At 42.9% G+C, this 535,678-nt stretch overlaps 64 protein-coding genes, 4 long non-coding RNA genes and 2 other non-coding genes across 117 annotated transcripts; 41 read left to right on the top strand and 29 right to left on the bottom strand.

Annotated features, from left to right (window-relative positions):
- The first annotated feature begins 981 nt into the window (after window positions 1–981).
- Window positions 982–6,297, top strand: tmcc2 (transmembrane and coiled-coil domain family 2). Its single transcript, XM_037252939.1, has 5 exons — window positions 982–1,377; window positions 2,341–2,766; window positions 3,063–3,682; window positions 3,936–4,071; window positions 4,134–6,297. Exons 1-5 carry the CDS (start codon window positions 1,375–1,377, stop codon window positions 4,431–4,433), a joined length of 1,485 nt encoding a protein of 494 aa, XP_037108834.1. The 5' UTR covers window positions 982–1,374; the 3' UTR covers window positions 4,434–6,297.
- A 412-nt stretch (window positions 6,298–6,709) lies between these two features.
- usp49 (ubiquitin specific peptidase 49) lies at window positions 6,710–12,081 on the bottom strand. The gene is made up of 7 exons (XM_037252929.1): window positions 11,951–12,081; window positions 10,395–10,504; window positions 8,427–9,887; window positions 8,122–8,329; window positions 7,676–7,784; window positions 7,328–7,533; window positions 6,710–7,256 (listed from the first exon to the last, which is right to left on the bottom strand). Exons 3-7 carry the CDS (start codon window positions 9,816–9,818, stop codon window positions 7,153–7,155), a joined length of 2,019 nt encoding a protein of 672 aa, XP_037108824.1. The 5' UTR covers window positions 9,819–9,887; window positions 10,395–10,504; window positions 11,951–12,081; the 3' UTR covers window positions 6,710–7,152.
- On the top strand, window positions 11,197–12,602 carry LOC119123690. Its single transcript, XR_005098115.1, has 2 exons — window positions 11,197–11,940; window positions 12,022–12,602. It is a non-coding gene; the product is annotated as an uncharacterized LOC119123690 (long non-coding RNA).
- A 53-nt stretch (window positions 12,603–12,655) lies between these two features.
- Window positions 12,656–14,765, bottom strand: med20 (mediator complex subunit 20). The gene is made up of 4 exons (XM_037252966.1): window positions 14,752–14,765; window positions 14,045–14,190; window positions 13,684–13,937; window positions 12,656–13,593 (listed from the first exon to the last, which is right to left on the bottom strand). Exons 1-4 carry the CDS (start codon window positions 14,763–14,765, stop codon window positions 13,372–13,374), a joined length of 636 nt encoding a protein of 211 aa, XP_037108861.1. The 3' UTR covers window positions 12,656–13,371.
- A 230-nt stretch (window positions 14,766–14,995) lies between these two features.
- On the top strand, window positions 14,996–18,372 carry bysl (bystin-like). Of its 2 annotated transcripts, XM_037252942.1 has the most exons (8): window positions 14,996–15,410; window positions 15,796–15,955; window positions 16,046–16,184; window positions 16,315–16,448; window positions 16,520–16,680; window positions 17,322–17,424; window positions 17,748–18,106; window positions 18,147–18,372. In XM_037252942.1, exons 1-7 carry the CDS (start codon window positions 15,146–15,148, stop codon window positions 18,100–18,102), a joined length of 1,317 nt encoding a protein of 438 aa, XP_037108837.1. In that variant the 5' UTR covers window positions 14,996–15,145; the 3' UTR covers window positions 18,103–18,106; window positions 18,147–18,372. The 2 variants fall into 2 exon arrangements, with proteins under 2 accessions (XP_037108837.1, XP_037108836.1); XM_037252941.1 differs by having other exon boundaries at window positions 17,748–18,372.
- A 579-nt stretch (window positions 18,373–18,951) lies between these two features.
- On the top strand, window positions 18,952–23,488 carry ccnd3 (cyclin D3). Its single transcript, XM_037252961.1, has 5 exons — window positions 18,952–19,662; window positions 19,729–19,944; window positions 20,458–20,620; window positions 22,416–22,549; window positions 22,688–23,488. Exons 1-5 carry the CDS (start codon window positions 19,597–19,599, stop codon window positions 22,868–22,870), a joined length of 762 nt encoding a protein of 253 aa, XP_037108856.1. The 5' UTR covers window positions 18,952–19,596; the 3' UTR covers window positions 22,871–23,488.
- Window positions 23,489–24,360: 872 nt separating this feature from the next.
- On the bottom strand, window positions 24,361–31,151 carry nuak2 (NUAK family, SNF1-like kinase, 2). Its single transcript, XM_037252934.1, has 6 exons — window positions 30,833–31,151; window positions 28,100–28,220; window positions 27,220–27,371; window positions 26,338–26,403; window positions 25,734–25,986; window positions 24,361–25,594 (listed from the first exon to the last, which is right to left on the bottom strand). Exons 1-6 carry the CDS (start codon window positions 31,055–31,057, stop codon window positions 24,546–24,548), a joined length of 1,866 nt encoding a protein of 621 aa, XP_037108829.1. The 5' UTR covers window positions 31,058–31,151; the 3' UTR covers window positions 24,361–24,545.
- Window positions 31,152–32,606: 1,455 nt separating this feature from the next.
- dstyk (dual serine/threonine and tyrosine protein kinase) lies at window positions 32,607–45,259 on the top strand. Its single transcript, XM_037252923.1, has 14 exons — window positions 32,607–33,412; window positions 34,753–35,162; window positions 38,083–38,589; window positions 38,711–38,906; window positions 39,682–39,917; window positions 40,013–40,096; window positions 40,172–40,348; window positions 41,610–41,739; window positions 42,343–42,499; window positions 42,785–42,917; window positions 43,715–43,828; window positions 44,110–44,224; window positions 44,296–44,430; window positions 44,664–45,259. The coding sequence occupies exons 1-14, from the start codon at window positions 33,184–33,186 to the stop codon at window positions 44,849–44,851; spliced, it is 2,811 nt and encodes a 936-aa protein (XP_037108818.1). The 5' UTR covers window positions 32,607–33,183; the 3' UTR covers window positions 44,852–45,259.
- Window positions 45,260–47,587: 2,328 nt separating this feature from the next.
- celsr2 (cadherin, EGF LAG seven-pass G-type receptor 2) lies at window positions 47,588–84,609 on the bottom strand. 2 transcript variants are annotated; one of them, XM_037252918.1, is made up of 34 exons: window positions 80,776–84,609; window positions 68,350–69,054; window positions 65,265–65,487; window positions 62,874–62,989; window positions 62,479–62,567; window positions 57,913–58,070; window positions 57,389–57,552; window positions 57,006–57,131; window positions 56,606–56,772; window positions 56,147–56,326; window positions 55,953–56,066; window positions 55,715–55,871; window positions 55,497–55,638; window positions 55,302–55,422; window positions 54,717–54,900; window positions 54,513–54,614; window positions 54,273–54,367; window positions 53,805–54,014; window positions 53,541–53,724; window positions 52,922–53,240; window positions 52,686–52,853; window positions 52,485–52,608; window positions 52,174–52,374; window positions 51,927–52,101; window positions 51,727–51,839; window positions 51,571–51,650; window positions 51,372–51,498; window positions 51,174–51,284; window positions 50,756–50,886; window positions 50,597–50,685; window positions 50,361–50,525; window positions 50,158–50,295; window positions 49,840–50,080; window positions 47,588–49,350 (listed from the first exon to the last, which is right to left on the bottom strand). In XM_037252918.1, exons 1-34 carry the CDS (start codon window positions 84,311–84,313, stop codon window positions 49,329–49,331), a joined length of 8,979 nt encoding a protein of 2,992 aa, XP_037108813.1. In that variant the 5' UTR covers window positions 84,314–84,609; the 3' UTR covers window positions 47,588–49,328. The 2 variants fall into 2 exon arrangements, with proteins under 2 accessions (XP_037108813.1, XP_037108812.1); XM_037252917.1 differs by having other exon boundaries at window positions 47,588–49,353.
- trnac-gca lies at window positions 62,638–62,709 on the top strand. Its single transcript has one exon. It is a non-coding gene; the product is annotated as a tRNA-Cys (tRNA).
- Window positions 84,610–85,937: 1,328 nt separating the features above from the next.
- Window positions 85,938–94,119, bottom strand: capzb (capping actin protein of muscle Z-line subunit beta). Of its 2 annotated transcripts, XM_037252959.1 has the most exons (10): window positions 93,851–94,119; window positions 91,006–91,095; window positions 89,799–89,920; window positions 89,528–89,641; window positions 89,302–89,443; window positions 89,081–89,197; window positions 88,944–89,009; window positions 88,794–88,870; window positions 87,653–87,754; window positions 85,938–86,928 (listed from the first exon to the last, which is right to left on the bottom strand). In XM_037252959.1, the coding sequence occupies exons 1-9, from the start codon at window positions 93,851–93,853 to the stop codon at window positions 87,661–87,663; spliced, it is 825 nt and encodes a 274-aa protein (XP_037108854.1). In that variant the 5' UTR covers window positions 93,854–94,119; the 3' UTR covers window positions 85,938–86,928; window positions 87,653–87,660. The 2 variants fall into 2 exon arrangements, with proteins under 2 accessions (XP_037108854.1, XP_037108855.1); XM_037252960.1 differs by lacking the exon at window positions 87,653–87,754 and having other exon boundaries at window positions 93,851–94,118.
- Window positions 94,120–94,415: 296 nt separating this feature from the next.
- LOC119123688 (MICOS complex subunit Mic10-like) lies at window positions 94,416–97,660 on the top strand. Its single transcript, XM_037252980.1, has 4 exons — window positions 94,416–94,571; window positions 97,217–97,264; window positions 97,339–97,448; window positions 97,516–97,660. The coding sequence occupies exons 1-4, from the start codon at window positions 94,511–94,513 to the stop codon at window positions 97,525–97,527; spliced, it is 231 nt and encodes a 76-aa protein (XP_037108875.1). The 5' UTR covers window positions 94,416–94,510; the 3' UTR covers window positions 97,528–97,660.
- Window positions 96,335–106,696, bottom strand: LOC119123691. The gene is made up of 3 exons (XR_005098116.1): window positions 106,572–106,696; window positions 97,976–98,035; window positions 96,335–97,789 (listed from the first exon to the last, which is right to left on the bottom strand). It is a non-coding gene; the product is annotated as an uncharacterized LOC119123691 (long non-coding RNA).
- nbl1 (NBL1, DAN family BMP antagonist) lies at window positions 98,303–103,881 on the top strand. Of its 2 annotated transcripts, none has more exons than XM_037252972.1 (4): window positions 98,303–98,422; window positions 101,243–101,423; window positions 102,237–102,348; window positions 103,295–103,881. In XM_037252972.1, the coding sequence occupies exons 2-4, from the start codon at window positions 101,251–101,253 to the stop codon at window positions 103,565–103,567; spliced, it is 558 nt and encodes a 185-aa protein (XP_037108867.1). In that variant the 5' UTR covers window positions 98,303–98,422; window positions 101,243–101,250; the 3' UTR covers window positions 103,568–103,881. The 2 variants fall into 2 exon arrangements, with proteins under 2 accessions (XP_037108867.1, XP_037108866.1); XM_037252971.1 differs by lacking the exon at window positions 98,303–98,422 and adding an exon at window positions 99,452–99,730.
- Window positions 105,995–110,001, top strand: LOC119123684 (transmembrane protein 88). 3 transcript variants are annotated; one of them, XM_037252975.1, is made up of 4 exons: window positions 105,995–106,100; window positions 106,159–106,229; window positions 106,583–106,879; window positions 108,958–110,001. In XM_037252975.1, the coding sequence occupies exons 3-4, from the start codon at window positions 106,586–106,588 to the stop codon at window positions 109,183–109,185; spliced, it is 522 nt and encodes a 173-aa protein (XP_037108870.1). In that variant the 5' UTR covers window positions 105,995–106,100; window positions 106,159–106,229; window positions 106,583–106,585; the 3' UTR covers window positions 109,186–110,001. The 3 variants fall into 3 exon arrangements, with proteins under 3 accessions (XP_037108870.1, XP_037108869.1, XP_037108871.1); XM_037252974.1 differs by having other exon boundaries at window positions 105,995–106,229; XM_037252976.1 differs by lacking the exon at window positions 106,159–106,229 and having other exon boundaries at window positions 105,997–106,100; window positions 106,585–106,879.
- Window positions 110,002–115,468: 5,467 nt separating this feature from the next.
- Window positions 115,469–119,184, top strand: LOC119123662 (von Willebrand factor A domain-containing protein 1-like). 3 transcript variants are annotated; one of them, XM_037252938.1, is made up of 5 exons: window positions 115,469–115,772; window positions 117,047–117,580; window positions 117,655–117,933; window positions 118,300–118,575; window positions 118,639–119,184. In XM_037252938.1, the coding sequence occupies exons 1-5, from the start codon at window positions 115,601–115,603 to the stop codon at window positions 118,674–118,676; spliced, it is 1,299 nt and encodes a 432-aa protein (XP_037108833.1). In that variant the 5' UTR covers window positions 115,469–115,600; the 3' UTR covers window positions 118,677–119,184. The 3 variants fall into 3 exon arrangements, with proteins under 3 accessions (XP_037108833.1, XP_037108832.1, XP_037108831.1); XM_037252937.1 differs by having other exon boundaries at window positions 115,472–115,606; window positions 118,643–119,184; XM_037252936.1 differs by having other exon boundaries at window positions 115,478–115,772; window positions 118,643–119,184.
- A 5,094-nt stretch (window positions 119,185–124,278) lies between these two features.
- On the top strand, window positions 124,279–125,904 carry LOC119123671 (olfactory receptor class A-like protein 4). Its single transcript, XM_037252953.1, has 4 exons — window positions 124,279–124,756; window positions 124,828–125,091; window positions 125,278–125,517; window positions 125,692–125,904. Exons 1-4 carry the CDS (start codon window positions 124,466–124,468, stop codon window positions 125,902–125,904), a joined length of 1,008 nt encoding a protein of 335 aa, XP_037108848.1. The 5' UTR covers window positions 124,279–124,465.
- Window positions 125,905–126,015: 111 nt separating this feature from the next.
- Window positions 126,016–127,309, bottom strand: LOC119123159 (olfactory receptor class A-like protein 4). The gene is made up of 2 exons (XM_037252040.1): window positions 127,223–127,309; window positions 126,016–126,996 (listed from the first exon to the last, which is right to left on the bottom strand). The coding sequence occupies exons 1-2, from the start codon at window positions 127,307–127,309 to the stop codon at window positions 126,016–126,018; spliced, it is 1,068 nt and encodes a 355-aa protein (XP_037107935.1).
- A 668-nt stretch (window positions 127,310–127,977) lies between these two features.
- fndc10 (fibronectin type III domain containing 10) lies at window positions 127,978–130,247 on the top strand. The gene is made up of 2 exons (XM_037252956.1): window positions 127,978–128,152; window positions 128,261–130,247. The coding sequence occupies exon 2, from the start codon at window positions 128,357–128,359 to the stop codon at window positions 129,242–129,244; it is 888 nt and encodes a 295-aa protein (XP_037108851.1). The 5' UTR covers window positions 127,978–128,152; window positions 128,261–128,356; the 3' UTR covers window positions 129,245–130,247.
- Window positions 130,248–130,794: 547 nt separating this feature from the next.
- On the top strand, window positions 130,795–135,399 carry ssu72 (SSU72 homolog, RNA polymerase II CTD phosphatase). The gene is made up of 5 exons (XM_037252967.1): window positions 130,795–131,069; window positions 131,889–132,032; window positions 133,346–133,485; window positions 133,566–133,684; window positions 134,701–135,399. The coding sequence occupies exons 1-5, from the start codon at window positions 130,990–130,992 to the stop codon at window positions 134,800–134,802; spliced, it is 585 nt and encodes a 194-aa protein (XP_037108862.1). The 5' UTR covers window positions 130,795–130,989; the 3' UTR covers window positions 134,803–135,399.
- A 1,133-nt stretch (window positions 135,400–136,532) lies between these two features.
- On the bottom strand, window positions 136,533–140,665 carry atad3 (ATPase family AAA domain containing 3). The gene is made up of 16 exons (XM_037252928.1): window positions 140,360–140,665; window positions 139,839–139,915; window positions 139,645–139,746; window positions 139,514–139,573; window positions 139,365–139,434; window positions 139,132–139,297; window positions 138,963–139,032; window positions 138,689–138,844; window positions 138,544–138,600; window positions 138,342–138,467; window positions 138,131–138,255; window positions 137,990–138,041; window positions 137,825–137,895; window positions 137,574–137,741; window positions 137,265–137,373; window positions 136,533–137,184 (listed from the first exon to the last, which is right to left on the bottom strand). The coding sequence occupies exons 1-16, from the start codon at window positions 140,550–140,552 to the stop codon at window positions 136,768–136,770; spliced, it is 2,019 nt and encodes a 672-aa protein (XP_037108823.1). The 5' UTR covers window positions 140,553–140,665; the 3' UTR covers window positions 136,533–136,767.
- A 369-nt stretch (window positions 140,666–141,034) lies between these two features.
- Window positions 141,035–142,623, bottom strand: mrpl20 (mitochondrial ribosomal protein L20). Its single transcript, XM_037252979.1, has 4 exons — window positions 142,414–142,623; window positions 142,142–142,252; window positions 141,825–141,902; window positions 141,035–141,592 (listed from the first exon to the last, which is right to left on the bottom strand). Exons 1-4 carry the CDS (start codon window positions 142,498–142,500, stop codon window positions 141,419–141,421), a joined length of 450 nt encoding a protein of 149 aa, XP_037108874.1. The 5' UTR covers window positions 142,501–142,623; the 3' UTR covers window positions 141,035–141,418.
- Window positions 142,624–142,908: 285 nt separating this feature from the next.
- On the top strand, window positions 142,909–145,735 carry sdhb (succinate dehydrogenase complex, subunit B, iron sulfur (Ip)). 2 transcript variants are annotated; one of them, XR_005098114.1, is made up of 9 exons: window positions 142,909–143,048; window positions 143,563–143,696; window positions 144,045–144,130; window positions 144,246–144,382; window positions 144,714–144,830; window positions 144,910–145,011; window positions 145,128–145,250; window positions 145,318–145,524; window positions 145,581–145,735. XR_005098114.1 is itself a non-coding variant. In XM_037252958.1 (8 exons), exons 1-8 carry the CDS (start codon window positions 142,977–142,979, stop codon window positions 145,396–145,398), a joined length of 852 nt encoding a protein of 283 aa, XP_037108853.1. In that variant the 5' UTR covers window positions 142,909–142,976; the 3' UTR covers window positions 145,399–145,735. The 2 variants fall into 2 exon arrangements, 1 of the variants encoding a protein (XP_037108853.1); XM_037252958.1 differs by having other exon boundaries at window positions 145,318–145,735.
- A 446-nt stretch (window positions 145,736–146,181) lies between these two features.
- mfap2 (microfibril associated protein 2) lies at window positions 146,182–150,182 on the top strand. The gene is made up of 9 exons (XM_037252977.1): window positions 146,182–146,300; window positions 147,607–147,664; window positions 148,236–148,283; window positions 148,378–148,404; window positions 148,561–148,650; window positions 148,729–148,770; window positions 148,850–148,937; window positions 149,257–149,330; window positions 149,396–150,182. The coding sequence occupies exons 2-9, from the start codon at window positions 147,634–147,636 to the stop codon at window positions 149,500–149,502; spliced, it is 507 nt and encodes a 168-aa protein (XP_037108872.1). The 5' UTR covers window positions 146,182–146,300; window positions 147,607–147,633; the 3' UTR covers window positions 149,503–150,182.
- LOC119123652 (rootletin-like) lies at window positions 149,837–162,937 on the bottom strand. Of its 2 annotated transcripts, none has more exons than XM_037252920.1 (37): window positions 162,801–162,937; window positions 161,056–161,179; window positions 160,841–160,986; window positions 160,207–160,398; window positions 160,043–160,126; window positions 159,619–159,710; window positions 159,378–159,543; window positions 159,194–159,300; window positions 158,902–159,129; window positions 158,721–158,811; window positions 158,393–158,479; window positions 158,101–158,304; window positions 157,714–157,913; window positions 157,452–157,634; window positions 157,138–157,282; window positions 156,929–157,075; window positions 156,633–156,863; window positions 156,354–156,547; window positions 156,159–156,286; window positions 155,898–156,067; window positions 155,637–155,816; window positions 155,419–155,553; window positions 155,203–155,346; window positions 154,882–155,120; window positions 154,659–154,818; window positions 154,290–154,457; window positions 153,769–154,192; window positions 153,532–153,695; window positions 153,318–153,438; window positions 153,079–153,242; window positions 152,647–152,862; window positions 152,255–152,479; window positions 152,029–152,178; window positions 151,731–151,931; window positions 151,522–151,653; window positions 150,918–151,091; window positions 149,837–150,834 (listed from the first exon to the last, which is right to left on the bottom strand). In XM_037252920.1, the coding sequence occupies exons 3-37, from the start codon at window positions 160,973–160,975 to the stop codon at window positions 150,748–150,750; spliced, it is 5,868 nt and encodes a 1,955-aa protein (XP_037108815.1). In that variant the 5' UTR covers window positions 160,976–160,986; window positions 161,056–161,179; window positions 162,801–162,937; the 3' UTR covers window positions 149,837–150,747. The 2 variants fall into 2 exon arrangements, with proteins under 2 accessions (XP_037108815.1, XP_037108814.1); XM_037252919.1 differs by lacking the exon at window positions 162,801–162,937 and adding an exon at window positions 161,400–161,619.
- A 147-nt stretch (window positions 162,938–163,084) lies between these two features.
- On the bottom strand, window positions 163,085–166,500 carry necap2 (NECAP endocytosis associated 2). Of its 2 annotated transcripts, none has more exons than XM_037252962.1 (8): window positions 166,312–166,500; window positions 165,577–165,677; window positions 165,388–165,492; window positions 165,199–165,280; window positions 164,965–165,073; window positions 164,753–164,858; window positions 164,209–164,281; window positions 163,085–163,918 (listed from the first exon to the last, which is right to left on the bottom strand). In XM_037252962.1, the coding sequence occupies exons 1-8, from the start codon at window positions 166,404–166,406 to the stop codon at window positions 163,870–163,872; spliced, it is 720 nt and encodes a 239-aa protein (XP_037108857.1). In that variant the 5' UTR covers window positions 166,407–166,500; the 3' UTR covers window positions 163,085–163,869. The 2 variants fall into 2 exon arrangements, with proteins under 2 accessions (XP_037108857.1, XP_037108858.1); XM_037252963.1 differs by having other exon boundaries at window positions 164,714–164,858.
- A 171-nt stretch (window positions 166,501–166,671) lies between these two features.
- LOC119123686 (SUZ domain-containing protein 1-like) lies at window positions 166,672–170,149 on the bottom strand. The gene is made up of 4 exons (XM_037252978.1): window positions 169,851–170,149; window positions 169,063–169,112; window positions 168,726–168,986; window positions 166,672–168,646 (listed from the first exon to the last, which is right to left on the bottom strand). The coding sequence occupies exons 1-4, from the start codon at window positions 169,899–169,901 to the stop codon at window positions 168,538–168,540; spliced, it is 471 nt and encodes a 156-aa protein (XP_037108873.1). The 5' UTR covers window positions 169,902–170,149; the 3' UTR covers window positions 166,672–168,537.
- A 433-nt stretch (window positions 170,150–170,582) lies between these two features.
- fbxo42 (F-box protein 42) lies at window positions 170,583–175,213 on the top strand. 2 transcript variants are annotated; one of them, XM_037252927.1, is made up of 10 exons: window positions 170,583–171,039; window positions 171,979–172,258; window positions 172,344–172,460; window positions 172,550–172,684; window positions 172,750–172,903; window positions 172,974–173,084; window positions 173,194–173,290; window positions 173,370–173,426; window positions 173,510–173,626; window positions 173,709–175,213. In XM_037252927.1, the coding sequence occupies exons 2-10, from the start codon at window positions 171,985–171,987 to the stop codon at window positions 174,750–174,752; spliced, it is 2,106 nt and encodes a 701-aa protein (XP_037108822.1). In that variant the 5' UTR covers window positions 170,583–171,039; window positions 171,979–171,984; the 3' UTR covers window positions 174,753–175,213. The 2 variants fall into 2 exon arrangements, with proteins under 2 accessions (XP_037108822.1, XP_037108821.1); XM_037252926.1 differs by lacking the exon at window positions 170,583–171,039 and adding an exon at window positions 171,047–171,526.
- A 505-nt stretch (window positions 175,214–175,718) lies between these two features.
- On the top strand, window positions 175,719–179,083 carry slc25a34 (solute carrier family 25 member 34). The gene is made up of 6 exons (XM_037252952.1): window positions 175,719–175,847; window positions 176,566–177,201; window positions 177,701–177,766; window positions 177,937–178,089; window positions 178,171–178,308; window positions 178,381–179,083. The coding sequence occupies exons 2-6, from the start codon at window positions 176,785–176,787 to the stop codon at window positions 178,567–178,569; spliced, it is 963 nt and encodes a 320-aa protein (XP_037108847.1). The 5' UTR covers window positions 175,719–175,847; window positions 176,566–176,784; the 3' UTR covers window positions 178,570–179,083.
- An 82-nt stretch (window positions 179,084–179,165) lies between these two features.
- Window positions 179,166–181,254, top strand: LOC119123669 (transmembrane protein 82-like). The gene is made up of 6 exons (XM_037252951.1): window positions 179,166–179,431; window positions 179,518–179,590; window positions 180,037–180,223; window positions 180,299–180,710; window positions 180,812–180,996; window positions 181,107–181,254. Exons 1-6 carry the CDS (start codon window positions 179,359–179,361, stop codon window positions 181,197–181,199), a joined length of 1,023 nt encoding a protein of 340 aa, XP_037108846.1. The 5' UTR covers window positions 179,166–179,358; the 3' UTR covers window positions 181,200–181,254.
- Window positions 181,255–181,306: 52 nt separating this feature from the next.
- fblim1 (filamin binding LIM protein 1) lies at window positions 181,307–184,738 on the top strand. Its single transcript, XM_037252950.1, has 10 exons — window positions 181,307–181,409; window positions 181,519–181,666; window positions 181,996–182,238; window positions 182,455–182,714; window positions 182,810–182,991; window positions 183,096–183,180; window positions 183,267–183,436; window positions 183,550–183,722; window positions 183,842–183,959; window positions 184,038–184,738. The coding sequence occupies exons 4-10, from the start codon at window positions 182,456–182,458 to the stop codon at window positions 184,128–184,130; spliced, it is 1,080 nt and encodes a 359-aa protein (XP_037108845.1). The 5' UTR covers window positions 181,307–181,409; window positions 181,519–181,666; window positions 181,996–182,238; window position 182,455; the 3' UTR covers window positions 184,131–184,738.
- A 403-nt stretch (window positions 184,739–185,141) lies between these two features.
- On the top strand, window positions 185,142–200,636 carry si:ch1073-335m2.2 (msx2-interacting protein). 2 transcript variants are annotated; one of them, XM_037252915.1, is made up of 14 exons: window positions 185,142–185,430; window positions 186,402–186,716; window positions 189,278–189,754; window positions 189,876–190,033; window positions 190,139–190,339; window positions 190,735–190,886; window positions 190,970–191,095; window positions 191,198–191,311; window positions 191,387–191,500; window positions 191,577–191,677; window positions 191,772–198,780; window positions 198,861–199,055; window positions 199,150–199,308; window positions 199,566–200,636. In XM_037252915.1, the coding sequence occupies exons 1-14, from the start codon at window positions 185,345–185,347 to the stop codon at window positions 199,695–199,697; spliced, it is 9,339 nt and encodes a 3,112-aa protein (XP_037108810.1). In that variant the 5' UTR covers window positions 185,142–185,344; the 3' UTR covers window positions 199,698–200,636. The 2 variants fall into 2 exon arrangements, with proteins under 2 accessions (XP_037108810.1, XP_037108811.1); XM_037252916.1 differs by lacking the exon at window positions 185,142–185,430 and adding an exon at window positions 186,929–188,219 and having other exon boundaries at window positions 186,594–186,716.
- A 21-nt stretch (window positions 200,637–200,657) lies between these two features.
- On the bottom strand, window positions 200,658–204,469 carry prkar2ab (protein kinase, cAMP-dependent, regulatory, type II, alpha, B). The gene is made up of 10 exons (XM_037252982.1): window positions 204,172–204,469; window positions 204,054–204,089; window positions 203,829–203,971; window positions 203,519–203,625; window positions 203,291–203,444; window positions 203,110–203,211; window positions 202,792–202,866; window positions 202,652–202,717; window positions 202,004–202,142; window positions 200,658–201,002 (listed from the first exon to the last, which is right to left on the bottom strand). Exons 1-10 carry the CDS (start codon window positions 204,425–204,427, stop codon window positions 200,878–200,880), a joined length of 1,203 nt encoding a protein of 400 aa, XP_037108877.1. The 5' UTR covers window positions 204,428–204,469; the 3' UTR covers window positions 200,658–200,877.
- A 69-nt stretch (window positions 204,470–204,538) lies between these two features.
- On the bottom strand, window positions 204,539–208,161 carry slc25a20 (solute carrier family 25 member 20). 2 transcript variants are annotated; one of them, XM_037252954.1, is made up of 10 exons: window positions 208,046–208,161; window positions 207,847–207,963; window positions 207,448–207,540; window positions 207,199–207,326; window positions 207,024–207,114; window positions 206,681–206,798; window positions 206,514–206,586; window positions 206,313–206,422; window positions 206,089–206,213; window positions 204,539–205,894 (listed from the first exon to the last, which is right to left on the bottom strand). In XM_037252954.1, exons 2-10 carry the CDS (start codon window positions 207,949–207,951, stop codon window positions 205,832–205,834), a joined length of 906 nt encoding a protein of 301 aa, XP_037108849.1. In that variant the 5' UTR covers window positions 207,952–207,963; window positions 208,046–208,161; the 3' UTR covers window positions 204,539–205,831. The 2 variants fall into 2 exon arrangements, with proteins under 2 accessions (XP_037108849.1, XP_037108850.1); XM_037252955.1 differs by having other exon boundaries at window positions 207,847–207,960; window positions 208,046–208,142.
- A 410-nt stretch (window positions 208,162–208,571) lies between these two features.
- On the bottom strand, window positions 208,572–216,051 carry LOC119123656 (NCK-interacting protein with SH3 domain-like). Its single transcript, XM_037252925.1, has 13 exons — window positions 215,690–216,051; window positions 214,587–214,699; window positions 213,967–214,171; window positions 213,588–213,663; window positions 212,832–213,331; window positions 212,103–212,273; window positions 211,349–211,435; window positions 211,126–211,264; window positions 210,969–211,049; window positions 210,656–210,784; window positions 210,427–210,516; window positions 210,180–210,352; window positions 208,572–209,935 (listed from the first exon to the last, which is right to left on the bottom strand). Exons 1-13 carry the CDS (start codon window positions 215,858–215,860, stop codon window positions 209,711–209,713), a joined length of 2,160 nt encoding a protein of 719 aa, XP_037108820.1. The 5' UTR covers window positions 215,861–216,051; the 3' UTR covers window positions 208,572–209,710.
- Window positions 216,052–216,184: 133 nt separating this feature from the next.
- On the top strand, window positions 216,185–217,893 carry ndufaf3 (NADH:ubiquinone oxidoreductase complex assembly factor). Of its 2 annotated transcripts, none has more exons than XM_037252969.1 (5): window positions 216,185–216,448; window positions 216,832–217,027; window positions 217,103–217,181; window positions 217,246–217,346; window positions 217,509–217,893. In XM_037252969.1, the coding sequence occupies exons 1-5, from the start codon at window positions 216,360–216,362 to the stop codon at window positions 217,614–217,616; spliced, it is 573 nt and encodes a 190-aa protein (XP_037108864.1). In that variant the 5' UTR covers window positions 216,185–216,359; the 3' UTR covers window positions 217,617–217,893. The 2 variants fall into 2 exon arrangements, with proteins under 2 accessions (XP_037108864.1, XP_037108865.1); XM_037252970.1 differs by having other exon boundaries at window positions 216,195–216,448; window positions 217,103–217,169.
- Window positions 217,894–220,028: 2,135 nt separating this feature from the next.
- LOC119123160 (fibrinogen C domain-containing protein 1-like) lies at window positions 220,029–222,353 on the top strand. The gene is made up of 8 exons (XM_037252041.1): window positions 220,029–220,381; window positions 220,477–220,796; window positions 220,839–221,029; window positions 221,188–221,281; window positions 221,374–221,504; window positions 221,661–221,757; window positions 221,836–222,015; window positions 222,100–222,353. The coding sequence occupies exons 1-8, from the start codon at window positions 220,029–220,031 to the stop codon at window positions 222,351–222,353; spliced, it is 1,620 nt and encodes a 539-aa protein (XP_037107936.1).
- Window positions 222,354–227,002: 4,649 nt separating this feature from the next.
- Window positions 227,003–230,358, top strand: LOC119123665 (transmembrane protein 43). 2 transcript variants are annotated; one of them, XM_037252943.1, is made up of 12 exons: window positions 227,003–227,093; window positions 227,333–227,473; window positions 228,013–228,147; window positions 228,332–228,426; window positions 228,526–228,575; window positions 228,807–228,876; window positions 228,948–229,018; window positions 229,113–229,240; window positions 229,321–229,371; window positions 229,448–229,549; window positions 229,621–229,738; window positions 229,832–230,358. In XM_037252943.1, the coding sequence occupies exons 1-12, from the start codon at window positions 227,076–227,078 to the stop codon at window positions 230,032–230,034; spliced, it is 1,182 nt and encodes a 393-aa protein (XP_037108838.1). In that variant the 5' UTR covers window positions 227,003–227,075; the 3' UTR covers window positions 230,035–230,358. The 2 variants fall into 2 exon arrangements, with proteins under 2 accessions (XP_037108838.1, XP_037108839.1); XM_037252944.1 differs by lacking the exon at window positions 227,003–227,093 and having other exon boundaries at window positions 227,300–227,473.
- Window positions 230,359–230,746: 388 nt separating this feature from the next.
- Window positions 230,747–233,048, bottom strand: LOC119123681 (rho-related GTP-binding protein RhoA-B). Its single transcript, XM_037252968.1, has 5 exons — window positions 232,899–233,048; window positions 231,761–231,918; window positions 231,505–231,625; window positions 231,283–231,413; window positions 230,747–231,157 (listed from the first exon to the last, which is right to left on the bottom strand). Exons 2-5 carry the CDS (start codon window positions 231,914–231,916, stop codon window positions 230,984–230,986), a joined length of 582 nt encoding a protein of 193 aa, XP_037108863.1. The 5' UTR covers window positions 231,917–231,918; window positions 232,899–233,048; the 3' UTR covers window positions 230,747–230,983.
- A 1,142-nt stretch (window positions 233,049–234,190) lies between these two features.
- LOC119123678 (cytokine-inducible SH2-containing protein-like) lies at window positions 234,191–236,172 on the bottom strand. The gene is made up of 3 exons (XM_037252964.1): window positions 235,993–236,172; window positions 235,428–235,565; window positions 234,191–235,212 (listed from the first exon to the last, which is right to left on the bottom strand). The coding sequence occupies exons 2-3, from the start codon at window positions 235,561–235,563 to the stop codon at window positions 234,695–234,697; spliced, it is 654 nt and encodes a 217-aa protein (XP_037108859.1). The 5' UTR covers window positions 235,564–235,565; window positions 235,993–236,172; the 3' UTR covers window positions 234,191–234,694.
- A 1,171-nt stretch (window positions 236,173–237,343) lies between these two features.
- On the bottom strand, window positions 237,344–244,500 carry LOC119123667 (twinfilin-2-like). Of its 3 annotated transcripts, XM_037252948.1 has the most exons (17): window positions 244,036–244,500; window positions 243,747–243,850; window positions 243,443–243,509; window positions 243,268–243,367; window positions 243,037–243,153; window positions 242,768–242,917; window positions 242,619–242,688; window positions 242,397–242,539; window positions 239,441–239,614; window positions 239,085–239,180; window positions 238,911–239,015; window positions 238,828–238,842; window positions 238,688–238,723; window positions 238,435–238,554; window positions 238,211–238,361; window positions 237,901–238,022; window positions 237,344–237,833 (listed from the first exon to the last, which is right to left on the bottom strand). In XM_037252948.1, the coding sequence occupies exons 1-17, from the start codon at window positions 244,194–244,196 to the stop codon at window positions 237,666–237,668; spliced, it is 1,899 nt and encodes a 632-aa protein (XP_037108843.1). In that variant the 5' UTR covers window positions 244,197–244,500; the 3' UTR covers window positions 237,344–237,665. The 3 variants fall into 3 exon arrangements, with proteins under 3 accessions (XP_037108843.1, XP_037108841.1, XP_037108842.1); XM_037252946.1 differs by lacking the exons at window positions 242,397–242,539; window positions 242,619–242,688; window positions 242,768–242,917; ... (3 more) ...; window positions 243,747–243,850; window positions 244,036–244,500 and adding exons at window positions 239,685–239,762; window positions 240,496–240,590 and having other exon boundaries at window positions 239,441–239,619; XM_037252947.1 differs by lacking the exons at window positions 237,344–237,833; window positions 237,901–238,022; window positions 238,211–238,361; ... (4 more) ...; window positions 239,085–239,180; window positions 239,441–239,614 and adding an exon at window positions 241,298–242,115.
- On the top strand, window positions 239,026–240,631 carry LOC119123692. 2 transcript variants are annotated; one of them, XR_005098118.1, is made up of 3 exons: window positions 239,026–239,195; window positions 239,434–239,547; window positions 240,531–240,631. It is a non-coding gene; the product is annotated as an uncharacterized LOC119123692 (long non-coding RNA). The 2 variants fall into 2 exon arrangements; XR_005098117.1 differs by lacking the exon at window positions 240,531–240,631 and having other exon boundaries at window positions 239,434–239,683.
- A 103-nt stretch (window positions 244,501–244,603) lies between the features above and the next one.
- LOC119123666 (mitochondrial RNA pseudouridine synthase rpusd4-like) lies at window positions 244,604–246,489 on the top strand. The gene is made up of 6 exons (XM_037252945.1): window positions 244,604–245,203; window positions 245,271–245,478; window positions 245,591–245,684; window positions 245,754–245,904; window positions 245,963–246,060; window positions 246,219–246,489. Exons 1-6 carry the CDS (start codon window positions 244,798–244,800, stop codon window positions 246,420–246,422), a joined length of 1,161 nt encoding a protein of 386 aa, XP_037108840.1. The 5' UTR covers window positions 244,604–244,797; the 3' UTR covers window positions 246,423–246,489.
- Window positions 246,490–246,579: 90 nt separating this feature from the next.
- Window positions 246,580–252,071, bottom strand: LOC119123655 (glutamine-rich protein 1-like). The gene is made up of 12 exons (XM_037252924.1): window positions 251,833–252,071; window positions 250,618–250,877; window positions 250,469–250,543; window positions 250,161–250,280; window positions 248,921–250,024; window positions 248,465–248,624; window positions 248,229–248,383; window positions 248,027–248,141; window positions 247,832–247,940; window positions 247,502–247,641; window positions 247,351–247,441; window positions 246,580–247,272 (listed from the first exon to the last, which is right to left on the bottom strand). The coding sequence occupies exons 2-12, from the start codon at window positions 250,864–250,866 to the stop codon at window positions 247,089–247,091; spliced, it is 2,502 nt and encodes an 833-aa protein (XP_037108819.1). The 5' UTR covers window positions 250,867–250,877; window positions 251,833–252,071; the 3' UTR covers window positions 246,580–247,088.
- A 5,700-nt stretch (window positions 252,072–257,771) lies between these two features.
- Window positions 257,772–264,730, top strand: tmcc1b (transmembrane and coiled-coil domain family 1b). 3 transcript variants are annotated; one of them, XM_037252931.1, is made up of 8 exons: window positions 257,772–257,871; window positions 259,419–259,578; window positions 260,505–260,548; window positions 261,181–261,942; window positions 262,046–262,465; window positions 262,681–263,165; window positions 263,248–263,383; window positions 263,773–264,730. In XM_037252931.1, exons 4-8 carry the CDS (start codon window positions 261,340–261,342, stop codon window positions 264,091–264,093), a joined length of 1,965 nt encoding a protein of 654 aa, XP_037108826.1. In that variant the 5' UTR covers window positions 257,772–257,871; window positions 259,419–259,578; window positions 260,505–260,548; window positions 261,181–261,339; the 3' UTR covers window positions 264,094–264,730. The 3 variants fall into 3 exon arrangements, with proteins under 3 accessions (XP_037108826.1, XP_037108827.1, XP_037108828.1); XM_037252932.1 differs by lacking the exon at window positions 257,772–257,871 and adding an exon at window positions 258,093–258,233; XM_037252933.1 differs by lacking the exons at window positions 257,772–257,871; window positions 259,419–259,578; window positions 260,505–260,548 and adding an exon at window positions 260,054–260,456.
- Window positions 264,731–265,039: 309 nt separating this feature from the next.
- On the bottom strand, window positions 265,040–266,793 carry LOC119123161 (protein B4). Its single transcript, XM_037252042.1, has 5 exons — window positions 266,517–266,793; window positions 266,177–266,433; window positions 265,623–265,809; window positions 265,505–265,557; window positions 265,040–265,345 (listed from the first exon to the last, which is right to left on the bottom strand). The coding sequence occupies exons 1-5, from the start codon at window positions 266,602–266,604 to the stop codon at window positions 265,040–265,042; spliced, it is 891 nt and encodes a 296-aa protein (XP_037107937.1). The 5' UTR covers window positions 266,605–266,793.
- Window positions 266,794–266,856: 63 nt separating this feature from the next.
- Window positions 266,857–287,622, bottom strand: cacna2d3 (calcium channel, voltage dependent, alpha2/delta subunit 3). Its single transcript, XM_037252921.1, has 39 exons — window positions 287,401–287,622; window positions 286,277–286,358; window positions 285,536–285,760; window positions 284,260–284,376; window positions 282,446–282,505; window positions 279,181–279,343; window positions 278,694–278,825; window positions 278,154–278,214; window positions 277,927–278,077; window positions 277,772–277,846; window positions 277,598–277,687; window positions 276,197–276,310; window positions 275,311–275,389; window positions 274,834–274,967; window positions 274,526–274,543; window positions 273,241–273,312; window positions 273,087–273,167; window positions 272,935–273,009; window positions 272,126–272,209; window positions 271,974–272,045; window positions 271,837–271,898; window positions 271,704–271,771; window positions 271,486–271,531; window positions 271,260–271,357; window positions 271,086–271,179; window positions 270,500–270,595; window positions 270,283–270,404; window positions 269,875–269,952; window positions 269,725–269,786; window positions 269,580–269,624; window positions 269,451–269,513; window positions 268,946–269,016; window positions 268,775–268,850; window positions 268,657–268,697; window positions 268,496–268,551; window positions 268,005–268,122; window positions 267,788–267,900; window positions 267,608–267,690; window positions 266,857–267,493 (listed from the first exon to the last, which is right to left on the bottom strand). Exons 1-39 carry the CDS (start codon window positions 287,517–287,519, stop codon window positions 267,401–267,403), a joined length of 3,489 nt encoding a protein of 1,162 aa, XP_037108816.1. The 5' UTR covers window positions 287,520–287,622; the 3' UTR covers window positions 266,857–267,400.
- A 1,774-nt stretch (window positions 287,623–289,396) lies between these two features.
- On the top strand, window positions 289,397–291,336 carry LOC119122866 (parapinopsin-like). Its single transcript, XM_037251498.1, has 4 exons — window positions 289,397–289,785; window positions 289,857–290,185; window positions 290,488–290,730; window positions 291,083–291,336. The coding sequence occupies exons 1-4, from the start codon at window positions 289,455–289,457 to the stop codon at window positions 291,197–291,199; spliced, it is 1,020 nt and encodes a 339-aa protein (XP_037107393.1). The 5' UTR covers window positions 289,397–289,454; the 3' UTR covers window positions 291,200–291,336.
- Window positions 291,337–291,679: 343 nt separating this feature from the next.
- cacna1da (calcium channel, voltage-dependent, L type, alpha 1D subunit, a) lies at window positions 291,680–331,166 on the bottom strand. Of its 3 annotated transcripts, XM_037251494.1 has the most exons (48): window positions 330,910–331,166; window positions 329,146–329,599; window positions 328,639–328,744; window positions 320,990–321,129; window positions 319,678–319,850; window positions 319,072–319,224; window positions 318,747–318,943; window positions 318,420–318,523; window positions 317,031–317,200; window positions 316,302–316,376; window positions 315,134–315,221; window positions 314,897–314,923; window positions 314,562–314,722; window positions 314,275–314,500; window positions 313,999–314,206; window positions 313,812–313,932; window positions 313,649–313,736; window positions 313,404–313,431; window positions 313,168–313,322; window positions 312,962–313,091; window positions 310,929–310,988; window positions 310,791–310,850; window positions 308,734–308,840; window positions 308,567–308,654; window positions 308,373–308,480; window positions 308,244–308,296; window positions 308,024–308,170; window positions 307,536–307,737; window positions 307,294–307,452; window positions 307,116–307,226; window positions 306,215–306,298; window positions 301,399–301,527; window positions 301,222–301,287; window positions 301,052–301,143; window positions 300,825–300,984; window positions 300,590–300,717; window positions 300,413–300,509; window positions 300,129–300,231; window positions 299,936–300,037; window positions 298,524–298,657; window positions 297,410–297,526; window positions 296,637–297,028; window positions 295,561–295,587; window positions 295,108–295,236; window positions 294,884–295,032; window positions 294,619–294,725; window positions 294,216–294,533; window positions 291,680–294,001 (listed from the first exon to the last, which is right to left on the bottom strand). In XM_037251494.1, exons 2-48 carry the CDS (start codon window positions 329,463–329,465, stop codon window positions 293,696–293,698), a joined length of 6,405 nt encoding a protein of 2,134 aa, XP_037107389.1. In that variant the 5' UTR covers window positions 329,466–329,599; window positions 330,910–331,166; the 3' UTR covers window positions 291,680–293,695. The 3 variants fall into 3 exon arrangements, with proteins under 3 accessions (XP_037107389.1, XP_037107391.1, XP_037107390.1); XM_037251496.1 differs by lacking the exon at window positions 310,791–310,850; XM_037251495.1 differs by lacking the exon at window positions 295,561–295,587.
- Window positions 331,167–335,975: 4,809 nt separating this feature from the next.
- tkta (transketolase a) lies at window positions 335,976–342,849 on the top strand. 2 transcript variants are annotated; one of them, XM_037253025.1, is made up of 14 exons: window positions 335,978–336,292; window positions 336,995–337,112; window positions 337,200–337,313; window positions 337,511–337,608; window positions 338,207–338,398; window positions 338,512–338,630; window positions 338,704–338,900; window positions 338,978–339,142; window positions 339,692–339,848; window positions 340,197–340,327; window positions 340,403–340,486; window positions 340,547–340,640; window positions 340,745–340,867; window positions 341,872–342,849. In XM_037253025.1, exons 1-14 carry the CDS (start codon window positions 336,186–336,188, stop codon window positions 342,057–342,059), a joined length of 1,887 nt encoding a protein of 628 aa, XP_037108920.1. In that variant the 5' UTR covers window positions 335,978–336,185; the 3' UTR covers window positions 342,060–342,849. The 2 variants fall into 2 exon arrangements, with proteins under 2 accessions (XP_037108919.1, XP_037108920.1); XM_037253024.1 differs by having other exon boundaries at window positions 335,976–336,292; window positions 340,403–340,640.
- Window positions 342,850–343,444: 595 nt separating this feature from the next.
- On the top strand, window positions 343,445–349,367 carry bicd2 (bicaudal D homolog 2 (Drosophila)). The gene is made up of 8 exons (XM_037253022.1): window positions 343,445–343,985; window positions 345,168–345,380; window positions 345,473–345,625; window positions 345,766–346,230; window positions 346,373–347,371; window positions 347,477–347,628; window positions 347,903–348,134; window positions 348,274–349,367. The coding sequence occupies exons 1-8, from the start codon at window positions 343,752–343,754 to the stop codon at window positions 348,274–348,276; spliced, it is 2,451 nt and encodes an 816-aa protein (XP_037108917.1). The 5' UTR covers window positions 343,445–343,751; the 3' UTR covers window positions 348,277–349,367.
- Window positions 349,368–349,819: 452 nt separating this feature from the next.
- card19 (caspase recruitment domain family, member 19) lies at window positions 349,820–352,575 on the top strand. 2 transcript variants are annotated; one of them, XM_037253027.1, is made up of 6 exons: window positions 349,820–349,881; window positions 350,251–350,390; window positions 350,754–350,910; window positions 351,128–351,190; window positions 351,278–351,343; window positions 351,467–352,575. In XM_037253027.1, the coding sequence occupies exons 1-6, from the start codon at window positions 349,875–349,877 to the stop codon at window positions 351,574–351,576; spliced, it is 543 nt and encodes a 180-aa protein (XP_037108922.1). In that variant the 5' UTR covers window positions 349,820–349,874; the 3' UTR covers window positions 351,577–352,575. The 2 variants fall into 2 exon arrangements, with proteins under 2 accessions (XP_037108922.1, XP_037108921.1); XM_037253026.1 differs by having other exon boundaries at window positions 351,128–351,343.
- Window positions 352,447–352,574, top strand: LOC119123753. Its single transcript, XR_005098132.1, has one exon. It is a non-coding gene; the product is annotated as a U6atac minor spliceosomal RNA (small nuclear RNA).
- A 171-nt stretch (window positions 352,576–352,746) lies between the features above and the next one.
- On the bottom strand, window positions 352,747–357,383 carry ninj1 (ninjurin 1). Its single transcript, XM_037253028.1, has 3 exons — window positions 357,142–357,383; window positions 354,471–354,708; window positions 352,747–354,073 (listed from the first exon to the last, which is right to left on the bottom strand). Exons 1-3 carry the CDS (start codon window positions 357,196–357,198, stop codon window positions 353,925–353,927), a joined length of 444 nt encoding a protein of 147 aa, XP_037108923.1. The 5' UTR covers window positions 357,199–357,383; the 3' UTR covers window positions 352,747–353,924.
- Window positions 357,384–358,784: 1,401 nt separating this feature from the next.
- On the top strand, window positions 358,785–377,536 carry wnk2 (WNK lysine deficient protein kinase 2). 4 transcript variants are annotated; one of them, XM_037253018.1, is made up of 28 exons: window positions 358,785–360,232; window positions 363,928–364,100; window positions 364,175–364,395; window positions 364,746–364,903; window positions 365,410–365,498; window positions 365,682–365,901; window positions 366,241–366,487; window positions 366,598–366,905; window positions 368,098–368,211; window positions 368,510–368,620; window positions 368,758–369,033; window positions 369,174–369,725; window positions 369,801–369,850; window positions 369,965–370,127; window positions 370,208–370,324; window positions 370,393–370,563; window positions 370,638–370,680; window positions 370,746–370,883; window positions 371,090–371,952; window positions 372,403–372,460; window positions 372,557–372,621; window positions 372,696–373,279; window positions 373,441–373,673; window positions 373,973–374,203; window positions 374,308–374,406; window positions 375,063–375,107; window positions 375,306–375,622; window positions 375,823–377,536. In XM_037253018.1, exons 1-28 carry the CDS (start codon window positions 359,471–359,473, stop codon window positions 376,111–376,113), a joined length of 6,699 nt encoding a protein of 2,232 aa, XP_037108913.1. In that variant the 5' UTR covers window positions 358,785–359,470; the 3' UTR covers window positions 376,114–377,536. The 4 variants fall into 4 exon arrangements, with proteins under 4 accessions (XP_037108913.1, XP_037108914.1, XP_037108915.1 ...); XM_037253019.1 differs by having other exon boundaries at window positions 374,308–374,382; XM_037253020.1 differs by lacking the exon at window positions 374,308–374,406.
- A 508-nt stretch (window positions 377,537–378,044) lies between these two features.
- LOC119122589 (inter-alpha-trypsin inhibitor heavy chain H3-like) lies at window positions 378,045–384,730 on the top strand. 6 transcript variants are annotated; one of them, XM_037250970.1, is made up of 22 exons: window positions 378,045–378,197; window positions 378,882–379,042; window positions 379,346–379,450; window positions 379,647–379,809; window positions 379,894–380,004; window positions 380,190–380,318; window positions 380,481–380,597; window positions 380,672–380,840; window positions 380,924–381,034; window positions 381,274–381,455; window positions 381,603–381,782; window positions 381,850–381,959; window positions 382,053–382,311; window positions 382,399–382,425; window positions 382,654–382,674; window positions 382,769–382,783; window positions 382,950–382,967; window positions 383,657–383,674; window positions 384,093–384,158; window positions 384,288–384,353; window positions 384,422–384,532; window positions 384,609–384,730. In XM_037250970.1, exons 1-22 carry the CDS (start codon window positions 378,129–378,131, stop codon window positions 384,618–384,620), a joined length of 2,220 nt encoding a protein of 739 aa, XP_037106865.1. In that variant the 5' UTR covers window positions 378,045–378,128; the 3' UTR covers window positions 384,621–384,730. The 6 variants fall into 6 exon arrangements, with proteins under 6 accessions (XP_037106865.1, XP_037106866.1, XP_037106867.1 ...); XM_037250971.1 differs by having other exon boundaries at window positions 384,425–384,532; XM_037250972.1 differs by having other exon boundaries at window positions 382,654–382,671.
- On the bottom strand, window positions 384,408–392,615 carry LOC119122592. Its single transcript, XR_005097917.1, has 2 exons — window positions 392,513–392,615; window positions 384,408–384,558 (listed from the first exon to the last, which is right to left on the bottom strand). It is a non-coding gene; the product is annotated as an uncharacterized LOC119122592 (long non-coding RNA).
- On the top strand, window positions 392,371–396,444 carry il17rc (interleukin 17 receptor C). Of its 5 annotated transcripts, none has more exons than XM_037250976.1 (14): window positions 392,371–392,793; window positions 393,226–393,454; window positions 393,547–393,644; window positions 393,755–393,869; window positions 393,937–393,978; window positions 394,049–394,155; window positions 394,247–394,303; window positions 394,382–394,442; window positions 394,527–394,750; window positions 394,934–394,987; window positions 395,086–395,137; window positions 395,212–395,307; window positions 395,384–395,422; window positions 395,501–396,444. In XM_037250976.1, exons 2-14 carry the CDS (start codon window positions 393,445–393,447, stop codon window positions 396,124–396,126), a joined length of 1,581 nt encoding a protein of 526 aa, XP_037106871.1. In that variant the 5' UTR covers window positions 392,371–392,793; window positions 393,226–393,444; the 3' UTR covers window positions 396,127–396,444. The 5 variants fall into 5 exon arrangements, with proteins under 5 accessions (XP_037106871.1, XP_037106873.1, XP_037106874.1 ...); XM_037250978.1 differs by having other exon boundaries at window positions 392,656–392,793; window positions 395,384–395,416; XM_037250979.1 differs by having other exon boundaries at window positions 392,656–392,793; window positions 395,384–395,413.
- Window positions 396,445–397,258: 814 nt separating this feature from the next.
- erc2 (ELKS/RAB6-interacting/CAST family member 2) lies at window positions 397,259–422,617 on the bottom strand. Its single transcript, XM_037250969.1, is given in 19 exon segments — window positions 397,259–399,400; window positions 399,473–399,674; window positions 399,754–399,821; window positions 400,024–400,617; window positions 400,696–400,843; window positions 401,093–401,253; window positions 401,312–401,435; window positions 404,504–404,706; window positions 407,264–407,404; window positions 407,477–407,617; window positions 407,702–407,839; window positions 408,187–408,354; window positions 408,776–408,943; window positions 409,544–409,699; window positions 411,748–411,822; window positions 411,906–412,265; window positions 412,267–412,341; window positions 417,453–418,279; window positions 422,479–422,617. Coding segments are annotated over 16 exon segments (3,360 nt in total). The 5' UTR covers window positions 418,134–418,279; window positions 422,479–422,617; the 3' UTR covers window positions 397,259–399,400; window positions 399,473–399,674; window positions 399,754–399,794.
- A 3,004-nt stretch (window positions 422,618–425,621) lies between these two features.
- Window positions 425,622–465,041, bottom strand: bsnb (bassoon (presynaptic cytomatrix protein) b). 4 transcript variants are annotated; one of them, XM_037251374.1, is made up of 13 exons: window positions 464,731–465,041; window positions 460,722–461,106; window positions 455,091–455,855; window positions 441,871–442,638; window positions 434,644–440,757; window positions 431,492–433,583; window positions 430,301–431,151; window positions 430,002–430,113; window positions 429,792–429,938; window positions 429,610–429,665; window positions 429,302–429,426; window positions 427,000–428,396; window positions 425,622–426,408 (listed from the first exon to the last, which is right to left on the bottom strand). In XM_037251374.1, the coding sequence occupies exons 1-10, from the start codon at window positions 464,910–464,912 to the stop codon at window positions 429,625–429,627; spliced, it is 11,457 nt and encodes a 3,818-aa protein (XP_037107269.1). In that variant the 5' UTR covers window positions 464,913–465,041; the 3' UTR covers window positions 425,622–426,408; window positions 427,000–428,396; window positions 429,302–429,426; window positions 429,610–429,624. The 4 variants fall into 4 exon arrangements, with proteins under 4 accessions (XP_037107269.1, XP_037107271.1, XP_037107270.1 ...); XM_037251376.1 differs by having other exon boundaries at window positions 425,622–428,396; window positions 442,429–442,638; XM_037251375.1 differs by having other exon boundaries at window positions 425,622–428,396; window positions 431,492–433,580.
- A 561-nt stretch (window positions 465,042–465,602) lies between these two features.
- bap1 (BRCA1 associated protein-1 (ubiquitin carboxy-terminal hydrolase)) lies at window positions 465,603–471,155 on the bottom strand. Its single transcript, XM_037252172.1, has 17 exons — window positions 470,965–471,155; window positions 470,663–470,692; window positions 470,493–470,547; window positions 470,102–470,234; window positions 469,896–470,015; window positions 469,382–469,443; window positions 469,138–469,280; window positions 468,974–469,052; window positions 468,771–468,894; window positions 468,535–468,676; window positions 468,290–468,459; window positions 467,864–467,994; window positions 467,309–467,772; window positions 466,925–467,157; window positions 466,754–466,846; window positions 466,590–466,662; window positions 465,603–466,401 (listed from the first exon to the last, which is right to left on the bottom strand). Exons 1-17 carry the CDS (start codon window positions 470,999–471,001, stop codon window positions 466,268–466,270), a joined length of 2,223 nt encoding a protein of 740 aa, XP_037108067.1. The 5' UTR covers window positions 471,002–471,155; the 3' UTR covers window positions 465,603–466,267.
- A 193-nt stretch (window positions 471,156–471,348) lies between these two features.
- rad54l2 (RAD54 like 2) lies at window positions 471,349–479,666 on the top strand. The gene is made up of 22 exons (XM_037251542.1): window positions 471,349–471,498; window positions 472,167–472,389; window positions 472,527–472,782; window positions 472,918–473,054; window positions 473,144–473,284; window positions 473,448–473,680; window positions 473,744–473,926; window positions 474,024–474,157; window positions 474,226–474,422; window positions 474,491–474,833; window positions 474,921–475,098; window positions 475,191–475,388; window positions 475,482–475,600; window positions 475,675–475,790; window positions 475,920–476,019; window positions 476,103–476,308; window positions 476,376–476,548; window positions 476,636–476,832; window positions 476,919–477,103; window positions 477,216–477,305; window positions 477,389–477,481; window positions 477,692–479,666. Exons 2-22 carry the CDS (start codon window positions 472,218–472,220, stop codon window positions 478,663–478,665), a joined length of 4,425 nt encoding a protein of 1,474 aa, XP_037107437.1. The 5' UTR covers window positions 471,349–471,498; window positions 472,167–472,217; the 3' UTR covers window positions 478,666–479,666.
- A 107-nt stretch (window positions 479,667–479,773) lies between these two features.
- Window positions 479,774–482,103, bottom strand: LOC119122895 (cytochrome b561 domain-containing protein 2). Its single transcript, XM_037251546.1, has 3 exons — window positions 481,666–482,103; window positions 481,542–481,579; window positions 479,774–481,180 (listed from the first exon to the last, which is right to left on the bottom strand). The coding sequence occupies exons 1-3, from the start codon at window positions 481,796–481,798 to the stop codon at window positions 480,677–480,679; spliced, it is 675 nt and encodes a 224-aa protein (XP_037107441.1). The 5' UTR covers window positions 481,799–482,103; the 3' UTR covers window positions 479,774–480,676.
- Window positions 482,104–482,776: 673 nt separating this feature from the next.
- On the top strand, window positions 482,777–487,205 carry rassf1 (Ras association domain family member 1). 3 transcript variants are annotated; one of them, XM_037251544.1, is made up of 7 exons: window positions 482,777–482,977; window positions 483,871–484,303; window positions 484,873–484,997; window positions 485,869–485,973; window positions 486,272–486,509; window positions 486,579–486,694; window positions 486,764–487,205. In XM_037251544.1, the coding sequence occupies exons 2-7, from the start codon at window positions 484,036–484,038 to the stop codon at window positions 486,911–486,913; spliced, it is 1,002 nt and encodes a 333-aa protein (XP_037107439.1). In that variant the 5' UTR covers window positions 482,777–482,977; window positions 483,871–484,035; the 3' UTR covers window positions 486,914–487,205. The 3 variants fall into 3 exon arrangements, with proteins under 3 accessions (XP_037107439.1, XP_037107438.1, XP_037107440.1); XM_037251543.1 differs by having other exon boundaries at window positions 482,780–482,977; window positions 486,227–486,509; XM_037251545.1 differs by lacking the exons at window positions 482,777–482,977; window positions 483,871–484,303; window positions 484,873–484,997 and adding an exon at window positions 485,520–485,729 and having other exon boundaries at window positions 486,227–486,509.
- Window positions 487,206–487,429: 224 nt separating this feature from the next.
- On the top strand, window positions 487,430–490,125 carry tusc2b (tumor suppressor 2, mitochondrial calcium regulator b). Its single transcript, XM_037250830.1, has 4 exons — window positions 487,430–487,567; window positions 488,168–488,396; window positions 489,173–489,293; window positions 489,369–490,125. The coding sequence occupies exons 2-4, from the start codon at window positions 488,248–488,250 to the stop codon at window positions 489,432–489,434; spliced, it is 336 nt and encodes a 111-aa protein (XP_037106725.1). The 5' UTR covers window positions 487,430–487,567; window positions 488,168–488,247; the 3' UTR covers window positions 489,435–490,125.
- Window positions 490,126–491,215: 1,090 nt separating this feature from the next.
- On the top strand, window positions 491,216–495,267 carry LOC119122524 (hyaluronidase-2-like). 2 transcript variants are annotated; one of them, XM_037250819.1, is made up of 3 exons: window positions 491,216–491,582; window positions 492,271–493,223; window positions 493,449–495,267. In XM_037250819.1, exons 2-3 carry the CDS (start codon window positions 492,300–492,302, stop codon window positions 493,923–493,925), a joined length of 1,401 nt encoding a protein of 466 aa, XP_037106714.1. In that variant the 5' UTR covers window positions 491,216–491,582; window positions 492,271–492,299; the 3' UTR covers window positions 493,926–495,267. The 2 variants fall into 2 exon arrangements, with proteins under 2 accessions (XP_037106714.1, XP_037106715.1); XM_037250820.1 differs by lacking the exon at window positions 491,216–491,582 and adding an exon at window positions 491,591–491,683.
- Window positions 495,268–495,426: 159 nt separating this feature from the next.
- On the top strand, window positions 495,427–498,412 carry abhd14a (abhydrolase domain containing 14A). Its single transcript, XM_037250828.1, has 5 exons — window positions 495,427–495,789; window positions 496,238–496,517; window positions 496,640–496,755; window positions 497,368–497,603; window positions 497,702–498,412. The coding sequence occupies exons 2-5, from the start codon at window positions 496,255–496,257 to the stop codon at window positions 497,882–497,884; spliced, it is 798 nt and encodes a 265-aa protein (XP_037106723.1). The 5' UTR covers window positions 495,427–495,789; window positions 496,238–496,254; the 3' UTR covers window positions 497,885–498,412.
- A 620-nt stretch (window positions 498,413–499,032) lies between these two features.
- On the top strand, window positions 499,033–503,004 carry LOC119122523 (aminoacylase-1A-like). Of its 5 annotated transcripts, none has more exons than XM_037250814.1 (15): window positions 499,033–499,164; window positions 499,315–499,452; window positions 499,615–499,679; window positions 499,860–499,964; window positions 500,049–500,143; window positions 500,256–500,332; window positions 500,412–500,501; window positions 501,197–501,253; window positions 501,342–501,415; window positions 501,493–501,542; window positions 501,679–501,823; window positions 501,895–501,963; window positions 502,038–502,117; window positions 502,429–502,489; window positions 502,568–503,004. In XM_037250814.1, the coding sequence occupies exons 2-15, from the start codon at window positions 499,326–499,328 to the stop codon at window positions 502,730–502,732; spliced, it is 1,260 nt and encodes a 419-aa protein (XP_037106709.1). In that variant the 5' UTR covers window positions 499,033–499,164; window positions 499,315–499,325; the 3' UTR covers window positions 502,733–503,004. The 5 variants fall into 5 exon arrangements, with proteins under 5 accessions (XP_037106709.1, XP_037106712.1, XP_037106713.1 ...); XM_037250817.1 differs by having other exon boundaries at window positions 499,064–499,164; window positions 499,318–499,452; XM_037250815.1 differs by having other exon boundaries at window positions 499,073–499,220.
- Window positions 503,005–505,283: 2,279 nt separating this feature from the next.
- Window positions 505,284–521,527, top strand: LOC119122517 (voltage-dependent calcium channel subunit alpha-2/delta-2-like). The gene is made up of 38 exons (XM_037250803.1): window positions 505,284–505,784; window positions 509,247–509,328; window positions 510,878–510,994; window positions 511,215–511,274; window positions 512,152–512,196; window positions 512,386–512,521; window positions 512,594–512,725; window positions 512,802–512,859; window positions 512,924–512,974; window positions 513,433–513,532; window positions 513,618–513,779; window positions 513,883–513,993; window positions 514,069–514,147; window positions 514,232–514,281; window positions 514,384–514,473; window positions 514,751–514,816; window positions 514,948–515,022; window positions 515,103–515,177; window positions 515,268–515,339; window positions 515,524–515,595; window positions 515,775–515,836; window positions 515,918–515,994; window positions 516,069–516,129; window positions 516,201–516,298; window positions 516,370–516,460; window positions 516,532–516,594; window positions 516,688–516,791; window positions 516,991–517,089; window positions 517,166–517,257; window positions 517,321–517,368; window positions 517,447–517,518; window positions 517,655–517,807; window positions 518,115–518,167; window positions 518,492–518,547; window positions 518,796–518,919; window positions 519,005–519,114; window positions 519,187–519,269; window positions 519,337–521,527. The coding sequence occupies exons 1-38, from the start codon at window positions 505,666–505,668 to the stop codon at window positions 519,430–519,432; spliced, it is 3,294 nt and encodes a 1,097-aa protein (XP_037106698.1). The 5' UTR covers window positions 505,284–505,665; the 3' UTR covers window positions 519,433–521,527.
- A 1,309-nt stretch (window positions 521,528–522,836) lies between these two features.
- On the bottom strand, window positions 522,837–531,857 carry LOC119122529 (myosin heavy chain, fast skeletal muscle). Its single transcript, XM_037250831.1, has 39 exons — window positions 531,645–531,857; window positions 531,268–531,411; window positions 531,030–531,186; window positions 530,928–530,955; window positions 530,730–530,838; window positions 530,497–530,589; window positions 530,358–530,421; window positions 530,197–530,295; window positions 530,017–530,120; window positions 529,797–529,935; window positions 529,602–529,720; window positions 529,381–529,530; window positions 529,136–529,306; window positions 528,756–529,062; window positions 528,617–528,684; window positions 528,452–528,539; window positions 528,250–528,367; window positions 528,045–528,168; window positions 527,834–527,970; window positions 527,496–527,751; window positions 527,187–527,429; window positions 526,930–527,106; window positions 526,717–526,862; window positions 526,539–526,629; window positions 526,087–526,476; window positions 525,895–526,021; window positions 525,693–525,811; window positions 525,414–525,610; window positions 525,161–525,344; window positions 524,932–525,097; window positions 524,740–524,864; window positions 524,327–524,635; window positions 524,067–524,270; window positions 523,859–523,984; window positions 523,627–523,797; window positions 523,449–523,553; window positions 523,273–523,368; window positions 523,027–523,158; window positions 522,837–522,953 (listed from the first exon to the last, which is right to left on the bottom strand). The coding sequence occupies exons 1-39, from the start codon at window positions 531,843–531,845 to the stop codon at window positions 522,933–522,935; spliced, it is 5,805 nt and encodes a 1,934-aa protein (XP_037106726.1). The 5' UTR covers window positions 531,846–531,857; the 3' UTR covers window positions 522,837–522,932.
- Window positions 531,858–535,678: the final 3,821 nt, after the last annotated feature.

The raw sequence follows: 535,678 nt of genomic DNA on the forward strand, positions 1-535,678 counted from the left end.
TCGTTAGCGATAATAACCTCATAATTAAGTGAAGACTAAGTAGTCCATAGTATGTTTGCCTAGTCCGGGATTTACCCGGCCTCCAGCCCAAAACCAGCTCATTTGTGACCATAATGAGGACAAGCACTATAGAAAATGGTTAGTTGGACACCACAGGCTGGATCAAATCTTACTTACCTTATGCTTCTCATGGCTTGCAGGTTCCCCACCTGTGTCCCTGAACTAAGTCATGAGTCATGGTCTCCTGGGCAACATAGCACTAAGCATCACCATGGCAACCTCTTACCACCCAGATGAATCAACGGTGTCTCTGCTTTTGATGTTTCCCTGCACTTGACCTGATTTCTGTCAATCCGACTTCTATTTTAAACACAATTTTATAATAAGAGTGCCATCGCTCTCGCGTCCTTGCTAGACGGGGATGGATGGGGACCTTTTTATCTTGACAAAATAAAAGTGCATCGTTGGAAAGGGCACTTAAAGTAATTGACTCCAAATGTTATACGTTTGCATTGTAGCTCTCCGTGCAGTATTTATTTATTTATTTATTTATTTAACCACAAAATTATTTTTATAATTATACAATGATAATATTATTAAGTTGCAGCCAACATTATGCGATCTATAAGCAGAACTCAAATCATTCCTCATTGTAAGGAATGCAAACGTCATTAAAAACATAGCGTGCAATTGAATCAAACCTTTGCAAACATGCTTTTACTTTGGAAAAGATGATCAACATGTTCAGCAATTTTCTGACATGTTGGAACTAAAAGTAACTCAATCATGAACAATTTATGTTTGTGCATTATCCCATTTAAAACATGGCTTGTACAATGAATGAATGAACAACTTATTCTTAACGATAATGGAGCAGATTGTTTAAATTTCTACTGCAGCTATCCCCCCCCTCTTCGCCACAGGCCCTTCTGCGCTCCTTTTGCCCCTCCCACACCTCTACTCCAACAGTGGCGGCGCTACGCCTGCGCTAAACTCGCTCCCATCCCCACCCCCGCCATCATCTGCTCCCACCTCCATTACAGGGCAGGACAGGCAGCATTTGCACCGAAAGGAGGGGATGGGAGGGGAGGAGAGGAGAAGGAAAGGAGAGAGAGAACTAGATCAGAGCGGCCGAGAGTGCGAGGAAGAGGAGCCGAGGAGACTGCAGATGTCGACGGCGTCAACAATGGAGCCGCATAGGACCTCCTGAGGTGATCGTCAGCCAGGCGTCGGCTGAGGGTGAAGATAGGTGGAGCGGGGTGGGGTGGGGGGCTCGGGGGAGGAAGAGGAGGTGAGGAGGAGGAGGAGGAGGTGGTGGTGGGCAGCAGCAGAATGGGCCTGGAACTCAAACCGCACAAATTGGATTAAAGCAGTATGGTAACGTTTCTCGTTTGATTCCTCATCCTCATGTCCTCATCCACCCCCGTCGTGTGCCGGTGCTGCCAGTCTTGTGTCACTTCCATCCCCTCGCTTGCGCTATGAAAAGACAGAGTCAGGTCACAGCGTCATCCTTTGCTGCATTGTTGTGTCTTCGCAGTCATGAAGCATCACACAGGCAGTGCATCTTCTGCTGTGTCAGCTTTACAGCGACCCCGCATTCCACGTTCTCCCGGTTGGGGTCGTCTGTTTTTTTCCTCATCCCTATTACAACGTGTTTGTAACCTACTTTCACAGAGGCGCAAGGGGGGGGTAGCTAATGGCCCCCGGGAGTCATGACAGCCATCAGTATCACGCCGCTATGCCAGTCAAATGCTGATAAATCCTTCCACTGACCCGTCCAGAGAAATTAGAGCACGACATCCGAGATGTTCGGTGTTATGTGTCTCCCTGAGCTCATGTTTGCAGATTCTGATTACACTGTTTTGACGTCAGGCGGGCGAGGGCAGGCGAGCATTAAGAGGCGCCATCTGCCAGGCCACCCATATACCCGTGCAGGGAATCCCCTCTTAGATCAATCATCACATTAGTGGTCACCTAAAATATTGACATCAATTTCTTGTTTGTATGTTACCCTGAGGTGTGCAAACTTCATCCTCTAAAGGTCACATAGAGAAAATTGGAAGAATGCAAGGATACTTTGACTTTATTATACATGCTAAAATGTGCACCTAATGTTTGCTGCCAAACTTAATAAAACAAACAAAACTTCATTGAAAGGTGCAACACACGTAGACAGATAAAAAAAAAAATACTCACATGCATATATTCTTTATCCTCTCCTATCCTAATTTTATAAATCTAGGGGAAGCTAGAATAGATGAATGGCTTTCCATTTATTTCAATGGGGAAGGATGATTGAACATCAGATTGACTTTATTTATCTCCTTGTCGTCATGCCAGCTGGATAAGAGCGAGGTGACAACTCTTGGCCTCCCGTCCACTGCCAGCCATGGAGGCTCTGACAGCAACATTAGCGCAGAGGGCGCAGCGGGGTCAGCATCCAGCGTGGCTGCCGGTGGCAGTGCCGGTGGCAGTGCCGAAGGCAGCGCGGGCGGGGCGGGGTGCGGCGAGCCCCAGAGGACGCGAGCCGCTCTGGAGCACCTTCAGCAGAAGATCCTGAAGGTGACGGAGCAGATTCGGGTGGAGCAGGAGGCCCGCGACGACAATGTGGCCGAATACTTGAAGCTAGCCCACAATGCCGATAAGCAGCAGGCATCCAGGATCAAGCAGGTGTTTGAGAAGAAGAACCAAAAGTCGGCACAGACCATCGCGCACTTGCACAAGAAGCTAGAACACTATCACAAGAAGCTAAAGGAGATAGAGCAGGTGAGTCATTACTGCACACAGACATAATTGGTTCTAAATATAAACCCATCGGTCACATAAGACCTCTCACATCTATCCAGCCATCCATTTTGTATGATGTCTTTTGTCCTCATTAGAAAATTTTGGACCAAAGTATTTAACATATAGTTATGGCTTGAGTTACGAATGACCTGACCTGAGTTTCTTCGAGATATGAGCTACTGCCAATCACAGTTTCTGTTTCTCAGCTATAGTTACATTTTCCTCCATCATGTTTACATCTCAAGACTAAACTTTTGAGATTCCTGTCTGTCCAGAATGGACCGGCCCGGCAGCCCAAGGATGTCCTGCGGGACATGCAGCAAGGACTCAAGGACGTGGGGGCCAACGTCCGTGCTGGGATAAGCGGTTTCGGAGGAGGCGTAGTGGAAGGGGTGAAAGGTGGCGTTTCGGCCCTGACTCACACCTCCGTGGTCTCCAAGCCCAGAGAGTTTGCTAGTCTCATCAGGAACAAGTTTGGCAGCGCAGATAACATCGCCCATCTCAAGGATACTATGGAGGACGGAGTTGGGGGCCACTCCGACGTCACCCCGACCCCCCGCGCTCTCAGCGGAAGCGCCACTCTGGTGTCCAGTCCAAAGTACGGCAGCGACGACGAGTGCTCCAGCGCCACGTCCGGCTCGGCCCCGGGAAGCAACTCCGGCGGGGCGGGGGGAGGGGGAGGCGGCATGTTGGGGCCTACGATAGGGAGTCCCAGGCTGGACGGGCACCACCACCACCATCATCATGTGCACAGCTCTTGGGATTCCCTCCTCGAGGGCTTGCAGGAGATCAAAGCCAGCCAGGCGCACATGGAGGACACCATCGAGGACATGAAGGGCCAACTGCAGAGCGACTACTCCTACATGACACAGTGCCTGCAAGAAGAGAGATACAGGTATGCAACCCCCCCCCCCCAAAAAAGGCCTTTGAACATTAGTTAAAACAAGCCAATCTTGCATGAGCGAATTTTAGCTCATTAGGATTTTAGTTGAATGTATTTATTTATTCCATATTTATTTATTTATTTATTTGTAATTATTTCTTTGGTTATTTTCAAATAATATTTATAAATATATTTAATATATTTTTAAATGATTTCATAATAAATACCTTATCCCTGAAAAGCTTGGTAAATGTCTTGAATTCAGGTATGAACGATTAGAAGAGCAGCTGAGTGACCTGACAGAGCTTCATCAGAATGAAATGAGCAATCTCAAACAAGAACTGGCCAGCATGGAGGAGAAAGTGGCCTATCAGTCCTACGAGAGAGCGAGAGACATTCAGGTAAGGATGGATGGATAGATGGATGGATAGATGGTGTGCTCATTTTTCACGTGCGCTGGCAGGAGGCAGTGGAATCGTGCCTGACACGCATCACCAAGCTGGAGTTGCAGCAGCAGCAGCAACAGGTGGTCCAGCTGGAGGGCGTGGAGAACGCCAACGCCCGCGCTCTGCTGGGCAAGCTCATCAACGTCATCCTGGCGCTCATGGCCGTGCTTCTGGTGTTCGTATCCACGCTGGCCAACTTCATTACGCCGCTGATGAAGACGCGGGCACGGGTGGGCGCCACTGTCCTGCTCACCGTGCTGCTCTTTGTTTTGTGGAAGCACTGGGATTTTGTGGAGCCTTGGTTTCCACCCAGCTGAGCTGCTCTGAGAGAGAAACCCGAGCAGATAGTTCACCTGGAATGTTTTTTTTCAGGCCTGCAACGGAATGTGAGCTGCTCTTTTTTCCTGACTGACAAAATGAAGCACCCATGAAGACGTAAACAAAATAACATCTTGCCAATCGTTGGTGTGGAAAACTTTATTGATTTACACTGCTGTCACCAAAAACTTCTTCATCTTTTTCTAAACATTCTTTTAGGATGTACTTATGATGAATTAGCAGGACAGGACTCACGAGGTTGACCTTCAGGTTGAAGCTTATTTGGGAGGATATGTTTTTTTTTTTCCTCATGAATGTTTATATGCCCATCATGCATGTCTTCATGTGTGCACTGGCACCAGTTGACATTTCAATTAATGACAATATGGATTTTGCCCTATGCCAGCTCACTGGACACTTTATTAGGTACATCTGCACAATTGCATGAGACCTAATACAAGATATAGTATATATATATATATTTATACACACACGTGTGTATTTGAGTTTGCATTTATTTTTACTTTACAAATAATCCATCCGAAGTGAGTAAATTTGAAATGTTTTCAATTTCGCGAGTGCAGGTTTATCTAATGAATTGTCCATTTGTTAAATCAGTGTCATCTCGTTTGTTGCTGTGTTGCAGGGAAGCTTTTTGAACACATTTCTAGCTGCCATTGAACAAAGCGTTTAACTGCTTAAAATGTTTCACTGCTCTGTAAACTATTTTTCCCCTCCATAGTTGATATCTTTCATAACCACTGTTGTAGATCTGCTTTCGCCCAGTGTCAAATGAACTGGCATGTCAATTTGTGTCAATGTTTTTATCCGGTTTACAAAAAACAAAATATCGACAAATAAATATGGCTGTTTTATTACAAATTGTGAGGAATATACTTTCCCCACCTCGCTGAGACACAGAGGTTTAATGGGTTTAAGCGAAGCACTCATGGACAGAAAAGGTTCAATAAGGGATGTAATCTCAGGGGATTATTTTCAATTAATCCTCTGTCGTCAGATTGTATTCTATCTCAACTAGATTGTATTTCTTTGAGGATTCAAATCTTTAAAAGTGAATTAAAGAATTAGGAACGTGAATACTCAATATATTCCAGACATACAGATGAGATATACTACAGTACATGGAGATGGTCAAAGTATTAGTCCTTCTTGGCAGAGGATAAAGAATCTATGCCTGCGAATATTCACTGCCACCATATAGCAAACCTACATTTTGTTCTCTTGCAAGACAAACATTTGCCAGATGACTGCTCAGTTCTCAAAAATATTGTAAGCTAAATCACTCGTATCTCAAGACACAGCTGAATTGTGGCCACTGAGTGTAATTGACACAGTGATGAGAAACATGGCTCAAATTCACAGGAAATTGCTTAATGTTTTTAATAACTGTCAGGCAAACTCATATGACCATTACATTGATGACATGTATTCTTACAGCACACAACAGAACTCACCTGACCTCTAAGCAGTAGGACATTCATCGTCATTAAGATTGTTTTTGACTTAGGGTTGACAAATGGTTGTTGTGTGGATTTGACTCGTATCAAACACAAGTTTCTTTTCGATTAGCTAGCAAATTCTAAAGACTTTGATAGAAACAGCAGAGTAGAAAAAAAAATTCCTGATTTGATCTTAAATTCCTGTCAAGGTTTAAGATTTACAATATATTGCTTTCAGGTGCTAAAAAGTAAGGTACCAAATGTCTCTTGAAAAGAATAAAAGAAAAACATTCATCACTTCTGCAGTGGCTTTTTCCCCTCCCCCCCATCGCCGGCCTCGTCTACACAAAAACTCAAAGAGGGTTGGGAGCTGCCATGTAGTAACAATACAGGAGCAAAAAAACAAACAAAACAATCACAGCTAGAAGAGAACCCCCCCAAAAAAAACGTCTCCTTCACTTCTCAGTCAAGTGTCCTTTCACGGCAGCCGAACAAAGAATGAACTCAAGCGAACTCGCCGAGAGAACATACAAATCTGGAGACAACAAGATGTACGTTGGAAAAGTGACATTTTACAATAAACAAAACAAAAAAATCTAAAAGAAAAAGCGGAACCAGAATCAAAACAGTCTGGACTTATTGGAATCTTCTTTCAAGTAAACCGGGCCATTTCGGGAAGAGTTGATTCCCCCTCTCATCGTACGTAAAGCTACAAAATAAAACAGCTCTAGGAATAAAACAAAGTTTCAGGAACGTGTGCCAGCTTGGTTTCCACACTCAAAACAAATGAGCTATTTTTTTTATCATTTAAATTCTTGAATGAGAGCACACCACATGATATTCAGCAGGACGTAATCGAACCTGCGCACAGTCTGCTGGTCCCATCGGCGGACCGACCTGTAGCTTCATTTATGAAAACGTTTCTTTGCGGGCACATGAAAATGAGATTTGAAACACAAGTGGCTAATTACTACTTGCGCCAAGTACTAACTATCGCTAAAATTACCAAAATTATTGATTCATGTCTCTGTGTCGCAAAAGCAGAACACAAATTTAATGTTATTATGAAGGACTACTAGAATCAACCATTAGATTGATTCTTGTATTTTAATTCGCCATGTAGCCCTAATAGTCCTTCACGCATTTTATTGGTGATCTTAATCAAAACGCAGAAAGAAAAATGTATTTGCTCCTATTGCTACTTCTAAGAGTGTGAAACGATTTCATAAATGCAGCTCAGGCTCACAGCGAGAAGTCCCTAAGCAGACCTCTGGGTGTAGAAGAGAATGTAGGCCTGAGTGTTGCACACTTCCTCCACACTGCAAACCTTCATCTCAGAGTCATTGCAGTGGACCCAGAAACCTGAGGAGCACACGAAAGCGGTTAGCTCGGCCGTTGTCTGGTCACCCGGCGCGTTGGTCCGGCGCACTCACCTCCTTCGGTGTTGTAGCAGTATGCGGTGTAGTGCCCTGAGCCAAAGCCTTTGCCGTGGTGCATGACCACGGCCGACAGGTCATAGGTGTAGCCTCCTCTGTGGACAGAGTGACCTGAGCCCGTGCAGCAGTAGGGTTTGATGTTCAGAACCTGGTCGAAGGCCACGTGGACGCCGATTTTCTCTCGATGGTTCCTCCCCGACCACCTGCCCGCGCAACACAGAGCTTGTTGTTAGTCGGCGGCAACCTAATCTGAAGGGAGGGATTATTTCTTGGACATTGATCTAGATGTAAGAATGGACTTTTTCTTTTTTTTTAAACATTTCCATGGAATATAAAGGCACTTGCCTGAAGCGCTTGAGGTGCAGCCGTAGAACCTGAGGTAAGCGGTAGATCAGAAGCTGCTTATGGGCTTCTGAAAGAACTAAAGGCTTGTGGGATGTTTTCCTTCTTCTCTCTGACAAACCACATGAGAGTAGACAAAGTATAGCGTGAATGTGACAAAGCGGGGAAAAAAAAGTGCTGGTTACAACGCACCACAGTATGGTGTAAACATTCCAAAAGCTTTATGTCCATTCTGTTTACTTCAATTGCGTGCCAGCCAAACTCAAGCTATTTGTATCTTGCATAAAGCCTTAAATCCTAAATTCAAACTTAAACCTGTAGTGTAAAACCAGCCTCGAGAACAATTAGACTGGTTATTTTCGCAATTCTATATAACGGCCGTCAAGAAACGCATTCAAATGCCGACGCTGGAGAAGTGAAACATTATCAAGTCGAAAGGCTGCACTCACTGTTGCAGTGGTTGCAGGCATAAATGCTGCCTTCGAGCGCTTCCATCTCGGTGAATTTGGACAGCATTTCGGTGAGCGTGCAACTGCGCTGGTAGGCTGTGGAGCCCGAGCTTTTGTTGACGCTGTGATAGCGCTCGGGAAACTCCAGAGACAAATCCCAGAATGGCTCCACTGTGTTTGACTTGTGCTTGCAGGACAGACACGTCACCTGGAAAGAAGAGCGGAAACCAGAGCTTCCCGTTAGCCGTGAAATGCAAACCCAGTCAGGAACTTTCCAAATGCCTTAAACATGGTGCCACACTCACCTGGCTGAGTAGCTGCCCGTGAAAGATGGTGTTCAGCACCTTCAGCACTTGTTTGGAGAGCTTCCTCTTGGTGATGGGGATGACGATGCGCCGCTTGGAGGCCTCCGTGTCCAGCTCCTGCTGCACCTTGTCCAGCAGCTCGCACAGGAACTCCTGGGCGTCCTGCTGGTCGTAGCCGCGGAAAGCTGGGATGAGGTTCCACACCGAGTGCAGCATGGCGAAGGGAGACACCAAAGACCAGCGGCCCGACCACATGACTCTAAAAAGCGTATGCAACTCGTGGCACAGAGACATCCGCTGGCGGGTGGAGCAACGCGTCTCCTTGGGCTGGACCAACTCGGCAGTCTGCGGGGCGGGCGGGGTGCTTTCCTTTTTGCCCACTGCCAGATTTCCAACGCGTCCCAGCGGGTATGAGGTCAGCGGCATGTTTCCGCTGCCAACCACGCTTCCAGCTACCGCCTTCACCCCTTGTGAGTGGTTGGTCTTGGCCAGCAGCTCCTCCGTCTCACACAGGTCCAAAGTGAGAAAACACTCCCTGAATTTCTGCAGGTGACTCAGCACTTGCAAGATGGAGTTCATGTAGCATGTGTTCCCCAGGTTGCGCAGACCGGTGACTCCCGGGGCGAGCCGTCGGCGGGTAGCCGAGTGGGCCGAGTAGTAGCGCCTCAATTTCGCGGCCCTGCCGTTTGGAGGCGGCTTTCGCGACAAGGTGAGGAGGGAAGGCTTCTTGGGAGGAGGAGGTAGGCGTTCCGGAGGGTCTCGAAACTTGCAAGGAATGAGTGCGATGGTCGGACGTGGCGCCTGAGTGAGAAGCCGAGCGCTCTTTCTGGGAGGGACGTTGACCAGCTCTTCTAACAATCTCCTTTTCACCTCTTTCTTTTGTCTTCTCGCCTCCTCCAGCTTCTCTCGCCGCTCCGCCTGCAGCTCTTGATGTCTGCTCGTCCACCTCTGAAGCATCTTGGCAAGGAGGGTTTTCCTCCTATGACGCAAGGCCAGCTGCATGGGAGGCTGCGGCCCGCTCTCCCCGCCCCGGTGGGCGTACGCCCGCCAAGCTGAGGAACGCAGCGAGCGCGTACCCGGGCTGCGAACGGTGGAGAGGGCCCCTCGGAGGAGCTTGAGGTCTCCCTCCGCGTTGTCATTGAGTACATAGTCTCCGCAAGCAAAGCAGAAGACGTCCAGCTCCCGCACCTCCATGGCCAGCGGGTGGTGGGACTCCTGAAAGTGTTTGAGCGAGTGCTCCTCCATGAAGCGCCCGCAGGCCACATGGGAGCACTTGAGGCAGGCCCACACCGAATCTGTGGTGCTGCAGTCCACGCAGTGCCATTTCTGTGGATTGAGGATGGAGTGGTCATGGCCCAGGCGAAGGCGCACCACGTGCTTACAGCGCTCCATCTCTGCGCATACACATGGGGGGGCCCTCAGTGGTAGGACGCACGTCCTCTGGCTGAGCAGCAAGTCATTCTGCGGGTTGCAGTCACACCATTATGTTAAATCAGTGCTTCCGAAATGTTCGACACAAAAAAAAAAAAGTAGCCCAACATATACACGTTATTAGTATACTGTTTAACTATAAAGGTAAGAAAGTTTCAAATGTATTGCATATTATGCAAGTTTAATAAAAATTGGAACCAAATTCTTTTTGAAAACAAATAAGTCAAGTCATATTTCTCATCTGCTTTCTAATTTTGATCATGTGATATTTGCAAGCTGAGCCATGATTGGTTGTTACCCGAGCACTAAGCAACTGTGATGTCATTGTCAGTCGACAGCAAATGACAAAATGGCCGCCCCTTGAGGTGGATAAAAAAGGGTTGATTTTGCTGCTAAATTATTATTTCACAGAAATTTGGGAAATGCTATCTTTGTACGTTTCATCTGTCTATGAAGCGAGCCCTGTAATTTAGCAAAGCTCTTGAATTGGAAAAATATGGACAAGTGTACACAGAGCAGAAGGGAAGATGTGCTTACTGTACAAATAATTGGCTTGGTCAGATTTCAGGGAAAACTAAGTTCGAAGAGAACAGCAACTTTCTGTTTCATCCATATCCACTGTCGTCAGCAGCACCCACTGGAACATTCTGAGGGAGATACAAATCAGAAGTGAGAAGGCGTTATGGAACTTGAAATGCACACAAAGTCAAAAGGTGTTCATGGCATTCATGTCCCCCCTCCTGCTGTCAAGCACATGTCACACTTCCTGTTGGAGCGTCTGTGTTCTCCAGGAATCCTGAGTTTAATCTCAAACAGGATTTGAACAAACTAGTTTGAACTCATGCGGCTTATCATGTGGCCACTTCAAGGTTCACATTAGCTGTTATTGTATAAAGTGCACAGCCATTTAGCTGAACAGTTTGGCCTTCTTCAGCAAGGGAGAAGGAACTGAAAAAGTACATACACCATTCTTATTAAATGGCGAGTCAGTCCGGTTAAAAGGTTTGTAATTTTCAGATGAACTAAAAATGAAATTTGGAATGACTGTGACTACAAAATTTGGAAACGCTTGATGTGAATGCTAAATACAAGAAGCAAATGAGACAGCTGCTGACTTTCCTACACAAATACACATAATAACCACTTGATGCACGCCAGATTGGACGGCACCGAATACTTTGGCTTCATGTTTGGGTTACACTAAAGCTTTTTATGCAAAGATACAGCTGATATTTGTTATTGTCGATTTGATCAGTTTTGGTGATAAAATTCAGATGACTCCCGAAGGCATTGTTGTCAAAAACAATGCAAACAACATGAAAACACAAAGCTAGATGATGAGGACTGGTCATAAAAATGTGCTTAGTGTGCTTTCTTTGGGTGGTTATTTAAAGCACTTAATCACCCTTTTTTTTTTTTTTTTTTTTTAGAAGCACTTAACATCTGTTGAGCTCGACACCGATATGTTGATGTTTTAATACAATGCCAAAAGAAAAGGGAAAAAAAAACAGATTTACGTGGACCGCAGTCGCTCATCTGTATTACAGTACTGCGTGTTATCTGATTGACCACACGTCTACCGTGCTTGTTTTAATCCCGATTGTTCGAACGGTTCTTTGCAACCGGCTCGTAAACGCCATGCTAGGCTACCTCACCGCTTCCACCTCGGCGTCGAGGCAGAACAAAGGGGCGTGAAGAAGAGCCCCTCTCCCTCTCTTTCCGAGAACATCCAGCAACTTTGTTGAGCCAGCGCGGCCACCAAGTTAGCTCGCGCTCCCTCCGTGCTAACCTGGAGAAGGGGGACACCGCTAGCCTGGCGACAAGCAGCCGAGGCGGCGTCTCTGAAGGGACTTTCTCGGGGATGGAAAGACGCGAGTGGCTAGTTTGTGGGAGTGTAGATCGCATTTCCCCTGTGTTAATCGAAGTTGACCTAGCCGCAGTTATCGATCGCCGACGCTGATTTACCCACTTAGCTAACGCACTGCGCCGCTAAACGAGTACAAACTCCCCGCTGACATACACAGGGGGACAGCCACGCTTTGTTCGTGAATCACGAGTTTGCGAGAAAAGGTAGAAAACGGAGGTAACGTTACCATCGCCAGAACGCATCCCTCCGGCACACCAAAGAGGAAGAAAAAAAAATCTGCTTGTTGTCCTCACTCAGATTGAACAACCCAACTCTCGATGCGAGCCCGGACCCCGTCGCTCTCATTGGACCGAGGCTGAGCGGCAGCCGGCCTCCCATTGGCCGAGTGGCGGAACAACAGGCAGCAGGATGGACCGGCCGTCCGTCCACCCACCCACCGAGGCCACATGGAACAATAACCGAGCCTTGGAGCCCCAAACTGGGCGAGGAGGAGCCTGACCTCAGGGTCACCACTGTGGTTTGTGCTCATTTTATGACACGATTTAAAGGATGTTCCCTGTTCAAGAAGCTGCAATATTCTGGGCACTGATGATAATTATATGAAAAAAAAGAGCCCACAAAAGACTATTTATTACAGTGAACACTGGATGTTTTGGATCTTATTGGTCAAACATCAGATAGTTTGCAATTTTCTTATTGTCGATCCCCGATTGTAAAAAGGGGGGCACAAGAAAATCAGTTGTTAGTAGTTCAATGAAAGGCAATTTGAACAGAATTTGCATTGACACACCATGTAGGTAACCCCTCACCTAAAAACCCCACACACACGCCTCAAAGGGTTTGTTAAAAAGCCCCAAAACATTAAAAAAATATCCATCAAGGTAAGCCTACCAAGTATCGATTATTGGTAATCACTGTCATGCACATGTAATAATTTTAACACCCAAATGCATGATTTATTAAGTCTTTCCACACATTTCCCTTAATTGCAGCTGTAGCAAAATGGTTGCAGGAAAACTTAAGTGACGTTTGGGTGGGGGAGGGTCTGCAGGCCAAGGCCTTTCACTGCGGGTTTTTGACCGCCAGAGCCGAGCCATGCGGAGTGGCAAATGGCGCTTGAAGAAAGACTCTCGGCCACCCAGTCTCTGCGACTTCCCAACCCTATTACTGCCCCAAGCATAGTTTATCATCCTTATACATTTATTGTTGTCCATGGTACTGATTATCCACGTTACTAATATACCACATGGCTTTGAATCCACCAGCCTGGAGGGTTAAAGTCAGGCTGGTAAAATGGTATCAGTGTCTTTGCATTGAAGCATTTTTACTAGTTGAATACATCGTATGTACAATATCAACCCCAACTCTCCCGCCTCCACCCTATTATCAAATTAGTATTCAGTCTTTAGCTATAGTGTCTTATTGTAAAAGAATAACTGAATACAAAACTATTTCAAAGTTTAGATTTTTTTTTTTCTTCACAAGTCTTTTTTTAATACAAGACATGTCCACCAAAAGGCTAGAGCAATGAAAATAAAAGATCAGGCCTTCTTAGACACCAGAATAGCATCTTGATCCACAGGACCAGAATTGATGAACATTTTTAGGAATATAACAAAACATGCTTTCTCCCTTAGGATCGGCAATTCAACGCACATTATTCCCTTGAATTTGCAGTTTCCGCAGCTTGTTGAACAACTCCAGGTACTGCGTCATGGTGTCAACGCAGTCGGCTGGTGCAAAGATGCCTTCAGGCTTAGCAGCAAACGCAGATGGCAGCTCTGGGACGCTGGGGCCCAGGAATGATTGCATGAACTCCTTCATTAGATTCCAGCAGTCCCCAGGAACCACACAGGGACAATATTCCACCTGCAGCGGGAGTGAGTGCAGTTACAACAAAGTGAGCTGGGGGATTGTTTTTCTCTTTTTTTAATACACTGGGAGTGTGTCCAAATATACCTCTACTGATATTCCTCTGGCACTCGAGCTCATGGTCACTGTGCCAACTTTGATGAGAAAGTCGCAGTAGCGGTATCGTGAGCCTCGGCATTCTACTTTGTGGCCCTTGGCGTTCTGGAAGTGGCTCTTTAGCTTCACCATGAGAACGTCAAAGTTGCCGTCTGCTACCAGGCAGGGTCCGTTCTCAAATAGAGCCATGCAACTTAGGGGGGTTTCTGAGTTGTGCATCACATATAAGAGCTTGGAAGGCTGACCTGAAACACAAAGGTAACACTGACTATAGCAGCAGTTTTGCGTTCTGCTGCACATTTGAGCACACATTTGGCGTGTAGCTAAATTAAATAATAGCGTTAAGTATTACCGCTGACACTTCCAGTCGCATGGTACGTCTCACAGTCGACACAGAAGCTGCCCTGTTTCACAGCTCCCAGCTGCTCTAGTTTCTTGTGCACCATGTCCACAGTCTGCTGCACACTCTTCCCCTCTGCCACCGGCACCTGGCACACACTGGGTCACAAACAAACATTGTTTTACATTCAACGAACAGCAAATCGACTACATCGCAACTATTCCAAGCACATTAGTGTCCCACCAGAGATCATCAGGTATGCCTCGGAGGATGATCCAATTTCAATTATCCAATTTCAATTAATTGGTCAATACGAATAATGTACCGTGGTTCTTCTTTTTATGCCAATGATGTGACTAGTAGCACAATCAAATACCCCCACACTATATTGCAGGAAGTATATATAGTAATCAGATCCCATTCATACAACAGAATCAGTCATGGCAGGAGTGCATTTACGAATAGACTGAGAGCCAATTATTATTTCAGCATGCAATATTATTCTTTTTTTACATTTTTGTTTGGTATTGGACCAAGCAATTTTCTCAAGTAAAAACAAAATATGCGAAGTTGATCGACAAGAGCTTGTGAATTAGTTACAATTACAGATAAAGCGATGCTGTGATAATAATTCAGATGGCGTACAAAAAAACGCAATATGGTTAATAAGGTGGCAACGCACACCGTATATTGAAACAATAACAAACAGTACACCTCACCAAGTAACTCCCATTATTATTATTTATCGTCTGATGCCGTCTTCGTAGTAGGTTAAATACTTCCGGGTGAATTTCCGCAATAGTGATCAAATTTATACTTCCGGTAAAATAAAACAAGTATAACAAACATAAACTAAAGTATACTAACATTAAAACAATATTTATGATAATTTTTTTTTTGCTCAATACGAACGATAAAATTCCACGAGACAAACAAAAATTAAATACACGAACTTACGACGGATGTGACGTATTGTGACTACTTCCCTTATGAAAGACACTTCCACGTGTTTAGCTAACTTCTGTTTACACTGATTAAATGCATTTACACATCAATTAACACGCGCGAACAAGTATATGAACATTTCTATTACACACTATACAAAGTGCAACTATGCCTAAAGTGAGAAAATCTAAAGGAGGAGGTGAAAACCGGGGGCAGTCGGACACGCTGGTTGACCAGATGCTACAGGGCGACACGGTTCGAGGGAAAGACAAAAGCCGAGTGAAGCTTCGGGACGATCGGATTGAGAGCGAAGACAAGTACGTGAACGAACGTCTGTCCAGGAAGATCCTGCAACAAGCCAGGATTCAGCAAGAGGAACTCCAGAGCGAATATGGCCTGCCGCCAAAGAAGAAAGCACCCGTCACTGTTCTTGGTAAGTAGTATTTAGTATTTTTATCCCTCTGTTTATGTTATTTGCTTTGTATTGAGTAATACAAAAGAAGTCCAAAACAATCAAGCACACTAATGATGTAGGCTAATCAAAGTTTTGTCAGAGAGAGTGCAATCACCAGAAAATAAAGCGGATTGTTTTAGATTTATGGCCTACAAGTGTTTTTTTTATATAAATATTAACCATATTTTTGGCATGTTCCGTCTTTGTACAAATTTGCTTGTATTATTGTAACCTACAGTTTTTCTGCACGGTTTTCAAATCTTTTGGGAAAGAAGTATTGTTGTCCTGTGTCAAATGTGACAGCAACAATGTGTTTATCAATGTGTGTTTTATTTTATTTTTCATCCTTGGAATTATTCTTCAGGTTCCTCATCTCAGGATGCAGATTCAGACGAGGAGTGGCCAGAGCTGGGAGCAACAGTTGGTAAAGATGATGCCAACGCTGTGTATGACACCGAAGTTGTGGTCGACCCTGATGACGAGAAAGCGATGGAGATGTTCATGAATAAGAATCCCCCAATGAGGCAAGACCCGTGTACAACAATGGCTTCAAGTATGCAAAATAATAGACAAATAAATGAATTGTGTATGTGTGCATGTGTTTTGTCTTCTAGGCGAACACTAGCGGACATTATAATGGAGAAGATAACAGAAAAACAGACCGAAGTGGGAACAGTGATGTCAGAAGTATCTGGCTGTCCAATGAAACAACTCGACCCCAGAGTAGTAGAAGTGTACAGAGGTGTCAATAAGGTGAATTGTCTTCAAATTAGACAACCACAAAAAAAAAAAAGAATAATTTTGAATTCATTTTCATCCAAGTGCATTCGGCACCCTGAGTGGAGTTCAGGCACAATTTAAATGTGTATTACTTTCACTTCAGGTCCTGTCAAAATATCGCAGTGGAAAGTTGCCAAAGGCTTTCAAAATAATACCAGCGCTTTCGAACTGGGAGCAGGTCCTGTATTTGACTGAGCCTGAGACCTGGACGGCAGCTGCCATGTATCAAGCGACACGGTCCGTTTCCCCAATTGACACAAATAAGCATTTGATCCGAATTTGAGTGTGTTTATCTTCTTTTGTTGCAGAATCTTCTCCTCTAATCTGAAAGAGCGAATGGCCCAGAGATTTTACAATTTGGTGGTGTTGCCCAGAGTTCGGGATGATATTGCAGAGTACAAGAGACTGAACTTTCATCTTTATAGTGCTCTGAAGAAAGCCTTGTTCAAACCGGGTGCCTGGTTTAAAGGTGAGATGTTTACACAAGGGTAGTCTCATGACATCTGATAATGAGGTGTTTCAAAAATCCAGTCTTTCCAGAGTTAATCATCACTTTTATTGACATTGTTAGGGGAATGTTTATTTCTGTGGTACTGCACTAACAGTTTTTACATATTACAAATGGAGTTTCTTTCACTTTAGTTTTAGGGTGTCTTCAGAGTTAAAAATGTATTGTAATTATATTCCACTTCCCCACTGTAGTTGAAAGTGTAGAGTTAAAAACATACCAAATTATTTAAAGTATGTCCTTGACAAAGTTTCCGACACTAATAGATACATCACGGAAATTGGTTACGTAATAATTTAATTTTTGGGATTTTCCACTATGACTCATATTTTGGACCTGTCATTGCGTAATACGTCCACTTGGTGGCAGTGTTGCACACAGAAAAACATGTTGCTGCTGCTTGTAGTTTCCAATGAAGGCATAATTCATGTTAATCATGTGCACTATTAAAATACAGTATATGCTTTTTAAAGTCAAATGTGTACTGAAACCACAGAAATATGAATTGGTGCAGCATTTTTTATTTTCAGAAAGGTACACTGCATGAAAATAAAAAAATAAAAGATTTTAATCTGTATTATTTTTTTTTCTCTGTCCCACAGGTATATTGATACCGCTGTGTGAATCTGGGACATGCACTCTCAGAGAGGCAATCATCATTGGAAGCATCCTGACAAAGTGTTCTATTCCTGTGCTCCACGCCAGGTAAGCATTGTCTCACCTGAGACGAACGTTATTGTCTCGTCTATAAAAGGCCTTCTACTGTGTCAGACATGGTATTACACGTCACACTATTATGTAATCCTCCCTACTGTCAACCACAGTTATAGTTGATTAAATTTATATTATTTTGTAAGATTAAAACAGTTCTTAATAAAATGCCCCTTAATAGCTTCAGGCACTGTAGTTTTTTAATTTAAAAATGAGCACTTTGCAATATGTATGTAGGTGGGGTCAGTTTGCATGAGGTGAAAGATTACATAAATCATACTTTTTTTTATTGATTTTTTTCTTTTTTTACCTTTCAGTGCCACGATGCTCAAATTGGCAGAGATGGAGTATAACGGTGCCAACAGCATTTTCCTGCGTCTGTTGCTCGACAAGAAATACGCCCTGCCTTTCCGTGTGCTGGATGCCTTGGTGGCTCACTTCCTGTCTTTCCGCAGCGAAAAACGAGTGCTTCCTGTGCTCTGGCATCAGAGTTTACTCACACTAGCTCAGCGCTACAAGGCTGACCTGGCCTCCGAACAGAAGACAGCGCTGCTGGAGCTGCTCAAGATACAAACCCACCCTCAGATCTCGGCAGAGATTCGTAGAGAACTGCAAAACTCTGAGTCACGGGATATTGAGATCGGAATCCCCGCTAACATTGATATGGACTGAAAATGTGTTAATCCTTTTTTCCTACACAGTACGTTGGGCAGAATTTCAACTTGGACTTTTTGGTATTTAAAAAGTGCATTAATGTCACCGGAGTTGCAGTGTCTGCTAAGAAATGCTGTCTGTGTATTTGATGATGACTACAACTCAAAGCAGCAGTTTGTAGTATTAAAAGAAAACTGAATCCACAACAAATTGGAATGGAGATCACCTTATTTCTTTCCTCTGTTTAACCATTCCCAAATATAGAACTCTACCTATGTGAGGAATGTACGTATTTTGTCTAATTGTTTTTTTTTTTTCCCTCATGTGAAGTAGACCTCAGCAAATCCAATTTATTTGAGCAAAACATTCATATTTTGCACTACTGGTTTGCTGGTTTTATTTTAATACCTTACAACATTTTTTATAATTTCAAGTGATCAACTAAAAACAATATATCTTATCTTGAATTATACTGGTACACAAATTATTTACTAATTGTTTTTAAATCAGCTAAGCAAGTACATTTTCTTAGATAAATTTTGTGCAGATTCCGAACCTGCCCTTATTTTTTCTCTAGCTCATCAGATTTATATCATATATGTAATATAATAATAGAAAAAAAAAATAGACATTAAAAAAATGTCAAACGTACTTTTAAGGGCATGAAAAGCCACCTCATTAAAAGTAGCAGTTCAGTAGTTTTATCTCCAGTTTTTTCCAATTTGGAACAGTCCAATTTATTTGAGGTAAATTTGCACCAATGGGTTTGTTCATTGAGCAGCATTTGAATGCTAACGTCAATATGCTAAAATGTCCACGTTGAACACCCAACCCGTTAACACGGTAAGTTTATTCATTTCAGAATAAGTCGACGATAAGATACTGCCTCAGTAATTAATTTAATGTTTGCTATAACGAGATTAAGATATTTTGTGCTAATTTACAGCAATAACATTAAAGGAAATTCAATATGCTAGCAGAAAAGCTAAAATAAGATAAAATAGCTAAATGCTAAGCGTTAACTTCGTAGTCAAATAACATTAACCTAATTTTAACGAGATGTGTAAAAGTGAAGTTTAAGTTTCATATTTTCTCACAATTTAAAACTATTCCCTCGCATTATCTGGCATTCTTTTAACAAAGTATCCCAATGATCAGGAGTAATGAAATCACTTAATATTCAGTTGTTTGATAAAGAAATAAACCAACATTAATATTAAATGTAATTTTAATCTACGTTTTATTTTAGTTTGCCAGCTATAAATATTCAACAATTTTTCCAATTTCTGGGAAACGCTGTTCTGCCATACCCATTTGCTTATTTGTTGACTGTATTTCGTGTTTGTTTTTAATTTAAAGTCATGCAAGGTGGAATATTGTGTCCCTGAACTGGAATTTGATTATGACGTCGTTGTACGGGCGGGCTACGACCTGGAATTATTTGGAGACCTCCGGGCTGTCCAAAGCCTGCGGGCCCTGGAGGTGGGCACCACTAGCCAGGGGTCTTCTCACATGCCTGGAATCCCGCAGAACATCCAGGCGTTCAAGAGGAAGATGCTCATCATGTGGATGTTCAAGGTATTCCAACAATTTTCCATGTGAGTTTAATACAGATTCTGTAGCGGTAACTAAGTTCTCCTCCAGGTATGTGAGGAGCAGAAATGTGAGGAGGAGGTGTTCCCGCTGGCAGCCCACTACCTGGACTCATACCTGAGCCACCATGTTGTGCCAGACTCAACGCTGCAGCTTTTAGGCGTCGTCACCATGTTGCTAGCTTCCAAAATGAGAGAGACTTTTCCTCTGACAACCACCAAGCTGTGCATCTACACAGACTTCTCCGTTACATTGCCAGAAATCCTGGTAAATGTGTTCCCTGGATATGTAATCAGTGCACACTTCATTTATCCATTAACATGTAGTATTTTAATTGTAGTACTGAAACATTTCTGTGCCTCTTGTAGTTCAGCAAGCTAACCAAACTATTCCAGTGTAGAAACACAATTTTTAATACCGCTCTATAAAATTACAACTCATTTAGTCTACCTGTTTTCGCCGAAGTAGTTCACCCACAGTTATTACGCAACTTGCCACAGGGGTTATTAGGACAAAACCGCAGAAAAACATATTTGAGCTGCACAAACATTCCCCCAGTGTTGTTTTTTCTTCCCTTTGATATACTGGATCATTTATCTCTTCAGATCTCTAAAAGGATCTTTTAAATTACCCCCTTTGGTTACACAGGCCACAACAGGCATTTATTGATGGTTCATAGTCAGCTGTAATTTTCTAAACTAAAAAGCAACAAGTACAGTATAACTTGGGGAACTCATAGAAATGTGTGTGTGTGTGTGTGTGTGTGTGTGTGTGTTGCAGGAGTTTGAGGTGTCAGTGGTGTCCAGGCTAGGCTGGCGTCTGGCCTCCGTGCTCCCCTCTGATTTCTTGGAGCCCATTCTTCATGCACTGTCCTTTCTCCCGACCCAGCACCTTCCTAACTTGCGCCGACATGTCCACACCTACGTCGCGTTGGCAGCCATCGGTGAGTTGCATAACTAAGTTACATAAAATCCGGCAAATGTCAATATGAATTGTGTGGTGATAAGACCACAGTGCCAAGTAATGTTTATTTTTTATTGTTTGACATTTCGCATGCGTGCGTTTTAACAGGTTTTATCATTATATCCTACAGGGATATCTTGATCTCCGTTTGTTTTCCTACTTACTTTGGTAAATATTTAACTATGTGGTGGGGTTCATCATGTCTTCTGCTTAGTAAGGTTGTTAACTACTAGACTCCTGCTTCCAAAAAATTAAAGCTGCACTGTCTTTAAAAAAAACTGCTGCTCAGTTTCCAACTAGGGCCAGAAGAGTCCATGACACCAGTGCCAATTTAGTGAAACAATTTTAAGTAGCAAAGGACATCAGGGGGTCATCAAACCCAATTTCTTTCTCAAAAAATGCTGATAAACTTTAATCATCAATTTCCTATGGTGGACGGGTATAAATAAAAGATTGGAAATGACCCAAAAGTCGATTATCTGCCTCACGAACTTTGTCACACAATATTTACGTCAACCTTCAGAGCTTGCCTGACATGCCATCGAACAGTGCGTGCATTATGCAACGTTTGTCTTAATGTCTGAAATCTTAGGCAAAAATTTAGATCTGAGTCCGGTAGCAGAGTGTCTCTAAAATGAAATTGTTTAGTTTAGATTCTAAAATTTACATTGCTCTACCGATAGTCATTCCCAAATTGAGCATTAACTGCGGAAATGAAGTGACTTCCACCACTGGGAACAGCTAGAATGCAGCTATAAGTTTGATTGTGTCGTGTCAGCAGTTCATTTAGGAGACAGTGAGCTGAGTTTGTGTAATTCAGTATTGTGTGCAGTGAATGACCGCTGTCCCTCTATTCAGCCCACGCTTCTCACGAAGCTATGTGGCGCTGCCCCAGGCGATAGGTCCCAGCACTCTGACATATAAAACCTCACAAAAAGTTACGATAATTCCCGGCCCCCTGACACTGTGACCCATTCACAGAGGTGTGCGAGGAAAGATTGAAAAGTACACTCAGCGTCTCGGCACTTCTCCCTGAGGCGCTTTCTTCATGAGGCGGGTGTGCCGACAATAGCAGCATCTGTCATATTTATCTGTCCTCCTCTTCTTACGACACTTGATGTTATTTAGGGAACCACAATAGATTTAACTGCAAGATACAGTAATTGACTGCAGTAACTTGAATTACAAATTATTGACCAACATAAAGATAATATATAAAATATAAGCAAATAATAGATCGTCCTATTTGATCAGAATGAAAAGTTTGCATACACTAATGAGGAACTAACTCAGTGTGACAAACTGACATGAAATGAAAATCAGAATGTAAGTATTTCAAAGAAAAAATATTTGCCTGCTTTTTTTTAATATGATTCGATAACCTTCAATGTGTTACAATAATGTGTTGCTTGAACGAATGAGTGCGTGACCAGAAGAACAATGAAAATGTTTTCATCCCGTCGGCTACAGAACGAATATTAAGTTGAAGCCAACTGTTTTTGTCCTCAACATGGAAACAAAACAAAGGACTTCTGCATTTTTGCAATTGTACTTCTGCATTCTTGAATATGATTTCTGTATTTTCTATCCGGAGAAAATGCCTAAAAATATCTGAAAATGTGTTGGGGGTAAGAGTGACGAAAGTATGAAGTGATTTATGTTGTGATCTCTGCTGAGCATTTTTACAAGTTAGATTAAAATGTGGCTTAACACTTCTTGACTTGACCGAGTTGTCATCTTTATGTTGTTTGTATCTTTTATTCATTGATTTGCAGAATTTAAGTCTTCTGACTTTTTGCCCTCCACCCTTGCTTGTGCCTGTGTGACAATGGCAACACAGCAGCTCAAATTGGCAGACTCACCAGAGTCACTGCTCAAGTTTCTAGCCAATCTCCTGGTCATTGATCTGGTACGAATCATGTTTCACTTTCAACTATTGTCGAAACTCAATGTTTGCGATTGTATTGCAGTGGAATATTGATCATTGGACGTTGTCCGAGGCCCGCAGTTGAACCTTTGTTCTCTTTGTGGGTTACCATGGCGACAGGGCTCCATCCTCCTCTGCTACAGCAAGCTTCAGAGAGTAGTGGAGCTCAACCTGCTTTCCCCTGTCCAAGCCGCTGTTTGCAGATCAGAGGTCAGTCAGACACCCGTCAGCCTTTCATTGACGTCAGTGACGCCTGGTGAAAACCAACTGGAAACTCCTCCCTGCCAACACAGGCAAGTGTGAATGTAGCAGGCCCGAAATATCTTTCTGCTCACACAGCAAAAAATATTTGTTGTTTGCAACAGCAATGTGCTGCAATGTTTTTCATTTTCTAATGACCACCGTGTTGAAGATTGTTTTGAGGTACTTTCCAAATCTTATTGCAGTCAGCTTTCAAATTTATTGTTGCACATTTACTTGTATCAAACAAGCAGTAATATCCGAGTTTCATTTGTATTTTGTATGAAAAGCATGTTTAAAATCTTTAAAAAGTGTTCAATAAATTTCATTGTTACTACAAAGATTAAACATGATTGACAGCATGAAGCAGCACTTTAGATACTTAAAAAAATATTTATTGAGGCCCTCATCCCAGTAACAAGAGTGACAAGACAATAACTTTGGCACAACAAAAGGTATTGAAATAATTAAAAGCACATGAAGTTGTACCAAAAATATCAATACCTGCTTTCATGAACACTGCTCCTTCAATTATTGAAATGACAATGAGCTGAAATTCTGACAATTCAACTTTGCATGTTATCTACACACATTTACATCTGATTTACATTCCCGATAAGCTTCAGTTTGTTCAAGAAAAAATTGAAACAAAACCGTTGCCATCATCAACATTCCAGTTTTGTTTATCTTTTTCCGTTTTATCAATACAGTAATTTCACCACCATTTCTCATGACATCACTTTCTGATGGTATAACTTTTGCGATTTAGAAAGTAATATCAGAAACTCCAGTGTAAAGTAAGAGACACAGAAATGTCTTTTTCTTAAACCACAATTGAATGCCATAAAACAAACACTAAGCATAGCTATCAAATTTTTGTTAATCAAGCATTTTGATAGCGTGATGCAGTTTGGATAGGTCTGTTCACGTGTAAGCTATAAAAGAATAGCAGCTCTTATCAGGCTTTAGCAAAATCCCCATAGCACTTCCTCATGAAATGGAAGACCTGCGTCATACCCAAAAACCATGCGCCATCATTTACTTCAGCAGTTACACATTAACATTCAACTAAGAAAGCCCAGTGTTTACGTCAAACAATTGCTGCTGTTTTTCCCGGCTCGTGACTGGAAAACGTCACCTGTTGAAAGACAGTAGCCGCCTGTGCACGTGCATGCGTGGGATTAAATTTGGGTGTAGCAGCAGGTCCAACAGGTTACGCATGTGTGTTAAGTTGTTAGTCATGTCATCGTTCAAATTTAGGCCAGAAATCGTTTCAAAGCAAAACATGGATCGTAAGTAATCTGACCTGAGCGCTTGGGCAGTTTTCTTTGGTATCTTGTAATGTTGAAGTTTGAATGCAGTAAAAGCTGAGAAGCTGTACTCATATTGAACCTGGCTGACAATGACATTAATTGATAAAAGTGCAATGTTTTATATTAGGCCCAGGGACCACCAAATGACTGACATCCAACAATAACTTACATTCAAGGTGTTTTGGTTCTAGGGTGAATTTTGATTACGCCAAGTTTGAGGCCCTGAGACTCCATCTTGCATTTTTTTTTACAAAAAAATCATTCATTTTTGAACATGACCAAGCCATGAATTCTCTCTGCCGCTTCCCTTTTTTTGGTGTGTGCAATTCCTGATGTTGGCCACTGAGACAATGCCTAAAGTGCACTTGTTCGAATGTACTTTGGCAGAGGGGCCATGTATGATGGCGACAGAGCCTTCGTGGTGTTCAGCTTGGAGCGGGGCTGTGAATCATCAAGGCCTGCTTATAAGCCTGAGTGACATTATCGCAGTCTGTAATGGAGAAGGCGCTGTCGGCCACGCCGGCGTCGTAGCAGTTCCACCGCCTCTGCAGCCCGTCTCCGAGAATACCCTCTTCTTGAATGTCCAGCAGGTTGTCGGCTGAAACGCATCCTCTCATGGTGGGCCTACCGGCTTTCTCTGGGCGTGCAGGAAGTCCTACACAGTCTGGAAGATCGAGTTGGTCAAATGACTCTGAGGACAGAATGCTGTCCTCGCTGATGGCACCACTTGAGCTCGGCCTGGTGCTTCGGCTGGGTAATGAAACGGTCAGCTGATCCAATGAGCCGAACTCCTGAAGCCCACCCGAGGAGAACTTTCCATTCCGCTTGAGGATGCCTTTTCTGTGGGTCGAAGCCGAGGGGCACGCTTTGGATTGTTGCACCCAGCCAGAGTCACTGTTCTCAGGAGAGGAGGAATAGTAGCCAGATTCCTGCTCTGTGGGCTTCTTTAGGATACCTTTGCGAGGTTGCATTGCAGAGGAGGGCTCACTGGCCGGAGTGGACAAACCCAAAAGGTTCTTCGGCTCTGCTGAAACCTCAACGGGAGTCTCGCTCATCACCTTCTGTTTCGCGCTGTTTCTTCTTTTTAAAATGCCTTTGGAAGGCCGGGTGTCTGTACTCCCTTCATGGCCAGGCTGGGAGACATTATTCTCTTTCCGTGACCTCCGCAGAGAGCGTTGGCGCACCACATCACCCCCGCCGCTACCTTGCGAGCGCAGCAAGCAGCGCATCTTGGAGCCGTTCTCCAGCAAAGGCCTCGACGTACGCCGCAGCCAGCTGGCGACGCCGGCCAACCCGGCCGGGTGCGGCGTTGACGGAGCGGTGGCTGCCGTCTCCTCAACTTGGCTAGCCTTTGTCTCAGCCAGGAGGCACCGCTGGTAACCCCAGTTAAGCCACCAGTGTCCTGCTATCTCCTCAATTGTAGCTCTGCGCTCAGGGTTCACCATTAGCATCCAACGAATGAGACCACACGCATCTGTTAGGAAGCAAGAGGAGTAAATGATTTGTCTACAGCACTAAAAATTGCTTCATTAAGTCATCCTAGAAGAGCCCGAGGTACTGTCGTGGCTATGAATTGTGTTCCCCCCCTTGTCAAGAAATGGTCAAACACCCACCAGAGGGTTTGTTTGGTTTGCGGTAATTTCCGGTGCTGATCTGTTGGACGAGTGCCTTGTGGTTGTTCCCATCAAAGGGCATGGTGCCATGAACCATAGTATACAACAGCACTCCGAGAGACCACGTGTCCACCTCCGGCCCACGGTACGGCCGACCGTTGACGATCTCTGGAGATGCGTACAAGGGGCTTCCGCAGAATGTCTGAAGGTACTCGTCTCTGTGATAAAGGTTTGACAGGCCAAAGTCGGCAATCTGTAACAAAAAAGTGGGAAATAGATACGTCTCTTCCTCGTTGGACACCGCAAGGTCTGTAAAAAGCTTGCTTGGATGATTATGTGCCCCAAGCACCTTTGGGATAAACTAAAACAGAGCGTGAGCCAGGTCCCTAACATAAATGACCTTTGACCCCACAGCATGAATGGACAAAAATTAACCACTAACACAACTGTCCTTTGCAGATACATTCCCTCTCATGTTCAAGTTTAATTACCAGGTGTCCCAACACATTTTTTCCCATTTAGCGTAAAGTTGATCAATACAACCAATGACTTTTATTTTTAGTCTTAGACACAACTGTGTAATCGATTACAGAGAGCTGTATACCTTGACGTTGCCATTGCCATCGAGTAAAATATTCTCCAGTTTCAGATCCCGGTGAACAATTCCATTCTAGAAGAAGAAATGAAAGTAGTCCATATCAATTATCTTCACATTCATTTGTGAAATTCCACACATAATCTTTCTCATTGATGTGTACGTTTGTCTACACTACATAAAAGGATTAGGTTGGAACACATTCTGTCAGCTATGCTGTATTGTCCTTGGCTCTGCGGGGGAGCATGCCTTCCACTAATGTTTGCCTTTTCAAAAATGCAGGTCATCTGCTCACTTGCGGCCAGGGTCATGCTCCGGGTGGTGCAATGTGAATTTGGCATACAAGATTTATTATCTGCACTTTTTATGATTCAAAGTTGGGCCAAATATGTCCCTTTATATGAGGGGGGGACCAATAAAAGAAACAAAAGCGACGGTTGACACTGAACATGATGGGGTAATTTACTCTGTAAATAATTATCCAGCCTACATGGAAAGCACCTCCGCTGAAGCCTTAGCTTTGGGACTGGTGAAGTGCGGCCAATGGTGTGCGAGCATGCTTGTTCTGTTCCATCACACCCTCATTAGTGACCGTGAATGTGTGCGCTGGGACGGCTGGCCTTCGGCCCTGACGCCGCCTCTCCTCCCCGTGTTCATTTTCCTCTGCATTGTTCTCAGAGCATCCAATCAGCCATCTGACGGTTAATAACGGTTATTACGCAACAGCGGGTGGGGCGGGGGAGCTTGGTGCCGTGGAAAGAGCACGAGCTGAGCGATTAGTCCGAGGGGAGCTCTATGTCATTGCCGTGAGGAAGCGCTTGGAAGGGATATGGGGTCAAGCCAACACCTGCAAAGTCCAGCTATTGCAACACGTGGGCTGTTCTTTCTTACCTGATGGCAGTAGTGCACAGCGGACACAATCTGTCTGAAGAAGTGCCTCGACTCCCGCTCGGTTATCTGCCTCCTGTCGCAGATGTGGTCGTACAAGTCCCCCCTGCTGGCGTATTCCATCACAATCACGATTTTGTCCTTATTCTCAAAGACTGAAAAGGACAGATGAAAGCAGTTAATTGTTTTCAAAATACTGAGTGATAAGACTTTATATATAAATTTCATTAACACTATCAGAGGCATCCATTTTTTCTACTGCTCATTACTACCCCCTACAGGACTGGAGGGGAACACGTACTGTCTTTCACGTTTCGGATTCTTCTGACCATTTGAGGAGGTCTGCGCTTTTATAAATGAAGATTTTAAACACATGTAAGTCTTCAGTCTTTACCGTCAAGTCGAAAGTCATTTTCTCTTGAGCAAGTCATGTCACAAATTTGTATCTGAACTGCTATGAAAGTGACTCGAGTCAACTTGACTCCAAGTCGCAATAACTTCCAACACCTGGATCTTTGGCATTCATTTTTTTTTTACATTTGTAAACTTAAATTATTCTTGACACCTCATTAGATTGTTGGCATCCTTAATTCTGTTTCTGTCGGCCCCCACAGCAGGCCAAACTAATTGGGATGAACCATACGGGCAGTGACAAGTGCGCAATGAGGTGATCTCGATTAGGGCCTCCGTGTTTGCCGCCCACAACACTGCTGTTGTGATGCAACGTGGAGTCAGCACTTATGTAACAGATCATCGGTTTCCACAAAAGACTTGCGTGAGCGCACTCGGATGGAGATGGCTCTGTTTACGGGTATCACGTTTCGCTCTTCACGTGCGCGACTTAACAAATGAACTCGGATCAACACAAAAATTGCACGCATACCTTCGTAGATGGTGATGATGTGCGGGTGACACAACGATGACATGATCTCAATTTCCCGGCGAATGTGAACCAGGTCTTGCTCATCCTTGATCTTCTCCTTTCTGATGGACTTAATGGCAACCTTTGAAAAGAAGCCGAGAGAATAGATGATTTGAGGCAGACGCTAATATTTTTTATGATATGTCTTTATTTTGAACATATTAAAAACATAAAAGGAGGAAATATATATATATATATATATCTAAAAATACAATAAATAACACTTTAAAGTGCCATATTTAAGTTACCCAAAAAAAAATTAACGTTCATCAGCAAAAGTACTGAATCAGGTTTTTTGGGGGGGGGGAAAGGCTTTTGACAAGCCTGTGTGGGATCCACACATTCCTCGCTGCTCAGCCTCAAGGTTAAGAAGAGTCACCGTGAGGCACCAGATGGTGTTTAGGGTAGCCCTCTCATTTGCAAAGCCTCCGGGCCACCCGACAGACAAGCGGTCACAATGTAGACTCGTCATGTCAAACCTGACGTGTGTGATTCACCGTCTGGTCTGGACGCGCGGCGTGAGTCAGTGTGGGGGCTCGCGCCGCTTAGAATCCCTTTCCTGACTCGGGCCAACTCAGATTTCCTGCGTTTGTTTGAATAGCTGTCAGACGGGGCCTGCTGGACTCACGATGACTTCACACCCCTGTGAGGTTATCTGAGTGTGTGTGCGCCCTTTGTCACCGTCAGTTTGTTCTACGCACTCGGCACCCGCAGCCGAAAAATCTTCGGGCTCCAGGACAAACACAACCAGACTCCGACCGCGCTACCACCCAGAAAGTAGAAGAACAACCAATGCATGGCACCCTTGACCTTATTAGGAGGTTGTTTTGATTGGCGTTTGCAGGTTTACACAAATACATGTATTTTTGAAATGTCAGAAAAGATTGAGTTTTCAAAAATAAAATGTTGCTATTTGCACCCAAGTGATGAACTCTAATTTGGATAAATTCATTTGATTCATTAAAGGTCAGGTAAACACTTAACTAGGGTGGAGCATTTGGATCTCATCCAGATTAGGATTGTTATGCCTTGATAGAGGTTTGGAATGTGTCATTCTAGTTTCTCATGTGGGGTTATGCACTTCATAAAATGTGGTTAAGTTCAAAGTGGCGGCCTGTACAAAAGACGATGCTAACATATGATGATGCGCATTTGGGCCATCAGTGGCAGAGCTGGTAAATAGACACAAAGCAGAGGAATGTTGTATTTACAACTATGCTAAAGGCTCCACTTTGCTCGGAGCACATTTAGAGTGGCCAGTTGCTGGGTCTTATCAGTATTATGACAGCAAGCTCAGCAAGATGTCAGCAGGGGTGCTTCTCAGACACCGACTCACATCCTGCAGTGCGTGCGTGGACACGACTCAACATGTTCTGTGACGTTGCGAAGTGACGAGTGCAGGTGGAAGGAGGGAAATTCCGTCTTCGATTGCACTTTCACGCTGAAAACTCATAACAAAGAGCGTTGGTGATAAACAACGTTTGCTTCTCTGACTGAAGAGACACTCCCACGAAACATTTAGGTCATTAATCTGATCAAGAAGAGAGTTTGTCTGGAAAAAGGCACGGGTGGGAAAATCCTTCACATTCCAGGCGTAGCTAGGAGAGAGAGAGCGTAGCAAACTTAAAAAGTAGAGACAAAAGGCTCTGGAAATGGAAGATGCAATTGACATTGTTGCACATGTTGTTGCAGACTTGGGCTGCCATTGTGACAGAAAAATGCACTAAAACCTAAAAAGTTCTGAAGAGCCCAAAAACATTCATCTGAAAAAGACTCATAATATACAGTGACATGATAAAGTTGGTACACGTTTGTCCGAGTTACAATGCTAATTGTTAATCTTGCCTATGGCGTTTAAGATAGCGGGGGCATTCCATTGGCCAATGGAGTTCACTGCCACTTTACAGTACTTCTATCTTGAATGTTTGATCACAAGTCAAGGCAAACAAGCAACCAACTAAGAAAACAATCGGCATAACATCTCAAATAAGCTCGTCCAACAACTTTTATCTCAAGGCAATGCTGTACTTTTGCATCCCCCAGTATTCATCTGGAACATTTGTTGTTGCACCAGATTTTTTCATAGAATGGTTACAGAGGACTACATCTCATAATTTCTGTTGATAAAACCAGGTAAATTGTCTTATATTCAATTCTGCTTTTATTATCTCCCAAACTTCCCAGTAGTGTGGTATTTATTTCTGTGAATAAACACTTTCTCATTAATATATTCTTAAGTGCCTCACTCACTCGCCTAAATGCCTTTCCCTGTTGATTACAAGCCACTGAGAAATTTAAAGCTGAGAAAGGCTGTGTGCACTGACAGTTTTACAAGGAGCATTCAATCTCTTTTAGTGTAGTCTTTTGTGATAGCACTACATTCTTCACACGTTTAAGAGTCTGCTGCTAAAATCGAGGACAAGAATTGCCTTCAGATTGTGACCAAGTGGGAAAGATCAGCGCTGCCCAAACATCCACAACATTCACACATATTCTCTTTTTGTGGTTTTATGTAAAACGGGTGCACATTTATATCAACTCTAGTCCCTATGGAAGTACTTTAGTGCAAAACAGCTGCTCAGCAAACAATTTTTATTTCTTGACAGGTGGCCAAGAGGACAAGAAGCTCTCAGACAGTCATTAATTAATGCACATTTAAGATTATTACTCTTTTTCTCAGTCATTAAAGCTTACCAGTCTGCCAGATCTCTCCTTGGCTTTCTTAACTTTGCCATATGTCCCTTTCCCGAGTGTCTCCAGGAATTCATAGCGGTGTTTCAGGTTGTGCTTGTGGTGGTGTCGCTTCACAGCTTGTTTCTTCACCTGGACCGGCAGAAGCGGAGCTTTCATTTCGGATGAAAGATTATCGACTGACGGCCAAGATCTTGACGAGGTGCGGCCAACGCTAGAGTCCTCCATCCTGACCTGACGCAGTGCAGAAAGAAAAGTGCAACTTGGAAGCAAAGACGTTGCCTGCTACCGAACAGGTACACTACAGCGGGTTGGGAGACGCGTGCTCTTTCATGACGCGTCATAGAGGCGGGGGGCGGGGTCCGTCGCGCGAAGGAGCGCTGGATTATGATGACAGGCAGTGCCGATTAGTGCATGGATTGAAATAAATTTGAATTATTAAGGGGTTTCATTACACTGGGTGTTTGTCGTTGTGATTAAAATAAATAAATAAATGTATGTAGCAACATAACACTCATGGTGTTCCTTGAGTGACGTCCTAATGAATGCTGGCCTTTTTGTATTTTGATTACTATTATTATTGTAAACCACCGGAGTGCATAGAAAGAAATTTAAGCGCACGGATACTCTTGCGGCACAAAGCTCAACTTTCATTCCAACAAATTAATTCGAACACAATCCTGATGGTTTATATGTTATTGTATCGTGTTGTATCAAGTTAAACACAACTGAACTGTGCACAGAAAATGTACAATAGTAGACAAACTGTTTAAGTCACAGGCTCATGTACAAGTTCAATTCAATAACACAAAACCAATTTCTTTAATCTTATCATTTGATTGTTGGTTGCATTAAGCCGTTCAAGCCACTTTATTCTGTTAGTTTTAGTAGGTTGTCTTTATACCTAAACAGCCAAGGCACATATTTTACATTAGAAAAAGATCACGGCACATCTCAAAAATGTCGCAAAAAGGAACAACAGTGCATAATGAAATATTGATGGAGATTTATTCACAAACTGATTTATTGGAAAATATGGGCCTGTTCAGTCAGTTGAGTTTCAACAGGTGGCTACAGCCATCTAGTGGACTATAGTGGAAGTGCATATGTTTTCGGCCTGAATTAAATATATATCAACCAAAATGGAATAATACATGTAGCTTTTATCAAACAATTAAATGCAGACACGTATATTCCAATTGAAATTAAAAAATGAAGTTGAAGACCATGTTTAATTCATAATATAACTAAACAGTTAAAACCGTAACCCGTACATTGTATTTATTACAACTAGAATTTCACATTCATGTATTCATTTCCCATGGTAAGGAAATACATGAATTACGGTATCATCTGATATGTAACTTTGGCACTTTTGACCTTTCAGAACGTTGAATGTGTTGTTTTTGTAATTGGGCTGGTTAGCCAGTAGAGGGAGCTAAACACCACTTGACGCAATGGCGCAACTGTTCGTACGGTTTTAGTGCGTGTTTAATGTAAAGCTGAGCAAGATGTGCAAAGGAGGATAACGTTTTTCACTGGCATGATTGTGTGCGTGATTGGTTTGAGTTCCAGATAGTCACAGCATTTGGGACGAACTAAATGTTTCAGTCATTCAAATTTTTGCTGTAAATTACAACGATTAAATTAGGTCAAATTGCAATCGAAGGCCAATAGAAACGTTCGTATTTCCATTTCTTGCTAAATGAGGAGGAAAAAAAACAAACAAAAAACGGAATTAACCTACATTTCCCAGGGTGCTTGTCTCTACCCGGACTCCGCCCTCTACTTTCCATAACTTCAGTTTGACAGATTTTTTGTTTTGCTGTGATTCGATGGCTTGTGGGCAGCTGTAGGATCAGCTCCCTCGTCCTGCACCACCCTACACCACCCTCTGCTTCCTCATCGTCCCCGAGAGACGAGAAATATACTTTTGACTCTTGTGGCGTTGTCGGCAAGATGTACATTGCTTCGTCGCGATCGGCGAGACTTTAGGAGGATATTTTTCCCCGAGGCGTCACTCGGAAGACTCCCACGTTTTCTTTTTCTTTTTTTTTTTCATCTCTCGACGGGGTGTTGGTACGGAGACTGGGAGGTCAGAGAGGTGGTTATCCTCGAGCTGTATTGCCGTCAAGTTGTTCCAGGGCGCGCTTACCAGACGAGGGCGGACAGGCGATGCCAACCGGCTATCAACGCTAACCCAGGCGGGGATTACCATGTGGATGCACATTATTTAGCACATTTCTCGAATTGCCTGCTTTTTAAAAGCACATCTTACTGGCCTCCAAGCACCAACACATAATGCAAACCTAAGGAGGTCTGAAGTCGGTAAGCTAGCTCTTATTGTCGATGCGATGTCGCATAAGCTAGGAGCACACAAGTTGGCCATGGAGGGGAACGTGCAGCAAAAAAACACTCCGCTAACTCGGGAGCTCACACGGATATTCAACAGCTACAACAAGCACTCCGCTCTGCTCAAGAAGAACCTCAAGGAGACCAATGCTTTCTTCCGGGAAATCAGACAGAACTACAGCAACGCGTGTGCATCAGCCATGAGCTCAGAGTCAGCGTCTCTGGAGGCAGGTGGGTCAACATCCTTCAGCATCCTTGCAAACGTTTCAAGCACCTATTGAGTTTGTCTTCGCCAGTTATTGTGGCAAATGATCTGATTTGTTGAAAATGGATCATTAACTCTGTACATCTATCTATGTTAGCGACGTATAGTGACAGGTAGACCAATTACACGCTCTTCCAGCAGGTGGCAGGGCAGAAGGTACAGTTAACCTGTATGCACCTGTTGATATTCATGCAGTGATGCCTTGAGATATGAGTACCTGAGTTGATTGTACAGCCTCATAGTATTTTTTGATAAATTAAAACTAAGCGTGACATGACACCTAATGAGTATTGTTATTTAATTATTGAAATTAGATTTTTTTTATGTTTATCTTTGATTGTTTTCATTTATGGTTTGTTCTATTGTCGTTTCAATTTCTTAGGCTCGTTTAGTTATGTTAATTATCTCTTCATTTCATTATTTTTGTCCCCCACCCTTCCGTTTTCAGATTGATTCCAAAAACATGCATGTAAATTTGATCAAAGGCTGACTTGTCCATAGGTGTGAGTGTGAATTGCTGTCTGAATGTGGCCTGTGATTTGTTGGCCGCCAATCCAGATCTTGCCTACCTGTGCCAAAAAGTCTATTTATTTAATTTTTTGGTCAATTAGATTGCCCATGTGAGCTCCGTTGTGACCAATTTAGTAATTTCCTACAGACGTGATGTGACGTATTGTGATTACGAGATAATGACTTCAAAAGATATTCATTTTCAAATGATGAATGAATGAACGTGTGTGTATAAAGACTAGCACTTGCTGATATCATACTCACCCAAAAGACCGACACAACTTTCTTCAGCTTGTACTGAACAGTCCTGAACATTAGATGAGTCATACACAACAGAAAGCATGGGATAATGCTCCCTTTCATGCAAGCAGCCAAGCACGTGTCCTCACTTTACAAAACGCGAGATTCATCCTGCCTTACATATCTCGACATAAATTTGCACCACATGATGTCAAGCGATTGTTTCTACTATTTAGTCTGCTTGCTTCAGTCGCGTCTATGAAGCTTGACATTGCAATGCGTGGACCGCCTTTAAGATTTGATGTGCTCTTTTAGCTTCAGCAATGCATACAAATTCCAAGTAATGTAGCCAAGCAGACAAATTTGTAGTCTTGTGCTTATGTAACTGAAAGTGCTGAGTCACGCTGACGCTTAAGTCAGCATGGTGGAAACTGGACAACGTTGACTTTTATGGCATCATTTACATGGGGATCCTGCAAAATTCCACTGTAATTCCACGTGGCAGTATCTGATTATTAATTATGGTTAAATCAGCCTTGGTTTTTTATCCCCACAGGGCAATTGAGCTGCATCGCTTTCCCCAGCCACGAAGAAGAGTTCCTGCGCAACACGGTGGGCGCTGCCCCATACATCCTGGTGCTGGGCCAGAACTGCACCGCCCGCTACCAGCTGCTCAATTGCCTGCTAGGAGAGAGACTGCTGCCGCTGGGCCCCGAGGCCGGCGAGCCTTGCGGAGGCGTCCAGGGCACCCCGTGCAAGAGGCGCAAGTTGTGTTTCACCCATGGGAGACAGACGCGACTCAGTTTGGCGCTGCCCGGCCAATACGAGCTGGTGCACCAGTTGGCGGCCAACCGCGGCCGTTGGGATACGGTGCCCCGTGAAGACTTGGAGATCCACGAGGAATGCGAAGACCCGGCGCACAGGCTCGCCGAGCTGGAAATCACCCTGCATCACCCTTTACTTCAGGTAGGTTGTCAAGAACACAATCTGCAACATTCCCTTTACTGTTGCAAATCAAATGAACTGGCTTAAAAAAATCTCATTAGATTTGATTAGCGTTATCTTGAAAAAGTCAATATTTCAAGAATGTTTGGGATTTTTCACTTTGCAAGCAATGGGTTCAATTCAATGGCTCTTTGAAGAGTTGGACTTTTTCTTTTAAAGTGCATTTGATGTCAAACAAAAGCTTTGTGTGCGTTTCAATTAGCTCTAGCCTCAAAACCTTTTTTTTTTTTCTCCGAATAAATCTTTTCCGGGACTGACTGTCGGCATCCAAAAATCTTAACCCCTGTTGGCAGCATTTGAACAACTGTCGTACGTTTGTTTACCTGAGTGTAATAAAACAAAACAAACAAAAAAAGATTCACTCTGAGTACACGTGTCAGAGTAAACATGAAAATAAATATCAATAATGCACCGTGGACTGTGCAGTCTAACTTTGCCAACAACTGCAGAAAATTGCATATGCACTCACTCTTTGAGGCAACGGACAAGAAAGGGGGAGGGGTGTGCCCGGAAGGTGAGTCTTTTCTCACTAGACTGATAATCCTCTCAAATAGCTGACGATGGGATATACACTAACGCTATAAAAAGTCTACACACCCCTGTTTTCCGATATGGAAAAATACATCATCTCAAAACTTTATTTGACCCAAAATGCATTTATTTGACACCCCCACCAAACCCACCCACCCCCCCAAAAAAATAGGACAAAGTGGTGCACACCTCTCATAAAAGCTGAAAATCCAAATGAGCTGGGAAAGGGAGTAAATCGATTTTAGGACAGTCGTTGCTCAGTCACGTGTGAGGCGGAAATTTTTTGTCATCCACTCGCTCCCAAAAATTCCCTCATGTCAAACTCCGAGACGCCAGGCCTGGTACCTGCCTCAGGGCAGCCCAGCCGCCTAACCCCCTTACGTAATGCTGCTGGTCTGGTGCGATTCACATGACTAGGGGGGAAAAGAAAATCCCCAACCCCCCCTTTGCTATGGAAAAAGTTACCATAGATACAACTGAATCCTTGCCATCTGGAAAAAATGTTTTATAACAGTGCAGCATGAAAATTGTCATGGTGCAAATTGCCGGATATAATCGGCATTCTTCGCCTTAGGGACTTAACGACGAAAAATAAGCGGAAACTCAGAAATAGTTTTTATCATTATTCATAATCACATGTTGCTTCAAATACAAGATCCCTTATTTGGATCATGGCTAATCTTCGCTTTGATATATTTTATCAGAGATTCAGAATAACATTCTGATTTTGCGTATTTGAAGTTGATGAATGTTGTCAGCCGCCGCTGATGGAAGGTGTGGACGATTTTCACGCGCCAGTTCATGAGCACATGTTCCTTCTTAGGGACTAAAGCAGCCTGAGGTTTCTGCTCAATGAAAGAGAGATTAGTGTTTGGGTCAGTGTTGCAAAAGGTACAGAATCTCTCTGCTCACTGTGGCATTCACACACTGCTGCCACACGCGCAGACACTTGCTAATTAGTTAGTCGTCCTCGTCCCAGCACGTTTCTATTTCGGGACCCAAAGGACAAAGGGTGCAAATCTGTCACCATGTTTCTTTTGAAGGCACATAACCTGTCAGCGCTCCACGAATTCACACAAGGCCTCAGACTTGTTAACAGATGCCTCCGACTTTCATGCTGTTAAAATCGAGTCGTCTTGTTTCTTAAAGCGCTCGATTATCTTATTGGGTCATATTGCAAGAGAAAATAAATACTCCCTTCAGCCTATGGCTGTTACTAAAAAATCTATTTTGAATCGATTATCCTATAGATGAATCCAAATATAAGTGATAAGTACGCCTCTGCTAATAACAGTTTACTAATGTTCATGCATATTAACTCAATATTCACTCCAAAGAAAATATTTTCAAATTCATTTTTTTGGCTCGACTGCTTTTATAGGTCAACTTAGCTGGATTTGTTTCCCCCAAGCCTTAATAAAAGCCAGTCACACTGACTTTCTCGCAGGGTCTTTCTTGAAATCAACAGAGTCAAAACACTGTATTGATCTGAATGCTTGCTTGCAGGCTATCTTTGTTTCAGAAAGGCGGCTCAGTTTGTGTTTCTTGGTGACGGGACTGACTGTCTCCTTTGTGTTGCTATGTCTGCCCCTTTCCATCACGACCTCCCTCCCAAGCTCGTTTTTGTTATTTAGTCATTCAAGGGTCAGACAAATCGACAGAACATATTAGTCATCGATACAACATGAATTCACAGTGAAAACAGTCACATTCTATGAAGTTCCATTTATTGTGAACGTTTTTATCGTGAAAATTATGTCTCATGGAGACGTAAATATAGAATTAAAAACCCTGAAAAGCTAAATATGCATTGGATGTCCTCATTTTGCACTCCACTCCCTTGCCAAAGAAGATAATCTTGTTCTTTAGCTGCGTGTTTACTGACATGGGCTTTGTTGGAGGCTTGTCACTCAAATGACTTCTTAATGTCAAACGGTGAGTCATAAAATGACAGTAAGCTAAAAGAATGTAATATGGGTGTGTCATCACACACATGATGCACATACCATAACATTTTCATTTATTTCATTCTGTTTTTATTTGATATCTTAGAATTGCAGCTAAAACAAACCCCATAAAAAAATAATAGACTACACATATCTTGTGTTTTTATTTTATTATTATTTTTATGCACATGTTTGATCGACTGCCGCAAATGAATTTTGCCTGTAAAAACAAACAATACGCTTAAAGGTGTTTGAAATATCATCATCATTTTCCTTCGTCCAACGAGCGGTGCTAGCCACCAATTAGCTTGCGAGCTAACAGCTTTGAGAATGTCTGTGCTTTTCTGGCTGTCATTTTACTTGTATTTGCAAATGATCCTGAAATGTTTGTGTTTCATCATCAGGAAGCAAAGGTCATGGTGGTGCCATGTGCAAGCGTCCAGCCCATGGAGGAGGCCTTAGAAGACTGCACTCGGAATGTGATTCCAATCATACTGTACGCCATCAAGGAGGACTCCTTAAGCACAGATCAAGTGGCCGAACTTTGGAAAGTCAAAGAGATGCTCTCCTTTCCCATCTGTTTCATCCGCCTGCCCGACACCATGCCCGCAGCCTCGCCGGAGCCCAGTCGCCGCCCGGACAAGGAGAAGGAACGGGAGAAGAGCGCCCTCCATAAACAGCTTCTCTCCCTTGACTTTCTTAGTGGCCCGACGGGAAATTGCTCCTGCGGAGCGCCCTCGCAAATGCCCACCCCGGGCGCCAAGCCGCAAAGCATGCTCGGGGAAGCTTTCGAAAGACTCCACAGGCTGCTGGTGCCTTTCACTCGCCAGGTGCTTCAAAACCAACAGGTGGAGGCTGCCAGCCTGCTCAACGGGCTCCACTGTCGCTCCTTGGATCTTTTCATCAATCAGGTCAGATAAGTTGCGCCTTATGATTTATTAGTGGCGGTCCTTCAAGAGCTTGTCTTTAAAATTTGCAAGAACCAAACACGAAGTAGCGTGTCTCCTTCCCGCTCCTTCTCGCCCCCTGCAGGCCTTCGACATGCAGAGAGACCTGCAAATAACCCCCCGTAGGCTGGAATACACCCGTGAGAAAGAGGGGGAATTGTTCACCTCCCTCATGGCGATTGCGAACCGCAAACAAGAGGAGATGAAGGAAATGATTGTGGAGACACTCGGCAGCATGAAAGAGCAATTGCTTGAAGATGCTGCCAATCTAGAATTTGCGGGTGAGTTAGTTTGCACCAGGTAAGTTATGAAAAGCACATCTTGTCCTCATGTTAGCAGTCTCATAAAAATAACTTGCAATATCACAGTTTGTTTGCCTATTGCACGTCTTTTTTTCTGTGATAAAAAAAATGTCTAGCGTGGCCATCTTGGCGGACTGCAGTACGGGTCCGGACTGAGCCAAGGTCTCATGTGGATCCAAGGTTGCTTGCCGTTAAATAAAGATAAAGTACCGTATGTGTGCTGTCACATGAACTTTTTTTTCCACTCCCAATCCACTGTCACAGACTGTAAGATATCTTGTGATCACGTGACCAAAATGAGCCAATCAAAACCGTTGACGAGATTTGGGGGATTTTCTATATACTATATGTTACCGTTTTTCATTCTAAATGTATGAAAGAATATTATTTGTTTTACCAGTGAGTGTTTCGCTGTTGGACAATGGAAAAACTTTGCCCTATAATAGGGTGGTTGTGACATGGCAGACTAATCCTCTCAGGTATCCTGGAGGAAAATGCCATTACTAGCTGCCATATTTTTTTCCTAGAGAGGAAGGTGGATGTAGTAAGATCAGAAGAGAAAAAAAACATGAGCTTGCTGTTTTCTAGCATACCTAACCTCTCAATGGTCAAACATAATCACTTGTGCTGGTTGCCTTCTATTTTTTTTTCATGTTCATTTTATATAAAAATATCTTTAATATTGTAAGCCATTCTAAAAAGTTTCACTGCATTTAAGTATGCTCTTTTTTTTTTTTTCCCCCTTTGACCGCAGACATAATCGTAACAACCAACGGCGAGCCGGTGACCTCAAAGGAGATCAAATCTTGCATCCACCAGATCCAGGAGCTGATTGTGTTGCGTCTGAATCAAGCCGTGGCCAACAAACTCATCAGTTCTGTGGACTATTTGAGAGAAAGTTTCGTCGGGACACTGGAGCGATGTCTCAGCAGTCTGGAGAAGTCCCACATCGAATCGTCCGCACACATCACCTCCAATCACCTCAAACAGGTGTGCACATCACAGAAGAACAATCAAAAAAGAATCATGGATGATTGAAATGAATTTATATTGTGAATTCTCCTTTTTCTGTGCATCTGTTGTAGTTATTAAACGCCGCCTATCACGTTGAGGTCACGTTTCATTCAGGATCCTCCGTCACGCGACTCGTCTGGGAGCAAATCAAACAGGTAAATTAAAGAATCCAGTATTTTCCTTGACATGGGTATCGGTGCCTTCTGAGTGATTATCTGCCCCCCTCCCAGATCATCCACAGGATAACGTTTGTGAACCCGCCTGCCATCTCGCACGAGTGGAAGCGCAAAGTGGCCCAGGATGCTATCGAAAGTCTCAGCGCCGCCAAACTGGCCCGAAGCATCTGCTCCCAGTTCAGAACCCGTCTCAACAGCTCCCATGAGGCCTTTGCGGCGTCCCTGCGCCAGGTTTACTTTGTTCCTTTACCTCAAATACGACAAATCACTTGGCATATTTATTTATGGGGAGAACAAAGGATCAAACAAACTGCATCTTACTAACATTGTGAAGTCTTTCAATGAATCTAAAAATGGTTGTGACAATCTTGTCTTTGCCCCCCCTTCACCAAAGATGAGGACCTAAAAGCAGAACAGATTTTGTCATTTGACTGTCATAAGCATTCAAAAAAAATCACGTGTTCATTATAGCTCGTTATACCATTAAGTCACCCAGCGATCAATTATGAAGATCCAGCATCCATGTAAGTCATCATTTGTTTCGCATCACTTGTGGCTCATGAAGTCCTCTGCAATGATTGAATTGATTCAAAAGCGGATCTTGAATGGCCTGCCAAAAGCTATCGTCACATGAGGCACCGTTGTTGCTCTTTAACAATGTCACGATGCTTCAACACACATTTGACAAATGGACATTTTGGCACATTTGACCCCCTAGGAGATGTCGAGGGAACTGAAGCCAAGTCTTCAAGAACTGATATTGTCATTGTTAGTAAGAGCAGAAAATCAACCTGAGGTATGTCAGTCATATCCTGCATGCTATCATGGAGGTGTAGGAAATCACACTTAAGTTGCTTTAATCAGCAACTACAATTTGTGAGCTTGACAGAGAGGAAGGAAAACTTTAGCGTCGCTCCGTAACGGGGTCTGCTTTACCTCTGATGCGATTCAAAAGCAACTTTTTTTTTTGTCATTTCAAAGAGAAAAAAATTCAAGAATGATTATATTGCCTTGAATGATGAAAGATTTGTCATTGGGGTTGTGCAAACATGGCTGAGATCCAGTGGCGGTGTGAACTTGGCTTTAAGGCCGCTCTCATGCCAACCCTGTGGGTCTTGCTGTAAGACGAATGAGTGCACAAACCTGCAGGAGGGAATTTATGAAAAGGGATGCTTGGATAAACATTGATTCACAGTGGCAAAAAAATGAGCCCCGTAAGTTTGTGTTGGCGAGGGAAGTCGCATAAATTAATTTGACAAATGACGACGACGTCAGGGAGGTCAATGCTGCTTGCCAGTGAAAAATGGGGAGGCCGTGGTGATGGAGTTACAATGAATTTGTTTGATAAAAGGAGCCGACCAGCCGGGCCACCAAACGTGGTTAATCTTTTGTTCCCAAAACGAACTGGAGGGGTTGATGAATGAAAGTCGCAATGACAAAGACCGACTTGTGAACGCTAACCATGAGGCATTTTGTGCCTGTGGGATTGCAGCTGGAAGAAGGCCACACGGGGCGATTGGAGCGCACAGAGGACTTGTGGCTGCGTGTGAGGAAAGACCACGCCCCACGGCTGGCACGCCTCTCGCTGGAAAGCCGCTCCCTCCGAGACGTGCTGCTACATGGTGAGCTTTGGATTTTTTTTTTAAATTCAGTGAGTTTTAGTTTTGAGACACGTTTTTGGGAAAATGCTTTGTTTGAATTTATTTTTTTTATTTTTTATTTATGGAGTGTTTGTGACAAAAAAAGTCATGAATTCATGCATAATGAAATGAAGTCAACTACAATTCTCAAATGACAGTTTGACAATACTGAAATTAAATAAATTAGAAAGGAACACTCACGTATGATATTGATTGACGAAAAATTTTTTGCTAGTAACTTTGCCTGCCTAAAGCTTTTAAACTAACCCTAACCCATCTTGTGAATGTCACATGACCAAACCCAGAAAATAGGTCAGCTGTGATTGGTTGTTACTTTAGCCATTAGGCACGGTGATGTCATTTTCAGTCAACAAGTGGCAAAATGGCCGCCCGATCAGATGGATAAAAATGGGTGGATTTTGCTGCTTAAGTCATATTCCACAAACGCAATATTAATTTGAGTGCTGTGTTTGGACTTATGGTTCCACTTAGAGCATGTTATTTTAAAGAAATCTTTTGACTTGACATCCACTTTCATATTTGTGTGTTTTTTACGTGTAACTGATCACAATTGTCTTTCAACAGGCAAACCAAAGATTGGCCGTGAGCTGGGCCGTGGCCAGTACGGAGTTGTGTACTTGTGCGACAGCTGGGGAGGCCGCTATCCATGTGCCTTAAAGTCTGTGGTGCCACCAGATGATAAACACTGGAACGATCTGGCTTTGGAGTTTCACTACACAAGGTGCATGAGTAACATCTCGCTGAATACCCACAAGTCCAAATTTCCTTTGGAATTAAGCCATTTAAAAGCAGCTCTTCACATCATGTGATAAATGCCCCTGCACTACAATTCTTTCTAAGAATTCCCATTTTGGACTGTTGATGCTTTTCTGAGAACACAAGTGTATTGTACCAAGTGTCTTCCTAGCACGTGTTTGCTTGAAGTATCACAAAGCAGAGGAATGCGAGGCCAGCGCGAGCCGGACTGAGCACAGATCAGTGACACCGAATAACACGATGTGCTCAGGTCGCTGCCCAAGCACGAGCGGCTCGTCGACCTGCACGGTTCCGTTATCGACCACACGTACGGGGAAGGCTCCAGCATTGCCGTGCTGCTCATCATGGAGCGGCTGCACAGAGACCTCTACACCGGCCTCAAGGTGACAATGACACACTGCTGCTGCATCGGAGCCATGACAAACGTTTTCCGTGCAGCAATCATGGGCCGTAAACTGGTTTCGTACAAAGCAATATTTTGAGTAACAGCAATAGAAATGTAATAGTTCTTGTTTATTTCCATTGAATGAGTCAGTCTCATCTTGCGGTAATGGGAGACAATGAAACTCCAAGTGTACTACTAATTGTTTCCAGGCGGTGTCATTTCAGAAAATCTTATAAAATTGGATATTCTACTTTTTCTGGGGGAGTGTCGAAGGCTACTTGCCTTATTTGCGAGGTTGTCGAAACATCACACAGAGTGAGCTCGATGTGTGACAATCACATGTATCCTAAGTAGGATCCCCTGAAATGCAGAGTTTCTTTTCCTTGGAATTGTAAGGCTCTTCCTCACGCTTACAATTTGGCCTTCTTTCTTTCTCTTCATAGAATTCAATGACGATTGTTTTTTTTATGATTTTTGCTTGCTTGTAGGCTTTTCTTTTTCTTCTGTTTTTTTCTACAAGCATATCACATGTGCGATACTAAATGTCCCACAAACCAGTACCAGTTTAATTTCTTTTTGTTGAATTGATGAAGTTTTTTTTTTTAATTAAACTTTGGTTTTGATGGACTTGTGTGACAGTTGCAACAGGCCAGAAGAAATGATTTTATGCTTTTATGATTCTGATTTGTTCTCTTGGAAATTTATTAGGTTTTTTATAGTCACTCATTCATTTGAGCAAAGTAACATTATTTTAATGTGTGCCTGTTTTTTATTTTGTGTGTGTGTTCATGTCAGGCTGGTTTGTCACTGAGGGAGAGGTTGCAGATCGCGCTGGACGTTGTGGAGGGGATCCGCTTCCTGCACAGTCAGGGCCTTTTGCACAGAGACATAAAGCTAAAAAATGTTCTGGTAGGTGCAAACAAGATCAACTTGTAACATTTGATTTGCTATTTTTAGAAACAGATGTCAGAATCTATTTTCTGCTTTTATTCAACTGCACACTGGTCCAATTGTTTTGTATTGTGTAATTTAAACACAACAACAAAATGTATTAGAGATGTGCCTGGAGGACTTGGTGGTGTGACATCTGCGTGCGAGTGTCTGGCTGTGAACTGTGGGCCACTGCAGCTTCTGCGAGTGTGTTCATTGTGTTTACTGTCCTACCTTCCTTCCTTCCCGCCATATTGAAGCTGGACAAGCAAAACCGTGCTAAGATCACCGACCTAGGCTTCTGTAAACCAGAAGCCATGATGTCCGGCAGCATTGTCGGAACGCCCATCCACATGGCACCAGAGCTGTTTACAGGTATCGTGAACATACAAATAACATGCAAGCCCCTGTTAATGACTCCTCATCACTATGACCGCTCCTCACAGGGAAGTATGACAACTCTGTCGATGTCTACGCCTTCGGGATCCTCTTCTGGTACCTGTGCACCGGTTCCGTTAAACTCCCGGACGCCTTTGAAAAATGCTCCAGCAAGGATCAACTGTGGAATAACGTCAAAAAAGGTGATCAAGTGCTCAATAGATTGATTGATTGATTGATTGATTGATATCTTTATTTCGAACATCCAAAACAAAAAAAGAAAAACAAAAAAACAAAAACAAATAACACTCTAAAGTGCCACATAAGTCCATACAAAACAAACAAACAAAAAAATAAACCAACAGATGGATGATGATTAAAAGGTTATTTAGGAAAGCGGCTGGTTTGGTCACTTTTGAACCCGTACGGTGTCCAGGTGCCCGACCCGAACGCTTGTCCTCGTTCGATGAGGAGTGCTGGCAGCTGATGGAGGCCTGCTGGAACGGCGACCCTTCCCAGCGGCCCCTACTCGGCATCGTGGAGCCCGGCCTTCAAAGCATCATGGTCCGTCTGTGCAGCTACGGCTCGGAGCAAAAAAGCAGCAGCCTGGAGGACTCGAACTGAAAGCACTCCCGACAAACTAACGCACACGCCCCTGGGATCGTGGTCATCATCCGTGTTTTTTGTTGTTGTTGTTGTTGTTGTTGTTGTTGTATTTATGAACGGATGCTCGATGGCCACAATTTGTGACTCATGACGATGTACTTCTTGTTCACATGTGGGATTTATGTAATTTATAAGGGGATACAGATGTTTGCAAAGATGTGTTTTACTGTTTATTTGTATAGAGGTCCTCCACTTTGTCATGCTAACCACCACTCATTCACAGAAAATGGTACTAGATGCAACTTTTAAATGTCGTTCGTTACAAGTGTTGTGCACAAAAAAAATGTAAGATACATTTTAGCTCATATTTAATGTCTGCATCTACACAAACACCTTTTTTTAAATAAAAGGATCTGTTACAAGTCAGATGTTATTGCGATTGAAATACTTTTACAGGCTCTTTGTCATGTGACAGCCAACATTCAACAGATATTTTCTTTGTTTGTGTTTTCCACTGGAACAAATGAATATACTGCAAGTGTTATTCTTTTCTCCCCCATTCCTTTTCTGTTAAGCTCCCACTGACTATTTCTAATTTGTTGATCTAAGTGGTTATGTAGCAAAAAAAACCCTAAGATGCAGCACATGTGGATATACGTCGGTCAGGGGTCGGAGGTGAGCAAAGCTCGTGAGAAGCTGACCTCAAGATCAAAGGTTAAATCCTTCTGCAGAGGAAAAAATAGAACTTGGTTTGATAACTTGTTCTATTTAAAGTTTAAAGGGTTTTGTTAAGCCTTAAACATGCAAAACTCCCAAATTGCTCAACAATTCATTTCAACTGCAACAAAAACAAAATGTGGCTTATAATTTTCACTTGGCAAAGAAATTGATTGTAGGGACTTGCTTTTATATTCGCCAATTAAAACATAAAAATCAGACATTTGGTTAACTGCTTTATATGACAATATGTATGTTTTACATTGTTATATGAGTTGGTGTCCCACAAAATAACAAATGTCGGCATAACGAATTTTTTTTCTCCTTTTATTCAAACACAAACACATTCGGTATAATACCATCAACTACAATCCAGCAAATACAAAATTAAAACATCAATGTCGGCATAACGTGTGTCTGCTGGCATAGCAGCAACGCTGTCTGTCACTCACTCGTGAATCTTCACGAACGAACCTGAAAATGGTGTACCTAATAGAGTGTCCGAATGACGTCACAGATCAAACAGTCAATCAGAAAGTGGGGGTGAGGGCGGGTGTGGCACTTTTCACTTTCATTTAAGCTTTGACCATGATTTTTCCCTAATGAAGTGGCCTATTAGGAACACCAAAAAATGGCGGTGTACCTAATAGAGTGTCCGAGTGACGTCACAGATCAAACAGCCAATCAGAAAGTGGGGGTGAGGGCGGGTGTGGCACTTTTCACTTTCCGTGAAGCTTTGACCATGATTTTTCCCTAATGAAGTGACCTGTGATTAGGTACACCTGAAAATGGCGGTGTACCTAATAGAGTGTCCGAGTGACGTCACAGATCAAACAGCCAATCAGAAAGTGGGGGTGAGGGCGGGTGTGGCACTTTTCACTTTCATTTAAGCTTTGACCATGATTTTTCCCTAATAAAGTGGCCTGTTATTAGGAACACCTGAAAATGGCGGTGTACTTAATAGAGTGTCCGAATGACGTCACAGATCAAACAGCCAATCAGAAAGTGGGGGTGAGGGCGGGTGTGGCACTTTTCACTTTCAGTTAAGCTTTGACCATGATTTTTCCCTAATGAAGTGGCCTGTTATTAGGAACACCAAAAAATGGCGGTGTACCTAATAGTGTCCGAGTGACGTCACAGATCAAACAGCCAATCAGAAAGTGGGGGTGAGGGCGGGTGTGGCACTTTTCACTTTCAGTTAAGCTTTGACCATGATTTTTCCCTAATGAAGTGGCCTGTGGTTAGGTACACCTGAAAATGGCGGTGTACCTAAGAGTGTCCGAATGACGTCACAGATCAAACAGCCAATCAGAAAGTGGGGGTGAGGGCGGGTGTGGCACTTTTCACTTCACAAGTGTTTGTGCGCGCGTGTGTGTGTGTGTGTGGGGGGGGAGGGTTGATTTGTTGAACGATTCGTTCGAACGAATCTTTTGAGTGAACTGATTCTAAACATTCAGTTCACTTAAAAGAACTGGAATGCACATCACTATCATGCGATGTTTGGATGCGTAGAATTCAAATAACCTCTCGATTTTATTCCATCAGTATGGTGAAGAATTGAACTGCAAACGACTCCAAAATGAAAAACCATGTCACGAGTGTAGCAGAGTTAATGCTGATGATCTTGAGTTCGGGCTATTCGCTTGAGCTGCTCCATTAAACCATATAGTGTACGTACCTTCCATGCTTTTCCATGATAAAATATTTGCTTGGTTCCACCGGGATTTGAACTCAGGTCGCTGGGGCGAGGGTCCAGAGGACTAACCCCTACAGTATGGAAGGTTCATACAGTATATTGTTTAATGGAGCAGCTCAAGGGAATAGACCAGAGACTTGAGAAAGTCATCAGCATTAACTCTGCTACACTCGTGACATGGTTTTTCATTTTGGATGCGTTTGCAGTTCAATTCTTCACCAGACTGATGGAATAGAATCGAGAGGTTATTTGAATTCTACGCTCCTCACGTCTGCATGTGCGCTATAGTATGGTCGTCGTTATGTTTCATTATCATCTTTAATGTCTGCAGGCGCAAAGCATTAAATGTCAAGTTATTTTAATGGCGTTGCAATGAAAACACATTTAAAGTCCACAGTTGGTCAACATGGCAAATAGTAGATACAAAGAGAGACATTCCTACAATCATGTCAAGTTTACATATTTACTTTCATTTACACAATGTACAGTAAAACAGATTACACCGCCAGTTTTCATGGATTTCAATTATTTTACAAAAGACACATGCGTCACAGCTACTCTAGAAAAAAAAAAGCTGTTAATTCATGGATGGACATCATGTCTCCTCCCTTCGGCTTAAAAACAAATAGAGCTTCAAGTCCATATAAAAATGTCGATTTCCAAAATGACAAAAATAGTATCAAAAGTCTTTTTTTTTTAATAAGTGTACATACACATGCAAATGTGTGCCCTTGTTTGAACCATCGTGGAGTGAAATTCACTCACACAGGAATAATGACCTTCACTTGATTGTTAGTGCTGCTTGGACACACACACACACACACACGCACGCACACACACACACACACACACACACACACACACACACACACACACACACACACACACACACACACACACACAGACATCCACTGAGCGCAGTCCAATCTTATCATGTCGTTTTAACTAAGTGTTCCCTGAATGTTTGTAATCCTACGCACACAGAGGCAATACATCTTTATTGTTCCACAGATGTGCACTGAAAAAATAATAGAAAATGGGGAAAAAAGACAACCAGGGCAACAAATGAAACAAAAAGTGCATATTTAAAAATTCAAGTATGTAAACAAAATTATTTAAAGGGAGATACATACAGTATGTTCTGTCAGTGTGCTCAAGCCTGAGCTTTGGCATGCACACACACTCACACGTGAGCAATTAAGAATTAGAGTGGGCTAAATCCATTTTGAAAATAATTTGAAAGTTAAGTGCAGAAATTAACGGAGAAAATTCAGGTCTTTCAGACACCCACGAAAGCAGTCTTCACCTCACGCAATAACATTTTACAGAGTGAGGACAAGACAGTAGGTAGTGCTTTAGCTTGAGTGCCGGTGCATCTGTATGTCACCATAAGTGAACTATTGATTCAACAAATGTTTGGAATGACAAAGATCTTTCACAACTTCAGTAAAATTAAATACAGCGCCTTAAGACATGAATTGAATTTGTTCTTTCAACACGCTTGCAACTCAAAACACTTGTAAATCTCAAGTAATTCTTTCCCCATTGAAATGAATGAATTAGTCTGTTCCAGCCCCCCCAAAAAAATAGTCATTTGTTTTTTTAATGAGGCAAATGCACTCTATAACTTCATATTTTAATCTTAAAAAACATATAGTAATTACAAAATGAAATAATATTGAATTAAAAAGAAACTGTTTTTGTCACACTTTGCATCAATCGACTGGCCATTGTGCTATAGTGTATCGCTGTTTGAGCTGCTCAGCTCATCACAGGTCCCCACAGAGGATAAAGAATAAATGACAGTGAGTACCATTAATACTGAATGTCAAAATATGTCGGAAATATCAATTGCCTCAAAGCACCACTAAATCCCACAAATGTTATTGTAGGTATAAAACTTTAAATCCGGCACAATGACATAAATGGAGTTGGCCCACTTAAGTTCTCATTATGGTACATTGCTCACACACACATACAGACACATACAATCCATCCTTCAGAAATATTTTAAAGGGGAAGTCCCAGCGACGAGGAAGGAGGCTCTATGACCTGCAAAGACACACCCCTCGGACAATGCGCTCACATGGCGGTGTTGCAGTGGCTGCTGGGAGAAAAACAAAACGGTGGAGGGAGAGTCGTAACTCCAAAACAAAACAAGGAACAATGAAAGACACACATACACAAACGGAGGTGGTGGGTGTGGATGACGGATGTTAAATGAAGAAGCAATCAGAAAATCCTGATCGATCTGAATGAGGCTTCAGGGTATAAAATTAAAGAATAAAAATCTTGATGTAATAATTTGGAAAGGCAGGGGAGACAGAGAAAGTGAGATTATTATTATTTGTGTCTACTGGGATGCTGCTCATTATCATCCACCAAAGCAAAATTGATTTATAAATCTGCTTTGGTATATTGGTAAATACAAGATGAATAATTAACTTTCATTCAGAATTTTATTGACGGGCCCTCGTCAATATCGTGTGTCAAAAGGTGAAACATGAGGCAGAGGACAAACACTAAAGACGGTGACACGCGTCATAGTCAGACAGATATCAACACTAAGACAATCACGTAGGTGGATACTCACTCTGACCCTGACGAGTCACCGTCCACCGTTCCCGCTTTGATGCTCACGGCGATACCGTTCAACTGCTCAGGCATGCCGGCCTTAGCGCCACCGACCAGTCGCTCGCTGCAGGACGAGCCGAGAGGCGACGCGGAACCGTGAGGGGATGACGAGCCCGGAGCGCCGCCGCACAGTTCGTTGTGGATGCGGTTGAATCCGTTTCTCTCTATGATCGGGGAGAGTTGCTTTTTCTTTAAGATGCCTGTGGGCCACATATGAATCAGTGGATGTAATACTTTCAAAATCCTTTTTAGGAGAAGCAATTATTTGGCCATTTACCTTTGTGGGGGTGGGCGTGAAGGTTGGGCAAGGAGGGCAGCTGCACGGTCACCGCGTCGTGCATGCGCTCATCTGATGACTCGGGATTCATCTCAAGCCCGTCTGTTGGCTCGCCAGGCCAGTACAGTCTGCTACTGTCTGCAAACAAAAACTTTCTTAGCCCAGGACGATTGCTGTTGCAAATAAGAAAACAGTCATTGTACCGTGTGCTTGAGGCCGTTTGACTCCATTGGAAGCCAATTTTTCCCAGCATTCCTCAGGAGGCAGTGGACCTTCCTCATCTTCGCTGTCTGAGGAGTGCGTGGAGGCGTAGGAGCCGCTCTGGTCGTCCTCCAGGGACAGGTCGCTGTCTGAGTCGCTGTCACGGTCTGCACATATATGAGAGTTGGAGGATGATGATGATAGAGAACATGGTGGTGGTGGGTGGGATTCTGTTTACCGTCATCCACACGCTCGTTGGTTTCATGAAAGAGCGACGTTTGGTCATTGAGGGCGATGTGCGCCTGACTGGTGCTCAGACCGTCGTCCCTGAAAAGATACGAGAGCTGTAAAAGTGCCATCCAGCGCCACCTCTTTGTGCCCGCTCTTGGTTCCTTACCTGAGGACGAAAGGCACATAGCTGTGCTGACTCTTGACGCTGTGCATGGTGCCGTTCAGAGACACGCTGGACTCCCCGAAGGGAAGATGGTACAACTTGCCGTCCATGTAGGTGGTGTTGCATTTGTAGTCCTGGAAGAGCAGAGAAGATATTTAGGTTTAATTTAGGTCTTGGCTAATTCAAGTGTGTTTTTCATTCATTTTATCATTACGTCACATTTGGTGTGCCTCAAGGGTCCGTGCTTGACCTTCGGCTTTTCTTACATGGACAATGATTTTTACATTCAATTGTGTTTTAATTAGGAGCTGTATTCAAACATTTATCCTTGCTGTATTTGATTTCTGCTATCCATAACATCCATAAAGATCTGGAGCCTATACCGAGTTGTGTGACTGTCACTTAGTGGTGAGGGACTCACTGATGATTTGGATTTAATCATGTGATCGGGATGTTTGTGTCCGCAGCAGTACTTCATGGCGTTCCTCGCTTCTTTATTGAACACAATGCGGAAGATGAAGATGAAGGGACCCTGGATGACAACAAAGTCAATGTTGAAGGACAGAAAAACACTAGCCAATAATAATAACAAACAGTAACATTGATTTAAAGGGCACACCTGCAGACAGTTGAAGCCAGCAAACAAGTAATGGAAAATGATCATGTCACTGTTGACAGAGAGCAAAGCCAGGAAGCAAGTGACTGAGACCAGGAAGAGGACACCACCTGCTGTCTTCAGGCCCGACCTGCACGAGACAAAATATTTATAAATAAAAACAAACTGTTGTGTATAGTCAGTGAACTGGTGTGAAACTCACACACGAGGCTCCTTGTCCAAGCTTTGACGTCTCAGTGAGCAAGAAGCTCGGGACGACAGGATGGACAGGAAGACGTTCATCTGCACAGACAAACATCAAACTGCCTTGCTGCTTCTTGTTCCGGGCAGTAAATTTGAAGAATCGAACAGGACTCACCGACACCGCCACGGCAATGGGTCCAGCAAAGCTCCAGATGAGGGTGTCGTACATGGAGAGCCAGCAGAAGTCTGGGTTGCCGTAGCCTTCGGGGTCCAATCCCACTGCCAAACCTGCCATAACCCAAATTTTTAGTCAGGCAATGGCATATGGCAGAAAGGGACAGTAGATGCATTTTCCGACAATATAAGTTTTCGGACCTGTGATGAAGGCAGGTACTCCCCAGCCGATCAGATAGTAGAACCTCATGGGCCCATAGTTGATGTCTCGGACTTCACTGATCATTCGGTACATGTGCAGACCCTCCAGAAAAAGCCACGAGAATGTGCACAGGTAGAAGAAGTGCAGCAGGATGGCGATGACCGTGCACAAAAACTGGCAGGAGAAGAAGATTTTTAAATACCAGTTGAAGACTCTACTGAACAAAAGGGGGGGGGGAAGACTCACTGGATTGTCAGCCTGGTTGATCCCCAGGATGAAGACGAGCTCAGAGAGAAAGAGGGCAGTGGCGCCGTTGTTCATGATGCTGGTCTTGTTGCACTGCATGGCTCTCAGACTCAGGAGGAAGACCGCGGTGAGGAAGAGGAAGCCCAAGGTGACTCCAACGCTGCTCCACGATATGATTTTGATAGGCAGGATTTCACCGTTCTGATGAAAACAACATGGAGACAATTTTTCCCCATAGTTTCCTAAAAGGCTTGGTCGGTTTTTGGCATGTTGCAAGTAGTTTTCTGCCCAAATATAATTTGCATTCTTACTTCTCTCCTGGAGATGTCCATGAGCACAGCGAAGCTTGTCATGTGATAACACTGACAGCTAATGTGAGTGTTGTTTCGAAAGACCACCTCACAACCCTTTGATGACCAGCCGCCTGCTCCAGCTCTGATATAAAAGGCAACAATCAAGCAAGTCAACAACAACAACAGCATCCTCTCTTTCTGTATGTTTGTGCACTCAACAGTATGGTGTGATTCCAGAAGACGCAGATGGGTTTGGAGCGCTCCTCGGTGGTGACCAGGCGGAATTGCACGGTGATGGGTTTGTCCAGCGGGTGCTTCAGCAGCTCGTCGTTGTCAAGCACAGTGATGCTCACCACGGGGGTGTTGATTACGGGACGCTTTGGTACACTGGGGGAAACAAATTGTTTGGAATTGCATGTTTTTGTGATATGGGAGCACATGCACACGAGTCTCACCGGAGACTTCTCTTGTCAGAGTCGTATCGCTCAGGCAGCAGAGACGCCAGACTGTGGAAGATGATCACGCTGGCGACGGCGTCCGGCTGGTTGTCGTCAGGATGCCGTCGCTTCCTGTTGGCGGAGATGTTCCTCAGCGACGATTCCGGGAAAGCGTCCAGGTTCTTGTGGCCCTTGGTGTCCACGGGCAGCTGGAAAACCGAGTCGGGCAGGGTGACGGTGGTCTCCAGGTCGGCGGGGCGGGGGCCCCTGAGCGACTGGTATCGGGGGAGTTTGGCTCCGGCAAAATTCATCTTTTTCAGACGGTCCACCGAGATGACTGCACAGGACAAAATGAAATAGGTCCATTATTATTATTATTCAGAATTCAAATTATCTACATATATGAATGTATGCAATTAAAAAAAAAAACATTGACTTTGCAAAGAATGAGTGGTACTCATCAACTACTGATGAATGTCAGTAGTTGTAAAATCAGTGAGCTGACCAACAGAGGGCGCTATGGCACCATCTTACCACTCAAGGAGTAAAAAAGAATTCCATATTTAATTGTAATTGCACTCTTCAGGGTATAACTTGCAAATTAGAAAAATCATACAGCCCTAGTAAAGAGGCTCACCAATATGCGGTGTGACGATGGTAAAAGGGCTGAGGTAGGTCTTCCTCATATTCTGCGCCAGAGTGTTGGCGTATTCCTCGTAGCGGCGCAGCAGTGCCGCCGTGCCACCCTCCGTGTGCTGGATGAGCTCCCAGTGTGGACGAGTGTCTGGAGACAGAATGGCACTACCCACGCGGACCAGGTTCTGCGGGGTGAGAGCCAGAGGAGATCAGGGACTCTCATATTTGAAAAGGATGAAGAGGCATGGTGGCGTTTGTTTGTTACCTCGGTGAAGTGGACGTCCTGCGTGGCCGTGAGGTTGAATCCCTGCTGCTTGCTCTCATGCTGCAAAAGCTTCTGAGTCAGTCCGTAGGCCACTTTTACGTCGCTGCCGTAGTACTTCTCTGTGTGCAAAGTGGCATTGGCCAACATGGCCGCTGTTTGTTGGACGTGGCTTGAGTCCAACAGTGATGCATTATGGGAAAACCTTTCAGACTGGGAGAAGATGGAAGGAAATCTGTCAAACAAGAAATACTGAACCCAATTGTTTAATATCAGGGGTAGAATGGGTTAGTCGCTGATTTTAGCAGAATCCCCAAGAGATGTTTTTTGTCAAAATTTGACTTAGGCCATTATTTTAAGAAGACTATAAATCATATATGAAAAAATAAAAATTAAAAATGGCTATGTATGACAAATATTTGAATTATTAACAATTGCTTTAAGGAGCAACGATAGAGAGAAATCACACACCAGCGCTCTCAGCTGGCTGAAGGTGACCGACGTGCAGTTGAAGAGATTAGGAGGCAGCCAGCCCTTGTGCTCGTCGCAGTGGCGAATGGCCGTGCCTGGGAAGGAAAAAGAGGAGGTGTGACTTGTTATTACATGAGGTGGGGAAATAGACTGCAGCTTAAAAAAAGCCTCCAGGCGACCTCCGTGCATTGCCATTATTTTATGCTAATCGGAACGTAAGAAAGTGAAAATACGTCCTACCCAAAGTCCCCTTGGGGCAGGGGACCGCTGCAGGGAGCCCAAACTTGGTCCGGGGCCACCAGATTCCAGCCTGGATGGCCTGAGGGCAGCTGTCATAAATGACTGGCACAGATGGAGCAGAACGTGAGCAAAATGGAAAAATATTTAGGACGCAGAACATTGGAATTGGAGACGAGCCTGAGTGTAAATTTGATGGGCTGTTACCTTCGCAACCGTTAGAAGAAACCTCGGCAAAGGGGTTGTCGCAGCGGTCGCACTGCCGTCCGATCACGCCTGCTTTACACTGGCACTGACCGCTCTCGCGCTCACATGTTCTGGAAAAGGAGCCCACCGGGTAGCAGTCACACAGCAGGCAAGTATCGCTGCCTTCGGGACGGTAGTGATTGTCCTGCAAAGGGCATAAATACAAATTGTAACTATTGTCCACCAGAGGGCAATATAATACAGATATCCAGTCACAAACCAATGAAGTATTTTTTTTTTGCAGCCAATGAATATCTGCCTGTGAATATTGTTATATTGTCTGTCTACATGTTTTGATGCACCGATTGTGTTCAAATATCTGTTCGTCAAAGACTTATAACATTGCAACATTGATGCTAATCGTTAGCCCGTTTATGCTGTTTTCCATTATGTGTTAGCATTCAGCTAGCACACTTTTCTTCCTTTCTTTAAATTCACATGTAATTCTTTTTATTTTATGTTTAGTTTGACAGTAAAATTGACCTGGTAGAAGCATTTGAAAAAAAATACTTAATTTCACCTAACCTCAAACATGCATACACTAACCTTACAGCAACACTCTCCACTGGTCTTGTTACAGTCCGAATCAAACCCGCGCTCAGTTGGACAGTTACACGGCCCGCAGGTCTTGTGACCCCACCAACCTCGGGGACAGGGCAAGTCAGTCCTGCAGGGACACAAGCACATATTTAAAATATCCCAGCATACACACGGCGGGATTTTAATTTGGTGTCACCGTACTTTTTCTCGCAGTAATGGCCAAAGTAGTTGTGCGGACAGTCACATGTGTAACCGCGGGAGGAGCTGGTCTTCCTGGTGCACGTGGAATCGTGCTCGCACAGGTTGAGCGAGCACGCGTCCGTGCAGTTGGTACCGTAGTAACCTGCACACAAGAAAATGACACAATCCTGTAACGGGTCATGTGATAAATGGATCCGTCTGCGTGAAATGATGCTGACCAGCACGACACGTGCACGAGTAGCTGTCCCAGTCGTCGTTGCAGTAGCTGTTGGCGGGACACGGGCTGGAGCTGCAAGGGTCGGGCACGTTGCAGCCCACCTCCACGTTCACTTTCCTGGCTTGACTCAGACTCAGAGCGCCACCAACCCGCAGACCCTGGACAGAGACCAACACAGGCTGGAAATGAACTTATGCAGGAGTGTGAGCCAATATATTCTCTTTGGAGAAGGATCTCACTTGTATGCATCCTCGGAAGCCATGCTGAATTTTCCCATCAGGCATCTCTAAGCCTCCAACACTCACAGCCTTCAGCTTGGACTCCTGCAACTGCCCATCCACCAGCATACTGGCCTGAAACACACAGACGACATTCATTGCAGGTCTGCCCGGCAACAAGATTGTCATGAATAAATATCGCCATGTTTTCTCACCAGGTAGAGTCCTTGGTCTACTGATAGAACCGCTTTATGGTGGCCCGCCGGCCCGCCCAAACTGCTGATATCCAATTGCAAATGATGCCAATCGCCGTCGTTCACCAGTACCTCTTCCACGCGGGACAGCGTGGAGTCTTCCCCCCTGTGCAGGCCCATCAGCACGCTCCCACCACGCAGCTGCAAAGGTGAAGAAAAGGACACAGGCAGCAGGGAGGGGAGTGAATAAATAACAGAAAAGCACAGAGCAGGAGACTATTAAAAGCATAAAAACATTTACATTTGGAGTAGGAAAAAGACATGCTCAAAAGGTAGCAGTCAACTTTGTCACCATAAACTGAAATTTCTGTGTATTGCAACATACGATCAGTAAAATAGGATCTGATGCAACGAGCAGCAAACATGAGCGTTTAGGTTTGTGTTTCAAGTCTCCGTGTTTAAATCCAAGCACGATCTCACCTGCAGAGTGAGGTTGTGTCGCAGGCCGGCGGAGATGTGCAGCACCATGGCGCTGGCCTGACGGGTGCGCAGCATCAGCTCTACGTGCCAGGGGACGGAGGTGGTCGTCGCCAGGTTGTTCCACTGCAGCAGGCTGTTGCCCAGGAAACGCTGCGGGTTGGCCATCGCTGTGGAGAACAAATCATATTCATATTTGGTGGAATCTCGAAAGGCACTCAAATTGAAAGGATGAGTGGAGGCGCTTTTATTGAGCAGGAAGTCAGTCGGCTGTGTTCACTCCCACAACACTGCAAACGCCCCTTTGCTGCTTTTCTCTATCCATCCGTCTGTCCATCCAATGGTTTAATGACCTGACGGATTCTTAGCGCAGACCCAAAAACCCTTGCACTTTGCGCCTCACCTCTTTCACAGTTCCTCCCCCCGAATCCGAGCGGGCAGTTGCAGCTAAAAGAGCCCCACAGATTGACGCAGGTCCCTCCATTCAGACAAGGGTTAATGTTGCAGAAGTGTCTTTTGGCAGAACATCCTGGGAAGGTGAGAAAAAAAACAAAAGAAAAAGATTCATCTTCATGCTTGATGTGTTCCTACCTCATTATTTCATCAGAGCAGCAAAGAAGGGAAGGTAGCAGACTATTGCAGTCATTTCCTCCTGATTCGTCTTCCCTGCTGTGCTCATTCTAATCAGTGTTTACTCTCTCTCACTTGGCAGCACACACTGACTACAAAACTCAACTAAAGCAAAGCCGCCTGAGCTATTGATTCTCGGACAGCGTCGCCACATACCTGGCAGCGTGCCGTTGTTAGCGATGAAGCCGGCCATGTCGACGCGCTGGTTGTCCACACGCAGGTTCTTCATGCAGCCCACAAATTGGTGGTTGCGCACCGGAAAGTCCTCTGGAAGTTTAGGGATCCCGCCGAGGAGCAGCGGACCGGTCAGGTCCAGTGATCTGATGGCACACAACGCATAAACATTTAATACGTTGCGCAGTTTTGCATCGCCTGTTGCCTCTTAAAAAACATCAGCAGCTCTCATAAAAGGAGAAATGGCTAAAAAATTCATAACAGAAATAGAGCGCAGTCCTACAATTAGTGCCTGCAGATAAAATCGGAAAAGTAGTAAACATCCTGGAAAAAGTAACACCCTGGAGATGTGGAACTTCATTTCACGAGTTTACTCTTAATGAGCCCACTGCAAAGGAAGCAATGTGCTAAATTATGGACGTCAATAACAAAATCATGAGATGATGCCTCGGCAAGAACTTTTATTTATAACACCACTGCGGGAGAATTTCCTCAAACGTTCGTACTTTTTGCTCCCCGATTGGCTTCCCTGAGCGGAGCAGGTGTAGTGTCCAATCACATGGCCGTAGCGCAGAGCCACAGGGTTGTCGCAGTTGTCCACGGTAACCACCACCACTTTCTGGTCGGAGGGACCTTGCGGCAGGCCGGCCTGGTTTACGATGGGCTGTGGGAGAAAAAAAAAAAATTTGATGTGAAAATTTGAAGTGATCGACAAGCCTCAACGCCTGGAACTTCGATGTTATGATATTAAGTTTGATGATATTCGATAATATATCCATAAATATAAGAATATAGGGGTGCCTTGAGACATGAGTGTTCTCAAGAAGTTTGGAACTGTCAAACTAAATCTCAAACAAAGAGAATTACGCATTTAAAACCACAGAACTTTACCACAAATTCCTAGCGTAATGCTATAACATAATGGAAAATGCCATAGACAGACTAATGAATAGCATTAATGTGGCAGTGTTGTAAACGTTTATGCAATGGATAATTGAACACAAGCGGTGCTGCAACACATGTTGACAGACATAGCAACAATATTCACAGGCATATATTCTTTATCCTCTGTGAAAAATGACTATCATTAATGATGTTACTGACTGGGTCACATATTTAATTCAGGCAGAATTTACCCAATTACATTTTTTTACCACAGAGTGCTTTACTGCAAGTACTTCCTAATGTCCGTGGCTCCTTTCTGTGGCTTGTTTTATGTTCATGCAAAATTTTGTGTCCGTTCAACTGCAAAAATAGCTTCTTCAGATTGACAGATTAAAGTATGAAAGGAAGCACAAGTAGAATCACACGGCTATTTTAAGACAATGCAGTATTTTGGAGTTAACAAGCAATCATAAATAGCAGTGTTAAGAAAATATTGTATTGTTCTGCCACAATGAGGAAAGGATTATTCGATTATTAAATCAGCAGAAATTCCAGCCAGTGCAAAGCTGCACGCAGCTTTTTGCAGATTAGGCGGCGTAGCTTTGAAACTGGGAGAGATCAGCCGAATGATCTTTTGCCTTGAGCCTGTTTCAGCCTCCCGTTCAGTTCTCAAAATCTGCTTATTACAGCTGCTGTTGTGCATTTGGATAATTCGCACAACAATACAACAGCTAACGGCAGCGTATGGCCAGATAACGCACACACGCGCTAAAATGGCCGGCTCTCGGCAGGACATCATCCCTGTCAACAAAGGGTCGTCTTCATTGTCTGAGGAGCCAATTGTGAGGAGGCGGGCTTTGAGGGGCAACAAAACTAGGAGGGGGTGGAGGGGGTGTGGTCAGCCCAGGCCAAGAATGATGATCTATGAATAAAGGTCACAACCTCTTCTCAAACTGGGCAGTTTCTCTGAGGTCACGTCAAGCTCATATTAACCCTGAGCACGGGTTCAAGCTGCTGCAGTAAACGTAAAGCGAGGAAATGGCCAACAACACAGACCCGCCCTCTCCCCCCGCTGCGCAGCTGACCGACCGCAGGAGCGGGCACGGCGCTGCGTCGTCAGCTGGTCAGACAGGGTTTAGCAGGATTTAGCCCATCACATACGAAGAGATGAGACAATGCGCCAGATGCACGCCAACCAGAAAAATGTTCAACGGAGCCAAGATTCAAACTCTGAACCCTATGTTTGAGGTCGACTCGCTAACCGCCACCACCACGTTACCACATGAATTGGTTACTTTCTTTAAATGTACGATCGTTAGATCGTGGTGGAGGTCCGCTGTTTAGCGTGTGATGCTAACAGTTGTGAAAATGTCTCACGCTTCATCATACTTGGCTGTTTCTCATTCTTTTGATGTCGCTAAATGAAGCAAGAAAAATATGGAACTGTCATACAGCACATTCCAAGTGAAATGGATCCGTTCGTGTCCCATCTCTATTTTCTTTATTGCATCAAAACATTAAGCACTTGTTTGCATATGTGTTATATTAGTGTAAATTGTACACGTGGGGACAGAAAATGACTTGTGGTCTACTCTTATTTGTGACAATGAAGAGGACACAGTTCATTTGTAGACCACATCACAACACATGGTGGTTTCCAAAAAATAAAAAGCTTGGCAATCTGAAGCCTACAAATTTGTACAAATGTTAAAGACTGTAAAGTGCTTACAGAGAATGGTTTTTAAAAATATGTTTGAAGATAATAACAGTGGTCAACAGAACATTTTATTTGCAATTGACTTCATGTGTCCCTATAAGATTTTTTGAGGTTTATTAAAAAAATGTGTTTGCTAGCATGTCAGATTTTAAAAATATTTACATTCTTTTGTTTTTCAATTTGGTTCATTATAGTTTGTGCAATACAGATTTTACCATGCGTTGTAATTTGAGGTTATGAAATTTACCCCAAAAATTTCACCTGTTGTTGAAACTAAACCTTCGTTTATATATTATATAATTAATTGATAATATATATCATTTTGTCCCGCCATTTTTTTTAATCGTTCTAATTTTGTAGTGTTGCTAACAACACCCTTCTCTGATTTTTTTTCCCTGTTTTTTTTTGGATAGAGTATCTTTTGTATTGGATGTACTGGACTGTGCTAGTGTCTCCCGAGTGTGTTTCACTTCCAAAATGTCTTCATACATTTAGTCCATTCAAGTCCCAGCCATTCATCTCCAGCTTGTTAAGTCAACTGGTTCTTTATTTTGTTTTTCAGCCGGCCAGTGTGTTACAAATTCGTCGATGATGAAAAAGGCAAACACGGCGTTTGAATCGGCCAACGGTGAAATCATCCGACATGCTCTTTTTTTTCCTTCACGGTGTTGTCCCCACTCCCTTCCCACCTCCCCTCGCTTGTGAAAGGTCCGGAACAGGCAGCGCTCCAGATTGGACGCTCCTTCGCTGACCTCTCCTGTCATCAGTCACGGATGTTGACTCGCCAATAATGACTGACTGTCAGGATGACATTTGGTCACACAAAGGCCCGTCCTGTCAACCCTGATTGGAATGTACATATTTGCTCAAGTCCGACTTTGGATGTCCATGACGGGAGGATTATGGCAATATGAGTTTCTTGATACAAAAGGGGGACAGAAGGTGGGCAAAAGGAGCATGAGAGAAGTCACACGCGCATATGTGATCAAAGATTGACTGGAAAAACCATAGCAACAAGAGAACTGGGCCCTGAAGCGCAGCGTTCAAAACCCGAGTCAATACTTCTCGCCGCTTTTCTTCCGCTGCTCTCCTGCTCGCCCGAGAACACAGAGTGAGGAACCTTCCCCGGGGGCGCATCATTCACTGCCCGCGGTCCCAAAGGGAGCAGAGCCACGCACAAAGGCTGCGGTCATTGCCATTCTCCACAGCCCCGGCTTCCATGAAAGCCACATTTCAATCTCAAACGCACCCCTCCCAAGCATTAGGCCCCACCCCCTGCTGATAGGGGCACGTCATCGTGGGATATCTCCAGGAGGAGGAGCCACGTTGATACCTCGAGCCATGTGAGGAGGGATGGATCAGTCCAAAAGTCAAGGAATCAGTCTTCATTTTTTGTTTGTCAGGAAGACTTAAGAGATGTTTCTTTTTCCACTCCTGGGGCACAAAACAACAATAATTCAGCAAGAACTGTGCTTCGGTGCTTGAGTTGCTGTGAAAGCGTTTTAGAGCCATGGTAAATGATGAAATTACCAAAAGATGATATTCACTTCATCAAATCTTTGTTTATCTATCTATGCTAGAGATCGAGTTAGCCTAATTGTCTCAGTCATTTCTAGTTTACTGTAACCAAATCTATAACAAAATTTTTTTTTCTTGTTATTCCAAAAACATACAAATATGACTTAGGCAACTAATATTAGGCTAAAAATTGTTTTTCCTCCTTCACTTCATGTATTTTTAAATACAAGGTGTCCAAAAACCTTTGACCATATAGACCGCAGACGCTTACCACAGAGCGTTTACTGTACAAAGACATGGGAATGTTACTGCAGCATAAAAAAAAGTCATCTTTTTGTAGCAAGTTGACTAAAGAGTCCATAATAGGTCATTGGCAAGGGGACAAGTTTTCCCAGCCCCTTTCATCGCTTTTGTGGGCAGAGACATGCTATCACAGACATTGAATAGAAAATGTGAACTGCAGGGGTGAGTGGGGTCGGCGGGTGGTGGGCATCTTTATAATGCAAAGTGGCTTCCTCAATGCTTTAAAATGTGACATTCCGTCTGGGAAAGCACAGACAGACAACAGAACAGATTCGCACATTCCTCACTGATTGAGATGTTGACTTGTTGGTATGGAGAAATTCGTTAGTCGCAACATCTGCAAAGAAAATGTCCACCACCCACATAAATAAAAACCTGTGGCAGCTTTCTGAATGATCATTTTGTCAGCAGCTATTATTTAGCGACATGGATGTGACGGACCAACAAAGTGGCTTCACTCCCGCTTTGTCACTCATTCATGCAGCCTTCAATGGAATCAGACCTCTGATTGACATTTTGTTGCAGATAAAGCAGGATTCCACTCATTAACTTTTGTCTGGATTGTTTGTGTTCTTGTGTCTTAGGTTCTGTCAGCTGAATGTGCTGCCATAATTCAAAGGTGGGAAGTGCACGTGAGCTGAGAACATACCTTGTTGTAGTAGTGGATCTCCACCACGTGCCACTGGCCGTCGCTCACGCCGCCCACAATAAAAGGTGTAACGGTGGTCTTGGTTTCACCTGGAAACAATCAGCAAGAATGATAACATTTTGACCCTCAGTCAGGGACAGCTGACATGATGCTCTATGTGGGGGTATAGCTCAGTGGTAGAGCATTTGACTGCAGATCAAGAGGTCTCTGGTTCAATTCCAGATGCCCCCTTTTCAATATTACAGACTTCACAAATCTTGACACTTGTCAAAATGAGATTGCTTATGGAGGATTTTTGTAGTCCAAAATGTAACCTCAAATTTTAATATCGTCAATATTTGGTGAGATGTTCTGCAAATCTAAAGGAGTCTTAAACTAATACGAACATTTATTACCTGCAGAGAAGGTGACTTGAATCTGTTCATTGATGATTTCCATGGCAATGAAGTCATGTTTCTCATTGAAGCGGCCGTTGTACAGCAATAAACCGTTGGGCTCTTTCGTGGCAAATCTAGCACACACACAAAAAAAAAGGTCAACTCTGTTGTCTATTACATAAAAATAAATCAATCATGTCAAGTATTTACAAATGTGATCAAAACAAAATTATATAAAAAAATTGTTAATTTAAAGAAATAATGCAGAGAATCACTTCAGTCTTACCGATAACAAACGATAATAAGCATGACTGCGAGCAAGAGAACTTTACAGCAGAGAGATGGCCGAAGACACACAAAGGAAGTGTGCGATGAATAACGATGGGCACATTAAACAACACAGACATGAGAAAATCTAGGCCGACGTCAAAGTGGGGAGTGGGTCGGACGTGGCGGTGAGTGAGTGAGTAGGAGGATGGGGGGGGGATGCATTATTAGTGCACGGAGGCAGAAGCGAGAAGGAAGAAGTCGGCTTTGGCAGATTACTGAGTCGATGTTTGCATCTGGATCACAATGGGTAACCAAGGGGTGACGGGCAAACAAGCTTAACAATATCAAATTCAATAATTCAAAGCATTTTTTTTCTTTTTCTCCACATTAACACATTGTATAGGACAACTATAACCACATAAAAAAATAGCAAAAAAATAAAAAAACAAAAAATGGCCAATTTTTCCCTCTGTTGCAAAGTTAAGGGACAAAATAATAAGTCAAATGTTCTTCTAAAATGAATTCATAAAACGCCCAACTAAATCCACAAAATGCTGACTAAAATAACGATTCTGACTCTCTCCCTCGACAGCCCCTTCTCGTCTTTGACGTATCAATTTAAAAGGCTCCACTACCTTAACCTCCCTCGGGGCCCTTGGAACCATAAGAGTAATCAGCTGGAAGTAACCACGCACATCGCTTTGTGTCGCATTAGGCACCCATCAGTTAAAAAAAACAACCAGCCTGCCCTTATGTTGGGGGGCCATGTCACGCGATGTTGCAATGGATCAGACGTGAGCACTGAGGATGAATCAAGAGTAACGTGCATGTGAGCATTCCACAACAAGGTTGAAAAACACTTCCACATGGGCCCTGCCAATGTGATTCCTAAGCCAACCTATTCGCATTCTGATCCGTCCATCATAACACAAATTGATCCCGAGCGAAACCCGATCGGCGTCGGTTTAGGTGTCACCGCCACTTGTTCTCCTTCACCTGCCTCGGGGGGTTGGTATATCGGCACCTTTTACGTGACCTGCTACTGAAATGAAGAGAGCTTTCAAAACTAGTCGGGGCAGTTCTCCATCAAAAAAGACGCCGACATCCGAGCCGGGCTTAAAAGAGGGCCGGGCCCGGAAGGATCACAAGGGGGGTATCGTTTTCAAGTGCGGACATTGTGAGGGTGGACCCGTGATTCCCTATGATGCAAACTTAGATATTTGGCAACATCCGATTTCAAATTGACACACTTTTATTGCCCATTCCATTTCTGATCATCACCGAACAACTTTCGAGGCCAAAGAAAATGGCTGAAAACTAAGTTCTAAGGTGAATGCACTCACATTACTCCCACACTGACTGCAGGATCTCAACTCACTTTTCCTTCTTTCCACTAGCCACGAAAAAGCCAGCAAGTGCACAGATGTCATGTGCTCTGTTGTTTAGCGGTGGTTTTGCATTTATTTTTAGGTCGGGTGCTAGAATGTGACACTGCAGCGGCTTGACGGAAGAGGCCTGGATGTTCAATGATACCCTGAGAGGTGTGTGGAGGTGGATGAGCAACTGAGTCACATTGCACAAAAAGTAATGGGGCTGCTAGAAATAATATAAGTCATACAAGGTAATGCGGATGATACACGTAACAGAGGTTTTGCAGGTGATGTTGATATACTAAATAATATACTCAAATCTAGGTAATGATTCAGTGTTAAAAATAGAAAATCACAATCTGATATGAAACCAATTAGCATCTCATTAAATGCTTTGCTTTCCAAGTAGCACCACAATAATGACATTGAAAAACAAGTTGCGTAGGAGGCCAAAGTCAATTAAAGTGTATTAGATTTAAATATTAATTTGGAATAGTACCTAAACTAATGTTTACAGATTAAATGCGGATTTATGACACTGACGTGACATACCATTGAACTGCATTTAACAAATCCACTTGACTGGATTAATAAATTGCCACTTTTACAAACAGTTTGAACATTTAATTAAGCAATTCATTCACATACCACCAGAGGGAGCCCCACACATGACCCTGCATTCGAAATGAGCTCCATTTGTGTGTCATGCGACTGTCGTTAATGCTAATGGCAAAGTAGCTATCAATAAAATGCGATTATTTCAACTTACGTGAGCGAGACGGTGAAATGGAAGCGTTGGCGGAGACCCTTAAAGGTGAGGAAGGAGTTTGGAGGGAAGTTTCGTGTGGTCATCTCACAGTAAGGCTTCTCGTAGCCGCCCGAGGGACACTCGCACTTGAAGCCGCCCACCAGGAGGTTCACGCACACGCCGGCGTTCTTGCAAACTCCCGCAGCACAGCGGCCTGAACGCGAAGACAGCTCACAGCGCTCGCCTAGGACATAAAAAAAATGAAATCATGATGATGAACCATAACAAAACATTGGCAAGTGGGTGCAACAACGGGGTGCATGGCTCAGAGTGACAAATACTCACCATCTCCCGATTAATAATTCAAACTAGTTAATATAAGCAGCGACCACATGTGAGCACTTTCCGCCGGCATAAATCATTAAGGCGGCAAATTGCACAGACACCTCGCAGATGGGCGCAAGATGCCTTTAAAGTTTACTTGACACATGCATAAATGATCAATGCAATTGGAATATGAGTTTATGTTAAATTATGTATTTTAAAAATGTCATTTTGTTATTCCCTAAAGCACCATAAACTAATCCCTGGATATTAAACAAGCATAAAGTCATGAAACATTGACAAACAAGAGTCAATATTTATGCGAAAAATATTCAAGAATTCTATATGTCAGCACAGAAGAAAACAAACTTGCTTGCTTAAAATGTACAAAATACTCCATTTGACCACGACTTGGTATTCATGAGAGTGAGCTCGACTCAAACGTTAACGACAACACTTCAAGTGTCCAACAGAGTAAATAATTTTGTTCACAAGCTATTTCCAGGATTTACTTACACCTTTGGCAAAAACGTATCAGGCTTGGCTTAATGAGCCAAAGAAGCAAGAGAGGACATTTCCTCCGAGACGTACGCGCTCGGGGAACATTGTCAGGCTGCTAGGTAACAGGAGCATCGACGTCCCTCTGGAAGAAGCACCGAGCTCAACTTTTAATTACACACTTGTACCTGTAATGAGGTCACAGTGATTGGGTCATGATCGCTACAAGGAAACTTTGGCCCTTTCCCTCTTAGCAAGCCGTTTTGTTTGTTTCTGCAGAAACTGTTGTCTCTTAAATGATCAGCCAGGATTTGTCATGTTTTTGTATTCTTCTCTCAGAGATACATTGAAGTTGTTGTCATTTTCTGGCAACAGTGTGAATATGCTTTTGAAAAGAAGATTTGTTCCAGCCACTTTTAAAGCCCATAAATGAATTCTGGATGAAAGTATGAACGCAAACGGCATGCCAAAAACAAGCGAGGGTGCCAGCCAGCAGGCTGTGTGGAAAGTGGGGGTGTTCTCTCACAACTCGCTGTGTTCTTGTTTGTTCACTCGCTTGTGTTGTTGTGAGCAACATTTTCACCATTGCAAATTCGCACTTGCGCTTGAACGTTGTTGTCATTCGTTTGTTTGTTATCTTCTCGCTCTATGGGATTTTTGAATACACATTAGCAGAAAGTCAATTTATTTGTGATATTTATTATTAAATGTATTATTCTGCCTTTGAATAAAATTAATAATACAATCAAAACACTTAACTTGGATCATCATTAATGAGGCACTATTAATCTTGGACACTACTGATAAGTAACACCAGTATTATTCTACTGAAAAAAAAAATGTGTTGACCTTTTGAGTGGTTGCACAAAATAAAATCATCTGCATTTTTTAAGTAGACTATATCTGTGATTATATATTTTTTTAACCATGCAAGGCCATTCATCTCTCTATCCATCTCTTCAGCAACCCAAAAAAAACAACTCAGACAATCAAAATCATTCACTCTGTCTTTCGGAAGAGTGTTAAAAATGATGGCCACAATTCCTTGTGTTTTTTTTTTTTTCCCCATCACTACCATCTGGCAAACGCCTACGGTCCAACAGATCCAAACCACGCACACGCATTGCATTCACACATCCGTGCACCGTAAAGAGCTCAACTATACCTCACATTGTTCATCCCCTTTTATTGCAGCTACGTGAATCAAAGGTGAGCGCTTTGATCAACACAATTTCAAGTCATGAGAGAATAAATGCACGGAATAAAACCTGCGTGAGTGACTGTGAGAGTATGACAGCTTCAACACCCCCCCTACCCCCACTAACTTGTGAATATAGCCCAGTCTGCTGCTTCCAGAGTGAAAATCCGCCCACTTTCACCCACTCACATGACAACTCCCGTTAAAAGCGCCCACAGTTCAACTCTGACACCCACGGCCGTGCACGAGAAGATGTAAGTGGCGTTCAACCTGATGATGGGGGGGCCCACACGCTATTTCAGGTGCTACGGCAGGTGAGAGAAAGCATTGGAATGTTGGATATGGTGTAATGGAACAGTGTGTGGGTGGGAAAAATGTTTGGGACATCACTCTGCAGCACGGTTTTGTTCATATGTTCTGCTTTTCTTGTTAGCAATAGTTCATTGGAATGAAAATATTTTTGGGGATTAAAATTGAGTTATCTCTTGGAGCATTAAAATATTTTTAAATGGAAAAACTGAATTCAAAATTTCACATTACTTCTCAATTTTCATGAAACATTTTTCCGCATAAAAAAACCTGTAATGGAATTAAAATATTCTTGCAACTGTTTGATTTTTAGCCCACACTATTTGTCAAAATTAGTTGCAAGCGGACAACGACAATAATAACTGAGTGACTCTTTTTAGCCAAGGGGCTCTATTCTCATAAACAGTGAAAATCTGTCATCTGGCATAACGCTGCACAAAGGTGGTGGATGTGAGGGAGGGAGGCGTGCGCTGCTGTGGGCGTGACCATTGGTGACTTCAATCTTGGCCTATCAAAGTGGCTGTTTTGTATTACATGTTAGCATAAGCTAATGCACTTTTTTGATAGCTAAGGAAATACTTTATAAAGTGTGTTTTATCAATTAAAATGTGTTCAAAGTGTGTTGGAGAGGTAGAACGATTAAAAAGAATTAATAATAATATGGTCTCTCTATATCACGGATTTTTACCGAACATGGGTGGGTCTGGAACATGTTCCCAAAATGGTCCACCAATTTCTGAAAAACTCATTGCTAGTTTTGTGAGTGAGGCCTCTCACCTGTGTAGTCGTCCATGCACTCGCAGGTGAAGCCTCCTTCTCTGCTGCGACACACGCCGTGAACGCTGCAGGGTTTGGAATAGCACAGGTCGATCTCGGTCTCGCAGTAGTCTCCTGTAAAACCGGTGGGACAGCGGCAACGCAAGCCGGCGATGGGGTGGATGGGCCTGAAGAGGATGGTGTCGGACACCACGAAGGGAGCCAGGCTGTCAAACTTGAGCACGGACACGCACTTCATGTAATTCTCACAGGGCTCGCGCAGGCAGATGTTGTCGTCAAACGGCAGAACTTCCTGGGAGGAGATCTGAGCCAGCAAACTGCGGTTCAGGTACAGCCTCTCCTGGAGTTCCTCGGAGCCAAAAAACTCCGCTCCTCCTCCTTCTTCCCCTCTTCCGCCGCCGTCTTGTCCGCGCTCGCCGAGGCCCGGAGGCCGCTGGGGGGCGTCGCCCGGCACCGCCACCGACAGGCTGACATTCAGGATGCGGGCGCTGACGTCGGTGTCGTCTTGAATGTTAAAGATGACGACGTCTTCGGGGGCTGCCGAGAGCACGCGAGCCACGCCGTCCAGGAACTGAGCGAGCAGCAGGGACAGGAAGTGCTCCTGAGAAGTGTTGGCGAGCCTCAGTGTGATGCTGTTGGACAACATCTCATCGGTGATGATTGTGACTTGAAGGAGGCACTGGGCCGACACGGAGTGGACGCCATCTACACGCACAAAAAGACAAAGAGTTAACTGTGTTAACGCTTAAAACAGTATTTTTAAATATCTGCATGTCATCTCCCACATTTATTAAAAATAGTATTATTTTTACATTGGCACTTAGCAGCAGGTTTCAAGTGATATTGTTCCCACTTGACCGAGTGAACTGCACTGTTGAAGCAATGGCGCTAAAGTTCCAAGCGCACCTGCCAAGTGTAAACACAGCCTACAATAGAAGGACGCTTATATGAAATACTTTCCTTTAAATTCTCGGTTCAAAAGAAGAGTTCATCTCCTGCTATGCCTTTTACACATGATAATAGACTTAACGCCAGGTCCACAAAAGAACAAGCTTATGTTTCCATTCAATACATCCCAACTCCTAATCAAGAATATTACGCTTGCATTCAGCGTAAAATTCCTCCTTTCTTTCTCCGGAAGAAGAAACGCTTCTTCATTTTACATGCCAAGTCTGCAAGTTCAACAGTTGAAGCATTTCTCAGCCCGGCTTATCACTTGTCTTGTATCCTCTTGTTCCCCCCCCGTACCACGTCGAGTTTTTGAAAGTCTGCCATGAAACTTCAATATAGTGCGTAATGTTTTTTAAAAAATAATAAATTTTTGTCTATAAGTTTCTTTAGACAAAAAAAGAGCGATAACAGTTCAATTACATTTGAGAAAATTGAAGAATTGTCATGTTTGTTGTCAGCCAACTTAATGTTGATAATATTCCATCGGTCAGGTCTGCAGGCAGAAAACACAAAACCAGCTCAATCGACACAAACGTGTGGTGAAAACAGGCCGGCCGACTCCCCTCTCCCCCAAAATCAATGGGCCGCTTTGTTTGAGGAGCCTGGACGCAGGCCAGAGGGCAGAACCTGTGTGCACAACTCGCGCAAACAAACAGAAAACTTCCCAAAGTTACCAGATCACCATTTGGCATCAGGCGAATGCCAACCGCGAGGAGGAAGAGGCCGAGGACGAGGACGAGGAGGGGCTGGAGCGCTTGTCATAGAGGAAGCGAAAGAGAAGCATGTTTGACACGGTTCTAATCCCTCTGTTTTCATTTAAGAACCTCCGACACAGCAATAATACATGACCCAAGTGGAGGAAGTACAGAAACAAGCGGGACGAATTCACACTGTACTGTCAACACACATGCACACGTACGTGCACGCATACACACACACACACACGCACACACACACACACACACACACACACACACACACACAGCTGTGTACGCAAGACAATTCTTGCATATAAAGAAAAGCTGATATAACAACAGAATACTGAATGAAGACCCCACAACGGACACACAAGTTTAACTGAATGCTGAAACATGGCTGCCATTATTATTTTTTTTACAAAATGGCCGCCCCTTGAGATGAATATAAATGGCTTGATTTTGCTGTTTAATCGAAGACACCTTCTGACATTTTTCAGTCTACAAACAATCCAAATAAATCCATCTGTCTTTTGACACCGTTTTTACTGGCTATTGACGTCTTTATTTAAGCACGAGGAGGTCTTGCATCCATGTTGCTCAATTTTCCAAGGATTGATGACCACAGCAAGCAATGCAGCACGTCGTGTCAATAAAAGAAAATCAGTAGAAATTGCTCATGATGAATTTCAACAGCTGAGCTGCATGTGAGATGAACATAAGCTACGTTATTAGGTACACTTGTAAAATCCAATGAGAATTTTTTTTTTTTTTTACAGTTTAATGCTCATGTTTCCAGGTAACACACAATGAAACTGACTCCATTTTATCGCCAGTTTGAGACGTTTTATTTTGTGTATAATTAAACAAACACATTAGTCAGTGTTTGTTAATATGTTTGCTAATATTGAATCAGAATTCAGTTTTGTCACTTGCTTGCACAGGTATCACAAGGTCACATTACAACATCAGTAAGTGAGTGCGCTGAGCAAAGCAACAAAAGTTTAGTCGCCGCCGCACGTTTCACCCCGTTTCATCCATTCATGCCCATTCTGGCCGCGTTTCTGCAACGACATTAGCCAGATAAACAGCTCTCACTAAAGAGGCGCTTTTAAAGTATGAGGACAGACATGGCCTTAATTATGCCCTCTGCCAGCTCGCATTCTTGGATGGGAGCTCGGGCACAGCTCCAGGCGTGGATGCAACGCTGGGAAAGTGAGCACGAGGAGAATCTCCTCTGAAAGGAAGCAGACCATCCCTCAAATGGGTCATTCTCCATGGAAGGATTCTCCGCGCTTTGGGCCAAATGAGGAACATTTAGGTCCCAGACCTGGAGTGTGACGCCGCTTTCACTTCGGACCCTTGTGGGAGCCTCTCAGCTAAGGAGATGGCGCCAGGGAAAAGATTAAACACACACTGTGGTTACGGGTTGGGCCACGACGCTACACAGAACCGAGTGTGTGCATGCCTGTGTTAATGTACACGTCAGCACATGTAAGCAGAGGCGATTATTTGATATTTAAGTGACTATTTGATTGTGATGTCAAACACTGCTTTTATTAGTTATTGACTGTAAATGTCGCAAGTAAAAGTAAAGTTCTGGTCACCTGGGTCATTTTTAGATCATTTAAAAAGTAAACAAACTGAGAAACTTAAATTTTAGAATCGCATTCTAATAAATAGGACAGCATTTTCATTGCAGCAAGTCAACAAATATTATACACATATCCTTTGTGCATAATGTTGTATTTTTAAGTCTTCAGGAGGTCTTAATGGTCGTGATAATTGCCTGCTGAGGGACAGGCAGTGAGAGAGAGAGAGAAAAGAAATCGGGGTGACTCGCCTAATTAGACCACAAAGTTAGCGTCCAAACTCTCAGCGGAGTCCCAGAAAATGTCAACGAAGTCATGGTGGATGAGGAGCAGAAAGGCAGTGTGAGCAAACGGCACAGGAAAGAGACATCAGCGGCCACCATAGTAACCCAGAGGCATCTTTTTAAAGCTCATTCTTCGAAGAAGTTGTCAATTATTGAAGCTTGACGCTATAAATTTGTTGGTGGTGGTCGAACTGTTAGAAATGAAAGACAATCATGTCGGCGGAACAAATTCTTGCCATCATTTTATTTTTTTATATCTTGCTTGTTAACCACATTTGAACTAAAACAGTATTTCACGTTTTGATTTGGATTAGAAAAATAAATGTCATTTTACACAATAAGCCATGATGGAAAGCATTAGGATAATGTCATTCATCATGATGACACTGAAGTGCTAATAACAAATCTCAGCTCCTTGCTGCCGCCGGCTACCATATGGCTAATGACGTGGATGTCACATTTAACATAGTATAATAGTAATACAAATAGTAATAGTATCTTCCTTGGACCCAGCTGCACAGGATGGTCACACTGAGGAGAACCTCCAGGTTAACCTCTTTTGGCAATTGTCATGCGCCCAAACAGTGTTGACAGTTCCTTTGGGGCCTTTTTGATTTAATTACAATCAAATACTTGAGGTTGCCTCAAATGCGGTACACTCGTTACTTAGCGGGAGTGCTCTGTGTCCTTACAGATGCAACATTTCTTAATGGACAGTGCACACGTGACATGTTTATGGCTACTTTGAGCTTACAGGTGCTGGACTTTGTTAACATAGACTGTCAAAATGTAAAACTGGGCAGAATTTTCACCTTACTCAAGCAAATCATGCTTAGTATTTTTATACCTCTGTTTCTGCCTTGTAATCATGTCTAATTTCACGAGAATGAAATTAATTATTCTAGCCTGCCACTGAGGAGCAGAGAGCCTGCAGCGGTGCGAGTGAGCTAATCCCCCATGACCGTAGTAGCGGCGGCAGCCGGCGAGCGGATGTTCAATTAAAAGCAAAGAGCACGAAAGAAGATTTCTGTGTTGAACCATCACTAATGAGGGAAGATTTAGGTTAAAGATTGTGAGAGTTTTACATCTCTGTGTCAACTAGCTGAATGAAGTGTATTGGTTATCATTATGACTCAAACTAATGAGCCACAACTGTACACAATTTTGTTTTGGTTATGCATCTTAAGAGTTCTAGAAAGGCATGAGCTAGTCTGTCACTTCCAAAACAATAGTGGTGAACCACAATGTTGTTACGGCATTTGTGTTGCTTAAGATAATATGTTCCATATCACTCTAGATAAGTGTTGTCATGAGGTTTTGATTCGATATACTTTTCTATGTCTCCATTTTGTTATGTCTTGTCACTGCAAGAGTTTTATGGTTACCCTGAGCAGAACCCACGCAACAATAGCCGTGTGTTCTGTCATTCGTGAATGAGTACGGTCGACCTGAAATATGTCTTTTTTTTTAACCCCCTCAAAATATAAGTGTTGTCAAAACAAGAGGCCAAAATGTCTTATCTTAGCAGGAGAGGTGTGTCTTCAGCATTCACAGTAAAATGTTGCCGGGTAGCGGCCCGCATGAATGAACCGGGCTGAAAGGTGAACCCAAACTGCTTGGGGAGGCGAGCGGGGGCTATAAAAATGGGTGGAGGTCGCTTTTTCATTTCATTTCACTTGGACCCTGCCCCCCTCTCAAAGCCCTCTTCCTGACCCTTGGGAGGAGAGCAACGGCTGACGCTGACACCATCGCCACCAATACAACTGCTACTAACAGAAAGCGTCAGGTTTTTTTTTTTTTTTTTAGATGAAGTCAAGACATTAATTTGTGACATCTTACATTGTTGTGTTCAATATCACAGCACAGCTAAAAGGGTTAGAAATAACACAGGTGCTTATGATGAAACAATTTGTCAACAACTGAAGCAAAGCAGCACTTTGGTTGTTGGCCAGCAGCCACACAAGTTGATCTGAGCACAAACAGCTCAGGTGAAACAAAAAAGCTCTTATCCTCAGGAGAGGGAGCAGACAGACCGCACGTTCCGACTCCTACGCAGCACATTTGCTGTTGTCTCGATCTGAGCCAAGGTAAAGCTGGGAAATAATGTGCCATTAACACTGCATACTCTGTTTATGCAGGGAGGGGGAAAAAAAATCAACAAATTAGTGTTTGACCTTGTTTTTGTTGTTTTGGTTTTATCTGCAGACAAAAAAAGCCTCTTGATTGAAAAAAAAAAAAGAGGCATAGATCAGCGATAACAACAAAGACAACAGTGAAAAAGGCAAGTCAATACTGACAAGCTTGTGCAGCTCAATGTCAACTCAAGGATTTCAATTCTGAGAGTCAGACCCAAAAGTGCAACCCCCCCCGCCCGAGCTGAGTGTTTTGGCCATTCATACTTATTTCTGGAGCCTTCCAGTTCATCCCCTGACGACACTTTCATGCAACATTGCAAAAAAAAAAAAACAATATTCCACACATTGCCCCCCCTTACCTTCCAGCGTGGCAGCTTCGGAAATGCATGACCTCTCGCAATCAGAACATTTGCATATAATACAAAACTGCTGTCAGCGCAATAGTGACGAGACATTAACATGCAGCGGTGTGGTCGACTATGAGGCCTTTTCTGTATAGTCACATGATAACTTCAATATTTGCCACAAGATGTAGAGATGTATGATCAACTGGACCATTTTGAAGAATTGATCACAAATTTACTAAATCTGAAAGCAGCTTGGATTTTAGACTATAGCGCCAGTTTGGCACAATGGACTTGTAAACAAATTCCTGAATTCACTTTACAGGGTTTTTCACATATAATAACTTGGCTGACAAAAGTTGCTTGCCCGATTCTAAAATTGTCTTTCCAAAAGTGCTAAAAGTGAAAACCACAACCTGCATCCACTCACACATTGCCAGCAAACTGTGAAATCCCAGTCGCACCAGTGTAGGGACTTAAGGGGGGGGGGGGACCATCTGTTTGACTACTGTGACGCCCTCCTGTCACTATCAATTCAAGGCCCTGGTGGAACAGTTGAAACTCGCCGCATGTCAGAGAACACCGCAAGTGGCATCGCACCTCCCGTCTAACAGTTTAACGTTGACAGTTTACGCTCTGCAGCCGCAGCATATGAAACCAGGTCACTGTGAAATCTCAATCTGGTTCTATGCTAAATGGGAGCAATGTAGCGTGAAGGTAACAATCCGTTAAATAATCAGATGCTGTCACATTCGAGATGTTGGACGTGTTCGCTTGTTGTGCTGCCGGAAAGGTTCAGTTGAGGCCTGCATGCTGAGAGGAGATGACGAATATATTATATGGACAGAAATGATGGGACACGAAAGAAAATGTGATGTGGGTCACCACTTTGTAGCTTCAACACAAATACATTCCAGAATATGTATGGGAATTTTTGTCCAAGAAGTTCAAAATCTGTGTTGTAGCTCATTCCAAAGGTGTTTGATGAGGTTCTTACACACAACATTTACCAAAACACGTTGTTTTGGTAACTGTGGCACAACAAGTCGTGATGGAATGGAAAAGGGAATTTCCCCAACCGCTCCCCAAAAAACTGGACTAAGTCATGGAGTAAAACCCCAAATTGATTTTGAATTAATAGATTAAGATAAATGTCTGTTTACAGCCCTTCGTGTTTCAGTTTGAGAAGATTGCTTTTCCACTTAAAAGTAAAGGGAAACAATGTAAGCCACAGTAGATTGAAAGCATCAGTTGTGTTTCATATGTAACAAACAACAACAGATGAGAAATGTCTCATGCATAAACATCACAAGCTAAGTGGCTAAGCTAACATTAGCATGTTTAAACACTTAGAAAAAATAATGTATTCAATGTCCCCAATTAAATACTTTGGAGTGTTGGCAATCAGTGATTCATTATGGTAGTAGTGTCACCATTAAACTGTACACTACAGTAAGTAATGACACCATGAAACCCAAAACAAGTGGACACAAAGGCAGAAAGTTTCCGCCCCAAACTGGCAGTGGCCACTCCCATTGTCTGCTGGGAGGATGAGCACAATGCGGGACATGCAGCAAACGTAATCCCAAACAACTCCTGTCTCCCAGATGATGTCATGATGCCCCCCCCCCCCTTCTAGCACCTCCATGGGACCCCCATCATGCAGTCAAGTGGAGAGAAACAAGCGGCTGTCCTGCTACTGAGGAAAAAGAAGAAATGGGATACTGAGTGCAGCCTGGTTATATCAACAAGACGTCTCAGGTGTTTTTGAGCTTCTGAAGTCTGCCACATGCAGGTGTAAATTTTGTTGGGGGGGGGGGGCAACATCACTAAGAGATGGTTTATATCTGAGGTCAGGTGTCGGCCACCTCGCCGCATGCTCCATAAAAACGTCTGCACCCGGCGGGACAGGTCGGCGTGTCCCGAAGTAGTGCAAATTTAAAGGAAACCTGACATGCTTCACTGCCAAAGAGGGAGACGGGGACAGTTACTCTTTAGAACTTTATGTGCCAGCCCCTCCCCCGCATCTTCGCCCCACAAAAGGGGACCTTACCCCTCTTCCCCACCCACCAGGAATTTCTCAGGCATTGCTGGGTTCACCATGACAACTGGGCGCTTAACAAAGCATTTCTCTTAGGCATTCTTCCTTTCACAGACCGGGGAGGGGGAGATGGGGGACGGCAGGATGGAGAGGCTCAGAAAAGACGGGACGGAGGAGTTTGAAACGATGAGAGGGAACACAGGAGGTTGCAGGGGGTGAGAGTCATATAAACCCAGATTGGAACAATTTGGGAAAAGGTGACATATTGACAAAAAGGACATATGAGACACTTGTCACAGATTTGCTTGGTTGAAGACCAAAGTGCAGGGAAGCAACGAGGAGAGGCAAGAAAGGGAGTTTAACTTTACTAAAACAACAAAAAGGCAAGCAAACAAGGAGAAAAGTCCAAAGAACAAGAGTTAAAGTACCAAACATAACTTGACAGAACATGACTGCGACCCAACCGAGGGGAAAAAAAAAACAACACGACTATGAGGAAAATCTGGACGAGACACGAGCGTCTGACGGAACAGACTGATAGACACAAAAGAACGAACCGACGAGAACAGGTGCACCAATCTTCCGGTGTCATCTATCTCATCAAATCGTGGTGTTTAAGATAACATTGTGCAGTATCATATGATGTGATGAATTAATTATTCAAGAAACGGGCATGTTCATTGTTGTCCCTATGGGTGTCAATGTGGTTGTTTAGATATGTTCAGAAGCTCCAGGACACACATGACCATTATGGGGAATATCAATCTAAGAATTTATGGACACTTGCATATAGAACTAGCAGTATTAAGATCAGATGAGAGAATGAATAACCATAACAATAATAATAATAATAATAATAATCCCCCACCTCTCGCTTCAAATATTCCAAACAGGAGTGATTACATACAGGGAAAGTAGAAAAAAAAATAGTAGTGCCTATGGTCATCCTAGCTTCATTTGAAAGCAAAAACACGTGCGTAATTCACACATACACACTGTCAAGTCAACACCAATTTCCATCGGTTGAGCACTCAAAACAAATGAGCGTACTGCTTGATTGAGATAATTATATGACGGTGGCGGCGAGTGCTGAAAGCAGTCCAGCTGTTGCTGGCCTCTCTCACACACACAGACAAACACACACAATATATATAATTTAAGCAGCTAATGGTTCAGTAGTGTTGAAAAGATCAACTACGAAAAAGTTCCAGAGTTACAAACAGCTTAAAAAGTTTGTAGGGATTATAATGAAACGACACTAATGCCAAGCACAGCGTGTTCCATTGAAATTCAAGCCACGCATGCAGGCAGGATTGTCTTACACAAAGATAACCACGTCTTGCTCCTACAAGACAGTAAAAGAAACATCTAAATATTTAATATTTATTCTTTCCTATAAAAAAAATACCTGATAGAAAGTGTTAGATAAGTCTTGGTTTCCAATATTTACAGGTAGAGGCTGTCAGAAAAAACAAGTGCTACTGTCAAAATTAGGTCATATTTTATGACTGGTGCTACTAAAGAACAACACACAATAAAGAAATGAACACCTCTCCAATAATGTCACTCAAATGCTTTTGTCGTCTTTGTAAAGGCGGGACTTGCATCACATCTTGTATGTGATCTCATGAGATTGTGCAAGTGTCAGTCGAAACAAAATAGGAGCCCGTAACCTTGGCTCATCCTCATGCACTTCAGCTGTACACTTGAAACTTAAAAGTGCTCCTCTACCTAGCTCACCACTGCCCACAGAGAAAAACGAGTTGTCCACCGTGCAAGTGAAGTATCTGCTCAGCGGAATGTGAGTCGAATCCAACTGCCTTCATTAGCGACTGTGGTTGAGGGGGGGGGGGGTCGGAATCACGACAGTGGCATCTGCGACAATATGCCAACTTGGGTTTGGAATTGAATTCAAACAAAGGACAGAGTGTCCTTGTTGCATATTAAATGGTATGTATAAATTATTTGCAACAAAGGGGGTTAAACTAATCAGGTCACAAGCAGGCCGTGCCACAATTCACTCACACATCGTACGTCTTACGGAGGAACATTAGCTGGGCTTAAGGATGCAATGAAAGGACAAAATGCGGCACCTATTAATGCAAGCTCACGCATGCCTGGGAACGCTTGATCAGACATCAGTACGTCAACATTTGGTCTGACAACATCTCGGGAAAGAGATGAAAAAGTCAATTTAATCCCACGCATGACAAGGAGCGCACCGGCTTGTTGTGAGCAGAATTTGCCTTGGCCGCGTATCCAATTGTGCTGTGACATAGACAATGATCCAATCATTGTTTTTGTTCGTGGTCATTAAATCATAAAGAGCTGATGAGCAAGTGTAACCTGCTTCATTTTGGAAATGAATTATTACCCGATGAATCCGATGGAGTCTGCTCTAATGGTTAATTTATTTATGAATATAGGTCAATTACAATGGAGGGGGTTGGTATCAGTTGAAATATTATTAATGTATTAAAGCCTTTAAAGTGATGTAATTGTCATTATTGATGATGTCAGGGTGAGGGTTTTTGATCTCGGCTTGGCAATGGCCTCTCTATAGAACCTTTTTTTTTATATTTTTCATATTTTTACACTTTTCGGAACAATTTAAGATAAAACAAAACAACAACCTGGATTTGACTTAAAATAGGTTACATCCTCATCACTTGAGGCGTTTTATTTAGATGAGACTGCAGAGGGAGCAGCTCATTTAAATATCAGTCCTCGTGCACGTTGAAGCTTTGAGAGTAAAAGCGATGATATTACAAATCTCTCTCAAACATGAAAACATTTCGGAAAATTGAGAAGCTGCTGCGGACTCAAAGTTGACTTTGACTGCTTATTAGCCAAGTGTAGCTTCATTCAACCCATTTCACTACTGGAGAGCGGCTCTGTTCATCACAGTCCAGCTACAAACAAAAGAGCCCATCGCAAATCGTCGATCATAAGGGGCCTCTTCAACTGCAGCATGGAGAGGACGATAATGGGGAAGACTTGGGAGGTCCCTGGAGGGGGAAGCCTTTGGAAATTGGGGTCAGCAGCAGCTAAAGGAGGACACTTTCCCTTCTTGCTTCTTTATTTGCTGCATCTTTAATCAAACTTCCAGTTCATACATCCACGTCTTCGACCCCCTGAGCCTTTAGCAGGGGAGCTGACATATACACTCCAGCAGGTGCGGAACCCGCGAGAAGGGGGGGGGGCATGGACTCTAATTGGTCAGTCCCAGCTGTCGTGCCCTGACCACAACCGGCAACCTGCTATGACTTTCAGAACCAGCTTGTCAATCGACCCACTCACTATTATTCCCCAGTGGCTGGAAAACACCTTCAATCCAGCCACATGTAGGTTTGGGAATTTCAGAAGTGACACTTAAATCTATCCATTTTTATCATCTTATGGACCCAAACTGATACGGTCCTGACTGCACTGTCAATCAGCAACCCATTTAGCCAACTCAGACAAATCCCCAAAACGCCCATCAGCTTTAATCCACATCCAAGTCCAATTTAACCTTCCAATCTCTTAATTGAGTTCCCCGTTGTGTTGTGTTTTCTCTTTCCTTCTGCCAAGGTCAAAGAGAAGGCAAATTTACAGCAGCTCACACTGCGGCACATAAGTGGGGGAACACTGCACTCCCACATTCTGGGAGTGTAATTCATGTTCAACCCCATTTTTAGAGCGAGGGAACCTCCTCATTTGTGTTTGGGTACAGAATTGAAGCTTTTCGCAAGAGAAGAGCCAAAACCATAAAGTAAATCTACTCTGTTAAGCCGCTGTCTTTAAACACACCGTCGTCTGTCATCAACACACACAGTTGCTTTTAAATCACTCTGTTTAAATGAGTTGAAAAAGAAATACGCACCAGTTGAACAATAAAACAGTTAAAGGACATCAACTCTCATCTGACACTCTAAACAAGCTCCAGAAACAGACTACTATAATTGAATTAAGACGTTTCTTTGTTTTTGGGAGGGGTGGGGGGGTGGACAATTATGGCACCGGATCAGTCTGTCCACTGGAGTGTGGATCCCGCAGGATACAGACAAGCTCTGTCTGGTAGCTATTTAAATCTCCACAATGGACGGCAACAAATCACACTCGTATAAATAAGCCAATTCCTTAATGAGGGTACAAGTAATTACAGAATCTGCCCCGCATCAAACAATTCAAATCCGAGACCCAATTTAAATGCTTGAATGTCTTGTTTTTTCAACATGTCCTATAGAGAATGTTAATCCTCCCCCATGAATATTTCAATTGCATTGAAAATCACTCTGTAAGCACAAGAAGTCATACTTAAGCTCACTTCCATTATCGGGTGAAGTGAAGCGAAAATGGAGTAGGAACACATCTGAGTGAGTGTGCTGTGTTATTATCTTACCTGACACTGAGATTCTCATGGAGGCCTCCAGAGGACGGTTGTTATCCAGGGCCTGGCTTAGCTGGATCTCCCCTGTGGTTTGGTTCAGTAGCACAAGATTCAACTCATTGCCCACTTCAAACCTGTAGAGGAGCTGGTCCGAAACGTCCGGGTCGTGGGCGGGGATGCGGCCGATCACTCCGGCCGGGAAACTGCTGGATTTGTCCGTTACGTAGTTGTTGAAGATGATCTGGAAGTTTTGGAGCACGGGAACGTTGTCGTTCTTGTCGACGAGTTTGATGTGGACTGTGGCGCGACTGACCAGAGGGGCGGAGGTAGCCTGGACTACTATGATGTACTCAGACTTCGTCTCATAGTCCAGGTCTATTAGCGACGTCAGTTCTCCGGAGAAGATATCAAGCTGGAACATCTCCGGGATGTTTCCTTCCACTATTTGGTACATAATCTGTGCGTTACTGCCTTCATCTGGGTCCGTTGCTGATATAAACGCAACCACAAGGCCAATGGGGGTGTTTTCGTCCACCATAATGTCAAACTCATCTTTCTCAAACACGGGAGGGTTGTCGTTCACGTCGAGAATCGTCACTTGGATGTTTACTGGCGTTTTCAGAGACGGAACGCCTTTGTCCACGGCAAAAGCCTGCAGGCTGTAAACGGGCACGTTCTCTCGATCTAATCTACGTAGCGTGCGAACAATCCCCGATGTGGATTCGATTATGAAGTCTCCTTCGCCGTCCTCGCCACCCTGGAAGGTGTAGAAGACGCGTCCGTTGAGGCCAGAGTCTCGATCGGTGGCGGACACCTGGACCACGCTGGTGAACACCGGCACGTCCTCCATTACAGAGCCCAAGTAGTTGTCTCTGAGGAAGCGCGGCGAGTTGTCGTTCACGTCGTTCACCAGTATCTCCAGGTAGGTGGTGTCCGACTTCTGCGGGATACCGTTATCGCGGGCGGTGATGGCCAGCGTGTAGGACACCTGGTCCTCGTAGTCCAGTTCCATCTGCGTAGTGACGGCCCCCGTGTCAGGATCGATGTCAAACTGCGGAATGCTGTCGTCCATAAAATAGGTGATGCGGGCGTTCTCTCCCGTGTCTTCATCCGTGGCACTTATAAGGACAACAGTGGTGCCCGTCGGCCTATCCTCGTTGATGTTGACCGTGTAATGGGAGCTCTGAAACACGGGCCTGTGTGTGTTGGCATCGGTGACGTTGACAAAGACTTTAGCCGTGTCAAAGAGCGTACCATCGCTCGCGGTCACAGTCAGGACGTACTGGCGTTCTAGTTTGTAGTCCAAAGGCAGCGCCAGTGTGATAAGCCCACCTCCGCTCTGACTCGTAATGGAGAACCTGTTGCGAGTGTTTCCACTGGATATCTGGTACGTCACTACGCTGTTGATGTCCTGGTCCACCGCGGACACGGTCACCACGCTGATCCCTACGGCCGCGTCCTCATTCAGTCGCATGTAGTACGCCTTCTGAGTGAACTCCGGGTTGTTGTCGTTGACGTCGAGAATGGTCATGCTAATGCTGGCCGAGGAGGACATGGCAGGGTAGCCGTGATCTCGAGCCTCTACCCCAAAGTTGTAGAAATCCACACTCTCCCTGTCCAGTTCAGCCGCCACTACGATCCACCCCGTGTTGTTGTTGATGGTGAAAGGAAAGTCTGGCATGGTTTCAGTAAGACGATAGTCCAACCTGGAGTTGTCACCAGAGTCTGCATCCACGGCTTGGATGTGGATGATCGAGTAGCCTAGTGGCACGTTCTCTAACACGGTAGCCTGGAATGGGGTGCTGACAAAAATCGGAGCATTGTCATTAACATCCAGCACCTGCACCGTGACCAGGCCGCTGATGTTGGAAAGAGGGGGGCGGCCCCCATCTTGAGCTCGGATTCTTAAGGTGTATTCTTTGCTAGCCTCGTAATCCAGGTGACTCACCAGGTCCATTTTACCCGTCTGGGCGTCAATATAAAACTGCCCCCTGGAGTTGCCACTCATGATACTGAAGTGAACCATGGCATTGCTCCCCCTGTCCTGGTCTGTGGCGGTCACCTGCAGGATCTCAGTATTAGGGGCCAAGTCCTCAGGGACCTGGACCACATAACGTTTCTCACTAAACTGGGGAGCATTGTCATTGTCATCTTCTACCACAATGTAAACAGAAGCCGTCGCACTACGGGGCCCGGGGTCACGACCTTGGTCGTTTGCCCGGACTAACAACATATACGCATCCACCGCCTCCCTGTCTACAAGGCCTTTGGTGCGAATAATACCAGACCTGGAATCAATCTCAAATACATCATTTGACCCGTTATTATTCAGGATTTGATAAAGGATGTTACCGTTAACTGGCGCATCGTCATCAGTGGCCCTCACTGTCAGAACTTCATAGCCAATCTCCAGATTCTCCCTGATGTTTTCCTTATAGTCCTGCTGCTCAAAAACGGGATCGTGGTCGTTAGCATCGCTGACCGTAATGGTGAGCGTGGCCATGGCCGTACGCCGAGGTGTCCCATGGTCCACTGCGGTCACGCGGAACACATGGGTTTCTTTCGTCTCGCGGTCCAACAACTCCACTGTGGACACAGCGCCGGTGGCCGGATCCACTGCAAAAAGGTTATTAGAGCGGCTGTCAAAGAGAGCCTCAATGAAATACTCCAGCCGGCCCGCTTCACCCTCATCTGCATCGACTGCTTTTAAAACGACAACAGAGGTCCCAGCTGGCTTGTTCTCTGCCACAGACACCTGGTACATTGGGGGCTGAAACTGAGGGCTGCTGTTGATGCTTCTCCTCCTCCTACCCACAATTCCCGAGTTGGAGCGAGCTGCCTTTTCTAGCAGCTTCTTGATGTGGCCCTGCAGAAAGGGGCCCCGTCCCACGCGCCAGTGGATGAAGATGGGATCCACGCGTCTGGATCCGTCTCCTACGATGACATCGCAGAGCAGATCCAATTCCAGGAGAGTGTCCTGGCTCCAGCACAGAGTCTCAGACACAAACAAGTCCCCATCGGAGAAATAAAAGTGACCCCGGCTGGTGACCCGACAACGGGTGGGTTCTCCGGGTAGCAGCCCTCTCACTGGAAATAAAGCAAAACCTGCTTGGTGGCACTGTGCGGGCTTAACAAACAAACTGAGCACTTCCATATCCCATTCGGCTTGCCTTGTGGGCTTTTTGGAGCAGTTTCTCCCATGGACGTGGACATCGTAGCGGCTGGTGATGAGGTGCCGGTAGCCGGAACGCACGGAGTCTACGCAGTCAACCACCACGAACAGCGTAAACGGGTTGTTGCGCAGCGATGCGCACTTTATAGAGTCGAAAAGTAACACGGTTCCCGTCGCAGGGTCTGTATCCAGGAAGCGCTCGGTGGCTTTGGGAGCAAGCACCTGATCCAAGGCGCACCGTGCGCGCTGCTCCACGCCGGCCAGCACAGTCCCCGGCCGGGCATCTTCGCTGAGGTGAACCGCGTAACTGGACACCACCAGCGGAACCAGCTCGCACCAGCAGCAAAGAATGAGAAAATCCAATTGAATGAAGTGCATCGCTCCTCGATGTGCGTCCAAGGGTTCGAAGAGGAGTTCAAAACGTGGAGCTCCTTAAACTTTCCACCAGTGACTTTTCTTTTGTTGCGGAAGAGCCATGCTCTCTCGCGGCAGGCGCATTTCTCACTCCGGGTGCCTTTTGGATTTAAATGGTATTTCAAGGTAAGGATGAAGCCTTGCGGGGCGGACTGTCTCACTCAAGCATAAACACAAACACATTCACGCGCACCGACGAGCTCGCATGCACATCCTGACCGCCTGCGCAACTTCACTTGAATGGTGAAAATGGCTACGACGCACTCGGGCTCATTAACATAAACCCGCGTTCGTGCGTGCGAGCGTGCGCGTGTATGCAAATGTTGGACAGTTCTGTGAAGGGGTTCACAAACCCTGGTACTGGAGATAAATGAAGACTTCCTCCCGGGGCTTCATTTATTAAACGGGAACATTGGCAAGTCAACAGTGGCTCTAGCCCGTAAAGGTCATTTATTTCACTCATTCTCTTATCTAGGTTGGATATATTTTGCCTGGCTCTATTGTACCTTTTTTCAAATGCAAATGGAACCCAAGTGGTGATGTCCCACAATGTGTAATGGAATTAATGAGTGACAAACTTGTGTGACCCTGCCAAAAACAGTGGTTTACTCATTAATTGATGGCATTCCTCAATGTTTGACTAACGTGTAGCACACTACACGATCAGTAGTTAGTACTTGCACTTTTTGCAATCTATATATGGATGGAGTAAATTAGATTAAGTTAATTGGGTTTCATCAAGCACGTTTTGCATCTCGTGAAATGTTTGGCTGTAAGTGGCTAGCCGAAACTTCAAAGTTACTTGACTTCAAGCTTATTCTAATTTCTAAACATGCATCTATCATTCATCAGTGAAGTGAATCAAGTAAACATTTACCGCCTAAGAATAATTTTCATCGTATGGGTCATAATGTACAGCATTTCAGAGGACTATTTTTGGGAGGTCCAGCTAAATAAATAAACAAAAAATATACAAGTTAAAGAAATATAGATCAACATACACAGTGATGCTATGAAACGCTTAAAAATGTTCCTTGTCTCGTTTGATACATTACTGCCACCTAATGGACAAAGCAGAAAAGTCGTCAGCAGACACGCTTTAATACTAAAACTAAACTAAAAATGCTAATGTGTAGTAACTACACATTAGCATTTTTATGAAATGATTAAAAATATAAGTAAACAAATAAATACAATATCCAAATGAACCCAGTCTTTTTAAAAAAAATATAAGGTTACTTTCAATCACATTTGTTCATCACTATGACTTTGGCCTATTCGTCCTTGAATTTTCAGATCAGTCAAGAGCTACTATCAAAGCTGAGGCTCAATCTTGAGTTTACTCTACTCAGAGACCCTGACAGAATACTAAAATCTCTCTGCTCAAGAGTGAGTTATTCCCTTCAAAGCAAAAAAGAGAACGAGGTCAGGAACAGGACAATGCATCTATTAAGATACTGTAAATACAAATCACCAAATCTGCATCAGGGTTTTAATTAACTGCAATCAACTAAATTTTGTAGGATTCAATAAATGGGTAACAATCTCCATCCCTAATCGTCTCTCCTGAAAAGAAACAGAAGAAGAGTATCTTTTTTTACTTTTTATTGTTGCTGGAGGCTCTAATACAATATGAATCATAAGCTTTACAAAATTAAAACAAAAACAAAATACAAAGTTTCCCCTCCAAAATGGAAACGGTCAAAGGTTTCCACTGACACAAAAATTGTGACCCCCAACAAAGACATAGAAGGTGAGCAGACAGAAGAGTTAAGATACTTTCATGATCATGATATCCACATTGTGGCAAGGTGGGGGGGCGGGGTGGGGGTCATTATTATGGCGGGAAGTATTTCCATTGAATGCAGCTCCTCGCTCACACACGGGCTCACATGCATGCCGACAGATGACGAGTAAAAATCTTCCGACACGAGGCAAAAGCCTCCGCGTGAAGGGAAGACTAAACGGACAGTCATTAATTCAGACAAATAAATCTAAGGTTAGATTGGGGGGGGGGGGGCAAGAAAAATGATGTGCATCATGACAACGCCGCCACCTAGAGCACACGGCCTGTGCAAGTTTGTCTCCTCAACTGAGAGGAAATAAAGATCGCTCAGTTCCAAATGACTGAGGACATTGTAGGGGGGTGTTAGTTCTAAACTGACCCTCACACCGCAAGATTATCGTTAACCGTCATAACGCTATCGTTAGTTTTATCACATGGAAGGGAGTGTGGGTGAATGGCTTCCGAACATGGAGAGAGAACATGAAAACAACAAAACGTGACAGGAGAGAGGGCGAGAGAGAAAAGCTAAGCATTTTCTCCTTTTTTAATTTGTGTCTTGTTTTTTCTTTCCCACAAATAAACAAGAGTGCAGCACGGAGGAGGAGGCGGTGAAGGAGAGACGGGGAAGAAGAAGAAGGAAAAAAAAAAAAGAAAAAAAAAGGAGAGAAGAGATGGCGGAGCAAAACGGACAGAACAGTAGCATCTCTAGCTTTGGCTTTTCAGTTTGAGCGCCTTGAACAGTTCGCTTTGGAGAGCCTCCTGCTTTGACTTGTCGGCCAGAGATGTAACACTCCTGTGAGGGTGACACACACACGCAAGAGAGTGAGAAAATAAATAAATAAATAAATCTGTGTCAGAACGTTAATAAGGTGTTTCAGTCCCATTTCTCCTCCTGAGCAAAGAAGAAGCATTCGCAAGAACACACCGCAAACAACTTCAACAAGAAACACGTCAGCGTTGAGAGCAATTCTGAACCACCGTGACAAAAGCAAGCTGTTTCTTGCAAGTGTCAATCGCAATGGAACATTTAATATGCTGCGGAAGAAGTTACAAACCTGCTCTTATATAATTGGATTACGCGAGTGTGCCTCATGTGGTAGATGAGGAGATGCATCGCATTTAAAAGGAAAGACAACTTTGTGGTTTGTCGCTACGATGAGTTAGTAAAGTGCGTTTTAGATCAACACGTGCCACAGTCAGTGATTTTTGCTTCCTCACAGGTGCCAACTGTCTGTGACTATGCAGGGTTACGCAAGAAGACATTCAATGCAGTTATTTTCATATGGCCACACACTTGTAAATTCAGGACAGATTAACCATAAAAAAAAAACTTTTTTATAATGGACTGCTTGGTCATTTAGGAATTTCAGTTGTTAGAAACTACTCAGGGTCAAGCTGCTGCTGTTTTGGTTCATGCCCTAGTATTATGTTTTCAATTAAATAGGAACACCAGAACTGAGCGCTCAGCTTCATACATTTTTCCAGGCACGTGCAACACTCCTCATGCCAGGCTGTACCTCCGACCCTAGTCAATGAAGATCTGACGCTGGGTGAGGACCTGCGACAGCTCCCTCTGGAGCTGCCGGTACTTTTGGTTATCGGGCAAAGACTCAATAGATCTGGAGCATAGGGGGAAGAAAAATGTGGAGTGGGAGGTGCGCAGAACACATTGAGAATAAATAAGAAGTGCTCGAAAAGATAAATAGAAAAATAAAGAAGAGAGAGAAAGATTTAGGAGATCAGGAAAAAGTGAGATGCTGTACATTATTTTTTTTTAAAAAAAGGTCAAATTAATGCAGAGATGCTAAAACAATTTCCTGGAAGGCTCAGCAGAACTCCCAACGTTAACAATAAGAACGTCAGCTAAAAGTATTATCATTCGTGTTAAAAATGCATTAGCCTGGTTTACATGGAATTGGATTAAAAGCTCAAAACAAATTAAAATGCTCCATATAAACACCTCAGTCAGAATAAACAGGCCGAGACCAAATGGAAGCTAATTTGGTTTCAGAAGGGTGCTCTATTCACGCTGCTAAATTGATCAATTTTGATCATATAAACAGTGAATCGGAATGTTGTCAGGCTGCGCATCTGTAAATGTGCAGTGACATCATCGTCGGCCCGCTTGAAGGCTTCCAAACAGAGCACACGGAACTGGTCTCTAACGGAGAGCTAGCTTTTAACACAAACTCTCTAACTAAACATTTCAGCAAGCTTATATGGTAGGAAAACAAGGATTAAAAAAAATAAAAAAAAGTCTAGGAAAAGGATAAATTGTTATGGGATACCCGTCTGTTATATCAACTGTGTGTATCAGCAGTAAAAAAAAGTAGGCGGATGTGTACAATATGTGATGACACAAGTTGTTCATACAGTTTGTATTCATAGAAACTTAACAAAAAACAAGTCATGTTCACATAGATCCGTGCATTTCACAGATGGATTTTTCAAAATGTCCGTAACATTGACTCCTGGCCATTCCAGTAAATCGGCATCTCTGCAAAATTTGCTTTAAGCAGATACAAGGTAAGAAACAAAGAAAGGGGGGAAAAAAAAAAAAAAAAAGCGGCGTGTTGCAAATAGGAGTTTTGGTTGCTGCCGGCAGTTGGTGCTTTTTCCAAAGAAAACAAGAGCACACTGATGCCCTTCTAATCTTACCTCAATCCGTTGACAATATCCTTGGTCTTCCCAAAGTAGATATCATTCAGTGTGGAGCGAATCTTGTTCTCCATTTCCTGCAACAAGACAAATGAATGATTAAAAAAAAAAAAAAGGATCAGGAATCAGCCTGTCAGACGCTATACTGACTTCAACGAGGCGTCCGATGTTGGCAATGTGAGGTGAGGACTCTCCAACCGTATCGTCTTTTTCCGTCTGCGGAGGGGAAACAAAGCGAGTTGACGTGTGGAAGGTCAAGTCGCTGGCGCTCAAGTTTGACACCGTACTTGTCTTGTGAGGCTGCCGCCCAGATTCATAGTGCCAGAGTCACTCTTAGTCGTCTGAAGCCACAACATGACGGTGGAGGTGAGTTTGTAGTGAGCGTTGCGTCCGCTGGACTTCTCCTGAACACGGCAAGATCATCACTTGCTCAATGCGGCATCTTTAATATCGCTCTCGTTTTTCCCTCTGTTCTTCAAGTTGCAACAAGCGTGACTTGAAAACTCACCTGCACCTCCACCACATGGATGGAGTCCCAACACCCTTTGATCTTTTTGGATCCGTCTCCAGCCTTTTTGATGAGAATAACGCCAGCAAAGCCGTGGTCCAGATCCCAGAGGTACACTGATGAGACGCCACCCTCAAAGTACCTGCGGACAAATTTGGGAGTTGCAAGAGTGTGGAACGTATGTGCGTGTTTGATTTATCGATTGATGAACTTCATTTGAACTCACAGGTCTCTGTACTGGTCAAAGGCGTTATTGGCTTCCACCTCCAATTTCCTCAAGCGAGATGAAGGCATGGCACCGTCTTCAATGGGCGGGTCGTACTTATTACTCCACGGGGATCTACAGGAACATGTTAAGTGTTGGAAGTACATCAAGGAATATGAATGCGTGATGCTCTTAGACATTCAAATTTGTCATTTCTGGAGTATTTGTAGTAGTTTAAGTCTGGTACAAAGTCTTGTTTCACCCGTGAGCACATTGCAGTTACGCTTTCTACCTGTAGGAGTCGCCATCCCGATTGTAATCACAGAGCAGATAGTCTTTTCCCACCATCTTGTCGCGGGCGATCTTCAGGGGCTGGTCCACAGAGGAGAGAAGGTCCTCGCACAGACTGGGTACCTTGACACAAATCCGGAGAGAAAGGCTTTGTAGAATTTCAAATAATCAAGACACCAATATGGCGGCAGAGAGCAAGGTCCAAACTGATAGTTAAAAAGCAAACCGATCCTCCCGGGGATTCCAGTGACCAGATTAGACGCAACAGAAAAGAATACCTCCATTTAAGGCAAGAAATGGTTGAATGTCTCTTACTGACATTCCAACTTCCCCTAATAAGCAGAGGAGGAATAAAATATCAGGAGGAAACAAGATAGCTTGAGGATAAGAGGGTACAAATTACTTCTCACAGACTGACATGGACCCTGCATGTCCACTGCATCATTGCACAAACACAAAAGAGGCTCTTGTTTTCCTTTGAAAAGCGAATCCCACATTCCCACTAGCAAACACACACGCGCACACACCTGGCAGTCGGCTGGGCAAAAATGGAAAAGGAAAGAGAAGCGATTTCAGGTGACTGATACTAAAAGAACGTTGGCCTAAAAAAGTGATTGGCAGCAACGATAATAATCACTAACTACCATACACAGTGGAGCGGGTGAGAGGAGAGCACTGATGCCCAGGGGGAGAGAGGTCAAAGGTGAGGGACAAATAAGGTGAGCAGGTGGGGGGGGGGGGGGGGGGCTCGGAATGTAATCCACAGTAAACAAGATGTCACACTGGGAGTATGACTGCATTTGTTTTCAAATCATTTATTACGCTCGGCATGGATTGCCGCCCCCAGGTTCCTTCTTCTGACTTTAGGGCAGTGCTCCAAATATGGGAGTCAATTTTTTTGTTATTCATCTACGGTCTCAGAAAGAATAAATTCTTCTCAGTGAAGATGGTTCAAGTTTGGTTATTTAAAAAAAAAAAGAGGGAGGGTCAGCTTTATCAGTGAACAAGCAGGTCCAAATGAGAATTATTTACTTGCATACTTGAAAAGAACATGTTTTGGAAGAATTTCCAATATATTTTTTCTCACATTTATAACAGGTGAGTGGTCTCATTCTTGTTAAGGGCAGTGGGATTTTTTTGTGGATTACCTTTACAGTACTCTAACACCGATCCGACACCACCCTAACAAAATAAACAGACTAACTCACCAGGTCAATGAGGTCACTGAGGTTCTTCTCAATTTGTTGAGGCGGCAGACGCCTCATCAAATCCAGGGCACAGTCTAACTGCTGTTCACTCTGAAAAACACACAAATGACTCAGTCAGATTCCAGACAAACATTTCAAAGAAAAATACTGTTTGCATTTCAAGCTCTGCTAACACAAGTAATGTAAGCTAAAATTGTACTTGATTGACAAAGGGGAGTGCTAGTTATCTTCATCGTAAATGACTTGCAGCGACGGGCTATACAATTTCCTGTGAAGAAATTATTCACGCACAACCATTGCAGACCAAGTGCTGCTTGCTAGAGTGCACTCAGAACATTTACAGCTCAGCATAAATAGCACTCACATCATGTCACGTGAGAATTTTCCAAGTTAAAAAAAAAAAAAAAGAAATTAGCAGTCCTTTAGCATAATCCAGGCTGCACAAAAAAAAAAAAGGTACGATGGAGTGTGCGTTTTTTTGTTTAGTCCGACAATTTTGGGTGAGTGAAGATGCAAAGCAAAACAGTTGAAATGGGACATGTCTAGTTGAATTAATAGTGTTACATCCCACTCCTTTTTAGGTCACTTTTGCAGATGTTTATTTTCTTATGTTTGCTTACTTGGAACATGAATAAAGTGGTCAGGATTTCCTATAAACTAGTATTGGTGAGGCAGCTCGGCTTTCCTGTTTATCTTCTAGAGTGGGGTTTCAGTTTAATCATTCCAATGTGGTCATTGTCATGACTGTTTGCATGGCAGACCACATTAATGAATAATAAGAATCAATATTGACAGCAATCCAACATTCCCTTGGATAGCATCTGACCACTTGCTCCTTCTGATGAGCATGCCTTGGCCACCACAGCACACCAAACAAACTAAATGGAAGAAAGCTAAACTTAGCTTAGCATAGCCTGAGACAGGTTTATTGTCTACACATTGCTCACTCAGCAAACTCTGATTATATCAGATGGAAGAGTCATTTGTGGAATCAATTCTGAAACAATTCAATAGTGACATCAGATTGAAAAGGGTCTATTAAGACTGGAAGTGAGAACAGAGGAGTACACAGGAAAGTCTCCCCCCGGGGAGAGACTATGCAGTCGAAAATAGGCCAGACACGCCACAACATGAAACCCTGGGGAATGTGGAGGACGACGAACTGTAGGTGGCTACGGAACGATGAAAGGGCAAAATACACAACAGTGATTAGCACAATCCGTTCGAGGATGTTGCTCAATACGTTTTTCTTGATGCCTCTTTTGGCGTCCCAAAAAGACACAAAAATAACAACACACAAAACACAGCACTTTTTTTGTAATTCCTCATGAAAGAGCTTCTGTAAGTGGAAGTCTCACATGATATGCTGATGTAATATGAGACGTCATCATACGATGCCAAGCCATCTTTTGGAATTAGTGTTATGAATAAGACAGAAAACTTACAGACCCCAAGTTAATTGATTGATCGACTCTTGCTAAAATGAGATTTGCTGCATCCTTACTTCACAATGGTTCATGACATTACAAAATATGTGCACGTCAAATCATTCAAACTCTCAATTCATTTACTTTCTTCCGTACAAACATGCAGCTGGCAACCGACCAAAGGAGGGCCTACTTCCTGTAAACATTTTCGCCAAAGTTGACCCCTTAACAAAATACTTGTTTCAAGGTCATGTTAAGTCAGAGCAATGTTTCTTTTCGCCTCATCTTAAAATCGCTCTCAGCCGATGGGGTCAGGCTGACCCATTAGACACCTGCGCCTCCTTTGACGTTGTGTTTAGCGGTGCTCCTGTCTCCGAGTAAACACTAACTCGAGCAACAACTCTGGGGTCAGAGGGGAGCCGAGCCAGCAAGATGGATGAAGTGAGGCCTGGAAGAGCGGGCGACTGGGGAGAAGGGACAGCTGCTCGCACCATTTCAGGGAAGAGGACATTTAAGACCACATAGAAGGGTAAACTTTGAGAAATGACTGTGCTGTATTTTATTCAATAAAATCCCCCAAGGGAGATTCACTGATACTTCTGCAAATTTGTGTTGCACACTGCGGAGAAACCCAAATTGCTCACGTGCAAGCATGCGCAGAGTGATGTGAATGGGGTGAGAGGGTTGTCTTGCTCATAGGCACCTCGACATTAGTCCTAATGAAGACTAGAATACTTTCCAGAAACTAGCTGACATTTTGGGTTCCAATGCACACCCAAATATGAAATGCAATGATCATGCGTTTAAATCATGTGTTTTGAGAAGGAAGTTGGCTTTTAGAAAAACAAACAAAATAAGAAAACGGAGAACAAAATAGCCAAGTCAACGTGAGCGACTGATTAATTGAGACTGACAGCTTGTCATGGTAGCGAATGGAGGGAGCAGTCAGTCTTAATATAGCAACGGGCACCACGTTAGACTATTTTAATCTGCGTGTACGTGGGTGGTGCACGAGTAGAGGGCTGAGTTTTGAGCGCGTGTTAGATCGGGACTCCTCTCAAATCCACTTCACTAACTTGTGTCAAATCCAAAACATCCTGTGCTAACTTTACGCCTACGGGGCACCGAGCTAAGCTAACAGCTAGCTGGCCAACTAGCTGGAGGAAGCTATTGATCGTTTGGATGTAAATTAAATAATATTGCTCACGACGTGAGTAAGTTAACAGTAGCGGTAAGTAACGCGAATGTAAGTTATTGTCAACTCCTGGACCAACTCCAGCTGTTCCTCTCAGGTTACTAGCAGCTGATGCTAACGTTAGCTTAGCTTGGCGTAGCACCCGTAGCCGTTAGTTAGCCGCTAGCCCCAGCAAAAGTCTTCCCCCTCTCGCTCGCTCCAGCTCCAACCGCGCGACCCTTACCATGTCTGCGGTGGTCTCAGCTGGGCAGGGGGGGCACGATTTCACCGGTGACTGTACGCCTTATAGCCTTCGAATGGTTTGTCAAACCGCTCCTCTCGGTTTCTTGTTGTTTTTTTTCTGTCCCCCGCGGAAGATGTTTTGTTCGCCTCTCCCTCAGTGAACCCAGCCCTGTCAGCGAAATTCACTTCCTCAACCGGTCTTACAGGAAGGAGAGGCTGCAGTCAGAAAACGGGCCTCGGTTGCATGTCCGGGTCACTCGGGGCCTTCTCTGCTCCAGCCAATAGGGACGAAGCAAGAAAGGCATTGCCAAGTATGGCAAGAGAGGAGTGGTGCACTTGGGCGCACACGGTTTTTTTCCCCCACTAGACTTTAAGACCGCGTTAAATATTGCTAAATATTACTATTATGACTTTTTTTACGCATACATGCATCGAAGTGTAGCACATACATACAGTGTAAAGATAATATACCAGGGTGGGTGTTTTCATCTGTACTATTGAGGAGGCACGCACTTCCAAAATAGATGTATGACGAACAATTGAAATATGGACAAAATGCATACTTATCTGCAAAATTGGTGCTAAACTATAGTACTTTTAAGTGAGGCGTTCATCACGTAACCTTTATACCTCTCGCGAGATTTCCCGAAGATCAGTAAACATGGCGGACGAACATGGACGGAAGTGGGACCGATGCCTGGCAGACACCGCGGTGAAAACGGGTGAATATCAATTTTGTAACATCGCAAACGTGACATCACTGTAAAATATTTAATATTGTACGTCAATATTGTGTCTGTTATCAGGAAAATAATTTGTGATCGATCTAAATACAGTTCTGTAATGATGCCCTTTTGCAGGACATTCGCTTAACTACTTCGTGCGTGCGCGCGTGACAGTGAGGTCAACTTCATGGAAATGCATTCGCTGAGGACTTAACAGAAGATTGAAATTCAAGAATACATATCGTTCTTCAAAACAAGCTCTTCTTTTAAGTCTCCCTTGTGTCTGATGTCAGTTGAATTGAAAATGCACATTCTTTTAACAACCTTGCACCGTAGATTAAGTACATATGCGCTATTTGCATCAGGTCCAGCAGTCAAATGGGGGCCTTCCTCCAGATGGTACTTACTTTCCTCAAGTGTCCTCACAGAGAAGCACTGTGCAACTAATCTCAGATGACACTGGATGCAATTAAACCATAAACTTGTTGAAGGCTGTATCAACCCCCAAACAGTCCATCCCTAATCTAATATGAATCACATGCATACTTCTTGTCCACTAGAGACAATATTAGCATTTGGCTTGTTGCTGCCTTGTCTGTGCACTTTAGAGCGGTGGCTTGAAGAGTGTGTGCTGCGGTCTGTGATTGCCTCCACGATGGAGGTCACGGTCTTGCTAATCGCTTTTTTGTTTGATCATTAGCAGGACTGATTTTTCAAGGAATACAAATTACAGCTTGTTTTAATGGTGTCTAAAAATGAACATACCTATGTAGATTTTTATTAAGCCCAGCAAAGCCACACTTTTCGAAAAATATTTAAATTAATCATCAGTAAAAATGTTGAAACTAGTTCTCGTGTTCAATGAGGAATCAATAACAAGCTTACTTTTCAAAGGGAGTGTACGCCTTTATCTTGGACACTATATTCAAAGAATGAATCATTCATATTTCCTGGATGAGAGCTGCTTGTATAAACTCCTTTTCTTCTCTGGAATGACTCCAGGTCAAATCTCCCGGACATCCCGTGGTTTAACTATCGTCCTTGTAAATGGCGCCAAACGAGTGTCACGTATCGCCAGCACTACCACCACCACCAGCTCAACGAAAGACGCTAGAACAAGCCCAGCGTATGCTGTGACAAATGGAAAATGGCGAAATACTTAGACTGGCAAACAATCCACTTGACTCTGTGTGACGCCACCATCAGCATAATAAAATTCGCTTCTTGCCAGGAGGAAAACAGCTGCATTCTTTGAGCTCACTCTCGCAAACTGCCAGCTGTGTGAAAGTGCCTCTCGTGGCCTAACTCTGTAGAATATGTGTTGGTAATGCCGTTAGTACGAGGTACATATGGTGAATGTTATGTAATTTACGAAATGATTGTCGCTAGCTTTGGGTTAGCTACATATTGCTTCGTATTCGAGAGTAGTTGTTTTGGATATCGGTTAAATTGAATTTGCATGTTTTGAAACGAACATCATATTGGGGGAATTTTGAGAGGATAAACAAATATCTAACAATAGCCCGCTGAGAGCCTGGCGTGGATTTTCGGGCCTGCGGTTTGTATATATTTCATTGCCGCACAAATCTTTTCATTATAGCCAGACGAAGACAAGCTTGATTCAAAGGGACATGTTGATTTGCTCTCATATTTCCCTACGAGTATTGCTCTGAAAATCAGCGCCTGGCACGAGAGCAAAGCGAAAAGGGAAGTCGAACCAAACGCGCAGCCTTAACTTGCGCAAAATATTTGGACGGAAATGATGCATATGGTTTAATGTCGATCCAGACTGATAATGAAGATGAGCTTTTCTTGTTTGACTTTACTAAAACTGTAATGGAAAACAGTCCACGGATTCTGGTTGAAGAACATCGGTCATGCTGCATAGCTCTCTGAATCCAATTAAGAGTCAAGAGGGGCCCAAATGGCTCTTTTTATATGTTTTCTGTGCTGGCTGGCCTGCCACTGGGTGCGGCGTGGCCTGCACATTCCTCCTCAAGGTCCTCTCCGGTCCGAGACAAAACAAGCGTGGTGATTTTTGTGCCACTGCCCGACAATTCTTATGGCTGCGCTGCATGGGACCGACACCGCAGCATTCAATTCCTTTAACTACATGTGCAGCAGGTCCCTATTCCCCGCAAATCGTGGGGCTCGACTATAAATATAGTTTTTTTTTTAAAATAACTTTCCTTTTCGATTGATAGAATGCTTTGCATGGCACAATGCATTTATTATTGAAGTTATAAGGACATTTATCTTTGACATGTGTGTTTTACATGCTTAAAAATTTTGACTTTTTTTTTTTTTTTTTAAACCCAAAGTTGGGTCAAATCAACCTCCTGGGTCAGTCGCATTTTTAACCTAGCAGTTTTAAGGGTCTACTTGGAGTTAATTGTTTTGATTTATGTTGCACTATGTTTTTATTTTGGTATAGATTGTATTATATATAAATAACACTGGTAAGTATAAATAGGTCAGGTCTGTATAGAAGGTTGTATGATTCCAAGTCCAGGACGTCTGTTCCCCGTCCACCGTGCCAGACACTTTACGAGTGGATCAAACATAATCACCCCACCTCAGCGCTTGAGTTGAGTCACTGCAGTCGAGTTGTTAATGCCGTCTATTTTTCTTCCCCTTTGCAGTAACCGGCCTGGGTGTAGGGATTGTCTTCTCCATCCTTCTCTTTAAACGTAAGTCATCAGTGTAAAGAGAACCAGGCTCTCCTCATTTAGTTGATGAATGAATGTTTTTGTTCTCCCGGCAGGACGCACATGGCCTGTCTCGTTCGGTGCCGGTTTGGGTTTGGGCATGGGCTACTCCAACTGCCAGAATGACTTCAGGTCACCGTATTTGATTCATGGCCGCGTGGTTAAGGTGAGCGTGAAGAAGGTCTGTTCACACATGCACACCTTAGGCTACATGATTTTTGTTTTCCTCTCAGGACCAGCAGTGAAGGATTAAAGAGGATGCGAGCGGATTCACCACATAAGCATCTGTTTCGTGTTGCACTTTGACTGTGTCACTTATGCCCACTTTGGCCCCGCTTAGGGCACTCAATGTATATTTAATAAAGTGAGTCAAGAAGATTCTTTGCCACTCCTTTTGTCTGTTTCAGACCAATAAACTGCGGTTTGGGTGTGGGAGGTAAGATTGTGTGTTAATGAGCTCTGAGACTTGACCGCCTGCTGGTTTGGAATGAGGGCCAGGTTCAGCATCTGCAGCCCGGTTGGAGAGTGGGAGGAGAAAGCGTTTTAGAGAAATATCATGAAATAGAGACAAAGAAAAATATTCACTGGGGTCGTTGGGGGGGGGCGCTTCTTTGTGGAGATGAATAAAAAGGCAAACGAATGTTACAAGATTTTTTTTTTTATACACAGAAATAAAGGGAATTAATTACTTACCGAGCAGCTAGATCCATTCCATTTCCAGTTCTTTGGTATTATTTCACTTTGGAAGTGTTCCTACAAAGACAGAAGCGTCAACATTGATTAAACTGATTTCCATAACAAAGATAAAAAGGAAGATTCAATAGACTACATCTGGGGCCTTGTCCCAATTCTCCTCCATGTACACTTCAGGTTATTGTGAAGACAGAATTGCCGTCTGCGTGTCATTTCCCAAAGCATCGTAAGGTCGACGTGGCTTGTGTAATCACTAGCAGCGCGCCCTCATCATCAAGATTGAGTGCATGTGCTCGGACCACTCCTGCGATTGCACGCTTGTCCGATTGAAGAGGAAGAAGACAAAGAGCAAATGTTAGTGTGGACGTCAGTTGACGTTTGGCCCCCTGCTGAAGCAGAATCCGCGGAATGTAGAAGAAGTCGGCGCTTGGGTCTTATTGCTAACAGGTGAGTCCAACACTTTTTCATCTTAAGAAAACGAGCTCTTGACAAAGTGCTCGTTTTCCTTCTCCATCATGTCTTTCGGTTGAAGCCCACCCATTCCAGCGCACAAAGGAACGAAGCTTTTAAAGGTCACACGCTTCAACAGCGGTGCTTCGCAGAAAGCATGTCAGATATTGAGCCTATCGCTCATCCCCTGTTCATTGAAATATGTCTTTGCTAATTAAACTGATAAGGCCATTCATGGACTCAAGCCAGGTTATACACCTGTGCAGCGCCTGGAGGTTCATTCCCAGGTCGAGCACTTCAGTATATACTGACTAAAAAAATAAAATTGTCAACAGATGGCAGATTTTGAAACTTATTGTGAATTTGTCACTGTTAGGCTGGATATGGATTCCACATGGAATATTTTTGTCAATATGGATGGCTGAGGCCTTGACTCCAAGCCCCCCCCCCCTTTACACGCCCCTCCTGTTGGCCCATTATAACATTTATTAAGAATCTACTGTATCTATGTACATGTCTCGAGTTGTAGTTCTATTTGGCATCTGAATAGTTTTGCTGATCAAAATGAGTTCTCCAAAAGTTAGCAATTTACTTGTAGTTTTCTCGTGTAATAGATAAATAAGCAAAATTATAGAATAAAACAAACATTTGAGTTGATTTATTTGTTTTGTAAAGAGAATCATTTGTTAGCTCGTGTTTTGAATGCAACTAGATTGTGAACGTGTACCTAATAAACTGTCCAGTAATTTTGTCGAGTTTTGATTTCTTTTAATATTTTGGGCTAAAACGCAAGTGGTGCATATAAAACATGTTCCGTGAACGTCACATGTTAAGTGTGACTAATCCATGTTATCTGGCCGGAACACCACCTGACCTCGCCTTTAACTTTCAAAGAACCTTTTTCAAACTGGACATTCAAGCCCCCCCTCACAGCAGGCGCTCCGTTTGCCTGAGGTTTTTTTTTTCCCCCTCACAACCACAGCTTGGAAAGAGATTTTCAGTGGCCTTTAACGTGGGACTAAACTCGGACTGGAGGAGGACGAAAGAGAGAAAGAAGGGGAGGGGCGCTCCGGGCTGATGGAGCTTGACATGAGATAGCAGCGCACGGCCCATCTATCTCCTCATCCTCCTACTTCCTTCCTCGAACCCCGGACACGCTATTGCCGCTGCCGCTCCTGGATGATGTGACCGCTAAATGACAGAGCGGGTTTGGATTTCCCACGACAGAGCAGGATCCTTATTTCCCTTGACTATCTACACATCTCTTTTTTTATTCCTGGGAGACGGCGTTAACGCGCAGCAACGGTAAGATCGGTGGACCGTTACTTTTTTCAAATTAGCAACTTGTAATGTCATCACAACATTATTCCATTCTTTATTCGGTGACATAGCAAAGTTCGACGCCAGGAAACCCAATTTGGCGTGAGTATTTTTTATTTTTTTTTAATCCTATATATAACATGTAATCTCATATTGTTAATCTGCGTTGCGAGTGAAAACCGTGTAAACTCAAGATGAGTGTCAAATGCTGCCCGCCTAAGTACTTTATAGTAAGGCTGTATAAATTCCAGTATTACCAATAATACAAAACAGCTTCCTTTCCTCTCCGTCAGGCGTTTTCAAAGGGTGAGGTAAACTTTATTCAACTGTCACTGTGTTTTTAGACTTTTATAAGAGTGAAAACTATTAATGATTCTCAAAATGTGGTACGCTGGTTCACTTGTTGGTTGACGAGAATCAGTTGTATTCATACGTTCAAGTGACATTTCGAATTTTAGATGTTTTTGTTTACAAAAAAATGTATTTACTGTAACTGGCATTTTATTTAACAGTTCTTTCCAAAACATTTGGCGCTAGAACATTAGGTACATTATTTTTTTATTTTCCTATACTCAAGCAGTGCATAATGTTGCAATGTCTTACAAAAAAAAATAGATTAAATGTACATTTTAAGAATAAAACCTCTGCCTCATATTTGTTGGCAGAGGTTGTTTTTTTTAGAATTTTTTTTAGGTGGTTCTTAAAACATGTGACGACTACTACCGTAGATTTACTATAGGCTTAATAATATATTCCTGAAACTCACTTTTCACTACCTGCTATGGGAAAAGTAAACATGAAATTATAGGTCAACTATTGTCGCTGAACACATTCCGTGAGATCTACTTTCCCAAACCTCAGGTTGAGGGCCCAAAATGGGTTGCTGTAATGCGGGGAGAGGGAGTCGAGTCGACTATTGTCAGGAAAGAAAATAAAAATAAAAAAATACTGTGAACTGTTTTACTGATCATCAACCAGGCACACAACTTGGCAAATGTTTTTGTAATTAATGTTTGACCTCAAATCCCATCCATCTTTTTTTTTTCCTCATTAGTTTACACGCACACTTTACAGTACATCCATGTAAAACATGATCTACATTTTAATAGGATTGTTTATCAAGACAGCAATGTATTCATATTTTTTAGCAAATTTACAATTGGTTTCCCCGTGTCTGCCTCTTAGAAGAAAACCAAAAAGTGCACAGCAGGAGAAACGTGTTAAAACTCTAGCTTGTAAAAGGACTTGACAGGCTGAGGCATTTTTTAAAGAGGGAGGTGAAGTTTTCCTTCTTCCAACTATCGGCCTTTTTAGGGACAATGGGAGTCGAGTCCACCCTAATGTTCTCACTGCAGCTGGTGATTTACATCAGCATGCCTGTGTCCGTTCTTATACATCACAAACAAGGCCAGACATTTTTGGAAAGTTAGCCGCAGGTTCGTTAAGAGTGAATAATCTCAGACGGAAAAACTTTTGCTGATACTTGTGCCCCTTTAGGTGCAGTCATGTGGCAGAGCATTCTCATTTGCTGCGCCATGTTTCCATCGTATGCTGCGGCACCGCCCGCGCACATCAACCGCCTGGCGCTGTTCCCTGACAAGAGTGCCTGGTGCGAGGCCAAGAACATCACGCAGATAGTCGGGCACACTGGATGTCAGCCTCGCTCTATTCAAAACAGGTCAGAATGAGACCCCTCCCTTCCCTCCCTTCCATCTGATGATCTCTTCATACAAAAATCATCTTTCAGTGTCTTCCACAACCTGTTTTCTGTAAGTGTTTTTAGCAAAACAAAAAACAATCAATTAAGAAACACATAAAATTCTTTTATGGCTTCTTTGATTCTTCAAATAAAATTGCCAGCAAATTCCTGTTGAAGTGTCATTTGTAATATGTGAACCATTTACCACATGCAGTGACATTGTTATATAAAAAATGGTGGGGGGATCAACTGCTGCTTTTAGGTAGGCTACATACCAGGAAAACTATAGTACTCGCTCTAACTGTCTGACCAACCCCATTTGCGAATCATTATAAAAATGTCACAAGTGAATTAAAATCATATCTCCCTTTTATCAGGGGAAAAATGCTTGTAATAAATTCATAAATTGTCTTTCACATGCTGACATTTATAACTCAATGACTGAGCCTATTTGAACTCAAATACTAACCAAAACAGGACCACTGATGCGCGTAAAAACTCAAATTCCAATGTGGAGTCTCACGACATGTTTTAAAAGGTTCCCAGTATTAAAGATGATCTTATGTTATGGGAATCACCACAAAACACCAGGAGACTTTTGAACTATTCTTTTTTTTAGTCATCCATCAATACCAGCTACATACATTGACCGCCAGAATAATGACACGCTCTTCCACTAGATGGCAGAAAGTACAATGAACCTGTAAATCCACTTTTTGTTGATGGTTTAGCGTTACTTGGATGCGTGCGTCGGAATGTGACAAGAGTTAACGGCCTGTGTCCTCCTTACAGAGCTTGCCTGGGCCAATGTTTCAGCTACAGCGTTCCCAACACGTTCCCACAGTCGACCGAATCTCTGGTGCACTGCGACTCCTGCATGCCTGCCCAGACTCAGTGGGAAGTGGTAAGACTTCTTGCATGTTTGTTAGCTCACGTAACACGCTGACAAGAAAACACAAGGTCCAGACGAGCGTGTTCACAAAAGTCCAAACAAAAAAATGGTGCATTTATTCCCGTGCTTGTTGACAATGTTAATCCGCGTTTATCGGCAGTTGGTTGTACCTCCGTGACAGGAATCCGGTCTTGCCACAACAAAGGCTTTGGAGTAAGTATTTTGGAGGGCTGAGTAGACGGGTGGGGGCACAGGTGAGGTCACCTCATGTTGCAGAGGAAAATATTATTATAAAATAGCCGATACCTGATAGACGAGTCGTTTCGGCCCTCAGATTACGTATGTGTGCGTGTGAGTCCGACTCAACTCATTTTTAATTATGTTCAAATGGATATTTGTCTTCGTGGTTATGATTATTGTTGCATGACTTTAACTAGAGCAGGAAATAACAAAGGCAGAGCGCTTGAAAGAGGATCCCACTCACAGTTGCTTTGGCCCTCCAACTAGATCTTGATCAAACCGCTGAGTGATCATTTTCAATGCACAATGCAAACAGTGAGTGAAGGGACGTTGTGTGAGGTCCGGAGCGCCAGTTTAGCTTGTGCAAGGAATTTATACAATGGGAAGGAAGCAGCAAAAGCGGTAAAATTCGGGCTTCCGTCAAAATGTTCTACATGAAGTACAAACAATCATAATGCTTGACGTTAGCATAGCTCATTTTTAAAGCTAGATAGTAGATCGGGAGTTCTGTAAGTGAGGTATAGATAAAGAAATGAAAATATTTATGTCAAATAATTCATTTTGTTATTCAGTTAATAAATTAATTTCAAGTAGACAATGTAAACATTAGCAGTATAATATGTCAGCTTTTTGACAGGTGGATCATTTTGGTGGACCCTAGTCAAGTTGAAAGGAATTATAAACAGTTCCAAACAGCCAATTGTTTGTGAACACGCAGGTGACTCTTGAGTGCCCAGGGAATGAAGAGACACCTCGCGTCGACAAGCTAGTGGAGAGAATCTTCTACTGCAGCTGCCAGTCCTGCGGCAAAGAAGGCGGCCAGGAGGGTGCCATGATGCAGCTGTATCCGACAGACAACAGCCTGGACCCTCCATCTTTACCCCTCAGCGTGAGCGAGACCCAATCTCACCCGCCGCCCCATTCCGACACACACCCCAAGCACGCCCACGCAGGCCCTCACCCTCTTCCACATACGTCAGATGTAGGCTAGGTTTGATCCATCCCTCCCCTACTTTGCATCCTTCTTAAGGGATAGTGTTGCAGAAGCACTTTGAAGCTATGGATTGATTTTATTTTTAAAAAATTTAAATTTCATTTTAGCCATTTTTCATAGATTGTTAACATATATAAATATATATAAATGTCGCGCCTTTGTTTGCCGATAACATATATGTGCATTTGTGTACCCAGACAAAACCACAGTGAACTGTGGTATCTGCTTTTTATCTGTATTGAATACAATAAATTCTATTGTTGCGATAACTTGATGTATTTGTTTATAAAATGAAAGATATGTGTACTTTATACTTTGTTTTCAGTCTTTTACGTATGTATGCATAACAATTGAATATCATGTCGGTTTGCCACAAGAGGGCGCTCATACTTTAATAAAAGCAGCCTTAGTCGCTCAAGCAGAGGGAACAAACGTTTGAGTTGATTTTAACTGACCTAAAAGGGCCAGTAAAACAAAATACAAAAATTAAATTCAATGCTAACTTAACATTATTTTTGTAGCGCCTTTTAGTTATGAGTATTGAACTTTTATTGAAATAAGGTGCAGCAGTTTGAGAAAAATGTACCTGTTAAGGTAGTTTCGGTTTTATTAAAGGTAAAATTGATTAATTTATTGTACAAAAGAGAAGACCATCTGGGGAGCGTAGAAATGATCACCCAGAAAATCCATTTCTTATTAGGCGCAGGTATTAAAATTTCATGTACCATGTGATACTGGGCTGGTGCCCAATGATAAATTATTTTGGTGTCAGACTCAGCCTCACTGCGATATGCTCAATAATTCTCCAAAATGAATAATTACGTTTTTACATAATTGCTTAAATAATACTATTTTTGGTACGGATGTTCTTTAAAAAGCCATGATGACATATTGAAAGGTTACATGTATAGGTCACCAATCATGTGCTACAAACCAGGAACACCACATGGTACCTAAATGTTCAGATAATCTTTTACTCGAAGACCTCAATCAGTACTTGTCATCTATTCCTGGATCTTCTCTTTCTTCAATGTAATTTCATTTGAGCAACGACAGACAGTCTGCACCCCACGACAAATTGATCACCGCCTTATCTCACGGCCACAAAGCTGACAGACGTTGATGCGCACGTCATAGGTTATTGTATCAAAACCGGAGATTGGGCCTGATTGTACGGTTCCGGATGTTGTGCGTCATGGCAACGGTAATCCTTGAGCGATAGCTTCTTTTTGGTTAACCTATTTGTGATAATGTCACTCGAGGAAAATTCTGTCTAGAGGATTATGATGACCTCTGCGGAGGTCTCTCTAGAATCGATCGCCTCCTTAGGTTTAAGTGCTACTATTTGTGAGAAATTAATTTTGATTTAATTTATGTGTGTACTTTTAGTGCATAGTATTTTATTTAATCAATTTTGTGCACGCTATTCTTCTTTTCCCTTTAATTTTTCCTTCCTTTCTCTGCGAGATGTTTGTGCACTCATGGCCAACAATGAGGCACTCGAAAACGGCCAAGACTATAAGACTACATGTTGCAAATGCCCTGCAAAAGAAGGTTCTTTTATAGTTCTTCATGTGATCCAGAAGTCCTTGCCAACTACAAAACCACAGCAAGTCTCCTATTTCTTTCAAAAGTTCCGGAAAAACTCACCACATTGCTTCAGAAACAAGGGCATTAACATCTCTGAAAACTTTTTGTCTGCTTTTTCACTGAGCCCGCGGCGCAGAAACCGTTTTGGTGACAAATGACCCGCTGATGGCAGCAGATGCTGGTTCTCCATCATTACCGTTCCTCCAAACCGCAGACCATAATATCTTACTAGAGCGCCTGCACAATACCGGGCAATAAATTCGTCGGGAGAACTGCCTGTGTTCCCCCTTGAAGCTGAAATGTCCAGAGAACTCCAAATACACGGAACAGCGCTGCAAGGATTCTTAGCAGACAGCAAAAACAGAAACATGTGAGCCCTCCTGTCTGCTTGCACCCACTTCAATCGCTTCCCTTTACCCCATGGCGTTGAATACAAAATCTTGCTGTCAACACATCTCTGTATCCATGGCAATGCTTCTCCCCTTACTCCTCATCCACGCAACCTTCGTTCCAAAAACAACGTCCATCCCCCCCAAGACCAATCTACACTTTGTGGCTTGATTGCGTCTTCTGCTTGGCTGCTTTCCCCGACCACCCTGAGGACTCTGACTGGAGACTTTTATAAAGAAACTCAAAACCTTCCATTTTTAATATATCAGTTATAAATCAATTAAGGACAGACTAAAAAAACTCAGTTGACGATGTAAAATGATTGTTAAACGACTGGATGTTCAAACACACACAAAAACTCATTTGGATGAAACTAAATAGTTAAAGAAATTCCACTTAATGAATAATTAATTTCCCTTGAAAAGATTATCCATGTCGGAAAAAATACAGCTCTTTAGCCACGTGAGCGTGCATGCGGTGCTCGTGCTCGAGGGCTCGGGTCGCGCGCCCCAAGTGTCGTCCTCGCTTTCAGCGTCGCCGCAACTCGCAGGTGAGGCACATCATTTGGAAAAACTGTCTCCACAAATCTTATTTGTTCGTATAAACAGCTCTGCGCTTTTCACACCATTAACACTTGAATTACACTGAGTGGACTCGTTGGAATAGGAACACACTTGCAGGTAAGCACTATTTACTACTTCAATACATCCGCATTGTTTATATAGTAAGAGGAAACGTCGCTAAATGATTATAAAGTGTATTAAAACGAAGCGCTATGCATAAATGAGCGTTTAATCGCTTGCATATTCTGCACGTTTAAGATTAAAATGGATCGTCTGTACCAACTGTCAAGATGAAGCGGCAAATGATTGATTAATAGCAAAGGTGCGCGCGCGCGCGTAAGAGCTATATGATCCTCATTTGCATTTAGCGTAATGATTTTCTGACCACCAAGAATGGGATTGAAAGGGGACCTGTAATGACTTTGACTTCCTAATTAAATATTCATTGCCCCACTCACCTCCCATCTTCAGGATGTGTGGCACTGATGTTGACCTGGATGATGGAGGCTCACTTGAAGAGGAGAAGGATGAAGACTTGTGGTTGGATGAACGAGTGAAGATGCTGCCCCCTCCCGTGGCCCACAGCGGGGGTTCCGCGTGGGGCACCAAAAGAGGCAGGGCGGGCTGCCTGGTCTGTGGGGCGGTTCTGGTTCTTTGGAACATGTGTGTGCTCCTGGCTGGTGCTGTGCTCCTGACGCTGGTCTTCTCCTTGGTGCTGCTGCCCGCAGTGGTGCTGCTCTATGCTGGATTCCTGTGCCATTCCAGGGTGAGTTGATTCCAACGTACTGTCTCCGTATGTCTGGAATTAAAGTGGTGACTTGAGATAGGGATTTGCATGACGATATTTTTGGACTGAGTGGGCCATACCGAACCATGAACATTGCCAAACACAAAAGGCCTGTGCTGTTCTTGCTCTTGAATACAATATTACAATTTTGAATGGTTCTACTTTCCGGGCGAGTCCACTACAATAGAACTGAAGTATTTGTGGTTGCCATGGCAATAACAAACACCTCACTTATTTACAAGTGGATTATATTGTAATCTTTTTGTTTGATGTTAAATTGCACATTTGTAAGCAAACACTGTAAGGAGCTAAATATCAATCACGTCACACAAACCCTGAGGGATCAGCAGATTTAGTTCTGCATGGGTCTTGGTGTCACATCTCCCTGTGAAGATCTACAGCTACGTCCTTGAATAAGCCATCTCCGCCTCGCATGCTACCGTTGCAGATATTATATTTCATCATTGCATGGCAGTGTGGACAATCAGCACAGTAAAGCAGTAAAATATTCTGCTCCAAATAATTGAGTGCAAAATAATCATGGTACAAGTTTAAGTCAATCAAGCATCAAACATCGTCCTGTCTAGCAAGGAACTAATAACAACTGAATCAATTGCACTGCAATTGTGATGCAGCACAGTGTCTGCCTCCCAAGTCTGAGGTGAATTGTAAAAGTATTCTGCCTTGCTCCCACATTCCCAAAACATACATTTCAACTTCATTGAACATTATTGGGTTTAGTTAATATCTCATCAAAACAAACAAACAATATTCTTCTATTTGTGAAACAGCTGGTTGCCATTCGTATTACAGGGCATCGTCACCACCTAATGGGAAGGAGTGTGAGTAGCCGGTATTCCAACCCTTCAAAATGCAAGGCGCACGACCAGAGCTGTACAAATTAACCTCCTGATGTCCTTCCATGTGCATACCCAGATATGTAGGAAATTATAAATGGCGCTTGAAATGTGCATATGCAAATGTGTAGAAAATTATAAATGGTGTTTGAAGTCATCTATAAATAATGTATGAGTACTAAGGAACTAAGAGGTGCTCTCATCTTTTATTATATATATTATATATATATATAATACATATATATATATAAATCCAGTTGCCTTCGTGGCAGATTACCGTACCAAACAGACATTTCAAAAGGCGCGTTCATTGTTTTCCTCCTCACTGTAATTTATTTTATAAACCAGCTCTATTAGGTTAATTAAGCATAATTATGTGTATTACGTATTATAACATTTCATAAATCTGAAGGAACAATTCAATGCTGACAATGAAAAATGTTTCTCTCCTTTTGCAAATATCAAGAATATGAAAAAAATTGTCATGAGCTTCAGAGCAGCCGGTTTGCAAATGAGTTGGCTATTGAGGGACTTGTGATGGCTTTAATTGTGGCGAGACTTCCTGCCTCCTTATGCACAACATGCAACCGCTCAGGTCTCAACCGTGAGCCGTTCAAGCAGTAAAGTGTAGCCTGGGAGCTGTCCAAAGTAAAACCAGAGAAATTTTACGCTTTCTAAGGGATCATCTGAGCCGTAACAGAGTCAGGAACGCCGCAATGCTGAGACAGGGTGTTTTAACACGTCTCCGGTACTATCGTTGCATCAAAAGCGATTGTTGCAGTCCGACAAGAATTCTCAGATTATGGGATGCTGCATGTGTTTGTGAACACGACAATAAAAAATGCTAAATGCTGGATTGTTTGTCACATTTCTGGTGCGACAAAAATGTTGCACGTTTGTGTGCGTGTTTGTGTATGAACTTCCCCTTTGCCCTCATTGATTGATAGCTGAGAGACTTGGTGACAACTCTGAGACAGTTGTGTCACACTTCACTGCCCACACGACAGCTCTCCTTTACAAATATTAAAATGCAAACGCTCCTATTTACAGTACATAGGTAGACATAAATCAAAAGTCCAGGTCTTCAACTTGTGCCTCTCGGGTTGCATGTGGCACTTTCATACGTCTGCTGTGTGTTCTTGTAAGACTAAAATAAAATAATTTAGAGAAATACCCTCCTATGTGTGTGTCCTAACACAGATCCTGGGCAGCTCGTCGGCCATCTGCAATTACCTTGACGACAACAGTTGCTCTGCCCTCATCATCCTGGGCTTTGTGATGATGTCACCGCTCGTGGTGCTTGCGGCGGCACTTTTCTGTGGTCTCCTGCGAAGGTTTCGACTCCTGCTTCTCATTCAGCCAATCAGTCGCGCATGGTACAGAGGGAGGTTGATGGACTGGGTGGGCAGCGTTCACGCTTGGGTCTGATTGCTACATTAAGGTGCCGGATAAAACGCCTGGCATGCTGAGTGAAAGGAAGGTCGCCTTTTCATACCTCGTGTTTTTCCCTGTGAGCCAAGGCATATACTTCATATTAGAAAAACCTCCTGGCACATCACTCAGAAAAAAAGTTACACAAGGAATATATTACGGCGGTTCCTTGACAGTTTACAAAAAGATGCTGTGTATTTAATAAACAAAATATTACATAATATGGGGGGGGGGGGGGAAGAAATTCACATCTACTGTAATTACCTCACTAAGCTCGAGTAATATTAGTTGTTTTTTGCAGAGGATAAAGAATGTATGCCTGTGAGTCTTGTTATATTGTCTGGCTATATGTGTTGCTGCACCGCTTGTGTTCAGATAGCTACTGTTATAAACATTATATCACCGCCATGCCGGTTTTATTTGTTTAGTTGGTGCCGAGTGTTAAAGTAGAATTTGAGCATCAGATTGCTTTGGCTCATTCTGCTTGCTCTCGAGTCATTTGCTTTAATGTCTGCATGCCCAGCATCTTCTTCATCTTGCTTTGTATTATTGTTATCTTGGAAGTATAGAAGAAAAAGTATTACTCAAATATTGCTGTAGGCTACACATGCAGTAAATTATTTGTTGATTGTAAATTTTACAGCATATTTTAGTAGCGGGAAAAAAAATATGTTTGCCTTATTGCTTGAGCCAAACAACATAAACACACATTGTCATGTTGAGTATTCCCATCAATACAAATAGATTCTGGTAGATTTCTTTTGTGGTGTGACCTATCCACTAAATAAAATCAAATAAAGTTTACTGATTTGACTCCAGTGAGTAATTGCTTGACATTCAAATCAGACAAGGCACACACTCACAAAGGACAACATGGGTCTGATTGGAAGACAAAGCATCCAATAAATTCTCATTCAAATCAATATTAACAATATGCAAGCACGCGCAAAACAAGTGAGGTAATCAGCTAATCAAGTTTGAAAGTCTATCGTGGCGATGTTCATGGGCCATTTAATCACCCGAGTATTGTGTTTATCGACAAATACATAATTTTGAGCAATTACCGCATTCTACTGGGACCATGTGTATTATTAGCATCATAATCTGCCTGACATGTTCAATAAAGAACTTTATCATCGAGCAAAAATATTTTACAAGACTGTATATTTCGAGCATTCCAGCCAAAGCAGTCGACAAAAACAAAAGTTGTGCATTTCTGAATATCAAGCTAGCCTTTAAATACCACTGACAATTTAGCAGCCCACACGTTTTTACTCAAACAATGTCCCAATTTGAAGTGATTGAGGTAAGAGATTTTTCTGTATGCCCAAAGTGTGTCAAGTACGTACGTCAACATCAGGCTAGAAAGATGGCATACGTGCCACAGCCGCGCTGAGTCAACAGGGTGATTCCATTTCAAGAACAATGTTCAGTGTAAAGTGAATAATTGCATTATCTGGAATTGACTTTATACAATAGCTATTGTGTCTATGTGTGTGTCTGTGTGTGTGCGTACCTACAACCATACTAAGCTTGTTCAATTTGTATATGATTCCCGAGAAAAAAAACAAAAAACTATTTCAGGGCACGAGTGGCCAAGCAAATAACATCCTTTCAAGATGAGGGATAATGGTTACAACAAAGTGTGATTTGCACATTCTCTAGACACCCAACAAATGTGGATGATGAAGCACTCAAGTGCATAATTACCAGCAGTCAGTGAGGCACGGCGAAGCTCTCTGAGGAAAAACACTTCCAGGGCAGGCTGGAGGCGTGGGGTAGCAAATACTTTTAATTAGTGCAATATGAATCTTCTCTTTTTATGGTTCATTTAAAGACACTCAACCAATTAGCTTTTTGCCATATCGAATCAGTTCAAGTAAAATTTATGTCCGTTGGGTTTGATAGCATTGGGCAAAGGCACCAAGCATGCAATGGAGATGGTACAGCCGCTGCTGGGATTATAATGAGCTGGCCCATGACATACCTTGCCGGCCCGGTCCTATCGCCTATGTGACGACACTCACCCAGCAGGGCTTTTTTGTTTTCTTAATATGCCCCATGAGTCAGATATGCTCCTTGACTCTGAGCCTGAAATCACCAGCGCCACATCTGCTACCACATGCAAACTCCACAGATCAAGGCTGGAACTGTGTTGCTAATGTTGCTAAAAAAAATAAAAAATACATGCAGTCACCCTGAAGGCACTTTCAACCCTAGCAATTGCAAATATTGTGTTCTTTATTTGTAGGGATTGTCAACTGGTGGTCCGTGGCGGTATTGCAGGTGGTCCGCAATAATTTAAAATTGGAAAATAATTGTAACATTTTTAAAAGATAAAATTAATTTATTATTTAGACTTGATTTATTTTCCAGCTAATTTTGTGAATCATTTATCCATCCAAATTATATCAAATGTAGTTGAGATTCCCAAAATAAACATACAGATCCAAATAAATAGCCTGTATAGGTCTATCCTCCTTCAGTGCAAAACAAAATAATAACAACAAATGCTCTCAATTTTAGATGAATGTCAGTGCAGATGTGTTTGTTATCGCTCCTAAAGTATCCTTGATTTCAAGCTGGCTGCACAATATACGCCTTTGCCTCATAACAACGGCGTCTCATCTGGGCTCTGCTTCGCTGCTGTTTTATGAAGCACTCAAGCTCAATCTATAAGCCATTTAGGGCTCTCAATTCATTTCCCTCTTGTATACTGTCATCATATACACGTACACACACACACACACACACACATTGGCCACTACAATGTCCCTTCTCTACCTTTCATTTACAGCCTCATTGTTCCTAATTAGCACTCCCCCGGGGATACACGTATCTCTTTTGGGTTGTTTACTTCAGCATCAGCCTCTCTGGATTCCTTAGCTTAATATTTAATTGACACCATGGTGTCATCTCCAGCGTATTCTGCTGCCAGGTTTTTATGTGCGCCTTTAGCAGAAACTCGAACGCCATAATTTCCTGATTACAAAAAAAACGTAAATGCTTTTAAATCTAGGAAAATGAAAAGATTTTTTTAAGAATTTTCAAAGCATTTTTAAAAAGAATTCCCAAAATTCTGTTCATGCACTCTTTTAGAAACAAAGCTGCTTTTTATCTATTATCTATTTTTTTAAATGTCTAACTCTTTTGTCTGTACCTGCTTTTAACTATCATTGTTTTAATTCTCCTCAAAATAAACTTGACAGATGTGTCAAATCTGCCTCTTGTCGTCTGCCAACAGAGATAAGGAGAAGACGCGAGCTCCCACCAAGAAACATAATCTGCCCTTTCTTATCCAGCTTCTACCTCATTACTTCCCCTTTAGTTCACAGCATAATAGCGAGGGCTCCTTGCAGGTCCTTCCTATTTTGTCACATCGAAAATCCATTTTCCATGTTCCACTTCTATCTCATTACAACCTGTCGCCTGCGGTGTGAGCATGAAAAGAGAAATCTATTCATTAAGCCTGCTTCCAACATGTACAACGCAACCTTGCGTCAGTCCGAAAAGGCTAGCACGCTAACACGTTGGGTCATCCAAGCCATTACACTTAATGAAATCAGGAAATCATATGCATCCAGGGGCAATTTTGTCCCAATAATCTTTTTTTATTTTCTTCTCTTCTGTGTGGTGAGTATGAGGAATAACAATGAACATGTTGAAGAATAGCAGCTACAAAATGTCACGCTAAAGAGTTTTCTCAATCTGCAGATTTTCACAAATACCGCAGAGTATCTTTTATCACCCGCCTGATCCTCCAATCTGTGTGATTATTGCTCCAGTCAGCAGCAAAGTGTCGACTGTGTGTATTTGTGTGCGCGCGTGTGTATATATGTTTGTTCTTTTTACTTAAAAGTCAGCACAACACACTGAGGAATCAAATCGATGTAAGGACACAAGTGGAAATGTTAATAAATATAATCCCTCCTAAAGTGCTATTATCATCCCCTGAGGAATAGAAACCCACTTAAACGTGGATCACCCAAATATGGGTATTAAATGTGTGAGGTTAAATTGCATTTAAGATCAACTGGAGGTAAAATCCAGCAAAAGTGGAGCTCATCATTTGGAAACATCAGAAGCTCATTTTTGGGGGGTTGATTAAATAATTTTTCTGATTCCAGGGTAAAGCTAATAATTTTCATTTAGTATACTGTGAGTCAATATAAATTCATAATTTACCAGCCTACTTGACAAGCTCGTCCTTGTCACTCTAATTTAAATATCGTCAAAAAGTTTCATATTTCAGTTTTTTTATGCCAAACAGGAGCATGGAAAAATGAAAGTCCAGCACCAAAATGACATCAAAGCAAAGTCATTGATTTTTTTTCCCCAATAATTTCTTTTCTTTAAATATTTATTTTTTAAATAATCACTGACTTTCAAGTTGCACAAATCCAAAGTTCATCCTCAAGAAATTTTAACATTTTTTTTCTGCCCTCTGGCCAACTATAAATGTTCCATTGGCTTATCTATTAATACCAACTGAACTTGCAGAGACATGACTCATCATCATTAAGTTTGTCTAATGCTGAAGCTCAAATGGAACACAAGCATCACAATATTAACTTTGTGCCGATATTCCAGTCTTGGTTAATGTTGCAAATTGAGGTGGAATTGGCAACACTGAGATTTTCTCCCGGATAGTAAATTAGTTTGAAAAATTGTTGAGGGAAATGAGTCACTATTTAGGATTCAGAGATGTGCCTAGCATAGTCCTTATGGAATTTGCTATCTAGTGGAAAAGCACTTTACTCTTTTTCCTGTCATTATGTCACTCGCATTGAAAGATGAACAAAGTAGTTGCAGTCCTACAGTAATTTTCTAATCCATGTTTACCTCTGCAAACAGGAAGTCTTTAAAAAACTCTTCCTCATTGGGAAATTCCACTTTTTTTAACTTAGCGATAGGGCTGTGATGCCACAGGCCCAGACACGCAGCAGACAAACGTCTACAAATGCGCACGAAAGACGGCCGCATCCGCACTCATCTGTCTAAACAGTCAAGTCAAGTCAAGTGCTGCAGAAGTTGTTTTGCTCAGCTCATCCCTTCAAAGTTGTCTTTGAGGGTTCTCCTTGCCCCCGATACTAAGCATGGAAACAATCTTCAACTTCGTCATGATCCCCCACATATTCACGGTTCGGCATTCACTATTCAATTCTATTTTGTGGGGGGAAAATCATACCTCCGTTTTTTGCTCCAGCTAAAATTGTGTAATATCAAATTACTGTTTTCATCTTGTAGCATTTTGGTGCCAACTCACTATGTTGGCATGAGAGGGAGGAGCTTCATTTCATTGTGTCACTCTTGTGATAATTTGTTCAAGAGTCAAGTAGAGAGCTGAAACTGGAGCTTTCAAGATGGTTAAACATAGCAGGTGTCTCCGGCGTGAGCAAAGAAATACCAAGCAGATATGTGAGCAAGATTTTCTTGATGGTTTTTTTAACCATGTATCAACAGACTCCAGCAGCTATTTGAAGTGTTATCATTACATCGACCTGCCAGGACATCTCTCCTCTTACCCACCATGCACCTCTTCACACTCTGCGGGCTCATGTGCAAGTCAGACAAAACTTAGATAAGACTTAATTCTTCCTTTTCCAACATCAACCTCAAAGATCTAACAGCTTTACTGGTTCACAGCCACTAGGGGGCATGTTTGCTGAGAATTACTGACATACTGTCATGTATTAACCGGTACAGTCCCCAGGCAGCATAGGGGTTATTGGAAAGTCATCAGAAAAATTAAAACGTCAAGTAAAAATCGAAAGAAAATCATCTACTGAAAAATCCACTTGAAATGGGTACTTAAAAAAAAAAAGAAGTACACAATGGTCAGTATGACCTTTGTGAATTAATGAATCCCATATATTTCCTCCTAAAAGTCCACGTTTAAGACTTGTGGGATCGCTAGTGAAGTTACATTTAAAACTTCCTAGCATTATTAACTCTGCAAACTCACTTGCTGAACTGAAATATTTCTACTTTGTTACTTTCAGCTACTTGTCACGTGACAACATAATAGTTCATTGCATGCCATTCATATCCTCGACATGTCATAATATTTGTATGAAAAACACGTCTAGACCAAATAGGAGTAGCCCCAATTGAGCAAATAAAAAACCGGCAATACTTGAGCGTGTCTCCCACGTGTGACGTTGACTCATACGCCCCATTCTAAATATTTCACAATGCATTTAGAGTGGGGCGTTGTTTTATCGCACTTTGCAATCGGCACATTATTTGCCCATTAGAGGTGTAATGAATCACTCACGGAACGACCGCGGGCAACGACAACCTTGCCTGTTACATGTTGGAGCAGCGAGACGGCGCGTCCTGACGCTGTGGAACGATGATGCGACTTCCTGGATGAACACGAGAGGGAGGGGCGGAGAGACGGAGGAGGACGATGAAGGGGACTCCGCGCATTGCTATAATCAACGCTTCCACAAACATAGAGGAGAAAAGTTATGCCAAGTGCAACCATCTAATGAGAATGAAGACTTTTTTACCTGGTTGTGTTTTTCTGTGGGCCATGTTGCAGCGCGGTAGCTTGCAGGTTGTTGGGTTACCTGACTCAGGTGAGATAGAACAAGCACACAGCAGTCACTCACGCTCAATCACAAATGATATTTTACGGGTCTATATTTGCTCTATTTAATCACTTATGTGTAAAAGTCTTTCCTCTGTCACTCTGTTAGGTACACTTGCACAGAGCTTGGCATTAACAATCTGTTCATTTTAAATATAAGCGTAATTACGTCTTGATTTTTTATGACAATATTTCAAATTGACTGTTGAAATAAATGGAAAAAAACCGTACATTTGTACCAGCTTCAAAGAATCCTGAATATTTTAAAATTTGTTAATAAGCAAAGATCTTTATATTGTTTTTTTTCCTTTATAAAAGCAGACAGTGTTGACTTAATGAAAGGGAATTTAAAAAATAATTCCCCCACATTTGTTTTTGCTTTAATTGTGCTGTTCCTTGTGATGTGCACTACTTGGCTACTAGAGGCAGCATAATACAAGACATACATATTATCAAATTGTAAAGCACAATCAAACTAATACGTCTTCACAGAGGATAGTAATATATGCCTGTGAGTATTTTTTTATTGTCTGTAGCGGTTATGGTAGGTGAGTGTCCCAATACTTTTGTCCATCCAGTGGAATTTCCAGGCTTTTCTAGACAAGTATTCACTGATGACATGCTCAGATTCCGCCTCGGTTTTGGATGGTTGCAACATTTCATTCAAGCATCTCTATCAAAAAGAGTCAGTCCAACCCTCATCAGCTTGTTTGTTGTGTCTCTGTCTTGTTTTTATTTCCACCCAGCGTCTTCTCCCAAAGGTATTTACTATCGATTTTTGTCTGTTTTCTCACTCTTTTCCTGCAGCTTTATTTTCTCCCTTTAAAAAATTAATGATTGCGGGCAATTACCGCAATAAAAAAATCTCTGCGGTTTTGCTGAGGCTTCAAAAATGCAGAATATCAATTAGAGAAATTGGACCAGTGAGGCCAATCGATGCTCTAAAATCCTTTGAGGCCTTCAAGCTCCAAAAGATGAATTTGTAAGCATGAGATATATCTCACCTCTTATTTACAACCGCATCTGATACACTTGGCGCCATTGCACATACATTGGCCACTGGTTTGCATTTAACGTCTGAAGGTCTTTGTTTTTGTAGCTCTCACAATGTTCTTGTCATCCGTCCACATTTTACCTAAGGTCAGCTGGGATGGGCTTCAGATCAGCCTCCAATCTCAATCATCTTGATTCCACAAGCCCAACTACTTCAAGTGTGACTCCTTCAGATTTAATTGCCTTTGCTTTCTCCCTTCTCCTGTTTAGTGTCAAACTGCTGTGAGGGCGACATTCTCATATTGCTGGACTCTTCAGGAAGCATCGCCAACTACGAGTTCTCACGCATGCTGGACTTCACCGCCAAGCTACTTCGGCCTTTCTCGCTAGGCCGCGGCCACGTGAGGATTGGGCTGCTGCAGGTGGGGACCAAACCAAACTTGAAGTTCGGGCTGGATGAGCACACCAACCAGTATAATCTACAGAAAGCTCTGCTTAGCATCACGCATCTGCAAGGCAACACCAACACGGAGGCGGCGCTTCGGGTGGCCCAGCGGCTCCTGACGAACACAAACGTGCCGAAAGTTTTGCTCTGGCTGACGGATGGTGTAGAGCTGGGGGAGGTGGACGAGCCCATAGCGCAGCTGAAGGCGCAGGGGGTTTCTATGTTAATTGTGTCCTCCGTGCACGGCAACTTCCATGTGCTGCAGCGGGCTGTTTCCCCTCCTTTGGAGTCCCACCTGTACTCTGTGGACATAGAAAACATTGACATCATCACAGAGAAGTTGAGAGAGGCCATTATCAGTATGTATGAAGATATATATATCCCACCTCTAATGACGTTTTCAATATGATTCCTGTCTTTGTGTCAACTTTAGGGATCATTCGAGCAGAGCGTCTCCGTGCTGTTGATGTCACATCCGATAGTGCTGTCCTGCAGTGGCGTCCTGTTTTAAGCACACTGAGTGGTTATTACGAGTTGTGGTATAAGGCCGTTGGGAAAACACATGCAGAGGAGAGACGCATTATCCCGGGAGAATCTAGCTCAATGGAGCTGACCAAACTACAACCTGAGACCACCTATTCTGCTTTCTTGCGGCCGGAGTCCAACAAGAGGCTTTTCAACATGCTCACTGTGACCTTCACCACGCTTGCTGGTGAGAATGAGGGACGGTGACCTGAACATTTAATCTTGCGTAATTAATTAAAAAACTCAAATTATTATTATTATTTTTTTTTTAAAACTGGTGTAATTAATTTCCAGTGGTCAGAGCAGCCTGAGTAGTACATGGGGCTTCCTCTAGTGGCATGCAAAAGAATGACCGCTTCAGTCCAGATCAGTTTGTTTGATAATTAAATTTATTTTAAAAAATTGAAATAATCTAAATTCTTGATCGGCTTGAAAAAGTATAGACTTTTTTTTTTTTAAACCAGTCTACTTTTATGGGCACAGAATACGATTCCAAATTAAAGTTTGTTATTGACCAGTGTTATCAAGTTACTTTTCCCTATACCACTTTCAGGTGTTTTAAGCCCGGCAGTGGTCTCAGTGCACGACTCCGGTTCCGGTAAGACGCAAGTGAGCTGGGGTCCCTTGCAGCCAGCTCTGGTTCGGGGATACAGGGTGGAATATGGAGCCATTCCAAGCGGAACAGTCCACACCGTGATAGTACAGAGCCACCAGAACTTTACTGTGCTGACCGAGCTGGAGCCAGGAATTGAGTACCTCGTCACAGTCAGTGCTTTGTACAAGAACGGCAAAGAAAGAGCCATGTCTGTGAAAGCATGCTCTCAAGAAGGTGTGTCAACATTTCCACCAAAATGTTTTTTGTATTCATTCCAATGGTTTTGTATCTTCTCTTCAAGCACCAGCAGCAGCGGCTTTGCCTGCCCTCGATGACCTTGAGCTGACCACGGCGACGCATGACGAGGTACAGGTAGAATGGAAGGCCCGGCAGCAGGGCCTGAGAGGATTCTGGCTCAGCTGGGAGAAAGGGAACACTTATGACTCCACTTCCACGTTCTTGCCGTCATCCTCGCACGCAACGCTACTCACACACGTTGCGCCCACCAGTCGCGTGTGCGTGTCCCCCATCTACAGCTCGGGCCAAGGAGACGGCCTGTGCTGCACGACAGAAAAGTAAACAGGTTAACGGAGCTGAATGTCTCTTCAGTTCCTTTTTGTTTTGCTCCTTTGTGAATATGCAATATCCGTTTTCCTGGCTTAACGGGAGAATGCAGCAATCAAGCATCTGGTGAACATTATGTGTTTGTAGTGCTTGAGGCACAAGATTACATATGCAGCCTGTAATACTGAATATTCTTCCCTTTTAATGGATTAGAGACAGAACACTATGTCCTGACTCATGTGGCTTGGCAATAAAAAAATTATCATACTCATCCCACATAAATATAAGCCTATTCATAATTTAATTTCCTCGACACGACAAACCAATCATGTTTCATAGTTAATTATAAAAAACAGGCTCAAGTAGTAGACTAACATGTAATGCATGCAAATGTAAGTTACACTCAGCTCTTGTATGATTAAACACGAGTACAAGTGCTTTACATTATTACCTTCATCAGCCACTTTATGTCGAATAAGCTCATCCACCATCACACACTTACAGCAGACCTGGGGAGCACAACTATTAGCAGTCTGAGTGAAGTTACGGAAGACGGAAGCTGTGGGATTGACGCGACGCACTGTGAAGTTCTTGGATCGGATATTCTTTTACACCAAGTTTGGGCTGTGTTCTTATGTTACAACTCATTCTCACGCCTGCACATGAAGGACTGGAAAATAACCCAAATCAAGAAAACGTAACCGATCTAAGCAGATCGTGAACCCGCAAGTTTGTTAGCAGACTGCTAACAGCTGATTTACCGGAGAACAGCTGATTGAGCTGTCAAAGAGAGCTACGACCAACGTGAGCAATATGGGGCCGAAAAAAAACCTAACCATGTCCACGGAGGAGGTCGAGGACATAAAAAGGTCACTTGACTTCCTTTCGGAAGAAGTTTCTGCTGTAAGGATGCAGCAGAAGAACATCTTGGCACTGGTGGAAGAGGTAAAGACGCTCCGTATGCTCAATGCTGAGAAGGACAAGCGGCTTGCCTACCTTGAAAGTCGGGTAGCGGACATCGAGCAATACACAAGACTAAATGACATTGTCATCACGGGAATAGCGATCAAACCTATATCTTATGCAAGGGCAGTGACGGCAAGTAACGATGGATGTGAGCAACATGCAAGCTCAGCCGAGCAACAGGTAGCTGAGTTTCTGCAAACTAAAGGAATAACTATGGACTCCAACCAGGTCGAAGCATGTCATCCACTGCCCAGAAGAAACAGCAACGACAAGCCTGCAGTCATTCTGAAATTTGTCAACAGGAAGCACAAAGTTGCACTTCTAAAACAGGGTAAGTTGCTCAAAGGTACAGACATCTACATAAATGAACATTTGACAAAGACCAATGCGGATATTGCAAAGAAAGCACGTCACTTGAGAAGAATGAAAAAAATACAGAGTACATGGACCAGAAATTGTAAGATATACATCAAGCTTAATGGATCACCAGAAGAGGCCAAGATACTGATGGTGAGGAGTATTGAGGAACTGGAAAAGCTCGAATAAGTATCCTCAACTGGAGTGGACTTGGAACTGAATGGAGGTAACAACACAAAACACAAACATAATGTTCAGGGACACTACTCAACCTACATCAAGCAACAATGGACAGGTAACACAGTGGATACAAGAACATGAACAACTCCAACTGACGTTTGATTACAGTGAAAGCAGCACTCTGGACATAGATCAGGACATCGACCCAGACAATAATTTCTTCTCCACCACAAACAACACATGTTATTATTACAGCAATGATCAGTACAATACGGACATCTTAACAAAAGATAAGCTATCTATTATCCATTTCAATAGCCGGAGTCTATATAAAAATTTTAGTAGCATTCGGGATTACTTAAACACATTCAAACAATCATTTAATATAATAACTATTTCTGAGACCTGGATTACGACTGAGAAGGGAATGCACTTTGAGATGGAAGGCTATGAATTCATATGCAACAACAGACAGAGCAAAGCGGGGGGTGGTGTTGCAATCTATGTTGATTTGAATATGAAATTCAAGATTGTAGAGGCTATGACACAGGTGGTGGACAATCTTCTTGAATGTCTCACGATACAGATTTGTGTTGAAAAGAAAAAAGACATTATTATAAGTTGTGTCTATAGAGCTCCTGGTTCTAGCATTGATACATTCACAGAATGGATAGAAAGTGTGATTATACAAAAAGGCAATAAAAATATTTTTATTTGCGGGGATTATAACATTGATCTATTAAACCCAAATAAGCAACAAAATATTGATGATTTTTTAAATTTAATGCATAGCCTGAGTCTCTTTCCTACAATCACTAGACCCACGAGAGTAACATCACAGAGTGCTACTCTGATAGATAACATATTCACCAATATAATAGAAAACAGGACAACAAGCGGGTTATTAATTACTGATATTACTGACCACCTTCCAGTGTTTACAGTATATGACAATAATTTCAAATCTGAAATTGGGGTGTATAAACAACAAAGAAGAATTAGGACAGATGAGACAATTGCTACTCTAAAACATGAATTAATGCAACAGAACTGGGATGCAATATATGAAGAAAAAGATGTAAATAATGCATACCATAAATTGATGACTATATTCACTTCATTATATAATAAGCATTGTCCAATCAAGGAATATAATAAAAAAACTAAATATAAGGACAGTCCGTGGTTGACGAAAGGCTTAAGAAATGCCTGTAAAAAGAAGAATTTACTCTATAGGAACTTCATAAAACAGAGAACAGAAGGCGCTGAAGATAAATATAAGAGATATAAGAATAAATTAACTAATATTATAAGATTAAGTAAGAAAGAATATTATAAGAATAAATTAGAGGATAACAAAAATAATATTAAGGGGATATGGACTCTCCTAAACCACATTATTAGAGAAGGTACCGAACAACATAAATTACCTAAATATTTTGTTATAAATGATACTGAAAATTATAATATGGAAGAAGTGGCAAACAGTTTTAATCAGTTCTTTGTAAATGTTGGGCCTCAAATAGCAAAAAACATACTGATTCCAGCGCCAGATGTTGGCAACACAGATAAATTAATAGAAAAGAATCCTCACTCAATGTTTTTGAAGGCAGTTGATGAAAATGAAATCATTAACATTGTGCAACAATGTAAAAATAAAACATCTACCGACTGCAATGGGATTGATATGATGTTAGTTAAGCAAATCATTGAGGGGATTTCAAAGCCACTTGTGTACATCTGTAACTTGTCATTTTTAACTGGTACATTCCCAAAGAAGATGAAAATTGCTAAGGTCATTCCTCTTTATAAAACTGGGAGCAAACACAACTTTACAAACTACAGACCTATCTCAATATTGCCACAACTTTCAAAAATATTGGAAAAGCTTTTTAATAGTAGAATGGATGGATTTTTGGAAAAACATAAATTATTTGCAGAGAACCAATATGGTTTTAGAGTAAACAGATCAACAGCACAGGCATTAATGGAATCAATCGAGGAAATCACAGATGCAATAGACAACAAACAACATGCAGTAGGAGTTTTCATTGACCTCAAAAAAGCTTTTGACACAATTAATCATAATATACTATTCAATAAATTAGAAAAATATGGGATAAGGGGATTAGTATTAGACTGGATAAAGGATTATCTGCGAGAACGGCAACAGTATGTAAAGTTGGGTAATCACTGTTCTGGATATCTGGAAATAGCTTGTGGTGTTCCACAAGGGTCAGTTTTAGGCCCTAAATTATTTATTTTGTATATAAATGACATGAGCAAAGTCTCTAAAGAACTAAAACTCGTCAACTTTGCAGATGACACAAATATTTTTTGTTCAGGTGATGACATCCAACAAGTGGAATCAATGCTGAATGAGGAAATGAAAAAAATAAAAATGTGGTTCGACTGGAACAAATTATCATTAAATGTAAGTAAGACCAAGTTTATGGTATTTGGCAAAGCGAATATAAAGATACGAATAGAAATAGATGGAAATGAAATTGAAAGGGTGCAGGAAAACAAATTTCTTGGGGTTATAATGGATGACAGGCTTAGTTGGAAGCCACACATCAAAAACATAAAGTCTAAAATTTCAAGAAGCATGGCTGTCATATACAAAGCAAAAGAATTACTGGATTATCATTCACTTCGTACACTTTATTGTTCTCTAGTCTTGCCCTATTTGCATTACTGTGCTGAGGTTTGGGGGAATACTTATAAAACTTCACTACAGCCACTTATCATTCAGCAGAAAAGAGCAATAAGGACTATTCATAAAGTCAACTACTTGGAACACACAAATCCACTTTTCATACAATCCAAACTATTGAAATTCACTGACATAGTATCTTATCAAACAGCAATCATCATGTATAGGGCAAAAGCAAAACAACTACCAGATAATATCCAAAACTTATTTAGGCATCGGGAGGGAGGTTATAAGTTAAGAGGGAATCACAACTTCAAAATCTTAAACATAAGAACAACCTTAAAAAGTTTCTGTATAACTATAACCGGGGTCAAACTATGGAACAATCTAAGTGAGGAACTCAAGCAAAGTCCAAATATCCACCAGTTTAAAAAAATGTATAAAAATATGTTGTTTAGCGGGTACAAAGGTTAAGAGTGCCAAAGGGCTACACACAAGTAAAAATGAAACAGAACAATAAGTGTGCAAGTTTGTCTACTTGTGTTATATTGTAGAATTACAGAATAGTATGTTGAATCATTGGTTTAATGGATGAAGTCAGAAAGGAGTAGGAATCTAAAAAGCTATGCTTCCTCCTACTCCTTTTCGAGCATTCTTTATTTTTTTTATTTACTTATGTATTATTATTATTAATTAATTAATTAATTTAATGTATTTACTTCTATTTGTTGGTTTATTTTTTGTTTGTTTTGTATGGATTTATGTGGCACTTTAGAGTGTTATTTGTTTTTGTTTTTTTGTTTTTCTTTTTTGTTTTGGATGTTCGAAATAAAGATATCAATCAATCAATCAATCAAAACCTCGACTTCCTTGTTGTTCTGGCGTTTGCTTGCTTATGGCGCCATCTAACGGCTGTTGTTGGGAATTACAACAAATGGCACATAAAATGCTCTCACTCACGACTAATAAATATAATTGCCGGAAACGCTCTCACACACTGAAAGGTTCTTTACACTCATGCTGACAGTGGTTGAGACATTTGAATCCGTCACATCAGAACTGAGAATCTTGAACATTATGTGCTGGACAGTTAATACGATTTTCTGAGTTGGGTCATAATATCAACAGGCTTCCTCTTCCCTGAGGACGATACAGTGCAAATGAAGCATTTCATTCAGGGTGAGCTGATTAATCACTTGTGGTTCATTAACATGTACCTCGAGGTCCCTGAAGGGCAACATCTTTTTTCCTGTGACAGCCTAACAAGGAATGACTCAAACAGCCTCTGACCCTGACCGGGAAAGACACTTTGGATGACTTCACATTTTCATGATAATCAGCAGGAATGAAGCTGCAGCATCCTTTGGTGCGTGAGACTATTTTTTAGCAGGATTTTGACAGATGGGGAGAAAGCGGCTTACAATGGACGCCCATATGGACGAGGACATGGAGCTGGTGGGAATGGGACTTCGTGTCTCGGTGTCCCCGATCCAGATTGCCATGTATATTATACTGGTGCTGCTGGGCATCCTGGGTAACGCCATGGTGATCGGGGTGATCGGTAGGAGCGTGTTTGTGGAACACAGCCACGGACAGAACTCGGACATCATCATCATCAACATGGCCTTGTCCAATTTGTTGGTGTCAATCTTGAGGAACACACTGCTGATCATCTCAGATATTGGATTGGAGGTAGGTGGATGTTTATTGATTTCCATGGTCGGGATTTTATCTTCTAACCTCATTGTGCACGTTTGGCACAGCTGTATTCATCGAAGCAGTGGTGTCAGTTTCTCATGGGTGTGTGGGTGTGGATGCGCTCGGTCAACGTGTGGTCAACGCTCTTCCTCAGTGCCTTCCACCTTCAGACTTTAAGACGGGTGGCTCCCAACATTGCAACCCTTCGTACATCCCGGAGGGCTCCTAATATCATCCTTTTCAATCTGGCTATCATCTGGTTCCTCAACTTTTTATACTCCATTCCTGCATATATCTTCTCTACTAATGGAAATGTGAACACCACAGAGGTGAGCGTCTGTTTGTTTAATTTTAAAAGATTAAAATCATTTCAAATGTATTTGTTGAAAATATTGTAATGTGATATTATGATATTTTAATGTGAGTTAGAATCACCCTCTGAGAAAAGTTGAGATTTTCATTTGAACAGGGGTGTGTAGACTTTTTATATTCACCGTCGTTTGCCTTTTGGCCAGACGCTAATGCTGGTGAGCAGCACAACACGACCATTGCTGGGCTGCGTGTGGAACTTCCCTTATTCCTTCAGTGGCTTGTCATACGCCACCACCTCCATGGTGATCCACGAGACCATTCCTATCATCCTGATGGTCTTTACCAACGTTTGCTCGCTGTACACACTCTACACACACGGCAAGGCTTCATTGAAAGGCGTGCCTGTCACCAAAAGGGTGCCAGCTGAGAGACGAGCAGCCAAGGTGGGAAGTGTTTTTGTTAGTAGTTGTTGCAAAACGGGTATGACGGTGCTAAAAAATACTTTTAATATATATACGTATATAGATTTTTTTTTTTTTAATGAGTTTCAATGTGACTTAACTTAAGCATTTTGGGTGAACAACTACTGGACTAAATCCTTACTTTTTCTTCTCTAGGTGATTCTTGCCCTCATCATGCTTTTCATCGTGTCATGGGGCACCAGCATAATCTCCGTCAACTACTTCAATTACAATCGGGGCTCCTCGGCAGAATTTCTGCTGGTCATCGCTCGTTTCGCCAACATCATCTTCATCGCCTTGTCCCCCATGGTTCTGGCAGTGGGCCACCGCCGACTTCGGTCTTTTATGAAATCTTTGGTCTCCCACTGAAAGGCTGCTGGCAAGCACAAAAAAGTCATTGCCATTCACTGAACATTTCACCTTATCAGACATTTATATTTCAATGTGTGCAAAATACTTTAAACATTCCATTTTCTTCCTCTAACACTTTCTGCCATGAATGTTTTTCTTTTCGTTTTGAACAACAAAGATGATTTGTTTTTCCCTTGTTCCTTTAGCCCCGCCTTCGTTTTGTGCACGGTGCCGTTTGAAAGCTTTCATGCAGCCCGGTATCATGCCCACAATTCTCCTCCTCAACTTGCCGTGCCCCAGGGCCACCACCATTGGACAGAAGCCCACAAACAGCGAGGCAGAGAAATGAGCCACAGTCAGCAGGCCTTCAGCGTGATGGCCTCTGTTGTGGTTGTAGTAGGTCACGGCGGCAACCTGCAGCACCCAGCACACCACGAAGAGCGTCACCATCAACATGATGACATGAGCCGCCTTGCGCTCGCCTGACACATGTTTGTCCAACTCCCCGTGTTCTCCCCCCGCAGTCACGGCCCTGATGTGCTTGGCCAGAGAGTGAAGCGTGGCCAAGTTGGTGCTCACCATCAGCACGAGTGGCAACACTTCATTGAAAGCCAGTGAAATAGAGGCAAATGCCGCTCCCTGCTGGTTGGAAGGGAACTCCCATATGCAGCCCAGCAGGGGCCTGGTGGTACAGCTGATCACCATCAGCTCCACGGTGGTATTGCTGTGAACGTGAGTGCTGTAGACCAGCGCAGGGGTAGAAAAAGCCAGGTTGGCTACCCAAACTACTCCGAGGATTATCCAAACGCGCCGTCTCTCCCGCTGCAGGGCCAAAGGTCCGAAGGTCACGCGCTGTCTCTTTAGGGTGGCGCAGTGGAAAATGCTGAGCGCCAAAGTCACCCAGCAGCCCACAGCTCGCCACCACACCCACAGCAGCATGAAGACTCGACACCAACCTGGAGAGAGACTCACAGCCAAGCCCAAGTCTGAGACAAAAATGGGCACGGTGCGGAAAAGTGAGGTGAGGAGGTTGGCCAGCGACAGATGCACCAGTATTGTGTCTGAGGGTGGAAGCCTCCGAGATGGAGTCTCAGTAGCGGCCTGGACTACCTGCGAGGAAAACAAGTGGAGGATTAACCAGAGGTTGCAAAAGTGCTCACACTCTGTGCTCAAATAGTAGAGATTAAAAAAAACCATTTATAAATAAATCCGCTCTCAAACGCTGCTAGCATGTTTGCTGAATACCTAAAATGTCCCATTGAAAAAAGATGCTACTTAAAAAAAATGCTAGTTAGTAACGTAAACCACACAACAAGACAAGCGTTTGTTGTCTCACCACAAAGATGACCAAGACGTTCCCCAGGATGCCGCAAAAGACGAGCATCCCAAACAGAATAGCTTCTACAGTGAGCACGGCCGACATGGCCTGGCGTGCACGGTCACGTTGTCGTCGCACTCAGAGTGGAACGTGGAGGTTTCATGTCATCTGTGAAAGAAGCTGATGCTCCTCTTAAGCTTTTATATACGCATACAAAGCTTCACGCTCGCTGACAATGCTCAAGGTTCATTTAGTTTGATGTGCAGACATTTTCCATCACGTTTTTCTACATCACCAAGCAGCCGCCTAAAGATCATCTCAGATTTAAAAAATTAGCAAGTCAAAATAAAATGCAGCACTGTCACTGACTGACGAGCCCTCCACAATCTTTTTGTGACCTCTAGTAATCTCCGTTAGTTATGTTATAAAGTTTCGTGTGCAGTCTACCTGAGACTGAATTCACTTATGACCCCTCGGGGTAAGGAGGCGCCGATCAGCATTTTCCTTTTTATCAGTCAGCAGTTCATCGCTATCCCCTTGGGGCTAATTTCCTTGCTTGTATCACTCCAAGGATCAAATAGAATATTTTCTGCTTCGGTTTTTCATTATACATACACATTGTTAGTGCATGAATCTTTTTTTTTTCTCAATTATAATAAATTCCTTGTGTATGTGCGAGTGAGTAGAGGGGCATCTGGACTCGGAAATAAGATTCGGGATGCTTCGCACCTTTCCTACGCCCATGTGTGCTGGGGACTGGTTTGCTTTTTATTTTTTGTCTTTGCGTGGGATTGTGACTCACTCGTAGAAGTGTTGATGGGCCACATTATTTGCACACGTGCACTGTGCGGCGCGCGCCCCTCGCGTGCACACGCCAACGGCGGACATCAGAGCGGGAGCGAAAAGGGGACGACGTCCGGCAGACCCACTGGCACCGTAACCCAGGAAGTAAGTGACGATCTTAAATAGTGAGTCGATCGGTGACGCAAATGTATTTTTTTCCCCGTTCCTTTCTCTCTGGTTGTGTGATTTCTGTCGCTGATGCTTCATCCAAAGTGTCCTCGCTCGTGGACGCTGATCCCTCCTCCACGCGGATGTTGAAGCAGAGCTGATCCGATTTATGGCCGTCAGCAGCAAGTGTGAGCAGAGGAGATGAGCAGCCAACAGCGGCCGTCGGTGCTCGCTTTCGCGGCACTGCTCATCTGCACAGCACAGCACAGGACTCACGGCAACGATTCGGCATCCTCATCTGCATCCCCATCAGAGGTGACAGGCAGGGAGGATTCTGGGATGCAGCGCAGGTGGCTCAAAAACCATGGCAACAGCAGTCAGGAAAGCGGGCCGTGGCAGAAAGCTTCAAGCCTCAATGCTTCCGCTGTGGACTCAGTCAAGTGGAGCCCGCTGAGCTGGGCGTCATCACCACTATGTGCCTACCAGGTCTTAGAGGGGGGAGTCGGGGGGCCGCTCTGTTTTCGACACATGTTGGCGGGCTACAAATGCCACAAGGGAGACTGCAGGTCAGCAGTGTCTACAGGGAGCCTGGTTGCCAATATTCTCATCAACGGCAGCGTGCTACTTCAGTGGAGCCAACGGGGGGAGGTCAAGGGGGTTCAGAGGTCATCTGCTTGGACAAACTCGTCAAGTAGCGAGCAACCAAATAGTGTTTTTAGTGGCCAGCGCCACAGACGGGGAGGCTACGAGTTGAGCTGCTGGTGGAACGGCAGCTACACTCAGTTCGAGTGTGCCGGGGTCCATCTCGGCTCCGGGTGCAGGGATTTCCTGTTGAGCGAGCTGCACGAGAACATCCCGTACCGCATCTGCCTGCGCTCCGCCGCCCAGAGATCGGACCACAAGGACTGCGTGGAATTCATACTGCCGCCGTCCGGGATGCAGGATATCGTGATCGCCATGACGACAGTCGGGGGGGCCATTTGCGTGATGTTAGTCATCATCTGCTTGCTGGTGGCGTACATCACGGAAAACATCATGAGCCCAGCAACACAGCACACATACTCCTACCGCACTCACTCACGTCACTGAGGCTCGACCCGAACACTAAGGTCCAACATGACCTCGCCTGATGACCTTCACTTCATTGTCCAGTGTGTTTGTGTGTGAAGCACAATAGTGTCTCTGAAACAGATAAAACTTTCAACCTCTGCAAACAAGAGCTAAAGCAACTTTCCCAATCTTGCACAGAGTCAAATACATTCCTGTTGAGTTCTAATGTGTCGTTTTCAAACTGTTATCAATTTTGGGGTAGTCTTATAGTATGAGGAAAAAAAACTCCAAAGGCTTGTCCTCGTTGCTTGAGTTCTATGTGCTGAAACGATTTTGATGGCTTTGTTGCCAAACAAAAATGTCATAAAAAATTTAAATACTGCTTTCGGTGATATTTGGGCATTGACATACATGTGCCATACATATCTTTTATTATTATTGTACTGAGCAGCTTCAACAAACAAATGATACCATATTCCCATATATATCATATTTCATGTATTTGCCATCACTGATACACTTTGTTGTGACAAAAAGAGCCAAAGAAAACACAAAATGCACTCGAGGAATTGATCTTGAAGTCTTGTGAATTAATTTAGAGTCATTTTATCCTAAGAATTTAGGGTGAATTCCTTATTGTACGACCTAATGGTATTCAACTTTGGAGGTTTAACGACACTTTACACAGAGTAGACGCTTATCCACTAAGATGTGTTGCTTTCATTGGTTTGTCAGTGATGAATAGTGAATTTGTATCTTAGCTGCAATATACACGAATAGAGTAAGTAATGAAATGCTTTGAGTGTATCCCATTAGCTGATGTTCACTCACACAAGTGTCCCGCTACCTTGTGTCTTTGTAACAAAAAAATACTGGTGTGAATTACATGCGTCCATCAGACTTGTTTTGTGACATAGGTCTGCATACATGCATCATTTGGTAAAGGGCAATACAATCACTAAATACTATACCAAACAACATTATCCACAAACGTTTGTGTCATGCTGTCAGTCAATAAAGTATCATGAGATTATTTAAATTATTTTACAGCTTTTCTTTCTTCTTTGTTGTCGACTTCATTAACTCATAAATGACGTTTGATAATTATGAAATTGGTCTGATTGGGTTAATTTCTGCGTAGCTTGTGTTTACTTGAAGTATCATGAAAAATGTTAAAAATTGCCATTTAGAAAACAAATTGATATTCTTTCTTGGTAACGTTTAATAGGTTTGATACAATTTTATGACGAACATTTATTTAACGTCTTTTTTCAACTTTGTTGGAGCATAACAAACACATTTAAGAAATATAAGGACCACTTGTAGTGCTCAACAAAAACGCAATAAAATAATAGTCAATTTGATAATCAATACAAAAACAGAAATACAAAGGAAAGAAAAAAAAAGAAAAAAAAGATTATTAAAACAAAATTATACGCAAGATAGAAAAATGTTACGTTGTAATATGCACGGGGCATAAATTGTTTTTAAACGTCAAAAATCAGAGCAGACAAAGATTTACACTGACGTCACAAAAACGTTTGAACGAGGCCACGCCCTCTGATGACGCAGCGGAGATAAATAATTTTCCGAGCGCAGAGTTTCCGCCATTTTAACTTCCTGCTTTCAAAGGGGAGCAGTCCCTCGAACAGTATTCGTAGCGCTTTACGATTTAGGTTATTTGAAGGGGGTTGTTTTGATTTTCTTTCTAAAAAGGGCGCAAACAAACGATACTAACTGGTTTCTGATCGTCTTAGTAGGTTAGCTTCAGCCGGGGAGTCGCGATGCCGAGCCACCCGCTGAGAGTAGCGGTTGTGTGCTCGAGCAACCAGAACCGCAGTATGGAAGCGCACAATATCCTCAGGTAAACATTGGCCAACAGGGGAAGACGACAACGACGCGACGACGACGTGAACGAATTGTGCCTTATCGCGTCGTGTTTGTGAAGCGGTTATCAGCTGTCACGACTTGCCGGGCCTCTGCAGACCCAACAATGGACTCAAGAGTGCAGAGTCACGCCGGATGTCGAGCTCTTCTTTTAAACCTTGTTTCCAGGCTTATTTGTTAGTTGAACACAGCCTTTAATTCCAACCGAGTCCGGGATTTCTAAATACCCGGACGCGTTGTTGGATTTTGTTTTTCTTTTTTTTAACCGTTCATGCTCACTCACAGAGCGCCCTCTAGGTGGAAGAATTCCGGAAGAGAGAAACTGCAGCTGCGCAGTATTTGATGACGTTACTGCTCAGTGCCTCCCCCTTTGGTCACGAGCGTTATTGCATTGACGTGGATGACCTGTGGGACGTCATTTGTGCATTTTACAGTAGCTCATTTTTAAGGTCCATGTATCTATGATCTTTTTCCTCTCTAGTTAAAAAAATCAGTGCACCAGTAAGCTCGTGAATACCTAATTCAATCCCCAAGCCTACTAGTGCACTGCAAAATAAATGTTGAAATAGATTAGACAAGCGGATTGAACATTTGTTATTCCGCTTAAGGTCCATTCAGGTTCACTAAACGTTTATTATTACAGGTACTGCGTTTGGAAAGAGATATTGCATTAATTGGAAAAAGGGTGTGTGGCACTGGCAGTGGTTGCTTGTCTACTTATTGAATTTCAGTGAGTTTTTACATTGTGATTTGATTGACTTGTTCCCCTCCCCTCTCTTATCTCTGTTCTCTGCAGTAAACGTGGATTTGAAGTGCGCTCATTTGGGACTGGTACTCACGTGAAGCTGCCCGGTCCTGCCCCAGACAAGCCTAATGTGTACGACTTCAAAACAACATATGAACAGATGTACAACGACTTGGTCCGCAAGGACAAGGAACTGTATCCCCGTCTTACACATGCACACACCATCAAACACATCACGGGCTAAGTATTTCATATGACTCATTACGTTTGACGGATATCAGGAAGGTGGACGCAACTGAATCGATGGGTAAATGGCATGTCGGGAAACTTTTAGATGTGTAACAATGCACTTTGCTTGTTGTGTTGAAGTAAATGGCAGTTTGGTTAAAAAAAAGAATAGGTGGAGATGAATGAATGCAGGCACTAGATTCCGGCTTTTAAAAGTTGATTCCACATAATAGGAAGGTGCCCCTGCGCACACACACACTTTATAAAAAAATCTATTGATCTTGTGCTTAATTACACGCTTACAGGACACAACTTTGCGGACTCCTGCTGCACAGAGTTTCAGGGGCCTAGTCAGCTCGTCACTGGATGTCATTAGACTGCGTACCTAATGAAGTGTCTGCTTATTGTGCAGACTGCACCAAATTTTTCACTGCTCACAAGTATTGGACTGGTGAAATTTCAGGATGCACATTCACCTCTACAGGGGACCTTGCACTTGAGAATTCACAACTGTTTCTAACTTTCTGATGAAGGAGGCTGAATTGCAAAATTCACACTTTTGTTTTTGTCCCCTAAGGATGTCTACTACTATGCCTTTCTGTGGCTCTTCCAATCTCCCTGTATTTCTGTTGGAGCCTGCTGAGGACACTTTAAACTCAGTGGCCACTTCCTGCATGAAGTCTCGCAGCGGCGAGGTACTGTTCAACCATTGTTAGCTGTCGTCTTGGGCTCATGATGGCAAAATATGAGCAGCATGACAAAATGGACTGCAATTATAATTGCACCATTCCTGGAATAAAAACCTGTTGTGGTTTTTGCTCTTCAGCTGCTCTTTATAGAACACAAAGTTGTAACAGTTTTAGATAGGTGTTCAAAACTTTTGAGGTTCATCCTGAAATTTCACCTAATTGAATATCCCTAACATTTTGTCACTAATGTATGGTCAGTTTACGACTGCATTGTTAGGTGTAGGATGGCGTGTTGGTGCTCCTAGTAGTAAAAGTTCAAAGTTTTACAATAATTAGAATAGCTTACAGTAAAAGTTGACGTCATTGATTGGTCTTACTTAAACACTGACATCACATTGTCCTTTCACGAGGATTATGCAATCGCCTCCCCTGGCTGCGTCTGCTCGTGTTTACCACTAGAGAGTGCTGTTGCTCACTTCAAACAGACTGACGACACATGACTCACTGACGTGACTAGAGGTCAAACTTCGAATGCTATACGCAGTGTCCGTTGCAGGCTTGCTATGTTCCTTGACCCAACCCCCTGCTCAGATACACACAGAACGGAATCCTCCACATGCTGGACCGAAACAAGCGAATCAAGGCCAAGCCGGAGCGTTTCCAGAACTGCAAGGAGAAGTTTGACTTGGTCATCACCTGCGAGGAGCGTGTCTACGACCAAGTGCTGGAGGGTGAGCTAGGCTTTTTTGTGTGCATGTTTTTTTTTTTTTTATATAAGTGCCCCACTCACATTTAGTGGTTCATTTGCCAGATCTGAACTCACGGGAGCAGGAGACCATGCAGCCCGTGCACGTCATCAATGTGGACATTCAGGACAACCACGAGGAAGCCACGCTGGGCGCCTTCCTCATCTGCGAGCTGTGTCAATGTGTGAGTGTCTGCTAGGCGGAGGCGTCACTCTGAAGAACACTTTGGTTTGGAATGACTTGCACTGACCAGTTCAGCACTGGACCACTTTGTTACTCTTTACACTTGAAGCCCATTCCTATCAAATATAGGAATCCTTCTTTTTTTAAAAAGCTCATAATGCTCACTTTTGTTCAGAACAAGAGTCACTCATGTTAATGTTGAGATTGTTTACCTGTGGCGTTGTCATGAACACAAAATGAGCATTACAATCTAAATGCACCGTTTTAGGTGAGTGAGAAAAACCTTATGGTTGTGTAATAAACCTTTGTCAATCTCAAGACCAACTGAGCAGAGTTTTTAGTACACAGCTTGTATTGGGTCTCATTGTATCCAGTCCAGCGAGTGTGGCTAGATTAGCTTTGGTAGAATCAATGTCTAGCTTGTAGGATGTTGCTGAAGCATCTTGTAATTTCCTCAGGGGTGATAAATGGGGGGTGAAATGTCCACTTGGGGGTCTCGGAACCGAGGGCAATGATTCTCAATGGGTGGCGAATGGACCTGTTTTGCATGGCGAGTTTAAAAAAAAAAAAAAAATCACAGGACTGCACATGTGTTTTGTGATACCAAAAGGCACACTCGGGCTCCTAGTTGACTGATTTTCATTTCTTGCATATTTGTACCCAAAAGGGTTCTGCCATAGATAGGACCAACCTCCCTGCCTTTTCAATACCATCCATTCAATTTCTATAGCGCTTATCCTAGTGACGATGCATGTAAGCCTTCAATGAACCTCAAGTACATGTTTTTGCAATGTGGAAGGAAACCCGTGCAAGCTCCACACAGGAAGGCTGAAGCCGGTATCGGAACAAGTCATCATTTGGCTGGTTTTTAACCTTGCCTCCATTTTCCATTCCGTATTTTGGAGCTCTTTCTAGAAGATTTCCACAATCACGGCACCAAAACTTAAAATAGGTCATTCCTTGATTTCAATCCATATTTTTCACACCATTAAGCCATGTTTTTCTTCTCTTGCACAGATCCAGCACACAGACGACATGGAGAACGAAATTGACGAACTCTTGCAAGAGTTTGAGGACAAGAGCAGCAGGGCTTTCCTTCACACCGTCTGCTTCTACTGACGGCCGCAATAAGCGCACGCGGGACCCCCGCAAACCAACAGCAAATAACGTGACAGTTACATGACAGGCTCGTAGAAACGCACACGCGTGCAGAACCCCAACGAAAAATCTGCACAAACACGTCGGCCTCCATGAGGAGCTGCTCCTCTTGCCTTTTTATTCCTCCTGATCAAGGTCAGCCACGCCTCCTCAGGGAGTGCCATGACGCCCCGGTCCCACTGGTTTACTCAGTTCCCGTTGCAGAAACATAATTTGTCTGTTTTTTCCCCTCCATGTGATCTATTGAGTAATTTGTTCAATTTTAATATTATTTGACACCTGGAACTCTAGCTGTGTTTTATTGAGCCAGGAGGAAGAATGAACCGAAGAGAATGCTTTTGTTTTGTTGTTTTAGGGGAGTTAAGTTTATAGGTTGAGCTCGTTGAATAAGTTAAGCTCGACCTCTCTGAGACGATGTATGCTGTTGACTTGATACTCAAATGTGGATGTCCTTCAGGGCATTTTTTTTTTTTTCCTTTGTATGTGTAAAAATGATGCATTGTCAGCTCAGAGTGCCTGATTTGTACATAGAAATATACTAAATGAATCTAAGAACCATTTGTGGCTCTTTTTTTTCTTCTTATAGGACTTGCAAACACTTTTACCTTACATGGAGGTCAGTTAATGTGCTCATCTGGAACTTTCATGCTATTATGCCAAGAAATCTTTGTATATTATATAACAATTTCAAATATATTTTAATAGAAACCAAAGTCTCAGCATTAATAATCATGTAACCTCTTTAATAAAATATATTTTTAAATGTATTATACATTTAACTTATTTTCTACATTCAGTCCTTGTCCTATTTCTGGTAAAATCACATATTGTCGGTTTGGGTTTTATTTTTTTACATATCTTTATTTCATTTCATCAACATTAGTTGAGGTGCATTTGTGTTTTTTAATTTAAATGTGCTATACCATGAATCAAGTCCTGTACATCAGCGGTCCCCAACCATTTTTGCGGCACGGACCGGTTACAATATTTTCACGGACCAGCCTTTATAGAAATAATAAATTTATAATAAATATATAGATACGATGAAATAAAATAATACGACTGGTATAAAAACAAATACAAAGCGCATTAAAATAAAACTCACCATTAAGTATCTGCTCCGTAGCTTTGTTTTGGTCGCTGTAACCGGAGAAAATCCCGTTGGAAAGGGAAGCAGGATTTTCAGTGCTTTTGTGGCGATCTCGGGGTATTCTGCCTTGATTTTAATCCACTTTTCTTTTTCTTTCGAAGTTGTAGCCTCTTTTTCTGTCTCCACATTGGGCCTTTTCCTCACAAACATCTCTTTTTCCTTGCTCATTTTTGCTAGCTTCGGGACGGGACCGGGACGCGCGTCTTGACCTGAATTCACCTGTGTCAAGAGGCACAGGTGCACCGACGGATGTAATTGGGAGAAAATCCCCAAATTTGATATATTTTTCAAAATAAATTTGTACTCATTTTTGCTAATTGTGCGGGCTCGACTGGGGAAACATGTCATGTGATCGAGACGAGCGTCTTGACCTGAATTAATTGAGCGTCGATAATATATAATATTTTTTTTTTTCTGTGCGGCCTGATACCAAATGACCCAAGGACCGGTACCGGTCCGCGGCCCAGTGGTTGGGGACCACTGCTGTACATGATGTCACAGCATTGTTGGAATTACTGATGAGCACATATGTCAACATTCATGAAGGGCAAATAAGTATCTTTATTATTCTAGCAATGACAATGTACACGCAAAGCAGATGGATTGGTTAGTGATTGTAAAAACATAGTTTAATCAGACTTGACTCTATTATGTTGTTACAGACAAGTACTCCTACACAGGTTAGACAGTGAGGTCCAACAAGTGTGTAGACATAGAGACAAACGCATTTGCGGGACATGATTCTGCATTTTTTTGATTCATGGAAATAATCTGACTCAAACTGGAGTTCCATCTTTTGGAGGAGAGTCAGCCTTGTCCACTTTGTTTTCAGCATTCTGCTCGAAACTTGCTTTGCTGGCTTCTTCACAGTCTGGACTGGCTGAAGGAGAACTTTGAGACTCTGCTGTCCTCTCTTGAGGTAGACTGTCCTCTTGTTGCTTCATCTCATGGACAAGGAGTGGGGCGATTACCTCCTGAGCCCGAGGTGTCTCACCAGGCGGCAGATTGAAGCCCATTTTACCTACGGAGCTACTAGCGGCGCCCCCTGCTGGCGGAGGCGTGAGGGTCTTTGTCTGAGCCTCTTCCGCACGCAGCCAGTCCATCTTCTGCTGGTGCTGCTTGACAGCGTCGTCCACGCGGGCGTCGATCATGGCCTCTGTCAGTACGCCGTCCTCAGAGGAATACGCCGCTGCCTGCGAGGACAAGTTGTTTGCGTTACAACTGGAAACACAATGACGATAAAGGGATCGTTTTAGAACTTTAGAGGACACACCTGCCAGGCCACTCCCAACTTGGAAATCTCTCTACCGGACATGCCCTCTGCCCGCTTAGCTATCTCGGAGCATTTTTTACCATAGTCAAACTGGGCCAGCTTCATCCTCCTGCAGGAAGACACACAATTCATAAGCAGGTGTGTTTTGACGGCAAATGAAGGCTTTCCTGGATATGTGATGTTTGTGGATTCTTGGGGGTGGTTCAATATGAATCAAAATGGAGTGTTTTGTTCGCAAATGGCTGATCTGTCCACGTGAATAATTTCCTCAGGCACTATCTGTTGTCCAAGAAAATATTTTGTACTCACTGCCTCCCTCCGGTGGCGGGTTCCAGCACATATCTGTCAAAGTACAGGCGAACCAGCCTCTCCCTCTCCTCAAGCCCTGGAAGAGCAAAATTGACTATTTCGTCTATCCGGTCGTTGATGGCCCAGTCAAACTGCTCGGGTTGGTTACTGGCCAACACCAACATGAATCTGGATGGGGAAACAAAACATCAAAAGAGCATAATTAAAAACGTGACAAGGGTGATACTTTTCAAATACGAAATGGATTTAACCTGTTGCTCTGCTCTCCAGTGCGATACAAGAACGCGTTCAAAGTGGCTCGCAGATCTTCACTGATCTTCTCCTGCAAACGTCAGGAAGAAGAAGTTAGCTGCTTTTACCGTTTTAAACACATTAAGTTACAAAAAGCTCTTAGATTGTGAACAACTCAAACTCACAGTAGATCTCTTGCGAAGGAATGCGTCAGCTTCATCAACAAACAACAGCAGACTGTGAGAGAACAAACCAAATTAGAATTCTCGGAATAAAATGAAATGAACGCATTTGTACGTTTCATTCCCGTGTGTGAGCCTTCTTACCCTCGTCTGCTTGTATTGGCCCAGTCAAAGACTTTATGCATGGCGGTCACCCCATCGCGGCCCATCGGTGCCACATCCCCGCCGGTCATGATTGCGTAGTCCATCCCAGAATGCACAGCTAGCTTCTGCTCAAAACAGGCAAACGCTTTTTACGGCCAAAGCTCCTTCTCATGTCATCCAGTTAGAAAAGGTGTCATCATCCAGCACGTACCTTAGCAAAGAGCGTCTTGCCGGTGCCCGGTGGTCCGTACATGAGGATGTTCCTGTAGAGGCCGTTGTTCTGCCTTGTGTTTCTTGTTGCTATGGCAATATCACGGACACGCTCTTCCAGGGTAGGCTTGAAGGTCAAACAAAGAGTTACGACAAAAAGTACTTGCTTGACACGCGTTTGTTGCGGCTGTTTGCATTCTTACATTGAGCACAACTCCTTCCAAGGCATCCTGAGGTTTGCTCTTCAGCCTTTTGACCGTCTAAGAAGCAGCGCAAGATTGACAAAGATGAAAACGATGTTGAGATGAATCACAGACCGGATTTAGGTGCAAAGTAAATCGGTCCTACCTTAACCGGATGCTTGATGGCCTCCCCCACAGTGAAGCGGGACGTCTCTCGCACCAAAGACGGCTTCCCCAGTCTCGCTTCGATATAACGACCCGCCACTCCGGTGGCGTTGCGGGCAGAATACACGCCTACTGCTAAAAGGGTGAGTCCGGCCACCTGGTTGCCGCGCGGAGAAAATGTTAGACAGCCAGTTAGTCTGTTTGGAATACTTTCTAACAATTTTGATCAAATTGTCCAACATTGAACATTTGAGGCTTGGATGTAGATGACTCACCGTGGCCGTGACTTTGTCCCAGTCGGACACAAAGGCTCGGAATCCTTCTCCAAATACTGCGCCTGCTGTCCTAAAAACGTATTAGAATTATTAAATGGTTAAAATTCAACTTTCCTCCTTTGTGAAGGTGCAGCAACAGTATGTTGCGGCCCGAGTTAGCACATCTTACTTAATGGACTCGAGGACAGTCTGTCGGTGCTCGGCGGCCTTCAGGCGGATTTGCTCGCGTATGATGTCGGCGTTCTCTCGCTCCACACGAGCGCGCGCTTTGGACTCAGCCTCGATGCGCAGCATCTCGTTCTTGTGCCTCAGCTCCATCTCGTGCTCAATGGTCGCTATTGCGGGAGAAAATCAAAATGCGTCAAGCTCCGATCGCCGGATCCCGGGGAGAAAGTCACGCACCTTTCCTCATCGCTTCCTGTTTCTGAACCGACTCTTCCTGCTTGCGAAGGTTGTCCTCGTTCAACATTTGCTGAGTGGGGAAAAAAACACAAACTGATAGCCAAACTCTTTACGTTACAGGAATGTTAAGGTAAATGGGGACAGCTCACCTGTTGTCTTAGCTGGTCCTCATAGCGCTGCCTGGCCAGCTTGTCCTGGTACTGGGCCCTCTGATTACGACGGGAAGGATTACTTTCATAGAGGGGGAAAAAATGGCGGACGAAGGTGGCACAAAACTCACCGCTTGATGCTGCTTGGTCTCCTCATTTAGAGTTTTCCTCCTCTCCTCACCCTGGATTTTTATCTGGTCGCCTTTTAGCTGCTCCACAGCTGCTTCATACTCCTGTCACCGTGGAATCGAGAATAAAATGAATGTGATTGGAAGTGGACCAAGAGTGAGGTGATCATCGCTAAATTTTATTTTTTTGTCTGTACCTTAATTTTGCTCTGGTGTTCCATATGAGTGCTCTGCTCCTGCATGCGAGCCAATTCCAGAGCTTCTTTGGCATGTCCTACATTTGACAATACGGGGAGGCATAGGACAGGACATCAGAATGCCAGTCTTTTTTCTTCTGCATGTATTTTTTCTTGCCTAGATGGCTTCAGTCTAGCATGTGAACCCCTTCGATACTCTTGTGTTTAACATCATACAACCAAGAGACAAATTAATGCTTAACCAGAAGCAAATGTTGCCTTTTGGATGGCATACAGATTGGATTTGAGTGTAATGAGAAACTTTAACCCATGCCTGTGAGTTTGAATGTCAGTGGAAGAGTACAAGTGGAAAAGGCATTGAATTGAATTGGCACACATTGCACAAGATGTCAATTGTCGTCTGGAGTGCTGGGCCTCGATATCAAAGAATCCACAGTACTAAACCAAAAGGAAACCTGGAAGTTATCATAATGGCGTTTAGTGAGAAGTGTAAGGTTAGGCCCTCCTTTCTGAGGACTTACGGGACTTGTCGAGGTCCTTGGCCGCCTGTGCAGCACGCTCCAGACCGGTGGGATCGAAGTTACTCCATTTGTCCTTGGGTTTATCTCCGCCGCCACTGGAGCCACCGGCAGGCGGCGGGGGCGGTGGAGGTTGAACCGGCAGACCGGGGGGAGGCTCCGGTTGCCCCTTGTTCAGGCCGAACAGCCACGACATTTTCGGGGATGAATATGGCAAAAACCGGCCAGTTCTGAGCTGAGTCACGGGAGGAGGCTGCAAAAGATCTGTCACAGTGCTTCCACGCGCATGTTACGGCGGAGTTCTGCGCATGCGCAGTAAAGTTGGCCGGTATCATGAACTAACAACGACAAGGATTGGCTAGGATTCAGTATTCTTTCTGTTCAGTGGTTGTTGTGTGTCGAGGTCATGCAGTGGACCCCACCCAGACAGGATACGGCAAGCGTAGTGGGACAAACTTGATACTACCGTTACGTTAGTATATAACTGAACATCAGGCCGGTTGACTGAAAGTCAAACATTCGACTTTGTGATGCCCTTGGTTCTGCTGTGCTCGGTAGCTGATTTGTTTGCATTTAATTAATAACTCACTTTGTTTTCGACTCAGTGTGAAGCAATTCAACAATAGTATACTAGTGTTAAGCTGTATAATACAAACTGCCATTAAAAATGCACAAAAATTCAAATGTATATCAAAATGTTTAATAATAACTGAACACTCAAAGGACAATCATGAGAAATAAATATTTACATAAGGAGAAAAATGATGACGAGACATTTCAGGTTTGCACCATCAAGAGTAATTGTTGAATTTAAGTAAACACATGATTTGGTATGACATTAAATTGTTCCTAAACACAATTGCAGTGTGAAGGCTTCTAAATAAGAGTTGTAAAATTTCACCATCTCATCATCTACCAATAATACACTTGCATTATTGATAGTTTCACAAAACAAAACTTTTTAAATCCCTTATGCTGCAAATGACAACTTAAAAAAACTAAATTAAATACATTATGTATCGACTAAACATTTCCACAGAACTGGGGCCAGTAGTGCATCCATTACTGTTGCACAACAACACGGGAGAAGACACCAGGAGGTTCTTTGCCGTCACCCAACGCTACAAAGAAGCCTTCTTGCTGCCGGGTCCTGGCGAGCTTGGCTAAGGCCAGGAACGAACGAGGTTCTGTGATGGCCAGGTCGCTGATAACACGTCGGTTGAGTTGAACGCTGCTCTGTAGATATAAGATCAGACATAATATTAGTATTGCACAATCTAATGAGATCCAATAAAAGAGCTGTATCATACTTTATATTATGACTTTAAAAAAAAAACAGTTTTCATTGACAAGAGTCATACATTTTGTATGTTTATGGTTTTATGTTGTATTTAGGAAAAAAATGAAACAGTTGTGAGTGCTACTTCATGGAGTGGGAAAGAAAACTTAAAAATTCAAAAAGATAAACCTTAGTCAGGTTGCTCATGAGCACAGGATACTTCATTCCGTGCTCCCGGGAAGCTGCAGCAATGCGGGTGATCCAAAGCTGAAGTAGGAAAAACAGGACGGATGATTGTTTGATACAAACCCACATCAAGTCATCTAGCTGCCTGCAATATGCACTTTCGCACACATTACCACATTCACTCACGAGATACATACAGAATCCCAAAAAGTCTTCATTTATAAGCATGGATAAGCATAATTTGTTGATAGAAATCTTGTCATAGATTCCAGTGGGCTGTTCCCAAAGCTAAGTTCAAGAACGAAATATGAAGATCTCACCTTTCTAATGTTGCGTTTTTTCAGCTTGCGTCCTTTAGTAGCGTAAACAAACGCCCTCGTGACAGCTCGTACAGCCAGACTGTAACAACGGTTCTTTCTTCCTCTGAAATGCTAAAAAAAAAAAAACAACGTCAAGAATATATGATGATTTCGCCCATTTTAGAGACATTTTTAAGTCTCGGCGCGTCATTTCTGGGGACAACTAACAAGAGGACGATCACAGGGACGTGTAACAAACGTGAAACAGTAAATCGAACACGTTGCTGTCTTACCCGTGCATGCTTGAGAAGTTCTTGAACTTTCCAATATCTGTCGGGTCCGCGGCTTCTAATCCATCTGGACACTGACAGGAATACCATTTTTGGATCGTCAGAGAAGTCTAACACAAAACGAGGCTACGGTGTTGAGATGACCTTACGCTAAATCCACGCGCTACACTGTGTTACAGAGACAAGCTGCACGCAAATGGCACGTCGAGGTGCGCTTGTTTTTGATACCATGAAACCCCGTAAAACACGTCAGGCGCCAACTGGTTTTTAAATGAGTTGTATAAATACATTCGGATTGGGTTGGGAAATCAGTTTTGTGCATGGTAAATTCATTGCATTCATTATTATTCAATGCAACAGATTGCCGACAGTGCAAATACCCCGTCATTGCTCTTGTTCTCCCGCAATATATTGAGTTTATGTATTTTATTTTATTGCATTAGCTGTTTATTTGTGCAATCTGGGCGATGCCGTCATCCAACGCAAGCGCTCCCATCTTCCTCGTGACATTGCCGCGGTGCAATGTGGGACATCGAGGAAGTTAAGGTCAAAATAGAAACACCAAAATGTCCGTAGGTAGTCTCACGTCCTTGAGCCGCTGTGGTGTGCTGACGTTCCGCTCCTCAGCTGGTTTAGTGGTATGTTCATAATTGTCAACAAATGTCTTATTTTCCATCCCTCCAAGTTTGTGTAACTCCGTTCAATCGTGGAATACTGATTACGCAGGCTGCCTGTTACTAGCCATTAGCTAACTACCATTAACTTCTTTTTAGCTTGACATCATTCTCTTTCTTTATAGAAGAAAAAGGGGGAACACAGAATTTTAAATGCATAATATTTTTTTGATCTCCAAATAATTGGACAATATTAAATATTAATATAGATAATTTACTGTTTTCTTTGCCTGCCGTACTTTTTAGCCTATGTGCTGTCTAGACTCCAAATTAGCACATTGTCATTTGTGGGGGGGGGGGGGGGGGTCTAAACCCAAGTTTCAACAGATAACTTTTTGGTTTTTAGTCACGTGTGGAGGGATATTGTTTTAATGTAAAGTATTAGTCTTGATTCACTCAGAGTTGGTCTTTAGTGTATCCCACCGTTTACTTTTTATAGTTGTTTATTTGTATTAACTATTGCCTAATGTCATGGCAGGCGGTGCGTTACGCACAGACAGCTGCCGCTCTAGCAGCACAGCCACGGATTAAGAAGTTCCAGGTGTACAGATGGGACCCAGACACTCCAGGAGACAAACCTCGCATGCAGACCTTCGACATCGACTTAAACACGTACGTAGGTGACCCAGATCCGAGTCTGCGACAGCTGCAGAGCATTAAGTATTGTCCTACATACAGTGGAACATCCAAATTTGGTCTCACCCAGAAATCACCCCGCTGAACAGGTTGTAATCGGCCTAAGAGGTTCAATTATTTGATTTGTCACAGAGTTGTTATTTTGAAGTTGAAGAATGAACTGTCAAGGTGAAGAAGTGTTCATGTGAATTTAGCTCTGAACGCTGTGACCTTTTCATCAGCTTTTTAAATCCACTTGGCAACTCACTGACAGTTCTGTGCCATAATGTTTCCGAACATGCAAGACGTTTTGACATTTAAAATCTTTCTTTATCCTTCCTGCAGATGTGGCCCAATGGTACTTGACGCGCTAATCAAGATCAAAAATGAAATGGACCCCACGTTGACGTTCCGTCGTTCCTGCAGAGAAGGTGTGTCTTTTGAAGATTTAAGTTTGCCATCACACAATAAGCATTGTGTCTCTGTTATTCCTCATTGTTTTGGGGGGGAAAGAACAACAAAGAAAACCTTGTTAATGCAATGCAGGCATCTGTGGTTCGTGTGCGATGAACATCAATGGTGGAAACACGCTGGCCTGCCTCAACAAGATTGACAGTAACATCAGTAAACCAACCAAGATTTACCCCCTTCCACATATGTATGTGGTCAAAGACCTGGTGCCTGTAAGTTAAAATCTTTCAAGCAATGAATATTTAGTGGAGACGCATGCAGGCCGACAACTATAGCAATACTGAAAAGTATCTATTCTTAAAATAATGGAGTCAGTTGTGAAACACATCTGTCTCTGTTATACCGCCCCCAGTGGCCAAGGTGTGCATGCTCGAAGCAGTCACGTAATGTCCACTGAATTATGGTAAAAATGATCACATCTCGAAAGCCTGATGTGTTAGGAAAAAGGCAAACAATTAAATTGGCATCAAAACTACATTTAGGTACACATTAAAAATGTTAAATAGAAGGCAATATTTCAAGTAACTGTGTTTTGCTCCACAGGATATGAGCAACTTCTACGCTCAATACAAGTCAATTGAGCCCTACCTGAAGAAGAAGGACGAGTCCCAGGAGGGGAAGCAGCAGTACACGCAGTCTGTGGAGGACAGACAGAAACTGGCAAGTCCTTCCGCATTTCTGCTTTCACATAGCACAAGTCCAATGACGCTGGATCTCATGTCCTTTTTGTCTCACACAGGACGGTCTGTACGAGTGCATCCTTTGCGCCTGCTGCAGCACCAGCTGCCCCAGCTACTGGTGGAACGGGGACAAATACCTTGGACCTGCCGTGCTCATGCAGGTATGTCCTATGGTCCCGCCGCCAAAATCTGTCCCGTCAAGCTCTGCTTGATTCTCGCGGTAGAACATTTCGCCTCATGCATGTGAATGTGGTGTCCGTTACCTGTCGTTCTCCAGGCATATCGTTGGATGATCGACTCGCGGGACGACTTCACGGAGGAGCGTCTCTCCAAACTCCAGGATCCCTTCTCTCTGTACCGCTGCCACACCATCATGAACTGCACCAAGGCATGCCCCAAGGTAATGCGGCTAACCTTCGGGCTAAAGACAGCATGACACTTAACTGCCTCCTGTGTCGTCCTCCCAGGGTCTAAACCCCGGGAAAGCCATAGCGGAGATCAAGAAGATGATGGCCACCTATCAAGAGAAGAAAGCAGCTGTTGTTTGAACACTCAGGTGTCCTCTGTATATCATTAAATTATGTCATTGATTCCAAAACGTGCTTCTTGATGTCTGTTGACCTTGTACGCTCATCTCTCAAACACGCACAAAGGTTGCTTGATGAAATGTATGCGTGTCTTTATGAATTGCACATGTATCAAATGAGAGGCATTTCTTTGGTGTACCATAGCAGCTGTTTTTGACATTTGTCTAAGTGTGTCTGTGGGGCATAACTGCTTTTGTTTTTTGACTTTGCAGCTGCTAGGGACATAGTGTGTGAATGTTTTTTTCCAGATCATACAACACTCCCTTTCCTGAAAATAAATCTTATGAAATAGCATGCAGCTGCTGTTTTCTTGTTGTTGTCTTTTGTTCGGCGGGGGGCGAGTGGAAGTGAGTTTCGAAAGAAATTGCCGCCAAAGAGGGAAAATTGACACGTAATTGTCAGTCCCATTTATGGAGAACAGCAGTAAAAATGCCAATTCCAAACTATTGTCATGAGAAATGACAACATTGTTCAGAGTGAGCGTCAGATAATCAGCTGCTCATTTTGGCAGACAGTTTTTAACTAAAATTTAAGTTTTCAACCAGTGAGTCTGAATATGCAAATCTAACAGAGGATTCAGTTGGGATGACTATAAACATTTTTTTATTTCTTTTTTTTTTGTTTAGTTAATTTCCCCCGATTCATATCTGTTTTCAAATTTACTGATTATGGTCTGTCAATGAGCTGCTTAGGTGCAGCTTTTGGTGCATCCAGATGCGGGGCCTGCTCGCATGCATGCACGGGAGGCTGGACGGGGAGGAGACTCGACATGCGGGGTGGTGCAATGTGGCGCTGTAAAGTCCTCCAGCACTCACGGGGCGCATAAAGGTGGAGGACAGTCGCAGCACATTGATCCAGTTTTGGTAAGTGGGCACTTTTTTTTTTTGCCTCCTCTGTTTAATCTCATCTGCATGCATTTGGAGTTTGTCATGTGCTTGACTCAACTGAAGTTGAAAAACAAAATCAACTGATTGTGTGTTTTTTTAAATAAATTTAACTTCTTCACACTGCTTTGCATGGAGGTGCTGGGGTCATGTGGCCGTGTGTTTTCATTGGGGAGTGGGGGGTGAAGGGAGGAGGGGCTACAGTTAAGCCCCTGCCAGTTTGCCAAGGGGGGAAAACTACCAGACAAGGGGGTCAATGAGGGCAAATAGATGGGGTGGGAGGGAAAGAGATTTTTAAGTCAGGTTTTAATTCATTTAGCTGGAAATTACAAAGAAAAGCTTCAATTTCAGCGTATTCAGGGTTCGGTTTCTGTCCTGAGAATTTAGTTCATAAGTGTATGTGGGGGGTGTGTATTGTGGAGGTCTATGGTGAGGAAGGGGATGGAGAAGGGGGGACGGGCGGGGGGTTAATAGCTCCCAGATGTGTGCTGTGAAAGCAGATGGCCTTTGATGCCACTGTGATGCACCATTGGAATTTGCCCGTCTGTGTGTGCTTACCTAGTGTGTCCAAAACATTAGATTTTACTTAACCTGTGCATCCCACAATTACAATATTGTCAACAACAAAACTAAAAAAACTTTCCAAAACTTGCAACAAGCATCCAATGAGGAAGAAAAAAAAAATCCCAGATGCTTAATGTAGCGTAGATGACGTACAGTATAGTGGAGAAACTGTTGGAGGAGCGTCAACATTTTTCCACATTGTAGAAAAACAACATCATTAGTGTTAGAAGGAGGAGACAGCCTTAGATTGATTTCAATGATGTCATTCACGTATGTTGGTGCCTTTGGTTTTTTTAGGTTCTCTACTCAAACAGGAGACCATTTGGTTGCATGAAGAAAATGGGGGGGGACAAACACAGGGAGGGGGCGACAGAAGGGAAATGAGGGATGTGGACGCAGACGGCGAAAAGGAGGGAGGGAGGGGGTGATGAGAGAGTGGGTGACGGGGTCCACTGTTTCTTTTCCTGGAATGCAGCCCCAGACTGTCTGCTGCAGAGAGGGGGGAAAGTGGGAAAACAGAGCGATTGTTCTTAGCAAGGAGAGACGTTCGACATTCTTGCTGTCATAACCCCCCTTAATTTCTTTTTTTTTTTAAGCTGGGGCCAGTAGAGGGGGGTGAAGGGGGGGGGGGGGCTGTGTGTAGTTGGGGGTCACAAAGGACACGCAAGCAAAAATCAAAACTGCTGCTGCTCACGTTTATCCATTTTGGTTTTCTCCACAGTGAGTCTGACTTCCTCCCAGAGTGACCATGAGAGCCCTCCTCTTGTTCTGCATGCCAGGTAACGACACCTTGTTCCTAATAAAGTGACAGGAAGGACATTTGATACACTCACAAAATTAAATGAGATTCAAAACAAGCACTGTAAAACATTATTTTGATATTTTGACTTTCTCATGGAGCTGAACAACTAATTAGTATTACAAACAGCTCTTAGTATGTTGAAGCGCAGTTCTATTTTTAGAATAGGCCCGTGAGCTACTCATGCAATTGAGTACCGGAACCGTGTTTGTAGATTGTCATAATTTTTATGATTATTATTTTAGCTCACAGCTAACACAAAAATTCAATAGCTCAAGAAATTGAAATATTTCATCACTATCAATCATGATGTTCTGTAATGTAAAAAATTAGGTAGGAATTGGCCTTAGTGACAAAAGTAATATTAGAGGAAATTAATTCCTGTAATACCACTTTTTAAATTGAACTACTGAAATAAATCATGTTTTCTATGATCATTCTGAGTCAAACACACTCACAGTGAGCAACTGATTCAGAAATATTAATGAATGAACTCAAATTTAATCATCATAAGCTATTGTTGATCACTCCTGTCTGTGAATCATCAACAGTTGTGCTGCTTGCCCAAGTTCAGTACCAGGAACAAATTCCTTTTTTTGGTGAGTTTACGAAATACTGTCATCAAAATTGATTCTACTTTGGCAACACAAATGCTTTCAAAAGTGTTGATCTATGTGTTGTTTTCTTTTCTAGAGGACTACGGTCCTGAATATTTCCCAGGTAAAGCATAATTTGATTCATCCATGCATTACGTGATTATATTTAACTTTTGACTTAAAGTGCTCCATAATATTATGTATGAGTTTCAAATTGTCATTAGATTGTGCAAGTACAGTTCAAATGGTAACTAAAAAGAATTTGTTTCCTTCTGTTCAGCGAATTCATATTCTGAGAATCACGATTCTGCTGGCGGAAATTTCCAGCAGCAGGTTCGAGTGGGTCCCGTGATCCGTCCAGAAAAACCAGGTACTATGTCTGCTAAAGCTTTAAATTTCCATCTGGAGAATGACTCTGAGATTTCTTTTCTTTTCATATGGATATCAGAGAATGATTTGGAGACGGAGCCCACAGAGCCCGGACCTCTTGGTAAAAAGAAAAAATTAAAGTTATCGACTATGCGTGGAGGAATTTTTCTTAGTAAACGTTGTATATGTCGGACTTCCAGATTGCAGAGAGGAGCAGTATCCTTGCACCAGACTTTATTCCGTGCACAAACCATGCAAGCAATGCCTGAACAGTCTCTGCTTTTACAGGTAGGTCGCACGTGGAAACGCTTAACCACAATGAGCTATTCAGCCGAGCATCCCCAAACCATGTCATTATTTATTTTCAATTTATTAGCCAGAAAGTCCATCTGAACTCAGTCAGCCAACATGGCCTCAAGGATTTCAGTTTGGATGGAAATTAAATAGTCACAGATGCAAACGCCACACAGACCAATTTAGTTAAAAACCTTCCATCCACAGATTCTTAAGACGACTTCTTGATTTAATCAGCTTTCAAGAGAAGACAATCCTTTTTCATCAACAAAATGTCATCCGGATTTTTGATCTCTTCTCTTTGTTTATGCAGTCTGAGGCGTGTGTACGTCATCAACAGGGAGGTGTGTGTGAGGACCGTGTGTGCACATGAAGAGCTGCTCAGAGGTCAGTTCATTACATTTGTTTTTTAATTTTGGATTCTGACTGGGAATTAACTCACCCGTGTGTAGCGGATCTATGCCGGGACCAGTTTTCGCGCTGCGGTGTGGCGGCGGTGAGCGGCCACTGCGCGTCCGTGGGGGCGAGCTGTGGGAAGAGCTGCGGCGGTGGTTGCTGATGGAGACCCCCTTGGAGACACTAAATCCAATTTTCTCCTTCCTCACCTTAAGCAGTGTTTCCCAACCTTTTTTAACCCAAGGCACATATTAGCTTACTTGTCACCTGCGAGTAGAACGTGGCTCACGGAAAAATTTAGTTTGGCTCATGATAGGTCGCTGGTATAATAGATCAACAAATTTCTACTAAGTCAGTCATACTTTTTGGATTGATAAAATATTTCTTCCGTAAGAGCTTGTATTTGGGAATCACTGCTATAATGTCTCATACCATTTTTCACGCACCACCTTTAGCCCCGCCCCTTCCCTCACATGTACAACTGTTTGTATGGGATCAATATACTCCAAAGAATGTTTGATGATTGTACAAATCACTGGTGCTATAAACTCATCACACTGGTGCTGTATTAGAGATGCGACTAGCTGCGGCGATCTCTTTTTTTTGGCATACTGTACCGACCGTATTAATCGCTTGCTTTCTAAGTTGTTTTCTTATACTGTACTTTAAAGAAAAAAAAAGTCATTCACTCAAAGCAGTCACTGACATCAGCCAAGAAGATGACCTCAGCTTTTTGAGCAGCAAGCGTGCAACAAAATGCTTTGAGAAAACTTCTCCCAAAGCGCTATACTGCTGCTTTGAAAATCACGATTAAAAGATAATAAAAGATATTTTTTGTTTTGATTTTTGGCTTGTGACTGAGTGTTTATTCAATGTTACATACATACTGTACATGTGCCAGTGTTAATCATCGCAGAGTTCCCCAAACTTAATGTTGGGACCCAAAAAGGTCCCATTTTTTTGTTAGCAAGATTTCCTTTTCATATTTTGACAACATAGGATGTATTTTTGTAAATTTATGTCATGGAGAGGAACCATCTGGCTCTAATCTGTAAGTTTGGGAAAGCTTTGCAGAATTTACACAGTGAGCCAATACCATTGAATTAATCGTAATTAAAAAAAATATTATTTTATAGTCACCCAAAGCACATGACTTTTTATCGTTAGTACTAAAATAATGGTATTGCAGCTCTTCCTTCTATTCATGGGAATGTGAACGATAAATAGCTTATACTTCATTCAAATGGCAGGTAGGCTATAATTCACTTAGCGGCCACTTCATTAGGTACACCAAATGTGCAGATGTACCTAATATTGTGGCATGTGAGTGCACATTTTTGCCTTGGGTCACCGGTGAAGACGTTTTTTTCCCTGATGGTGACCGGACCGGGCCGCTGCTACTGCTCTCTCAGGTGGTCGTTGAAAGAAATGAGGACGGAAGTGAAGGCTGTCGCCGTTTCATCTCCTGTAGTAGCTGCTCCTTCAAGGTCGACACCTCCAGGATAGACAAGAAGAATTGTCACTACATCATCCATTAAAGAATTTATTTCTTTTTTCATTTTGACAAAATGACTCTACCTGCTCCTCGAGACCTTTAACCCGGTGTCGATGCGTGCGTTCCCGGGATCCCAGAGTCCTCTCCAGGTCCCTGAAACTGGCCCTGAGCCTTTCGGCCTCCTGCTGGGTCTCATCACGCTGCCTGACCAAACTCTCACACACGCTCTGGGAATGCTCCATGTCAGCCATCTGTGTCTACTCATGACAACACACCCACACACGTTGAGAAAGAGAAGGCAGACAAAGGCTGGCGTCAAAGGCAGAACATTAAGCGAGTCTATAAAACAAAAAAAGGGGTCGGATGACATCATCCTTAATGAAGGCCCGGGCGATTCACTGTGAAGTATAAAAAAGGACTGGATTGTGTTACAGTCAAGCCATTGTGAACCACCTTCGGCATATAAGACGACATTGCCATCTTTTTTTTTTTTTTTTTAATCAACACGTATTGAATAAAACAGGAGGTCCGTCGTTTACATTTCACACTTGATGTCATTTGGTGCGTACTATTAGCACAAATGTGTGACACTGAAATTTATTAACATGGACAAATGGTTGATGGCATCTGACACACCCATAAAGTGTGTATTTTGAACTCCATTCCGACCTGAACATGAAAATGTACCTGCAGAATGAGGATCTGCTGCTGGGCTTCCTGCAGCTCCTGTTCCGCCGTGTTCAGGGAGCGATCCAAGCGGTTTCTCTCGGCCGAAAGCCGCATGGTGCCCTCTTCGCTTTTCAACTTCTGACGTTCCACCTGAGGCGGGATGCATTTCATTTCTAAGACTTCTCATGCAGAAATACCTACAAAAGCCTCATCTCGGGAGACGATACCTTATCAAGCGTATTCCTCAGGGCATTTCTATCCTTCTCCAATCTCACAGCCTGCCTCTCGGCATCCTTTTTTTCCGTTTCCAGCATGGCCACGGCCTTTTGCAGAGCGCGTAGACGCTCCTCCACCGTGGCTCGCTCCATCTGTGCCGCTTGGGCGCCACGCTGAGCCTCAGCGAGACTGGTCGATCGCTGACGTAAAGACTGCCGCGCAATGAACATTAACACAGATGACATTTGAGAAGTTATATGGATAAAACACGGAGGTCACGATGATGGAATGAGTGAACATGATCTCCACCTCCTGGGTTTTGATGAACTCGGCCTCCACTTGCTCTCGTTGTAGCTGGTTCTGGTGCAGCTCACTTTGCAGGCTGTGCATGCGCTCGTTGAGGGAGGTCATGTTCCGCCTGGCTTCGCTTAAGGACGACCGGGATTCATCGATTCGCTCCTGATGGAGATTGAATGATCAGATGAGCACGTGCGCAACTTTTTTTTTTGTCCTCACTGCTTTTATTTGCAACCACCTGGAGGTGCTGTTTCTCCTGCTCTGTCATACTCAAAGCCTTCTGAAGGGAAGTCAGGCGGCTTTGAGCGCTGCCGTGAGCAGCCACCAATTCCTGAAGACTCTGGTTGAGGGAGGCGTTCTTCTCCCGCAGCAGAGCTTCGTTTTCCTCGGTTTTGAGCAGAGCCTGACTCAGTCGCTCCACTTCCGTCTGAAGCGCGGACACTCGGCCTTCTCCATCTGCTATCTGTAATTGAGATTAGATAACCATAAAGCTTGAGAGATAATTATCATTATTTTTTAATATTTTGGCTACCTTATTTGTATACATAAGTGGGGTAAAATATTAGCAACAAACAACATAAAAAAAAATAACAATGTTATTTATAGAACCAATAAAGGATTTAACTGCACCTGCTTGAGCAAAGCGTCATGGCGATCATGGGAGGCCTGGCTCTCGGCCTCCCGGTCTCCAAGGCTCAGTCTGAGTCTCTGCAGCTCGCCCTCCAGACTCCGCCTTCCCACTTCCACCCGGGTGGCCCGCGCTTCGGACGCCTCCAGCGCCTCCCGCAGGCGCCTCCGCTCGGCCTCCAGACGCACCTCGGTCGCTCGCTGCTTATCCAGTTGTTCCTGGAAGGACAGAAATGACCAAACAATCCATTTAATTCCCAGTTAAGCTCATAAAACATACAAAAAAATCTATTTTTGTTGTTTTCTGGCATCACAAGAAGACATAAGGAGAGCATAGCATGAAGCGACACGTGGTGAAAGCCATCTGCTGTTATTGTGTAATCTTCATCACATATTGTTGTTGAGTGTCGTGTGGTGTTCATCCGGTGTGTGTACCTGTGTGTGCTTCTTCTCCGCCTCACAGGCCTGCAGCACACGCTCCAGCTCCTTCACCCGGTCGGCGAGCGTCCTCCTCTCTCTATCGCCTCTCCTCACCGCCTCCTCCTGCTGATGGAGCTGAAGCTGGGCGTGCGTCAGACGCTCGTCCACGCCTCGCTTGCCTATGCACACACCGAGGCAACATTTGTTTGTGAGCTTATGAAATGAAAAGGCAGTAGTGATGAGCAGACGCACACCTTCTTGGGAGTCTTGCAAGTTTTTTTGTAGATGAGCGAGACGACTCTGAGCCAAATCTCGATCGGCCCTCAACTCATCCGCCTCTCGCTGAATGGCGCCCAACTGACACAGAGCGTCATCCTTTAAAACAAGATGTGTATTTCAACAATGTGACCACTAGAGTATTGTTCCATCCATCCATCGGAACAAGTCGATTTTTTTTTCCCCCTTTACCCGCTCTTTGTGTGCTTCACGGAGTTCCAAGAGGAATTCCTTCAGACCACTTCGTAGACTGTCAGGGTCCAACTCTGACTGGGAGAGTGGAAGAGGTGTGGCACCCCTTTCAGGAGAACCAGCCCCGGAGCCCAGAGTATTGTCAGGGGTGCTTGTCTTAAATTCTGTAAAAATTCAATACGACATTTAAATAGCTGAAAATGATGCAGGGTCATCTGATCTAATGCACATTGATACCTTTAGGGGGCGATAGAGAGGAGCGCAGCGGTGAGATGCTGTGATGGCGTGACATGGGGCTGGGTGATGCAGAGCTACTTCCGGGGCTCCTCCCTCTGACCCCTCTTCCTCCGGCGCCGATGCCCAGCGTTCTGGTCAGCGCCGACTGGAGGCCGTTCAGACGAAACTCCAGGTCCCTCCTGGAGGCCTCGGCCCGCATTAGCTCCGCCTCCGTGGCGGCCAGTCGGCCCTGGGCTTCACTCAGCTGCAGGCTGCACGTGCCGGCAGAGTCTTGGGCCGATTGCGCGCGCAACGTCAGGTTCTTGGCTTCGTCCTGAAGCTTCTTCTCGCAGCCTCGGGCCTCCTGGAGCTGAGCGGTCAATTCTCTTTCGGAAAGCCGCCAGCCGGACTCGGACTCGGCCAGCCGCTTCTGAAACAGGGTGAGCTGAAAGGGACACGTGAAGATGTTTTTCTCCTGGTGTCTAGATGACGCTAAGGATGTTGACTCTATAGTTGAAACTAAATAATTTCCATATCCTCACCTCTCTCCTCAGGGAGTCTTGAACAGCTTCAGCTTCAGTCAACTTGTGCTTGAGTGTAAAAACGTCTTTCGCTCGGTCTTCCTCACGCTGCTCCTCCAAGGACAAGCGGGTCTGAAGCTCGGCCACTTCCCTGTCTTTCTGATCTTTCTCTCCATCCAGAATTTTCAGCTGGAAAGACATCTTATTATTAAAATGCTTTTCTTTGTCTTTAACTTCCTGTCAACAATCCATTTGAATATTTTGGGCGGGGGGGATTCCCATCATGAAAATACAGCCTTCAAAGTTAGACAAAATTCAATTTAACTGTCAACATGTAACTTGATGCTATTATGTAAATAATAATCAAATAATTCCAAAAAGCCGTCTCACTTGTCTGCGCAGCTCCTGCAGCTCCCGTCGCGCCTCCAGTCGTGACCTCTCAACTTCCCTGAGACAGCTGCGAAGCTCCGTCACCTCCTTCTGAGAGGATGAGAAATTCTCCTGCAGCACCAGCAGTCTTTGTTCCTTCTCCTCGCACTGTCGCTTCACACTGACCAACAAAAATTCATACTGACACAAATATCCAAAAAGGAACCTTCTTTTCTGTGCTCACCTGATTCTTTCCGTCTCTGCCCCCCGTAGCGTTTCTCTTAGTTGGCAGTTGGACTGGCTGAGGGTTTCTTTCTCCTTGGAGACGTCGCTCAGGTTGCGACGCAGTTCCGTGCCTTCCCTTCTGTAGTTTTCCGCCTCGTCCAGCGCTTGGTTGAGACGCCGCTCGGCCTCCAGCGTCTCTCGTCTGAGCTCGTCCCGATTCTCCTCGCTGACGGCCAGAGAAGCTTTGCACTTGTCGAGCTGACGAGAGAAGGAAAGAAAATGAACAGACGCACCGAGGCGAGAGTCGAACGCAGTATTTTTCCTCAGTGACTTTGTCTACCTCTTTGACAGCACCATCGGCACGCGACTGAAAGTCGTGAAGAGTCTCTCGCAGACTTTGAAGATCCTTTTCATGGAGAGCCGACGCATCCTCCAGCTGAGACCGAAGCTCCTGCAACTCACTTGTTAGAGTGCTGACTCTGACCTGCAATAAATAGAAATTATTTGTAAGTATTTTTAAAAAAAAAAATCACAATAATGCAATTTTCTTTTTAACCTGTTCCTGCTCTTTGCAAAGAGCCGCTTCTCGGGTTTTGCGCTCGGCCTCGAGAGTTAAAGCTGACAACTCGGCTTGTAGACTGGACGCTCTTTCACACAGCGCTGCTTTCTCAGCTTCCTTCAGCGACAGAGCCTGGAAAGATGAACATAAAACGGTGTCTTCCCTTTTTCCAAAATAATTACAGCCACCATTACGTGTCCGAGTGGAAAACTAACCTGCTGTTTCTCCGTTTCCGCCTGCAGCAGACTCTGATCTCGATCATGCAGGAGACTCCTCAGATCATTTTGCAGCTCTTCCTTGTCTCTCTGTGATTTCCGAAGTTCTTCCTCCACCTCTTGCCTCAGCTTCCTCAGAGCGCCGTCATGGGCCACAGTCAGGCTGTTCCGAATGGCTTCCTGTGGATGTCACAAACGATGATGATGATATTCAGTAATACTGATTTGCTACATTATTTATCAACATGTAAATGAGCTCACCTTTTCGGCGACAAGTTTCTCCACCTCCTCCTGATGTTCGCAGGTGGCCTTGCGCAAAGCTTGCTGAGCCTCCAGATGTGCTGCATTCAGTGTCTGAGTCAGAACTTGTTTGTCGCGCTCAGCTTGGGCCAGGACGTTCTCTGCCTCCGAACGAGCACGCCGCAGCTCAACTGGAAATTATGTCATAAATAAAATAAAATAAAATAATGGAAAAAAAAAAGTGAAGGTGAAGTCTATCCCCACTAAGTGCAAAAAGCTCACCTGTTGCCGTGTCAGCGCGCATTCGAAGGTTCTGGTTGTCTGTTTCCAGCTGCTCCCTGCGGGACTCCATCTGAGCAAGCTGATGTTGCGCTTCAAACAAGCTGCTCTCCAGAGACTCCCGCTCCGACCTACCCGGGTTAAAACACACACCAAGGTCACAATAGACAAAATTATTCCCAGATTGTAAGCACGCACCTGTAAGAGGACAGTTCTTCAGACAGCGCGCTGTTTTCTCTCTCAGACGCCGTCAGCTGGACGAGAAGAGATGCTTTGTCTCGGGCTAGTTCCACTCGACTGCGCCCGGCTTCCTCCAAGGCCGCTTCGTTCCTCTGGCCTTCTCCTCTGGCGAGGCTTAATTCAGAACCTAAGGAGGTCACCTCATTGCAGAGCTGACAGGAAGTAGGAGGCCAAACTGATGATGTTGACTGAAACTTGATCTTGATTATTTATCAATTTGAAGGACAGGATCTATACCTGTGTGACTTTCTCCTGGAGCTTAAGTCTCTCAGTCCTGAGTCTCTGGAGCTCCGCCTCCATCCCCACACGGGTCATCTCAGTATCCTGCAGGGACTGACGCAGAGTGATGCGGGAGGAGTCCAGCTCCATCCGGTCCTGCTCCAACCGGACCAGCTCATCTCTGATGGTTAGCTTCTCCTGCTCGGCTTCACGTTTCTGAGTCTGCAGTAGGGCCTTCTCGCCCTCCAGCTAGTCACAGAGATCTTCATCAACATTCCATGAAGGGATATCCTAATAAATAAATTGCGGTCTACCTGAAGTATGTAGGTATTGAGATCGGTTTTATCTTGAGACAGCGCTTCATTCATGCTGGCCATTTTGGCCAAAGAGTCCCTGAGCGCTGCATCCTCAGACTGAAGCTTATTGATCAACAGAGAGAATTCTGCATTGCTGCTCTCAGCCTGAAAGAGAGCAAACAAGAATTAGAAACAGGATCACCAAAATGGCCCAATCACGTGCATACCCGAGCGAGTGATTCAGAAAGTTGGGCTCGTTCCCTCTCCAGCAACTGCTTGGTAACTTCCGCCTGCTGGTGAGTCTCCCTCACTGCAGAAAGCTCACCACGCTGGGCAGACGCTCGGCTTTCGCTCTGGTCCCATTGCTTCTGACTGACAGACACATAAAAAAAAAGAAAAGACCATTTACAACTTACAAGAAGCTCAATGAGCCAAAGAGGATCGAATCAAACGCTCCTGAATGACTTCCAGTATGTGTGGCGGCTGGGTGAGACTTTGCGGATTGGCGCAAAACTGTCTCACTTTCAATTGGCCTACTTACATCCTCTGAACCTCAGCTTTGGCCCGGTCCCTCTCAGAGAAGGCAGCCTCCTTTTCCTCCCTCTGGTGGTCTTTATCCCGCTGAGTGGATGTCAGAAGCAGCTGCAGCTTCTCACAGTCCATCTGCAGAGTCTGATTGTTGCTCTGAGCTGCCTTCATGCTCTTCTCCAAGCTTATTTTCTCACTGGAGCAGTGATGATACATTTGATTTCGGATTCTGACTTAACACAGACTTGGAATAAATTGATAAGAAATGTGTGAACCTGGCCAGCGTGTCTCTCTCCTGCCTGAGGCGATCCTTTTCTCGCTGCGTGGTGTCTTTGTCTCGCTGAGCAGCGTCTCGCTCTCTTTGAAGCGTTTGATGTCGTTGATCAGCTTCTCGTCGGGCTGAATCGGACTCAGCGAGCTGCTTTCGTAATTGCTGTATGGAGGACTGGGCAGACAGCAAACGCCCTCGGGCATCCTGATGACAAAAAGGTCGTAAGGCAAAAACGAGTAATGTCCTTTTCTTTTACAAAATGTTCATTCAGAGAGAAATTCATTTACCAATATGCGAGTGCGAATACGCAATTTGATACAGCCCTTCTTTTGAATCCCATAAATGTCTGCAAGTGTACCTAATGTTGCGACCATGTATGTCACCATGTCACCTGCAGCTGGAGCGTCTTGTGCGTGACCGCCGAGCGTAGCGCCGACAGAGTTGCCTCCGGGGGAGCAGAAAGCGTTGTCAGCCTTGATGGAGAAGATGACCTGCGAAAAGAAGCGGCAGGGGAGGAGCTGTGGATAAAGGCCAGCAGCGGGGCCACAGAGTTGTCTTGATCTGCTTCTGATGACTCTGCGTCTGTCAACACCGTCTAGAGAAACAAAAACAAAAAAATCAATAGTATGATGAAGATTCATCCTAATGGTGTGATGACATGGCCATATGTGTAGCAGATTCACTTGAGCGATGTCACGCAGTGTGTCCAATAGCGTCTCAGTGTGAGCTCTCATCAGCTGCATGTCACTCCCGTCATTGCTGCTCTGCTCCTGGAGGCAAAATCATCGAGAAGGTACAATCACAATCTAAAGATTTCATAAATATTTTGTGATGTTAAAAATTATTTTTTTTCTTCAGTATGGATTTTGTTAAAAAATGTAATTTATTTAGAAAACAAATCAAATATTTTTTTTATTTTTTTTTAATGCATTTTACACAAATCCAATCCCAAATAGATTCCTGGAACTGGTAAATTTTTTTAATTAAATGTCAGCAAGACTGTCCACTCACTTCAAGCCTCCTGGACAGAAGGACGAGCTCTCTCTCCTTCTCCTCAATTTTGCCCTTAAGTCTTTCCCCCTCGCGCACAGAGTCCGACAATCTATTAATTGGGATACGAAATAACAAAATTGGTCATTTAAATCCACAACAGGTTCCTCACTTTTGATAGCACTGGAAAGCAGCCTTTGACCTGAGGTTGACCTCGCTTCTCTCTGCATCCGTCCTGGCTTGAAGGTTCATCATCTCAGACACTCGTTCCCTCAGTTGCAGCTCCATTTGGATCCTGAGAGCCTTCTCGCGTTCCAGGGCCAGCGCGGTTCCTCCCTCTCTGGCGTTCAATGTGGCAGACAGACCCGTGCAGGACACCTGAGCGGAGTGCGACGCCTGAGCTAGCTCGTTGCGCATGTCGGACAAGTCTCTGTGGGGTGGAGAGACGGACAGAGGTGGAGATGGTGCAAAGGCTCGTATTGACATCTCCATACCTTTCAGTGGCACTCTTCAGGTCACAGATGTGCCTTCGAAATCCGACCACTTGGCGCCACAGTGTCAGCAGGCGGCTGTGCTCGCTGCTAAAGTAACTATGGAAAGACTGAGAGTAGAATCACAGAGGTTAGAAAGAAAAATGTCGCTTAGTGCAAACATGCTTGGTAAGCATCCTTGCGGCACCTCTTCCTCTCTCCTCCAGTCGGATTCCTTTTGTTCCAGTTCCTCTCGGGCTTTCGTCCAATCAGCAGTGAGCCTGCGGATGTCCTGGCTGAGTGCCTCATTGGCCAAACTGGCCTGCTCCAGCTGCTCCCTTAGCATGGCATTCACCGCAGATAGACTGCTGCTCCTGAGAATAGAATAAGCAAAATGTATTGAGACAGGGTTGAAAAGAAATAGAAGTGAGTCTTCGATAGACACCAACCGCTGTTGTTCTTCTTCCAGACGAATTAAGGCATCCTCCAGGTTGCTGCTTGATTCGTCTGGAGAGCGACCATTTGATATTTCACCGGTATCCTAATTGGGAAAACATGATTTTATTTTAGCTGTGGTTTACATTACTGAATTGCGTGTGAAATGTTGAAAAATGCAGATGCTTTGAATTTAAGTGGTTGCATTCTATTAGTTCACCACTAGGTTGCAAAGAAAACTGACACAGTCTCTTTAATGTAAGTTTAAAGGAAAGCATGTGCACCTATAGAACATTTGTGTGATTGGTAATAAAAGCAAGATCTGTCTGAATATTTTTTTGCAATTGTTATAAATATTTTATTTTTTAACATGAAGCCCATAGTAATAACAACACAAAATATTGTATATTATATAATAGAAGTGGTGAAGCTGCTTACACTTAGCCTAGGTTTTTCAAACTCTGCCGACTTCTGCTGCAGCATCTGCTCCAGATCTCCACACCTCTTTTTATATTGAAGCACCTAAAGTCACAGCACATCCGTCAGCAACGGCCTTCAGAACCACATCACATACAAAGATGCAGCGAGATATTAATACAAACCTTAGCCTGTAACTTCTGCACGAGCTGCGCTTGCCTCTGCTGACCTTCCTGATATGCAGTGAGTTTTCTCTTGTAGGCCACCTGCTCTTCATCCAGCCGCCTGCGCAGGTCCACGTTCTGCTGAGCCAGGCTGCGAGACTCCGGGGAATCGCGGTCGCCGTCACTTGAATCGAAACGTAGCGTCTGCTCCAGCTGTATGTCGTGAGGAAGAAATAAGAAATACACATTTTCACTTTATTATTTTTATGTTACTTAACTCAAAGGGCCAATAAAAAAAATATTATGATCTCATTTGAATGTAAAGTGTGTTCAAACACTAAGGCCTGTGCATGCAGCTTTTGTCGGAATGCTCCCTCTGGTGATGTTTAACTCAAAATTAGCTTCTGTGCCCCTCCCAACAAGAGACCACCATCAAAATGACTTGAAGCCCCTGTTTATAGTCACCCCTGGCAACAAACACCATAGCAACAGTGCACTTCAGTTCATTCCAGGCACCATTACCTGGGAGACCACTAAATCTCAGACAAAGAAAGAGCAAAAAACAGAAGAAACACTGAACAATGTGCTGCAGAGAATGTTATTTTCACATACGGCACTTTCGGAGTCACGCTTAGATATCCGCCGGGTTTCTTACCCTTTCGCTGATGGCACTGTACTTGATGGCCAGCTCGTCGCGGTCGGCTCTGCTGTGTGCCAGCAGGTCCTCCAGCTTGGCCAGCTCTCCCTGAAGGACCCTGTTCTCCTCCTGAAGGGACATGACTGAGGACATGGCCCCTGTAGCTAGAACGAGCAGAACAAGTACATTAAAAACAAACAAAAAACGTTTTCATTTTAATGGAGTGCACTCACAGTTCTCGTTGAGGTTCTTTGTGACAATCTCACGAACTCTTGCCGGGAGACATGTAGGGGGGGCATCCGGCGAGGGGCCGCGGACAGTCAGCTTCTCCTCGGATAAAACGCTCTCCTCCAGTCTCTGATGAGGAACATTTTGCACATGAGCTGGAGATCTGACACACAGCCAACATTGTGCAATGTAGCTCAGGGCAACGCAAAGGCAACACAGAAAAGTGATGATGACAGTGGAATGTCGATTTAGGCTGCAATGAAACGACAAATGCAATCAGGTACACACGTCTGAAGCCATGTTTGCCGCGTGCGTGTGTGTGTGTATGTGAGGTTCAAGTGGCGCTCACCTGTATCACCGACTCCAATTTGTTGGCGTCGCTGTCCGTGCTTTCTGCTACACTCGTCGCAGCAGACATGTTTAAACCTCCCCAAAACAATTAACTCCGATGGATTTAAGAAAGAAATATCGATTTGAATCAGGTGTTGAAGCCGAGCCAAGAGTGTCAGAAGCAGACGTGTGTGTCCTGCTTGCCTCCTCCACGCAGATTGAGGGCAGCAGGATTAGCAGGTTTAAAGACACAGCCCTCTACCTCCACCCCCCCCCCCCCCCCCACACTTCCCCTCTCCTGCCGTGCATGGAGGAGCCCACAGACCCACTACAAAGGGTTCAACTAGAATGGAAATAACTTTGGGTCACACTTACCAGACGATCTTTTGGTAGAAAGATATTTTATTTCAAATACAGAATGTATTTTTTTTAATTTTGGTATGTAAGGTATGTAAGCTATTTTCCTAGTACAAATATTTCTCTGTTCTGATATGTTGACTTTTTCGGTGAGATGATCATTTAGTATTCTTTTATTGTTCATTTGCATAAAGGGGAAGTACAAATATTTCTTTACAATAATATATCAGTACATATATTTGCCAGTATTGCTACTGTGACACTTTAATTTCCTTCAAGGAATGAATGAAGTATCTATCCATCAATGTACATCAATACTTGCCTCAACAACTTTCTAACAGTTCTCTGTAAAAGGAATTTAAATGTAAAGTTAAGAGCGAGGATCTCTGCACCACATTGTTCGGATTGTCATAGTGACCAACAAAAGATCATTGTGTCAATACAAGACACCCCCCTACCCAGACCCCCGCTTGGCCTTAACACTTGCATGCATTTAACTTTTCCTGATTGTGAGCATGCCTCTTTATTTAAATTGACTTCACTATCACAACTACGTGCACCCTGAATTCTAAGGTTGAAAAGATCACCCTCAATCTAAAATAACAATCCAAAGGTTCCCAACTAAGTGTAAGAAGAAGCATACTCCCACTCTGGATTTGCAGAGGAAATAGCAAAGGTTCCAAAACGCAACCCTGTGGGACACGGTCAAGTGTAAGCATCTGTGGACCCCATTGTAAAACACTGAGAAGCAAAAAAAAACCAAAAAAAAACATTGCATTGGGCGTGCACTTCCCATATGAAACATGGCACAAAAGGGAACAACATTATGGGTTTGCATCTAATCGGTAACAACCAAAATGTAGTTAACGCGTTCATTAAGTGAAAAGATGCAGCGTGAGCTGAGCTGTAATTATGAAACCATGTGGCGATCACCTAACTTCAGTTTAACTTATTTTGTGTGGATGCTAGCGATGGACTGAAACAAAAGCATCGTGGAAACGCGCTCTAGCCTTGCTCGATAATGCGCATGTGCAGGTAGGTCGCAGACATCATCGTTGCTTACCTATTGATGCAATTTAAACGTCGTCCTTCCGAATTTCTTGGGAGTGGACCGCAGCAAATCACATCCAGCCAACGAACGTAACATCCGCGGTAGAATTGCAGCCACTCACTGCCGCAATCGTCTGCTTCCGAATTGACCTCTTTTTCCGGGGAGGGACTTCCACAGAACACGCATGGACGAGTTATAAGATTCTGCATGCACAGTAAAAGGAAAGCTAAAGTTATCCGCCGGGAAAGCCCCCGTGCAGCTAATAAGCATTTTCAGTGAAAAAATAAATACATCTGTAAAACTAAAGTATTTTATTATAGAGAGAAAAACAGAACATGAAATATACTTTTTATTTACAAAGAGGTTTACATTTTATACACTCTTTTTCCCAAAGAGGCACTTAATCAATACTCGGTGCAGCTTTGAATAAGATTGAGGACATTTCTTTTTTTTGGTAAAAGGCACATTAAAAGAACAAACAAAGACAAACTTGGGGTAAACAAAGACAAACCTGAAAACAAGAAATGGTTATTATGTTTAAAAACTCTAGATTGACATTGATGCCATGCAAAACTATTAATCAAAATTGCATATTGACCACTAATGAGCTCAGTATTGCAGCTTCAACTAAGACTATCCTTGTAAAAAAAAAAAAAATCTAAAGGTAAACAGTTTTACTCGGTTGGTCTGCAAAAAACAAAAGTGTGACAGACTGTGTGATGGCTGCGGCAAAAATACATCTAATTTGATTCTGCACAGATTGTCAAGGAATTCCATGAGAGAGTCCTAATAAAACAAAAAATGAGGTGGTTTGATTTAAGGGGAAAATGGAGGGAAGAACTCCAACCAGCATAGATTTTGTGGTCACATGACTACAAAAAACACAGAGAAGGATGCTCCATGAAAAAGCATGATTGTAAATACATAATATACATTGACCATATTTCCTCTAGGGCAGGTTGGTATGTGTGGGTGGGTGCTGTGAGTTAATCAAACCACTTTGCCCCATTTCCCACTTTTTCTTTTTCTCAATCATCCCTTCCATGGAATGTATGCAACTGGAGTGTGTGCACATTCCCACTCAGCTGAACTGCACCCAGCCTGATTTTGCAGCATCTTCTTTATTGGAGCTGTCGAAAGGGATGCACAGGGGTGACAGTGAAGAAACATGAACAAAATGGGAATGAATGTGATATTACATTTAAAGCCTATTTACACAAGTAATTTCTAACCTGTCACAACAACAATAAAATACCAACGTGCATGCAAAACAATTGTGGTTATGCGCACAAGTTGAATTGAGACAAATGACTCTTCATGTTTGTCACATTTGTTGTGGTTTGTTTTTCTTGGTTTCCAAAAAATTTTTTTTTTAAAAACGACTTGGACAATTATGCTTGTAGCCTGCAATAAAACTTACTTGGAGCCAGCAGATGTGAAATCCCCCCACATGTCAGCGCTGGGTTGGGTTTCAGAGATAGGGGACCCAAAGTCTAGAAGATTCAAGATTCAAGAGTTTTTATTCGCCATGTTTGAGCGTGCCAAACAAGGAATTTGACTTCGGTACATCACAGCCTCTGTTCAACATTTAGGTGACTAACAACACTCAGGACGTGAAAAATGACAAATATTCTCAAACATCCCCTGATCTTAAACTTCCAGGAGGGCAAGGAAAAACTCAAAACTCCAGCTAGGGGAAATGAGAAACCTTGAGAAGAGACCACAGATGGGAGGACTAAAATAACTAAAATAAGGACAGCTCAAATATAAGTGTTCAAAATGAAGTAAGCGTCTGCTTAGACATGCATGGTCACATCTACTTTTAGTCACTATCGCATGTACTGTATGAATGAATAACGATTTTTTTTTTTTCCAGTGACCCGACCCCTGCATAGATTTTAACATGGGAACAGAAATGTAATCACCAGTGTTTTGTTGTTGAGGTATGACGGTGTGCTGGCTACCAGGAGGTGGGAGGACGCCTCCAGCTTTGGCTCCAGGTGGCGGTGGGAGCAGACCTCCAGCCGCGGGGCGCGGCTTAGCACCAGATGGCTCCTTCTTCTTTATGTTCTGTCGCAAGATAAAATACCATGTTACCATTGTCCCTATTCTGCAACCCATGGCTAAAATGATTGTCTATCCAATTAACTGTAACGCTGGAGGAACATATTCTCACCCCGATGCTGATCTTGATGGTCTGACCCTCCTTGAAGCTGAGGTCAAGCTTTGGTGCGTCACTCTGGGTTGCTTCCATTTTGGCCAGCTCGCCTTCTTGCTTGACCCACCTTTAGAAATAAGAGTATGTGTCTGTATAACTAAAGAGGATCATTTCAAAGCATATGCCCTATTACATCATTGATTGTTTTCAATGCCTTCAATATAGAGATATTTGATTTTGGATACAACTTACTTAAAATGGTCTTGCAATGCAACGTTGAAGTCGAAGGAGTCTCCCCGATCAGCAAAGCCCAGACCGATAAAAGCATGACGACCTACAATGAAAACAACCATTGATTTGAAAGCTTCTGTATCGCACATTTAATGCAAAGAATATAATATGTGACTTGTTGCATTATGGCAAACTATTTAAGCGTCTTACCGTTTCCATCCTCTATCCGGATAACAAAGTACCTGCTGGAGTCTGTGACAGCTTCGACTACACTGCCCGGATACTGATCAACTGGAGCTTGGGCAAAAAGCTCTCCTAAAACCACAAACAGGATACAATTGTACCTCAAACTTGTTTGACAACTAAGAATGTCAAACTAGTGAGTTGTTTTTTTTTAACCTGTGTTTTTGTCCTCTAACTTGATGTAAGCCAGCTTTCCTTTTGCTGTGATTTTCATTCTCCCACTCCACGCGGGTTCATCCAGCTTCCAATCGGCAGCACTAGAAGAAAAATGGAAGGGGTCATTTTAACACAAGTGGTTGAAGTTTCGTTCAGCAAGAGGAAGTGAAATCAAAGATTCAGAACAGAACCGTTAATCCTCAACTTTGGTGGCAGCTGGATAGAACTAATCCTATAAAGGTAAAGGCACCTGTTGATTGTTGTTGTTTGGTGTTCTTGTGACCTCCCAATTTCAATCCGCACAAAACGTAACTAAAATAGGGAAGTTGGGTCTCCGTTTTCCATATGTCGGGAAAAAAGCTGAGCGTATGAACAAAAATGTCAGTTTTGATATAACGAATATAATAAACGGTGTGCACTAAACCTCTAGACGGAAAATCAATAGCTTACCGCTTCTAGTGAAAACAATCATCAAAGTTTGCACAAAAATAATGACGACCAGTGAAAAAAGTAGTGCTGTAAAATACATCTTAATACAACCAAGATGTAGGTTTGGGAATCGACCTTCAAATTAGGTTAATTGGCTTTCAGTTTGATTTCAAAGGCGAAAACGTGACTTAAAGAAAATATAAACGTGTCGTTGCGAAGTGGGTGTCCGATAATGGAAACATTAGCAATATTCACCTAGCGACTTGACAGTTCCGGGATATCCTGTGAATCGAATATTTATCTTACCGGTATCCACGGTTGGACGCCCGTGGCGGAATCTGGTAGACGTGGACCTCGGGCTTCACACAAAGCATCGATTCATAACTGTTGTCTTCTGCCATTTCGTCCAGTGTCACTTGGTAAAAGTCCAACTTCCGACTTTCACTGCACAGTGCACAACAGCACACTTCAGCCGCTCTTGCTTGAAAAGTACGAGACTGAGAAAGAAGCTTGGCGTGCTTCCTACAGCGCCCCCACTGTACAGGAGGATTAATGATGTGGTTTGTAAACAAAGCCTGTCAAGTTCGAGAATCGACGTGATGACCACATGACATTATCACAAACTTCCACAGGAGGAATGATCCGAATCACATAAAACACAAGACATTTTATTTTATGGTAGGTTTATTAAAGGGATTTTTTTTTTCCATCAGTTTTCAGAATTCCAAATATGACATCAAGTAAGCTTCACACTATACGGATGCTGTGATAGAACTGAGCTTCTTGAGCTCAAATAGTCACACGATGTTTCTGACAATTGCCGAGAGTGTGAGCACTACTTTCAAATTTCAGTTTTATTAATTGGCTTCCCCTTTGTAGAAGTGACTAAATCGTATTTTTTTAGGAATTTATCAGGGATATCCAAATTTGTGCCTTATTTAAAGCATTTCCAGGCAAGCAAGAGTCCCAAATAAACGGCATTGCATCATACTATTCAGCGGTTTGAAAATATATATGCTACCCTGAGTTTCGTGATAGCAATAGAGCTTTAGTAGTAGCATCTGCTACTACTAACCTTTCCCAGGTTTAATGTGACTGCTGCCTGTCATTTAGAAACCTAGTGAGAGCAATGCATACAGAAAGAGGCCATTCCATTCACAGGCAGAACAGAGAAAATATCAAAATAGACACAAACTCTAGCACATAACAGATTTCTCCTACATGACATTTGTGAAAAGATTTTCTCTCAACCTAAATAAATTCTAAGCGAGGTAATAATCAAACTGCAACGTGTTATATTTCTAATGTCCATCAAGAGAGACTGAGAAAATGTAGAGACAAATTTGACATTTTGACTGAACAAATTGTTTTAACATTTCAGTATGAAGTTGTTTTCAGATTTGTGATATTTATTTCATGAATCGTTCTCTCATTTGTGTAAAACAGAAGAGTGGATTTTTTTTTTTTTTTTTACAATGCTTTAGAATACAAAACGTATGATTTTATTTCATTTCTTTTAAAAGTAAATTATAGAGTACTTCAGAGTTCTGTGTTTTTTCCCCCCTATTTTCTTAAAACGTATGCGACATTCATAAGTGCAATAAGCACTAGATGAATAAGCAAATTTGTCATTGAGGATTTAAGGCATAAATAGGTCAAACGTTTAAAAAACAATGCTTTGCATGGCAAGTTGGACTGTTTAAAGTCTCTACAATTTCATGTGGCAGTTCTTGTGTTTAATTCAACTCTACTATAATCTATTAAATTTCTTGACAAAAAAAACCTGCGAAACAAAAACAGGATGCAATTCAAAGAAAACAGCCCACTTCAACACTGACAATGACTGAAAACTAAATGAAGAAAAACATTTGTTATTGCTTGAATAATGAAACCTTTGAATGTTTTATCTGGCTGACCATTGGGCAGTCACCACCACACTATTGTGCGTGGACAGCTCCTTTGCACCCCTTGTGTGTTAAAACACAAAAAGCAACGTGCGTGACTTTAGGGGGACACCAGGTTGACTTTCTAGTGCCTCATATCGTACTAATTTAACACAAATACTTAACCGCCTGAACCCGTCTTATCGGAAGGCATGACCTGCTCAACTTCCCATGAAAAGGCCAGCTCATTCGTTTCCAGGGGTTGTTCCGAGACTTACTGAATTCACCCAGAAGTGCCCGACCCGGCCATCCCGGCACTCGCCTGCGAACGAGTTAAGCGTCAAAGGGCACCTCATGGTATAGCAAAGTATCACAGTGTTTAGGGATGTTAGGCAAAAGCCTCCTTCTGGTGTAGAACAGACAAGGATGTGGCTATTCTCTGCCAGCCCCTTCTATTGCTCCACGTAGGGAAAAGACAAAGGCAGATGATGGCAAAGACCATGCCAGTTAAGTTGGGTAGAGAGCGGGTGGACCAGCGCATTGTTTATCTTCGTGTTTCAAATGTTCACACACCACTCTGCTCTTGATACCGCACACCCTTCCACTGCTCTTGGGAACACGTTTGACCTTAATAGCAGGAGGATCTGGTTTATCTGCCGAGTCGGAAGCCTGAGGTACCGTCAGGCCCGGTAGGCTGGCGGATCGCGTGATTGTTGGGACGAACTGGTTCTGGTGGCTGTGCAGCCATACGTACTGGCCTGGAGAAATGAAGAAAGCCAAATTACTCATTTCGAGCAGAACCAATATGTCAGGGTTTGTTTTGCTGAAAAGTCATACCTCTCTTGGCTTGGATTGTCTTGAGGTGTATCATCAGATGAAGCACTACCCAGAATCCTCCGACGAGCCTCCGCGTACTCCGCTTCTCGCTGTGCCAAAGACTTCATCTGCTGGGAAGGCCGAGACGATGATGCAGGATTTCCCGCAGTACCGTTATTTGACGGGCGCTTTAAAATTCTAATTTGTGGTGGTGGTGCTGCAGGAAGAGATTCGTCCTGGATTACAATTGCAGTTCTCACAGGTGAACTTGAAGTGGACTTCCTGCACAGATAAAGTTTCCCAAGAAACAATATTATTATTTTGTATCCATTTCAAATACTTTCCATGAATTACTTACTTTGCCTGCTGGTTTATTTTCAACTTTGCCTCAAGTCTTCTCTCTATTTCCTGAAAACAGAGTACAACCAAGCTGTGATTTATTTAACTGTGACTAATGCAATGCATCCAATAAGGACCTAAGAGTTTTGTCATATATGAACTCGTGTGCAATGCAAAATTTTGGACATTTTATTTTGTGTTGACGCCTGTTTGGTGAGAGAACTATTATTTTCATATTAGTGGAGAGGACTCCTGAGGCAAGGGGGTACACAACGTTAACAGGAGGCATCCATCTTGGATTTCCGACTTAACGGAATCACGGAAGTGACGTCGTTCCTAGTTTCCGTGGTAAATGAAACCGAGACCCATGACATAAATTATCAATTTATTCCAACACTACGAACACGTATGGACGTTTACAATCAAAATCGTTAATAGTAACGAAGGCTCTTAAGACTGAAGTTGTCGTGACTAATTAATAGCTACACGACTATGACGTTCCATTGCAGTGTGCCCTGGCCCTTATTTGTGCAAAGAGCGGCTCGAAACTATTTCTTTACGCACAAAGCAAATTAAACTGAAAACCATACACCAAGGATAATAACAAATGTGCTGGAAAATGACATTTCCTTTTGGCCAATGTAGTCGCACGACATCGAGGCCTGTTGGGGAGTAATAGGCTAGTTATTTACAATGAACAAAATTTGATCGATATCAAATAAAGTACCCGGACGCTGCCGATCACTGGAACGTAATAGCTCGACCCAAAAATTATAGAGTAAAGGTTGCCCTATCTGCGTTTCTTACCCCGCTGTCTGCCGCTTCTTCCCAGCTCTCCGCAACCTCTTCATCCTCCATTTTAACAGCCCACAAACGCCCAGCTTTGGCTCCTCAACCCCAGCTAACTGCGACTTCCCATCCGCGCAATGTGTGGCTCCGGGGCGGGTAAGGTTAAGTAAAAACGTCTGCTCGCTTCACTCGAAATCTGCTCGAAGTTTTCGACGATGTTATGAAAGAAACTGATTTCACAGGACTGCCAACCTTTTCATTAGCCCAGCTATCGACCTACCCTTCCTGGTTACAGTGGTGCTTCAGCTCATACTTATGTTTGGCGTCACGTCCACTCGGCATCTTCCAAGCACCTCTCACACTTAAATCTCCACAAATGTGATTGCTAAGACATTGCAGATCTATCGCATTTATTTGTTACACATAAAGCAAAGAGTGTACTCAACTTTGTGAACACAATGGTGAGTGAGAGTGTATTTTTTATTAGAGGTTAGTTTCATTCTGATTCTTTATTTAAAATGACTTGCAGTCAAATAACACGAATTTGTAAGGGTGACTCCAGTTTGTTCATTTTATCAACAGGCACTGGTGAAAATACTACTCGAAACCATTTTTTTTTTTTTTTTACATGATGGCCAAATAACCAACGGCTTTGAACGCAACATCCCAGGAATAGCAACTGCACCCTACAGCGTACTCCGCCCGCATAGTCCAGTCTTTTTATAAACCCGGACCGAAATTACTGTACCCCAATGAGACTAGTGTGCAGCAGATGAAATTTATTTTGGGATAAGTTCCTGCCTAAGTATTTAAGGCCATAACTAACAATAAAAAGAATGATGTAATCTTAGTCTATAAATTGTTTTTCGTTTAAAATGTTGGGTCAATTTTCTATTCTGTGCAACCAGAATGCAAACACACTTTCCTAAGGCAAAGTATTTCTTTTTTATTTTTGGTACCATACTGTACTCCCTTTCCCTTGTCTGCCTCTGACCGCCCAGGCGGGGAACCCACCCAGCCAATGGGGCAGTCCAGAGGCTGTTGCCGCTCCGGGAGTGTCGCTGTACGCTCGGTGTACTTCGGAGGACGCCGTTGGTAGATGGAAGATGGCTACCGCTCGGAGGCTGCTGAGGACACGCCGGAGCTGATACCCGGGAACGAGGCGACCTTTAAAACACAGTCACGGAAGAGCACGTCTTAAACGGCGGTACTGTTGACGCTCTCGCGGCAAAAAAGGCCTGAAAGTGACAGCGTCATTGACAAAAAACCCGACTATAAAATGTGTCCGCCGGACCAGCTAGTTAGCGCACAGATTCTGTTGAAGCTAACGTTAGCGCAGATTATCAGCAGTACACAAGGAAGTCAGCACCCGTTTACTCGTATCACCGAGACTGTTGAGTAGTTGGAACATTGTACCATGAAGTGGTTTGAAGGTTTATATCAATTTGTTGGTTGTGCATTGAATGAAAACGCTGTGGTACCCTTCGCTAACCAAACAGTCCTAGGCGTTAGCCGAGCTGCTAGTGTTAAGTTAGCCAGCTGTAGTGAGTGTTGTTAGCATTAACACCCCGAGAGACCGTTAAAACACGAGATATGAAAGGCACTCTTCTAAATACTGCTTTTGAACGTCCCCAGCAGTCATCGACCCTCCCAAAAAAAGAGGAGTACTACAACATTTCCGTTAAGTTGTGATGGTAAAGTAGTTTGTTGTTGCTAACGAGATAGTGGGATGGATGTGTGTTTGGGGACCACCCGTCACAAACAACAAAACAATTTAAACCTGCACTGTTTCAACGGGCACAGTTTAAGTCACCGGGTTGTTCATTTGAACGTACTTTAATATTCTACCACTACAAAGTACAAATAGTATACCTGATTTATTTCCAGTGCTAACCTCGGTATTAGAACTGCAAGTGTTGCACATCTGCTGTCATGTCCATAAATAATTGAAGTGGCCACTATTAAAATTAAAGCCGGACGTCTGCAGTTAAAGTGCATCTTGTTCGTTTCATTACAAATCCATTGTGGTGGTGTGTAGAGCCAGAACTGTGTTGACTTCCTAATATTTATGGACCAGGCTTTACTTTGGGTCCTTTAATGAACATCACGCACATGTATCATCATCATCTCTTCCTTGTCCCAACAGACCATAATGTCCCAAACGACCAACCATGATGACAGATGCTTTGTTGCCATGGACACAGAGGACGACGGCGCCGACCCCGCTGGAATAATAGAGGCCCTCGAATCAAAGATGGGGTCCTATCGGGAAGAAGGGAACATAGATTCTTGTGCCAAAGCTGGAGGGAGAACCATGATGGAGCTGCCGGAGGAAGTCCTTGAATACATCCTGTCCTTCCTGTCGCCTTACCAGGAGCACAAAACAGCTGCACTTGTATGCAAGCAGTGGTATCGCCTCATCAAAGGTAAGTGATTTTTATTTTAATAACACAGCCGACGAGGAAGACTGGTTAAATATTAAAGGGGCTTCTTTTGCAAATATTTTTTTAGGTGTCGCTTATCAGTGTTACCATGGTTTCATGAGAGCTGTCCAGGAGGGAAACATTCAGTGGGAAAGTCGAACATACCCGTATCCAGGAACGCCAATCACTCAGCGCTTTTCACACAGTCAGTATACTTCCTTTTAAGTACACTGTAAAATGTTGAAATTCTTTTGTGCACTTTCTGTTTCAAGTCTCTTTAAATATTCTTGGCAGGTGCATGTTACTATGACTCCAACCAGTCCATGTATGTGTTTGGGGGCTGCACCCAGAGTAGCTGCAATGCTGCCTTTAATGATTTATGGAGACTGGACCTGAACAGCAAGGAGTGGATTCGCCCGCTAGCTTCAGGTAAGACAGTGGAAAAAATAGAAAAGTGGGTCCATGTGATGTTTTCAATGTTCTTTTCTCTCCAGGCTCATATCCATCTCCAAAAGCTGGAGCAACTCTGGTGATGCATAAAGATCTATTAGTGCTGTTTGGAGGCTGGACTAGACCAAGTCCTTACCCATTGCACCAACCTGAGAGATTTTTCGATGAAATCCACACCTACTCCCCTTCAAAGAATTGGTGAGTGGGAAGAAATGGACTGTTTTTAAACATTCTGTATTTATTTACATGTGCATTCCTTGTATGTCAGGTGGAACTGCATTGTGACAACACAAGGACCGCCGCCCATGGCCGGCCACTCTTCATCTGTTATTGGAAATGTCATGGTGGTGTTTGGAGGCTCATTAGGAGCACGGCAAATGTATGATTCTCATCCTGGGTTTATTTATGCATTGTAATAAACAAAGTGTATGATTTACATATTTTTACGCCTCATTGTATGGCTGTTAACTTGTGTGTGTGCTCAACAGGAGTAATGAGGTATGGGTTTTGGACCTGGAACAATGGTCCTGGTCCAAACCACCCATAGCTGGTCCGTGCCCACACCCACGAGGTGGCCAGTCACAGGTAGAAAAACCAGAACCAAATTATTATGTTTTTTAATTATTGTTGGCAAAGCATCTCTGATTTGATGATTTCCTGACAGATTGTGATTGATGATTACACGCTGCTTATCTTGGGAGGTTGTGGAGGCCCCAATGCTGTAAGTGTATTTGAGTCGCCAGTTTGCCACTTGTCTCAGCAGCCTTGCCCATGCAGATACCTGAGTGTTGCCGTGTGTTAAAGCTCCTCAAGGATGCCTGGCTGCTTCATATAGAAGCACCCGCGTGGAGGTGGCAGCAGCTGCAGGTGGCGAACGAGGACCACGGTGCCCCGGAGCTTTGGTGCCACCCAGCTTGCAGAGTAATTCTCTCGAATGAATGGCGATTGATTGAAATCCTAAATGAACAATGTCCTGATGTGTGTTGTTCAACTTTCCCTCAAGGTGGGCCAATGTGTGGTGGTCTTCTCACAGGCTCCTTCGGGCCGTGCACCACTCAGCCCAAGTCTTAACTCTCGGCCCTCCCCCATAAGTGCCATACCCTCCCCACTGGGCCCGGAACCGCCTTCTTTGCGCTCTCAGTCCCCTGTGCGGAGCGGGGCGGCCGGCGTCGTTCTGGGCGCTGTCGAAGAGGCTCCGTGCGTTAACGGCCGATGGGGCACGCTGAGGCCCCGACCCTCAGCCCGAGGAAGTGCCAGAGACGGCAGCCCATCCTCTTCCCAGCAGCCGTCTCCTTCACAATGTCCCGACAGCCCGCCTCTAGCTCCCCATCCGCCGTTATTGAATGGCTCCTCCCCGTCGCCGCGGACCAGTCCTGCTCAGGCTGCATCTCCGCCCCTTCGTACCCATCCACCTGCTTCTACAGACTTCAGCTGGGAGGCCGCACAGCATCCCGAAGTGCCCAGCACTAACGGCCTGCACACACCTCCCACGGGTTCCCCGCGTACTCCACCGGGAGCCGTGTCCCCTTCTGCCTTACGACGAGGCCTGGAGGCAGTGGAAAATACATCTTCCTTATCTTTACCGTCTTCGTTATCGTCGCCTTCCTTTCAAACGCCGGGAGCTTCTCCTGGAGGAATTGGTGGAGCGGTTCCCCCCGGTACTCCCCCGTCATCCTCCTCCAGCCCCCCGCAGGCTGCCGGAGCAGACGGACACCCTATCCCGCCGATTGCCCGGCGCCTGGGCCATCATCCGCCCCAGAGTCTGAACGTAGGTAAACCTCTGTATCAGTCGGTCTGCATCAACTGCAAGCCAATGCAGATGTACGTGTTGGATGTGTCGCGCGCCAAAACCGCTGGCACCGTGGCTTGGAGAGTTTATGGAAACGGGACCCCTGCTGCAGTTACGGGGCCACCGGAGACCAGCCTGCACACTGTGGTGCAGGGCAGGGGGGAGCTTATTATTTTTGGAGGCCTCATGGACAAGAAACAGAATGTGAAGTACTACCCTAAGACAAACGCCTTGTACTTTGTCCGTGCAAAGAGGTAATAATGGAGCTTGACGCCAGGGTTGGGATTGTAGGGATTCAGCCCATGACCCACACAAGGGAACTGACACGCAAGGCCTTTTTCTGTAGGAAGGATTATTGGGGAATCTAGATGTTCCACTTCACAATTTACTTCCTCCTGGCTTCTGCAAAACGAATTATCTTAGCCACACCGAATAAAATCGTGACTGCCAAGACATTAGCTCCTGTTCGGCTGATCAACCAGACCATAACATTTCCGCTTCTGTCGTCTTCTGAACTCTTAAAGAAGGATGTTATTGACAGAAACATGACGACTACCTTGCTTTTGGTATCACTCTTTAAGCCTGCAATGTTTACATAGAAAATTGTATGTGTGAGTGTGTGTATGTGTATGCGCGTGTTAATGCACGGTGGTGGTTAAAAGTTGTGAGAGATGTGGCACTGTACTATAAACATAGTAAAACAGTAAAGGCCTCCATGACTATTTGTGCTGTTAATGCTGTGCTTGACGTACAGAATCATCATAACTGGTGATCAATCATTTTAAGCTTATACTATTGTATCCTTGTCAAAGTACGGCCTCTATCGGCTCCAGAAAATAGCAACACCATTACTAGTAAGCATGCATACATAGTTTTTTTTAATGGTATAATACGTTTGTGGATTTTGTTCAGTACAGTTTGACTCTGAGAAACTGCCCATATTTTCTATTTCTAAATTTCATCACAATACAAAATTGCAACCCTTGATGATCACACTTGTTTGCGCAATCTTGACCTTGAGTCAGCACCAATTGTGCTGCCCGTATTCACCCGAGATCTTCTACCGAGTCCACTCAGTCCCCCAGTCTCGCCATCGTTAACCTTTTACCCACACAGCTCCCACTGGGGAGACCATGCAAGACACTTGATTGGTGGAGATTTGTACAGTGGTGAGGTGGCAGACTGAGCCGCGTCCCTATTGGCTGCGGCCTTGCAGCTGGGCGGAGTCACTGACAATGAGTATGAGCACATGTTTACATTGGGAGAGCGAAGAATGGAGCCGAATGCGAAATCAAAACACTCGACCAAGTGAGACTGAAGTCAGCACTGCGAAGACCGGGGGTACTCTATCACGTGAGTGTCATTCACCCATCCGTTTGTTTGCTAGTTTGAATGACTTAGCCCATCATTACAATCGTGTCACTGCTAGTGCCAAATCTTGCTTTAAATGAATGCACTCGTCAAAAAGTATTTAGATGATAATAAACTTGCATGCATTGCATAAAATTGGACTTACTCTTGAAGCACGACAACTTTCTGCAGCAATGACGTATTTAGTGTCGATTGTTTGCTAGTTTGAATGACTTACCACATGAGCAAAATTATTAGAACTAGACTAGAAATAGGACTTATTTGTAAATAGTTGTTTTGCAAGTGTGCAAGCAACTAAAACTTTCTTTCCACACCAAACAAGAAAAATATATCCATATAACACACACTGAATCATTTAATTAATTAATTTTTCATTTTTAAAATTAATAAGTGTGAGGTTCAGGAAACTTCACCATTTTGTGTCAAATAAAGTAAATCACATGTCTCTATTTTTTGTTTCTTGCTAAAACATGTACAAAGTTTACAAAATGTCTTCGTTTTTATAACAGTGAGTGCATGTCACAGAACCTCTTTAATTTAAAACCTAGGTCCATCAATTTGTGTTTGGAATAATATGAGGAGGAGGTTATCCATTTATAAGGTTTTGCAGTTATAACTAACGGCTCTCCGAGGGGAAGCAACGACAATATGCCCCATGACAATGCATTTTGTATTAAAAGCAAACATTCTCCTGTTGCAGATGACACCTCTCTTAATAGAAGACAAGGAAGCCGTTTACACAGAGGAGGAGCATGTGACCGGTTGACAACATTTCTTTCTGGCTTCCATGTTCCAATCAAGCAGCTTCCTGATGAAGACGGCTGTTATCTCAAAGGGCAAAGTGTAACTCTCTCCTCTGAGACATGACAATTGTTCTTCTGCAGATTTCCTAACAGAAGTTTCGTAGCCTTCTCACATTATGGCATCCACAGTGGCACCTGTGCCTCATGCCATGTTGACCCCCTCGCCACCCCCATCTCTGGACTTCGCCCTGGGTGCATTGGCCTGCTGCGCAGCTTGTGTCTTCACCAACCCTTTAGAAGTGGTCAAGACCCGTCTGCAGCTTCAGGGAGAGCTTCGCGCACGGGGTACCTATCAGAGGCACTACCGCGGGGTCCTCCAGGCCCTTTGGATGGTGGGCCGTACGGACGGACTCCGGGGTCTTCAAAAGGGGCTCTCCGTCGGCTTGGTCTACCAGGGATTGATGAACGGCGTGAGGCTGGGTTGCTATTCCTACTGTGAAGCTCTTGGTATCACGTCGTACCATGGAGGAAGTGTCCTATCAGGAGCGGGCGCCGGGGCTCTTGGGGCATTCGTTGCCTCTCCTGCCTACCTGGTAAGCGAAGAAACTGTCTTTTCCTGCTCGCTCACTGTGCATTAAATTGTCCTTTGTCCAGAAACTTTAAGATGACATACGTTTTTCAGCAAATTCCTGCTGAATGGCCAAATCAATGAATCATGTGCAAACTATGATAGCAGAAAAGGTTCATTTGTTTGGACATCGCAGTCCTGGAATTACTCAGCATGTTGTTGTTCTTCTCTACTTGCCAGTCATGAGGGTTTAGCACTGTCATGGGAAGGCAATATTGTGTGATGACATGTTGCTGCTGTATATTTATCGACTTTATATATAGCCTGCACATTGTGTCAACCCTTCCTCTGCCCTAGTTTACAAGATTTGTAGAGCATATGTAATGCAAAGCCAACGAAATCTGACTGACGTTATCTGTGTGTGCAGTGGATGTAAAAAGTCTACACCCCCCCTGCTCAAATCCCAAGCCTTTGCTATATCAAAAAAATGAGAACAAAATAAAAATATTTTCCTCCATTCGTAGGTGAAGACACATCTGCAGGCTCAAACTGTAGAAGCCATAGCAGTGGGCCATCAGCATAACCATGTGGTACGACACACACAAATTTTCCGTTTGTTTACTGCTAGCTTGATGCTAACACATCATGGGAAACGCTGTAGTTGGGCTAATGTATCATATCTATGTGGTGGTGTTACAATGCTTAAAACATTGGATTTTTTAAAAACAAACTAATGAGTGACTTTTTCCTTTCATTCCAGGGAGTATCTGATGCTTTTGTTACTATCTATAGAAAAGAAGGTTTAATTGGACTGTGGAGAGGTGTGAATGGGGCCGTGCCTCGCGTCATGGTTGGTTCAGCTGCACAACTAGCAACCTTCACCTCGGCCAAGGAGTGGGTGTTACATTCCCAGGTACAGTAGCCGGCGCTATAAACAGCTGCCATTTTCCGACGCAGCAGGTGCAAACCTTTACCATTTTTCCCTCCCTTGCAGTGGTTCAGTCCTGGTTCCAACTGGCTTGTGGCTTTAATCGCAGCTAGCATCAGCGGGGTCGCCGTGGCCATCACCATGACACCCTTTGATGTCATTAGTACACGGCTCTACAACCAACCAGTGGATGATTTTCACAGGGTAGGTTCAAGGTTTGACATTTATAGGATATTGATTCTGAATATATAAACTTTGTTTGTTTTACCCTCTTAGGGCCGTCTCTACAATGGCTTTTTCGATTGTATGCTGAAGGTGTGCAAAGCTGAAGGCCTGCTCGGTCTGTACAAAGGCATGGGGCCGGTATTTCTCCGCTTGGCTCCACACACAGTTCTCAGCATGCTATTCTGGGATCTGATGAGGCAACAAGCAATGAAAAACAGACACACACAAGGAAAGGCCTGAATGCACTCAAGTACACGCAGCAAATGTTGCAAGATGAATTTTTTTTTTACCGTTAAAGGAGAACAAACATCCCATGAAGGATGGTAAGAAGGATTAACATAAACTACTTGACCAACAATGAACACATGCTGCTCAGACAAGAAGCTCCTGTCAAGTTATTGAAGTGTGTTTTGAAACTATCTTAATGTTAATCAATGACAAGACATACTATATTTATTTTCCACTTAACAGGGACTTACCTCAGGTCTAATATGATTTAATTTGATTATACATTTGGAACATTTGCTATGCATGTGCTGATTGGAGTATAAATAATTTTGGACATGGAACCTTTTCACAAAATGTCAAAAAAATCACCTTACTGTGCTGCTGTTACCAATTAGATTGTTGATCTTTTCTACAAATATCCAATGAATGCCTTTTTAACAACTGTAAATAATAAATTACATTCATCATGTTTCTTTGTTGAAAACAAAAATTGCACAATGTAGATTAAACATTTCGTGTGACACAATCTGAATCTGCCTGATTGATATTCACAGTCTCTGTTTGAGGGGATTTTCAACCTCTTTCATCAAGCAGCGATTACACTGACAATCCTCGTCAAATCACTTTTGACCTTTGGAACTCAGTGTCAGTGGTGTTCACAATGATCAGCAGCCACTGGGGAGATCTATTTAATCTTTAGCCAGAGGCTTGGCTTACAGGAATCCACCATAACCAGGCGTGGAGTTTGTCGGACTAAATGTCACTGTTATAGCGTAAATAATCCACAAGAAAAACAGAAAAATGTTTTTTCCCTTTTCCTTGATCCTGGAGATCCTTCCTACTGAATCCAATCCAGTTGACTGCTTTTTTCAAGGTGAGTTAATACTTAGGGACTTGTGGGTAAATTATGACACTCAATGTTTGATTTACTTGTGTGTGTGTGTGTGTGTTGTTTTCAAGGCATCGTAGCTGCATGCGGAATAACAGTGCTGTGCAGCCTGATGAGAGTGTACTACTTCACTGAAATGTGCAGGTGAGCTTTTTGCAATAGAAATTGTTTAGTAATGTACATCAGGGATGTCCAAACTTTTGCAGCTTGTCATCTGTATTTAGCGGCCTGCTAAAAGGAATAACTGACATGTATGGACGGCCCCTTTCAATGCCGCTATTGTACTACTTACTTTCTACACTGGGTGGCAAGGCAGGAGAACAGAAGAGAAAATGTCTCATTCACTTCCTTGTTTTCCACCAATCACATATCATTTGTTACTTCAGAAGAAATTAAGCACTGATGGCTTCACGTCTGACTGATAAATGAAACAGAATCGATACAGTGTCTTTCGGGATAAAGTATAAAGTATACAGAACAAAATAAAATAAAATGATGGATTGCGGCTTTTTGAAAAAAAAAAAAAATTGGACACCCTTGCTGTCCTTGGTTAGAGGCCGCAAAGTTATCTTCAACATCTTTCTGAGCAGTGATTCTCAAACAGAGAGCAAGCAGACGACGCCATCATCAAAAAGCCTGCTCAGCACAAATTGGAGAACATTTGTCCATTTCTGGGCTTTGACTGGCTTCCTCTCTTTGGTTGGCCCTCGAGTTTCTTCTCTGATAGTGCTGGAATTTTCCCTCCGAGCCGTCTCTGCCTGGATATCAGCTCGACTGGTGAGTCAAGACAGAGAAGCAGATATCATATTCTCGGTCAAGCCCGGTCGCTGATGTGCTTTCCCCCCCCCCTAGGATTCTAGTGGCAGAGGCCTAGGACTGGTCCAAAGCCACTTTTCCCTTGGTTGCGGCATCACCTGTACTCTCTCCTTTCTCCATCAGGGAGCGCCACACAGCTCCCTAAGCTTGTTCCTGGCCGCCGCCTTCAGTTGGGCCCTGGCAAGCTTTTGTAACGCTCTGTGGAGTCACGTGGCCCGCCTCTATCCATTACACAGTACTGAGCGTTACTGTGGGAGGTGCATTGTTCTCCTATCCTCAGGACACAGCCTGCTGGCTTTTCTGCAGAGACTGGTTGTCTTGGTTTTTGCCGTGGCAGTGGTGGCTTCCTTCGCCACAGTTTATGAGCACTTCCTGTCCCAGAAGGAGGCGCTCAAGTTTTGGACTCCCCTCACACTCTGTTACACAATGCTGGTGGTCTATAATCAAGGTGGGGATCAGTAAAGACTTTTTGGGTCCATGAAAGAGTTGATATGCACCTTTAAACGTCATGGGTGTCCCAATACTAAATTAACCTTTCATTTTACCCAGAGGATCAAAAACGTCAGACGGGCTCAGATGCCCTTTTGCACACTGTTGTGCTACGGTTGGGGGCCCTGTTGGTGTTGATGCTGACAATGGGAGACTGGTCTGACGTCTTCCACGTCCTTGTCACTTTCCTGGGAGAAGGTGTCTGCCTCCTGTTCTCTCAAGACCTGCTGCAGCTTGCAATAAAGGTCTGTGCAAAAAAAATAAAAACGTTTGTATTCTGCAATGTTATTTTTCCCCATTGCATTCAAGGAAATCCAAATGTTTTAACTAATATGGATATGTCTCCTTTTTATAGGAAGAAGAGGACACCAACATGACCAATAATGGCCAAAACTCCAGTTACAGAAAAAGGGAACGCATAAGTAAAACATCATCAAAAAACAGATAATTACCTCCAATACAAGTTATGTTTGGTATAAATTAAAAAACTTGTGACCACATTATCGATAGTTTCTGATTTCATTTCAGTCAAAATGACAAAAAGTAGGTTTGTTATATTACTTCAACTTCAGTAACCCGTCCATAATGGCGACCAGCTTCAGCCTGCCCAAAGCTAATCTTCAACCCAATCAGCTTGGTCAAAATAATTAACCTGAAAGTAAGCTAATCTGCTCAAAATCCTTAGCTAACCAGCGAATTGATTAAGAAAACAACCCAGCTTTTTCATGCTCTGCTCTCTATTTGCATGAACCTAATGTACATGACAGAACATGTGCCGATACCATGCCAAATTGGAAAATAATGTGCAATGAGGAAGAGGAGGAGAAAACTGGGGCAGTATAAAACAAGTTATGATGGGAAATGATATAAAGTTGCTGGAAACACCCTGGGGATTTACCAGAAGATAGCATAAGGGTGAGACTACGTTTCACTGCGGTCAAATATGATCACATACTTTATGACTCTTGCATTCATAAAAAAGTGGACTCATGTATTGCACAAGCATTGCTTTATCTTTTGTTTTACAGTACTTTCTATATATTTTCTTTCAATGGTATCATAACTGTGAGCTAAATATACAGGATTTTTTCAGGTTTTCTGATGGGGCTATAGCCCCCCCCTAAGCCCCAGTGTAGCGCCGCCCCTGATCATAAATATTCCATTTCATTAAAGGAAGACGTGAATCGAGCAATAATTGTTTATAACCATGTTTTCATAGTAGACCTACACGTCATACCTTACAGGTGATAACTCCAAGGGTGTATCCGGTCTCTCGCCTCATTTGCCTTTTATGGTGAGCACGGAAGTGACGTTGCCAGGTGGAGAGAGAAAAGAAGGAAGCAGTTCAGAAGCAAACAAGGTGTGGCTTTCTGTCGATATAATCGCTGACTTTAGCGTAAAGTCCATCAAGAAAGTCACACAGTACTGTTGGGACGCCGACGAAGGGAAGCTGCCAATAGACACAACTTCATCACTTCACCTCTCAGGTAATGACAACTGTGTTTCGTTCTTATCTATTTATTTATGTATTTATTTATATATTATGTTTCTTTTTTATTGTTTCTTTTTTATTTAAATTTATTTAATTAAAATAAAATACTGTGTGCTTGAAAAGGTCATTTGATGACTGCTCACTCGAGTTATAATATCCCGGTTGCTCAGTGCGAACTTTGTACCGACCATCGATGTTTTTTGTTTCTTAGCATGGCGTCGGAAAATTCCAACAGGAAAGTGTCCACTGTCTTCATCACCTTGGCAACTCCTCACCAAACCAAGGTACAGCAAAAAGATGGGACCAAAAAGGGCTGGGTACATGTCGGGCCTTCCCGAAAGAGCGCGGGATCTCTCACCTCAACATCCGATGAGATTTCCCAAAACACCACGTCATCTGCGAGCCGTGCATCTGTCCAATCGGGACACGACATGGGAATGCAGTGGGAAAATCAAGACAGGGATCTTGCCGGTATTATTTTAGACTTGATACTTTTGACACTGATACTGGTCACAGCCATGCTTGATTAATCTATTGATCGAAAACCTTTCTATTTGACCTTTCAGGTTCAACTGATGTCTTCTCACCTCCTCCTCTTCCTTCTTCTTCTCCACTTCTTCCACCTTCTCCTCCTCCTGAGCTGCATTCATATCCCCCAAAACCGCACCCCACACCATCACCTCCTTCTGTCCAAAAACCTGTCTCAAGACCTCCGATTTCACCCCAGTCGCCACCTCCCAAAAAAGAGGTAAACATTTCCATCGTGGCCAAAATTCCATCGATCCGCTTTTCAATTCCAGAGTTAGAATGAGTTGATTGATTTTTACATTAACTCTGTACTTTGCATTTAAGGTGGAAAAACAAGCCTCATCTAATGGGATGACTACAAATAAACAGCCAAATGGGATCAAGAAGGACAAGCCCAGTGAGAGCAGAGGTGACCTTTTCCTGACCTATATTAGCTACTCTCAGGCACGGATGATGCACACAAACTAACTTTTTGTTCATTTACATGCACTGCAGGCTTGTGTGGATTCTGTCAGAAGCCCATACCTTTTTCAGAACCAGCTTCGACTGCTTTGAAGAGGATTTACCATAAAAGCTGCTTCAAGTGCAAGACTTGTAGTTGCCTTCTGGCTGGAAAAACCTTCTACCACGAAGCAGAAGTTCCGGAATGTGAAGAGTGCCATGAGGTAAAGACAAGTCTTCGGTACATCCTTTCACTGGATGAATTTCAAAATTTGGATTCATATTTTCAGCCACATCAAATGTAGGGGTTGAATATCTGTTCTTTTCATTCTTGCAGAAAACTCTTGAACGTTGTTGGTCTTGTGGACAAAAGATAAGAGAGAGACTAGTTCGGGCACTCCAACGAGTGTACCATCCTACTTGTTTTACCTGTGTGACATGTAAACAGCCACTTGAAAACTTCATGCAGGCGGATACTGGAGAACTCTACTGCCAACTGGACTACGCCAGGTATGACAATCACAGACGAAGACTGTAGCTTTGCATTCATTTATAAATTGAGGTGTCATTTTTTTTTCAATTGGTCATTTTTCTTGCCTAACGTTTGCTTTTGATTTTTATATATTAAGGAAGTTTGCTAAGAAGTGCAGTGCCTGCCATGAGCTAATTATGGGCAGTGATGGGAATTTGCCAGAGCATATTGAAAGCGAGGGACGCATCTTCCACAAAGAGTGCTACAGATGTGAGGTATTGGCATCACAAGACTACAAAGTACATACGTACATGCGCAGGAGCAAGCCGGAGTCAACTCACATTTTTCCTCAGGTTTGTAACGTCAAGTTCTCTGTGGGGAAAGACGATGGTGTTGGCTGCTATACCAAGGATGGGAAAAGGCTTTGTCGCTCTTGCTGTTCATAACATGGAGTAACGACAAGATAAGATCGCTGGGCTCACTATCGACGAAGAAACCAAAACCACAGAAGTGATGAAACATACAAGTGGATGAAATGATTTAAATGCTTTGTTTGGTTGCCAGACTGTTTCAGTGGTCACACGGTCGGCGTGGGAATCTCAGAATAACTAACGATGCAATATTTTCCTTTAATGCCAATAATATCATAATACTGGGTGATAATTTAGATGTTTCATTTTAAACGGCCAGCGTGTAATTACTATGTAATAAAATATGTATTATTGACCGTTTAATTACCCAGTCAGAATTCTGTGACTCACATCCTATTGCAAAATTTAAATCATTATAAAGTACTTGTACAGAAAATAAGAGACATACTGGATGTGTTTTTCTTTAATGAATGTGCACCTTTGCCAAAAATATGAATGTGTAATCCTGGACTGCAATTTATTCCTATTGTACTTCTTCCTGACACTGAGGTAAACATATAAAATTATTTTATACTGTGAAGTTAGCATTAGACTTTAGGTCACAATTTGTTGTCTTTTTATCCAAATTAATTGTATCTCTAATTCTATCGAATCAAGTTTGTATTAAAAACTGTGGTAATGGATCCCTTTTGTTCTTTGAGTGTGATGATGACAAATATATTAGGTGGACACACCATAGGTTATTTAACACATGAACTTAAATGTGAACTTGTTAAGTTGCACTTCATGTAGATCTACAGAAAAAGACAACAGTTGTTCTCGACAATTAAAAAAACAAACATTTACATGTGGTAGTTGTGCAGAATATGTTAGCATTAAGCTAGCAAGCCATTTCTTATTTTTGATTGATCGTTCGCTATGTGAGTAGAATTAAGTTTTACAATAGCTTTTACAATACATTTTTCAATAATAATACATATCGGTGTTGTATGTACGCGTGTGTGTGTACTAGTCAAGAGGTTGTGGGGGCGGAAAAGGGAAATTTCGCAAAGTGTCCCTCCCAAGAGGCGCGCGCAACCTGTGCACGCGCAGCTCGCACACTGAAGCGCGCTCTCGTGTGTGACTCGAGGACGCTTCGGCTAAAGCTACAAGAGCAGCGGGCGAGTAGGCCCTCGTCTGCTCTGCATAAATACGTCGTCGTTCATTTTGTTCCGACAGACGGACACTCCGGCCGGCTGGGATTTCAAATGCGCCCGATCATATGTGTGTGAAGGGGGAAAGCATAGCGCATGATGGTCCGGGAAACCAGACACCTTTGGGTGGGAAATTTGCCCGAACACGTCCGAGAGGAGAAGATTGTGGAACATTTTAAACGGTATGTTACGCAAGAGGGGCTTCTATGGTGGCGGAGCAGCGCGCCATATGTCGCTGGCTAGCCCACGGTCGATGCTAACGCTGCTAACATTAGCTTGTGTAAACTTTTGAGTGTTTTGCTCTTTCAAGTTCTGCTCGGGTTCGAACACACAATGTCGCGTTTTATAAGGGTCCGTCGTACGAAACGGACCCACCCTAACGCCGTTGTTAACGATGTTTGGCAATTTCGATAACTTTTGCTAATGCCGAGAAGCAAGTCCCTAGCCACCAAGCTCTACCACCCAGCCAACCATTTTGTGGCAAGTCAATACGTTTTAATGGTCGTTAAAAGACTCTGCTGCACACGTTCACAGACACATACATCTGAATTTGCTTTGCATCGTTGGTGTTGTCTTGTTAAGTAGCAAAATAAATCGCCAGAATGTTGCAGTTCAGAAAACACTCCAGCCCGAATTTGCGGAAAAATCAGCGATCCGACCGGGCCCATCTTTAAATATTAGCTAGTTGTTGGGCTGCCTTATCGAGGTTCTCTGTCTAGCTCTTGCTTATCTTGTATGAACTCGGCTCAAATGAGAACGAGGCGTTCTTTAGTTTTATGCGCTTAAGGTTAATGCAACATTATCGTTCGTGTGTGTGTGTGGGGGGGAAGCCCCTCGAGGAACTCAGCAAACGCTTCTCCAACAAAACAAACACCATCCCTACTTCAACGGCAGCACCTGCAAGTCATATATTGCAGTCGTTCTATTAATTCTCAATTTTCACGTATCTCCTTAGTTTAGGCAGTATTTCCCCTATTTAATAATGGAGCATGTTCGATTACTTGCGTACTGCTACTCACCCCCCCCCAACACACACACACACACACACACACACACACACACACAGTTTCGGTAATATCTGCTTCCTGCAGCGTTTGTATAAAGATTACGCAACTCTTGTCTTGAGTTAATCACTTCCATCTGATTCTCTCAGGTATGGACGTGTGGAGAGTGTTAAGGTTCTGCGGAAGCGAGGATCAGAGGGCGGCGTTGCGGCCTTTGTGGATTTTGTGGATATTAAAAGTGCTCAGAAGGCTCACAATGCCGTCAACAAGATGGGGGACAGGGACCTTCGGACTGACTACAATGAACCTGGGTCAGTCCCGAGTGCTGTTCGGGGCCTTGATGACAGCTCCCCGTCGAGCAGTCGAGACGTTACAGGATTCTCTAGGGGAACAGTTGGACCTGTGTTTGGCCCCCCTGTGTCCCTTCACACCAGAGAGGGACGTTATGAACGGAGAATAGATGGGTAAGTGGACATGGTCACCAATCCGTGGAAATCTCGGTATGAGATCGGTGTAACGCCTAATCACATAGTTGGGTTTATTCCGAAGGGATGTATGGTGCTCTCACAATGGTAATCTCGGGATCGTTCCTTATCATCATAATTGACTTGCAGTGCCCATGGGATTAAGTAAATTAACCACACATTATGATTTCTTATGGTTGTGTTAATACAAGGTCTGTTTATGGATATTACACCCAAAAGGAATATCCTGGCGAGTTCTGGATTTATTTTGTTGGAAATTACCCCTTCCTGGGAGCCTTTGGATGTTTTGAAGCCCATTTTTCTCCAGGATGTGGATCTAAGTTTTTATTTTCACTCAAGACCGAAAACTGGAAGTAAATAACCCCCCATGGTGGATTCACAGGTATTGAGTATTTGATCGTAACCTCGCTCAGGACTACCTACATCTGGTTATCCTTTTGTCTATCTTGGCAACTGCTGATAGCTGGATTACTATTTTTCCCAACCATTTTTGAATCCACGGATACAGCTTGTTCTGAATGTGGAATTGAATCATTAGACAATCCAAGTACAATAAATTTAGTGCCATTTTTCTAAAGCCAATTTTAGCACAAGATGAAACAGAGTAGCTACATTTCCTGTGAATAAGGAAGCTATCCCAAGAAGAGTTCACTAGAACACGGAGGATCCAATCTACTATCCAGGGAGGCTGATGGAGCTATTCCCGAAGATGCCAGAAGACTACACCACTGGACGTATCCTATGCGTTGGATGTACTCTCTTCAATCCAAGTATGGATTGGTGTAGCTGCCATTCAGTTGGATTACTTATGTGTGGATGTAGCTGTGTGAGGTTTCCCCGACCGATTTGCAGTGAAAAGAGAGCCGAAGACAACTTTTCCAAAGTAATACCGCAACCTCAAGCCAGCCAGCCAGCAGGCACATCGGAAATGATCCATGGAGCGTGGAATTATGCCATATCCAACGACTGGGATTTTATAGCCGGTTATTACGGAGTAGTGTGTTCCCATTTGACATATTATCTAATACCGTTAAAACAACCAAGGAATACATTTTTGACTCCTTTAAAGTGGAATCTTGGGGAAATACTTTTTTGCTTATCTCATCCATTTGGATGTTCTGTTAAGGCGGCATGGACTTGTCTGAATTATCCAGAAGTTCATCTTTTTTTTTTTTAACTAGCTTTATGTTCCTCTGTTTTTTTTCCTCTACATGTTCAGAAATCCATTAATTCTGTAGTTGTTTTTTATTTTTTCCTCCCCTCATCCCGTGAAGGAAATTCCATTGCCTAACAGTGGATTAACTGCTGGCCTCATGCTCCCTCCACAGTAATTGAAGATTACTCGCAGTCTGATCGAAGAAAGCCGTTTTTGGCACATTAGAATAACAGATTTTTCCAGTTGTTTTTTTTCTCATTCCGGCTGTCACATTCTGACCACCTAGATTTGATTTGGATTAGTTACAGTAACTTCTTTCCGAAAAGGTTGGTATTTCTCTGTCCTTTGCTTATTCTTCTTTCCTTATGTTTCTCTGAAATTGTTACACCCGACAAGAGCAAATAAAATATACTTATGTACATTATGTCATTCTATATATGCACCTCAGTGGAAGAAAGGTAGCACAGCTGCCACAGAGTTAAGTGGTTTGAGTCTGCTTTGGCTTTCTCGATGAAATTTCCATTTTCTGCCCATCAATGCATATGTTTTATCTGGCTACTTCCTCCTACATTCCAAAAACATGAGTTGTTGTTTGGCTACCCCTGCCCTGCGATTGACTGGCGACCAGACCAGTGCTGACTCCTCCCCTTTTTTCTCACCCAAAATATCTAGGAACAGCCTAACAACTTTGTATGTTTCTGCACAGAATATGTACATTAGCTGTATGTCATATGTGGCTCAATGAAGATAAATAATAGTCAGCCTTTTACTCAGTGTCGGCATGCAACTTGAAACTCTGGAAAATATGTCAAAGGTTACACTCCCCTTCTGAATATTAAGTGTGACATGTTTATTGAATGACTTGTCTTTTTAGGCCTTCGTAACCTTTGTAATGTTGGAATTCATCCATTTCGTTCAGGTCATTGGTGATATGGAGTCCATCCCTGCTTACTTCGGGTGTTTGGTGGTGTAGACTGCTGACTCTTAAACCGATGGACTGTTGAGAGTCTCAAATTAATCGAATCATGTTTTTGGAATGTGGGAGGAAGCCGATGTAACTAAAACCAGCGCAAGCATAGTGAGAACTTGCATACTTTACATGGGAGCCAAAGCTTGGATTCGAACCCATTAACCCCAGATTGTGAATCAGATGGACTAACCGGGCAGACACAGTGCTGCTCTGATGCTGTCCAATAAAAAGCAAAACAGTTTTTTTAATGACGTGATAACATGTAGAACAATCATTTTAAGGTTTTCAGATTAAATTGCCTTAGTGCCAAAAATTCATTGGCTGGTGACAAGCAATATCAAACGCAAAGCTGCATGTCAAGAATCTCATTGACCTGTTACCCCCCTCTCTATCTATCCTTTTGTCATTTTGCAGTAGTTCAGAAACCCGCGACCGTGCATATGACCACAGCCCATACGGACACCATGAGCGCAGCGGGACTTTTGACCGACAGCGGCACTACAATGCGGACTATTACAGGGAGCGCTCTTTGTTTGCTGCTGCCGGTCCAGGGAGCAGTGCCATCAGTGGAACCTTTGAGGCATCAGACCCTCATTTTGACTCTAGAATACGAGACCCCTTCGCTCTCGCGCCGGCCACTCGTCGCGACCTCTACAGAGATGACAGAGGACGCCGCGTTGATAGAACCTACCATCACCGCCGGAGCCGATCATCCCATTCCTCCCAGTCTCGACACCCTTCCCCCCAGCGGACAACTGGACAGACCTCCAAAAGTGCTCATTCCCCTAAATGTGCGCCTTTGTCTCCTGGAAGAGGCCCACGTTCTCAATCTTGCAGCAGATCCTCAAGTTCTGACTCTGTGAGCAGCACCAGCAGTACAGGCAGTGGCAGGTGGGACAATTTAAAGGAAGGCGGCCATTGATACTGCATCTGTTTTCAACATTAAATCATATTCTTGATAATCTACCAGTCAGACGAGCAAATGTGTGATAAAGTACCCTTTTGACTACAGCGACTCCAACAGCAGCTCAAGTGATGGATCGCGAGCACGTTCTGTTCAGTCATCAGCTGCACACGCGCCACCTCAGTCGTCGTCGATGGTGCTCGACTCGGACGAGCCACGTCGAAGCTTTGGGATTAAAGTGCAAAACCTTCCCGCACGATCGACAGGTGAGCTTTGTCCCAGCTGTTGATGTTTGATCAAATGGAATGGAGATTGAAAGAAATGCTTTTGCCAATGTATTTACTCACAAAATGGAATCATTTTCTCTTCAGACACAAGCTTAAAAGATGGACTATTCCATGAGTTCAAGAAACATGGTAAAGTGACCTCCGTGCAGATCCATGGAGCATCCGAAGACCGCTATGGTCTGGTGTTCTTTAGACAACAAGAGGATCAAGAGAAAGCCCTGAGTGTCCCGAAAGGAAAACTGTTCTTTGGCATGTTGATTGAAGTCACAGCGTGGAATGGTCCTGGTAAGCAATAACGCCTAAAAACAAAAAAAAACCCCTCATCTGATTATGATGATGAAGAAATACTCAGCGCTGCATTTCGGTGTGAAGCAATGACTGTTAGATGTGGAGCAAATGGTAATTGGATGAAATTGCAAGATAGTGTGTAATTCATGGGTGTTTTTGAATTTGTTGCAATCGCGGCAATGCAAATTATCTGTGTAATGTAACCACTGGAATTAAAAAAAAAAAATAAATAAAAAAACTTGATCACAAGACAGCATATGGCAGCCAACCAGTCTGTGGTCAGTGCGGCAAGCCAATATAGCAGCCAGTAGTGAAACTGCACGCACAGATGTGACTCAACCAGACATGACCAGAATAGGAATTAATAATGAATTTTTTTTTCTTTTTTGTAGAAACTGAGAGTGAGAATGAGTTCAGGCCCCTTGATGGTAGAATAGATGAATTCCACCCGAAAGCCACCAGAACATTATTTATTGGCAACCTTGAGAAGACAACCAGCCGTGAACAACTTTTTGAAATTTTTCAACGCTTTGGAGAAATTGTCGTAAGATACCATCTTACTCCGAACATTTTGTTCTGTGTATTTTCTTGTCCTATAAAACTTTGTTTGTTGTTGCTCTCTACAAGGACATTGACATCAAGAAAATAAATGGAGTTCCCCAGTATGCGTTTGTACAGTATTCTGATATTGCCAGTGTTTGCAAGGCCATTAAAAAGATGGATGGCGAGTATCTTGGCAGTAACAGACTAAAGGTAAAACTGCAAACAACACATTTGTTCTTTTTTTTTTATTATGTCAATCAAATGCTTACTTTTTGCATAATAATTATTTTTTCTTTTTTCTTTCTTTCAAAGCTTGGTTTTGGGAAAAGTATGCCTACGGCGTGTGTTTGGCTTGATGGGCTAACAACCAATATCACAGAGCAATACCTCACACGCCATTTCTGTCGTTATGGACATGTTGTCAAGGTAAGATCTACTATATTACGCAGGTCTTGTTCCAATTTTTGTCAAAAACATCAATTTTCGTTTTCTTTTTTTTAGGTTTTATTTGACAGAATGAAAGGAATGGCCCTGATTTTCTACAACAACACCGATTTTGCTCAGAATGCAGTGAGAGAGACCAAAGGCTGGAAGATTGGAGGCAGCAAAATTAAGGTGGACAAATTGGTTGACTGTGGTATTTTTAGTACAAACATAGACTTAAGTTTAACATGACATTTGTTTATGATAGGTGGACTTTGCAAGCCAAGAGAGTCAGCTGGCATTCTTCAGATCTATGCAGACATCTGGTCAAGACATTAGAGAACTTTATGAAATTCCTGCGGAACGGCGGTAAATTGTCCACATTGTTAATTACAAACTTGTCACATCATTTTTCGGGAACTCTTTTAATTTGCCTTTCTTTGATTCCCTATTCACGCAACAGGGAGGATCGCAGGCCCCTGTACCATGAATTTACAGCAGAGAGAGCTTATTATGAAACCTTACGAACGCCTGGCCTTTACACAGAGGATGCCCGGAGAGAGTATGCAGCTCGCAGTCGGGACCGTTTCCCTGAATTGGAACATTTTCAAGGAGAACATTATGACCCACGTTACCATGAAGATCCACGGGACTACAGGGATTACAGAGATCCTTTTGAGCAAGACATTAGAAAATACACCTATATTCAAAGAGAACGAGAACGTTTTGAAGCTGACCGAAACAGATGGAGTCCCTCTCATCATCGGCGCCCCATTACCCCTGCAGTGTCGCCATCGCCGACCGAGCGAGCGCCGAGAGAATCGGAGCGCCGAGTTTATAGCCAGTCCTCTGAAAGAAGTGGTAGTGTAAGCTCACTCTCCCCGCCACACTTTGAAAAATCTGAAAAGACTTTGCCGGAACATGCCTCAAAGAGTGACAAGACTGAAAAGAGCAGTCAAGCTGACAGAGCTGTAGGCCCCGAGAAAACCAAGCGGCCCAAACGAAAAGAGAAAGGCGAGAAAGCCGAGAGAGTCAAACCAAGGAAAGTAAAAGGGCAATCTCCATCCAATACGCTAGCAGACGCGGAGCCTAATGCTGCACAGGAAGCAGGCCATGCAAAAGGAAAGGGAGTTGAACAAGATGCCCAAGACAGGCAGAAACATAAGGGAGATAATGACACTCAGTGCTCAACTGCGCTCCATGACTCGGCAAAAAGCGAAAGATCTGAAACGGCAAAAGGTGATAATTCTGATATGGATGGGAAAGGTCGAGTCAAAAAGCATATTAAAACTGAGATTGGAAATGATGGGAAAGATTCGTCCGTGGATTCAGATCGCCTTGCTGCGAGAAAAAGGCGCTTTGCTGACTCCAGTGGGAAGACTGTTCATCAAAAGCGAAGCAGGCTTGATGAAGAGGATTGTAATCAATCGCAAGACCCGAGTGCAAAAGAGATAGACTCCGATAAGCACAAAGATGCCCAACGTAGAGATTCAAGATTTAAAAGTGGAACTTCGAAGGATGTTCAAGAGGACATTAAAGTGCCCAGAGAGAAATTTGAGGGATCGTTGGAACCTTCTGAGTCAAAACGGCTCCCAGCCCACACTACATCCAGAAGATTTTCACATGATGGAAATCCAGACCAAGGCTCTTCAAGAGAACAGGAACACAGTGCGATTTTCAAATTTACTGGTCAGGTGCCCGAAACTAGCAAAGGCATCAAAATTAAGGAGGAGCATGTTGATATTGACCTGTCTCAAAGTTACCGCAAGCAAATGGAGCAAAATAGACGCTTGCATCAGCAGCAACATCGAGAGTCGGACAAACCTGGAAAATCTGCCAAACCAGGAAGTCCACAAGAAAGTGAAACTGAAGAATTGGAACATCGCAGTCTTGTGCATGAAGTTGGTAAACCACCTGAGGATGTCACAGATAACTTCCCCTCTCACAAACAAAAGAAGCTTGACCTGTTTGACAGCGAAGGAATTAAGAGAGAGCGGGTGTATAGGAGCTTCAGGCAAAAAAGTGAAGATCCTGAATGGAACAACACATCCTCTCCAGGACACCAGTTTGCCCACCATACAGAGGAGGACTTTGATCATTCGCAGAAAGAGCTTGTAAAAAGTGAGAAAACTAACCCCGATATGGAGCCGCTTGTCAAAAGGACACATAATGCTCACGTCAACAAACCCACCACACTCGATACAGAAGAGGAGCAACAAAAACGATGGGAGAGCAGAGGAAAACAAAACACGCTACCTGACCTAAACTTTTCTAGAAATCTCAACAAAAATGTCCACAACCGCAAACGTTTGGAGTATGGCGTTTGGCAGGATATAGAGCCAGGGGAGGTAAGATCAGACTCTGAAGAGGATCGAGAAGCCAAACCACGGTCTCCCGTGGCATCTACTTCAAAGTCTTTTTCTGACAGACCGAGGGGTGAGAGATTTTCCGACCCAAAAACAGCACATCTCGAAAGAAATAAGTTCTACTCATTTGCACTCGACCAGACGATCACACCAGATACGAAAGCTCTACTTGAGCGTGCAAAATCCCTCTCGTCTTCCAGAGAAGATAACTGGTCCTTCTTAGATTATGATTCTCACTTTGCGAGTCTCCGTAGCCGCAAAGATACAGAGAAGATAGAATCAACACCAAGGCCTACACCATCGTGGTACATGAAAAAGAAAAAGATCCGAAGTGGATCTGAAGATAAACTCGATGATCGAAAAGAGGAGCCAAAGCCAGAGGAACATGAGCGAAGAGAGCTGTTTGCTTCTCGCTTCCTTCACAGCCCTGTTTTTGAGTTGGACTCGAGACGACTTCAGCATCTAGAACGGAAATATGAAGAAGCTGAGAATGCCCAAAACCAGCAAAGTAATCTGCATGGAACCATAGATGGTGAACTTGACTCGGGTCCAGTTGTTCTTTTCCATAGTCGGTTTTTGGAACTCACAAGATTGCAGCAACAGAAGAACAAAACCCAACCGGAAGAAATAGTAGATGAGATAAAAGATGACAAAGCATCAATGGAAGAGCCACAAATGTTGCAATCACCTGAAACAAAGGAATCTCTCCCTGATCCAGAAATAAAGCCCATCAGTCCAGCTGAAGAGTTGGTATCTGAACCCACGATAACACCCCCTGTCTCACATACAGTGCCAAAAGAACTTCCTCCAATAGAACAACCACCTCAATTACCCACTGAGCCATCTCCTACTGTGGTTTTCATAAAACAGGAAAAAGAAATTGAACATCTGCCTGAGCAATACCCACCAACTGAGGCTAACACTGATTCAGAAGCTCCATCCATCAAACAAGAAGCCAATTATTTAGAAGCTCATTTTAAACTTTCTCCTTCTGAAATTAAAATGGATGAGGTTTTAGATGTTAAACCTAGTATAGAAGAGCCAAGTAGCTGCAATTTGCAGGAGTTTGTCAGTAGTTCAGAAGCAGAGGTTGCTTCTGTGGCAGGGAACACTGAAGTCACCCAAGCCCAAAGTTCTTCACCTCATACTCGTGAAGACGGTATAGTGAAGAAAGAGCCATATGCCACGGTTTCAGAGCCTGAGGAAGAAACAATCCTTAAAGTTAGTAAAGAGTTCAGCGATGACACTAACACTGAGGGAAACTCTGCCCCTAAGGAGTATAAAACAAAAGAAATGAAAACTAAAAAGACCAAGCCAACCCCAGCTGAAGTTGCTTCAAGTGTCGTCGTGCCTGCATCGGCTCCTGAAAAGCAAGCCACGCGCAAGAGTGAACGCATTGACAAAGAGAAATTGAAACGTGGCTCTTCCCCAAGGGCCGAATTGAAGTCCACAGGCAAGTCTCCTCTTCATGGCTCGGACGGTGACGTCTCGGAGCAAAGCATATCGTCAGGCAGAGCGAGACGTACAAATGTGAAATCTGTTTATGCGAGAAAACGGGGCACAGAAAAGGATCTGACGCAGCAGCAGAACAATGAGCAAGATGTACCCGCACCGGCTCCTCCAGTCAAACGTGGCCGGCCTCCCAAGAATCGTAGGCAGAGTGAAGAAGTCTCGACAGTTAAAATGGATAAAATAAAAATGGATAACAAAGACATAGATCCAAATGAATCTGAGAGTTGTGACAGAATCCAGAAAAATTTGAAGGGAAAATCCTCCCCTACTGCCACGAAAGGTTCAACAAGTCAGTTGCCCACAGCTCAACTCTGCGGATCAACAAAGAGAGGAGAAAAATCGGAGTTGACTGAGGACAATGATCAGCAAATGGATTGCACCGATCAGAGTACCTTGACTTTGGTAGATTCATCTAAAGAAGCCCAATCACCTCAAGTTGAACAAAAGAAAGAGGACAAATACAAAAGAGATGTCAAAGACAGCGATACTTTGAATTTTGATGGTAAATCAAATGGCAAAGAGGAATATCCACTTGTGTTGGAGGACAAAATGACCACAGAAAAGGAGAAGCCCGTCAAAGGAAAAAGCAAGACACCAAGGACCCCAAAGTCTCCTGTTCTGAAGAACCTAAAGATCAGGTTGAATGTCAAAGAGGTGAAAGATCATGTTTCAAAGTGCACCGGCAGAGGGGCCAGCAATGAAGATGGTGACATTTCTTCTTTGGAAAAGAAGGAACATTTGGAAACATCAAAAAGTTTAAGTTCTCATGAGATGGAATTGGAACAGGCTGTAGAGAACATTGCCAAACTCACAGATCCGTCTTTTCCAAGAGAACCTCAAACACCAACTGGCCCAATCACGGACTTGAAAAGTTTCTCAGATGATGAAAAACCTAATCCAGCTAGTGAAACGGAACTCATTGCTGCTATCGACTCCATCACTGCTGAGGATATAGCCAGCGTCCCTTTACCCCAAGCACCACCTGTCGGCGTTGATATAAGTTCAGAACCAGAGATGCAAGACTCAATTCAGCCTCCCAAGGAAGACAAACCTGAAATGAGCACTGTTAATATTCAAGAGGAGCCTCTCCAAACAGCCACACCTGAAAAGGCCACCAAGGGAAGACCTAAAACTCCCAAACATAAAGGCCAAAAGCAAGTACGGAAAGATTCAAAAGAACCTCCACCAAGTGAAGAGAAAGCCACGCCAACTCTTTTAGCATCCAGTGTAAAGGTTGTCCCAGAAATTGTCCCGTCAGCAGCAGCGACAGCTGCTGTTATCACCCCCACTACATGGAAGTCTGAACAAGAACCTTCGGCCATCAAGGCACCTGATGTGAAAGAGTCTGAATCACCTACTGAAGAGCAGATTCAACATATCAAACCTGTTTACCCCCAGTCCAAAAGTCCGGTGTGCCCAAAGCCACAATCACCCTCCATGTCACCATTAGCGTGCAGACCAAATATCAAACCCATTCAAAACAGTCGAGCGCCTGTCTCACCACCGGACTGGCTCCGCCACTCTGCCGATTCAGGGGTTCCTTCTTCAACAGCCTTGCCAGTCACACCCAAGGATAACCAACCGATACCAGATTCTGAAAATATAGAAATCGATCGTGGCTCAAGCGATCTGAGGCAGATTCTTTTGAAACACAAAACCATGTCTCTGCCTGGGAGCAGTTTCGTACCGGCTAACGTGCAACCGGCAGTCCAAGATCAGCTCCTCGCTGAGCGTAATACCACTTTAACAGTTGTGCCAAATAAATCGCCCCTACCCGATTGCAGAATGCCGTCTCAGTCAGTTCGAACACCAGCGACACAACCGTCCCCTGAGACCAAGTCTGTGATCTCCGTCATTGCATCCACTGCCTTGCACTCCTCTGTTATTAGTCGTGTATGCATCCCTCCAGAGCACGAAGACGTGAAACTAAATATTGGTAATCAAGGTTCAGACATGACTTTACCTAAACACAACTACAGGCCTAGCAAAGATGATACGCTACCCTACCATGGACCAACTATCGGTGATGAAGGGGGAAGTGCTACACGCTTCATTGTGGAAAGTTCCACTCTTGGTACAAGCTCCTGCCCGGGTCTCCGGGTAAATACATCTGAAGGAGTCGTTGTACTCAGCCACTCGGGACAAAAACCGGAGGGCCCCCAACGGATAAGTGCAAAAATCAGTCAAATTCCACAAGCAACAGCGGGTGACATGGAATCTCAGCAGCTGGTTTCCATGCCCCAAATTAAACAAGACATGTACAGTCACCCACAGACAGGCCTCCAAAAAGGCTCTTTCCAGACAGATCACGGTCATTCTGCTAAGACACAGTCGACCTTTTCTTCTAATAAACAAGAAGGTACAGGTTTGGAGAAAATGGAGCCTACTTATCACTCTGGTCCTCAAGGAGTCGTCAAGCGTCTTGCACAGGGCAATCAAAGTATGAGCTCGATGTACCACCAGGAGTACCTGCCGACAAAACATCAAAAGAAAATCGATAGCGGAGATTCGCATAGCACCGACGGTTCCAAGGCACAGTGGGCCTCTGCCATAAGTCCTGCAATAAGTCCACATTTGCCCTCTCCTCCTGGAAATCACTTTGTCACGGCCGCCGGGGACAGAACTCCTTCGCATCTCAGTGGCAACAAACAGGAACCGCGATCCCCACGCAAGTCAAGTCATCCGCATTCTTCATCACCTAAAGGCATCCCGGTGATGCTTCCCGCCATGCAACAGTTTATTTCTGGTGTGCATCATCCAGAGCAGTCTGTTATCATGCCGCCTCATAGTGTGCCTGGAGGCTTGGGCCGAATGTCACCTCACCCTGCTACCCAGTCCATCCCGGTGGGACATCTGGTCCAGGGAGACGTTCGGGTCAATACTCCCCCGCTCTCGGTGATGAGCTACGGGATGCATAGTGAGTCTCTCGGATCTCCCTGGTCCGGTTCCATGCAGCAACGGCCGACTTCACCCCAAACTGTCGGTAGAGACAAGGTCGTCAAGGTGAACCCGAGTGCTTTGAGGAGTCACGACATAGACCAAGAAGACTCCAGACGCTTCCACCAGCAAGGACGACAACCTGCCGCACAGATAAAACCAGAGACCATGCAGTCTGATCCTCGGGGGAGTTTCCGAAGCGGTGTGCCAATTGAAGCGCTGATGGCGCAGAGAGAGATGCGTGCGCTCCTACAACAACAACAAGGAGAGCGTTCATCCGCAGACCCTCATTCGGGCCACCTTCAAGAAACTCACCCCCCCACCTCCGCACCTTCCAATTTACCCATGTCTTTGTCTCCGAGGGCGCACATTCTTCCTAAAGGTGTTTCCGAGAAGGACATAGCAAAGCCGTTAGAGGCTAAGAGGCCCCACTCCCCTCTTTCTAAAGACGGATTAATGGCAATCCGGCAGCCAGGACCGACAATATCGTCTCCCCAGAGAGCGCCGCTCATGCCACCAGGACTAAGTGGCACCTTCCCGGAGTATTCTCAGATGTACTCCAACCCAAGAGGCGTCCATTCCCCCATGCCTGACTCAACAACGCATGTTGTTCCCGATGGGAAGATTGCACAGCCTAATATGGTGCAGCTGCTCATAGTAAGAGAAAACATATTTGTATTTATCTGTTTTGAAATCCACAGAGTTCTTGTTTAACACGTTCTTGTCTTTTTTTGCAGAAACATCCAATCATTTGGCAAGGGCTCCTCGCGCTAAAAAACGACACAGCGGCGGTCCAGTTGCATTTTGTGTGTGGAAACAAAGCTTTGGCTCATCGATCACTGCCCCTGCAGGAAGGTGGTGCCTTCCTCCGAATTGTCCAAAGGATGAGACTCGAGGCATCTCAGCTGGAGAGCGTCGCCAGAAGAATGACAGTATGTCCTCGCAGTCTCCTCGCTTGCCAGTCGGCGCGTCATTCCTGTTGTTTCCTTCGATCATTGATCCATGCTTGCGCTTGTGTTGCGACAGGGCGAGTGCGACTTCTGCCTTCTGCTTGCTTTGCCTTGTGGACGAGATCAAGATGACGTTGTTAACCAGACGCAAGCTCTCAAGTCCGCCTTTATAAACTACTTGCAGACAAAGTTGGCGGCTGGCATTATTAATATCCCAAATCCAGGTTCCAATCAGGTAAAGCCTAGTTGTTGTTTTGTAATGTTGTCATTTACTGTATACAAGATGAATGTGTCTAATATGTCATCCTCTTATTGGAAAAACAACCCTTGTTTGTAATATCACAGATTCTGATTGAACATATTTGTAAGCTTTTACATGAAGTCCTATTGTTGGCATCACCATGTATAGAGGCACAGAATTTTTCTATTAGTTGTTTACGCAACTATTTGCAGTTGAATAATTATTTTGTATATTTTGCTTCCTTCCCCCAGCCGGCCTACGTGTTGCAGATTTTCCCACCATGTGAATTTTCAGAGAGCCACTTATCTCAGTTGGCCCCCGATCTTCTCAACAGAATCTCCAGTATCTCTCCTCACCTCATGATTGTCATCACCTCTGTGTGACCTTCAATGCGAGAGACTCTGTCTCATGGACGGACGGACGGATGGATGGATGGATGGAAGAACCACAGATGGGCCTCAGGAAACCAGAGGAATACCAGACTTTTTTCATTTTCTTGTCAGTCTTTGATCCTACAACCATTTTGTCATCCCGTGTCTGGTCTTTTTGTCCTTCTCAAAAAAACTCCGGGATGGACCAAACCAGAATCACGTCTCTTCTTCTTTTTGACCATTTCTGCTGTATTTCTATTTATTGGAGTTTGACTTTTCTTTGAAAAAAAAACACACAAATCAGAACGATTGAGGAACAACAATGATCGACTCACAAGATGGTGTTTTTTTTTTTTTTGTCCCCCCACCACACAAGAGGATTGTGGATATTAAAAAGAGACATATCATTGTGTTATTTTAAATATGTACAGACTGCCTCTCCTCTACTGTGCTTTTTAAAGGGGGGGGGCTAATTAAACAGAGACCCTGCAAGAGGACCACAGATTTTAATTCTACCATCTTGGTGCAGTTTTTTTTTTCTTTCTCTCCACTACTGAAACAGTTTACACCTCCGGCATCTACAATTGCATTGCTCAAACAACAATTTCCTTTGAACAATTTGGAATATGGGACATTGTAAATATTTTAAATATTTAAACTTGGTAAACCTGGCAGAGACTTGAACTCTGGGATTGTACCAGAACAGAATGGAAATAGATGGGTATTCTTGATTTCATTTTTTTTTTTTCTTTCCCTTGAGTGTAAATACTTGTAACACAAGAAGTTTAGCAAACTCTTCTGTGGAGTCTGCTGATTGCACTTCGTATTTTGTAACTCAAATAAAAAAAAAAAATCAACAGAAATGTGGGGATATTAAATTCTAATCTTTATTTTGGGTTATTGTTTTTTCTTTTGAGACAAAATAAAAAATACTTAAAATGATACAACAAAAAACATTAGTTGTATGAGTAGTTGTTTCTTTCAATGAAATGTAAATATATATATTTTTTATAACAAGGCAATATTTTTTTATTGTGGAGAGCAGTACTGGACAGATCAAATCTTATAGAAATACAAGTCAAAGCCTTGAGGGTGTCTTACTGTGGGCATTCTTTTTTTTAAATTCATATTTTTGAGTTTCACACAATGGACTGACAGAAATGGTGGGGGGAAAAAACCTATACAGTTTATGCTAGTGTTTTAAATCCACGCTAGAGCCAAACAATGCCACAAGCTGGTCTTCATATTGGGAGATGTTCCTCTTCATGATCTCCTTGCAAGGGCCCAGCAAGCGCTCAAATGCCTGGATGTCAATCACTGCAACAAAAAGTAATTCCACATTAGCATGTTTTTACCAAGAATTATTGTAAGATAATACATGCATGCGGCTCTTTGCCGGGTTTCGTGCGGCTCTTTTACGTTCATATCAACATTTGTGTAGTTTTTTTTTTTTTGTGCGTGTTCACTTCGCTTGAGTTCAATATAGATTTTCGTCAAACGCGCATGCGCATCAGGTGAAATCCCGCAAAGGAGGAGGGGCAAACCCATTGGAGGAAACAATTAGTGTCAATTTCCCTCTCAAAATGGCGGGGGGGAAATGCTCAGCTAAACGAAAATATGAAGACGAACACAGGACGTATTTAACAGGGTGGGATTTTTTTTTTTTTTTTTAACCTTATTAGCGCCTTTCAAAGCTTCAAATCTTCAGTGCCACTTTAGCTCACTTCATGCTAAAAGTTGGACACTTTGAAAAGTCAGGCAGAAAAACAGGTAGTTTTTAAAAACAAAACTACGAAGCACTCAGAGGCTGTCACGCTTGCATCGTATCAACTGGCTTGGAACATTGCACGGGCGAAAAAGCCAAACAATGAAGGGGAGTTTGTGAAATCTTGTCTCAACTCAAACAAATGGAATCATACATCCAACTAAAAGAATTGCTTCGAGTAGCAACAACGGAATACAAGCCAGATTTGAAGAGGATTGTTCAAGGCAAGGAATGCCAGAAGTCACACTAAGCAACATATATAGTAAGTGAAAAAACGCTATTGCATATTATTATGTTTTTGTTTGTGGACTTTGTTGAACTGAGAGTTTGTGTGTGTGAGACAGTGCACAATGTTCGTTGTTGAAAATGTGGTCTTTAGTCTGTGGTCTTAGTTCTGTAGGAGTCAATTTCTTATGATGTGGCTCTTTGCGGTAACAGTAAAAAATGTGGCTCTTAGTCTCTGACTGATTGTCCACCCCTGTAGCAGAGTAAGGTAAACAGGTAAACCTGATGAATAAAAGGAAAGGTCAGTATCTTGATAAAAACAAATTACCTAAACATTTAGTTTCTCCAACAGCATAAACAGATGCTGCGCGAGGTTTGTTGTTGACAAGTGCGAGTTCCCCAAAGTATTGTCCTCGAGAGCAACGGGCCACTTCGACCTCCGTGTCGTCCCGCTGGCCTGCTTTTGTCTGATATTGGAAAATGCAAGTTGTGATGTATTTCAGAGGTGGCAAAAGTAGGCATACAATGTTCTGATTCAAATACTGAAGTGAATGTAAAAAGTAATATTGAGTATCTGAATTGGTCAACAATGAAAACTCAACAGTAAATATGCAAAATTGACACTTAGATGCTATTTGTTAGCACATCTGTGGCATTTCCCATGATTTGTTAGTATTAGCTTTAAGCTAGCAGACAGGAAGTTGTTTTAAACACGGGTGTGTTTGTTTATGGTGACAGTAAACTTAATCTAAGAGTGGTAGTAAACAGCTTGAAGCCTCTTGTAAAGAAATGCTTGCAAATTCTGGGCCACGACCCAAAGCAAAAATCGTATCTTGAAACACTCAAATCGAATCACAATTGTACTTTGCTAAAGTACAGATGACTAAACAATCTAATTGTGCTATATTGATGACGTATTTGTACTTTGCTTCCCACCGCTGCATTCATTAAGTGCATGGAAACTCATCAGACTTACTTTGCTTTTGATCATAATCCTTACTTGTCCTGATTCCACCATGTAGAAGCAGTCGGCCTCGTCTCCCTGCGGCCATGCGAGTAACGACACTTTTAGTCCATTTAAACTGATTTGTTGCAATTTCACATCATGTATGTTACCTGCGCTATAATACGTTCTCCATCTTTGAAAGATCGTGCTGCTAAAACATCCACAATCTTCATCCTTTCCGAGAGCTGTTAAACATGAAAACGTCAGCATCTGAAGTCATACAAGTCACAATCCGAATTCTGAAGAAAATGTCAAAAGTTGCACATAGGACACAAATAATGTCATGAAATATAAATGTTAAGATGGATGTTATTCATTTGCATTTCTATGTCATTTCCCATTAGCATTAAGATGGCAGACTTAAAGATTTCTCTGTATGATATCATTAGAAATGCAGTAAGTGCGTTCCTAGAGTTTGTCATATAAACCTCCAGAGACTTCAGGAGAGGAACACACTCAACAAAGGCCTCATACATCCTCCTCTTCTTTGCGTTATTTTTCACAATCAGCCTGTGAAAGGTGGCTCGGTCCTGCAAGAGCACAAAAGCAAAAACGTTCATTTCTTGCTACACTTTACAAAGTTGGCGCGTGCAAGCAGAAGTAGCCCACCAGGCCCCACAAGGCGCCTTCCTGTGTCGCCACGATTGTGGCAGCTCGCGGCGTGTTGTACATTAGAGCCAGCTCGCCAAAACTGCCCTTGTTGTCATACTGACCCACGCACACGCTCACACCTTCTTTCGCCACAAGTATATTATAAACACCCCTGGTAGGAGACAAAACCACATCATAAAAGTTTTTATTTATTTCTAATCATAAATATAGAAACCAATCATTCACCTCTCTATGACATAGAAGTTATCGCCATCATCTCCTTGGTCTATGATGTGCTCCTGAGGTTTGACCTGCACCTCAAACATGGCATCCAAAACCTCTGAGAACTGCTCCTAAAGGACACAAGATTGATTAGCAAAATGATTGCACGTAATCAATACTCACACACACAAATATGTTGAGTTGTTTTTCTAACCGGGTTGCTCATGTGGCTTTTGAGTTGTTTCATAAGATGACCATTGACTTTGCATAACTCAACTTATTAATATCTAAAGTTAAATTGCCCATGTTTTCTTTTTTTTTTTTTGTCAACCACCTGCTCCAGTGTCTTAAAGAGTAAAATATCCTTGCAGGCATCCTGAAGCCTGCGACGCTGCTCGTCAGTTTTAGGGTGCACAACTCGAGGTTCAGGCTGGTCATCGTCATTGTCGTCGTCAGGGTTGTAGGGCTCTGCGCAAACTGCACACGCAGGTTAAAGACAATAAAAAAACATGCCCTTAACGGTAAGGCTTTAGAATCGGACAACCTACAGTTTACAGACCTGAAACTCTGCGGTTGCATTTGCCAGTGGTGGGTTCTGTAGACAAGCATACACACGTTTTTTACAAATTATGCAAATTTAACCAAGTACTCCGGTAGTAGCCTACTGTAATACTCACTAACAGGCTTCTCCTCCTCCTCTTTCTCATCCCGGGTACTCTCGGTCTCATCAGAGTTTGTTGCAAAAGTGACCCCTTTCCGTGCAGCTTTGCTGTCCAGCTTCTTAACCGTCTTGTCATTCTTTTGGTTCTCCAAAATTTGCGTAAAATGCTGCACGGCAAATTCCACCAAGTCTGCTGGCCTGTTGCGAATAACCTGCACCGTGTACCCCTGAAGTAGCTCCTTCAGACCTGCCGGAATCTCGTAATTGCTCATCTTTGAGGTTTAGAGGCTGTCCAAAGGTTTCATGTGTTGTTCCCGTAAAACAAAGCGTCAGTCGGGCCCGCTCCCCCTCGCCCCAAATGATCACACACGGACTCCATTCTATTGCATTCGTCACATTCACTTTATTGATTTCATTATTGAACCCAGGCTGTTGGAAAGTATCGACCTAAACCTTTCCCAATGAATGAATGCCTGCTCACTGGACACATCCCAGTGAAACAAAAGGCCAAATCCTTTTTGGACTTTACGTACGCACGGCAAGTAAACTACACACAGTCCACAATTGCACGAAAGTCCCATCCAACATACTGAGACATTGACGCAAACGTGAGGGCACGGTACAAAAACAAATGCACCTTTTTCCCTGATATGTTCACGTAAGGCAGAGAGGTAAGGCACAAAATATCCAGATCACTCCATCACTGCCTTCTATTAAAAAAAAAAAAAAGACGCAGAAGAAAATAAACATTTAAAAACAGGAGTGAGACTATTTCCTCATATAGTGGCTAGAGAGATTTTTTTCAATACATTAACATACATTTTCCTGCTCAACTATGAATAAAATAAAGAATTCATGAATATATATATTTTAGATGTGTTTTTTAATGGACTGGGAGAATTTATCTGGAGTGTTCTGAACTCCCGTTTCAAAGCCAATGTTGTATTCAATAGAATAATGCAGGGAGCTGTGCCATGTGGATTTTTTTTGCAGTTCTTTTGTCTAGTCAAAAAGAACATTTCCGATATCCACAACTACAGTCTTGCTAAATATACAAGTTCAGACACCTTAATTAACTTGCTAATATCTGGAACTGAATTGTAGATATCACAAATGGAATTACAAATACTCATAAAAACATTGTTGACGTCTACAATGTTCATTACAGATAATTAAAGACATGATTAATAGACAATTCCACACAACCGACAATGTAGTTAGGGTCACAATTATTTCATCAGATCATAATTATTTGATTAAAATGTTATACACATATGAATCAAATCTTGGGTACAGTAGAAAGACCTCCTTGAAAACCACATAGTGACACCCAGGAAAAGTCTTCGTGCTTTGGTAGGTGCTGCTGTTTTGTTTAGCAACTGGGTCCTTTAATGCCTGTGTGTCTAAGATCTGAGTTAAAAACAGTTGCTATCCACCTTACCAAAAAGGAGGAATTATGGAGAAGAGCATATTCATAGTTTCAAGTAAATGACAAACACTAATTAACTGAGACACAGCATCTATCAGGATGGGGCCACCATTTGAGGAAATAAGATTTGCTCCAAAACTCACTTCCACACTTCCCAGACAAAATCAAGTAGAGAATTGGAAATCGGTGAAAAATTATAAATTCCTAGTGTGTGTGTACTACTTAATGCACTCCAAGAGCGATTCCATCACATGTTGGGTGCCAGCCAGTTCAGGAATTTCATTGCGAGTTCGAATCCTAAGAAGCAAGCCTGGGGACACAAACGGAAAAAAAAGATTTATTAGAGTGACTTAGATTCTAAGTCAACTACGCATGTTGCTCAGTTGAATTAAATGTTAATTTTTTTTTTAAATGAATCGAACTGTCTGTGCCACACTTTGAGAATTATTGCAATATACATGTATATTGATGAATATGTCAAAAAAATAATAATTTGATACTCACAGCGTTTGCAGGAAAAGCTCGAAGCATGACAGCATTGAAACCTTTATATAAGGAGCCAATGCCTTCTTCTCGGATCAGCTCACGCAGAACATCCCGGACGCCATTGGGATACTTTCCTTCAGGCGCTATAGTGATTGGCACAAACAAAATATTTTGAAGAAAGAAAAAAAAAAAAAAAAAAAAAAAAACACTCTCTCTGGTGGATATTTTAAACTGGCATGTACCTGTTTGGAAACGAGACTTGAGCACATCGGGGGGGATGGCCACGGCCCAGTTAAATATTCCTGCCATCCCTCCGGCGAACAGCACGCTGGGAATGCTGAGTTCGTTATGACTAGGCGGGTGTGAGGGAGGGAGACAGAGAGAACAGGTTGGGGTTCCGTCTCATTTAATGAGCTGACGTGTGAGCCGTCGAGAGTCCTCACCTCTTTCCTGCCGGTGTGAGAAGATTCTTCAACCACTCGTAGGACATGAAGTACATGCCGCTTGCAGGAACGTCTGAATCACACACATACACAAGTCAATGCTGATCAATAACGGTGAATGTACACCCGCAGGCAAAACTTAATCGCAAGGCAAAATAAAGCGGCACCTCTCATGAGAGTCAGCGCAGTGCCTTTGTAGATTCCTCTGATGCCCGACTCCTTGTAGAGCTGTTTGACACAGTCCATCGGCCCGGCGTACTTCACATTCCCAGACGAAGCCTGGATCTTCACACAGACACGAGCACATTTATCAAACGATGATTTAAAATGTGATTTTCAGATCACATATATTTTCAAGCTATTCTCTTTTATGTAAGGCAACTCAAGCATGACTTTGGCACCACCTGGTGGGTGTATGATCTATCTCTTCAAGATGATGTATTTTCCTTTATTGTATGTCTGGAACATACTGCCCACAAATAAATAAAAGATCAGGAAGAAGAAGCTAACCTGCAGTAGACATTTGATTCGCTCGCCAGGAGTCATGATGGCTGTGGTGAAGATGCCGGACAACATGCCTGCAGCAAACAGTTGTGGATACCTGTGGCGGGGGGGAGAGAAGAAAAATCATCCCCCTCAGTGCTGGCAACTACCAAAGTACCACAGATGCAGATTAGTGACCTACGTGAGGATATCATCAGGGCTTTTCTGTTGCAATTTCTTGCCCAAACCGAAGCCAAAGAAACAGACAGCAAACATGGGTGTGACTCCGATGACGGGTGCCGCCATGCCTTTGTATAGCCCCTTTACTCCCTGCAAAAATTAGCATAGTATGCACAGGAAGACACCTGTTATATATGATACTTTGTGCTTCTGACCATTATTCGAGCAAATACGGGATTTAAACTCAAGATAAAGTTGCACGAATGCTTACCTCTTTAGCTAAGGTCTTTTTGAAGCAATCCATTGTCCCCTTATAGAGGAGGCTCTCCCCTGGTTTGGGCTTTGGTTGAGTCTGGAGACGCACCTGAGGGAAGAAATATAAATACATCTCAGAAGTGCCTTTACAAAGAGCTTGCGTTTGATTGACAGGTGTAGAAGTTGGTGGCAGGCTGTGAATTTGGTGCCTTGATATTCATTGGGAACTGCTCCATTAATCATGTCACAATTACAGTCATTGATACTATGCAAAGTCTGCAGTGTGCTGGGATGAGACGCGCACGTGAATGTGGGTCAAGGTACAGCTCGATTTCTTAGCAGCATGAACATTTGCAGCGAAATGAAAGCTGCCAGTCACGGCGCGAATGTTTTGCCTCATGCACACACGATTTACTTTTATAGTATCTAGGGGGTGACCCGCAAAGACGAGGCAGACTCCACCGAAACCGCCAGCGAAGAAGTTCTTCATTGGGCTGATCGGCTGCGGCTGTTTTGACATTGTGACTTTCTGCTATGAAGAAAAACACAAAGACTATTAGAATGTGAGAATAATTATGCATGCAGTAACACAAAGGAGAAGAACATTTGCTCACCTAGTCGGACGCAGCTACGAGAGGAATCTTTGGCAATTGAGTCGCTTTCTAACCGCTGAACCTTTCACCCACATATGGACCCGGACGGATTTGGCTGTAACACACAGCAAATCCAGTGCGGTAGCGTTTGTTGTCCGGCTTAACCACTGTTTACATGCGCTCTTGATTGATTGATTGATTGATTGATTGATTGATTGATTGATTGATTGAGTCATATTAGACATTCCTTCACATATACTGTATATTATTAATTTCTTCAATTTTTAAATGTGAATAAATTATTATTTTATTCAGTAACCAAAGGAATGCAATACTGTAATTATTACAATTAAAATGATTGTAGGCCTACTGCAAATTATTATAGGGATTTCTAAATGAGGCCACGAAAACAAATCTATTTTTTACACCCCAATTCTTATTGTTGTTCACGTTTTGTGTTTTTGATTTAAACTACATATCTTAAATTAGAACATTAGACCTTTATGGATGTATTAAAAAAAAAAAAAAACATGACTATTCCAACAACTTTCACTTTTAAAAATAACTTTATTAGTTTCTTTTAGAATGATATTTTAGTTAAGGAAGGGGAGATGTTCTCTCTCACGATGGCTGTAAACAAACACACAACTGATGAACGGCTCTCGGAACACAATACAAAAAAATATCAGATATCATCACTTCAGGATTATGTTTAGCGTTTAAGAGATATTTCCAGACAAATAAACCATGTCACAGACATCTATTAACATGTAATATGAGAGGACACAACCAATGACAACACAATGTAAATAAATCAAGAATATTTCTTTCTGTTAAATTATTAGATATGAATTTCAGTAGATACTAAATGAAACGCAGCAGCGTTTTCTCAAGACAATAACTGCAGAACATCAGCTAACGCTACAAAGCTCCATTGCAGGTGAATTGCATTGTGGATTAATACGCTGTATTTTCTTAAGATATGAAGTCACTGACCCTGATGCTTGAGGAGCTTTGTATAAATCAGCACACAAGACAAGTTACTTTGCTAAAAGCAAATTTGTTAAGAGCACTCAACCTGTTTATCCTGTTCTTCTTTATTTCAATGGCGTTTGAAATAATGAAGTGCCTTGGGGTTGGGTTGGGTAAAGTATGCAGTCAGTTTTAATAGACTATAGATATATATATAGATATATGTTGTAAGGAAAATACTGCTCTGAGCACATTGTAATTACATGGCACTATTGCAACTGGTTGAAACTTGAGTGCATTTTGGTTAGAATGACCTACTTTTTTTCTGATACGTTAATAGAAGAAAACTACGCATTTATTGAGGCTAATTATTGCTTACAAGTCAAACAGCATGTTATTTTGGCCTCTATTTCGGTATTTCAAGCTCTTACCTCGCTGTTTTTGTGCATTTGTCATATTTTTCCCCTCATTCAATCATCAAAACACACCATTCTCAAAGAAAATATATAAATTCTACCACATCCCATGCATGCTGCAGCAGTGGACAACAAGTCCAAGGAAACACTGGCATATAAGTGATTGCGTCTCTCTGCATTCAGGGCATCACTTTTCCCTACCGCACCTCTCTGCAGTGGACTACAGTGTGTGATACTGAATAGGGCCCTAGAATGTAGTACTTGACTTTTGGCGGCAGCCCTGGTGATACTGCTATGGTCAGTATTGACCCATGCTGATCTGCGGGAACTCCTTGTAGATCTGCTGCACAATAAGCTTATCCATCTGTTTGGCCGTCGCGCTCCCTTCATCTTCCCTGGGGTCTTCCTCCTCCCTGAGAATCCTTTGCAACGCCCCCTGCAGGTCCGAGAGCCGGTGCTGGTGCTCCAGGTAATCCGTCGAGCGCACGATGGAGTGCATGAGGGAGAGGTACTCCATGCGGAGCTTTGGATGGAGATAGTGAAGAAGAGAAACGTAGTGGAAACTATTTACATGGAAATTGTTACAGGGAAATACCATTTCTTAAACCCCTTCATTTAACCCAACAGTGCCATCTAGTGGAGTCAAAAAGTATAAAAACGGGTTCATGAAGCAAATTTGAAGCTTCATCTTCCTATAACTAATTTTGATACAAGCAGGCCAGGTAATCATCAAAGTGATCCTAAGCATAAGTGATTCCCTTGCTCACCTTGTCTCCAGGTGAAAGGTCAGAGATCTGCCGCACCGCTATGTCAATCATCACCATCATGTCAGTACGGTAAAAGATATCCGCCGTCTCTCGACTGGCTAAAACATCCTGCAGGAACTTGAGCACGGCGTGCGGTGCGGGCGGCAAGTGCTTGAACATACACACGGGGTCGTCTGCGGAGGAGTGAACATTCAGTGACGGAGATGCGTAAGACAGGAGGACGGATGCGTGTGCAACAATCAGGCACCTCCTCGGTTGAGAAGCAGCAACACTTTCTCGGTCAGAATCTTGACGTTCTTCTTCCTCAGCTGCTGCATGATGATGTTGTTGCTCGGCGCTGCGTGACAAAGACATGCCGGGAAATGAGTCAGAGTAAAGTCGAGAGGTAAACCCCTGATCTGTTCTGTGGGCTGTGTAGACGTGATGGTATGTAAACGGTGTCAACTCATGCACGGAGCATTGTGTTTCACGGTCACCTGTGTGGTGCAGGTTGAAGGCCAGCAGCAGGTTGAGGAAGAGATCGGGCAGCTGCTCGGTTGGGTCGGAGGGATGTCCGTCCTCTACCACATCCAGCAGGAACAGAACGAAGTCGCCGTTTAAGTGTTCTGAATGCGGTGAGGGAGAGGAGAGGATCATGTCAAAAGCAGGCATGTACGATACATTTTTAACTTTGTATGTGACCAATGCTACGGTATTCTAAATGTGGGGTCACAGTAAATACTAAATCATTTTCTTGTCATTTACTAAGTTGCCCCATTACATCATGTTTCTCATTACCAAGAGTCTTACCATAGTGGTGATATGGCACCTGTTCCCCCATTGAGAAAATCATAGTGAGTACCAAGGCTGTGTAACACATCTTCTGGTGCTCTGAGCAACAAACAGACAACACACAAGAGCGATGAATATGCGGATCCAACAAATCACCAAAAAAAGAATCACCCACCTTGCGTGTCGGTTTGTAAGTCCCTGGCGAGTTCCATAGGGAGGATGGAGTTGAGGAGGGTGGAGATAAGAGAAGCATCCAAGCTGCACATGGCGCCAAACACTTTGAGCAGCAGCAGCCGTAAAGACACACGAAGCTCCTGCACGGGTCATGTGATAGCGACCGTGACGACCAATTTTTCACTCATGGTTCTCAAAGATGATTTTTAAAACAGTATCCTTACCATCTGATAATAGGAAACCAGGGAGAGCACATTCTCATAATTGCCGGACTTGCACATCCTCTTACACACTTCAGGATCTGCATCAGTCTAAGAAACAGACACACATTTTATTTGTATCAACAACAATACATAGCGCTTTCTTTCCTCTGTAATCTGTTCCCTGGATGCTGTCCCTGAACACACCAGGGGATCTTTGGGTGCATGAAAAGCTCATCTGAGCGGCCCGGCTTGATTGTGGGTTTTAGTCGGTAGGGAAAATGCCAACCTAAAAGATTTGGCAGGCTGTCAAGTTGACTGAGTCAGTCTTTAATAACATGGTCGGATCTGTAAACTGGCCTGTCTGATCCCATCAGACATGTCTGGTATTTCCGGCAGGATCTGGATCGGAGTGCTGTGTGCGGATTATAGATTCATCCGACTGAAACTCTTTCATTACGCTGTGCGAGGAATAATAATTGTGTCAACAGTGAACTAGCTTTGCCGGGGCACTACACTTCACCAGGAAAACACCATCTCTGCTCTGTCAATTTGAAATAATTGTCAGTTTTTTAAGAAGTGGTTTTATAAAATATATATCACCGATTACAGATTAATCAATGAATAAAAAAATAATCGCCAAAAAAAAATCGGTTATTGAAATTATCATTAGTTACAGTTCTACTAATCACAATAACTTTGAATATGCAAGCAATTACTGTACTGCCATAAAGTTACTGAGCAGTTACAATCACGCGCTTTTGTTGATCCGTTTTACCAGTATCTTGAGGAGCTCCTCGAGGTAGCACGCAATGAGGGCGTGGTCTTCGTGGAGCGCCCAACTGCGTTGCTGGGAGTCATCCCGGTGGCGGGTCAAGTCCCCGAAGATGACTTCCAGCCGCTGCTCGTCGTGACACAGCTGACCTCGTGGCAGGGCAGCGCCGAGATCCTGCACGGATATCAGATATGGTCCCGTGATGTGGATATCAACTACATGTTGTGTGGTTATAACAACCTAACATTGGCTTTTCAATGTCCATTTAGCTTAATGCTAACAAACAACGTAAATCACCAGAGAACAAAAAGTAGTGAGGAAACGATGAGATACTTGAATCCAAATGTTGGGGCAACACATGTAGACAGTCAGAAAATATAATAATACTAAACTGCATATATTCTTTATCATCTGCAAAGAACAACTTTGATTCGTATGGCTAAAGTAAATATATTCTTAATATGTTTAGATATCAAATGTCATAATATCGAGTTGTAATGTGTTGTGGATATGTACGTAACATCTTGTTCCCTTGGAACCACAGGTGACAAATGTTTAAGCCTTGGTGGAGGTCAACCGTTTCATGTATCAAGTTTGACACAGGAAACGAGTGACTGACATGATAAACGCCCCCCCTGACATTCTCACAGCTAAAAGCAGCTTCAGCTGACATTCTAAACGGCCGCGGCATTCTCTTTTGAGCGCACGTGGGACAAAGAAAACAAGTCTAACCTTGCTCTCCACCAGCGACAGGAGAACATGTTCCAGGGCGGAGGAGGAATGAGGCAGGGTGATCTGCAGGTGGCCCACCACCACCCCGACGGCCACTCGCGACAGCTCGTAACTTAAGCCCGTGTTCTTCCGCACCAGTTCGATCAGCTCGGCACCGATGGTCGGGGGAACCGGCTCGGCGGAAGCGGGGCTGTTTTCATCCATCGGCGGCGGGGCGACCGGCCACTCGCTCTCCGGAGCCTCTTCCTCTGTCACGGGGGTCTGCGGGGTCTGTGGGGGCTGCGGGGCCGGGCTCTTCTTGGCCGGGGCTGACTGAGCAGTGGGCTCGGATGGAGCTGCGGCGGGCTTGACGCGGGACGGTATAGGGGGAGGTGGTGTGCTGGAAACACTTGGGAGGCTGACGTCGGAGGACGACGCAGACTCTAAAGAGGTGCTGCTGATTGTAAGGGAGGGGACCGGGGACGGCGGGAGAGAAGTCAATCTGGAGGGGATGTCTGGCTCTGCAGAAAAAGGCGAGAGAGAGCAAGCTCCAATTAGGCAACCGTACAATCAATAGAAATAAATATAAGAAAAAAATATATATCATAAAATAATAAAAATAAATAATAAAAATATAAGCGCATTTTACATGCATAAAACTACATCTCAAATTATACAGCAAACGTCCTGCATTTATTTTAAAACATTTTCAGCAGGACTCATCCTGATTATTCTAATACGATCGCCGGTGACAAATCCATGCCACCGCCTACTGACCTGGACGCCGGCTGTTGCGTTGTTTCTCAGGAGGGGGCGGCGTGATTGGAGCCGCGCGGCGAGGCTGCGGGGGCACCTGCATGGAGGGATGCGGGTGAGTGTGAACAAACACAAAAGTGGGAATTCAGTAATATATTTAAACAAACATGGTTGCAAATACATTGAACCAGGTAGTGACGGGACATTGTGATTTCCTCAGAATTGTGCACAAGGGATTATTTGAAATCAAGTATTGCATGTTGATATCGACTAGGACTCCGTTTGTTTGTTTAAAATGCTGTGTTTTTGTTGTTGTAATTCTCCAGAAACATTGTAACATGATGTCAACATCCGCTTTTGTGAAAGAGCAACCATAACAAAACATCAACATTCTTGTCACCTGATAGAAACCCGGCTCTCCACGAATGTTGTCCATGCTTCCCGATAAGGGGACACCTCCCCGTCTTCCGTGGTCTCGATGAAGGCCATTGGGCAGCGGAGGAGTTTGGCTGAGAGAGATTTCACTGTTGGATGCTGGGAGACCTTGCGAGTGTCCTGATATGCTCCGCCGTGCAAGCGTCTCCTTTCTGTGATGGATCAACTTTCTACAACAGAAGATGTGCACATTTGTTTATTTGTACCACCCCTCTCTCTAAAAGATATATTTTTGTTTTCAATTGAGTTCCACAGGTTATAAGTCACATCAATGGAGTGAAATGTTTTCTCTTGGGTCTTATTTTTAATGTCGCAAATACCTTGAGCAGGGGTGTGTAGACTTTTTATAGCCACTTTTGTACTATGGACTAAAGGGTCAATACTGGAAGGGATTATTTCAATTCACATTATTTCTCATTAGAAATGTATTTTAAGAATAAGCAAATTGACCTTATCCTTAACCTGTTGCTTTTTTTTTTTAGTGATGTCACATTCTCAGTTTCTTTCCTTGACATTTTGGCATGTCCGGACGTCCTATTTCTAAACAAGCGCATGCAACTGAAGGAAATGGAAATTTCTACTCACTGAAGAACATCCCGCTGTTCCAGATTATATTTGCCTCCATTCTTTAAGGCAACATTGTGGATACCTTCAATGGCTCTGTCAATGGACTGCAACACTTCATCCTGCTCTGGAGCCTGGTCAACAGAAAGAAAAAGCAAAGAAAATGAGGAGCTGTAGGAATTAAATATTTACTCATGCTTGCATAAAACTTTAAACACAACGGAGCAAAATTATTGCCGATGGCTATGTACTGTGCATGTGTGAGTTTGTTTGAGACTGGAGGAAAGAGAAACTGGGTCGGTTATCTAACAAAAAGCAGCCTTTCAGCCTGTGTCACACATGCTCAGCAAGACTCCCAATTGGAGCTCATTGAAGCCAATGTGGCAGAAGCATTCATTCCTGAGTGGCGCAGGTCACATGCCGGGACTCGTTCACTGATGAGTGCATCCCTGGAACACCGCACATGTGGGAGGGACCGATTGTATGGAAAACATGAAAAATTAGGAAAAGGAGGCTACTTGGCTGAGACATACAGATGAAATGATGAATTAAATGTTAGTCATCCATTTTTTACAGTCCTTGCCCTGTTAGAGCTGCGGCTGAGCTGGAACCGATCCCAGTTGACTTGGGGTGAGAGGAAAGAAACAGTAGTTCTCAAAAGTTCTTAATCTTTTCTAACTCTTTGTTTTCAGTTATTTCGTTATATTTTGTGGCACTTTTAAATGCAACCAATTTTAAAGAAGACTTGTGGTATCTAATAGGAGCATCAATAATAATGGCAAGAAGCACAGCAAACGTTTGACATATTGACCCACATTTTACAAATATTACATGTTTCCAATTAATTCCACCATTTATTACCTATACATGCATATTACCTACTAGTCTGTAAACAATACTGCACGTCTACCTACACTTTATTTCAAACGTTGTACTCTTGGAGCGATATTTATTTATAATAGGCAGATGTATAAGCATTGCAATTTTACTGCGCATTTATGACCATAGCCGCCTCAAAAAGTAGTCCCGATGCATCCCAACCCCTCCCAGGAACGATCCAGTACGCCAGGGCATCTTTTCTTCATTCACCAGATTTCTCCTGACGATGGGGACGGAGGATTTACCTGAACCTTTTCGATGTACGAGGAGGGGATATAGCCGGTCTCCCCCGAGCTGCAGCGTGAGCCCAACCACCAGTGTTTGTTGCTCCTCTCCAGGATTAGGAAGCTCTCTCCGGCCGCGAAGTGCAGCGAGTTGGGCTCCGCTGATCGGAAGGCGTACAGGGAGCGGTACATGTTGATCAGCTACAAAAGGAAGCCGAGCAGAAGGGGAAGCCTTTAGTGTGGCGATAACAAGTCCCTGAGGGGGGAATAAGTGACCTTCGGGGAGTGTTTTTAAAGAGGCTACGAAGGAAGCATTGCCCCGGTGGGTCCCTGCTGTCTATTTACAATGCAGCTCAGATCTGATCACCTGACCTGAGACTGTTACCGATCAATGTCGCTAGAGGGTGCTATTGAGATAAGAAACGCCCCTAGTCCTACTAGTCAAAAGCAGACATATTCGTCTTTTTAATTGTTTTATTTGTGGACATGAGCATTCCATCAGTCCATCATACACATATCAATGTGCATCGTCCTTATATTATTAAAAACGAAATCCATATTATATGACTGTTCTTTGTAGCTGAAAGCGTCATTGATAAACGTGAATTGATCGATTAGTTTCCCTTACACAATAGTGGAATAGATCTGCGCCACGGTCCCACACTGATTATCGTCCCCCGCTGCTGTCAACATGGCCGGTGTGGTGTGTGCCAAAATCCTCCTTCAGAGCTCATCACCAAGGTTAATCTTGTCCTGCAGAACAAAACCGGGTTTCCTCAGGTACAACGGTATCTATTCAAACTATTTCATCAAGCTTTTAAGGCACACGGGAGGAAGAATTACCTCAGCGAGGTCATTTTGTTATACCTCGACGGAACATTCTCACGTTGTTATAAAACTTCCCAATGAGCAACAATGATAAAACAAAACCCAACATATATATTTATATATTTGGCGATTATAAGGTAACAAAAAACCCTCATTTGTTTCTGAAAGTTGTTCTAAAATCCAGATTTTTTTTTATCATGCTAATTAAATTAAATGAGTGCATTCAATCCAGAGCATTTTTTTCTGCAATAGCCCCAAAGTAGCGACTGATGGAACATCATTACAGCATTGTTCTGATATATGGAATTGGGCTGTTGTCACCACGTTTCTTGCAGTCCATTTCTGTCCCGGGGTCACCGTTTGGGCCCGAGTGATGACGAGATGTATCAGCGTACCACAGTGTCGGTTATGAAGAGGGAGCCAGGAAGCGGCATCATGATTTACAGCTATAGCCCCCAAGGATTCAACGTTGATGGCAACAAAGTGTTTGGCCCCTGCGCAGTGCTCCCTCCTTCCATCCTGCAGTGGAAGGTGAACTAAAATCACTTCGCTCTTTGTTAAATATATCTAATATCATCAATATGAACAATATTGAATAATTTACAGGTTGGGAATTCTAACGATATCACAGAAGAAAGTGTATCACTTTTCCACATGATTGTACCCCACATAGGTAACAATTCAGGTTTGTTACTTAACAAGTTCTCCTAAAAGGCTGTGTCATCATGTGTCCAATTTTACTTTTGTAGATATTCTCGTCCTGGGCACGGGTGCACGACTCGAACGTATTCATCCGTCCGTTCTGGCTCTCCTTAAGCGCAAAGGCATCGCTGTGGAGGTGCAAGACACGGTAAAGATTGGCACAGCAGTGCTGGTGTCCTTTAGGGTTAGGAAGAAATTCTAGTCACCATATATAGGAAGTTAAGATGTGTGTTAGGGGGGAGGTTGTGGATGGACATTAGTAGATTTTGTAACCAAATAATATTTCCATCCCTGCTGTTTTGTTTTTCAGCCCAACGCTTGTGCCACTTTTAATTTCCTGATAAGTGAAAACAGGATAGCAGCCGCTGGTCTTATCCCTCCGTCCACTAGCACAGCACTGGAGGTGAAGAAGCACTAGGTAGCCTTGCGTGAAGAGCAGTTGGACATTGGAGATTCATGAAACCTATTCAGCATGTCTCATACTTTAGTCACCAAGATTTTTAAAGGAAAAGTCACCAGACAGCCGTCATCTGAAGATAAAAAAAAACAAAAAAAACATGATGAACTGAAATGACACCGCTTGAAAAAACTTGGTCGGTTGAATATTTGCAAGACACCAATACTGGCATTATGTGTAACTTTTTGCTTGTACATAAACCATGTGTTATGTTTATAAATTATGTATTTAAACATGCTGTGTGTGAGAGACAATGAGAATCTAGAGTGTTGTTAATGTTTTTATAGTGGCTTATAAGCATCGGAAGGGGTCCCATTCATTCATTTATTCATTCTACACATAACAAAAATATAACTCGGGCTATTAATTCAATTTCCAAATGAGCCATAACTTTAAACATCTCTGATCATTCGTTAATATCCGCACTAACTGACATCATTGTACGGACTTGGGGGGGGGGCATCCTTTAATTTTCACGTGGTTCACTTGAAGATTTATATTAACCCAGTCCACTAGGTGGCAGTAATGTATCTTTGTTGCTGGTTTCCAAATGCCGTTCAAATTAAACAAGAAGAAGCAGTCGAACTACGTTAGTGATGTGCATTCCAGTTCTTTTAAGTGAACTGAATCTTTAGAATCAGTTCACTCAAAAGATTCGTTCAAAGAATCGTTCAAAGAATCGAATAAAAACAAGGAATAAAACACCAGACAAGTTTTAACAGGTTTTTAATGTTTATTAAAATAATAACAATAATAAAAGTAAATTTCAAACCAGCAATCTAATGTGAAATTGCAGTAGATATACATACACATATTGTCATATAAAGCAGTTAACCAAATGTCTGATTTTTATGTTTTAATTGGCGAATATAAAAACAAGGAATAAAACACCGGACAAGTTTTAACATAAATGTTTATTAAAATAATAATAATAATAATAATAATAATAGTAAATTTCAAACTAGCAATCTAATGTGAAATTGCAGTAGATATATTGGATAATATTTAGGCGTATATATACATACACGTTATTTAAAAACTACTATAAGTGTTATAAAATAAAGATTACCCAAAGAGAAGCATAATCTCCCTGTTTTTGCATAACGGCACATCCCTTCATGCAATAAAGTTAGCCGTTAGCTTGGAGAAAACGTGCATAAAAGAAGTTGTGTTTCAGTGAGTGGTTCTTTCTTTCCTTGGCAAATCGTAAATCGACATTCTGGCTTACATAGTTCACGCCAGGAGACGCAACACGTTCACTGACCGTGATCAACGGATCAGTCAGTGAATATGTTGGGTCTCTTGGCGTGAACTATGTAAGCCAGAATGTAGATTTACGATTTTCTTATAGTAGGTTTTAAATAACGTGTATGCATATATATGCCTAAATGTTGTTATTCAATATATCGACTGCAGTTTCACATTTGATTGCTGGTTTGAGATGTACTTTTATTATTATTATTATTACTATTTTCTGAAATAGCGCCGGGCTCGCGACGTTACATGGCTTTGAGAGCTCTTGTCTTTTTTTGTGTTTCAGTCTGTTTGGTTCGCAGTTTCAACGTCCCTCTGATCGGAGACAAGACACCACACCATGGCGGCGTTTGGTATTGCTCACCACACCATGGTGGCGTTTGGTATTGCTCCTCTTTATTCTTTCTTGCACACACATCATATACACATGCGCTTTTTGTTTTTGGTCACGCACACACGCACGCATTCACAGCGTCAAACGTGGGAATCGAACTCACGGTGTCGGCACCAATGTTCCCTCTAATTTTTCAAGTGTCTAGTGTAAGTGTAATAGATAAATGAGGAAATACAGGAATGAATCAATCAATCCAAAAATACATGTATAGGTGAATGAAGAAATAGATAGATCGATAAATAAAGACTAATCAATCAACCAACCAACCAACCAACCAACCAACCAACCAACCAACCAATCAATCAATCAATCAATCAATCAATCAATCAATCAATCAATCAATCAATCAATCAATCAATCAATCAATCAATCAATCAATCAACCAACCAACCAACCAACCAATCAATCAATCAATCAATCAAAGAAATCTTGTCACTGACAACCTGAACTTGCTCGGGGGCGCATTTTGTGTTGTGTACCTTGTGCCCGTTGCTTTTCTGTCGGGCTTTTGAGCTCTCTCGCAATAATGTACCGACCGAGCCCAGACAGAAGTGTCGTCCCGTCTCGTTGCCGCAAACAAGGTCAAAACCAACGTCAAGTGCAAAGAAAACTTCACGTCACTTGGCTAAACACAAAATACGGCATTAGACGCACGCAGAACAGACAACACGTACACAGCGAGGGACATTCGTACGGAGTAAGCAAGAATAGAAGGAGAGCGCAAAATGTCAAATGACAAGTGGTTCGAGATGAACCAAAGCACCCAGAAGCTGATCGGCGAACCACCGAAGCGCAAGGTACGCATCGGACGCATGGACGCGCGCGCGCACGCGCTTGACGAATGGCTAGGTCGAGTTGAAAGCATTTGCAAGTCGTTCGCTCCGTCGGGGGAGAGACAGAGAGAGAGAGAGAGACACAGAGAGAGAGAGACAGAGAGAGAGAGAGACGCCGCCGCCGCCTGTGACGTCGTTTGCGCTCAGTTTGTTCAGATACGTTGGAGCTCCATTCTGGCGGTGGTCCCGACGCTCCTCTTGGTCGTGCTTTTCATCCAAAACATCGTCTTCTTCCACTTGAACAGGTACGCACGCACGCGCGCACGCAATGAACAAACACTTGACCACCACAAGTTACAATCCCCCCCCCTCTTCATGTATACCCTAGATGTGTTCCAAGGCCTCAGGACATCGTCAAAGAGTTGGGCGCGCTGGTGGCGACTTTGCCCAACAGCATCCCGGACCGCAACTGCACCGACTTAGCCTGCCACTGGACGGCGCTGCAGACCGCGTTAGCACAGCTGAATGCAAGTCACGCGGCGATTTCCAACGACCTGGAGAAGAGTCAGACCGCATTCGCAAGGCTGAAGGCAGGTCAGGAGGCAGGTCAGACGGCATTGGCGGAGCTGAAGGCAGGGCAGGAGGCAGGTCAGACGGCATTGGAAGAGCTGAAGGCAGGTCAGACGGCAGGTCAGACCGCATTGGCAGAGCTGAAGGCAGGTCAGACGGCATTGGCAGAGCTGAAGGCAGAGCTGAAGGCAGAGCTGAAGGCAGGTCACGGCGCGATTTCCAGCGACCTGGAGAAGAGTCAGACCGCATTGGCAGAGCTGAAGGCAAGTCACAACGCGGGTCAGAGCCTGCTGGCCAAAGTCTGGCAGGAGATTAGCAGCGACAAAGGGCTTCTGAGTCAGACACTGAAAGGCCTGAAGACGGACTACAAGAGCATGTCTCGGGTGAGGTGGACATTTCAGGACTTAACCTCCCTCCCTCCCTCCTCTTACACACAAACTACTATCTCCTTTGAATAAGAACAAAAGTATTGTTGAAAGATGCAAACAAAGTGTCCCAGTTGAAGAGCTCATTTCAGTTCTTTCAAACGCTTGGTGCGCAGGCGCTGTCACAAGAGAACAAGGACTTCAGTTCGGCTTTGTCCAGCCTGCGGCAGAAGGTGGTGGATCAGCCCACACTTAACAGGGAACTCCATGGTAGCTAGCGAGCGAGCGAGCGTGTCCAGTTTGTTTAAAGCGGGCATCTAGTTTGCGCTCTCACATGTTTTTTCTTTTTTTTTTTGCTTCAGGTCTCATGCCCAGAGACTGCAGTGACATCATGGCGGCGGGAAAGTCCCAAAGTGGAGTCTATACCATCTTTCCCGGGTCCAACAGCTTCGAGGCTTACTGCAACATGTGGCAGGGCGGGGGAGGCTGGACCGTAAGTGCTTGACCCCCCCCCAAAAAAAAAAAAAAACCCCAAAGTTCCCCTCGTGAAGCCTTCCCCAATAAAGTTGGCACTTTTCTTCAACGCTGAACGTCCAGTTGGCCAGTCATGCTCGTTTGCTCCGCTGATGGTGTGCGTGTGTGTTTGCAGGTGATCCAGAGGAGAAAGGACGGCTCCGTCGGCTTCATTCGGGGTTGGAACGACTATCGAAAGGGCTTTGGACACCTCGTCGGAGAGCACTGGCTCGGTCTGAAACAAAGACATCCTTCTTGTCAAGCCTTTGTGGTTTGCGTGACGTGACGCCGCCGCCTTTGCGTGTTTGCAGGCCTGCAAAACATCCATGCTCTGACGGCCTCGGGCGGTTACCAGTTGCGGATCGACTTCACCGCATTCGACGGCGTCAAATACTACGCTCTCTACAACGACTTCTCGGTGGGCTGGAACTCGATGGACCCCGACAAGGACGGCTACCCGCTGTATGTGAGCGGCTACTCTGGAAACGCAGGTAGCGACTCCCGCCGGGGGGGGGGCACACTCGAGAGCCCGCGCCGCCTGCGTGTGCTCAAAAGCAAGTTTGTGTGCTTTGCAGGCGATAAATTCACCCAGCATTCTGGGGAGAAGTTCACCACCAACGACCGCGACCAAGACAAGTGGGATAATGGCAATTGCGCCACCAGGTGGGATGGCGCTTGGTGGTACGAGTACTGTTTCTGGTCCAACCTGAACGGGATGTACAGGGCAACCGGCACCTGCAACGGTCACACTGCAAACTGGGGTAATTTGGGGCCATCAGTGGATACCTGCCTGAGATTCGTGGAGATGAAGATCCGGCCCAGAAAGTGAGCGGTCGGCCGGCGAAGCCTGGGAACGGCATCCCCGTGGGATCACGTGGGTGCTGCCCGACGTCACCCATTTGCGCAGCGCTCGTCAAGTAAGATGGCGGTGCGCAAATGTGTGTCGGATTTGGCCCGGGCAAATTGGCTCAAGCGCAATTCCGAATCTCACCAGGAGCTTGACACGAGAGAGACCTGACAAACGCTTAGTTGGAAGTTAGTTCCTCAAAATGAACTCTTATTAAAGGGCCGTTTGGCGCTGTAGCAGTTCCAAATTTAGACTGACGTGCCATAGTAAATCCACTCACTCACTTTTGGATCATTTTAGGATGTTTTGCTTTGCTGTCATCAAATGCCTTCCATCTGTTAACATAAGGAGTACCCCTAAGCATGTGTGTTGTTGAGTTAATGATTGTTCGATGAAGTTGTCTTTTACGTTCTTTCGCTTTGCCATGACCTAAGTGCGACAGCTTCAGCGAAACAATGACCCCTGTTCAAGTAAGGCTGGTACGTTCTGTAACAGCTGACGCATTCCAATGACATCTGTTAAAGTAAGGGTACCCACCCATAACCATCGTTTTGTTAGGTTGCGTTGAATATTGACTTAGGGTTCATTTTCTTCCTTTTTGCGTCGTTTCACTTGAATATTTTCAAACATGGTTTATTGCTGTTGATGTCACAAGGTTGGACGGACGGATGGATGGATGGATGGATGGATGGATGGATGGATGGATGGATGGATGGATGGATGGATAGATGGATGGATGGATGGATGGATGGATGGATCATCAACATGTATTCAATATGGATGTTTTATTCCTACATGAATGTATTCTCACGTCAGTAACGACTGTTAAAGTAATCATCGTTTAGTTACGTATGTTGTATGGAATATTTCATTACAAGTGTTTTAGGAGTTAAGTTGCATTTTCTTTTCTTTTCTTTTTTGGAATCAAAATTTGGATTTTGGGAACGAGGCCAACTGATTAATTCCTCCACCCATTCCAGCAGTCTCCTTTTTGTCCCCTCCCTTTACGAAGGTTGAGTTTTACAATCCAAAGAGGTTTGCGACGGCATCATTCTCGCTGGAATGACAAATGGCGAGTGGAATTGTCGTCGTTTGTACAAACAATGGAGATGTCTCACTTTTTTCCCTTATTAAACTTTCTCTTGATAATCCTTTGATTTGATGATTGATTGTTTTTCACGTATATTTTACGATGTGGAGCGAATCGGAATTCAAACAAAAAATTCTAGATTGTTTTTGTTTTTGCTTCGGTTGTCGAACAAAATTCGGAGGTTGAATTTTTTTTTGCTGCTAAATTTAAAACCAAAAGGCACATTTTTAAAATGAACTCCCAATGGATTGGGTTGAATGACATTCTTTGTGTACATATTCTGTTAGACCAGTGCTTCTCAATCATTTTCTGTGATGCCCCCCCATGGAGAAGAAAACATTTCGCCCCCCCCCCATGTTATTAACATGAAAGAAAAACAAAAAAGAAATAAAAAAGAAAGATCAACTTACAATCAAGAATAACTATTATTTCCATTGTTTTTTAGTCTGTAACAGAACAGATTCAAAGTGCATCACTTTGCCTGAAATTAAAAATTAAATTATAATTTTTCAAACTGTAAACATTCTTGACCAACTGCCATTTTATGGTGAAAAAAATACAATAAAATAATAATAAACATACATAATATTAAATTAAATAACAGCAATAAATAATATTCAATTCAAAGTAATCAGCAACATTAACTCACAAGCACAATATAGAAAACATTCATCCATCCATCCATCCATTTTCTGAACCACTTAGTCCCCACGGGGGTCGCGGGAGTGCTGGAGCGAACCTATTCTAAAGATTCAGTTCACTTCAAACTGGAATACACATCACTAGTACAAAAGAGTGCAGACCGCCCAGAGATGCCAGTTCGAAATAGCCGTCTGGTTAGTGACATGGGCGCTCGCACGGTACCAACTTGGTTCGATCCTTGGTGTGAGCATACACCTACATGTGCTTTTAGAGTTGGAACCTCGCTTTGTATGCGTAGGCATATGCAAACAAATGCATGTATTCATGTGTAAATACATAAGGTGGCCCCATCCCCAAGTAAAAATTGCCACACCTACCCGCACCCTCACTTTCTGATTTGCTGCTTGATCTGTGATGTCACTTGGACACTCCATTAGGTGCACCGCCATTTCAAGTGTACCTAATAACAGGCCACTTTATTAGGGAAATATCACGGTCACAGGTGTCAAGCTCTAGTCCTCGGGGCCGCATTCCAACATGTTTTCCAAGATAATAAAGTGGCCTGTTATTAGGTACACTTGAAAATGGCAGTGTACCTAATGGAGTGTCCGTGTGATTCCCTCGTTAAGCGCACCTGCGTGAAAAGATTTTGGTCATTTTCACGTTCTGCAGGAGCTAAAACTTTTCACACAGGTGCGCTTAACGAGGGAATCACACGGACACTCCATTAGGTACACCGCCATTTTCAAGTGTACCTAATAACAGGCCACTTTATTAGGGAAATATCATGGTCAAAGGTCACAGGTGTCAAGCTCTAGTCCTCGGGGCCGCGTTCCAACATGTTTTCCAAGTGACACTCGTTAAGCGCACCTGCGTGAAAAGTTTTAGCTCCTTTCACGTTCTGCAGGAGCTAAAACTTTTCACGCAGGTGCACTTAACGAGGGAATCACACAGACACTCCATTAGGTACACCGCCATTTTCAAGTGTCCCTAATAACAGGCCACTTTATTAGGGAAATATCATGGTCAAAGGTCACAGGTGTCAAGCGCTAGTCCTCGGGGCCGCGTTCCAATATGTTTTCCAAGTTACCCTCGTTAAACGCACACAACCGATTCTAAAGATTCAGTTAAGAACTGGAATGCACATCACTAGTACAAAACAATGCATGCGATCATAGGCTGCCGGTCGAAATAGCCGACTGGTTAGTGACTCGGGCTCTTGCTCGGTAAGAACTTGGTTCGATCCCAGGTGTGAGACTATACCAAGGTGTGCTTTTGTTGTGCAATTAACCCTTTATTTATTTATTCTTTTTTTTTTTTTTTTTTTTTTTTTAACCTCGTGTAGTGTACCTATTGAAGTGTCCATGAGATTGTGGTGAATGATCTTTGATGTTTCGCTGGTCTCCAAAAAACACTCGGTGGACGATGGCTGGAAGCACTTCGGTAACACACGGCTGATTGGGAAAAGATTTTATTCAACCGATGTCAAAGTGATGTCTCTCCAAAAGTTTGAGTGGCCCCAAAAGCAAAGATGTTTCACCTCTCAACGGCACAGATGTTCGCCCCAAAAAAGCCCCCCTCTTCTGACAGACAAGCCTATCTTATACCTGCCCAAACCGTTGATGTCATGACTTGGAGTGCAGCTGCTGTTCGTATTTTAGTCTGCTCGTTGCTCTCAAATGTCCTAAAAAGGACATGTAGAAGACTCTTTCCCCTGCATAACAAAAGCTGCGCCATTCCATATTCTAAGTTGCTATACCTTGCTGAAACTGAAGCATCTCTGAACAGCAAAAATAGCTTATGGTCTCCTCACTGCAGCTAGGTCACCATTTAAGGTGACATACAGAGACGCATAGACTTCAAATTACACTACAAGATGTACCTACACATATTGTCATATAAAGCAGTTAACCAAATGTCTGATTTTTATGTTTTAATTGGCGAATATAAAAACAAGGAATAAAACACCGGACAAGTTTTAACATAAATGTTTATTAAAATAATAATAATAGTAAATTTCAAACCAGCAATCTAATGTGAAATTGCAGTAGATATATTGGATAATATTTAGGCGTATATATACATGCACGTTATTTAAAAACTACTATAAGTGTTATAAAATAAAGATTACCCAAAGAGAAGCATAATCTCCCTGTTTTTGCATAACGGCACATCCCTTCATGCAATAAAGTTAGCCGTTAGCTTGGAGAAAACGTGCATAAAAGAAGAAGAAAAGAAGGTAAATGAACCTAAGAAAATTGTTTGATATAGAAGAACCAGTGAAGTAAGTGCATAAAAGAAGTTGTGTTTCAGTGAGTGGTTCTTTCTTTCCTTGGCAAATCGTAAATCGACATTCTGGCTTACATAGTCCACGCCAGGAGACGCAACACGTTCACTGACCGTGATCAACGGATCAGTCAGTGAATATGTTGCGTCTCTTGGCGTGAACTATGTAAGCCAGAATGTAGATTTAAGATTTACTTATAGTAGGTTTTAAATAACGTGTATGCATATATATGCCTAAATGTTGTTATTCAATATATCGACTGCAGTTTCACATTTGATTGCTGGTTTGAGATGTACTTTTATTATTATTATTATTATTATTGTTATTATTATTATTATTATTATTATTATTATTATTATTATTATTATTATTAATAAACATTTATGTTATAACTTGTCTGGTGTTTTACTCCTTGTTTTTATATTCGCCAATCAAAACATAAAAATCAGACATTTGGTTAACTGCTTTATATGACAATATGTATGTGTTTTACGTTGTTATATGAGTTGGTGTCCCCAAAATTAACAAATGTCGGCATAACGTTTTGTTTTTTGAACGAAACACTGAAAAGAAATTCGTTATTTTGAACGAATCGTTCACTCACGAGCCAACATACGTCATTGGTAGTTTGTTGCCTCCGCCTGCTTTGTGATCCTTCGCAGCTTTTTGCTATACTGTCACAAAAATGTCTTCGGCGACAACAGTAAGTTCTTCACACTGACACACTTTTGATCGTTATTTATCTATCTATCTATCTATCTATCTATCTATCTATCTATCTATCTATCTATCTATCTATCTATCTATCTATCTATCTATCTATCTATCTATCTATCTATCTATCTATCTATCAATAATGACTGTTTACCTTACGGTAGTTAAGTTGGAATTAGCATTTTGTTAACATCCGAGCTTGCTGTCATTATGAAGAAAGTTTTTCAGTTTTTAGGTAAAGACTCACATAAGCGTGTAAGGAGTGAGACCAACCCAGGATTCCTGCAACGATTAAGTGACACTGCAGGAGGAACGTTTGTTGGCGTTGGACTGTTTTTCCTCTCTCTATATATTCTCTTTACCAATGAGGTGAGAATCACACATGGGTGATAATGCATTGTATATTCGCTTGTGCTCAATAAAACCATATACGTACTTTTCATGTGTCTTAAGCGAGGGTTCCATAGTGTAGTGGTTAGTGTTCTGCACTCTTACCTCAGCGACCCGAGTCCAAATCCCAGTCGAATCTAAATTATTTTATCATGGAAAAATTTGCAACGCAGTTGCTCGTGTGCTGCCCTATAAAACCATACACCTCCCTAGGGCTAGGGCTGGAGTTAGGGTTAGAGCTAGGGTTAGGGTTAGAGCTAGGATTAGAGCTGAGGTTAGGGCTAGGGTTTGGGTTGGGGTTAGGGCTGGAGTTAGGGTTAGGGCTGGAGTTTGGGTTGGGGTTAGGGCTGGAGTTAGGGTTAGGGCTGGAGTTAGGGTTGGGGTTAGAGCTAGGGTTAGGATTAGAGCTAGGGTTAGGGCTAGGGCTGGAGTTAGGGTTAGGGCTAGGGTTGGGTTAGTGACCACTGGTGTATAGGACAATATAGGAAAAATGGATGGCTGTTTGTTCTTCCCTTCAGGGACGGGCTGTGCAGACTGCGTCCTCCCTGGATGAAGGACTCGGTCAGGTAGTGTCACTGGACACTTTAGCCAGCCTCAACCCGCAGAACGACAAAAGCCTGGTTCATCTGTCTGCACCTTTGCAGACCTCTAAGGTAGACCATACTCCGCTACTACTCCAACATCACTGAGTCTCATAATGAGGGACAATAAGTCAAGTACCTCATGCATCTTGTTACAGTGTCTTAACAGTAATTCAATATATTTTAGGATTAGTAGGGTACTACCTTGTTTGTGCAAAATTGTAAATTATGTTATATTGTGTATTTGAATGTTCAGCCTTTACATGACCCCAACTACAGAGTCGAAGTGCAGGCTGTAAAGTTAAAGAGGCAGGTGGAGATGTATCAATGGGTGGAGTACCAGGAGAGCAAGTGAGTCTTGTCAACATGTTTCCTAGGGTGTGGCCTCAACATTTCTTGTCTTCAATACAGAGTAGTAATCCGTCTGCTTCCTTGTATGATTCATATTAGGAACTATGAAGAGAACGGAAGTACCAAAACCGAGACTACATACACCTACAGTAAGTACTTGGAAATACAGTTAAGTGTGCAGCAGAATTATTTGGATGATAATTAATTTTTAGGACCCTGCCACCCTAATGATAAGTGATTAAATCTTAAACCCCTCTTAAATCTTATTTATTTATAATTTATTTATTTGTATTTGTTTCTTTTTTTACATACCCACTGTAGTGCTCCATAAAGGCATCATTGTCCATATATGTTTGGATCTAACTATTTCCTTTCCGTAGACACGGAGTGGAAATCAGAGCTGATCAACAGTCGGCATTTTGACAAAGAAATTGGTCATCAGAACCCAAGGTGCCTCATCCTTCTGTTATAATAAATATTCCATATCACAAGATTTGTTTCATATAATCTCTGCATTTCAGCGCCATGGCGGTTGAGAGTGTGACAGTCGTAGCTCCTCGAGTGCAGGTCGGCCCTTTCACTCTGTCAAATGGTAATCAGAAGCAGCATCAACACAGCGCGGGAATAAAATTGACATGATCGTGGTCACATGCTTGGATGACGACTCATCATTTGCTCCTTCCCAGGACTGGCGGAACAAATTAGTAACTTCAGGACACTGAGCCTGAAGGATTTCACGTCTCTCGACTCGGACCCTTTCCTCACCATCAGTGATGATTATTTCTATCACACTCAGCAGCCAAAGAGGCCAGAGGTAAGCACCTTGAAGGCAACACCTGGCAAATGCTCTTCACGCAGTTTTGCTTTAAGTTCATCATTTGTACACTTTGGTAGGTTGGAGATGTCCGCGTGAGATTCTCCTTCGCGGGACTCAGTGGGGAAACTGTGAGTTCTGAACAAGTCAGAATGGAAAGTAGAAGTGCAGGTGAATGGACTCAAAAAAGACAAAAAAAATCTCCAGGTCAGCATTGTGGCCAAGCAGAGTGGGGAGAAGCTGTTGCCCTTCAAAACTAAGTCAGGAGATGTTCTGGAGATCTTGTATCTGGAGGAGCTCTCAGCAGAGGTTTGCTAGACTTGGACATTTTTCAAGTAATTCCTGCTTGGATTCTGATGTGTTCTGCATGTGATTTGCAGGAGGTGTTTGCTAAGGAGCAGCAGCATAACAGCATGAAGACGTGGGGTCTCCGAGCTGCGGGATGGGCTCTTATGTTTCTCGCCATTCAGCTGACCATGCGCATCATCTACACATTGGGTAAGCCCTCGCTCACACAATACTCCGAGGCGGGACTGGTGGTCCAGAGATGTAACCTGGCCTTTTTAATGTCCCATTGATGTGTGCCCACAGTGGACTGGGTTCCTATCCTGAGAGACCTCGTTTCTGTTGGGCTGAAGATTTTCGCCTTGTGCATGTCCTCCTCGCTCTCTCTCCTCACCATCGCAGCCGGGTGGTTCTTTAACAGACCTTTGATGGCGCTCGCTCTGGGGGCTTTGGCTCTTCTTCCTGTGTTGCTTGCACGCTCGCGACTCCCAGCCAAAAAGCATCAGTGACTGAGAAACTGGATGTGAGCGGTGAGATAGTTCTCGATGCTGGATAAAATCTGCAGTTTGGCCAAACATCCATACTTGCATTATTCTAAACCAGCGAATTTGATGTTATTTTAATTGCATTGCTTTGTTCTTTGTGTTCATTTTTTTTTTCTCCATACTTCACTCTCTGGTATAAACATCACTGAAAAACTTTCTTTGGACCCCGCCCCCGAAAAGACTTTAGTACATATGATACAAGTGCTTGTTATTTCTACATATTTCTGTGTTGCGTTGGATTCTACTTGAAGATTAATAAATGAATCCCAAAGGCTCACAGAAGAGGAACCTTTGTGCAATGTTATCGAATCTCTCAAAATGCTATTAAATTTTTCTTGTGTGTCCAATCAGCACTTGAAATCAATGGCTAGAAGCCAGATTCTTACAAAGTAATTTATTACACAAAACACTAAGTTTCCATTTGCGTGTTAACAAAATTGAGTTTCCAGTCTCATATCGTGTAAGTTTGTCACGATGCACGTCAATGGAGCGCACCAAATAAAACGTTGACTTGGCGTGTGCGTTAGCTTGTCGAAGAAGTCACAGTGATCAGGTACTCTTACCCTAGTTAGCTGTGGAAACATTCGTTGGGTCAGCAGGCAGGGCTTCAGCACTTGACTGGATTGGCAGGTTTGCTGACTTCTCATGACACTACGTGCTGATACTGGAAGTTTCGTTATGGCTGATTGACTGATGCTTTAATACAAAAAAAGATTTCCAATACTGACAGAGCCTACTTCATCTTAAGACAAGAAAGAAAACAAAACAAGTAAAAGCCTTGCACTTTTTGTAAAAACTGGTGAGAGAACAGTCTTGTGTGGGTGTTTTTTTTTTTTTGGGAGGGCGGGGGGATTTTTTTTACCCTCTGCTTCTTTTTCCCCCCAAACTGGAAGCAGTTCCGTGTCAGCCGTTTTCACAGGAGGGTGCATTTATTGCTCTTCTTTCCTCGCCGGGCCTGTAGTGCTGCCCTGGTGGCCATCTCAAAGACTTCCCTCACACCATCCTTTGTTTTGGCTGAGCACTCCATGTATCCAAAGGCACCGATCCTGTTGGCCATGTCCCGTCCGTCCTCCTGCTTCACGGGTTCCTGGGGGGGAATAGTGGATATTTATAAAATATGTACACAGTTTAAGAATAAAGCTGATACTAAATTGCCCCAGACATCCTCCTTCCGCTCGACTTGGGTGCCACTTCACCTTGGCAGACATTTACCTGCTTCATTTTGGCGAGCTCCCTGCGGGTGTGCTCATCGTTGCGCAGGTCCTTTTTGTTTCCCACCAGAATAATGGGAACGTTGGGGCAGAAGTGTTTCACCTCTGGAGTCCACTTCTCTGGGATGTTCTCTGAAGAAAAGAAAAAAAAAAAAACACAAGACGTGATCCAGTACGTGACTGCGAAAGAAAACACGAGGCATTTGCACAATCACTGACTTACCGAGACTGTCGGGACTGTCGATGGAGAAGCACATAAGAATGACATCGGTGTCTGGATATGAAAGTGGGCGCAGTCGGTCGTAGTCTTCCTGACCTGCTGTGTCCCACAGCGCTAACTCCACCTGCCAAAAGAATCCCAAATTTACCATGTGGCAAAAATATATTTTCAAAATCAAAATTCCAACGTATCTAAACGGAGACACATTTTATACAATTCAATTCACAAACCACAACACAAGAGTGAAAGGGCTCCATACCTGTTTGCTGTCCACTTCAATGTCTGCCACGTAGTTCTCAAACACAGTGGGCACGTAAACCTCGGGAAACTGGTCCTTGCTGAACACAATCAGCAGGCAGGTCTTTCCACATGCACCATCTCCCACTATGACCAACTTTTTCCTGATTGCCGCCATAGCTGCAGATGAGAGGTGTGTGTGTTAAACCAGAGTGGGCAAAAAAGTTTCACGAGCAAACTTAATGAAAAAACTGCCCCCTACATGTTTCTTTTACTGAACCAAAATGCGAATAGGTGAGTTTTCCAGCAAATGTGTACCTTGCTACGGCGAGGTGGTGTTGGCTGAATCGGATGCATTGTTTTTGTTGCAAAAGATCATAACGTGGCATTTTGATTGGCCATCGATTGCTGTGCGATGCCATTCACTACAGATAACTAAATTGTGCAGTGATGTTTAGTTGTTTTTAGCAGCCCAACAGCAAGCTTCAAGTTGACTTAGTTTTCTATTGGTGACCATCAACACAACAAGTATTTACCACATGGTAGCAAGATGTATTAAAGTCTAGTAAGGAATGTCAACAGACATTTTCGGTTTGCTCTAAAGGAATTCAAACCATCTTCCAACATTATTTCCTTTCCTTCACCGACCCCGGCAGCTAGCTTGGGAAATTATGCATTCATACAACTCCAAATCACATTTAAAAGCACAATTACTGTGATGTAAAAGGAAGAATGAAAGAATATATTTGGGGTTTAAGTGCCGTTTAGTATCCCAGCGGGCCTTATTTGACTAAAGGAGGAAGTTATGTTTACTAAAGGATCGACGCTGGATTCAAGAAAAACACGCTTATGTTTAATCGTTAAGCCGTTTGAGGGGGAAAAGAGCAACGTTCTTGAAATAATGTTCCCGCAAGGATTCATTTGAAAAAATAACAGGTCAAAAATAGTTTTTCAGTGCGAGAGGAGCTAGCTGGCTAGTTGCTTAGCTTAGCATAACGGAAGTCAATGGGACTTAACGGGTCTGTTAGCCTTTTGGCTAATATTAGCAGCCGTGTAAAGGGCAGCAAACGCAACTTTACGCAACATCGGCGACCGGACGCATAACAATACATCATTCTGAAAATACTGCGTCGATCGTTTTCTAGTTGAGACGTGCTTACCCAGTGATTGTTTTCAAATGTATCCAAATGATTTCCGAGTTGTGCTTTGTTGGCCTCCGTCGCTGAGTGCGCCGCTGGAGGATGAAGAGAAGGGAAGTGAAGCGGTGGGGATGGGGAAGGGAAGGGAAGGGAAGGGAGGGGAGAGCACACGACAGGATGAGCTGATGATCCAACACAACATTGTTTGGGGCCTCCAGGATGTGCTGTCACAATATAAATTCAAGATAGTTTGTAATAATATCGCCGATCCACTGTTTTGCAAGTTTGAGATGTTTACTTCCATCAGTACACTTGATTTTAATGATGAGGATTTGTTATGCAGGCTCCTGCAGAGTTTGCTGAGAATGGCCCTCTCGAGAAATTTGCTTCCTCCTGGCACAGGAACATTTTTTGCTGTGCTTTGGCAGTCTGACTACTTTGTAAAAGATTTTTGAGTAGTCTAAAATGTATTCACTCTACAATACATTATAATCTATATTTTTCAAAATATGGAAATGGTTTGAAAGTGTGTTTTATTTTCTCTTCTGTTTATTAGTTTCCCTAAATTGCTTTTTGTCTTTTTCTCATATTTGATATTTTTTTACTGACACAATTACAATTACAACATGTTTGTAAGATGATTATTTCGTCGTGGTGTGTGAGGTGATTTAAATTTGTTTTGGGCCGAGCCAGGTCATGGCTTGTTCGCAGCTGGCGAAGCGAGCCGTGTGCTCATAACTAATCCCGCTAAGAGGCTTTCTCAGAACTGCTCAGTTTTACCACTTAGAACGCTAACACAGACACATCAGCAATTTCCTCACTCTGCTGCAGTTCAACAGCGGGGGAAAAGGAAAAACATGTGCAACACGGAGGCCTATAGTAATTCTAAGAAATCTCAGGGCATGTGAGTCTCATTTCGTACAAACAGTGATGACTTCACGATGGCTTTGTTTTCTGCCAGTTCTAGCAATAAAATGGTAGTTTTAAGAAATATGAAATTGCAATGTTTCACTTTTAAGATGATTGGCAGAGTCCCAAATATGCTCCCAGATTCATAGTGATTTGAATTGGCATTTTAGTAAAATGCCAATTCAAATCACTGTGAATATGATTTTACACACATATTTGACACATCTTGTTATTCAAGCATAACATTTAACTTTTGAAACATTGGTCTTTGTGCAAGAATTCAAAGTAATACATGAAAAATATAAATTTGGCATCATGATAAATGTGCTTTTCAATCATTTCGGTTTTATATGACAAAGTACATTTGATTATTTAAAAAAAAAATAGCAATGTCAGAAAAAGAAGAACTTCTAAATACAGGTTTATTTAACTTCTGCAGTAAATCATAGGCTGGATGATCCTGCTTAGATTAGTCATTTTTATATATTTTTTAAATTTTGACAACAACAAAAAAACACCAGATGGAAAAATTAAATTATGCTAGAAGGATCAACTAGGATTAAAGTCTGAAATATGAGTCGTTTTTAAAATGTAAAAATAATGAATAAAGGAAGTTTTTTTGCATGAGCAATCTTTTTTTTTTCATTTCTTCAAGACATACCTCTCACATGATGAATACAGAACCTCCTTTATTTCCTCTTCAAACACTGTACAGTATGACGATCACTCTTTACGGTCATCAAAATTGATTTTTTGGAAAACAGTAAGCCTGAGGAGGATGAAAACAGAAGCCTTGTGTGTCATAAGGCCATTGTGGAGGACAAAATGTTTCTATGATCCTACATTCCGTGAATCTCTCAACACCTGCTTAGTTGCTGATCCCACCCATATAGCTGTCTCAGAGACCCTCATATGTGGAAAGGGTAGTCGTGCAAGTAGTTCAGAAGAGGCTTGGGGAGGGGCAGCTGCTGGGGGCAGTTTGTATTTCTGTTGATGATGAGGCGTGCCAGGTGCTGCAATGGCGGGAATGTCTCTGGTTTGTGAAGTGGACGCGACAGCCTCAGGATCACGCCGCTGTCCTTGGCAGGGGAGAACTGGAGGTGATCGGGGGATATCTTGGAGAGGTGATTGTTCTCAGAAGATGCCGTCCGGCCTTGCGGTGTGTGTCCCGAGCTAATGTAGCGCTGGACGAGACTGACCACGTCGGGGAAGGACTGCAGGTGAGGCAGTTCGGGACTGAGAGAGTCCAGCCAGAAAGAACCGCTCTTGTATTGTATTCGGACGCTGGTCGGACCACAGTGGGTCATCAATGACAGCGCCACCATGTACTGAGGGTGACTGCTGTCCCGCACCAGGAACGTACCTTCAGACTTTGCCAGGAGTTTTTCCCGAGCTTGACTTGCCGAGATGGAACCCCAATACCAGCCTGCAATGACAATGTTGTATTTAAAAGTAGGCATTAATCATGTTATTATATTTCTTAAATATATTTTAATGCTGTTGTAAACGACGACATATAAATGCGTGGAAAACTGAGGTAATTCAACTTCAAGTTAAGAAATGATGATATATTGCCTGTCTACCAAATGACTGCTTTATGGTAGAAATAGAGATTTAAATGCACTGTAATGCCCAAAGCACCTGAGGTTTGTAAATATTGGAAGGTGGTGGCGATGCAGGACAGATCCTCATCTTGATCGCACGGGGTCTGGGGTGGATATGTGCTGCACGGACCCGGGTCCACATGATGGGTTGTGGTCACAGCCGGGGAAACCATGTCTGACAGGACACACGTACATGTTAGCAATTAGAATGCCGTCACAGATCATTTCGTGTACTGGGGGATATCATCCAATTTCACTTAATTTACTGCAAGTAATGTAGACACATTTTCATTTTAGTAGTGTATCATGCGATTTTTAATCGTGTAAAATATGTGCCTTGGTTCAAGAAAAGTTCAGAAACAATCGCGCTACTGTGTATAGGCAACTACATATGAGGTCATGACATAATTCAATTCAGTATTTAAATTTAAATGATACAGGTTAAGCACCACAATTGTTATCAATAACAATAAAATCAGCACAGATGAAAATCACCAGAGAATACAGTGCGATAACAACGATCCACGTCTCACAAACACCACCAACGACTTGAACATAAACAAGAAAAAGCATTAACATGTATTTCTTGGCGATACGCTCACCTTTGATCACAATTTAATCATAAAGATTGAAGCCAAAATCCAGCGAAATCGCCCGTACGGATTCTTATTTCACTGAAGCTCGGACCCAGAAAACAAGTGAGTTTGCGTGAAACTAGCAGAGGTTCCAGGAATCTTGTTTGCCAGAAAGGTTTTGCGTTTCAGTGCAGCTGACACGCGATTTACTGCAACGCTGCCTTAGCTGCACTTCTTGCGCTCTTCAAAATAAAACATGGACGCAATTATTTTGCGTTTAAAAAAATAAATAGACAATCGGGACCCTTTAGTATTTACTGTTTTTTTTAACTTGACAGTTTAACGTGACAGTTGCTTTGGCTGTCAAATTTGCACTACAACGAATCTTAGATTCCACAAGTGAAAATAAAAGAAGTCTGGTCCCGGAAAATGTCTTTAAGCCGAGGTTCAACATCAAGCGTTATAATTCAGTCCTAAATATTTTGTTTGCCTGTCAAACTATTTCCTCTTCAGCTTGTCTACGTTTGAACCGTGCTGCAACCCAGCTTTATTTTGAAGAGATGACATAATAGTTCCGATGTGTCTAACTTATAACTTGATCAATCTTATTCTGCAACATATTGGATATGTATACTGTATAAATACTGTATAATATATATGGAAAAAATAAATGATGCTATATATATAGTATATATATATAGTATATCCATCCATTATCCGAACCGCTTAGTCCCCACGGGGGTCGCGGGCGTGCTGGAGCCTATCCCAGCCGTCAACGGGCAGTAGGCGGGGGACACCCTGAACCGGTTGCCAGCCAATCGCAGGGCACACAGAGACAAACAACCATTCGCACTCACACCTAGGGACAATTCGGAGTCCTCAATCGGCCTACCAAGCATGTTTTTGGCATGTGGGAGGAAACCGGAGTGCCCGGAGAAAACCCACGCGGGCCCGGGGAGAACATGCAAACTCCGCACAGGGAGGGCCGGAGGTGGAATCGAACCCGCACCCTCCTAACTGTGAGGCGGACATGCTACCCAGTGCGCCACCGAGCCGCCTATATAGTATATGTATATATATGTATATGTATATATGAATAATGTATATATATATATATATATATATATATACATACACACACACATTATACAGTATTTATACAGTATACATATACAGTATGCTGCAGAATAATGTGAATGCTCAATTAGTTCGCAGCCGTGTCGGCGTTACAATTTGCTTGAAGAAATCCTTCTCGGATGCTTGAAGAAATCCTCGGAATACAAGCATGCGCACACAAAGAGCGACACGTAGCAAACTTGAAGCAAGTCATTGAATCCACATGATGGAGACTTATTTTACCACAAGTACACAAATGCGCCATAGGATAAAGAATATATTTTATTGTGAAGAACATCCTCGTGAAACGTGTGCGTGATTGAAACAAACACATGCACTGTGTTCAATCTTGGACAGGTGCCATGATGTTAAAATAGGATAATAATCAATCATACAACAAACTTCAAAGACATTCCTGCTCTCACCAAGAATGATTAATGTGAATCATTGATGAAGAAAGCATAGCAGAGCAATACATCCAACCCTGCAAATTAAAGGAGACATATAATGGAAAAGGTATTTTTAAATTTTCTACAAACACTTGGGTGTCCGGAGTGTGAGCCCCCCATCAAGTGTGTGTGTGTTCAAATTTCTTCACCGTTCTCTCCCGCGCCCTTGATAAGACGTTTGTTGCCCCTCTTGCCGCCTGGTCCCCGAGGTTTAGCAAACGCTTGCTTCAAGGCGTGCTCCATCGGGTGGACCTCCTCATACAGGAAGTCTTCTGTCAGGCTGTCGCCACTATCGATCTCCATCTGTACATATATCAATTCACCTATGCATTTCTATATTCATTTTCATTCCAATTTCAAAACTCTGTACCTTTTTGGTCACTTCCAGCTGGTAATCTTTCTCCACCTCCTCCAGGAGCCTGTTCTTGCAGCTGGAGTACAACATTCGCTCTTTTATACTGCAGGTGTACCCGGGCATGGAATATATGAACACTGGAAGAGAAGTCATTCACAGCACTTACTGTTTTGCAATTTTCACTTCTGATTTCACCGTGATTTAAGCATTTTCATTAAAACTGAAATAGCTGCCAAAAACAACGCAGTTCAGCAAGCGTACGGTCCACTCAACTATGCTCCAGATCTTTAAAATACGAGCAGCACCATGATGGTTGCATACTGACCCAGTGCCTCTTGAGTGCGGCCCTGGTGGGAATGTTTGAAGTTGAAGAAGTGATATCTGGGGGAATCCGTGGGGATCCTGTACGGGAGCTCGCGGGTCTCCGTTGGTTTGGTGTGAACCAGCTCAATGGTCTCTTTCTCCACATCCAACCTCTGCAATACGACACAAAGCCACTCAAGCACTAGTTTTGCGACATTTTGAATGGGCGGTTGCATCAGAGCTGACCAGTTGTATGTAGTTGATGCGTTTCTGCTTCAGCTGCTGAAGAGCTCGCTTGGCCTCTTCTTGTAAAGGGAACGCGAGACCCTGAGAGACTCTTTTGTCTATACCGAACTCCACTGGAACCTAACCCGCAAGCAATCATATAACAACTCATGTCAGACTGTGGATGTACAGGAAGTAAAAAATGTTGAAGTCGTGAAATAAAATTCAGATATTTTTGTTTAATCAAATACAACTTTTACATAATGGTACATACTCTAGCACGTGGAATCCCAATACGTCTACGCTCATCCTGTGGACGACAGAATAAAGCTTGTGTAATTGATAAAATACACACAAACAAAACACAGACAAAAACTAAAATGCATGTATATACACACACCGGCAAAAACTTACCGATACAACTTTATCCTGCAGGCAAAAGATAAACACAAAGTTGATTTCACATTTCTACTTAAAATTCAAAATCACTTCTTCACCTCTGTGACTCGAATTCGTTGTAGTTCCTGTTCGGCTGCTGTGAGTGGCGCAGGAGAACAGGAGGAGGTCATGTGACGCAAGTAACCCTGGAAGCACACGTCATCCTGCCGATATAAACAAAAGAAGAAGAAAGTTATTTGAAGGATACTTGTTTTTTTTGTTTTTTTACTAACCTCAACTGTACCAAACAACTCATCTTTAATGTGACCTCCTCCGAATTCTTTCTTCAATGTGGCACGAGTGGCAGCGTAAACCATCTTCTGTCTGACCTGCATGGTACAGAGGTGATTATAAAATGCGACCAAAAAAATGTCACGAAAAGCCTCCTTGAAATTTATTCGGGGTTAATCAAAGGCAGTTGTGTGCTGACTGACAATTAGCACAAGTTTCATGTGATTCATTCAGTCTGAGCATATAGCCACATCCCCAGTTAGAAGTGGGTGTGCACACTTATGCAACCATATCATTTGAATTGCTTATGTTTACTTCCCCTCCCTTCCTTCCTGGCGTACTGTACATCAGGACGTACTGGTGACTGGTCGGGTGACCAAGCGATGAAGATCCACTCGTATCCCAGCGTATTCTGCGAATCCAGTCGGTAGAGGATGTAGCATGGCTGCTGTGGCGTGAGCAGAGGTAACAGGAAGTGGTCATAGTCCTTGTCCCAGCTTTCTACTGGCTGTCCGCACGACTCCAGCACCAACTCCTCTGCAGACAAAAGTCAAATTTTAAGTTATCCCATATCTCCAAATAAATACACATGGCAAGATTACCATTTTGGATGACAATCTTCATTATCCTGATGGCACCTCCCCTTGCTTGGGCCAGGAAGTCTTTAAGCTCCGATGTAGCTAAAGTCATCCAAAATATAGCAGACAATGTAAAAAAGCTCTACCAGATGGTGCTGAGCATTAAAAAAAAAATACACAATTACATTGAACTGTTTCTGACAAATCAAAAATGTAAATAGAGAATATGAAAATGCATGTATTTATTATTATATTGGGCGAAGCTAGTGACACCAAAAGAACCTGAGACACCACAGTGACAACATATGATCCAGGCCGGAGTCATACTACCTCCACAAAACAACTCAAACTGAGATGTTAAATAAGGAAAATAAAAAAATCAATCAATCAAGAAAAACACCCTCTTTAATCCCTAAATCCCGAACGCTTCAATTTGGTATTGAAAATTAGATCTGGAGCTGTGTTATGTGTCACCATAGATACCAAACACAGCACTCTCATGAATAATATATGATCAGGTGAGAAAGGTGTCCTTCAGGCCAACCGTCCCTTTGTGCTCCTGTTACCAAACGCCAGAACATTTATTCTGTGCAAAACCCTTAAAATGGTGAATTTAACATTTAATTTGCTATTGTCCTCACTGGCATTAAACATTAAAATCTATTATATTAAATATATGAGTTTTTATACAACAGCTAGAAAAATCCTAGGTTTAAGATATTATTAAAAAAACATACATCATAAAATAGATCACTAGTTGTGAGGTTAAATTCCTACATCTTAAATAGTACAGTACAAAACAGGTAACTAAGCAAACATGGAAAAACATGCATACCATTGATCCCAGTTTGGTGTGACATATTTTGGCAGTCAGATGTCAGTTTCATGGAAGGAGCAGCTCCAGATCTGCCTCTGTCCTCGTTCGTCTGGTTGTGCAGGAAGTCGACCTGTCCGGTTGCCGCTGATGGCAGACAGATGGACCCACGCACACAGAGTGATACCAGCTTTGCAGGCGGACGCTGGAGATTCTTCACACCTGAAACGCAATCTGCGGAACTGGGAGGCGGATGAGTAATATTGTGCCTGTCAGTGGATATGGCAGCTTGACCACTGATCTAAAACCCCCTGTGGATCACTGACCACAACCTCAAGTCTGCTGGCTTGGTGAGCCGTGGGTGTTGTTTTTGTGTAGCTGACCTGTGAGGATATTTTATTGCTCCTAAGAATTGGAAGCAGAATTCTGAGTTACTTAGTAGTTATTATTAAGCCCATTTATGATGGCTATACCCCAAAAATGAATCTTCCAAGGATGCCACAATTTACAAAACAGCTGTTAATGATTTCTCAAGTGAGAAGGTGACAGCATGTAAATAACTTTAGGGTATTTCCCAATTTGTCCGGGTTTGTAATTTTGTTTTATTTTGCGGAGCCCCTGAGATATCTTTTTTTTTTAATGAGATATACTTTATTGAGCACTCAGAACATACTAAGCAACTGAGTACATCTATTTCTAGTTGTTTGAGTTTCATTTTCTTTTTGCCATCAGTAACAACCTTCTGTGGTGTTAAAAGGGACAAGAATTTCTCATTAATCCCAAATTCATTGAAACACACTATATTGAAAGGCATCTTTTTTTTAATTATTTAATAAAAAATGGTTGAGTGGAATTTTTTTTTTTCAAGAAATAGGTTACACTGTTTAAAACCTATACAAAGACATGCACTTGACATAATTTCAATATGGACATACACACACAGACACCGTACCACTAACAGGTTGGGGTTAAATGCCTTGCAAATTAGCATCTCTATCTAAGAAACAAATTATGAATGAATGCAATGTGCTAGTTCACATCCATGAGCACACACAAAAGTGTGTAGTAGTGAGGTTACCTCACAGGATCGTGTATTATTTATTTAGGGCTGAGTACATAACCCAAGCATTCATACATTTTTTATATGACCAGCCTCCCACCCCTACTCACACACATTACACTTACATAAAAAAATTCAAGCTAATGAGATATGCTAACGGATCTTGCACCAAAACAATAATTTTAAAGGAAAGAAAAAAATAGGCCTAAAATTGTTTCAGCTTTTATAAAATAACAGACTTCATACAAATCAAACGTGGCTCATTTGTTCGTGGACAAGTACAAATAACTGAATTGCCCCTGTAAAACCGGTCCAAAAGTAGTAATGATTTGAAAATGTATAATTTGCATTTTTCTAAAATTAATAACGAGGTATTATCAGAAAGTACTTTTTTTTTTTTTTTTTTTTACAATACGAATTCGAACATTAAAATGAAGAAACACTGTTAAAAATGAAATACCAAACTGTGCTAAGAGATAAAAAAATATAGTGACATAAATTTTACAAAATTATAAAAAGAGGTATTGATTAAAATCATACTGAAATCTTTATACGTCGTCAACATTCGGGAGCCAGAATTTCTGCAGAGAGGACAAGAAAAGCACATTATTAGAGAGACCTTGTGGACAAATGTTGCTGTGGATACAAGTTGACATGTCGACCTAACTACTGCGCAACGAGCCCATTAATAATGTATTTCGACATCAACAACACAAACGGCAGAATTTTAGAACTGCAGCCATTCAGACATGCTAAACACTAAGACCCATTAAACTCTATTGTGCACCAATTTTTGTGTTTATATGCGACACAAATGTGTAATTAGCATTTGAGCAGAGGATCCAACAATTTACTATCTCACCATGTGAGTGCAGGCAGTGGCAAAAGTCATGTACAATGGGTTGAATTGCACAACGCTGATGGGTCTCGGATGTTTCCCATCCAGCACAGCGACCTTCATCCCGTTCTCTGTGCTCCAAACGTGAACTCTCCCGTCCTCTGAGCCTGGAAGGGGAAGAGAAGGTATGTTAAAGTCACATGGCAATTCTCATAGAAAGAGAGAGAAACAGAAAAAAATGTTTACCGATCATGACAAAATGTGAGTCGGGGGTGAAACAAGCCTCCAGGTTTAAGCCTGTGCTGTTGTTGTAGCCCTTGAATGAGCAAAAAGACACAAGTTCAAATAGAATACAGATTCTGACTGGTTCCATAGCAGAAGTGGAAGGCTCTTACAGAAAATATGTGAATCACGTCTCCAGTGAAAGCGTTGAGGATGCAGATCGTTCCCCCATTGGTAGAGATGAGAATTAGTTTGCCATCATTACTGAACTTCAGTCCGGTCCAGTGACGATTCAGCTTCGCCTCAAAGGACTTAAATGGACCCTTTAAAAAAAAGGTGCACAAACCTATCTGTAAGTTTTTAAACATGCAATCAGAATTAACTGTTGAACATCACAGCAGAAGTTACAAGGTAACCCACACTGAACTCGTAACAAGTGTACCTTGGCAAAAGCGCGGACATCGTACAGTTTAATGGACTTTGAATCGACCCCTGCACCAAAAATGACCCCTTCTGGGTCATAAGAACAAATGGGTCTGTCAAGGGGCTCGGTTTGACCCTGGAGCACACAAACCAAAAATGTCTTGTGATATGTATGTATGCAGTATAGGTCGAAATATAGTATAGGCTCAAACTTTTCTTTTTTTTTTTTTTTTTTTCCCAAGTGAATCACCTGAACAGTCTCAGCGCGTAGATCCCAGATGCGGATTGTCTTATCCAAGGAAGCAGAGATGAACATTCTCTCCACAGGTGACATAGAGAGAGCTGTAACTCTGTAAAGCAATTATTGAATGACATAAAACATTCAAAAGTACATACCGAAATAAATGTGTTGTGCTTTTACTCACTTTGCAGTGTGACCGGAGAAGTATGTGATGAAATTGTTGTTAGTTAGTGACAGATATCGTATTGTATCTACAAGTAAAAAAAATAATAATACAGTGTTACCTAAAATTAAGAGTGTTTACAAGTTTGCTGAGATACAATTCAACATTTGATTTCGTTTGATGTCACATCGTCGTTGAATTAACATCAGATGCCCTCTGTGTTGTTCGTAAGTCAAGGCGCCGATGTATTATTGGGTTCCACAATATACTGCAGTCATATTTAAATTATTCCACATTTCCTAATTCACAGTGGTGATTTATTTACCATCCAACTTGTTGGAACTATAGATGACTTTTTCGGGATCTCCAAATGTGTAACGGATCAAGTCGACTCCATACTTCTTGCTGTAAAGCGGACGATCAAGCGGCCTGAGATGAGATCATTGCAAAGTTAAACACCACCAAAAATGCAAATCATGAAATTAAGTCGGTCTACCTGTGCAGTCTAACAAGTCATCAAATGTTTGACCTTCTCTATTAGAATTGATAACACATCCAAGACTCACATTGCAAATAAAATTGAAAAGTGATGCAAAATTCGAATGCATACTTACGTTCCTTGGGTCATATCATACAAAACAATCCTGTCGTCGTTGCTGCTTGAAATCGCGCTCTCACCATTCCAAGAATACTCAAAACAATTGACTTTATCTGAATTGCATTGATATTTTCTCGCAACCCTGAAACTCCTCAACACGCTGTCCGTGATTTTCATGTTTGCAAAATCGCTACAGAAACTTGACTATTAAATGTACATTAAACCTAAACTGCATGTAACTCGATCATTTATTCCCATCACGCCAGTGCGTCTTGCATTTAATACTGCAATTGAAAACAACTCGTTTTAAAACGGCAACTACCACACATCGCACAGAATCTCAAGAAATAGTACGTTTATTTCTTGCAAAGCAACTTCGTAAACAGGCGGTTTCTTCCGGTGACATTGGGATGAACCCATGAAAAAGCAAGATACTACGGAGTCATAAAAGAAACGCACCTAAATTGACGGAACTCACACTGCAAGCCCGGAAGTTATACCGTTTGAATATTTAGGTCAGAAATCTTGGGTCAGAAATTCTTCCTATACTTTTCAATTATTTTAGTCAAATTGCACGGCTTTTTAGATGATTTAATATAGTGCTTTTGATATCAATCAATATTTAATGTAAATATAGATTTCGGTCTTTTTATTTTGTTTTCTGGAACTACTGTGTTTTAACAACTATACCCGGAAGTATTTAGAAGTGACACTCGCATACGTTCCATGCTACAATTGTCTACTCTTTAAAACTATCTTTTTAACGCCCAATCGAACTATGAACCGCTGCACAAGACACGTTTTCACTGCTGACTGGAACCTCGTTCTACGGTTTCCAAGAAAAACACGGACAAAGTGCCAGCCTTGTTCGAGAACGGCTCTTATTTATCTGAGTAGGGGTCAGACCACGGCCGCAAAGGAAGCTCCAGATGCTGGGAAAGAAGAGAAGCCTCCACTACGAGCCATTGACTTGGCTCAAAAGCTCCGGCAGGAGAAGTCCAATACTCGGGCAGCGGAGCCCAATGTGTCCCCCCAACAGAAGAGGGTGATGGACCTAAAACGGTTCAGTCTGCAGCTTCAAAATGTCCATCCCAATGTGCTGGCCAAGCACCTAAGCCAAGGAGTGCTCTACCAGGATCAGAATGTGGTCATCATCAACAAACCGTATGGTGTTCCTGTCAGAGGTAAAAAACCAAACAAACGAGTACTTAAAGAGATATGAAATGAAACTGAACGCTTTCCCCTTTCCAGATTCCTCTGGGGGGACGTCCATCACATCTGTGCTTCCTGTCCTCTCCAAAATGATGCAAGGTCGGAAGGTCAAATGCAAGTCTCAGCTACTGCCCTGTCTCAGCCTAGAGAAGGAGATGACGGGTGCTCTCTTGCTGGCAAGGAGCGAAGAAGCAGCAGAGCACGTATTGAAACTCAATAAAAGTAGTGAAGTGCACAGAAAATATTGGTAAGTTTTACTGTCCTGAATAAGTTAACACAGTAGTCTTTTCTCACTGGTCACAAAGGAGGCTTTTTGTTTGATGGAATGGTGAGTGAAATAAACCAATTTGTGTCCTCAGGGTTGTCACAGTGGGCGTCCCAGTGCCGTCTGAAGGCATGATTGACATTCCCATCATAGAGAGAGAAGTCACTGGTTCTCAGCCTCACTACAAGGTAGACATCTCTGCTTCCTATTCTGTTATTATTTAACCTAGCTCTTCTGTATCTATTTTTAAATTGCAGATGGCTTTAAGCCCCGTTTACAGAATGAATGACTCAGGCAGTGGACTAACTAAAGTTCGAGCCAATCGCCAATCCCTTCCTGCCGTCACGAAATACAAAGTTCTGGACAGCAACGCTGGATGTAGCCTTGTGGAGCTGCAGCCTCTTACTGGTGAGGAGGACTGGATCTAGTTAAGTATCTATCAAATTGAGTTGTACTGTTTTCACAGGAGTGAAGCATCAGATGAGGGTCCATATGGCATCTGCATTGACATGCCTCATTTTAGGCGACCACAAATATTCACACTGGAGCAAACTGGCACCACAGGTAGCATCATTTAAGCATTTTTTTCTCAAACCTTTTTTAAAATTAAGTCTGATTCGTCCTCAGAATACCAACCAAGAAAATTGTCAGATTTTCCAAGCTCGCATTTGCAATCTAGATTTTCGTTCTCACTTGTAAACCACTGACATTTTGACCCGCAGAAATTACCAGAGCACGTGCTGGGGAAACTCGGCTTGGAACAGAGCAAAATCCGACATCTTCCGCTTCACTTGCACGCTCGTCAGCTGACACTGCCTGAAGTCGGTCGTGGAATTATCAGCGTGCAATGCCCCATGCCGAAGTTCTTCACGCAAACACTTCGACAACTGAATTTAACTTTTCCTAAGGAAAAAGATACTTTGTGATTGAGTGCGACTTTTCAAAGTATCTACTATTAAGTGTAATATTATGTCAATAAATACATCTAAACTTGAGTGCTTTGTTTTGATTCATGAGAATACGAACGACATTACAAAGCACAAATAAATCAAGCGTGCTCAACACTACTTCGGCCGCAAGGACTGTCTTCTTGTATTTAATCATCTGTACACAAAGATGTTGGAAATGTCTTTGAGTCTCTCAATCAATCATAACCTTTGACCTGAGAAAGTTTCTAGTCTCCCCAAAGACTACAATGTAGCACTTTACTTTTGGGACAACTTGGATCAAATACTTGAAAACAGGCACAAGGTCATCTTTGTACATATCAACACAATACAAAAAAAAAAAAAAAGGTGAGCAGTGGTCCCTGCAAGGAGGTTGGCATGGTAACAAAACATAAGAGGTTAAAGAAGAGTAAACGGTTAAATACCCTCATCTTGAAACTACTTGAACCTGGAGCAGTTTCCATTTTCCCCCATAGTCCAGTCTTACATTCCTGAAAACTTTAAGAGGACAATTTCATTGCAGGCTTCAAACCCGTTCATTGGGTTCTCCATGTGATTGTTGAGATTTATTGAGCCAATTAAAGGGCAGCAGTCAAGAATCTGATGAATCGTACAATCTTCCTCTCGCTCCACACGTCTGTCGTCTTAACTCTCGGAAGCGGCACCGATGATCTCCTGGATCTCTCGGACCACCAGGATGCGCGCCAGCGTTTGCTCCACCTGCTGAGTGGTGAGAGGCTGAGACGAGTACCACATGGGGCTGTTTGGCGCCACCACAGGCTCCGGGGTCATGTAGTACGCGTCGTTTCGACCTTTGACGCTTTGAGGGCTGTATCGAGGGAAAAAGGCGGTTACAGGAAAAGGAGAAAGATGATCTGCAGAATATTTGTTTTGAGTGCAAGCTCACCATTTGAAGAGATAAAAGTCGTAAAGTTTGATCGGACAACGGAGTGGATTGTCTGGATCCTCGATCTGCTCGTCGTATAGGTCATCTGGACCTGTAAATTAAGTCACATGAGCAAAGTGTTTTTCTTTTACTCAAGTGGCAAACAACATACCTTTATGTGAGCTCTGCCCTTTCAGAAGGCGGATAGTAGTTGCTTTGTCCTTGGTATTGGTAGGGTTCTTCCTGGTGTGCCTTAAGACCTTGGAGAAGGCCACCTTTAGGTGCTGCTCAGGTGTTAACAGACGAAAACACCTGCGGGCAAAAGCATTTGTAACCATTAAGAATCGACACCCATCAGGCCCGAGAAAACCTGCAAGTCATCGATGGCACCAAAGCACTACTTTTCTATTACACAGCACTATGGCCTGACCATTTATTTGAGGTGTGGTGGATGATACACCTGCAGTCCAATAGAGCACAGGGCAAAAGAAAAAAAACTCACTTGGTGTTAAAGTACATCAGAGTTGTTAATAAAGTCCAAGGTGAATGTGCGCCAAGCTGTTTACATTCCCACAGCATCTCCTCTGTCACATGACTCGGAATGATGTAACCTTGCAACATGACCAAACAAAAATTAATTCCTCGTCTTACGTAAACAAATAATGACAATAAAGAGTGATGGGAGTTTGTCTTTTACCGAGAGGATGAACACTGGGCTTCCAACCAGTGAGGATTTTATTTAAACTCTCACAGAATCGAGTGTAGTATGGATCAGAGAAAATGTCATCCACGCGTCCATTTTCAAAGAGGTACTGTTGAAAAGGGGGAGAAAAAAAAATAAGCAATGGATGACCTCATACAGCATTTGATTGCCAGGCTGTAGGACAAGTATTACAAACCTTTTGTATACACAAGAAGACATAATAAAGAACATCTGGAGCGAATTGTTCCTCCTCTGATCCTCGGGCCTCCTGCGTCATGAGGGCAAGCCCGAGATTGAGCTCGGCTACTGCACTGGAGATCAAGTCTTCTTGAAAACGCAGCGGTTGGCGACCTGCACGCAAAGAGATCGGCATTTGTCGCTGCAGGAGTTCTTCTCAAAGTACGCTAGCTGGGAGTTGAGAAGTTGACTTACGGCCAATGGGTGCAAGCTTTGTCTTGTCCTGCTTGCTTAGCTCGACATTTTTCCTCTTGACCCACAGGCGCCATACCTCCAGACCCTCGTCTGGCTTCAGAGAGATGGGAACTAAAATTTCTGCAGACGGTTCAGCACTAGCCTCGCCTTCTCCTTGTTCCTGTACAAGACAATGAATGATTTCTGGAACACCTTTCCAGAGTTCCTGAGGGTTCCACAGTGTGTGGAGGCATTTAAAAAAGGCCTCAAGACATTACGAAATAAAATGTATTATTACCATTGCTACTATTATTATTATTTTAAACAATCACTGTATGTCAAAGTAAAGGTTAACATTCATTTTTTCATTCTTCAACTTGATAAACACTTCACAGTAACACGGAAGGGACCACAACATTGCACAATAAATGTTAGTGTACATAATAAAGTAAAAATAAATGAAAAAAGAAGTCTAACCTGAAGGTGGATTTGTTGCTCATTTCCGTCTTCTTGGTTCTGTTGCTGACTGGGATCCCATATGTGCACCGACTGCGTTGTATTGTAAGTCCCACCTACAGTCTGGACAGCTACTGGGATGTGAATGTTCCCATTCATAAACTGGGCGGGAAACAGCGTCTGTACTATTTCCTCCTGTGTCCCGCTCGACACAGACTGCCCATCGGTGGACCTCGCAGAGGAACCGGCCTTGCCGTTGGCGGCGGCAAGTTGCACCGTGTTGTACGTCTCCTGCGGTATGGCGATGTGAGTCACGCCCTGCTGCTGAGCGGTGGAGTACACGGGGATGGTCCACGTCTCCCCTGTGGGCCCGGTGATGGTTCCCGTGGCACTATACAGCTGAGTGCTGTCGACGGTGAGCAAATCGGGCCTCAGGGACACGTAGTTTTGTTGCTGCCCTTGAGGGATGGCGATGACAGTGGCCACTTGCTGCCCCTGAGGAACGGCGTAGGACACCGTCAAGGGAGCGTCAACCTTGCGCTTCTTGGCGGGTGGAAGAACAGACGAGACGGTAGCGGTCCGTCTCTCGGTCTCCCTGGGAGAGTTCTGTTGCTGCGGAGGAGATATAGCCTCGATGGTTTGGATGTGGATCTGTTGTCCGTCTGGTAATTGTATCTGCTGTCCATCTTGGAGCTGGATGTGCTGGCCTCCCATGAGTTGAATCTGCCGTCCATCTTGGAGTTGAATCTGTTGCCCGCCCTGCAGCTGGATGTGCTGGCCGCTCGGGAGCTGAATTTGCTGAGCGTCTTGCAGCTGAATCTGCTGTCCACTCTGCAGTTGGATCTGCTGTCCGTCTTGCAGTTGGATCTGCTGTCCGCCCGGCAGTTGGATCTGCTGTCCATCGTGTAACTGAATCTGTTGCCCGCCCTGCAACTGAATGTGCTGGCCGCCCGGCAACTGAATCTGCTGTCCACCTTGTAGCTGTATCTGTTGTCCGGCCTCCAGTTGAATATGCTGGCCGTCCGCGAGCTGTATCTGCTGCGTACCTTGCAGTTGGATTTGGTGACCACTTGCCAACTGAATCTGTTGCTCTCCGCTCACAGCTGCAACCAGCTGTGCCTGAATCTATTCAAATAGAAAATGTTCCACAACAAGTGATCAGAATGAATCAGTTGTAGGATGTGATTGAAGGTGTACAGTGGAACTGGTACAGTGTACAGTGGCCTCCAATCTTAAGATTCCACCGCTATTGATATGGTACCTGCTGCTGCTGCTCTTCTGTCAGCTCTTCCTGTGGCACAAGTTGAGAAGTTGACATTCCTTGCATGTCTTGTTGAGTGGACGTGGCCATCTGCAGGACCGGCTGCTCCTGGATCTGGACCTAGCAGAGAAGAAGAGAATATAAAACATCATCAACCTATCAACAAGCGAAATTATCGCAAAAAACACCGGTAGATATATAAATGATAATAAATGTTTTTATTCTTTTTATTTTCCTTGACCTTATTAGAGAGCCATTCATTTTCACGTCTGCACATGAAGTCACAAGGTAAATTCAGATAAACAAACCTGCACTTGAAGCTGCTGCTCCGATTCTGAATGCATGGAAAGCTGAGGTGAGATCTCGGCCGAGGTCAGCTGTACCTGTCATAAGCAGCAGTTTTAACACATCAAACTCAAACTAAGCCATGAAATAAGTCAATAAAGTCAGTTCTTACTGGACAAGCCAGCTCCAAGAGAGAGCCAGCGACCTCTGTGCTGTCAGTGTAGACACAGTTGTTGGTCTGGTCTTGATAGACCATAGCTGCGGTGGTGGTGGTAGTGGTGGTGGTTGCCCCTCCCTGCTGACTGAACTCCCCTTTGGAGAGGGACTCCAGGAACTCCTTCATCCTGTGCTGGGGTACAGTTCGGGCTTTTTGCCGCACGTATTCGTCAAACGAGACCACACCGGCCTCCTGCTCGTTCATTGTCACTGGACCTAGAAAACAATCAAAAGAGGGGCTTAACTCAATCAGTTACAAATGCCTGTTAAGTGTGATATGTATTTTCACAAGTTATGTGTTGGTTCATTCTTGACCCTTTTTCTAGACATGTTTAGATTTTCACGCATCATCTGACAGTCAACTGCATCGCTGTTTTGCTCTTGATCATTATTTTTAGAAGATTTTATGCAAACCTAGCCCCCTTGGCTTTCTGTAATAACTTATGTCAGTGTTATCATATGTTGATGGTTTCTGTGTTTAGCAGGGTTTCTAATAAGATTAGATGTTAAAGAATAGGTAAATTTTTATAAAACTCATCTTTAAAAAAAAATAAAGAAAAGAAAATCTCGACCCAATTGTCTTTGTATTTAGACGTTGGCCAATAATTTTAGAGAGCCGTAACTCCCCTGAGGTTAGTCAAAAGATGTTACAAAATCGAATTTAAATGATCTGCCTGATCACTGTAGTTTTATGAAAGTCATTTTTTAAATAATTTTACGCACATAACCTAAATTGCAAGAAAATTTGGTATTTCAACGGATTACGAAGTGGCGCCGTAATTGTGGTCTGAATAATTACTATGATTTGTATTTTTTCCTGAAACAACAGCGATCAGCTCGTGCTTGTTTCTTAAACATTGACCATTAAGTCAAAAAAATACACATAAAGGCACCAAAGACACGGTAGCCTGGGCTCATGTACAAACTGAATGCACATAAGCTAAGCTAACTGTTAGCAAGCTAGCATAGCATAGCTAGCCGAACTGAATATCCTCGGTCCGTATGATTACCTCAGCAGATAATTATGTTTATCACCTAACATGGTCGCGTCGATTGAAAAATATCAAGACTAAACTACACAGATCGTTACTTTATAACGCAACAAGCCTCCAATTTTACATCGGACAACATGACGCTAGCTAGTGCTAACGCTCGGATCCTGTCATGCTACCTTAAATAAAAAGAAATCGGCTCCTTTCCGCCAAGGCACGGTGTTTAAAAACTAAAAAGCCGATAATCGTCCAGCAGCTACCATCAGCATGCTATCCACCCCGTCGCACAGTCCATGCAGGGCAGACGCTGCAATTCCACCAATAATGCTACGATTAGTTTGCAACAACTATTTCACAACGGCAGTGGTGAACAGGCAGAGGCAAGCAGGCGGTCTCTTGTCTGACGTCTGCGCAGAAATCCAGGCGGCTTTCGATGTCGATAAACGAGGAACCCGTGGACGAGCAAAGAAGCAGAACTTTTCCACAAGCCTGAAGATTGTCAACGACCAGACATCCAACTGTGTGTTTTTTTTTTGTTTTTTTTGTTTTGTTTTGTTTATCCAGTGTGATTTTGAAATGACGGAAGACTAGGCCCTGATGTGAAAAACGGGAGATTCTGTTCCAACCGTGCAGGGCAACAATCCGCAGAACCCTTCGCGTATTATCAGTAATAATTTAATACTACGAGCACTTCTGATAATGGCATAGCTTTGATATGCTGATTTTCTCATTTGATTAAATATATTTTTTTTTAATATTCCCGACTCAGCATAATAAATTGTAATGCAGCAATATTGATGTTGAACTGCATAATATCATACATAGAACAGCTTGTAATATTTATGCTAAAAGAAACAGGCTCTCAGTAGCTCCCACATTGGCAATATTCCGTTATATTGCATCTCCTTAAATTGTGCATGTGTAAATAAATGATGGCTGTCAAGAGCAATAAATGTGACTCTTTATCTTGCAACTACACTGTGTTTTAAAATGTTTATTTTAAAAAATATAATATAAATACGATTTATAAAATGTGCTATATTAAAAGAAATGGCAACAAATGTAAATGCAAAAACTTTAGAGCGCACCATTTTTTTGTACTGTACATTGAAGCGCTTCTTGTCAATGTGGAAGGCATGTCCCTTTAACAGCATCTAACTTAGCCAGTCCCCCTTAAAGAGCCCGGCGTGTGCAGTGGAGGCCGTCCCCCTGCTAGCTCCTCTTCATGCGGCCTCTCCGCTCCTCTTAAGGTGGACCGGGATAGATGTGCCCCATGCATAGACCCTGTGCATTTAACATGGGCAGCAAATAGTTAATTCTTATGTTAGTGCCTGGTTGTCAGTGCTTTTCTGCAACTATTTGTGATGCTCAGCCTCCGAGTCTCCATGTACTCTGCGTGATTCTCTTTTTATAAGAGCTGTATGATATTTTTTCTGTAAAAAAAATCGTTTTATGCATTATTACACAATTCTACTGCAGTGTTGTATTTTCATGCACAAACTAATAATATTAAAACGCCATGTAAAGTAACATTTTAGAATGAATGAATTTCTCTGAGTGTGTTAGTGTGGAGTCAGATGTGCACTTTAACTTCACGTGACTGTGTGCTACCGTAAGAATCTTAATCTAATCCTTTTGGGAAGGATTTACCTGAACATAACTGTTGTAGACAGTGGCAGATGGGGGCCAGGAACTAGTTTCAAAATTGGAAGATCCTTATAAAATGTTTTTTAAATTTTTATTCTGGTTAATCTTTGTCTGAATATATGAGCTTTGAGGATGCACCCATGCATTTACTTCACATCAGTTTTGTATTCGTTGATGGGTCTTAGGAGCTGACCCATTATGGGACACTGCCAAGTAAGCAGCCGGTGCAGTAATAAGAATAGGACGCCAGCTTGAAGGCATGATGTGATGGTCCACATTGTTGAAAGCTCACTTTGATGGACTTCATCAGCCGCCTACGGAGCAGCTATACCTGATGCATTAAAAGAAGCCAAAAAGATTCACAGGTATCCTGTTAATTGTTTAAAAGTGTCAGTAGATTGTTTTAGTCATGTCGTGTCAGGTCGATTCAGATATTTTAGTGTGCTTATGTGTGCATGTAGAACTGTGAAAATTATTTTAAAAATAGTGATCTGGTTTTAAAATAGCATCTGGTAATACCTGCACTGTAATTTAATTATGCGCTAAACAGTGTTTCTTTGAAAAAAATATAAACAATAGTGACAAATTGTGTTGCAGCCTTTGTAGAGGAGAAATTCACAAACAAATGTTACAATTTGTCTGTGCAGTGTTGAATTTTTGCACAGATGTTGTGGCGTGGATAAATGAAGTGGATTAGACAATGCTTCTTTTACCAAACATCCCTCTTACGGAGATTTATTTTTGTCCACTTAACCATTTATGAAAATGGTTTTAAATGTTGGAATAATGCAATCATCTTCATAACAAATAGATGTATTGCGTAATATAACAGTTCATATCAAACATTTTTCCTTTATTCTACAGGCTTTTGATTCAACAGGGTGGGTAGAAATGGAGTGTTCCTCTCTGCTCTTCGTCATTACTCTGGCATTGTGTCATTCACTTGGAAGCTTTTCAGATTCACATGGTGATTTAATTGGAAGGACTCAAAGCACAGAGTCCATCATCCATCCAGTGAATGACATCATCAGAGGCAACAGCAGTAGATTGGATCGTGCAATCCCTCCTGTTACAGAGGAAACCAGAAAGCAAAAAAAGTTGACGTCAAGTGAAATGATTACTCTTCCGCACTCACTGAGTGGAACAGCTAACACCAATTCTTCAGTTACAAAACTCAATCACTCCAGTGTAAAATCACAGGACATTCTTTTGGAAGGCAGCCGTGCAAGAGTTGATAATCATGCTCAAACAGGTAAGTTAGTGTTGAGTGCCATGCCGTTAGAAATGAAAATCAAAAGTCTCTAAAACAAAAGGTGAATAAAAGGATAAAGACTGTCCTCCCTTACAGGTGTGGACCACCCTGTGGAAACCCGTGTGTTTTCCTCTGTGACCAATATATCAGGATCCGGACGACCCTGCGTTCAAACGTCTTGCGTTGTTCTCGCCAATTACAACGGCACCGACTTGCTATGGGACGACATGAGGCGCACGCTGGCGTTCGCCTGGGAAATCCACGTCTTCGGCTCGGCCAGCCTCTTCATCCTCATGGCGTCCGTGGCCGTTTTAGGAATGGCCGCTGCCTCCACTCTCTCTTACCCCCACTGCGGTGCTCTGATGCTGGCTAACAGCGCCCTGATTGTGAGTGGCGCTTTGAGGGCCATTCACCTGCTACTGGATCCTTACGGTACTCGCCAGATCGTGTCTCACACTACGCTGGCAGCACTGCAGAACATTCCCATGCAGCTGTTCCTGTGGGCTCAGGTCACCCTCACACTTGTCACTCCCAGGAGGTTCCAATTATTCCTTTTCCCAGTCGTGTTACACCAGCCTCAGGTGTTGGTGGCGTTGGTTGTATCACACTGCGCCGTTTTGCTAGCAGCCGATTTGTATTTCACTGCTTTCTTTCCACTTCTCTCTCTTATGCTGCAGACTTTGTCACTCTGTTGGGGCCTTCCATTTTGCTTAGAAATACTCCTGAAGTCCCTTTGCTATTCAAATATGTTCCTCAAGTCCTCACTTCCTCGTGGGCTTCCTTTACAAAAGGTCGAGAGGTGCGCTAAGCGGGTAACGGCCGTGTGTGCCTGCCTTGGTATTATGAGCTGCAATCTTCAGATTTGCAGTCTTCTCTGGCTCTACGGCCTGATGGGCAACTGGAGGCGCTTCGGTTGGTGCTGGTGGCTCAGCCAGTTTTGGGCCAGGATCATTGAGTTAGCTTGGGGTTCATCATTGCTGGTCTTGGTATCCTGGATCTTCTGGATGCCTTCCAGGAGGCGGAGCAGGCGTAAGGTGTTTAACAGAGGGACAAGGACCAGCAGCTTGTGGGATAAGGTCTTGGCCAGTGTCCGAAAAGGGCAACTCAAAAGGACCGAGAGGAAATGGAGAAGACTGATACCAAATAACCTGGCAAAGCATAATTTCTCGCCAGCAAGTTTCAGCAACGGCTTGAGGAGTCCTTATGACGATCAACAATCTGTTATTGTATCGGAATACAAGCAGGATGCTTCTGGCAATATCAACTATGACTCACAGGCTACACTTAATATATGGCAAAGCTTTGGCGAGCGAGAATGTATTCTCTCGCTTATAGAATTCGACACGAGGCCCCCGTCTCCCATTAACCTGAGGCGCGGCACTGACGGCGCTCTTCATCACGGACAACTTTTGGCCGGAAGCCTGTTCACACCTCCTCCTCCCTCTTGGACGCAGTCGGATGGAGAGAATGGCATAGTGACATTCCCCCCAGCTTATGTTGGCTACGGCTGGATGATGGATACAGACTCCATCCCTGCATCGCTAGACCACTTCCAAGCCAGAGAGCCAACGCAGTCAAATAACGCGGCAACTGGTCACTATTATCATGGGGAATCACCAAAAAGATCTCAGGAAGAAGAACTTTGTTCAACGTTCTCATTGTCGACACATCAGAATGATTGGTCTGATGAGGATGTCACAGACCTTTAACAGATAACAGAGACAGATATTTATCCAAATAAAAAAAAAAAACATCAACCAATGTAGGAAATTGTACAAAGAAGCCAAACTTTAAAAAAGGCTGAATAATACACTGAAAAGATAGATGAAAAGGCAAAAGTGACAAAAAAGTATTTAAAATGTTATTTTGTAAAAGATAGTCCAGTCATTTTTCAGGACAGACATTTTGATTTTGCAATATTTGTAATATAATTTAGTTATCATAAGCCTTCAATTATAGTATTATGAATGAAATGATGACTTACAACTTGAGTATTTACATGTTATTAATCATGCCATGTAATGTATGTTTTTTTTTTACAGAATTTGAAGCTTTCAATAAAAGAAACTCTTCTTTTACTTTGGCAAACATGTTAAATTTATATTGCAGAATGTCAATCGCACATGACCTTGGAGTATATCGCAGTTGACTAGGTCAGAGGCGGGGCTATAGCTGCTGAGTCGCTAGCCAATCGGAGAGCACATAAAGATAAACAACCAATCACACTCTTGTTCGCATTATCTGACAATTTTATAAAAACTAAATTCACTGAATGTAACATGCATGTTTGTGGACAATTAAGAACGATATGTTGCAGTATTAAAAAATCAAAACTCACCACTGCTACCACAGAGGTCAAGCTAACCACACAAGTCCCAACTCATGAAGAGACCATTTCTTCCTCAAAGTCACAATTTCATAATCCTCCTTTACAATCTCACCAGTCCTTCCCACTGAAGCTGCCAGATGGACGCATTCAAACTATTTAACCTTGTGCTAATCAGATCCCTGTTTTGCATCCCCCTGGGAAATGTTTTTCTTACCAGCACAAGACCTTTTCCTACCCCTTATCTACCAGTCCACTGTGCCCCTCAAAAGACGTCTTTGTGTGGAATTTCAGATTCTCCCGCTGACAATCCATCATAGTCTATTCCAGCTAAGCAGGAGCATTATCCTGAGTATCACGCCATGCATGTGTGTACCTTGTCATCCAAGGTCATAGCTGCAGGAGCTAGTGATGAACGGTTATCCAGTAGCGTCAGATCTCGATGTGGGTAATTCCCTTTTTTCCCCCATTTAACTACAAAATTACAATTTTCTTGACTCATATACACCAGAGGGATCTGTGATATGCCCTATTTCATTCACACATTAGCAGACAGCAAATAGCGTTATTTTTTAGGTATATACGAATTTGTGAGTGAATGTGTCAGAAAAACTGCATATCTTCACCATAATGAGTGGGCACTGGCAATTCTTTAATTGGTTTAATGAGTAGCCAGGATCGTTCATGAACTTGAATCTGCAGTCTAAAGGGCACAGTTTGTGTCATATTGGATAAAGTTGTTTATTATAAATGTTAATAAAATACTAGTTTAATAAATATTCTTGTTCAGGTTACACTTGTATTAGACTGTCATTACATTAGTGTCTCTGTCTATAATTACACAGTTATGACGCAGACTACAGTACTCTTGTTTTGCGTGGTTCAGGCGTTGTTGTGTGTTTTGACGCCGAGCACGCTATATGACGTCATCGTGGGAGTGTTCCTCCATCGGGAGAGATGAACGGTCACAAACACAATCATCTCAGCGCCCATGTAAGTTGACGCCGAGAAAATCGCCGACTTTGTCAATTACTCTCTGTGTGAAATCCGCTTCGGTGTACCGTCGTACGAAACTGTGCGAGGGTGAAAGCCGCTTGGGCTTGTTTGGGCGGTTGTCGACGCGTCTGATCGCCCGGAGCCAGTTAGCCGCCGTAGTCGCTAGCCGCGGAGCTAGCCAGCATGCTAAGTGACAGGCTGATTGGCCAGTCAACCAGGCGCTCAGTGGGCGCCTGTTTTGTGGGCCCGGCTAGTCGGGGTGGGGCGAGGTTTGTTCCGTCCAAATCGTCTTGTAAGTGTGCTTAACAGGTTAATATCTTAAATATGTAAATAACGATAGTGAGGATCCGACTCTCAAGGTGGAGTACAGCCTAAATATATACTTGTTATCCAGGTCTTAAAACTCGTGATTTGCAAACGGACTGGAGTTGCACACTTGAACACTGTCTTACAACAATGACGGTTACTATCGTATTGTGAAGTTTCTCTAGGGTGATGGTTTGAAATGCATGTTTTAGTGATCTTAAAACATAATAAAATCAGCATTTTTGCGTCACTGGAGAAAGTAACACACGGCGAATGACCCCAATGTGTCTTCACGCGAGTAATGGAACACTCCAACATTACCGGTGTGCCCCGTAAAATAAAATGAACACCCTCCGGCGCAGCAACTTAGCTTGTCCTGCTAAAGTGTCCAAAGACAAGACAAGACAAGCCGACCTAAAATGGGCACAGCAATGTACACAACTCTTAACTACCACGTCGGTTAGCTCCAAATTCTGTTCCATTAACAAACTACATCGGTATTTTGTTCTTTAATTCATAGTTGTTGTTTATAATGTGTAAGGGAGGCCTACAAGGTTTAGCTAGCAAGCGGCTTGTTTCATCCTCTTCTTAACTCTAAACCGTTGAGCTCAGGCGATCTGTAGTCAAACAATCGCTTGTTTGTCTTGTACATATTTGTCAAGTAAGGCAGCTTATGTGCTTCTCATAACATCTACCCATTTTCGACACTGAATGCACCTGTAACTTATTGAGGAGCTCGTATTTACCCATCATGTCCTAAAAGAATGCATGAAACATTTGTATCAACTGTAATTTAATCTGAGGCAAGTCTGCAGTGCTCCCAAAAGGGGACATCCATCCATTCATTAATTAACGTGTGTAATTACTAGTGAAGGGCTTTGGGTGTCAGTGCTGTGAGAATAATTAAAACATCCTTTCAGAACATAGAGCAGGTCAGCCAGCTACAATGCATTCTTGTGTGCTACCTCACGTGTAATGAACTGCTGCTGTCCTTTGTGTGTCCTTCGTCATCCACCTGACGAGTACACACACATGAAACGTTTGCTTTACCTTTCTGTTCTGGTTTAAATAAACATTTGTACAAAAGTTCAACTTCGGCAAGAGCCTTTCTGTTTGACATAAGCTTCCTGCAGTTCCCGAAACCGGCTTTGAGCACAAGAGACTCTCATGCGTGAATATTAATATTTTTTAACGTGAGGGAACAATATTTATTCTTGACTCTTTTTAATATCTTGCAGCATGTCATTTTTCTAAACGTGAATGAAGACAGCTGACTAAAAACCAAGACTGTCAGATTTTCATTTGGAGTGCTTCCCCAGCAGAGGTGGAGCTGGACATTTGCTTGGAATTTTAATCCTTGTACCCTGCCAAATTATTTGCTGATGACTACATCAGAAGGTATGTTAATGTTGTTTTGCTCTACGTATATACAATAATTCCCGATAGGACACCCCCCCCCCTTTTTGTAGTCTTCATCCAAATATATTTTCCACCAGCACAAAACAAATTTGACTATTTCAAATGAATTAGTGCAGATTTCTGAAACAATTATGCAAGAATACAAATTGCCTCTTGCCTGCTTAATGGGTCTACATCACAAGTTGAAGCTTAAATGCTTCACAACACGCACAACACTCAGCTGGTGTGACCTTGTAGCGCTGCAATGTGCAGAGAGAGATAGGCGAGTGTTGGCTGACCCATTTCAGCAAGATCACTTTGCCCTGAGCTTAGAGACGGACGCTGCTGTAATTTCATTGCCCTTGGAGGATATTCGCTGCAAGCCCGTGAGGAACATTTCCTCCTCATGTTGCATTTTAGGTGTCCACAAACACACAGCAGGCACGGTGGTAGGATGACGTCATTAAAAATGTGACAAACTAAGGTTAAACATTTCGAAGCATTTCAGGCGAAACCCCCAACTTGTATGTCACTAGTTGCACACTGACACTTCCTTTGAGCGCTCTTTCTGCTCTCATTCCCGCCCTCATTTGTTGTTTTGACATATTAGAGGTCTGACCGGTAAAGCAAGCTAAAGAAATGCTGTGAATCATCCGTTTCGTTTTGTAATTAATAGTTTTTGTATCCTGAGAAATTTGAGGATCATACTGCTGTCATTGACTCACACAATTAATTTGCTGGGTGTGTTTCCCACACCTTAAATGTGCGTCCTTTTCTGTCACCGATGCCACGATGTGAAGGGTTGGGTACACTTGTTTGTTGCAACTCACACGGGATGTGTAACAGACGCCATTTGTATAATGACACAGTTGTGGCAGGTGAGCGTGTGTGGGACTGTGTTAATTTTTCTTCATTTCTTTCTTTAGCCAATCCTGCTTTGTGAGTCAGACGAGGAAAGGTTGGGCTGATGGTAAGCGATCATGAGTCCTTTATCGCTTTTTTTTATTGCAGGTGTCCATCATATATTGTCAAATATCAGAAAAATTGTTGGATCAGCCCCATTACTTTTAGTTTATTGGAGGTTTTGATTTAGAAACAAAGAAAATTAAGCGGAAGGGAACGAAGCCGCCGGTGATTCATGAATTCCTAATCGGCAGATCATTTTCACTTTGGGTTTTAATTAGTATCTTATCACAATTTATATTTTGTTTGCACCATCCACTTCCACAAACAGACGTTTGAATAATTTCTGAAATGGAACCTTGCCTCTAGATCCCAGAAATGTCGAAATAAGAGTTGGTCTAAAATTGGTCATCAGCAAGATTCAACACTTCAGAAACTGTTCTCAAAATCAGTTTTTTTTATTTATTTTGAGCGCACTTTTTGTTGGTTTTAGCAGGTTGGTGCCGCTGGTCATCAGAACTCACACTGTCCTCTATGCAGGATTTGTAAGAATTTGATTTTTTTTCAGGGGAAAATGGATGTCTCTACACCAACTTTGTTTATTTTTCCTCACTGTTTTGTATTCTGCTTCATGTTCTGTTGATCACTCACTTCTGCATGTTATAATTCATTTTTTTCTATCATTTGTTTTTGTGGTAGACAAGCATGACATTGAGCCAAGACACAGATGCATGCCCACTCAGAAAGTTCAACTGAGCGCCGTCCAAGCAGCCTCACACAGGGGAGGGGCGGGTGGTGTCGACGCCATTTTGCTAGCCCTGTGCACCCCCCTCCCCTGAGTAGAACTGGAGGCCTCTGATGGATCAGGGTTGTAGCGAGCAGTGTCCAGAGGAAGCGGACTCAGGAGGCCGGGCAGAGCCGGAGGGCAGTCGGAGGGCGTCAGAGTCCGAGCATGGTTTGTCCAAAATCACCCATAGCGCCCGGGAGAACATGGGATCTTTGGGTCACGGCCTGAAGCAGCTCTTCCAGCCGCAGCGCAGACGCTCCTCCGTGTCCCCGCATGACACCGCCGCTTCCTGCGCGAGCTCCAATGTTTCCGAGACCACCGACGTAGTCTCGGAAGGCGGGGACGCTCGAGCCCCCTCGGCTCTCTCTTTGGATTCTGACGGCCCCGCCGCCTCCGCCCCTCCCGCAGCGCTGAGCCGGGTGCTGCAGCAAATCCGAGGTGCTCCGCCAATGATGAAGCGAGGCACCAGCCTGCAGAGCCGCCGCAGCAAGCCGGGGGTCGCCGGGGACGCCCCCCAGAAAGGTAGCCCCCAGATTCACCGGCGCAGCACCCACGAGGCCCTGCTGCAGGCTGGGCGCCCTCGCTCCTCCTCTACCACCGACACGCCCAGCAGCCCCGCCCTGGCAGACATGCTGATCACATCCGGCTACCATTCTACCGAGGAACCTGACAAGGTTGGTGGTCAGAAAATCAATCGAAGCAAAAGTGGTAAAAATACATTAAAAATGTGTACCGCTGATCTGGAGCATTTTTTTCACCCTTCCTCTCTTGCGACAGCCGGATCGCTACGATGGATCGGCCCCTGCCGGGTCTCCGAATGCCGTCTCCTGCGGCTCAGACGGCTACGACGTGGTAGACAACACGCCGGACCCTCAGCGTACAAAGCAGGCCATCGCCCAACTGCAGCAGAAGATCCTCAAACTCACCGAGCAAATCAAAATCGAGCAGACGGCGCGCGACGACAACGTGGCCGAGTACCTGAAACTGGCCAACAATGCGGACAAACTGCAGAGCGTGCGGATCAAGCAGGTGTTTGAGAAGAAGAATCAGAAGTCTTCACAGACCATCCAACATTTGCAGAAGAAGTTGGAGAACTACCACCGGAAGCTTCGCGAGGTGGAGCACAACGGCATCCCGCGCCAGCCCAAAGACGTCCTCCGGGACATGCACCAGGGCCTGAAAGATGTCGGTGCCAAGGTGTGTGCTTTACCTCTCGTTCTTTCCAAGCTCGTGCATTAAATATTCCTCAATCAAATGTCTTGAAGCAGTGCTTTCTAAGCAACGGTCTAGTTAGCATTCACTAAACAGAAGTGTGCTCCAGACCTTATCTATGAATACTGACCATCACCATCAGTGACAGCCACCCCAGCCACTTCATTAACAGCTCTGGAAAACCCTTTGACCTATGGCAGGTGACGGGCGGACTCTCCAGCATTTCCCAAGCCACTCACTCCGCAGCCGGAGCTGTGGTGTCCAAGCCGAGGGAATTCGCCTTTCTCATCCGCAACAAGTTCGGGAGCGCCGACAACATCGCCGCCCTCAAAGATTCTCTGGACGAGACGCCGGGCGACGAGGGGGTCAGCCCCGCGGGCACGAGGACCCTCCCCGCGGGGCACCTGCAGTCCAGTCCAAAGTACGGCAGCGAGGACGACTGCTCCAGTGCCACTTCGGGCTCGGCGGGGGGCAACAGCACTACCGGAGGACCCGGGGGCCCTCCCAGCTCCAGAGGGAACACGCTTGATCCTTCTCTGGCAACGGGCTTCGACGCAATAATTCACGAGATCCAAGAACTGCGGGATAACCAAGGCCGACTTGAAGAGTCCTTTGACAATTTGAAGTCGCACTATCAGCGCGACTACACGATGATCATGGAGGCCCTACAAGAGGAGCGATTCAGGTTTGCTTTATTATTGAGGACTATACGGGTACATGGAACAGCTTACAAACTACACGTCAACGCCGGTGTTGCTGCTGTGCAGGTGCGAACGCTTGGAGGAGCAGCTCAACGATCTCACCGAGCTGCACCAGAATGAAATCCTCAACTTGAAACAGGAACTCGCCAGCATGGAGGAGAAGATTGCCTACCAGTCCAACGAACGAGCCAGAGACATCCAGGTAAGCGACACTGGCTGCATCCTTGATAAACAAAACGAACTTTTGCGTTCGCTGGCCAACAAAACAAAATAGGGAGTGCTGATGACAAGACTCATCTACAGGAATCAAACCACTTCATTTACACAATCTGTTTCCAACCCTTTGTGAGCTAAGGCATATATTTTACATCAGAAAAAAATTTATGGCACAATTGCAGCCAAAAATAAAGGCTGAACGAATAAATCAAAATTAAAATGATTTGTCTAATTTCCATAAATGCAGTTTTAAACCAAGCTGGTCAATTAAATTTAAATCAAGATGGCAGTTTGCTAGAATGCAACTTCCACTTGTTTTAATTTGTATGGCGTCTGGATAATATAAGTGCTTAAGAAGCTATTTGTAACCTATAGGAGGCGCTGGAGGCCTGCCAGACACGCATCTCCAAGATGGAGTTGCAGCTGCAGCAGCAACAGCAGCAGGTGGTTCAGCTAGAAGGTCTGGAGAACGCCACGGCACGGACGCTCCTGGGCAAGCTCATCAACGTGCTGCTGGCCGTCATGGCCGTGCTGCTAGTGTTTGTGTCCACGGTGGCTAACTGCGTCGTGCCGCTGATGAAGACGCGCAGCCGCACGCTCACCACATTGCTCCTAGTCATCCTGGTGGCCTTCCTGTGGAGGCACTGGTACGCTTTCTCAGAGTACCTGCATCGCTTCCTGATGCACCCCAGATGACGCGACGGCGCACGGGACCTAAAAGCGTTTGGACCTGCCACACGACTACCCGTGCGGCAGCCCTCTTCACGCTCATCACTTCATCGCCCAAGAGAGGCTAGGCGGCTCGTCTCTGGTGCAATTGTGGCTTTGAGAGAACCGCACACTATTTCTCTCAGAGTCAGTTTGTTTACATGTGGACCACTTTACATCGTCGCCCCCACAAGACATTTGAACTTTTCATTGCTTTTAACGCGACTCCTTGAGGTCTTTGAAGGCATATTTATTTTTTTAACTGTTATTTGCAGATGGCCCAGTTTTAAGTTGCCCATTCACCTGCTGTTTTTTTTTTTCTACTTGGTTCAAATGAGCTTTTGTGACTAATTTCTCAAGAATTGAGCGTTTGCACAGCAGCACTACAACACTGGCTCCAAACGATCATCATGGCTTTGTATGGATTGTGCAAGTCAAGTGGAAGTTTCACTGCTGATCTAAGATGAACTATGAACTTAACTAACATACTTGAAGAGCACTTGAAGTGCTCAAAAGACTCAGTGCTTCCGTACTGTTTCTATGAGTGACAATGAAATAGTCTAGACCTGTTTTCTTTTTTTTTTTAAAGATCAATAAAGTCCCTCTTTTAAATGGTGTAATTCAAGACGTGGTCACATTCATTTTAGTGTGGAATAGTACTCAAAACTTGTGTAATTGAATAGAAAACAAGCCCAAATTAATAACCTGTCCAATTGAGTCTTTGGAACAAAGGACAAGTGTCAGGGATGTTCATGGAAATTTGTTTTTGAAATGGAGCCAATTTGATTTACAGAGTACGCTAATTGACTTGAATAGACATGGAACCTAACCTGAGCGAGGGGGGGGGGGGCAGTAGTCAAGCAATAGTCAGAAGCTATAAAAGTTTATATTCTTTATTGAAATATTATAAATTAAAATCTTCTAGAAACTACATTCACGCCACATCCTTTTTCCTCGCTCGTTTAGCAGCTGCTTTTGGAGCAGGTTTGTCAGAATCTTGGGCCGCTTTGTCAGAATCCTTGGCAGCTTTACCCTTTGGCGCTTTTGCTTCCTTGGGTTTTGCTTTCTTCTCAGCAGCCGCAGGTTCCTTAACATCCTTGGGCTTGGCTTTTTTCGTCACTGTTGCTTTCGTTTTCTCACTGTCCTCATTGGCAACTTTAGCTTTGGGCTTCTTAACTGGTAGCAACTTGGAGGGGGGAGCCTCCTCATTTTTTGTAGACTTACTGGCACTCTTTTTAGCCTTAACAAGTGAAAACAAATGGCATTAAAACACCTTGTAAATCAGACTAATATATTTTGCTTTTTCTGATTGTATATAGCCAGATATGCTGACAATCTGTCATCTGTGAAAAATGCCAGGGAAAAAGCCAAAATCCTGCATTGTCAATTAAATTCTCACCTCTTTCTTTGGTGGTTTTACTTTTTCCACTGCAGGAGCTTCCTTTGAGCCACCTTACACACAAAATGTTTATTTTTACATTATGGTAGTTTCAATAGAGCCAATTAGGTTGACTTACTAGCTTTAGTCTTCTTCGAGGTTTCCTTTGCCACTTTCGGAGCTTTTGTCACATTGGGTTCCACGTTCTCGGATTTAACTTCGGGCTCCACGCTTTGTGATTTTGCTTTGGGCTTCCTGCTCTCCGATTTTGCTTTGGGCTCCACGCTCTCCGATTTTGCTTTGGGCTCTTTACGCTTTGCTGCAAGCTTCACAGGAAAAATAAGAATTGACGCAGTTTCCTCTCCACACTTGTCAAAATATTTTCTATTACTGCAGTGTAATCAAATTAATCATCAAGGACAATTACACTACCAAAATTAGTTATCACAATATTAGTTCAAGCTATAGTTGTGCGAGCAAGAAGTAAAGTTATAGTTCACCACTAGATGGCAGAAGGTAGTGCAAACTTGCACCTGCTGCCATTCATTCAATAGAAACTTTCGACTCAATGGAATAACCCCCAAACATTTTTTTCGGTATCCTTAAATTTTACATTTGTTAGGTGACATTTTCGACCATAAAATTGGTGCCTTCGCTCAAGAAAATATTGAAAAACATGCTTCATTACTGTACCCGAAATTTGCCAATGACGCCGGTTGTGACGGTAGAGTTGGCAGGCCGAACCAAGGTGCCATCCTCCAGGCCTTTCTTGATGGCTGTGCGGACTAAATACTTGAGACGGATTTGGTCCACAGTGGGGTACTTGCGCTTAATGAAGTTCTGAATGGCTTGTTTGGAAACTCCCTTTCGGGAGTCCAGCTCTTTGAGCGCCTCGACCATCATGATGGTCGTGCCCGGATGCGTCGTTATTCTCCGCAGAGTCACGAGACCTAAAGTCAAGAAAATAATTTTAAACAAGAACCAAACCACGGCCGCTTAGGATGACAAAGAACACGGGTTTCGTTATTCTTACCGGACTTTCTCGCCACATTTTTGGGGACTGGCGAGTAGCTGGCGGCCTTCACTTTGTTGAGAATGAACGTTTGCCTTCTAGGCGGCATAGTTTCTTTCTCAAGTCAGTTAAAATAAAAAAAAATATCGACGATCATGCAAAATGTAGAAACACAGAAAGCCGCCCGTCGTGCTAATGGCGCACATCTCTGACTATTTAGCGAAGAGGCAGCAGGTGATGGTCTTCCAGCAGCCCTTGCAAACAATTAACAATCAGGATGCTGCTGTATGACTCCATTAATTTTGGCACTTTCAGGCTTCCATACTTCCGGACCACGTGATTCCAAACAACTCAACACATGTCAAGGAAAAATATGTCTTTATTCGTGATCGTTTTGATGAGACATACTCATTTAACATTCTTTGAACACACAGTCAAAACATGCATCAATAGTGTGTCTGACAATGGCAAACAAAATGGCAGAATAAAGCAAGTTAAAGTGCTCTTACTACTCTTTGATATTTTACATGTTTCTTGTGGATAAATCTTAAATATACAGTGTGAACAAAAATAAATATGAGTGTTTCAGCAATCTTTTGCCCAAACTACTTTCTTGACTGTTCGGCATTCTTTTTTTTTATATATCACAAGTCCTCACAGCAACCACAAATGTATTTATTACACAAATAACAATTATCACCACAGTGAGCTGTCAGTGGCATAATCTACAAAAAACGTTTTCTGCATGAATGGATGAGTCTCAGTGTGAGTAAGAATGTTGTTCTCACTAAAGCGCTTCCTGCAGAAATCATTTGTGATTGGCCTTGTTTCCTACGTGTTAATGGTTTGGATGCCTTTTGTTGTTAAGTCCGTTCGTGGCTGCTGCAAACTTCTGCTGCTGATGGTCACCTGCTGACACTCGCTGCTATTAAGGGGAGCAAAGCTGCTGTGAGAGGACTGTAGAGACGGGAAGCTGAACCGCACTCCATGGCATTTTCCTAAGAAATACATGAATCAAACCACATCAACTCCATTAGGTATGCTTTGACGGCCCTTTGAGACCCAATACGAAATATATTATCTATTTTAACTTTTGTGTGGTTTACTCATACCTCAGGGTGGAAAGGATGACATGATTCCGGCTTCTTTCTGTCCTTCTGAAACTTCAGTCGGTCACACTTCAGGGATTCGTTATGTTCAACGTTGTCAAGGTTACCATGTTTAAGTTCAGTGTTTCAGAAATGCGCTTCATATGCTTCATGAGACACGACAAGTTGAAGTGATAAGGATATACATGATCTCAATTGGATCCATGGTTACTGGTGGAGCGTTGTTGCAGTTGCACTTGTTGTCCACAACAACCATGAAAAGATTGCTGCTGGGAATCTGCTGTATGACAAAGGATCTACAGCCCCCAGACATGATCATAATACACAGTAATATTGCAGAGCAGTCGAGTGGTGCAACATTTGAGTCATTATTTTTACTGTGAAGAAATGAATTTCGTACCTGACACAGCCATCGCATTCAATGTTTCCAGTGGTCTCTTTGATAGTGCGCTCTGAGACGAAGGCGGGGTATTCTGTGTCACAAGGCACCATCGTCGTCTTTCCCGGAGATCTCTGAGCTGTCACATAGCACAAATCACTCAAACGATCAATCACAGTATCCATGATCTGAATCGCTTATATCTATTTTAAATAACTGTGATTTAAGATGGATTTCAATACTGTCTTGGCACTGCAACAGGTTTATGTTAAGCAGTAGAGATTTGAACACAACTGGTGGAGCAACACATGTAGACAGATAACATTCACAGGCATACATTTTTTATATTGATAATTGTTACTGTCTCCAGGTACTGTCTAATTATATTATTCTGCCCCCAGTAGGGATAAGCAATAAGCAATATGTCTATAAAAATAGCAAAATGGAACCAAAATTAGGTTACCCCCAGTAATTGCGCTCTAAGCTTGTGAGGATCAATAAGCTGTTGTTACCTTTAACCGACAGATCGACATTCCACCAGCTGTACAGGTTGAATTCCAGGAGAAAACTGAAAGGAGATACACAAAGTTACTATTTGAATCTAATTTCAAAAACATTCAAAATATAGTTATGAACAGGCCACAACGTTCTACATTGTATATTGAAGTCTTACATCACAAGTTCGGTAAGGAGCCACTTGACAACAGTGAAAGGCTGCAAGACAGGAACATAATGATCAAGTAGTTGCAATGAATGCATGAGGAGTGTTTCACCTTCCGTACTGTGCTTACATCTGACAAAGTGCGTGCGCTGTCGCTGCTCCCAGCGTACTCTCTGCAGATAGCCTGGTAGTCGTAAAGTGTGATCCTGCGGCAACAAACGTCAGGAGGTTACAATGGAACCGCAACATACATTTGACTTCAAACGCACAGTACGTAATCATGTTAGATTAGGCGTGAGACCTTTTGAACGAGCCCATTTGGAGGAGTTTGTTCATCACGGCACCTTCCACCTCGCCAAAGAAGAGCCCTGTCTGGGAGATCAGTTTCATTAAATAGTCCCGAAAAAGCGGAATTTAACAAGTTTAACAAGTTGAACAGAAAGAGAATTATAATACCAAATATGACTCAAAAGTCAAACAAAACCTCAACCCATCACCCTTATTTCTTTTTGTGTCTTAACACTTATTCCTTTCAATACTCCCAAAACGCCACTAGGTGACACTGTGCAAACACCTTCCAGGTCCCTTTCCATTATGAGGAACTTCAAAATTGTTTTACTGGCTACTGCATAAGGTAAGCAATTTCTTCTATTTTTGATCCAACGCTTATTGATGTCATCAGGTTGCATGCATAATGTTTGATTGCTGCGTTGTGTCAGCAACACGCAATGAGGGATGCCACACCAGAGCCAGCACCTAATTAAGTGTTTCCAGTGTGAGCAAACATGCACATGCACAATCAGTACCTGTGATTGCTCCTCCGTGACAAGAATAAAGCCGTTGTTGTCAATGAGGTAACAGTTGATGTCCTGCAAAAGAGACTCTTTCAGCAAATGAAAACGGCTTGAATATCAGAATGGTGTTATTCTTCTTACCTCGCTATCACAGCTAATGCTGCATTTCCCATCCAGAGCTGTACACTGAGCACAGAAGAGAGATTTACAGGTACTTGCATATGTAATACCAATTGCCATGTTTATCTGTGACTTAAATAACAGATGCTGTAGTTCGTTCTCATACCTGTCTACAGGCGGTCCAAAACTTCCTCTGAAAGAACTCAAGCTTCATCTGAAGCCCCACAGCTGAATGCAAAAAAATATATATAAGAAAATAATTTTGTGCCACACTCATCCAATAATAATAATTCATGACATGGGAGGTAAACGTTACCTGCAACAATTGGTGATTTTCGGTCATCAAGGAGCTGAATTGCTGTGCTTGCCAAAACAACACTTTTATTCTCCAAAGCTAGAAAGGAGGTGAAGGAAAGACAAAAAAAATCCACGTTACTGTGATAATAACGATTCACTGAACAGATGTTTATTCTCCACTAGATGACGCCATTTACTCTGCTACATTACACAATTTAACAGCACACGTAATGTAATGAGGTCATTACTAGCCAAATGAGTTTGGCCATTCTGAAACAACACTGTAATTGAACAAAGCAGTCAAAGTGCACACCACCTCTCATCCAAAAATCAGCTGGGAAAGGCTTCATTTCCCTCACATGTATATTGGTAGAAAATGCTACAAAGAACAACATATTGAGCACGTTTTGGTTTTCATGCAGCCCACCTGTGCTGAAGGGGATGGAGTAAACAAATGTCCCTGGGACCTGCTCCGCCGCTCTCTTGTACCACAGAGGAAAGTGATCGGCATTGAACACGCCCTCCTTGTCCTCGGCTGTCAGGAAATCTCTGAGGATGACACAGAGACGGATGATATTCATCAGGATCAATCAGCGCATTGCCTCATGCTGCAAACAAGTGTAGAAGTGAACAGTGACACTCACTGATTGGAGAGCTGATCTGCAGCTACAAACAGGTTGGTTCTTGACAGGCCGGTGCGCGTGCCCAGGAAGGCGATCTCCACTCCTTTGTCTGAGTTCCTGGTTGTATTTCGTTTTTTTTTCAAAGAACAGGCACACCGTCACAAAGTCACATTTAATTAATCGTATTAGCTGCTGATTACACAGAGATTACAGAATGTGCAGGGCGTTAAATACAACCACGTGAACTGACGAGATCCAATTAAGGAGCCATATTGTGTCAGTGTAGACTTACATGGTTGGACACATAATGGACCTGATTTGGTCAGATTTTTGGGATCTCTCAATTGTCATATGTCGTAAATACAGCTTGCTGTAAAAAAAAGCTCCAATCTGTCATCTCTATAGCAACATATGTTGCGCTAAAACCTGCATGCCCTCATGTTGCTGTCACAGATGTGCAAGTTCACGTTTCCCCCAAAGCCTCAGGCCAAAATGCCCTTCCTTCCATATGAGCACAGATGCAGAAACCTGGTCACAATCTGGAGTCTTTTCCCCTCCTCCATTGCAGCATGTCTGTATATTTTTGACGAGACAAAAGAATTCTTACTCTGACTTGTTGAGAGCCAGTCCGGTCCAGTAAGCCTCGAGTGGAGCGGTGACAACAGCGTCAAATAACACTTCCTTGATCAGCTCTCGGTCGCCTGCGAAAGCAGTTTGCTATAAATGCACACAGTCTACCTCCAAAATGATCAGTCAGTAAATTTAAATTCCTGTTTCTTACACTTGAGGTTGGGCCTGCGACCCGTCATGAAGAGCTTGATAGCTTGAATCTGAGTCAGGTGACGGTGCTCGTGCTGCTCCTCTGTGTTGCAGTACGTCCTTCGGCCCAAAAAACGTTGACACATTGTTACATCACGGCCCTCGACGTAGCTCGCGAACAAAAAAGGCCTAACCTACATAACGCATGGATGCCCACTTGACTTTCCCCAAACCATGCATTACATTACCATTCATCTGCCAAGGCGACATCTGGCTGTTCCAGATCACGGAGCCCTGAAAAACAAAAGACAGTCACGCTTCAGCTGTCTTAGTCCTGCTTAACATAAACAATACAATGAATAAAACCTGATGAAATGATATGCTCATTGTTTTGGTTAAGACTTGCAGGAGTGCGACCTAACGATTTGCTTATTTCGTCAAGGAAGACATTTCTTCTCCTTCTCACCTTTTTCAACGGACACGTTTCCTCTGAAGAAAAACTTGCCGTGTCCTCTCGAGAGTGCTACCCCAACACTGGGGAGAGCACACACAAATTGACCCAAGTGCGTTAAGAGTCTCAAATGAAGTCCTCCCACTACCTGAATGGAGTCCCTTTGATATCCGTGTAGTAATAGTCATTGTGCATCTTCAACACACGCCTCTGCAACGACACATTCGGGTTGAGATTCAATTAGGGAGAGCTTTCGTCGGAGTCATAATTCATCTGCTTGCTCACCCCTCTGTCTACCGTCTTCTTCACCTCCATAGAGAAGGTCCCCGTCCGCCTGTTCACCATGGCGTTGCGCAGCTTAAAGATAAAGCACACCAGGTGGAACAGTGAGAAACCTTTTGCATTGCTTTCGCCTGTAAATCAAAGTTGCTCCGTACAATGTCGTCTTTGTCCTCCCACTCCACCTCTGAGAGATCCACGCTGCTGTAGTTGGGCTTTCTCCTCTTCTGACCCTCCTGATACTGCACAGAGGAAAGCCATGAATAAAATGAGTTATCCACTTTTTGGACGACGATCTTATCACTAGCGTTATTGTCTTTTTGTGATTTAGTGAAGATTGATTCCAATGCATGAAACCCAAATATGGCCCTTGTGCTAGATCATTATTGAACACATCGCCTGTGAAATTAACACTGTCAGGTAAATGGAAAATAATTAATACCCCTGACAGGGAATTCACGGCTAAATAACTCGACATGAATGCATTAAATGGCGCATGTGAAATCCCGTTGCTTGACATCATCAGTCGGTACACAAGAAACAACGACCAATCAACGACAACAATCACGGCACAGTTTGGAGCCACAGAGAGCCACACGGAGAAGAGCAGAGATGAACCAACACGCACGTACAATACACGACACAAGCACAGTTGCACAGGGAGGAAGAGCACTAACACTGGCACACACGGATCCACTAGCAAAGCCGTAGCTGGCCCTCGGGCGAGCGAGCGGCTGTGGTCTCTGCCAGTGAGTGTTAAGTTACCTCTGGAAACCTCAGGCCAGCCAGCCCTATGAGTGGCCTTTATCCCTGCATGCATACATCAAAGGAAAAGGTGGGGATTACAGATCATACATGCTCACTTTTGCCTCCTGACCACATTTCACATTTGTCTCGGTGCGCCCTCGCTACCGAAAACCAAAGAGGGTCAAGTCAGGCAAACTTTGGCTTGGGCAAATAATCTTACCAAAGGCCTCAGGTCGGGATGCGTGAGGATGTAGCCGTTGTTTGTGATGGCAAAGGCATAGCCGTGGATGCCTAACTGGAGAGCAGACGACATATAGGGTTAATAATCTGACCGGTCGTTTCTTTGACTGGATTTCAAGTTGAGGTTTGTACCATATGTTTGGGAATGAGCTTCATCAGCTCCTGCAGAGGGATGTCTGTTCCGACGACCCCCAACAAAATACCCTGATTCTTCTGCATCAGGGCATTCGCACGCACACACATGTTAAGACAACAGCAAGGAGAGACAGTCGCATAAATTACTCACCGTCTCATTTTTAGTACTGAAGACAGGCATGGCAACTGTGGTGGTCAGACTTGGGCCCGCTTTGTCATTTAACTGGAAAAAAAAGAACAAAAGGAACCTGAAGATTTTGTGTGAGGAATTCCCTACATTTTCCCTTAATCTATCAGTAAAACTAAACAACCAATCAATTAAAAAAAAAACACACACAGGAGGTCAAGTTTAGACTGTGGCAGAGGGTTGTACCGAGTGCCATTGTAGAAGTGTGTGAGTTTTTTTTTTCACCCTGTAAAGTACACCACTTAAAATTTTATAGAGGTTCTCCAGAGTGCCATCGTAGCTGCAGCGCTCACAAATAAGCAGACAATACTGGCGATGAAAGGATCGCATAAAATCTCACTGCACCGAGGCAAAGAAAATAGATTTCACTTTATTCCCGCCACAAGCTGTTTAACTGCAGACTTCGGGAGACGTTACGAGACGAATCGCCGCACGGTCCTGTTTTCAGACAAGAGGAACAGCTAGCTACTATAGAACAAAGGCTGGCAATAAATAAACCAACAAACAAACAAACAAATAAAAAAAGAATAAATAGATAGATTGATAAATAAATAAAATGAAATAAAATAAATAAATAACATTCACCGAGTCAGCCTGTGCCTGAGCTGCGAGCGTGTGTGCGGTTAATGCTTATTTGTGCGTGTGCATTAGCATGAAGCCAACGAGCTGTAAAGTGTGCCATGTACCAGCTTATGTGACAAAATGAAGAATGGTGGGCCCGAAGATTCATCACTACAGTCACTGGAAGTGGAAACTGGGATGCCTTGGTCAACACACACACACACGGGTGCACACACACGTACGCACACAGGCACACGTGCGAGTCTCCTCCGATGTCAGTTTTTATCATGGGCTTTAGCAGATAAAATGCAACGGCGCAAAGAATGATGAATGGTCTGTCCAAGGCAGAGATAAAGGAGCATACGCATTCCACTTTCCCAGCCCCTTACCTGTGTGTTTGTGTGTATGTTCTCACATACAGTATGTGTAAGTACAGTAAACACTTCTCTGGCTGCTCTGACAGCCAATCAAAAACTTTCAATGAAATATAAAAGAATGGCTGTTTAAAAAGTCTGGGGAAACAAAAAGCGAGCCTCCAAAGTCATTTTGTACAATTTCTCTTGATCACGGCTAGTTTGGGTTTAATTCGATGTGCTTTTCTTTGTAGAAGTAAACTGCTAAATAAATGATGTGCGAACACTTCCTTTGTCTCGACGTGATGATAAGAAGACTTGTATATACTACTTACCTTGTGTGCCTGGGAAAGCTGTTGGGAGAGAAAAGACACAGATAGTGTGTTAAATGAATTGAAGTTTGCTCATTTTACACTGACTGAAAGCATTTGTGCACCGGGGCCGAAATCCGCACGACTTAATGAAGCACGTAATGAGGAATCACTCCGGCGATATCACAAGTAACAAATGAAAACCACAAGCGCAATTACAGCTAGCTAGCAGTATCGAATCAAGTATGATTTAATTTCACTTAATTAAAATGGCTGCAAATTGTTAAGCTGCACTCTCTGAGTAGATTCTAGAATTTAAGAGGCGCACTTACGGCGCTGTCCACGTAAGCCTCGGTCCACACGGTGTCGTGCTCGTGGTCAATAACTTTGGGACGACTCATGACGTGCAGATACCGCATCACGTTCTCTTGAACGTCCGCTAATGTGGAAATCTGACTGAAATATCCTGAAATAAAAACACACACAAGTCGGATTAATGCGCAGTGGGGTTGTCCCCCTCCCCTTTCCATTTTTTTTTTTTGACAATGACTTTGGTGACCAGAGGTGTCGACACATGGGAGCGGTGAGCAGTCAGGAGGGACACACAGACAGGAAGAGGGATTAGAGCACATTGACCTCTGACCCCCCCAAGTGCCACTTCATTGCCTCTTGGCAGAACAAGCCAGAGGAGACACCCAAACGTATGCGCGCACACACATTTAGGGTGAAATGCAGCAGTTATCCACACATTCGATACTGAATTCATCTTTCCAACTTCTCGCTGGCAAGTGTTTATCAAGAAGTCGAACCTTTGTTGGCGCACGCCATCCATTTCAGGTTATCGGCAAAGGCAGACTCCCGTCCAATCAGGTAGGGGAATATACGTACCTGGGCATAAGAAAGGCTGTGGTCAAGAACAAAAAAATCTCTCTCTCTCTCTCTTTTTTTTTTTTAATAACTCCTAATCTTCTTTCATTTCACCCGTTATGCAGTTCAAGCCCTTTTTTGCCCTCAGGCATAGCGCGCGAGGGCACGTTGCACTGTCCTTTCAAAGCACGCTGTGTGACATTGCCAATGCATGCATGGCTCATTGCTCCCAGATGCTTTGCTAAGCATAAAGCTTATAGAAAACCGAACGGTCGCCGAATAAAAGCCCCGAGGGTGTGTGAAGGGGGATATGGGGGTGTGGGATACCCTGCCTCACACTGCCCTGCATTCTGCCAAACACTGCCAACACATGGACGCTTGACAGGAATGAAGAAAGGCCCCCCGAGCTGATATTTTTATTGCTCTGTGAATCGCAGAGCAAACAATTTTATTTCATTAAGACCGAATGTGAAATCCTGGTAGACGTGTTAATGGGGGGGGGGGACCAGAGTCATGGCGAACGAGCTGCACTGCCCTTGAACGTAGTTAATTTCCCATACTTTATTCCTCGTGGGAATAATGGCGCTCTGAAATGCACCAGCACGTTGAAAAAACATCATATTGATTTGGATTTCACTTGGGAGCTATAAATGAAATTGATGTAAAAAAAAATTAAAAGAAACAATTCCCCAGATGTCAAAAGTTGAGGTGTGCTTGGCAAGTAGTATTAAAATGTACACTTTTTTTTTTTATCAAGCTAGAAAATGATATGAAAACAAACTATTCCACATCAAATTCCATGTGGGGCAGATGTGCGACGGGTTTCACCTTTCTCTGGGGCCAATTGTACTTCTCAAACACATCATCGTACATTTCAGTTGCCCCGTCTGTCACGAGCATGATGGCCTGGTTGCACACACTCCCATGGCCAGTCTGATTGAACTGCAGTCAAAGCAGGAACACATCACAACAGTGTTAAGAAGACAACACAATACAACTTTATTTATACAGCGCGTGTAGAGCTGCAACAAAGACAAACAAAATAAAAAATTGAAACACAAATTAATATACAGTAGCAGAACAGTAAAAAAAATAAAAGCTTATTAAAAATATGTCGAGAGATGTTGTTAGTTAAGACATTAAACAAACAGAGGCAACCAACAGCACACTGTATATGATAAAATGGCAGCTATGGAGCCATCAGTCAATAAAATACAGTTGCCAGCGTGCTAGTTAATCGACCCAAGGAGTGCCGCGATTCTTGATCCCAAATTCTGTGAAAGATGCACTGCAGTAATTACCGGTAAGTAGATTATTGACCCGTAACTGCGGAGAGACAGCGCAAGCTGAGCGGCCCAGAAATTACACTGCTAAAAATTATTACATTATTCCAAATGCAATCATTGCGTTGTACTAAAAAAGAATAAACAACATTAGTGCTTGACCTTCTTGTCAGGAAAAAAAGTCAGACCGTTTTACATATTAGATGAAACTCATATTAGGCATTCATTTTGAATTATTTGGCACTGTTGTTTAATAATAAGAATTAATCACCTAATTATGAATCAATAGGATCATAGGATAGTCAATTCTAAAAAACGTTTGATAGCTGCTGCCTCATGTTATAAAAAAAAAAAGTCACCATACATAAATTGACCTACTTTTTTTTTGCGATGTTTATTTTCCACTCTCTCTCAGTGAAGCATCAACATTGAGTAGTGCAGCAGTTGTACGCTGCCCACCTGATTATCATATTCATTGCACAACTCTAATTAATCTGACAATTGTGGCGGTACCTCACAGGCACTCACTCGCCTGAGAGCGGCGAGATAAAAAGCATGTGGCGTGGCTCTTGCCCTTATCTGCTTAGTCTTCCAATCAGGCTCGATATGAATCGTTGCCATTAATTAGAACCATTAATCACATTTCACAAGAGATGTGTGTGTGCTTTGGGATAGCACGGGCGTATTTCGACAAATCTTGTCCGAAGCACTCATACGCAATAACAATTTGATGCTTTTTATGCTCATCTGACAGAATAAACAATTTAGGCTTTCTTTCAAGCAGATCTCTGACTAGAAAAATAACATTTTTTTTCCCCAGTAAAATAATTGGCATGGTAGACAAGCTGTACCAACACTCAGTAGACAATGATCCAAATATAAAGTTATCTGATACTAACTGTAAAATATGTATTTCATTTTGTTTTAAAATTGCATTTGAACTCACTTCACTGAGAATTGTGAACGCTTCGGTCAACGCCTGCCCCAGAAGTCCAATCCCTTTGGCAAACAGCTTGTCCAGATGCTCCCGAAAATGCTGTCAGAAAAAGAAAATCAAGCAAATGATTTAAAACATCTCCCAACTATTTCTTATATAACCGTGACTTTGGCCAGAACTCACATCTTTATTGGTTCTGTCTGCCCGCACCAGAGTGCTATTCAAACAAGGCTCCACATAATGAATGTTCTGGTTATACTGCAAACACACAAGATCAATCCTGATCGATGTAAACACAAAAAAAGAACATGCACTGTATTGTACCTTGCCTCGCTTACCGCAATAATGTTAAAGAAATCATCATCTCCGAGCGTGTCGAGAATCGAGGAGACCGTTTGTCTGGCGATGGTCAATCTCAGACCTTTCATGCTGCCGCTGACGTCTACTAAGATGACGACATCTTTGGGTGAAGTTGCAGCCTGGATGTACCTGTCGTGTGATCAATGCAGCAGTGATAAAAAAAAAAAAAACAGACAGTTGTGGTTAAAACAATGCGAAAACGTACCACTTCCGATTCCTGCAGTCAAAGCCTATCACCCCGTTTTCATCCGTATGCCACTTCACCCCTACAGAAAAAAAAAAGAAAAAATCCAATTTTGATTACACAATGGCTATAAAACCATGTACTGAAAAGCGCCGGCATGCACGTAACCCCGCCAGCTCATTACTAAACATTGAAATACAAATCGGTTCTTCTGGTAAACATTCCGAGCCATTGTCTGTGTTACGTCGTTATTTTGCCTCCGTTGTTTTGTTCCAATACTGCTGCGAAGCAACTACACGTTTCACATCATTGACGTCTGATAACTTTGGATCTGGCAGCCCGGCGCCTCTTGGTGCGCCCGCAGACCCCGAATGGCAAATGATAATTAATTACACTCAGTATGCGCGCAGCCTCTCTGATGGTCTGTAAAATTACAACATTAGCCAAATTACCCTTTTAGCCATTTGATGTCATTTATTCTGATGCTTCTCTTGCACCGAAGGCTGATGGCTCCCTTGAGACCCTCCCACACCAAACAAAAACACACACACGCTCACTCACCAGGGTACTGCCTGAAGAAACCCTTTGCGCTACCAAAGTACTGCCAAATAAGAGTGGGATCTCTTTCAAAATTGTCCACAAACACTTTGTTCAGAGCTTCGGACCAGTAGACCCCGTTGACTATGTCCGGATCTGCCGAGATAAAAGTGAGAAAAAAAGTCGTGTACATCAAAATGGTAATGAAACTAATCATCCTGCTCACGGAACCAAGTGTGCGTTTGACCCTTATTGACCCCCCCCTGGAGGGCACACAATGCCTTTGACTAAATCATGGCCTCCCCTCCTCCTGTGGACAAGCTGGCAGCAGCCTCCTTTTGTGCGCTAAGACTTATGAGGAGTCCATTACAGGCAAACAAAAGCGGCTCAGGAGTTACGCTTCTCTTTATACCCTTGACTTGCTATTGATCCCCCCGTCTTCAGCCTCGACCGTTTTTCACGTGAAACCACTTATTCCTGATTTCATCGGCTCCAGGTAAAACTTGCTCACCTTTGTTGTACATGTTGGTGGGCACCTGCACGACGCTGAGGCTGAGGTTGACGGACAGATTGTTGAAGTGGTCGTTTGGCTCCAGGAGAAACTCTGCTCCCAACTCTACGTTGTTGCCCTCGTTGTCCACTTCGTTGATCAGCACAGCGTTGAAGTACTCGTACTGAAGACAAGTTTGGAGTAGAAGTGGAAAAATTAATTGATTAATCGACAACAAACCAATAATCAAATTAATCGCCTTGTATTTTAATAATCGAGTAATTGTTTAGAGACATATTTTAATTAATGATTGTCAAATTCTTCTTATTTCAGGCTCTCCAAAGTAATAATTCTGCAATTTCTCTAATCCTTCATGAAAGCGCACTGATTTATCTTTTGTGTTTAATCGAAATAAGACATTTGCAAACACCAACTTTTACTTTGAAAAGTAATGACCATCAATCAGTTGTGTATAAAACAGTTTTTTTTTTTTAGTCACTAAATAATAAGAAATACACATAAATAAATAATTGGTTAATAAACGGTAATTGGGGAATGTATTTTTTTTAATACACTTTAATGCCAATAAAACTGAATCCAATTATCCGATTAATCGATAGAATAATCGATAATCCGTGCATATACTGTATATGTATGCATATGGGAGGAAGGGAAATCCTTTTCTAGTGGCAAAATAAAAAAAAAAATCAAATTCTGGTCCTAACACAACGTTGTCATGGAAAATATGACAACCAGCGAAAGGTCTTGCTTCCCTAAAGGGAAACAGTTAGTCAGCCTTGTCCTCCAGTTGCTGCTACTTCAGAAGAAAGACGACCTCTTCCTGCCTGAGTGGCCTCTTTGTGGCCTCCTGCGCCGAGCCAGGAAGATTGTGGATGGAGGGAAGGGAGGAAAAGATGGGTGGTGGAGTCGAAGGCTTCGCACTCAAGGGGAGGCGATGTGGGCATGGCCATCAAGCAGCTCGTGACAGCTCATATCACGCCTGAGCGACTCTCTGACGAGCTCCGGCGGGCGGGCGGGGGAGGTAGGGAGGGGCGGAGGGAGGGAGGGAGGGAGGGAGGTAGGGGGGGGGAGCTTTCCACAGACGAATAGTGCATCCTCAGCAGAGCTGGCGGTATAGAGGCCCGTTAAGCGTGAGGGTTATTACTGTATAGTGGGCCATGGGACACTGCCGCTATGCTACGCTGACTTTTACACCACTGCAGTCAGCTGTAGGCCTCACTGCAGAGAGCTGCTCTCCATCCAGCAGCGTGTGTTAGGCCGTGCTGCAGAGTCCACCTACACACCAGGCGGATGTCTTCTCTCCGCAGAGGCATTCGTTTAATAGATCTTTATCATTGAAACACAGTGTAGTGTACTAGTTCCATATTATGTTGTGTATTATTGCATGATAAATATATTCCAATACCACAAAAAAAGGCTTGAATCGTGTCCACTAAAATCTCTATTTTGTTAATTAATTAATACATTATTATTATAATAATTATTTAACAAGGTCGGAAACAGATAAGAATAAAAAAAAGTACGGTTTGTCAGCCTAATGAGCATAATTGGCTTGTATTTTAGACGTACTGTCACAGTATCATTAATAATACCAATGTGCTTGATAAAACTGATCATTTTTCTTTATGCCGTGAGTCTCTGTCATCCTAGCCATGGCATTGAAAAATATTGTGTATATTTTTTTTGTTGTTGTGTGAAAAGATTGAAAAATTGCAATTATACTATTTGGCCTATGAAACACATACAAAATAATTTCTGCAAGTGTTTACATTTTCAATTGATCACATTTTTTTTAAATGAAGTACTAGGCAAAAATGATGTTAATAAACCTGCTGATGCAACACTGAAAATACCCGATAAGAGACCTCAGCCCTGACGTGTGCTCCCTTGAACTTGTGAATCCTCTCGGGGTCAATGCGAAAACCTCACTCGTCCTGACTTGCAGCAGCTGAGATAAGAAGGCCCCTTTATCGCACCGCGGGTCAGTGAAATGGGCCGTGAAAAATGTGCGGTGTCAGAGAAGGCGAGGGCATCGAAATGATGCCACGAGGAGCAATGTCATGACATCACATCATTAACGCACACTGATATTGAATTATTATTTTTTTATGTCCTATAAAAAGAAAGTCCACTATCATTCACATTGGTAAGTTGTGTCGCTTACAATATTTTCAATTCCCACAACCACTCAAAAGGATCTCAAACCATAGATTAATTTTTTTTAAATAATTGTAAACATTATAGGAAAATTCCACTCCGTACTGACAGACAAATCCGATACTTTGAAGTGTAATTTTCAGAGCAGCGCCACAATCACATTCATTGAAATATTGTGAATTAATTGATTCATTATCACCTAATTGCAGTGTCAACTAACGTTGAGAATTAATATCTTTAGAGTTGTTTGCATATGTCTTCGATTTTTTTTTACATCTCATTGAATTGTGTCGATGTACCAAATGTAATACAGCTTTAATACGGTTAGGAGTATAATTAATTGTCAACTTGAAACTTTGCGATATTGAATTCAATGAGGGAGCTGCTTGTCTTGTTCTGGCTTGTGAGAAAAGCTCAGAAGCAGGAAGGAAACAAGGCAAGCGAAACTTATTCAAATGTTGTTAACGGTTCTATTAACTTTAAAGTACTGCCGTTGTTTCAGTGTTTTGTTGCTTGACTGGCTTTCCAATCTGGACGCATGTACGTGAAACAACGCTTTCCCAAAAAGACTTTCATTTATCTTTGTTCTTTGGACAGAGGGAAAGAGATGGGGAGGGGGTAGAGAGAGAGAGAGGGGGAGAGAGCGAGAGAGAGAGAGAGAGAGAGAGAGAGAGAGAGAGAGAGAGAGAGAGAGAGAGAGAGAGAGAGAGAGAGAGAAAGGGAGAGAGGCAGGGGGTCTAATAAATGACAAAAATACTGCATTCCCTCTGCAGAGACTAAGGAAACTCAATGCAGCTTGAAGTTCCGCAATGGGAGCCACTATAATGTCCCAGACACAATCAACAATCCTTTGGATAGAAAACTACATATATAAATCCTTTGGATAGAAAAAAAAATTGCAAAGTGTCTGATTCCACCCACTAACTGGCAACCTGAATCCTGATCTGCTTTAGATCTTCTATAAGCATGACATTTTCGCTTGGTGATGCGTTGTGACATCATGAAGCAGAAGCCTTCTTGTCACCTTCTCTAATCCACCGTCATCGCCACGAGATTAACCTCAATGCTAATGATTGGCTTCCATTTTGTGTGGAAATAAAAGACTCACCTGCAGGTCTGGATTTTCTTTGTGTTGATGATGTGCCTCTTCTGCAGCCTCCACCAGCCTCTGCATAGAAACGTACAACTTGTGTGAAGACTAGAAATTAAAATTCCAAATTACTATTGACTGTAATGCTGTTTAATATCATTGTTGAATCCATTATAGCAACATCTACACCTAGTGAATAGAAGCAAAAGACACGGCAGCGATCTGATTGGACGAGGCTGCTGTCTTGCAGAAATACAATGACATCATTGCCGCATCACTGCTTTAGAACTCCAATAGTTAGTTGTTTGTGCAGAATTTAACATTGATTATTCTTGCGACCGAGTTAAAATGGCTGACAGTACTTGGCCGCAACCATCAGCGGCCATTTTGTCAATGGGTAATTTGTAGTGGAGTCAAAATTGATGAAGCGATGATGTCATTACATTTTTCCAGCTATAGCAGTCCCCCAACGTTATTTTCGTGCAACTCACCGGTTTTAAGTAAAGACATATTTTGGCGGACCGGCACTGAAACAAAACAAAAGAAATGACCTCATCGGCCATAAATATTACAAAGCATTTATAGTATTAAATTGGTTTCTTCTGGGGAGCCCGAGGGTTTCCCCAGAGTTGGTTCTTGCACTACACTTTGCCACCCTGGTGTCCGGTAATATATGGCTCCCAATTTCCCAAACAGTTTATCCCTTAGTGCAAAAAGTGGCCCATAGCGGTAGAGAAGCTCTGGGCAGTGATTGATGGAGGGAGCCGGGCGTTGGATTTCACGCAGCGCAGCGAGCAGCAGTCACCTCTATAATAACTCCCCCCGACAAATGTGCTTGGCTCTGTGTTTCCGGCAAAATGCAACGAGCAGGTAATTAACATCCATCACGTGCGTCAAAATAACTGCTACATTAACACAATTGAGGCTTTCAATTGGGAAATTACGCGTGGGCCGACCAAATTATAAAATATCCGTTTTTACAATTCTAATTACCTCTAGTTTACAAACTCCGGCAAGCATTTCTTCCTCATTAGCAAAATGTTGCATTTGGCTTTTTAGAATGTTGCCTCGTGTTCACCAAATGAAGCCACCTGCTCAGAGTGTCATTTACAGGAGAAATTGTGGCAGAGCGAGGCGGAGATAAACGTTATCATGTCGGGGCAGCCTCTTGGGAAGCGTCTGCGCAGAGGTCGTCGACAGGCTGCTGCGGCGGCTCTCGCCTCTGATAACGCCGTGAACGCAGAACATCAATCTGCTTTTTCAATTTTGAAATCACTCATCATGTAGGGAAATAAGTGATAGCCCCGCATTTGCTCAAGCAACATCCCAAGGGGGTTATTTACACATCTGAAGACAGGAGCGGGCGTTTACAGTATTTTAGAGGCCTTTGTGCTTGTGTAAGGCTGAGAACTGCGTTACAATACAAAGACTTATCTCTCCAATGAAGCAATTTGACCGAGGCAGTTTTACAAGGTGCAAACATTACATTGATTTTATCTCTTTGGGTTTGCTGCATGGCTACTGTAAGACCTTGATCAGTCGTTCAAAGTTTCATCCAGTGCTTTTCCCTGATGTTTTGTTTCCCCAGTCTTTATTGAGCCAAAGCACTCATTTTACATGCGAACAATTTCAAAGTAAATAAAAGATGGGCGCTGACTAAGTCTGTTGTGACACCACTTGTATTTTATTTTCCTCAGCGAGAAAAAGGGCAATCTGTTTGTAGAGGGGTTTAGCCGTTAAAGTATTTGACACATGTAGCGACTCAGCGAGGCATGCCGTTTCCATTTAGAGAAACAAACTTTTTGTCTTTTCTCTAGAATAACTCTACTTACCCTGGTGGCTTCTGCCTTTTTGCGGAACATTTCCTCCATTTTCACCGCCAGGTTTTTCACCAACTTGACACCATCGATTTCTTCTACTCGGACTGATTTTTCTGGTGGCTTGTACTTCTGGAAACAAACAAGCGGCGGCAGAAGCAATTGTTAAAAGCTCTGGGATACACGTTTAGACTACTTCAAATGTTGAGCAATTAGGGTGATCAAAAGCAAATAAAATACATCGTAAGAATATTCAGACATCCTCAGTGTGCTTTTCTGTGTCACATCGGCATGGTGGGAAATTCTTAGCAAGGCCTCCCCGCATGCCGGTTGACAAGATGCAGGAAGCCAATTCTCAGATGAACGGCTGATAAGATCCACATCTCGACACATAAGATGAATAATGGTCTTTATCAGTTTGCAGTCTTCTGTCTGATTGGACGGAGACGGCAAAGTTGGGTGGCCGTAGAGGGGCGGGGCTGCGTCCGAAAGGCTACGCATGGTAAGAGTGTAATTGAAATGAGTCAGGGCAGAGGAGAAAGATAATAACGTGTCAAGCCTGGTTGATTCTGGGTAATGAACTACAGTCCAAATAATGCTGATTCCACCGGAAGCACTGGACCTCCCCTGATACGGGACGATCTCCACGTCTTAGAGGAATATAACATTACATAATCCCTCACCTGACAGGCACATCCACACAGCCTGGGATAATGCTATCAAAAGATAAACACGGCCGCAGCTGCTTGGAGCTCATTCAAACACACTGCGGATTACGCGCACACAAAAACACACACACTGGTACATGAGGCGACAAATTACCTACTGAAAGGAGGAGTGCGGGCTCGCGCTGGAGCAGAACAGTTCATTTCACGCCTGTCCTCCTCGCCTCAGCGCCCAGTGTACCCCCCGCCCCCTCCCCACAACATCAAGATAAGATTAAGCGCCATCCATCAACAATCAGCAGTGATCATGATTATTGATCAAAACAATGGCAAGTGTAGAAAGAGAGCCCCGGCGGCGGGCCATTGTGTTCTCTGAGATTTTAGTGAAAGCGCACATTTGACTATAGAAGTATCTGATGCTCAGCCTTAATGACCAGCGCCTAACGACCCTTTCACTTTCCTCACAGCTTGCTGCTTTGTGCCGCTCTGGCACCAGACACGCCTCCATGAGCGCAGGCAAAGTGCTTACATCCGCAAAAAAGAAGGGAAAAATCTGTAGGGCATATTACGTTCATCAAATATTCCTTGAAATGTAGAATTTGTTATTTGGTAAAATGTCTCCTCACCTCAGGGCAAGGTGGTCCCTGGTTTTGAGCCTGGAGTCGCTTTCGAAACGCTGTCTGGATGCTTTCGCCGTATCTGCGTGGATTTACTCGGGTTGTTCCGCCTTCCTCCCACACTCCGGGACATAAGATTCGAGAATTAATCCTGCCGCTGCCTTTGGTTGAGGGAGAGGAGGCCTCTGAGCTGGAGTTGCTCCCGGGACGTGGCACTGTGATGGCCCACAGTTCCTAAAAGAATGAAGCAGAGCAAGGATACAAGGATGTCTGGATTTTAAAAAAAATAATTAAGCATTCACACCAGCCTCTTCAACATCTTCCACCGCATTGCAAACAGTCAAGTCTGTCAGACTCAAATCCAGACTGACATTCATCACAAGTTACCGAGTGCTCACAAGTGGTCAAACGTTGTCATTACATCTACCGCATGGGCCTTTGTTGAATGGCTGCTCAGTTCCTCCACCTTTCACATAAGCCTATACCGCACACTTGTTCAATCTATCTCCCTGTCACATCCATAACCAAGGCTCTTGACTACAGGGAGTTCATGGGAGGGATGAGGACAGGAGGGATGTGGAATCAGGGCCGTGGTTAATGGGCCATATCAACACCACGGAATACCCCCCCAACACACACACACACACACTCATACACAGCAAGCATCAGAGATGGGAATCGGCATGACAGTGTTCAACTGTGCCAATGCATGATCTACAAACAAAGTATATTGAAATGTCATATAAATACCTTTTGCAGCAGCTGGGATCCAGAATATTTGGCAGAAATGGATTTAATCTCTCCTCCAAAAGCTGAAGCCCACAGTTTTACACTGACAAAGGACAAAATATCATCAAAATAAGATTTAAAAAAACCTCTCTCAAAATATGGAAAAAAGCAGATTTTTTTAATTGACATTTTTATGTTACCCCGCCCCTAAAAACACCCATGAAATATCTTACACCTGCATATACTTCGCTTCAACTTGCTTGACACACGCTAAATATACACAATACTTGCTCAGTTAAATGGGATCATACTGCATAGATGCTGCAGTGCACTTTGATAAACTGCTGCTAGTTGGGGGGGAAAAAAGGGAAAATAACAATTTCAGTCAATATGTATAATAAATGATTGCGAAAGCGCAATACAAATAAAGATGTATTGCATTGTTAATAAACGAATGGGCTATGTTAAGTATACTTGCATATAGACACCACTCATTTGTTTAGTAAAAAAAACAAGCTGATAAAATATATTACAATGGAGACATTATTATTATTATTAAACCATTATAATTTTTTTCAAAGTCTGCAGGAAAATTGACGTTTATTTTTCTTCAACTCTCTCAAGTTTTATGACGCTAGTGATTTCAAATAATTAAACTCCTCATCCGACATGATTTTCTTAGATGAATACTTTAATAAAACCTAATTGGTAGGGAAAATGGTCAAAACGATATTCTTAAATGTTTCAATTGCATCGTAACAATTGCTTTCTGTGTTGACGGGCGAAAAAACTGCATTCATTTTCGTTCTTATTTTAATCTTTTTTTGCGACGTAGTTAATGCATAACGCTTTTCCCAATGGCAAAACAAATCCTTTTGTTTCATGCATGCGTTCTTTAATTTATTTTAGCACTTAAATATTGTTCAACATTAAGAAAAACAGTTAATTAAACAGTTCCCTTAGCAACACCTTTCTTTCACTATTTAATCCACCAACAAATGCGGCCTGGCCGCGCTGTTAAACTACTTTTGAATGCCATGTGACCAGATGCATGCACAGAAAATCCCTCCACAAAATGTTCTGTATCTTATCATTTTTTCCCCTCCCGAAGTCAACATTTCCCTCCAAAGTGGCTTGTCACTCACACCGACAGCGGGATCCCCTGCTGGGAAGCGGCGGCCACCTCCAGTAGGAGCACGCTGAAGCCCGCCAGCATGCACAGCGGCAGGCTGACGACGCAGCATGCGCGCCGAAGAAGCATCATGGTCGGCTCCAAAAGTGATGCCGGAATCTGCTCTTGCACCCCGGTGAGCCGTCTGATTTTTCTTGAGCTGCCGTTATCCTTCTGTGACAGGAGACCTCCTCCTCCCCGCCATTCCCTATCGTGGAGAGGAGGAGGGAGGGAGAGAAAGAGAGAGAAAGAGCGACAGAGAGAGAGAGAGAGGCGGGGGGGGGGCATCAACATTTGGTGGAGAGATTAAACCCTTGAATTTCGTATTCAGATAATCTGAAATGTTATATACCTCGTTTGAGCAAATTCTGTGCAGCTATGAAGCAAAGTGCCTCATATAATGTGCAAGCCACTGGTGCAATAGGGGAAAATGCCTTAAGCCTAAATGAGCTTTAAGATGTGGCTTGATTGTAATGTTATCTAAGAAGATCCAAGAGGAGGAGTATATGCAAAATATGCAAGATAAAATCACCTGTGTGCAAAACCATTTTGGCGTACTCCGGTTAAAGCGAGGGGGGCCTGCTGACTCTTAGGATCTTTTGATCAGGCACTTTTAAGGGTGTAGGGTTGAGCACCCTGAATAGAAGTATAGAAGATACAAAAGATGGATGCTTTAAGATGTTCTTGTTTATTAATTTCTCTCTTCCTTTCATAATCACTGTTCTTATTCAATACAATGGGAGGATTGGTAGAACTGGATCGTACAAACTTAAGTGTGGTGTCACAAAGGTTTCTCACGGAAGATTCAAAGTACAGTATAACAATGAGGTTGCAAATTGTTAAATTATTTTTCACCCCCCCCCCCAAAAAAAAACACCCACTCCAAAATGGAGCCATGCAAATTGGTGAATAATCCCAAACATGATTAATCCCCCCCAAATTTTTGGACACATGTCCAGTGACCGCAACCGCCAGTGGCGGAACCACCACAAGCAGCTGTGTTTCAACCTGAAGCTTTTATTAGTTTAGTAATTGCGTCGTACATCAAAGTTGTGAGGAGCCCCGATCTGTCTGGAATGCGGCGATAAGGCGCTCGGATGGTTGTGACCTCACCATGCTGACTGCTCTGATGCTTTAATTAAGTGTCCAATAAAGCAGCTCTCTGCCATGAAACTGAAGGGAGTCCTTAACTCAGACCTGCCCAAGTGTCCTTGAGCAAGTCCCTTTTTAGTCTTACAATCCATTTTGGGCGACTCATAGTGACAATTTGTTTGAACGGTGCGTCAAATAAAATTGCCTTCATTAAATTGCTTTGGATGCTACATCTCATGAAGTCCTGAGAAAAATGCTACCAGATGATTTATACGTGTAAACACAATGAGAAGCAATGGTGCTGTCGGGACTTAACGCGGCTCATCACTGGGACATGAACTCTCAACCCAAACAGTTGTAATCTCCATCTTGACTTGATTGGACCTAAACCTCTTAGAAGGTTAACTATGGGACACCTCAGGTCGTGATAAATCCTGGAGGCGATTGAAGGAGTTTAATCGCAGTAGACCGCACCTCCAGAATAGAATAGAAAGTTGTGTCATTGTCATCTGTTTAGTTATACCAAAGAAATGAAAATAATCAGTTACTAAACAACAATTGGGGATTTAAACAAAAATATATGATTTGATGCAAATAAAATTGCATTCGATTGACTAATGGATTTTAAAAACAAAGATAGTGACAGCCCTAATATGAGTCAATTGAATTCACTGAAAAAGTTGCTTACACAGCATTTTCTACACGCTGCGGTCTATTGACACCTGCTTAGTGTGACTTCCCAAACTGTGTTATCCAAAGTGAGTGCTCAATCAAGCAAAAGGTGAGGATTCACAGATGATCATATGGCACGGATTAATCCCCGTTAAATCCAGTCCCTGAGGATTTACTCTGACTGCTGGCATGTAATCTTCGCACTCTCTCCAGAGCTCCCACATCAAGCGTTGCGAGGACCCGAGCGTTGAAATCTCCGCATCCATGCACCACTCGTTTTTTCTCCCCAATTCCTCCCTCTACACGGGCCCGCACGGGGAGCCCCCGCTGTCACGCACAGGCTTCGTGATGCTCTCCGTGGGGATGGCCCTTTTCACCGGGCCGGCCATCGTTCTCAACGCTACAGTGATCATTGTGTCCCTCATGCACAAGCAGCTGAGGCAACCGCTCAACTACGCTCTGGTGAACATGGCTGTGGCAGACCTGGGCACGGCCATGACCGGGGGGGTTCTGTCTGTAATCAACAACGCCCAGGGGTACTTCTCCTTTGGAAGAACAGGCTGCGTGATGGAGGGCTTCGCCGTGTCCTTGTTTGGTGAGTGAACACGGTGACACGAGCGAGCGACTTTTAAAAACACCGCGAGTGATCCCATCGTACTTTTGTAGGCATTACATCATTGTGCACCGTCGCCCTGATCGCCGTGGAGAGGATGTTTGTCATATGTAAACCTTTGGGGCAGATGACCTTTCAAAAGAAGCACGCAAGCAGGGGCATCGCGTTGGCCTGGCTGTGGTCCCTAATGTGGAACGTACCCCCGCTTCTGGGCTGGGGCAGGTACGAGCTGGAGGGCGTGGGGACGTCCTGCGCGCCGGACTGGCACAGTGGAGAACCTCACCACGTGTCCTACATCCTGGTTTATTTCGCCGTTTGCTTTGCTCTTCCTTTCGCCATCATCTTGATGTCCTACTCTAGATTATTGTGGACGTTGCATCAGGTGGGCTTTTACACAACGGTAATGCCAAATAACACATGCCCAATGTTAGGTCCACTTATTGAAAGAAACTTACATTTTTCTGGTTCGTTGTTGATATCATTATGGGGGGAGTCAGATTATTGGAATATTAAATTCATATAAGTTATATGGCACTGAAGCTAATTCAACAAATGCAAACATTTACTCCCCACACAAAATTTTGAAAAAATGAATCCTACTAATACATAACTTCGTTTTTGCTGGTTGTAATCAAAATGCGACTGTATTAAAACACTATTACGCTCCCCACCGACCTACCTCAGGTATCAAAGTTGGCCTGCTTGGAAGGCGGCGCGGTGGCTAAAGCGGAGCTGAGCGTGGCGTCCATGGTCATCATCATGGTCCTGACCTTCTTGATAAGCTGGATGCCTTATGCTGGCCTGTCCATGCTGGTGGTCTACAACCCGAAAGTAGAGATAAACCCACTGGTGGCAACAGTGCCCGTTTACTTGGCCAAGAGCAGCACCGTGTACAATCCCATCATCTACATCTACTGTAACAGACAGGTGAGGGGGGAAAATTGGACTGTGCCAATTGGTTGGTTCACGTTCCAGGTTACGCTTGAGACGTCGATGGAAAGGAAAAGCCCATTAAAGCCCACTATTCTGCCATCTAGTGGTCAATAAATGAAAAGCTTGTGTAACGTTGGAAAATTACTTAAATAAATCAGCAAATAGTTTTGAAGTAAACAACCTGCTGGTGCTAACGAACATGGTTGCCATAAATCCGAATATTTGACATTTTTAAGTTGTTTCAACTTGAATTACTTAACCCATAAATAATTGGTTTACAGTGGATAAACATTCTAAGGATTATCTTAAATGTCACTCTACTGATACCTTTTCTTGTTGGTTTTAGTTCCGTAAGTACGCAGTGCCTTTCCTGCTGTGTGGCAAGATGCCGTGGGTGGAAGATGAGGCACCAGAGGCGACCACCACGGTGGAGATGACAAGCAACACCGTATCACCAGCCTGACACCTCCAAAGGCCTGCAACAATCATACAACAAGCACTTTGCCTGATATCAATAAGTTCAGCATAAGTTTATTCAATGATGCTCAATAGAAAATAAACAGAATTGATTGAAATAAAGACAAGGCCCAAATGAAATGATAAATACAAAAAAGCATAGTTACAAAATCCAATCTGTTATATATTAAAGCATTTGCTACTCGGAGATTTATGCTAACTCAAAAGAAACATTTAAGAGCAAATATCAAGACTTTCAAGTAGAGAACATTACCATGGGTCTTTCCGATCATTAATACACATTTTACATATTCATTTTGAATACAGCTTTAAGAACGGTAATAAAAGTAATTATATATCTAACCATGAGAAGAAATGTGATAGAAACAGCACGTTTCTCTGTAAACTGGTATTTTATCCATTTTCTTGTTTTCCAGCAGAGCAATGACGCACCTTGAAAATATTCTTTTGATTTTCTTTCATTCCCAGCATTGTAAGATGAGGTGTGAATGACAAATATAGATTCCACTAAACCATACACACAGTCACAAAAAAGTACAAAATTGTCTCACCTTAATACACAAATCAGTTTTAGAAAAAGGAGAAACAGAAGCACAATACACGTACTTGTGCAAAGACAAACAGCTATGTGCTAATATTTAAGACTCAACCAAGTTACTATTTACTCTTTTTTTCAGGAATCCCTGACTTGAGGTAAAAGTAAGTTCTTTTCATCTTTAGATTAACTCAATATTTTAAAGTGTTTAAAAAATAATGCATATTTTCAGTTCATCAATTGCTACCAATAGTACAATGTGCCAGTTATGTGCATTCCTTTTGTCATCTGCAAAAGGACTAGAACACATAAGTTTTTTTTATTATATTTTCTTTAAACGCACAAACATTTCAAAGAGCCCTTTCAATGTGCACACAAAATGGAAAATCTACATTGTTGTAAGTAGCGTACAAGCACGCACACGCCGACGGACCAAACATGTACAACGGATCACGTGAACCTCCAATGTTCTTAATTCAGCTCTTAAGTCGACTGTAAATGAAGTTAACTCGTGGCCATCCAGTTTCAGCCTTTTGTCACATTATTAGATACAAGCACATCCATAGTTAAACCCTGTTTAAGACTCCTCTGCGGAACACCGCGACACAGATACACTGAGACGATGATATGTTGTCACCTTTGCCAAAAGAGGTATACGAGACGCCAGGTAGACAGAGAGAGGGGTGGGGGTCAAGTAGGGGAGGGGGGGGGTCTTCTTGTATTGCTTTAGCCTCTCCACTTGGCCGACTCCTGCCACCAAAGTGGATGCGGGCCTCACACGCTCAACATGAGATTTCACAGAAAGTCTTCAAGGACGCATCAATCATTAACCAAACCCCCAGCACCAGCTTTGATCGCTAATCAATAAGACCTCCATTATTTTTGCCCTACCATCCATCTTTTGTCTTCCTTCAGCAGCAGCAAAAAAAAAAAAAGGCATTTTAATCAGGAGCAACCCAAAGAAGATTTTGAAGAAAAGCAGCATCGATTTCATTATAAATAAAGACGTGCCAGCACGGGGGCCACGGGGCGAGCCCCATTTAAAGAAGGGGCTTTTTTTTTTTTATAGTGAGTACCACACTTGTGCTAAGATCATCAGAAGTGTTGGCTCGACTTGTGCAGTTAATGTTGGTCACGAAATCTCCACCACTGTGACCAAAGGCAAAATTAAAATGCAGACAAAAATAAAGGCTATGTAATCGCACGGAACATAAAAGGCAAATGAAACGCAGCAAATGGTAGCTAATAAACGGTTGTCGGATTTTATAGCACATGGTCCATATTGCTGATCAGTGAAATCATACATAATTACAAAATATAGAAGATCTCTTTACAAAGTGTCTCATATTATAGAATACAATTTACAGAATCTCAACTAAGAAATATTAACCAGGCTATTCTACTGTTTGAAATAACCTGCATCTCAAATTCTTTATAGATGTCTCAAAAGTAACGCTTCTGCATATTTTGGTTTCCGCAACTTTTGTTGTGTGACTCGGCCGCGACACTACTACGGGACAAAGGGATCAAATCAGACGAAAGCAGGGGCCTAGGGGAGGGTGGTGGGGGGGGTATATAAGATATGCCTTTCTATGCTTTGCATTGAAAACTTGCATGATATGCCAAACCTTGAATAAAGTGACCGAGGTAATGACATCATACATCTGATTGTCATCACCCTAACACGCCAGCCCCCAAAGAGCATGGCACGTCCACGCCACTTATCCTGGATGGTCTCTGCCCGGACCCCCAGGTCAAGCCCTTTGACAGGAAGGTCAGAATGGCCCCCGTGTGCTCCGCAGGGCTCCGTGCTGTGACGTCCTTTGCTGGCAGCGAGAGAGGTTTTCTTTCGCGACTTATGTGTGTGGGTCTCTCTCTTCTCTTTGCCTTTCTGTTCAGTGTAAAGGCACTTTTCACTGTTGGTAGTCGGGCAAGGGTCCTTTACCGCTATAAAGTTGTGATGCAAATCATCTCGTCAGCCAGGTCCTCCTCATAGGAGGGCCTGGGTTCCGCTTCGGGTTCGTCATCGCTGTAGCTGGCCGCCGGGTCCGGCATCTCAAAGCCCCCCGCGGTCAGAAGAGGAAAGACGTTGACCCCGTTGATCACCGGCGCCATGCCCCCGTTCAGCAGGTGGCTGGCCGCGCTCTCCATCTCATCTATCGTCATCTCGCAGGCGTCCGCTATCTCGTGCTTGGTGGCGGCGACAAACTTGGGATCCATGGCGTACCTTCCGAGGCCTTCTGATATCAAAACCTGCTCGGAAAACAAAGTCGGGACAAGGAAGGTTGTGTATATATTCAGATTTTTTTTCAGAGCTTTTAGTGGCTAAATATTAAATATATCAAGTGTCGTTATGTAAAGCCCTTTGAGATGTTTCTGTGGGCTACAGAAATAAAACTGACTCTGAAACTGAAATGAACTATGGGAAAGTGTAATTCAACAACACCAAAAAAAACAAAAAACATACGGCTTCAACGAGGCTGGTGGCGCTTCCTCGCTTCTGGTGGTACTGGCTGTGGTACTCGGGCGGCACCTGCAGGTGAATGGGCGAGTACGTCCTCTGCGTGAACTCGGGGTCATCCGAGTACCAGGAGCTTTTGCGCACCGATACGTGGCTGCTGGCGGTGCTATCCCTGTGCGGGTGGTCGACACGGATGAGGGGGGTGTAGTACGGTGACTGGTCTTTACTGGCCGGGGTGGCAGGGGGCGTGGCCCAGGAGCGGGTGGAGCGTGTTGGGGAGAGGCGGTGGGCTCTGCTGGAGTCCAGGCCTGCTACGGCCATCACCTGACCAGCGAGGACATTCAAGATGAATTGTTACAGCGAGGCCACAAGATTTTTAATTTCTATTTTTATTTTTTTTTGGCGTTACCTGGTGCTGCATAAGGTGCAGTGGTAGAGCGGTACGTTGATGTGGAAGCTCATCGTGGCTACCCTGCCGGCGCAGACACTCAAAGTTGAAAGACGGCCTCCTGTGACCTGTGCAAACATGACAACGGCTTGTAAAACATTCTCAAGAAAAATGAAATCGGCAACACAGGCAAAATATTCAGTTCATGTAAATTGTAATGGAAAAGTAAAGTTATGCACATTTCTAGAATCAACATATGAAGACAACTTATGCAGCAGGTGAATACCATGCAAAGCTTCAGGTGTGGCAGGGAGCAAACGTCTTTTTGGTGATCTCCTCGAGTCGTGGTAGAGGGGCTGCTCATCATCGTCATAATAACTGTCGGGATGATGGTAGCCTTTGGGAGTCTCGTACTCTGTATCGCTGTTCTGGTACCTTGTAACACATTTTTGATGTGTCACAGAAGTAGCAGAATTGAAGTCATCTTCAATGTTAATGTTGTTCATCTACCTGTCCCCCGAGAGCATGCTGTCATCTTCATAAAACTCTTCTCCGCTGAAATACTCGCCAGACAAACGATCTTCATCCACCTCCTCTTCTCTGCATATGGTGGGGTGGCGTCTATCCCCACCATTGGACCTGACGAGAAATCAAGTTGCACGGCTCAAGAGTCACCAAGTGTTCTGGACTTGTGTCATGCACTGCCATGCAGATGCAAGCCTACACAATGTTTCAAAAACCTCATCCAAAGCGTGAAAGTGAGCCAATCCCAAAGACACAAAAAAAAAAGCAGTAAATGAGAAACAGTGGCCACTAGTGGACTTCATCAAACACGCCTGGGTGCCAACCACATGCAGAAGAAAACGAGCTTTGCAGCCTTTCACCGATCCAAACAACAAAATAATGGCAAATAAACCCTCTTTGCTTGTTACTGCTGGTGCCAAACCTGGAAAAACAACATACCTAACATAGGTCTCATAGTAGCGCCTTCTGTCCAAGACGGCAGAGGGGGTGGCCGAGAGAAAGCATTTCAGTTAGGAAGGAGAAAGGGAGAGAACAAAGAGAAAAGGCAGGAAAAGAGTGATATATACTGTATATCATACAGCGTTTTACTGTATATCATACAGTATATAGAACATATACAGCATTCTAATATACAAGAGCATGATGGCGGACATACACTTCAGTGTATTTGACGATCCCATTTTTTTTCTCCTGTGATAAGAAAATATTTTTTGAAAAAAAATGGTATGAATGAATGGCCTGGTGCCAAGTAAAAAAAAAAAAGATGGTCACATGTGAAATGAAGTGTTAGTGTGATCTACTAGGGAATGAATAAAGGTTGGTGAAAATGGGGGAGGCTTGATAAGAAGCTGCCCGGATGCCTGAAGACTAATAGTCATCCGGCTGATGGCAGCAGAATTCGCTCCATCTCGCTTGCACAGTGGAAGAGGATGAAGGTAAATATTTGCTTTACTTTAAAACCCATAGTTTCACTAACTTAACCAAAATCATTAACTAATGTAATTGAGGCCTGTAATTAACAACTGCAACACAAAAATGGTGGTTTTGATACCAAAAACATGACTTTGTTATTTCTTTAGACAAACCACATAAGACATTCAATAAAAAAAAATCCAAACCAACCAGTACTATCGTAGGACTAAATCAACAATCAATGTCCAGTTTTGCTAGAAATAAAGCCACCTTCAAATAAATACCTGCTATTCTCTTCAGTTGAATAAATACATGCCACTATTTGATGAACTACTACACAACTATCAAATTACTCGATCAGAAGAAATTACTCCCATTGTTTCATCATGATGCAACTACACAAATTATGACGACGGCATACAAATGAACTGATTAACCGGTAATCGCCCCAAAATATGCTTTTAAGAATGGATCAGTGCCTCTAATAGCTGTCATTAAAAAGGGGAGTGATCCACACATTTAAATGACCATCTGGTGATAGGACCAAGACAACACAAGTACACAAATGTCTGCTGTGGAAAGGATGCACATGTTGGTGGTACCTTTGAGATTGTGGCGTCCGGCCCTTTTCATAATCATAGTAGGAGCCGCGATGACCCGGGTAGCCATTGGGAGGGGCGTGTTCATAGTAGCGGTGGTGCCCCCCGTTGGGTAAACCGGACTTGTTGGCATTGTTGAGGTTGATGTTGGTGGATTTGGGCGACTTGCCGTAGGAGTTGTTGTGATGACGGTGGCGGTGATGGTGGTGGTGGTGACGGTGGTTGGGGTGGGACATGGCGTTGGCTCGAGACAGCCGGCCCACCGGTTGCTCCATGTGAGCGTAGTGAGGCGGCGGTTGCACCTGCAGCGGCCGCTGCGTGGCGTTGGTCTGGTGGCCGTCGGATCGCCGGTGACCTCCGTTCATCAGGTGGTTGCCAAATAGTCCTCCGTTACGCTGCCAACGAATACGCACAGTGACACCTCTGACATTTTTGTTTCTTGCAATACAGAAAAATAAAGGTTTGATGTTAAGTCTGATTTCAGAATTGATATGAGCAAAATAGGAAGCTGACTTATGGGCGCATGACTTGTGTGGACAAAATAGTTGAATTTTGTCTTGAATTAAAAATGAAAAAAAACAAAAACAAAAAAAACAGCTTTTTGGAGTGTAGTCATAGCTAGCTAGCATGCTATACAGGTAGAAATGGGCCTACAAATAATAACTAAGTAACTCACGCCAAATAACTGATGCCAACAATTTTTTCAAACATGTATTCTATTTTTAAAAAGTGTCATGTCACAATCATCCCCGTTTTGGGTCAAATAAATCAGTTACCCTATATATTTCCTCGTCTTCCTCTGGTATAAAGTCTATTAGTTCATCATCTTGCAGGTCACATGATATCGCTCGGCGAATTTCGGGCCCAATATCATGGAGAGTGCGGAGGCCGGCCTGTAACCATGACAACAAAAGGGCTAAGCACTACTGAGGAGGACTTTGAAAAAGGGACATCTTACAGCCAAAAGCGCACACACACGCCTGCTCGAGTTTGTGACATTGACGGTGCAGACAGACAGAGATGTGTTCAGCTGAATGGAACCCGATGTAATTAATTCATAGCTAAAGAATTCCTGGTATATTGTTTTTATTCGGTCTGACAACGCAGTCCAATCAATCACCTAAAGACACATCAAGACGCTTTAATTGATGGATTTAGAGCAGTTTTATCTGCCTGATGTTGACATATGGTGAGAGTGAAAGCAGCCATACACTTATCGCCAACTTCATTAGGTACACAGGCACAATCTGATGTTGTTTCATTGGTGGCTACTTAATACATACATATTGAATTGAACAACTACTGTATATTAGTTAGTTTAAATTGAATGTTTTTACCGTCTTTGTAGTTATGTTATATCATGAAATGTGCTATATCAATAATGTTGTATAGTTTTTATCTATTAAAAAAACTGTAAAATACGACCATTATTACTGCCATTTAAATACAGCAGTGTAGTAGGACCAAGTGTTCATCAAAAACTTACACCTTTAAAAATACTGGGTTTGGGATTATGTATTGTCACAAAGGCATTGTTATCGAGAGAGCGCTTGTATTGAATGTCATTGGATTGTGCATGTGCACCTAAAGCTATGGCTTTTTAGTGTATATTGTGCACTTGTGTGAAAAAGAAAACAAGCTTAGGAAGTGATTTTCATGAGCTGATGGGTGAATTGTGTTGGCCAGAAATCACGTGAGACGATGGCGCACCCTTAACATCAACATGTGTGACATTTAAAGAAACAAGGACACAAAGTACAACTCCACATAAATGACAAAACATATCCAGACTCTACAGCGAGATGAACTTCCTGCTGGATCACAAACTGTGACATTAATGATGATCACACCAACACATGTCTGCCTTCGCTGAATCCGGTAGAGACTCACCTGCAGTGCGATAGCTGTGCTGTTCTGGGACGGGTGTGCACCCACCAGGCCTTCCTCTTTACGTTTCTTGAATTTCCTAAAGTAGTCCTGTATCAGGAAGGTGGCATAGAACTTCCCCACCGTTACCTCATCATCTGAGTGAATAGACCACACAAACGCTTCCTGTGTCAGCTGGTCAGCACACACAAAAGCACGTGCGCAAAATTTACACTGTCGTTAGTCTTAGGTTTGTTTGTGGATTCGTGCAGCAAAAGAGGTTCATGTTTCTCTTAGTATGTGTACGTTGGATCGTTTTAACCAATCAGATGTCTGCATTTCAATCTAGTCTGCCCAGTGTCTTGAGAATCAGTAGTCCTGGCTGAAGTAACTTTAAGCTATTTGAGGATTTTGTCTTTAATTTCAAATTCCTCCTCACAGGGCCAGAAACTATTTTTTTTAACTGTTAAATGTTTTTTGTCAGATTTATAAGAAATATTGATAAGAAACTGCTCCGGTTAATTGGCATAGTTGCGAGTTATTTGTATAGTATAGTAAATTGAGGTTTTTTTTTTTTTTGCAACAATGTGAAATTGTGCAGTTTGACATCGCTGGAACAAACTACAACTTAGATTCATTTAATTTGGATATTGGTGTGCAACAGTGTGTGAGAATCATTGTGAAGCAGAGGTCTGGATCACTTTAAGCAAGCACACTGGGGACAGAGATCAGAGAGAGAAAGAGCGAAAGAGAGAGAGAAAGAGAGAGAGCGAGAGGCAACTCTAGTTCCATGCCACCACCCTAAAACAGAACTGCTTCAGAATATTCTGAAGTACTTAAGAGATTTGGACACACACAGAGAGATAAGTGAGTGAGGAGAAACACATGAGAGAAACTGAGGGAGACACACAAAAAAAAATCAGAACACGCGCATTAGTAGCCTCCATCAAGATCCCAGACAGAAGAGTGAGTTGTAAACGTATGGACACACTGCAACCAGAAGAAGATGAGCAACAACACCATGATACTGTACATAAACATTACTTTGGGAGACAATCTGCTTGTGCACAATTAGCCGTTAGGTGGTGCTCAAGCACCTGTCGTTAAATAATAATGCGAATTTTTAAAAAAATTTTAGTCTCATTTTTATCACAAAAATCTTCCATTTGAACATCAAAGTGTAGATTTTTTTGTATCTATAAAGTGAGGCGTAATATTTTTATTATTGACTGCATTGATTTTATGCATTGAAATAAATACACAAGTTAAATAAATACAATGTTGTTTTTTTAAATATATAATTATATATATAATTTGGGCAACGGGTGCTTGAGCATCTGCCCTCCCATATGTCTGTGAACTTGCTTGTGTGTGAGTAATTAGAAAGGTTTTGGATAGCTTTCCTGGCAGAGGCATATAAGGTATGTGTGACTGACCACCAGCAGGCGGCACCACTTGATCCAGCAGCTTCATGCTGGTTCTCTTCCAGATTTTTTTGATGACGGCTCGAAGCTCCTCATTGGCCTGCTCCAGATTACCTGAAGCACAACGTCAAGCCATTCCTTCAGACATGAGATCACTAGTGGCAATAAATTTAGACCTTTATATTTGACCATTTAATTATTCCACCTTCGGTTTTTATCTTCAGGGCTGTTCGCACCAGTGCAAAAAGAGTAGCATTAAACATGACTGTGCCATCACTGTTGAGAGGCATATTCATGGCCACCAGTCTCTGAAATGGGAGAGAAGGCAAGAAATTAAATCAAGCCTAGAATGCCTCATGATAAAACTGTCACAACATTTGGAACACCATTTGCCCTGTTGTGAGATTCTGCGCTCATGTTGCACATCGCTAAAACATGCATGTTATCTCAATTAGAAGCAAAACAATTAAAAGAAGAGTAACAAGAGACCTTGCAAGCCACTCGATGAGGACACAGTTTACCAAAGCCAAGAGGAGGCTGGATTCGACGAAGAAGTGTTACCACGTCTAGATGTTTGATTCTTCCCCTGGATGAACAGAATATATATATAAATATATAAATCATGTAAAAAAAAAAAGTAAAAATAGCTGCAGTAATAAGTCGTACTTAGCCTCCGGGTCGTACTCGGACCAAATTCTCTTGAATTCATCCAGGTGATGTGGACCAAGAATGGACCAATCCCGTGTCAAATAGTCAAAGTTGTCCATGATGACGGCCACAAACAAATTGATAATCTGAAGTATCAAAACATTTAATTAACAATGACATCATGTGGAGTAAATGCTGCAATCCTATTGGACAAGTAGTGCAGTCAAGAGTCCTAGCAATGGATGGAACATACCAAAAAGGCGCAGAGCATGTAGAAGGTGATGAAGTAAATGATTGCAAATCCACTGCCACATGTCATCTCCTCCCCGGGGTTGTAGTCCGACTCGGGGTCACACAGTTTCCCCGGCATGCAGGCCAACATGATCTCTTGCCACGCCTCTCCAGTGGCACATCTGGGAAAGCAATATATAAGTGACATGCAATCAAGATTGGAAGACAAGCTCAGAATGTTGATGAAACCTGAAGAGGAGGAGCACGGCTTGAGGGAAGGTCTGGAAGTTATTGTTTCTGTTGATGTGCGTGCCATCCACCATGGCGATTTTCCCAAACACCTAACAAGCCATTTATTGGACACATTAGTGTGAAAGGGGGAAAAAAAATCATTGGTGGCATCACGTTGTGGTACCAACCTGCATCCCGATGACAGCATAGATGAAGAACAGCATAGCTATCAGAAGAGCAACGTATGGCAGAGCCTAGAAAAACATAAAAAGAGTAAGAATAACTGAAAAACAACAAAATAATAGTACATCAAATCGTAAATAAACAATGTCATATTTTGTCACTGGTTGCAAACTTATCCTCACCTGGAAGGATTTGATGAAGGTCCAAAGAAGAGTGCGGATGCCCTCCCCTCTGCTGAGCAGCTTGACGAGCCGCATGACTCGGAAGAGACGGAAGAAAGTGATGGAGATGCGGGCGCTGTCTTCCGTGTTCTGGGAAGAAAGCGTTGCAAAATCAGAAGTGGGCGTGGCCGCAGCACAGGACGCGGGAGCCCTGGCTTTGCAGAGCAGGTTGAGAAGTTGCGAACTCAGCTGCAGAAACATGTGGGCTGAAAGAGCAGTACTGCATGTTGAAATTAGAATTGGAATGAAATTTTTATGTGGCCATGTTTTCATCAAACAGTACAGTTGGGTCAAATGAATTGTTCCGCCTGTCACTGATGTCGCTGATGCAACTACACGGAAACACAACTGGACCACTTGATGAAAAGGTGGCTACATTTTTAGATTTGGTGAAAAGCAGTGGAACTTCAGCTCATATGCTTCTGTCGGCCCGGGTCCAAAGCACTGTCAGCGTTGGTGTCACAGCAGTGACCTACAAGGAAAGGAAGCAAGGAGGCAGGCATGCTGGAGAAAATCTCGCCATACTTGACAGGACGCGTCTGCGCAAGCATGGCACCCTCACTCCAGAGTCACTGCATGCAGAGTCACAGTGGGACCAACCCGAGAACGGGTCGGCCAGGAGGTTGCCAGGTCAGAACTGGGTGACCTTATCCCGGGAAGGGGAGAGGAGGGGGTTCATCCATGAGTAACTACCCCACATATGCGCGAGGCAGAAACCATGTCAGAAGTGTCAACACTACAAACGTGAGAAGCTGGGATATGAAACCAGCTGTCACCTCACGAAAGGAGACGCACTCGCGGCGCCACGTTTGAGTGACTCCTTGTTAAAAAATAACAATTCTAGAGGATACATGAGCAAAAAAAAAAAAAGAAATCAAAATACAGGAAATGAAAACCTTAGTATGAAAACATAAGAAAAGAAACCTAAGAAATAAATATATGGAAAGTCCCTAAAAAAGGGGTTGGAGGTATTGCATCTTACCCCCAGTTCATCCACCTGAGGAGTCTCTGTTGGCTTTAAAATCAAAGACCTGCATTAATGACTTCATCAGAACCTGAACTGAATAAACACTTACACAGGTAGACGATTACAAACTAAATTCTCTTTATGTTTTTACATGACAGAGACAGAACACAATCACCACTGGCCTCGCACACAGCCTGTAAGATTGGACAAACAACATTCTGTAAGCACTATGGAAGACTGGCACACCACAGGTTCGTATTCTATGTGGGACTGAACCAGAGCAGGTCACAAAGACAAACAACATGGGAATCACTTGAAACCGTGAGCCCGGTACACAACTTTATCACCCCGCCGGAATGACTCCATGAACTGACACGTGTTTATTTGATTCATAGATCTATTCGAAAACATCATCTTGCAATCCAGTTGCATTCCTTCCAAGAGCTGCGTCAATAATTCTGCTTTTTTTTTTTAACTGGAACTATGTTGAAATGAGTTGTTTTGTTTCAGTCAGACAAAAGTTGTGCTTTGCCGCCATCTTGTGGCAGTAGTTGGAATTGATAAACGTTAGCAGGGTGGATGTCAATTACTCACTGATTTGTTCGTTCCAAGAGCGAGAAACGCTAAACTGTATTTTAATTGGATAAATAAAATATTACTAATAGGTCAGTTTGAAGGTGTTTGAGACTATAACAATAAATATCAAACCACTTTCACGCTGACATTTTTGCCTACCTCCTTAAGTCTCAATGTACCTTAGATAACGATTACATCCAGCAACACTCACGCAGGACGCACACTCATACGCAGTCAATATATGCAATCCATGCCATGAAAAGGAAGTATTCAATCAAACGAGGCAAATCAATCAATAATATGAAGAGCAAAAACGCCCTCCAGACAGATGCGGCATCATTCAATCGCTTCAGCACTCTGACTCAAAGCAGTCAATTTCAAGAATTTAGCTTGAGGAGGTTCTTTAGGTAATCCTGGCCACGGCATCCATGGAACATGCAAGCCGCCTTGCCGGGAAGAAGCAATGCATGCACGCTAAGGCTGAACAATTTGGAAAAATTAACGAATAAAAATTTATTTTAAGAAATTTTATTTTTTTCAACATACATACACATAAATCAATAAATCAAAATAAAATGTTTGGCCTTTAAGCTTACGGTAAAATAAAGGCAAATGAACAACATTTTATTTAGTTTATTTATCTACTTCAAATAGAGTTGTTAAATGAATAAATACCTTGACTCAGTCTTATAAGCGTGATATGATGACAACGTCGCAATATTCTAGAGGTGTGGCCTAAACATACGTCAATGAATCAACATAATGAATTTGATTAATTGTTCAGCCATAACATACACACAATGAAGAGCGACCAATCCTCTCATAGCAATGCAGCAAACTCATGCACGTGCCTTGCAGCGAGTTGGAGAGGGGGGCGGGGTTGAGACGAGAGGAGCACGAGAGGAGAAACTGGGCTGAACTTGGGGAAAGGAGGGGGCAGAAGGCTGTGGGTGAGTGAGTGAGTGAGTGAGTGAGTGAGTGAGTGAGTGAGTGAGTGAGTGAGTGAGTGAGTGAGTGAGTGAGTGAGTGAGGAGCCACCGAGGCATTCATGCACCTGACTGGGGTCTACACACCTGCGCTACACATGAGTTCCATTGTGAGCTTTAAGAGCTCACTACAGGACGACAGAACAAAACACAGACAATCACTCACAGAGACACAAACACAAGTTCGGCAAAGAACCTCAAACTCAACCCTTGCCTTAAAGGACAAATCCACTCTTACCTGTGAAGAAATGCTTGGATTGGTACTTTTAACTAACATTTTCTGATCAATTTGATTTATCATACCACCAAAGAATTATCTTATCAAACACTAAATTAGGTACGAGATCCAAAACTGTCAAAAATCGACAAAATATAATCTATTTATCACTTTCCTGGTTCTTTTATCTCAAACAAATTATTTTAGGTTGCATTATTATTGTTTGTGTTGGATCCCATTACAATTTATGATTCGTGTCGATTGACATTCCGCTCGCAGCTTTTGAGCTCAGGGCCATTCTGTCTGGAGGTCACATTTGAAAATAGTGGCGAGGAAAGGGAAGGACAAACGGCACACAAACAAAACACTGACCGGAGGGGAATGGAGCGGGTGGCCAAGGGCCATCTGGGAGAGGCGGCACATGGAAAAGATGTTAGCTAATGATGTTAGCTGACGCTTCCAGCATGCATTTGGTGAGGTCACAAACATCAAGTCATGACTGGAATACATTGCAACAGGCAACTTGAGAAAAAATACAGTGGGTACAGGGAAGCCAAGCCATTATTAAAAAGGAATAGATATTCATCCATTGAATTTTTTGCAATGTGCCTTTTAAATAAAATTTAGCACCTCATAAAAACATACAGTAATGAGATGACTGAAAAAGATTTTTTTTTCCAATTTCACTTCAATGGACATTGTGCTGCTCCATCTGGTTTGATTACCGGTATGTTCGACGACCAAGGGTCCACTGTTTTAAAACCTCATTACCTTTGAAATCAGCCATGAGGCACGACTACACGATGCAGTATGATCTGGCCACACACACAAAAATAACCACATGCAATCCGAGCCACATCAACGGAAAACTGCCTGAGGAACCATTACAAAAGCCTTTAAAAAAAAATTACCGTTGAGAAACACAACACACTTGCACACGCAAAAACTACACACATTAAATTCACACACAAATACTGTACATGCGTAGCAATAAGTCACCAAAATTTAATAATCCTTTGTACACTCGTGCAAGACACAATGACAGAACATAACGTGAAATATGTCTCCAAAAAAACAGTACTGCAGCTCAGAAAATAGCACTCGAGAGTGGGAGGGGGGTTGGCGGGGTGAGGGTGGGGTGCAACTTCCACACTTTTTTATCAACTAAAAATGGGCAACCTCATCAGCTATATTTTCTTTCATTTAAAATACACAAAGATTAGGCCCACATTCAAGGCAAAAAAAAATAGATATTGAGTGCAAAGTCAAAACAAGAGAATAAGGTCGAAATATTGTGAGAATTTGTAAAGTAATGAAAAAAATTAAATATTTTGCCAGATATGTATAAATATTAATAATACAAGCACTGCTTCTGAGAAAGCTACACTGAAATTGTTTCTTGTGTTGTTTTTAACAAATAGAGCCCTGCTGACTAAAGAATAGTAATCGTGACATTCACTCATTAAAATATCAACGAAGAAATCCCTTAAATCAAAAAGCTGTTTTTAGTAAATCTGCCCTGTGAAGTGGGGTCACGGCGATAAAGTTGTTCTGAACAAAAGGGAACACACAAACAATATTGTTTTTCATTCCTCATACTTGCCTCAACAAGTTTCTATGGAAACAAAATGAACAGGAGTGAGAATTAGATAAGTGTACTAAACAAAAACTGGACCTCAGTTCCTAGAAAAAGATGTTTTATCATCACATCATTTAGCCATTTGGACAGTAAAGCAGTAAAATAAAAGAGAAAAAAAAAACAGTCAAACTGAAGTTTTACATAAAAGGCCTTATTGAAATTCATTTTGGACAAAATTGGATTTGCATGGCTGTAATTAGCGTAACAACCTAGTCAAAGCAATAAGATATGCGTTCATATTTTCTAGTCAATATTATTATTATTATTTTGTATACGTTTAAAAGTGCCACAAAAATAATCACCGGGCCTCAAAAGTAGAAGATGCATTGTTTAGAGGCAATCTATAGGAAAGCTTCAGTTTGACCTAAGAGTCAGAATAAAGTCGTACTTACGTTCACTTCAGTGATCGCAATATCGACGACGCTACCGACGACAATTAAGGCATCAAATGTGTTCCAAGCATCAGCGAAATAGTGCTGTAGTCAAAGCGCAACATGAAGATGGAAGGGAGGAGGGAAATGAAAGACGGTGGGGAACAAGTCGAATGATTGGATCACGTAAAAGGATGAGTTGAAGACAAAGAGAGAGAAAAAGGAGAAGTATTAGCAAGAATCCCCCAAAAAAGTCAAAGGTGGAAGCCCTAACGGAGTCAGCTGGAAGAATTGAAAGAGCAAGCGGAGTCAGCACAAATGTTGGACTTTACTTACATCGATTTCACTGAGAACAATGTCAACTATGCTGCCAATCACAACCAGGGCGTCGAACACATTCCAGGCATCTCCAAAATAGCCCTAAGTGAGGTTGAGCAAGTGTTCGCCCAGTTCAGTGTCAGACGATTAATCGACTTTAGATGGATAACTATATAATAATAAAAAAAGCTGGTTGTGGATGAGATTAATGGTTAGCTAGTTTTACAGATTCACATCCATCCAAATATGTCTTTAAATGAAACCAGTGTGTGGCACTGTGCTGGAAAAAAAAATCAATGTCGACTCCATTTTAATCACATCTTTTAACCCCTTTTATGCAGTGAGTTGTCGTTTGGACCAAATTAGTATTAGCATCGATAGCATGCATGCAAACATTGAGGCCACTGCACTCCACACACGCTCTTACTAGCATCCTGTCCTTCTTGGCAACAAAGAGCTGATGGGCAGGCAGTGAAGGGTAAGGTAAAAAAAATAATACTCAGACTTATTATGAAAAGAAAAACAACAATGAAAATGAGCAACCACGTTTGTGTCCTTTGATTGTGTTGGCGCGGCCATTTAAGAGATTTATGTGCTGACTCACCCTGGGTTTAAAAGCAATGAGCTTGAGAACCATTTCCACAGTGAAAACAGCAGTGAAGACCATGTTGAGGATGTCCATGACATAGTTAAAGAGCGCCGACTGGCCGTAGTGCTGCGGGAAGCACAGTGAAGACGTTTCAGTGGATGTATTTTTATTCGAGTACTTTGACTTGTCTCACCTGTACGGCCAAGCAGAGTGTGTTTAGCATGATGAGCACAAACATGATGTACTCAAAGCCTGTGGAGTTGACCACATACCAGAACTTGTACTGATATGGGTTCTTGGGGATGTACCTCCTCAAAGGACGGGCCTTCAGGGCGTACTCCACGCATTGACGCTGCACAGAAGCAGAAAAGCAGCAACTTGAGTTTCATTTGCTTGATTCCAATTTTGGGGCAAGAAAACGGCGGAATCTCGGACCTGGTTCTTGTCAAGCTCACAGTTTTTGTACTCCTTCTCTCCTTGCTCCTGAAACGTGACGATCACAAAACCTACAAAGATGTTCATCATGAAGAAGGCGATGATGATGATGTAGATGATGAAGAAGATGGAAATCTCCACGCGGTAGTTGTAAATGGGCCCCAGGTTCTCCCTGTTGGAGTCGATTGCCTTGTAGAGTAACCTGAGAGCAGAAGACGGGAAAAATTGTGTCGTAGGTCCTTCTTGAAAATGATCCGTCATTGTTTTATTTGTGGGAAATTTCATGTATCAAAAGTAGAAGTGGTATCGGTGCTTGGTATCGGTGCTTTCTATCATGACTACTAAATAATCGATACTCGTCCTGGTATTGGTAAAAAAAAAAAAAGGCGGAACTGAACCACCTGTCTAAGATAAAAGTAATGCTTTGCCGCCATATTGCTACATCCAGAGGCAATTATAAAGCGAGGTAGGTGTAAAAAGAGTCTCACGCTGGCCAGCCTTCAAAAGTCGACACAGTGAAGAGAGCCATCATGGCCATAAGCACGTTGTCAAAATTGAAGTCGCTGTTGTGCCACACTCGTTTGTGGATGGTGGGCTGGTTCACGTCGCCGTCCTTATAAAGGATGTACGTGCCTCTGAAAATGCGAAACACGGCATGAGTTTTCAACTAATAAATCGTTGTGCTGGCATAAGACGATGAAAACCAACTTGCACTCCTCTGGACTAGACTTGGCTTCATCTGTGCAGCGATAGAACTTTCCCTGTGTAGACAAAATTTTTTGCACCATTAAACTTCTGCCAGATGTTTGAAGTCACTTTTGTAATCCAAGCGTTGACCTTGAAGAGCTGCACTCCTATGCAGGCAAACATAAACTGGAGAAGAGTGGTGACAATCATGATGTTGCCGATGGTTCTGATGGCCACAAACACACACTGCACCACGTGCTGTTGGGGGAAAAAAAAAAAAAAAAAGAAATGCAGATATCCGGATTGGCGACACCACAGACAACCAATTAGCATCCATTCTGTACTTTCAGGCCTTTGGCTCGATTGATGGCTCTCAAGGGTCTCAGGACACGAAGGACCCTGAGAATCTTCACCACTGAGATGGCGGATGACCTGGATGATGTAAACACACACCGGGTTGTAGATTAAAAAAAAAAAAATCATTGATAGAAAATAACTGATTTCTACTCACTGTATGCCAAAGGAGACTAAAGACACCCCCACGACTAACAAGTCGAGGAGGTTGAAGTAATTCCTGCAGAAAGCTCCTTTATGGAGAAAAGCTCCGTATGTCGTCATCTGAAGGGAAAGCACATGGTCTCAGGGGAGCAAGTGACAAATGAAAACACACCACAAACAGAATCCAACACACACACACCTTCTATACTACAATCAACACACACACCTTCTACAATATCACACACCATCAAACACACGACTACACAAAGTAGTTATCTCTCATCCAGACATACAGTACACATAATGCAAACATGTTAAATAATATTATACAATCAATTATTCCCATTCATATTACCCTCCCCCATTTTGCAACACGCACACACTTTTCCACACTCTTGTAATTCACTCTGATTGAGGGTGGCGAGCTAGAGCGGTGGAAAAAAAGGGAGCTAAAATCTATTGTCGCCACCCCCACGGCCCTTAATGACATGAATGTAGTAGTAAGTCATTCATTTCTCAATCTACTATGGCAAAACAAAACATGCATTTTGTTGCCATGGCATCAGTAATTTAGTTACTCCTTGCAAGAGCTCCAGTCGTAGAGATTGGAAAGTGAACGTGAGCTTACTGTCACATTCATGTGGACCGTCCTCTTAAAGCCCATTCTATCATGTTCTTTAATAGCGCCCGATGTAGGGAAGGCGGCTCTTAATTAGAAAACAGGCAGAGAAGAAAAAACAGCCAAATGACTCGATCTTCAAATCATAAAAGTGAAGGATTAATTCTCAGAGTGCATGTAAACGGTGGAGTCTCCCCCCGCGCAGCGAGACGCTAACGTTGGAGATTGTGAGGGTCAAATAGCAGCGGCCTGGATGGTGTTCAAATGACCGCAGAGACGATTCCACTTTTCAATGCACTCAGTCCGGGTAAGCAGACTGAACCATGCTGGAACATGGCTGACTTTGCCCCCTCTTTTATGCGTCTGGAAAGCAGTCTGTACTAGGGGTTGAACGACTTCGGGATTTTTTTGATGTCACCGATTTATTTTGCGAGTGCAACGCTCCGACTTATTCGATTTTGACACTCATTCAGCCAATCACATTCAGATGCCTTCATGGCTTCCCAGATAGTAGGAAATTGTAAAACTGTAACAACTACAGGGGCGCAGCTCACTACGGTAAATAGTTCAGATTTTTTTATTTTTTAAATAAGGAAGTTGTAAATGTTTGGAATAATGTATTGCAGCAGTTTTGCTACGTGGAACAATCCGACCGTGAAGGTATCTGAGCGTGATTTGTGACTCGACTCTACTAAACAATATTATGAGTTGAGTGATATTTGAATTGTGTCAGAATCGTAGTTACCTCTGATGGCTACTTTGTTATCGTCTCATGTCTTTTCCAATGCAAGGTTTTAGTCCTTAACTTGGACTCTTCCACCACTTGTCTTTGTTTTGTCACGTGTTCCAAGTGATCATGCTAATGGTTTCATCTTTGTGCAATATGTCCACATTTGAGGTTCGTTTTGCTGCAGCTGTTGATTTCCGTGCTTGCCGATTAAACGATTTCAAGTTCCAACTGGTGCCGTGCAGCGGTTCAACCCCTAGTCTTTACAGGAGGCGTGGAGTTAGCTTTGACTGGAGTTGACTTTGGACATTTGAGTACCCATCCCCAGCTCCTCCAAAACAAATCACCTTTGACTCAACTTCAGCCAATGCTTCAAGAATGTCTGAGCAGCCCGTTCAAATTAGTTGCATTTCACAACGACCTAACATTATCTGCATTCTTTTTTTTTTTTTTACACTTCATTCCTTTTTCAGCCATGATGTGACACCCATGGTAGTAGAATGTAATGTCTGATGTTATGTTTCCTTCCCCCAAGTTCTCTCTTGCGTTTATGTTACTGATGTCCAATAAAGATCTCTGCGATGTATTCTTATATTTAAAAGAGGTGCCAGGAAGCAAAAAAGTAAATAAGAGAAAGGAAACAAACAAGCCAGGTTGTTTTGAGTGGCGGGTGACACACAAGGAGAGAATGCAGCAAGGCTCTCGCTGTCACTAAAGGGGTTACCTTTAATATGATCTCAAATGTAAACATACTAGTGAAGACATAATCTGCATAGCCTAGGACCTGGAAGGCAACCACATGTGTGCAGGGTTATTGGGTGGGTGGTTAGTACAGCACGGACAGGGGACACAGGACATTTACCTTCAAAACGATCTCAACAGTAAAGATAGCCGTGAAAGCATAGTCAAAGTAACCAAGTATCTGCAAAAAGCAACGTAGATGTTTAACAAAGACAGTTCATTGTGCAGCTTTATACATCATTAGAAAACAAGATCAATTGTTTTATTTTAGTATTATTTTTGTTTTTAACTAGGAAATTTGGAAAAATATTTTTTGTATTAAAGGACTTGAGACTTGACGGCTTCTTGTATGCAGAACTGAGCAGAATGGCAGTATTTTTAATCATTACAGTGGAACCTCTGAAGTACTATTTGACCAAAATTTGCTTACCTTAATTAAAATCCCGCATTGCATTGTGGCCAAAGCTAGAATCCTGCTCGGTTATTTCACCTTTCACATTTGTTTCCAGGCATTTACTATATCTGTATATCAGTCCGTCAGTACCGACGGAAGGTCCGTGAATCCGTTGCTTACGGACTCCCATTTTCGCTGGAGGACTGACCACTGTTGCTAACACTAGCAGAATAAACGCAGACGGAATAGATTTTCGGAAGTGCACCCTGGACTGCCAAAAACCCGAAAAGCAGAAGATGGGGATGAGAACCAAGAGGAGTAATCTATCACATCGAAATGAATCAGGCGGTCCAGACCAGCATTCAAGAATCAATCGGGTTTGAACTGAAGAGGTTCCACTGTAAATTTAATGAATACTGCGGCGCAAACATAGGTACACTGGACAAAAATATTGAGACAATCTTCTAAATGATCTTGAAATGTATGGTTATAGACAACCATAATATCCTTGCCAGACTTCTTGTGGATTTTTGTCAAGAGTACATTTTACATGTGGTAAATATTTATGAACCCTTTAACCACTGACAAAAATGTCAAATTTGTCAAAAATGGACATAGAAAAAACTAGTACTGTTAATTTGTGTTCTCAACACATAAATGTCCCAATACTTTTGCCCAGATAGCATCATCCTTGTACAGTGCTTTGAATAGAACACAAAGACATACCCAGTGTATTTGTTGTTTTACCTGGAATGTATAACCTTACCTTATCAAATAGGATGTTCATGTCAAAGTATCAAAATGAATGTAGAAAAATATCAAGTAAAATAAAATTAAATGTAAAAAAAAATCATTTAAATCTAAGTATTAAAATGAGAGCTCCATTAATTATTTTGTAATCATGTAATTATAAATTGTTTGGTAATTGTACCATTTTACAAAAAGCATTATTTTTCAAGTTCAATGTATTTATAATCTGGAGTAGATTATTTTGTGCTCTTCAAGTATTCTATATATGAAGCTGGTTTAAGACCAAGTACCTAAAGAGGCTCCACAAATTATTTTATTTGACTTAATTTTGAGTTCTTAATTCAGGTGTAATAGTTATATATATATTTAGTAAAGTTTTTATATTTTCTTAAAAACCCAAAAAAGAACTGTCATACCTTGAGATACAAGTTTACTAAGTCTTCCTGTGACCATGCTCGGAATTTCCAGAGGCACAGAGTACTGCCAAGTCTCACGGGCCCACACTAACGTGTGATTAGGGCTGGGCAATTCTTCGAAATTCAATTGTGATTTTTGGAAAAATTTGCCAGCTGCTTACTGCTAGCAATCAATTAAAAAACCTTGTTGACGAGCCAGCAAAAATTTGCATGAGACCTCACGCGAGGGATAATGAAAATGCTGTACACAAATGCTGTAACACGGAGATGTGACAATAGTCACGGGCATATTTCTTTGCAATATGTGAAAACTTATGTGTAGCACACTGCCTTTAGGAGGCCAAGGCGCGCGCACCGCAATTTTATTTTTATACTGTATGCAATCATTTTAACAAATGTATGTTGCTACTTCTTCATTTTGTGGTTCTTCTTTTAAGTTACATTCAAAGTTGACTTTTGGCAATTCAATTGTAAATGCTAAAATTGGAAATAATCGTGATTTCAATATCAATCAATATAATCGTGTCTACTAAATTTTTGCCCAGCCCTGCGTGTGATTGAATGACTTTATGTGGCGAGAGTGAGCAGACTTACAATATTACGAGCGGAGAAGTTTCGGATGGGATCCTCTGCGGCGAGCGAGACGGAGCTGAGCATGATGAACACCAGGATGAGGTTGGTAAAGATGTGGTGATTGATGAGCTTGTGGCAAAACACACGAAATCTGCAATACAAGGCCGATTCATCAATGCGGTACTCCTAAGAAAACCGATGTCTGTGTGTGTGTGTGTGTATCTTACGGGTTCGTGTTGCTGAAGATAAAAAAGGCACTTCCCTCTGGGATCGGAGTAATCTTCTCTTTCTTGACCAGGTCGGAGATGGCCGGCCGAGGTCCCGCTGGGACTTCTGGATCTTCGTCCTCCGCCGCCGTGTCGTCATTGTCCTCCTCTTCATCCTAATTTGTACGTGCAAACTCTTCAGACTGCAACTTGTGCTATAAACAATTTTAAAACCGTATTGTTTGAAAGTCACATACCTTGTCATCTTTCTCGCCCTTTTTGTCCCTGGAACAGAGAGCAACATTACTCACGCACGTAGGTGCTATAAAATTCATGAGGTAAAAACAGTGGTGCCTTGAGGCAGGAATTTAATTTATTCAACGACCTTGCTTGGGAGTCAAAACATTGTCCCTGATAAAAATGAATGGAAATACCATCAATCCGTTCCAGCCTTCCAAAAGAATCTTCAAAAAGAGCTAAATGCAAATAGTCCATCTTTTACCCTTTCTTATCTCCTTCATCTGTGTTGAGAGACTCTGCATCTGCCAAGTTGTCCACAGCAATGGCCAAGAAGACATTCAGGAGGATGTCTGAGCACGTCAGTGAAGGCAATTTAAAAGTTTAGTGCATTAATTACATTCAGTCAATAACGTGAATGAGGATACAGTTTCCGCAAATGAAGAGGATGATGAAGTAAAAGCATAAAATCATCCCAGAAGAGGAAGGGCCTCCATACGCCATGATGCCATCATACATGACAGCGTTCCAGTCTTCTCCAGTCAAGATCTAATGGAGAAAAGTATAAGTCATGTCCACGAGTTCAATTTAAAATCAAAACACGTCTTGAAATACCTGAAAGACGGTAAGTAGCGCTTGTGGAAAATTGTCAAAGGTGCTCCTCTTGGTTTGGGTCTCGTCAAAGTTGAACTTCCCGCCAAACACCTGCATTCCCAGCAGGGAGAAGATGATGATGAAGAGGAAGAGCAGCAGCAGTAGGGAAGCGATGGACTTCATGGAGTTGAGGAGCGAAGCCACCAAGTTGCTGAGTGACTGCCAGTGGCTGAAAAAAAATATCATCATTCAACACACCTTGAACATAATCACAACAGAAAAGTCTCCTGGTCTTACCGTGTGACCTTGAAAATCCTCAGCAGGCGCACGCAGCGGAACACGGAGATCCCGAGAGGCGACATGATCTCCAGTTCCACCAGGATGGTCTCGGTGATCCCGCCGCACACCACAAAGCAGTCGAAGCGGTTGAAGAGGGAAACAAAGTAGGCCTGCAGGCCGAGACTGTACATCTTCACCAACATCTCACAAGTGAACAAGGCTAGCAGCACCTTGTTGGCCACATCTGGAAAAAAAACAAATTTGTGGTGAAATTCTGCTGATAGATTCAAATGTGGTGGGCTCACCCTGCACTTGTGTCAGCCACAAAGGTTGGTTGTAGTGCTCTGATGATATGGTGAGGGTGTTGAGGAAAACCAGGATGATGACCAGCCAATAGAAAGGCACCGATTTGACAGCCAACCGGCACTTTCTGCGGCAGAACCTGTTCCAGCGGCGCCAGCGCCGACTGCGGGAAAACCGTGTGAACAAAGAATTTAATACCTTTTCTATCACATAAATTTGATCGTAATTTCTTCTCCTCATTCAGATCCTATTGGAAGAAAACCCACCAATTTAAATAACAACAATAATACAGACTGAGACCTCTGTGCAATTTAACATGCAAAAGAAAGATACTGACCTGAACTTTGACTTTGAGATTTTTTGACTGAAAGAAAGAAGAATTTGTCAAAGTTGGCAGATGAAAGGCACGACAGAAGTGAAAGATAAATCTAGGAAAACATCAAAACAAGTATGCGACTGCAAAAAGAAGAAAATTTAAAGGCAGGAAGGAATTGATTTGATTAAAAAAGGAAAATACACCAAGGAATCTTTTGGAACTGAGAAGTTAAATGAAAAGTGAAAAGTGCAAACTAACCAAAGAGGTCCGCAACATGGCGTCTTTTCATCCTCCCCATTTTGGTTCTCTGTGTTCACAGATTCGGTTTCGCTGGCCGGAACGCTTGCTGCAGACCCATAAAAAGAAGACGTTTAAGCAAAAAAATTGAAATTAACATGCAATTTAAGTGTGCAGTGTTGATTAGATGTGTGAGATGTCTTCTAAAGCATTTTTCGGTGTGTGTGCGCCGCTCAGCTTATGCGCAGTATGTGTTGCCTTTGATTCCCGAGTGGTCGCAAAGCTCTCAGCTCTGGAAATAGTGCTGATTGCCCAAGTAGTGATCTGGGTTTAGCCTTGTTTCCTACATTCGGAGTCTTGAGGGGGAAAAAAAAAAAAAAAAAAAAAAACGGGGCGGTGTCGCTATTAAATCATGTTTTTTTTATTCCACTCCTTTCATGTGAAAATGATAACGGTGGCATTTAGAAGGTAAACAAAAACTGTGGTGCAGTGCTCACACACGAGGGGTTTAACACATTAACGATGCATAAAGAAGTGAGTCGGCATTACATAAGGCTTCGCACAAACACACACGCGCACACACACATGCACACACACTCAGCTGTGGTTTAGAATGCTCTAGTAAGAAAGTATGCATTTATTATTTATTAAGAATTGTTTTTTGTAAACATTAATTGTATCCCACCTACTTGCCATTAAAACAATAAGTCAGCAACATTTCTATTAGAGTCGCGAATAGTATTTCTGCAGCCAGAAACCGACGTGAAAAAAATATATACAAACTAAAACATGTTGTAATTATAAATATAATATATTGTATAGGTTTCTTTAGGCAGTATGTTATGTTTACTGTTCTTCACTTCTGTAAAAGTGGGTTGTGACTACTAATTTCAAATTACATTTTAATTAAAGGTCACTTGTATTGTTGCCCAACTCAAAGATTTTTTTTTTTTTTTAATTGTTCCGGTGCAAACAACTTGCTTTGTTGTTCTAACTAACATTATTCCCCTCATTTTCAATCATTTATATTTTATAGTTGCTCCAACTTAAATCCCTGTTTTACATCCTCTCAAAAAATGTTGTTTTTTACAGTTGAGAACCACCGGAATAAATATTTCAGTGATCACCTCCGACTCACAAAAACACTCTCACGCACAAGCACAAAAAGGAGGGCAAACGCAAGATTTACCATGAGTGTCGGACGACTGGCTGAACCACCCAAACCTTCCTTTCTTCTTCTCAGTGAGGTCAGCCAGAGTCACCCCTTCATGTGCAATGCATGCAAGGCCATGCATTCAGACACAATGGCACAGCAGGGGCGGGGTTGGGGGGGAAGTCAGGGAGGAGAATGCGCCACTATCAAAATGGGGTCAGAGCAGACAAGCAACACCGGACAACAACCGTAATCCAACGATCAATAATCCAACAGTGACAAAGAGCAGCGGGAGCCACGTAAGGGCTGAGGAGAGCAGAACATGGAGGTTGTGGTGGTGGTGGTGGTGGAGGTGATGAGGGGAGGTCACTGTTGGTCATGAGAAGCGCCTGCACTAACATGCTACACTGCAAATGAATGCATTTACACATTAAAAACATGCTAGTGTCGAGCGTATTTGGTCAAGGTCATCTCGCGTCAGGATTTTATGACATGGTGGAGAATGAGCCCAAATTTAAACGACAAGGTGAATGAGTTCATGTGTGCTGCTTATATAAAGAGGATTTGGATTAAGAGTTTTTGATATTGCTCAAGTAATGTGCCTTTTTTTTCCCCCTCTCCCTTTCTCAGCTGAACTCCAGCAGTAGTCGCAACGTGTTTCATTTTTTAATACATTGATTGCAAGGGGAGGGGGGGGAGATCAGAAAAGACTCTTTGAAGGGTTTTCAGCTGCAGAGGATGCAAATTGTGATGGGATGTGCTTACGGTTGCGTTTACACTCCTCGTCTGCCTCGTCCTCATTGTCAGGGTCGATATCTTCAGCTTGAGTGATCCAGTCCAAGTAACCTTTAAGGTCTTCTTCCAGCTGCTGTTTCTCACGCAGCTTCTGGAAGTCTCCGCGAGCTTTGGCCTTTTCTCTCTCTTTGGAGAACTCTCTGGTTGAGGCAGAATCGGGAGACGGAGCAAACACAGAAGCAGAAAATTGAGGAAAATCACAACGCGGGGAGAAGACAATGAACACATTTTTCACAGTACAAAGGAAACAAATGAGTCAACTCCTCTCCAATGACTCATCGACAATAAGAGGATTTGTTAGTCTAACAGCTAAGCGTTTTTCTTTTTTTTTTTGCATAATCTCTATCTTTCTAAGACTTGTGTGTTTTTCTCATCCCGAGCCACTGGAGGGAGATGTACACTTAGGAAAATGATGGCTGCTCTATATTTAGATCCCTCATTGGCATCGTGTGTGCATCCTGCATGCCAACATCCTCATCATAAAGAGTAGGAAATTGAGGGAGACAGATGGTTTTGAGAGTCATGCAATAGAGACGTGGAATTTCAATTTGTAGATTGCAGAAAATTGCTGCTTCATCTGCTGCAGCAAATAAAATGCACTAAATGGAACAGTGGGGGAAATATGTCAGCCACTGCTGCTTTGTAAAGCGGTTTCTCATGCACTTACAAGATGGCAGCCATCGTGTCAAAGGTCATGATTTTGTTAACTTGGCTTTTCTGGCTGGTCAAGCTCCCCACTGCGCTAATTCTACTGTAACAACACACCACCCCCATCCGACGCTTCCGGGAAAGCAAAGTAGGGTTGGAACGAGCTTAGAAGCACAGAGAGGACTGAAAGGCGAGGAATACGATTAATTTTGCTCTCTCGAGGGTTGGGCGCTTTGGCTGGAATAAGGGGGGGAGATGCTCACATTGCAGCTGCCCATAAAAAGGAAGCAAGTGTGTCATGCCAAGTGTTGGAATACACGACGCGGGTAAATGGAATTATATTAGGACACCGGCCAATCAAAAATACACAACGAGAATACATTTTAAACTGTAGCATGTTACTTTGTATAAGTTAACCACACTTGATATCTTAGTGTTTGGATTTGTAATTGTGAATCAAAAGGAGGGTTTTCCCAAAGCACAACACGCAAAACAAGAGTTGCACACAGCAAAGCAAATGCCACCGCACACGTTTGCTTCTTACCCACTAAGCACGCCTAACACGAGGTTCAGCACAAAAAAGGAGCCGAGTATGATCAGGCTAACGAAATAAATCCAAGGTGTTTCCCATCCTATGGCGTCGTTAACCTGAGGGATCCAGAAGTAGCCGGTCAACAGATATAAAACACAAAAAAGGGAGAAAGTGCTTACCCGCTCAACACACCCAAAACCAGGTTAAGAACGAAAAAAGAGCCGAAGATCACGAGACTGACAAAGTACACCCATGGAAGCTCAAAGCCCATAGCGTCGTTCATCTGGAGGAGTACGCGTTGAGGAGAAGAGAAGGAAGGAGTGAAAAGAGAAAAAGAATCAGGAAGTTAGTTTCAAAAGAGGCATAAGTATTCTCAGTCACCAGTCAATCACACGAGTCGCCTCTGGAAATTATCAGCGGCATCATCATCACAATGTCACATGTGTGATCCGAGCCGACATTCAGGTTGAAGCCGCGTGACAGTCAACGCGAAGACACTCACTCACCCAATAGAGCACATCCGTCCAACCCTCCATGGTGATGCACTGAAACACCGTCAACATGGCAAATAGGAAGTTGTCAAAGTTGGTGATGCCGCCATTGGGGCCTTGCCAGCCTTCTCTGCATTCGGTGCCATTAATGGGGCATTGCCGCCCGTGACCTGAGATCGCACATGGAGCAGCATCCTCCTCTGCTATCATGTCTATGCAAAAAAAAAAAAAAAAAATCTGATAAAATCACAAAAAAGACAACTTTCCAAACAGACCTGCAATTAGTTACTGGAAAACCAAGTCTGATGAAAAGAAAAAAAAATAACTAAATGTGACATACCTGTGCCAGGAAGGTAGCAGGTTGCGTGCATTTTACCGATGAAAAGCTCCAGGCCAATAATCGCATAGATGATGATAACGAACAAAACCAGGAGGGCAATATGAAGAAGAGGGACCATGGCTTTAATGATGGAGTTCAACACCACTTGTAAACCTGAACAAGGAGGAAGAAATCATCAATAACATACGGCAAAACTCACAATCACACCTATAGAGAATTTGGAGTGGTCAATCAGCCTACCAGGTATGTTTTTTAGAATGTGGGACGAAACCCACGCAGGCACAGGGAGAACATGCAAACTCCACACAAAAATGCCGGAGCTGGAATCAAACCTGGACTGTGAGGCGGACGTGCTACCCATTGCTCCACCTTACTATGTACAGATTTTCTTCCTAATAATATTGCAACATTAATCACTTTTGATAGCGTTTGCAGTTAGCACACTAACTGCTCTGTCCTCATAGCGCTCTAATGATGTGCAAAAAAAAAAAATAGTCCCAAGGGTACAAAGTATGGTGACACCATCTGGACCTATCACTCGATATTTTGCAGTTTAACCGTGTTGCAAAAGCATGAAAAAAGCTAATGACATGGCGCGTTACTTACTGGGTACTCCTGAGACCAGCCGCAGGGGACGCAGCACACGGAAGGCTCGAAGGGCTTTCACGTCAAATCCACCAGGTTTGCCGCCGTGCCCGTGCATGGATGGGAGGGGTTCCTCTCCTTCGCCATCCGCCTTCTCATCTTTGGTCAGAATCTCCAAGACGACACTGAAGAGGCTGCGGGTAAGCCCAGACATATAATTTAAAAGTTGCATACACTTTTTTGTGACATGCTATTTTTTTCCTTCGCACGTGTCGCTTGCCAATTTCAAACAATTCATTTTTAATATCGTTAACACCACTCAGTAACTATGGTCTTAACAGTGTTAACACAGTTTTTTTAACAACCACCCACAAACCATACTGACATCAGCGGGACATAAATGAACTATCACTTACCAGGACAACTTCACATATTGTATGATATGATGAGTTGCCCCAATTCCTTGTTTATATTCTAATTGCACTTTAAGACAAAATAATAGTATATCCAACAAATGCTAAAGAAGCTAAAAGGCAACGCTGCAACGTGAGCAGTCAAACTGAAATAAATGTATTTCTTTTTTCTAACCCATCCTTTCAAGCATGTTTGTGAAATTTGGGGAGGTAGACGTTGATGTTTGGAAATGTTGACATGGAAGGCACAGAATGAGCGGCAACGCTTGGCAGCAGAGCGGCCCGTCTTCGCTTGTGAGTTCACGGCGGATCAACCAAGAGATGTGACCCAACTACCCAGTGGACTGTGCATATTAGAGGAGAGCTTGTCACAAGGCAAGAAATGCGAGGGAAGATGGAGGCCACAGAAGATGAAGATAGCAAAGTGCAAAAGGGTTGGCAGGGAGGGTAGTTAGATAGAGGAGAAAAAATACATTGGAGCGGAAATGGAAGTGGCCGCTGATAAAGACGAAGCAGTGCATGATGGGTGATTGCAAGTGAAAGACAGTAAGTGAGAGGAGAGAAAGCGGAGATGGGAGGGAGGGAGGGAGGGAGTGCTGGAGGAGAGATGGAGTATGGAGGGATGGTGACTCATTCCAGTGGTGGTAAAGCTCTGATGTATTCTCTCTGTCTTTTCTGGGTCATATAGTGTGGGCGTACGAGGGTCTCTATTAGCACCGGGCCACTCGGAGCAGAGGCTTAAGCATCTTTAACTTTGGCACATCCAGCCGCCTCTTTCAGAGTACAACTAACAATATGGACGTGCAAATCCTAACAGCATAATCACCAGGCATTGTTGAATCATCAGACCTCATTGTCGCTCGAAAAGGAATCGTTGTGATTGTTTGGGAAGATGCCGGTGAATAAAGTTGGGGACTTACCCAATGACGACAATGACGAAATCCAGCATGTTCCAACCGTTTCGCACGTAGGCGTTTTGATGCATCACCAAACCGTAAGCGATTATCTTCAGAAATGTCTCAATTGTGAAAATGATGAGGAAGGCATACTCGACTGTCTCCTGCACACACACACATGAAACACAGAACAATAACATTACCATAACACTTTAAATAGGCTCAATGGCTGAAAGTGTACAGAGTTGGTCTTCAGTTTCTGAAAAAGTTCCGTTTCGACCCATATTCTATCAATTACCAATCTATGATAATGCAGTAGTCAAGAAAATATTTGCATGTAAAACACTTCTCGGCCATAAATATAAAGCAGTCAAAGTTTTCTAAACCCGAGCCGTGATTGGTTGTGACCTGTGACCTGGCAACTGTGATGTCATTTTCAGTCAACAGCAAGTGGCAAAATGGCCGCTCTGAGATGAATAATATTCCACAAATGCAATATTAATCAGAATGCCGTGTTTAGACTCGTGGGGGCACATCTAATATATTACTGTAAAGAAAATTCTTGGGGCGACTTCCCCTTTAAAAGGCCGGGCCAGGCGTGGTGAGTGATATGGGTGACAGCAAATGAAAGTGTGAAAGCTCTCAAACAAAAGTCAAACAATCATAGCAACATACAGTAAATAAAAAAATATAGACCGTAGTAGAGGAGTAAACAACATAGCACAACCCCCACAGCTCCTCATCATCATCCCGTTTGCTCCTCTACGTCTCCATCTCAAATGACCATATAATGATGATTAATACTCACTCCATGCATTGCTTCACATGATTTGCTATACGAGTGACCAAATTAATTATACTCTGCAGCATCCATAGGTGACTGACTAATAGCAGAGCATACATGCGCGTAGTGATTATTTTCACATCATTGTCTCAACATTGGATGTAACTGCTTTTATGATCTACATTCATTAAAGTAATTTTCTGGAGATTTTTTTCGACTGTCCTCGCACTCTCACCATAAAAATGTACCACACTATTAACTTACATTTTCTTTCTTGTTTTTTTTTTAAGTGTTTCTGACAATTGATTAAAATTGATTACTTTCCAATAAAAACAGTCTTAAAAAAAAGTGACATGATTGATGCGCCACAGGTGACTCAGCTGTTTGGCATGAAACCAGAGAGCAACAACCGCCATGCTTTATGCATGAAACTGCACCCGGGCTGGTATTGTTAATATCCGTCACGCAATACACTTCAACCCTATTCTGATGCTAAGTGACGTGAAATGTCCCTTTCATGGCCAGAAGCAGTGTGGATGCTGCAGCAACCCAACATATTAAGATTTGAATATCTCACAAAGGGAAGCCAAGACAAAATGCTAACAAACCACACGCACAGAACATATGTCGAAGACATAACACTCTTTTCCGCCTGAGGGCATCTTGAATGTGCTGTTGTGTGTTCTCAGTGGACGCCACAAAATGCGAGAGCGGAGAGTGCTGCGGGGCTCGTTTTCCCAACAGTTTACTGCAGATTATAAGGAGCACTTAGGCCAGAATAAGAGACACGGGCCGCTTTGATGTTCAAGTAAAAGGTTGAGAAAAGCTTGAGGCTCTTGTGTTCATCACAGAGCTGTGGTGAGGCCACAAATCCAGCAGTGACGATGCAGCACTTTTTCTTTTTTTTTTTTTAAAAAGACATTTGCAGACATCTTTTACGCTTGAAAAACAATCATCAAAATTTTTGCCAATTAAGACAAAATAATCAAAATTAATTGATAATTAATCAAAGTTGCAGTCCTATGTATCATACTAAAAAATTTCACCAGAATCACATCTCCACATTAAGAACGAAAGAGAAACAATTTGCAGTTAAGCTAGCAAAATTTAAAATATTTTTACTTGATCTGTCAAGTCAATGACCCGTTTTAATGAACAAAATCGAGAGCCCAGTGTAAATCTTAATTGTATAATTCAGGCAGCTAGTGTATGTAAATAGAAATGTGTTCAATATAATGTCATGTGATAGCCATCCCTCCTCAGATAATGAGCAGTGAATGTGTTCTTCGGCACCAGGATCTGCAAAGATTGGGAGAGAGACAGCACGGAAAAAAACAGGAAAAGAGAGAGAGAGAGGCCTTTGGGGATGACCATAAATATCTCTGAGTCATCTTAGTTTATTTGCACTCTAGAAAGACACACTCTGATATGTTTGGCTTTTTTGTTTTTACATGATCAGGTATTTGTGAGCTTCCTCGTTTGCTTTAGGTAAAATGTCACGTGAAAAGTGTCTACTGTTTTGACCAGTGCAATAGACTGTGGTAAGTTGCTCTACATACATTCCTGCTGCATAGGTACGGTATGCCGTCGTGCCCACGGGCACAACTCGCTCGCTTCACACAGCGCAGCCGACCATATGACAAAGGATGCTAATTGGCTGAACCATGCATTCTGCTACATAACTACACATGTGACTGAGCCAGGCGGACAGCACTAATGCAAAGCTATTAAGCACGCGCACGCTCGTGTCCGCAGGGCCCGGAAAAAACGGTGATCGCCACTTTTTAAAAAGTCCATTTTTAAAAATACAAGGAGAATGTTTTTGTCAATTCATAATCTACACTTGATATTCCAAATGTAATTAATATGAATAAAAAAATATAATCCCTAAAATGAAATTAATGTTATTACCAAGTGTAGGAAAAATAAAGCTGATCGAGCCAAAAACATGTTTTCATTTTCACATATGTGTTTATCACTGTGTACAGTGGGACCCATATGCTTGTGAGTATACAGTATAAATGTGTGTGTGTGTGTGTGTGTGTGTGTTTGTGTGTGTGTGCGAGTGTGTGAACTGAAGTGAGAGCTGTGGGGGTGGGCAGGAGTCTGCCAAAGATGGTTTGAAGAGCAGGTCAACTCCAGTATACCCACACGATCTAGTGAACCTTTTTCCAAATACAGAGAAAGGATAAACACAAACATATTTTATTATGCTTCAGTGACATGTTCTAACCTAAACAAGGTCCTCCTAGCAAAAGATACGAAAATAGCAAATTTGTGCACTCGCTCACTGATACTCACCAGGATGTGTGTTTCGCTCTCATGTTTTGTTATTTTCAGTGGGTGACCATGCCCACACTGCACATCCAAACATTGGTTTGAATTTGTCGAGTTGTAACTGACGAGTGAGTCAACACAACATTTGCTATATAGACATGCTTGAGATCCAACACGATATTATATCAGTATCATCGATTAATCGACGACTACACGGCTTTAATCACATTATAGTAGACTAGACAAAACTCATTAATCATTCATTGTTTAATATTACCATTAAGAATGCTACTAAAGCATTTGGTGTGCATTTAATAAACATTTTATGACAGCAAGCCAGGAATGGATTATTTCAAACACTTCCTTGGGAATAATTATTCTCTGAAAAGTATTACAGAGGTTACCGGGAGTTGATCCTTAAAATATTCCAAATGCAAGACAGCCACGCCACTTTAGATGTGTGTTAAATAATTAAACACGCTGACATATTCTTTCTGCTCTGTCTGCTAAGCTAAAATGAGAGAATTCTTAAAAAAGTCTGCCAGTGCCTTTTAAGAGGGCCGCTTTGACGTAGTCTCTACGCACGTTAGCACGGTTGCACTGACACTCAGCATCCGCACAAAAGCACTCGCTCCCCCCCTCCCTCGCGCAAATTCGAGATAACTAGCGGGGACATTGCTAGTGAGAGCCATAAATGAGCAGCTACGTTAAGTGACTAAACATAGAGTTGAAGCATCATCTCTATGGGGAGTCTGCAGACGTTGCTGCTCGCACCAACCATTAAGCGGACAAGCCCTCCATCTGTCAGCACACACAAATACACACACACATGTTTGTGTAACACGACGTCGCGCCAACACAACACCTTTCATGTGGAAACACGTCATCGGCTGCTCCAACAAGACCTATGTGGAATGTTTTGAAGATAAAATACAATCACAAACAAAATGCATAATTTTAAATAATAAAATATATATGTAAAGCTTTGTCTGACTGATTTGTTTCTTTACTAATTTTGTACATGAGCATAAACAAGCCTCACTGAACAATGCTGCACTGCAGGTTATAATCAATAACATTTACTAGGAAACTGCTCGGATTGCAGATTCCACAAACGACTTTATTTTTCCAGCCACCTGAGTGCTTGGAATCACTCGTGAGAACTTTATTGTATTGCGACTGATCACTTGTGACAAGAGCTTCAGTAATGTGGAGGATGCCTCTTGGTGTTTGGTTGTCATATTGAGGCACACCGAGGCTTAGTTTTATAGTCCCTCATCGCCCCCATTTTTTATAGAAACTGCAAATTAAATGTCTATCACTATTTTTCGGGGAACTTTTAGGGTTTTATCTCTTTATCCCCCCCCCCCAGTGCATTTCAATGGGCGTTAATTGTACGTGGTTTTCGCAAGCTGGCCCGGTTGCCATCCTCGATGTAATTCACATTTCATTATGACATAAATAGTGACACTTTTATTTATGTCCTAATGATCTCTGGCCACAGGACTAATTTGTTATCACTCAGCTTGAAGGATGAGCCATTAACCTGAACATTGATTGCATAAAAATGCATTTATGACCAGGGGAGACTAGAATATTAACTAAAATGGAAACAACGGAGCGTGCTGTACAGCTGTCATCGACAGTACGCCGAATGAGGACATCTCCGTCTCTCCGTGCTTTCGTCCTTTTTGTCCCCAGTAAAATAAACAGCTCTGCAGCTCGCCAGTTATGCAATAACAGTGATACGGGCAAAGACGACATGAAACCAGATGCAATGAGCTGGCTGCATGCCGCTGCCTCACAAAAGGATGAGACGCATGAATCATATTCGCCACGAAAAGGTCATTGTTTAGCTCGGCTACCTTTATCAAGAACTGCCCGCGGCGTTGAGTCCTCAGATAGATATGACCTTACACTAAAGGCGAGAAGGGTCGAAGACTATTTCTCTGCCCTCTTGAGAAGGTATGAATTGGACGTGAAAGAGGGATTGTGTGTGAAATTTTAGGAGCAGCAAACACAGGAATGAAAAACATTGCCTGTCGTCTTCATACATGTGTATTTGTCCGTCAATCCTTCGGGCTTGTTACTCACGTGTGCAGTGCACTGGTGGTCGCGGGACCTCCATCATTTGCCCTGCGTTCTGCCAGAGGAGGAAGCTACTGTCTATTTATAAAGAGCCGCTACATTTAACCAGGTCGGGCTAACAAAACTGACAGACTTTGCAATGATACTTGAGCAGCAGCTCAAAAAATTCAAAAGTGAGCTCCACTGGTATGTCTTCATATTTCCATATATATCAATTTTATTCATATGATTGTTATTGCTAAAATCATGTAAGGAACAAACAAGCATCCTAGAATGGACAATTTCGCTAATTATAATTGACACATCCGCAAGTCTATCATAATGAAAAGTTACAGCACGCCACCTTTTGTCTCAGCCTGTCATGTAATGTGATCCTTGCCTTGCTTATCCAACCTCCCACCTGCTCCCTGCAGGTTTCATAGCATGGCTCGGTCCACCTGCAAGGCTACAGAGCAGAACATCTAACCGAGTCTCCACCGCCGCACCTGCGCTCACTGTTCAACCTCTGCTGCATTATCCCCTCGTTTATTATGCGCATCGGTGTTGACACTGCAGAATTAAAATAAAGTCCTGTGCAAGCAAGCACTGTTAATACTGCTGAAATGGGCAAGTCACCACTTACAGTGTGTTTAAAAAGATGCAATATAACAACAACAGCAAGGGAAGCAAAGCCAAATTGCAAGCGGCGAGGATTTGCAAAGGAGTGCAAAACTTACAATGAGTCTGCCGCTACTTGTGCAGAGGAAACAATGAAATGATTATTAATGTGAAACAACTAATCACACTTTATGACCGACTTACTTTCAGTTTTTGCCATTAAGTTTGACGCCACTCAAAATAGTCACATGGAAATACTTGGAGACCTTGGGAATTATTTGAACACGTGAAAGTCAACACGTATGCACAAATAGCATATTGACATATTAACATAATTTGTAATGGGGTAAAAATTGATTGGAAAAATAAAATCAAAGTGTTTTAATACGATTGCTTATTTTGTTTGCTCAAAGTATCTTATCTGGTTCTGACACATGGTGCGTTTGTCTCAGGGTGCAATATTTATCAGTATGACATTGCTGGCAGATGACATTCAGGCCTATCAGCTAATAAGATGTTCACAAGATGGGGAATATTTTACATGCGCGACATGGGGACTGACAATCGCCTAAGCTGTTCATTCACTTTGATCATTGGCATGTGATATTTAATAATATTATGATGGGGAAATATCGGTTGAAGACGGCAAAGTGACATCAACGACGGGAAGTTGAACGATATCAATGCAGAAAGTATTCCGGGCAGGATTAATTAATTAAATTAATTCATTTAGACTCTCTCCCATTATAGAAAATAAAATGTATTGAATTTAATTTCCCCATAGTCACCCAATTTTATATTATTATTATTTTTATATTATTATATATTATATTATAAATCTATATTAATATATTATTATTGATATATTAATAAAACAAAACACAATTTATCCCCTCAGGCTAAAGCGTCCGTGTTTTTCCTTTTATAATTTTAAAAACAGATGTATATATTTTTTCAAATGTGTCAATAATTTTTTTTGTACATTTTTCAGGAAAGAGTCGACGCTTCGTTCCGCTGTCACCTACAATGAGGCCATCTCCCGCAAACGTACGACCTGACTTCATACTGTACATCGCGCCGTATGCATAAGCTAATCTCCTTGATGGCCCACTTTCCACCACCATGTAAACAAACACCCTGAGGTCAACCAGTGGGAGGTCAAAAGCAGGAAAAGCAACAATCTTTTCACAGCGGGTTGGGCTACATAAAAAAACACAGGGACCCTTCTTTGGGTCTTAACAGCTGGCAGGTAACCTTCATTTCGTTCCCGCTGTCACTTAAACCTTTCAAGAACATTCCAAACGTCTGCAGACAGACCGTATAAGCTTCTTACGCATCACTGAACACTACAACTAAATTGCGGCGGTGTAAGGAACGGGTTGAGTGTCGCTTTGCCTTTTAGAGGACGCGCTCATGCTCGGCGGCTCGGTTTACCGCGCAACAACGGAAGCGTCACCCAAGAAAAATGAAATTGCTTGATGATGGAAATATAAACCATCATTTTTACCCTGTGTGTGCTGTTTCAAGGTTGTTATACTATTAGAAGTGGCATCAGCATGCTGCCAAAGTGTGAGTCACACGGCAGGGAGGTTGACCACCTCGTGTGAGACAAACACGTGTGTGTGTGTTCTTGTGTGTGTGAAGAGCCTGCCCGCACTTCTCCAAAGGTGAGCGTAGTGTGACAAAGTGCCATCAGTGAAGCTGAGTAAGCCGCTGCAAGCTAAACCAAGCTGGGTGACTGTCCTCTTTCTCACGCTTCCGCACTCGAAACTCTTGCATCACAACGTATACGATAACACAGCAAATGACAAGAGCAATTAGAGGAGAAACACTCTCCTGGATGAAAAATTTTCCACAACATCCTTAGTTCGTGTTCCGAACGTATATACAGGTGATTGAAATACCGTAATGAATACCGACTACTCACCAGGTCGTGGTTTGTGGAGTTGGAATCATCCTCGGGAAAAGGGACATAGACAGCTAAGGCCATACAGTTGGCAAATATAGCAATTAGTATAAAGATATCAAATGGCCTGGAAAAGGAAGTTAAGGAAATGTGTATGGGATAATCTTGCAAGAAACAAAAAACATCATCAGCCAAATAGCATAACTGCCTGAGTTATTTTGAACTTGATGTCATAATGAAAATACCAATGTGATCTAAAAACGGTTTTGGTTACTAAACTAAACGTTTTTTTTTTAGATTTTTCTTATTTTGGAAAAACATTTTAAAAAATCTGATTTAGCCAACAATGCTATTAGATTAGCAATGTTCAGATATAACTATCGCATGTATTTTGAAGTCCGAGTTCCCTAACCCACAGATTTAAACGAGCAATTTCTGCAGAGCCTCATAACAATCCTAATTATTAACATCAATTTTGAATGTTCAACATGCACCCGGTGCAATGTTTGGTCAGCTCGTAAAGGATACTTCCACTCCACCAGGCTGATGCAGGCCCTGCGTATGGGATTGTTGAGGTTGAGGCAGAACAGGGCCCTCGGTGGCCTGCTATTGGCGTTGCTGCCCTGTTTCTTGCTTTTGGCATACTGCTGCCGCTTCTTCTGTGCCAACGCACCCACCGGGATGGTCGAGGTGGACGGGGCGGGCGGGGCGGGCGGAGCGGCCGGCGCCGCGGGGGCGGGGACTGGGGTCGGAGCGGGTGCCGGAGCCAGGGCCGGGGCAGGTGTGGAGGTCGGAGGGGCTTCTGGGGCTGTTGGGGCTGTGTCCGGGGTAGGCCCGTTGGCGCTCATGGTGCGGGTGTGCCTCTGTCAGGGGCATCCAGTGGCATGGATCTGCCAGTGTGGACGGCGACGCTAGTTGGGGGCAGAATCAGCTGGCAAGTCACCAGGGGGAGTGACTCTGGTGCTGCTGGCATAGTTTGCCTCTGAAAACCAAAAGGGGGGATAATAATAATGCATTTGATTAACTGATTGAGGCTCAGATGTACTCTGTTGTCGTACAGACGCTATCTGGGGAGATTTTTTTTTTTTAAACTTCTCTTTCAGGTTGCCCAGGCTTCCTTCGACAGCTCCACTTTACTGAAGATGCAATATTGTCCTTCGATGTGAATGACAGTGTGAATAGTCTATTTACACAGTACAGTGTGTCCGAGCAGTCCATGGTGTACCCATCTGACCCAAATGAGGACCGATAGTACAGAAAATGCATGGAGAGACCATTTCTGCTATTTTTATCTGCTCCATCGAGAGCACAGCCATAATTAGATGAAATCACTATTATTTGATACAGTGGTTCATTCAACCCTATAATGAGATGAAAGAAAGCATTACCACTCTAAAAACAGTTCCTAAATGGACTTAAGAAAAATAATTGAAATCTTAGACTCATTGACCTATTCAGGTTCAGTTTGAGAACCACTGAACTAATTCACATTAAGAAACTGATGGCGGAAAGACGCACAACATCTCTTTATACAAATAAAAAATGACATTTTGGCCCAGTCCAAATAGGAAAATAAACCAGTTGGTCTTCTCACAAGTCCTTGAACCGTAAGCAGGCCCCAGAGCGGACAGAGCAAGGAAAAGAAAAAGGTCACATTGCAGCAATGCTCTCCTTACTCCATACTCAATCTACATAAACCAGTTGAGCAATCACATGTGATGCACATTGCCATGTCAAATTACACAACTAACAGTGAGCATCACGGCATCACCCTTTGTGTTGCATTTGTTCATGCAACAAACATACAAAAAGAGGCTCTCACATCAAACATGACTGTCTGTACACTGCATCGACGGCGTCAGTTGTGCACGTTCGCATCTTTGAGCATAAGGTAGGACAAATCTTGCAACACGCACGCACGCACACACACGGTAGTAACCTCTATTAATGTCTCGCACAAACACACGCGCGCTCGAGATGATAATGTGGACTCCACATGACCACAGACAACCTGAGCGAAAAGAGCAAAGGTATCGCGCCTGCATGACAACTAAAATGGATTTATTGTTGATGACATGATGGTGAAGCTCATCCACAAACACTCGTCGAGAGGAAATTGGCTATCAATAAGATCTGTCCTCTTTACTGTGGTTTAAAAAAAAAAAAAAAAAGAGAGAGACAGCCAGCAAGCGCGCACACACACACGTCACCGTCCCCTGCATGCATATGAAAGCAGAAAAGCGATGCTATGCTAAAGCCGCTACATTGTGACAAGACGAGAGCTCACCGGACCTTTTTGTTGTTGTTATTATTGTTGTTGTTAAATGAGGAGACTTTAGCCGCTCGGCATCGTTGCTCCGACGCTTGGGCGTGCTGCTTGTGTCCTCTCAAACGACGCTTTGAAATTCATCGGCTCCAATGGTAAGAAGCAGGACACACGAGAGGTACGATGTGGCTGAGCACTAATGAAGCTCTCCCATGGTGCTAGTGGAGAAATGCGGCCAACCAAAGAGAGCATCCACGTCCACTGGCTGCTTGTGCTCGTCACAGGCGCTCGGTGCAATCACTTCCTCCTCCCCCTTTTCGTCCCACAACAGTTAAAACAACCAGAAACCCTGTCACTGACTCAATACATTAAATTCCTGGTCTCTGCATGCCATTAACTAGTTTCACAAGTTAAATATTAGATTTTTTAAAATAACAATTTCAGGCGCTTGTTATATTGAAGTGTAATTCCACTATCAACCACTAGATGACAGCACACTTATTTAGTTTGCCATGATGTGAAATTGAATGAATACATACTACAAGTCTGCAGCATTGCCAAATGCCTCTTTATATGAAAAATGCAGAGGATGGTCTCGTGAACCCGCCAAGTTCATTTTTGCTTATAACGTAGGCGAGAGCATTCTTCTTAAGAAAATAGTAAACAGGAATTGGTGTTGTTAATCCTTCCCAACTTTTAAGTTTTTCCATGATAGCAGCACGACATGCATCTTGGGATATTTTGCCTGCCAAGCTTTCTTGATTATTAATGTATATTGTAAGACGATTAATTGAGTTTGTCCTTCTTAATGAGGATACGTGCAATGGAAACCTGATAGAAATTGTACACAGTGCATGGGGGGGAAAAACAAAAGACCTAATAAAACTGTGATACACAAAATGGCAAAAATGGTGATCAATTGTCATATCAAAATAAAGAGATTGTCACAACTGACAGGCTATGCAGTAAAATGTATTAGAGGCAGGGTGAGCACATATTTTAACGATGAACCTACCTGGCAAAGTGAAGTGGTTAAAGACAGTTCAACTTTTTGTCCAGGCTGACAACGCAAAGCACAAAATGCACATCCTCTTCCTTTCAAGGCTGGCGAGGGACTCTAAGAGAGAAGAGAAGAACCACTACTCGACAGTCGCTAGACAATACCGAGCTATCAGCTTACCTGTCTGTTCAGGGTAACGGTTTCTTCTTCTAGAACCTTCCTGAATTATTTACCCGTGTGTGCAATGTGGTTTTGTGTTGATCGTATTTGCGCTCTTTTTAGAAACAAGCTCATGTGAAATTCATGATTACTCTACATTATTGTGTCGTTCCCTTGAATTACACACTAAAAACATATTTTTGCTTGTAGCCTTGTTTCCCTCTTTGTTGATGACTTCAACACCAGTAAGAATGATGAAAATTGAGCAAAATCTTAAAACAATCTGAGAAGGCGCACTTTCCTTCCTCTGCAAAGTCCATCTGTAGTCCTGAGGATTATAGCGCAATGCAGTTATTTCCACTTAAAAGGGAGTAAAAACACAGACAGAGGGTGCAGTGGGCCCCAGGGACTGAGGATGCCATTTGGCTCAGTGCGGCAACGGTGCCCTATACACCTCATTTCATATGCCTCTCTAGCAAAATATATTTACATACACTACATGCAAATGAATATAGAAGTGGTACTTAAAACATACTAGACATTACCAACCTTTATTGAGCCCAAGGCGCATATTCATTTTTATCACAGTAAAAGCCTCACAGCACTCCACCAAGGAAAAATCTCAAAAGTATAGCATATATTACAAAATAATATTGATGACTTGTGAAATGTAGGCTTGTTTAGTTGAGCACAAAGTTGACATGCATGACTTATTCTGTTGAGACTGGCAACAGGTGGGTCACATTAGTGCTGCCATCTAATGGAAAAACATTGAATTGTTTTCCACCTGTCACTCTACATCGTCATTTCTTTGCTATTTAGGTATTTGGGAGTCACTGCACTATTTTTCCGGGTGTGTTTGGTGATCATATAAAAGGATTTGTAGTCTGATTTGTTGAGTTTACACTGAACAGATGTTCTCTACGATGCTCCATTGCTCCCCAAATGCACTTGATCTTTCCACAATATTAAATCCATATGAGGCTCAACACACTTTTTGATATTGTTCCCAAAATGTCTCAAAACCCTGCGCACCATACTGCAAATAATGCTCCTTTAAAAATCGCAAAACCCGGTGTGACTGCCATGTATATAAAACCTGGCTATATTGCAGCACATTCCTGCGCACTGAAGCGACAATCGGTGATTATTGAATGTGCACGTGCATGTGTGGAATTCGAGTGAGTGTGTTGGTGGAGCAGCTTGAAGGAGAGCACTAGTGATGGAGCCCGAAAGCCCCGCAGCGCAGCTGTTCTCCCAGCGCAATGTCAACTTCACTGCTGAGCTCAGAAGAGCGCACGCTCGGCCATCATCACTGTGCACATACGTTCCTCTCCCTCAATCTTTCTCTCCATTTGTATTTCTTTGTCTTGAAACACATTAACTTTAAATAATTACCCCCCACAGACCTCTTCACGCCTTCCTTCTCATGTTTGCTCTCATCTTAACGAAGACTGCAATTATCCAATCTATCAGTGAATGGCTAAATCATAGAGCGCTCAGATGATTATTCCATCCTGTCCCCCGTTGCACCATCAGGAGGACCTCAAAGTGACAGACATCTCTCCGATTGAAGGGCAAGCGCTATGTCATCGTGGTGACTACACCGCGATTAAAGGGAAATGGAGTGATAAGAGCACGTGTCGCAGGCTCGGGCCTGAAGGAGTAACTGGCATTAAAAAAAAAAAAAACATCCACGTGTGTGTGTGATTTTATCAGTTAGGCCTTCTCTGAGGCCTAAACATTTTAATAGCACTGACCTACATTTACAAACAGAATTCTAATAGTTGTTGGATTAAATTGTAGTTATTTAATCCCAATAGTCTCTTGATTTCCTTCTTTTGTCTGGCCACAATTTAGCATCTTGTGCACACGTTCTATGTACCCCCTGACCTTGAGCCCCTTCCCCTCCAAAGGGCTTTGCATGCCCCCTCTGCATGATATGCACGAGTTGTATGTGGACACAGGCACCTGTAAGAGTTTCTTTTTAATCTTGGTAGTTTATCAGGGCTATATTAAGCCATTGTTTCAAAAGTGGCTGCTCTGCTCCTCTTTTTCTGCCAGAGATTTAAAAATAGAAACGCTCATGCTCTCTGGATGTACGTGCCCTCCAGGAAGTGTGCAGCTGCAGGGCTCTACGATTGGTTACTATCCATCACGTGGCTTCACCTTCATTGCCTCCTATTGGCTGGCACCTGTGGGCCACTGTGAGCCAAAGCTTTTATGACAGCAGCCAGGAGCCCAGAGGAGTTGCTGGAAACTGGGAGAAGAAAGGACACGGTCGGTGGGCGAGCGGGCTGGAGAGATGACATAGCCCCGGCATCGAGCTCGGAGGTGGCTGCTTCGTGATGCGACCTCTCTCGATGCTTCAGCCGCCCGCAACAATGATAATATGGCTGAGGAGAATGAGCCAAGGACAGGAGAAGGTTCGATTTAAAACACGTCGCACATACCTTCAAATAATCACATTCAATTTGCTATCCAATAAACCCACTGTCTAAAATATGTCATTTTAACATATAGCAATAAAATGAAAAATAATACACATACATTATTGTATAATAATGAATACATCTGATGAAAACGTTTGACGTTGAAATATTTGTCAATTGTCAACGACCGCGATGTGCAATGATAGCCCTTGTGCAAAAAAAAATCATTAGGGAACAGTGCCACTTGGTGTTAAAATTGTAGAACACATACAATCCATTTTATATCAGAAAAACGTCTCCAAAAATATGGATCCTGTACTGAAATAGGTATAATATTTTTCATTTTACCCACACACTGACAGTGCAAAATCTAGGCTTGTTTAATTGGACACAAAGTTAATATGATCGCCAGAAATAATGCCTGCAATGAATAATAACAACAATTGTAGGCAGCACAGGTTTATCATTATAATTTCTGCCATATAAGTGACATGCTAGTACATAATATTTATTGTGACAAAGTGAAAGGGAGATTAAAATATTGCCTTTGCCACCCTGCACTAGCTAGGGGGGGGGGGGGCTGCAGGGGCACTCACAAGTTATTATTTATATGTAATTATTTAGTCCATTCCTTCTTGCTTGTACAGCAGCTAAAAAAACAGAGGTCCTGTGCACGATCAAGGTTTATCCTCTTGATGGCAGGCCAGCACAGTTAATCTGGCGTGGACGTGCATTACATGCAAAGATTGCACGACAACCATGCATCAGTGCTCTTGCGCACATGCCTAGGGATTAGAATGTGGCTTAAGCATTTGTATTTGTCTCTCACGCGACAAAAGACAAAGCCGTTGTAGCTCTTGTAAAGTTGTGTTCGCGCGTTTTGCATATAGCGAGTTGTTCAAACGAAAATGTTTCCTATTTTTACGCTTCAGGTGTCTACTCATGGTCCTGAATGGGTGGCTGCAAAGGAACATGTGAGGAAAGAACACCGTGTTCTCATCACTTCTCATCAGTTCAGCATCATTGAGCATCATCATGTTGGGCGGAGGAGAACATAAGGGTGAGAAAGAGAATGGAACCGAGTGACAAGCCTTCAGAACTTTAAATCAGGAATCTTCCCCTTTTTGAGGAGCCCACTACTACTACAAATATGTCCACCATAATCTGTAAACACTCACTTTCAACATTCTTCTTGAGTTTCAATTATTCTAAAACGTGTAACTATTGAGGATATTATAACTAGAATAAAAGTAGTATTTGGCTGGGATTAAATAACAAAAGACGATAAGCCACCACATTTGAATTATGCGATTTGACAGAAAAGCCAAAGTGAATTAGGATCTAAATGTTCAGCCCCTCCTCCTCCCTGCTTATATGCACATACACACGCACTGCAGTGACACACCTCTGTCACCCTTTCCCTGCCCATCCAATGAAAAGCCTGCAATGCAATTTTAGCAGTGTACGTCACTCTGTTGCCACTCCTCTGTGCGTGCGTGCATGTGTGTGTGATTTTTGCTCGTGTGTATTTAGTGTGTTCTTGCACATCTATGCGTCTGCATACCCGATAGGATCAATCCGGACTCTCCTTCATTGTCTTTCTGTCTATCTATCCCCCAACGCCATCTCTTGTGCACTCAGGTTCGGTCACCCTCGCCCGTCCTCACACGTTTACAAACGAAGGATTTTTGGAGCTCAACATTTTGCCTTCATGGAGGATTACCACAAACCTGACCAACAGACAGTGCAGGCGTTGAGGAACATCGCCAATCGCCTAAGGATCAACTCCATCAAGGCGACTACCGCAGCAGGCACAGGGTGAGTGGACTGTCACATAGGGATGTATCAAAACAGGTGCTCCAATGTAAAAAAAAAAACGCAAACTTAATATTCCTCCACAGAAAAGTCATTCTCATGTGTGTATACGTATTTTGTGCGCACCAAAGGAAATTTGAAGCAAAGGGCCTGATAAAGGCTTTTGTTCTGCTCCTCTTGATATTTTCCAACCCCAAATGTTCTCGTCTATGCTATCATCAAATTAAAAACCAAAAATTACACATCATAGCTTCTGCAACAGCCAAATCCTGCTTTATTGCATATTTTACATGATTTAAAAAAATCATACCAACAAAATATTTATTGTACATTTGGTTTCACGTTTAGATTAATTATTTTTAATGATCAAAAAGTATTATTTTACTTTTGATTGCAAAAGACTGGCTAACCCCTAACAAAGAAATAGAAAGCTGTTTTACTTGACCATATTTGGCCTTCCTGCTATCTTCAGTTTCGACATTTCTGCTATCATGTTGTTACGCTAGCAATGAAATACTTTTTTTTTTTTACACATACGTACTTTATGCATGACAATACAATGCCAGACATACGATATAGTACACCCGGCAAAATCTCATTTCCTTCTTTTCATGGAGAGATTTGTGGCAAGTCCATCGCGTGCTTGTGCAAATGTGACAGCTGGATAAAATCACCCTCTCCCCTCCTTTACCCCCCCTCCCCCAGACATCCTACATCATGCTGCAATGTGGCCGAAATCATGTCTGTGCTCTACTTCCACACCATGAAGTACCGCCCCGACGACCCACGAAACTTCCACAGCGATCGCTTCCTCATGTCCAAGGTGGAGTCCCATAGCTCCTAAGGATCAAATATACGTATATTTACAAATAAGATGCAGTACTGATTTCCTAAATTTCCACTATGCTAGGCTCAATCTGCACCAGCCTTGTACTCCATGTGGGTTGAAACAGGCTTCCTAAAGGAGAGTGAGTTGCTGAGTATGTGCCAGGTTGACTCTTCACTGGAGGGCCACCTCATCCCAGTAAGGAGATACCAGATGCCGACTGGCCCAATATGTAGTCTATATAAAGTTTACACACCCCTCCCTGTTCAAATGTTTTTTTTTTGGTGATATAAAAAAAAAAAAGATAAAGATAAATATTTTCAAGGGTGTGCATACTTATGCAACCACATCATTTCAGCTGTTTATTAATGGTTTTTTTTCCCCCCCCATTTCAGAAGCAGCAATTTGTGGACGTAACCACCGGCTATTTGGGACAGGGACTCGGTGTGGCCTGCGGAATGGCGTACACTGGGAAATACTTTGACAAAGCCAGGTAAGCCCTCACAAGCGTAAACAGCTCTAGTCACAAAAGGTCCAAATCTACAGATTCAGATTAGTTCCAAAGTGTACACACCAGTTCAACGCTTTAATGAGATCTGTATTGGAGCAATTTTAGGATTGCCCACTCAATGGATGTGTGTCGGGCTGCTCCACGCTCTGTTGTCCTGATTTTTCTGCTCTAATAATCACAAGCCCAGCAGTCGTATTTCACATCTTTTCCTTGCAGATTTCCTCTCTAAAAAGATCATAATATTGTGCCTTCAACCGTGGATTATTTTTTTTTTTTTTTTTTACAGTTGATTGTTCTAATTTATTGTCGCAAACCAATTCCAAGTCATGAATCATTTTTCTTTTGTAACTGCGTGCTAGCTGATAATATTTGAGAAAAATGGAAGGCAAGTTGGCAGTTGCAGGTGTGAAATTCAACAGCCACACCTACAGAAAGCCTCAGGAAGCTTCTTTCATTCCACGCTTAGCAAGTGAGCTGTCAAATCAGGAATCAATCTAACTGGAAAAGTGTCAGATAGCATTTTCATGCTTGGCGCACACAAGCGCATGCACGCTAATGGCGCAACTCATTTCTGCTGCAGCTACCGTGTTTACTGCCTGTTGGGGGATGGTGAAATGTCAGAAGGCTCCGTATGGGAAGCCATGTCGTTCGCTTCCTACTACCAGCTCGACAACCTAGTGGCCATCATGGACATCAACCGTCTGAGCCAAAGTGACTCTGCGCCTCTGCAGCATCATGCAGAGAAATACCAGAGACGCTGCGAAGCGTTCGGGTAACACAAACCTGCTCATCCATGCGTTTGATGCGCTGTAAAGCATACGTGAAATATTTTCGGCTTTAGAAAATATCTGCGTTCTACCGAGTCTCATTGTAGTTCTTCTTCAGTTGGCACGCCATCATTGTGGATGGACACAGTGTGGAGGAGCTGTGCAAGGCTCTGAGCCAGCCACGCCATCAACCCACAGCTATCATTGCCAAAACCATCAAGGGCAAAGGCATTCCAGGTAATGATCACTCACTGAAAAATATAAATAAAAATGTTCGGCAACATCTAACGTAATGATGATGTCTTTGAAGCCGCAGAAGATAAGATGGGATGGCACTCCAAAACTCTGCCCAAAGACATGGCCGAGATGGTCATGAAGGATCTGCAGAGTCGGATCATGAGCACCAGCAAGCACCTGTACCCTCCCGCTCCGATCGAAGACTCCCCTCCCGTGAGCCTGAGGAACATCCGTATGGCCAGCGCACCCGCTTACAAGCCTGGAGAAAAGGTTGTCCACCTGTGCTAAGTATTTCACGCAACATCTCCAGTTAACAACCATAATAGCGCCATGATTTGTTGTCACAGATTTCCACACGCAAGGCCTATGGGATGGCCATCACTAAGTTAGCTCGCTACAACGACCGTGTCGTGGCTCTTGACGGAGACACGAAGAACCTCACTTACTCGGAGATCTTCAAGAATGAGCATCCTAATCGCTTTGTGGAATGCTACATTGCCCAGCAGAATATGGTAGGATATCTCAGGAAGCTCCACTTTGGACTGGCTTGGCGAAATCATGTTGCCTCATAATTTTTCACTTCTCTTTTGTGAATGAATAGCTTTTTGTCTCTGAGTATACGTTTGACAGCTGGTCATATGTGATATTAAATTATAGATGAGTTGCCGGCCTATTATGTAAGGATGGGTAAAGACGTGACCCGTTTTTTATTTATTATGATGGTCACAGTCTACACCACTGATCAGATTCTTCCTCTCCATGTGTCATGATATATTTATTAATATCATTATGACATTTTTAATTTAGGAAGAACAGTTATTTAAACGGCACTGCTGTTGTGTCTCCAACTACGGACGACTCCAATCTAGGTCACGGGTTTGTGTGACGGTAAACAGTCACGGCAAGTGAAATATTCATTAGTAGAGAGGGTGGAGCCATCTGGCTGATGGAAAGTTGAAAGGGCAGATCCAGTAAAATGCATATAATGGTGATTAATTCAAGTCCTAGTCTAAAAATCTAAAATCCTATCTTTTTTAAGAAAGAATTTTTTTGGTTTCCAGGTCAATGTTGCCATGGGATGTACCGCTCGTGAGAGGAACGTTGTGTTTGCCAGCACCCTGGCATCCTTTTTCACACGTGCCTACGACCAGCTCCGCATGGCAGCCATTTTAGATAGCAACGTCAATCTATGTGGCTCCCACTGCGGCCTGTCCACTGGTTAGTAAGAACTAAAAAAAAAAAATAATAACCCTCACGAACCTTTTATTTCCCTCGCACCCCGCTCCTATTTTTATGTGCTGTCGTTGTCTCCTTCGTCTAATCCTATCTTTTCCTCACCAATGCCCTACGAGCCCTCACTCCTCCCCTCTTCCTTCCTTCCTTCCCGTCTGCCCTGGAAGCCTTCTGCGAGGAACCATGCGTTCCTCTTTTAGCGCAGGTACACCTCATGCATGTCATGTTTGATATGCCTCCTGCATGCATCTCCTCACCCGCCCAGATTATGAGGCGTAAGGATCGTCTTCTGTATTCAAACGAATATTACAGAGCTAAATGTGTTTAATACAGGAGAGGAGGGGCCCTCCTTGATGGGATTGGAGGACATGGCCATGTTCAGGGCCCTCCCTAGAACAACCATCTTTTACCCTTGTGATGGAGTGTCTACAGAGAAGGCTGTGGAACTGGCCGCATCCACAAAGGTAAAACGGGTGTGCTTCATAGGAAAATAATAATAATCATTTATTGGCCTGTCTTTCTTATTTTGCTTCCCAAAGGGTGTTTGCTATATCCGAACTAGCCGTCAAGACAATGCCATCATTTACAACAGCAATGACGATTTCCATGTTGGACAGGCTAAGGTAGGAATTTCTCTGATGCGCCTGTTTGATGGGTTTACTGGAAAAGAATCTTTTTGCCAGGTGGTCTACCAGAGCAAAGAGGATCAGGTGACTGTGGTGGCTGCTGGAGTGACTCTGCATGAGGCTCTGGCAGCAGCTGAACACCTCAAGAAAGGTATTACAGTCAATACAAGATTCTTTCTCATCTATAACCTTTTATATTTAAGAACGTGGAACTCAATTTTAAAAAATCCTGCTTCTCCAACTGTGATTTTGCAGAGAGGATATACGTGCGGGTGATTGACGCGTTCACAATCAAACCACTTGACTCCAAGACCATCATTGACCACACGCGTGCCACCAGAGGAAGAATCCTTACTGTAGAGGACCATTACTATGAAGGTATGTGATGTTTCTTAGCTTTTGCATATTGCATGATAGGGAGCCAAGCTTTCAGCAAAAAGGAATCTTGGCCTGGTTGCCTCTGTGCAGCTGGGGCACTTTTGCTTTGCATGTGTGTGGCGGTGGCATGATCCCATTGGCTTGGAGAAAAAGATCACAATGCGGTGGAGTTCGCTTATTGGCCGGCGGTAGTGCGCCCTCGTTTCAGGCGAGTTATCATGGCGCTTTTGCCAAACGTGGAAGTCAACTCGGCAGTGAGTGCGCTGTCACATTGCCTTAGCTGAGCATGTACATGTCCTTGGGGTACTTTGTGACCTAGATTGCACAGGCAGGCATACCCTCTGTCCGCCGAGGCAGTGGGGATGGGTGACTTGACTGGACAATACATACCAGCTCTTCTATTCATTTGACATGCATAAATCTTGCAAAACATTTTTTTATATTTACAATACATTACTAAACTATTCTTACAGAGAAAAAATATACAAAATGTTATTTATTCTTTTTAAATTGAATGCATTTAGGGAGGACAATCCCAAATTCCTCCAACAAAAATATTTGTTTTAACAGTTGATGCTCATTTGTCAGTTTTATAATATTAATTATAACTCATGAACCAAGTGAATAAAATAAAAAATAAATAAAATAACTGGAAAATTTAAAAAATGAATAAATAAATAAAACAAATAAATAATAATAATAATAATAACATTTAAAATAAATAAATAAGTAAATAAATAAATAACAACAAAATAAAATAACTGTTAAATTTAAATGTTTTATTTCACTCATTTTTTAAAATGTATTAGTTACAATAGATCAATATATTTTTTTACATGAGATGAATACATCATAAAATGAATAAATCTTCTTAACAAGCACAAATGCTGGCCATATCAGCCCCCCTGGGCTATACTTTACCTCCTCTCTTTTCTAGAGTGACAACATGACTTGACCTGACATTTCTTTCATGTGCTATCTTATTGTATCTTTTTGTCTAACAGGTGGCCTGGGGGAGGCCGTGTGCTCGGCGGTTGTAAACGAGACTGGCTTCAATCTGCATCGTCTGGCCGTGTCTCACGTACCGCATAGCGGCAAACCGCAAGACCTCCTCAAAATCTACGGCATCGACCGTGACGCCATCGCCCAGGCCATACGCAAGATGCTCAGCACCTCCACCAACGCCAAGTAAATCTCAATCCAAACCTATTTCTCACCAAACCTATCAACAATCGAGTCACACCACACCCAGCTCTCTCCTTTTCTTCACTGTGAATCCCCTGTGAGTGTTTCAAGTATTGTGATTTTGTGATTTTTCAAGGTAGAATTACACTTTTGCTCATCTTTTACACACTAAACACTAATACACACACGCACACGCTCATGGGCTACATATCCCATCTTATCCAAATGTGGCCAATCAACAACACACACTTTTTACATGTTCAACGGGAGTATTATGTAATGGTTCCATGTGTTTTTGCAATGCTTTTTTCAGTCACGTCATTAAGATGGCAATGTTTTTTATATATTATTCAAAATGTAGCTCTTGAAATCAGGTGGGTGGTTAGTATTAAAGTAGTTGTGGTGACGACGGTGTCAGAAAGAAACAAGATGAGTTGTTGTGTGTAGAAGTTAGTGGAGAAAAAATAAATAAAAAACAAATGTAGATTGGGTAAATGTTGCACAAAAAACACAGGTCAAGTCCGATTCAAATGTCGAATTGTTTATTCCTCATTATTGTTGTTGATGTCATCTACCATACGCACCACACATCAAGCATACACTTGGACCACACCACCAGACCAGTATACGTTATGATGTGACCATTGACATGTTTTTTATGCGGCGGCTTGGTTCCTCCCATGCAGTGATGCAGAAGTTTGATTGTGACTGTGCAGGTCTGATTTGTGAACCTAAGAACTGTTACTTGAAGTTTTGTAAGAACCATTCTTTCATGGAATAAAGCCCTCTACATTTGAGTCTTGGAGTATGGATGTTTGTTTTACTTTTTGTACCCACTGCCGAGAATATTTTTTGCATGTAAAAGCTGCAAAGGTTTTATTGAAGCCATTGGATAGTTCTTGGTTGTTTCTCCTTTGAGCCAAAGGCTTCTTCCACTGAAAGTTTTTAGTTCTCCTATTTATGTCAGTCTCAGTCCATAAAGAGTAATTGCAAAGTCGATTGCATGATACTTGAACTATTGTTCCAAAATAAATATAACAATTTTTATATATTCCAGTAAAATTGATATTTTCGGGATAGAACACATATAAATGTCTGACAAGGTAAAAAAAAAGCTCTTGTTTGAGAAATAATAACATCCTGAAAATTGATTGTAATAATGACATCCTGAAAATTGAATGTCAGGAGTTATTAGAGGTGAGTTATTTAAAGACGTTTTAAATGCCAAATGCAATTGTGGCTTTCGTTGTGAGCCTGTAGATGGCAGTGTCGAATTTAATTCCGCATATATGCGACGTCATCCGTCATTGCCGCGCAATGCATTATGGTACTTAAAGTCCATTTTCCCAATGAAGCGTACAAAGTCATGTGAAACAAACTACATTTCCCTCTCCACTGATTTGAATGTCATGCACGGGTATTTTTTCCTCTCCTCGATTATCTTCAACTCAAGTTTCGTCTGTCAACTGTAAGAATAGAGCAACCCACGAAAAGTCACCGAAAATGGAACAGGTGTCGATTAGCGTGAGCCTTCTGCATGTTTAACGGAGCGAATAAAGCAGACGGAGGCTAAATTCCAACAATGCGCTTTAAAGGGAGAGTGCAGTGATTTGAAGTCCTGCTCGCTTTTCTTCTCTGCTCCGGCTAGCCAGGGCTGGGTCCCGTTACAGCTGGGAGGTTGCGGTTCGCCAACATTTCCATGGCGGACCAGGAATATCCTGAAGCGGTACTGGTGAACGAGGCCGGGCCGCAGTGGCTCCAAGTCGAGGTGGAACGCCTTTCTCGGGAGCTGCGTGAAACAACGCAGGAAAAGATCCAGGCGGCGGAATATGGACTGGCGGTCCTGGAGGAGAAACAGCAGCTCAAGCAGCGATTCGATGAGTTGGAGACCGAGCATGAGGCGGTCCGACAGGAGCTGGATCAGCTTAGAGAGGTACTTTAAGACCAGCCTTGAAACATTTCAAGATAGAACTTAAGACATTCAGTTTTTGGTTTGAGTGTTACGTAAAAGCGAGCTAAGAAAAACCTGCGTTTGTCTTGAATTATTGAGGTTTTGCATCTGTTACGCACGGATACACTTGCACGGTCTCTTGAGATGAAATAGAGTGGCTCGTCTTGATAAAACATCCTTTTTTGAAAAATCATAATGCATGTGGTCGTGTGTTTTAATTTTGTAATACAGTGGTGTAACTACACTGCATCTCACTGAGAACTCTTCCAAATATTTTGCATCTACACATAGTTCTACATCCAAACTACAGATCCACCGGATAGCACATTTTGTAGTATATTCCAAATAGTCTCGAGGCAATATTGAACCTCAAAACTTTGAACCAGACATACTAACCATCATGCTGCCTCTGTCAATTCATTCAGCATTATTGCTTATTGAATCTCATTAGAATATGAAGGTGCACAAACTATCCTGTGATTATTATTTCGACATGCTTACGTTGCATGTTTGTATGCAGCGTGTTGGAATAATTACTTCATTATAAAAAAGAGACGTGTCTTGTCCTGTCTGGACTTGTTCGCCTCGGTACGCTACGCCGTGTTCTTCTATCAAGCAAATTTGAAATACAGTGACTTTCCCAGCATGCTGAAAGACAGCGGTGCAATTTGAAGACAGACAAATTCCTCCCATGCATTTGTACAACTCCCACATCCTGCATGAGCACAGATATTGTACCTCCCCACCCCTAGCCTCTTCCCTTTGCTGGGGATGCAGTCGTTTCTGTTACATGTTGTCACCCACCAACATTTTTTTGAATGTAAGACCTATTCCCAATAATAGGTCAATGGTAGGTAATGGTCATCTGTATGCAATCGTTTGTGGCGTAAATCACAGTCAGTTGACTCAGGACGGTCTCATGATGATGACCTACTTCCTTCTTGAGTGAGAATGTCGTCAGGGCTGGAGCCACACAAATGCGTCAATAGATTTTGATCAACAACAAAAAAAAAGGAGAAGTTTCATTGTGTTGGTTTGATAGCAGCAGATTCATATTAATGAGAACATTCTCTTTCCTGAGCATGAATGACTTGAAATTCTGGCTTCTTATCTGATATTCAATCCATGTTTATTGCTATGTTTCTCTGTCTTTTCTGTCTTCAGGCCTTCGGCCAAGCGCACTCAGCCCACAGGAAAGTAGCAGCAGACGGAGAGAGCAGGGAGGAATCGTTGATCTTGGAGTCGGCCAGTAAGGAGGCGCAGTACCAGCAGAACATTTTGGAGCTGCAGAATGAGCTTCGCCAGGCCAAAGTCTCAATTGCCAGTGTGCAAGCTGAGAATGAGCGCCTGTCACACATCGCTTTGGAAATGAGAGAGGTGAATAAGATCATAGTACAAAATGCTCTATCATGTCTGTTCATTTTTGTGTGACAGACATTTTTATTGCTTATTTCTGCACCGCCGAGTAGACCTCTGACCAGGTGGAGCTGCAGCGCAGTCAGCTGCGGGATGACATCCGAGAGTATAAGGTGCGGGAGGCCCGCCTGCTGCAGGACTGCAGTGAATTGGAAGAGGAGAACATCTCTCTGCAGAAACAAGTGTCTGCACTACGACAGAACCAGGTGTGGTTGCGAATATAAAAAAAACTTGCTTCATCCGTAGCAAAAAGGCAGCAAACCCTACTAACAGTGGGTTTACCTTCTGCTTTTTGTTTTGGGTTTCAACACAATACTTGACAGTGTATATCTTAATCCCCGTTCAGGTGGAATTTGAAGGACTCAAGTACGAGATCCGCCGTCTGGAGGAGGACTCCCAGTGCCTGAACAGCCAGCTGGAAGATGCCATGAAGCTGAGGGAGATCGCCGAGCGCCAGCTAACCGAGGCCTTAGAGACGATTAAAACGGAACGTGAGCAGAAGGCCACTTTACGCAAGGAGCTCTCGCACTACGTGACCATCGGCGGCTCCGTTTACAACGGCTCCTTCAATATCTCCTTCGACAACCTGAAACTGCACGACGAACCCTCCGCAATCTCCGATCTGGACAACGACGACTTGATCCGAGGCTTTGAGAACGGCTTGATCAAGGCGGGCGAAGGTAATAAAGACGACGATTCCTCGGCAGGCCAGAGAGGAGACTCCTTCAAGCCTGCGCCGAGCCTGGTGGACGACCTGCTGAGCGAGCTCAACATTTCTGAGATTCAGAAACTGAAACAACAGCTTGGACAGGTAGGAGAGCCATAAAACTGTTGAAAGGAAACTGCAGCCAAATTTGCAGATTATTTTCAAATATGGATTTCAGTTGCAAAAAATATTTGATGAGAAATGTCCAAATGTTACATGACTGTAACTGCACGGATTTGTGTCTTAGGTGGAAAGGGAGAAAATGGCCCTCATCAACACTCTGCAGGAGAACCAGAAGCACCTTGAACAGGCCTACGGAACCGTATCCGAGCAAAAGGAAACAGTCAACAGACTCACTGAGAACCTTACCGCCATGAGGAAGCTTCAGGCCAGCAAGGAGCGTCAGTCCGCCCTCGACGGGGAAAAAGATCGTGACAGCCACGAAGACGGAGACTACTACGAGCTGGACATCAACGGGCCGGAGATCCTCAAGTGTAAATACACCGTGGCTGTTTCTGAAGCCGGCGAGTTGAGGCAGGAGCTAAAGACACTTAGGGCACAGTACGAGAATTGTCGAAGCCAGTACCAAGACGAGCGGGCGCGTCTGGAGAGTGACCTCCATGAGCTCAGAACAAAGTTAGCGTCCCTGGAGAAGATTAGCCAAGCGGATAAAACGGAGATGGCCCGTCTGGAGAAGGAGCTCCGTCTGGTTAGCCAGACCGCGGGGGAATCACTTGGCAGTCTCAACGTGGCCCAGGATGAGCTCATAGTGTTCAGCGAGGAGCTGGCTAATCTTTACCATCACGTTTGCATGTGCAACAATGAGACCCCCAACCGTGTTATGTTGGACTACTACAAAGAGGGCAAAGCAATGGTGAGGCGAGGACAAGAAGCAAAGGCACCCCCCTCTTCTGTACTTCTCACTAACGGTCTCATTCCCGAAACCGACGCTAAAAAGGAGGACTCCGCAGACAGCGCCGTCGTTTCGGTCCCAGAGCATCGCCCGGAGCCCATGAACGTCTACAACCTGGTCGCCATCATCCGAGACCAGATCCGCCACCTGCAGCAAGCGGTGGACCGGACCACTGAGTTGTCCCGCCAGAGACTGGCCAACCTTGAGCTGAGCGCGGTGGTGGATAAGGACAAAGAGGCTTGCATGGAGGAGATCCTCAAATTAAAGTCTCTTCTCAGCACCAAGAGAGAACAGATCGCCACGCTCAGAGCTGTGCTCAGAGCCAACAAACAGGTCAGAGGACCTCATTTAATCTATTTGAGCTCACTGTTTTAGATGCAATATTGGGGACACAAAAATTTTTTTGGGGGAAAAAATAATCCCAATTTTTCTATACAGACGGCTGAGGTCGCACTGGCTAACTTGAAGAGCAAGTACGACAGCGAGAAGGCCATTGTGACCGAAACAATATTGAAGCTCCGCAATGAACTCAAGGCTTTAAAAGAAGACGCCGCCACCTTCTCCTCCCTCAGAGCCATGTTTGCTTCAAGGTATCTCATTTTTGTTATTTATATCTTTCTTGGAAAAATAATCACATTTGTGACATTCATTTGAACAGAACAATAGTCTGTTCTTACATGAATGTGGATGAGGCACAAAGCATTGTGGGAACCCGTCTGATGTAATCTTGTAATTCTATCTGGAAAGTACATTAGAGCATTTGGTAGTTCTGCAACGGCTAAATGGCACCCTCTAGTGTCTATAGGATTTATTACTTCCTTTCTTCCTTGAACTCATTTCTCATTTTCGACTCTTACCTGCCAGGTGCGACGATTATGTGACCCAGCTTGACGAAATGCAGAGGCAACTGGCGGCGGCCGAGGACGAGAAGAAGACGTTGAACTCTCTGTTGCGAATGGCCATCCAGCAGAAACTGGCCCTCACCCAGCGTCTGGAGGACCTGGAGTTTGACCACGAGCAGGCGCGCCGCAACACTGCCACTATGGCGGTGGGAAAGGGCAAGACTAAGAGCAAGGGAGCCCCGTCCAGTACTCGCGTAAGTCCCGGCAAGTCAGGCTGGCTCCAAACAGCCCGTTTTTGTACGTCCAAAGAACAACCATCCTGTTTTGAAAGTCAGCTGCAATTTTGATGATATTTTTACGAGACTGACTCCATTGTCATCTTTTCATCCACAGTAAATCTCTCAAGTCAAGTGTCCTTGAGGCGTCCGATGAGTGTGCAGTTTCCAGACATCTGTGCTCTTAATGTCGTCCCTCTAATTGCATTCCAAATTATGCATACCCAACAAGGGCCTTGTTTTATAGTGCCAAAAAGTTTTGTAAACTGTTACACACCACATCAGCAGTCTCTGTAGTCCTTCAGGTTTCCAAGAATGGACGACAACACACGAGTCAATGGAAGAGCACCATTATTGATGATCAAATTTACTGCCCATGTGTGTGTGTTACCCTGACTGAGCACTTTGCATTTTACTTGTTGCCACTTCCTTTCAAAATATTTTATCCACCCCACTTTTCTAATATTGTGAAATATTTTTACAGAAAGTGCTTTTTTTTTTAATCTGCCAGGCTCATCATCATTTCCAAGTTATTCACTGGCTTTTGTTGTTTATTTGTATTTATTTTATAGCAAGAGGTCACCTTGTGGAAAACCTTAATTTTCAATCTGTTGCTTGAAATCATGAAAAAAAATTAAACAAATGACAATTTCTGTTAGATAACAGGAAGGAAAATAATAGTTTCCAGCATAATGATCAACTACAGAATTAAGAGTAAATGATCTCTGTAACCATGGCAGAGCAAATTATGCTTGTCATCAGTAAGGAAGAGTATTAAATGCAAACGTTTATTTAAAGCTGTCTAAGTTAAAGTCAGATAATAATAATGCATATTCACGAATTTTATTTACAAAAAATGTCGTGCGTCTGTGTTGTACTGTATAAGATAAAAAAAAACACAAAAAACTTTTCTTTAAAAAGTTTGCCTCCAGTGCCATTTCATGTGATGGTTGTAAGTGCAATTTCCAAGATTGGATAACTCCTACCCTTGGTCATACCAAGTGAAAATCATGTTACACGGTGTTTGTCACTTTCTCCTACTTGAGTTGTATTTCATTATAACATTATAACAGTTATTGTTCAGTTGTGTTGAACAGAGGTGGATAGTCAAAACAATTTCACAAAGACTTGTGGTAAAACACTAGCAAAAAGTCATCATGACTGCAAAACTGTTAGTTTGACTGGTAAACAAATAAAATGCTCTAACTCCCATGGTTTTGAAGAGTTGTTTCTTTCTATTTAGAATTTCAAATTTGAAGACTAAAAATAAAATTATTGATAAACTATTGTTCAAGCAATCCATGTTGCTGATCTTGTCATCTATTTGCACTAATGTACTCATTAGTTACACTATTAATTACATTTGCACAATCTAATGAGATCCCGAGTGAGGGCTGTATCATATTTCTAGTCGTAGAAACATTTTTTTTTTTTTTTTTTTTTTAATTCAGTGCCGGAAATATGTTTGCAGTCTTTACTTTGTCCATTTCGTTTGAAATAAGTGAAAAATAAAAACATCATTCGGAACATTTTATTTTAATTAATTAATTAATTATATACATTCATTCACGAGCCTCATAGACATTAATTTTTCATTCAGTATTTTATTTCTTTTCCGACATCACAAAATAACAGCTACATTAACTTCCGTTTCCGGTGGCGTCGCGTAAACTATGACGTCTGGGGGCGTGTCTCGAAGAGGACAGAAGGGACTCGACCATGGGAGGTACGTTCCTTTCGTTGACTGGAAAAATGTTAATTTATCCCCTTAGCGTGCCTTTTTTCGCTATAATAGCGAATGTTTACATTATAATCATGAGCAGTAACGCAGCGCGATGCACAATTTACTTGCTAATGACCACTGTTCCGAGATAAATACTGTTGAGGCGTCCTAAAAGTTTAGTTTTCATATATGTCAAAGCTACTGCGGTCACTCGCCGACTCAGACGGAAATGTATTGTGTTTCTCTTCGATTCTGCTCTAATACATCATGGTTCATCTAACAAAAAGCGTGCTGAGCAACATATTTGTATTTTTGCTAATGTCTCGGCTTTGGCATCGCCTTGAATGAAACTCTTGTCCTGTGCGTGGACAGACAGTTTCCATGACCAGCTGACAGAGGATGGCGCCTTCCTCAGAACAGAGAGGAGACTGGACACAGAGCTGGTGGACAAAATCATCCTGCAGCTCAACAGAATCTACCCGCAAGTACTCTCAGACAAGGAGGCCACCAAGGCAAGTGGCATGTGCACACATCAAGTGCTCAACTTGACTTGAGTATTTGTTGTCAAACCACAAGGATAGAAATGTAAATACTGTCACTGCTGTGGGATTTTAAGGATCAAATGTGCTGCCTGTGCATTTCAGCAAGTGTCATGGATTATTAGTATTATTGTAGTATTAACTCATAAGTACCTTATGATGTCATCTGGCTCTCCCAATAATTTGGTGATTCTTTCATGCACCACAAGAGGGAGCCCACATACCAAATAGTGGTACCGCACATGGACAATAACTGTATTAACCATTATTTCTATGATGGATAATTAGTTTAGAAGTTAAAAAAATAGCAATCTTCTTTCACATTTGTGTCATTAGTTTCGCAACTTGGATGTGCCCACGTGCCTCCGCCTAGGCGAGCTCCTGACGCACCTGCAGGCAAAAGGAGAGGAAGCCTGCAGGGAATTTTACAGGGCTCTTCACCTGCATGTTGAGGACGTCTATTACAGCTTGCCAACACGGCTTCGCCTCCGAGGTTAGCCCCAGATATTTCGCTTTTCATGTAGGTCCAATTCCTCGTTTAGCAAGTTAATGGAAAATATAACATGAATTCAGTTGAACCAACAAAGTCAAAGTTGATCACAATTTGTCACTATCATGAATCATTTGTTATTTACAGGCAACATTTTAACATTATTATACATAAATGTCACTGTATTCCTACAGTTTACATCCTCGAAATTTCTCTCCAGATTCTTTTGATCCCCTCACATATCCAAGTGCCTACAAAGAGAGACATGTCATGAACGACAAAAGTAAGAGAAATACCATCCAATGGACGCTATTCTCAATTAAATCACTGTATGGGTTCAGCAATGGCATTCAAAACTGCCTCTTTCTAGGTCCCCTCTTCTTTTTAGGCTGCTTCAGTGTTGCAGTTGGAATGGCATTAGTCTATTACTTTGGTGGTAAGGATCTATTTTCAGTATGGCATGCATATAATCTCAGGAGCATTCATTCAGTTTAAAAATGACCCCCAAGTTGATTATGTGGGGTCAAGTGTGACCACAGAGGCTGTCCTTGTTCTGTAGAAGCCAAAGTGACTGGAGGAAGCGGGGCCCTTGGGATGGCGGCTTTGGGTTTGAAAAGAAAAGCTCGCGAGATCCTTGTTTGGTACACAGAAGAAAGCCTCATGAAGTAAGGAAGAACTGAGTCTCAGTGGGCATGGGCTTCAGCGAATCTTCATTTGAACCAAAGCACAGCACCATACTTTGCCTTTCAAAATAAGATGAACACATTTTTATTTATTACTTTTGGGGTCCAAAATAGAAATGATGGGGAACATTTGGGTCTACAACTGGCACCTTGCTTATACTTGCTTACTAGCTATTTAATTCGAGGTAGAGGAATTATTAAAATTAACAGGGATGTGTTACATTTTCAAAGATTATGAATACAATATTCAGTGTTGTTTTTTGTAATGGAAAGCCCTGCTATATAATGATAACTAGATCTGTTATCTTTGTATTTCAGAGTATTTGCCATGCACTGGTTGTTGGATGAAATTATTTTTGACGTCAGTCAAAAAAATGCAGTGTGCTGTGCAAACATAAACAAGCTGGTAGTTGTCGCCCTCGTGTGGTGTAACGATAGAGTACAAGAACAATAGTGTTCAGAGAGGGTAAAAATCGACTCGCGAAGATATATACGGTTATTTTTTGTATGTGCTCGATCATGTAATCGGATGTAATAACGCATTATCAATTGGTTTCGCTGTTTGGATTTCAATTGACATACTGTTTCACAACGCGTACTCACGTGACTCCCCTAGCCAATCACTTCCAACGTTGATGCGCGGTGCCTTATGGGTCCCAGTCTACAATTTAGAAAAGCGAAGCAATACCCGAATAAAATCACATACGCCTTCCAAATAGTAAGAAGTACATAATAAAGACAGAATCCCTCTGTCGTAACATCGTAGAAGCAGTGAATTTGGTTATGTTGGAACCGTGAGTGTAAAGGGACTGCGTGGTTGTCACTATAAGTGGCCATATTGTTTCTTGCTATTGTCGTGTTGTATGAAAGGAGAGAAGGTTAGCACTCCCCTTGACAAGGATGGAAATGGCCCTTGTGGCCTGCAACACATATATGGTTAAGGCACTGCCACCTACTTCGTGGCATCTCTGACCAAGTTTTTTTTTTTTTAAATATCTACAATAGAATTTCATGCTATTAATCTTTATTTTAGCAGTTAATAAGAATTCAACGAGGTTGTAAGCACTAATTGAAATGAACTTAGCGACCTGCTAAAAAAATAGTAATAAAAATATGCAACACAATTTTCCTTAAGAAATATTTTTAATGTCATAAATCACCTTTCAAAATATTGATAGACTTTATTTCTGACATTAATTGGACATTTTTACACTTGAGTGCCTTTAGACAATTAAAAAAAAAAAGAATGAAAAATAGTGCCTTGTAATGACTAGATTTACTCCCCAATCAAACAGGTAATATTGTTGAGGTAGTACATCTCAAGCTGTTGTAAAGTAAAACGAAAAAGGGCTTGCGGACATAACAGTAGCTACGGTATGGTGGTTTGTAAAACTATCGTTCAAATACGTATAACCTTGTGTTTCTTATTTTTCTATATTTCTGTGCAGTTGTGTGTTCATATTTTTAGTCTGAGTGATGTTAGCTGATATCCTAACTTTTGTGTGCCTGCTTCCATTTTCTTATTTTTGTCATGTTAAGATGCCTTCAATTAAACAAAGTGCCAATTTGGTCCTCTGAACTATGTACAATCTGACAATAAACAAAATGGTACCATTTGTTTGTTTTGATCATACCTTTAATTTAAAATAGTGGTCACAGTGTGTATTATGTCATAGTAAAATCCAAAAGAGACTTTAGTCTTTAGAAAATGCTATAAAAAAACAAATAATTGAACAGACCCTTAATGTATATAACTAAAATATGCAGATTACTTCTCTTAAATACACAGTAGTGGTTGCATAGCACATAAAGTATACAATAAAATAAGTAGCTCCGTCTCTTTGTTGATGTAAATGGAAAATTATACTTTCAATAATAAAGCTTTTAAGTCATGTCAAGTGTAACACTTGTTTGGCTCTTTAGTTGAGATGTGCAGTAAGGCAAACCTTTGGGAAGGAAGTATGGGTTGTACAGTATGATGGCATCAAAACTTAGTATTGCTAAAAATATGTTTTTGTAATAAGGCAGTTGCTAAGTCACAGCTACCTGAGCATGATATTTAAAAAAACAACCATACATTTATGTGAAAACAGCTAAACTCAATACTGACCACAGTTAGAAAAGTAACACAGTCATTGTAACGTGGATCGTGTTCACTGAGTCATTTGATTCTAGGCGGGCGTACATTTGCTCTCCTCGAGCCTGCGAGGTCAAATTCCAGGACATACGCATCTTTGTATGTATTTGCCCCACAGTTTGTAGGCAGAGTAAATAAGCTGTCCGTGAGTGTAAATGCATTTCGAGTAAATCCACAGGGCATTCAGATGAAGGTGGTCACAGCTTGTGGTCATCGTTGGGCCGCTGGACGCCGAAGGCTGTGATGAAAACGTTAACCACGACGATGACAAACACAAAGGCTGTGGCCATGTTCTCCATGATGTTCAACCTGTAGTGCATGCGTTCGTCGTTCAGGTTCCACTTAACTGCAAAAGATTGGAATTGTGGCGTTATTATCTTTTTCCACTAGGGAGCAGCAGAGAACCAAATAAGCAGCGGTATGGAGGACGTTAATATTTATTAACTTAGTGTTTTGCCTTCTGATTAATTATTAGCTTGCACTGATGCCACTTAAAACTTTTTTTTTTTAATTCGTGATGACCCTGCCTTATTTATTAGCGTTCTCAAATGATTGACAGGCAGTTGTTTCTGTGGAGGCTCTCTAAATTTAGCAGCTTTTCACAATAGCATGCATGCACTGTTATGATAAGATACGGACACAAGTTGACAGGCTCGGCAACACGGCGCTGAGGGGCCCCATTGAGTAACGTTCGGGTTAGGGTAGTGAAAGTAACATGTACGACAAAACGATGATAATCCTACCGATGAAAATGAGCATTATCCCCACTAAGATTTGCAGGGCGAGGGAGACGCTGATGAGAATGATGAGCGGTGTGTAAAAGGAGAAGGACGGGCCTTGCTCCAGCACGGCCTTCAGCTGCGAGGCGTTGGCCATCAGCAGGGCCACATCCAGCATGCTCTGCGCCACGCTCTTCTTGTTGGCATAATGGTTCATGTTCATGGGTCTCCTCGGCCTCCTCGGGTGGTCACGGAGCGGAATCTGGAATGCAAAAAACGTGAGGAACTAAAACTGTGACGTCTTACAATAAGAAAGCTAGTGTGCTTTGAGTTATTATTTTAAGTTTTCAGATTGATGTTGTGGATGATTTGTTAAATGATTAACTTGAATCGTTTGACCTTTGGAGACTGTGCCCATTGTCAAATCAGCTTTCAATGGTGCCATTAAGATGAAATGAATGACATCCAACATAGTGTTTCACTTAAAACCTTGACTAAGAAATACTTTACTTTCATTTCCTTATCGGGGATTTGGGGATTATTATTTTCTTTGCACGATGGAATTTCCAAAGAGCCTTTTTCAGCATGTGTGTTTCTTGGCACAAATGTTGACTTTCAGTATTAGAAACCTTTTTATTAGTTCCCTACAGTGTGAACCAAATGCTTTCCTTCTGTTGCGCTCTAAAATGAGAAATGCCTCTTTTTCTACAGTACATTTGTCATTTCAAAATAAAAATTGTGCAGGGGTGCTACGGCAAACTGAATGAATGAAAGATTTTTAAGTGTGTCCTCCCGTCAAGTACTATTGTAGGTAATTGAATCAAGCTAATCGATATTTTTTGGTCATTCCTCAAGTATTCCCACTTGTTGAGAACATGCTGAATTGTTTTGTCTCTTCGGTGCATGTAATATCATGTGGTCCTCGCATTGTGCTGAGGTTGACAGTTGTTTGCCCCTTCCAGTATTTATGGGTCAAAATGACATGGTACTGTGTCGTCAGTTAGCTACAGTATCACAAACAATGGCAAAACATAGCCATAACACGTGACATGTTTTTTTTTCTTTTGCTTCAACATTCTTCAGTGGATGTAAAAAGTCTACACACCCCTACCTTCTAATCGGTTTTGTGATATAAAATAAGAATTTCCACTAATAATGTGACCTATAACCTGCATAACTAAAAAAAAAAAAAAAACACCAACAAGAACCGAGATAATCTAGTTGCACAAGTGAGCACACCCTCTCATAACAAAGATGTGGCTGTGTTATAATGTTAAATGGAAGTCAGCACACAGTTGCCACTATTTAAAAGCAAGAAGAAATCTGACTAAGAATAATAAAACAGTAGATTCCGACATTGCATTAGCATTTTTATCCCAATGTGGTGTATATTTTCTTGAAGGGGAAACCCCTTATGGAAGTCAAAATGCTTACTTAGTAGTTGAAACCAAAACTTGGAACATTTTCATGACCTACATGGCCACGGTTCTGCTTTCATTGCAAAGGTCATAAAGCCGGATCCTTTTTTTAGACTTTAGTGGGTTCATTTAATACTAAGTGGTCTCTACCCAGAGACAGTGGGAACGAGCCAAACACCAAACAAACTACAAAAGCAAATTAAAAATGGTATCAGGCCCATTTTGACAAGTTGTGTGATTGGAATGGATAGGTCATTCCAACCAGGAAGTGGCCATTCATAGACTTCCCTGTTTTGTATGCCCCTAACCTTACATAAGAGGAAACCCAGACCACTGTCAAGGTTTCATCTGTACAAAGCACACAGCAGCGGTTCAACAAGGGCCTGCCTTGTGCTACGACTGACAACGCTAAGTTGTGGACCAGAGTGCCACAATCATGACACTATTTCCTTTTCAATTGCTTCGCTCCTTTATCGGTGTTGCCCCCCCCCCCCCCCCCCAAACCCCTCCCTTGGTGTTCTTGAGAGCCTTTCTCAAGAACTTGGACTGGCTTCTTCCTGTGGGCCTGTAAATCTTCTGGGACGTTGTGATGGGTCATGGCTCCCATAAAAGTCAATAAGAAGTTCTATTCCCCCATTGTTCTTTAGAAGTACATACATCAGAACCGATACTACACATTTGACTAATCGGCTGATGTTTAATTTTGAAAATCGTTGACTGCATGATCATCTGGTTCATTCCAGTCGGTCGTGTGATGACGTCATTGTCCCGTCACTATTTTTTCCCATTACCCCAACAATATTGTATGTTAGACTAACCTTAATTACCATTAATATTTTAATTTCACACATTAACTCAACTAATTTATTCAGCCCGTTTAAACGCACGAGTACGTGGCATATAAGAATAAGAGTAAGACCTATTGTATTCTATTATAAAGAAGTATTAGTTTACTATATACACACAGTCCTTACAGTATACAGTAAATAAAACCATTAAAGGCCCATTTCTTCACATTGAACAGATTTATCCCCACCCCCGCAACATCATCTGAATGCTGTCAGACGCTCAAGCGAACTCCTTAGTTTATCCCAGTCGTCAAATGTAAATGCTTGTCTTGGTTTAAATAAGTAGTGAATGGTGGGAAAAATCTGGCTGAGTTGTTATTTCCTTTCACCCTCTGCGGAACCCGACTGATTTATCTCTATCGCGGCTTAGCCCATCACAAGTAGCCTATAATAGGAGGGGTTCGGTCCGGTCTAACGGTACCGCCTTACCTCTGTCTCGCCGTTCGGGTCCGCGTCGCCGTTCATCTCCATGTCATCTGTTACCATCTCCGATTAATGATGTGCCCTTCCAGCACCCGATAGGACGTGGATTAATCCAGGAATGTTGTAATAGCCGCGGTGGTCGAGCGTGTGGGTTGGGGGACACGCGATCACCGTCTGTGGAATATCAACCCTGACGTGACGACAGACAGGGGGGAAGTCATGCCAACGCTCCCGCCCCTCTACCGACACGAGGGCAGGAAGACCCGCGGACTACACCCACTAGTTTAGTTGTCATGCTTAGAGCTTTGCTCCCATTTTCTCTCACCACACTCGGAAAAAGTGAAAATAAGATGAGTAATGTTTCCATTGGGGAAAGTAAGCAGCTGATGAACTTGACTTGCGTCCCTGCAGCGTTTACAACCAACATACGGCGTTTTACTCCCATCTAGTGTATATCAAGCGGTATTGCAGTCTAAGTGTCACTATTGCAGATGCTGAAAATGTTTTATTATGACATTGTTTGGATTAAGAGGAGAAAGTAACATAGTAGGTAATATATATAAAAAATTCTTATGCCTTTATACACTAATATTAATTCATCTAAGTTAAAATTGTAAGCTGTTATAAGTCACTATTAGTTAGCCTACTATTATTATTTCACTTTCACTCTATTGTTACTTTTCTCATACAATATTAATCACCATGTTTTGAAAAGTAACGCAAAAGAGCAGTTGGAACTGAGTGACAATGAGATGATCACATCATTCCTTTAGTCCCAAGGTCTCCAAGGTGATCTAAACAGGAAAGTAAAAAAATGTAAACAGCCCTTGGAAAAAATAAAAGTGTGTGGCCCGTGGCTTGGGTTACCATGATTAATAATGTAAAGGTGAAGAATGTCAAAGCAGACAATGGAGCGTTAGCTTTTTTGTAAGCCACACTCATTAATAGCAGAACTTGGAAGTCGGTGGAAGCTGCCGATTAAATTTTTTGGGGCATTATGTCCTGTAAGCCTACAGTAGTTCTCAAATTTTGCAACGCCAAGTACCAAAAAAGAATAATTTGAGTCAAATAGCGAAAATTGCTCATTCAAGCTAATGTAGTGCACCCAACGTGAACATTTAATACAGCGATTCGTTCACGCACCACTAGAGGGAGCTTATGTACCACTAGTTCTTAGTATCACTTGACAATCACTGGTAGTGTGTTTTTTGGTCTGGCCCTAAAAATAACTCACAATGATGGGACGTCACATTGTGATTTCCTAGGAATTGTCAAACTGATCATTTGAAAATATAAACATTTGCAGCCTTTTAGACAAACGAATTGTTGTATATTGATATTTGTTATTTCATACCTTCTTACATTATATTGGCAATTCTTGTTCGAAATCATTAAAATGATCATTATATTTTCATACAGGAATATAATTGATTATCAATTGAATATAATTAAAGCTAATTTGCGCAACTTTGTGCATTCAGAAGTGTTGATAAAACTGCAGACGGACACGCCACTTTCTGTGTGTAGGACAGATGCTGAGTGTAGAAGAAAAAAATCACTCACTCCACACGTTTTCCACGTGGGTTGTGCCACTCAATGGCACAACCCACAGAGAGAGAGAGGGGGAGTTAGTGAATGTAGCGTTGCCTTACTTTCCCAAACATGGTCCAGCATCATGGGTTGACAATACAAGAGGGAGTCGCCTAAAAACCTGGATTGGACGAGCTGTAGTTGGGGCGTGGGCTTTTGTGCCGTGAACTTGTCCACATTCTCGCTTACATCGTGGAGAAATAGAAGCCTGGGCTGTGCCGTGCGGGGAGGGGGTGAGAAGTGTGCCGCAGTGAGCATAATCTGATAAGCGCTTCTGTTCTATTCAAGATCCTGCACTGCGCTCCGGGATGTCACTCGCGGGAGAAAAGTGCGTGTGGTCGGGGGAGGGAATACTGAGCTCGTGCTATTTGCACCCGGATGCCGGCTATTTATTTGCGGGCGTGTCGCTCGCTGAGTTTGGCATCTGTGCACGTGACCTGTCCCATGAAATAGCCTACGCAGGGATTAGTATGAATAGCACATCGTAAACATTCCGGCTGGTCATTTTCCTGCGTTTTTTTTAAAAATGTATTTTTAATTGCAGGTGCAATGGCATCAAGTGGATTCATGCGTGCTACGCAGTCGCAACAAGGTGCGCGCTGAGGTAAACTTACACGGAGTAAAGCGCGCACGATCCCAGCTGGACATTTTTGTTGGAGGGTGGGGGGGTTAGGGAGGCGGAGATGCTCTGGATCCTAAACAATCCCGAGGCCGTACATTGTGGGCTTCCGAACTGCGTCACTGCATGCAAGTGCGGCTGCAGGTAGGCGAGCCACCACCGGAGAGGACCGCTCCCCTCCGCATCCTCCGCACACAATGTCGAGCGACTAACACATCAGCGGCGATGCATGCGGCGGAGGATTCGAGCAAAGATCCGCCACTTGGATCAACGTTTTCCTCGACGCCCGATTTGGACTCTGATATTAACGCCAATGCTTTCAGGCCCATTTATGAGAACGGCGCGGATGACAATGTCAACGTCCACAACACAGCCCTGCGAGGGGCCAGCGACCCCAGCGCCTATCCCTCCTCGGACTACCGCGGGCTGGTCCGTCACAGGTTCATTCGGCGGAGTTTGTGGCTGTCGGATCACGAGGAGCAGATGTTGGACACGGCAGAGTGTGCCACCAGCGCCCCGGCGCTCATCATCGACCTGCGCTCTATCGTCGGCCAGTCTCGGAGCCGGACTTTACACGCCACGCGTCTGGGCCACCAGGAGAAGTCGAGGTCGGAGAGTCATTTGGAAGGAAAGGACGACATCGGTGCCAGCGAGGAGAAACGTGAAGCGTGCCAAAGCGAGGTCAAGGAAGAGGGCGTTTCATGTGACGTCACTAGCAAAGCAGGAAGCGATGAGAACGAAGAGGAGCCAGGGATGAAGGCCGTGTCCACCTCACCTGGGGGCCGCTTTCTCAAGTTCGACATTGAGTTGGGGAGAGGCTCCTTCAAGACGGTCTACAAGGGGCTCGACACGGACACTTGGGTGGAGGTTGCATGGTGCGAACTGCAGGTGGGTTGAAAGAAGCTGGTGACGTCACAAATGCCATCATTTGTCATACCTAACAAAATCCAAAGCTTTTATTTCCAAAAGTAAAGCAACGTAACAAAACATTCTCAAAAAATCTGTCAGAATCCCAGTTATAGTTGGAATGACCAGCTCAACTTGAATGCCACGCACCAAGAATTTAGAATTGCATTTTTATTACTGATATACAATATTTTGGTCCAAAAGTAAGATAGCTGCTTGATAACTGAACTGTAATTTCACATATCACTAATCTGTATCCTGTGTGAATATAATCTAATGATCAGTCTAAATGCCATCCATGTGATGAGCAGATTAGCCTAGATCTCAGATGCCCTTTCACAATTTAAAACGTTCTAGGGGAATGCATTTTCAAGCCTAAAAATAACAATCTGACTCAATATGTACTTTGATTAAGTTTAAATACGTGACCTGTTTTTAGATGGAACATACTGTGGTGCAGGTGCAGTGGGCCGTAAAATCAAGACTGAGTCAGCATTTTCTCTCATTTTTATGATCTTGTAATTCACAATAATTTCTCTTCTTAATGGTTATAACATAGTGACTTAGGCTCACACTGACTGGCAATTTCAATTTTATTGATCCACTCGGGTTCTTGGAGGAAAATGATCTACTCTTGGAGAGGATTCACATGCAATGTTTATAATTAAGTAATATTAACTAATAGTATAATGATAATGAAAAGGGTTAAACATGTTGATAACACAATATGATAATAATGTAGTGGATATAAAAGGTATACACACCACTGTTGAAATATCAGGTTATGTATATTAAAAAAAAAAGAGACGAAGATAAGTAATTTCAAATTGTTTTCCACTGTTATTGTGACGTATAATAAATATAATTTGGTTAAGGGCCATTTAAACCAACGTTGTGCTTTGGGGGCCGTTTTTCTTCAGGTGAAACTGGGGCCTTAGGAAATGCGGAAGAAAATGTCAGCAGTTCAGAATAGTGATAAGTCTAAGAACAAAACCTTCAGACTTCTGTTAGAAAGTAAGCAAAAATATCAAGAAAATATTCTACAACATCTGAACATTATTCAGGGCATCATTGTCACTTTAAATGGTGGCAGGAATGTGCTGACACCCATTTAACTTAAGTTTGAATTATTATTGGTTTATTCTTAACACAATCTATTTTTTTTGTTGCAAAATGGCCCTTTCTAATAGTGGCGCAATGCATTCAAATCTACTTTTTTTTTTTTTTTGACGGATTTAAAGATTCTCCCAAAGAAGGCTTAAATCTTAATTTCCTTCCATCTGCCGAAAGAAAAAATACTAACTGCACTACAATAGAGGGCGGGTGGGGCACATTTGTGGGATGTGCCACAGGGGACGACGTTCTCTTATGCATCAGGCATGGCCGTGCGTGTGTGATTGTATTTCTATTGTCTGAGCAGCTTCTTAGGAGAGATCTAGGGATGATTCAACCCTTCTGTGCCTTGAGACCATGCAGGGCCTGCCCTTTAGATCTTCCTTGCCTACGCACCTCTCTTATGAAGCTGTTGTATAAGTCACAGCATGACACAGCAGAAAAAGGTGGCCAACTCGTAGCGGTGTGGAGAGGCTCGCAAGTATTTCAAGGGGGCCTGGCTGCCAAATGCCCAAAAACAAATGCTGAGGAAGACAAATAAAACCAATGAAGCAGCCATTTAGTGAAATAGCAACACCTTTTTTGAGAGCGCTATTCCACAGATCGTCAATTGATTGATGATGAGGCTGCGCTGAATGCTAAACATCAGTTCATGGAGCCCCCCCTCAAAAGTGTTGCAAGACAGTTGCGCCTGGGGAGTAAATCCTGCTGATGCAGCTCTCTGCAGCAAGAGAGGGGAGAAGGAAAGGTTGGCTCCAGGAGATAACAATGTATGCTAGTATGTTCACTCCTGTTCAAAAATAATAAGAGAAAAACATGCAAATCAGTGTTGCATCTTTTTTTTCTTCTTATATTGACACAGCTCGAAGAAATTCCCTGAGAAGTCAGTGATGAGGCAAAAGTCTTATTTTAGCAACACTTAATGATCAGCGGCAACATGGTTGACCTTGAGGTTAGCAGAAAATTTGCCTCACAGTTCTGAAGTTCATTTGTAAAAGATAAAAAGCTGAAGTGGCAAGTACTGTACATTTTGTCCCAAAACCTACCATTCCTATTTCGTTCAAAGTAGGCGTAAGTATTGACATGGATGCTGCCGATATCAGCCACCAATACTTAAGGCAGACAGTCTGACATCGAGGAAGTCCTCCTTGGCAGTAGTTGGCGCTATACTATGGCAGTTTGACTTCACCTTCTTTGAAAACAAAGGTCTTCGTTGAAATTGTATTCCTCCAAAATACTAGAAATATCGGTACTCCATATTGGTGAGTACTCAAAATGACTACTGGGTCTGGAAAAAAAAGTGGTATCGAACAACCTTTACTCGAAACCTTTCATAACCTCTAAGACTCTTTGAAAAATGTGCTGAATTAAGCTTTTGTTGGCTTCATGTCGCTCCGAATAATACCTAAAAGAAAATCGAAGAAAGGAACTAAGTAATGACTTTTGGGACACTCTGTATTTACGTGACCTCACATGTCACTTACATACATGTACCTCAGTAGCATTACCAGAACTGTACATGACAAACTAAACTATGTACAAGTTTTTATTTAATTGTTAATGCCATTATCTCGACAAAAAATTACTGTTTTGTATGGTGGCGAAAAACATTTAGACATCAGGATTATTTATTTAATTCAAAACTTGCTATCTTCGAGCAATGTGCCTGTTACTGCACCTGCACACGCCATATGCGCAATGAGAAAACCCTGCAGTGATGAATTATGATGCAAAAATGAATATTTTACCATAATTTCTAAGCACTTAGATTTGGACTTTGAATAATTCAAATAAATTTCCTGTTTGGAGGAGATATATCATCCCGAAATTTAAATAAAATGCCGTTTAATTCTCCTGAAGCAAAGCTCAAATTGTGCGGTTCGGAGCAAATGTAATCCGAGATGCATGAGGCTGCAGACTGACTGCTCAGGTCACCATGGCCCACTGAAATCCGATCCCTCAGCATCGGTCTATAATCGATGCACACAAAGTGCAGTGTAACAATGTGTGTGTGTTTGCTAGAAAGCAGCCTCATCATTTACCTGAACAGTGCAGTTAAGAAAGCAAAGACGTCATGCGTGTGACTTAAGCCACAAGGAAATTAATTTTCAGCTTGTTTCCTATTTTTTCTTTTTTCACATCAATTCAGGAAAAGCATATATACTTGAATCATCTTTCATTTCAAATCCAGGAACAAAAATTTGCATCATTCCATGATTTGCATGTGTGACTTGTTCTCAACATGTAATGTTATGTCGTACTGTTTGAAAATATGGGTCGGATATGGACACTGTTGTTTTTATTCAACACACAAAAAAACAAATGGGCTGAAAAGAACCCGCATGTTTTTCTTCATGCCTCAGTCGTGTTCACTCTCAACATGAGCCGCTGGCTATTCACAATTTCCCCCTGAAGTTACTCAAGCAGGTAGTAAGAACGATTTGAAAGGTCATTTTTGACTTGTTTATTATTACAAATGTCTTCCGATATCACACCGCAAACACTGCTAGAAAAATGAATTAATATCTACAACCAAAATAATTGTCTTTTTGAATGTTCCAAAGGAGCGGAAACTGTCCAAGGTGGAGAGGCAAAGGTTCAAGGAGGAAGCTGAGATGTTGAAAGCTCTTCAACACCCCAACATCGTGAGATTTTATGATTTCTGGGAGTCGCCATTGAAAGGAAAGAAGTGCATAGTTCTGGTCACAGAGCTCATGACCTCAGGGACACTCAAAACGTGAGTGCAAATGCTTCACATTCAAAAAATCATCTCCAGCGTTTCGCCACGATTCTGTTAAATTTCTCCTTCAGGTATTTGAAGCGCTTCAAGGTGATGAAGCCCAAAGTTCTTCGGAGTTGGTGCAGACAGATCCTGAAGGGCCTCCATTTCCTGCACACCAGGACGCCCCCGATCATTCACAGAGACCTCAAGTGTGACAACATCTTCATCACAGGCCCCACGGGCTCCGTCAAGATCGGCGATCTGGGCTTGGCAACTCTGAAGAGGGCTTCCTTCGCTAAAAGTGTTATCGGTTAGCTGCTCACTCGACACATGCACTGATCCATTAGCGTCATATTTAAAATGTATAAGGTACATACAGTAAGCAACTGAATGATTTATGCATGATGCCCTTTAGTTTTTACTAATTTTTTTTTGCTCCATTACTATGTCCTTTAAGATTATATAGCCAATTATTTGGCAACGCTCTGGACGATTATTATTAGTTTCAGAAAAGGCCCAATAATAGCTGCTCTAATTGGCTGGCAGATTAATCAGTCGGGCCTTAGCGACTGGTTTCTTTAAGCGCTTAATTGAATTCATAGCAGTATTGTTTTTGTACGTGAGACTCTATTCACATTTCACTTTGTTTGAACGGTCCAGGCACACCAGAGTTCATGGCCCCAGAGATGTACGAGGAGCACTATGATGAGGCTGTGGATGTCTACGCCTTCGGCATGTGCATGTTGGAGATGGCCACGTCTGAATATCCTTACTCGGAATGTCAAAACGCAGCACAAATCTACCGCAAAGTCACTAGCGTGAGTTTCCTTGAGCTTTTTTAAAAATATTTTTATGAAGTCTGAATTTGACTCAATCACCGTAGGGGGGGTAATGGAAATTAGCATTGCTAATTTAAAACGCTCATCAAGCATCTGGTCCTTTAGTATAAAAATGTCAGCAACATAAACATGTTTAACATACAACCATACTAAAAGTTAGAAATTATGAAACTTTAATTGACTTTACTGGCTGTCTACTTCTTCTTGACACTATCAAACAACACTATCAGTGTCACACTGCTGCCACCTTCAGACTAAGGTGTGTACACCAGTGTGGGCAGTACATTCAGCATCTTTAATATATTTTCCAATATTTTATTAACCAGTGCAAGATTATTTTACTTCCAAAATGGAAAATTTCAAAATGTATGCCTCCATGAAAAAATCTTGATTAATGATTAAAGTACTTTTTTTGGAGTTGCAAAGTGTTTCCTACATCTGTTTATTAATACTGCAGTGTAACTTACTTTTTTCTCTCCACCCAGGGCGTAAAACCTGCCAGCTACAGCAAAGTAAGCGACCCAGAAATTAAGGAAATAATTGGAGAGTGCATCTGTCATAGATGGGAGGAAAGGTAAGTATGTGACAACTGTCACATATGTAGGTAGAGGCTGACCTTTAACCTTAAGTCTGTTGTCATGTTGTTGCTCCTGTGTTATGACGTTAATGCCAGTATTTGGCTGTGATACGGTTCACGTTTGTGTGTTGTGCGTCATTCACTGACCTAAGTCGCTGTTGTGCTGTTCATTTCCCGCAGGTACTCCATCAAGGACCTTTTGAATCACGCCTTCTTTGCAGAGGATACAGGGGTGAGGGTGGAGCTTAATGAAGAGGATGACGGGAAAAAATCCTCAATCGCATTGAAGCTGTGGGTTGAGGATCCGAAAAAACTAAAAGGGAAATACAAGGACACTGGTGCGATTGAGTTCACGTTTAACTTGGTGAACGAGGACCCAGAAGTTGTTGCGCAAGAAATGGTAAACATCATTGCAATTGTGCTCTTTTGCACCTTATCTTAGGGCTACATTCATATTAAGAAAATCTAGGTTGATTTGCAACATAAAATCCTTTGCCAAGTCATTTCCTTCAGGTTGTTCTTTCTCAATGAATGTTCTCAAAATGAATCAACAGCGCCTCCGCTGGTTGCACCGAAGTAGAACACCTCATTATACCTCAATTACTTCACAATTAGGCAACAACCAGTTCAACACATTAAAATAATAATAATAATAATAATAATGATAATAATAATAATAATAATAATAATAATAAAGCATTTAATATATGTACTTAGTGTCTCCTCATGTGTCTCATAGGTAGAGTCTGGCTTTTTTCTGGACTGCGATGTGAAGGTTGTTGGGAAGTCAATTCGGGACCGAGTGGCTCTGATCAAATGGAGACGGGAGCGCACCTTCCCAGCGGGGAACGGCGAGGCGTCCGTGAAGAAGACGCAGCAGAACCTCCTACAGGTACCCGGACAACAGGGGACCACATTGGCGCCGACCGAGTATGACGACCAGGAGACCTTGATTTGTACAGTCCCCGTCACCACGTCGACTACACGTGAGAATGTGCAAATGAAATGAAAACCCGTCAAGACACTCTGTGGTGATTTTAAAATGAAATACTACTCAAGTATCCACTTATTGATTTTGAAGTTCACTCTCTTACAGTTGACAGCGGTGTGAGCGCCACCATCCAATTGGACAATCTCAGCAAACAGCAAAATGGCTGCTACCAGTCACCGCCTGAGACAATCTGCACGGTTCAGTCGGTCTACAGTCCTCCTGCGCAGCTGGAAGCTCCAGTGCAGCAGGGCCCCTACCAGCAAACCACAGCACAGGCCTCGCAGGACCAATACCTACAAGAATCCACACAGCTACATCAGGGAGCCTACCAGCAAACCACAGGTCAGCTACATGCTGGGACCTACCAACAACCTGCTGCACAATTGCACTTAGGGCCAGATGACGCTCAAACAGTAAGTAAACACAAATCCGCCTCCTATTTTTTTCTCCTTATCGTCAATTGTCCTTGCGAGTTATAATAACACATTTTTATGTCCTTTCTTGGAATGATATCTGATCAGCGTCACCACAGTGATCCCTTTGTAAAGCATGACATCACCACCAGGGGCGCTGTTTGCCCCAGATGTGAAAGTGCATCTCAGGTTGAGATGTTGCAATGTAGGACTCAGTCAAGAGCCTGTTTTATCTGCTCATGTCGCAGAGGCAGCTTGTTTTCGAACTGTTCCCAAACTTCGTCTTTATCATCTGTCCTCCTGTCCCCTCATCGATTTTCTCATCATGACTCAGCGAGTTTTTACACTTCACCTCTCCTGCCCCTGAAGCCGCCCGGCTCCTCGAACCAACGACTCAGCGTTCCATGCAGGCCGCAGCCTCACCGCCACTGTGGGACTTGCCTGTCACTCCACCGGTCCAAGAGACGAGGTTCTGTGGGACACGCCCACGTTCACTCCTTGCCCACATCTTCTCAGATTACCTCAATCTCAAAACCTGCCTCACCCACATCCTGTCCGCTCAGTCTACCTTCACTCAATTGGCCACCTTCAAATCTCTTTGAGGGTGGAGATCTCGGTCTTCTTAACCACTGTCTCCATCACATCGTCGGGCGCAGAACAAGTTCGCCTACACTGTCACAGAGTGGCGCTAACCGTCATGCATCTCCTTTAATTGATCATGTTGACAAGACTCAGAGCCTTAAAGTTCCACTGTCGTCAACTAACCCCGGTCTGGATAACAGGCTCCTCTTACCAACATGTGACAACAAAGGCAGAGCAGAAACACTGGTAGGTTAGAGAAGCAAGCTGTAAGGCAAACACCGCCACTGCGGCAGCCTGCTGCATTTTTTATGATCCCGCAAGCTGTAAGGATCTCCATAGAAATGTACAACAAATAGCCTTTGCTCCTGCTTATCAAAAAATAAATAAATGATGCCTTCATTTTAGATCGAGCACTGTGCAATGGCGCACCAAAAATAATATGCAGCCGTAGTGAGTCATGCCACTGCAATTCACTTTTCCCGTCCAGCTTCCCCTGTTGGATCCCTGCCCAAAAAGATAGACGAGCTTTCGCCTGCTTCAGTACACAGAGCATTTTGACCTTGAACTCGAGTTATTGGTTAACGTGGGCTGTCATATTTGTTTCTGACAGACACTTTCTGCTCCATCCCCTCCTACGCATCCCGGTAGACAGACAGCACAGAGCTTCCCGGCTGCAACGCCCATCGTACAGACGCATCTTACTGCTCAAGCTGGCCAGGAACAGGTACAGGAATATTATGTGGGATGTTAACACAACAGAAAACATAACAAGAAGCCACACAACTTTCTATCAAAAGCCAAACTCATCCTTTGTTGAGATGAGACTTGTGAGTTAAACATTCAGATTTTTTTTTTTGACACTTTATATTTTTGTATTTTGGTCATGTTGATTTTATTTCTTTTCTTGTCAACAAATAAGACGTATGTATGTACACATACATAAAAATCAACAACATGATGCCAGTTGAATTGTGCTATTATTTTGTATTCCTGGATAAATACAATTAAATTTTCTTCCTTAGCAATTATCTGCTGAGCAGACGACAGCTCACTTGAGTCCTCCTGACTTATCGACCAGTTTTCCACAGACCAGTGCGCCCCCTCCTCTACTACCCCTTCGCATCAGCACACAGGTGTGTAATCGGACCTCGGTACGTAGCATGAGGTTCTAAATCTCTTTGACCCAGGACGCCTGCGTGAATACAATTTGCATTGAATAGGCGACTTTGTATATCATCATTGTATATCATTTTCCCTTTTTCTTTCCTAGTTTCCCTCACCATATTGTGTTCAAGCAGGGGGCCTCAATCCCCCTCCTATCTTCTCGGCTCCCCTAGCTAGCTCTTACTACTCACCTTCACCGCACCCCACCATCATTCCCTTGAATCCTCATTTTGCTTTTAGCACCCATCAGTCCACACCTCAGCAGGTGGCACTCCCTTCCATGAGCACTTCCAGCTTCCATTACACCCCTTCCTTAGCGCTCTCCCAGGTACAACTCACCCCATACCCCGTCCCCCACCCTGAGCAAGTACTGGCTGAACAGGTGAATATTTGCCTTGTAGTTCTAACTGTGATGATTGGAAATGAGGTGCAATGCTTGCACTGCTCATGCATTGGGCCATTTCAAAACTATGAACGGCGTATCTATTAATCAATTCCTCCATTTTGTTTTGGGTTTCCTAGGCGCAGACAAACAATCCACAGGGAAATTTAGAAGATCAACTTTCGGCCCCGATTCAACCTGTTCTACCTACTATTCAGATTCCTCTCTGGGGAAGTGGAACGGATATAGAAAGTGCTGGAGACTTAAATGTAGCCTCTGCATTTCACACCTCAGCGCCACCCTCAGCTGCAGCGGATGTGGAAACCCAAACCCCAGCACAAAGCGCAACTTTAATCCAGCTAAAGAGCCAAGCGGCAGGACAAATACCGGCTCAGTCTGTCGCTTCTGTCTCATTTCAAGCTACAGCTGAACCTGCAATTCAAACATCAGGTTCACCAAACGTTTTGGACGATTCTTCGGCCTCAGGACAAACCTATGTACCGGGATTGGTCTCAATTCCAAGCTCCGTCCCGCAACCAGCTCAGACTGGTCCTCCTGCTCCTACGTCTGTGGCAGCTTCAGTTCCGCAGTCTGCTGGAATCCAGACCGCAGTCTCAATGACATCTGAATGTATAAGCCAGAAAAAAGAAGTGGCGGCTGCTTGCATTTTAGCGCAAGATCCCTGCACAGAGGTATGGCAGACACGAGATATGTTTGATTTTGAGTGCTGCATCCCTGCACATCAACAAATGTCCATACATTTTCAGGATGTGTTTCAGGAAAAAACAGGATCATTGCCCAACCATGCCTATGACAGGTATGTGTGCATTTTTGTAGCAATCTTTTGATTCTGTACATTAACTAAAATGGATGTTATATATTTGCGTGCCACAACGTGAGTATTTTTATTTTTTTTTCCATTTTCTCTCAGCCCCTACTCTGATGTTGCATCCGGTAAAGAAGCGAGTGATGGGTATGACAGCTTGGCCAGTGGAGGGAAGGGGGAAGGGAAACACAGGAAACATCACCGCAAGTCCACCCGGACGCGTTCTCGGCAAGAAAAGACGAGCAAACCCAAACTGAGCATGCTCAATGTAAGAAAGAGGATTCATATCTTTTTTTTCAGTTGCATTTTCCTTAAAGCGATTGCAACGTGTGGCCTCCTCCCTGCCAGGTTTGCAACACAGGTGACAAAAGGGTTGAATGTCAGCTGGAGACTCACAATCACAAAATGGTGACGTTTAAATTCGATCTGGACGGCGATGCTCCCGAGGAAATCGCCACTTACATGGTTGGTTCGACCCTGATCTTCATGTCTTTACTCATAGTTGAAAAACATGTGGCGTTGTTTACCTTTAGGTGGAGAATGGATTTATCCTTCCTTTAGAAAAAGAGATCTTCATCGACCAGTTAAAGGACATTGTGGATAAAGCTGAAGACATGCTGAATGACGACACGGAGGGGGAGAGGGTGTCTACTTTGAGTTGTAGCCCGCAACAAGGCCAGACCTCGGATGGACAAGTAGGGGAGGTAAGAGTAATGCAGATTTATTTTTGCCCAAAATACTGATTTGCATCTATCACAAGTATCTTTTCTTACTACAGAGTCAACAATCTGGAGCATCCCAGCCTGTCTACCAGCAAAATGGTAAAGCGCTTTAACACCCACAGCATCTTCATAATTCTCATTTTCTAAATACACGGGAATTGCAGTTCTTCACACAGGAAAGCGATGGTTCATAATCTGTCCTGTGGAGGAGACGCCCTTTTCCAGCCAGGAGCCCACGTCTGAAGGGACAACCTCACAGTCTCCTAGCAGTTCAGCCAACACACAACTGCCTGGCAGGCGAGGTAATGAATATTCATCAGAATTTGCAAAAGATTTTGGAAGGGGTTGTAAAAAAATGTTTTTCTAAAATTATATTTGGCCGCCCCCAAGTAAAGAAATCCTAACTTCGCCACTGTGCTGCGCAAAATCAGATGGCATTGCAATTTGCGGCAGTACTGGAAAAAAAGGTGATATTTTTATGACTCCTGTGTGTGTGTTTTTTTTGTAGCTGAAGAGGGCTCATCGTCTACAATGTCTGGTGGGAGCGGAGGCTTCATCCATGATGTGTATGGATTCTGTAGTCCCCCAATTATGTCCAACACTGACCCTCTCCTCTTGGCCAGTCTGTCTCCTCCAGTGTCCGCCCCGCCGGCTCTCCAAACGGTACCGTCAATGGAGCAACTAAGCAGTGTCCATCAAGCGCAACCTGCCAGAGCTCAAACTTTGCCACCATCATCTCCGCAAACCTCTTTTCAAATGGATGACCCGCAAGGATCCCCTGTCGCCGCCTCCTCCCCAATTCATTCCTCTTTACCAATGGCGGAGATCATCTGTCCTGTTTCTGCGGTGGACGAAATTCCGTGTTGCCCTCTGGTCATGCCGCTTTCTCTGGATGTGAGCATCTCACCGAGTGGGTCCCCTCTCACTCCTCTTCCACCCCAGGAGCCCGGTTCAGCCAAAGAGTCACTGTCTCTCTCGTATGCCGCCGCTGCCACACGCAGTGAGCGCCCGCAGCAGCCTGTGGTGCTCCACCAGCCTTTCTCCAGTGTGGGCGGGGCCAAAGTGTCCTCGCTACCCCAGAGCCCGGCACCATCGCAGCACGGCGGAGGACCAGCCGAGTCGGATGGCGAAGGACGACTAGGTCGGGGAGGCTTTGTGGACAGCACCATAAAAACTCTAGATGAGAAACTTCGGAACTTGCTTTACCAAGAATACGCTCCCATGTATCCGTCGGGAGGCATGGCGGAGACGCCGGGTTCCGGGACAGAGTACATCCAATCTCCTCCTGGTCCAGACAGTGCAACTGGCGGGTCAGGAAACAGTACACCAGGTCCAATGGAGGAGAGTCGCTACAGAGCAGGAGAACAACTGGTAGGTTTGATAAACATTTAAAATTGTAATTCTAGATCAAATATAAATCCTGCATTTCCGTTATATTTATGTTTGGGGCAGCAAACATTTGCTGACTGATGCGCTTACTCATAATAGATTATTTATTATTATTATTATTTATCATTATAATTTAAAAAAAAAAAAAAAACTGAATTCACATTAAAGGAATTGCTTAATTTTCTCAGTCACTTGTTGTCAGGCAGAGTTTATAGGGCTCAATCCTAACTGCCCCATAGACCAAAATTGTTATCATATGTAAACACAAATTGGCAAGAAGGAAAATTTGCATCTGGCAATTTTATTTCCTAATTTCTTGTATTCACACAATAAAAGTTATATAAGCATATCTTTTATCATTTTGGATTTTCTTGTGATACAACTCAACAAACTCTAATGACTATTATCTGTTTTGTCCACCATCTTCTTTAGCCTCAAATTCCTGAGCGAATGGATAGCTTGAGCACTTTGAGTGACTCAGCCGTGTGTGGTATGTACTTCATTTCCAAACATTGTGCTTCACTGTCCATGTATTCCTAATTTTTTTTAAATTAATTTTTTTGTGCTAAATTTAACTTGTCTGCAGCAATCCAATCCAAAAGGCATGTTTCTCACTCTGTCTCCTGCTCTGGGACAAGAGGCCGCTTTAAGGTGTGTTTGAAGAAAAAAACAAAAAGTGTGTATGGAGTGCAGCAACGTACGCTCATGAGCCTTTCTTTTGCCAGATCATGTCAGTTCCTCCTGAAGTGGCCAACAAGCGTGACGTGAAGCAGAGGAGCTGGAGCAGCTTTGCCTCGCCAGCACATCCTGCAGGTTACAATGTTCCTACAGAGGCCATGACCCCCTCCACCACCATCGGCCGCTTCTCCGTGGTTAGCGCCGAGGACGACGTCACGCAGAGGACACGTTGCAGTCGCTACTCAGCACCGCCTGACTTCTATTTGGACACGCATTCCTCTGTGGCTACCCAGAGCTCCTTGTCTCACACCATCACCTCAGCCTCCGTACCTGTCGACATCACAGTCCACGCTCGCTTCCTCTCTTCGGACTCGGGGGCCGAGAGCAGTCCCGCCAAAGCGGCCCCTGCCACCCCGAGTCAACACGTTCGCTCCGAGCGCAGAGGAAGCGACCTGATGAAGAGGGCGGTGGCCTTCCTCAGACGTTCGGGGCGCAGTAGCAGCGTGCAGAGCTCGGATTCTCCGAGCAGGCACGGCGGCGTGCACGGGTCGGCATACGCCAGCAGCGATAACGACTCGGAGATGGAGGACTCGTCGGACATGAAGAGAGAACTACAGACACTCCGGGAGAAGTGAGCAATACAATACCTTTTTTTTTTTTGTGAATGATGACAACTAAACATATTCCCAGATGTACAAATCATATGGGATAGGTTCTAAAAAAAGCCTTGTAAAAAAAAAAATGCTGTAAATATTATGTATAATGTTTATTTTCTTGCTCCAATTTCTTTAGACATTTGAAGGAAATCTCGGAGCTGCAAGCCCATCAGAGAGGAGAAATAGAGTTGCTCTATCTCCGACTTGGCAAAGTCCCTCCCTCCGGCCTGACGTACTCCCACGTTGCGCCCCCTACAGGTCGCAGAAAAAGGTCCGGCAAGCACAGGCTGAAACCTGGCAAGCTCCTCAGCCCTCTTGTTCAACAATTCCGACATGTCGCAAGTAAATCTGGTGACTCCAGCAGACCTAGTGAGTATCAAAATATCCATTTGGCATTTCTATGTGATTTCTGAACAGAAAATATAAATTATTCCTCCTCTTAACGTGACATAAAAAAGAAAATCTCCTTTTGGATGTGAAACCAAAACCAAGGCGGAACTGTAATGTTTGCAAAGTTTTCCAATAAAAGCCATATGTCAACAAAACCAAGATAAAATACAATAAAATTTTGCAATAGTGTTGCTGGGTCAACCTGACCCATTATTTTTTGGGGGGGGTCGATTTGACCCGATATTAAGGTCCTCCTTAATGTATGTGTTATTTCTTAGCTGTCCCAGGAAGCGGTGAGACCAACGTGAGTTTAAACGGCTCTCCAGGCAAGGCGTCCGTCGCCACTCAGGGCCGGGATCCGTCCCGCCCCGGCCACATTCCGAGCTCCACTTCGGAACCCGTGCAAACTCAGCAGCCCTGCTCCCTCAAGGGCTCCTTGTCCTCTGATAACATTTATGCCGGACTATATGCCGGAGATGGCACCAGCACACAAGCACCACCAGGACTGGGTGAGAGCCTCCAAACCAGCACAATACTGTATTGTACCATTGAGCAACATATTGTGGCGTTTTTTTTTTTCAAATGTGTTCTTCTTACTCTGGTGTCTATCCAGGCTGGGCTAATTACCCTCAACCAACCGAGAGAGTGACTTATAAATCCAGTAGCAAGCCCCGAGCTCGATTTCTCAGTGGGCCTGTGCCTTTATCTATCTGTTTGTATCTCTTCTCTTGCTGCTCTGCTTCCCTTATTTTGCGTGCTTTTCTCTTCTCTTACTCACAACACTGACTTTACTTTTTCTTCTGAAACACAGCTTGTTTTTTTCCGCCCACATTTTGCTTCGATTTCTCCATTTTGTCTGGTTTATTCAAACTGTTGACACATTTGTAATTTGACATCAATATGATTGATAATTGGGCTAGCTCAATATATTTTCATTAAAATGAAATGAAAAGAGAAAAGACAACTATGACATATAGTATATCCTAGGTTTGGATAAACACAATATTTGCTGGCCTGAATTCTCTACCAAAATTCATCTTGGTTGAAACCCTCACTGACCACAACCTTGATGACATAGTAAACATGCTCATTTCATAAGGTCCACTGCATCAAAGGTTCTGCTGCTGCTTTTAATGTTTCCGTTGCTTTGTTTAGCTATTTAAGGCATGCAACAAATTACAAAACAATTCTCGGTATGATGCAACGCAGTTTGACATGCGAATGCTGGATCATTTTGCTTCTTTATCAACTTCAGTTTTTTGCTTTGTGTCTCAGCAGCTTTGTTATTGCATCTTGTCCCGTACTGTGCACTGTTGTCCTCTAACGTGAGTCTGAGACAAGTTTTATGAACTCTGTTTTGTCTCTTAGGGTCAACACTGAAGCGATTGTGTCTTGGCAAAGAGCGAGGCAACAGTACGTATGGTATTTCATTTATTTATGTTAATGACTTTGCAATCACGTTTCCCAACATTTACTTAAACGGCCACGGGGTGAGGAGCAGTGTAATACAATCATGCGGACACAAACAAAAGAAGAGTTTCACAACTACTCAATGTAGTCCTCATTATAAGGGTATTTTCCCATCTGTGTGTGTTTTTTGACTCGTGCCAGGGCCCGGTGCTGGGTTGGGGGTTGTTAATCCATCACAGCAGCCGCCTACTGGTGCTACACCCCCTCCTCATCAGCCAGTGATGGGACTGGCACAAGCTCAAGCCAATAACAGCAACAACAAGACAGCCAGCTACGCCGCTTCATCCATCAATGCCACTGAAATCAACCTGCCTGAAGATCTGCAACGACTGATGGACGACTGGACGCAGGAGGTTCTTATTGTCACTCACAGGCCGCGTACCAACTCCCTGCGTATCGGGGGGCAGCAGATTTCGGATCAGATGGTTGCCCCAACTCAAGTTGCAAGTACTTCAGAGGTGAGTTGGCAATGTATCGCTCGTATGTGTTCAAGTGTGAGGATATCTTGAAGTTGTTATATCACTATTTACCACTAGATGGCACACATTGACGCTAGATTGACAAAAATAATTCCACATATTCAAGCGCAGGTCGTACATTTTTGTCATAGATGATGATTCCTATGTGATCTGATCTAATCCATCATCCAACCCACTAGGTGACATCATGGATGACCCCCGGCGTAGAAAGCGACCACCTCCCCCCATCCTGGCCCGACAGCCCCGGCATGGCGGTGATCAACGTGTCCTCCGCCGGACCTGGCGCCGTTTGCCAGTTTGTCTCGCCTGTCCCATTCTGGGCCTCTTCCTCTCCTCGCGCTTTCAGCCAATCACCTGGGGTGCCCCTCGCCCTTCCTTCCGGAATTTTTGCCTTTCCTCCCGCAAGCCAGGATGCTTCCATCCCAAGTGCGTCATATCAACCGCCGGACCCCAAAGCAAGAACTCTTTAATCAGAGTAGCAATGTGTCTTCCAAGTCTTGTACCAAAAAGCAATGTCATTGTACTGTATATAGTGTATTTAACCAGCACGTCACCATTGGCGCATCCTCCGGTCTCTCATTTGCGTACGTGGCGTCCATATTATCATTGAGTGCAGAGCAATGGTACATTTGGTAGTATGAATAGTTTGCGTTGCTCATGACAGCTGACGGACAAGTGTGTGTAATATAAGAACTCTGTACATAGGTTGTGTGTTTGTACAGTTCACAACGAATGATGCATAGGTTGTTGCTTCAGCTCCCGTATGTGTGCCTCAGTGCAAGCCTTTAGCCGCCACTGTGAAGATTTCTGGACTAGACGAGTACCGACCTGCTTTCTCAGTCCAAGGTCAAGTGTTTCTCCCCCCATCAATGAAACGCTTCTAGCACAAGCTCTTGGAATTTTGATGAGACACTGGAAGGGACTTTACCTTCACTTGAAAAACACCGGCGAGTGTGCCTTGTATTGTAATTTCCGAAGATGAGCATTTAGGTCCGAAGCAGCCATGAGTTAATGTTCTTGATTCAAATCATCAAAAATGGACAGGAGGAAAAAAAATGATTACACAAATGCTATCATCTCATCGCATTGCAGGAAATAAAATACGACAGATTGTTAAAATAATAATAACAATGAAAATAATCACTGAGGGTTATACCTGTAGAATGTGCATAAAACTTTTCTGTATTTTCGCCCCACTTGCTGACTTAAGTATTTACTAGTGAACATACACAAAATGGCGGGGAAATGGTTTTCGGGAAGAAATTTCACTTTGACACATTGGGCTCAAAATGTCAACCGAACCTTAAAAGTTCTGAATTTCTTCTAGCTGCTTGCGTTACATAGCGTTGCCTTTGAGAAACTTTTAAGAGTTACTGTGAGGTTGCTGGTGATGACATAAAGCACACCAAGAATGTGAATTACTGCAATGTCATTTGTGCAATGCGTTGTTGTTTTTTGTTTTTGAAGCTGTGTGACTCCATTGGAAGCGCTCTCACAAATGTTGTGGCCATCCTTTGAAATAGTTCCCATTAACATTCACTTTTCAACATTGCCCAACTGATATACAGTATCGGAATAATTGCTAATTTAGAAAGCACTTTGCAGACTCTGCGTCCATGACGAATGTTTAGTGGAAGGCTAGAGTGAGTTTAAGGTGATAAACTTCCTGATGTGGTTTCAAACTTGTATATTTAAATGCATATTTCTTTTCATAATATTTAATTTTGCTTTCTCTGTAACATGAGTAAATCCCAACTTTTGACATTATTCATGCTTGCAATGTATGAATGCTTTGGCCTGTCGCGTCCCCATACTAGTGACAAACACACTGAACCACACACAATGAAACAAAAATAAAAATGATACTGTGTATGTACAGTACAGTGCTTAGCATACTTATGCAATTGGAACTTTTGCTTTTATGGCTATTTTGAGCTCACAACAAACTGAACAAGTTTGAGGAATTTCAAATTCAATGCATCAAACATAACTCAAGGGCTTAAAGGACTGAGTCATAACAATCTACAACAAATAATACACGAGTAAGCTGAATCATCGATTTTCTTTGAATGAACAGGCACTTTGGTCAGGCTGTAATGTTAACACAATTCCATTTTTGGTAAACTCTTTATCGGACATGCTGCTACCGGGAATTGCACAACAGGTCAACAATACTCTGTACATGAGCTGTATCACTATGTATGCCTTTAATTTTATTTTTTATTTTTGCAGAACAGGTTAGAGCTGATCTTTTCCCACCATATTTTCTTACATTTTTAGATCAAAATTGAGCTTTAACATTTTTTTGCAATTGGTGAGAATGATGAGAAGTGGTCCAAAGTTGTTTGAAGTGAACCAGGGAGCGAGAGGAGTTTGCCCTTTAGCTTGACATTATGTACACATCCCTGCTGACCACATCGGTGGCTGTGTTCGAGTATATGAGGCAGCTCTGGGATGTCCTGGCTTCACTCGGATTGGCGCAACCATGGAAAGAACTGCGCTGCAAGTCAGCATCTTTGGGCTACTTTTGGCTTTTGGCATCACGCAACCCAAGGTAGGATGATTGATGGCAACTACACACATAAACATAACACCCACAATCAGGCTTTATGTTCATTCTAAAAAATGTCAATTCTTTTTTTTTTTTTTTTTTTTTTGTTTAACCTTTATTTACCCAGGCAAACAATTAAGAACAAGTTCTTATTTACAACTGGGGCCTGACCCAAAGAACAATGGCACTTTGAGGGGGGTGGGGGATGGAGTGCTAAAAAATAAATAAATACATACATAAAACAAGGTTATATAAATGCACAATCAAAAATAAAGAACTAAAATAAAGATACAAATAATAAAAAATAATTTTAAAAAATAATTTCAACATATTTGTACTTTTAAAATCACAATTGTAAAAGGTCATTTAATATTGGTGCAAATGAAGTCTTACTTGCATTTTCTCCACCTCGTTATTATTGTTTACTGTTTTGTAAATTTCACAGGCATTTTTTCACAGTTGACGTTTTATCGTGTGTACACAATTATTATGTGTCTCGTATGGACATAAAGTCATTGCTTCAGCCTACACTCGGTGAAAAGTAAAAGAAATTAGGGAGTTTTCCCTTCAACCAATGAGAGTTAATGTTCACCACACCACTCTTGTTGTCCCACAACAATTTGATCTTTGCTCTGCTGACCGGCAGACCAATGAGGCCTTTTTTCCCCTCCCTAACTGTTTTCACAGAATGACTGGGATATCTACAACTTTAACATCAACTGCACTGTGAGCAGCCGTTACGCCACCACCATCATCACCAGCCGTGTGGTCAATCGTAAGGATGAATCCCAAGAAATAGAGTTCCATGTCCGGATTCCCAAGAATGCCTTCATCACCAAATTCAGGATGTGGGTGCAGTTGAACGTGTAGTTGAACACAATGAGACACAACACATGAGGCAGATAATAAAACAAGACTTAATGCGATACATTTGTTTATCTGTGAAAAATGAAGAATATTTTGCAGCTTACTGAGGAGCAGTTTCCACAGTATGTATATCTGCGTTATACTGCCCCCAGGTGGTGACAGTGCGCACAACATCAGTAACAGCAAAGTCATTCAAGCAAAACGAAAAATAGCAATGATAAAATGTAAACAAATGAAACATAACAATTAGGGAATGACCTTGAAATGTTCTTGACCATCTCCAGGCTTATCGACGGCCAGATGTATGATGGTGTCGTGAAGGCCAAAGAAGCGGCTCAGCAGCAGTACAGTGACGCCGTGTCCCGCGGTGAAAGTGCTGGCATCGTCAGGTACCATACAGGATTATTGAAAGTGATACCTACAGTCAAAACCCTAAACCTCATTTGAAACCCTAACCCTAGTTGAAACCCTACTTGAAAATTCTAACTTTGGTTTGAAACCATAACCCGAGTTTTAAACTCTACTTTGAACATTACAGAAAAGAATTAAAGGGCAGGTTCAGTGTTTTTTGTGTACCCTTCACAGCTCAGTTGGGAGGACTCTCGAGGAGTTTAAAACCTCAGTGACGGTGGCCCCTCTAAAAAAGGTGACCTTTGAACTCACGTACGAGGAACTACTCAAACGCACGCTCGGCAAGTACGAGCTGCTGATCCACGCTAAACCCATGCAGCCTGTCCAAGACTTCAAGGTGTGTGTCTCCTGTTCAAACGTACAGTCATTTCAATAATTTGACATCGCCACGTTGGTCCGATTTCTTTATCCCAAATTTCAGGTGGATGTGAACATACAAGAAAATGCAGGGATCAGTTTCATCGATGTTAAAGGAGGACTGAGCACAGGCGCTCTGGCTGACGCCATCACCAAAACACATTCAGACCAACAGGTAAGATAAATAAATACAATAATAAATAAAATCCTATTTTCAAAGTTTTTAATATTTTTCTTACCACAAAAGCTCTAGCTGATTGGATAAGTGATATATTAGAACAGAACTTGTAATAAAAGAGACATTTTATTTTCACAGTTCGTCTTTATTCCTTTTCTGATTTTTGCATTGAACTTTTGCAGGCTACGGTTAATTTCTACCCGACAGTGGAGCAACAGAAATCATGTGAAAATTGTGGAGAAGAGGGTATGAACGGAGATCTGGTTATCGTTTATGATGTCAACAGAGACCAGTCACTGGGGGATGTCAAGGTAAAAGGAACTATCAATATTGAATATAGTTTCCAGACAATTCCTTAGGTCCACCTGCACAACAAAACAAAAATTTGGGAAGTCATGTCTTTTCTGTTATGTTTTGTGCATATGATGTCACATACTTCAAGAGATTGTTTTTCAATTTTGTTTTTTCATCAGACATCAAGTGGATATTTCATCCATCATTTTGCGCCATCAGAGCTTCCTCGCATTCCAAAGAATGTTGTCTTTGTCATCGATAAAAGTGGTTCCATGCATGGCAAGAAAATTGAACAGGTACTGGCTTTTAAGTTGTTGTTTTTTTAGTGGGCTAAAACTACCAAACGATTAAAAATTCAAAACTGTCTCAGACCCGCACAGCGTTAATCCATATCCTGAATGACCTGGCCGAAGACGATTTCTTTGGCCTCATCACCTTTGATAGCGGAGTGTCTTACTGGAAGCGTGAACTTATTCAGGCCAACCCAAAACATGTAAAAAGCGCCAAAGAATTCGCAGGGAACATCAGAGCGCAAGGAGGTAGTTTCATCTTTTCTTTTTGACCACTGTGTGCTTCTGCCATTCAAAGTAATGTTGTGTTGATGTTGTTTTGCCTCATTTAGGTACAAATATTAATGATGCGTTGTTGGATGGGTCACGTATGTTGAATGAGAACCCCAGGAAAGGTTCAGCGTCTATGCTCATACTCCTCACTGATGGAGATCCAACCTCAGGTTAGTACACAGGAAATGAATCAATCATGATGAGCAAACTGTTTGTGTTCAATTTAAATATGTTTTTATGATGTTCAATATTATAGTGGGTTATTTCCTGACTAAAATCACATAACAAACTTGTGTGTTTTTTTTTAAATGCTCTAAAATTAGTTTGTTTATTGTCATTTCACATTGTCTGATTTTTATTTATTTTTTCTGAAACAAAATTGTTTTTCTCTTTGCTGCCCTGTCTGCAGGTGTGACCAATCTGGACTCTATATACTCCAACGTGATGGAGGCCATTCAAGACAAATTCCCACTCTACTGTCTTGGATTTGGTTTTGATGTTGAATTTAGTTTCCTTGAGAAGCTGTCTTTGCTGAACAACGGTGTCGCGCGCCGTATTTATCCTGACGCTGATGCCGATTTGCAGCTGAAGGTACATTTTTCAAACTGCATCCTCCATATTAAAAATGTCCTTATCTTTATTTTGGTAAGTGTAAGTAAGTGTTGGATAAAACACACATGATAAAACTAAAAATGTGTTTGATTGTGGCCAAGACTAAGAAGGTGTCTTTTCCAACAGGGATTCTATGACGAGGTGGCCACTCCTCTTTTGACAGATGTGGTGATGATCTATATCGGTGGCACCAATCTGACCCAGACCAACTTCAGTCAGCATTACAACGGTTCCGAGATCGTGGTGGCCGGTCAGCTCACCGACAACAACATCGACGCCTTCATCCCTCGTGTCCTGGCTAATTCGGTGAGTGTCATGTCAGCTGTGATTGTCTAAAAGTGACTTGGACTCAAAATTCTATCTTATGCCGCAGAAAAACACGAGTATCATTTTCTCTGAGAAGGACAGCACAACAAAGTCAACGGACAGCAATATCCAGAGGGTTTGGGCCTACCTGACAGTCAAACAACTCCTGGAGAAAGAGTCAGTACTTTTCAATAGGGCTGTAACAAAAAAAAAAAGAAAAAAAGATTTGATTTGCTTGTGAGTTATCCTCACACGCAATCTTCATCATAGGTTGCAGTATTCAGGAGATGAAAAGGAGAGAATGAAGAATGAAACCTTGAGGCTGTCACTCAAGTACAACTTTGTCACCCCGCTTACATCCATGGTGGTCACCAAGCCAACAAAGGAGAAGACGGAAGTCCTTCACAAACCCAGCGAGGAAGGTCCGCCGCCTCCCGAGAGTCCCAGTTTAGTATTGAGAAGCCCTGGCGTAGGCTCTAGGCCGAGGGGTCCTCCGGCCAGTCCAGGTTCAGGAGGCGGTCTGTCAAAATGTGAGTGAGTATGTGTGTGTATGTGTGAGTATTATTCATGTGGATTAAAATACAATGGAACACATTCAACAAATTGTCTTCTGTCTTTGCAGGGTCTCGCACGCCTGTTTCAGGTAAATATAAGGAGGTGTCAAAAGGCATCTACAGTATGTTGCAGCCTTATAAGCCTTTAAGAAATTGATATTTAAACAGCAATGGTGAAGCAACACATGTTGACTGATAATATGTAGAACAGAATTCATATATGCTTTGTCCTCTGCAAAGAATGAGTAATAGTAGTATCATTTTCCATATTATAGCATTAGGTATATGAATAATTTTTTTGCTACTTTTTGTGGCAGGCAGGAGCGGATTACCAGGTGGTATGACATGAGCACTAATGATGACAATATTTACACGACATGTGTTGCGTTTACAAAAAAAATGAACTAATTTCTTTTTTGGTTTTTCTGACAGGTAAAAGATTTCGTGGTAAGATGTCACAACAAATGATTGCTGAACTAACTTACAACATGTTCTCCATGTGTTTTCTCATTTTTTAAAAAACTTGAACAAAGTTACAATTATTATATCTATCTATATATATATAGATATATATATAAACACGAATTAATTGACTTTTTTGGTTTTCTGACAGGTATTCCATATTTTCGTGGTAAGATGTCACAACAAATGATTGCTGAACTAACTTACAAGACTTACAAAGACAGGCCTCAACATGTTTTCCATGTCTTTTTTCATTTTTTTAAAAACTTGAACAAAGTTACATTTATTATTTATATATAAATATTATTATTATTATATTTATATATATATATATATATATATAAACATGAATTAATATATATATATATATATATATATATATATATATATATATATATATATATAGGTGGCTCGGTGGCGCACTGGGTAGCACGTCCGCCTCACATTTAGGAGGGTGCGGGTTCGATTCCACCTCCGGCCCTCCCTGTGTGGAGTTTGCATGTTCTCCCCGGGCCCGCGTGGGTTTTCTCCGGGCACTCCGGTTTCCTCCCACATCCCAAAAACATGCTTGGTAGGCCGATTGAAGACTCCAAATTGTCCCTGGGTGTGAGTGCGAGTGCAAATGGTTGTTTGTCTCTGTGTGCCCTGCGATTGGCTGGCAACCGGTTCAGGGTGTCCCCCGCCTACTGCCCGATGACGGCTGGGATAGGCTCCAGCACTCCCGCGACCCCCGTGGGGACTAAGCGGTTCAGAAAATGGATGGATGGATATATATATATATATATATACATATATATATGTATATATATATATATATATAAAAACATGAATTAATTGCCTTTTTTGTTTTTCTGACAGGTACTCCAGATTTTCATGGTAAGATGTCACAACAAATGATTGCTGAAGTACTAACAAGACTTAAAAGCTCATATTTGTTACAATACTATTTACCCAAAATAGCAGTTAAGACTAGCACATTACTTACTAAATATGGCGTACCACCGGTCTCACACCAAGTAAGATTCTGCCTCCAAGTGGCCAATGCACACACACACCTGAATGAGCACAACGGATGACAAAACGAGTGACAAAAAGCATCAAATTAATTTATTGCTATTTTCAAGGCACCATATGATGTGTTTTGTTATCATTTGCAATGGTTTAGAAGTGTATTGCATCATATTGACTGAGATGTTCCTAATATTGTGGCTACTGTTCTTCCAAAATATATATTTGCCTTTTACTGTTTTTGTCATTGTTTTCTTTCATTCCAAGTTTGATTGTTGCTCTCCAGGTTCTATGTCTTCTGTGGATTTCATGCCAGGCATTGCACAGGACTTCATACAGCAATCCGAGTCAGGTAAGCATCATGAGATCAGATGATGTGATCAAGTGCCAGTAAAAGATGGTGTTTTAAAATAAAGGGATTAGTTAAGATACATAATTGTATGTTTACAAGAGATAACATAAACTGCGTGTGTGGTTGCAGTTGATTTGCCCAGACGGACCTACATTTCTGGAAACTTTCCTATCGTTTCTGCAACATTACCACCTGGTAAGCGTGATACAATTGTGTCCTTTAATGCGACGTCTCATTGTCTGTTTTTTTTTTTTTTTTTACAGTTGTTGAACCTCAAATCCGCTTTTTGTTGCCGGCTGAGAATCAATCTCTTCCACTGTGTTTTGATATCACCGCTTCCGCTGCACTTCGACTCCTTCACGTCCCCAGTACAGGTCGGTCCAACGTGCCAGAATGTTCCCTTTGATTAGAAATCAAAAATGAAGTTGTTGTGCGTCTCTTCTGCACTAGGCCTCTCTGTGAACGGTGCACTAGATGGAAAAAGAGGCTTCCACGTAATAGTTGTCCACTTCAATCCGGACATCACGATTACTGTTAACAAGTATGGCGTCACTGCTAATGATGGACAAGTTGAACAGATGATACCGTGGCAGGCGGGACAGGAGGAGACGGTGATTTTTGGAAGGTGATTTTGCTTTAAGAAAATGGCCGCTTGATTCAGAACTGAACTTTGCATCTGATGTTTGATGTCAAAAAAATGCTTTTCATAGTGTGACAGTGATTAAACGGAACTTGGAAGTTGACATCACAGTTGGAGAAACACGCCTGATCATCTTGCATCATGGGAGCGCTGGGGAAGAATTCCTCTGGCCGGTTTTACGACAGCGGCCTTCAGATGATAACGCTGGAGGAATTTTAGGTGGGTTTTTCTCGACTGTGGATATAGTTTCAAAAGTTTACACACCCTCTGTTCAAATGGCAAGTTTTTGAGCTACCAAAACAATTAGAACAGGATTAAAACATATATGTATAACCCACCTTAAAAGTCTTCAGGTGTCTGATAGAAAAATCAAAACTAAGTTCAGCCTACTTGAATATTTCGGATTAATTTGGGGTTCATCCGAGGGACTTTAAATGCTGGCAAGGGAGTTTGAATGTTTCTTGCTTACCAAAAAGAAAATGCAAACTTGTGAAACCACATTCTTAGTTGTTTACTTTTATCCTCGAGTGTGCTTATGTTTGATCAGCATGAGTTTATGTTCTGCTAGTTCATTGATTCCTCTTATTCTTTTCAGGACAAAAGCCAGCAGTTTATGAAGACGTGTCGACACATATGCTAAAACTTAAAATCAAAGACCAGGAAGTCGTAGTTTCCAGGTAACGATCATTTTTACATAATATATTTGTAATTTTGTTAAAGGCTTACAGTCAGTGTGTGCACTAACAATGTTTTTGTTTCCTAGAACCATGGCTGCTGACTACAGTTTTTCCCCAGCTGTGATAATGCCCTGCTGGCTCACGCCTGCTGAGTCAGCGCTACAAGCACAGCTCAGCGATTTCACTGTCCTCTATTTAATCAAGAGCCAGTCTTCCAGATATGTTTCATGAGAATTATGGCAAGCACACATTCTTAATATCAGAAACAATAAACCCTGGATTTCATGGTCTTTCTTTCAAATATTCAGATAAATCAAGTTTTTGTTGCAAATTGCAATAATCCCCTTTAGATCATTATTATAGATAATTCATATACATCATTTATATTTGTATGATTATACAATTATGAGTGCTCTAGTGACACACTCATTTTTACTTCTGATTAACATAACTTATAACTATGCAACATATAACACTAAAATCAACAAACACAATAGCAGTTAGTTTAGTTTAGTTTATTGTTTAGCACATATTATTATAACAAATAACAGTGCAGGGAGGGAGACGAAGCCTAGGGCTTGTAAGGAGCTCCACTCCTGTATAATCAAAGTGCACAACAAACAAAGTGCTGTGACATCAAATATTATTCAAGTGTTTAAGAAAGAAAAAAAAATAAATAATAATAATATATATATATATATATATATATATATAAATGAATAAACATCAATGAATAAACACAAGCATAACTAGCTAAATATTAAATCGTCATATTTATATATGCATATATACGAAAGTGAACGTATACATACATAAACAAATACACTATACAAAATGAGAAACAAGAGAAACAAAATTTGACACTTTAGTGATGTTGAAACAATCAAAAAACACCAGGTAAGAAAATAGCTGAGCGGAAGCAGAAGAACTGCAAACAGAAAATAACAAAACAAGGAAGAATCAGGGTATAAATAGTGGTTTAAGTTGATGTTCTTAGTATGGATCAGCTGAGTGCGGTGGAGTAATTTTGGACTGGTAGGATCATGAGTGGAGAAGGTGGTGTTTCAGGTGCTTTCTAAAGTTAGTCAAATCAGGTCAAACATTGGTGCCCAGTTTTAGTTAATTGAACAATCGCAGATGTGAAAGTCACACGGGGTGTAGTCTTTTTTTAATTATGGGTCATTTAAACAGTATAAAAGACTGGTGAATAAATTGTGTTTTTGGAATGTGGGTGGAAGAAGGACTAGGCGGATCAATATGCAAATTTTCAGAATGGAATGATACACGCCTCAAAGTCGACTTCCTTTCAAGTAGTGATGTGCACTCCAGTTCTTTTAAGTGAACTGAATCCTTAGAATCAGTTCACTCAAAAGATTCGTGCAAACATCGCATGATAGTGATGTGCATTCCAGTTCTCTTAAGTGAACTGTATCTTTAGAATCAGTTCACTCAAAAGATTCGTTCAAACTAATCGTTCAACAAATCAACACCCCCCCCCACACACACACACTGAACCTTTTGTTTTTTTCATAAATCAAATAATCAAAAATCATGGTCAAAGCTTCACGGAAAGTGAAAAGTGCCACACCCGCCCTCACCCCCACTTTCTGATTGGTTGTTTGATCTGTGACGTCACTCGGACACACTATTAGGTACACCGCCATTTTCAGGTGTTCCTAATAACAGGCCACTTCATTAGGGAAAAATCATGGTCAAAGCTTAACTGAAAGTGAAAAGTGCCACACCCGCCCTCACCCCCACTTTCTGATTGGCTGTTTGATCTGTGACGTCACTCGGACACTAGGTACACCGCCATTTTCGGGTTCGTTCGCGAAGATTCACGAGTGAGTCACAGACAGCGTTGCTGCTTTGCCAGCCGACACGTTATGCCGACATTGATGTTTTAATTTTGTATTTGTTGGATTGTAGTTGATGGTGTTATTATACCGAATGTGTTTGTGTTTGAATAAAAGGTTGAAAAAAAAAATCCGTTATGCCGACATTTGTTATTTTGGGGGACACCAACTCATACAACAACGTAAAACACATATTGTCATATAAAGCAGTTATATGTCTGATTTTTATGTTTTAATTGGCGAATATAAAAAGAAGGAATAAAACACCAGACAAGTTTTAACATAAATGTTTATTTAAAAATAATAATAATAATAATAATTTTAAAAGTACATTTCAAACCAGCAATCTAATGTTAAATTGCAGCAGATATATTGGATAACAATATTTAGGTGTATAGTATATATGCATACATACTATAAATGTTATACAATCAAGATTACCCAAAGAGAAGCATAATCTCCCCGTTGTTGCATAACGGCGCATCCCTTCATTGATTGATTGACTGATAGAACTTTATTCATCCCACAGTGGGGAAATTCACTTGTCACAGCAGCGCATATGAGTGCAAGAATAATACGAGTGCAAGAATAAAACAAGTGCCAAAATTTCAAAAAAGGGTAAATAGGACAAGGACAAACACAAGTGCTGCTAGTAGAGACGAAACATTCATTCATTTTATCAGGTGCCACGCATGTTGTAGTCTGACAGCAGAGGGAATGAAGGACCTGCGGAACCGTTCCTTCCTACACCGTACACCGAGGGTGCAAAAGTCTGCCGCTAAAGGAGCTGCTCAGGGACCGTACAATCTCATGGAGGGGGTGAGAGGTGTTGTCCATGATGGATTTAAGCTTAATCAACGTCCTCCTCTCACCACAACCTCAATAGAGTCCAGGGGACAGCCCAGGACAGAGCTCGCTCTTCTGACCATCTTATTCATGCAATAAAGTTCGCCGTTAGCTTGGAGAAAACGTGCATAAAAGAAGTGGTGTTTCAGTGATTGGTTCTTTCTTTCCTTGGCAAATCTTAAATCGACATTCTGGTTTACATAGTTCACGCCAGGAGACGCAACGCGTTCACTGACTGATCCGTTGATGCACGGGAAAAGGAAGGAAGGAAGGAAGGAAGGAAGGAAGGAAGGAAGGCAGTTGACCCATTGACTCGTTCGCGAACGGGAAAGTCACGATTCGTTCCCTCACTGATCCGTTCTCGCGATGAACTGGAAATGCGAATCACTGACTCGTTCACTCACAGATCCGTTCCGTTGGTGAACGGGAAATGCAATTCAAGATTCAAGATTCAAGAGTATTTATTCGCCATGTTTGAGCGTGCCAAACAAGGAATTTGACTTCGGTAAAACACACCCTCTGTTCAACATATAGGTGACTAACAACACTCAGGACATGTGAATAATGGCAAAAACAGTGTAGACAAATTCAAAAGGTGTGAAGAGCAGGATGTTATTGCACAGTAATGCCTCTGAGACTCTATGAGTGGTGTGAGTTCATCAGAGCAACAGCCTGGGGGAAGAAGCTGTCTCGGTGTCTGCTGGTTTTGGCGTACCGAGCTCTATAACGCCGTCCGGAGGGGAGTAGTTCAAACAGACTGCAACCTGGGTGAGAAGGGTCTGTAGAGATGTTCCTTGCACGTTTCCTGGTCCTGGACAGGTACAAGTCTTGGATAGAAGGGAGGTTGATTCCAATGATCTTTTCTGCAGTCCTGATTGTCCGTTGCAGTCTGTGCTTGTCTTGTTTGGAGGCTGATCCAAACCAGACAGTGATGGAGGTGCAGAGGACAGACTGGATGATGGCAGTGTAGAAGGTCTTCAGAAGCTCTCGCGGCAGGTTGAACTTCTTGAGCTGTCTCAGGAAGTACAGCCTCTGCTGGGCCTTCTTCGGACAGAGTCTATGTGGCCGGTCCATTTCAGGTCCCGAGAGATTGTGGTTCCCAGGAACTTGAAGGTGTCTGTGGAGAGAATAGTATTACTGCGGATAGTGAGGGGTAAAAGTGGTGAAGGGTCTCGCCTGAAATCCACTGTCATCTCCACGGTCTTGAGCGGGTTCAGCTCCAGATGGTTTTGGTTGCACCAGTGGACCAGCCGCTCCACTCCTGTCTGTACGCAGTCTCATCACCGTCCTGGATCAGTCCGATGAGAGTGGTGTCGTCTGCATACTTCAGGAGCTTCACAGGAGAGTCATCTGAGGAGAAATCATTGGTGTAGAGAGAGAAGAGCAGTGGGGAGAGGACGCACCCCTGAGGGGCTCCAGTATTGGTGGTCCGGGTGTCAGATGTGATGCCCCCAAGCCTCACACGCTGTCTCCTGTTGGTCAGGAAGCTGGTGATCCACTGACAGGTGGGGGCAGGCACCGCAAGCTGGATGAGCTTCTGTTGGAGGATGTCAGGAGCGATGGTGTTGAACGCCGAGCTGAAGTCCACGAACAGGATCCTGGCGTACGTTCCTGGAGTGTCCAGGTGGTGCAGGATGTAGTGCAGTCCCATGTTGACCGCATCATCCACTGACCTGTTTGCCCGGTAGGCAAACTGGAGGGGGTCAAGCAGGGGGCCCGTGACCTCCTTCAGGTGGTTCAGCACTAACCTCTCGAAAGATTCATGACCACAGATGTCAGTGCGACGGGTCTATAGTCATTTCAAACCTGTGATGGCGGGCTTCTTGGCCACTGGAACGATGGTGGAGCTCTTGAAGCACGAGGGCACCTCACACAGCTCCAGAGAACGGTTGAAGATCCGTGCAAAGGTGGGCGCCAGCTGTTCAGCGCAGACTTTCAAGCAGGAAGGTGACACGCCGTCTGGGCCCGGTGCCTTCCTGGTCTTTTGTCTCCGGAACATCTGGCGCACTTCCTCCTCGCGGACCTGGAGTGCGGGCGCGGCCTCTGCAAGAGAGAGAGTGGGTGACAACGATGATAGAGGTGTGGACAGAGCAGTTGTGGGGAGAGGTGAGTATGTAGATTGTGCTGCAGGAAGTCCCGTTGTGTGGGAGGACCGATCAAACCTGCAGTTAGAACTTATTCAGCTGGTTAGCAAGCTTGGGCTCTCCACAGGACGGGGGGTTCGTTTCTTGTAGCCCGTGATGCTCTGCAGACCTTTCCACACTGTTGAGGGATCAGGATTGGCAGAGAGGTGTCTCTTCAGGTTCTCCCCGTAACACCTCTTGGCTTTCCTGACCTCTCGGTTCAGTGTGTTTCTGGTCTGCCTGAACAGGTCGCGGTCGCCGCTCCTGAAGGCCTCCTCCTTGACTTTGCGCAACCTCCTGAGGTTCGGTGTAAACCAAGGTTTGTCGTTGTTGTACGTGCAGAAGGTCTTAGTCTGCACACACAGATCCTCACAAAAACTGATGTATGATGTGACAGTGTCAGTGAGTTCATGCAAGTCTGAAGTTGCAGCTTCGAAAGCTCCCCAATCGGTGCAGTCAAAGCAGGCTTGGAGGTCCTGCCTTGACTCCACTGTCCACTTCCTCACAGTCCTCACCACAGGCTTAGAAGTTTTAGTTTCTGCCTGTAGGCCGGGATCAGATGAACTAGACAGTGGTCCGAGAGTCCTAAAGCTGCACGAGCCGCAGAGTGGTATGCATCCTTGATCACGGTGTAGCAGTGGTCCAGAGTCTGTGCCCCTCTGGTGGGGACACGTTACGTGCTGTTTGTATCTGGGGAGTTCGTGTGCGAGGTTCGCCCTGTTAAGATCACCCAGAACAATGATTAGTGAGTTTGGTAGAAGTTTCTCCATGTCTGTTACCTGGTCAGCCAGCATCTGCGTGGCTCACTCGCACGTGCGTGTGGTGGGATGTAAACAGCCGCCATGACGATCGAGGAGAACTCCCGTGGTGAATAGAACGGCCGGCAGTTTATGAAAAGTGTTTCTAGGAGAGGGCTGCAAAACTCTTTCAACACCGTGACATCAGTACACCAACGTTCATTAATGTAGAAACAGAGACCACCTCCCTTTGATTTTCCGGAGAGCTCCGCGCTGCGATCTGCTCGCGTTAGCCTGAAGCCCGCTAGCTCCACGGCGTGGTGGGGCGTTCGTTCGCTGAGCCACGTTTCCACAAAGCACAGCGCGGCGGATCTGCTGAAGTCCGTGTTCCTTGAAGTGAGGAGCAGCAGTTCGTCCATCTTGTTCGCCAGGGAGCGGACATTCGCCAGATGAATTGACGGTAGGGCAGAACGGAACCCTCTCTGCCTCAGCCTTACGAGTGCTCCAGCTCGTTTTCCGCGCCGCCGTCGTCGTGCTAGCTTGTACAGCACCGCCGCTCCGGCTAGAATCTCCGACAAACAGTCTGAATCGAAGAGAACAGGAGAGAAATACCAGAAGAAGACTGTCCGATGTTTAACAGCGCTTCTCTAGTAAAAGTGATCCGGGATGGACAGCAGAGGACACAGAAAACACACAAAATAAGACAAATAAACAGAGAGCGACTCACCGTGGCTGCCATCCGCGGCGCCATCATGACGTCACGACTCGTTCGTGAACGGGAAGTTACGTCATTTTCTTCTTCGTTTTGTTTTACGGTGAGGTGGCACCAGTTTCAATGCGCATTACCGACACCTACTGGTTGAAGTCATATTAACTGCCCCCCCCCCCCCGAATTTTAGGAAGTGATTCGTTTACTCTCGTTCACTGAAAAGATTCGTTCTTTTGAACGAATCGTTCACCACTTTCAGGTGAGCTATACTGTACATGCAACAAGATGTGCTCCAACCAGTCCCGAGCAATTTTCTCCGAGGGTTTGTCTCGTAAAAAAGAATCATGACGTAAAAACACGATGAACAAGTTCTTCAACTAAGACTGAAATGCCATTGCCTAATCAAGACGATTATGTTGCCAAGATTTCGAGGAGGCGCTATTGATGCTTGCAAAGGTGGAGCTGCGCTATGCATCATAAGCATGGACTTTGAACCACTTACAGTTAAAAAAAAAAAATAGGCAGAGAGGGTGTGAGTTCTCTTGCGTTCCAGTTTTTTCCCACGACAAATCAAATGCGGACGCTGATTATTTGCACGGATTAGAAAAGGGTAAATAACCTTTTTTTTTTTACTTTCTATATATTTTCAAATGTGTTAGTATCCACAACTCTGATCTAAACTGCTGGATGTACTAAAATTTGTGCTAGTTGACTTTGTCTATTCTTTTTCTGAACGGAAGCGCAAAATAGACAGCAAATTCCTTACCTGTCCGTTTTTGTGTGACCCTTTTCCCCAGATGGAAGTGAAACCAAGCAGATCGAGCTTGTATTGACTCAGAGCCAGTTTGTTAATCTCCAATCTCAACTCATGGAAAACAACGAGTGACACTCCCAGCGCACACATGGAAAGAAAGATATTTAGCTCTTCATGCTGACTCTGACAAAATGTTTCTTTTTCGTTGGCCTTCTTGTTGTTTTTTGCTGGCTTTTCATAACACGGCCTGTGGGTGGGTGGAATATGACGACTCGGAAGTCACATGCTCACAGGTAAGCTTTTTGATTTTTTCTCACTCATATTGTCCGCTAGTGCTATCTAAACTTTATTTAGCCAAGGCACATATTTTATACTCGAGAACTCTGACAGAACGCCACCAAAAACAAACGTCACAAAAGTATATATCCCCCGCTATATTGTGGTTCACCTATCACTGATGTATTTTCTGCGTTCATTGTATGTCGGTACATTTTTACAACTAAGAAATTGGTGGCTTATGTTAACAAGGACATCTGAAGAAAAACTATCTTCCATAAACAATGTGAGTGACTCACTGTTGTGTAGACAAGCTGACAGTCGTAATTATCATGTAGTGAAAAGATTTATCTTGCTTCTATTTACTCACTAATTGAGCGTGTAATTTGTCGTGTTTAGTTGAACAAAAAGTGATTTTATTATTCTTTGTGGTTTGCGGACTCATTTAGGGTCTCTCTGAGTGCACAGTGGCGGCTGAGTTGCCGATCGGCATCCTGGAGAGTGATGCAGCGGATGTCCGGAAGGTGACAGCGAAAGTGGAGCTTGCTGCAAGACACGGCGCCGTGCAAATTTTGTCTGTTGATTGAAGCTGAACTCGCATCCATGTGACTGAAGACGTGGCGAAAAAGGCTCCAGTCAAGTTCTGACACTGAAATGGACGCAAACAAATGTCAATAGGTGGCAATCGACTTCAAGAGATTCCTATTTTTTAAATTTCTATTTGTTTTTAGAATGACTGCATTACTTTTGTCGTTCTTCTCACTCTGCAGCAGCATCCGTGACGTTATGTTACAAAACGCCACCGACTTTTCCAGCATGCAAGAAAGTGGCCTTCACAGTCGATCCTACAAAACAAAAAGTTGCAAATGTAAAATGACTACTGGTATTTTTTGTTTCTTTTTTTTTCATTTTTTAAATGCTTAATAATAGTCCCCAATAAGTGCAGAGTGTGGGTCATACTATTTCTTTTTTCTGTAGGTATCTTTGGTGATTACGAATCCATCTGGAGTTACCTTCGGCAGTATTGTGTACGTTTATCCTTCCAAAGAGATGCATCCCATTGGAGAAGTAGTGGCTCCTTCTCTCAATGAAGGTTTGAACTACATGTTAAACTTGCCCACAACATTTTTATGACACTGACTGATCTCACCTTTCTGCAGTTTGCTCCCAAAACCTGCAGATATCCATCAAAGAGTGTTACGGTGAGTGAGCGCACATATGTTCAACTTGAAATTGTTTGCAGGAAAATAAACAATGAACTCCTCCTACCAGTGCCCACAGTCAGCAGTGTAATTAACCAGAAAAGAAATCAAGTGGAGCTGAATTTTACCAGAAGGACCCAAGTGTGCCTCCAGTATGAAGAAGATGGAAGATGCCAGGTCAGACTGTGTGTTAAAAATATTGCCATTGTTTATTTATGGTTGCATGCATGAATGGATGGTTGATTTCTGATATTATGTGTTCTTTTAGATTTGGAAGCGTAAAACCATCCCACTGTACTCTGTGACCCCCTGCTTGTGTCTCCAGGTACTGCAACTTTAATTTCAAACATGTCCATGAATGGCAGATTATTCTGTATGTGTGACATAAATTATGCCTTGGCAGGTTTGGGAGGATGACGACGACAAGCCGAGACGCTCTCTGAGCTGCCCCTTTAAAAAAACAGGTAAAAAAAACTCACCTCAAAATCGGACCATCGTAGTGAATAGTGGAAATAAAATGTATCTTTAATTTTGGACCTCACCATCAGGGTTCCTTCAGAAGAACGTATGGCAGAACCTGACCGTCTCTGTGGGTCAAGGTCGAATGAACGACAAGGGGCAGATGCTGCTGTGGAACTTGTCTGCCCCCTGTAGGCTGGAGGGGGAAGTGTGGCCCTGTGGGTGGAATGGGGGTCACCAGTGCACTGAGATTGAAGGCTTTCGGCAGCAGCTGGAGAACACAACATGGGAGCAAAACAGGAAGAACCAATGGGTAAGATATCACCTTACATATATTCGTGTATGTTTTGATGTCTGTCTGTCCATGTGTGTGTGAATGTGTATACAATTGAACCTCGGTTTTGAATCTATTTCAAAACATTTGACTAAAACCCAATTGTAATCCAACCCTAAACCCTAGTTTGAAACCCTAGTTTTAAAAATGGTGTCTCTGCAGGTGAAATTAGGTGTCTTTGAAGACATCAATCTGCAGCTGTCACCATGTGTGATGGTAAAGAATTTTCTCAAGCATTCTTTTTTTGATCCATTGTCTGAATTGAATTAGCTATGGGGTTTTTCTGTATGGTTAGTTTAAACTTTTGTGCACAGGTGCATTTAAAGAGAGGGAACCTTCACCTGGGACCGTTCTGCTATCGTCAAAGTAAGTTTGCATACATTAAGGCAGGAATATGAAATATGCAGATTTCCCTTTTATTCTTTTTGTTGTTATTGCAGCGACCAGGTGGCGCTGGAATCTGCTGGCTGTGGCTGGTTTGCTGGTGATCACTTTGACAGCACTCATGTTGTGTCTTCTCCATAACTTTGTCAAGAGTAGGTTCAAGCTATGCTTTTAATATTGTAATTTTTTCAAAGTGTGTGGCTGATTATTATTCATCTTATTTCACAGAATTGGCAAGCCGATCTTTCCAAAGAGGATGTATGCAGAGTAAGCGATCATATTATCTTTTACATTTCTAGATTGCATTCAATCTTTTTGGCTTTATTTATTTTCTTTTTTTTTAAGTTGGCAGAAAAGGTCACATAGTCCTCCTGAGTCCGCCAGATGTACGTGACGGCGTCTCCGAGGTTTGTGGCTTGGGCTCTTTTCTCAAGAGTCAGGGCTTCAGTGTGTCTGTGGACCAGTGGAGCAGGATGGAGCAGGTCAAGCTGGGGCCCCTTCCGTGGCTTCACTCCCAGCTGCTTCACGTGAAGAACCTGGGAGGCCGAGCGGTGCTCGTCCTGACTCGCAAAGCTTTGGGGCTGGCGAATGAATGGCATCGGGAAGCACTCGATGGAGGAGACGGGAACACGCCTCAGTCTCCGTACTCGGATGTGTTCATGGCCTCGTTGTGCCTCATCCTTGGGGACAAACAGCTAGGTAGGACTGGAGAACGTTTTCTTCTGGTCACATTTGACCACGACGTGGTACAGACCCCTGGCAGCTTGCCTGAGCTGTTTCACGGTCTTCATCTGTTCCGGCTTCCCTCCCAGATGAAAACTCTCTTGTGTGAGCTTGCCAGAGGAGGAAAAAGAAAGCCAGAAGGTAGAAAGACAAAAAATGGTTGGAAATGGGTAACCTTGGACCAGTGTTGGGAAAATTCATTTTCTACACAAACTAGTTCAAAATGCAGTTCAGAAATTTTAAAATGAACTTGCTCCGTTCATAGTTCAATTTTAGCAACTAAGTTCATTTTGTAGATATTATGGTATAAGAATAAAATGATAACATGGAGCCATGTTAAGGATTTAATGAAGTGCGTTGACAGAAAGAAAGTCACTTTTATTTGATGAATATAAACAAGCTGGCCAACACTCAATAGTAATATTCGGTTACAGCACATACAATAGCAAACCAGGGCACAGAGGACGACAGCAGTCCTCCTAGCTTTAAAAACAGGAAACGTCACAGAGGATCCATGCTTCACTTTTCTTTTATAGGTTCCTCCTTTAATAAATTGTTTTACATGACTTTTCCTCTTATGTAGTATTTTAAGCACACGCACTTGCACCCACGCTCGTTGCCGTACAAATCATAAAAGGCCACGCATTCACCCACGCGTTCTTTTTCTGAGTAATGTTTACACCAGCAATCTTAAAAACATGCTGCACTCTCACAAAACTGAACAGGCTGGCTACTGAGGAAGGGAGTCGGAGTTTTTAACACAGTGAGACGTACATTACTCTCAAACACCGACATCACACCGCCACGATGCAAGAGTGAGGAATGACGCTCCACGCTCACACGAGGAATCATTCAGCATGCTGGACACTCACATTAAACTTGCTGCTATAGGTCGGCACTGTACAGCTCAACAACATTGACTTTTACAAATAGTACAGCCTCCAACGGCATCGGTGACAAGCGGAAATCATAGAGAAAAAAATGCTAACTAAATGCAAAAAATAAATAAATAAATAAAATGTTTCTGGCATTGGTCACAGTGATTTGTTCGATAAATGTTCTTTTTTTAAAGTAAAAAAAAACAACAACAACAACAAAGTGAAACTGTTTTTAGGCTCTGCATTTCTGGAGGCATCTGGCTGCATCCTTCCTTCCATCAACACTCCCATTGGCACGTAATGTTATAAATAAATAAATAAATAAATAAATAAATAAATAAATCAGCACAAATGGGCACATTTGAAATGCAAATGATATATTTCACGGTAGGAGAACCCCCTACTTCAAGTATTCAGTGGATAAGGACCTGAAAAGAGAGGATAGTCTGTCCTCTCGACGGTAAAGTCAGAGGATTTCATTTGATTGATTGATTTTTCTTTCTTTTTTTTTTTTTTTTGCTCCTCTGTCTGCATTGTCTTCCCCCTATAAAACACAAACTTATGATTATATTTGTCTTGTAGTTGTAAACATAAACACAATTTGGAGATTTTTTTTGGTCAGTGACAGACGATGGAAGCTTCACGTAGGAAGCAGATGACGCCTTAATTGTGGAAGATTGGAAAAATACATTTATATTTATATATATATAGTACCAACCAACACTTGGCCAATAGAGAGGAGCACACCATAGGGGGTGGGGGAGAAATGAAGTTCAGTAACAGTCGAATTCAGTTTCCACTAAAGTGTCACCACTTGTGTTTACGAGACGCCCAAATAAGAAAAGTCACAAGAAAGAAAATGCAGATCCGGACACAAGTGCTCCCTCTCTTCTTCTTTTTTTCTCCTCTTGATCTGATTTGTCGCCACAAGCCAACTGAGTGTGAAAGCATGAGGTTTTCAAAGTGCGCAACAGTGAGCCTCCCCTAAAAATAAAATTAAAAAAAATACAAAATAACAAAATAAAATAAAAAGTGATCTACAATTAAGCCTAAAAGTTGTCACAGCATTTTTTTTGCAGAAATTGACATGTGGAAAAAGTTGGAAAATCTCTTAAATGAAGCGCCATTTTTAAAATTGAACATAGTCTCTACTCACTACATGTCCAAAAAAAAAAAATTCTCCAACATGCTTAAATTATCTTCACAGCTTTAAAAATAGATTGTTTTATTTTTCTTCCCAAGCAGTCCTCTGGCTCACACTTTGAAAACCTCCGCACAAAGACAGTGGAAGGAATGTAAAACAGGTCAAAGGAATGTGAAATTCTTTTCTACAAAGATTTAAATAAATGAGCATTTCTGCTCTCCTCCTTTTTCTTTTTTTTTTTTGCACTGTTTGTATTTTCAGACAGGGAATGTTCATTTCTCCACTCAGGATTTTTCTCTAGATATACAAAAACACTTATAATACACTTCTCACCCTCTCCCATCCATTTCAGTAAAAAAAGAAAACCTTTTTTTTTGTTTTAATCTTGTCATTTTCTGACCACATATAGACACACTCTATAGATTCTCTCTATGTATAATATATGCATATCTATCATATACTGTATGTGTACATTTTTTTTGAAGGAGGCCACCTTGTTGAGAGGGACAGCTAGGTCGCTACGTTTAGGAGATGTGGAAGAGACGGACGGGTTCGAGGAGTATTGGTGGCTGGAATTTTCAGGAAAAACATCTACAGGACAACTCTTCCTAATTGTTGTATTTATAGTTTTTCATCCTCTTTGGGGTTCTTCAATTGATCGCAAAGTGCCCCTTGTGACATATGTACAAAGTTGTCGACCGCTAATGTTGATGACTCAGCGGTAGAAGAAGCAAATCCCTTGACTCACTGACACCATTTATATCGAGCACCTGCAGCAGGAGCACCATGAGTTGAAAATAAACAAAAATATCCTGCAACAACAAGAGGTGCGTAGGTGCATAGTCTCTTTCGTAATCTCACTTTTTTTTGTCCGCTTTGACACTTTGAATACAGATGGTGAGTGAAATTAATTCATGCAACACTGACGTCTGCATAGATTGATTGTTTTTTTTTTTTCTTCTCCCCCACTTTGTTGGATTGAAATGAGGTAATATGAAGATGATGGCAAAATCAAGCGAAAACGAGCCGGAGGACCCTTATGTTCGTTTCAAGGCACCTCTTCCAAAAATGATCACATTAAGTCTCCACGGGTGGCACGATCTATTCTTAATTGGAACACGGCACGTTGACTATCAGCTCCTCGAAGAAGGTGACACCACTAAAAAGGTACAAAAGAGGTCCGTTTGTGTGTTATCTCAGATATTTAGGGCTCACGGTCGCTATGATGTCATGATTTGGGGGCGGGGCAGTGACGATGGTGGTCCGTCAGTCAGGCTTGAGGGAAGCAGACAGCAATGGCAGCCATGACCTTGAAGCAATCATGAGAAGGAAGTAAGGATGGAAGAATAAGGATCTTGGAGAAGGTGGAGACCAGTCTTGCAAGCTCCTGAGGAGGTCCCATGTTCAGCATGGGGCAAATGAAGTGAAGACAGTGAGGAAGAGGAGGCGTGGGGTCTCTATTTAGCCGTTCCATGCTGAGAAGATCTGCTCCAAGGTCACCTGAAAGGCACAAAAGGCAAAGTAGCAGCAGAATACTTGATTTGATTATCCTGATTTATGGTTTGAACTTACCCGCTCGACTGTCAGTTTCCCAACGCCTGACTTGCGCATCTCGGGGAAGCCTGTTCCTCCCCCTCCCAAAAAAAACCCCCAAAAAAAACAAAAAAACAAAAAGGTCTCCTAGCTGAGTAAGGTAGAAAAAAACGTTTTGTCAGTGTCATCAAATTTCAACATCATCTTCTGGCTGCTTTTCCCCCAGTAGTGGCTGAGTCATCTGAAAAACAAAACATTTACATGTTCAACAACAAAACAGCAAAAAATATTGGAACCATCAAAAAAAAAAAAAATCTCACCCTTCAAAACAACTTTTGAACTTTGGTTGTCATCGCAACGATTATGCCCATATGCCTTCCTCATCATCCTGTCGTTCGAGGTATGCATTCGGGTGAAAAAAAAGACAAAAAAACATTATTATACAGCATCTCGTAAGCCATTTTTATTTTATTTTATTTCTGGTTTAAACTATGAATATAGTCAAATTTAAACAATAATTTCTTGTATTTTTCTTTACTATTTGAATACAATGAAGGTAGGTGAGTACAGAAGCGTAGTCAGACAAGCACCTGAGACCGTGAGTGACTTCTAACCTGGTCCGGGGAAGGGCGGTGGCCAGCATGTGGGGGTCCTCTGCCCGGACCCCCGCGATGATGCGGCGACGGGTGGCGTGGATGCTGCCCGTGGTGTTGGGGCTGAGGATGCTGAGAGTGCTGAGAGTGCTGAGGGTGCTGAGGATGCTGAGGATGCGGGTGCTGAGGGTGCTGAGGGTGGGGCCCCTGTTGGAGAGGGCCGTGCGGGTGCTGGGCATGCGGCGGGAGATGTCCATGCGAATGCTGCTGCGGCGGGTGCTGGAGGTGCGGATGTTGGGGCTGCGGGGGGCGCGGGTGCTGTGAGTGCTGGGGGGGCGGCTGAGGGTGCTGCTGCGGGTGCTGCTGTGGATGTTGAGAGTGAGGGTACTGCAGCTGCTGCGGGTGCTGCGGGGCGGCCTGCGGGTGTTGCATGTGAGGGACGTGCCCGTACGGGACCTGCTGGGCGTGGGGGAGGTGGGCGTACTGGCTCTGAGCTTGCTGCTGAGGGTGCGGGGCCTGGGGCTGCGGGTGGTGCGGATGATATTGTTCGTCTTCGTAGTTGTCTGCAATCAGTTTCATTCTGCTTTGGGTCTGCGGGACGAGATTAGGGCCGGATTAGCATCCAGTATTATTCATTGAATCATTCAAGTTGCGTGTTGCAATACGAACGTGCTGTTTGAGTTGGTGCATCAGTTTGTCCCGCTCCCGCTTCAGGGACATCACCTCCTCTTGGGTCTTCTTCTTGTTGGAGGCAGACAGTTCCAGCAGGGCGATATTAGCGTCTTTCTCACTAATCGCAGCCAGCAGAGCTTGTTGTCTGCATAAAGGTAATATGACGTGATTTTTTAATTATCCATCCTTTCCGGTGTCTCTGTTGGTTGCCTGGCAACTAAGTATGCTCGATGGAAAATGTTCAGGCTGGTGAAATGAAAGCAAAATTTGGTGCAGCAGCTCTTCTCTACTGTCACGATTTGCATCTAGACAACACGTTTGATTGTTCTAAGCAGTGACATGAGCAAAGGTCATTTGAGTTCAAAAGTAGCAGCGGCTGTGTGATGACACTCACTTCATCTCCAGAATCTCCTCCAGTTGTTTCCTGCGCTCTTGCCTCATGTTGGTGAGGTGGCTGTCCCGCTCCTGCAGTGACTGCTGAGTGGACGAGAGACGCTGCTTGGTGGAATCCAGTTCTTGCCTCGTCCTCTCAAGTGTGTTCATCAGGTCCTCCAGCTGATTGACGGGATGAGTTGTGAATGTCACATGACCAAAATCCGAGCAAGAAACACACCTTTGAGTGATGGCCGCCTTCCAAGGAGCTGTCCTTACGGCCATCCTGTCCCAAGCCTTTCTTGTCCCCTTGGGGTCCCAGTTTGATGTTTGAGCCTTTCTTGGTCGGGTCTTTGCCTCCTTGTCTGTAAAAGTACTCACGATTAAGCGCCGTCAATCACCTCTCGTCCGCTAACTACTCTCCCATAAGAAACATTCTCGAGGAGTTCCGTAAAAGCTAAGTAGATGTGGGAGGAGCCTTTGATATACTCACTCACAGAACAAAAACCGTAACACACATCCAAGCAGTGGAGTGGAGGATGAGTTACATTTGGAATCAAATTGCTTTCTGAATGGTGCCTGTCATGAAAGCACACGTCACACATGACTTGATGGCTTCACGTTAGCAATGGGAACAAACTTACAAGTTGGAGCACCGGAGTTAGAAGAGGGCTTAGGTGGGCAAGAATGTCACCTACCTGGGCGCTAAACTGCAGATGGGAGGGTGAGGGAGGGGGATAGTAGAAAATAGACGACAGGACAAGTGGAAAACACATTGGAAGCAGTAAAGGAAATTCAGAAAAATGAAAGACAAGACATTAGACCAAGAACAACAATGAACACACTCAAGTCATGTTTCCACCCAGCAGTAACAATCCCCAATTTTACATTGCAACCCGATCTGACCCACCAGCGGTGAATCAAGCTCCACCCTTGAGTTCCACCGTTGCTACGGTTACACAAGTACATCCCCCAAGTTTTCACAACGGTGAACTAAGCTGTACTGCTCGGTAGAAAAGTTGCTTAAGTTCATCGTCAACAAACACGGGAGACCGCCACCCCGTCTGCGAGAGCGGGCGCGGCCATTGCGTGATGCACTTTGGACTCGGGACCTCTGACCCGTGTGCATCTGCTGCCGAGGGAAGCAGACATGCAATCGGACAGCAAAGATCAGCCCGGGAAAAGACGAGGAAAAAGGTTTTTGGGTGCAGAGGAATGGAACTCAACAAGTGAGACAGCGCTGGGGAGAGAACCGCTTTGGGATGCAGGCTTAGACGGACCTGACGTTTGAGGGACCAGGATTTGAATCTGGACCGTACCTACAAGAGCGACTCACGAACGAATTAACACTTTGCATGCAGCCCACTGGGACTTAATATCTGCTAAGGCGGCTTAGGCCAAGTGGGAGGAAGTGGGAAGGTGGGCAGCACTTGGAGAGGAGAGTGGCTGATGCTTCTGGAGTGTTGAGGTGAACAGATGGGTGGCAGGAAATTAAAAGGAGCAGCGTGTGGAAACAAAAACAACATCACACGCGCGCAGACACACGCACAGTACATTTAGGAGGTGTGCTTGCGTGTAAAACATTAAAAACAGTAAGGCTAAAATGCTTGAAAGTTGTCGAAGGCGAAATCACACCAAGATGAACACAAATGCAAACAATAGACATCTTATTCTTTTAGTCTAAAAAAAAAAAAAAGGGATTTAAATAATTACAAAATATTATTGTCTCAAACCTGGTGTGATTTGTTTATTACTCCATCTATTCTAATTATAGATGCAGACACAAGTCTGGACATGAGTGACACTATATGGATAAATGTATTGGGACACCTGGCTATTGAACCAGGAAGAAGTGTGACAACTTTACAGGTCAGATAGTTTTGCTATTCTTAGTTTTCCAGAGGTGTTTAATGGGGTTAAAGGTCAAGTTCCTTTACACCAATATCATCAGTCACGTCTAAAATCCCCTAAAAATCCAGATTCAGACAGAATTAAAAGGTCATTGAATGAAATGTAGAGTGTCCCAAGACTTTTACACATTTATTAATGTAAGTCAAGGTTCGCAAATTAAATAATTTTCATAGTGGACCTTCCTCAAAATTCTTTTCTGGTTTTCAAATGCTACATGCAAAAAAAAAAAGAGCAAATAAACAAGCAGTGGCCAATTTATGATATGAATTAGATAGGAAACAAATAAACTAACCTGTCTCAAGCAATCAAAAATCAATACAAGGCAGCAAAGCAAGCACATTGTCGAGAAAAAAAAAATCAAAGCAAACAATAATGCAGGGGATGTTTGCGTCATGTGACGATGAACGTCACTGACGCAAGCATCCTTCAATCGTTCCACCGACCGCACCGCCGAGCTTGAGTGCCTAGGCAGAGCACTCACTTTCCCAGGAAGTCCCACACCATGCCCCCTATCTGCTGGGGGGCGGCGGACACCGAGGGGAGCGGCTCATAGGGGGCTCTGCCGCTAAGACGGGGGGTGGGCCGAGGGGCGGTGTGAGGGGGGGCTGTGGAGGATTTGTGGCAATACAACACGGCATTGCAAGGAAGATGAAATTGAAGGGGACAAATATTCAATGGGAGAGGTGGTCAAGAGTGGAAGGAAGAAAGGGAGATAGAAAAAGGAGCAGGGCAGAAAAGTGGGCAAAGAAGAACACCCAATTAATCAACAGGAAGTGATCATTGTCTCATCAATCATGATTAGCTCCACAGTGAAATGTGAATGGATGAATTTTGCAGAACAAAGCTGTTGACTGCAGCTGAACCTCCTAGGAAGATCCAGTCGGAACAATACACCCACAAGCCACTGCAATCGCAGTCTCAGAAAATGTGATGTTCCAAAAAAACAAAACAATGCACTGTTCAAAATGATTTGATATTTCCAAAGGCACGTTTTTCCTACAGGAAAGCAAAATATTACTGACGAGGGTCCGACCATTTTCAAAATAATCAGAATTGGCCCAAGTTTCTCATGAAACAGTAAATGCTCCTCAGTGTTGGAATCACTCATTATGATTTCCTTGCATCCTATGTCCACTGTATGGCGCTAACATGACGAATATTTTTAAAAACTTTGGCGCATCACTGTGCTAGAAGTTCCTCGATATTACGTTTGCAGCAATTACTCTGCTTCTCACCATCAACAAATGGAGATGGAGAATTGTATAAATGTTCTTGAAGGCACCAAACCAAGCAACCAGGTCAAGTTGGTTAAGTTTCTCCTTTTGCTTGACTGCAGACACACCCAATTCTTGATGTGAAAGTTTCTTTAAAGTTTTGAGCTGATTTTATCCATTGTTGGCATAAATAGTTTTGCAGGTCAGGTTGAAGAATGGATTTGATTGGAAGAGTGCAATGCAACTCTGTCATAGATGATCATGTTCCTATGTCATTAGCACACAGTCCAAATATGGCGGCATGTTACCTTTCCAACTCTGCAATCTTCTTATCTTTATCATTCTTCTCAGTCTCCACCTCCCGCAGAATGTCCAGGAGCCTCTCCACCTCCGTCTGAGACTTGCTGGCTTCATCCTTATAGTAGCCCATCTCCTTCTCCAACAGCTTCACTCGGTCCACATACTCCGGGTTCCCTCTCGAGCCCGACTGATGATCCACTTCGTGGGCTTTCTGAATAACACATAATAAAACACACAAAGATGGACTCAATTAACTGGGCGATACAAAATTCCATATGATCTCATCTCCTTATCTCGTCCCTTCTGTTTGTCAGAAAGTAAGTTGCGGAGTAAATAACACGAGGGTGTCATTAGTGGCGCTGGCTCATTAACTTGAATGGAGCAATAAACTAGCACAACTTAACGCCAATATGAGACTCCCAGTCATTTTGTGCGCGCACACGCACACACGCACACACTGGAGTGGGTTTTGTGTAGCACACAAAGACATAGAAAGCATCATGAGTCCTTCGAGTACACGTGAGGGGAACAGCCACACGTCAACACAGATCATACACGACAACCGCTGCAGCAGCGAAGGCCGTCCGCGCTTAAGGCCGCAGCTAACCACCCCCGCGCAGTCGAGAAGCTTGGCAACACTGAAGTGACAACATGCAACAAGTCCATTGATCGTGTCATGCAAAACCAGGAAAGCTACACAATCTTTGCGGCGGCCGCTTGAAACAACACTATGTTTTTGTTAAGCATGAGGAATCAACCAAGATACGGATACAGAAAGGCTGAGCAAATTTGAAAAGAAATATAAAATATTGAAAACTGTCAAAAAAAAGAAAGATGATATAACTATTTTAGGTTGCATTTTCCGTTCTTTTGTACACCAGCTTGCTTTTGGCGTTGCCTCGAGAAGATACTATTATATTTCCTACTGTCCTTATGCTGTACACATTTACACAGTGGATATAAAAAGTCTACACACCCCTGGTCAAATGTCAGCTTTTTGCAATAGCAAATGTGACCATAATAAGTTAGTTTGAAATCAAAGCAACAATAACACTTCACCATACATATTATTACCCCAATATTAGCCAACTTACATTGGCTCCCGGTCCATTAAGATGTGACTTCAAGGTTTCTTCTATTAACCTATAAATCACTGCATGGCTTAGCGCCTTCATATCTCATCGACCTAGTTGTTCCTTATGTTCCGTCTCGTAACCTTCGTTCGCAAAACGCTAGTCTTTTAGTGACACCGAGGGCCAAGAAAATGTCTGCAGGGTCTAGAGCATTTTCTATTCGGGCTCCAGAGCTTTGGAATGCCCTACCAATGGATATTAGAACTGCTACCTCACTAGAAACATTTAAGACACGTTTAAAGACACATTTCTATGATATGGCCTTTAATTAACCTGTAGTGGCCGATTCGGCTGGAGTTTGTTTTCGCTCCCTCGACCCCACCCCCCCTCCCCGGCTGGGGAGGTGGCTATCTGGATTCTCGTGGACCAATTCAGGATTAGGGAACTGCAGCTTACCCTCCTCGAAGACACTGCCAGGACAACCGAGGGCACCTCCGGCAGTTCTTCGCTTTGACTTGGACATCCACTTTTTCATTGATTTTCATATTATGTATTATATGTGCCCTCTCTGCATCCATTGCAGCCTCGTGATCCTGAAAGGGGGATCCTTCCATCTGTGGTCCCTTCTCAAGGTTTCTCATTTTCCCCTGGTAGGGGTTTTTTGAGTTTTTCCTTGCCCTTTTGGGAGCTTAAGATCAGGGAGAATAATTGTCAATTTTTTGTCTATGTGAAGCCCTTTGAGACTGCTTGTGATTTAGGGCTATACAAATAAACTTGACTTGACTTGACTTGACACCATACGCCCATCAGCGAAATTGCATCCATTCAATCATTTTCAAAAGTGCTAATAAAAGGTTAAAGCTAGCTTAGTTGATTTCGGTCGAGGGTGCGCCCTCTGCCGGTTGCCAGCCAATTGGCAAATGAAGACAAACAACAATTCCCATTCACATTCATATTATTCATATCTTCAATGAACCAAAATCGCACATCTGTACTCGGAAAAAACCCCACGAATGTTTGAGAACATGCCAACACCACACAGGATTAACAGAGCCTGGATTCAAAACCACTGAAATTGTGAGGCAGGCACACCCTAGTCGCCCACCGTGCCGGAAAAAAGATGGCGTCAATGCAAAAGTGAGCATAAATCATTTCACAGTATATTGAGTGAACTATTTGAAAATATAAACCAGATTCAGCACAGATGTGACAAGCACAAAGACTAGCTGCCCAATGTAAAAGCTCCTTCAGCGCCATGTACAGTGCAACCATCGACATGCATCTGGGTGTAAGCAGAGCCACGTGTGCCGAGATGAGCACCATGTGTCACATCCCAAAATCTTTGAGCGTCCTCATGCGTTCCGTGTGGTGGCTCAAACGAAAAGGGAGGAACTTACAGGATTGTTCACGTGACTGAAAAGCTGCTCAGCTTGCTACGTTGCAAGAGGAAGGGAGCAGGGGAGGGGGGGGGGAGTAGTCAGGGATGGGAGAGGACGTGTTAGGAGTCAGAGTGAGGCAGGAGACAACAGCAGCACTTTGTTCTACATGGTTACATCTGAACACGACGCAGACAAATGCAGAGGAGCGCACGAGGGGATAGCGGCGGGATGGAGGAGCTCATTAAAAGCCCTCAATTCACCAAGATTACATAAGAAATTTTTGGCATCAGCCCAAAGGGAATATCATCACACCTACCTTCTGTAATTGCGTCTCCAACTTACTGCACTCTTCTTTTTTCTGCTCGATGGCTATCTCCAGGGATTTGAGCTTGGAATCCTTCTTGAGGCCGGAAGACGCCAGTGAAGATGCGTGCTCTTTGAGATCGATGAGGCTGGACTGAAAGGTGCACAGAGAGGAACGTTGAGCCGTAAAGACACGAGAGCAAACACAAGGATCCGATTTGCCAACCTCTTTTTCGGTTAATTCTATCTGCAGGCTGTTGACTTTCTCCTTCAGATCCTTGTTCTCCTTCTTGTAGGCATCTACTTCCTCCAGACGTTCTCTATCTTCCCGCTCTCGCTGGTCCTTCAGACGCTCTATGATTCTCTCCTGATGACACAAGAAAATAATCAGCAAACTTACTCATTTGGCATTTTGTGTTCTTGTGAAACCAGCAACCTCACAACGCTTTACCTTCTCTGACAGCGCCTCCTCCAGGGTGGCCAGGGCAGTGTCGGTGTTGGTGGAGTCGGTCTGCAGAGACTTGACCCGGTCCTTCAAGTTGCTTAGCTGTTTGTCTTTGTCCCGCAGTTGCTCCTGCAAGTTCTCAATCTGAAGGAGGAGGAGGAACATTACATCAACACCAAATAGTGAGCAGGAGGTGCTACATTTTAAAGTTAACACAGACCAAGAAACAAAGAATAACACAACAGAAGGAAACAATAGAGAAAGCATGAGCAGGTCAGGCTGAGAAACTATCACTGGAAGTATTTATAGTGCGCGCGCACACACACACACACACACACACACACACACACACACACACACACACACACACACACACACACACACACACACACACATATATATATTCCATCCATATATTCCATATATAGTACATAATATTCTGTAACCTGGTGGCAAAGTCAAAGCATCACAAAAAAATATAAATAATATACCTTTTTCTGTAGCACATTGATTTTTCTTTCTTTGACCTCCAGCATGTCCTTCATGTCCCTGATTTCTCCAGCAAGGGTGCCTTTCTCTTCCGTCAAGTCCTGCAGTTGCTTGGTTTTCTTGTTGAGGAAGGACTCTTTCTCCTCCAAACGCAGACGTAGAGCATCCACCTGGAAAAATGAAGCCGTTTTCTTTTTTAAATATCAATGAATAAACAAAAAATGGGCTCAGGCAAAGGGCATTTTTATTATTATTTTTATTATTCAAATGGCAAGTTTTAGTGATATTAAAAAAATGAGACAAAGCCAAATAATTAAAAACTTGACAACTCAATTGAATTTTCTAGAGGGAAATAAAATGAAGCAAGTGAAATAATGTGATTGCACAAGTGTGCACACCCTCTTGTGATTTGCTTTCCAGTAGAAGCCTGAACCTTATGTGCTAAGTTAGTGGATTTTTTGTCAGAACTTTGTAGGACCTGCTGACATTATTTGCCTCAGGCTCAAGGCAAGGCCATTTTATTTTGCTTAGTAAAGGTCATTTTGTTTGTTTTATCTTGTTGACCTACTGCCACAACAGTTTTCACGTTACCTCTGTTTGCAAGATGGCCGCCCGTTGCTCTTTGGCAGTGAGAGACTCTTTGAGCACTTCAATGTGCTGTTTGCAGTCCGAGTTCTGGTTGTTGAGGGTCTCCAACTTTGTCTGCAGAGCCAGCAGTTCCGACTCCTTCTTGGACAACTCCTGCTTGAGTTGGTCAATCTGGACAAACACACACACACACACACACACACACACACACACACACACACACACACACACACACACACACACACACACACACACACACACACACACACACACACACACACACTGGAATCACAATGCTCAATCTCCTGAGTACAGCTCTGGCGCTATTTTCATCAACACAAGTTGCTATCATTAAAAATGCATTTGAGACTGACTCCCCCTCCCTGCATTCATCATGTATTATACATCATCCCTATTCATGATGGATGGAAAAAAAAGTCTAAAAATAGCATAACAAAACTGTGAACTGGTCTGCGGCTGGTCCGCTAACACAAGAAGCAGCGAGTAAACAAAGAGTTAATGCTACGGGGAGACAGATGAGTCCCCCGGAGAGAGACGTATTGGTGTGATAAGGAGCAGAAGCTTCATATTAAAGAAGCTGAATAATATTTCTTATTTTTTGAGAGGGCTGATTAGTATTCCCATGCATGCAGTTCTTTTGAGAAAATAGCATTGATGAATTTACCGCCGACAAGACAGTTTACTGATGGTGCTAAATGCTAAGCGCGGCAGCCTCGCTCATCAGTATTCACCTCTTTGCATGACGCCTACCTTGGTCTTCATAAACTTGGAGTGGTTCTTGTAGACCTCCATCTGCTTGATCTCCTCCTCACGGTCCTCCGTGTTCAGCAAGCCGTTTGCCTTCAACATTTGGATTTCATCCTCCAGGTCGCGAATGTTGCGCTCCAGAGATGCAATTTTGGTGTCCTGTGCATAGACACGCAGACATGCTCACAAGTTGTCGGTGATAAATTAAAAGTCCACAAAAGCAGGTTGAAGAAGGTTTTAGCATGAGGATGACAAAAAAAAAAGAGAAAAATAGAGCAAGATTGTGACAACGAGAGGAAAACAGAAGATCTCTGCATCTGTCACAGATCTGCAAAGCTCAGGCTGCTACAGCTCAGAGGACGAATCACCGTTGGGGAAACGTTGCGCAAACATTCAGCACGAGCAGACGGGAGAGAATCGTGCGGCGGAATAAAAAAGAAAAGTAACACACTGCAGATTTTGCTGCTTGTAGATTCCGAGCTCAGGACTGCGACTGTGAGTGCACCTCAGCTTTTTGAATAAATAATACAACGTAGCATTAGCCAAGGTCCGTCGGTGCTCTCGCGTCGGTGCTCTTTTGGTCACTTCCTTTCATCCAAGTGGCTTGAACTTATGAACTTATCACTAAAACCACTGAGGAGGAACAGCTCCAATGAATCCTCACCGGAGCAAAGTGAAGACTCCCATGCACGTTACAGCTCACCTCAAGCCCACGTCCATCAACTAAGTCGTCGTACCTTCAAGAGCGAGCGATTTTATTCCGTCCACATGTCATGATCTCGGGGCATCCATTTGCTCGCTAAACGTTTTCTCCGTCTCCCTTTGGCTCGGTGCGCTTGCATGCTGGCCTCTCACTGTCATAAACAACCACACCTGTTTCCATGGCAGCGGCAGCAGGCAGGCTACACGCTCTCGGCTCGGCGAGGGCGTGAGGGAGAAGGGGAGGGAGGATTATTGGCGCTTCCATCAGCATCACAGCAATGGAGAGGCAACGGGGGAGGTAAGAGGAGGGGAGCGGCGCGGGGTCTTCCTGCACACGAGAGCGAGAGGAGGCGGGTCTTCCCCGAGTTCGCCGCGCTAATCGACGAGGATATCAGAATTTGCGTACGACGTGACGTCCGCGCCATCCGAGGCGAAGGGGTGGGGCGGGGGTTCGGCCGTGTCTGCTCAGCGGTGATGTCATGATTTATTTTAAGGAAGTGATGTCAGGCCTCTGCAGTGAGGCTGCTGGCGTCTTTGGAGATTCAGTTGCTGCGTGGCCTGAATTTCTCCGCTTGTCAGATCCAGTCTCCGGATCGGAGCAGATCTATTTGCTGGTTTGGAGCACAGCTCACATATTTCTATGATGTCAATCAGAGATTTATGTCGAGTATAATAAAATGTGCACAATTTGTGGGCGTGGTCTCTGAGGAGGTCACTTGGATGATGAAGGGGTGGGGTGGGGTGGGGGTGGGAGGGGCTCATAGCAGTTCCTAACCAGATTCATGAGAAAACTGCTATTTTCAATATGAACAAAACACAAACATGCATGCAAAATGTATGTTTTTAAAAGATTTCACTTTTGAGCATATATTTTTCAATGCATGCATAAAACCTCAGTTACCCTAACCCAGCAACAACAAGGCTTTGAAGCAAACCACTAAATAACCACTTTTTTTTTTCCAGGGCAAAGGCCTATCTTGCATAAAAAACTGCTGAACAAGAAATCAACTTTTTTTTTAAAGATTTAAACCTATGCATGCATGTTTTTGGAATATGGGCTGGAGGGGGCAGAGAACATGCAAAATCCGCTTCTCTTTTCATATAAATCCAAAATGTTACATTCAACTCAAATTCTTACTGTTTCCAAACATGCATATCGTGTGATTTTGTGAACAAAACAAATTGTACTTTTTTTACAAATTGCTCATCTGCAGTAATTACTTTCCTTTTGTTGTTGTTTATGAGTGCACACTTGTGCAAGCATGAAATTTGAAAGGTGTTATTGAATCTTGACACAGCTTGATTTGGAGCAGCCGTATGCACGCTGACACACACGCACGTAAACACACGCGCTTGTTTATCACACAATTCTCGTGAAATCTGCCAGTGTGTTGACTCAGCAGAGTATCACAAGAACAACAAGTGATTTTCATAAAAACACATCAGTGTGAGCCTACGCTTGGACAGTAAGCAGATGAGTAAGCAAGGCTGGAAGTCGTACTTACTTTCATCTCTATGATGGTTTGCAGGGCCTTGGTTTTGCTCGGATCCTGGTGCAGCTGATTTCTTCGGTGCAGCTCCTTAGAGAAGCAAACAAGAATTTTTTTTTAGCAAGAAACAGGACACACTCTTTGATCTGATCTTTGATTCAGTGACAGCATACCTCTCGCAGATGAATGTTTTCCTTCTCCTTCTGGTCCAGAATGACCTCCAGGTGTCCCAGCTGAGCCTCAGCCTCAGCAATGCGCCTGTTCCTCTCCTGCTCCTCCTCGTCAGACATCCTGCCGGGCCCCGAGGGCAGCCCTTTACTCTGCAGCATCTCCAGCAGCTTCTTTATGGACTCGTCTCTGGCTCCCAGCGTCTGCTTCTGCGTCTCGATCCTCAGTTCCATCTCCTCCAGGGTTTTCCTCAGCAGGAAGAGCTCCTTGGCCTGCCGGTCGTGCTCGGCCTGCAGCCGGCGGAAGTTCTCCTCGGTCAGCTCGATGGTGGTGAAGTGCTCGGCGCCGGAGCGGTTGCCGCTCTCCCTGCTGCAGCAAGTGGTTGAGGTCGCGTTGCGTGCGCAGCTCGTCCTGGAGAGCCTGGATGGTCATCTGGAGATGCTGATGAGGTTCAGACACACACAGGCTCACATGTTGGAAGGAGGACACGTGTTTGCAGGTAGGACAACAGACGGGAAGGTGACAAACACTTCTGAAATGTTGGAGAAAATCCTTTTAAAGTGGAGCAACCGTGGATGGACAAACATGAGGAGCAGCTCTTACCTTCTTTACAAGCTAATAGTGTTATCAAAGACCTCAACTTAGAAAGTCAAGTGACACCAGACTGATCAACAGGAGAGCTCCAAAAGCATGGATACAGAATCCCATTAATTCTATTTCATATCTATTCGCCCTGACAGAATAAAAAACATAAAAATATTGCATTGAGCAATTTGACTCATTTTACTTAGAGTTATAAATAAAAACTCGAAACAGCAAGATTTAAGATTTGGCAGAATACTGCACCTATTCAATAATGTTATAATCATAATAATATTTATTCAATGATATTGCTAAAATAGGATCCGGGTGTAGAATTGCACTGCACCATATAAAGCATTTAGTCCATGTCAATTTTAATGAGCAAGATCTGTATGTCCAAAAACTTTAAATACACCCGTGCCATCAGTTTGACTTACTAACACGAAACTTCATTATCAAAAAGTTCAGTGTACAATATTGAATTTCTCAAACTGAAAATCGTTTTCCAGGTCATCTTAAAATTCAGAGTTAAGATTTTCAATGTGGTAAATTAATCTTTTTTTTAAACTGTTTCAAAATAGTGCCTTGCCACCAGACTTAATGGTCTAAAGTCAAGTCATGTCCGTTAGCATCCTCTACTGGTGAAAGGTAAACAACTGTGGAAAATCCAATACTGTACACAGAATTTTTTCGATGTTAAAACCAAACAAAAAACGAAAGCAGTATTAGAAATTATATGGTTTAAAAAAATGTTAGTAAAAATAGTTCTAATAAATACTCCAATGACACAAATACACCGACGCAGTAATCAGGCCTTTTGAGTTGTGGTGCTACACGGGGGAAGACACATTTGGAGTGAAAAAAACCAACTTTACACCATCGATACGAGTATATTTGGGGCAGCATGACTCAAATGCTATCGGTGTCCATCAAGGGAATCCTTTTAATTTCTTCTTGGTGCTCACATTAGGAGAAAAGGTGAAAAGGGATCGCCAGGTTGCTGCAAGTACACATCACACTGAAGGTGACTCTATGTTGTGCACGCCACGTTTGGTGCAAACATAGGGACAAACCTTTGTTCTCCTGGCATCCAGCAGCTGCACAGCATGGGCAGAATGAACAGAAAAAAAAAACACAAATGTATGGTAAAACAGTCAGTGTAAGAGCGTGACGTAACAGAGACGGGATGAGCAACATAAACCTGACCCATCTGAGGAAAAGAAGCCACTTGGCAGCCGCTCCACATTTTTAATCACAAGATTCCTTCTGATAAAATAAGAATTTGTTGACCTTTCTGGAGAGAGTTGAGAGTCACAAATAATATTCAGAAAAATTATTGCAGCACATTTAATATGTGAGGAAGCGGAAGTGAATTAGATGACGAGACAAGCCGTCACAGTCGCTAAGTTGTGTTTAGGTTGCCGCTTTGGACTGAAATGTATTTCATGGCGTTTGTGTCAACTTCCCGTCATCTGTGTTTAGGCCAGGTTAGCACTGCTGTTGAGTCAAATGATCGTCTTCAATCTTTGTTGCCCTCATCAGCTCTTCTATTTAGATACGCATGTCTTCTTAGGTCAGTGGACTTTGTCAGGCTTATTTAAGAAGATTGTAAATTATTCTCATCAGGCATCTCATTAGGTATGCCTGACCTGCACAAGATGTTCTTTCTTCTTTAAACAATAAATGTCTTGTTAAATCAGAAGATTACAGTAAATTGCAATTGTGAAGGCAGACATTTTTAATCCTTTTTTTTTTTATTGTATCCTTAAAAAATCCTCTGAATGTATACTAAACGTTTAACCCAAGACATACTTTTTGAAAATCCATATCTTGTGTACATTCACTCAACACAATACTGGTAGTGTCCACGAGGCGGCAGTGTTTCTTTTGGCATAAAACCTAAAGGTTGCTGCTGAGTGAGAAGCTGCAGCCACGTACCACGATTGTAGTCAGACTCCAAGCGTGAGTCATGACCACAATCCATCCACTGCTGTCATAGCCTCCATTTCATGTAATTTCCCATGTAGTCTTTGACATCATGACGATTTTAAAACGTTTCAATAAGGAATGATAATGCAAATTATATTCCAATTTTGATTGGTTAATCAATAATGACAAAACAGTGATAAATCTCCCCTCTCAGCATGTCAGTCCAGTATCTTGGCTTCCTCTTCATCTCATGTTCTATTCCGATCAATAGCCTTCCGTCTTGGAGCTAAAGTGCTTAGTGCAGTCAATGAGTCCATTTGCATAATTGCACTGTGGTTGAAAAAGACTGACCCACCCATCAATTACAAGAGTGTACCACTTCCTGTGTCAGGCAAGACTCATCTGATATTGTCGTGGTCGTGAGAAAAAAAAAAGCCTCGCCTTTTTGCTCGTGTGCTAGGTTTTCTCTTTTTTAATGCCACCTCAGTCGGTAATACCTTGTAAGCCCGTCTTGCCTACGCAAACATAGAGAAAAATATTGTCGGAGGACCTGACACGATTCTGGTCAGCGACAAATTTTGATTCATGTTTGTCAGAAGGTGCCATTGGTGTACGCTGGGAATTTATTGTAGGGTCGAATTGGACAGGTGGCCTCACAATGTGGTACAAAGAGGTCCACACTGAGTCGGTTACCCAGGTGGCCCCAACAAACATGAAGTGTTTACGTGTTAGTAAGCGTGGGCGAGTGCATCGCTCATGCGGAGCCAAACTGTTGAGTCACAGCTCACTAAATTCATTTAAATCAAATAAATGAAATCTTTTGAAGTTCCAATTTATCATATACTATTTATCATCTTGATCAGGTTTTGGGGACATATCCTGTTTTTTATTTGACTTGATATGACCTAACTCCAATCTTCAAACAAATAAACACAAGTTATTATATTAATACAGAATCTTAAAATGTATATTACCATATTGAAGACAGCACGTAATTTAAAACTGGGTTCCAAAAAGATGGAACAGGTCTAATGATGAATTCTACTCTTTTAATTTCTTAGCCTGAAGAACAAACGACACACAAACATGTTGTGTGTCGCGACGTATGAAGCTCAGCCTCCATTTTGGGCCGCATGTTGATAAGGGCTGGCTGGCTGGCTGGCTGGCTGGCTGGTTATGTGAGCGTCACTGCTCGTCGTGACTCAGTCAGACGGAACCGGCTCTGGCTCACATCTTTGCTGCCAGCAGATTGTGTCCAGCTTCAGCGGCTCAGGAAAATGTGCTGAAGTCAAACAGTCGTGTGTTGTTACAGCCGCCTGAACGACTCAAAGACAATTGTGCTGTTTGGACGTGGTAAACACGGGCCCTTATTCCCTCGTCTTATTAAGCAGATGGATGATATTTGCTCGAGCTCGCAAACGCCCGAAGCACCTGCTGTGAGAGACGTGGCGTAACGCATACAGCGCCGTGCGAGATTTTATGACACCACTTGCTTTCTTGTTTTAATTACCTTCTTCCAATAAATCAGTAAATCAGCGAATTGGAACATGGTAGTAACTAAATTAATTAGCTTTCCATTTTCCTCAGTGGAATTGAGTTGAGTCATTTAAGTTGAATAGAGGCAGCTTTACATTTTATAATTTCCTGAAAGAAGATGTGAAATCAGATTTACAATAGTCGTTATTGTTTAAGTCATCGGTGTCAAACTCAAGGCCCGGGGACCAGATACGGCCTGACACCTCATTTTATGTGGCCCGCCAAGACAAATTGTGCAACTGCAAATTGTCTTCACTTAAAAAAATAGAGATATTGCTAGCAATCTTTTTAAAATATTTGAACAATTTTTACTGGTCTTTATTTTCAAAACTAGTTATTCATCAGTTTGTTGTGTCGTCTATACTGTGTATAAGATAACGTAGTCATATTGGCTACTGAGTTTGACACCTCTGGTTAAAGTCATTCTGTCGGCAAGGTCTGGCCACGCGTGTGCATTTTAAAAAGCCCGGAAATCAAGATAAAAAAGAGCAATTATGGCAGCCAGCTACATCTGCCTGTGAACATAATTGAGGGCAGCGTTCGAGATAACGCAGAGAGCGAGAAATGGTCTGAATCTAGCAGGAAGTCCAAAATGCGCACCTTTTTATATTCTACTGGATGAAATACATGCAACCAAGTTATACATATGTAAAATGATCCACACTGAGCGCTTAATGGACTTGAACAATGGTAAACGTACACAAGCTTTTGTCGAGGGATCTGCAGCAGGTGAAACCAAAGCGTGAGCGAGAATAAAAGCCGCCGTCTCTTTAAAACTCGGAGACACAGACGAGGTTGAAGCAACGGACGTTTTGGTTTGAAAGTCAACGTTGCATCCACCCAATCCTCTGCGTCTGCTGCTTTGGCTGATCGTAAAATGGACAAGAACAATAAAGGTAACGTCGTTTATTTGCCTTGAGCATGTAGTTGCCTCATGCCACACTCTGGAACACATTGGATTATTCCAAGAAGCAAAATGCCAACCTAGCTTCTACGCTTCTTCTGGCTACATTTTATTAGCAATTTGCATAATGAGATGAAGATGACAAGCTAGAAAATGAGCATGACTCAAGGCGGACTGGAAATTGGAAGCTACATTATGTTCAGTCGGTAATGACTTTACTTTTTTTAGAAACAAGTATATAAGCAAATAAAAGACATCTGCGCTTTGGGCGATTTTATGCATTTAGTAAAAGATGAACTTTTTGCGGCGGAGGCGGACAGATGATCAGAGGAATTAAAAGACGGGAAGCTGAGCGAGGTGCCCACTCTTGTCAGAAGTTGACTTAACTGGGCTGTGTCTACAATCCCACACACTGAGGATAGCCAATTGCACTTTAATACATATATTCTGCATTAACAAGGAATTCATGTTGCTAAATGAGTAACTCTTTCCAGAAAGGTCTTGAAAACATAGAACGTGATAAAACCTTGAAGGACAAAAGACCAGCACGGATCTCTCGCTGCAGTGAATGATGAAAGCCGGGCAGCCGGCCGGGTCTTACCTGGTTCTCCTCGTGAGTGACTCTCATCTGCTCCTTCAGGATAGACGTGCGCGCCGCCTCCTCCTTCCTCATGATGCGCTCCTTCTTCAGCTCCGGGCTCCAGAAGCTCTTGATGCTGTTGGTGGACGAGCCCAGCTTACTGTCCTTCAGGTCCAGCTCCCTGCGCAGCATCTCGTTCTCCCTCTGCATATCCCTGAACTGGGCCTGCATCTCCAGCAGTTCCCCCCCACTGCTCCGCACCGCCTGCCTCAGCAGGGCGGAGGGCACCCCCTGGTGGTGGTGGTGGTGGTGGGCGTGCAGCATGGAGATGGAGCCCAGGTCACTGTAAGACAGAAGGTCAGCATGGGGCAGTCCCACTGAAGCGATGTTGGGACTACTGCCCATGGCTGTGACGCGGCCCCCGTACATGGCCCGGCTGGTGGCCCGACCCAGAGTGGTGGTGCCCTTGGGGTACGTGGCCGTGGAGCCCACGCCCTCGTGGTCGCTCAGGTACATGGGCCCCGAAGTGGCGTAGGCAGCGTTGAGAGACTGAATGTTCTCCATGGAGAGCGTCTTGCCCCCCGCGCCGCTCCCGCCCCCGCTGTTGGCCCTCCGATGGCCCAGTCTGGGGGACCGAGGCAGGCGCGGGGAGCGTGCGGGGCTGCTCTCTAAGTGACCTACAGCTCTGGCACTGCCGTACATGTCCCGTGAGTCGGCCGCGCGGCCACCAGGGGGGTCCTTAACGGGGGCACGCTGCGAAGATACTGCACAGGTTCGCTGAACCGCACATGGGTGGCTTTCTTGGGAGGTGGAGCACGTCAAACGCGGAGGGAACAACTGCGAGGCGCCTGGAAAAGGAACAAAAAAAAAACATTTGTCAGGTGAATAACACGCAAATGAAAAAAAAAAGACATCCTGAGCAAAAAAAACTTTTTCTGTAGGTTTGCCTGTGCAGCCCATGAGCCCTATGAAGTCCGGCAAAATGAATTGCCACACATTTTGATGAGTCACATTTTTTAAAAGTGAATGCATAAGATGAAGAACAAAATGCCTGACGCATTTTAATAGAATAGAAAAGCTGCATCAAATAGTTTGCCTTTGCAAGGATCATCACTTTGGTTAAAGTAAAGAAGTGCACTGATGGGAACATTTTCATTATATTTTCAGCTACATGGGTCCATAAAATTTCCATTTTATAAGGAATAGCTGTAATAATTTACAAATATTGTCCTCCTTCCATGTAAATGAAAGCCTCTTAGTGAGGTGATGCAGTGCCGTTGTACAAAAGTGCACATTACAGCTACAATAAAGATTGTTAATACAATGCTTTTCTAAAAACATCCAACTAATCTTATGTGTAATGGCACTAGATCTCATTAGCTTATGCAGGTGTGCACACTGAAGCGGCCGCTGACTGTATACAAGGCAAAAATCCACTTAAAGCTCCTAATACAGTCCGAAGAGCTTTACGAGCACAAAATTAATAGACGAATTAAAGCCCTGGATGCAATAATGTCTTATCACACAACAGGCTGCGGCTAACTAAGCAATTAATAAATGCAAGACATGTTTGTTTTGTCATCTGCAATGTGTGCAGTTGGGTTTCAGGAGACTTGCTGAAACTATGGCGGAATATCCACCTAAGAAAATAACTGGGCCCAGGACTGGTAGTGCAAAGGAGCCTCAGGCAGCTGAGAGGATTCAGAAGCGACATACAAAAAAAAAAAAACGGGTATATTCATACTTTATCGTTTTAATTTTAAGATGACCAACTTTAAAAAAAAGCAAGCCAAAACTAATCATTTCTCCAAAATGTTCACATTTAAAACTTCACACATCTCACGCAGCAAAGGCATCTATAGTTTCATCATGTGAAATATGTCTGGCTATGTCCCGTTTGATGCTCATAATTGCTCTAAGGCGCTCTTGTGACATTGTCGACCTCAAACCATTTTTGATCAACTTAAAATTGGAAAAGCTTCTCTGCAGATGCTACAGTCACAACAGTAGTGACCCCGGGAATTCTCAGTTCCAACCAAATGTTTGAAAGGATTATGAACATATCGTGATATTCTAAACTTCGCCTTCCACGTTATCTATCTTAGATTTATTTCATGCATGCGTATTGCATAAGGAGATGGCGGTAGCTGCATTTACCTGACCTTTGCCAAATGTCCAAATAAAAAAATCAACAAGCACGCAATATTATATTCTTTAGCGCTCGACATACCTCTACTTTGCGCCCGTTTTCCTCCTTTTCCTTTCTGCGTTTTCTGGAAGCAGCCCCTTACAATTTGGACTGCCTTTTCGTCATAAAAACGCATTGACAATGTCAATAATAGCACAACGACGTTTTGTGTGCAATACAACTACCCATGATGCCACGCTCATCTTGCAATGTAAACAAAACAGCAGCCTACTTGATCAGGTGAGGTGGAGGTGAGGAGAGCGCCAGGAGGGCATCCAAACAGAGTTTTGCAAATATATATAAATATCTTTAAATTTCACATTTTTTCTTATTTAGGAGGAAATTCAATGCATATCAAATGTAGATGAAAAGCGTTTTTTTTTTAAACAGCAATTTGGTATCCTTTCCAGCAGATGGCGCCCTAGGCGACCGCCTGGCTTGCCTGTGCTACCTGCGATAACGTTCAGGGCACCATTTTGGAAATGTTCTAAATTTTACAGACAAGTGCAAGCTGGGGGATCTGCAAGAAGGAGGGCTGCAAAACTGTGGGAGTGGTCACAGCCAACTTCAGAATGCAAACATGCACAGTGAGCCTTGCACTAGATAAATCAGCGTTTGCGCTACGGCACAGGTGTCTACGGTGAATAAAGCCATTCCATTAAAGTAAAACTTTTTTCCAAAATATTTGAGTTAACAACGGAATAGATGTGGCTTGCGTCAGTTTGTTATCTTTGCTGACGCTTTCCTACGATCGCTAGCGAGTGAAGTGAGGCTACATTCAAATCTTGCTAGCAGTTTTAACACTGCAAATATTATCCATCTCCTTGACTACTCATAATCGGTATTGGCCCTGAAAAACACATATCGGACTATCACTAATACTTGACCGAGTGGTGATGAATCCACGAGAAACACATCACAAAAATGGACTCAAGCATCCATACTTTCTCTCTGGTGGCACTTACTGCTCCGGCCCAGTTTCCATGGTGATGACGTGTAGGCTAACAGAGATTAAGCACCTCTGTCGCCGGACGTCGTTTACCAAATCTGACGGACGGAGGCAAAAGACGACGTGATGAAAGCCTTTTAATTCATGCTTGTCCTTGATTTGTTGCCGGGCTTTTTGGAGTGCTGATAAGTTAACATCAGATCTCCACCGAGCAAGACATTTGCAAGGTCATTTGTTGAGGCCAGGAGGTCAGAGAGGACACTCCTCTCTCCAAAACTGAATTAACATGCTGAAGAAGCTAGACAATCCAAATTCCTCCATCGTAAAATTCTTCTCTGAGATGCAGCTGGTAAATTAAATTCCAATTTAACACACTTGGGCCTACACAACAAGCTGCGCTTATCTTCACTGGTCAGCTTTCAACAGCTCAAGACAAATTGGCTGTGCAGACAAAACTGTCCCCACCTTGGATGAACTACAAATTCCTAGCCAGAAATAAAAAGTGAAGCTCATAATGTGCCTTGTCTTTAAGTGTCATTGAAATAAAATGGTTAACAGTGTCCCTATTCAAATTCATTACTTTGTTTTCATAACACTAATGCACAAACTGTAGGTGAATAAGAAAACCGCAGTTTACGTAAATGATTTTTTTTTTTTACATCATAATTCAACATTCACTTAGCCAAATGAAGTTCCAACACAGAAACATTTGAACAAAAGTAGAGCTTAGGCTTGCTAGCAGACAGCTAATCACGCTTTGTTGAATGGTGCTGCAAAACCAAACAACTACTGTATAAGTCAAGTCACATGTATTTAGATAGATCTTAATCAGATAATTGTGTCAAAGAATATCCCTAAGGAAAATTAGCATGGAACCGCAAATTAAAAAAAAATATTTACCCAATTCACAAAACATATTGGTATCATCAACACCTTATAATTCATGTGTTTTTTGAAAAATCTCAATTGGACCAAATAAAGGTTGGCTAAAATAATGTTTTAACAATAGATTAAGCTAGGGCCACGTGCAGAAATCATCTCTGGCAATTTATTGAGCATTGTAGCGACGAGGACACAGATGACATACTAAAAACATTTCACTGCTGAGTGTCTGCAAGGACTTTTTGCATAAAGGTGGGCACCATTCTGACATTTTGCCACATCGCCGGTGTTCAAATGAAACAGCAGCGACGAGGGAGGGGAGACAAGTGGTCGAAAGGAGACAATGGCGCGCTCCATTTAAGGTCAGAGTCTCAAGCAGACAAAGAAGGACAGTTTTCTAAAATTAGCCCTCAATGTGGGTTGATAAGAGTCACTTCACACGAGAAGTAGCGCCAATCCCTTGGAGTGTGCTGCAAAATCAAGCCTCCTCATCATGTATTCTACTACTGAGCCTCAAACGCCCCAAATGGATCCCATTCACCCCCTCCCACCTTACCTTCTTTTAAAAAATGACGATCAAAGGGATGGAATTGAATGAATGCTGTCATGTTAAATATCTCGCACTAACACCACAGATAAAAATACGTGAATGTTGCACCAAGTGAATTGCATGTGATGCAGCAGAAGGAGCACGAACCCACTGACAGCTCAGTGGGCCTCCATGTTTGATGGTCCCGGCGTGGTGCGCGTCGAGCCACTGAACGCACCACCTTGACATTAGACATGCACCAAATGAAACCTTTCTTTAAAAACAAAACAAACAAAAAACACCATCGCTGCTCTATTAATTGAACACGGCGTTGGGACGCAAATCGTCCGCTATCTAGTGGTCAATGGCCGGCTGGGTCCGAGCTAGTGTCCCTTCAACCCGCGCACGAGAAGATAAAAAAAAATGATACTTCACGGACCGTGCGAGTGATTTCAAGAGGAAAGATTAGGGTGGAATTAACGTACAGAAAGACACTCACCTCCTTCGATGTCAATTCCTCTCTTGTGCTGCTACACGGACGGCATCCCGTCGCCTCCATTCAGCCGAGCAGCCTCCCTCAGCATCCTGCTCTGTCATTGGTCCTCCTCTGCACGCCAGCATCATCAGCGTCACTACCGCAAGTGGCAAGATGCATGCACGGCGGGAGGTGTGTGTACGTGTGTTTACGTATTCCCACATTGTCATGGCTGTTAATTCAACTAAATAACTAACATAGGGAATTTAAAAATCCCACAAAGAAGTGGATGTAGATGAAGAATTTATGTTCGCCCTGAATTTGGTCTCAAAGGCAGCACTTTCTCTCATGCTGTGCAGTCTACTATGCACCGCCCCCAACATGCCGTTTAAAGATGGCTAATGGCATTTCTCCATACTATTAAGGCACGGAGGCTGCTAATCCCAGGGAAGGAGGGGCTTTCAAGCGTGTCAGACTAAACTAAGGATGGAAGGAAAAAAAACTCCATGCTGAAGTGCTGCTATTGTGATTGTATTAAGATAACGTGAAGTCACTGCCACCATACTCCATTCGTGGCTTAAACTTTTTCTTGCAAGTCAAAGCATAAAATTCAACAGAATGACAGCTAAATCTTGAAAAACTCAACTCGGGGTATTCGTATTTCAAAACACCATTGACCTATCTTTTTTTTTTGCGCTATCTATATATCAGGGTCTGAGTTTCCCTGCTTAAGATGCTACTCCTGTGACTTGACCCCAGGTTAAGACAAGGAAAACTGATGGTGGACTATTCTTCGTTTGTTTGCAGTGAGATATTTATTTCTTCAATTGAACTAACCTGGCAATGCATTGAGGCAGAGTATGTGTCAAACCTGAGGCCAATATTGCACAAATCACACACATGTTTGACCATGTCCTTCACAAGTGTTAACTAAAAGGTCCCCGTGGCTGCTTGCTTCTCTCCTCCCGAATTACAGAGACTTTGCCCCACGTTGCATCCTAAGCACTGACGCTAAGTGTGCTTGACAGGGCCCAAAGGAGAGGCATCAGCAATTCTGACTCGTGAACTGCAAACACACACAAACACTTGTGTATGCACGCTTGTGTTCTACTTGGTTAAATTCATACTCAACGTAAGTGGCAGCGAGGCAGCACACTCATCTCATCACTACGCAGGACAACAGAGGGCAAAGGTCATACAGTGTATTAGCCTCTTTTTACCGTGTGTGTCTGTGAGCGCTATCGATCCTCCTGATAATTGAAAGGTCACTTTATTTCTTGTCAGTTCAATGGATGCTAACAAATGGATGGTTGCTTCATGAAACAAAAAAATACATTGTACGAAAAAGAAAGAATTTATATTCTTGGTCTTCAAGGATTGGCTCGAGTAACTCATCATTTTAGGTTCAGTGCAGATTTCCCCACTGAAGATGTTGTTAGTCACTCAAGGCGACATCCTTTAAAAGACTGTGGTCAATATAACTGATTGATTAGAAAATGTGAATGACTCACCAGTAAAAGCCAGTCTCACACACTCAATGGACATTTTGCACAGCAGTCTGATTGGTTGTGGGAAATGATGACTAGTGCTCTCTGCTGACCTCCAGTGGTGATACGACGCTACTCATTGAAATGACTCCCTAATAATTTGAAATAGTACATTTATTTGAATAAATTCAGCTGAAAGGTTTCATTAAAAAAAACTATCATGTTCTAAATTGTCAAGTTCAAATCGAGTGGTTGCTAATTTCAAATGATTTCAACCTGATTGAAAGCGAGCTACAAATACAGATGAGTAAGTTCTTGCTTCCCTCCAATAATTGATGTCACGCTTCCCATCATTTGTGGATGAGTCACACTGCCTGTGAGGTCATGGCTGCTGGAAATGATGGGTTAATACTGCAGGAAAGACGGGTACGGGTGGGGAGTCTATTTCCAACATGGTTTTCGGGAAATAAATGACTGCAGATTGCTGGTGCTTACACTTTATGAGCTGACACTTTGTCTTTAATAATAAAACGACATTGAGGTCAAGTGCGAGGGGTCCTTCAAACAAGCAGTCGCGAAGAAAAGAAAGCAGATCTCCAAAAGGCGACGTGAATGTCATTAGCCATTTGAAATATCATTTGGATGGATTTTTTTGTAGTTGGCTGCCGCACCCATAAATCCATCTCTGGTGGCTCGTATCAATTAATAAGGTCAATCAAGTCATCTTATTCCATATTAATGTTTATATTAATACTCAATTCTTGCTTCATTTGAATAGGGCAGATAGAAGCTTTTCAAGCTATATAAGGCAACCCATTAAATCTCAGTGGCAGAGGATGGGGCCCTTGAAGAAAGATCAACATCGGTCAATTCTTTGACATTAAACTTAAGGTCAAGACACAAAAGGGGCTTTTATCTTCTTGTATTTTGCCCTCTACTGTCTACATACAAAATTATATGACAGTCTAGTAAGTCGGTGCAAATGTTATCTCAGGTATTAATATTCAACAGTTTGATTTTAGAACAGATTGTCTTTACTTATTGTTTTCCTACGGAATATGTCCTTGAAATATGAATAGATTGACGGTCGATTATAGCGTCCTTGAAATTGTGTTTGGAGTACAACAGCGAGTACAACGATGATTAGATAAGCATTGTAAATATCAAAATGTCAATCACTGTCAGTGACTCCAATGTTGAATTTCAAGTAGGGATACAAAAAGATGCTGTTGATACAAGCACTAAATGGAAGCGACTGCTGGGTGGTGAGGAGCAGGTGCGGACCACAGAGGTGCATTGATATTTAAAGGGCAGCGGAGAGATAGCCTGGCTCTCAGCATGACACCAGATAGATGAGTGGAACAACAGAGGTGCCATCAGAATTATAAAAAAATTTTTTTTGAAAAATGCAACAGGTAGAAATCCCTCCAAGGCATGATAACCACTTAATAAAAAATAATAATGACTTAAGCTAAAGAGTTTTCCCACCTGAGGCTTATTTCTTCCCTTGAGACACTTTTGGACTGCTAAATGTCTGCAGAAGCCTGAGGGTGAACCGGACCAACTCTGATAAGTGGCAGTGAAACCAGATGAAGGCAGCCTACATCTGCTTGACATTTTTCCCCCCGAAGCCTTGGAAAGCAGCTGCGCTAAGGGAATAAGCTGACACGGAGACCTATGTACAAGACAACATTATATTTCTTTAATGTTTATTCTTTTTCTCTGTTTGGAAATTGCAGGATCAATATTTTCATTGAATCACATTACTGGACATGATGCACCAAAATGTACTAATTAATTTATCAGTTTACAGGAATACACCGAATAGAGCACAAGGTTTCACGATGGATACACGACTGACGTTTTTCCCCATTGCACTTACAACAGTGAATGACATTTTCCAGATGTTTTATTTGTTTTTTCCTTTTTTTTTTTATTTTGCCCTGCTTCATCCAAACAATCTGATCACATCCTAGATCATAACCACGGAAACCTCCTGATTGTGGGACCCCGAAGGCAACTTGTTGCCGTGGAGGTTCTAAAATACAATAAGGATAGAATCTCGACATAGACTGAATATGTTTCTGAAGAGGAATTTGTGTTCCGTTTTTGTTCCACTGTTGTAAACAATCAGTACGGGTTAGCCACATAGTCTATGCATAAGCAAGTACCATAATCATCTTCCTTGTTACTGTTAATAAATGTTCTTTTATACACAAAATGTTGGCATCAAATACGGCATGGGGATGCACATGACAGCCGTACTGCAAACAAAAGCTGTACAGTCGAATGAACGTGTATTTACAGTTAGAATGAGGATGGCTGCACTAAAAGCTGTTAAGTCTTACGTGCCTCGCATCAAGCGGATCTCCATCTCACGTTTGGATGGCGACCTCGGAGGCACTGTGACATAACGTCCATGTGTCTGCTTGTCTTCCAGCAGCGACCACAACCAGCCAGGCTTGTGCTTTCAACATAAAATAAAGACATGCCCTGATTTGTGAGTGACTGGCTGAACTTTTTTTTTTTTTTTGCTCATCTTCTGCTCACTGGCCTGTTTGCAAACCTAGGTGAAATCATGCCAGGTTGTCATCATTCGGGTATAATCAAGCATTTAAGCATATAAAGATCGAGTCATGCACCTTTAACCACCGTGAAGGCTTGGCTGCAGAGAGATTTCATTTAAAGGTGAATTATATATAAAAAAAAAAAAGCATTCCATTCACCCCCGCGGGGTTCGAGTAACACAATATGTACACAATTGTATTGACACAAATGAAGTGCTGACCATGTGTTGTGTCACAGGTTCAGAGCAGCACAGACGGTCACTGCAAGCCCAGGTCAGGCAAAACTGTCGAGGAACTAACAAACAGCCAAGGAAGCAGCCAAGCAAACCCATGCTACGAAGCAACATGATGGTGGACATTCAAAAAACGGACAGTAGACACAGTTTACCCTTTGGCAACAAGTCCCTGCGGAGGGTGGTGACAGCTCAAGAAACATGCAACGGAGAAAGAAAACATCTCGACTTCGATCGATTCAAACAGTGAAAACAGACCTCAAACTGCTTGACGCGGTGTTGTTGGTTTGTTGTGATGACGTCACTACCGGGTTCAAAAGGAGTCATTGCATAGAACATTTGAATTGCTCATCTACACTTCGTGTGTGTGCGCGTGCGAACGCGGAGAATAAAGGCAGTGGGCCCAGCTTGTTCGTAAGATTGTTGATGACTTTCTAACCATAGAGCAGAAAGGAACTCTGACATGGCGAAATATGTGCGTTCGTATGTGTTCCTACCACTCCGCATGCTCTCAGCATTAGAGTCGAATGCATCTGCACCTAACACACATGCACGTCTGGACATCTGGTACGATGGTTGTAAACCGTTCGACAAACTGTACAACAAGAAGCGTCGGATAAACACCCCATCGCTTACGTACACAACATTTATACCATTGTGCTATATACCGTTATCTGCATGCTATTGCTTTTTTTGTTTTTTTTTTTGAAAGTCACCAAGCAAATTATTTGATGCGAGAAAAGTGACAGTTAACAAAATAAAAAGCTTCAAATATAAAGTTGTACCAAATAAAACAACAAGGTAAAAATGTTATTCCGTAAATACACAAATGACAAATTTACATAATGACATCTTGAAAGATTTTGTACATACAGTAGTATACAGCTGCGTAAAAATAAATGCGTCATGATATGGACATTTGAAAACATACGAGGTATATATATATATAAATAAAATAAAAAAGTTCTGAATAAGGCTCGTCCAATCAGTGAATATGAGGCAAATTGAAAAGGAACTAAAAGATGAGATATGAAAGCTCCACGCAGACAATAGCAATGGCTTTGTGATGGCGAGATATCGAGCCACTGCCACTCTTTCGTTTGGTCCTCTCATCGGTGTGAATCTCGCACTTATGGGCACACTGGCAGTATTTTCCCCCCTAACAAAACAACAACAAAAAATAAAGCTCATGACTAATTGTGGCTGTTGAAAAAGTACAGATATGATTTTGTTTTTCTTTAGTTTTCATATACTTGTGCGTGCATGTACACATTTACACAATGCATTCTGTAGAGACACTGAAAAGAAAAGGAGAAGTAAGAACACATTCAAAGACAGGGTTACGTTCCCATTCTGGAATGTAGAGATCGGAGAAACCGAGCGTTCAGGTTTCTTGCTGGAGTTGTCTGCGAGCGATATGATTCTTTGGTACCAGAAAAACCTTTGACATGCCTTGAGAATCAGAATTAACGTGGAATAAATGATCCATGCCAGATGTGTAATCCTCAGATATGAAGAACATCCAGTAGAGGGCGCAATGAGGCTTTCCTCAATTGGAGCGCAGCCAGAACGCTCCCTTCAGTGGGCCTTGAACTTTCTTTTAGATCCCAGAAGGCTTTTTAAGGAGGAGAAGAAGAAGCAGAACACGAGTCCTCCTGGAATGAAGACAGATATATCTTGAAGATTAGTACATCCATGCCAGATCAAATTGACCGGAATAAGAAGACAAACCAAATGAAGGGCTCATGTAAAAGCTAACTCATGCGGGCGGTGCTTTTAGATCCCCTGACATGGACCAGATCTATCCGAATGAAACCAATCAATGAGTTTAAATCACATCTCTGTCGGAGACTTGCAGCCAATCGCAGGCCTGATGATGTCGGTAGTAATCCACTGGGACCATGAGCCGGGTTTATCTGTACATTCTCCTAATGAATCCTCAGACTGGCCACAAACTCAAACTGACAGACTTGTCAGTGAAGCATTTGTGGCATCTGAATGAAGAACCCCATCAGGTTAACCCTGAGAAAGCTGCTTGGACAGAAGCTAAAATCAAATGAATTCTAATTCACTTTATCTGCTCCTCAGTGGCTTTGCATCATTGAGCAGAATTAGCCCATTAGTTCACTGCAGCATGTAATGAGGACTGCTAACCATGAGTCATGAATGTGCGAGCCTGTGTGCGTGCTCTTGTTCCCGTGCGTCTTTGCGTGAGTGACATTAAATCCAAGCCACAATTAGCTTTCTCCGGCTAATTTTAACCCGGTTTGCCTGGCCTGGATTATTGGAAGTGTGAGGGAGCCACTCAGATCCTATGCTGTTCCTTTTTTTTTTTTTTTTTTTTTTTTTTGCAACAGCAGAAATCTTAAAACCGTAATGAACTGCAATTTTTCATTCATCTGTAAAAAAAAAAAGAATAAAACAAAAAATCATATATATACTATATATATATATAAAGTGGATTATTGTCATGATTCTTGACAATAACTCAACGCTTAAGTGAGCAGGTGACAGTGCATTCATCTCAAAAGACAAAGAACAGAAAAAACAAGACACTTACTGATGCTCAGAGGATTCCACGCTCTGGCTTGACATCTTCCGTGATGGTAAAAAGTAATAAATGTAGTTTCATAGGTTTTTCTGGTACCAAGACTCTCATTTTGGATTGTTGTGACGCTGCAGACCCTGCAGGAGAGACATTTTCTTTGATGAGAATCGAACGATAACAATTAGTACATTCGCTACATGCTAACATTCCATAACATCTAAATTACAATTATTTGCTAATTTTAGCTGACAATTGGGTTGCCATCTGCTGCCTCACATCCTACAATGTGACTCGTATAAAAATTCTAGGTTTTCACTCACCCTCTCCTCTTCAACTTAAAAGAATGAAGTGAATTTCTTCCCAAGGCCAGACAAAGCTGTGATCAACACATAAAAAGCAAAAGATCAACACACCACTGCGACTCAATCATTTTGCACTTTACTCCATGCCACAAAAAGAAAAAACTGAAAAGCATCCAAATAATATTTATCAGCGACTATACCGTCTCCCAGTTTTCCCGCCTGCTCAGCTGCTCCCCCTTGCAGAATTTTGGTCAGAACGTTTTCCCCTTCAGCAGGTGCCTGTCCAGCCGCAGCGCTGCCAATACCGCCGGCTTTGCTACCGATCCCCACTGGGGCGGCTTTCGAGCCTGTAGAAACAAAAAACATGACCACCTTGTACTATTTGTATTCATGAAAATTGTGAGACTTACCAATGCCTGTTAGAGGCGGTGGAGTCGTTTTGGTAGTCTGAGGTATGCTTGGGACTGCCATTGTAGGCTTCATTCCTATGGAAGTTGTTGATGGTGTGGTATCCATTTTGACCTAGGAAAAATAACAACTCAACTTACAACAAGACCACAGTAAAGGAGTTTGAACTGAATTTTGGACTTTTTAATCCTAAGATTTTATTAATATTGTTGTTTGTTATTTAAGTTGTGGTGGGTTGAATTGTAGCAGGCTGTTTTTACGAGAAGCTGTTTGTGCACTGTTGACTTATTTGTTAACTAACCGTTGTAGTTGCTGGCTGGCTTGCTGCAGAACCTCCTCCTGGGCGTCCCTGTGTCTGGCTTGGTTTGGGTTGCTGCTGCTGCTGCTGCTGCGGCTGCTGCTGCTGCTGCTGCGATGGTCCACTTGGCTGGCTGCTTGGAGGGGGGTGGCTGTGCTGCTGCTGCGGCTGCGGCTGCTGTTGTTGTTGCTGTTGTACATTTTGCTGCTGCTGCTGTTGTTGTACATTTTGCTGCTGCTGGACTTGCTGAGTACCATCAAGCGCTTCCGAGCCAGGATGTCTCCCCGACTGGCTTTGACCACTTGAACGCTGTTGCCCAGCATGGCCCTGCTGCTGCATCTTGGAACCTGTAGCAGAGGGATCCTGCCTTCTTGTCCGCTCTCCCGCTTGTCTCTGGCTTCGTCCTCCGGTGCCGTGGTGGTGACCGGAAGCCGGGTCACGGGAGAATTCTCCTGAGTTCCGGGGACTTCCTTGGCTAGAACGGGAGTCCGGGCCAGCCCTCCTCTGTGCAGAGGAAGTGCCCCTGCCATCATATCGACCCGAATTGTCTTTGGGGTGTGTCCTGTTAGAACGAGAGGACCTGGGATCTTCGGAGCTGTGTCGGGAAGCGTTGTGCCTCCCGGAGCTGTTGCCATGATATCGCTGGTCCCGTGACGATGCGGAGGAGGAATGGCGTTGATGGTTGTCATCCTGGGGACCGTATTCCTCTGGTGGCTCATCATAGTCATGGTAGGTGTGCTTTGCGCGCCTACCTGTAGACGACTGACTTCCACCTCTGTGATGTCTTGAACGTTCTGAACGAGCCTCTCGAGGCTTTTCAAACCAATCTGTCTCCTCTTGGCCCAAATGATACGCTTTTTTTTTTTTTTAAAAACCAGAAGAAAGAGTATCAGTCAATCGTTTTTCCTTGCAAAGTGTGATGTAGATAGAAGCCATGCGATAAAACAAACTCCACTTTGTACAGCCATGCACATTCCAGGAAACCAGTGAAAAAAAAAGACAGGAAACCAACTTATACACAGAAAAAGCATGCAGAACACAAAAACATGAAATAACTTCTTTTCAGATATCAGAGAAGACAACAAAAGCTATGGCATTCTTCTCGACATTCTTCACTTGGCATGCAGTCTCTTTTCAGCACTTCAAAGGTGGGACAAACAAGTAAGACAGCAGAAATGATTCAGCACCAGTTACCTTCACTGTCTGAAACAGCACAGTGCATGTCGTCTACAAGGTAAGGGTCATCTGGTTTGTACACGTGACTCCTTGGAAGGTCCTTCTTGTGGTGGTCTTGCACATCTGGAAGCGAATGACTTGACCCATACTGGTTCCTCACATCGTGAGCGTTGGCCGCAGCAGAGCTCCGTCCAATGCCTACGGGTTTACCAACAGGACTGATTGGACTCTCTTCCTCTGAATTCTGATTGCGGATGGGTGGTCTTCCACCGCGGCCGCTCCTCTGAGAACGCTCCATGGCATCCCTCTCGTAGGATTTACTTCTGTGACCTGGGGCATCTCGAGATGATATCTTATCCATGCCGTAGCCGGTGGACCTGGACCTACCGGAGCCGTACATGCGATCTTCTTCCTCAAGACCCTCGCGACTGGTGCCATAATATTTCTGCTGGTCGTAAGCATTCCTCTTCATCCCGTATGCCAGTTCGTCCTGCTTCTTGGATCGGGACACCACAGTACAACTGCCTCCCGTCGAGGTGGTCATAGTGTAGGATGCCAGATCTGCCTCGACATCGCGAGCTTCCTCGATCGGAGAAAATTTGGATATTTTCTGCTCCATTCCCTGTTTTCGGTGCTTACTACGTTTAGAAGAGACCACGGCAGGAGCGAGAGTTTTGGCTGAGACTTTGTGGCTACTGGAGTTGCTCCGTGATGTGTGTTTGTAGTCATCGTAATAAGCTCCTCCGCTAACCGTGGTGGTAGTACGACCGTCCATGGGGGTTTGGTAAGCCACCGTGCTAGTTGGTCTTCCGTAGGCATCCACTGGCTCATCTTCAGGTCTACCATAGGTGCTGCCACGACCTGGGCCATTCTCACTGCGGTATCGCCCTCCTACCGGGTGACCGAGAGCATCAACTGGTTGCCCGCTGTTGTCTTTTGTCAATTCGCTGATGTCATCGATCATTACATAATTCCTTGGGATGTTCTGCTCTAAGTTAGAGGTGTAATGTTCATCTGAAACGTACGCAGATGTTGGGCTGTCACCAGAGTGTGTCAGGCCAGGCTCAGGGGGGCGATATTGTCCATATGCATTGCTGTAGGCGGGGCCGTATGAGGTATCCGGCGCTGATGTGGCCACAGAGACTGCTGGGTTGCTGATGACCTCATAGTTGGTGGGAAGTTTCTGCTCCAGATCAGCCAAAGAGGTTTGCCTTGGTCTTTGGTGTACTGTGAGGATATCTGCTTGGGTCGGGTAAGAAAGTCCAGGTTGGTAGGAGCTGTGGCTGGGATAAGGGAGACTTTGGCCTGGCATAGGCTGGCTGGGTGGATGGAAGCCCTGGTGACCATGCTGCATGCCGAGATCTGTTTGGTAAGAGGGTTGGCCGTACATCCGGGAAGAATAAGTTCCCTGGGTCTGGTAGCCGGGGCCTGGAGGGGGGTGGGGCTGGAATGTCCCAGGCTGGGGAGCAGAGGATGAAGGGTACTGGGGAGGTTGGAACCCAATCTGATGGTAAGATGAGCCTGGCTGCTGTGTTGGCGCTTGATTTTGAGGGTAAGGATAAGACATGTAGCCCGAGGTTGAGGAATACTGCGATGTTGCGTTGAGATCATTAGTAAACTGACTGAGCGGTGCGGTGCTGGGCCTTGTCAGCAAACCATTAGCATCAAAGGTTGCCGTTGCAGTTCCCATCCTGAGGTTATTGAGTTCGCTGTCTGACATGTAGTCTCGAGCATCACCCATACAGCGAAGATAAGCCAACTCTCTTCTCTCCCTCTCCTTCACCATGGTCTCCTTACGTTGAGTAATGCCTAATTCCAAGTAACGTAATTTGGCGTCAATCTCTTTCTCTTCTTCCTCCAGTTCGGCTTGCTGCTTCCTGAGCTTTGACGACTCTTGTTCGACAGCTTTCAGTTCACTCAGCAAGCCTGCCTTGGTGACTCCTTGCGCAGGTCTCGGCAAAACCCTCTGAGGCATCCCGGGAGAACTGTACATTTGTGCTGGAGTAACTATGGGGAGTGGACTCTCTTCTGGAGGGGGGCTGGGAAGAGTCCTCTTTACCTTCCTCATCACAGCATTCTGCTGCTGCTGCTGCTGCAGGGAGGCCATCTGCTGAGAGAGGCAGAGACACATCAGCAGAATGAGCTATAAACAGAATGTGTTTATGTAAATTAGGCTCATTAATGAACCTCAGTATGCACGAAAGGGTCTGCATATCCTAATTTAAGAATTACGTTGACTGATATATAGTCAAATTAAGTACTTCATTTTAATTGACCTACATGCAGAGCCGGAGCATTATTTACAGAATTCTAAATAAAATATTTGATTTTGTGTTTGGGAAAGATTACAGTGCTGTGAACATATAAATTTACAAGGCGGATAATCATTACAGTCAGATTGTCTGAGCGATCCAGAATCAGTATATGAGCCCTCTATTACATTTTAACAAGGAGAAAGCACAGATTCATTTCAGACTTTTAAAATTGGTCCGCAATAGTCTAATTTGTTAGCTTACAAATTTGTACAGTTGTCATTTTTTTCATATTCCTCCAATTATTAAAAGTGGCATGCAGTAAGACGAGAAGAGCATTCATTTTTTTTTTTAAATGTCTACTTACAATTTAGTTGTGATGGGTAAATCCATGACGACGATTAAAAAGTCGAGATATAAGATTTATATTTGTCTCTCATAAATTATTCTAGATCATTTTCAAAGCAATATTACTTTACAAGGCTGAAGGAAAGATAAGCATGACAATGATGTATCCATAATGTGTGTCCTACTGGCAACTCTTAAGCATTTGATAGCCAGAAAGCATGAGAGTGAGTGAGAGAGAGAGAGAGAAAAAGGAGGAAAAGGGGGTGGAGATGCCAAGTAAGAAAAAGTAGAGAAAAGGCTAAAGGGAAATGTGATTCTGGCACGACAAGCATACTTGATATTAGATCCAGTGTATCTTTGCATTGCAAATTATATGGCACGTTTCACTTTATTATTACTTAGGGACAGTAATTTTTGTGTGTGTTAAATTGGAAAATGGATAACATACAGGAACACCTATAATTAGAAGTATTATACTTGCGAGAAAAGATTTATTAATTTACAGTAGTTAATAGTGTAGAACGCCACTGTTATTTTCCCTTAATGTGATTAAAAAAATGAATTTCCTACCTGACTGTTGGACACAGCTTGCTGATAATATGGAGAGAATCTGTTCTTGGCAGGATCCTCTGAGGTGGGGCTGAGAGGCTTTGGATCAGACATGGAGCGCTGCACACTTTTTATGGGCCTTGGTAGAGACTGGTGGCGTTGCGGCGATTCAGCAGTCAAGGCCTTTTGCTGGGGCGTCACGTGGGCTTTATTAAGCTTTTCTTGTGAGGCGAATGTTGTCTCCAACATACGATGAGGAGACAATGGCGAGACCGGGGAGTACAAAACCTGAGGGGATTTGGGGGGCTGGCGAGGAGATTCATTGGGTTGCTGCTGGTAACCGATTTCCAGTGGGTCGGGTTTTCGTCTCTCAAACTTAGTGACTCCTTGATGTCTCTGAGAGTTTGGGTCAGATGGATTTGCTATGTGCAGATTTGTGGAATATGGACTAATTGTTGTAGGGACACTGAGTTGGGGAGCAACAACGCCTTGAGACTGTGACTCCGGTTCAGTCTGACAAGCCAGACTTTCTCCCTTGTGGGTCCTCTCAGGTGCTGCGATGTAATGTAACAGGTCGACCTTTGAGCTTTCTGCCATGGTGATATGAATAGCTGGCGAAACCCTACCTAGCTGGTCAGATTCAGTCTGACATGACGAGTCATTTGAGGTTTGAATAGCGATACTTGCAGATACCGTTCTGGATGACCCGTCCGATTTCGTCTCACCGCTGGATTCCGAGTGCTTTGATATACGAGAACGTCGGCGCCTTACTGGTTGCTGGTCCCAGTCGCCTTGGTCCTCTTCATCAGTCTGCACACTGCAGTCTGCAATGCGCCTTGTTCTTCTACGCCGGTTTAGGTACCGGTCCTCTCCATCTTCATCATCTGTTTGCACGCAACTGTCTGCTATCTTCTTACCAGAATCATCCTCGGTGCTGTCTCGAAGACGGGGCATGGAGTTTTGCTTCTTCATAATCTTGGACTCAGCCTGTTTGTCAGTGCTTCTCAAAGACATTTCCGACATAGAACTGTGAATCGGTCTAGCCGCCACCATGGCTTGGACCACTTGTCCATCTTGCCAGAATTGCACAGTTTGCCCGTCCTGCTGTAGAACCCTTCCACTTTGATCACAAATCAGGAAGCCTTGAGGAGGCCCTCCTCCGACCACCACCCCTTGTATGGCGCCCTGGGCAGACGTCGCAGCCGCGGCTGCCGATGCCGCCGCGGCTTCCGCCGCTGCGGCGGCCGCCGCTGCCTCCACCGCTGCTGTCTTTTGTCTTTTCTGCTCCTCCAACTGCAGTTGGAGTTGCTGCTGCAGAGACTGGATTTGCTCAAGCTGCATTCTCTGTTGGGCCAGTTGCTCTCTTTGCATTATAAGTTGAGTCTCCCGCTCTGCCTGCTGTTGTTGTAAGACCTGTTGCTTGATGGTGTGCAATTCTTGGATTTCACGCTGAACAATGAGTTGTTCTTTTTCTCGGTGTCGCTGAAGCTCCATTCGATCTCGCTCAAGCTCCTCGTGAAGGCGCAGCTGTCTAAGTTTTTCCAATTCCACACGCTCTCGCTCTAGTTGCAGCATGTGCTCTTGTTGTTGACTGAGCCGCTCATCTTCCTTGCTTTTCTGAGAATCAACAGGAGATATTTTGGATGTTGGGGCAGTAACACTGGGTGGGACTGGTTGGGGTTGACTGATGGATTGAGCTTGAGGATGGCTTTGGGTTAATGATAAAGGTTCGGTTTGAACAGGTAGTTGCTGTGGCTGCATCTGGGCTTGTGCCGTCATGGCAGTTGGAGGCTGTCCTTGACCTTGCGAGATCATCTGTGACATATGTTGAGTCTGATCAGCCTGTTGAACTAACGTCGTTTGCATACCAGCTCCTAACGCGTTTTTCGTTGTGCTGGCTTGGGTTGGTGGGACGCTTGGAGCTGCAGTTGAAGGCCTTCCAAGATACATGGGAGTTTCATTTTGCGAGGTGCTTAGAGTGCTAGAAGTTGTGGTTGAAACAGGGTACTGGTTTGAAGGAGGGTATGGATATGTTCCTTGGGTGGCCAGTGGAGTTCTCTGACTCACTTGAGGCAACCTGGTAAGACTAGCTAAAGGTACGGCGGTTACGCCTGCGGGGTACGGCCTGTAAATACCTCGAGGCATGGGGTGCAGAACAGGGCCGGGCTGGGTCGTAATTGGCAAGGTCGAGGCTATGGGAGTGTTTATGGTCGAATATATCATGCCATCGCCTCCTCTTAAAGCAGCAGGATACAAGGCGCGTATACTTGCTTGTCTTGCATTGATCAAGTTTGTTAAAGTTTGACTATTGGACAAGGGTCTTCCATCTGGGCCATATATCAAACTTGCTCTGATTGACGCTAAACTTTGATGGAGATTCAGCCTACCTAAATGTGCACCTCTTCCAATCCCATAAGGTAATAACTCGGGATTATTTCCATACCGTGTTGCAAACTGATCTACTGTGTTAAGAGCCGCACACATTTGATTAATTTCCCTTGCGGTGGTTGCACTGAATTGTGATAGATTGGAATCCTGTGGTCCTGTTAACTCATTTGACCCACAGGAATAGTCAGAATTGATATTTGACATTGAGCCATAACGCCGAATGGGTAACGTTGGGCCTGCAATGTCTCCTTGGTGCCGCAAGTCTGTGTATGAGCCATACTGGGCTCCCATCCCGAGGTAGCCACTGTCGTAAGTCTGATTGGTGTTGCTAAGATCTACTGCCACACCTCCCTTAATATTCCTCTGGTAGTGACCAGCTTCAGTCACGGCAGGCAGATTATTATCAGACATGGAGGGTTGTATTCTTCCTGATGGGACTATCGGCGTTTGGTATGGTTTATGCTCGTCCGTTACGCCCTGCGTGGTCTGAGATTGTTGCTGTTGATTGATATTATAATGCATATGATGAGGAGGAGGTGGTACGTTTGAGGTCTCAGTGGTAGTTTTTTTATCTGGTGATACTGTTGCGGGCTTCTGAGTAAATGACCCCGCACAGGAACCAGCAAATGGCAAATTGTATACAACATCGCAACAAGCAACTTGGTTTTCTGGTTTGATCTGCCCAGTCAAATCCAAGACTTGAGGCACGGGTGGAGGATCTTCTTTCTTGAGTAACTGAGTCACTGCTGCCTGGGATGGTTTACTCTCATCGAGCTGAACCATCATAACATGGGGTTTTCCTGTGGACAGGTTCACAACTGTTGGCTTATTTTGTAGCTCGAGAACAACTCCACCGTAGATATCGTGCGGGGCATTACAAACAGGTTGGGAAGACAGTGGAGCTACTCTTGCAGTGACTGTAGGCTGGGAACTGGTTGTCTGACTTACTACGAGATCTTTTTTCATCACAAGTGGAGGGATTTGATTGGCTAAATTGTAACGTGCAAAGGAAGAATGCTGCTGATGTTGCTGGAGCTGCTGCTCAAGAAGTTGTTGCTGCTGCAATAGCTTTTGTTGTTGTAATTGCAGCTGCTGTTGTTGGATACCTAAATTCTCGAGGCAGGCGTCGATTTTTGGAATAGATGGGTCGGAAACTGCCGTCTTACCCTGGGATAAACAAACAGCGGATCCCACTCCCTGGCCTAAATCTACACGGTTATGCAAAGGATCTCCATAGACAATGGGTTGTTTGGGTTGAGAGATGAACATAGAACCTGCAACTGTCACACTTACTGTTGTTGGCGTTGAAACTGAGACATGTGGTTGCTCCTGTGCGTTCAGGTTCATGATAAGTGGTTGGACAGCTGTATGTCGAACAGATGGCTGTTCTGCTCCCAAGGAGTACTTTCTTGCGTCAGAAGCTAAGGATGTTAGATCCATCCCTTGATCTGTCATTATAATCGGGGCAGATCTCATCGGGGCTCGAAGATCCACAATATTCGTCGGATGGGTTTGGCTTTGGACCATGACCACTGACGTGCCTGAAATGTTTGAGATTTTACAAAGAGATATATTCTCCATAGAAAGCGATTCTCGACTTTGTGTGCCAATAGCGACGTTTGTTTTTTCAGCATGGTGAGCCATTTGTGAAGAATGTTTTGGGGCCTGCTGGGACGAATATGTTTGGGGAGAAGTTGGAGAACTTGCCGATGGATGCTGGGAGCTGTACGGGATTTTATAGCTAGCCTGTGTTGGTGATGATAAAGGGGAAGTGGATGAGTTTACCGTTACAGGTTTGGTGGGATTAGTTGTTGTAGATCCGAGTGTTATTACCATTACCGGTGAATCTTGAGAGGACTGTTGTCGTACAAGACGTGGTGAATTCGACCTTTGAGTTGACGATGGTCCGCCAGGCAGTGTCGGCAACTGCCTGCCGCCACTTCCTGGATGTGTTGGGCTTTGCACGGGAGAAGTCGTGGGTGAGGCTTGTGGGCTGGGCCCTTTGAAAAGGGAGAAAACTTTGTAGGTTAGTGAGGACGAGTCAGGTGATGCCTGTGCTGGCCGTTGGGAGCCCGCACCGGCTGCATTTCGAGTTGTAGCAGTGTGGCTAACTGGAATTTTGGTTGTGGCGACTCCTCCGACAACACCTTCAATTTTGGCACTCTGTGACACCATCCTATTTTGAGTTTCTTTTGAAAGATGTTGTGCTGCATGAATTCCTGGAATTCGTGGGTCAGTTCCAGTTGTGGAGAAGGACATAGGTGAAGAAATCTGGGTTGGGCTTGAGCCGGGGATTAAGGCAGTACTTGTATTGTCACGAAGTGAATGTTTCTGCTGTGTGGCATGTTTTCCTTGCTTCTGAAGGAGCTGAGCTTTTTTCATCATCTCCTCATAGACCTCCTCTGCACTTTTTAGTGTTTTATCAGCAGATGGTGCCTTCTCTGTTGGAGAGTATAGTGAGGTAAAAGTTGGAAGGTTATATTCATTCCCGGATTTGTACAGCTTGCCACCGATGATCTCAAAGCCTTCTGCTTCAGAGTCCATTGAGGGTGAGTATTCTGAACACGATGACCTGTGGAGCTCTTCCATCTCTGCAGCCTGTCTCAGCTCCTCAGTTGGTGACGCATCTTCGATGGGAGAGAGATTACTGGGCGGAGTTTTGGATCTTTCCCGACGTCTCTGTGCTCGTAGCTCCTCCTTATCCCTCTTTGTTTTTCGAGCAGTACTTCGAATCCTCTGTTGCTCCAGATCTCTCATTTGTTCCTGTTCTCTCAGCAGCTCCTCTTCCTCTCTGAGCTCATCCTCCTCAGAGGAGTCCTCAATTGTCGGCAGCAATGGCCCATGTGAGCGATGTCGAGCTTTCCTCTGCTGCTTTGCTTCCTCCAGTCTTGCTCTTCGACTCGGGCTGCTGTCACTGTCATCTTCCATGGATGACACTGACGTTGGTGATGTTCCTGAAGTGTAGCTAGGAGTGGTAGCAGGTAGAGTGGATGAATATTCTCCTTTAGACCTCTCCTCTGGAGAACCAGTAAGACTCTCCATCTCTAGTTCTGGTTCTCGTAGGTCGTGCTCAGTACTGAGTTCCATGTCTCTATTGTAACTATTTGTGTTATTTAACTCAATTGTCTTAAAACGGCGAAGACCCCCGGCCATTACGACATCTTCCTCTTCTTCCACATCTGCTGGTTCTTTGGCTGCCTCTTCAAAACTACTGGAATGGTGCGGGAGTCGTCGTCTCTCTTTGTTCAAATCTCCACTAGTTTTATGTCCTTTTTTAGTCCTCTGCTCACCATATTCCTCCAACTCATCTTCATCGGCACTCATCTCCATAATTTGCCTCCTCATAAACTCTTCATCTGTTAAGTCTTTATGTGACTTCTTCTGTCTTACTGGTAATGGCGAGAGACCACTTTCACTGCTGTCTTCCACATAATCGTGACGAAGCTTACAGCTGAGCTCGTCGTCCGAGTCATCTCTTGCTGCGTCGTCCTCTGGACTGATGTCCCGTCCTTGTCCAACAGACAATGAATGAGGCCTATGCTTCTGGTCCGATGTGGTTTTCGACTCCAATAGAGGTTTCATTGATGTCTCTAACTTTGTAATTTCAGAGGAAATGGACACACCCTTCTCATTGAGCTTGACCGCATCTTCATGAATCCGACCAATAATCTCCCCTTGATAGCTCGAGATTCCATCCGAGGAGTATCCGGTGTCACTTAAACTCTGTGTACTTGATTTAACGTGATCCTGAAAGAAAGAAACAGAGAGGAGTCAGACGTAATGAAATACATGACGTTTTTTTCCAATTAACTGGTTGTAAAGTCAATTACAAGCTTTAGTGCATAGCTTTTATCCCGCTATTTCAGCAAACAGTCATTATTATTGAGCAGTTCTCAATAATAAGGAATAAAATGCACCGTGTCAAATACAAATGGGATTCGTAATTGAACATATGAGAGCATGTTACAGTACATGAAAGTGAACAACCATTTCCTCGTAGTAACAATTTAAAAGTAAATCAACCAAAAGGCTCTACAGATCAAATGTATTCTACATAGATGCCACCAGCAAAATCCAGAAGTGGTTATGAGTTGGATCAGGTTGTCAATCCAATTGAATTTGTGATAGAATAAAGAATGTTTTGGTTGATTTTTCCTTTTAGTGTTGCATACAGACAAATGATCAATTCAAACGCACTGTTCATAAAAACAGACTTTTAAACAAACTTCAACAGACAATTCATTCCATTACATGCTTGATTGCTACCATGGTGCATTCTCTTATACATTCTTCGAGATGTTTATGATCATGCGTTGAATGCTCCAAATAGTGTCACCATTTTGTTACGTGTAACAAAACGCTTCAGCGAACAAAAGAGGGAATAGAAACAAAAAATGGAGACATCAAAAAAATGTACATATACAACCCTAAAGTTGCTGGGTTAAAAATGAGTCTGACCCAGGAAGTTGGGTCAATTTGACCCAACTTTGGGTTGTTTTGTACAAAAAATGACTTGTTTTGCGCAAGACAACCCAGGACGTTGGGTTCAATTTCTACCCCAAATTGGGTTGCTTGTGACCCAGCAGTTTTATGAGTGTAAAATTCATGTTGCTGAACAATAAAGAATGGATGGTGATTATGATAAACAAATTAAGAAAATAAACATTGATAACCCATATTTAACACAAAAATATATGATAACTATTACAAGAATAACAGCGACAATATTATGATAGGACAAATATTGAATAATATCGATGTGATGAAAAAGATGTATACAAGCAACCAAAGGAAACGAAAAAAATATTCAAAAGGATAATGAGCGGGAGTGACGAGAAGGCGAAGATTCAAGCAGCTCACTTCTCGGTGTCTTGACTTCTGCACATCTTCTGCTATCTTCAAGTCTTTTGGGCAAGTGACAGTCTCTGACAAGGCTTTCTTTGGTGAGGCCTTGAAATCCTCCTTTTGAGATTTGGGTGGGACTTTTGTCTTCTCTTGGCTCGCCGTCTGTTTGCGTACCTGAGACGTACCTGTGGGTTTAGACTGGCTGGGTGCTGTTTTTGATGAGCTGGGAGAGATTTTGGAATTATTGGGTGCTGCTTTAGGGCTGGATGCAACCTTGGCACTAGACAAAGGACCCTTAACCTGAGCAGTGGGCTGAACAGATCCCTTCGTCTGCCCTTTAGTCTGGCTCTGACCTTTCGTTTGGTTACCAGACTGAGCAGGACCCTTACTTTGACCTTGGCCCTTATTCTGAGATTGCCCTTTACTTTGGACTAGGGGTTGTGTTGGACCCTTGGTTTGAGCGGAACCCTTAGCTGAGTTGGCAGAACCCTTGATTTGAGGGGAAGCTTGGCGTATCCCTTTGCTTTGAGGGGAATGCTCCGCCTGTTTGATAGGAGAGGCAGGGCCACTTACTTGGGGACCCGATGCTTTCTGTTGCGGCTGAGGACCTGAGGGCCTTGGCCCTGACCGCTGATCCGCTTCTTTCTGCTGTGGTGGCTGCTGATTAGATGCTGCAGGTGGCATGGTGGGAACGGCGCTTTGTGTGGCAGGGTCTGGAATATCTCCCAAACTTCCTGACAGAGCCCTCTGTGTCTGGCAGTTCAAACAGAGCCATTCTTTTTTCTAAAATACAAAAGACAACAGGAATTAGAATTAAGAAACTCGAGTTACGTTTTCCGTATTCCGTGATGATCTTTTTCTGTATTGAATCTGTCCAAACGTGGCTTTTTATCTATGTGAGATGCTTGACTAATTTGACAATATCTGAGTACACAGATGGAAAGTGCCGTGAATACAAATTCAAACATCTGTCGTGATAGAACGGCCATTCGAACGGAGTCTATGACGCATATGGCTTCCGCTATCAGCAAGACTGCAATTTGTCTTCCATTATTTGCACAGAACATTATCTTCACATGTAAATATAAACACTGACACGACTGAAAGGTTAGCAGAAAAACCTTCGTAGGCAGCAAATTGAACATACACGGGATTAGATATCAGGTCAGCGCGGCAGATCGATGAGGCGGCTCAATGAAATGGGATGCTTATATTACACGTTATGAAAGATGAAATGAGAGGCGGTAGCACCATGTTTCTAATTGCTCTCGTCGTTTGCCTGAGGTCTGAAGAGGCAGTCTGTCAAGACTTGCATAACAATACAAAACAAAGCACTGGAACATAAATCTAATTATTCAGAGGGTTGATGAGGACTCTTATAAATTGACGACTGTCAATTTTTGACAAATGTTTTCGATCGAAAATGTAATTAGGGTCATTGCTTTCTCAAATACAGTACCATGGCATTTTGAAGAGAACATGCAAGATAAATAATGAGTCAAGATTGACGGGGGTTCAATCAATTGGAACATGTCAGATCTGCATTGATTGGCACCATCTTGAGACTCCTGGGGCCTACCAACAATTTGATCTTTTTGGTAATAGGATTTCCGTAACGATACATAAAACAGACACTGTCTATTGTTTGACTGACTGCTTGGCTGCTGAATAGAGATCCGAAAGAACAAACAGTCACGTTGTTGTAAGAGTTTGAGCTGCAGTTTGCTTTTCAGTACATGAGGATCAAAGGTCCTGTAGATGAAAGCTGTCATAAAAGTGCAGAATTGAGTGCCCGTGTAAAACTGTGTAGCGCCGAACAACCAGCGTTTGGTTGACTTGCTTTCATATCTTCAATACAGCTCATCATTTTGAAGCTTCATTTTGTATACATACTTGAGGGATTTTAATGATTCAAATTTAGCAGGGTTGTTAGCGACACTTCTATACGGTGTGCCAAATGTACGAGACATATTTATTTTCATTGGGACTTTAAGAGAAGTCTTTTTTTTCCCTAATACAAGCCAACAAGTCTCAGCTAAGAACATAGTGTGATGATCGAGCAACCGACAGGCTATACAGACAGACTTGCTTTGTTTTCTTTTCTTTCAAGCGCGCTACTGAAAAGCTATATATAAACAGGTGCACTCTCTGAACCAACCATCTGCCAGTCCCAGTACTTTCACACATTTGAAAAAACAAAAGGCTGTGTAGAAATGCCGGTAAACCCCTACTGCTTTGTGACCCACATGATTAGTAAAGGTACATTATGTCATATGTTTGACGACGCTGTCTTTTTTTGACAAAGACTTTTATTGGAAAAAAGAATTAACTTGAAATATAGTTCAACTTGTTCAATATCACTTTAAGGCTGAGGACTCCAAGTCTGAAGTACTCACTAATACCGTTACTAAGTAACAAATACAGGATGGAGATGGATGAAATTTAAAAGTGAAAAATGCAGGCATTGAGGTAGCAACTAAAAAAGATTTTGATGGCAACATTCTAATAATGTACTCTAAAATTAATTCAATATTAACATTATTAATATTAATTAATATAAACATCATTTTATACATACTTACAGCAATAGTATCTTGTTACTGGTATCGGTAGCCTTTGTGATTACTCGATACAGTGAAATAAGGCCGGTATCAGTTTTTGCCCATCCCTGGTAGAGCTTTTTCACTTAGGGCTCAATGGGAACCAAATACAGTCAACCGATGCTACAGTACTGTTGTGGTGTGTCTGTATGTGTGTGTTCAGTATATATAACCAATGATGTCATCTTCCCAGAAATATTCACTTTCAACATCCACCCTTTTAAACGTTCTCGTTGGGCAACCAAGTAGAGTTAATTTAATTAAAAAAATATTTGATACATCTTCCTGAGATGCCAGATCCTGAATCAGCAAAATGTGAAGTGGCGATATGAAAAGACCAAACTGAGAGTGGCAAATTATTTATGTGGAGTGCTTTAGCTGGTACGGAATATGGGCTGCACCTCCCACCTCTTCCCACACTATGTGCAGAAAATCAAGCTGGTATATAACAGCAGTTGTTTCAGATTTAGCCATTGAACTCCTTTAGAACAAACCAAACAACTCAATATGAGGCCCGAGCGCAGCACCATTACAGCACATAAGGTGGAAATAAACTCAAACCAAAGCTATCGAATTGAAGAAATGCTTCAATGAATCACTTGACGCCAGTAACAGTAATCCACTTGACTTTTTGCGTTTGTATGTGGCAGTGGTGTCATTGTGTCAGGACTCAGGGAGCAGCGGCCTGTGAGTGAGATCTCGTTAGTGAATTGGTAAACTCGTTAAATGGCGGGAGGTTAACTCGTCTGCTCACTGGAGAGTGTACATCACCTTGGCTCGCGAATTGAACTCAGATGTAGCTGACAAGACTACGTCCTAATCTGTCCGTTAAGTTTGGAACGTGTCGTGCCTATCGCTAGCCGCTAAAACATCAGCACTAGTTTGTCACTAAGAGCATCCGTTCAAGTGCTTTAGTTAGCTACAAAATGACATCACAGTGCCTCAGGGCTAAGGTAAGAAAATATCACGGCTCAGCTTGGAAATGCCACATGACCAAACTAAGAAAGCAGGTCAGAACTTCATTTATTATTTTTCTTGTCTGGTAAATTTTGCACTAACCATTATATGTTTTACAAAGATGCAATACTTATCAAACTGCACTCAGTATATTTTCTGGGGTAATGTGAACCTTCTCTTGCATTTTTTTCCCACAATCATAATAAGTCTCTAGCACAGATAATACACCATATAATCATAAAATGAGCTTAAATGCTGTAGGCAGATGCAGGCCAAGCCTAATTTATGACTTGATTTGTGAAAAAGAGCAGAATGCATTCTGTGGAGGCATTGTGATGCAATAGCAAATGTAAATTCACTTGGAGGCTTTATGAAATTCAGTCGACAAAGCAGAACGTGGTTGCTGGCATGAGAGACAAAAGTAGAACGTGAAAAAGCATCCATCCAAGGCGACTTGCGTAAAAGCTGCCCTTTTATTCTCAAAATAATGAGCGAGTGAACACTGCAGGTTACCACAAGGAAAAGGTCAGAGAGATTGATCCCATTCTCACAGATTGATCCCATGGCTCCCAGTGGCTTCTGCTGAGACACTACAGCCGCCCGAGGTCACGTGTGCATCCGCGTCTGTCTTTGCACATGTGCGACCAGAGGGTACCCATGTAATTAGGTGCAAAAACGCATTATGAGGTGTCTGCACAAATCAGCTCGCTTCCATATTCATCAACATTATATAATGCAGCACACGTCGACAGCCATGGAGGAAATCTATAACAAATACTCAGATTATACCCTCCAGAAGGACAAATAACTCAAAACACAGGTTTGGAAAATGAAACGGTAAATCCATAAGGATGACGTTTCTGATTTCATAATACATGGTGGGTTATTGTTTGGAATAATCCAATACACACCAAATGCTTTAAAGGTAGCAGATAGGAAAGTAAAGGCTGCAAAAAAAATTGCACAACTAAAAACTACTGAGAGCAGAAAAGCACCACTGACAACAGGAGGGAGGGAGTGTGGAAAGCGTTTACACTTCCCGCCCATAGAGGGTGCCAGAGAGTGCAGAATGCCATTAGGGAATGTGAAGCCCTGTGGGAGCGCACGCCCACACAGTAACATGAAAGCACTGCAGAATGACAAACTCATGGGTGGCTGAGCCACATTTGAGCAACCTGCTAAATATTATACTCAGGAGAGGCCTTTATTGATTTATTTTGTTGTCATACTTGCCGGGCCATTTTACAGCTCTACAGCACACATGATTTTATGGAAGCTAAGCGTATGGGTTTATAGGAAACATGCAGGCAGACTGAGTGGAAGTTACAAAAAAGAAAAAATTCGGTGTTGCCCTCCTACTGTCAGTCAAGTCACAGCAAGATTCAGCTCCCTCCTGCGTGGGCTTTCTGTCAGGAATCAGACAGCAGCAAACTGTGAGTAAGAAATGTCAACTGATGTTGAAGATATTTGCAAAGCCAGTAAGAATGAACATTTGAGCTGCTCACAAGAGCTGGACAACAAAAATCCTCTCTGCACTGGCAGAAACAAATTTGCCGGTGTGTCACATCAGTGGAGAGTAAAAAGTTGACATTGAAAATTAGCATAGGTTAGAACCCAATTAGAGATGAAAACAAAACGGAGCCATCACCCTGTAGAAGCGACAAATGTGTTAACAAAGATCAAATGTTTTTCTTACAATTTTCTGATCTTTTTTTTTATCCATGTCTATTTTAAAGCACTCAACTTTCACAATAGCTGCAACTCAAAAGAATGATTCACATTTCGTGTATAAGAAAGAATAAGGAGCTGTGAGCCATGCAACACAGGGGATCATAATTAATTTAAAAAGTGAAGGTCAGGAGAGCAGGAGGCCACTACAACTACCACATGGACATGGCGAGTGAAGGTGATCTTGGGATGAACTCAGGTGAGTGTGCGAATAAATACATTTGCCTCCGTCAGCACAATCATTTGATGCCATGAGCAGGCTATATAATAAACCAGACACATAACAAGTTGCAATCTAGGCATAAAATCCAATTTAGATTTTCACTTGAATCCAGTGATATTTTACCGATCAGTCAAGCGTGGGAAACTCTCCCCGAGCCCATAAGTGCGCCAAGTGCAGTCTGAATGAACAGCGGTTTCGGGACGAGCAAGTGCGCTGTGAGAGAGCACATGTTAAAGGTCACGCCACGGCGCGCCACGCCACAGCTGTGACAGGTTGGCCGGAGTCAGCAGGTATATAGGTCAATCCCCCGCGACTCCTTCAATGGGGACACGTGATCAGGCCTGTGGATTAGAGCGGAAATGAAGGATCATCCACAGAGCGAGCGGCACTCCAGTCCAGTCACGGTCGCTTCCACGCAGCGTGGCCAGGCTCATTTGAGGTGAATATGAAATCATGTACAATTATGCCTTCATTGATATCAACAGTTTGAGGAACCTTCTGAGAATTAGGGAGTATTGGGATTACGGTGATCATAAATCTTTTCTGACGCAAATAAATTCATTCAGGTTTTACAATTCAGCCAAACATTTTTCAAGTGCAGTTTCAATCTGTGCACGATATCACTTTGTGAGATGAGAACTGATTATCCGTCAAACAGAATGTGCTGCTGCAAGACAATGAGCAGTCATCTGTCATTAAGCGTGTGTCAAGCATTGTGTGTGTGTGTGTTTGCCCGTCCCTGCGGGGAGTAAGCAAGAGTTTTTTTTCTGAGCTTTGCTTATTTATGTCTTTTGGCTTCAGGAAGGAGCAACAGGTGTCTTGTTTTTGCATGCAGCCCACAAGCCCAGCCAAGGTGTTGAGGCTGTCCTGCCTCGGCAGGGGTCATCACACACTGAGGAAATAGTTTTTTTCTTTTCTCAAATAAATGCTTTGTACTGTATATAGACTGAACAGGACTTCATCTAGAGGAACACGATGTAATCTGTAGACTGTGAAGGTCGAATTTCAAAGAATGAATGATTTCAGACTGTTGCAGCTACGATTGTCATACGATTTGCATTGGAACTTTTAATACTGTACTTTCCTAGGAACCAAAATGTATGTTACTCTATAAGGTCAATTATACCACAATTATGAACTCCATGACTAAATTTTCTCACAACTCACTGCATTCCTCAACTAGGTGGAAACAATAATACCCAACTCCCAATTTAAAGGATGTCTGGATTTGTTTTGAATTTGTGTGATGAACTGTCTCTCGAAAAACCAACCAGTACCGCATAGTGTTTGGAATCAATTCATCTATTTCATTGATCATGCAGTCACATTTCATGAGTCATTATCTGCTCTCCACCTTTGCGGGTTTTAATTAGCATTCGGGCAAAATGGCAGTCCGATAAGAGAATGTAGCTGAATTAATGAGGCATGTGCAACTGTCAATAATTGGCTAGTTTCTCAGTAGCATCTAAGCACAGCTAGTTCTCCCATAGCGACGTGACAAGATGAAAGACTCAAATTTGTGTTTTTTATATTCACATAGGCTAAGCCTCTATCGGCTTATCTCATTTTGAAAATATTATTAAAGCTGCAAAGCAATCTTATGCTGTAGTGGGCAGATGCGTCCAAACAGGCGTTGTCTTGGCACATGTGTGTGTCCCCAGGATACATTCATCAGCCTGTCTCTTGTACCCTTGCTTGATATGAACCAGCTTCTAAAACTAACTTCCGGCATGTACGCCCGTTCATATTTATAGCTTGCAAACTATTACCAGTTATGCCAGCTCGGAGAAAACAAAATACTGGCTTCATAATTGCAGAGCAATATTATTTAAGAGGCTTTGAGGACAACAAACAATACTTGACAGGTGCTGTTCCCTCAAGAGAAAGAAGAAGCAAACTGACAATTGCCTCCAAATACTCAACGGTTGTGTCGAGCAAGCAAACAAATCCCAAAATGGCTTTGAGACAGACTCAGTATCCAGCATTCAAACACGCAACCGACAGTGACTCCATTTAAGTACATTGCACTAGCTTGCGGCAGCGAGTGAAGCTAAAATGTTTCGGCTACGTGGAGGCAGCGGGTTGGCCTTCGCTAGCTGGGCAGAATGTCCTCATCTAACTTTTGCCTGCCGTGTTATTGTTGTCAGTCCGCAGCTCGGAGCGACGCTCGGCCCCTCGCTAACCGATCTGGTCAGCTCCCCGACAGCTGCGGCACAGAGAGATTACCAAGGGGTTAAATGTAATATGTGAGCGATCACTGAGCTTTATCTCTTTCATTTTGTCTGTCAGTCTCCTGAGTTGTACCGCTGTCTGGCTAGTCGCTGACATATAACCACTCGCCTCCGATCTATAATCTTAAAATTTATGTCACATGCCTTTTAGTGTTAGCGACCTCCGAGCAAAGAGAACACTCAAAACGAAGGCCCCTTCTTCCCTAATGCGAGCATTAGGGAGTAGTTGCTTGTCTGCAGGGGGTTTGGGGGGGGTGCAGAGAGGATGGAGCGAGTACACCCATCAGGCGGGTGAAATGATGTGTTGAGACAGGACGACCCAGAAGCTGAGGTGGGAGGAGTGCTCCAGCCCACCTCCGCGGCTCTGGCGGCGAGAATAGACGTGACGCTGCCGGGTGCCCCCCGGAGCATCGCTAAAACTCGTTAGCATAGCCACCGGGCCTTGAAGATGATGTGATGTGAAAAGGTGATTAAGGCAATGCTGAGAAGCCTCGTTCACTCATAAGGTAAAAGAAAGATGGCGGAGGCATAAAACACCACAGTAAAGGATGGAGGAGGAATCGGTCATTGAGGTTCTATACGCTTCTCGGATAGTCATTCATCAGAAGAGGCTGCTAGTGCAGCTAAAAGTGGGAACAGGTGGAGGCTGACTTTAGAGACATCTTGTGAAAAATGAATTGTATGCTGCATGGTGGCTAAGCAGAATCAACCACATAAAAATGCATTTGCTGTGTCCAAATGTGCTACTTCGGCATTTTCCTCTCACTCTCAAATTTACAAGAAAGCAAACCAATTAAAATAACCCAGGGCACTAAAAACCGTACGAATTGTTATTATCCTATCTTTTAGTATTACCGTGTATTACTGTTATTGTTGCAATAGCAATTTCGATAAAATGACTGTAAATTCAGTTTATTGCCAAGCCAGTCTAGAAATGAGAGTGACCGTCGTCTAAGCCACCAAACCAGCATGCCATCTGTGCTGGGTGCCACATAATCTCAACAGGAAACAGTCACCGCTTGCCACTTCCTGTCTACAGCTGAGCCAAAAAAAATCCATCCTTAACTTCTCTGTAGATTTGACATCACTTCATTCGCAATTATCCTGTTCAACCTGAAATGCAAACGTTACACTTAACTTTTGCTTTACCATTCCAAGACTCAACTCAAACATATTTACTTTCAAGACTTTGTATTCGTGTAATCACACAAGCAGGCACACTATTCTCCAACGGTGCTTATTTGTGTAGGTGGAGCATTACAATGTTGTGTACTCGAGGGGATCGCTGCACTCCCTCAACAGATTAAGAAAGACTCGGCTATTAGCTCCTAAATCAGAAATCCCCCCCGCCCATCCCTACTCACACACATACATTATACTCACTGCCTCTGTTATTTTCTATTATATCCCAATCACCTCCTGGAACGTTATCGTATTATGTGCAGAGGTTTTAAAATGCTCTCCCTGCTGTTGCTGTTAAAAAAAACAAAAAACACTGCACACGCAAGAACAAGAGGGCTAAGCAACAACATCTACTTTGCAATGTCAACAGAGAGCAATCCAACCACAAGTAATTGCCAACTCAATCAATGTCATCTGAAAGTAGTCTTCAAGTGAGGAACGCATTTGGAGGAAGAGGAGTGCTGACAAGAAGACGATGTGAGGATGTCGACAAGTGAGAAAGAGACAAACAACTACAGCATCGTAGCAAAAAGGACAATTAAAGAGGACGTTTTTCTGATCACCTCTTTCTTCTGGAAATAAAATTTGAATTATTTTTAACCACAGTGTTAGCTTGGTCCAATTTGGGTTACTTTTAAAGCAGCATTTTTGTTTGTTTTTTGTCTAATTGCCATTTTACAATGACTACAAACGCAACATTTGAAATCCTCATGTTTATGTAACCCACCACTAGAATTCATTCAATTCAATTTGTCGGTATTCTTCAAATACACATGGCTCCTTCAATTACCGTAGCGGACGTGATTTGCAAAATAAGTAACGCAAAAGGGATTTGGACATATTAAAAGGCGTCAAGCAGCTGACCGGGGGGAAGGATGACTGTTTGAATTGCTTGCTATGTACCATCGTCACTTTGGGAGCAGCCAGGCTGCGCACGGCAGGCTTGGACGCGACATGCCGACAGCCATCTGGCTTTGGAAGGAACTCCTGAGGGAGATGCGGGCCGCTGCCAACCTTCAGAAAACACTTCCAGCGTGTTGGAGAATTACAATGACATGTTCATCAATACATGTGAGAGCAGCTAACATATTTGCAAATATAGGCCTTGCTTTTATAGTATACTATACGGTAAAACAGCAGCAATTGTCGTGAGAAATGTTAATGGCGTTGAAATAAATATTGTCTTTGCAGGGTATATTTTTCTCCTCGCAATGTTTTGTATGCAATTGCTCTTTACATTTCATCCGGCGCTAAACGTTAACCGTTTGAGTGCATCCTGAGTTGCTGGCACACAAAATGAGCTGAAGCGTAGTTATTGCAGATGGTGTTGCAAATAATAAAAAGTGCAGACTATAATTGCTTGGTCACAGCTGAGCATGTTAAAGAATGAGACTTTGGTGAACTGGAATTACAAGACTACAAAGAAAAAAACACAAGTGAATGTCACATCCATATTGGTTGCTAGAAATTATGATGTCAATTTCATTTGAGTTAGCGATGCTAAAAAGACAAGTTTTGTCAAATGTCTGCCACCAGTCTAGATTGCCTTTTGGCCAAAGTCGGCTGGGATGGACTCCAGCTCGCAGCGACCTTGAACAGGATAAGCGCTATAGAAAATTGATTGATGGATAAATCCCCAATGTGCTGTCATGGGAACAAATATCGCTGTCGGGGGAACAAATATGTATCTGAAGCTAACAGGATGGAGAAAAGTTCTCCTTTTTGTTCATATTTTCTGTCCTGCTGATCCTCATTAAGGATGAGGGTTTGCAGGTAATGTAATATCTTAATTCTGAATTTTCGACATCTCACAAGAGGTGCCAGCATTGAATTCTCTCCTCCTGCACCTGCGCACACACCAACATATTGACCTTATGTGGCACGAGAAATCAAACGCAGCTCTCTCGCTGCTCCACACTGCATGAACTATTTATAATATTCTCCCTCATTGAATAATTGATGGGCTATGTTTCTCTACACATTTTCTATTGCTCTGTGAAAAATGACATATTTTTACTAATGATGTTTTAAGCGCCCCTGCCTCTGTGTATATACGTATATCTTTAAAACTATAAATGTATCTGTGCACAAGTATGGACAAATAATGTTACAGAGGGTTCACTTGAATACCATAAACGATGTCAGACACATATTTACACATTCAAGCTTTGACTTTGCTCGCTTGTCTTCCTGCGAGAGATGAAGATGCATGTAGTCCCCTGTAAACTCCAGGGAAAAGAAAAACGAGACAAGGTTGCTCTTAATCTCCTTGAGCGGCGTAATGGAGGAGGAGAAACTCCCCACGCAAGGACATCTCACATATGAGCCGAGCATGACTTTGGGCACTAATTGATGAGGAATATTTTACGACACAACAAAGTTGGCGTCCGTGCACTCATTATCTCCGATTTTCACTCTCCTCTCTCCATTTATCACCTCGGTCGGTTGTCTCCTCCTCCGCTCGTTTTCACACAGACGCTGGCTCATTGTTTTGTCACAGATTAAAGAGGAGCATCTATGTTTGAGGATGAATTATGCATGTTGTCGTTTGTGAGGTAACTATATTTGCATCAATATTTATGTTCATCTCACATTATATTCATGAATAATCACATCCATGCAAATGAATGGGAATGGGGTTAAGACAAGACAAGATGCCCCTAGTGGCACTTTTCAAGTTTGTTAGCTGGCCTGAACAAAACCCTGGTGAGACAAGCAGCTGAATTCCGTATGCAAACTTGGTTGCTGGTATAATGCCGAGATACAGAGCAATCAAATTTGCAGCATTGGGAAGCAGACGAGGACTGTGTCAAACACACTGTGGAAATCAAGCTGGATTCGAAAACGCCATCTTTCTACCTTCCAATTTGCTTGGAACGGACACAAAATGTGTTCACAGCTTTGTAAAATCCACCTTCTTCTGCAATGAGCTTTGGAATGTAGCGAATGGACCATAAACAACCCACGTCAAAACTGTAAAAGTCGTCTAAAAGTTTGGTAGATTGTTAGCTCCATAGACAATGAAGCATGAAAGGGACGTCTGGCAAAACAAAGCAGCTCGCTGTTTCCATAGCAATCTATGAATGGCCTGCACTGGAGCTTGTGACAATCAGATGCCTAAGAAGGCACGTTTTGGCCATGAAGAGAAAAAAAAAAAAAAAAAAGATTCTTTCTGTCATTCTATTAGAATTCAGTTGCGTAATTTGACGACCCGCTCTGGAAGAAAAAAACATTTATGACATTGGCAAAATGAGGTGATAACCTGGCTTAGTTTGGTTCCAGGTTGATGCAGTGTTTTATTCCACTGCTTATTGAGTATTTTAATAGAGAAATTTGATAGCCAACATGAAAAAAATAATGACTTACAGTTGGGTGTTCGTCTGCTGCAATAAAGGTGAGAGGTACAAATAGTCACCGGCACCAGTTTTGCCGCCACGCCAACCATCGTTTAGCATTCTGGCTAATGTTTAGCAAAGTCATTGCTGTTTTTTTTTTTTGTTTTTTTTTGCTGAAGTAAGCCAAACTGGCAACTATTCCGGGTCGTTAAGTGAAACAGTCTCGCTTTTATATCCAATTGTCTTCACACACAGTTTGGCAGTGAGAGATGTTTGACTTGCGTAAGGATCGCAGATGTTTATGACTCTTTAACCAACTTTTTTTTTTTTTAGTCCTCATCTAAGCACATCTAAGGAAATTGGAACACATTTAACGGTTATACGGAGAAACATTCCAAGCCTACCTTATCCTCTCGATTTCAACCTCCAACATGGCAGACAAACAAATGCATAATGGACTTTGCTATACTGGAACAGAAACTTTACCCAAACTCCAAATTTTCACAAAGTTATCGTTAGCTTACAGTAGAAGCAAAATATCAAGCATTAGGTTCCACCAAAAAAATAAATAAAATAGTCTCACAAATTTTAAAGACAATGCTTGATCAATTATACTATATCAGTTCCATCCATCGTGATCAGGTTCCAGTAGATTCCGACTGAAAAGACGTGTCGTATATGCTGAAACATGAATCATCAAGTTCCACAAAAGGCTTTATGATGGAGCATGAAACGAGCCGGAGCAACGGGAGGTGAAAAGAAGCGATTGATGGCCTTTTACGCCACCTCAATCCAAACACTTCATCATCCACGCAAGGATTTGGACATTTTCTCACCGAAGACAGACAGCCGCGAATTCATAACGACACGACCCTCTGGGCAATAATACGACACAGCATTTCTTACAGAGGCTTATTGATAGATTGTGAAATAGAAGAAGAAAAGTAAACAGTCAGCAGAACACCGCTCGAAATCTTACCTCGACTAGGTGTGGAGTGGGGTTGAATCCGCACATGTTGCACACTTTGGAGTGGCACTGGGTGCACGTGTTGTAGTTGGCTTGCTCGCTTGTGTTGCCGATATTGAGAGCCGTTTTGCAAAGAGGACAACAAGCTTTGGGTTTGGAGGAATCTGGAGGGGCGGCTTGCTGCTGAGGTGGAGCTCGAGACCCTTGTTGTGCAGATGGAGGTCCTGAAAGTTTGGGTGTCCCGGGTCCTGGACCGTGAGGTCCGCCTGGTTTGGGGGCCTGTTTCGGGGGTGGTGGTTGGGCTTGAGTGGTCTCGGATATAAGCGTACTGGCTTGGTTAAGGAGAGAAGCACCAAAGCCAAATAATTTCCCAAAAGTCTGCTCAGGGGGTGGAGGCTGTCGTGAAGGAGAGCTGCCTGCGCTGCGCGTCTGGTCCTGGCGGGGGTGCTGGGGCTGGTGGGCAGGGGAGTTGCGGGACAAATCGGGCTGCGACGGGGCTTTGGCCATGCCGGGGAGCGGCACCGCCCCTGGAGGCAACTTTACTGGGTGCTGACCTGGACCTGTCTGTTTAGAAGGGCCCGAAGCCGGATGTGTTTGTCCTGGCCGAGTCTGAGGGGTTGTCTGAGGGGCGGGCTGAGGAGAAGCCTCGGGTTTAGGTTCTGGTTTGGCAGCATGAGAAGGAGAGTTGATCTGTTGTTGACTCTTGGAACGTGGTGTGGTCATATCCATCCCCAACGCTCTCTGCATCTGACAGTTCAGGCATAGCCACTCCTGCACCTAAAATAAACACAGAGAAAATAGAACCATAAGGAAATGATGATACAAGATGCGCTGTATTCTGTTAGGCCCTAGACGACCACAAACATCCTCCAAATTTACTAGTAGGGGCACTCCACATCTACACAAAAGGTTGTTAAAGATAATATCCAATCTGTCAGCGACAGTTTCTACTGACTTCATTGACTGCCTCGTTTTCTTCCTTTATGCGACATACAAAGTTTCTTCTCGATACTTTATCCAACGCATGCAAGGACAGGCTTTTTACTGTATGGAAGAGCACGGAATTAAATAATGAGTACTGTAAAATATTGAATTACGTAAGGATTTAAGCTGCCCTTTGCCTCAGGAGGGAAATTTACGAGAAAACAACATTCAGCCAGAAACAACATCAAGTAGATAAATTTGACCAGCAAAATGATTTCTGGGCTGTCTTAATAGAACCAAGGTCGTCCTTGTGCCTTTTCTGTATCTCATCTCTTCCACCATTTCATCTCACTGCGTATTGCCTTCCTCATTAAAATCCTCCTACCTACTCTATTTTTCTTTTCTTCAGCTGTGGTCATTTTCTTTACAGTTTTGCTGCAGAAACTTTCTGCTTGGCTCCATCGAGGCACATTATTATATATATATATATATATATATATATATATATGCTAACAGAAGCGAACCTTCTCAGACAAGTAATATGCTATGAGTCCAATATTTTAAACGCAAATGAGGAGTGACATGTGACAGTCATTCTCACTCAGTAGGTCAGCACAGACAGAGTAAGTCACACGCACAGCAGCATGTGAGCCCCTGTCTGGTCTCCTGCCAATCCTAAATACAAAGAGGGATGAGGTCGTGCTTTTCTCTGTCACTCAACAAAAAAACTGTGAAGCAATGTGGAGAGAATGTGGAGCAACAAAATATTATCCAATCAGATATTCACAAATCCTCTTTCTGTCATTTGCCATGGTCTGTATTTTCCTTCTCCAAATTACAGTTGTTGGGATAATCAAATAAGTTAAGCTTATTGCGGGGTGGAAAAAAACAAAGCGGAAAAACAAAGAATGCCGCTACAGGGACAGCAAGGAACTATTTATCACTTTCATTGTGGCTCTGGCTTCCTTTCCGCCTCATCTCTCTCTTTCATTTCTCTCCGCGTCCCCCTTGTTATGAGGCAATCATGTGGATCTTTATGAAATCTGATCTCCATCAGAGAAAAAAAAACAGCACTCTGCACATAACAGCTCTCTGTCCTCCTTCACTGTCCCTTCTCTCCTACGGTCTGCCTTTTGACTTTATTTTTTTTTTTGGTAAGATCTGAAAACTAGAAAACAGTTCCTTAATTCATCATAAAAAAAAAACTAATGTCAAAATGCAGAATATTTAGCCATAATCAGATAGCAAGAATTAAAAATGACATCAATTTTTCCTTTAAAAAGAATGTATAAATATTTCAAGATGCTACTTCTCCCATAGCATCAATCTATTGGATCTTCAAAAACTATTTATACAAAACAAAATAAAATAAAATACTGTTGTCATAGGTGGTTTGCTGTTGTTAATGTTTGAGGGTTTGGAATTATTTCTGACTAATATTTATGTCGACGTTTTTGACTCATTCAGACTCATTACGACTCATACTTGCTCAAGGTAGCTAATTGGATAACAAACTGAAACAGACTCAAATGTGAAGAAGGTCCCTCTTTGAGATCACAATGCAGTTTGAATACTGATTCAACAACCCATTCATCCTGCTCAAATTAGCCCAAAACACGTTCTTCCTGATGCTCCTTCAATCTCCGACTGTGTTAATCTCTACTTTGCTGGTGAACTAAACAGTCTTGATTTATGTGTGAAAATAGGCACGGTCAATGTGTAAGAATGAAATGACTCGGAATTATGCTGGGGTCCTGTGAGCGGCGTCGGTTTATGAGATTAATTTTGTCCTCTGTGTGTAATATTGAGTAATTCCCATTTTGGAAAAAAAAAAATCTCGCAACTTCTTAATTCATTGTGTGTCATTCTAATTGGAAGGCTAAGTCAAAAATGTCGAACTCTGCAAAAAATATGCAAAGAATACATCATTTTTTTAAATTTCTTCTTTGAGAGCCGTATCTAACCTGGCAGTAATTATACCATGAAGAAACCTAAAATACAGTGAGTTAGGAGATAATAATTAAACCAGTGTCCCAGATATATTTCCAAGCACTTCTCCTTGCAACATATTTCAGTATATGCAAAATTCAGACTGAAGAGTCTCAGATGGATTCTTGACCCAGTTCCCACTGTTTGTCCACTTCAAGCTGCAGCTTGACATTATAGGCAAATTTAAGACATAACATGGACGGGATGGTCATAAATTATGTAAATATTTACTTTGAAGTTTCTTTTCTCACTTGCCATGAAATAATTCTCAGTAAATTAGAATGGCTAGCTAAAAAACATTTGGGACGAATAATCAAACTCATAATTATCATTTCATATTCAAATGTATGATATGCTATTTGCCACACATGGAAAAAAAAACAATTGATTAGATGTGAAACTCAACATTACGGCACATCATTTCTTCACAGGTTCTCATTGCGAACTGGAGAGGCGTGAAGTTCGACATTTTAATGAATTTGAGGAAATTATTTGCTCAACTACCCTGAGGCACAACACACTTAATTAAATAACATTTCTGAAATGCTTCCTGTGGATTCGTCATAGCAAGCTTTTTTTTTTTCCACTCTCCAAAAAAAGACCTAGAAGCAGTTCCAAGACAGCCTTCAAACAGACACATTCTAAACTCATAACTGCATGGTCACCTTTTTCCATCCACATCTTTCCACCTTGGAACCGAGCCACCATTGCGAGGTAAAGACTATTATTAGAAAGTGGTCCAATTATGAAGCACGTTCTCCTGTCTTATAGTGAGGGGAACTTTGTCATTAGGGACCTTCTGCGCTACTTTATCTCGCTGAGCTTTGGTTTTCTATTGTTTTTTTTTCTCTTTCCATCTCGTTTCGTCTTGGCTCTCGATCATACATCCCATCTGAAATAATGACCAAGTCCCTCTTACTCCGAAAGCATCATCTTCCCCGGTGCGTGCAAACGCGCTTTACTGTAAATATAGCTATGACTCATACCTACACCTTGATGCTATCTACGTAATACGTCGTCATTATCGGCAATTGCGTCTGCAGACACATCATTGATGCTGTGACTAACAAACCCCAAAGTGCCAGTAGAAATCTCTAGATCGGATTATTTTATTTCTTCCTTATTCACAAGAATGGTGTGACATGATGAATACAAAAGAAACTGATTTATTTTTTAATCATGAGATGGGGATATAAAAAATCCAAAATATGGAATGTCCCCTTGGTTACCGGCACTATAATCGGCAAATTGAAAGGGAAATCCTCTACCGGACAGATTGGCACATAGTGTCTCTGTAATCTAAAGCATGTCGAGTAAATATCTGTACATGACTGCAAAAAACTTTTGACCCAATTTGTTCTAAGATTAGTTGATTTCTGATTTGTTTGAATTTCAAAGCATATATAATAGCGGCAACAATCTTGGTCTAACTTGTCACACAAATATTTAGGGAGACCACAAAAGTCATTGGAGTAAAAATAATGGATGAATGGACTGTTTTCTGTTTTTTCAGTATTTTCTTTCTGATCCAGTGGCCAATTTCATCAACAGAGATTAAAGCTACTAAGATATGTTTCAGTGAGGGAAAAGTCAAATCCATTCTAAGTACAGTAGGTTAGAGCGCTACTGTTAATCTTCAGATCTCCAGAGGAAGGCCGCTTTCACTCTGTGTTGCTCTCTCGGCATCTGACAAGCTCACTAAGGCTGTGGCATAACATCCACCTCCGCAGTCCTCCACGCTGCCACGTTCTCCTCCTCTGCCTGCCATGAGCTATTCTTTACTGTCTCCCTCGCCCATTTCTCGCACAACGCCAACCCCTACACTTACTACACCAAGTGCAATCAACCTTCACCGAGGTTTTGACATTTGTCACCTGCAAAAGCAATGCGTGAACAATTTCAGATCTATATGAATCATCCCGAAAATTCCGATGCAAACAAATATATCCTCAGACCTTTGTAATCACAATCTTGCAAAGCCGTACACTCGCGTATTACGTCATAACAATTGTTTACAGTAAATCTATGGTTTGCAAAGGCAACCTTTCACACTTCACATCAAGTACATATTTATTCAACCTGCAACTGCTCTAGAAGCCTTCAGGTCAACTTAAGTGACGGCGGATCTTGGCTGTAATGTTCAGCATGAATCATTGGGGATGATGTAAAACTTTGAGACAGATGACACAGCCAAACTTGACTTGGAGTCACAGTGGAGCATAGTCTAATTCAAATTAGCCGAGTGATTTATTTTCGGATGAAGGCGAAAGTCTTTGTCCTCTACCTGTTGACAGGAATGACGCTCAAGATGCATTTCAATGAGGAACTGTTCAGTGAGGCTATAAAAAAAAGTTTTATTTGGTCAAAGCTCAGGGCATCATTTGGACGCTCATTAGTGTCTCTCAAGAAGGATAGCGCTAGCATTCCCAAGGGTTACGTACAGTACATTATTTTTAGTAACCTTAGACATATGATTGGTGGTGAGTAGATTTTAGTATGTCAACGGAAGATTCTAATTGTCAAGAGAAACTTTTTCTTGCATTATGATTTTTGTGGACGTATGCTGGAAATCCTCAATATGCCTTCTGTGTCTTATTTCCCAGAACTGAGGCGACCATTTTTACTAGAATCCAAGAAATTAGCTTCATACTCACTCAAATTCAGTTTGGAAAATCGACTTTTTTTTATGACTATCCAGATGGCTGGGTATGATGAAGTTGTAGTTCTTACCTCAGTGAGGTGAGGGTTGGGGTTGAAGCCACACTGGTTGCACACGGTGGAGCGGCACAGTGTGCACGTGTTGAAGCTTGGCCTGTCGTCACCAGTGCCAGTCAGGTCGGCCGTCTTACAGACGGGGCACAGCTTGCTGCTGGGCATGGGTGCTATTTGAGGCACAGAATAAGGAGAGGTAGGGACGCTGCCTCGGTCCGGGGATACCGAAGGAGATCTCCCAGTCCGGCCGCTGCCCACGTCCACGTGGAGGCTCTTCCTGGACATGTGACCCTGCTCCCCGTAGGATGAGGCAGACTGTGGGGTGTCATGGGAGGCTAGTCTGTCCCCTGTCCCATGACTGATGTGGACTCCGGATTTTGGCCCCTGGTCTGACGCAGGTGGCCTGAAAGAGAACATACATGTGAGCCAGAGCCTACCCCAGTTCATTTTAGGCAAGAGGCGGGGCTTAATAAGTCACTGCAAATCATCACCATAGCAACCGTTTTAAATTACGAGGGAAAAATGACAAGTGCAAGATGGAGTAATGGGTGGAAAGAATAAATCCTTGCTGTTTTTCGGACAATTACTTTTGACAAATTGCTTCTACACTCGTACTATTCCATTTTAAAACTCACAGCCCATAAATTGACACGCGCACACTTGTAGCAAGCTGCATTTATTGCGTTCACTTCCAATCAGCACTTGTTTACGACAACCGCGCCGCTTATTTTGACAGTAATTTGCGGAAAAGGAGCTTCAGGAATGGGCTCACTCGTCTTTATTGATGTAACTCATAATGGTCACAGCAGAATGAATTGTGGCGTCTACAATAAACATCATTTTGTCTGGCAATTTACAGAAAATAAATCGAAACAAATCGGGAGAAGCTTCATTATGCAACATGATAATGGAAACTCATTTCATCACGACTACCTCAACAGGTTTTCTGCATCTCGCTTGAACTCTTTCAACCTGTCCCCGTACTTCAGTACGACATAAAAGAAAATGTTTGTTGACTTTGTCAGTCTGGCCTTTGGGCTTTTTACGGTATTCTCAAACAAGTATGGAGGAATTTGCTTGTCATAACAACTTAGATATGATATTGTCATGGCCGTCATCTTCAAAGACATTCTCAGTATCAGTTGAGGCTCCGTGGTCTGAGTAGAGTGGAGATAAAGGCAGGAATAAAGGAATTAAAATAGAGCGTTAGCCACTGTGAGTCACTGTCACTGAGCGACTTGGGTCGCTGCACAACTTTTTGCAAACCATCACTGCTCTGTTACATTTCACACTGACAGGGTAACCATTACTAATATATCTGCTCCGAGCTACAACTGGACGGGATAAAAGAAGATCAAGACAGATATTATGAGGGGAGAATGATGTCTACATTTTATATGTTCACATATTTGGTTTTGGCAAAATGAGTGGATTACAAAGACACTTGACCAGTAAAAATGAAATACGATATAATAGGAAGCGGTGATAAGCGTTCCTTCATCCATCAGCAAATGGGAATCCACATAGGAAAACATCTCATTTTATGTCTATAGTTTTATGTCTATGGTTTGACAAATTGCTTCATAGCAAAGTGCTTACTGAGAGGTTTGAAAACCGCCACTCTTGTAATGGGGGGTCGTTAATGAATTGTGCTCTTGTCTGCAAGCGGAGTGAACCTTCTTTGTCTCGCTAAGGTGACGGTGCATTTTTTGTATATGTCACACAACATTGTACATTGACAATGCATTTACAAGTCGCTTGGTAAAGTGCTGCGAGCCAAGCCACCAACCCGCAGTGAGTCAAACGCCCATCGGACCCACTCAAAAGACTCAAAATAGTTTGATGAAAGACGAATGCATTTTTTGGTTACAAAAGTACATTACAATTATTCTACCAGTATCAAATTTATATGTTCACTCCCACATACTGTATTATGTGGCAAAGGTGCAAGGAAAGAACCATTATTTTACTTTAAAAGGGTGAAAAAAAAAAAAATTACAGGCTGCCATCAGATGGACATTATAAAGGGCACTTTGAGGTTCCAACCATTAGTGGAGCTCCGCTTTTAATCAGAGCATGGCAAGCAATTTTTTAAATGTATATTTTTTCAAGATGTTCTTATTTACTGGAATCCTCCAAGCTTACTAGAAAGGTTGTAGCTTACAGTTTGGATTTGAAATATATCAGTCCCGGAACTATTATGACACAAGTCCTGAGCAATTTGAAATTGAACAAGACTTTGAAATATAGTTCTGGCTGTTTTTTAATTATATCATGTTACATCATGTTGTTGTTGTTTTTTTATTGGGAATGCACCGGCATCACTGAGACGATTGTTAGCGCGCCGTCGCGTCTGCTCACACGATTTGTATCAGCACGGTTTCGTCAAAATAGTGACATTTGGCAGTGGACAGTTGGGCAAAACTCAAACTTGGACAAACATTTTCTGTAATGATACGAGCAGGGCCATCTGCAATCTAAAATTATCATGCGCATTAGGAAGAATGTGTTTAAAGAGCAAAATTAAAACTGCCTTCCATAAACTGGTTTGGAAGGTGTTACATAATCTTCTTGATATATCTATTGTGTGTCCTCATATTGTCATAAATAATAACTGCTTTTGCATTATTTCTTTGAGTTGTGACTAACATTTGGCTTCGGGACAGTGCTTTCATTGCGTGACTTCAATTAAATATGAGCTGCCTTGAAATAAGATCACATCCATAATTGTTTGTAAAATATAACATTGCTTTACTTACATTTGATATTAAAAATAATAATAATCCCAGGTGATTTAGAAGAGGTTAGGTCCAACCAGGACTGGCCAATCACAACCATTCACACTCACAACACAATCCAAGTTATGTTTGTTTTCATCATTGGGCCGCCGCGTGAAAAAAAATCCTAATTACAGCAAAACTAGTAGCTGGCAGTTGGCCACTCATAAAAAGTAATCACACAAAGCAGCACACTGTAGCCTACAGCGCCACAGTTCAGTCGCATTCGGCCCTTTCGCCTGGTGCGTAGCGGCCCTTAAAGCGGCCTTTTTCCAAATCAACACATAAATGCAGAGCTCCAAAAACCATTCAAGATATATATCCGCCTTTCTCTGCCCCCCATGAGATAATGTTACACCTCACTTGACACCAATCAAGCTATTACGAGCTATGAAAAACCAGGGGATGAGATGCGAGTGTTTCATTCCCGTCTTGTTGATATGTGTTACATCAGATTATATAAGCAAGGGTTATCTCTCTGACACACCCACACAAACTAGAACGCTATGCATGATTAAACGCAAACAATAATTGATTTTAAGGACTACTGTGCAGACATATTTCACATAAAACCATTATTCCTGCGCATTGGTGGTAAACAATTCCCAGTGGATGCAGAATAATTTAGAGTGTGAGTTGATAGATTAAGCAGCCTTGGCATGCTCAACAATGATGCTGTCAGACTTGTACATTTGTCATCTTACACAGCAGTGACACAACGATCCAGACGTTGCCTCAGCAGGCGAGGTAGAGTTCTCGGAATGACTTTGACATTTTATGGAAATGTTGCCGACGTATGTACGGGGGAAATGAAGGAAAGTGAACGCTCACTTTTACTCGAAATTGCGTCACATCGTTGCGGAAATCACCTGCACAAATGTGGCTCATTCATTCATGATTCGATAGCGAAGCCCGAGGACAGGCGCCGTGGAAAGGGGCGTAGAAATGCCCGTATGAACGCCGAACTGTTTTACGTTGTACTGATGTTCAAGTCGAAAGAGCCTGTATGCTAACACGTTAGCGATGGCTAATAAGCAGGTTGTTTGGGGGGGCGGACGAAAAGACAGCAAATTTCATGTCAGGGTGGGTGGCGAATTGAGTTGACAAGGTTATTGAAATAAATAATTAAGCACCCATTCAAGTCTATCTCCACACGCAGTCGCTCGGTGCTACAGCTCCAGTCCACGCAAGCCACTCGCCGCGTAACCTCCCTTGTCATCTGACCACACTTTTTTAGCTCGATCGGCTACCTGTTAATTCCCGGGCCGGGTCCAGTGCCACTTCCTCCGGCAGGCGCTCCATTGCTCGGCTTGGTGAGCTGTCCAGAGTCGGCTGGTGCTGAAATGGAAGCCGGAGCACCCGCAGCAGGAACGGTGCATGGGCCGCCTTGTCCCGCCTGTCCCTCTCCTTCCATGCTCGCCTCGTTCCCCATCGTGTCGGCAAAGGTTCGGAGGGAGAGAAACGATGTCGTAGACGGTTCTTCGGCCGCGGGAAGAACTCGTATAAAAGTCAGCGGTGCTCCCCTTCCGCCATCATCGCCTACAATTCAGCATCCCGCACGGAGCACGCGCGCTGGCGGACAGGGCGCGGGAGCGCGCTGACGCAATGGGTGGGAACGTGAGTGCCTAGTACGTGCGCGTTCGCGAGACTGGCTTATTTTAGGCCACACGCAAATAGCTCTTGAGCTCTTCGTGGCACATGATCGGAATCCACCGAGACCTCCTCGAGTCAGACTGCCTCTTTACGCATGATCTGCTTTTTCATTCTTTAAATCGAGAACTATTTCACAGGCTGCATTATAGTTATTGTTTCCCTCACAGGGCCGTTATATGACTTTTAAATCATCTACTATAAATTATAAACGACTTGATGTATAATTTGTTTTCAAATTATAAGTCAAGAAAACGTTTGTTGAGAAATAATGATAATGCCAACATTATTGTAAAGGAAGAGAATTGACCATTTTGATACAAGAAACAACAAGTAGATGAATTACTTAAATTAGCCAGACCTTGAGTTTCACACCTGTGCTTTAAAGCATTTGATCTGCATGCATTATTTAAAAATAAATAAAACGTAGACTCTTTAGAAAACCGAGAAAAAAAGAAATACGAAAACAACAGACGGTTTGAATTGACTTTATTTCAGTATGAAATGGCACCCACAACGGTAATAACACTTGAGCTCAGGGAGTTCCTGCTGCTCAGAGTTACATATAAATATGCACAAGACACACACATACAAATATGCACATTCTTACTTCATTCTGAGATATCTTTTAGGTTAAAAAAATGACAGGATATTATTGACTTTTTACAGAAAAATAACAATATTGCAAGTTGAAAATGTTTCCCCAAAATATCTTATTAATTAAAAATATCCATAAAGGATTGCATTTTTTTTTATCTAGAAGAAGCAATTTCATGATGTATAGACATTGAATATTTTACATTTGGGAGAAAAAAAAAATCAGACTATGATCATGAGTCTGGAGAAGTTGTGTCCAAAAACTTTGTGAGACCAAAAAGAGCATTCAAGTTCACTAAATTCCTTTTCTTTGCTTTCATATGTACAAATGGTAAATGTCAGTTTACATTATCACTAAAAAAGTCTTGCATTTATACTCACATTGTTTAAAAAAAACTGAGCAAATAATTAGCTCAGTTTCATGAAGATTATGAAACAGGGACTAAAACGCCACAATGAACTTGACAACATGATGAAGTTCACGAGGGTGGCGATTTCTGTTTTACCATGATAATTGCGATTGATTCTTACAGCTTGACATTACTGGCGCTTGGCCTTATAAGGTCGGGAGCGTTTCCTGCGATCGGGCTTCCTCTGTTTGTGCAGGCGGCCGATGCTCACTCCCTGTCGACGACGCACCGAAATGTTCTGCTCAACCAGGCTGGCGAGCATCCCTGCAGAGATCAACCAATTTAAAGTGAAATTATACAGCAGAAGGCCACGATAGGACTCGTGTTGTTTTTTTTAGGATGCAAATTATTTTCAAATGCTCATTAGTGCGCGTATTTTTGGATATGTGAGGCAAGTTAGTGTAGTAACATTCACATGGATGGAATCGGACGAACGAGAGGACGATATTTACCTTCTTGGGCCAGCATTGATATAAAGGTGCAAATGAATTCATCATAATTATGCGTCCTCCTCTGATCGTCAATCTGCATAGAAGAAGACAAACATTTGAATGAAAAGCCAATACGGACTGCCAGCCAAATGACACTCAAGCGGTTGTGAGTATATTAAACCCACTTTGTATTTCTTTCTTTTCTCCACTTCCTCCTTTAGAGAGACTTCATAATTGGCAATGTCTGCCTCCACGCACTTGAGCAGTGCAAGCAACTCCTGCAATTGACAGAATGGTGTCTTTGTTATGTTACTGCGCTCGAAACGCACAGCAGAAATGCTCATTTTTGGACTTACTTTGGGTGAGTACTTATCCCCCGGGGGCTTGCTGTCAGCGGCAGGCTCGGGGGCGTCGAGCTTTTCCTTGCTAGGTTTCACATCTTCGCCATCTTTGTTTTCCTCCTCTTCCTCTTTTTTCACCTCCACAGATGGTCCCTTGTCCTTTTCATCTGTCGTCTCCTTCTCAACTTGATCTTTGTCCTTTATCTTCTCAGGACTGCAAGGCGGCTTAACTGCATCTAAAGCCACATCTATAGAAAAAATATGGACTATGTAACGTTGAACAATTGAGGAGAAGAGAGACGAGAATAAATGGCCGTGTGTTTTTTTTTTCCATGCAAGTTCATACTGTATAGTATAAAAGTAAAGCTGACGTGATATCGAAAGTACATGAATACTAACCAGATGGTGGAAGAGAATAGATGACTCCATCCTCCAGTAGATGTAGCAAGGCCATACTGACAGACGGACCCAGTTCTCTTACAGCACGATTATGTCGGGAGTCTAGTCGGAGCAACTCGTCTTCTCCGAACAGCACGCGTGACAGATGGGATGCTACGGGACTAGACGGACGTGTGGCGGCTTGCGAGCGTGCGGGTGAGCGAAGAGGCGAGTTGAAGGCGCTGCCAATCTCCGAGGCCGTGTCGGTGCTCTCGTTGCTGGGTGTGGGTGAGGGCTGCGAAGTCGACGTGATGCAAATGCCGCCGGTGCGGCCTTCGGTGCGCACGGAGAGCGGTGTGTTGAGGGATTCTTTTTTTTGGGCCTCCTTCTTCAGTTTCTCAGCCAACACACCGAGAGCGATCTGGCTCTCCATTCCGGTTACGACCCTTGCTGTTCGTGATCGCAGACTTGCCTTTCGCCTGAACCTTAAAAGGAGAACGGTTAAAAAAAGTGAAATGGGACATCTGTAAAGCAAAGAGTCAAAGAAGAGGAAGGATCAATCAGGAGGAAACTAACCTTGTTGATGCTCCAGCAGATTCCGTGACTTCCTCCTCATCCTCATAGTCATCTTCATCCTCGGAGTATGCTGCTCGTACGGGTCCCAGCACTCGAGAACGTCCGACGCCGGCAGCGAGATCCTCCTCTTCCTGTCAATCAAAGCATCCGCATTTTATGGCTTGCAGCAGCTGAAGTGCAGCTGAAGTGCTTTCAACGCATGACAGATGCTTTTAAAAGAAAAAAAAAAACGTTCCCAACATTGGCTGACATTGTCCTATAGGTGGCAGTATTTATCATTTTACAAATACTTGATCTGGCATTCAGATTCATAACTGCATGCCATTTGTTGGTTCCTAATCATACAGAACTGTTGTTCCATATTTGTAAAAGGTGAGTATGCATTAAAGATTTAAGCGCATTGGACAACCACCCTCCGCCCCTCACCTGCATCGGTGACTTGGCGTAATTGTGATTGTCGAGGAAGGCGGGCAAGCGTTGAACGATTGGATTGACGACTTGCTGTGAGCCTCCTCCGTGTGCTTTTCCTGTGGCCTTAGTGTTTCCTGAAGAAATGGGGGCAGCTTTTGATTTCCCTCTTGACTCATCAACAGAATCTATAAAGGAGATAGTATTGTATTTAAAATTCCTCCTTTTGGTGTCTAAAAAAAACTATTTCAAAGAATAGGCACCAGGAGAAGCTTGATCAACCCCTTGCGATGTTATTAGCTTCACTTCTGCTTCTTTCTTGATTGAATTGGTGCTGCTGTCAAGTGCGGAAGAGTCCTGCTGCTTCTTGTCGTGGACAAGTTCAGGTTGGGTAAGTCGGATCATCTGCAGACACAACAAAATTCATTATTTTCTTACATATAAAATGCTTTTGATAAGGTCCAAAAGGAGAAAGTGTGCAAAAAAATCTATTTCCTACCTTCTGTAGACCTTCCAGAATCGTCTGTCGATTCTTCTTTAACACCTCCAGTTTGGACTCGTACTTCATCCTACGATCCGGCACCACTGCCATCAAGTTGAAGCGGATGTCGTGATATGGCTCGCTGAGAACGAGAGGAGCAGAAGCGCTGGCAGTGAAGCTTGAGGAGACGCTTATTAGCATCGACTGCTTTCAACACTCACCCGGCAGTAGCCAGGCCGATCCTCTCCATGATAACCCGCCGAGCCTTATCCGTCCATTCCTCCTCCTCTCCCCATGGGCCTTAAAGAGTTCAGCAAACAGCAATATACATTCTTTTTTACAACCTTCCGAGTGCTAAACTTCCAATAGGTACAAGCAATCTTACCGTGGTCAATAGGGTAGGCCTTGAGCCCGTCAAGCTCAAAGAGGCGATCTTTGATGGGGACATAGCTCACAAAGTGGAAGGCCTCCATAGTTCGCACTGCGCTAATCCCATTCTGTTTCTCTGGCAGGTGCCGAGGCTCCGGTCTCCATAGAAACAGAGAGAGAGAGAGAGAAAAACCGTTCTCAAGAAAAAAAGATGACAACATCGGACCAAATCATTTGCAAAGTGTAATATTATATCCTACCGGGCATGGCTGTTATGTGCTCTGGCCAGCTCTGGGGCATTTCCGATGGCATAACCTTTACTCTGCAAATTAGATGCTATTTTAGACTGCTACGTAATGTTAGCAAGAGGAATCACATGCTGTCCAACACACTTATTATGCCACAGATTCTCTTTGGAACATTTTCGAGCTGTCGCGCACATGAACTCATTTCCTGCCAGCCCAATTAAAATGGATGTTTGACGTCTATATCCGCCAATGACAGTGAATGAATTAACTCTCTCAATCCCATACTTACATGAAATGACACTCCGATGCCATAATTTAATTATTGATATTCAAGAAGTTGCATAATTGTATTTTCAAATGCTTTCATGTCAATTGCATTTTTAAGAAAAAAAAAGGGAGGATGTCATATGAATAAAGTTCTTCCATTTAAAGTGGTCCCGGGGGGGGGGGGGGGGGGGGGGGGGGGACAGTTTGAAAATAGATAAATTAAATAAAAAATAAATCAATAAAAATAAATCTGACATACCTCTGGGCTGAAACCTTTTGTGAAAGCTTTCATGCGACTTAGGGTGGTGCCAAGCTCGACACCGCTGCAATTCAGAAGCACACTCAGCAAAGCATGAGTGGCACATGAATTTGGTATCAGCTAAAGTGAGAGAGAGAAAAAAAGTACAGGAAGTGAGAATTCATGTTATTTCGCTAATGAGATTCAAAATGTTGCTTTTGTGATACCTGATGTGCAAAGAACATATCATTAACTATCTCCTCATCAATGACAGAGGTTTCATCCACCAAAGTATTAACTTTCCTCCGGGATCGGCGCTCCTCAATCCACTTAAATAGAAAGATGAAGCCATAGACTGGGCTGAAAAAGAAAATGAAGCATTCCTCAAATGTTCAAGATGACAAACTTTTAAATATGGGTATATAGGAGATATATTACGTGTCTGAGAGGTTTCCAGGACTGTTTTCACCAGATACACATTTCAAACCCAAACTAGATCATTTGTGACACTTTCGTGATGCACCGCATAGAATCTTAGCATTGCATGAGGGTCTCAGGTAGAGCAATTTTTTCTCATTGTACAAATTCATTAACCCACGTTGCTTACAGAACACATACCTTTGACACTTGCTTTGAAGATCATATATTTCCTCGACCTGTACACCTTTAATACCTGCAAGAAACGTGAAACACCTAATTAACACCTTTTTCGAGGAAAGAATGAGATGGGTTTGTTGCAGTACTGTCTTTAATATAATTCAAGACAACATAAAGGTTGAACTACTCACCAAAATCTTCGACTAGCAAAGTGAACAATCCTAATAATGGGGGGGAATATGCAATTAACCCAGAGTTTGATAACTCATGACAGAAAGACAAAAAGATCACTGTATATTGCGTATAACAGGGAAGATGATGGAGCTCGATTGCTCCCTAAACGCATGCTAAATAAACCAAGTGCACACCACAAACTGCATATGCCTGATGCATAGTCGTGTCCGTAGCATCATACAATCGGAGATGAGCATCTTGAATAAATATTAAACGGCCGCTATCGTAACATTGCTGTGAATCTGTTGAAATAACTCACCTGGGTCGCTCTCGAGCTCCAGCCACCCTTTGTTCATGTTTACGTTTGCACTTGATGCAAGCTACCATTTAAGCGGTTTTATTGTTCACGTCCATTGGCGAAGAGGGAGCGATCTTGATCGCGTCGATCTATTCGCCAAACAACTACAAGCTGAAGATAAACACAAAAGACAAGAATCGGCCGCCTACAAATTGCGTCATCAACAATCGACGAATTGTCACACAAAATCAATTCTAATCCGATAATTTTTATGGAAATAAAAGACCAAAATAAAATGATAGATATGCAGTCAGAAATAAATTAGAAGATTCCTTCAAGAAATATAGTGAGCACAAATTACTGAAGACCTTTCTTTTTTTCAAACATCGGCGGAACACTACTTTGTTATATGGAACACTCGGAGGGAGGATTACACTGTAACACTGGGGGGAGAAAATTGGAAATGAGAAAAATCCAATCGCTTTATTTTTACAATTAGCCTGCAAGTGAATTGATCGGTCACTGTGCGTATTAACATCGGCATTTCCACTCACGGTAAGTTGATCAAATATGTCATTATTTATATAGTTAGCGCGTCTGCCTAGCCGAGAATATTAGCAAGCGTTGCTGTCGACTAACGTTATCTGTCTCAGCGTAACACACAGCACAAGCACATTTTCATTGTCACAATGGCAAATGAGCCTCGTTGGTTGAGCAAATGTGGGTTTCTGCAAAATAAGGCTGGATTGTTGTACTGCTTCAATAAACACGAATAGTTGGGGGCGGGGGGTTTGCATTTACGTGTCGTTTCATAACGCGTATTCGTCTGCTGCTTGAGGCAGGAAACAATTGTACTGGAGTTGAATTATTTAAGTGCAGCAAGTATGGTTGTTCTTCAGTTGTCTTGTGACGTATAGTTTGCTGTAGCTGTATCTTCCAGCGATTTCATTGTGCATCGTTTATTCAAATGGGATCAGGACAAAATGAGATTAAATAAAATAATTTAACGACAAATGTAAACGTTCTGGTATCAAAGTAAGGTTCAAGTGTGTAACTTAGGTATCGACCAAATGTCAAATAATCATGCCAATTCACACGTCTAGTAAAATATTCTATTTTGAAATCTGAAGAGGCATAGATCCATCAACAAAACGATTCTGACTTGGATTCTTCACAGTTGTATGTTGCATCAACTTTTCTTTCAAATGTTTTGTTTGTTTTAAGACCCCTGATGAAGGTGTGCAGGTAATACTTTGAGAGCCCCGTAAGACGCCATGTCTGAAGAGGCCATTTCAGAAAGTGACCTGGAGGGTAGCCTTAACAGTGAAGAGGATTACCAGGAAAATGATGAAGAGGACGACAATGGCGATACGGAGGAGGAGGACGAGGGAGAAGACGAGGATGGGGAGGATGAAAACTGTGACGATGATGAGGATCTCAGTTTGGGTGAGTGTTTCTTTTCCTCAAGATCTCATGGGCCGTTTGAATTAGCTGATTTTGTCCTCAATTCACGTCACACAAAAACAGATGCCGCTTAAATCAGACTCAATCGGTATAATCCTGATATACTGTTCTCTTCAAAGAAAAACCTGCTAGTGCTACCTCAGCTACCTCTGGAGATCCTTCCTCGGAGTCACGGCCCGGATCCCAGCCGTCCTCCAGGCCGCCCTCCAGACCAAACTCTCCCTGTCAACCTCCGGGCAGCCCTGGCAAATCGAGTCAAAGCAAGACACCTTCCAGCAAATCAAAGAAACAAAAAGCTTCTAAAGTAACCAAATCTTCCAAGCTTTCAAAACGGTCCAAGCCTACAAAGCCTGCACACATGAGGAAAAATATCAGGTGCGTGCCTTTATAAATATAATGATGAGGAGTTAACTGAGAAGTGGAAGCATAGTAACTGTATATGACTATAGCGATTCTTAACCTATTTGGAAATACCGAACCATTGCTGACGTTATGGTTTGACTCCAACAGAAAGCTACTGAAGGAGGACCAGCTTGAGGCTGGAACCAAGGCTGCTCAACAGGAAGAGATGGAGAGGCGGAAGCGTCTGGAGCAACAGAGGAAAGACTTCCCTACACCTGCTCCAACTTTATTAGAGTCCCAACTAGGTTCACGATTATTTCACATCACTGTTTATCATTTTTCAGAGTCCTTAAATTCAACTAATTCTTTTTTTGAAATGCCATCATTCCAATAGTGGGCCCAACATCCTTTTTTGGGGAGGTGTCTCACTTGGTCCCCGCCCTTCTCGGCAAGCAGGATGTGATCTGCTTGGACAGCAGCGGTGATGAAGATGAAAGCATGGAACCAAAACTCCCTGAGCTGGCTATTAGAGATGGTAAATCAGATAGTAGTTCTTGGCGCCGTATGTATGTGGTATGTGTGTGTTACTTTACTAAATAAATACCGCACCTCAGATTGACTAGTACTTGGAAAAACAATTCATGAAATAATTATATTTTAATGACACTGACTCATGGCTCTGTTTATGGACGGCGCAGATATAATTGAACTGAGCTCCGGGGACGAAGACACCTTGCAGATAAGCAGCGAGTCGGGCGATGAGGACGACGAGAGCCCCGGCGGCACAGAGGAGAGCAGCGGAGCGCACATCAATGACGCTCTGAACTTGCCTGATGCCCAGGGCCGCGTGATGGTTAATATCAACCACCCCGCGGAGGAAAAGGACATTTATCTCGCACCGCAGCTGGCCAAGGCTGTCAAACCTCACCAGGTAATGCCAAGAATTTCCTCCAGTGTGTCACTGTGACATTTTTTCCACTTATCTTTCCCCCAGATTGGTGGTATCAGGTTTCTGTATGATAACTTGATTGAGTCGCTGGAGCGTTACAAGAGCAGCAGTGGTTTTGGTTGCATCCTCGCTCACAGCATGGGGCTCGGCAAGACATTGCAGGTCATTTCCTTCATTGACATCCTGCTGCGGAATACCGAGGCTCACACCGTTTTGGCAATTGTTCCTGTGAGTATTTCCAGTGGGGACTGCGTAACTCTGGCTCTTTTTTTTTTTTTACCTTCATAAAATTATTTAGCTTCAACTCATGTTGCCGAAATCCTAGGTGAACACACTTCAGAACTGGCTGGCAGAGTTCAACCTGTGGCTCCCACCGCAGGAAGCGCTTTCCCCCGACACCGACCCCAATTTGTTTCTCGGACGTGCATTCAAAGTTCAAATTCTAAACGATGAGCACAAGTATGTAAGCACGCCACGACACGTCCCGATGTTTGCTCTGTTTGTCATCGTCCATGTGTGTCCGACAGAACTACCATGGCACGGGCCAAGGTGGTGGAGGACTGGAGCCAAAATGGAGGCGTGTTGCTAATGGGCTACGAGATGTACCGCCTTCTCACAATGAAGAAGAGTTTTGTCACAGGCAAGAAAAGGAAATCAAAGAAGCCTGTCGGGCCTGTCATCATTGATCTAGATGAGGAAGATAGACAACAAGAACTCATGAAAGGTGGGCAGAACTCCGTCGATGTATGTTTCATATACAAGTGCAAATCAATACATTCCATTTGTATTTAGGTATCGAAAAGTCCATTCTACGACCCGGTCCGGATGTGGTGATCTGTGACGAGGGCCATCGCATTAAGAACTACCACGCCAGCACGTCACAGGCTCTGAAGAATATCCGTTCGAGGCGCAGAGTGGTTCTGACTGGTTATCCGTTGCAGAATAATCTCATTGAATACTGGTGCATGGTTGATTTTGTCAGGCCGGACTTCTTAGGCACGCGGCAGGAGTTCAGCAACATGTTTGAGCGGCCCATTCTGAACGGGCAATGTATGGACAGTACGCCTCAAGACGTTCGCTTGATGCGGTACCGTAGCCATGTGCTGCACAGCCTGCTGGAGGGTTTTGTCCAGAGGTGAGCAGGTTCCCTTGGCAGTCTATTTTTGGAAGAAAAATTGCTAGCGCGCACGTTCATTGTCTTTTTTCATTTCCGGCTTTACAGGCGAGGCCACGATGTTCTGCAGGACCAGCTTCCCATTAAAATGGAGCACGTGATCTTGGTGCGGCTATCTCCCATACAGAAAGCACTTTACACCGAGTTTATGACTCGCTTCAGAGAGGCAGGAAATAATGGTTGGCTTGGTCTAAACCCCCTTAAAGCCTTTTGCGTATGCTGCAAGGTAAGACTTCCAAATCAAACGTTTTTTCCCCATGCAGGATTGCATCATGTGACTTTGATCAATAAAACTCTTCTTTTCTATCTTCACACTAGATCTGGAATCACCCAGACGTGCTTTATGAAGCTGTACAAAAAGAGAATCAGGCAAACGAGCAAGACCTGGACCTCGACGACATTGCCGGCGGTCCCAAAGGCAAAGTGTCGGAGTCCGGCAACAGCAAAGCCAGTAACGTTCCGCCGCTGCTCAATCCCTCGCAGGATCGAAGCAATCAAGTCATCACTTATGAATGGGTACCACGTGACTTTCATCAGCATTCGCTCTGGCCACGACTGCTTTGAAAAACGCCCAGTTGTCATTTATAGACGCTCTTCTTTCTGTCACAGGCAAAGGAAGTCATGTCAAACTACCAGATAGGACTTCTGGAAAATTCTGCCAAAATGGTGCTGCTCTTTCATTTGATCGATGAAAGCGTCAGAAGAGGAGACAAGATTTTGGTCTTCAGGTAAAGATTTGAAATGAATTTGTTGCTCAAATAAGCTCATTCACTTGGTCTAATATCTCCTCCTGCCTTGCCAGTCAAAGCTTGTCCACCCTGACAGTCATTGAGGACTTCTTATCAAAGAGACCCATTCCATCACAAGACGCCGCCGAGTCTCAGAACCCCAACTGGGTTCGCAATGTCAATTATTATCGTAAGTTTTGTGTTCTTCCAAGTCACAATGAATTGAAGGTGAAGCAGCGTACAACACTAGGAGGAGCACTGATCATTAAAAAATAGATTAACTGCTGTTTGAATGTAACAAAATAATGTCTTTGCGTAGGACTGGATGGGAGCACTTCTTCCTCTGAACGAGAGCGGCTAATTAATCTGTTTAATGACCCAGAGAATACCAAATCGTTCCTCTTCCTGCTGTCTACCAGGTGTGTGTCACACTTCTTCCTGCATCATTTTTGTCACTTCTCTTTTGTAAGATTTTTTGTCCCAAATGTGCTCCTTCTGGCAGAGCGGGTTGCCTGGGGGTGAATCTGATTGGAGCGAACCGCGTCGTTGTGTTCGACGCCTCCTGGAACCCGTGTCATGACGCCCAGGCGGTGTGCCGGGTGTACCGCTACGGTCAAAAGAAACCTTGCTACATTTACCGCCTGGTTTGTGATTTTACCTTGGAGAAGAAGATCTACGATAGACAGGTCTCCAAACAGGGCATGTCCGGTAAGCAATCGAAATCGTTTTCCCCGCACTGGCCGAGTTCAATGCTTGAAACGCCCGTTCATCGCAGACCGCGTCGTGGATGACCTGAACCCGACGCTGAACTTTACTCGAAAGGAAGTGGAGTCACTGTTGCATTTTGTTGAGGAGGAACCTGAAGCTAACAAGATCAATATGAGAAATTTGGAACAAGAGCCGGTCATTTATGCAGCCTGTCAGCTTTACCCGCACTTCATCACTAAAGTACGATGACCGTCCTGTTGTGTGATTGAGCTGACGGTTTGTCGGATACATTTAGAAGAGTCTCTTTCTCTCCTTTTGTCGCGACAGCAACCTTTCCAACACGAATCTCTGTTAGTGGACCGGAAGGAATCCAAACTGACCAAAGCGGAGAAGAGAGCGGCCAAAAAAAGCTACGAGGATGAAAAGCGAGCCTCGGTGCCCTACTCTCGTCCTTCCTACGCGCCTTATTATCCAAACAGCAACCACACGCTCGCCAACTTACCGGCCTTCAGTCAACGCGGCTGGTGAGTTCCAAGTCAGCCTTTTGTCGTATTTGATGGAGCAGCTCGCAAACGTGGCTGCATTCGTTTTTCAACGTTCTTATTTCCAGGCGTGCTATGGCCCGGCCTGACGACAAGCCAGTAGCGAGCGTGAGGCCCATCCAGTCAACCCCGATCCCCATGATGCCTCGCCAAGTTGTCATGGGCATGGCGGGAGCGAGCTCTCCTGGCAGTTTACCTGTCAATTTCCTGCAGAAGGCCGGAGTTTACGTTCAGCGCATTGTCACCACAACTGGTACTGTGTCAAATACATCGTAGCAATTGGTTAACATTCAATATGTAGTGTTGGTAATCATTCTGGCCCGAGTTCCAAAATGTATTTTCATGTTCTGTGTAAAAATCTCCAGACATTCTCATCCCGGGAACCAACAGCGCAACAGATGTCCAAGCTCGAATTCGCGCTGGCGAGAGCATCCATGTGATCAGAGGATCGAAAGGTGGATGTAACAATCATGTTCATTCTGTGTTTGTTATGCGTGTACTGCGTCCATCATCTGATGTTTTTTTTATTTTGCTACAGGTACTTACATAAGGACGAATGATGGAAGAATTTTTGCAGTCAGATCTGGAAAAATCAGTCGGCCTTTCGCCGGGGGCGCCACTGTTTCAAGAGGTACACACGCGTCGTGATTTATTGTTGTAATTAAACAACAGGTTTTGCCTGTTGTTATTCTGAGTAGAGGGAGGCGAGTGGAGTTTTTTTGCACCAGTTGCTGAAGAATATAAATGATCAGACCGCAACACATTTTCTTCATGTTTACTGATGGGATTGTTATTTTGCTAAATGTAGCATTGGGAAAATGCTTGTCCTTCCTTTCCGCAGATGGCCAGCGATCTGTGATCCATCCACTCAGTAATGGCTGCGCATCCCCCGGGGAGCAACTGCAGCACTCACCTGACATCGACGTTGACGTGGAGCAGCAGTCCTCGTCCCCCTTGAACGCCGAGCTTCTTCGTGAGCTCAGCCACTACGCGGCATCCACCAGCGACAGCGCCGGCGGCGCGGGAAACCAACTCTCCGATGTGTCCGTCGCTGCCACGGGAGATGGAGGCAGCCTGATTCCAGATCTCCGGCCTCCGCTCGACGACGACCTGCTGAGTTCCAGTTTTGAGACGCAAGGGGTGAAACGCAAGCACACTGAAAGTCAAGGCGCCACGGCCAAACGGACTCCGGCCGCATCGCATTTTCCCGGCTTGTCCTTGAATTCCAGTGGGCTCAGTTTTCCACCAGTGAGTCTGAACTCTTCCTCACTGTTGGGGAACCTGGGGCATATGACTCACCCTCTTCTGATGGGTGGAAGCAGTGGGTCCTCATTCCTTCAGACGCCGGGACAAACACTGGCCGACCTACAGAACATGTTCCCTTCCGCACCGGGCAACGGACAACTTCCTCCCCTCTCGTCATCGGCTCTACCCACAGCCCTTTCCCCGTCCTCCAACACCATTCCAATACCGTCTGCATCATCGTCGGCGACTACTTCCTCACTGCCGTCGGGTTCTCTGCCACCATATTTGATGAGCCCCAATGTGGCGGGCCTGCTTTCATCAGGCTTCCCTATGAACTACAGCCAGTCGTTGCTCCCCGAGCCCCGGATGTTTCCCGGCCCTCTTCTCTCCGGGTCGGCGGGCTTCCCCGCAGCAAACTCGGCTTTGAATACGTCCGGCTTCCTCTCACATTACAGCAATCCAACATCCAGCCTGTTAGGAGCAGCTCTAACCCAACCTGACAGGTATCAGAGTGCGGAGAATGGAGGTGATAGTTCAGATGATGATGTCATAGAGGTGACGGGACACTGAATATTCACACAGGAGCCGACGGACACAAAGTTTAATTATGGCGAGACTGATCAAAATGGGATGTGATTTGACAAATTATAGTCCTGCTAAAATTGATCCCACACATGCCAATACAAAAGGGAGTTTTATTCAACATAAAAATTTGGGACTGACTTCTTGCACGTAAAACTGCCTTTGTGTTGGATTTGCTGAGAAATCTGTAGCGACACTCACCGGATTTCCTTCAGATTTTATTTCAAACCACGCAAAAACTCACTGAAGGACATATACTATTTTGACAGCCCAGATATTGAGGGGAAATTAAAAAAAAACATCCAAAAACTGAAAGATTTCAGTCTGCAGAAATGTGTAGCATCCCCGATCGAAAGAATTGTGGTTCCATGACTCGTCATGTAGATATCTGTAGATAACAGTTCTTGTCACTGTTTATATCTCAAGTTAAATTCTGTTCAGTGTGTAGGGAGGTGTGTAATTACAGCATATATGAAGATAACCGATACGTTGATTTTATTATGATTTTGGGAGGGGGTCACTTTTTTCTCATCAACACTCAAATGAATGTATCTTAACTTGCCCTCAGTAACACACTCTTGTGTTCTGTCATATTTAGCCTTAAATAACACAAAGAGGTCTTGAGTGCTCTGATTTTTAACTCGGTACTTTTTTTTTTTTACTATTGTTTACATTTTTTACAAATGTGAACACGCTCTTGTTTCCTACAACAAGAACCAATAGCAACAATTTGCGAAGCCTTGCGGAAAGCAAACATTTCCAATCATGGTATGCGTGTAGTCCATGTCAAGGTCTGCATCAGAACATTCACACTCGCTGGTCAGGTGGCGCTGTGGGCTTCGCCAGCTAACCGGTTGCAATGGCTTCCTGTGTAAGTAGTTCCTGTTAGTGGTGTGTTAGGTCTCTTCTGCTCTCGAGCCATGTGTCTTTTTTTTATGTTGTGATGACACCGCACTGGTGTTTAGATTTAGGAATCTGTTTGCAAAACAGGCTGACATGGTGGTTGTATTAGCCTTTAGAAAAGATGGGAGAGCATGAGACTATAAAACAAACTGTAAAGATAGTTTTACAGTAGACTGTTAGATTGTTGGGGGGGTCAATTTTTTTTTTTTTCTCAGCCAGTCTTGGAATCTTGTAAAGTGGCTCTGAAAGGTGGATAATGGAAAAGATGCAGATCCCATGTCTATATTTGTACTCTTGAAGTTGGCATTGCTTTATGTTTAAATCTGTTGTTTCATGTTTAGTAATATCATCTTCATGGATCGGATATTTAATTTTTTTTTTTACTTTTTATAATTTCATCATGTACTCCTAATAGTAGCTTCCCTCATTTCAGTGTTTGTAGTGTCTGAAATGTATTTATTTTTTTTATCACCTTATGTTCTTTTAGGTGGCTGATCCATGCCACACAGACAAAAGCAGAAAATGGCTGTTATCAATGTTATTTTACAATAAAAACACTCTGTGTGAATAAACAGTGTTTTCTTTTTAATAAAATGACAGAATGGCATCTGAAAAACGTAATTTTTGCCCACACTTGAAACATCACCCTATTGTGTAAACATTTGACAAAAAAAAAAGTCAATTCTTGGTCCGCAATACCATAATGAAGAACCACTCAAAAATTCAAATGAGGTCCTTGTGGAATAAAAATGTATTCAAGGAAATTTACAGAAATTTAAGATAGTGGTGTGCAAAACATAACGCCGGCATTGTCAGTACACACATTTTTAATTTATACTGCAGCCTTCATTTGTCCCACGTAATTTAACTACTCTTGCTGTACTTGAAAGTACATAGAAATGTACAAAAAAACACAATTCTTTAAGAACCGTGAAACATTTTTAAAAAAATAAAATAAATTTGAAAGAAATTTTGTTCAAATGTAGGGAGTAAATGTATAAAGTCATCAGAAAAATAAATACCAAGTCAAGTACAGATATTTGAAAAATCAACAAAGCACATCAACAAAGCTTTGTATTTGAACTCTGTTACTCATTTAGGACTGGAAACGTTTCTTTGCCACGTAAGCACTGGTGACTTGATTCATGATGACGAGGGCACAAAGAACGGGACAGAGTGCCGCCAGGTACCAAGCAGCATCACCGACCGATTTGGTGAACCACCCAGAAGTCAAGCCGAGGAGCAGGCTGACGCTGCCAAGCAGGTAGGTGACCAGTCCTGCCGTCGCGTGGTACCTCTTGATCTTAGCAAGTGACCAGCCTTTGACCAGAGAGTGGTAGATGAGGGGCAGGGCGGCCAGCGACTGGACTGCCGCCGCGCACACCGTGATCACGCCCAGTAGGCCATGCCAGCTAGTGAAGTGAGGCTTGCCGTGCAGGTGTTTGTTGTAAAAGATAGTTGCCAGGCCGAGCGCAGCGCACGTCACGCAGGCGCACTGAAGCATCCAGTGCACGCGACCTTTCACCTTGTGAGAAAACTTCTTCATGAGGGATCCATGGGGTGAGAAGAGGAGGACGGCTTCTGTCATGAAGAAGGAGAACTGGTGGAAAGGAAAACAATACTCAGCTCTGCATTTGTCAGGTCCACCTGTTCAATCTAATGATGAGTCAAATGCAGAACTGTTATGTATTTTATGAATGTTATTTTGCTTTGAATCATGTGTTTCTAATATTTTGCCCCTTTCATGGTGCATTCAAATATAGTTGCCAGTAAGATGATGCAACGCAGTGCAATAATAATCATGTATGGTAATTACTACATCACCGATTTGTCCAAATTGAGTAGTTATCATCAAGCTCATGACATTCTTGTATTGAGGCGCACCAAATCATCATTGCCCAATCACAGCAATGCAAATGTGTCACGTGTTTGAAGCTTTATTTTGAAGCGATCCAACTTACTGCTAGTGTCATGAGGAAAGGATGCCAGGAAAACCAACCTGTAGAAAGTTACACCAACCGGTCAAGTATACGTATAATACATATAAAGAGGAACGTGTGTTAGTTTGGTAAATGACTCACTTACTTGTACCAGGTCGTGCCAGGACAGCGACAAAGACCGTGAGGATGATGACAAGAAAGTGTGTCAGCACTGCGGAAGCTACTCGGGCGAAAGCGAGCAATCGAGGTTCCGCTTCTGCCTCTTTGGTTTGGGTCATGTTCGACAAAATAAAAATGTGACGGCAAAATATAAATTTGACGGCTTTTGATAATCCTCACACGTCTCCGTGTCACCCAGAGCTCCTACAGAAAACGATACAGGAATCAAAGATACCTCCGAAAGACAAATACTACCATTAACAGTATCAAGAAAGGTTTTTCAATCAAATCTACACGACCAAACAACGGAAATATTACAGCAGCGTAATTGGTATTGTAAATGGACATAATTTAATTTGTTATGTTGGCAGCGCCATGCCGACGGGTCTTAAACCTAATCGAATTACTTCCGGTTAGCGTTTCATAATAAAGCGCCTTTTTGTATTACTTCCGGTCAGCGCTTTCTATCTGTCCGTCTCTCTTTTTATCTATTTATTTAACCAGATAAACTGGCCAGTAGTGACAGTACTTCTCAATTTATAATCTCCCAATTTTAACTTCTACCAGTAAAGTCATGGCAGTGACTATTACCATGTTTAACAACATCCTGTTTCCTATGTGCGTATTTCAATGAATTAATATATTAATTTATTGAATTACCACATGATGAATGTGCTTCATTCACAAAAATATCAATAAAATTCAGCCCTGGTGCCTGTAGGCTACTGCACGTTAGATTGGACTGAATAAACCATTTCTCAGACAACAAACAACTCAATGGACTGTCACCAGTCAGCTGTCCTCTGGGTATGTTTATTGTGCTCCAATTACTGTCAAATATGCTTGTGACAATTTGCAATACATATATAACGAGGCATAGCTGATAGTTATCTGATCTCCATATTGGAGCCTTGAGGGTATTTCTCTCTGTGTGATGTCCAAATAGGGCAGAATTAAATATTCAACAGATTTGAAATCTTTTCTTCCAGAATTAGAATTTTATGCATTTATATTTAGTAACGGGCTACACAATATTTACTGGTTGCTGCAGATGATACAAGTAGCAGCAGACAAGACGCTGTGTTGTCTACTGGGATTTCCGACAGAGGGGATTCTTCTCTATATTGGATGCTGGACAGCCATGCGGGATTACAAAGTAATCCCACACTCTCGCATTGTGCATGCGCAAAATGAGGTGAGTGAGTGAGTGTCGGAAGGGGACTCATCGACAAATTGCCTTCAGTTTTGCGTCTCCTCTCGCTTCAATTCTCCGGGGATGAATTGATCAACTCATCAAGGTAACGTGGTTTTATGTAATCCCGTTATAGAATGTCGTTTTTGTGTGTTTTACTGTCATAATCTGTTTCAACCTAATCCGGTTTGTTAAACGACGATGGGCAGAATATTGTAAAGTTTCTCAATGTGTATTTAAGATTTTAAACTCTTATACTCTGCACACAAAAAGTGGTTTTGGACTACAATGTTCTTTTGTTGAATGGTTTAAATGCACCGCGCAGTGACCCACTTGGCACTAATAGATCCCGGGTTGTTCATATGCAACTCACCATGCAGCTCCACTGCAAAACTATGCCACAAGTTTCACATGCACAATGAGCAGATAGAACACATTAAATCTGGGAATGTAGACGGTCGTTCAAATGCGATGCATTGGTAGTTTTCCCAGAATTGCTTAACAGATTAAAAAAAAAACATAATCGCATTACTTTTCAACAAATGGAGAATATAGCCAATGTCTATAATAATGTTTTTTCTTCCTAAAAATGAAATTAAGTATTAAAATGAGGTCGAATAGTGCTGCAAATTTTCTGACAGTGGGGTCTATTTTTTGGTTTGTGAAGTGATGATTATTTTTTTGACCTGCTTTCCTGCTGGTGTTGTGTTCTTAACATACAACACATGCTGTTTTTTCAATAAGTCATATGCAGCGAATAGTATCGAGACTCACGTTGGGATTGTGCTGGATTATCCTCATCATCATGTCCCACTTTTTGATGTTTTCGCATGAATCCTGATATCAGTCAACACAAGTTAATCTCTTGTTTTGCCTATTCTTACATTCTAAATGACAAATATTTCAACTGCACCGTGCTGTCACCGAGGTAGAAGTGAAAGATTGCATTGAGGTTTCTGCATTTAAGTGTGATTTCAAGCAGTTGTTTCATCTCCTCAGGGCTGCTGGTGACCTCTGCAGTACATAAAGCTGGCAGGGCGGCCGAGCCAAACCTTGAACTTTTTCCACCCAAATAAACACATGAATGTGTCATGCTGAACTACATTCAGGGAGTCCTCAAATACGGCCACAGCAAGACATGTCCATGACTGGGTCTCCAGCAGGATGTCTAAATGTGAGCTGATTGAGTTAAAGGACCTCAGTGTAAATGATCCCATCGAACTGGCGGCCGCTGAGCCGCGCGCCCCTCCGAGTCAGGTCGGGCATTTCCACATTGTCCGGCTGGTTGGGGACGTCGTCAGCATCGAGGCCCCGTCCAGAGAAGCCGGTGTGGGTCACGACTTCCGGCCCTACGGTCACACTCATCTCACCTGGTGTGACTTATGTGGAGAATTCATCTGGGGTCTTTATAAGCAGGCGTTACGCTGCACTAGTGAGTATTCTGCAAATAGTTTTTTTTATTGCAATATCATGCAAGAAAAGCTATTTTCAAAGTTTGTGGTCTATTATATTGGATTTATTTTGACTGAAAAAAAAATCAAATCACACCAGCATATGAGGTTTGTGTGTCAATAGTTAGCAGTAGTACACTGGAGGCGCTGACCTATAAAGCAGAAAGCACTAAATCTGTATCAAACTGGGCAGGATGACAGCTCTGTTTGTCAGCCTGTGTTGAGTCATCATGTTCCTGCAAACGGGAGCCGTGTTGATGATGACGATGATGATGCATCATGAGAACATGCGTGAGTTGATTTGGAGCATTTCAAAATGAATTCAATGCATTTCTGTTACTAAATAAGATGAAACATAAGGATTCCACAGCCAAAGCTGTCTTATCACTCAAATGCAGGATGCTCCTTGTTACCATACTGTAGCCAAGGGATGTGTTCCATCCACTTGATCTGTCAGGAAAACAAAATCCACAAGCATTTTATCGACACCCAGCATGAGCCAAAAAAGGAAAATAATTTTGTCATATTAAAATATACATTCTCTTTGTAGATTGCAGCTACACTTGTCACCACAAATGCCGACCGCTCATCCAGCTAGACTGCAGCACAGACGGAAGTTTGCCAGCAGGGCAGGCGGATTTCTCAGTCGACTCCATCGAGACGGACACCAACGTGGTGAGAATTCTGAAAATAAATTTTTATTGTATTTTGTTCAAATTTGATGAATTGTATTACATTTGTTTCTGTGATTGTTTTTTTCTGAGCAAATGCACATTCTAGTTATAAGAGGGTGTGCACACTTACACAACCACAATATTATTTCTGTTTATTTTTAATTTGTGTCTCAAAAAGATATAATTATGTTGAATACCCACATTAATAGTGGAAAAAGTTTATTTCGGTCTGTTTATTTTAGATCGAAAAACAAATCGCATTCAACTAGGGGTGTGCAGACTTTTTATATCCACTCTATAAACACTACAGTGTTAAAATGACAATGTCAGTCAAATATTATTCTCTTTTAAAAGCAAAATGGTTGATACATTCATTATATTTGATGATTAAATAGATTGTACATTTAGGTCACAACAAAATGAAGCGCTCGTTTCGAATTGATATACATCCATTATCACTCAATCTCCTCCCACACAATGGGAAATAACGTGCTGTTTAACTGGCTCTTTTACGGTGGGTTTTTACGGTCAGGGCGGAGCAAATGTAAATGTGGCGCACAAATAAGTGAGAAATAAAACGCTGAGCTCAGAGTGGTTTGTGTCATCGCGCTTTCGTAGGAGAAGTTACACCTTGGAGATGAGTTTGGAAAGCAGGCAAGCATTGAGTGACTCTCAAGCAGCGCTGTATTTTACTGCCTGTGAATCTTTTTGTCACAGGGTCAAAAGGAAAAAGGTGAGCTTTGTGTTGATTTTTTTTTTTTTTTAACAAAAATCTCATTTGGTTTTTATTGGTAGACTTCTGCCAAACCTAAAAAAAACAAACAAACATGTTTTCTGTTTTTACTAAAATGGAGCTGCTGGTTTCTTATTAGGATGAGCAGACGGACTGGCGCAAACAGGAGTTAAGTGTTGGTGAAGTTCATCAGAAGGTCAAGGAGTACAATGCTCAGATTAACAGCAATCTCTACATGATGGCGGTGAGACAATTTACTTCTTTTTCTCGTGACATCCCTAGTTTTGTTTTTGCGATTCTTACATGGAAAACAAATGGTGGGTCACAATGAGTATATCCAACTGTTCAACGTTTTAGTACTTTCTGACTAGTACAGTTCCAAGGATGTCCGCTTTTGTGTAATTCCTTTGTATCTCTGTTGCAACCTTCTGAGTGTACTCTGTGTCACCCTAAACTCAGCTGCCACTTCCCTTCTGCTCCATCCGTCCTCCTTTCAGAATAAAGATGGCTCCTACACTGGTTTTATTAAAGTCCACTTTCAGCTCATCCGTCCCATCACCCTGCCTCCTCCCGAGAGCCCAACAGAGGAGGAGCACCAGTACGGCCGGAGACTGACGCGACGGACATCGTTCTACCTCCCCAAAGACGCTGCGAAGCACTTGCACATAAGCTCCCAAACGAGGGTACGAGAAGTCATCGAGGCTTTGCTCAATAAGTTCACTGTGGTGGACAACCCGGCTAAATTTGCCCTGTTTGAGCGCTCCGATAGGCAAAACCAAGGTAAGCTATTCGAATCGAAACAAACGCTGCTTGACGATAAGTTGACAATTGTTGTGGTTTGTTCGATAGTGTCCATGCGGAAACTGAGCGACGATGAACATCCCCTCCGGCTGCGCTTGTGTGCAGGACCAAGTGAAAAAGTCTTAAGTCTGGTCCTCAAAGAGAACGAGACCGGCGAAGTGAACGTAAGGTCATACGATAAACCGATACGTTGTTGTTTTTATTTATTTTATTTATTGTGTTCTCCTTCACAGTGGGATGCGTTCACTTTTCCCGAGCTGTGCAACTTCCTGCGTATTCTACAGCGTGAGGAAGAGGAACATGTCCGGCAGATAGTGAGACGATATGCTCGTACCAGGGACATGATGAAGCAGGCCATGGCGAAGATTACTGCTCCTGCTTGATGTTTGGGTCGAGGATGGCGGGCATTTAGAAACGAAGGGTAATTTATCAGACTTGGAAATGTTTTGATGAAGTTTACTAAAAGGGCAGAATTTTTTTTTTTTGTGACACACGCCATTGTGAATAGTTTAATTGCATTACTTTTTTTTCAGTGAATAAAGCTGCTTTGTTTAGATTATTTATGTTTTATCTCATTGTAGTTGTGTTTTGATTCTGGACAACATTCCTCGCAACTTGGCACTTTAGAGAACCTGTGGAAATGTGTGCTTGTCTAATAAACCTATTATGATAACTAATCTGTTTGTTTGATTCTTGATAGTGAGTTTGTTTGGTAATAGATGTGTTAAGATTAGATGTTCTTTTGCCATATATATAAAACATAAATGTCTTCATCATAATCAATACGTTCGAGTGGCTGGCCAGCACTGTTAATGGTACATTGAGCAGTTCGACTCTTGTCCTACAGGGGGCGCTACATTTCCCTGATGCGCCTTCACCAGTTCAGACTCAGAGCGAATAAGAACGTTCGATGGGTTTTCACGCTAGCAACTACTCTTGCTAGGTCCAGCACAATACACCCAAATTAAGTGCGCTGTTAGATCGAGTTTGTTAGGAAAAACGTCATTTTTTTCGGAAACGATCAAGAGCCACGCTCGGTATGTTGTCGAGAAAGCTGAATTCCACTGCTGTCATCAATTCCAAAACGTAGCTTTTGACAGCGTCATTCTGCCTAATGTGCCAGTCTGACCTGAGCTAAATGTCATACGGTATAACTAGTTGTGTGGTCGTGTCAGTAAGTACGAACGTGTGGTATAATTATGTTATCAATAGTCTTAGTATTTATAATAGTATTTCTAGTCATGCCGAGATAGCCTGTTTATCTAATGGCTAATGTTTTCGTGCTTTTCGGGTCACACCCACGTGGTTCATTTATTCTAGTTTTTTTGTTTTTTTTTACATATAAATGCAAGAGGACTTTATTTATTTTTTTGCGTCCAATGGATGCCCGTTTTAGTTATGATAGTGCCTTAGTAGCTAAGGGCCCGGACAGTATTTGAGAATTTCCAATTAAAGACTCCAAGCAAACACTCAAATACTCGACGTCAATCAGGATTTTGTATTTTAACATATTATGGTTAGCATTCCCTTGTTCTCTATAATGTCCCACCTATGAATGATAAAATGGCAATTTCAGGATCAGATGTATGCAGCAGAGTTGTCAAGTCAATGATCAAAACCTCTCTTGGATTTGTTAGTTTCCCAGGTATCACATCCAGAGGTGTCATATTCAACTGATAAGAGCGACGCCCAAGTAAATTATGTGCTGCAGCTGAAGATGGGTGGCAGCGGCTCCAAAGCCAAAGGATTTTGGCCTTTCTCTGGTTCAGGCAGTGGTGATGACCAAGCCAAAGATGCAAATGAACAGTCACTGGCAAGAACTCGAAGTTTCCCAAGCGCAACTCCATTTGTGTTTACCAGGCGAAGGTAAGGCACTCCTGGGCACCATTGTCTTTCTATCACGTGTATTCAACAAATGCACCAGTGAACCTGGATGGGATTATTTTTAAAACTAACTCAAGATGCTGGAATTAAATGATTGTAGCCTACTTATGTTGGCTGAACACGGACCACGGAAAGCGAAAGAGAAAGTTACAATAAGAAAGCATGTTAAAGCTCAAAGTTATGAGACCATCTAGGAGCAGCTTGATGTTCTTGTCTGACGGCATTCACAATTACCCACATGAACACATAGATGAGGATAGTGGTAGTGATGAGAAATGATGCTTGAAATTTGTTTCACAAACAAGTTGTAGTATTTTTTTAACTCCTCCAGATGGCAGTCTTTGTTTCGCATAAGTTCACGTGCCATTTCTTAATCCAACAGTGCCAACTAGAGAAGTCAAAAAATACAACTGGTTCATAACACAAATTTGAAGCTTCATTTTCTCGAAAAAGCAAATTAACTAGCTAGTTAATGACGCCTTAAAGCCTTCTCGGAGTTTGTGGGTCCCACTTTACATGGCTATATATTTTCAATAATAGTAAGAAAAGCTTCGGACCCCCAGCTACCCTGATCTTGTGCTCATGAGGATTATCTTGCTTGCTCAGGCTGTCCAGGGGTTGAACAAGGAAAGCTGCTTTGCGTCCACCTGCACCCCACACGAATGATAAACACACCTAAAGCCTTTGAATCTTCTCAATTTAGTGCTCCTCGGAACCTCACGAAAGGTTTGCTCTTGCTTCTTTCTCGCTCGCTGCAGCTCTCTGTTCTTGGACGAAGATGGCGACCTGGCCCACGAGTTCTATGAAGAGACTATTGTGACCAAAAATGGGCGTAAAAAAGCCAAGCTGAAGAGGATTCACAAAAACCTGACACCTCAGGTGAGAAGGTTGAAATTAGCATAAGTAGTTTGCTCTACGTAAAGATTACACACACTCACTCTTTGTCTCTTGCAGGGAATGATAAAGCTGGACTTCCCGTGCATCCATGTAGATTTCCCTGTCGTCCTTTGTGAAGTCTGACGACGTCCAAGACAAACACGCTGTGTCAGCGCCGTCCCGTGGTTTCCCCCCACTCCCTGCAACCAGGAGACCAGAAATTTTCCGCTAACACACTACACATCTCTTGATGTATTTAAAGTGCGTCTGTGGTCAAGATGATGTCATGTGGGCCGAGCCTCTGCATGTGATCTGTTGCTAGCGACGCTTTATAGATCACCTATGGGAGAGATGGTGGCAAGTTAGAACTCGGTTTACATGGTTTGTGTGTGTATGCATGTACGTAAGTGTGTTGTTGCAGACATGGGATAGGTTGGACTCCTGAATTGATTGCTGCAGATTATTTTCAGGTATGGAACTTTTTAAGGGGATTATTACAGAGTCCTCCCCTCACGTGGTATTATCTACAGAAGTAAAGTAGTTGCACACTTAAGCATTGTTCATTTTTTCTTTTTCATCTCAACTTTGCAATGCATGGGAAAAGGATCAGATGATTGCTTGTAATAACAAAGAGAGTTGACAATCAGTTGCCCTCCAATTAAATTGAAATGCTTCAATGATTTTGGCGTGATGTCACATAGGAGTTACAACAGGAGTAGAGACGTCCGCCTCGAGACCTGATGTGTGCTTTGCTGCTTCTGCATACGATATTTCACTTTTAATTTATTATAACGTTTTTCTTCATTTTAAATACACATTCAAATGCCTCATTGTGTTTTGGCCTTTCTTCTTACACAAAAATTGTTTAATGCAGTTTTCAGGACATTCAGTTCAAATGGAGCATATCGAAAGAAATTTAGTAATTTATCAGAGCAAAAATTCCCATGCAACTTGTCTGTGTCTTAATTGAGCTATTTGACCGTAACGCGAGGTAAACAACATTAAATTGAAGTGTAACAAAATCTAATGTTTCGACCTGATCCACCTCCAAAGGAAATTGCAATGTCAAGCAATTTTCTTGAGGGCAGGGTTGAGTGGTGCTTAAGGAGGAAGAGATCTGTGAAGGTCATTAATGTTTGCCTGGGAAAATGCCTTCTGCGAATCCCCTCAATATTGTTGTCTTTAAGGGATAAAGAGATGAATAGGACCGTGCTGAAATCAAACCCCATTTAATTGCATTTTCAAAACGATTCTGAATTATTTGTGACTTTATATCTCGTGGCTATGTTCTGCATAAGTACAATTACTGAATTGTGATTATGTTTGTAATACTTTGATGATCATCCAGTCATCCAGTGACAATTATATAATTAAAACTGGCAATTGTACGCTATAAACTTTGAAGTTCAGAGTCTGCAGACTCAAGTCAATCAGAGGAGGAGTCTCATGCATATGTAAAGAGCCAAAGGGGCAATTCTACTCACTCATTTCATCTCTTCGGTGGAGTCGCTTACATTTAATACATTTGAAGAAAACCCTCAAAGAACCACTAAAAGCTATTGCCATTATCTTGATTTTTAAGACTCAAAGGTAAGATGTACTTTTAAGATGTTATTATATTTTTTTATTTATGCAAAAGTATTTCTGTTTTTATCAATCAAAAGGCATACAGTTTTATGACATGCCTTGCCTTCAAAAATGTGAATTAATCTTAAACCATACATTGATTTATGTGCTGTTTAATATACGTACATAATTTGCTATATAACGTTTAATTTCTGACAGAAAACCATGTTTAAACTAAATAACAAAATTCGCTAGTAGGAACCATTCAACATCTGCTAGTTTGCGTCCGTCACCGGAAGCTGTTTCTGGTTACTCAATGGACACCGGCGATTGAGGAACCAACGATTGACTTTATCGTAAGGGGGTAAACTCTTCTCATGGCGGTATGAATAATTGACAAAATATTGATTTATCTGAGTCGAAAATTATATTTTAGCGGAAAGTATTTTGCAATTACCAAAACTAACGATTTATAGTCCCAAATTGAGATGAAATTATAGTTTTATCAATTTGATTTTACTTGTTACACCCCTACAAGTTTGGAGATCGAAGATTTCGTCTGTTAATGAACAATGTAGTTCCCGTCAGCTTTCCTGCTGCGGTCTCTTTCTCAGGATCCAAAGTTTGACTCTCCACCCCCTCCCTTTATTATGATCAGCATGCACTGAAGAATTATGACGGTCATATTTCTCATGGCAAGCCCGTGGAAAAGTCATTTATCCATCGGTGAGTAGAAGGAACTTGAACAGATCTGACGGGAAAAGAGGACGTCCGCGTTGAGCTAACTCAGCACATTTGGAAGATCGCGCTCGGAACTAAATCCGGTGGTCAGTCCATTTAAAACTAAAGCTATCAAAATCAATATTTATTGTAAAGATAAGGATAGTGAAAGATATTTAGATGTTAAATCACAGCTTGTTTCCAAAATGCAAATGATGCGTTCATGTACTACTGATGACTAACGTTTAGTACTTTCGTAAAATTACGGTAGCTTCTATTAATTCATACAAGATAATTTTATCTTCATATTGGATTTAATTAATTTTACGGCTTCATAATCGTATGAAATACTCTGTCAACGCAGCACTTATTAAAAGTCAGGATATTTAGCTAAAATCTGCGAATACTTGATCCCTTAAATGTGATTAAAACTGTCTTTATAAATAATTTAAAGTAAACCATACATATACCACAGAGGCTCAAAGCCTTTCAAGCACTTACAAACTATAGATAGATTTACCACAATTGTAATTTAAATTTAAAATATTTTTACTTGAAATGCAAATGGGGGAGATTTTTCTTCAATTCAAAAAAAATAGTGAGTAGCTGAATTTGTCAAATGGCAACAAATGGGTCCGCTGTGGAATTAGCTCTTGACAAAAGGAATATTTGTTCTATATGTTCATTTTGGCAGAGTCACAGGAGAAAAGGTGAGGGTTGGCCATGGAGGCTCTCTGGCTGAATTGCGTGATCCTGACGGTGACAGCAACATGGACGGGTGTATGCGCAACACACGCTAAGCAAACAAGATGGCCTTTATATTCCCAGACACCAGTTCTCCAGGTTTGGAATGCTGCCACTCAGGACTGTTTCCCGAGGCACGGTGTCACTTTACCCTTGGACCAGTTTGACATTGTGGCCTCGCCCAACGAGGGCTTTGTCCGACAAAACCTGACCATATTCTACAAGGAGCGCCTCGGCCTTTACCCTTATTACGATCATGATGGCACTGCGGTTAACAAGGGGCTTCCGCAGCTTGCCAGCCTGGTTGAACACTATGAAAAGATGCCAGAAGGTGTGCAGAAATACATCCGGGAACCAGAGGCCAAAGGTTTGGCTGTTATCGACTGGGAAGAGTGGCGCCCGCTGTGGATCAGGAATTGGGAGTCTAAAGACATCTATCGAAGTAAATCGCGGGAAATGGTTCTGAAGAAGAACCCAACATGGAGCCAGGAGCAAGCTGCAAAGGTGGCCAAGCAGGAGTTTGAGCTGTCGGCTCGTGAATTCATGCTGGAGACGCTGAAACATGCAAAGAATTTGAGGCCCAATCAAGTGTGGGGCTTCTACTTGTTCCCGGATTGCTACAACCACGACTACAGGAATGGTCTGAAGAACTACACGGGTCGCTGCCCCGAGTTGGAGATGGCCCGTAACGACCAGCTCAACTGGCTGTGGATGGAGTGCACGGCGCTCTTCCCTTCCATATACATGGGGTCCGTGCTGCGCTCCACACGTCATGGGCGCCTTTTTGTGCGCAACAGGGTGAAGGAGGCCATGCGCCTGGCATCTGTTGGGGACGGATTGGCGCGCCCGGTTTTCGTCTACACCCGCCCCACGTACATCAATCAGATGGATCTCCTCACTGAGGTCAGTTGGAGTCTTGTTACATCACAGTCACAAGTGCTAAAGGGTGCGGCGCCATAAAATCTTTGTTACTGCGTAATTTGTCCATAAGTGTTTATGTAAGTGAGCGAGTAGATTTTGCCCAACCCGGAGGGCATTTGAGGTTCCGGTGTTTTTAGTCGTGCCAGGTTTGAGGTTCGTAGCTGTCAAGCGCCCAATGTATGACCTGCGTGTGGCTGCATTTGACAGACAGATCTGGTGTCCACCATCGGTGAGAGCGTTGCACTGGGAGCGGCGGGAGTCATCTTCTGGGGAGACTCGTCCTACTCGAGCGAGAGCGGCTGCTTGACCCTTAAAGACTATCTCAACGGAGCGTTGGGCCGCTACCTGCTCAACGTGTCCACGGCGGCCGAAGAGTGCAGTCGCACACGCTGCAACCTGCACGGCCGCTGCCTGCGCAGTCATCCCGACGACGACACGTACTTGCACCTCAGCCCGTCCGCGCACAGCATCGCTCGGCAGAACGGCCGCCTGAAGGTGAGCGGAAAGCCCAGTCAGGCCGAGCTGGCTCTTTTCCGTCAACACTTCCAGTGCCAGTGCTACACTGGTTACCAGGGGGAAGCCTGTGCTCTGAGAGCCAAAGGGCAGAATAAAGCCCCCTCTGTTCTAGGAATATGGCCGCTTTGCATTTTACTCCCGCTTGGACTCCTCATTCTGTTACAGTGAGGAAAAGAAGCAACTTCAAATGATTCTAGTTGGGCTGTTTGACATGAACTCACTCCAAGTTCCTGAACAATACAAATACTGCTGAATCACTCGCCGATGACTTATCTTGTACATGAGCCAGATTTTCCAAATGTGGTCTTATTTTTCACTTCCCCTCCCGAGCATCTTTCTAACAGAATAATGCGAGTGTGAGTCAAGCTTCACGAGAAGCTCTCCAAATGCTTAACCACATTCTACAGCCAAATGCTCATAACGTTGTTTGAAATTCATACATTTCTCTCAGGCCGCATGCACCATGCTGTCCTTGACCTCCAGATGGTGATACATACTCTCTGTCTCGACCGCAGTGTCTTTGTTTTCTACAGTACATTTCAATTTGTTGCTTAATCACTTTGTCGAAAACAATTTATTATGCCAGAAGGTGCCGAATTATTACAAATCATACTATGCAGCATAGAATATTTTCAACATTTCAGAGAACACATCTGCATTATCATTTTGTCCCTTATGGTAACATGACACTCCCTCCCATTCCGCAGCCCCCACCCCGCAATCTTTTCGCCTCCAACTTATTTTCCTGCTAGTCAACATGAGTGATAGTTCTCGAAAAAAAAAAAATCTTTATATCTACCTTTGTTTGGTGGGAAGAAAACAAATGCTTGACCATGACATGGCTGTACGTGCTTTTTATTAATAATATGAAATAATGTGGCTGGGCCTGAACTGTTCTATTTGAGAAGTGTGATGTTGCAGTCGAGTTTCTTTGTTTACAGATGCCATTCGAGTTTTTAATGCAGTGTTCATCTCAGCCTTGTATCGGTTTACAGTCTCTTGTACCAGTCCAAATGCCTTTCAGTTTTTCATCGGAAATTTGTACGAGTAAAGGAAAAGTAAAGGTTATGAATATATCCTATATATATATATATATATATATATATATATATATGTTCTGGATTTATTCGTGATGTCAATGGGCAAAGAGTCTTTAGTCACCTAAATGCATTAGGAGCGAAAGGAATATCTCAAATGCTATTATGGAACAAAATGTTTACAATGATTTATGGAATGCTGCACTTTAACACATTTTCTATTGAACAAGAGACTGCTGCGTAAAGTATGTACAGGGCCGACAAACAGTGCATTGTGTATGGTCTTTTCATTTAGTATTTACATTGTTTTGGGGGAGTGTTTGCAAGTTGTGTTTTCCTCACATACATTGATGTCATAGTTTGAAACCAAACCAGAAAAAAAAACAGGCTTGATTGATTACATGTTTTTAATTCAGTATTTAATGTTCTTATTTGATCTTTTTTTTTTAACATTAAAACGCATCTGAATGTGACTTGTGCAGTATTCCTTTCTTAACTCTGCGTACTTCTGCGTATATTATTTTCTGAACAAAATAATTTTTTCCCCAACCATTTAATTTTCTTTTATTTTACACGTTTGTGCAATATCTACAGGAAATGACGTGCTCACTCAACCGGTTGTTATGTGCAGCACGTAATATAGTTCGTCCAGAAACAGCGTTAAAGAACATTTTTCAAACACCACAGAATATATTTAATATAGAGCAATTTTACGTTCGTCATCGTGTGTATATGACAGCAATTAACACAAATGGTTTTCATCGTTCTTTTACAAAAAAAACTAATACGCACGTACATTACGAAGCTCACGTCGAATATCGGCTAGCTGGCATTAATGCTTATTTAGAGGTCTTCACATTGCTAACCAACGTCAATACTCCGGACTAAAAACAGCTTAAATTCACCCGACAAGTTTGATTCGGGAGACATGACGGCAAAGAAGACAACATTGTTTTTTCGTCAATGAGTGTCCTGCAGTGTCTTCCTGTGTTTCGGTATGTTTGATTGAGGTTCTACTAATTAATCTTCAACATCCCATTGAGACGCATAGCATACTTAGCTGATGTAACGTTAGCTGCCTTTTTGAGGTATTTAACAATATGATTATCATTATTGTATTCTTCAGTGGTGTCGAAATACACTGCATCATTTTGGGACTTACTATTTTGCCTCTTAACCAGTAGATGCGGTTATAGTGCAAACTACAACCATATCTATTGATAGTATTTTAAAAAGAACATACATTTATTTTTATATCGGAATTGGTTTCTGTGGTCAGAAATAATTGCCAGTAATTCCTGGATGTTAGCATTGTCCTAAATATGTCATAGGTAACAGCATTCATTTCCTTCCCAATTCATATATTTGTTTTGGAGTTATGACACGTTTTGTACATTTGATATGAATAAGACATATCTGTATGCAATTCCCACCACTTTCCAGGTCGTTCACACTCTAAAATGATGTTCCTGCGCAATCGTATGGTGATCCTGGGCATGGTGTTGTTGGCCACCTTATTACTGTACCTGCTACTGCCCTCCATACGTCAAGGCAACATGGAGCCATCCCTCAACGCACAAAGACTCGGGCTCTTGGCCACATCCCCACCGCCACTTCCCAACGTCAACGTGTCGGTTCGCACAGGACATCTGCCTGGGGACCCGCCACTCTTTTTCCGTGAAGCTTTGCCCATCGACGGAGCTGGACGACAGATACTGCCCAGGTGAGCTCACGATAGCACAGCTGACTTAACATCTAGCAACGGTTCTTTAAATCATCTAAACTTGAATTATTAAAGTCAGGTGGAGTCCCAGATGAGAGATACAGTGTCATTTCTGATTGCAGGTTACAAGTGGTACTTTTGCATGGCCAGGCCTTCACATCAAAAACATGGGAAGAACTTGGTACCATGGCCCTTCTTGCTACTAATGGATATCAGGCTTTAGCCATGGACCTGCCAGGTACAGAAATAATTAGGGATGTTTGACACCACTTTTTTCTGACTGAAACCAGTACAAGCACTCAATTCTTGAGTAGTCACCGATACTAAGTACAGATACCACTCGTGATGCATAACATCTTCCCTCAAAACTGTCTGATAATTTTAAAGACCTGCATATCCCAATATAGATACTAATTTTCCTTAAGATTATAACAATTGAAATAAAAAATAATGGCATATTTCTATTCTCTTTTCTAATTTTTAGTTACTAGTTGGGTAAAAGGTTGCATGTACTTTGAAATAAGGCTGGCTTACTCAACCCTAGTAATAATACAATCGTCAAGTGTTGAGAGATAATTGTTTTGTCCATGCTGAATTCAGTTGAGTTGTCACCGACACCACTAATTCCAGTAAAACAGCATTGCAGCAATCTTTTTAATGTGTGTAATTATCACTATTATTGTACAGTCATACCCGAGCAGTAACTTAACAGTGGTATGACTATAAACATATTGGCTCAGCAATTTGCAGTGCGCCCTCTTGTGGTTTAAAATAAGACGACAATGCTCACACTCAATTTCACTTATAAATCCTACCTGTATGTCTGTAATCTTTAATACCTTTTTGTCAGGTTATGGTAAATCGCCCGACTCTGAGACCCTCAAGACCGATCAAAGTCGAGTGGACCTGCTCTCCAGGTTCATGGAGTCACTGGGTGTGAGGGCGGCGGTGCTTGTGAGTCCTTCCATGAGCGGCCATTACTCCATCCCATTCCTCATGAAGAACAGCGGACAGCTGCGAGGCTTTGTTCCCATAGCGCCTGTCGGTACTCGAAGTTACACGCCACAACAGTATCAGAATATCCAGGTGAGCAACACAATAATCTAATGGGATCTCATTCGATATTCTGCCGTAATATAGATAATAGTTTTTGACATATTTTGACTTTGTAATGTACTCTCCAGACACCTACCCTGATTGTGTTCGGGGCCCTTGACACTAATCTGGGCGCCCAGTCTCATAAAAACCTTGCCCAACTTCCTCATCACACTGTGCTCAAGCTGGATGAAGCTCGCCACGCGTGCTACATGGACAAACCGAGAGACTTTCACCAAGGGCTGATCGAATTTCTCGGAAAATTGAAGTGAGATGTGCTGCAGCAAAGATGGACGGGAAAACATGAGGAGGTACTTGACTTGGCCTGGCATGAGCTTGCTTTGGCAAAATAGGATTACAAAAAAGTCGTTATTGTTGCAAGAGGAAGAAGCTATATGATGTGGATAAAACAGAAGCAAAGAAAGCTCAGATTTCTGACTATATATAATTTATTCATTTTCATCATGAAACAATTTGTGCAATAAGCCCCCACTTGTACAGTTGCGTGACATTTCTCTTTGCATGCCCAAAAAAAATATAAAAGGATTGAGTTTGCATCAGTGTTGCCATTTTTGTAGGTGACAAGAGAAATTACTGCTGTAAATTGTGCAAAATGTAGCCGGGGCAAATGCATGTGCTCTGGGAAAAGCTAGTGGTCACTCTTCATTTTAGACATTCCAGATGTGTGCAAATGTAAAACAAAGCAAAACAAATGCTCTCGACAATGGAAAATGCAAGGAAGTTCATGTTGAAAAACATGTTTCTGATAATAAAATAAAATTTAATATACAGTATTTGCAGCCAGTGTGGACAGTTATTTTTAGGATACCTAAATAAGTTGCTTTTTAAGTTACACCTACACGAACTTAGAAACTCCGATTTTTTTTATGCATGTTATTGAGCATTACAGTATGATGAAATAGTTTTACGACGGGTGCCGAGCTTGCAGAAAACAAATTTTATGTTTCTTCACCGGTAGCATAGGAAATAAACTTAATTGCTTTCAGAGATGCAGAGGGCATCATTTATGACCCTAGATTCACAGGACCTAAGATGTGTGACAATACAGTGGATATACAAGTTTTGCTTGTTACAAACATGTCCCAAAAAAAAAAGACTTGTTACAAAACTAGTTTTGTGTGTTATGCAAGTTATACGAAAGACTCTCATAGTGTTTGGTACATCAGAACCATGTATTACGGTAAAACGTTTGCAGGATCTTGGGATGATTTCAAAATAAAAGCAAATTTATAAGCCCGTGTGACACATTGTGCACAGTTCGAACATTAACAGTCCATTATTTTTATGGGCGGCGGGGTGCTAATTAATTCAAAATATCTTACACATAAATGTTTTTCAAAATTAATCATTGATCGCAAGACGTCTGACTAGTGTTTAATCAATCTACCTTTTATTTTGAAATGTGTTTTCCGACTACCTTTACCGTACAGCTGAAATGAAAGGTGAAGCAAATCTAGCTGCGTGCTTGTGTCTTAACACGTCTCTTTCCTGGTTAGGCGCCCGGTAGTCAACTAACAAGCGAGACAGTCTGGTATGTACTTGTGTTTACTTGCAAACAACATAAACCAATCGGGATGTCAATTTAAGATTGTCGCTCGTCAGCTTATCAAATACACTGCTAGCAGAGTTAGCTCGAACCAACCGGCCCGTTACCTTCCACGTTGTTCGTCTGTGTTATCAGAAGACGTCAACATGCTACCTGACAAAGACGGACCAGGGGTAGCAGGTAGACAAATATGTCCCGAGGGCGAAGAACCTTCTGTTAGTCTCTTCAGAGAGTACCTCCGCCTCAGGACGGTCCATCCAGAACCAGACTATGGTGAGTTTTCAACTTGTTTTAGTTGACATGGAGGAAATGTCAAACAGCTGGCGCAAAAGGTTTGTGCGCCCCTAACTGGAAATTAACAAAATTGTCAATATTGGCGTTCAATGTACATTTTAATGTAGATGTTTGTCTTTAAATAAATTGTTCTTCTCATAGATAGTGCGCTGAGGTTTCTGGATCGAATCGCAGGGGAACTCGGATTGCCCATTAAGAAGATAGAGGTGAGATTTTGTGATCTTTCTCAAGTTTGCGAGCGTCTCAGCTGCCAGACGTGATACTTATCGACAGCTAAAGTTCATATAGAATCTACCAATTAATAAATTATTTGTAATTTCCCCCTCGATTGTCAATCATAATTCCTTCGAATAAATGTTTTGAGCAGGCTTTGTTTCTCTTGGCAGGTTTGTCCAGGCAAAGTTGTGTCCATCTTGACCTGGCAAGGGACAAACCCCAACTTGAAATCAATTTTATTGAATTCCCACACAGATGTCGTTCCTGTTTTCCAGGTCAAGCGCTATAGAAAATCTATTTGAAAGCTCATGACTGTTTCTAGACAAATTCACATCGCGATTTGTCATTCTCTTCTCCAGGAGCATTGGAAATACGATGCTTTCAGTGCTTTCAAAGATGCAGACGGCAACATTTACGGCCGCGGCTCGCAGGACATGAAATGTGTGTCAATTCAGTGGGTATAAAACCAAATCCTGGACAACTCTTCCCACACATGACAGAGAAATCATATTCTTCTTCTAGTTCTTGTCAACCGTTTTGCAGACTTCCTGTTTGCGTCTGCGCAGGTACATTCAGGCTGTGAGACAGCTGAAGGCGGAGGGGCAGAAATTTGCGCGGACTGTGCACTTAATGTTTGTTCCTGGTAAGTATTCTACTTTTATTGGATTTCATTTATTAGATCTCCTTTCCTATTTTGATGTGTATTTATTTTTGTCATGCAGATGAAGAGGTTGGTGGTGAGAAAGGCATGGAAACATTTGTGAAGCATCCCGAGTTCCAGAAATTAAACATCGGCTTTGCCCTAGATGAAGGTAAATGGATAACACGGCGAGTTAACACCAACCCCAAGCTTCACCCCTCTGAGAGTGCTCAGTTACTTATTTGAAGATAACTAGGTTAATGTGTCACCACGGTGCTGAATTTCATCATGGCGCCACGTGCTGCTGTATTTCTCCTGGAATGACATTTCATCTTGACGCATGCTTTTATCTACCCGAGTTGCAAATTTTGAATTTTATCCCAGTGAGATGTTACTGATTGAGATGCTTATGTATAAACAAAATGTGTATTAAGCAACTCACTGTGACCCCATTTTGTATTTTTAACACAATAGAAATACTTGATTAAACAACGGTATGAAATTCGTATTGTAGGAGACAATTAAAACACGCCTTAAGCTGCCTAACCAATTTCAATATACCGCGAAGCTGAATGCATTTGTCACACGACGATTTAAATTGAAGTGACGTAATAATCATTAAAACAAATGGTTGTCACTTTTAGCGGTGGCCTCCCACTCGTTTCCATTATCTCTCTGTTATTGCTATCCACAGATTTTATTGTAAGCCAATTTGAAAATATGATATGATGTGACCTAGATGATTTGGATGGATTTCAGTCATTAGATGAGCAGTTCTGATACCCAAAGGAAGTGCTTGTTTCAGTTCTGTTGGTTCTTTAGTAGATGATGCTTTAGTATAGTTTCTACTCCATATCTGCTCTGTAGGTCTGGCCAACCCCGGTAATGCTTTCACCGTCTTTTATGGAGAAAGGAATCCCTGGTGTGAGTACAAAATTCAACCTTACAATAAAAAATGAATAGTTTTAAGGTGCCCAAGTTAAATCAAAACAGTGCGTCATCCTCTTTCCAGGGATTACCATCCACTGTCCTGGTAATCCCGGTCACGGTTCGAGGTTTGTGGAAAACACGGCGGCTGAGAAGCTTGTGAGTGTCTTGAATTTTGTATTGACGTTTCTTGAAACAGACGTGCGCAATGCTGACTATTTGTATCTCTTTTACAGCGCTGCATCATCAACTCTTTCCTGGCTTTCAGAGAGAAAGAGAAACATAGGCAAGAGTGGAGGATTTTTTTTTTTAGTGATTATTTTGATTCTTGTCTGCCCCCTGGTGGTAGACACCACTGTATTTGAATTGTACAAAATGCTATTTTTTTTAAGCGTATCGTTCTCATCTCTCATCAATTCCAGGCTAAACACCAGCCAGTGTTTCACGCTCGGTGACGTCACCTCAGTTAATATGACCATGGTGAAAGGGGGTGTGGCCTATAATGTCATTCCAGCTGAAATAGATGTCAGCTTTGACCTGAGAATTCCACCAACAGTAAATCTACAGGTAAATGTTTTTTTCATATGCTGGTAGAGGTCTGTGATTGTAACATGGTAATTTTTTTTAAATCACATCAGGAGTTTGAGAAAGTGATCCAGGGGTGGTGTAAAGAAGCAGGCGATGGTATCACGTATGACTTTGCTCAGGTGAGCCCTCAGATTCATTACTGCTGTGGCTTCTGCTGCATGACAGCTCAATTGACTGCCGTTGTTTTGTGCAGAAACACATGGACCAGAACATTACGTCCACAGGTGAAAGTGACCCCTGGTGGAGTGCTTTTAGTCAAGCCTGCAAAGAAATGTGAGTTTCATGTTCACCCCCACCTGACAAACCTTTTTTACACACACAAGTTTTATTTCTGTAAATTACTCATGTTAATTTCCCGCAAGATCAGCACATTTAAAGGTGCACCACAGGAATTTAATGACTTAAGGCTCCCCATTGCGTAAGACCTTTTATCTTATCATTGATCCTGGAAACCACACACAGAAATTCATATATTTCATTTGTCTGGATTAGGTGGCAATGTATTTAGGCAACCTCATAACAACAAAAATGCGCTCGGTAAAGTTTGACCCAAGGCATCATGTGTTGAAAATGGCACGCTGCAGGGATTGGACTATTCAGAAGGAGATATTTCCCGCTGCTACAGACAGCCGCTTTATCCGAGCTGTGAGTATTTAGTCACCCTATCCCTATGACTGTTCTTTATCATTTATTTTTTTGCTGATCCCGTTTTATGTCTTTAAGGTCGGGATTCCTGCCATTGGCTTCTCCCCAATGAACCACACGCCCATTCTGCTGCACGACCACAACGAATTTCTGAACGAACGCGTCTTCCTGAAAGGTATCGACGTGTACAAAAAGCTCATCCCAGCTCTTGCCAATGTACCCGCCTCTCCAAATGAGGCCTAAGGATAACCAAAGAATGATCACATAGACCACAAATCAAGCCTTGGCAATCTTGATTGCTTTATTCGATCTCAGGTTTATAGTTTTTTCAATTCATTCTCACAGTTAATGTGCTTAACTTAAAAGATGCATCCGCTATGGCAATTTGTTTGTCTGACTGTTTTAAACTCATTTGGCACAGATGTCGAGATAAATGACAGATAATTGAAAAACACTTACTGAATCAACTTTCCACCACTAGTATTTTATTTAATAAATATATCTGATTCCATGGGCAAATTTTCATTTTTTATTTTTCACGCTGACATGAACTTAGAGCGAGTTTCCCACCGACCTGCAGCATCAATGTTTAACCTCCAGCCAGCCATCTGCTTTAATAAATCGCTGATATTCATAGCAAATGTCATGTAAAGTACGTCATCGTTTAAACCCTTTTTTTTTTTTTTATTTGTGCGATCCTCTGCTAGGTTGAGTATAATTTGTTGCAACCATTTTGTCCCAAAAATTGCTTAAAGAAAATGGATCCATTATTAATAATCTTATTGATTGATTATACATTGTACATTTTTAATGGGAAAAAAATCATAGGTATTCAACGTTTTTCTTTAATGTATTCAATAATTGCAGAGTTAATTAAACAGAAATGATTGAATTATTTTATTTATAATAATGAATGATACTAGTAGCTGCAAGACCCTTTTTGGTGATGTCATCGCCACTTGTTTTATCTGCAGTGCTGTTTACATGACGCACAAGTTCATTTTCACAGTTCAGCTCCCTTTGGTGAGCTCGTCCAATTAACCGCGTTTGTCTCTCCAAGGGAAACTGGCAGGAAGGCTGCGCAGTCAGTAATTAGTCTTGGCTCTCCCCAGGACATGACAGCTGTATTAGCACACGGGGGAGCCATCGGGGACGCGACTTAAAGCTGAACTCAAATACATAAAAATAAGGTCACCAACCTGTTTGAAACTGAGAAGCAAATGGCCAACAGTTCATACGCACTTCTAAAAAAACAAACATGCACAAATGACCTTTAAGGATATCCATCTATCTGACGATAGAGATCATGTTCATGAATTCTCACAATAATTGAATGTGTTTGCCTTTCATTTAAAATCAATAGAGGGTTCACCCACCTTTTCCACCATGAGTCATCTCAGGAGAGCCTCAGGGGTTATGTCAGGTCAACACCTCAGCTTTGTACTTGGGAGAATTTAGTAGTGCTTCATACAAAAATTAATGCACTGTAAACTTAAAAAAACGGACAAAGGAAAGTTCCAATAATAATCCTTAAATTAAAATAATACACATTTTTTGTTGTATTTCACCCTAATTTTTTCCGTGAGCATAGCCAACAGGTATTTTTGCGCCTGTATGTCAGGATGAAAAAAATAATATATTAGGATAAAAGAGTTAGAAAAATATGATATAAAAACGAAGTGAGGTGTGTTGACTTTAACTCATATAGTCTCTTCTTTATTGTACTGTAAGTCTTCCAACTGAGTGGCATTTCGTTCCACTGTGATGGCCCGCTGTGCCATGCCACAGCACAAACAACAACTCTATGAAATGTCATGCAGTCACTGCATTCAACTGTCCACAGGCCTATGCAGGAATAATAATAAGTAGCACATAAATATTAAATATTGGATTTTTCCAACTGTGAACTCCCATACATGAATTCAACGTAATTTATAATAAAGGCTGCCAGCAGTTTCGATAAGCTAGACGCGAAACTGTGCTGCTGTGCATGCATCACTATAACAATGCTACATCACAGCTACTATTTCTTTTGTACCACTAACACATTGGAAGACTATAACCAATGATGCAGAAAATGTCATATTAATATTCTTCCTCTTGCCTCCCTCAGATAGAAAGTGTAAGCCCCATGTAAATTGTATGTAAACTTTAGCATGTTGCATTTATCCCCCTTAATTTCCTTTACTCACACAAAAGAAGCAAACGTCTGGCAAATACTCCAGTGTTATGTACATCATCCTGAGGTCTTGCAGGCTGATTTCCACGCTCTGTTTGTGCTGATTCTGCACGGTTAGCGAGATCCCAGCCTCTGCATCGCAATATTTCCCTCTATAGGCCTAATAATCATGCAGCCTGAACCTCCGTCAGGCCAGCCATTGCCGCTGTCTAATCTATATTCATGAACACTGTCGAGCCTTATAAATATGCTTATTTCAAGAGAAAATTCATGATGAAATGCAATGTGAAGTCAGGCATTTCCTGTCAGTGTTCAGGATAACAGAAAGCTCTGGTGGACCTTGACAGCCCCGCACTGGAAAAACAACAATAATATTGTTCACTTTTTTTCCCCCCCGTTTGACAGTGGTAATCACAATTGAAACTTGTGTTGCATTCACTGACTTCTGGCAGCCAGATGCTCCTCGTTGCAGCTCACCCATGGGGGTAAAAAAAGAAGAAAAAAAAGAAGCTCAATTTATGCAAACCCCACGTGGCCCTGTAGTTATAAATAAAGCCTCAACTTGATGCTTCGCTGTTGCCTGGTGAACGTGAACGCGCTCTCTCGTCCGTCCAGTGAGGAGCGAGGGTGTCGTGGACGCGCCGGCTGGTGCGTGTGTGTGTATGCGTGTTTTGGAGGAAAAGAAGGAGGAGGCAGCGTGTGTGTGTGTGTGTGTATGTATGTGTGAGCGGGAGCAAAGACTCTGCAGTGTCTTGGCAGCTGCATTCTACTGTAGTGCATCTCCCATCGCCCGTGATGCCTTCATGGCCAAAGGCTTCCTCCTCCCCCGCGTCCACTCTTGAAGACGCGAAGATGAACTCGCCCGCAAATTGAGCCGGACACTGGTCAGCTCGGACTATCTCCCCTCGTCCTTCCTTCCTTCCTTCCTTGCTCTTTTCCTTTTCATTCTCGCTCGCATCCATTCATCCAAGCGTCGCCCAGCTCATTTGAATGGAAGATGGCGAGGGGCGGGTGGTGCTTCAGCGACGTCCGCTTGGTATCTCTGCAGATCATCTTGATGCTCGGCAGCGCGGCGTGGCCTGGTTCCGATGGGCTCACCTTCCCACAGCAGTACACGTAAGCCGTGGAGCAACTTTGGGGCTTGTCCGCCTCCTTGGCACAAAACACAAGCCTAAGGATGTTATGTAATGTGTTCTGTTGATTACAGCAGTGTGTGTGTGCGTGCGTGCGTGTGCATGTGCCGAAGTGTGTGAGACTGGTCTTGCATTTGAAACATTCGATTATAAGCACTTTATATGCATTTCCATCACTTGTGCTTACAAACATTATATTCACATTTCAAGCTTATGTCATTCAATGTGAGAGGCAAAATACAAGACAATTGTTTTTCCATTATTGGACTTGTTGGTGTTTTTGTTTATCCGTATCTGTTGGTTATATTTTGACCCAGCAGATTGGTTTGCAAATTGGATTTGGCCAGGTTGAAGAGCTGTGGTTGCTATTTCTGAGGTTTTTTTTTGTGTGTGTACTGAAGTTAAAGTGGTGGAATGTGACCCGCCCATGAAAATTGTGTGAATGCGTCTATGAGCGAGACTGTTATTTTTTTTATTTTTTTTTTAACATCATTTTTGTTAGAGAAGAACAAAAATATTTGTTGCACTTGTCCTCGTCAGGATGAGCAGAAACAGAATCGGGATATACGCTGTTGTCAGACGTTAAAGAAAATGCACTTTATCTTCTTTCTGCTTGTTGGTTTACGGCCGGCCATCACTAACATGGTGCCCATGAGGAACTTACAAGCCCCCAAAGGCCCACTTGAGTTGCCTGCTGGCCCGTTCTCAAAATAGCTCTATGAAAAACTTCTAGATTTCTTTGTGTCATTACTGTGCCACTTACATGTACCTGCGATCTACATCCAACTTTTTTCTTGCAATTGCCTTTGAATGAAACTTCCATTAGTGTAAATATAGAAATGTCAATACAATGCAATTTGAGCAAATTTTAGAAGTGTGTACCAGACTAGTAGCCTTTCATATTTATCTGTACCCCTTTACAACAGTAAGACCCCCCCAAAACATGCGGGCTCCTAATAGCTCTTAAATGCGACCTCTGTAAATATGTGTGTGTTCCTCAAGTATGTAAGCAATGTGAGCATTTTCCTTCCTTCTTCACACCGATGCTGTGCTTTAAACTTTTAACCTTTTACCTCTCGCTGGTCCAGTACAGCTGGTCCTCAACTTGAGCATTAACCCCCCCCCCCCCCCCTCTTCTAGTGGTCTGCAATCAGGCTCTTCTGAGGGAGAAAATCCAGATGGTCCACTCATCTCCTGACCTGTCTCAATTGGACAGCAAGGGCATGTTTGTAATTCTAGCTTTGGAGCCCCGGAGTGTGTTGATTTCATGATCAATTGAATTATTTCAAATAGGTGCACTTCTCATTCCTCTTCTACCTCATGAGTGCAAATTTTTTTTTATATGCTGAGTGCTTGGAAATATAGCTCAGATGGCCCTCTAGCCCTGATCTCTCCTTGCATGTTGGCTTGATGAAGCAGAGTGGCCCACAACATCCCTTTGTAATTAAGAATAGATACTGCAGCACAGAGGATTAGTCATCCTTGTAAAATCCTCCTGTTGTGATAGATTGTCTTATAAACAGTCAGACATCTTTACAGCTTTAAATTTATAGTTTATTTTTGGTGGGGGGCATCATATATGCTCTGTCAAAAATTTCGTTCAATTTTTCCAATAATTTCTTAACACTTGTTAATCACTTAGCAGTGTAAGCAAATCCCTGTAAAATGAAAATAATGTCTCGTAACTATGACACACCACAGCGATGAGTGTTGTTTAACAACTCTGCCAAATTTGAATGATTGTCAAATATCAGATGCTCGAACTGTGACCTGAAAAAAACGATTGCTTACTTTATAAATAGTTTTTCTTATGACTACCTATGACGGAGTGCTACGTCGTTCTCACTCTGCACATGTTTGGGCTTATATTCACTTTACAGACTCTGAAGTATTTCCAGAGTGACTCATACTACAGCGACTGATTCTTCTTTTGTAGCCTGACACATTTACAGCCTGAAGACATAGGTGAACCTTGGAAAAACTGCAAGAAGTACAAATGGAGTCCAGTAATTAGCCATAGTGAAAAATGACACCCAAAGGGACAGAAATTGATCTTTATATAACTTACAGTGCAGAATGGAGAACAATTCAGTGGAGGATAACGCTACATGAGAGTAGAGATTTACTTAATTAATGAATCATTAGACAGTGGTTAGTTCATCAATATCTGGCAATCGAGCACTGACTTTGCACTTCATCGTGTATTCCTCTAACGCTGAAGCAGCTGCTCTCATCAGTAACTATGCTTTTATTTATTCATGATTACATGAGCATTAGTCGCTCTTTTTGGGACCCCCCCCCTCCCTTGATTATTTCGCCACTTCCTGATAAACAGTAGCTCCACCCACACTTTTCAAACCTTTACAGCTACTTTGTAAAAATATCATAATGACATTTTTTTGTAAGGTCATGTTGAATTGTTGTGTTTTATTTTAGTTCCAAATTATTTTTTATAGTGGGAATGTTCTGATTCAGATTTGGAAAAATTGACATAGACAGACAAATTGCCATTCACTCACATTCACATCAATTTTGAATAAGCAAACATGCATGTTTTTAGAACGTGGGAGGATGAGCGTCCAGAGAAAACCCACGCATGCACGGGAAGAACATATAAACACCACACTGGAGCACAGAACAGAACGTTCATGACTGTGAGGAAGGAGAAATAAGTATAATGGTGCCATTTGTCCTGTATTATCAACTTTGTGTTCAAACAGCTGCCATTGAGCGTGTGATTTTTTTTTCCTTTTTGATGTATTCTTAAAAAAAAAAAGAACAATCAGGCATCCTGACCATCCTGTTTTTTTTTTTCCTCTGGTGATTTAATTCTATTTTGTGATCATAAGCCGTTTTTCTTCAAATTTCACCCAAAGTTGGATTTCAAAAATATCCTACCTGACACTTGCGGGGGCTTGTTGATATTCAAGTCAAGAGATATTTTGATAAGCGTGTCTAATTTTGGAGGCACGCTTGCTCTTGGATGCTCATTTGTTAAATAATGTCTTATATAAACATTTGTCTTTTTTAACTCTGGCTCATTTTGGCAGGTCTCCATGATCACATGGAGTCGACTTGCTGTTCTCTCACAGCCACTTCTCAACTTATCACAACACGCTGCTCCTGCAAAAAAAATGCAACCAAAAGGAGTGACAAAATGTGATCAGATGTCCACTATTACTGGTGGAGCTTGTATTTCAAATTTGCATTTTTCTGGTCAAGTGAGAACTTTCTGAATAAATTGGGGTAAATCTGCAAAACTGCTTGAAATGTGACACCTCAAAAAATACATCTTTATTTATATTACAATTCCCTCTTCCACGTGAGTTCATATATCAGTCGACCAGTCCAGTGTGTATGAAAGTCTTTTCTGCACGTGCAAGTAATAGAGTTATAAGCATAGAGCGGAAACTACAATCAGGCTGGCTGTGATGTTTATCTGCAGGATAATGCACTGGGCGAGACGCATCGAGCTGGAGATTGACAGAGTCTTTCAGCACATCAGTGGAGCTCAGCAGCTGAAAGGGGTGAGTGTCATCCTTGAGCTCTCTTTTTTTTTTATTTTTTATATTAATTCAGCTCATTCAGGATACATTAAGCCCACAAGACGTGCACCAAGCAATTTGCAAAAAAAAGTGCAAATCACATGTGCAATATCATGACAGCAAGCTTTTAGTCTCTTTCCTAGCAGAGCCATAAACATCCATTAATATAATAATGTTGCACTGTACTTTTGCAGGCAAACCTTTGTAAAAGCTTGAAACGTTTTAAAAATGCAATATTGTATAAATTTTGCGTAGACCAAAGTATGAGGAAGAATTCCGGGCTGACGCAAAAACTACTGCATAGCGATGATATAAAAATTTTTTGATTTAAGAACCTTTGGATGAATTTGTTAAAAAAAAAAAAAAAAACTGTAATTTTATTGGACTCATGAAAATGCTTGGTAGGCCAGATTAAAGAACAGAGCGGGCCGTGTCTAGTTTGCCCTTAACTGTTTTAGAACAGATAAAATCCAGTTCTCTAGATCTTGTTGACTTGATCACAAGGGGAGCATTCATCTTGATTCTCATTTTATGCAATGAGACAGAAAATCCTAAATAAAAAAACAAAAACAGGCACTGATTCATGAATACCTCCTGACTCTCCATCTCATGTGCTTATGGGACCATCTTCTCAAAAAAGCATTGCAGAAGGACAAGCCAAATTCGCAACCATGAAATTTCAATTTTCAACGCTCACATGATTTCTTTCTTTGATTACTACGCCGCACGACTAAACCCGGATTTTCTTCCTGAATCCGTGTGATATGATCGTTGGTGTCATTGTGGTGACAACCGGGCTGGAAGAGGCTGCCGTCCTGGCAACGTGGAGCGCGGATCAGCGGAAGCGAGAGAGGGCGAGATGAGCTCGGGGAAGATGTGTGTGTGAGCGTGGGCACATGCCCTCTCTGTTTGTGTCACAGCGAGCAGATGGTCAGCCTGCACCAAAGCCTGGATGGAAGATGCAATTGGACCACAATCATTCCTTCATGCTCACACTGCTGCAGACAATGATCACGAGGAGGTTTTCCAAACAATTGCTGTGCAAAATTCCTATACTGCATTACGCAGACAATCAGGGCTGTCAAATTTATTTTTATCGTCAGCAGGCCGTATCGTAGCTACGTGTGAAACTGCTTCTGTTTTGTGCCAACAGGAAGAGAATTTATTTCAAGTAAAGTATAATTGCTCATCCGCTACAGTAGGTGGCAGTGGCGAGCTCCTCGTCAGTATATACTCACATTGTTTTAACGAGGTAGCAGAGTTAAATGGTTAAACGTGATGTCTGAATAACAATCCGAAATAGAATCTGCAGGAATGTGATTCCTCTGTGACAATTGCTTCAAAGAAAGTGTGTGAAGAGACAAGATGAAAAAGAGCAACTTCCCCCCTGTGTCTTGTGAATTTAAACTATAAAGAAGCTTTGTGGTGCAAATCCTCAAGCTTCAATATTAAACTTGATGTATTTATGAATAATAGAATATAGTATGTGCCAGCGTTGTTGATAATCCTACCTTGCCAAAATGCTTTGTAGATATACAATGAAGAAAGAAGAAGCTTTAGTCTGGTGAAGAATCAACCTCGAAAGATCGTGGAGAAGGCGGCTTCGGATATCGAGAAACTTCTGGCGAAGAAGCGCAAAGCTCTCGAAGTAAGTCACTGACTTTTATAAATTCTAATATAAAATATTATAAAATTATAATACAAAATTATAATATCTAAAAGTCCCCCCCCAAAGAAAATCCTCCTGACACATTAAAAAATAAAAATAAATAAAATTGAGGATTTTGCTACTTTAAATTTAAGATTTTAATTGTATTTCTCATTTTGGTGCTCATCTAATTCATCATCATTTCTGTGTGTTTCCGTAGAGGTTGGCCGCTGAGGCTGAACGGCTCCAGCTCGAGCATACCTGGCAGGATGGCATCAAGGTAAAGTTGAATGTAAAACAGGATGTACATTTGTTAGTAAACAAAGACAAACGTCATCATTAGTTCATCGTTTTTCTATTCGTGTTCTATATTTTGTGCTTGAGCACAATGAAGGTTGCAAACGAACTTTCTTCTTTGACTTGGAATTGTTCTTATTCAATTCAGCTCCCTTTGCCTGCAAGCAACTTTCGATATAGATCATTTTTTCCAGTATCTATTCATGTACACTATCTTTTTTATGTGTGACTGACACTCTCTGATGGTTCACGCACTGCTGCTGCTAAAAGGCTCAGAAAAAAAAAAAAAATCTTCAGAGCTCAAATGTGGTCTGAAAATAGGAACATATCAGCCTCTGAGAAGATGCCATGCTTATTCTAAAGTATGGTAGGGCTCAGGAAAAAAAAAATGACACTAACAGATGGCAATACTTTGCCTGAGTCTGATTCATCATGTGCAGCATTAAGCTCACTGATTTGAAACACTTTGTTGTCAAGGCTTTTATCACTCCTCATAATGATTTATTTTTATCTGGTTATTTAAATATAGGGACGGGCGAGTACTGATACAAAATACAATTCAAGCCTTGTTTCCAGGTATCGAGTTTTTGTAAAAGATGCTGATACCAGCCAATGATACTGAAGGCAAAAAAAAACCCCACACAAGTTAAAAAGGATTCATTTAGGAACGCAGAAAGGTCTTTGTTTACATTTAATTGTGATGGTGTTGATTGAAATTGTGCTGTCAAGTGCTAGCGGGATCGGTACTTGGTATCGGTATCGGCGAGAACTCTGCGATACTTGTACAAATATTGGTCTGAAAATTATGAAAAAAATGAAAGTGCTTTACAAAAAATATGAATACACATGTGTGTCACCAGGAGCTGGACATGGCCTATTATGACTCTAAGGCAGAGCTTGATCATGTACGTAGTTTTCTACTTTATTTATTTATAAACAACTGCTAAAAACTCCTCTATATTAAATTCAAATGTGTTGCATTTGAAAGTTAAATACAACTGAGCAGTACTAACAAAAGCAAGCTACTAGGCATTGCTGGAACAACATTTTCATTAGTTCAAGCAAATAATTTAAAAAAATATATATTATCACAGTATTCCATGGATGGAGAGAGTGAAGTGGACAATCCTTCCCACATCAAATTGGAGTTCGTGTACGACCCCAATTTCAAAAACAATGTCAACTACTCCTACACGGCTGTTCAGATTCCCACAGACATTTATAAAGGAGGCAAGTGGAGTTCACATTTTGGAGGTTAGGTTTCCGTATGGCTTCTATTCCAAAATGTGTCTTTCCCATCAGCTCCGGTCATTCTCAATGAGCTCAACTGGACGCAAGCGCTGGAGAAAGTGTTCATGGAGAACAGTCGGGAGGATCCGTCACTACTGTGGCAAGCGTTTGGCAGCGCCACCGGGGTGACGCGCTACTACCCTGGTAGATTTCATGATGTCACCTGTGTGAATTGAAGGCAGACATTCAAACTTTCTGTTTTGATTTTTGCTGTTTGCAGCCACCCCATGGAAAGCTCCTGATAAAATTGACCTGTATGATGTCAGAAGGAGACCCTGGTAAATCACCTCCGACTTTCAATACATTTGGGGAAGGTTTATGCTTTCTTCTCTTCTGCCACAGGTACATCCAGGGTGCTTCCTCCCCTAAAGACATGGTCATTCTTGTCGATGTGTAAGTTTTGCATACTCTTCTAAAAACCGTATCCTTGAGATTAATTCATTCCGTGATGACTCAAATCATATTTGCTCATTGAAATCAATAGAAATGCATTAATTCATTCCCCCTCAAAGTATTTTTGTAATAAGTGATTTAAAAGGGACATTACACTCTATAATATTATAATTTATAAAAGTATATGGTAATAAATAATTAAACTGTATATCATGATTAATTCATGGCGGCTGTACACACAACCACTCTAATTGACTATATATAGAATAAATGATATAAGCCTGGGACTGATTGTCTGTTTGCATGTGTTGCTGCACCATTTGTGTATATACTGCTTTTAATAAAATAATAAAATGCTATTTGTTAGCTTGTTTATGCTTTTTTTCCCCCTATTACGTGGAACCATTAAGCTAGCAGACTTTATAGTCAAGTTAGCCATCGTGTTCTTTTTCTTCCAGGAGCGGCAGTGTCAGTGGACTCACACTTAAGCTGATCAAGGCATCCGTGATGGAGATGCTGGACACTTTGTCTGATGATGATTACGTCAACGTGGCCCGGGTCGGTGTCTGTTCATCATCATCATCATTACAGGCGCTCTTATTATCTTTTGAGCATTGATGTCAACTGCGCTGCCGTGTTTTAGTTCAGTGAAAAAGCCGAGGCAGTGGTTCCTTGCTTCAAACATCTGGTCCAGGCCAACGTGCGCAACAAGAAGATCTTTAAAGAAGCCGTGCAGCAGATGCAGGCCAAAGGCACCACTGACTACAAGTCTGGATTTCATTTCGCCTTCAATCAGCTCTTAAATGCAAGTGACATATATAGACATACATTGAATAGAACAAATAAAAAAAAATCCATATTTATACTTTTTATCTTCTAACAAGTTGGTGTAAATATTTTTTTTTCAGAAAACAAACGTGCCACGGGCCAACTGCAATAAAATCATCATGCTTTTCACGGATGGAGGAGAAGACCGAGCTCAAGATGTTTTCATGCAGTACAACTGGCCCAACAAAACGGTCGGTGGCTCCTCCTCATTGTTTCTCCATCACACTTGAGTTTCCAGTGCTGAATTACGTCTTATTCACGTAAAGGTTCGAGTTTTCACCTTTTCCGTGGGCCAACATAACTATGATGTCACACCCTTACAGTGGATCGCATGCACAAATAAAGGTGAGTGTCACTGTTGGCTTTTCATGTTGGTTGGGTTAAATGCGATTGCCCAAAGCATCACGTATTTTTCCGTTTTGTCACCAGGGTACTATTTTGAGATCCGTTCCCTCTGTGCCATAAGGATTAACACGCAGGTGGTTCCCCCGGCTTATGACACTCAAACACACACACATTTACGTCTAAGAGTCAAGTGTGTTCCAAAGTTACAGCTGAATTTTTTTTTTGTGGTCCGTCAGGAGTATCTGGATGTGTTGGGACGTCCCATGGTTCTCGCAGGTGACGAGGCCAAGCAGGTCCAGTGGACCAATGTTTACCAGGATGCCTTGGTGAGGTTGAATGAATCCCACTCACTGGTGTCTTTATTGCATTAGAGATCTAATACAAGCCCTATAAAAAAAAAGAAGAAGCTGGTTTTGATTGACACTGTCATTGAGAACTGTTACACAAGATGGCGTGTCTAATTTTTTCAACTATATTCTCTCACACTGTTTTTTTGCTAGTTTAACGACATGAAAACAGTTTTGAGTAACTTTTAAATACACAGTTAAGTTGTACTTATTATAATCTAAATATTATCTGACCTTTGTCTTATGGCCTGCGCAGGGTCTTGGGATGGTGGTAACCGGGACTTTGCCAGTATTTAATCGCACCATGGATGGAAAACTACAGGTAATAAAATTATAGCAATGACACATGTATTTATTCTTTTTATATGCACACATAGCAGAAAGAAAATCAGTATATTTTTTTTTATTGAAAGGTTTTGTGCCAAATGTGATTGATCCCGCTTGCACTTTCAGAACCAACTGATTTTAGGTGTGATGGGAGTCGACGTGCATCTGGATGAGATCAAGCGCCTGACGCCACAGTACAGTGTATGACGTTTTATTTTCATTTCATTTTTTTCTCTTTTTTTTAAATTTTACCGGATTTAACGTTCTTGTTTCCTCATCAGCTCGGAGCCAATGGTTACATCTTTGCAATTGACCCAAATGGATATCTTCTGCTTCATCCCAATCTGCTGCCCAAGGTGATGTAGAACCCAGAAAATGATTTTGCAGACACGCTATTTAATATTCAACAGTTAAGTAACACACAGATTTTTTTTTATGTCTTCTAGCTGGTGCATCTCCCAGAACCCGTAACACTGGACTTTTTGGATGCAGAAGTAGAGGACAGCAATAAAGAGGAGGTGCGCAAACTTAGTACACCAAAAAAGCTTTCTATGCCCTTTGCCCTCGTCCGACTCGTGTTTGAAGTTATAACCGCGCCAGCGAGCATCACGGTTGGCCGCGAATCGACCCAAGCATTTTGTTTGCATTTCATGACGGCCTAGGTGACAAGCCTCGTCACGTTTTGCCGTTTTTCTGCTCTAGATCCGGCGACAGATGATTGATGGACGACCGGGGGACATGCAGATCAAAACTCTTATCAAGTCAGTTGATGAGGCAAGTAAAATCTCTGTCATGTCTAGTCTAAAAATAACCCGTTTATTTGAGTTATAAACCCATCACACACTTCAGTAGCCACACAAACGTTGAAATTCTCCAGTTTGACTGAATTTCAAAAAGTGCTTTTGATTACATTTAAGCCTACAGGAAATAACATGCATGTTGTTTTATTATAGCAATACATTGATGAGGTGTACAGAGGTTACACTTGGACTCCTGTCAATGGGACAGATTACAGGTGAGCTCTCATTTTTTGAACTTCACATCATAACAATTAAATTTTGGCCCTGGTGTGTCTTCTCCTCCACACCACCTGAAGTCTGGGGCTGGTACTGCCTCACTACAACGAATACTACATCCAGGCAGACCTCAGCGATGTGATGCTTCAACTTCAGTGTAAGTACCCGAAGGCAACACCGTCAAAGAATTTTATACAGAGATAAAAAAATAACACCGTTTGCACGGCGCAGATATGCAGTCGTTATTGCCGAGCTCCTTTGAATCTTCAGGACACGTCTTTCTTGCTCCAAGGTGACATTTTTCTTTTTTTTTTCCTTTTAGCTTTAAATAAGAAATGCTAACATATTCTGTCCTTCACGCAGAGAATACTGCAAGCGTCTGGAGCTCGCCAACAACAACACCGAATTTTTGCAAAATTTTCTCTCCCTCATGCTGGATATTTCTCCTGAATCAGATGAGTGTATGTTGCACAATTTGTCATCCGTCACTGTTAAAGGGCCATGTTAAAATATTTTTCTTTCCAATTTCAAGGTGACCAAGGACTCATACACAACCTGATATTGGACTCTAGGATTATTGGGCAGCTAGCGTCACGCGTGTGGAAGAACAAGGATCTGGCTTCGTGAGTGCACGCTAAACAGAGTGTGAGACAAGATGAGGAACTTGTTGAGTAATCTTGATGCTGTCCTCCAGGTACGGCTTCTTGGCCGTCTTTGCGTCCACTGATGGAGGCATAACGCGAGTGTTCCCCAACTTGTGAGTTCAACAAATTTAATTTTGAATAATACGTAAAGAAATTCTCATCTCACATTTGAAATGAATAAATGCTTCTTTTTCTTTTGTATAAAGAGCCGCAGAGTTATGGGACGAGGACCCGGAACCTTTCAATTCAAACTACTACAGAAGGAGCCTTGACAACAAAGGTTACATGTTTCGAGCGCCGGCAAGAGACTGTGAGAGCATTTAAAGATTTTTTTAATGTAGATTTTTGTGACAGAATATGTATTCAAAAGCAAATGACTCAGCTATCTGATTATCTTTGGTACTACTGCCCCCTAACGGACAAAATAATAATTTAATAATAATAATTTAATTTAATAATTTAGACTCATAACTTCTTTTTGTAAATCTGTGTTTTTTGTTTCTGAACAGCTTTAGATGACATGTTAGGACCAGAAAATGGTACAGTTGGAATTCTGGTTAGTTCAGCTGTGGAAGTTAATTTGGGAGGAAAACTTCTCAAACCTGCAGGTAAAGAAAAAAAGACATTTGTTTCTCAAAAAGCTGTTGCCCCGCTTTGACCTCTCTGGCTTGTTGTGACTTTTAGTGGTGGGAGTCAAGCTGGACCTGGAAGCGTGGGTAGACAAGTTCAAGATCCTGGCCAGTAATGTGTCAGACAGCCGCCAAGGCTCACACAAGGTACAACAACTCAAATGTTATGAACTTATTATCATTATCTGATGGTCTCATTTTGTCACACAGTGCGGACCATCCAGGAGTTGTGAGATGGATTGTGAGGTCAACACTGACGTAAGCCACAGAATAAAGAATCTGATGAGCCGATATGTTGTCATTACATCATGACAATAAAATCTGTGTTGCCTGCAGGATCTCCTTTGCTATCTCATTGATGATGGTGGCTTCCTGGTTATGTCTAATCAAAGAGATCACTGGAAAAAGGTCAGTCCCTTCGTGTAAAATTCAAATCAAAAATCAAAATGGATTAGCAGCACTCTTAATAAGGGCGGCTGTTGTTGACATAGAACCATGTCAGCTCATGGCCTTGTTTTTTTTTTTTTTTTTTTCTTTTTCACAGATCGGACTATTTTTTGGAGAGGTGGATCCATACTTGATGCACGCGCTTTACAACAATTCTATCTTCAACCGCCGACAGACTTTTCACTTCCAGACAGCATGCGAGCCGGTCAGCAGCAGCCACACTGGGGCGGCACCTAGACGCTTCTTTGTGGTAAGACGAAGTCTTCTGCTTTTTTCCTGAAGGAATTTCCTCCCGAAGAAAAACTGATCTAGTCACTTTTTTTGTGCACTTGATGTAAACCACCAAGATGCCACAAGATGTCACCAAAGCTCTATCTAAATCTGAAAGTACCACCAAAGTACATGACTTTTTGTGTCAGGGAGGAGCTAGGTTTAGCCTGTTTGAAATAATATTTTATGGATAGCATATGTGTGACATGTTTGTTATTGGAAGCGTTCGTTGTCTGTGCTGAGGATGCGTCCAAGCAGCCCACTTAATCACTTGATGCTTTCTGCAGCCTTCCATCGCCGACATCCTCAGCTTGGCTTGGTGGACGTCCACAGTGGCCTGGTGAGATTTATTTATGTATGTATGTCGCTGAAATCCCTTAATGCCTAAGTTCAACACACTCTCAGCTGGGAGGGGAATCTGGCTCAAGACCACCTTGAGTGCTGGTTGCCATTTTCCGTATTGTCTCCAAGGTCACATCAGCTAACACGTCAACGGCTTGCCCTTTCCAGCAATCTCAACTGTCTCAAAACTTCAATGCATGACACTGCAAAAGAGTCAGCTGTCTCTTAGCGTCTGTCTGACTCTCATCTATTTTTATTGGGGGCTTTCTTTTTTTTTTTTTTTACTTTTTAACAAGGTGTAATGTGATCTTTTCTTCTTCAGGTCTTTGATCCAGCAGCTACTTTACGGATTGGCACACATCAGCTGGCTTCAACAAGGTGCGTGTTCCAATGTTTTGCATGTATAAAAACAGATCACAACAAACCATGTCAGATCTTTTTTCTTTAAGTATCAGTGTCTGGTATCGGCAGCCTCCACGAAAACCCGATACCTAAAAAAATAAGGCCACTATCTGCTATTTTTTTGAGTGTATAAGAGAATAAGGAGGCAGCACTTGGAAATACTTGGAAATAGAAAAACGCCACACCAATGAAAGCCCATTTTGCAAAATGTCTTTTATTTCCAGATGACATCTTCACAGAAGCCTTTGAGATAAAGACAAGCAGCTGTGTGACCATCCAAAGCCAGTTCTTCTTCACCAACACCACCAACTCGTACAACGTACTGCAGGATTGCGGCAACTGCTCTCGGTATGTTTTTTTTATTTCACCTCGCCCGCCGCAACGTACACATGCTGCATCTAAGTCCTTCTCTCGCTTTCTCGGGATGTCTCAGGTTGTTCCACGCCAAGCGGATAGAAAACACCAACCTCCTCTTTGTGGTTGCTGAGACGCTCCCCTGCAGCTCCTGTGAGATAGAGAGGCTGAGCCAAATCAAGACGGAGTGTATCCTTTCTCACTCATACAAACACACACACATTAAAATTAGCAGTAGCCTCCTCAATTAACAACCCTCAGTCCAGGAGGAGAATCCTTGCGAGGTACTGAGCAACGCACGATATCGGAGAGGTCCGACAACCTGCCTTGACTTCAGTGCCTTAGTGAGTAGAAATATCATTTATGGAAAACCTTATTAAAAGGTGGAGTCATCTATTTTGTTCTTTGCAGGAAAACACTTCGGAGTGTGGACGGGCACATTTTGTGCAGCCCTGCATGGAGGTCCTTCTTGTCCTTCAGCTCATTCTGCCTTTCTTTCACCACTGACACGTGCTGCCATTTGCTGATATGTCTACTGAAAGTCAGGTACCCAAAGCAAGTGTCTCTCTTCTTCTGGATCAACTTTTTTTTTGTGGCTTACTGGTCACTTGAACTCTTCCTTTAACGGGACAACAAGCAAGCACTCGACTGGACAATTTGGGGCCAAATGAGAGGATGTGGAACTCTTTATCATTGCTTTCTCTCTGGAACACTTGTGGCATATACGTAACAGAGATTAATTGATGCTGTGTGCGCTGGCGGTTCAAAAAAAAAGTGTTCATACAAAGTTTACGCATGTCACGATGGGGAAAAAGAATCGACATGAGCGAAAATGGATTTATTGTTTTTACAGCTCAATTCCGACAAATGGCACACTTCTTTTTTGCTGCCTTTTCTTCATCGTAAAGTTCTTTGACCAACCAGAAGTACAAATTTTATCAGTGGTCACATTGTGACCTGTTTACAATCTCTCTGTGACACTTTAAAATTTACAAAGCAAGCATTTAAAAAAAAAAAAAAAAAAAACGTTTTTGTTATTACGGGACCACGTGAGGCTGACCAAATATTTGTTATTAAACGGCTGAGATTATCTTGAAGTGCTTCCATTTGGGAAAAACATTAAGCACAAGACATTTGGCAAAGTCAAATAAAATTGAATACGGTCATTAATATTGATTAACAGGAAGATGTAATAATACAGTGCTTCGTGCAATAATGCTGTGGGGATGATCGTGATTTTTTTTTTTTTTAATACTCACAATCCAGTTTGATTTAAGTGCAGTGGTTGGTTGGTTGATTGGTTTATTTAAGTGTTTGGTAAAGAACCAAATCAATTTATAACAAAGCAACAGGTATTTGCTTCTTGTATGGGGAATGTAGCTTCTGAGCAGCTTTCTGTCTTCTCACTCTGTTTTCAATATGTGACGACTTCATTTTTGAAAGCGACGCTTCACTGTGGCACGGCATTTTATTATGACAGCAATACATGTATTTGATGTATACAAGTCACAAGCAAATTTTATTTTTTAAAAAAATGCAATAAATGACAATGTGAAGGGCAACTGAAGGAGCCCAAGTTTTGGGAATTTTTAGATGCTCCGTTATAAATTGAAGAATTTCTATTTCAGTCCTCTAGATGTTGCTGATGTATAAATTAGCTTGCACTTACACACAAACTAAATAAAGTGGAAACATTTCTTCATGCACTGCCTGCCCTGCACTGTAAAAAAAAAAAAAAAAAGTCAGGTCAACTCAAAATTTCAAGGCAACAAAACAACTAAGCAAATTATTTTGGAGCAAACAGCTTGCTTGCTTTGTTGTTCTAATTGTTGCAATAAATGTCAGTAATTTATACCTTCAAGTTTTTCCAACTTAAATGATTGTGTTAGGATTAAAAAAAGTACAAACTTTGTTTTTTTACAGTGTTGAATCTTCCTATGCTGGTCTAACTTTACATTGTTGCCGTTGTTATTATAAGTCAGTAGGCGACATCTTGTCTAGCCAGTGAGTTGCTGAAGCTTCACCTTGTACAAAGTGACTGTGATTCTTGTCAATTCCGTCAGCTTCACCACAAATATTTTCCCACATGGCCGTTTTGTCTTTTTCCTCCGTCCGCCTGATTTTCCAGCCTGCAGTGCCTTGTGGCACTCACTTTGGACGTTCACCCTGCAATCTCGCAGGTCATGCGAAGGACTTGTGGAGGTTCTGGCGGACATTTGATTGCTCCTTGAGAACAAATGAGACTTTTCATTAGAGCACAGTACAGTTGAAGAACGCTGCAGCCACCTCATGGAAAAGAAATCCGAGGTCGGACCTTGAATCAAAGCACAGGCTTTGTCCGTCTTCGTACATTCCCGCCACATTCCTCCAGTTTGACATCTTTTCTGCCACGAATGACCGAAACAAGTGAATGTTGAGGATGTTTATGTTTGCGTTGTCGGCCTACTGTCGTGCATCTTTGCCGTCCCCCAGCATGGTCGGGGAGAGGTTCGCCAAGAACATTGCTTCCAAAAGAAAGGAAAATTGCTTTTACCCCGCGGCTTTGAATTTAGGTCTTAAAACTTAAGTATGACGGTAATAAATTTTACTGTTTTACATTTTACTCATTCAGTTGTGGTCTATATAAAGTGGAACAGCGATGCTTTTGTCTGAATTCCTTGTTTTGATAACATCACTGGTCCCTCTTTTCTACTGAGGTGCAATCTCTTGCAAATGAGATACGAGGTAGCGTTTACTTGTGGCGCAAACTTTTTGACTGATTAAATGATGTCAACGGCAGAAGACTTGTCCATACATGCATAACACGTAACAAAATAAATCCCCTCACAGTATTTATGAACACATCCTGTAAACAAGCACTGCAGTCAAGCTACGAAGTAAGCTAATGCTAGCGTTAGCGAGAAGCAAACGAATGCATTTCACACATAGTGCGTAAAGCGCTTCTCTCAACAGGATGAAAACAAGCAGTAAACCTTTCGGATTCCCCCCCATGTCAACTGTCAAGGTTTAAAAATGACAAAAATGTGTGTGGCATAGACCAGGCGACAAATCCATCAATCAAATAGCTTTAGCATTTGCTCACGCTGTCACTCAGTCAAGACACCGAAGAGAAACATGAGTCTGACTCTGAACATTCTACACAAGCTTCTCCCGCGACGTCTGTTGCGATAATGCTGCCTGCTATCATTAATCTGCTTCAGATGACTGACACCATCCAACCACTGGTGCCTTGTTAGTTATTTAGGCGACACTGGTCTATATGGACTAGTGGATTGATTCGTACCTTCTGATTTGAACGATGTAGTGTACGAAGTGAGATAGTTTTAAAATGGTGCTCGCTGCTGTGAGTGATTTAGAATAGGGTGTGTAGTCCTGGATGCCTCACATTCTAAAGAGAACAGGTGCCTTATTAAGCGGAGTGTAGAGGTCAAAGGGCAGCCCTCGTTTGTCACTATGCCAGTTGAACACGCTCCTCGGGGAGGAAGCGCATAGTGGCGCCTGCTCGCTATCAAACGTCTGCTGTCCATCTGAGCATGTGTTGCACCTTCGGAATGACGGACGGCACTCAATCTTGCGTTGACAACTTCCCACTTTGGCAGTTTTATTTGAAGAGTTTTCCGGCATTTTAATTGGCCTTTGCAGACCCATGTTATTTTATTCATATTTTGGTCGACGCACCAAAAGATGTACAGCAAGCTCTTTTCACATTTCACAGCTAGTTTTTTATATATTTTATTTGTATTATTTTTATCTTTTAACCAAACAAAATGTACACTACTGCTTCTTCAGATCTATTTTCCTCGATATTCTTCAGCACTGTTCTTCAGAGGCACCAAAGTCTGGCTTGGCCTTCTGGATTTCAATCTCAGACCCTTTACTTCCTCTATGACGTATGAAATAAAACACAAGTCTTCAGACATGCAAAATAAATTTATTGTAATGTGTCAGGATGTCCTGAGAGATCATATTTTATGATTCTCATTTTAGTCTCTCCATTCAGTTGCATTTTATTCTTCAGCATCCTTTGCCTACAATGCAGACACAAGAATGTTGGTTTGAGTTTCACGTGACGGCAACTTTTCTCTCGAATGTGATACTCACTTTCCCTATTTCCCTACTTTTGGCCCTCAGCTTGTTGACTTGTGACTCTGCGATGTCTGCACGCTCCTGAGCCTCCTCCAGCTCATGTTGCACCTTCCGCAGCCTGGACATGTGAGTGTTGGCCTGTTCCTCCTGCGAGACAATTCAACATTTTATTTCGGTCAACTAATTGGAACATTATTTCTACTTATGCTTGTTTTGGTTTGATTGCTAGCACACAGAAAAGCTAATGGAAATTGCACTTACAGCCTCTTCTGACTGCCTTTTGTAGGCCTTGACCTTCAGCTGCAGCTTGTCTACCAAATCCTGAAGGCGAGTGACGTTTTTCTTGTCCTCCTCAGTCTGATGGAGACATGAATAGATTTTTTTTTTAGCACAAATTTCAAATAACAGTTGACACGAAGGAGAAGATGAACACTGACCTGGTAGGAAAGCTCCTTCACTCTTCTCTCATATTTACGGACGCCTTTGATGGCGTCGGATCCTCGCCTCTGTTCGGCTTCTACCTCGGCTTCAAGCTCACGCACCTGAAACAAAATGGAGGATCGACATTTTGATAGTCCTTGAGTCGTCTCAAAGCGAGTGTGATGAGATCTTTACCCGAGCCTCCATTTTCTGGAGCTGCTTCTTGCCACCTTTCATGGCCAGGCTCTCAGCCTCATCCAGACGGTGCTGAAGATCTTTGACGGTCCCCTCCAGGTTCTTCTTCATCCTCTCCAAATGAGAGCTGGTGTCCTGCTCCTTCTTCAGCTCCTCTGCCATCATGGCAGCCTGCAAGGCAACAGGCTCAACAATAGTCTTCACCAAAAGTTGAAAGGCAGTTAAAACTCACATCAGTGATGGCCTTCTTGGCCTTTTCTTCAGCATTTCTTGATTCCTGCACAGCATCCTCCACTTCACCTTGGATCTGGACAAGGTCAGCCTCCAGTTTCTTCTTGGTGTTAATCAGGCTGGTGTTCTATTTTAGATGAAGCAAATGCCTACTGTCACATTGCAAACTTTTTTTTTGTTTTACTCAGAAAACCACATGTGAAGCATACTTGAGAGTGCAGCAGACCAACACGCTCGCTGGCATCGACCAGCTCAGCTTCAGCCACTTTGCGGCTTCTCTCTGTCTGCTCCAGAGCAACTCGCAACTCCTCGATCTCAGCCAGCATTAGGTTGTTCCTGCGCTCCACCATGGCAACCTGCTCCTTCATGTCTTCTTGACCTCGTATGGCTTCATCAAGATGAAGCTGGGCATCCTGTACAACGAAACAAATTTAGTACCACCTAGCAGCTCTTGGAGATCTCTCTCTACCTTGAGTTGTCCCTGGACATTCCTCAGCTGTTTCTGAGCTTCAGATGCCTGGCGGTTGGCATGGCTCAACTGGATCTCCATCTCATTCAGGTCCCCCTCCATCTTCTTCTTGATTCTCAAGGCATCATTCCTGCTCCTAATCTCAGCATCCAAAGTGGTCTGCATGGACTCGATGACACGCTGACTGTTCCTCTTGATCTGCTCCATCTCCTCATCCTTCTCCGCAAGCTTTCTGTCAATCTCGCCCTTGACTTGGGTCAGCTCCAGTTGAATGCGAAGAATCTTGGACTCCTCGTGTTCCAGAGTAGCCTGTGGACAAGGAGGACCTTGAACCCCTTGGCATAAGGTGTAGTCCAAATTCTCTTTACATCCTCCCTGTTGTGGTTTGAAATTATATGATGATAAATTGTTACCTCTGCTTCCTCCAGAGCTGTTTGAATTTCACTCTTCTCACTCTCCAGTGTCTTCTTTCCCTTCTCAAGTTCATGAATTGTCTTTCCAGTCTCTCCAATTTGTTCGGTCAGGTCAGCAATCTCCTCTGTGAGACAGCAGATGACCGTTTTGTTGTTTTTGGTCTTTTGGGAAAATCAGGGTGTGGATCTTACGTTGCAGGTTCTTGTTCTCCCTCTTTAGAGTCTCCAGGTGATCCAACGCTTCTTCATAGGAGTTTTTCAGTTTGAACATTTCAGTACTGAGGGAGCGGGCCTCCTTCAGAGATCCCTCAAGTTCTGCTTGGCTCTCTTCATATTTCTGCTTCCACTCAGCAAGAACCTGAAAGTATTAGAACGTTATTAAGAATTGGTTGAGACCGTAACTGACGTAATCTGAACAGACCTTGTCAAAGTTCCTTTGCTTCTTATCAAGGTTGGCAGCCAGAGCGTTGGCTCTTTCTACATCGATCATCAGATCTTCCACTTCTGCCTGCAGCCTCTGTTTGGTCTTTTCCAGTGAGGCACATTTTGAGTTCACTGCCTCGATGGACTCCTCTGCGTCCTGGAGACGCTGAGCAAGCTTCTTCCTGCAAAGACGCATCACTTGGTGTCATGAGCGCTTTAATCGTCGTTCTTCGTTCTTCGCTGTAGCTTACTTGGCCTCCTCAAGCTCCTCAGTGCGCTGGATGGCGTCTGTCTCATATTTGGTCCTCCACTGAGCCACCTCGCTGTTGGCCTTAGACATGGCTCGCTGCAGCTCAGCTTTGGCCTCCTGCTCCTCCTCGTACTGCTCTCGGAGAAGGTCGCAGTCGTGACGAGAGGATTGCACGGCGTGGGCCAGGGCGTTCTTGGCCTGCCACCCAGAAGAGGTCAAAGGTGAATATGTTTCACTTATCGTCAAGTCGTTTTTTTTTTGTGAGGCTGATTTTATGGACCTTCACTTCCTCCTCAATGTGCCTCTTGAGCTCCTCAATCTGCTGAGTGTAGCCCTGCTTCCCTCTTGTGAGCTGAGACACCAGGGCTTCTTTTTCCTCCAGCTGATGTGTAAATTCACCTAATCAAAGATGACATTCAAATGAAGTTTGAACCGGAAACAAGATAAAAGATTGGAAGATTATTATTTTTTTTTATTCTTACCATTCTCAGTTTGAAGTCTTGCTTTTTGGGCGCTAAAGTCATTTAGTTGCCGAACATTCTCATCATTCTTGGACTTGAGCTCACTCAGTTGATCTTCTAACGTCCTGCACATCTTTTCAAGATTAGCCTGGTGAAAGAAAATGTTTATAAAAAATATATAATTTTTTTCATTTGAGGTTGAAACTAGGTCACCTTTGATTTGGCAATGCCCTCCATATTGCAGCTGAGGTCGTCAATCTCCATCTTGTATTCGCTCTTCTCCTTCTCCAGCTTCTGTTTGACCCGCTGAAGGTTATCGATCTGCTCGCCGAGCTCAGCCACGCTGTCGGCCTGCTTCTTGCGGAGAGCTGCGGCGGTGGCCTCGTGCTGCAGGGTGGACTCTTCCAGGTCGCGACGCAGCTTCTGGAACTCGGCTTCACGCTTTTTGTTCATCTCGATCTGAGCAGAGGTGGCTCCGCCGGCTTCTTCGAGTCGCTCGCTGATCTCCTCAAGTTCCCTGGCGAGATCGGACCTCTGCTTCTCCACCTTGGCGCGAGCGGCCCGCTCGGCTTCAATCTCCTCCTCAAGCTCCTCAATGCGGGCCTGACAGGTACAAATTTGAGTCGCTATTTTCTCAAGACACCGTGAGTCTCATCACCAAATACCTGAAGTTCTTTTATCTTTTTCTGTAATTGGACTCCGAGAGTTTGCTCGTCTTCAATCTTACCCAGTAATTGGCTGACCTCAAAGTCCTTCCTGCAAGTGAATAACGGAAATAATATCTTGTATTTAAGATGTAGGTTCATCACAGTACGTCATTATGTAAAGACAGTAAATACACACTTCTTTATTTTTTCATCAGACTGCTGCTTATCATTCTCAAGATCCATGATAGATTCCTGAGCCAATTTCAGATCTCCCTCAAGTTTCCTTTTAGCTCTTTCCAGATCCATACGAAGCTTCTTTTCTTGCTCCAGTGATCCTTCAAGCTGTGGGGAATAAATGTGTTTAGGTTCCATCTCGTTCGACATTCGTTTCAACATACAGCTGACTCACATCATCCACTTGCTGCTCCAGTTTGGACTTGGCCTTTGTCAGAATGTTGACTTTGTCTTCCTCTGCCTGAAGGTCATCCAAGGTCTGCTGGTGGGACTCTTGGAGGGCCTTCTTCTCTTTGGACAACTTGGCAATGGTCTCGTCTTGAGAAGACATCTCCTCGGTCAAGTTCTTGACCTGCATAAATACACATATGTTTGAGTGAACAATGTTCTGGATGAAACTTGAGTCATCAAAAAATAGCAACTTTCAAAAACCTTGTTCTCTGTGGCATGCTTCTCCTTCTCAACTTTAGCCAGGGTAAGCTCCAAGTCATCAATGTCTTTCTTCAACTCGGAGCACTCGTCCTCCAGCTTCCTCTTCTTGGCCGTCAGCTCGGCGTTCACCTCCTCCTCATCCTCCAGCCTCTCAGATGTTTCTTTGACTTTGGCCTCAAGCTGGATTTTGGCTTTGATGAGCCCCTCACACCTTTCCTCTGCATCGGCAAGAGTTTCACCCTCCTGAAGACGTGATAAGCAAAATGTAAACAATCTTCACAGTGATACATCTCGATCTATTTCACTTACAGACTGAATCTGCAGCTGCAAGTCATTCTTCTCCTGCAGGAGAGACACCATCTTTTCCTCCAGTTCTTTCTTCTTGGCCAAGGCTTTTACAAGATCCTCCTTGGTTTTCTCAAAGTCCTCTTTCATTTGGGCCATCTCCTTCTCAGTCTCTGCACTTTTCAGCAGAGGCTTGATCTTGAAGTAGAGCTTCATCCACGGCCAATGTTTGACATTCATGAATGAGCGGACGTTGTACTGGATGGAGTAGATGGCCTCCCTGACAAGATGGAAGCAAAGACTCATTTTTTTCTTCTTTGAAGGGAAATTTCAGGAGAATATGGACGGTCAGTGTAGCGTACCTCCTCTCCATCATCTTAACAAACTCCTTCCTCATGACGTAACCTCTGCAGAGAGCCTGAGTCATTGTGACCAGCTCGGCAAGTTTCTCATCTCTCATCTCCTCCAGTGTACCCAGCAGACCGGCTTTGAAGAACACCTACAAGTCAGGACATTGACTTCTCTTTAGTCTGGTCTTGGAATACTCAAAAAGTCATTTTCTTTTTATTCTACCTTGGTATGACCGAACTTGTACTGTGTGTGATCTACATCAATGGAGCCCAAAAGTTTCTCTGATGCTTTCTTGTTATCGATGAACTGACCCTCAGGGATGACGCTGGCATTCAACACTTTGTATCTGAAACATTCATTTATTTTTTTGTCCCGTATTATTTTGACTGACCGAGAGTCACTATTAGATGGCATTTGACTCTACAACCTCTGCTTGAAGTCGCCGTAGAGGATTCTGCTGGGGAAACCTTTCCTGCAGATCCTGATGCCCTCCAGCACGCCGTTACATCTCAGCTGATGGATGACCAGGAAGTTCTCCATCAAACCTTGAAAATGAGGACAATTCAGCTTCAGAATTTTTATTATTGTACCGTAGTCCTAATGCAATTCTAATATTAGAGAGGGTGTACCTGGAGTCTTGGACTCATTAGGAATCAAACAACGCACGAAATGAGGATGGGTGCTTCTGAGGTTGGTCATCAGCTTGCCCAAATTCTCCTGAGGAATTGAGAATACATCACATTGGCACCATGTAAAATGGAACACTGTGCGACTATTCTGTTTCTTCATCTTACCCTGAATAAAGCAGACACGGTTTGGAAGGAGCCACCCTTCTTCTTGCCAGCTTTCTTTCCACCCTCAGCTGTTGGTTGAATCAGAATCGTATCAGCAAGACTACGTTCAGCTGTAAAATTGATGGAGAGCATCTCTTACCTTCTACTGAGGCGTGGGATGCATACAAGAAGGACAACAGCTTGGTAGAGGACTTCTGGTAGAGCTGAACAACCGAGTCATTCAGAGGGTCCTTGTTCTTGTCCAGCCAGCCAACAATGTTGTAGTCCACAGTGCCAGCGTAGTGAACAAGAGCAAAGTGGGCCTCAGCTTTGCCTTTGGCCGGCTTTGGCTTCTCAAACGACTTGGTTTTGCCAAGATGCTGGTCGTACAGCTTGTTCTTGAAGGTGACGTCTGAAGCCTTGGGGAACATGCACTCCTCTTCAAGGATGGAGAAGATGCCCATTGGCTGGAAGGACATTTTGTCTTTTACTATCGCGTCAATGCACTTCTTTCCGAGTTTGGATGGTTTTCTCGTTTACCTTCTCAATAAGCTCAATGCAGGCAGCCAAGTCCATACCGAAGTCGATGAACTCCCACTCGATTCCTTCTTTCTTGTACTCCTCTTGTTCCAGCACAAACATGTGGTGGTTGAAGAACTGTTGCAGTTTCTCATTGGTGAAGTTGATGCACAGCTGCTCCAAGCTGTTGAACTGTCACATGAAAAGAAAAAGTTTTTAAGTGAACAAAATTTTGACCAAGCTTTTGATACTTTATGCATACTCACATCAAAGATTTCAAAACCAGCAATGTCCAAGACACCAATGAAGAAGCTTCTGGGCTGCCTGGTATCCAGCATCTCATTAATTCTGACCACCATCCAAAAAAACATTTTCTCATAGATGGATTTGCAGAGGGCAGAGACAGAGTTGTTCACCTGTTGACACAAATCAACATGAATAAAGACTTTCAAGAAATTGCATCAACCATTGAAGCGCTACTTTGTACCTGAGGCACAGTCTGGCCCTTGGTCACAAACTCATTCCCGACTTTGACCCTCGGGTAGCACAGAGCCTTCAGGAGGTCAGCGGAGTTCAGGCCCATGAGGTAGGAGATTTTATCGGCGACTGAAATTCAATGACATTATAAGAAATTAGAATAGTCGATTCAAGTTTGATGATGGCAAAACGATGGGCGACTCACCCTCGGTTCCATCAGGCTCGGCTTGCTCTTCACGCTGCTTCTGCTTGAACTTCATGTTTCCATGCTGCATCACAGCTCCGGTTAGCTTGTACATGCTGACCTTCTCTTCAGCAGTAAAGCCAAGGATGTCAATGGCTGTCTGTGGTGGCCATTTAAAAACAACAAGTACAATTTTTGTGCACAGCGCGTTCGCCAGAACCTTCAAGTGAAGTCATCTTACATCAGTGGCAATGAATTCCTCAATATCATTGATGCTCTTGACAGTAATTTCACCCTGACTGATCATGGGATAGTCGAAAGGGTTGGTGGTGATCAGCAGAGCCTCTGCCAGAACAAAATGTGAGGTTAGTTCTCGCTAGACACCAGACACCAAAGTTCCACAGTCCAAATGTTTTCCTACCAAGTAATTCGGGTTTGTGGCCTGTCATGATCTGATAGAAGATGTGGTAGCTCCTCTCAGCAGACAGCTGGAAGGTCACACGAGACTTCTCCAGCAGATCTGTAGATCACATGGACCCATGTTAGACAAGCCCCAATCTGTGTGTTTAATTCAAATCTTACATGTTTCAATATCTGCAGAAGCCAGCTTTCCCGTTGTGCCAAAGTGGATTCTAATGAATTTACCCTACGTCAAAGAGGAGGAGGTGAGTATTTTAAGATCTTAGACAACCATTGTGTGAGAAGATAAATAGATACTTACAAAGCGGGATGAGTTGTCATTCCTCACAGTTTTGGCATTCCCATAAGCCTCCAGCAGGGGATTTGCTGCGATGATTTGATCCTCCAGCGAGCCCTTCAAGAAGAAAATTAATTAGGGCACAAAGGCTTCATATCAAGTTATGTTGTACGTACTGTTTGATAAAGCTGTTTGGTAAGCTTGATATAAATTCAGAGCAAGATTACACAGTTGTAATTATTTGTATGTATTTCAACCTGCATTTTGCCTGATTGCTCTTGCTTCTTTCCTCCAGCCACTGCGATTGTCGCAAAGTACTGGATGACACGCTTGGTGTTGACAGTCTTTCCTGCACCAGATTCTCCACTGAAAGGTAAACAAAAAATTAGCAATGGCTTTCTTCCCTGTTAAAAAAATATTGACTCAATAGTGTTTCATATACTGTATGAACATACGTGATGAGAACGGACTGATTTTCCCTATCTGTAAAAAACATAAAACCACGTTATTTGTCAAAAAAATTGAAATATTATATATACATATATCTATAATAATACCTTGGAGCATGAACTGATAGGCGTTGTCAGAGATGGAAAAGATGTGGGGAGGAGCCTCAATCCTCTTCTTGCCTCTGTATCCTGATACGACCCTTGAGTCATACACCGGGAGCCACTTGTAGGGATTAACAGTGACGCAGAATAACCCAGAATAGGTCTAAAGATGTAATTAAAAAAAAGATGAATGTTAAGCTATATGAGCCATTGTAACCAAAGTTTCCTTTTGAAGAAAACTCACGTAGATCATCCATGCTGCGTAGCGCTCTTTGAGGTTATACAGCACAGCAGGCTCACTGAGGTGGGTCATCATGGCCATGTCCTCAATCTTGTCGAATTTAGGTGGATTCATTGGGAAGATTTCATCCTCCTTTACAGTCAGAGTCTGACACAGAAGTACACGTGTGAGATAGTTATTGCAATGATTTGGGAATAGTTGAGATTATTTTATGTGCACAAAGCAAGTTCCATATTTGCAAGCTTGGATGATGTGTAATTAATAACTTGACCTGCCGTGACCTGTAACCATATAAAGCAGATGACACATTCTCTATCTTTGTCCTTATGTAAACATGTATGTAATTCCTTCCATCATTGATCATTTATGTTTGTTCTCACCTTCCCACAGAGTGTTTCCACGGTGGCTTTACCACCCTCTCTCTTCAACAATTTGCCCTTGAGGTACATCTCGCCAGGTTCGGACACAAAGTAAGCCGTCTTAGCGTCGAAGGGTGTGTTTTGCGCTTCAATTCGCTCACGTTCTGGCTTACGGAGGTAAATGGCCGCCGCGCCAAAACATTCCATTTCTCCGTCTCCCATGATGATGCTTTACTGCAAAGAGGAAGAAGTCACATGGTAATCCTCTCTGATATGAAGTGTAAATATATTTGGATGGACAGACGGACGGACGGACGGACGGACGGACGGACGGACGGATGGATGGATGGATGGATGGATGGATGGATGGATGGATGGATGGATGGATGGATGGATGGATGGATGGATGGATGGATGGATGGATGGACGGGCAGCTCAACAGACAGACAGACAGAGATAGACGGATGGATGGATGGATGGATGATAGATAGATAGATAGATAGATAGATAGATAGATAGATAGATAGATAGATAGATAGATAGATAGATAGATAGATAGATAGATAGATAGATAGATAGATAGATAGATAGATAGATAGATAGATAGATAGATAGATGGCTGGATAGATGGATAGATGGATAGATAGAGATGTCTGAAGAATGAATGTTAAATAAAACCGAGCTCTTTAAAACAATGTCACACGTCCACCGGTTGTTGATTAGAATGTCAGATGACGGACACAAATATCAGAGACAACTTACTCTCTCTCTTCCCTCCCTCTGCGAAACTGTAAATGATGGGTTGAGGATGAGGATTCTGAAAGCTGGGACAAACAAAAGACAATTAGTTTAAATGGATTCCTGTTCAGTGTGGTAAATAAAAGCGCTGGCGGTCCTTCCGAGTCCTGGCCAAGATGTGTGGAGGATTTGGCAGTGAGTGGTAATGCCCTGCATTGTTTTGAAAGCTGCTGGCTTGCCTTCTTCTAATATAAGACCGAGAGCCACTCACCTTGACTCGTCAGTGCCTGTCACTCCTTGAGGGCGTCCGGCCAGCCTTCTTATATAGAGTCGGGCCTTCACCGGCCTTTCACGACTTGCTTTTTTTGGTCATGTTCATTTACGCCTATTGTCCGGTATCGTCTTTCATTGCAGATCAATAGTTGATCACGGACAAGGTTACTGAACGCTAATGACATCTTAAAGGGGGAATAATGAAAGACACCGATGGGAGTCGAGTAAAAACAATGTAGTTTGTATGACAGCAATGATAATTGTTCATTTAGGTCTATAAAGCAACTCCTTCATTGCTGTCAGCAGCAGATTAAATGGGCTTGTGAGTGTTTGGCTCAGACATTCAAATAATTCCATTTGATGAATTAGTTTTAAATAGAAACTATTAGAACTCTCCAAGCCACAGTAAATAGAAATTACATGACAGTTTGTGAGTTTGACCTGGTGCCAGATAGAGGAAAAATTATTTTAATAGACAAAGGCAGGACTTTCAAAACTGTATTTTTTAACCCCGTGTAAATATTTTCCCAGCAGGCATGTTGTGATACCAAAGTTCCGACATTGTTTGGGTCTTTACAATAATCTCTCTAATGCACCTTGGCAGTGAGGAGCATCCAACTTTAGCCTCAGAGAAGCGCTCATGTGTCACTAGTGTTCTATTACAGAAGCCTTGCAAGTCTTTCCTGTGACAAAGGAACAAAATGAAGAACTTGTGAAAACAATGATCCGCTGCCACGGCCAGCACACTGGGCCTGATCAAATCCCAAAAGTTAATTGGATTTGTTGCAAGACAAAAGAGAATGTAACAACGCTCGTATTAATAGCAGCGTATCCGGTCAAAGGATTACAGGATGTCATTGTTCAAAAAGGACATTCCTCCGACATTTATACGAGAACAAAGCCTCCAGAGCTTTGTTATCTAAGCAGGCCGATCAAAGGAGGAAATCTGGGATTTTTGCTTGTTTGCTGAAAAAATGTTTCAAAACGTCCGAACAGTACAAAATATGTTTTATTTTTGCATTGTTTTGTTTTACGTCGTTGTTTTTTATAGTAAAATATATATAAAAAAAAAATATATATATATATAAAATAAAATGTATTATATATTGTATAAATAAAATATATTATATATTGTATATTATATATTATTGTATATATGATATGATAATATATATATATATTGTTTATATTTATTGGGATTTTGCTTGTTTGCTGAAAAACGTTTCAAAACGTCCGAACAGTACAAAATACATGTTTGCATTGTTTTGTTTTATGTCATTGTTTTTATAGTAAAATATATATAAAAATATATATTATATGTATAGATACAAAATAGAATATATTATATATTATATAAATAAAATATATTATATATTGTATATTATATATTATTGTATATATGATATGATATGATAATATATAGGATATTGTAAAATCTATATTTATATTTATATCATTTATCCTCTAATGTCACGTCAGTGTTCAGGACTTCTTGGGAGATGCCTGGAATGGAAGCCGGATTGAGTTTCCTTAGTGGTCTGCTTGATTGAAGTCTACAATTGAAAGATGAATGTACTTGTCTGTAACGACACCCTGACTCACATGTTTTTCTTGTTTCTTTTGTGGAAGTGCTAATCTAAGCGCTCAGACACACGACGCCATCTTGAAATGATGCCGATTCAGCATTCTCACCATGATGGATACAAGTAAGTTTCAAGTGTTTTTTTTTTTGTTTGTTTTTTTTGCTTCAACACTGTCCAAGCATTTAAAGTGCAACTATGTAAATTATGAATAGTTGATTTCCAAGGTTTCGTTACGTCTGCCCTTGACATAATGTTCACGCTACTTCATTATAAAACTTTTCTAAGGTTCATTTGAGTCTTTTTACCCCAGCTATAATAACAAGTCAGCAACAGAAATTAAAGTTAAATAATAATCATAATAGTTGACTTAACCCTCATTTCAACGCCTACAGAATTTGGGTCTTTTCAGTTTTTGAAATCTTCTTAGAGCCATACAAAATGTATTCATTGGAAAGTTAGCACATTGTCCATCCCAATTGTCCAATGCGGAATGTGCTGTGAACAGGTGACCAGTTTCACGTCTCCTGGATTCTCAAGACAGGCACTTGGGTCATCTCGAGGGCGCAGGTTTATTTTTAAACTCTTCCTCTAAATGGTCTCGTTACACTGTGTGTGCTGACAGATGATGTGAAGACAAGGCCACACTCGCAGCTTGACCTTCTCCCAAGTCGAGTGTTTGTTCCCCATACGGCGCAAGGAGGGGATCATGTTATACGACATTTGGTAGTTTGCATTCTTTCCTTGTTGAAAGTTGACGCTCAAGTGACAAAGATGGGCCGAGCGGGGGCTTTGGGGCTTTGGAGCTGAGGGCTTCACACCTTACAAAATAGGCCAATATAGTAAATAAAAACGTGACACTTGATCTGATTCCCTGCCTGGGGGTGCTTATATGGAGGAAATACAAATATAGATGTCTCCTCAGCAATGCTCGCAGCCTTGGGCGCTCATCAGTAAGCTCAGACATTTGTTCTCGTCTCGGCTCTTTTTGTGGAAACGGCCTTCGTTATGGGACACCCACTTGGATCTCGTTTCATAGGGATTATGCTAAAATGGGAGTCCCGCTTCATATGTTATATATGTAAGAGTAAACATCTCCATTCTTTGCGACATACATGTCCAAACTTCAGTGAGGAGATATCAGTTTCTAGCTGAAAATATACGGAACGCTAAAAAAGAGAATAAAAAATAGATACATATACTATAAATGCTGAGTTTTGATTGTCTGAATGGTATTTAAACATTATTTATATATATATTATATATTTTTCATTATTCCTCAGACAGCCTCAATCAAAAGTGGGCCTCAGACAGTTGCTTTTCATCAATATATTTTTGTCAAAGAGTAAGCTACCTGCAATTGACATTCTAATGAGCTACTATTGGGTCTATTTTTATCACAGGTCCAAAGACAAACTGTCAGGTCACTTGACTGACACGAACATTAACACCACGCGCGTAAGA

Source organism: Syngnathus acus, chromosome 5 (genome assembly GCF_901709675.1).
Source record: "Syngnathus acus chromosome 5, fSynAcu1.2, whole genome shotgun sequence".
In the NCBI taxonomy this organism is placed as follows: Eukaryota; Metazoa; Chordata; class Actinopteri; order Syngnathiformes; family Syngnathidae; genus Syngnathus; species Syngnathus acus.

Bases quoted from the DNA above. Each gene is read 5' to 3' on its own strand.
- LOC119122895 (XM_037251546.1), bottom strand. From the start codon at position 481,798: ATGACCCAAACCAAAGAGGCAGAAGCGGAACCTCGATTGCTCGCTTTC. The intron at 481,580-481,665 runs GTAAGTGAGTCA...AACTTTCTACAG, and splicing joins CCTGGCACGACCTGGTACAA to GTTGGTTTTCCTGGCATCCT. The intron at 481,181-481,541 runs GTAAGTTGGATC...CCTTTCCACCAG, and splicing joins CTTTCCTCATGACACTAGCA to TTCTCCTTCTTCATGACAGA.
- bysl (XM_037252941.1), top strand. From the start codon at position 15,146: ATGCCTAAAGTGAGAAAATCTAAAGGAGGAGGTGAAAACCGGGGGCAG. The intron at 15,956-16,045 runs GCAAGACCCGTG...TTTGTCTTCTAG, and splicing joins AATAAGAATCCCCCAATGAG to GCGAACACTAGCGGACATTA. The intron at 16,185-16,314 runs GTGAATTGTCTT...CTTTCACTTCAG, and splicing joins TGTACAGAGGTGTCAATAAG to GTCCTGTCAAAATATCGCAG.
- si:ch1073-335m2.2 (XM_037252915.1), top strand. From the start codon at position 185,345: ATGATGGTCCGGGAAACCAGACACCTTTGGGTGGGAAATTTGCCCGAA. The intron at 190,034-190,138 runs GTGAGCTTTGTC...TTTTCTCTTCAG, and splicing joins CCTTCCCGCACGATCGACAG to ACACAAGCTTAAAAGATGGA. The intron at 191,312-191,386 runs GTAAGATCTACT...TCTTTTTTTTAG, and splicing joins GTTATGGACATGTTGTCAAG to GTTTTATTTGACAGAATGAA.
- tmcc1b (XM_037252931.1), top strand. From the start codon at position 261,340: ATGGATCAGGGTTGTAGCGAGCAGTGTCCAGAGGAAGCGGACTCAGGA. The intron at 262,466-262,680 runs GTGTGTGCTTTA...GACCTATGGCAG, and splicing joins TGAAAGATGTCGGTGCCAAG to GTGACGGGCGGACTCTCCAG. The intron at 263,384-263,772 runs GTAAGCGACACT...TGTAACCTATAG, and splicing joins AACGAGCCAGAGACATCCAG to GAGGCGCTGGAGGCCTGCCA.
- LOC119123669 (XM_037252951.1), top strand. From the start codon at position 179,359: ATGTTTTTTCCCTTTTCCTTGATCCTGGAGATCCTTCCTACTGAATCC. The intron at 179,432-179,517 runs GTGAGTTAATAC...GTTGTTTTCAAG, and splicing joins AGTTGACTGCTTTTTTCAAG to GCATCGTAGCTGCATGCGGA. The intron at 180,997-181,106 runs GTCTGTGCAAAA...TCCTTTTTATAG, and splicing joins TGCTGCAGCTTGCAATAAAG to GAAGAAGAGGACACCAACAT.
- LOC119122524 (XM_037250819.1), top strand. From the start codon at position 492,300: ATGGAGGCTCTCTGGCTGAATTGCGTGATCCTGACGGTGACAGCAACA. The intron at 493,224-493,448 runs GTCAGTTGGAGT...TGCATTTGACAG, and splicing joins AGATGGATCTCCTCACTGAG to ACAGATCTGGTGTCCACCAT.
- necap2 (XM_037252963.1), bottom strand. From the start codon at position 166,406: ATGGCAGAAGACAACAGTTATGAATCGATGCTTTGTGTGAAGCCCGAG. The intron at 165,074-165,198 runs GTAAGTTGTATC...TTATTTCTAAAG, and splicing joins GCATTGCAAGACCATTTTAA to GTGGGTCAAGCAAGAAGGCG. The intron at 163,919-164,208 runs GTAAGTTTTATT...CCCTTTCGACAG, and splicing joins TTCACATCTGCTGGCTCCAA to CTCCAATAAAGAAGATGCTG.
- prkar2ab (XM_037252982.1), bottom strand. From the start codon at position 204,427: ATGAGCAATTACGAGATTCCGGCAGGTCTGAAGGAGCTACTTCAGGGG. The intron at 204,090-204,171 runs GTGAGTATTACA...GCTTGTCTACAG, and splicing joins GGAGGAGGAGAAGCCTGTTA to AACCCACCACTGGCAAATGC. The intron at 202,718-202,791 runs GTAACATACATG...GCATGGCCGCAG, and splicing joins GAGAACGTATTATAGCGCAG to GGAGACGAGGCCGACTGCTT.
- usp49 (XM_037252929.1), bottom strand. From the start codon at position 9,818: ATGGAGCGCTGTAAGCACGTGGTGCGCCTTCGCCTGGGCCATGACCAC. The intron at 7,785-8,121 runs GTGAGTGCAGCC...GTGGTTTGTCAG, and splicing joins TGCCTGCAACCACTGCAACA to AGAGAAGAAGGAAAACATCC. The intron at 7,257-7,327 runs GTGAGTGCGCCG...TGTGCTCCTCAG, and splicing joins CTGCTACAACACCGAAGGAG to GTTTCTGGGTCCACTGCAAT.
- rassf1 (XM_037251543.1), top strand. From the start codon at position 484,036: ATGTCTAAATGTGAGCTGATTGAGTTAAAGGACCTCAGTGTAAATGAT. The intron at 484,304-484,872 runs GTGAGTATTCTG...TTCTCTTTGTAG, and splicing joins GCAGGCGTTACGCTGCACTA to ATTGCAGCTACACTTGTCAC. The intron at 486,695-486,763 runs GTAAGGTCATAC...TCTCCTTCACAG, and splicing joins ACGAGACCGGCGAAGTGAAC to TGGGATGCGTTCACTTTTCC.
- LOC119123666 (XM_037252945.1), top strand. From the start codon at position 244,798: ATGAACCGCTGCACAAGACACGTTTTCACTGCTGACTGGAACCTCGTT. The intron at 245,204-245,270 runs GTAAAAAACCAA...TCCCCTTTCCAG, and splicing joins GTATGGTGTTCCTGTCAGAG to ATTCCTCTGGGGGGACGTCC. The intron at 245,905-245,962 runs GTGAGGAGGACT...CTGTTTTCACAG, and splicing joins GGAGCTGCAGCCTCTTACTG to GAGTGAAGCATCAGATGAGG.
- LOC119123652 (XM_037252919.1), bottom strand. From the start codon at position 161,468: ATGTCTGCTGCGACGAGTGTAGCAGAAAGCACGGACAGCGACGCCAAC. The intron at 158,812-158,901 runs GTCAAAGGCTGC...CCCAATTAATAG, and splicing joins AGAAGCGAGGTCAACCTCAG to ATTGTCGGACTCTGTGCGCG. The intron at 154,458-154,658 runs GTGAGACGGCTT...ATGTCTTTCCAG, and splicing joins TGCAGGAGCTGCGCAGACAA to CTGAAAATTCTGGATGGAGA.
- fblim1 (XM_037252950.1), top strand. From the start codon at position 182,456: ATGGCGTCGGAAAATTCCAACAGGAAAGTGTCCACTGTCTTCATCACC. The intron at 183,437-183,549 runs GTAAAGACAAGT...TCATTCTTGCAG, and splicing joins AATGTGAAGAGTGCCATGAG to AAAACTCTTGAACGTTGTTG. The intron at 183,723-183,841 runs GTATGACAATCA...TTATATATTAAG, and splicing joins TGCCAACTGGACTACGCCAG to GAAGTTTGCTAAGAAGTGCA.
- LOC119123159 (XM_037252040.1), bottom strand. From the start codon at position 127,309: ATGTCGGCCGTGCTCACTGTAGAAGCTATTCTGTTTGGGATGCTCGTC. The intron at 126,997-127,222 runs GTGAGACAACAA...TTTTCCTCGCAG, and splicing joins ACGTCTTGGTCATCTTTGTG to GTAGTCCAGGCCGCTACTGA.
- LOC119122866 (XM_037251498.1), top strand. From the start codon at position 289,455: ATGCACCACTCGTTTTTTCTCCCCAATTCCTCCCTCTACACGGGCCCG. The intron at 289,786-289,856 runs GTGAGTGAACAC...GTACTTTTGTAG, and splicing joins CTTCGCCGTGTCCTTGTTTG to GCATTACATCATTGTGCACC. The intron at 290,731-291,082 runs GTGAGGGGGGAA...TGTTGGTTTTAG, and splicing joins ACATCTACTGTAACAGACAG to TTCCGTAAGTACGCAGTGCC.
- LOC119123656 (XM_037252925.1), bottom strand. From the start codon at position 215,860: ATGTACCGCTCCCTGTACGCCTTCCGATCAGCGGAGCCCAACTCGCTG. The intron at 211,436-212,102 runs GTAAAACGGATC...TCTGTTTCTTAG, and splicing joins AGGAGCTCCTCAAGATACTG to ACTGATGCAGATCCTGAAGT. The intron at 211,050-211,125 runs GTGGGTGATTCT...TTTGTTGCTCAG, and splicing joins CTTACAAACCGACACGCAAG to AGCACCAGAAGATGTGTTAC.
- fbxo42 (XM_037252926.1), top strand. The intron at 172,685-172,749 runs GTAAGACAGTGG...TTTTCTCTCCAG, and splicing joins GATTCGCCCGCTAGCTTCAG to GCTCATATCCATCTCCAAAA. The intron at 172,904-172,973 runs GTGAGTGGGAAG...CTTGTATGTCAG, and splicing joins TACTCCCCTTCAAAGAATTG to GTGGAACTGCATTGTGACAA.
- LOC119123671 (XM_037252953.1), top strand. From the start codon at position 124,466: ATGGGGAGAAAGCGGCTTACAATGGACGCCCATATGGACGAGGACATG. The intron at 125,092-125,277 runs GTGAGCGTCTGT...CCTTTTGGCCAG, and splicing joins GAAATGTGAACACCACAGAG to ACGCTAATGCTGGTGAGCAG. The intron at 125,518-125,691 runs GTGGGAAGTGTT...TTTCTTCTCTAG, and splicing joins CTGAGAGACGAGCAGCCAAG to GTGATTCTTGCCCTCATCAT.
- LOC119123160 (XM_037252041.1), top strand. From the start codon at position 220,029: ATGTCAAATGACAAGTGGTTCGAGATGAACCAAAGCACCCAGAAGCTG. The intron at 220,797-220,838 runs GTCAGACGGCAT...AGCTGAAGGCAG, and splicing joins ATTGGCAGAGCTGAAGGCAG to AGCTGAAGGCAGGTCACGGC. The intron at 221,282-221,373 runs GTAGCTAGCGAG...TTTTTGCTTCAG, and splicing joins ACTTAACAGGGAACTCCATG to GTCTCATGCCCAGAGACTGC.
- slc25a34 (XM_037252952.1), top strand. From the start codon at position 176,785: ATGGCATCCACAGTGGCACCTGTGCCTCATGCCATGTTGACCCCCTCG. The intron at 178,090-178,170 runs GTACAGTAGCCG...CCTCCCTTGCAG, and splicing joins AGTGGGTGTTACATTCCCAG to TGGTTCAGTCCTGGTTCCAA. The intron at 178,309-178,380 runs GTAGGTTCAAGG...TTACCCTCTTAG, and splicing joins CAGTGGATGATTTTCACAGG to GGCCGTCTCTACAATGGCTT.
- LOC119122529 (XM_037250831.1), bottom strand. From the start codon at position 531,845: ATGGGAGACGGAGAAATGGAATGTTTTGGCGCGGCGGCCATTTACCTC. The intron at 528,169-528,249 runs GTTGTAGAGTCA...TGAATGTTTCAG, and splicing joins TACGGCGACTTCAAGCAGAG to ATACAAAGTGTTGAATGCCA. The intron at 526,863-526,929 runs GTGAGTCAGCTG...TATTCCCCACAG, and splicing joins TGGAGCAGCAAGTGGATGAT to CTTGAAGGATCACTGGAGCA.
- LOC119123662 (XM_037252936.1), top strand. From the start codon at position 115,601: ATGAAGGGGACTCCGCGCATTGCTATAATCAACGCTTCCACAAACATA. The intron at 117,581-117,654 runs GTATGTATGAAG...TGTCAACTTTAG, and splicing joins GTTGAGAGAGGCCATTATCA to GGATCATTCGAGCAGAGCGT. The intron at 118,576-118,642 runs GTGTGTCAACAT...CTTCTCTTCAAG, and splicing joins GAAAGCATGCTCTCAAGAAG to CACCAGCAGCAGCGGCTTTG.
- bicd2 (XM_037253022.1), top strand. From the start codon at position 343,752: ATGGCGGACCAGGAATATCCTGAAGCGGTACTGGTGAACGAGGCCGGG. The intron at 345,381-345,472 runs GTGAATAAGATC...ACCGCCGAGTAG, and splicing joins TCGCTTTGGAAATGAGAGAG to ACCTCTGACCAGGTGGAGCT. The intron at 345,626-345,765 runs GTGTGGTTGCGA...ATCCCCGTTCAG, and splicing joins CTGCACTACGACAGAACCAG to GTGGAATTTGAAGGACTCAA.
- LOC119123681 (XM_037252968.1), bottom strand. From the start codon at position 231,916: ATGGCGGCAATCAGGAAAAAGTTGGTCATAGTGGGAGATGGTGCATGT. The intron at 231,414-231,504 runs GTAAGTCAGTGA...TCTTTTCTTCAG, and splicing joins CGACAGTCCCGACAGTCTCG to AGAACATCCCAGAGAAGTGG. The intron at 231,158-231,282 runs GTAAATGTCTGC...ATTCCCCCCCAG, and splicing joins AGCTCGCCAAAATGAAGCAG to GAACCCGTGAAGCAGGAGGA.
- abhd14a (XM_037250828.1), top strand. From the start codon at position 496,255: ATGATGTTCCTGCGCAATCGTATGGTGATCCTGGGCATGGTGTTGTTG. The intron at 496,756-497,367 runs GTACAGAAATAA...CCTTTTTGTCAG, and splicing joins TTTAGCCATGGACCTGCCAG to GTTATGGTAAATCGCCCGAC. The intron at 497,604-497,701 runs GTGAGCAACACA...TGTACTCTCCAG, and splicing joins AACAGTATCAGAATATCCAG to ACACCTACCCTGATTGTGTT.
- LOC119123665 (XM_037252943.1), top strand. The intron at 229,019-229,112 runs GTAATCAGAAGC...GCTCCTTCCCAG, and splicing joins CCCTTTCACTCTGTCAAATG to GACTGGCGGAACAAATTAGT. The intron at 229,372-229,447 runs GTGAGTTCTGAA...AAAAATCTCCAG, and splicing joins CGGGACTCAGTGGGGAAACT to GTCAGCATTGTGGCCAAGCA.
- wnk2 (XM_037253018.1), top strand. From the start codon at position 359,471: ATGCAAGTGCGGCTGCAGGTAGGCGAGCCACCACCGGAGAGGACCGCT. The intron at 364,396-364,745 runs GTTAGCTGCTCA...TGAACGGTCCAG, and splicing joins CTTCGCTAAAAGTGTTATCG to GCACACCAGAGTTCATGGCC. The intron at 372,461-372,556 runs GTATGTACTTCA...ACTTGTCTGCAG, and splicing joins GAGTGACTCAGCCGTGTGTG to CAATCCAATCCAAAAGGCAT.
- bsnb (XM_037251374.1), bottom strand. From the start codon at position 464,912: ATGGGGAACGAGGCGAGCATGGAAGGAGAGGGACAGGCGGGACAAGGC. The intron at 442,639-455,090 runs GTAAGATTTCGA...TTTGTATTTTAG, and splicing joins CCACTCCACACCTAGTCGAG to AAAAAAGAATGGCTCTGTTT. The intron at 429,939-430,001 runs GTAAGTCTCACA...TTGTTTCTACAG, and splicing joins ACCGCCTCTAACAGGCATTG to GCTCGAAAGCCGCCCCAGTG.
- card19 (XM_037253026.1), top strand. The intron at 350,911-351,127 runs GTTAGCCCCAGA...ATTTCTCTCCAG, and splicing joins AACACGGCTTCGCCTCCGAG to ATTCTTTTGATCCCCTCACA. The intron at 351,344-351,466 runs GTAAGGATCTAT...CTTGTTCTGTAG, and splicing joins ATTAGTCTATTACTTTGGTG to AAGCCAAAGTGACTGGAGGA.
- LOC119123684 (XM_037252974.1), top strand. From the start codon at position 106,586: ATGTGTGGCACTGATGTTGACCTGGATGATGGAGGCTCACTTGAAGAG. The intron at 106,880-108,957 runs GTGAGTTGATTC...GTCCTAACACAG, and splicing joins GATTCCTGTGCCATTCCAGG to ATCCTGGGCAGCTCGTCGGC.
- mrpl20 (XM_037252979.1), bottom strand. From the start codon at position 142,500: ATGGTATTCCTGTCAGTGTCCAGATGGATTAGAAGCCGCGGACCCGAC. The intron at 141,903-142,141 runs GTGAGATCTTCA...TTCCTACTTCAG, and splicing joins AAAAACGCAACATTAGAAAG to CTTTGGATCACCCGCATTGC. The intron at 141,593-141,824 runs GTTTATCTTTTT...TTATATCTACAG, and splicing joins TCATGAGCAACCTGACTAAG to AGCAGCGTTCAACTCAACCG.
- rad54l2 (XM_037251542.1), top strand. From the start codon at position 472,218: ATGTCTGAAGAGGCCATTTCAGAAAGTGACCTGGAGGGTAGCCTTAAC. The intron at 473,285-473,447 runs GTAAATCAGATA...TGGACGGCGCAG, and splicing joins TGAGCTGGCTATTAGAGATG to ATATAATTGAACTGAGCTCC. The intron at 477,104-477,215 runs GTACTGTGTCAA...AAAAATCTCCAG, and splicing joins GCGCATTGTCACCACAACTG to ACATTCTCATCCCGGGAACC.
- slc25a20 (XM_037252954.1), bottom strand. From the start codon at position 207,951: ATGTCAAAACAGCCGCAGCCGATCAGCCCAATGAAGAACTTCTTCGCT. The intron at 206,799-207,023 runs GTTAGCTTCTTC...GTCTGTGTGAAG, and splicing joins GAATCAAATGTCTACTGCAG to ATCCAGGCTTCGTCTGGGAA. The intron at 205,895-206,088 runs GTGAGTATCAAA...TTGTGTCCCCAG, and splicing joins GAGCTTTTCCTGCAAACGCT to GCTTGCTTCTTAGGATTCGA.
- LOC119123678 (XM_037252964.1), bottom strand. From the start codon at position 235,563: ATGGTTTCCCCGGCTGTGACCACAACCCATCATGTGGACCCGGGTCCG. The intron at 235,213-235,427 runs GTGCTTTGGGCA...TTGTCATTGCAG, and splicing joins CCAATATTTACAAACCTCAG to GCTGGTATTGGGGTTCCATC.
- nuak2 (XM_037252934.1), bottom strand. From the start codon at position 31,057: ATGGAGGACTCTAGCGTTGGCCGCACCTCGTCAAGATCTTGGCCGTCA. The intron at 26,404-27,219 runs GTAAGAAAGAAC...TTCTTCTTCTAG, and splicing joins CTGTGCACTACTGCCATCAG to AATGGAATTGTTCACCGGGA. The intron at 25,595-25,733 runs GTGGGTGTTTGA...GCTTCCTAACAG, and splicing joins CAAACCAAACAAACCCTCTG to ATGCGTGTGGTCTCATTCGT.
- nbl1 (XM_037252972.1), top strand. From the start codon at position 101,251: ATGTGGCAGAGCATTCTCATTTGCTGCGCCATGTTTCCATCGTATGCT. The intron at 101,424-102,236 runs GTCAGAATGAGA...TCCTCCTTACAG, and splicing joins CCTCGCTCTATTCAAAACAG to AGCTTGCCTGGGCCAATGTT. The intron at 102,349-103,294 runs GTAAGACTTCTT...GTGAACACGCAG, and splicing joins CCCAGACTCAGTGGGAAGTG to GTGACTCTTGAGTGCCCAGG.
- LOC119123667 (XM_037252948.1), bottom strand. From the start codon at position 244,196: ATGAAAATCACGGACAGCGTGTTGAGGAGTTTCAGGGTTGCGAGAAAA. The intron at 243,154-243,267 runs GTGATTCACTTG...TGTGTGCTCCAG, and splicing joins TACGCGCTGAGACTGTTCAG to GGTCAAACCGAGCCCCTTGA. The intron at 238,555-238,687 runs GTATGTACCATT...CTTGCGGGTTAG, and splicing joins TTGGGATTCCACGTGCTAGA to GTTCCAGTGGAGTTCGGTAT.
- il17rc (XM_037250976.1), top strand. The intron at 393,870-393,936 runs GTTTGAACTACA...ACCTTTCTGCAG, and splicing joins GGCTCCTTCTCTCAATGAAG to TTTGCTCCCAAAACCTGCAG. The intron at 395,423-395,500 runs GTAAGCGATCAT...TTTTTTTTTAAG, and splicing joins CCAAAGAGGATGTATGCAGA to TTGGCAGAAAAGGTCACATA.
- LOC119122523 (XM_037250813.1), top strand. From the start codon at position 499,167: ATGTACTTGTGTTTACTTGCAAACAACATAAACCAATCGGGATGTCAA. The intron at 499,965-500,048 runs GTCAAGCGCTAT...TCTCTTCTCCAG, and splicing joins ATGTCGTTCCTGTTTTCCAG to GAGCATTGGAAATACGATGC. The intron at 500,502-501,196 runs GTAAATGGATAA...TCTGCTCTGTAG, and splicing joins CGGCTTTGCCCTAGATGAAG to GTCTGGCCAACCCCGGTAAT.
- fndc10 (XM_037252956.1), top strand. From the start codon at position 128,357: ATGAGCAGCCAACAGCGGCCGTCGGTGCTCGCTTTCGCGGCACTGCTC.
- tkta (XM_037253024.1), top strand. From the start codon at position 336,186: ATGGAGGATTACCACAAACCTGACCAACAGACAGTGCAGGCGTTGAGG. The intron at 338,631-338,703 runs GTAATGATCACT...ATGTCTTTGAAG, and splicing joins CAAGGGCAAAGGCATTCCAG to CCGCAGAAGATAAGATGGGA. The intron at 339,143-339,691 runs GTAGGATATCTC...TTTGGTTTCCAG, and splicing joins ACATTGCCCAGCAGAATATG to GTCAATGTTGCCATGGGATG.
- cacna2d3 (XM_037252921.1), bottom strand. From the start codon at position 287,519: ATGATGCTTCTTCGGCGCGCATGCTGCGTCGTCAGCCTGCCGCTGTGC. The intron at 284,377-285,535 runs GTGAGGAGACAT...GTTTGTTTCCAG, and splicing joins AGGGACCACCTTGCCCTGAG to AAGTACAAGCCACCAGAAAA. The intron at 270,405-270,499 runs GTGAGTGTCACT...TGTCATCCTCAG, and splicing joins GCAGATCAGCTCTCCAATCA to AGATTTCCTGACAGCCGAGG.
- ssu72 (XM_037252967.1), top strand. From the start codon at position 130,990: ATGCCGAGCCACCCGCTGAGAGTAGCGGTTGTGTGCTCGAGCAACCAG. The intron at 131,070-131,888 runs GTAAACATTGGC...TGTTCTCTGCAG, and splicing joins GAAGCGCACAATATCCTCAG to TAAACGTGGATTTGAAGTGC. The intron at 132,033-133,345 runs GTATCCCCGTCT...CCCCCTGCTCAG, and splicing joins GTCCGCAAGGACAAGGAACT to ATACACACAGAACGGAATCC.
- ndufaf3 (XM_037252969.1), top strand. From the start codon at position 216,360: ATGGCCGGTGTGGTGTGTGCCAAAATCCTCCTTCAGAGCTCATCACCA. The intron at 216,449-216,831 runs GTACAACGGTAT...CGTTTCTTGCAG, and splicing joins ACAAAACCGGGTTTCCTCAG to TCCATTTCTGTCCCGGGGTC. The intron at 217,347-217,508 runs GTAAAGATTGGC...TTTGTTTTTCAG, and splicing joins CTGTGGAGGTGCAAGACACG to CCCAACGCTTGTGCCACTTT.
- LOC119123161 (XM_037252042.1), bottom strand. From the start codon at position 266,604: ATGCCGCCTAGAAGGCAAACGTTCATTCTCAACAAAGTGAAGGCCGCC. The intron at 266,434-266,516 runs GTAAGAATAACG...TCTTGACTTTAG, and splicing joins AAATGTGGCGAGAAAGTCCG to GTCTCGTGACTCTGCGGAGA. The intron at 265,810-266,176 runs GTACAGTAATGA...TTTCCTGTGAAG, and splicing joins GCGTCATTGGCAAATTTCGG to CTTGCAGCAAAGCGTAAAGA.
- cacna1da (XM_037251494.1), bottom strand. From the start codon at position 329,465: ATGAGCGCCAACGGGCCTACCCCGGACACAGCCCCAACAGCCCCAGAA. The intron at 308,841-310,790 runs GTAACCCCTTTA...CTTTCCCTTCAG, and splicing joins CATTTGAGATCATATTAAAG to ATGACGACATACGGAGCTTT. The intron at 308,171-308,243 runs GTTGGTTTTCAT...TCGCATTTTCAG, and splicing joins TCTAGTCCAGAGGAGTGCAA to AGGCACGTACATCCTTTATA.
- LOC119122517 (XM_037250803.1), top strand. From the start codon at position 505,666: ATGGCGAGGGGCGGGTGGTGCTTCAGCGACGTCCGCTTGGTATCTCTG. The intron at 514,474-514,750 runs GTGAGGTTGAAT...TGGCCTGCGCAG, and splicing joins ATGTTTACCAGGATGCCTTG to GGTCTTGGGATGGTGGTAAC. The intron at 515,340-515,523 runs GTGCGCAAACTT...TTTCTGCTCTAG, and splicing joins AGGACAGCAATAAAGAGGAG to ATCCGGCGACAGATGATTGA.
- ccnd3 (XM_037252961.1), top strand. From the start codon at position 19,597: ATGCCTGGAATCCCGCAGAACATCCAGGCGTTCAAGAGGAAGATGCTC. The intron at 19,663-19,728 runs GTATTCCAACAA...GTTCTCCTCCAG, and splicing joins TCATCATGTGGATGTTCAAG to GTATGTGAGGAGCAGAAATG. The intron at 20,621-22,415 runs GTGAGTTGCATA...ATTGATTTGCAG, and splicing joins CGTCGCGTTGGCAGCCATCG to AATTTAAGTCTTCTGACTTT.
- atad3 (XM_037252928.1), bottom strand. From the start codon at position 140,552: ATGTCGTGGCTGTTCGGCCTGAACAAGGGGCAACCGGAGCCTCCCCCC. The intron at 138,256-138,341 runs GTACGTGCTGGA...TGTTTTGAGCAG, and splicing joins GCAAGACGCTCTTTGCTAAG to AAGCTAGCTGTGCATTCTGG. The intron at 137,374-137,573 runs GTGAGTACAAAA...GTCTTCCTGCAG, and splicing joins CCCGCCACCGGAGGGAGGCA to GAGGATGAAGCTGGCCCAGT.
- tmcc2 (XM_037252939.1), top strand. The intron at 3,683-3,935 runs GTATGCAACCCC...TCTTGAATTCAG, and splicing joins CTGCAAGAAGAGAGATACAG to GTATGAACGATTAGAAGAGC. The intron at 4,072-4,133 runs GTAAGGATGGAT...GTGCGCTGGCAG, and splicing joins AGAGAGCGAGAGACATTCAG to GAGGCAGTGGAATCGTGCCT.
- celsr2 (XM_037252917.1), bottom strand. From the start codon at position 84,313: ATGCACTTCATTCAATTGGATTTTCTCATTCTTTGCTGCTGGTGCGAG. The intron at 57,132-57,388 runs GTATGTGGCGAC...TCACCTTCCCAG, and splicing joins TAACAACGGCACGCTGCCAG to GATGTTCTGCCAAAAGACAC. The intron at 51,285-51,371 runs GTGTGCCCTTTA...GTTGTCATCCAG, and splicing joins CTGGCTTCAACTGTCTGCAG to GGTCCCTTCATCTTCATCTT.
- mfap2 (XM_037252977.1), top strand. From the start codon at position 147,634: ATGAGAGCCCTCCTCTTGTTCTGCATGCCAG. The intron at 148,405-148,560 runs GTAAAGCATAAT...CCTTCTGTTCAG, and splicing joins CGGTCCTGAATATTTCCCAG to CGAATTCATATTCTGAGAAT. The intron at 148,771-148,849 runs GTAAAAAGAAAA...TCGGACTTCCAG, and splicing joins CACAGAGCCCGGACCTCTTG to ATTGCAGAGAGGAGCAGTAT.
- LOC119123688 (XM_037252980.1), top strand. From the start codon at position 94,511: ATGGCGGACGAACATGGACGGAAGTGGGACCGATGCCTGGCAGACACC. The intron at 94,572-97,216 runs GTGAATATCAAT...TCCCCTTTGCAG, and splicing joins AGACACCGCGGTGAAAACGG to TAACCGGCCTGGGTGTAGGG. The intron at 97,265-97,338 runs GTAAGTCATCAG...TTCTCCCGGCAG, and splicing joins CTCCATCCTTCTCTTTAAAC to GACGCACATGGCCTGTCTCG.
- sdhb (XM_037252958.1), top strand. From the start codon at position 142,977: ATGTCCGTAGGTAGTCTCACGTCCTTGAGCCGCTGTGGTGTGCTGACG. The intron at 143,697-144,044 runs GTACGTAGGTGA...TCCTTCCTGCAG, and splicing joins TTCGACATCGACTTAAACAC to ATGTGGCCCAATGGTACTTG. The intron at 144,131-144,245 runs GTGTGTCTTTTG...AATGCAATGCAG, and splicing joins CCGTCGTTCCTGCAGAGAAG to GCATCTGTGGTTCGTGTGCG.
- tusc2b (XM_037250830.1), top strand. From the start codon at position 488,248: ATGGGTGGCAGCGGCTCCAAAGCCAAAGGATTTTGGCCTTTCTCTGGT. The intron at 488,397-489,172 runs GTAAGGCACTCC...CGCTCGCTGCAG, and splicing joins TTTGTGTTTACCAGGCGAAG to CTCTCTGTTCTTGGACGAAG. The intron at 489,294-489,368 runs GTGAGAAGGTTG...TGTCTCTTGCAG, and splicing joins ACAAAAACCTGACACCTCAG to GGAATGATAAAGCTGGACTT.
- LOC119123655 (XM_037252924.1), bottom strand. From the start codon at position 250,866: ATGAACGAGCAGGAGGCCGGTGTGGTCTCGTTTGACGAATACGTGCGG. The intron at 250,544-250,617 runs GTAAGAACTGAC...TGCTTATGACAG, and splicing joins TCTTGGAGCTGGCTTGTCCA to GTACAGCTGACCTCGGCCGA. The intron at 248,384-248,464 runs GTAAGTCAACTT...CTTTGCGTGCAG, and splicing joins AAAGCTTGCACCCATTGGCC to GTCGCCAACCGCTGCGTTTT.
- LOC119122589 (XM_037250970.1), top strand. From the start codon at position 378,129: ATGGAAAGAACTGCGCTGCAAGTCAGCATCTTTGGGCTACTTTTGGCT. The intron at 380,841-380,923 runs GTAGTTTCATCT...TGCCTCATTTAG, and splicing joins GAACATCAGAGCGCAAGGAG to GTACAAATATTAATGATGCG. The intron at 381,456-381,602 runs GTACATTTTTCA...CTTTTCCAACAG, and splicing joins ATGCCGATTTGCAGCTGAAG to GGATTCTATGACGAGGTGGC.
- capzb (XM_037252959.1), bottom strand. The intron at 89,921-91,005 runs GTGAGTTAGTCT...ATTTGTGTCAAG, and splicing joins TCAGTGACCTCATTGACCTG to GTACCCAGTCTGTGCGAGGA. The intron at 89,010-89,080 runs GTACGGTGTCAA...TCCCCTCCGCAG, and splicing joins GCGGCAGCCTCACAAGACAA to ACGGAAAAAGACGATACGGT.
- med20 (XM_037252966.1), bottom strand. The intron at 13,938-14,044 runs GTAATACTTAAC...TTTGTGTTTCAG, and splicing joins TGCGACTGGAAGTGTCAGCG to GTCAGCCTTCCAAGCTCTTA. The intron at 13,594-13,683 runs GTATATTTGGAC...CTCCCGCTGCAG, and splicing joins CCAGAGGAATATCAGTAGAG to GTGGAATATTGTCCCTGTGT.
- bap1 (XM_037252172.1), bottom strand. From the start codon at position 471,001: ATGAACAAAGGGTGGCTGGAGCTCGAGAGCGACCCAG. The intron at 470,693-470,964 runs GTGAGTTATTTC...CCCCATTATTAG, and splicing joins GGAGCTCGAGAGCGACCCAG to GATTGTTCACTTTGCTAGTC. The intron at 470,548-470,662 runs GTGAGTAGTTCA...CGTTTCTTGCAG, and splicing joins TTTGCTAGTCGAAGATTTTG to GTATTAAAGGTGTACAGGTC.
- dstyk (XM_037252923.1), top strand. From the start codon at position 33,184: ATGTCGCATAAGCTAGGAGCACACAAGTTGGCCATGGAGGGGAACGTG. The intron at 40,097-40,171 runs GTAAATTAAAGA...CCCCCCTCCCAG, and splicing joins TCTGGGAGCAAATCAAACAG to ATCATCCACAGGATAACGTT. The intron at 42,918-43,714 runs GTGACAATGACA...TGTTCATGTCAG, and splicing joins ACCTCTACACCGGCCTCAAG to GCTGGTTTGTCACTGAGGGA.
- LOC119123686 (XM_037252978.1), bottom strand. From the start codon at position 169,901: ATGGAGGATGAAGAGGTTGCGGAGAGCTGGGAAGAAGCGGCAGACAGC. The intron at 169,113-169,850 runs GTAAGAAACGCA...CTCTGTTTTCAG, and splicing joins AAGAAGCGGCAGACAGCGGG to GAAATAGAGAGAAGACTTGA. The intron at 168,647-168,725 runs GTATGACTTTTC...TCATTTCTCCAG, and splicing joins GACAATCCAAGCCAAGAGAG to GCCAGTACGTATGGCTGCAC.
- ninj1 (XM_037253028.1), bottom strand. From the start codon at position 357,198: ATGGTAACAGATGACATGGAGATGAACGGCGACGCGGACCCGAACGGC. The intron at 354,709-357,141 runs GTAAGGCGGTAC...TTTGCATTCCAG, and splicing joins ACCCGAACGGCGAGACAGAG to ATTCCGCTCCGTGACCACCC. The intron at 354,074-354,470 runs GTAGGATTATCA...AATCTTTTGCAG, and splicing joins GATAATGCTCATTTTCATCG to TTAAGTGGAACCTGAACGAC.